Source organism: Bubalus bubalis, chromosome 4, assembly GCF_019923935.1.
Source record: "Bubalus bubalis isolate 160015118507 breed Murrah chromosome 4, NDDB_SH_1, whole genome shotgun sequence".
In the NCBI taxonomy this organism is placed as follows: domain Eukaryota; kingdom Metazoa; phylum Chordata; class Mammalia; order Artiodactyla; family Bovidae; genus Bubalus; species Bubalus bubalis.
In genome coordinates, this window is record NC_059160.1 from 5,353,912 (window position 1) to 5,839,329 (window position 485,418).

Below are 485,418 nucleotides of genomic sequence, written 5' to 3' on the forward strand. Positions count from 1 at the left end.
ATCAGGAAGATCCCCTGGAGAAGTGAATGGCTACCCACTCCAGTGTTCTTGCCTGGAGAATGCTATGGTCAGAGGAGCCTGGTGGGTTACATTCCACGGGGTTGCAAAGAGTCAGACACAACGGAGTGAATAACACTTTCATGCTGTTTTTCCCCACCAAGCTTCTGACATCATTATGTTGACAACTTTTCCAGCACCACTTCAACAACTCTCAGAAGCACCAGCTGGGTGTCCAGCATTGCGTTCAGGTCTGACGCTTGTTACCCAGAGTTAACACGGTCTCCATGGGTGGAGGGCTCACTCCACAAGACTGGCCCCACTACAGATGGCACTGGCACATCGGGCCCCTGGAGCCCCACCACTCCGTTATGCCTTGCTAGAACTGCTCACGGAGCAAGAATTTGACTGCGAGTCAAAGCATTTAGGAATGACCAGGTCAAAGCTCTGTCTGGTAGTCTGGGGCCAATTAAGGTACATGGCACGAAGTGGTGTTACCCAGAAACAGCAAGTGTCCACTCCCTGCCGAACTTCATGTCCTAAACATCATGGTATCCTGATCAAATGTGGGCTGTTTTGGCATTTGCTGTACCCAAAGACTCGGAGAAGGCAATGGCACCCCACTCCAGTACTCGTGCCTGGAAAATCCCATGGACGGAGGAGCCTGGTGGGCTGCAGTCCATGGGGTCGCTGAGGGTTGGACACGACTGAGCGACTTTTTCACTTTCACTTTCACTTTCATGCATTGGAGAAGAAATGGCAACCCACTCCTGTGTTCTTGCCTGGAGAATCCCAGGGACGGGGGAGCCTCGTTGGCTGCCATCTATGGGGTTGCACAGGGGTGGACACGACTGAAGCGACTTAGCAGCAGCAGCAGCAGCAGCGGTACCCAAAGACTGAGGAACACTTTGTGGTATTAAGAAACACCTGTTGCTATTAAGCTGGTTAGTTCACTGGCCTGACTCTAAGGCACGAAACCTGTTACTCTTTACTTTGGCAGCTAGGTGAGAGTGGGCCAGTGGAGTTGCAAATAGTTTTATCTTGATAAAAGCATTGACTAAGGTTTCAACTTTCAGCCATATTATATAGATTTAAAACCTTTAGATCTTTTTCACACACACATTTATGTATAAAAAGTCCAACTCAGCTCAGTTTGCCAGGGACTTCCCTGGTTTGAGCACTTGAAAATCCTACATCCTGGGAACACTTTTGGTCCCAGACACACTGGGATAGTGGGTCAAACCCATGCCACTTGCAAATGTCAGGGGTAGGTCTGCCTGGCCTATAAATCTTCAGGAGGAACAGTCCTAGGATTGTCCATCGTATTGGGCAGGAAACAGCCACACCACCGGCTGGGCGACAAGTGAGAAAGTCACAGAGAAGGAGAGACCAGCTCAGAAAGGAAAGAAACACTCAGCCATCCTCACTGTTTATGGTTCTGTATTCCCAAACTCGCCTAGAACTCACTGGAGCATATTTATAAATGCAGATTAATGCGAACAGCTCTGTTTTTGGCCATTCATGGGTATCTGCAGAGCAGCCACAACGTCCAAGTCGCCCCATACCTGCCGTTCCCGCCGTGGCTGACAGCTGTCCCTGCCTGTCTCAGTTCAGATCAGTTCAGTCGCTCAGTCGTGTCCGACTCTTTGTGACCCCATGAATCACAGCACGCCAGGCCTCCCTGTCCATCACCAACTACCAGAGTTCACCCAGACTCACGTCCATCAAGTCAGTGATGCCATCCAGCCATCTCATCCTCTGTCGTCCCCTTCTCGTCCTGTCCCCAATCCCTCCTAGCATCAGAGTCTTTTCCAATGAGTCAGCTCTTCAAATGAGGTGGCCAAAGTACTGGAGTTTCAGCTTCAGCATCATTCCTTCCAAAGAAATCCCAGGGCTGATCTCCTTCAGAACGGACTGGTTGGATCTCCTTGCAGTCCAAGGGACTCTCAAGAGTCTTCTCCAACACCACAGTTCAAAAGCATCAATTCTTCGATGCTCAGCCTTCTTCACAGTCCAACTCTCACATCCATACATGACCACAGGAAAAACCATAGCCTTGACTAGACGAACCTTTGTTGGCAAAGTAATGTCTCTGCTTTTAAATATGCTATATACGTTGGTCATAACTTTCCTTCCGAGGAGTAAGCACCTTTTAATTTCATGGCTACAGTCACCATCTGCAGTGATTTTGGAGCCCCAAAAAATACAGTCTGACACTGTTTCCACTGTTTCCCCATCTATTTCCCATGAAGTGATGGGACCGGATGCCATGATCTTCATTTTCTGAATGTTGAGCTTTAAGCCAACTTTTTCACTCTCCACTTTCACTTTCATCAAGAGTCTTTTTAGTTCCTCTTCACTTTCTGCCATATGGGTGGTGTCATCTGCATGTCTGAGGTTATTGATATTTCTCCCGGCAATCTTGATTCCAGCTTGTGCTTCTTCCAGTCCAGCGTTTCCCCTGATGTACTCTGCATATAAGTTAAATAAGCAGGGTGACTATATACAGCCTTGACATACTCTTTTTCCTATTTGAAACCAGTCTGGTGTTTCATGTCCAGTTCTAACTGTTGCTTCCTGACCTGCATACAGATTTCTCAGGAGGCAGGTCAGGTGGTCTGATATTCCCATCTCTTTCAGAATTTTCCACAGTTGATTGTAATCCACACAGTAAAAGGCTTTGACATATTCAATAAAGCCGAAATAGATGTTTTTCTGGAACTCTCTTGCTTTTTCCATGATCCAGTGGATATTGGCAATTTGATCTCTGGTTCCTCTGCCTTTTCTAAAACCAGCTTGAACAGCAGGAAGTTCATGGTTCACATATTGCTGACGCCTGGCTTGGAAAATTTTGAGCATTACTTTACTAGCGTGTGAGATGAGTACAATTGTGCAGTAGTTTGAGCATTCTTTGGCATTTCCTTTCTTTGGGATTGGAATGAAAACTGACCTTTTCCAATCCTGTGGCCACTGCTGAGTTTTCCAAATTTGCTGGCATATTGAGTGCAGCAGTTTCACAGCATCATCTTTCAGGATTTGAAATAGCTCAACTGGAATTCCATCACCTCCACTAACTTTGTTCATAGTGATGCTTTCTAAGGCCCACTTAACTTCACATTCCAGGATGTCTGACTCTAGGTGAGTAATCACACCATCGTGATTTATCTGGGTCATGAAGATCTTTTTTGTACAGTTCTTCTGTGTATTCTTGCCACCTCTTCTTAATATCTTCTGCTTCTGTTAGGTCCATACCATTTCTGTCCTTTATCAAGCCCATCTTTGCATGAAATGTTTCCTTGGTATCTCTAATTTTCTTGAAGAGATCTCTAGTCTTTCCCATTCTGTTGTTTTCCTCTATTTCTTTGCAATGATCACTGAGAAGGCTTTCTTATATCTTTTTGCTATTCTTTGGAACTCTGCATTCAGATGCTTATATCTTTCCTTTTCTCCTTTGCTTTTCACTTCTCTCCTTTTCACAGCTATTTGTAAGGCTTCCCCAGTCAGCCATTTTGCTTTTCTGCATTTCTTTTCCATGGGGATGGTCTTGATCCCTGTCTCCTGTACAATGTCACGAACCTCATTCCACAGTTCATCAGGCACTCTATCTATCAGATCTAGGCCCTTAGATCTATTTCTCACTTCCACTGTATAATCATAAGGGATTTGATTTAGGTCATACCTGAATGGTCTAGTGGTTTTCCCTACTTTCTTCAATTTAAGCCTGAATTTGGCAATAAGGAGTTCATGATCTGAGCCACAGTCAGCTCCTGGTCTTGTTTTTGCTGACTGTATAGAGCTTCTCCATCTTTAGCTGCAAAGAATATAATCAATGTGATTTTGGTGTTGACCATCTGGTGATGTCCATGTGTAGAGTCTTCTCTTGTGTTGTTGGAAGAGGGTGTTTGCTATGACCAGTGCATTTTCTTGGCAAAACTCTATTAGTCTTTGCCGTGTTTCATTCTGTATTCCAAGGCCAAATTTGCCTGTTACTCCAGGTGTTTCTTGACTTCCTACTTTTGCATTCCAGTCCCCTATAATGGAAAAGACATCTTTTTTGGGTGTTAGTTCTAAAAGGTCTTGTAGGTCTTCATAGAACCGTTCAACTTCAGCTTGTTCAGCATTACTGGTTAGGGCATAGACTTGGATTACTGTGATATTGAATGGTTTTCCTTGGAAACGAACAGAGATCATTCTGTCGTTTTTGAGATTGCATCCAAGTACAGCATTTCGGACTCTTTTGTTGACCATGATGTCTACTCCATTTCTTCTGAGGGATTCCTGCCCGCAGTAGTAGATATAATGGTCATCTGAGTTAAATTCACCCATTCCAGTCCATTTGAGTTTGCTGATTCCTAGAATGTTGACATTCACTCTTGCCATCTCTTGTTTGACCACTTCCAATTTTCCTTGATTCATGGACCCTACATTCCAGGTTCCTATGCAATATCGCTCTTTCACTGCTATAAACAAGGGTCCTTTCTGTCATCGGTTACTTCTTTGTTTCACATTTTGGTGCCCTTTGGTGGCGATTTTGCAACTTAAAATGGTCCCCAGGCGTAGAGCTGTGGGCCACCTGGTGCGGCCAAGCTCAAGAAGGCTGTGTTGGCCTCACTGTGGAGACGATGGCGTGTCAGTGAGCTTAGGAACGGCGCCAGTGGCGGTTCCACATCCATGAGTCATATGTGCGTCACATGAGGTGTCTTTAAACAGAAGCACCCATCACACAAGGCTGCGTTTTTTCTAAGTATTTGTTGATTCATCTTGCAGCCCCTGGTCTTCAATGCAGCATCAAAGGGATCTTTAGCTGCAGTGTGCAAACGCTTAGTTGAGGCATGGGAGGCACGTTGAGGCACTTGAACTCTCAGTTGTATTAACAGCCTGTGGGATTTAGTTCCCTGATGAGGGATCAAACCTCAGCGCCCTGCATGGGGAGGGCAGCGTCTTAGCCACTGGGTCATCAGGGAAGACCTTCTTTTTTATTCCAATCCTGGTAAAATGCGCAGGATGTAAAATTCCCTATTTTAACCGATTTTAAGATCCAATCAGTCCATCCTAAAGGAAATCAGTCCTGAATATTCATTGGACGGACTGATGTTGAAGCTGAAACTCCAATACTTTGGCCGCCTGAGGCAAAGAACTGATTCATTGGAAAAGACCCTGATGGTAGGAAAGACTGAAGGCAAGCAGAGAAGGGGATGAGAGAGGATGAGATGGTTGGATGACATCATCGACTCAGTGGACATGAGTTTGAGAAAACTCTGGGACTCGGTGATCGACAGGGAGGCCTGGCGTGCTGCAGTCCATGGGGTCGCAAAGAGTCGGGCCTGACTGAGTGGCTGAACTGAAGAGCACTGAAGTGTATTTGACTTTCTCTGGTTCTTAGTTGGAAGCAAGACAGAAATTGGGGAAGCTGTCCGTGATCAGGGCTGCCCTGGTGGCATTTCCTTGTCCAAGGCATGAAAGTGAAAAGTGAAAGTGAAGTAGCTCAGTCATGTCTGACTCAGCAACCCCATGGACTGAAGCCTACCAGGCTCCTCCATCCATGGGATTTTCCAGGCAAGAGTACCGGAGTGGGTTGCCATTGCTGAGTTTGAGTAAACTCCGGGAATTGGTGATGGACAGGGAGGCCTGGTGTTCATGGGGTCACAAAGAGTCAGACACCACTGAGTGACTGAACTAAACAGAAATTATAGCCTGCCAGGCTACTCTGTCCATAGGATTTCCCAGACAAGAATGCGGAAATGGGTTACCGTTTCCTTCTCCAACTATATAAACTGTATATTAACTATCATAAAATCGATAAACCACAAGGTTCTACTGTATAGCGTGGGAACTATAGTCAGTAACCTGTGACAAACCACAGTTGGAAAAGAATATGAAAGAGAATGTGTACATACGTATAACTGAATCCCTTGGCTGTACAGCAGAAATTAACACAACGTGGTGTATCAACTATACTTCAGTCAAATAAGTTAAACAGAAAAAAGAGCTGTCCCCACAATAGATAAGCTACACGGTGTCAGGGGAAGTCATTGTGGGGTGACCAGGCGAAACTTCTCGGAACATCAGTGCTTTAACAACATGTCTGATAAGATGGATCAGCCTTGAGAGAATGAAAGGGAAGGAGCCAGAGGGAGACCCAGTCCAGCTGCATTGGAAAATCTGGCAAATTCAAGTCCGCACAAATCTCCCCAGGCTGGAAGATAGAGCAGGGGGTTGGGGAGGGAGGTGCCTGCCAGGAGCTCAAGCAGAGAGGTGAGGTTGTTGCAGAAGCTGCCGGGGAGGAGGCTGGAGCCAGGGCTTACAGAAGAGGAGCCGGGAGGAGGTGGAGGGTCCCAAGGGAGCGACTGCCTTTGAAATGGGCCGTTGCCAGGAAGCACTCAACCTCGGTGATGGGGTCGGGCGCTGTGGGGACAGGCGTGAGTGCTGTCGACATGGGAAGGGACTGCGCTCTTTCTGGCAAGAGCCAGCTCACCAATGAGTGTGAGGAGGAGTGGGTGGGTTGTAGGGACTGAGAGTAGAGGTGAGATGGGGTGCAGGTTTTGTCTGGCCATGCTCAGCCAGGAGACCCGAGCCTCCTCGTTGAAAGGGAGCAGGCAGGTTCACTTAGATTAGATTTAGCTGCTGCTGCTAAATCACGTCAGTTGTGTCCGACTCTGTGCGACCCCATAGACAGCAGCCCACCAGGCTCCTCCGTCCCTGGGATTCTCCCGGCAAGAACATTGGAATGGGTTGCCATTTCCTTCTCCAATGCGTGAAAGTGAAGTCGCTCAGTCGTGTCTGACTCTTAGCGACCCCATGGCCTGCAGCCTACCAGTCTCCTCCATCCATGGGAGTTTCCAGGCAGCATCTAAACCCAGACCTAAGCCAGAAAGACCACTAGGTGAAGAGATGGCAGTCTGAGGGCAGCCAACCCCACAGCACCCCGGGGGCTTCCCACATAAGGCTCGCCCAGGACACAGCCCACCCAGGACTCTCCTGTTGGCGAGGCTTTGCCTCCCTGTCTCCTGTGGGTGATGTGCTCCTAACCACGCCCCATTTGGCACTGTCCAGGTCAAATTGATTTTGCTCAAAAAACTCAACATTTTTTATATACTTCAGTTTATCCTTTTAATGAGCACGTGCTTAGTCGTTCACTCGTGTCTGACTCTTTGTGACCTTGCGACCCTTTGGACTGCACACAGTTCAGTTCAGTTCAGTTCAGTCTCTCAGTCATGTCCGACTCTTTGCAACCCTATGGACTGCAGCACACCAGGCCTCCCTGTCCATCTACCAACTCCTGGAGCTTGCTCAAACTCATGCCCATCAAGTCGGTGATGCCATTCAACCATCTCATCCTCTGTCATCCCCTTCTCCTGCCTTCAATCTTTCCCAGCATCAGGGGCTTTTCCAATGAGTCAGTTCTTCATATCAGGTGGCCAAAGTATTGGAGTTTCAGCTTCAGCATCAGTCCTTCCAATGAATATTCAGGACTGATTTCCTTTAGGATAGACTGGTTGGATCTCCTTGCAGTCCAAGGGACTCTCAAGAGTCTTCTCCAGCACCACACTTCAAAACTATAAATTCTTCGGTGCTCAGCTTTCTTTATAGTCCAACTCTCACATTCACACATGACTACTGGAAAAACCATAGCTTTGACTAGATGGACCTTTGTCAGCAAAATACTGTCTCCGCTTTTTAATATTCTGTCTAGGCTGGTCATAGCTTTTCTTTCAAGGAACAAGCGTCTTTTAATTTCATGGCTGCAGTCACCATCTGCAGTGATTTTGGAGCCCAATAAAATAAAAACTCTCTCACTGTTTCCATTGTTTCCTCACCTATTTGCCACGAAATGAGGGGACCAGATGCCATGATCTGTTTTTTGAATGCTGAGTTTTAAGCCAGGTTTCCCACAGTCCTCTTTCACTTTCATCAAGAGGCTCTTCAGTTCCTCTTCGCTTCCTGCCGTAAGGGTGGTGTGTTCTGCACACATGTGGACCTTGTTCCTGGAGCCCAGATTAAGGGTGTGTGTCCATGCTGAGTCTTTGCGGCCCCATGGACTGTAGCCCGCCAGGGCCCTCTGTCCATGGGCTTTTCTGGACACAATACTGGAATGGGTTGCCATGTTCTCCTCCAGAAGATCTTCCCAACCCAGGGACTGAACTCACATCTTTTGTGTCTCCTGCATTGCAGGCGGATTCTCTACCACTGAGCCATCAGACAACCACAGAACATAAGCTGAGGAAGGTGGAAAGGGAGGACCTGAAAGGTGTTGTGGGTCGTGGCAAGGCTGTAGGGTCAGAGTCTGGGTGGGGGTCGTGGGGCTGGAGCCTCGCTGGAGTAGGAGAGCAGCTGGAGTGGGAAGGGGCTGAAACCCCTCCTGGGAGAGGGTTGAGGTGTGGCAGCAGTTTTCTAGACGTCAGAACACAAAGCACGGGGAGACCCTGACTCAGAGATCGGTTTTGGAGGGAGGAGCCCAGGTCACCAGCTCAGGGGCAGGGGCTGAGGCAGGTGGGTTAGAGTTGGTCAAAATCAGGTGTGAGTGCCAGAGACCTCATTCTCCTTCTTTGAACAGAGGCTGCAATTCAGAGGCTAGGAGCCCCGGGGCCTGTCACAGGGTGACTGATCTGACCCCAGTTCCCTCCACGCCTCGTCGGCCTCTGCGCAGTGCTGGCTCATGCTGCTGCTTAAATTTATTTTATTATTGGAGTATAATTGCTTTACAACATTGTTAGTTTCTGCTGTTTAACAAAGTGAATCAGTTATATGTATTCATATATCCCCTCTCTTTAGCCTCTCTCTCACCCCTCTAGGTCATCAGAGAGCCCCGAGCGGAGCTCCCTGTGCTGTGAGGCAGCTTCCTGCTAGTTATCTGTTTCAAATGGCACCCCACGCCAGTGCTCCTGCCTGGAAAATCCCATGGACGGAGGAGCCTGGTGGGCTGTGGTCCATGGGGTCGCTGAGGGTCGGACACGACTGAGCGACTTCACTTTCACTTTTCACTTTCATGCATTGGAGAAGGCAATGGCACCCCACTCCAGTGCTCTTGCCTGGAAAATCCCATGGATGGAAGAGCCTGGTGGGCTGCAGTCCATGGGGTCGCTAAGAGTTGGACACGACTGAGCGACTTCCCTTTCACTTTTCACTTTCATGCATTGGAGAAGGAAATGGCAACCCGCTCCAGTGTTCTTGCCTGGAGAATCCCAGGGACAGGGGAGCCTGGTGAGCTGCTGTCTATGGGGTCGCATAGAGTCGGACACGACTGACGCGACTTAGCAGCAGCAGCAGCCGCAGGGTATATATACTGCATTCTCCACAGCTGAATTGGGCTTCCCTCATAGCTCAGTTGGTAAAGAATCCACCTGCAGTGCAGGAGACCCCGATTCAATTCCTGGGTCAGGAAGATCCCCTGGAGAAGGGATAGGCTATCCACTCCAGTACTCTTGGGCTTCCCCTGTGGCTCAGCTAGCAAAGAATCTGCGAGGGAGGCCTGGGTTTGATCCCTGGGTTGGGAAGATCCCCTGGAGAAGGGAAAGACTCCCCACTCCAGCATTCTGGCCTGGAGAATTCCATGGACCATATAGTCCATGAGGTCGAAAAGAGTTGGACACAACTGAGCGACTTTCACTTTCACAGGGTATATGTGATGCTGAAGCTCTAGTACTTGGGCCACCTGATGCAAAGAACTGACTCACTGGAAAAGACTCTGATGTTGGGAAAGATTGAAGGCAGGAGGATAAGGGGACAGCAGAGGATGAGATGGTTGGAGGGCATCACAGACTCGATGGACATGAGTTTGAGCAAGCTTCAGGAGTCAGTGATGGACAGAAGAGCCTAGCACACTGCCCTCCATGGGGTCACAAAGGGTTGGACATGACTGAGCAATGGAACAGCAAGTGTATAGATGCCAATGCTGTGCTCCTGATCAAGCCAACCCTCACCCTCTTTCCCTGTGGCCACAAGTCCATTCTCTACATCTGCATCGCCATTCCTGCCCTGCAAGGAGTCTGCTTTTTAAAGTGCATCTGAGACCATGGGGCACCCCCAGCTCTTCTGGCGGGGTGGCATGAAACACACCCTGGAGAGGGCCAGGCCAGGCACTGCTGACTGTCCACCATGGGGCCACTCGACCTTGGAAGGTCCAGCCAGGCACAAGCTGGTACGATTCTGAGACAAGGGCTTCTCCCTAAAAATGTGTGTTATGTGTTCAACCAACAGCAACAGTGTGGCAGCTGTCCTTGGAGAGCGGCCCGCAGACTGGGGCCCAGTGAGAGTTAGCTGGCAGCGTCCCCGTCTGTCTCCCAAGGAGGAACCGCCTGCTGTCCTGCCTGCTGTTTTGTAAGTCAGGTGCTTTCGGGAGGACAGGACTTTTGCCATGGGAAGAGGTGTGGGTTTGGGAGCACTGAGGGCAGGGGCGTGTGAAGGGCCAGCCTCCCATCCTTCCCCCATCATCCACCATCCTCTCTGGTGTTTACAAGGCAATGTCTGAGCCACAGGTGCTTCCCTGGTGGCTAAAGAATCTGCCTTCAGTGCAGGAAGACATAGGTTCAGTTCCTGGGTGGGGAAGATCCCCTGGAGAAGGAAATGGCAACCCACTCCAGTATTCTTGCCTGGAGAAGTCCATGGACAGAGAGGCCTGGCAGGCTACAGTCCATGGGATCGCAAAGACTCAGACACAACTTACCATCTACACCTGAGCCATAGAATCATACCTTCCTTGGAGCCAATTGCAGACCTAGGGTTGCAGAAGCTCAGACTCTTTCCACACATCCAGACTGGCGTCACCGTGACCCTGGCTCTCCCTGGATTCTCGCTTGCCTGCAGGCCTTCCTCCGAGCAGCCTCTGAGGCCTTGTCCTGACAGAGAGCCTTCCAGAGTGAGTGAGGGGAGATGATGGAGCCCAAAGATCCAGCCCAGGTCGGCCTGGCCTCAGAATGCAGAAAGGCTGCCTAGGTCCAGCCTGTACACGGTGGAGAGCTTCAGACATGGCCCGGGGACTTCCCTGGGGGTCCAGTGGTTAAGAATCCGCCTTGCAAAGCAGGGGACACTGGTTTGATTCCTGGTCTGGGAAGGTGGCCTGTGGGCCGCCACTACTGAAGCCAGTGAGTCTAGAGCCCACACTCTGCAACAAGAGAAGCCACCACAATGAGAAGCCCCCACACCTCAGTCAGTGAAGAGTAGCGCTCATTGCCACAACTAGAGAAAAACTGGTGCGGCAACAAAGACCCACCACTGACAATAAAACAAAACAAAAACCCACTGCCTGGGACTGTGGGCCAGTCACGCTGCACCTTCACCCCCTACCCGTGCTTTCGGGCTGAGGTCACCCTTGGTCCTCTCTCCGGGGCCCTTTCCCTGCCCTCTTCCACTCCCCTCGCCAAGCCAGGGGGAGCCAGGCACATCCCAGCTGGACTTTGGATTCCACCACTTGCTCTGACCTTGGCAGGTCGCACAGCCTTGATGAGCCTCAGTTTCTGCATCTGTAAAATGGGTGTGTGCTCTGCACCTGGAGGCTCAGTGTTCAACTCAGCGCAAAGCTCAGAGACAGAAAATGCCCCGAATCTGGAATTTGGTGGGAAGATGATGGAGTCTGAACAGTCTGTGGCTCATTAGGTACCTCAGTTTTGTGTTGAATGAGAGACACCAGCTCGTTGGTGCCCCTCAATCCCCTGAGAAGTGAATCCCTGCTTGTTCGTCTCAGGAACTAGTTCAGCTGGGAAAGGGGAGCACCCTCAATTCAACCCTTCTGGACATTTCCCTCTTCAAAAGAGCGCTCTGTCCATGTACCTCATGCAGAGACACAACTCTGGAAACCAGGAGGTCTTTGCTGGTCTTTATATACATGCTGAGGAGGCACCGGTAATTTTGTTCCCACCCGTGGGAGTGCGTTTCTCAGGTGAGAGCCTGCTGACCGGCCACAGACAGGTTCTAAGCTGACTCTGGAGGTGGGCCTCGGGGTCCCTGATACTGTGGCCCCTGCGGGTGAGTCTGTGCACAGGGCTCGGGGCTTTCTTTACACTCTTATCAAGCATATGAGACCCCAAGAGGATGCAGACCCCACTGCCCTGTCTGTGCCTGGAGGCTGACATGAAGCAAAAGTCTGCCAAGGGCAGGAGCAGAGAGAGGCCGGCCCAGGTGGGCCCTGCCCCACCCCAGGGCCTTTTCCAAGGGCTTCTCGAAGCCCCTCTGAGGGCCCCTTCAGACAGGACCAGAGGCTATTCGGGTTTTTGCTGTGTGACTGTGGCCAACCCCTTGCCACTTCGGGCCACAGCCCCACCCCATCAAGATGTTCGAGGCTGGGCCTCGTGGAGCCTCACTGCCTCCCACGTGCAAGTGGCTGTTCCCAGGTTTGGGCATGGAGGGGGCCCCCACGGGCCCCAAATGTCATCCAGAAGGTGAAGCTCCAGAGCTGGGACCTGTGAAGAAGGAAGGGAGGGGGTTCAGCAGGACAGACCCCCTGCATCACCCTGTGCCCTCTGCGTCAGCAAGGGCCCTGACACCCGGATGGGGTGGCACCCAGAGGGGCAGGATCCCGTCATCTCTTGGGGCTGCACGGGGGCTGATCAGGACCCAGGCCTCCTCACAGGCCCCCTTACCCCAGACCTGCTGTGGTTTGTAGATGGCACAGGAGTCGTAAGTACCTGGGTCAGGGCTGAGAAACAGACCCTCCCTGGGGGGGGTCACCGAGATGAACGCAAGTCCCCCTGGAGCACGCGCAACAGCATCCAGGAGGGAGTAAGCGCTCAAGAAATGGTAACTGGTGTGACGGTCATCATTCCTGCTGCTGGGTTTTTTTTTCTTCTTTCAGCATTGTAGAGAATCATTTTATTTTTAAATTTATTTTCATCATCTTAAAAATTTTTTTCTATTAGTTTTTACTGGACTACAGATGCTTCCCCAGGTGGCTCAGTGGTAAAGACTCTGCCTGCCAATGCAGGAGATGCAGGAGACTTGGGTTCGATCCCTGAGTCAAGAAGATCTCCTGGAGGAGGAAATGGCAACCTACTCCAGGATCTTTGCTGGGAAAATCCCATGGACAGGGGAGCCCGGAGGGCTACCGTCTGTGTAGTCGCCAAGGGTCGGCTGAGTCAATGAGCACGCACAGTTGCTTTCCATTGTCACGTTGGTTTCTACTCTACAGCAAAGTGAATCAGCTATGCGCACACATATGTCCTATCTTTTTTTGGATTTCCTTCCCATTTAGGTCACCACCAAGCTCTGAGTAGAGCTCCCTGTGCTCTACAATAGGGTCTCATTGGTTATCTATTTTATCCTTAGTAGTGTATATCGGTCAATCTCATTGTTACTACTATTAACTTTATTGTTTGCCAGGAAGTTTTCTGGGAATGCAGAAATGAATGGTTCATGGTCCCTGCTCTCTGGAAGCTTAGACACCAAGACATACGCATGAATAATCAAAGATAGGAAGTCCTATAGCAGACAGAAATACAGGGCAATAGTGATTTTAATAACAGCAGCAATAATAGTAGGGAGTACTATCCGGAACATGCTGTATGATGGCCCCTATGCTAGGAGTTGTATCTGGATTTGGTTTCATGCTTGCAATAACTCTGTGGGGTAAGGAATATTGTCACCTTCTCTTACAGATGAGGAAATCGAGGCTCAGAGGTGGAGTAACTGGTCCAGAGCCCATGGCCAGCAGGAGGTGGAGTCAGGGCTTGAACCCAGGCAGTCAAATTTCTTCTTCACTGAGACAAAGGGCACCTCCACTGGAGAGGAGGAAAGGGAGTCAGAGAGGGCTTCTGAGAGGAGGTGACCTCGATTTATTTACCCAAGCACATCTCAGCAACCCCACTTCCCCCCAGAAGCAGGGACACAAGCAAGCTGACCCACATCTTGTCCCCAGTGCCCAGCGCAGGCCCTGGGGTAGTCAAGGGGACTTGGTGACTTTGATGAAGAAATGTGTTAGGGGTGTCCACTCTGACCCAGTTGTGGCCTCACGAAGGGCCTTGTTGCCAGAATTTCTTGCCCACTAGGACAGCCCGCTACCAGCCTTGCTCTGGAACATCAGGTGCCAGCCCCATGGCAGGGCCAGCTCCTCTGGGACAAGGCAGAGGGTGGAGCAGCAACGTGAGGACAGGTCTGTGCTTGAGGTGACTGCTTCCCTCAGGCTGATGTTCGCAACAGGAGGGTCTGGCTTGTGAAGCGAGGACCCCACATCCAGCTGCCACCTCAGCTGACTCCAGTCCCCGCAACCTTCAGACAAGCCCACCTCCCACAGACCCTCAGATCAGCCCTACCGCCCGCCCCCACCACCATCATCACTGGCCCTTTCCTTTCCCTGTGAATCTCCATGAATCTCCGTGAATCTCTGCAAATGCTGGCCCCTAAGCTTCTTCCTCTGTGTGACTACAGAGCTCACCTTGGTGCCAGCCATCAGCCCACAGGTGACAGAGGCAGGGCCTAGATTGAGGAGGGGACAGATATTTCAGAAACCGTGTGTTGAGGGGTGGGAGGAACACTGGGGCCACATGGCTTGGAGAAAGGACCCCAGGTGCTTCTGATGCACCCTCCTCAGCTGGAAATCCAACTTTAAAAACTGTGACAGTCTAGTGTTGTTATTGTTCAGTCGCTAAGTCATCTCCAATTCTTTGCAACCTCATGAACTACAGCATGCCAGGCTTCCCTGTTCTTCCCCATCTCCCAGAGCCTGCTCAAACTCATGTCCACTGAGTCAGTGATGCTATCCGACCATCTCATCCTCTGTCATGCCCTCTCCTCCCACCTTCAATCTTTCCCAGCATGAGGGTCTTTTCCGATGATTCAGCTCTCCGCATCAGGTGGCCAAAGTATTGGAGCTTCAGCTTCAGCATCAGTCCTTCCAATGAATATTCAGGATTGATTTCTTTTAGGATGGACTGCTTGGATTTCCTTGCAGTCCAAGGGACTCTCAAGAGTCTTCTCCAGCACCATGGAGATGCTCGGAGGATGCAAAACCGTGTGCACACCAGGGCCCAGGGCAAGGAGCAGCGACCTCTGCAAGAGACTGAGCCACACCTGCCTTTGCATGTTTGAGTGTCTCCTGTGGAGGCATGGAGAACTTCCACAGGACTGGGAGAAACAGACTCTTGGAGGGCACAAACAAAACCTGGTGTGCACTGGGACCCAGGAGATGGGAGCAGTGACCCCACACGAGACGGAGCCAGATTTGCCCGTGAGTGTCCTGGATCTCCGGCAGAGGCTTGAGTTGACAGTGGCCTGCTGTGGGGTCAGGGGCACTGGCTATAACAGTGCTGGGAGCCGCGGCATGCTGGTGTAAGTCCTTTTAAAGGAAGTCGCCATTACCCCATTACCCTCATGGCAGGAGAGGGAACACAGCCCTGCCCATCAGCAGAAAATTGGATTAAAGATTTACTGAGCCTGGCCCTGCCCATCAGAACAAGACCCAGTTTTCCCCACAGCAGGAAGCTTCATCAGGAAGCTTCCACATGCCTCTTATCCTCATCTATCAGGGGGCAGACAGAATGAAAACCACAGTCTGTGCATGAGTTCTAGGCAAACCATACCTTTGACTATACGGATCACTGTTGGCAAAGCGATGTCTCTGCTTGTCAGTACGCCATCCAGGTTTGCCATGGCGTTCCTTCCAAGGGAAGTCTATGGTGAACTGGAACGTGTGTTTCTAAATGGAGGTTGGCCCACAGATACACTTAATTTTACTTTTAAAAAGCCCTCATATCTATTTAAAGAGATCTGAGGGCATTTTTATCCTGGCAACAGGTTGCTTTTGAAGAAGCTTCAAGGAGAGCTGCAGAGGGAGGAGGGGGGCAAGGCCAGCCTTGAGAACACATGCCTGCTTCTAGAACATCCAGCAAGGAGGCATGCTGGCTGCAGATGTGGGGTGACTCTGAATGCTGGTCACGATGGCCGTGGACTTTGGAGGGAGGGAGGCCTTCCCAGACAGGCCTTTGGAACAGTTGGCCTGCTTCTGGAAAAAAGGCAGCTGAGTGGAACCAGAAGCACCTGGACTGTCCCAGTTGGCAGGGCACAGAGGTGGAGGACGCAGTGATCTGAAACACCAGGATGCAGATAGCTGCCCCCACGTGAAGAGCCTCGGGTAACAGAAGACTGCAGGGACGGAATTTCTGGCAGGACTCTGTCGCTAGAAACAGCCCTGAGACAGGGCGGGCCTGCCCGGTTACCCAGAGACGCCGGGGGTGGGGGCAGGAGCCACCGGCTAGCCTCCTCCTTTGTGCGTGAGATTTTAAACTTGCAGGAGGACAGGGCAGGGCTGGGGCTTTCTGGGTCTCTCAGGCAAGGTGGGACCAGCCTGGGATTGGTGGCCTCAGGGCCCATTGGTCATCACCAGATGAGTTTACCTCTTCGAAGTAGGAGTCAAAGCTTGGGGCCATAAGGAGCACACAGAGCCAATGCAAAGGACTCCCGACCTCTGCCAAGAACTTGAAAGAACACAGAAGCTAAAGGTCATTCCCCAAGTAATTCACCAGGGTGATGGGTGAGGACGGGGCAGACCCACTGCGGGGATCCGACAGCAGCCACAGACACCCAACCTGCCGTCCAGGCCTGCAGCTGCCCTGTCCGCTCTCCTGCTCACACGGGCTGCACTGGAGTGTCACTCTCCCTTCTCCTCCCTGCCCCAGGGCCTTTGCTCCTATTCTTCCTTCCGTAGCCACCCCCTTTCCCTGCTAGGGGAATCCTCACAGCCTCTAAGCCCTGGGACGGCTGGCCTGTGACCCCCACCATTCTGAACGCACACCGGCTGCCCTAGCTCCCCACCCACCCAGCCTACCTCGACTCTCCTCCAGCCCGTCACTCCTGCGTGTGTGTTTTCCTCTGTGGATGGTGGGCTCCCTGGGGGCAGCCACCTGCTCACGCCTCTCAGAGACACCAGGGGTCTGGGAGGCAGTGCATGCTGGGAGATGTCAATTTCTACTTTGGATTCTAGACCTGTGTTCCCTTATGTGTGTGTGTGTGTGTGTGGGGTTGTGGGTGGTCCTGGGCTTTGTTTGATGTGGTCGGATTCCTCCCCAGGGGCCAGAATCAGCTGGGGCCTCTGACTGACCTCCAGCTGCGGCCCATTCTAGAGACAGCCTTGGGTTATTTGCCACCAGGCCAGGTAAGTTAGTTCAGGACAGACAGTGTGAACACTCAGCTCACAGTCTCTAAATCGAGGATGCTGCTAATGCAGGCTTCCCAAAGCAGCTCAGTTCTCGAGCCGGACAGAAGGACAAAGAGACCAAGAAATTCAGAGTCCAACCCCAGACAGTAGGGCCTACAGAGGGTGTCACTGGGTTAAACAATAGGGTATTTGTTCATGCACAAGACACGTCTGGATGGAACTCTTCTTATGGACATTTTCAAAGACAGACCCAAGGGGAGTCTACGGCCATGCCAGCCTGAATGCGCTTGATCGTGTCTGATCTTGGAAGCTAAGCAGGGTCAGGCCTGGTTAGTACTTAGATGGGAGACTGAAGTGGAGAGGTTGGTACCACAGACCTCACAGACTGTTACCTGGATGCATCTGTCAACCAGCCATGGGCCCTGATGGAGCTGCGTCTGGGGGCAGTTTAGGGGAGCTGGGTTCCACTTATAGAAGCCAGGCTCTCTTCTGGTCATGAGACATTTTAAACAATAGTGAGGAAGTGAGGCACGACATCCCTGTCATGGCCAGCGCCTTGCTGTGTGGGGGCTGGGGCAGGTTACTCTCTGGGTCTCACCTGCCTCAGCTGGAATTGGGGGGCCTGACCTAGATGTTTTCCAGACCCCAGAGACATCCGGAGCTGAACTCACCACTTGTCCCCAAACCTGCTCTGTCCCCCAGATCCCTAGCTCAGTCCACCTACTGCTGTGCCCCCAGGCACCCAGAGCAGAAACCTGGGTGTTCCAGACTGCTCCCTCTCTTTCACCTCCCTCCAGCCACGGGCCCTGCCCCTTCTCCCTCCTGAGTGTCTTCTGCCGGGGCCATCTTAATCTCAGCTCCACCACCATCATCGTCCCTGCTGCCTAATGTACCAGCCCCAGCCATCGACAAAACAAAGAGACGACCTACCAAATGGGAGAAGACATTTGCAAATGATATAGCTGATAAGGGACTCATATCCAACATATATAAACAGCTCATCCAACTTGATATCAAAAAAATTCTCAAATGGGCAGGGGACCTGAATAGACATTTTTCCAAAGAAGGTATATAGAGGGCCAACAGGCACATGTAGAAATGCTCAACCGTGTTAATCATCAGAGAAAGGCTAATCAAAACCACACTGAGACAGCACTTTACACATGTCAGAATGATGATCATCAAAAAAACAACAGCAATAACAACACACAAATAATAATGGTGAGGAAGTGAAGAAAAGGGAGCCCTTGAGCACTGTTGGTGAGAAAGTATATTGGTGTAGCCACTATGGAAAACCGGATGGAGGTTTCACATGCACACACCAAAAATAGAATCACCATATGACCCAACAAGTCCATTCTTTGATATATATCCCCCTAACCCAAAAACTCTAATAGGAAAAGATACATACACCCCAATGTTCATAGCAGCATTATTTATAATTGCCTAGATTTGGAAGCAATTGAAGGGTCCATCAACAGATGAATGGATAAAGAAGATGTGGGATGTATATTTCTCAGCCATAAAAAGGAATGAAATTTTGCCGTTTGTAGTCACATGGATGGACTTGGAGGGCATTATGCTAAGTGAAATAAGTCAGACAGGGAAAGACACATACTGGATGATATCACTTATATGTGGAGTCTAAAAAGTACAATAAACTAAAGAATATAACAACGAAGAAGCAGACACAGATGTAGAAAGCAAACTGGTGGTTACCAACGGGGAGAAGGGAAGGGGGAGGGGCAGGATGGGGTTGGGGTTAAGAGGCACAAACTACTATGCATAAAATAAGTAAGCTAGGAGGATATATTGTATAGCACACGGAGTATTTCATAATAACTATAAGTGGAGTATCATGCTTGTGCTCACTTGCTAACCTTGAAAACTTGCGAATCACCCCACTGCATGCCTATCATTTATGTGGTATTGAAAAGTAACTGTATCTCAATGAAAGCACAGAAAAATTAAAAGCAGCTTTTGAGAGCTGGGAGGGCAAGTGGAAGGTGCATGCTAAGGACAGGAGAGGGGCTGGGAGCCTCCCGCCGCTCGGGACCAGCTCACAGGTCAGCGGTGGCCACGTCTTTTCCAAGCTTCCTCCAACATCTGTCTGGCCGGTGGCTCCCTCGGGGGTGCCTCTGCAGTGTCCCCACCGCCTTCACACCCCTGTGGGACCATGTCGGCTGACGAGAGTGTGAGCAGGCTCCCCCCCCGGCCCCCAGGGCCAAGCTGCCTTCTGCTAAGGATACATTCCTTTAAGGCATTAAGGGATGCATTCCTTTAATCCGCCCGCCCCATCCTTTCCAGAGCTGCCTGCTGCCACTCAGGCCTGGGTGCCAGGTCTGCTCAGAGGACTTGCAGCAGGGGATTTTTTTGGGCCCCCCTTTTCTTACCTTCCATGTGGCTTCTATTAGGGGGCCCCCATCTGTCTGTCTATATGGGCCAAACGTGCATGCCGGGCCCTCTGTCTGTCAGGGGTGGGAGGGCCGGGGTCGGGCAGGCAGGCAAGGGCTGTGTCTTGCTGCCAGCTTGCCCTCTTCCCACGCTCCCAAGGGGCTCCTCCAGAATTGGGGGTGAGCCAGCCGTGTTTCCGTGGGCCGACACCTGGCCTGGGACAGTGCCAGTGAGCCCCTGCCGTTGCCGGAACTACTCCCTGGGGCGGGCGGTCAGGCTCCCCGTCAGGCTGGGCTCAGCACCAGGAAGGAGAGGTTCGGCTCCAGATGTGGTGCCCTGCGTGGGATCAGCAAAACGGGGACCACCTAGCTCTGCCGAGGTGGGGAGGAGGGGTTGAGGCCTAGCTGGCTTCCAGACTGGTACCTGCTGTGCCCAGCACCCGCAGGGCAGCTTCACTGCCCCAGGAATCCTAACCTCCCTTCTCTTCCTGTGAACATGACCCATCCAGGCGGCGGATCAGGCATCCCGTCCACCTTCTCTGAGCCCCACTTCCTCCAGGCACCGGTGGCGGTGTGGCCCCTCCCTCGAGGGGCTCATGGTCCCTGAGAGCATGCGGCATGTGTCACGTGATTAAAATAATAACACAACGGCAAGGTGGATTACATGCTGACCACGTGTGAGGAGTGACGCCTCCCCTGCTCTGACTCATTCAGTCCCCACCTCGGTCCTACAGCATAGGCGGGGGTTTAGGCGACTCGTTGGAAAGGCCCCTGACGCTGGAAAAGATTCAGGGCATGAGGAGAAGGGGGCGACAGAGGAGGAGATGGTTGGATGGCATCACCGACTCGATGGACATGAGTCTGAGCAAACTCGGGGAGATGGTGAAGGACAGGGAAGCCCAGCATGCTGTAGTCCATCGGGTCACAGTCGGAGACAACTGATCAAGCGAACAACAGCAGTGAGTGAGGAGATATGGATCAGCTAAATTACCGAAGGTCACCGGCCAAGAAGCACTCGGGGCAGAACCAGAATCCAGGCCGCGTGAATCATTGTAAAGCCAGCCAGGGTGGACTGGCTGAACAGTTCATAAAGCACTTTGGGGTGTATTTATTGGTCTCTCCATTCTCTCCACAGATCTGTATGAATCTCAGGTAAGCCATATTTCTAGGGAAAGGGGGCCATTCTCCTATGTTCTAATTCTTTGAAGATGATTATGCATACACAGAATAGAAGGGGATAGCAGGAACGTGTGTCTCCCCTGATAAATCCCTCCATCTCTGCTCCCCAGGGGCATCAGCGTTATAGTTCCTGTGGATCTCCCCAGAGATAGTTTACCCGTATATTCTTACGTGTTTATATTCTGTATAAAGTGAAAGTGAAGTCGCTAAGTCGTGTCCGACTTGTTGCGATCCCATGGACTGTAGCCTACCAGGCTCCTCCATCCATGGGATTTTCCAGGCAAGAGTACTGCAGTGGGTTGCCATTTCCTTCTCTATATTCTGTATAATTCTCCTTAAAAAAAAAAAAAATCACTTGGATTTCCCTGGTGGTCCAGTAGTTAAGGGGAAATGGTTTTGATCCCTGGTCCGGGAAGATTCCAAATACCAGAGCAACTAAGCTTGTATGCCACGACTACTGAAGCCTGCGTGCTCCAGAGCCCGAGTGTCATGACTACTGAGCCCTCGATCCAAAGTGCTCGGCAACCAGAGAAGCCTCCGCTCACTGCAACTAGAGAAAGCCTGCGGGCAGCAACTGACCCAGCTTAAAAAAGGAAAAAAGAAAGAAGAACAAGATCCAGGAGGTGGAACCTGATGCACACTGAAGTACCCTGTTGCACTTCTTCCCCTCGGGTGCGCCGTTGTGGCTTCACGTACCCGCGCTCCTCTCAAGCCAGACACTCCCTGACGATGCTGCTGTTTGCCTCTGGACGAGTTCGGTTCTTTCTCGGGCCCCCTTTTTGGTTGTGGCGCATCTTTTGAAATCGTTCCCTCTATGGTGTGAGATGTTCTCTGCTGTGTGTATGTGCGTGTTCCTTCTGATCACTCGGAAGACCCATTGTCAGCCAGCAGTGAGGCAGATAGGCACCATCAACCCCGATCAGGCTCAGAGAGGGGCGCTGACCTGCCTGCGGTGGCCCAACCTGGGAGGTGTGAGCCAGGACCCAGCTCAGATGTGCGGCCCCAGGCTCCGGCCAGCGCCTTCTCCGTAAGGCTCTTTATGGAGACAGCAGCAAGACCTGCCTGCCAGGAGTGGGGTGGGGGTTCAGCCATCATGGCAGGATCCGGAGGCACATGGGGGTGTTCTGTCTTGGAAGGGTTGGGCTGACACCTGCGTGAATAGGTCGGCGAGGGGTCCAGGGGAGGTTTGTGAGCCACCTCGGAGACTGGGAGGCAGTGGGAGGCAGCTGCAGGTGATGGGGTGAGAGGCGATGAAACGTGGCCCTGCCAGGCACTGGGGAGGAGGGAAGAGGTGAGATGCTTAGGGAACCCAGGGAGCCGGCAGCGGGTGGGGTGGGAGGGGAGGCCCAGCGACCCTTGATGCTTGATTTCCAGCCCCGGGAGAGGATGAGAGGGAGTGGAGAGGTAGGGGGAGATTGTTCTAGGGGATGGAAAATTTGAGGCTGGGGGAGCATCTCCGAAAGAGATGGGGTGGGGATTTTCAAGGGGTTAAGACAATGTGTTTCCACTGCAGGGGCTGCAGATTCAAATCCTGACCGGGAACGAAGATCCCACAAGCCATGTGGCACAGCCGAAAATAAAGAGAGGGAGATGGGGGTGGGCTGAGCGAGGGCCGCCGCCTTCAGGGAGATAGGCGGGGAGAGAACCTGGATGATGACCTGGGGCCAGGAGAAGAGCACGCCTCTCGGGGGGTGGGAAACGCACATGTGTTCCCAGCCGCCCCCCGGCAGCCTGTTCATCGGGAGCTGACTGGGCACCTGGCTGCCCGGGAGCGGGCACCTGGCAGCCACAAGGACAGGGGTTTTCAGTCGCCCACTCTCGGGGAGGGGTGCCTTTCCCAGTGGTCTGTGCTGCCCCCCAATGGACTCTGCCCGCCCCGCACCCCGCCGCGTTGCCCCAGCCCACAAAGGTGGTCTGGCTACAGCCACCCTTCTCCTCACCAGCAGGCCGCCCTTGGCCTTGGTAGCTGGTGAGTCTGCAGAGCTCTGTCCTGGCCCTTCTTCCTCCCGCACCCTGAAGGCCTCCTAAGCCCAGCTCCCCGACCACAGGGAGGGGGCAGCGGTGGCAGAGACCCCAGCCCAGTCACCATCTTTCATACACGTGCATCTTTTGCAAAACGCTTGCCAATTGGAGGCAGCACGGCTCTTCCCTTTTCACAGGGGCAGAGATAAGCTCATAGAGGGCAGGGGATGCACTTCAGCCCTGCTGGGCCCAGTGTTCCCCACCCCCACGGTGTCCCCACCCTACAAGGGAGGCTGGAGCCATGGGGAGGCCGAGGATGCCAGTCCCAGCTGCCCAGACACCGCCCTGCTTCCCTTCCTGGAGGCTTGGGCCCTTGGGCCCTTGGACCCCAGAGGGGCATGCCTGTGGGGGGAGGGAGGCCCGACTCTCATCTGTTCCCACATAACCTGGGCCCAGCTGCTAACAGGGCACTTCCTGCACGGACCCCTGCCCAGCCTTGCCTGGCCACTAGAGCCCCATCTGCCTCACCAGCCTCATCTGCAATCTCTTCCTTCCCGTCCATTCTAAGAGCCCCTCATCGAGTCCCAGGCACATCCCACGCTCTCCTGCCCATGTGGTTTTGCTCTAGAATTCCCTGCTTGAATCTCTCTGCCTCCCTCCCTCCCTGCTCCTCCTCCCTTCCAGGCCCTACTCAAACCCCTCCTCCAAGCAGCCTTCGCTGATTGGTCCCCTTTCAGGGGTGAAGAGCACAGAGAGGGAAGAGCAGCTTATAGGGAAAAGGGCACTGGCTGTGGGCCAGCCTGGGCTTCACCAAGAGACCCCCAAGAGACTGGAGTGGCTCAGTGTTCACACCTCTGTTTCTGTTTTTGCCTCACTGTGTGGCTTTGCAGGATCTTAGTTCCCGGGCCGGGAATTGAACCTGGGCCCTCCGCAGTGAGAGTGCAGGGTCCTAAACACTGGACCTCCTGGGAAGTCCTCCTTAAGTCCTCTGTGGATGGAGGTGGACTAAAGAGATGAGAAGAGGAAGGAAGACCGGCTTGGTGTTTAGATCTGTAAGACGCATGGTTCCCGTCCCCTCAGAGCTCCAGCGGTCATCTTGGGGGGTGTCCCGAGCTGAGGGGCCCCTTTGTCCCATCTTGGGTGGGAGCAGGGCAGGTAGAGGCCACTGGCCTCTCCCCAGGGCTGGGGCTGGGGCATGGAAGTCAGGTCAGCGCCCTGCACCTGGCGCCCTAGGAGTGGGCTGGGAGCAAAGGCTGAAGCGCGGAGTCACCGCACTCAGAAGTCCTCCCCATCCCAGGGCCGTCCGGTGGAAATCCACTAACCTGGACAATCCCAGGCCACACGCGGGCACCTCACTACACTGAGGCCGTCTGGTTAGCAGGTCAGCCCCAGGGCTGCATGCTCCCCTTTCCGGGGCCGGGCCTTGGTGACATTGTGAAGAGTTGGCCCCTCTTCCCTGGCAGAATTGAGGCAGCATTTCGGGAGTAGGCAGGTCTAGAGGCCCAGCAACCTGGTCCTGGCAGGACCCTAACCCGCTGTGTGACTCAGGCAAGTCCCTTGGCATCTCTGGGCTCCAGTCCCTTCATCTGTGAAAAGGAGATAATTAACCCCACTTCATGACATCAGAGGGGGGCTGCCAAGGAAGGGCTCTGTGCCTGGCCCTGGAAAGGGGGGACCTCCATCCTTGGTCTCCTGTTGGACACTGCACCCTGAAGGAGGCCTGGGGCGCCATCCCAGCCCCTCCCCATCCTCTATGGACCTCTGCTGGGTCTCTGTCAGCCTCTCTGCCCTGAACACACTGAGAGAGGGACCTGGGACAGCCCTGCCAGCCTCTCAAGTCCCATCTGTCCAGAATAGCTCGAACTCCCAATATCTCACAGGCAAAGCCTCCGCGCTGATGGCCTGAAGTCTTTTGATAGATACTCCGTGGAAATCGGGAGAAGTGGTACCCCACTCCAGTACTCTTGCCTGGGAAATCCCATGGACAGAGGAGCATGGTAGGCTAAGTCCATGGGTTCGCACAGAGTCGGACACGACTGAAGCGACTCAGCAGCAGCAGCAGCAGCCGTGGAAATCATTCTCCTGGATTTCTTCAAGTGGGACTTGGATGGACTTTCTGATCCCAACACCCACCTCCCTTGGACCTGGACTCAGCCGTGTTGCCTCTGGACTTAGTCAGGACCTACTGTGTCCAGCCTCCGTGTTGGGCAGAAGGGAACTGGCGGAGGCCCCGGACCTGGGTCCACACCATGTGAGCCTGGTTTGGAGGTAAATAGATGACTGCACACACAGGGACAAGCGTTTTCCAGTCCTTGTCTGGAAAGTACTGTACAGAGTATCAGTACAACTGATACTCTGCTCACCTTTTCCCAAGTGTTGCTGAATTCAGGGCAGCTCTCGGTGGTTCGGGATTTTCTCCATCAGTGGGTGCTAAGAGGTCAATTGACTCAGGCGACTAAAAGGTCAGGTGACTCTTCAGGTGTGCATGTGTGTGAAGCGACACTCTCATTCTGGAAAAGGTTAGAGGCTATGATGTAATGATTCCCCCAATTCACAGGTGGGAAGAGAGAGGCAATTACTTGTCTCAAGCCCCAGGGACAGAGTCCACTCCAGAACCCACGTAGGTGGGTGGCCGCTTCTTACATCTGGGTCTTGGGTCCTGGGTGAAAGGCTCTTGGAAGATCCCGGCGCAACCCCAGGGACCAGATGCAACAGTCAGGATGGAGGCAGGCCTGAGGGTGGGTGGGGAACAGGTTCTGCCCGTGGCCCAGCAACCTTCCCTGCCTCCTTCTCCCCTTTTGCCAGTGGCCTGGACCACGTGACCGACGGGCGCTGTGCGTTCACAGCCTTTCACAGCCTTCACCGCTCTGCTCTCCCTGCCCCAACGCGGTCCTTCATGCCGCCAGTCAAGCAACCCATCTTCTCCTATTTTAAGAATATGGGCAGTGAAGGAGGCAGATTTGATGCCTCTGACTCCTGTGCCGGTTTATGTCAGAAAGCCTGGCCTTCGCACCCAGCACTGCCTAGCCGCTGACCACGGGCCATTTCAACATCCTCCTCCTCCCTTGGTTTGCCACCCACAAAACTGCATTCCCAGTTTTCAAAGCTTGTAGAAATGAAGTCTGCTTTGTGAAACAACAGCCATCCAATCACAGTGCTCGCCGGACATCTTCCCCATTGGGTGCAGACCTGGCAAGGACTCCTGGTGCCCACGGTGCCCTGCAGCCTGGCAGCCCCTTTTCACTTCCAACAGCTTGTGCCAGCCGCCTCCATCACCTAAGTCCATCTGGAGGCTTGTGGTCCAGCCAGAAGTCAGACCGTTCTGTAGCTCTGGTGGTGACCTTCACCCACTTTTAAAGGATGAGATCACTCATGGCTGGGAGAAGAATACAGTAACTTATTAAAGTTTACTTGTTCCCCTTTTAATGTTAAAAAGAGAATAGAGAGTGCAGATCTGAGCCTCAGGAAGGCCTGACCGATCAATATCAACCCTTATAAAAAGAGACAGCGAGGGACTTCCTGGTAGTCCAGTGGCCAAGACTCTGAGCTCCCAATACAGGGGTCCTAGGACCAATCCCTGGTCAAGGAACTAGATCCCACACACTGCAGCAAAAGATCGAAGATTCTGAGTACCGCAACCAAGATGCTACACAGACAAACAAATACATGTATTTTTTATTATTATTTAAAAAAGAGATCCAGGGCTTGGAGGAGCCAGGGGAAGTCCCAGCGGTGTGGGGGCCGGGAAGAGGAACGCTGATGAATCCCAGGGTCGGGGAGGCATGGGCAGTGATCTTTAGATCCCTGCCCTGGACAGCAGGTAACATTACCTGAGGCTCAGGGAGTAGCCACCTGTGCCCTTTCTAGACCAGAGTCCCATTCCTTCGAGTAGAGGGCAAGTTACTGAGTCCCTGCTCACTCTGCTAGCCACACAACAGGCCCGTGAATCGGGTGACAAGGTGTTAAGGCAAGGAATAACCAGCAGATCGAGAAGATGGAAGCCTAGCATCTTAAAATAACCATCTTACCAGGGTCTTATCGGTCCAGTGTCTTTTATAGAACATAGAGGAGGAAGAGGAGAGGAAGTGAAATAAAAAGGCCATTAATCTTGCAAATACCTCCTGTTATGGCCAGTCTCAGAGAGGGGATGAGCTAATTTCTTCTTTCTTTCAATCATTCATGGGTGGACAGGGTCAGGATGACTTCCTGAGCAAACACTCTTTGGTTCAACATTCAGGCAGAGGGGCAGGGCTCCCCAAGGCAGGCCGTTATGTATAGACACCATCCTTTTAGTGAACAAAAGCCACGGGAAGAAAAGGTTAAAGAAACACAGATCCAACAAAGAGTCAGATTTGGTCCTTCCCTGTAACAGACACGCTGCTTAAAGCCGTCTTCAAGGCTCATAAACCACTTCCCCACTTCTGTCTTCTCTTCTTTTCAGGGTGTCCCTGTCCTCGCCTCCCAGCTCACCCCTCCTCTCACACGCAACGTTGGCCTTCCCTCTGCTCCCTCCTTTTTTCCCTCCTTTTTTCCTCCTCCTTATCTTTTCCTTCTTGCTCAGTTAGGGAGCCACTGGAAAGGTTTCCTTATTTCCTCTTTTGGCCTCCTGCTTGGGACATTTACTGCTTCAGCAACCAGCTCTCTGCAGAATCTCTGAAAAAGGCACCACTGTCCCCTCAGTGAGCCCGTGATCTCTGGTGAGTCTAAAACCCCCATCCAAACACTGATGCTGAATAGAACTCACCACTTACGGCTGAAGATAGACCCCCCCCATCTCAAGTCCGCTGAGCCAGACCAGAAAGGGATAACTGTCTCCTGTCTTTTTCTTTTTGATATGATCTCATGTTTTCTTGCAGAGAAGTTGCAAGAATTGGGCCCCCCAAAATTCTCATGTCCCCGTAACTCAGGTTCTGGGATCAGTAACATTTGGCATGTTTGGCTTCTCTCTCTAGATAACAGACAGAGACAAATAGATGTGGTTTTGAGCTATAGAAAGATAGTGATTTTTTTTTAACCGCATGGAAATTAGGTTGCAGATACCATGCCTCTTCGATCCTGAATATCTCGATGTATTCCCCAAGAACAGAATTTCTTTTATGTATCCACAGTACAGTTTTCTAAATCGCCAGTGTAACATCAGTGCAGCTCTGTGGTTTCATTCATGGCTTACATGCACACTTTGCCAATCGTCCGCACAACGTCATTTAGGGCTGTTTTCCCTCCAGGCCAGGATCAAATCCAGAGCTGTGTGTTGCTCAGATGCCCCATCTCTGGTGTCCTTTAATCTGTCTGACTCTTTGAGTCCCCATGGAGTCCATGGAATTCTCCAGGCCAGGATACTAAAGTGGGGAGCCTTTCCCTTCTCCAAGGGATCTTCCCAAGCCAGGGATCAAACCCAGGTCTCCTGCATTGTGGGTGGATTCTTTACCAGCTGAGCCACAAGGGAAGCCCAACAATACAGGAGTGGGTAGCCTATCCCTTCTCCAGCAGATCTTCCCAACCCAGGGATCGAACACAGAAGGCTACAGGGGTGATGTGTGTTAGTATCTCATTGCTGCTATAACTTAGCAAGCTTAATGGCTTACAAAAGCACAATTTTATTATTGGGTTGGCAAAAAAGTCCATTCAGGTTTTTCCATAAGATGGTATGGAATATTTTAGTTTGGAAGCTTGGAAGTCCAAAAGGGGTTTCACTGGGTTAAAATCAAAGTGTTAGCAGAGTCTGTTCCTTCTAGAGGTCCTAGAGGACAATTGGTTTCTTTGCCTTTTAGAGCCACGCAGTCTGTGGCTCATGACCCCTTCCTCCATCTTTAAAGTCAGCATCTCATGATCTTTAAATCTCTCTCTGACTCTTCTGCCACCCTCTTCTGTCTTTTAAGGACCCTTGTGATTACAATGGATCCACCCAGATAACCCAGAATAATCTCCCTGTTTTAAGATCCTTCCTTTAATCACATCTGCAAAGACCCTTTTGACATGTAAGACAACATATTCGCAGGTTCTGAGTATTGGGATGTGGACAAGCCACCATTTCGTCATTTCTTGAACACTTGCTTGCTTTCTGGCATAAGAAGATGTCCTGGGTTCAGGCTTCCAGGATTCCCTGAGAATCGGGGTAGAATGCTCTACCCCGATTCCTATAGAGAAGCTTCTGCTCCCTAAATTCTGAAGCCCCATGCCCTCCAGCCAGCCCCTCTGGAGTCCTCCAACCTGAAAGATACACTTCCCCATCTGCTTCCTGCCCTACCCTGGCTCCTGGTTTACACCTCAGCTCCTTCATTTGTAATATGGGACTGATTATATCTCACTGGGCAGTTGTGAAAATAAAATAGATGACCTAGGAAAAAGGCCTGACCCAGTGCCAGGCAGAAGGTAAATACCAGCAAAGGCATCTTATCAGTCCTCTCCTAACTGTGCCCCATCCCTTCTTCTTAGGTCCTCAGATGCATGTTCTCTGTGTTATTTTAATATTTTATTTCTTGCCTCCTCTTCCCCATTTCTGTTTCTCTTGTCATCCACTCCCCATAGTCACACCTGCTGATATACGTAATATCTGACCTTCCAACCCATCTTGCAGGCAGTTAATACATTATGTTTTTTAACTTTTAACAAATGTATTTTAAATACAAAATGCTTTTCAGGAGTCCACAAGTTTTACATCTTTAAAAAAGCGACATAATTTTTAGGATTCAAAAATTGTGTTCTTCAAAAGAAATAACTAAGTGTTTTCTTCTGTGGTTTCAAACTTTCTACACTCAACTATTTGACTGTTCTATGCTACCCCAGACAGACCTGACATGACTGAACTGCTTTATGTGTTACTGACTTTCCCAAAAGAAAGTTAAAAAAGGAGTTTGCAGTAAATGCAAATCTCTAATACAATGTTTAATGCAATATCTAACACAAAAGATTTAAAAAGATTATTTCTTTCCTCATTTGATTTGCCAGGAGTTAATTTTCTGTAAAAGCAAAAAAAAAAAAAAAAAATCATTTACAAACTGTAACACCGAGGGTTCCTTTTTCACTCAAGATGTTTACTACTCAAAATGACAACAATTACATCTGTAAGAATATAATAAAAGGGGTGGAAAACAGCAATGCAATCGACAAGTGTAGATGTTAAATAAGATTTTTTAAGGGTTCTTTTTAAGGAGTAGGAAGGATTAGAAGCTTGGGAAAATCCAAAATTTGAAAGAGAAAAAGATGTCCTCAACTGCGACCCCTCTGTTTATCAATAGCGTCTTGGGCTGTAGGACGGAGCGCTTGACCATGATCTGTATCGACTACAGTAAGGAGAAGGGGTCTTCTGTATCGGTAATCACAGTCTTCATATCTGTTGTGCCCACGATCACACCCTCCATCAGAGTAAGAAACTCGGTTCTGCCACCTCATCCGCCTCCACCACCACGGCCACCACTACAAGGTGGGCTGCCAGTGTATATATACACCTGGTGTAGGTGTGTGGCCCCCCTGGGTGACAGAACAATCCACACAAACGCTCCTACCATCCAGTTCCGGTCCATCTGCCCTTTCCTTAGCCTCCCTTGAGTCATCTACTCTCTCGAAATAAACGAAAGCATATCCTCAGGATCGTCCAGTTCGCTGGTCATGAACCACACTGCCGCCACTCAGTGGTCACACCACTGAGTGTGCACGCTGAGGGGTTCGCCCTGCTGCCTGTATGTCTCCTCCTGCTAGACGCTGGAGAGTGACGTCGGCTCCTTCGCCGCCGGGATCCTGGTGCACCGGACCTACTTCGAGATCGCCTCTCTGGCTTCAAAGTTGTTCTCCCCTACATCATTCATGCCGGCCAGGTGCTCCCCGGAACTAAATAAGAAACAAGCTTTGGCCTGAGAACCGATGGCCTAATCAACCCACTAACTGGATGGTGGGGAAGAGGAAAGGGCCAGCAATAACGGCCCCTCCACTCATGCTCTGGCAAAAAGGCCCCACCGATGCATTATTTTAAAAATACAAGGCAGAAAAGTATTTTGTTGTTGTTGTTATTCAGTCACTAAGTTGGGTCTGATTCTTTGTGACCCCCATGGACTTCCCGCAGAACACCAGGCTCCTCTGTCCTCCACTATCTCCCAAATTTGCTCAAACTCATGTCCATCAAGTTGGTGATGCCATCCAACCATCTCATCTTTTATCGTCCCCTTCTCCTCCTGCCTTCAATCTTCCCCAGCATCAGGGTCTTTTCTAATGAGTCAGCTCTTTGCATCAAGTGACCAAAGTATTGGAACTTTGAGTTCAGCATCAGTCCATCCAGTGAATATTAAGGATTGATTTCTTTTAGGATTGACTAGTTTGATCTTCTTGCAGTCCAAGGAACACTCAAGAACCTTCTCCAGCACAATTCAAAAAAATCAAGTCTTCAACACTAAGCCTTCTTTATGGTCCAACTCTCACATTTGTACATGACTACTGGAAAAACCATAGCTTTGACTATATGGATGTTTGTTGGCAAAGTGATGTCTCTCCTACTCAGTACGTAGTCTAGGTTTGTCATAGCTTTCCTTCCAAAGAACAAGCATCTTTTAATTTCATGGCTGCAGTCACCTCCTACAGTGATTTTGGAGCCCCCCCCCCAAATAAAATCTGTCACTGTTTCCACTTTTTCCCCTTCTCTTTGCCATGAAGTGATGGGACTGGATGCCATGATCTTCGTTTTTTGAATGTTGAGTTTTAAGCCAGCTTTTCCACTCTCCTCTTTCACTTTCATCAAGAGGCTCTTTAGTCCTTCGATTTCTGCCATAAGGGTGGTGTCATCTGCACATCTGAGGTGGTTGATGTTTCTCTTCGCAATCTTGATTCCACCCTGTGATTCATCCAGTCTGGAATTTTGTATGACATACTCTGCATACAAGTTAAATAAGCAAGGTGTTGAGATACAGACTCGATGTACTCCTTTCCCAATTTTGAACCTAGTCTGTTGTTCCATGTCTGGTTCTAACTCTTGCTTCTTGACCTGCACACAGATTTCTCAGGAGGCAAGTAAGATGGTCGGATACTCCCATCTCTTTAAGAATTTTCCACAGTTTGTTGTGATCCACACAGTCAAAGGCTTTAGCATAGTCAATGAGGCAGAAGTAGATGTTTTTTTGGAATTCTCTTTCTCCCATGCACCCCAATGTTCATAGCAGCACTATTGACAACAGCCAAGAAACGGAGCAACCTAAACGTCCATTAACAGATCTGTATTTGGGGGAGCAGCAATCAGAGCAGAAAGATCTCTGTAGATGCTCATCCAAGCCCTCACATTATACTGCAAAACTGCAACCCAGAGTGAGGAACTTGAGCAAAGTCTCAGGCACAGGTGGGGGGTGGGGGGGCAGCGGAGTTTAGAACCCAGACTCCCCCTCCCAGGGCTCTCCCAGGTCCCTGATCCAGCACAGCTGCAGAATTAAGTCTGACTTGACCCCCAAGACCCATGGATATTGTGTATCCAACTCCCCCACTTCCGGCTACCAGGTTCCCTTGCGCTCTCAGTTTCCTCATCTGCGAAATGGGGGCAGGAACAGCCTTTCCGTCACGAGTGTCAGAGACCTGGCAGAAGAGCTGGTCCCGCTCACCGGGGGCCCCATCACCCAGAAATCTGGGACTGTGCTCCGGACCGAGGGCGTGCGTGTGGGGGGCGCGTTAAGGTGCCCACATCCTGCAGACGCTGCCAGGGCACACCTGGTGCACACCCGGGGATGGGGATGGGGCGGGGGGGGGGGGGGTGGGGGGGCGGGCCTCGGCTCGAGGGACCTCACTGGCTGGTGGGTGATGCAGCCCGGGGGCGGGGCTTGGGCTCCGGCAGGCCTGAGCTTCACCTCTTGGCCCCAAGTCCAACTCGGCACTCAACCTGTGAAACTTCCCGCTGGAGACTCCCCTCTCTGCCCCTTCGGCCAGCGATCATCCCTCCCGGCCCTGTTCCAGCCGCACCCCTGGGTCTGGTCCCATTGCCATGCGCTGCTTCGAGAAGGAGGGCAGCTGGAACCTGTCCTTCTCAGGGGCGGGTTTCCTGGGTCTCTACCACGTGGGGGTGATCCACTGCCTGAGGCAGCGCGCCCCGCGCCTCCTCCGCGGCGCCAGCCGCTTCTACGGCTCCTCGTCCGGGGCGCTCATCGCCGTCAGCGTCGTCAGCGGTCTGTCCGTTGGTGAGTCCGGGGACTGACTGCGTGGACCAGGAGCGCAGGGAGCATCGGCTTACCTGCCCGAGTTGAGGCTGATTCCAACCTGAGAGGGTGGGAGCGGAGAGGAGTGTCTCAGGGAGCCTGGCGCCGTGCCCTGCGCTCCCTACAGCCAGCCTGTTCTCACTTAATCCTTATGAGAACCCCTAGGACGTGGGACCATGGGCATCCCCATTTTCTAGAGGATAAATCTGAGGCTTAGAGCCTGGAAAACTGTTCCCAAGGTCAAGAGGCTGCACAGAGCGTTTATTCATTGATTTATTTATTTTAATATTTATTTATTTGGCTGCTCCTGGCCTTAGTTGTGGCATACAGAATCTTTTAGTTGCAGTGTGTGGGATCTAGGGATCCCTGACCGGGATGGAACCCAGGCCCCCAGCTTTGGGAACCCAGAGTCTTAGCCACTGGACAACCAGGGAAGCCCCCTGCACAGAGCGTTTGAAGGCAGTGCTGGACACAGAAATTCTGAGCTGGAGTTGGAGCGGGGAGAGCATTCATTCTCCTGGCACCTGGGAGGGAGGCCAGGGGCTGAAGGCCCCCTCCTTCCCCCACCCTGCAGATTTGTGCTGCTCTCGCTTCCTGGCCATGGTCAAGCAAGTGGAGCAGCTGAGCCTGGGCATCTTCCACCCCGCCTTCATGCCCATCAAGACCATCAGGCAGGACCTGCAAGACTCGCTGCCCACAGACATTCACATCCTGGCCTCCCAGCGGCTGGGCATCTCGCTGACCCACTGGCCTGACGGCAAGAACTTCATTGTCACTGACTTCGCCACCCGCGATGAGGTCATTGAGGTGAGCAGGGGGCTGGACGCAGGGCCTGGCAGCAGGTGGGTGAGTGCCATCTCCTACCCGAGTGACCTGCAGGCGCTTTCCAGAGCAGACACTTCTCTGGGGCCCTGGGGAGGGGGGAGCGGATCAAGCAGGAGATGGACCTCATTTTGTTTACTAACGAGGGAGTTGAGTTGCACAAAGGGGCAGCCACGTGAGTATGGCTCCCGAGCCTGCTGTTCGGAGGCCTCTTGGCTCTACATGGAGGGATATGGCTGGGGGTGGGGGGCAAAGTCAGGCTTCTTTAGTCAGAGCCCCCGCTGGGTCTGCTCTTCCTGGAAGAGGGGGTGCCTGTGCACCCGCAACCTGGTCCTCCAGGTGCCTTTTGATGCAGCAGAGAAGCATCGGTTCTCTGTTATGCGCCAGTCACTACCCCAAGTGGGGCAGCAGAATGACAGACAAAAATCCTTGTCTTCCGGGGGCTCCTATTCAAACCTGTGAGGGTGCAGATAGTGGCCACAAGCTCGTGTAAGGAAATAAGAAGCAATCCAGTATCAGAAGGGGATATGACAGGGAGCCCCATGGTCAGAGAGGGGCTGGGTCTACAGGGAGCTCAGAGAGGTGTCGGGCACATCTCTGCTCAGCCTTGCCACCCGGGTCCCTGCAGCAGTATCCTCTTCACCGTGGTGCCCCATCGCCCAGCACAGGGACCATCTCTGGGTGCTGACGGGTGTATGGGGTGCTGTGCTAAGTCACTCCAGTCATGTCCAATTCTTTGTGACCCTATGGACTGTAGCTCACCAGGCTCCTCTGTCCATGGGATTCTCCAGGCGGGAATACTGGAGTGGGTTGCCATGCCCTCCTCGATGGGATCTTCCTGACCCAGGGATCAAACCTGCGTCTCTATGTCTGCCACATTGGCAGGTGGGAAGCCCAGTGTGTGCAAGAGCAGGGCCAGTCCTTTGCTGTGCATTCATGTCCATGGGCTCCTGGGACTCCAGTGAGTGTCCCAGCATCCTGGCCTGGATGACACATAGTCCAGGGCCTGGCAGTCAGTAGGCACTCAGTAAACACTAGCTGCTGTTGCTCTGATGATGAATCCGTGGAAACAAAGCTCTCACCTGCACCTCTATCCTGTCAGAGGTGGGATGGGTTCTGCATCTCTCAGAAAGGGCTGGAGGGATGTTTCCAGGAGTTGAGTCCCAAGAGACAGTGTTCTATGCTCGATGAGTCTGGTAAGCTCTAGGTCAGCAGTTTTCAACGAAGGGTGATATTTCCCCCTGGAGACATTTAGCAACACTGGAGACCCTTTTGGCTGTGACAGCTCTATGTGAGTGTGTGTGTGTGTGTGTGTGTGTGTGCGTATGCACACACAGTACTGGTAGCTACAGGGTACAAGCTGGGGATGCTGTTAAATATTCTGCAATGCACAGGGGAGCGGCCCTGCCCCCAGCGGAGACGCCTCCAGCCCCCAAACATCACCCGTAGCAGGGTCTGTTAAGCTTCTTTTTCACTGCAGGACTTGTCAGAGCCTCTACTGGGAGGAGTAGACAGTGTTTTCCAAATGAGGAGAGAATCAGGGTTTCTTGTCAGAGATGCCCCTCGTAGGATGACCCCTGGTCTAGGGAACACACTTTAGGACATATACCTAGATTCTCGGTGGAGAATTCCTGGCAGTTGGATAAAGGAGAAATGGTGCTTGGTGTCTATCCTTGAGGGGAAAGTCCCAGAAGCAGTCCTGAGTCAGCAAGGGGCTTAGCAGGAAGAGGAGGGCAGGTGGACTCCTGTTTAAAACCCTCTTATGTTTCTGGTTTTTGGCTGCACTCCACAGCCTGCAGGATTTTAGTTCCCTGAACACAGATTGAACCCTTGCCTCTGCAGTGGAAGCACTGAGCCCTAAGCACCGAACCGCAGTTCTCAAATCCCTTCTTAACTTTGAGAGCTAGGCTGGGACGAGGTGATACCTCCCCTCCCTGGACACAGCTCTCCTGACACCAGTGTGGGCTGTTCTGGGTTAGACTCCACTCCCAGAGCAGGTTCTGAACGCCAGGAGCGTAAACAACTGTGTTGTCACTGGCTTATCTTCCCAGGCCTTGGTCTGCACCGCGTACTTCCCTTTCTACTGTGGGACGATTCCTCCCACGTTCAGAGGGAAGGTAAGTGCACTTCGGGGGCTCAGTGACCCAGTCCAGCCCATCCCTACCGAGAGGTGTGTGGGTGGAGGACCCAGGGCCCCTGGAGCACTTCCTGGGTGTGTCAGCCCCCGCACCCTGGTCCCAGGGGTGCTCAGAGCATCCTGGGTGAGGGGTCAACCTAGTGGCTCGGGGAAGCTGGAGGGGACCTGCCAGTGTCTGGGGGTGGCTTCGTGGCCGTGTGGGCAGAGAGCACCCCGAGGGCAGCAAGGCCCCCTGAATTGCAGCGCTACATTGACGGTGCTCTAAGCAACAGCATGCCCTTCGCGGACTCACCCTCCACCATCACCGTGTCGCCCTTCCACGGGACGGTGGACATCTGTCCCCAGAGCAGCTCGGCTAGCATACACGAGATGAACACCTTCAGTGCCAACTTCCAGATCTCCACCAAGAACCTCTTCCGGGGCATCAGCTGCTTCATCCCCTCCAGCCCCGAGGTAGGTCTGGCCTCCACCCCGTGACCAGCCTTGAAGGTGTTAGAGGCTTGGCCATGATCTAGTGCCTGGTGAGTCAGATTCTGTGCCCGGGAGCCCTCCCCACAAGCTCGGGGCAGTTAGGACGTGTGTCCTGAGTCTCATGGTCAAGCCCTTGAACTCAGCCTGGGCTCCCGATGTGTCTTGCCTCATGCTTCATATCGGGGCAGCACCCCAAGGCAACCTCTGCTGAACTGGGGTTTAAGCCAGGGCTCTGCAGGTGCTATTCAGGGTCAGGCTCATGACCAGGTAATGTGGTCATCTCTGCTCCTCAGGGAAGGACACCGAGGCTCAGAGACGGTAGGCAAACTTCTTCAAAGTCACCCAGCCTGGAAACAACAAAGCCAGACTTCAAATCCTCAGCTAGTCCAAACCCATGCTTAGTCTTAACGGCTGCCCTAGACTGTGGCCAGATTGACTGTCTGTATGGCAGCAAGGTACAAGCACAGAAAAAGGTGGACAATAGAGCCTCGTTTCCTGCTTTTTGCTCTTTGGGATTTCTGGGACGTGGGTGATTTGACAGTTTGTGATCCTAACAAGCTCCTTCACACCAGTCACCCGGGCCTCCCCTGGTCCTCCACTTCTCTTACGGTTGTGTGCATTTTGTAATTCAAGAAACAAAGTCCTGTTCATTTAAGCTGATCCTCCCTACACCCGTGGAGTGGACAGAAAATCTCAGCCCGATTTTACAACCGAGGAAGGTGAGGCTCTCAGAAAGGTGGTGCAGCCGTCGAGAGGTCACTCGCAGGCTTTCCTGGGCCTGCAGGGGACTCCCTGCTCCTGGCAGGGCTCTGACTGACAGCCTTGGCCATCTGAGGGTGGTCCTGGCCAAGAACATCCGAGGGCAAAGGGCACTGCCGTGTACTGATCTGTAGGGGCCCAGACATCCCTGGCCAGGCCTTGTGATCCCATTTTCCAGAGGAGGAAACTGAGGCCAGAGAAAGGAGAGTTTGGAGCAAAAGCCCCCAGCCAGGGCGTCTCAGAGTGGGAAGGTGAATGAAGCTGCAGGGAGGGAGTTGCTGCAGAAGACATGTCTCCCCGAGGTCCTGGGACTTTCCTTGTCCAGTGCTGGCCAGGGACCCTTGGGGTCCTCAAGCCCTGCTGAGAGGGGGTCTCGGGAAGCACAGGCTGCCCTGGGGTCCAGCTGAAGATGAGTCTCTGGCCTGTGGCTACTGGCTCGAGGGGTAGGCGCAGGCCTGCTGCCCCTCAGCCTGACCCGTGTGTTGGCAGGTAATGGCCGACAGCTGCAGACAAGGCTACCTGGATGCCCTGAGGTTCCTGGAGAGACGCGGTAGGTGGTGGCCCCCCACAGGAGCTGGGCATCGCCCCGCTATGTGAGTGCCAGGTGGCTCCGCCTCTCAGCCATTTGAGTTCTCAAGGACCTTGGCTCGTTCATTCTCTTCCTCAGCATCTGCTCTGTGCCGGATGCTGGGGACCCAGGGAGAAATCGCACACGTGTCCTGGTCTCCAGCTGCCTGCTGCCTGGTGCCAGGGGAACAGATCAAGAAAGAGACATCCCCCAGGGATGATGGAGGGATGCTCAGGGTCACGGGAGCCCAGCGGGGGCACCTGACCCCGTCTGGTGGGTTGGGTGGGTAACGAGGGCTTCCTGGAGGTGGTGACTGAGAAGCTGGGTTTTAACTAGTCATGAAGGCTGCAGAAATATTGACAAGAGGGCACTCTAGGTAGGGAGAAGAAGAGCAAGAGCAAAGGAACAGAACTTGGCACTTCGAGGGTGCATACCTCAGTGGGGCCATAGGATTGTCTGTGTGTGTGTGTGTGTGTGTGTGTGTGTGTGTGTGTGTGTGAGATGGAGCACTGGGAGGGTCAGAGAGGTCTTCTTAGCTGGAGAGCTTGGCTGTCATCCCACAGGGCCATGCTCTTCAACACGGTAGGGCTGAGACTTGAACTCAGGCCTTCTGGCTCCAGGGTCCATGACACTTGATCCCCACTCTATGGCCCCAAACCCTCAGCAGCAGGAAGCACTCACGGAGCACATAATATGTGCTCAGACATAGAAAGCTCAGACCCGGGCTCAAGCTTTGTGTGTTAATTGTGTCTGATTCATTGCATCCAAACAACCATACACAGCAGGCCTTAATTTTCCCCCCGTTTTCTAGGGAGGGAAACCATGTACGGAGCTGTTAGATCACAGAGCTGGCGGGTGGTGACCCCAGGATCTGAACCTTGGGTTGGGTCTTCTGGGCCTGGGCTCTGTCAACCACCAGAAAGTGCACAGGAATCAGACGGCAGACAGAGCAGGGCCGGGGAGCTCAGGACAAAGTCACTCAGGACCAGCCAAGGGTCCACTCATCCTGCGGTCAACGGGTCCCCAGAGCTGGGTTCGGGCGTCGAGGCGTGCGGGTGGTGAGGGCAGCATGGAGCGCTGCGGGGTGGGGGGGCGGTCACTGTCGCTGGGACGCTCCAGCTGTGCTGACCATTGCGTCCCTCCTCTCCCCCAACCCAGGACTCACCAAGGAGCCGGTGCTGTGGAGCTTGGTGTCTAAGGAGCCCCCAGCCCCAGCTGATGGGACCCCAGACGCTGCCCATGACAGAGGCCTGTCGCTCAACTGGGCAGTGCCCAAAGAGCTGGTCAAGAATGTGCCCGACTTTGAGCAGCTCTCCCCAGAGCTGGAGGCTGGTACTGCCCCTCCCATCCCATCCATGCTCACCTGCCAGGTGCCCTGCACGTGAGGGGCCTGGGGCTGGGGACCTCACCTTGAAGGTGCTCGTGATATGCGAGAGGACAGGACTCACTTCACTCCTCACCACAACCCGAGCGGGCCTGAGTGTTTTTCGCTGATGAGGAAACTGAAGCTCAGAGAAGGGAAGGGGCTCACCAAGGTCTCAGGACCTACAACTGGGGGATTCGAACCCAAGTCTGTGCCTGAGAAAGCCAGGTCTTTGCCCACTGCCCAAAGAAGGGCAGAAGGTGCCGAGGGACAAAGGAGAGGCACACACAGGCTCTCCAGGTGGAGACGGACTCATTTTACCCCCGCCCCACCGCCCGCCCCAGATACTCTGAGGATGGTGCTGAATGGTCCCCACTGGACAGTTGAGGAAACCATCGCACAGAGAGCTTAAGCAACTGCCCAAGGTCACCCAGCTGGCAAAGCAATTGGTCAGCCCTCCTGCTCAGTGATCTAAATGTCACAAAGGCAGCAACAGGAAAGGGCAGACACGTGTGGTCGTGGGAGCGGGAGTCTGAGCAGCACCTAAGTGAAGTGTGAATGGAGGAGTTGGCCAAGCAAAAGAGGGGCCAGATGAGCATCCAGGCAGTGGGTGTGGCCTGTGCAAATGTCCTGGGATTGGTGGGGAGGGGGGGGTGCCCTGCGGCTGAGGGCGAGGTGGGTTAGCAGAGATCAGCTTGGGGACGACTGGAGGTTGGGGCAGAAGGCCTCCAAAGCTGCAGGAAGAAAGAGACTGGGAGCCACTGGGGCGACCCCTCACTTTCAGAGTTCACGATTGCTCTGAACTCTGGGTCCCAGTGTTGGCTACACCCAGCTGGGAGGGGACAGGCTGAAGAGGTGGGAAGCTGGGAGGAGAGGTGATGGTGGTTGAGCCCAGAGCAGGGGCAAGGGGGTGGGTGAGGAAATGAGGCGGGCCCCTCTTTCTGCCTGGGAGACCACATATGGCACAAAGACGGAAGTCTGCATCTACGCTGAGCTCCTGAGGTCCCACCTTGGGGCTCTGGAACCCCCGGCGGTGTCCCTGCAGCCACAAGGGGGCACCAGAGAGCTTCTCTGAAGGCCTTTACAGCATCTCCTAATCCTAATCCTGGTCTCCTCTACTGATGGAGATACTACCTGTATCCCATTTTTCAGAGGCGGTGACCTGGTTCAGGGACAGGAAGGGACCCACCCTAGGCCACATGGCAGGTTACAGGGAGCTAGGTCTTGGGACTGTGTTTTCAGGAACCTGGAGTTGAGGCTGGTGGTGTGTGCATGGCCAAGCCATAGTTTGGAGGTCAGGATTCGGGTTCTGTCTGTGTCCCAGCCAGGATGCTGGGCCCTTGCATGCTGATCAGTTAAGGAGTTGGGAGCTTAGGAAGTGGTCATGTGGTCACAGCTTCTGTCATCAATAGCGCTGATGTTATGGGAAGGAGGTGTGGTGGGCACTTGTCCCCCCAGGGGCCAAAGCAGACTTTCCAGAGGGGCAGGAGAGGTGGAAGAAGTGCAGGGATCCCAACAGCCTCTATCTTGGCCCCATCACTTCCTGGCAATGGGCTTGAGCGAGTCACTGCTCCACTCTGAGCCTCAGTCTACTCATCTGTGAAAGGGGCACATTCTGCCGTTTCAGGACTAATGAGGGAGCCTGGGCGGGGCTCCATCAATGCAGCTGCTTCCCCTGCAGACTGGCTGGGAGTGGGGGCATCCTCTGTGGGCCGTGGGAGGTAGAGACGGGGCTCGGGCTCTCTTCCCTAAGGGTGACCTTGAGGGGGTGGCCGGAGGGGTGAGGGGCAACCGTGGCCTCTCTCGTAGCACTGAAGAAAGCCTGCATGCGGGACCCCAGTGCCTGGGCCTCTTTTCGCTGCTCAGGGCCTGGGTGGGCACTGACGTACCTGCTGCTGCCCTTTGAGTACGTCTACTTCCAGAGCAGAAGGTGAGGCATGGCCAGGGGTCCTGGGAAGGGTCTGACCCGTTGAGACTGGTGCCCATGGCAGGAAGGGCACTGGGGCACTGGGGCGAGGGGCAGAGCAGGGCTGGTGTCCCCAAACTGCCTGACGCTGGCTGCAGGCCCTGAGGAGTCTTGGTCTCCTTTGGAAGATGGGACTGATGGGGTGGTTGGGTAACAGCTGTGACTTTAGTCCACCGGAAACGGGGCCTCGTGGTCAGCCTGGACCTTCCTGTTTCTAGGATCTTTGGTCCACTGTTGCACCTGTCAGAGCCTCAGAGGAAACTAGTTCTTTCTGAGGGTAGCTCTAGGGGTTGGTCTGCCTCATATTAACTGTGTGGCCCAGGCCAGGTATCTTGACCTCTCTGGGCCCCAGATTCCTTTTCTGTAAAACGAGGCCTTTCCAGAGCAGACTGGCTGTAGATAGGCCCTCACTAACCGTCTAACTTTGCTGGTTCATGGATCACTCCCTATTGTTTGTCCATTCATTCCACCAACAGTTATTGAGGGTCCGTCAAGGGTCAGGCCTTGTCTGGGGGCCGGGAGGCAGGACTGACAGAGACCCAGCCCTGACCTTCTGGGGATCACAGCCCACCCATCGTCACTATTTATCTGTGCCATCTGGCTGTGCCTGCGGATACCTAGAGAGATCGACAGTGGCTATGGACTCCTAGGAGAGGTGTACAGTGGCTGTGAACTGGAGCAGCTCACAAGAGGGGCTATGTGATCAGGAAAGGCTGTTTAGAGGAGGTAACTTCTGAGCTATAATCTGATGAGTAAGGATGAGTAGGAGTCCACTAGGCCAAGAAGGATGGAGCAGCATGTGCAGAGGTCCTGGGGCAGAAGGCAGAGGGAGTAAAGCTCGTCTGAAGAGCAGAAAGGGAGGCTAGTGTGGCTGAAGCCAAAATCTGGAGTGTGTACAAGATGGAGCTGAGGAAGCTGGCAGGGGCTAGACACACAGGGGTCTGTGGCCAGGTGAGGGGTGTGGTCTTTATCCTGATGGTTACAGGAAGGCCGTGGAGGATTTTGGCAGGAAACTGTCATGCAGAGATCTGTATTTTTTAAAAATTCCCCATTCCCTGGAAGAAGGTCTGTGATAGCGAGCCACTTGTCTCTGGCCCACTCCATGAAGAGTCCATGACAGGGTCAGCCCTGCTGTCTGAACTGCTGGTAACCCAAAGCTGGGAGACAGCTTTCTGCTGATGTGGACTTTTTCTTACGCAGAGCTTTTAGACTGCAACCACAAGTTAAAATAGAAAAAGACAAATGCAAATTCTAGCCATTTCAGTTACAAAAAGAAGATCAATGTATGAGTGTTGATGGAGTTGCCAGCCTAGACCGCAGGGGTCTTTTCTGTAAACTACATGCTCAACCACAGCACTGGTGTTTCAGTGGTAGAATTCTCGCCTGCCATGTGGAAGGCCCGGGTTTGATTACTGGCCAAAGCAGGGTGATGTTTTGAGGCTTCTCTGGTAACTCAGTTGTAAAGATCCACCTGCCAATGCAGGGAGAAGGGAGTTTGATCCCGGGGTCAGGAAGATCTCCTGGATCAGGAAATGGCAACCTGCTCCAGTATTCTTGCCTGGAAAACCTCATGGACAGAGGAGCCTGGCGAGCTCCTGTCCATGGGGTCGCAAAGAGTTAGACAAAGCTGAGCGACTGAGCACGCATGTACTCGACATATTGGTTACAATAATAGGGGCAGAAGGTCCAGAAACAAGGGAGGGGACATTCAGTTCGTGTTTGGCTTGTCGCAGTACATGCGGTGGGCTGCCTGAGTCTCAGAAAGTGCCTGGCCAGGCGTGCTCTCAGCTGTAGCTGGGTGATGCTGCCCTCTGCTGATCCTGAGTGGTTTAGGTGGGGAGTCCCAGGAGGGCACTGGGCATGGGAAGGCCAGGCTCAGATGTGTTTAGGAAGCCGCTGGCAGCCTAAAGGAGCGTGGATGAAGGGGCATGAAGGGTGGAGGGCAGGGGCTGTTATGGGGAGGAGGAGGGGGGATAGAAACGTGGAGGCGGTAAGGGGATGGTCCTCACTTGGCTGGTGAGAAACTGAGGCCCAGGAAGTTTCCCTGGCCTGCCTAGACCACACAGCGGATGAATAGGGCAGCGGGGCTGCAGTGCAAGCCAGCCTGACCCCAGGGCCCGGGCCTCTCCACCCCAGGGCTTCCCACCTGTGCCCTTTGGAGTCGATGGCCCTGAGGGCCTGGTGGTCTCCGTCAAGTCCATGGTCCTTGGGGAGCGTTCCCCGCCCCCTGGTGCCTCTGCAGGTGCCGACCTGCTCCACAGTGCAGTCAAGGCGGCTGGAGCTCCGTACCCCGCTTCCTCCTTCCCTTAGCCCTGGTGCTTGGGTGCGGGGGCCCCCAGCTCTGCGCCAGCCCCATGGGGAGGGTGGGCTCTGCCAGGCTGGGCACAGACCGGGGCCACTGTCATTGCCTCTCCCTCCAGATTCGTGGAGTGGCTGCCGGATATGCCCGCCGACTTGTGGTGGATGCAAGGCTTGCTGAGGAGCTTGGCCCTTGAGGTCTGTTCCAGGACGAAGGACCAGCTCCTCAGGTTGGTTGGGTGAGACGGGCGGAGGGAGGTGCCGCTGGTTCCCCAGACCCTGGGCGTGCAGTCGCATCGTCCATGTCCCCATCCACCCGTTCGTACAGCCCCGGAACACATGCTGGGTCCCTGCTGTGGGCCAGACCTGTGATGGCCTTGAGGCAGGAGCTGGCCAGTCACATCCATCAGTCTTGGGGGGGGTCACCTGCCCCCTTCATCCACAGGGATGGCCTGAGTCATGGGGGATGAGTGGGTCTCTCTGCTCTGCCAGATCCCCTGCCATCCTTCCAGACATCCCCCGGGCCTGGTGTGGGGTCTCCCCAACCTTCCCTCTCTCCTGGCTGGAGACCCCAGCATTCCACCCCCTGCCCCTTATACCCACTCAGCACCATTTGCTAAACAAGGAAGTCGGCACCTTGTTCCCAGGGAGCGGCTACCCTGGAACCTTCCTGCTACCCCCGCTTGGCCAGGATAAGGGTTTATTGCAGAATTTAGGAGAAGAGCAACCCAGGGCTTCACCCAATCCCAGGCTCTGAAAATTCGCCTTTGCTGGCTTCTGCTTCCTCTGCAGCCTGCTTGTCACCAGCCCCCTCCAGCCTAAGGCTGCTCCTCCCAAGGACCTGGCCAAGGAGCCCAGACCCACCCATCAGGCCTAAGGGGACCGTGCCAGCCCAGCCCAGTGACTGGCCTCCCCTGACTCCCATCATGGCCCTTGTCCCATGCCCACATCTGCCCCTAGTCCTTGAGTCCTGACCATCTCCTGGAGCTCAGAGCCTGAGCCTAGCCCTAGGTGGGCACTGGAATTGTCAGCCACATGGAGGGTGGAGAGGACAGAGACTCTTGTCCCAGGCCATGTGGGCAGGTGGCCCCCAGGAGCGAGAAGAGCCCCCCCTGAGTCTCTCCATAGCCCCCGCTCCTGGGTCTTCAGGTTCTTTTTTTCTGGGTGAGGCACAGCCTCTTGGTACAACCAGGTCATCCTCCTGTCTCATCACAGGGAGGAAGGAAGCCAGGGGCTGAGACACATGTCTGGTTCTGGAATTTCCATTTGGGGGACTTGGGGCAGCGTCTCGGGGAATCAGGGCTTGGGTGTGTCATAGAGCAGCATGCAGAGAACTTCAGGGAAGGTGGAGAAAATGCTACGGGCATACCAGATCCCTGGCTTCCCTGGTGGCTCAAACAATAAAGAACCCGCCTGCAACGTGAGAGACCTGGGTCAGGAAGATCCCCTGGAGAAGGAAATGGCAAAGTTCACTCCAGGAACTTTGCCAGGAGAATTCCATGGACAGAGGAGCCTGGCAGGCTACATGGGGTAACGCAGAGTCAGACACGACAGAGCAACTGATACTTTCACTTGCACAGAACAGGGAACAAATGGAAATGTCAGGGTGAGGAACGCCACCTCTCTGACCCTTTCTGACTTTCTCTGTCCTGCGCTAGCCCTCGGGGGGTAATCTCTGTGCTCTGCATCACTCTAGAAACCTTGACCTCTGACTTCCTCTGGGTCTATTCCCCAGGGAACCCCCAGCAGGAGATGGGAGGGTGGGAGGAGAGAGAGGGATTAAAATCTCAGAATCTCAGCTATGTGTGCTTTTGTTGGGGTTCCCAAAGGCCCCTGGCTGCCACCACCACAGGTCTCCCTGATGTGTTCCTTTTTTTTTTAATATCTTTTTTATTTTATTTTTAAACTTTACAATATTGTATTGGTTTTGCCAAATATCGAAACGATGTGTTCCTTAAAAAGATTTTTGATGAGCAGTGCCTCCAGCCTGGCCCCTCCCTCTCTTGGGCACAGAAGGTGCTGGGACATCAGACCTCCTCCAGCCTCTCTCAGGAATTGCTCCTCTTCCCATCCTGAGAGCAGAGCCCACACCATGCCCCTGGCCAGGCCCTTAAGAGACACTCAGCCCGAGGAGGGCTGGGAAGGATGAAGACTTGGAGGCAGGCCTGAGAAAAAAAGAAGCCAAGGAATAAATGTGTGAACAAGAGACATATTCATTCATTCATCTGACTTAACGAGTTATAGGCTCTGGGGACACAGCTGTGAACAAAACTTGTATTCTGGTTGGGGCATGAGAACAGATGCTAAACAGGAAACAGGAAAAGGTGAAAATAAGATCATCTCCAGGAATGGCAGTTCTGTGAGGAGACAGGAGGGCGAGACTGATGGGGTGGGGAGCAACCTGGAACCAGGTGGTCCTGGAGGGCCTCTTTGAGGAGGTGGCACTGGAGGGGAAGTCTGAGATGAGACTTGAGAGCCGGTGAAGAGTTTTGCAAGCAAGGGGAACAGCGCATGCAAAGGGGGACCTGCGCTTGCAAAGGCCTTGAGTTGAGAATGAAGAGGGGGTGAAGGGGTACACTGTGGGCAGTGAGGCGGTTGGGGCATGGAGGGTACTGTTTGGATTGCACAGTCATTGCGGGATGGTGAGAGCAGAGAAGCAAAAGGTGACTGAAGGGTGAGTAGAATCCAGGAGGGTCTGGGCATGAGGGTGGGACAGAAAGGTGAGTGGCTCTCCAGCTCCCAGTCCTGGCTTTCCGAGTGCCAACCGTCTGCTGAGTGTGAACTGAGCCCGAGGCAGATCCCCACCTCAGGGAGCTCACATTCCTCTATTGCTATTTCTGTGAAGGTAATAGGGAGTCTGACCCTCACAAGTGCCCACCACTTACAGTTTTCAAAGCCAGTTACCTCACTTAATTCTCACAGCAACTCTGGGAGGTGAGCATTATTCTGCCCCATTTTATGGGTGAGGAAACCAAAGCGCAGAGTGGTTCTGTGCGTTGGGGTAAGTGGTAAAGCTGTAAATGTCCAAGTGTGTGCTCCAAGCAGCAGAAGGATCTCTGGAAAAATCACAGCTTCTTTGTGCACCTGCTGTGCAATGCTGAACAAGTTCTTTCCTCCATCAGTTCCTCATTTCCTTGCCTTTAAAATGACTAGTTTGTTTCTAAAGGGCCTCCAGCTCCCACTACAGAGACAATTAATACTACCGTGCTCAGGGGGAGGAGAGATGATTCCAGGAGGGGATTAGCCACAGAGGGCTAGGTGTTTGAACTGGGTCTTTATGGAAGCCTAGATTCTAGGTTGGCAGAAAGTCGCTCCAGGAGTGTGGCTGCTGGTGTAAAGACAGGTTTGGGGTGCCCCCTGGTAAGTTAAAGAGACAAGGAGTCTGGCTCAGATATGTGAAGCACCTGATCCCACAGCAAATCATTGATGGAGTTAGCATTCAAGACTAGGTCACGGGACTTCCCTGGTAGCCCAGTGGCTAAGACTCCAGGTTCCAGTGCAGAGGGCCTGTATTCAATCCCTGGCCAGGGAACTGGGTCCCACATGCTGCAGCTAAGACCCAGGGGAGCCAAATAAATAAATAAAAATATTAGCAGTAAATAATCTAAAATAAATAGGATCATTAAAAAAAGACTAGTTCAGGCTGTGGTTCCATCCTGTCTGCCCACTAGAATGCTGGGTATAAATATTGAAGCTCAGGACTTTCTTCAGAAATTCTGGTATTGAATTAGACCTGTCTAGGCAGGAATGTGATTGAAGCAGGTAGTTCCTGGGCACTAGTGTCCTCAGGGGCCACTCTGTGGGTGTGACCATCTGCCTGAGCCAGCACCCTGGGCTCAGACTTTCTTAAGGTCATCTGTGGCAACAGGCTGGTGTGTGCCCATCTGTGTCTGGGGTCATGAGATGCTATTGGGTGACCTCTGCCCCAGCACTAAATCTTGGCTTCATTAGATATCCTCAGATACCTCAACCCTTCTGAACTTAGCATCCCACCCACAAGTCTGAAACTGTACACTAACTGGATATTTGGTGATGTTAAGGAATAATCATTACTTTTTAGTTGTGTTAATGTATTGGGAATATGATTTCAAAGAGTTCTTATCTCTTAGAGATCTATATTAAAGTAATGGCATAACACATGAGTTGCTTCAAAATCATCTGAGTGGGGAGGAGTGGGTGAGAGTTGATGAAACTTGAGTAGGTAACAGTTGACAGTGGGTGATGGGTACGTAGAAATTCATTCTACTATTCTTTTTATTTTTGCATATGTTTGACCTATTTTGCGTATGCTTGCATATTTCCCTAATAAAAGACAGCATAATCTTAAAGATTTGATAGTTCGTACAAATAGGAAAATATGCATCAAGACAGAACATAAAACAGAGCAAAACCAGAGCCACTGGGTGTCGTGTCTACCCAGAGTCCTGCCTTGGGCGATCATGAGGATCTGGTGAGCTGTGCGCTTTCAGCACCGCGGACAGCGACCGGCGGCCGCTCCGCAGTCTCTATACAGCCTTGGGTATCTCACAGGCAGAGAACTTCGGATCCAGGTTACTTAGGAAGAGTTTCTTCAGGACAAAAGACTATCCAGCCTCTTACTAATCCTTAGAGAAGAGGGGCTCACTACCCATGGGGAAGACCAGGACTTGGTGGATACTTTCGGCTCATAAGAATCTTCTGTTTCTTGCTCTTTAGAGATACCTTTGTCAAAAATGAATCAATCAGATATTTGTGTCTGTTTCTAGACTCTCTGTCCTGTTCCATTTATCTATATGTCTATGCTTATGCCAATCCCACTCTTTTGATTTTTGGCTTTAAGGTAAATAGATTTATAGTAAGTCTTGAAATCAAGTACTGTGAGCATTCCAGCTCTGCTATTCTTTCTGAAAATAGTTTTGACTAGTCTAGTGACCTTGCTTTTTTATATAGGTTTTAGAACTGGCTTGTTAATTTCTACAAAAGGGCCCATTGACACTTCTCTTGGGATTGCATAGACTCTACAGATGAATTTTGAAATATTTGAAATATTTTGAAATATTAGAAATAATTGTATCTTAACAATATTGAGTCTTCTAACTGATGACCAGGATATATGTCACCATTTCTTGAAATTTTACAAATTTATCTCATCAATGTTTTGTAGCTTTGTTATATGAATCTTGCATATGTTTTCTTAGATTTATTCACAAGCATTTATTGTTTTTTGATGATATTGCAAACAGTATTTTTAAAATTTCAACTTTCAGTTGTTTATTGCTGGTATTTGATTTTTGTTTGCTGGTCCTGTGTCTTATGAGCTTGCTAAACTCATTCATTCAGTCTAGTAGCTTTTTTGGTAGGGTCCTCAGGTTTTTCTATATTAACAGAGATTTTTCTTTAGATTTCTATTCTAAAAATTAAGTCAAAAGAGAAGTTTCAAGAAGTAATACAACTGTGGTAGGCAAGAATAACACCTCCCCACCCCCTCAAAAGATGTCCATGTCTTCCCAGAAACTGTGACTATATGTCAAAGGTAATTAAGGTTGCAGATGGAATTAAGCTTGCTAATCAGCTGACCTTAAAATAGATTACCCTGGATTATTTATTGAGAAGACCTAATATAATTATAAGGGATCTTAAAATGGAAGAGGGAGATAGAAGAAGAGTCAATGTCAGAGTAAAATGACGTGAGAAACAGTAAACCCAGAGTTGTTGACTTTGAAGAGGGAGGAAGGGACCATGAGCCCAGGAGTGCGGGCGGCCTCTAGTGGCTGGAAAAGGCAGAAAACTGGCTTCATCCTTAACCTCCAGAAAGGAATGGCGTTTTGCCAACACCTTGATTTTAGCACAGTGACACCCACATTAGATGTACAACCTACGGAACCGTAAGATAATAAATATGTATTGTTTTAAGGCCCCTGAATTTGTGGTAATTCACTATAGCAGTGATAGAAAAAGAAGACAACAACTAATATGCACTATCACCTACATTCACCAGTTGTAACATTTGCCACATTTTCTTCTCTTTCAATGTATGTATACACATTCGTGTTATAATTGTGTTGTTTCATAAAACTATTTGAAAATAAGTTGCAGACAGAATTCTACACTCCCAAAGACTTCAGCATCTCCCCGCTAAGAAAAAGAACATTCTCTTACATATCCACAGTACAGTTTTAAAGTTCATGAAATTTAAAATTAATACAATGCTGCTTAGTCACCAGGTCATGTTTGACTCTTTTGTGACCCCATGGACTGTAACCTGCCAGGCTCCTCTGTCCATGGGATTTCCTAGACAAGAATACTGGAGTGGGTTGCCATTTCCTTCCCCAGCGCATCTTCCCAACCCAGGGATCAAATTCACGTCTCCTGCACTGCAGGTGAGGGCTTCCCTGGTGGCTCAGTGGTAAAGAATCCACCTTTGATGCAGGAGACATCAGTTTGATCCCTGGGTCAGGAAGATCCCCTGGAGGAGGGCATGGCAACCCACTCCAGTATTCTTGCCTGGAGAATCCCATGGACAGAGGAGCCTGGTGGGTTACAGTCCCTGGAGTGGCAAAGAGTCAGACACAACTAAAGTGACTGAGTATGCCCACATGCACTGCTGGTGGGTTCTTTACTGCTGAGCCACCAGGAGATTCTGTCAATATTATATTACAATAATACAATATTACCAGCTTATAAAGAGTCCACATTCATATGTTGCAAATTGCCCCAAGAATGTCCTTTTCAATTATCTTTAGTCCTTTTATCTAGAACAAGTTCTTTCAACTTTTTTTTTGTCTTTCATGATATTGACATTTTTGAAGAGTAGAGGTGAGTTGTTACACAGACTGTTCCTTTCCTTCGGTTTTGTATTCTGTCCTGATTTATTAGATCCAGGATATGAATTTTTGGTGGGAAAACCATGTAGGTGATTTGGGATCTTTAACGTGGTATGGAGTCCGCATCTAAATTTATATCCACATCTGTATTCATCTGTATTTATGCTTATATCATCATGTGACCATCACTAAAAGCAAGACATTAACACAGTGTTTCCAATACTTTGGAGGGTAGTTTTGTGTCTTTGCCCAGTCAACCCCCTCTGCTGCCTCAAATTGAACACTTTTCTGACCTCTGATCATAGATTAGTTTTGTTTGTCCTTGAATTGTATACGAATAGAGTAATCCAACATACCACCTTATATGTTTAGCTTCTTTTATTCATCATTTTGACTGTGAAATTCACCTATGTTGTTGCATACACCAATCGTTCTTTTTTAAATCGCTGTATAGTAAGAATTCCATTGTATGAATATATCACAATTTATCCAGTCTAATGTTGATGGACATTTGAGTTGTTTCTAATTCTTGTCTAATAGGTACAAAGTGTTAATTTGTTCCTAATTTCAAGCTAGCTCCTGTGTTCTTTTGACCTAGCCCCATCATTTTTAATGATTTCTTCTTCTGCCCCAAAGATATTTTAGGCTCATCTTGTACTTTCTTTGCCCAGCCGTGGAAGTGGCCTTCTCTCTGAGAAACTGGTTCCTTTTTGTGGGGAAGTATTTAGAAACCAAGATCTGGGCACTGGCTCTGCCTGGTTTTGCTGGAATACAGTGCTTAAAGGCCTTTTCAGCAAAGATAAGGAATAGATTTTTAAAATAAATTATAAATTCATGAAATAGCTTAGATTCTAATCTAAAAGGACGGGGTTCCTCCTTGCTCTTCCATAGTGAGACCCTCACCTGAAACACCAGCTCATTTCTTTGCTCAGTTCCTCCAGCCTTTGGCTGTCTGTCTTTGTGCCATTACCTAATTGTTCTTAATGATGTCTTGGTATTTGGAATCTTCTCTTGCATTTTTGTAAAGACATCCTCAAGCCCCCTGAATCAGAGTTAATGCTCTCTTTGCACTTTTCATCCACCGTGTACACATGGCCAATGTCCCCCTTGCCAGACTGTGAGTGTCTCAATCCCGGGGAAGAAGGAGAGAGAGAAGGTAGGTCCTATCCACCTGCATTGCTCTGGATTCTTTTTTAAATTAATTAATTTATTTATTTGCCTATGCTGGGTCTTAGTTGTAGCTTGCGGGATCTTTGATCTTTGTGTGGCATGTGGGATCTAGTTCCCTGGCCAAGGATCGAACCTGAGTCTCCTGCATTGAGTGCAGAGTCTCAACCACTGGACCACCAGGGAAGTCCCACAGCTCTGAATTCCTGCTGGTATAATTATCTCTGTCCTCTCAACTGCAGTACCTAGAAGTAGAGAGTATCATTCCCTTTTCACAGTCAGGGACACTGAACCTGTGCAATAGCATTGTTTCTTAAAAAAAGTCACGAATGTACAATAACTTAATTAAATGTTTTATTGCTAAAAATTGCTAACCATCATTTGACAATGCAAGATTGTCACAAATGTTCTATTTGTAAACAGCACAGCATCTGCAAAGCACAATAAAATGAGCTTTGCCTGTGTGTGTTTTTTGAGTGAATGGATGAGGGGTTGTTCTAAAACCTCTATAGAATTCAGTTGTTCTCTAATTGTAGTCTGCCTAAGAAGTACGTTTTAAATACAGACTTGTGGAGCACTACCCCAAGGGTCCTGGGTATCATGAGTTCTGGGGTGGGCCCTGGAAATCTTCAATTAACAGATTTAACCCTTTCCTGCTCTCAGGATATTGTAAGCGTGTGATTCACAGGTCTTATTCTGATCTGAAATTGTCTTGGTTATTCACAAATGTAAGCTCCAAGGGGGCTGGGCTGTTGCCAGTATCACTGGTCTGGACCCTCGACCCGTGGCGGGTACAGATCAGAGGCTCCCTAAATATTTGTTGAATGAACGATGAATGAATCTTTCGGGTCATTGCTAGTTGCAGTGTTTATTGAGTTTGTGTTGAAGCTTTGCTGAAGGACAGAATCGCTGGAATCCCTGGGTTGGTTAACACATGAGTGATGAAGGTGATGCGGACTACCGGCCAGGAGGAGGGCGGGGGGCGGGGTCCTGGACGGCCCTCAGGGAGGGTGGGCGAGGGGTGGCTGGGGCGGGGCTCGGGCCTTGACGTCGTGCCCGCATCCACGCCGGCGTCGTGACGTCACGACACGGAGCGCCCCCGCCCTCCCGCGCCGGCTGGGGCGGGGCGCGGGACGGGCGGCGCCGTGACGTCACGCCTGCGGAGGAGCGCCGTGACGTCACGCCTGCGGAGGAGCGCCGCGCGGCGGCTGCGGGGCGGCGGGCTAGGGTGCGGGGCGGCGGCGGCGGCGGGGCTGCGGGGCTGCGGGGCTGCGGGGCCGGGCGGCGGCATGGCGGAGAGCGAGGCGGAGACCCCCAGTACGCCGGGCGAGTTCGAAAGCAAGTACTTCGAGTTCCACGGCGTGCGGCTGCCGCCCTTTTGCCGCGGGAAGATGGAGGAGATCGCCAACTTCCCGGTGCGGCCCAGCGACGTGTGGATCGTCACCTACCCCAAGTCCGGTGAGTCCTGCGCGGACCCCGCCCCGGCTGGCTCTGCGGCACGCCGGCGTGGACCCTGCGGCCCGCGCCCGGGGAGGCGGGGGGCCGACTGGGGGTGGGGGGCTGAGGGCGGGGGCGCGATGCCTGGAGCCCGACAGGGCGGGGTGGGGGTGGTCGGCGAGGGTTTGGGGGAAAAGCAGGTGTTTGGAGGTTGAGCCCCCGGTGTCCGTGGCCAGGTGGCGTCCTGTGGGGATGGAGCCTTGTTTGGCGGCAGCAGCTGCCAGGCAGACAGGCCCAGGCCCGCCACCCTTCCCTGCCTCCCCTCCCGATGTCCAGCTGGCTGTGTGACCTTGGACAATCACTCAACCTCTCTGTTCTTGGGTTCGGTTCAGCCCTTTGATGAGCGCCAAGTCCTGGTGATGATCTTGGGGAGGGAGTGAAACGGGGCGTCAGGGCTGTATTGGTGATGATCTTGGGGAGGGGGTGAAACGGGCGTCAGGGCTGCGTGCTTCCCCCATTTCCTGCGTGGGCACTGGCTGGGGGATGGGACTGGCCCGTGCCCAGAGTGCCGTGTCCGATGCGTCCCCCCTGATTCAGGGCCGCCTCCTTCACCCTGGTATATCTTGGCCTCCGGGACCCAGGGCAGTCACATTTCCTAGCATTAAGATGTGACTTTCATGACCACTGTGTGAAGTCCAGGTGATCGTTCCCACTTCCACTCTGTGGTGGGCACTGAGGCTCAGAGAGGGGAGGTTGCTCGCCCAAGGTCACACAGCTGCTGAGCAGGAGGAGCTGAGATTTAAGGCCAGGGGGGTGTGCATGTGCCCAGGACCTGATGTAAGAGATTTTTGATGTAGTGCCTCTTCCGAGGTTTGTAGGGAAAAGGGGCAACTTTCCTGTTTGAACATTCCTGCGGGTTTCCGTTGTTGCCGCTGTCCTGAAGAGAGAGGGATTCGCTGCTCTGAACCCAGACTGTGCAGTGCGTCTTTGGCCTGGTGTCCAGGGTGGTGGCCTTGAGGTCGTGTGGTCGGAGGAGCAGGCCGGCAGGTTGCTGGGAGAGCCCGTAGGCTTGGCTGTCCTTACTGTACAGGGTCCCAGATGCCCAGGGGGTAGGCCTGGTCCTCCCAGGAAGGCTGAGAAAGGGGCTTGTGAGTGGAGGGGTGGAGAGGAGTCTGGAGGCACTGCTGGGCTGTCTTTGGGAAGAAGGAAAGGAAGTGTGGGGATTCACAATTGGTCAGATTTTAGAGCCAGGGATGTCATTCATATATAGAAGACCCCCAGCTGGGTGTGGGCGGGAGAGCACTTCGCTTCCCTCCTGTTATGTGGGATCACTGAAGGCTGAAAATGGCCTCCTGTCTGTTTAGGGCAGGGTCTGCCTACCTCTGAATTGTGAAAAATGTGGGCACCCTTGAGGATTTCGGAGTGGCAGATGGGCAGTTGTGGTTCTCTGTTATGCCCCTCCATTTCGTGAGCAGGAGATGGTGGCGGAGAAGCTCGGCCGCTGGCAGGCTGGGGAGGCCCCGGGCATAGAGCTTGCTTGAAAGGCACGGCCCTGAAGCTTGTGGGGAGGCTTTAGATGGGCCCAGTGTTGGGGGCCTGCTGGGATTCTGCAGGGACCTGGCTGGGCACCTTGATGGGAATGAGGTGTTAGTTTAAGGAAGTTTTCTGGATAACCAAACCTCACATCTTGTTTGTAACTTGCATCTTTCAAAGATAAAAACATGTCCTTCTGAGTTTCCTCTCAGAAGGAGAGCAAAGACTGGCTCTTCCCTTCGGAAACAGAGAACCCAGCTTGGCCAGAGATCCTGGTGTGGGGTCCCTTTGCACACAGCCCGAAAGAGCCTCCTTTTCAAAGCTTAAAATTATTTTTCCCCTTACGGTCTTTCCAGGCCCTTACTGTTTCTCCATCTGCCCCCTGCTGGGTCCTTTTGCCTTTTACCTGCGGACCGGGCAGCCTGAGATGGCGCTAGTGGTAAAAAAAAAAAACAAAACAAAACCTGCCCGCCAATGCAGGAGACGTAAGAAATGTGGATTTGACCCGTGGGTCAGGAATATCCCCTGGAGAAAGGCATGGCAACCCCCTCCAGTATTCTTGCCTGGAGAATCCCATGGACAGAGGAGGCCACCGGGCTACAGCCCATGGGGTTGCAAAGAGTCGGACACAACTGAAAACACAAACCCATTTTAAGGGCTTCCCTGGTGACTCAATGGCAAAGAATCCACCTGCCAATGCAGGAAACTCCGGTTTGATCTCTGGGTAGGGAAGACCCGCCCTGGAGAAGGAAATGGCAACCCACTCCAGTATTCTTCCCTGGAGAATCCCATGGATGGAGGACCCTGGCGGGCTACAGTCTATGGGGTCGCAGAGAGCTGGACACATCTGAAGCGACTGAGCGTGTGCACAGGCAGCCTGAAGATGCCCTTGTTCGAACTGTGTGTGAGCCAGAGGGAAAGGACATTAGTAGCGCTCAGCTGACGACCTGCCATACTCCGTGCTTTGTCACTTACAAAGGCCTGTGTTCATGGCAGTAAGCTGTCTGCGGACCTCTCTGACCAGAGGTGGTCTCCATTTCAGAAGTCCGGCACAGAAACTTTGGGAGGTGCAGTGCCTCGCCCAGGCTCAAGTGCCTGGGACGAGGCTTGTTTGAGTTGACGGCAGGCCCGGGATGAAGCAGCAGAGTGTCACGGGTTTGTGTAGACCAGTATCTGCTGTTCCTTTTTTGCTTTCCTCCTGGTTCTTAACCTTCACCCAGTCTACCCTGCTTGTCCATGTCGTGGGGTGGTGACAGGAAAAGTGAGACGTTTTCTCGGGAAGGATGACCTTGCTGAGACCAGTGCTTCTGGAGGTCCCATGTCCTCTCAGCCCCCACTGCCTATAAAGTTCATTACTCAAAATGATCCCAGAGGGGCCCGAAGAATCAGTCCCCCAAATCTAGTTTTCACTCAACCAAAGACGGCACACCCTGGAGGTCCTCTTCAGTGGCATCTGGTGTGGCAGGAGGAGCTGCCTGGGGGCAGGATCTGGGTTCCCTCGTGTCCCCCACCCCACCCCGGGCAGTTGCCCTCAGGCGATTCCCCTGCTGTGAAATCCACATGGTGAACCGCGCAGTCACAGAGGCGACTTCTGCTCCTGGGCCCTTGAAGGGGCTGTTACTTTGAACGCAGGCCAGGTGTAGTTGGCCTGGGCCCATGAAGTGGTGAAGTGGCCCCTTGGCGAATCCCGTGTGCCCGGCCCTCTGCCGTGTCAATCCAGAGGCTCAGAGAAGGCAGGAACTTGCTCAGAGTCACACAGCAGCTGAGGGAGTCAGGTCTAATCCGTCCTCTGGTCCACAGCCAGTTTCGCCCCTGCCCCTCTGGAGGAGGGAGCTGGACTCAGGCCCCAAGGAGGAGGGAGGATCCCACCTTCTCTCCCCTGCTCTGGGGTGGAAGTCTGAGGATGCTTCAGGGTTTTAGGGGTTTTGTCAGAGTTCTGAGTCCTGGACCACGGGGACTTCAATCGGCCCACTTCACGATTCCATTCCTTTCCCGTCCCCGCCTCCCTGTTTCCTCCTCCCCACCAGGAGTGGGTCTGCAGGAGGCTCTGGCTTGGACATTGAGAGCCTGGCTTTGGAGCCTGCGTTTGAATGCAGCTGTGCTACTCACCTGCTGGCTGGCCCTGGGCAGGTGAGACTACTGGTCTGAGCTGTGCTGCCCTTGAGGGTGGGAGAGGCCGCCTCGGCGCCTTGCTGGGCAGCTGTGAGGATGAGTGGGGTGATGAGCCAGGGCTCCTGCCTGGACCGGATGCGCCATAAGCAGAGGGCAGGGTGTCGTCAATGCCAGCTTTCACTCCCTGAGCACCCGTGGCGCCCAGACCTTTCCTTGGGGCTGGGCATGCAGAGAAAAGTCCCGTTGGGTGCCTGTCTTCAGGGAGTGCTCTGTCTGCCAGGGGACGGACGGCTCCAGTGTGGACCCACGGGACCCCTTGGGGGGGGGTCATAGTGAACTTGCAGGTGGCCCCAGGCCCCTGTCCACCTGCCTCCTCTGGTGGGGAACGTCTGATGGGAGAGGCCGTAACAATCGGACCCTGCTCTTCTCCACAGCACTCCAGTACTTCTAGAACTTTTCTGTGTTTCTGACATTGGAGCTCAGGTGACAGGTTAGGACTGTGCTGTCTTAATTCGGGAGCCTCTAGTTCCCAGGGGGGTATCGAAGTTTAAGGAATTGAAATAAAATTATAGAGATTGAGTTCCTCAGTAGCACTGGCCACACTCCACGAGCTCAGGAGCCGCACGTGGCTAGTGGTCATCACGCTGGACAGCAGGGCTGTAGCCGTTGCCATCGTCACGGAGGTCCTGCGGGATGGCGCCAGTTCGCGCTGCAACCCCACGGTGGGAGCCCGTGGTGCCTCCAGTGTCCGGGGACTCTCCTTGCTGTCCAGTGTTGACGGTCCTTCTTTCTTACAGCCTCTGGTCCCAGGCTCTCTCTTTCTCTTTAGTCGCTAAGTCATGTCTGACTCTTGGAACCCCATGGACTGTAGCCTGCCAGGCTCCTCCTCTGTCCATGGGATTCTCCAGGCAAGAATACTGGAGCGGATTGCCATTTCCTTCTCCAGGGGATCTCCCTGACCCAGGGATCGAACCGGGGTCTCCTGCATTGCAGGTGGCTTCTTTACTGACTGAGCCATGAGGGAAGCCCAGGGTGTCCAGTGTTAAATCCGATCTTGTCTGGGCGACGTCTGTCCCCGAAGCCGTGGAGATCACGTGGGCTCTGGAATGTGCTCCTTGGCTCGACCTGGGCATCCCCGCTCCTGGTTTTTTTTTCCTTTGGCTCCCACCCGTCTTGAAGTGCACCCCCGTTCTCTGGTCACTGGTAGGGGGCAGGGGGCAGTGAGTCACTCCCGGGGGGACGGGAGAGCCTGGCCCAACTCCAGCCCTATTGCTGTGTGACTTCAGTTTGCTCTTGAAAAATGAGAGGGTTAGACCTGATGGGTTCATGTAAGTCTTAAGCATTAAGACCCCCCTGGGGCGGGGAGGCCCACAGGCCCCAGGCTGGATGATCTTTGGCTGAGAGCATCCCCAGGCCCGGGAGATGGGCGCAGGGAGTGTCGTGAACGCAGCCCTCAAGGAGCTCACTTGGACACTGGAAAGCCAGGCTCCTAATGCTGACAGCGGCCCGACGGGCCAGGGTGCTCATTCTCGGGGTCAGGTCAGGGGCCCAGGAAGAGGGGCTCTGAGGAGGAGGGTTGCAGGGGGGCTGCATGGAGGAGGTGGCGGGACCTGGCTGTGAGAGTTGGTGAGGCCTCCCTGTCCATCGTGTTTGAGCCTCGGAGCAGCTTCATGTTCTTCGTTGTTGCCTCCCTTGGATAGAAACAGGCCCCCTGAGGGGCAAGGGTGGTGTCAGCGCCCGAGGATGCAGGTTTGACTTGCGGACGGTGGGGAGGAGCCAGCCCCAGAAGAGCTGGACAGAGGGAAAGCGGTGACCTGGCCTCGGTTCTGGGCTGGATGCTCCCAGGTTTCCAGGGATGGTTATCATGTTCCCCCAGCCTGGGGAGGAGACTGGCCTCAAATCCAGATCCGGAAGCAGGCTAGGAAGTTTTGGGGAGGAACTCGCCACCCACCCTGAGCTCACGTTTGTGCCAAGATCAGAGTCAGCATCCCTGCCTTCCAGCTCCAGGGTGATGAGTGCTCCCCAGCTAGCACCTGCTTACCCGCCTCCCTGAAGACGTCCCCAGAGGTTTGGTTCCAGATGACTTGTCGCCTTCCTCTGTCCTTCCCCTCCCTCTCCCTTGCCTCCTCCCTCTTCCTTCCCTTTGCTGACTCCAGCTGTTCACCCATACTCGAGAAGGCTTGGCTTTGAGGAAGGAGATGGCTGGTCCCAAGAGCCAGGGTTAGCTGGGGGAGCAGTCTTCTCATCACCCTATGAGACCTGGATTGAAAGCCTCCAGAGGAACCCACAAGGTTCTGGAGGAAGACAGGAGCAGGGCCACCGGGACGAACATCTGCTGACACTCGTGGAATTAGGAGGAGGCCCCGAGCCAGCTCTGAGCTCCAGGGTCTCATGGGGCTCCTTACCTCTCCTTCCTCCAAGGCAGTGAGGACTGCCGTCCCCTGCCCCCACATGCACCTCCTTACTGTGCTTCTGTGGCTCCTCCCCCCAGGAAGTACTCAAACCTGCCCACCCCTCTCAGCCCTGCTGCAGTCTCAGGAGCCTTCCTCTCTCACCTGGACTGTTGTGTGGCCTGCCTCCTGGGTTCACCTTTCACTCTGCAGCCAAAGTGACCTCTTAGGAACGCCAGAGCACGCCCTCGAGGGTTCGATCTCTCCCCTGACTCCGCCATGGCCGTCGGGCAGTGGTGAAGTCCACCCCGTAGCCGTCCTCTGGTGGTCAGCTGTCCTGCCCTTACTCACCAGCACGGTGAGCACGCCTGGCTGTCCCTTCCCTCCAGCCTGGCTGCCTCTGTCTGGGGTGCTCCTGCCTTCCCTTCCCTTCCTCTCCCTTTCCCTCCCCTCTGATTACCTGATGTGGACCTCTGTTTCCAGAACGCCTCTCATCTGTTCACTGTGGGACTGAGCATCCTCCTGTGCCTCCCCCCTCCCACCTTTCAGGACTTCAGAGGTGCCATGCTGTTGTCTGCTGGCTCACATCACTTCTGCTGAAAAGTCAGCTGTAATTCTTTGTTCCTTTTGGAATGGATCTTTTTTCCCCCTTGTGGTGGCCTTTGAAATGTTCGCTTTGTCTTTGGTTTTCAGCGCTTGGATATTAGGTGTCCAGATATATATATTTTTTAGGGGAGGAGGATGCTTATTCTGCTTGGGGTTCCTGAGCATCTCAGTGCTGTGCTTTGATGCCTTTCCTTATTTTGGAAGAATTCTCAATCACCACTGCAACTATTTCTAGTGTCCCGTTCTCTCTTCTTCTTTTCAGATGCCAATTACATATGTGTTAGATGGTTTGATACTGTCCTATAGCTCTTGGACATTGTATTTTTTCACCCTGTTTCTCTCTTTGTGTCTCAGTTTGGGTAACTACTGTTGGTCAGTCTTCAGGTTGACTGACCCTTCCACTGTATCAGGTATACTGATGGGCCCACTGAAAGCATTCTGTATTTCCATTATTGTGTTTTTATTTTTTTCTCTAGCATTTCCGTTGTGGTTTCCATCTCTCTGCTGAAATATTCATCTGTTTATGCTTGTTGTCCATCTTCTCCATGAAATCCTTCAACATTTGAGTCAGAATCCTTTAATATTCTCTGAGTCTGATTCTGTTGATTGTTCATCTCCTGACTGGGATTTTTTTTTTTTTTTTTTTTTGATGTGCACTACTCTTTACTACTCTTTGATTGAATGCTGGACGCTGTGCCAGCATTAGAGACTGGAATCGTTTTGAAAGGTTGTTGCTGAACCTTGAAAAGATGCCGGGATTCTTGGCCTCCGGAGGAGAAGAATTCAATCTGGGGCCAGAAACGAGGCTTGATCGCTCAGAGCTTTTGTGTAATAATGTTTTGTTAAAGTATAAAGAAGATAGAGAAAGCTTCTGACATAGACATCAGAAGGGGGCAGAAAGAGTACCCGCTTGCTAGTGTTAGCAGTGGAGTTATACACTCTCCAGTGAATCCAAAGAATGTCTGGAGGTTCTAAAGACCTCACCAGACCTACTCCTTAACTTACATTTTAAGATAACAGAATTAGCCAGAAGGTTTAATCCAGAGACTGTGCTCAGGCAGGATACATTCAGTTCAGTTCAGTTCAGTTCAGTCACTTAGTCCTGTCCAATTCTTTGCGACCCCATGAATCGCAGCACGCCGGGCCTCCCTGTCCATCACCAACTCCTGGAGTACACTCAGACTCACGTCCATCGAGTCAGTGATGCCATCCAGCCATCTCATCCTCTGTCGTCCCCTTCTCCTCCTGCCCCCAATCCCTCCCAGCATCAGAGTCTTTTCCAATGAGTCAACTCTTCGCATGAGGTGGCCAAAGTACTGGAGTTTCAGCTTTAGCATCATTCCTTCCAAAGAACACCCAGGACTGATCTCCTTTAGAATGGACTGGTTGGATCTCCTTGCAGTCCAAGGGACTCTCAAGAGTCTTCTCCAATACCACAGTTCAAAAGCATCAATTCCTCAGAGCTCAGCTTTCTTCACAGTCCAACTTTCACATCCATACGTGACTACTGGAAAAACCATAGCCTTGACTAGACGAACCTTTGTTGGCAAAGTAATGTCTTTGCTTTTTAATATGCTAAATAGGTTGGTCATAACTTTCCTTCCAAGGAGTAAGCGTCTTTTAATTTCATGGATGCAATCACTATCTGCAGTGATTTTGGAGCCCAGAAAAATTAGTCTGACACTGTCTCCACTGTTTTCCCATCTATTTCCCATGAAGTGATGGGACCAGATGCCATGATCTTAGTTTTCTGAATGTTGAGCTTTAAGCCAACGTTTTCACTCTCCTCTTTCACTTTCATTAAGAGGCTCTTTAATTCTTCTTTACTTTCTGCCATAAGGGTGGTATCATCTGCATATTTCAGGTTATTGATATTTCTCCCAGCAGTCTTGATTCCAGCTTGTGCTTCTTCCAGCCCAGCATTTCTCATGATATACTCTGCATATAACTTAAATAAGCAAGGTGACAATATACAGCCTTGACATACTCCTTTTCCTATTTGGAACCAGTCTGTTGTTCCATGTCCAGTTCTAACTGTTACTTCCTGACCTGCATACAGGTTTCTCAAGAGGCAGGTCAGGTGGTCTGGTATTCCCATCTCTTTCAGAATTTTCTACAGTTGATTGTGATCCACACAGTCAAAGGCTTTGGCATAGTCAATAAAGCCGAAATAGATGTTTTTCTGGAAATCTCTTGCTTTTTCAATGATCCAGCAGATGTTGGCAATTTGATCGATCTCTGGTTCCTCTGCCTTTTCTAAAACCAGCTTGAACATCTGGAAGTTCATGGTTTACTTATTGCTGAAGCCTGGCTTGGAGAATTTTGAGCATTACTTTACTAGCGTGTGAGATGAGTGCAATTGTGCGGTAGTTTGAGCATTCTTTGGCATTTCCTTTCTTTGGGATTGGAATGAAAACTGACCTTTTCCAGTCCTGTGGCCACTGCTGAGTTTTCCAAATTTGCTGGCATACTGAGTGCAGCACTTTCACAGCATCATCTTTCAGGATTTGAAATAGCTCCACTGGAATTCCATCACCTCCACTGGCTTTGTTCATAGTGATGCTTTCTAAGCCCCACTTGACTTCACATTCCAGGATGTCTGGCTCTAGGTGAGTGATCACACCATCGTGATTATCTGAGTTGTGAAGATCTTTTTTGTACAGTTCTTCTGTGTATTCTTGCCACCTCTTCTTAATATCTTCTGCTTCTGTTAGGTCCATACCATTTCTGTCCTTTATCGAGCCCATCTTTGCACGAAATGTTCCCTTGATATCTCTAATTTTCTTGAAGAGATCTCTAGTCTTTCCCATTCTGTTGTTTTCCTCTATTTCTTTGCATTGATCGCCAAGGAAGGCTTTCATATCTCTCCTTGCTATTCTTTGGAACTCTGCATTCAGATGCTTATATCTTTCCTTTTCTCCTTTGCTTTTCGCTTCTCTCCTTTCCACAGCTATTTGTAAGGCCTCCCCAGACAGCCATTTTGCTTTTTTTGCATTTCTTTTCCATGGGGATGGCCTTGCTCCTTGTCTCCTGTACAATGTCACGAACCTCCGTCCATAGTTCATCAGGCACTGTATAATCCTAAGGAATGTAGAGGAAAAAGTTTGTCCTTTCTTCCTCCTTGAGAATTCCAGAGCCCTCTTCCTTGGGGACCCCTAGACTTCCTATCAGCCTGCCTAGGAGATGACGCTCAGTTTGTATTGACGCTTTGAAACCAGCCTGTCTCTTCTTGGCCATTAGTGTGGGCACGGAGTCCGTCTGGTAGGAGCTGGGCTGTGTCTGAGTTCTGTTATCTCTCTGGTCGCTTGAGTGTTAACCCCGTAGCATCAGCTGTGCTTCGCGTGGTGGGGCTGGTGCTGAAGCTCTTTCCCCAGTGTTCCTGTCCTGTTGTTCAGGTGCTAGGTTGTGTTTGGACCTACTGGTTAGCACAAGGGGCTTCCTCCACTGTCTCCCGGAGTTTGCTCAGATTCATGTCCATTGAGTCAGTGATGCCATCTAACCATCTCATCTTCTGCTGCCCCCATCTCCTTTTGCCTGCAGTCTTTCCCAGCCCTACCTTCAGCATTTGGTCTGAATCTTAAGAGGGGTTTCTCCCCATACCCTGTCCTCTCCCTCAGGGTACTTGTTGCTCTGTTACTGGCTGAAAGAGGAGGGTTTTGAGGGCGTTGCCTGGTCCAGCTGCAGCCTTAGGTAGGCTCTGGGTTTCTTGGTCTTGATGGAACTTTCTCAGTGATGCCCTCCAGTGGCTGCCAACTCTGCCTTGATGGTGGGTCTTATGCGGGAAAGAGTCTCACATTGCTCTTTCTGCATTTGGGGTCTTCAGATCCCACGGATGGGCTTCTGCCCTGCCCATAGGGCCAGAGTTCTTTTCTTTCACCCAGTCTCCAGCCACGGTGGGTCTTCACCAGCACCTGGGGTTGGGGCGGAGCAGCAGGTTTTGCTGCCCCTCCTCCAGTGGCTTAATGCTTTCTTCCCATAGAGGAGGAGGGTTCCAGGAGGTTTTCTGTTTTCCTGGGGGAGCTAGACTGACCCCAGCTGTGGCACCTTTGTGTCCGGTGCCTGCAGAGCACCCATGGGGTGGACTGAGCACAGGTGCTTGTCCCTGTGTCCTCTTCAGACCTCATTATGTGATGACCAGAAGTAGGAAGGTCCGAGCCCCTGGGAGGAGGAGTGCGATGACTGTGGATTTCGGAAGCTCAGTGTTAGCTGACTTAGCAGCTAGAGAACCTAATGCCAGCAGAGGGGAGGGCAGCAGGTACATAGACCCTTTCACTGCAGGGCCCAGGAGTCGTACGCTGTGCCCCTTGGAGGAGTTTGAAGGCAGGAGGCTGTTGCAAAGACAGACACGTTTCTTTGGGGGAAGTGGGTCCAGAGAGGCCATGGAGTTGGGACTGTCACACACAGCAATAGGGTGGGATACAGTGCTGCGTCGGAAATGGACATCAGGTGAAGACCACAGCCTCGCCCTCCTGCTCGGCTCTTCTGGGATGCCTGTGGTCCCCCAGGGCAGAGAGCAGAGGCGTCTCCTCTGGAGAAATTGACCCCAAAGTGAAGACTTAGAAATGCTGCCACGCGGGCATCTGCTGTCATAGCCGTGAGGGTGCTGGGCTGGGCTGCACTCAAACATGTGAGGCCCTGCGGTCGGTAGGCGTGTTCACTGCAGAGAACTGTGTCCTGGGGCTTGTTCTCACCTGTCGGTGGACTCAAGGTCTCCAGATCTTAGCATCTCCAACAGGAAGGACAGAGACCTGCCAAAAGAAGACAAAAAGCAGCAAAAGGCACTCAGCAGAATCCAACACAATGTGCAGAGCAGAAGAAAACCTAAAAAAAGAACCACCCTGGCACTCTTGACTCTGTCCCACTGTAAGAGAGTGAAGTCAGGTACGCTTTTGGTGAAGAAGGCAGTCACACCAGGAATGAGCAAGTAAGGATCCTGAAAGAACTCTTGGAATTAAAAACATTGTAGCTGAAATTTTAAAAAGTCAGCTGTGAGGTTTGGATGGTGAAGCAGAGCAAATGTCCCGGAAAGTGGAACAGAAATTGTTACAAATTGATGACAAGTGGGAGCAAAGAGGTAGGAAAAGTAGAAGATCTCAGAGTTCCAGAAAGAGGGATAAGACAGCGGGAGAAAGATACTGGAAGTCAGGATTTCCAGACTGGAGCTTGAGTTAAAGGCCCCCTCGTGCCTGAATGTGCCTCCAGGCACCACGAATGAGAGACCTGGCTAAAGCACTTAACTGTGAAATTTCAGACAAGATCGCAAAGCTTCCAGAGATAAGAATGGGCCACATTCAAGGGACGAGGAACCAGGACCTCAGACTTCTCAGCACAGCGCTGGCAGCTGGAAGATGGGAACAGTGCATTCAGGGTCCCCCGCCTGGAATCCCATACCCAGCTCAGCCAGCCGTCCCGAGCGAGGTAGAATCAGACGCTTGTCATCAGGCTCCAGCTCATAGAGGGTGGGCTCTGCCGCCGTGCACGCGGACACCAAGGGGCACACGGCTAGAAGATTGGGTCCCTCCAGCCCCACGGAGACACGGGGAGACATTCGTGGGGCGCCGGGGGGCAGGGCACAACCCTCAGAGATTCATGGGGTGTGAGCGCAGCCCCTGCATTTGGCTGTGTGGGGAGTGTTTGCCAGGAATAATTATCTAGAGTCGGGCAAGGAATTGTTAATAGGCACATAAAACAGTGAGCGAGCAAGCAAAGGAAACACAGTCTCGTATGAGCGAGGAAGCGCTACCACTACACGCTGTACTTTGGATTAGACCGAGAATTGTGCCAGGACCGTGTGGGGGAGAGAAGCCTGCAGGAAGGAAGGCGGCTCAGTCAGAAGTCAGTAACCCATCAGAACGTACAGACGTGAAATAACAGTGTAAGCACGTCAGAAACTGGAGGGTAAGAGAAGAATCAGCAGGGCTTTGCTATGTTCACAGGAGTGGGTTGGGGAGGGGCGTGAGATTTCTGACCTCAGTCTTTTGACTCTTTTTTAAATTTATTTTTGACTGTGCTGATCGCCCTTGCTGCGTGCGGGCTTTCTCTAGTTGCGTTGAGCATGGGGGGCTCCTCTTCCTGGTGGCTCAGATTTAGTTGCCCCTTGGCTTGTGGAGTCTTCCCGGACCAGAAATCGAACCTGCGTCCCCTGCATCAGCAGGCGGGTTCTTAACCACTGGACCGCCAGGGAAATCCTCTCCTGACTTTTAAACCAGGTGTACACGTGTGATCTTTGGTAAAGAATAAAAATGAAAAGAACAGAATTCCAAAATTTCCCAGCCCCGGGATCCTGGCGCCTGGGGGTCCAGTTCCGACTGACTCCGACCGTGGCGTGCTGGTCCGTCCTGTCCCCAAGGGTTCTGGTGGGAATCTTGACGGGCTCTGCGCCAGCCATCCCCAGGGAGTTCCACCTGAACCCTCAGTGTTCTCCGCAGGTCAGAGTCACTGCCGCTGCCTCAGAGCCGCCTGGGAGCAGTTTCCCTGCCGTCAGCAGAAGCACGCCTGTGAGCCATTGACTCGCATCTGTTGACTTGAAAATGAGCTGCCGGAAAGCGTGTGGCTCATGTTACTCCCGCCTGGCCAGTCCCGTGTATCCCTGGGTTGAAAGCCTGGCTCTCCTCCACCTCACCTTGAATTTGCTGGGCGGCGGGTTGGCCTCCTGGGCACCTCTCCCCAGGGGGATCAGACGCAGAGGGGTGCGGGGAGGGGGCTGAGGCCCGGCTTCACCCCCACCTGCTTTTGCCCATCCCGTCCGGGTGGCTGGCTGTGGCCCCCCCCGTGCACCCCCAGGGGTGCTGGAGAGGCCGTCGGTGTAGGGCTGTGGTTCCCACCACTCCAGGGGTCGCTCTCCCCTCCCCAGCTCTGTGACCTTGGCCCGGAACCTGAACCCTGAGCTTCTTTATCCACCCAGGGGGTGCTTGTCAACCCTGCCTTGGCTGTGTCGGGCCTTGCCCCGGTGTCACCCATCAGCCCATCTTCGCGGGAAGGTGACCTGGCTTGGGGTGCAAGGAGGCTGAGGTATTTCCGATGTGAGCGGTCCAGGTGAGCGGTGCCCGCAGGTGTTAGGGGATGTGACCTGGGGCGGCAGGAGGCAGGGGTCTAGCTTCTCCCTGGAGCCCAGAACAGGGCGCACCCTTGCCAACCACCTTGGTGTTAGTGCTGTGAGACCTGTGCTGGCCTCCTGGCCCCCCAGAACGATACCTGGGTTGTTCTGGGCCGCTGAGTTGGTGGTAATTGGTTACAGCTGCTGTAGAAACCAGTAACACGACACGGCCTTGCTCCCTGCCCACGTGAGCTGCCCCTCCGTCAGCTCCCCAGCGGTGCCCAGAGTGCTGCGTGCAGCTGGACAGGAAGCCCAGGGTGCCCGGTGTCCACGGGGCTAGGGAGACTTGGAGGGTCCAGGGAGGCCTCTGAGTGGTGGTCCAAAGCGCAAGTCCAAGGTGACTAGGCAGAAGGGCAGCCCGTAGCAGGCCTGGGCCCTGGGTGCTGGGTGCAGTGGGTGGTGGAGAAGGCTGGCTGCAGCACAGAGGGCCAGAGCCGGGGAGAGGAGGCCACAGGCTGAGCAGGACGGCGTCCCTGGACGTGAGAACAGCAGGCAGGGCCCAGGCCCAGGCTTCCTGGCCACGGTAGCCAGGAGAGTGGGTGGATGGGCTGGGCAGGGGGGACACCTCAGTGGCGGGACTTGGAGGTGCCAGTGGGCAGGGGAGGCACCAGGTGGAGAGCTTGCAGAGCCGGGCTGCCTGCAGGGCCTGCATTTGGACTTCGGTTGAGGGGCTTTGTCTGGACCCTGGTGGTGACTGCCTGGTAGAGTCATCATCCCCGGTCGCTCTTTTCCGTGTGGTTTGTTCATATCCGGCTGGCCTGGGGACACCAGGGGCTGTTGCCCGAGCTGATCCCGGGTCCCCCACTCCCCGTCCTCCCTGGTGCCCGGCAGGGGCATGGTGTGCCCTCCTGAGCTGGAGGGCCAAGTGGTGCCCCACCAGGAAATGGACTTACAGGGCTGCCCTGGAGAGGGGGCTGTGAGGGACAGGCTGCAGAGAGCTTCCTGTGGGCTCTAACGAGGCTGGCCTTCCGGCGCAGCTCCTTAATGGAGGCACTCATGGAGCCTGTGAAATTGCTGTGTTGATGTTAGACATACTAATGTGCAGGAATGGCCGTCTGGGTCATGCCTGTGGGGGTTCCTGGGGTGGGGGGGGAGCACTAAATGTAGATCCTGAAGAACTCCTTGGTGGTGGTGGTTTGGCCGCTCAGTCGTGGCCTGTAGCCTGCCAGGCTCCTCTGTCCATGAGATTTCCCAGGCACGAATACTGGAGTGGGTTGCCATTTCCTCCTCCAGGGAATATTCCCAACCCAGCAATCAAACTCACATCTCCTGCACTGCAGGCAGATCCTTTACCATTGAACCACCAGGGAAGCCTGAAGACCTCCTTGGGAGGAAACTGCTCACGGTCTGATTTCTAAGGGTAACCCCCCAGTTCCCACCCCCACTCTCCCCGCCTGCCCCACCCAAGTGCAGCTGTCTTGAGCTGCTGGGTGGTTGGGCCTCGGCAGGAGGAATAGGCGGATGGGAGCCACACACTGGCGCTGTGACCTTGGGCCATTAGGCCTCAGGAACCTCACCTCTAAATGGGGTGGTGGTCCCCACGTCTCAGGCTGGAGGGCGGCCACAGCCACGGGGCAGACTCCTTTGGCGTCTCGCTCACTGTGCTCAGTGTCGTGTCTGGACCCGGCCCTGCCGGGTGCTGCCGCCCTTTGTGGCTCCCGTCGTCCGAGTCTCGGGGCTGATTCATTCATCCCGCTGCTCACTGACGCTTCCGCTGTTCCCAAGGCTTGCTCCTCTGAGGAGCGCTGCAGGGCTGTCCTGGTCTGTGTCTCTCAGCGTGGTCCTGGCTGCTGCTGTTCCTCAGTTGCCCAGTCGTGTCTGACTTTTTGCGATCCCATGGACTGCAGCACGCCAGGCCTCTCTGTCCGTCACCATCTCCCAGGGTTTGCCCAAGTCCATGTCCATTGCATCGGTGATGCCATCTCATCCCCTGATGCCCTCTTCTCCTTCTGCCCTCAATCTTTCCCAGCGTCAGGGACTTTTCCAGTGAACCAGCTGTTCAGCATCAGATGGCCAAAATACTGGAGTTTCAACTTCAGCATCAGTCCTTCCAATGAGTATTCAGGGTTGATGTCCCTTAAGATTAACTGGTTGGATCTCCTTGCTGTCCAAGGGACTCTCAAGAGTCTTCTCCAGCACCACAGTTTGAAGGCATCAGTTCTTCAGCGCTCTGCCTTCTCTGCAGTCCATCTCTCATAACCTAGGTGACCACCGGGAAGACCACAGCCTCAACCACAGGGCCTTTGTTGGAGAGCAACGTCTCTGCTTTTCCAGCACGCTGTCTAGGTTTGGCGTGGTTTCCCGACCAAGAAGCACATGTCTTCTGATTTCTTGGCTGCAGTCACCATCCGTGGTGATTTTGGAGCCCAAGAAGAGGAGATCTGTCACTGCTTCCGCCTTTTGCTCCTCTGAGTAACTGTGGGGCTGTTCCGGTCCATGTCTCTCGGTGTTGTCCTGGTACATGTCTCGTTACAGGTCAGACACGTGTTTTGCTTTAGTAGATACCAGCAGATGTGGTTTTCATTGTAAATAATTGACTGGCCAGTCATTCCCCTGGACCCTTATCACTCCTGGGTAAATGGAAATTCAGGTTCTGGAAGCCCAGGACTGATATCATGTGCTCATCACAGTCCTCGGGTCCCTGGGGGAGGCAGGCACCGCACGTCCTGTTCACCCCTCATGGCGGCCTCGAGAAATCTCCTGTCTGCATTCGGTGCTGGCAAGACAGGAGCTCAGAAAGGCCGGCTCAGCCACAGTCACCCCGAGAGGTGGCATCGAGGTGGCCAGTCTTCTTCCATTTGACTCAGGACACTGCCAAGACCTCCCCACAAAACCTGCAACCCTTCAGCCCTTTCCTGGGGTGGTCGGTGCTCCCCTGAGAGTAGGGCTGGCCCTTGGGCTTCCTTCCAGGCACCCCCTCACCAGCTTCTCTCCCTCCAGGCACCAGCTTGCTGCAGGAAGTGGTCTACTTGGTGAGCCAGGGGGCCGACCCTGATGAGATCGGCTTGATGAACATCGACGAGCAGCTCCCGGTCCTGGAGTACCCGCAACCAGGCCTGGACATCATCAAGGTGGGCTCGGGGCAGGCGTCACAGCCTACGTGAGCCCCTTGGGGGCCTTCCTGTGGTTGCTCCCGAGGGGTTCCTGGCCCCTTTGGTTAGAAGGAAAACAGCGAGCTCCTGGGGTCCCAGGTGGCCGGCAGGGAGAGACTGCCAGCCTGAGCTGGTGACGGTGACCCTGGAACCGAACCAGAGGGTGACAGGGGGTGACTTCGAGGAGGAAAGGCGGCAGCTGCCGGGAGTAGGGGGGAAGGTGGGGTGAGGGGCCTCCTCCTGTGGTTCATCCTGCCTGTTGTGGGGACTGTGTAGGATGTGTTTGCATCATAAATACTTGGTACCAAGAGTGAAACAAACATCCCCGAGTCCCGTCCGGCCCACCGCTCATGTTACCTGGGTTTTTTCTCTGCACTCTCCCCACTCTCCCCTCCGCCACCTCTCAGTTCAGGCCTCACTTCCCGCGTAGTCCCTCCCTGTCCATTCTCCTGTGAGATGGGCATTCTGAAGCTCTGAGAGGTCAGTGTTTGCATTGCCGCTGGCCAAGCCCCCCTGTGGAGCTGGGTGGGCGCCTGCTGCTGCTGCCCTGCTCCTGGCCTTGGGGTCCCACCCAGAACTGAGCTGACCCTGTGACGTCAGAGCCCTTGCAGCACTTAGAGCCCACAGGACAGGAAAACCAAGGGTCCTAGTGGTCGAACGGTGGCCCCTCCGGACAGGAGCAACATGGACAGGCTAGGGCCTGTCGGCAGGGACCCCTGAGTCAGGGCCTGGGGGCGGAGCGCTGGCCGATGGAGGGGCCAGGGGTGGCCAGGAGCAGCGGGGAACCCTGCGCTGAGACCACTGCAGAGCCCAGCAGCCCCCCTCCCTGTGCTTCTGTTTCCTCCGTGGCCCTTCATGGCCCGTCCTGCGGCCGCTCTTGGCCACTCCAGTCTGCAGCCCACCCTTGTGTCCTCTGAGCAGACCCCTGCTGGTACACCTAGACTCAGGCTGTTGGTACCTGTGTCTGGCTCATGTCTGCCCCCCAGGGTCCAGCCTGGGCAGGGCTGGGGGTTGTATCTCAGGGAGACGTTTCTGGGGCAGGGGTGCTGGTCCTGACTCGTCCGAGGCCCCATTGGGCCTGGGCTGGTCAGAAAGTCTGCCTGTCCTCCTCTGACCGCCTCCCCTCTCTGCCTGCCACAGGAGTTGACATCTCCCCGCCTCATCAAAAGCCACCTCCCCTACCGCTTCCTGCCCTCCGACCTCCACAACGGCGATTCCAAGGTAACCCTGGCTCCCCACTGCTCCCAGCCGCTCCCCACTCCTGGAACCAGGGACACATGTGCCAGTCCAAGCTGTGGTCTGTCAGAGGCACGAGTTCCCGGAGAACCTCGGTGGGGTGGGATCCCCGGAGAGATGTCCTTGAGCCTTGTCGCTAGTGTTTTATATCCATGTTGCTTATCTGGGTTCTTCCTCACAGTTGAACTTCACCAGCCAGGGCTCAGCCTCTTCCTGTTTAAGACTTAAGGACTCACGGCTGCTTTCATTGTCTCTGCTTTTTTCTGTTTTCTCAACTGCATGAGATGTTTGAGGTCTATAGTTCTCATCACCAGGAGGGTCAGGACCATAATTTTTCTGTCTTCTGCTGATTTTAAAGTAGTGCTGGAGACACCGCAGCGTTCATAGCAGCCCAGTGTCCTATCGCCAGGCTGCGGAAGCACCCTCAGCACCCGTCACCAGATGCATGGGTATGAGAGGTCTGGTAGATGTGTACAGTGGAAAACCATTCAGCCGTAAAAAGAGAAGGGCATTCTGGCACTTGCAGCAGGGGGGCTGGACTTGGGCGGCATTATGCCAAGTCAGGCAGAGAAGGGCAAACACTGCTTGGTATCACGTTATATGGTTCTTTCAGTGGAATCTGAAAAACTGCAACAAACTAGTGAATGTAATAAAAGCGACCAGACTCAAAGATAAAAAGAAAACCAGTGGTTACCAGTGGGGAGAGGGAAGCGGGCAGGGCAAGATAGGAATGGGGACTAAGGGATACAAACTGTTACGTAAAATGGACAAGAACTCGGGCAAACTCTGGGAGATGGTGGGGGACAGGGAGGCCTGGCCTGCCGCAGTCCATGGGGCCGCAAAGAGTCGGACACGACTGAGCGAGTGAACAACAGCAACAACGTGTATAAAACGAGCTACGGGGGTATATTGTACATCGCGAGGAATATAGCAGATATCTTATGTAAAAGGAGTGTACTCTTGACAAATTTTGAATCACTGTATTTTATACATGTGACATATAATACTGTATATCAACTATCAGTTCAGTCACTCAGTTGTGTCCGACTCTTTATGACCCCATAGACTGCAGCACACCAGGCCTCCCTGTTCATCACAAATTCCCGGAGCTTGCTCAAACTCATGTCCGTTGAGTCGGTGATGCCATCCAACCATCTCCGCCTCTGTCGGCCCCTTCTCCTCCCGCCTTCAGTCTTTCCCAGCATCAGGGTCTTTTCCAAGGAGTCAGCTCTTCGCATCAGGTGGCCAGAGTATTGGAGCTTCATCTTCAGCATCAGTCCTTCCAGTGAATATTCAGGACTGATTTTCTTAATGATTGACTGGTTTGATCTCCTTGCAGTTCAAGGGACTCTCAAGAGTCTTCTCTAAAGGATCAACTATAGTTTAAAAAAACAAGTAGTGCTAGAGGACAGAAGTGTGATCAAACACGCAAGTGATTGTCCTAGCTGACGCTGTTGTGTGGACAGGAGTGCAGCTCTGCTGAGACAGAGCAACGGTGAGAAGGCACTTGGTCCTGGCGTGTGAAGGGCTGACCTCACCATGGGTAATGGGCTAGGAGAGTAGCTTGTAGGTCAGCAGAGCCTGCTCAGGGCGGCCTTCCTGGGCCGGAGGATCGCAGACTAACCTCCCCCGTCTGCCCGCCTGTGCCTCCTCCTCCCCCTGCCCACCCCCCCACCGCAGGTCATCTACATGGCCCGGAACCCCAAGGACCTGGTGGTGTCTTATTACCAGTTCCACCGCTCGCTGCGGACCATGAGCTACCGAGGCACGTTCCAGGAGTTCTGCCGGAGGTTCATGAACGACAAGTGTGAGTGTCTCTGTGTGATGTTCCCGCAGGGGTGCTTCCCATCACCCCAGGACTGTGATAACCGCGGGGCTGGCCTGCTTCCCTGCTGGTGGGCAGCGGAGCTCGGGCTGAGGGAGGTCAGGAAGCTTGTGCCAGGCCGAGTGGGCATTCGATGCCGAAGCCCATCTCTCTCCCCATACCCTTGGGGTTCTGAGAAGTCTCCTGGTTAAAAGCATCTGTATCCCTGCCTGGATTCCAAGCTGTGGGAACAGTGACCTAGATCCCCCCGTTATTGGTGCCTGAGGCCAGTGTGGAGGCTGTGGCTTTGTGTGAGGGCCCCAGGCCTTCAGCTGGACTTGAGGGTCAGACATGGCCGCCAGCCCCAGGCCAGTGTGGCAGGTGGGGTTCACTCCGAGGGAGGGACGGGACAGTGCTCTAGGCAGGAATCACGTTCCCAGGGGAGAGGCTTCGGCAGGGGCCGAGCCTGCCAGGGCCCCTCCATCCATGTCTGCCCTCCCTGGGGAGGAGCAGACCAGGGAGGGAGCTGTCCCCTTGGCCGTGGTGTTGATTCTGTTCCCCTACCCGCCAACCCTGGCTTCTCTGCACACCCTGCTGCTTAAGACTTTGTGCTCAGGAGAGTTTTGAAATGAATTAAGTCTGTCCGGAGACTCTCCTGCAAATACACTTGCTGTTTTATTTCCCAGCTTGGGGAACCCTCAGCCTGGTTGTCCATTTGTTGTCCAGCCCAGGCAGGGCAGGGGTTCTGCAATGAGATTACGTGGCAAGAGCATGATAAAGCGCATAGAGGCAGTACAGGAGCGCAGCACCCCAAGTTTACATGGGACCTGGGACGGCTGGATTGGAGCCTGGCTGAAGACCAGACCTCCTGAGTGAGCTCCCCACTGTGCCTGAGGCCCTCTCATTCCTGCCCTTGCGTCTCTGCTTCAGCCCAGCCTGGGGAGGAGGGACCCCGAATGGGAAGGGACAAGTGTAGGTGGCCTCAGCAGTTGTGCCTTAAGGCCCTGGGAACCTGCTGAAGGCCTCTGTTCAACCTCCCTTCCGCCCAGCCCATCAGCTGGCTCGGGCCCCTCCTGGTCTGTCAGGTATTTGGTTCCCAAAGCTGTGTTTTAAGTCCTGATTTGCGTTCCTGCTTTTAAAGCAGCCACCAGCATGGGAACACCACCACTGCAAACAGTGGGTGTCCACTGCGTTCACACTGCCCCACGGTACAGACCTTAAAAGCCCCCTGCTCAGGCCGGAGGAGTTAAAAGTTATTCAGTACAGGCCCCTCCACCTTGTGAAGGTCACGGCACTGCCCAGCACTGACGTTCAAGGCTGCACACGCTTGCTGTGGTCCCCCACAGCCCCTGCACCCGAGCACCTGGTCCCGTTTATTTCCTGCTCTGAGGAGGCTTGCCTTCCCTGTCCAAGGTGCTGAAGAGCTTGAGTGCCGTGCAGAAGAGGCAGTGAAACTCGCTGTCCGTCCACTGACAGTCTGGGCGCGCTGCCCCGAGGCCTGTGTCAGGGGTTGTGACGCACACACTGCAGGGCAGGGGTGGGGGGGGTGGTGCCTGGGCCCGAGTGCCAGGGGACAGGAGCAGGGTGGAGGAGTGCCTGCGTTCCCTGTCTTCTCGGCCTCCCTGTCCCCGAGTCCCCCCCCCCAGGAGCAGGGTGGAGGAGTGCCTGCGTTCCCTGTCTTCTCGGCCTCCCTGTCCCCGAGTCCCCCCCCCCCGCCACCGCCCCATCCTCAGGCCCTGGTTGTCTGTCTTCGAGTGTTCTCTGGGAGGATGGGAGTGTTCTGGTCTCCATGTCCATGCCCAATGGACTGCTCAGGCCCAGGATGCCGGTCTGTGTGCCAGCTGTGGGCCCAGACTTGGGAGCGTCTGCTCGGGGCCCCCAGGGTTACCAGCCTGCCAGCGAGTTGGTCAGGTCCCTTCCTTCTCTGGACTCACCCCCATGCTGAAGATTGGGAAGGCTGGCCTGGCCCTCATGTCCTGCCCTGTGCGTGGGTCTCCTCCTGGTGTGGGAGGAGTGGGGATGTGCCAGGCCGACGGGAGGGTGCGAGACCTGGAGCCTGAAACCTTGGCCGTGGGGGGGCCAGGCCAGGAGGGCCAGGGCTCACCCAGTAGTGGGCCTAGTGAGGCCTTTGGCTGTAGCCTGCACTGTTGATTCATTTCTGCCCACTCACCCCCCATCCCCTTCCAGAGCGCCCCCTTCCTTCTCCATAAATGGCCTGAAGAGGGCCTTCTGCTCTGTTCCACCCCCACCACCAATGCTCCCTTGACCAATACCTCCACTCCCAGGACCCACGTCGGACTGTGGGCCTAGGCTGCTGCTGCGCTGCGCCCTGCTGGTGGGATGGCAGACTGCTGATGGATTGGGCTGGTGGGGTCGGGGTCCCCATTTCCCAGCCTTGGTCACGCGTGTACTCATGGCTTTGCCACTCGGTGGACTTCAGTAGTACACATGGGACCCCCAGTGCCTCCCACCAGAGAGGACACACAGCGATGCCCCCACTGGTCCCCAGGGGCAGAGACCTGTATCTGCTTCTCTTGGGGCGGCAACCCAGCGGTAGGCGGTGGCGGAGCACAGGTTCTGTAGTCATGCCGTTCACAGAGGAGGAGGTGCAAACAGGTTCAGGGCCTGCTCTGTCTCATGGCCAGTGAGGGTGTGAGAGGCTGGCTGCCTCTGATCCAAGTCCTTGTCCTCTGCCCCCCTGCCTGGCCTCCGTCTGATGGTGCCGTCTGCCTCTGACCCCCTCCGCCCGTGCCCCCCCGCTTCTCTGAGGCCCCTTTGCAGCACCCTGCCCTGCTTCCCGCCCAGCCCTCGTGGATCGCTTCAAGCTTGCCTGGTGTGGGAGGCGCCTGCCCCAGGCCTTGGGGCTCCCTCCCAGTGCTGGTCACTCCCATGTGGCCGTCACCAGTGTCCTTGGGCTTTGCTGTCAGGCCGGGAGCTCCTCTGGCCTTGGGCCATGTGTCGTGTCCTAGGGTTCGGGAGGTGGATGGGCGCTCAGCTAAGTGAGGGCCCTGGCAGTGTGGCCACTCCTCTTGACTGGCCTCTGTTGTCCAGCTGGACCTGCTTCTCGAGGCTCCACTGGCCCAGGGGCCCCCACGTTCTCTGGCCGAGACCTCCCTCTAGTCCACATGGAAGCCCCCTTGGAAGCTGCCTTCACAGTGGGGGGCATCAGTGTGAACCCGTGGTCACGAGAACCCATAGTTTTTATGAAGAATGCTGTGAAGAGGCCTGGCCACACTGGCTGGTACATGGGTCCCCCTGTGGCCGTGGGACCCCAGCCCTAGGCCACAGCCTGGAGGGTCGTGGGACATGCCGGCTGTGGTGCAGGCGTGAGCTCGTGTGTCGGGACAGCCCGTTGCCCCTCTTCACACTGTGCCTCCCGGTCCTGCCTGTGTCTGGCCCCATGTCAGCTCCGTCCTCCCCGGCTGCAGACCGACTGGCCCTGGGCCCAGCTCCTCTAGGTGGCCCTCTCTTGCATTCACCACGGGTTTGAGAAGCTCCTGGAGCTGGCACCTGCGCACCCAGGGGACAGAGGCCTCCCCGCTCAGGGTCGGGCCTTGGGCGTCTGGGAGGTGGGGCGAAGGCTGGCAGGTGGGAGCGGTGGGGCAGGCGGCCAGGGGACGTGCGGCTGCCTGAGGAGCTGGAGCTGCGTCGCAGGTGCTGGGCAGAGGAACGAGCCGCCATCCACGCGCCCGTCCCTCCTGTGACCTCTCCTGTCCTCTTGTGTCCACAGTGGGCTATGGCTCCTGGTTTGAGCACGTGCAGGAGTTCTGGGAACACCACATGGACTCGAACGTGCTATTCCTCAAGTACGAAGACATGCACCGGGTGAGTGCCTGGGGGTGGGCGCCTCAGGGTGAGTGCCTGGGGGGTGTGTCCTGAGGGGCGTGTCCTGAGGGGTGGGTGCCTCGGGGGTGTGTCCTGAGGGGGTGGGTGCCTCGGGGGTGTGTCCTGAGGGGGTGGGTGCCTCGGGGGTGTGTCCTGAGGGGGTGGGTGCCTCGGGGGTGTGTCCTGAGGGGGTGGGTGCCTCGGGGGTGTGTCCTGAGGGGGTGGGTGCCTCGGGGCGTGTCCTGAGGGGTGGGTGCCTCGGGGGTGTGTCCTGAGGGGGTGGGTGCCTCGGGGGTGTGTCCTGAGGGGGTGGGTGCCTAGGGGGTGTGTCCTGAGGGGCGTGTCCTGAGGGCTGTGTGCCCTGGTGGTTAGGTGCCAAGGGGCAGGGGTGATGCTCCAGGCTCCGTGCCGTCTGTCCCACAGTGGAGCCCTCAGGGAGGGTGGGGCCTGCAGTGCCTGGTCATCAGGGGTGCGTCTTGGACCTCAGGGTTCCAGGTGGGCCCAGAGCCCCTGACAGGGCTTCGCCTCCGGCCCATGCAGGCCCCCAGGCCCTTGCTCTGGCCTGGGCCGTGTGCAACTCCCGAGTTAGGGGTGGCCTGCAGTGCTTCTGAAAGGCCTGTTTAGTTTTCTGCTTCGACAGTGGTGGAGCACTGCTGGGGTCCAGTCCCGGTGGATCCAGGGAATTCGAAGCAGGGACGGCATTGGCAAACTGGATACAATCAGTTCAGTTCAGTCTCTCAGTTGTGTCTGACTCTTTGAGACCCCATGAATCACAGCACGCCAGACTTCCCTGTCCATCACCAACTCCCGGAGTTCACCCAGACTCACGTCCATCAAGCCATCCAGCTATCTCATCCTCTGTTGTCCCCTTCTCCTTCTGCCCCCAATCCCTCCCAGCATCAGAGTCTTTTCCAATGAGTCAACTCTTCACGTGAGCTGGCCCAAGTACTGGAGTTTCAGCTTCAGCATCATTCCTTCCAAAGGAATCCCAGGGCTGATCTCCTTCAGAATGGACTGGTTGGATCTCCTTGCAGTCCAAGGGACTCTCAAGAGTCTTCTCCAACACCACAGTTCAAAAGCATCCATTCTTCGGTGCTCAGCCTTCTTCACAGTCCAACTCTCACATCCATACATGACCACAGGGAAAACCATAGCCTTGACTAGACGAACCTTTGTTGGCAAAGTAATGTCTCTGCTTTTCAATATGCTATCTAGGTTGGTCATAATTTTCCTTCCAAGGAGTAAGTGTTTTTTAATTTCATGGCTGCAGTCACCATCTGCAGTGATTTTGGAGCCCAGAAAAATAAAGTCTAAACTGTTTCCACTGTTTCCCCATCTATTTCCCATGAAGTGATGGGACCAGATGCCATGATCTTCTTTTTCTGAATATTGAGCTTTAAGCCAACTTTTCCACTCTTCACTTTCACTTTCATTAAGAGGCTTTTTAGTTCCTCTTCACTTTCTGCCATAAAGGTGGTGTCATCTGCATGTCTGAGGTTATTGATATTTCTCCCGGCAATCTTGATTCCAGCTTGTGTTTCTTCCAGTCCAGCATTTCTCATGATGTACTCTGCATATAAGTTAAATAAGCAGGGTGACAATATACAGCCTTTTCCTATTTGGAACCAGTCTGTTGTTCTGTGTCCAGTTCTAACTGTTGCTTCCTGACGTGCATACAAATTTCTCAAGAGGCAGATCAGGTGGTCTGGTATTCCCATCTCTTGAAGAATTTTCCACAGTTTATTGTGATCCACACAGTCAAAGGCTTTGGCATAGTCAAGAAAGCCGAAATAGATGTTTTTCTGGAACTCTCTTGCTTTTTCCATGATCCAGCGGATGTTGGCAATTTGATCTCTGGTTCCTCTGCCTTTTCTAAAACCAGCTTGAACATCAGGAAGTTCACGGTTCACATAGAACCATTCAACTTCAGCTTCTTCAGCATTACTGGTTGGGGCATAGACTTGGATTACTGTGATATTGAATGGTTTGCCTTGGAAACGAAGAGAGATCATTCTGTCGTTTTTGAGATTGCATCCAAGTACTGCATTTCGGACTCTCTTGTTGACCATGATGGCTACTCCATTTCTTCTGAGGGATTCCTGCCTGCAGTAGTAGATATAAGGGTCATCTGAGTTAAATTCACCCATTCCAGTCCATTTTAGTTCGCTGATTCCTAGAATGTCGACATTCACTCTTGCCATCTCTTGTTTGACCACTTCCAATTTGCCTTGATTCATGGACCTGACATTCCAGGTTCCTATGCAATATTGCTCTTTACAGCATCGGACTGCCGGGGTCCAGCCCCAGCTGATCCAGGGTATTCGAAGGAGAGACGGCTAGGCGACCTATTCAAATGTTAATTAGAGATAATAAAGAGGAATAGAATGAGGATAGCTCAGTAGGAAAATTCAGTGGAGAAAAGAAGCTGAGTGGCTTGGTTTACGCGGAAAATCAATATAACCCGTGACACCAGGTTAGCTCTGACCACGGAGGCCGCAGGCGCCCTCTCGAATAGCGGAAGGTGCCCCACCTTAGACACCTTCTCGAGTGGGTCTTAGAAGCCCAGGCAAATAAATGGTCGCAGAGGACATCCACGCTCCAGATGGACACTCAGCTGGAAGTTAAAGGGAAGAATGACATGGGGAGACCAAGCATTGGTGAGCAAGGCCCATAGCTTTATTTTCAACAGGGGCTTTTATACCCTAAGTTACACATAGAGGATAATAGGGGATGCAAAATCAGCAGTCTTTGATGCTTATCAAAAACCAGGGTTTCTTTCCTGCAGATTTATCGTATACAAATGGTTTAGGTGATTTACATCATCTTCTGGCCAGAGGCCTATTAACATTTTATGACTCTTGACAAGCACTTATCAACAAAGACTTATTTTCTCTAAGAGTAATTATTTTAAGGTTTGGCGCCATCTTCCGAAGATAAGATTACGTTCCTATAGGGTGGATGTGTAATGGGTTTACAAAGGAAAGAATTTACTACCTTAAGGGTCTAAAGTTACTAACACCAGGCCACTACTTATTTTTTCTACATACCAACTATATTAATTAATGCACATTCAAGGATACAATTCAGGGGATGTGAAAACTTGGCAACAAACATTGGCTCATCAATGAAATCTTTTACTAGTTTTATTCTGACAGTTTCTAATTCTCTGAGAGGCTCTAAGCTATTTGAATATCTTAAGCTTCCCGTGCCTCTGGAGGCTGGGAGACTGTAAACAATCGTATGCATAGCTGTAGGTGTCCGGGTAAACTTGTCAGGCGAGTTAGAGAGCCATCTGAGGGGTTTGGATTTAAACACTCCTAATTGCCCAGGAACTTTATTAATTGGAGCTGTAAGTTAACTCTTTGACAGAGAGAGTGAGATGGTGGTGGGGGACAGCCCCCAGTAAAGTCAGAGGTGAGAGCACAAAGCAATAAAGTAGGCAGACTCTGGTTTTTTGGGGAGTAGATGCTCGAGAATATCCGGGGGCACTCCCGAGGCTCGATCCCGCCTTTGCGTATGCCGAGCCCCCTTCCTCATGACCTTTGTCACGAGTGGAATGTCTCTCGCCGGCTCCCGGCATCGGACCTTGCTTCTATCACCAGTCACATCCACAGCTGGGTATTCTTTTTGCTTTGGCTCCATTCCTTCATTCTTTCTGGAGTTATTTCTCCACTGATCTCCAGTAGCATATTGGGCACCTACTGACCCGGGGAGTTCCTCTTTCAGTATCCTATCATTTTGCCTTTTCGTACTGTTCATGGGGTTCTCAAGGCAAGAATACTGAAGTGGTTGCCATTCCCTTCTCCAGTGGACCACATTCTGTCAGATCTCTCCACCATGACCCGCCCGTCTTGGGTTTCCCCATGCGCATGGCTTAGTTTCATTGAGTTAGACAAGGCTGTGGTCCTATTGTGATTAGATTGACTAGTTTTCTGTGAATATGGTTTCAGTGTGTCTATCCTCTGATGCCCTCTTGCGACACCTACCGTCTTACTTGGGTTTCTCTTACCTTGGGCGTGGGGTATCTCTTCACGGCTGCTCCAGCAAAGCGCAGCCACTGCTCCTTACCTTGGACGAGGGGTATCTCCTCACCGCCTCCCTTCCTGACCTTCAACGTGGGATAGCTTCTCTAGGCCCTCCTGCTACTGGATACAATAGCTTTAATTAAATATTAATTAGAGACATAAAGAGTAATAGAATAAGGATAGCTCAGTGAGAAAATTTAGTGGAGAAAAGAGGCTGAATAATTCAGCCAGAAGGCGAGAGAAAGAACGACATGGGGAGACCAAGCTTCGGTGAACAAGGCCCGCACTTTATTTTCCAAAGTAGTTTTTATACCTTAAGTTATGCATAGAGGATAATGGGGGAAGGGGTAGAGTCATGCAGTAAGCCAGGCTTTCTTCCTGCAAACTTATCATATGCAAAAGTTTAGGTGATTTGCATCATCTTCTGGCCCAGAGGCCTGTTAACATTTTAAGACCCTTTCTTAAGAAAACTTATTTTTCTCTAAAGGTGATTAGTCAGGCACCACCCTCCAAAAGCATTAGATAAAGTTGCATTCCTATAGGGCAAAGATGTGGTGGGCTATAACAAGAAAAAGAATTAACTCAAGGGTCCAAGATTACAAACATTAAAGCTACTACTTACACCAATTATATTAATCAATACACTGCCAGGGACACAGCAGGTAAGGGATATGGAGACTTAGCAGCAAACATTGGCCCAACAAGTGAAAAACCCTTCACCAATATAGTTTCTAATCAATCTTTTAACTGCTCAAAGGAATCTGTATTTAGACAGTTTAGAACATCTCATGCCTCTCACGGTTGGGAGGCTGTGGATAATCACATGTGGCGGGAAGAACTTATTCAGGCAGGCTAGAGGACTTCCAAAGGATTTTGTAGGTTAAAACACTCTTATCATGCCCAGGAACTTTATTAACTGGAGCTGTAAGTTAACTCTTTTTCAGAGAGAGGTGGTGGGGGACAGCCCCCTGTAAAGTCAGAGGTGTAGGTGAGAGCACAAAGCAGTAAAGTAGGCAGACTCTGGTTTTGGGGGTAGATGCTCGAGAATCTCCAAGGGGCTCCTGAGGCTCGATCCCGCCTTTGCATATGCCGAGCCTCCTTCCTCATGACCTTTGCCACAGGCGGAGTTCCTCACTCTGGCTCCTGGCAGAGCACCACCCAGCACCCTGTCCGAGGTGAGGGGACCAGCTCGGGGCAAAGGCCGAGGTGGCTGAGTCTGCATTTCTCATCCAGGCTGTCTGTCTGTGGGGGGGCGGGGGGCTGGTTTGCAGGCTGCTGACCACCTGGCGGGTGTGTGCTGGTGTCTGGCCTCTGCTCCCCTTGGTGAGCTCCCCTGCTCCCTGGGGTGTGTTCTTGGCAGCGTGTCCACCGTCGCATGTTTGTCCATCCACTCAGGGCTTCGGGCATTCGGGCTGTTCCCATTCTGGGTAACTGAGCAGAGTGCTGTGGGTGTTCCTGTGTCTGGGTGGACACGAGTTGTCTTTTCATCTTTTTTTCCCTCCACCCCTGTTCTGGGATGGGGGGGCACGGGGCTCCATGGCAGGGTGGGATGAGGAGGAGCCCGCCCATCCAGCTGCAGACGTACCTGCAGGGCGCGGTGCCAGCTGGCAGGTTGCTCCCAGCGCCTCGGTTTTATGAGTCACTTAGTATTTCATCCCAAGGGAGCAGGGCGTGCAGTTTACAGAAAACGTCAGAGCTGAAACACAGCCCTGTGCCCCGCTTCTCCAGACTCGCCGCGAGGCTGTGTCTGCCTTGCAGGCCTGTGGGAGAGGAGACAGCCTCTAGCGTTCTCCTCACGTGACCCAGCCACTGCCTGCCGGTGTTTGGTCTGCTGACAGACAGCCCAGGCTATGGGCAGGACGCTGGGCACGGCGACGCTGGGGCGGAGACCGCTGCGGGCTTCAGTGTTTCCTGGGGCGGGGCATGGCTGCGGAGGGGCGGGGCTGTGTGGGAGCAGGTGGGCAGGGCCCCTCGGAGACGGTGAGGCAGCGGCAGCTGTGCCGTCAGCGGTGCCGGGGCGCCGGGGCCCAGAGACGGCTTCACGTCACCGAATCTTCGCAGCGAGCCAGGTGCCCTGCCCCCCTAGGTGGGCTGGCCCTGGGGCCTCCGGGGCCCCCGGGGCCTCCTCAAGGCTCTCCCGAGCGCCGTCTGGGTTCCAGCTGATGGTGGGGAAGGAAGGGGAGAGCGAGCTGGTCCTGCCCCTGGCACAGCGCCCAAGCGCCTTCCTTTACTGCTTGCTGCTGCTGGACATGGCCGCCGCTACGTCAAGGCCTCACATCTGCTTCCAGACTCCTAGAGGGCCGGGGCGGGAGCTGAGCCCCCTTGGGCAGTCTCTCAACCCGGATCCTTATTTCTTGATGATGATGGCGTCCGATTTGTCTCGAGGACTTGAGTCAGGCCGTGGATAAAAGGTCCCCAGAGTGGTGTTCCACAAAGGCGCCGCCTCTGATGGGCTCCCGCGTCTCTGCTCTTGTCTTCCAGGACCTGGTGACCTTGGTGGAGCAGCTGGCCAGGTTCCTGGGGGTGTCCTGCGACAAGGCACAGCTGGAGTCGCTGACCGAGCACTGCCACCAGCTGCTGGACCAGTGCTGCAACGCCGAGGCCCTACCCGTGGGCCGGGGTACGTGCCCGCCCGGCCCCGGGCCCCCGCCCCCCCCCGCCGGCATCCTCATGCTTTCCGGATGCCTATTCTCCCCCCGGCCCCGAGTCATGCTTCAGCTTCATATCTCCAGAGCCTTCTGCTCCCCAGGGTGGGGGGCAAGAAGGTAACCCAAAATGGGCCACTGAGGATCCTGGAAGCCCCCGCTGGAGTCGGCCTGTGGCCCTGCACAGGGTGTGGAGTTCACGGGGGGGTGGCTGCTGGGGGGGGGCATGTCTCAGGTTCTTTGGGGAAGAGGTTTTCAGGCAGACACCTCCTCAGATGGCCCCCACCCTGGCGATGGGTTTGGGGCTGTGGAGTTGAGGAGCACAGAGTGTGCACACGGCTTCCTCGAGCTCCAGCTGGCTCGAGGGGTCCGTGTGAGCAAGGGCCGTCTCCCTCTGTTCCCCAGGGGAGGCAGCCACACAGGTGAGGTGCAGCGCATCCCAGGGAAGGGGTGTGTGTGTGTCTGTGGTGTATGTGCTGTGTGTATATGTGACGGGTATGTGTGCACAGTGTGTGTGTGTGTACGCATGTGAGAGAGTGACAGCAAGCAGGAAGTGCAGGCCTCTCCAGGGCTGGCCGGGCAGCTGTCACAGAGGCCAGGGGGCCCTCCCAGCCCAAGAGCAGGGTGCTGGGGGTGGAGCCTTCTGAGGTGCGGGCAGGTGTTCCCGCAGGAGTCCTCCCCAGATCCACGGAGGCTGCTGTCTGTGCCCCGAGGGCTCGTGCTGTTTGCAGCTGCTTCCTGGCAGAGGGCTCAGGCATTCACATCCGCGGCACCTCAAATCCATGGCCGAGGCTGGTTCCCAGCTCCCGGGTTGGAGAGGAGGGCTCGGAATGACACCGGACTCCATGAGCAGCCGCCCAGAGGGGAGAGAGGAGCTCCTCCACGGCGTGGCCGGGCTGCTCTGGCCCTTCATCCTCCCTATACGGAGGGCCGTTCGGGTTGCCGACCTGTGTGGCTCCCAGGCTGTCCTGAAGGTCAGGCGGTTGGGCGCCTTCCTGTCAAGGCAGGCAGGCCACTCTCTGGGAAGACGTTAGTTAACGAGCCATGTCACCCTGCCGTTTATTTCCTGGCTGCATCTTCATGAATGTTTATAATTTAAAATTTATTTGCTCTTTTTTAGTTTTGCTTTCTCTGTGTTCTGTTACGCCTGGGTGTGACCTTCTCCAGAAGCCCCCCTTTCGGTTCACTCGTGTGGTTAAGAAGTGTCAAGAACATGCTGCATGCACATATGCTCCTTCCGCTGTGTTTGCATTTATCATCGTTTACCTTGGTTTTGCTTTATTTCAGTTCTTTGGTTTTGTTTTCTTTTAGCACATTGCCTCTTTGCTCGGAAGACCTCCTTGCGTTGGTGAGAATGCAGGGGCTTGAGTAGCCAGCTGCATTGCTTAGATTTGATTCATGTCACAGCATAAATTGCACTGTCTTGAGTCCAAATCCTAAACCAGGTGGGTGACTCCTCTGATGAGCTCTCGGCTGCCTCAGCTGAGAAAAATAATCGTGGAAAAAAATATACGGTGTGGTGGGTCCTGAGCTTGTAATTTTGACCCTGAGGTGTCCTTAGAGGGTAGCAAGAACAGTCTCTTGTTTTTTTTTCCTCTCCATCACCAACATATAATTTTTCATCACCGAAAAGAAAATCCATGTCACTTTGGATCTGTTAGCTCAGCGTTTGCAGGGTTGCAGTTTCACACATTAGGTCCTGCCAGGACAGGGGCGACCGTTAACAGCGCAGCTTAACGAGAGATGCTTGCTGGGACAGGCAGAGCTCTGCCGTCAGAGATGCCGACGGTGAACAGAATTCTAGGCGAGCGCTCAGTGCCCTGAGGCCGGTGTGTAAAAAGCTCGGCCGCGGTGCTCCGGGTGACGCACTTACTGCAGACGGAGGGCAGGGACCCGCTCCTGACTTCTTCACAGTCACCATTCATAGTGCCCAGAACCGAGGATCTTGTAGTTCAAGGAGAGCGGGTTCAGCAGTTTTCGTCATTTTGATCTCTCTCCCTTCATGAAGAAGGGGAAGGCCTGTGCCGGCCCATCAGTCTGTCGGCTCCAGGCTCCTCATGTCCTGCAAGGGGTGGGCAAAGGGGGTCGGACCAAGCCTCACTGGGATGTTGCTGTGATAGAGCAGCCACGAGGGCCTGGGTGGGACTGGTTTTGGTGTCGAGTTGGGAGCTTTGATGGTTTTATTCCCTGTCAGTTCTCCCGTGACGTCACATGGGCAGGCTTCTCGAAATCTCCACCCTTGACTTGGCCCCGGCAGCTGCCTGCCCACCATGAAACGTTCTGCCTTTGTGGGGATGATTTTCTGTTTCCCTTTTAAAATTCTCCAGAAGCAACAGCTGCCTTGGTGGAGCTGTTGAGCTGCATGAGTGGTGGTGTCACGGAGCACACAGATCCCACGTGGCCCCTGAACCGCAGACCCGGGCCACGGACACTGCCCGTCCTCGGGGGTGTTGGGACACACGCCCCCTCTCTGCCTGGTGCTGGGGCCCAGCAGTGGACAGGCAGGCCCTCCCCAGGGCCTCAGCTCTGCACATTTCTGGTCCTGGGTGAAAGCATGCTGGGATGGCCAGACTCAGGGAAGTGGCTTAGCTAGCCTGTGGTTCACATGGCCGTGGTGATCCCTGCGGGACAGGTTCAGAGGGGTCCGGGATTCATCTGGAGCCTTCCAGGTTGTTCTCCCCAGCTCCCGGTGGCTTGGCAGCTGGCCTGACCGCCAGTGAACTCAGCTCGCCCGCCCCTGTCTGTGTTGCAGGAAGGGTCGGGCTGTGGAAGGACATCTTCACCGTGTCCATGAACGAGAAGTTCGACCTGGTGTACAAGCAGAAGATGGGGAAGTGCGACCTCACATTCGACTTTTATTTATAATATCAGCAACCGCACACTTGCATGCTCACAGTACCCAGACACTATAGCTCAGAGTCCCGTTTGCACTCATTTGTTCCTTGCTGGACAGACTCTGGAAGTGAGACCCCGGGGGAGGGAGGGGACATGGCTGGAGAAGCTGGAGAAAGCGGGTTTGAGTTCTGATCCAGAGCAGCTGTCTCGCCTTTGAAGTCTAAACGTCTGCCCACAAAGATGGCGATTCTGGTGGACCACATGTGTCACGTCTGTTAACATATGCAACTAGAGTGTCTACCTTTATTACAACCCACACTACGTATTGTATTTTATAGAGCTTTTCACTGGAAACCTAAATAAATGTCAGTAAACCAAATAAAAGTTCATTTACGAGGGGCTCAGGAGAGCCACACCCAGGTGGTAGGAAGCGCTCAGGGTTGACTTTATTTTTTTTGTTGTTCACACGGCACAGCCATTTGGTCCTCCCCTGGTGAGGACCGGGGTGAGGCTGGGGTGGGGGGCCCGTTTCCCTGGTGGCGCTCAGTTCTCAGCAGTCGCCCTGAGTTGCAGCAGAAGCTGTTCGCAGGGCGGGGGGCGTTTTCAAAGGCTGCCCTCCGGCCAGCGGCCCTGAGGCCGATGCAGAGGACCTGGAGGGATGGGCATGTGACGCGGTGACCCAAGAACCGCCCCCCACCCCTACCCCCCACCTCAGCAGAGACAGACCTGCTCAGAACCTGACTTTTTGTTCCACGGTCTTTGATTCCCCAAAGCAGAAACCTGCTTATGTTGGCAAACAGATGGCTTGATAGTACTTTCTGGAACTCCTGGGTCTATACCTACCGTTCATTGTTGCGTCTGGGCCTGCGGCTCTCAGCCCCGCAGACCCACCCAGTGCGTGTGGTGCCCCGTCTTGGCCCGAATGGGCCGGTGGGGTCACCTCGGTGCTGCTCCAGGGCCCGGAGGCAGGGGTCCACGCCAGGCCGGAGGAGCGACAAGAGGCGGCGGGCGAGCCGTAGGGCCGGCTGCCGACATGCACGCGTGTCGCCGCCCCTGTGCACTGGGCTGTCCCGGCTGCGCATGGCTGGGAAGTGCCTGGGGTGGTGGGGCCAGAGGAGTCACTGCCTCCGCCGGAGGGTCTGTGCTGAGGGCGGACGCGAGCGCTTCAGTCGTTTTGTCCAGGAGAGCAGCTTGGACGGGGCAGGTGGTCCGTGGCATCGCACGGTGGGCTTGGCAGCACCTTTCTTCTGTGTATCTGCGAGGGCGGCTGCTTTCTGTGAAATTTGTTTTCTATTTTTCTATTTTTAGTACTGTATGGATGTTACTGAGCACCACGCGTGAGACTTCTCTGTGCTTGCTTGCATCTTTAATAAAGACATATCCCATGCCTCGTGTCCAGCCTGTGCTGACGGGGGTGGGGCAGTTGGGGGGCCCCTCCGCCCCGCCATGGTCCCCTCTGGGTTTCAGGGCGGTAAGAGTGAGCCCACTGACCCCTGCCCCTGGGGTGAGGGTCTCAGCCTGGGTCGGGTGGGCTGGGTCTCCCTCGCTGTGGGTCCCACCACCTTTTGGTATCTCTTTGAAGCTGAAGTGAGAAGGAGGGTGGGGGAGGAGAGAAGTGGGAAGAGGTTTTGCCGCGTGTGGAGTCCAGGCCTTTTGGGCTCAGTCTGGGAAGGTCCCCTTCAACAAGGCAGATGGTGGTGTACAGTCTGACCTGCTGACTTTCCTTTGCCTCCGTGACTTCCAGAGCCCATCTAACTGATGCCTTGTGGGAGGGAAGTCCAGGATGCTCTTTTATTGGATAAAAAGCCTGGACTCTGAAAAGTCATGCTGATTTTCAAATGAACTAGCTCCTTTGGGTCTCTGGTGAAGTCCCAGAATTTACTTTGGTGTCTGGGAAGACCTAGACCCACCTTGGGCCCACATCCAGTCTGCTATGTTCCAGGGTGGGAGGGCTCTGCTCCTAAATCACCTCCAGATCACCTAAAAGCAGGCAGATTATAATAAAGGCGGAGCCGCTGAGTAGAGAGGCAGGGTGGGGCCGCGTCACCGCAGCCCGGATCCACTCAGGACCCTTCGGACGGCCGCAGGCACTGCTGGTGGCACGAGGGTCCCCAGCCCGTGTGGCCTGCCTGCTCTGGCGGGGAAGCGATGTCATAAAACCCGGGGTGCGTTCAGGCCCAAATGTGCTGCTGGGGGCCTGTGCACTCCTGAAGGACCAGGGAGGCCAACAAGAAGAGGCCCCCTGAGTGGAGGCCGGGGGCAAGAGAGGGGCCCCGGGCTGGAGGCCGCCTGGGGGAGGGGGTGTGTGCTGGTCAGTGCTCAGAGGCTGGCAGCCGGCGCAGGCAGGAGCCCAGCTCCCAGAAGGCCTCAGGGGTCATGAGAGTTGGATTTTGTAAGAAGAAATGAAGGCCCAAGAAGGCTTAACCGAAGGAATGCTGCCTGGGGGTGCCCCCCACCCTCAACCCTGCTGCAGGTAGAGGGTGAGGGGCCGGTACCGGCCTCCCGGTTCACCGGATCCACAGAAGGAGGGGGTGGTCGGCCGTGTCAGAACATCCCTGAGGTACCGTCCGCCCCAGCCCCTGGCTCTGAATGCTCTAGGGCGTCGTGTGGTAGGAGCTGTTGCTGCCTCTTGCACTTGGGGCAAGGTTAAAGGCAAAATGAGTTGAGGCCAAAGGTGCTGTGGATCCTCCGAGTGAAGCCAGGTTAGAGAGCAGAGTGGCCCAGGGGGTAGTAGCCCCTGGGGGTGGGTGGGGTTTGAGGGACCAAGGTGAGGAACATCTGGACAGATGGACAGGACCAGAGAGGCCTGGGCAGTGGGCCGACCTTACGGATCTCACCATGGGGTTCTTGCATGTCCCCGTCTCCAGGGAAGTCCCGGGCTGCCTGGCCTTTGGACTTAGCAGACTGAAAAGATTCCAAAAGGCACTTGGGGGACCTGCATAGGCTTTAACGCCCAAGCAGCTGGATGCAGCCACAGCCCCCCACCAGCTGGACCTGTCCCCGTGGCCTCCAGGCTCTGACACAGCCATCCAGGACTCATCAACCACCTCCCCCCAACCCCCTACCACGCACCCAGTCCCTTCATCTGAAATACCTAAGAAGGCCCTCTCACCTGAGCCAGTAAGCCACTTAAATTCTCCAATCCATTGTGACAATTTATATACAATCTCCATCACGCTAACTTCATGGGATGGTCACAGGATTTAAAAGTGGCTTTGAAAACACGAATGTAATTCAAAGAATCGCAGATCTGTGCCTGGCCTTGCTGGTGAGCGCCCCCTAGTGGCCAAGTCACAGGCGACGGCCGACGTCAGTCCATGGGGAGGCCCCCCAGGCCTGTGGATGCAGGCGGTGTGCAGCCCCTGTCCTGGGAGGCCCCACGTGTGACACAGCTTTGTCGCCTTTCTGAGCGGGGTGGCTGCTGTTTGCAATGGTGGAGGGGGTCCTTGGGTGTCCGGAGGACTCCGCCCTGTGGATCGCGTCCTCCCGTAGAGCCTGGTCCCACAAGGCATCGCCTTCTACCCCTCCCTGTTGAGCAAGCACTTTCAGACTGGGGTGGCACATCGGCCAGGCGGTCCAGGCTCCCTCAGTGAGGAATGCCCTCTGAAATCCCTGGATGTCCAGTCCCCACAGGCTCACCACCTTCTGGGACGGTCATTTCATTGCTGATGGTCCTCTCCGGCCACTTAAGCAGACCCCCACGTCTCAGCCTCCCTCCTCTCTGGCCTCCCTGAGATGCCCAGCCCTGCCCGACCTGGTGAGTGTCACCCCTCCACTCCCAGGTGTTCCCTGCCTTCCTCTCACCCTGCCCCACCTACTGCTCTGCACTGGTCTCCCCATGCGGACAGCGACACCCTGCAAGCAGAGCGGGGCTGTATATTCCTAGGTCAGAATATGGCATATAATTAGCACCTAATATTTGCTGAGAGGCATCTTGCACTGTTGGAGTGGGTTTCATTTTTTCTGAACACCGTCTGCCCTGCCCCTTCTACGCACTGCTCCTGGTCCTGCCCTCGGGGGCCAGAACTTCCCAAGAAAGACCTAGGCTGGTGCCCTGCCTCCTCCCCAGTCAGGAACAGGAGTGGTGCAGAGAGCCAGCCCTCTGAAGATGCCGAGCAAGGAGAGGCGACTTCAGTGACAGCAGGGAGACGGCTGAGTGGAAGAGACAAGGCGAGAGATGGTCTGTAACAGGTGGGATGTGAGTAGGGCGGGCGCCAGAGAGGGGCATGCCAGGTGGAAAGAAACAGGACTCACTGCAGTGAGTCAGGCATTCGGCTCTAGCCCACTCTGCCACCACTGGTGGTGGGACCGAGGGGACGTCCCCTTTTCATCTCGTAACGAGGAGGTCTCATCTCAAGTGTTTTGAAATCCTACCCTGTCCAAGCATGCTGTGATTCTTAAGTGGTCAAACTGCCTATCCATCCAACCCCGGAGGAGCTGATCCAGGGGGGAGAGCGTGACGTTTTTAGCCAGGGATGGACTTTGCCGGCAAGGGCAGAGAGGATTGGTTGCGGGAGCACCCAGCACACGGCTTGGGCCCACCAGCGCCTTCTCCGAGGCGCGCTGAGCCTTTGCCAAGCTTACACATCAAATGACAGCCTGATTCTCACACTTGGATCCCTGTAAGCTAGTTGGCACTGGATATCTGAGCTGCAGTCTTTAAATCTGTCCCCCTCACCATTGACGAAAGGAATCTGTGCTCTATTAAAAGACTTCTTTAAAAACCAGAGAATGCTAAATGTGTTTAAAATATGAAAAAAAAAATCAACCAGAAAATGCATTTTCCCCTCTTGAGAGTTGTCATCTTTACATGTATCCGTGGTGTCGGGCACCAGCTGGGAACAGAAGTCTTAAAATATCGCGAGCAAGGCCATCTCTGCAGAAGGAAAAACTCCCAAAGCCAATAAGACTCTCTTCTCCAGTCTTTTGCATCCTCAAAAAAACCTTAAGTGATTTGGTTAAAAATCTACCCCCACCCTATTTTTCTCGTCTCTTATTTCTCCCCTTTAGAGTTCACAGTACATGTGATTTCCAGAAAAAATTGTTTTTTTTTTTTTTTTTACTCAAATGCAGCTGGTACCTTGGCTCCCATCTCAGTCTGCCCAAGAACCCCTGGCTGTTTGGTCCCCTGTGTCCAACTCAGTCTGTCCCCTCTGCCTGGACTCCTCCCAGATGACACTGACTTAAGCTTGAAGCTCAGCTCAGGTGCGGTCTACTCGGAGAAATCCCTGGTGTCTCCCGCTGCACCTCCTCCCAGGGGTGGGGACCACTGCCATGCCCCTTCTAACAGATCCCGAACCCAGGGACTATCTGCTTCTTAAGAATCAAACCATGTCTCACTCTCCTTGGTGCCGAGAAGTCAGCTCAGAAAAGACATGCTGATGTCCGGAGCGTCCCGACTGGCCACTGAATTCAGCCTACCCTGGTCGTCTCAACAGCCTCAGACTTTGCAAGCACGTCATCTGTGACTCGCTGCCTGGGCCCTCTCCGGTCTGGCCACACAGCTCACTCCTACGCCCCTTGCAAGCTCTTCCTCAACCCAGCTAGGCCATTTCGCCCTCTTGAAAAGCCCCCTTTGCTATTTTTGCTGCTGCTGCTGAGTTGCTTCAGTCGTGTCTGACTCTGTGTGACCCCATAGACGGCAGCCCACCAGGCTCCCCCGTCCCTGGGATTCTCCAGGCAAGAACACTGGAGTGGGTTGCCATTTCTTCTCCAATGCATGAAAGTGAAAAGTGAAAGTGAAGTCGCTCAGTTGTGTCCGACTCTTAGCGACCCCATGGACTGCAGCCCACCAGGCTCCTCCATCCATGGGATTTTCCAGGCAAGAGTACTGGAGGTGGGGTGCCATTGCCTTCTCTGCTGCTATTTCTAAGTGTTGCCAATTCATGTCCACCACCTGCCGCAAGCTGGCCTCAAAAAACAGTCTCCAGGAGGCCATCATGAATTAACTTAGTTCTGACGCTGCCATACTGTGGGTACCCAGGCTTCCATTTTTACCAAAGATGTCAGAGGGGTTGCAGATTGGGGCAGACGGATTGTCAGGGGCTGGTGGCTCTCTCCCTCCTGGGTCCCTACCACAGTTGGGACTCTGCAGCAGAAAAGGCCAGAACCTTCCTTAGTCCAGAGAAGGAGTGACTCAGGTGTCCCCACTCTCTCCATGAGACAAGCCGTGGCAGCAAGTACTTTTCTCCTTAGAATGGAGTGTGCCAGGAGTGTGCCTTGAATTCTCAAAGAGTAATAACTCTCTATAATGGGATATTGGTTTACATTTGTTAAGAAAACATTTTGTTCCTGGTTCCAAGTTTCCTTTCCCGAGGATGTGTTTTCAGCAGCATGTAGACCGTAAGTAGAGCCTGCGCCTCATTCATCACTCTGTCCCCATCCTGTGTTTAGCACAGTGCTCCCCTCCTATCAGGTAATCAATAAATGCTTGTTACCTAACTAAAGGCAAATTAAATGCTAAACAGCACTAATTACAAGCTGTCGCGAGATCCTGGCTCTCGGCAGAGAGAATTGCTTGTGGTTGTCAGGGGTTTGCTAGTTGCCCAGGTGTAAGAAACAAGAAATTGTTATTTTCTAACTGCTGCTTTGTTCCGGAGGGTGGGCCGTTCCTCTCAGATTGCTGCAATAAGACGTTCGGAGGGCAGAATTCATTAAAATTCTAAACACTGGTATTCTTCACCGTGGAATCTTGTTCAGGGGTAAGATAAGTGGATTTTGATTCCTGTCTTTGCAAACAGAGACAGGCAGTAACTGTTCAGGGAAATGAAAGGCGTCCCCATCTACTGGCGCACAAAAGGGGAAAGAAACCCAGGAGCGGCTACCCGTCTCTCCACAGATGATCCTAAAATGGTGCCCTGTTTACAGACGATAATCAATTATTTGTAGCGACAATGTTTAAAATGTGCAATTTGGTTTCTGGCTGATTGAACTAAAATGAGCAGCTGCGTCATCTGTCAAGGTACATATCCCGCCCGGAGAGGAAGCACCTATTTTAGTAAAGAAAAAAATAACCACGGTGGTTCTTCCCAAAGAGACGCCTGTACCTCATTTCTTTTCGTGTAATTTTATCTTCGCCTAAGGACAGCTCAGGAGAGTCCGGTCTCCATTCTGCAAGGCCACCGAAAGCACAACCGCCAGAGAAATCTCAAGTGGGCTTCCCAGGGGGGTCCTCCGCTTCTCTTTCGACAGACCATGCATTCGTGGCACGGGCCAGCTCGTCCACCCTTTATTAATAGACGAGGTGGGAAACAGCACTTAACTTCTGAGGGGTCAATCGGTTCCTGCTACTTATTACTCTACATGAAAGCATAACCTCCACTTAGAACATCGCTGTTGATTAACCATGAGATGATCACAGCCTTGATCTCACAGCCTGGTCTCCCAGAGGTACTGAGCTGTGCTGAAAACGTAGCCGCGAGTATTCAGCACCCGGAGGGCACACATAGCTCTCCGCCACCCCGAGTTTCTTCTGGATCACTGAGGGATGAGCTGGCTGCTGGATTATCACAGGCGTACATGTACTGCCCTCACCTTTCCATGGGTTTGCGTCCTCAGATTTCATCAAAGGTTTTCAAAGTCTCACAGTGGTTGTGTAGTAGAGGCTGTAGCAATTTCTCCAGCAGGGAATGTAACTGGTTTTAGTGGTGCTGAAATGGATCTTTTTTTCATTTCGGCTGTGCCACACGGTATCTGGGATCTTCCCTGACCAGGGATCAAACCTGCGTGCGTGTGGGCTGGATTGTTTCAGTCGTGTCCCAACTCTTTTGAGACTCCATCGACTGTAGCCCACCAGGCTCCTCTGTCCATGGGATTTCCCAGGCAAGAATACTGGAGTGGGTTTCCATGCCCTCCTCCAGGGGATCTTCCCGACTCAGGGACTGAACTGAAGTCTCTTGTCTCCTGCTTTGGCAGGCAGGTTCTTTACCACTAGCGCCACCTGGGGTTTTAAAATTTTATTTATTATTTATTTTTGGCTGTGCTGGGTCATCACTGCTGTGCAGGCTTTTCTATAGTTGCGGTGAGCGGGGCTACCCTCTAGCTGTGGTGCTTGGACTTCTCAAGGCGGTGGCTTCTCTTGTTTCAGAGCTCAGGCTCTAGGCTGTTTGAGCTTCAGTAGTTATGGCCCTCGGGCTCAGCAGTTCCAGTTCTCAGGCTCTAGAGCACAGGCTTAATAGTTGTGGGGCACGGGCTTAGTTTTTCCATGACAAGTGGGATTGTCTCAGACCAGGGATGGAGCCTGTGTCCCCTGCATTGGCAGGCGGATGCTTTACTCCTGAGCCCCCCAATAAGACCAGAGCATGGAGTCTTAACCACTGGATGGCCAGGAAGTCCTACACTCTTGAAAAGTACTGAGGATCCCCCAAAGCTTTTGTTTTTTGTGAGTTATATCTATCACTATTTATCATACTAGACAGTAAAAGTGATAAAAAGTTTAAACATTTGTTTACCAATTCATTTAAAATAACAATAAACCTGTCACATAGTAACATTTTATGAAGCAATTGTATTTTCCAAAACAAAAAGAACGAGTGAAGAAAGGCCGTTTATATTTTTACGAATTCTTTAATATCTGCCTTAACAGAAGACAGCTGGATTCTCCTATTTTTGTTCTCATTCAGTCTGTTGCAATGTCATACATCATGCAGTGTCTGGAAAACCCTACTGTACACTTACGAGAAAGTGAGAGTGAACACACAAACAATATCTTACTACGAAGATAGTTTTGACAATTATGGACTCTCTGAAGGGGGTCTCAGCACACTCAGGGGTCCCCAGACCACCCCTGGAGACCTGCTGACCTGAACAGTTCAGTCCAAGAGCTGGTGAATGGCCATGGGGTTTAGGACACAAGGGGAGAAGTGGCCTCTGTGGAAAGCTCCCTTTTGGTTCCAAAGTTCCAAAGCCTCTTTTGGAACAAAAGCAGAAGAGATGGGGGGGCCAAAGTGATTGTAAGGCAAACGTACGTTCCCTTCTTATGGCCTGGTTTTCTCAGTGGGACCTGAGGTGAGGTCACTCACTCAGGGTGATGAGTTAAAGGGTGTGGGAGGTCTGAGCAGAGAGAAGACATGAATTGACTCTCTCGGTGAGTAGAAAACTAGCTAGCCAGTGATGGACAATCAGATCGACAAGAGGGATCATAAAACATCCTTCTCTGGGGCTCTTGGCAGGTCACCCTGTAACTCACTAACTGACAGAACCACGTGGCTGGGATTCCTCAGTAAGGCTGTGCCTCTGGGGACATTGCTTCTCTCTCACCTGTGAGTTAACACAATGACGGACAGGGTGACGCATAGCAGGACCTGAGACTCAGCCTGCTGCTGCTTAGTTGCTTCAGTTGTGCCCGACTCTGTGCAACCCTATGGACTGTAGCCTGCCGGGCTCCTCCATCCATGGGATTTCTCCAGGCAAGAATACTAGAGTGGGTTGCCATGCCCTCTTCCAGGGGAACTTCCCGACTTCAAACCTGGGTCTCTTGCATTGCAGGCAGATTCTTTACCACAGAGCCACCAGGGAAGCCTGGGACTTAGCCTGCCTGGGTTCTAATCCTGCTTTTGCCACTGACTCACTGTGCCTCTCTGTGCCTTAGTGTCCTATCTGTAAAACGGGAATAATTACTCCTAGAACCTACATCCTAGGGCTGTTATGAAGATAAATGATGACTAGGTGCACATAGAGTATTTAGATGGGTGCCTGGTAAGGGCAGTGCTCCGAAGAGTCAGCCACGTTATTGCTACTATTACTGGGCTTTCCTGGTGGCTCAGGCAGTCAAAAATCTGCCTGCAATGCAGAAGACCTAGGTTTGATCTCTGGGTCCAGGAAGATCCCCTGGAGGAGGGAATGGCAACCCACTCCAGTATTTCCAATGGGAAATCCCATGGACAGAGGGGCTGGTGTCCATGGGGTCCTCAGAGTCGGACAGAAGCGACTAAACCACACCACATTATTATCCACATGACTTACTGAGTTTCTACTCAGCCTGTGAGCATGGTAAAAAACTGGCTCATCGGATAACTATTTATTTACTATCTACTGGGGTTGGAGGAAGACCGGGATGTGAGTGCTGAGGACACCAGGCTGGGGACAGCAACCTTGTCCTGCCTTTTCCCCAGATCACCAGGAGGAGGCCAGCAGTACACAACTAGATACAGGAGGCAACAATCAGAATCGCTAAGTGCTAACACGTAGGAAGGGCGCAGACGTGGTCGTGGCTTAGACACCTGCCTTCATCCTGAGGCTGTCCCTTGTGGCTCAGCTGGTAAAGAATCCGCCTACAATGCTGTAGATCTGCGTTCAGTCCCTCGGTTGGGAAGATCCCCTGGCAAAGGGAAAGGCTACCCGCTCCAGTATTCTGGCCTGGAGAATTCCATGGACTGTATAGTCCATGGGGTTGCAAAAAGTCGGACACGACTGAGAGACTTTCACTTGGACTTTGTTCATCCTGAGCCCAGGCTCTGGGTGGGTACGCTTGGTTTTTTAACAGGTGAGGAGTCTGCTTCGCAGGATGAGACTAACCTCCCCCGGCCACGCGGCTCGAAGCGGTACTCTGCGACCCGTCCGACAGCTCGCGCGACGGCCAGGTTAACAGAAAAGCGCTCCCACGATGCCCACCACCCTGACTCTCGCCGGGGTACCAGCCCCGCGGAGGACCTGACCTCCAGCGGAAGCTCCTCCCCCGGGGCGGGGGGCGGAGCCACCGGGCAGGCCTGGCCACGCCCCTCGGCGACAACTTCCTAGCCGACTTGGCCAATTGGAGCTCCGTTTCTTGCCGGGTGGGGAAACGTGTTCTCCAGTCAGCGAGCGCCGTCGTCGCTCGGGCAACAGCGTCCTAGCGACACCGCGTGGGCTGGGCCTCTGTGGCCAGGGGGCCCTGGAGTCCGCGCGCCGAGTTGGCTCCCATGAGTCGGAGGATTGAGAAAGGGGCTGGGGTAAGGCGGAGCGGCTTCGGCAAGAGCGCACGAGCCCGGAGCGGCGAGTGTGGGGGGCGCTGAGGAGGGCCCGGGAGGACAGCTCTGGGGTGCCACATCCCCGGGACACGTCGCATCCCCTCCTTGTCTGTGGCCAAGGAGCGGTAGTGACCCGTTTACTCGTTTCACGCACGTGTGTATGTGGCGCACCTGCCTGTGCCAGGAGCCGTTGTCGGGTCTGGGAGCTCCTGAAGTGAATTCGTTGTTGTTTTTCAGTCGCTGTCACATCTGACTCTGCGACCCCATGGACTGCGGCTCGCCAGTCTTCCCTGTCCTTCACTATCTCCCAGAGTGAATATTCTCTTGCAGTGAATAGCCCCATCCTTTTTATATTTCTATAAAGACCGACTATAAACAACGTAGAAGGTGGTGAATCTGCCTCCCAGTCTCTCTGAGGGTCACATCACTCCGACTTACAGAATATCTCATGTTTTCTTCTTCCATTTGTCCCCACAGCAGCTTTTCGAATATTTTAAGTTCCGCCTTGAGAATGAGGACTTGAACCCCGCAGGGTGAAGGGGGCTGTCCCTGAGAATCACACCACTAGACGTTGCAGAGCCAGAATTCAAACTGAGCACTTCTGTCTCATATCAGAATCTTCAGGCTTTCTGGAACATTCCTCTTCCTCAAACCGCAGGAGTGATCCCTGCCTCCCTCAGAACTCTGTTTGGAAGCACTCTCTGAAATGTTCAGCGGTTATTTAAGACCACTGGCTGAATTACCCCATACTTCCTTTTCCTTCTGTCCTGAAAATCTTTGCCTTTCAAGATGTCTTGCCCCTGTTAAGAAGACTCTTATTTCATTTTCAAGAGGAATAATTTAATAATGTTTCTTAAATTGTGTGTGCCGCTAAATGAGTGGACCTACAGAAATGCTGTAAAAAAAATTTTTTTTTTTTCGACTTTCACATGCTGCTGTTCCTTCTCTTTTATCCATTGTCTTCAACAGATGTATCTACTTGGCTAAATCTGGGGAATTGAAGGTGAATCAGGCAAGGGCCCTTTGATTATCTGTGAACATGTTTGTCTCTTCCTCAGCCTTACTGCAAGCTTTAGGAGGGCAAGGATTTATTTCAGTTAGCTGTGCTCATGGGAACGACACAATGAGTTTAGGGCCTGGCTCATGGCAGGTGCTTGTGCTTGTAGGTATTTGTCAAGAATTGCTTACCTGAGACGTTAAATCTGCTGTCCACTTTGTCTTCTGTGTCCGTACCCTTTTGCAGCTGTCCACCTCTCCCGTGCAGAGATCTCTGCATCGCCCTTGCTGTGATCCCTCCAGCTGACTGGCACATGGAGACAGAACCAGCTCTAGCAGAATGCTCAGGAGTCTGGGGCCCGCCCGGAGCAGGAATCCACTGGGAGCCCACTGGCTGTTAATAAGACAGTTGCTTTCGTAAAGCCTCTTGACTGGGATCAAGTGAATGTTTAAGGTTAGTAGATGAGGAGAGTCACTGAAGTTTTTCTTGGGCGACTCCTTCCCCTGCCAGGGTTGAAAAATCAGCTGTTTAATATAGATGAGAAAGTGTGATGAGGCAAGAAGCTAAAGTCACTTTCTTCCTTTAAATATCACAAGAGAGCTGACCTTTTTGTAAAATGTATTTATCTAAAATTACCCCCAGACCTGGCTTCCCCTGTAGCTCAGCTGGTAAAGAATCCGCCTGTAATGCAGCAGGCCTGGGTTTGATCCCTGGGTTGGGAAGGTCTCCTGGAGAAGGGAAAGGCTCCCCACTCCAGTATTCTGGCCTTGAAAATTCCATGGACCGTATAGTCTTTGGGGTTGCAAAGAGCTGGACGTGACTGAGCGACTTTCACTCCAGATCTAGGTTTGTACAGTGAGACAGATTGGATCCTTGTACTAGTTAAATATTGATTCACTTTCCACACAGTGCTGTCTAGGACATCGATGCCATTCAGAAGAGGAGATGTAAAGGGAAGGAGTGTTGGGGGAAACTCTGTGAATGGAGATAACATATGAACATGATACACTTCCAGTACAAAAGAGCTTCGTTTTCTACTTTTTTCTCTTGGTTTCAATCTTTTACTGCTATTTTGTTTAATTTGTTTCAGGCTCCACTGTTATCTTTTCACCTGTTTTTCTGCAGTTTAACTATTTCTATTACCATTGCTCCTCCTGGCTAATACTGAGCACTCACTGTGTTCCAGGCACAGTTTGAAACCTCTTATTACCTTTTTTAAATTGAGTGCTTCTTGCCTATGAAACAGTACACTTATTATCCCATTTTACAGATGAGGTAGCAAGGATGTAGAGAAGCTAAGGGGCTGCAAAACAGATAGGTGGTGGCATGTGACCTCTGCTCCAGGACTGCCTGGTGACAGAGCCTGCTTTCTCAGCCAGTCCTCTCACACTCTCAGAGATGTGTGTGCCCTGCACGTCCTACTGGGCTTTGAGGGGACTTGTAACAATACATACAATATGGTAAATAGGAAAGTAACTTCAAGAAGAGAATAGTCAGATAATTCGTAATGATTAATATAGTTGGGCTGCAAATTTGGCTGTGAGCTTCTTTTTTTGTTTGTTTTTAATCAAATAAAAGATTCTTTAAATTTTTTATAGTGGTTTATAATCTTTTAAAATTTCACACACATGATTTCACGTAATCCCATAACAACCCCCTTTTCCTCCTCACCTCCATCTTGCCCGTCTCCCCTTCCCTCTCCCCACTGGTAACCACTGGTTTCTTCTCTGTATTTGTGAGTCTTCCTCTCTTTTGTTTTATTAGCTATGAACTTCTTAAGCTCAGGAAAAAGAAAATTAAAAACAAAACAACCAAAAAAAGAAAGAAGTTGAATTCCTTTTGTCCAGGCAAATAAGGCATTTTAATTCCTCTGGAAAAAAGAAAGTGTTTCTAATGCCTCCATCGAAAGGACATTTCTCCTGGGGTTCATCGGCAAGTCCCAGATGATCCGTTTAACACAGAGTGCCCAGGGTGTAGGCTCAGTGTCCTAGCTATTAAGGGAAAGAAATGTAGACTGTTGCATTTGTATAGAATTATTGAGTAGTACAAGGCACAAATCAGAGTCAAAATTCACAAAATACATAACAAAATAAGATTAAACAATAGCCAGCAGCATAGAAATTTTCAGGAACACCGTCTGAATTTTGTTTTTCGGTGAAAGGTGTTATCTGGTCCCCGGGGTTGGTTCCAGCCATTTGTTTGCTTAGCAGTTACCTGTTGAACACCTGCCACGCGCCAGGCCCCGGTCTAGGCAGTGAGGACACCGCAGAGATGGCCTGCCACCCTCCTTTGCCTGGGGTCTCCACCCTCTCATCTTCTCCTGCTGGACCGTTTCTGGACTGACTTTGGTTTGCCATCCTTTTTTGCCCTTTCTGTAAAAGCCAAGACCATACTCAGCACCTTGCACCATAATGGTCTCCCTGCCTTCCACCTGGGCTCTGATTTTTCTTTCTCTGCCTTCCCAGGACCTAGAGTCTGTGACAGCCATCAAGGAGTGAGCACAGCCCACGTGCGTCAGTCTCTTTAGATACATTGTCTGGGTCCCGCGGCAGCCTTGTTTGTTTGTTTGGTTGTTTTGGGCCATGCCCCGTGTCATGTGGGATCTTAGTTCTCCAACAAGGGATCGAACCCACACGCCGGCCTTGGAAGGCCAAGTCTTAACCACTGGACCACCAGGGAATGCTAGCGTCAGCCTGTAGAGGGTTGCACTGGCCACCGTGGGCCACTTGCCCCTTGGGGCCAGGTGGAAGCCATGTGTCCTCCCTCTGGAAAAATCACCTCTCGCGCCCTTTGGAATTTAATCTCAGAGAGTTTGAAGGTCCGGAAGTGCACACACGTGAACCTTGTCCCTAGATCCCAGATTAAGAGTGTGCGTGCATGCTGTCGCTCAGTCCTGTCCGACTCTTTGCGGCCCCATGGGCTGCAGCCCGCCAGGCTCCTCTGTCCATGGGGAATCTCCAGGCAAGAACACTGGAGTGGGTTGCCATTTCCTTCTCCAGGGGATCTTCCCAACCCAGGGATTGAACTTGTGTCTTGATTAGCAGGTGGATTCTTTACCACTGAGCCACCTGGTAAGAACACTTGCTTTAAAGAGAGATATTATCTCTGTTTTGCAAATGAGAAAACTGGGTGACGAGAAGGTTAATTACCTCGCAAGTTTGCATGGTCGGTAATGGAGCCGATGTTGACTCCACGTCTTCTTAACTCTAAACCCTTGATGCTCAGTAAATGCGGGAGTGAGTGTGTAGAAGGTCCAAAAGGGAGCTTTAAAGTGAATATGCTCCTACTATGACAGAACATCATTTGATATCAGAATAGATGGGGAGAAGATTTTTCTCAAGTGTTTGGATTTAGCTGCCAAAATCTTTTGTGCTGCTTGCAACTTTTTCCCAGTTTTGTCAAGTGATAATTTCCCCCCCATGATTTCAGTTCCAACAGTTTTTGCTTCTGATGCCATTTCTGTTGGGCTGTGCACATTTCTTACTCTCATGTTGAATTATGTCTTCTCTGGATGCCAAGGCAGATGGATGGCACTTTTGTTATGATTTTGATATAAATAGCATCTGTTAAAAACTGGACACCCGTGCTCATCTGACAAATAAACAAATACATCAGTAGGATAGCCTTCTAATCGTGTTTTTTGCCGGTGGTTAATAAGTGTATCTGATGGTCTGTGACTTGGTGCTTGTTTGGGGGGCACTGGTTTTATTTTCCTTGCTAATTTCAACCTTACTCTACGTTTTGATAGACTCGTACTCATGAATGGCTTAGAATTCTCTTTATTTAGAAAACCTAAACTGAGGTTGACGTCAGGCCGGGGGTGACCTAAAGAACTCATCACAGGGCCTTGCTCATGCTAAGAACACTGTTTAGGTTTCAAGGTTGAGGGTGAAATGAGTCCAGGCTCCTTACCCTGGCAGTGTTCGCTGTTAATAGCCGTGGTCCATCCAGAACAGAGATGAACAGAGCGCCCCTGTGTGCTAGGCATGGTGGTAGGTGCTGCGTAAAGATGGTGAGCGCACTTGACTGCCTCCACGGGCGGGGCTCCCTGGCGAGGAGGGGCCACAGATAAACAGCCAAGAGAAAAGCCTGGAAGCGGAGAATGAAAGTGAAGGTAGATGTGGGGCTAGAGGAAATGGCACCCCACTCCAGTACTCTTGCCTGGAAAATCTCATGGACAGAGGAGCCTGGCAGGCTGCAGTCCATGGGGTTGCACAGAGTCAGACACAACTAAGCGACTGGGCGCTCTCTCACACACACACACACACACACACACACACACACACACACACACAGCTGGTTAACCATGTTGAATTGGGACTTCCCTGGTAGCTGAGTGGTTAAGACTCTGTGCTTCCACCACAGGAGGCATGGGTTTGATCCCTGGTTGGGGAACTAAGATCCTGCATGCCATTCATTGTGGCCAAAAATAAAATTAAAAACAGACAAAAATTAAAAACAGACAAAAACCAATGTTGTGTTAGTTTCAGGTGTACAGCAAAGTGATCCGATTATACACCTACCATCTTTCTTCAGATCCTTCTTCATTATAGGTTTTTTTTTTTTTTTTAAATTTTATTTGGCTGTACTGAGTCTTAGTTGCGGCATGTGGGATCTTCAGTTGTGGTGTATGAACTTAGCTGTCACGTGTGGGATCTGGTTGCCCTGCCTTGCATTGGGAGCATAGAGCCTCATACACTAGACCACCAGGGAAGTCCCTCATGTACCGGCCACACAGACCGTGAGTGTAGGCCATTCCCCCTGGGCCTTGCTGTTGACCTGCTTTTTATGTAGCAGAGTGTATCTGTTAACCCCTAAATCCTAATTTATCCCTCCCCCTTTCCCATCTAGTTACCATACGTTTATTTTCTGTGTCTGTGAGCTCTATTTCTGTTTTGTAAATAAGTTCATTTCTATACTTTTTTTAAAGGTTACATGTATAAAAGGTATCATACGATACTCATTTTTCTGACTTTCTTCACTTAGTATGACAGTCTTTACGTCCATCCATGTTGCTGCAAATGGCATTATTTCATTCCTTTTTATGGCTGAGTAAAATGGGATATTATATATTTATATATGTCTCACAACTTCTTTATCCATTCATCTGTGAATGGACACTTAGGTTGTGCTGCTAAGACATGTGTCTTTTTGAATTAGGGTTTTCTTCTTTTCTGGATTATATAAGGCATGATTAGTTTTAAGGAGGATAGGAAGGCCTCATGAAAGGGGGGACTCCACCCTCAGTCTTGAAAGATGAAGTGAGGACCTGCATGGTATATTCATTTGGATTTTGTGTGAAATCCGGCGGGCATGAAGCTGTGGTGTCTGGAAGTTTCTTGTGGCCAGGTTATTAACAATGTGAATGACCTTATACAAACCACAATTAGGAGTCTGACTTCAGTTTGTATACCTGGAGTAGTCATACAAATGCATGTTGTGGGTTTTTTTTTTTTTAATTTAAAAAATGTAGATTCACAGGAAAGTTGCAGAATTAGTACAGAGAGTTCCCATGTGCCCCCAGCTTCCCCCATGGTACCATCTTACAGAATAACCACAATACACTTAGCAAAACCAGGCTGCTGTCTCTGCTGCAGTCCTAGTAACAAATAGAGACTTTATTCAGATTTCACCTGTCTTGACAGGACTCAGTCTTTTTTCTCTTGGTGCATAGTTATGTGAAATTTTAGCACATGGGTAATTTTGCCTTGCATGTTTTTTAAGCCAGGGAGTAACGTAAGTGTGTGTGTGTGCTTTAGCAAGAGAGATCCTGGCCACAGAGGAGGATGGATTAGAAGGGAGCTGGAGACCTGATGCGATCTAAGGGGCTGTTTCTGGAATCTACATGAATGAGGATGAACTCAGGTAGTGAAGGGAGGGGTGGAGAGGGCGAGGGGACCAACGTCACAGGTGTCCTCCAGGTACCCCAGACAGTCCCTGCTGCCGCTTGCTGCTGCTGCTAAGTCACTTCAGTCGTGTCCGACTCTGTGCGACCCCATAGACGGCAGCCCACCAGGCTCCCCCGTCCCTGGGATTCTCCAGGCAAGAACACTGGAGTAGGTTGCCATTTCCTTCTCCAATGCATGAAAGTGAAAAGTGAAAGTGAAGTCGCTCAGTCGTGTCTGACTCTTCGCGACCCCATAGACTGCAGCCCACCAGGCTCCTCCATCCATGGGATTTTCCAGGCAAGAGTACTGGAGTGGGGTGCCATCGCCTTCTCCATGCTGCCATTTAGAAAGGGCCAGATCCCAGTCATGGAGAAAGCAGCAGACCTCAGCTGTCTTACGGACCATGGTCAGTTTTCTAAGGGCAGTAGGAAGCAGTTGGAGTTCTTAAAGCAAGGAAGTAACAAGAGATCAGCATTTTAAAATGTGGCGGTAGTCTGTGTGTGTGTGTGTGTGTGATTTGTGTATGTGATGTGTGTATATGGTTTTGGTGTATGTGTGCTTGTGTGTGTGGTGTGTGTATGTATAGTGTGTGTGAGTTTGAGTTATGGGAAGAGAAGTGGTGCTCATGGTGCTGGCATAAAATATCTCTATGTGAGAAACCCAAAATATAGTGTGAAATTCATGTACAGGACCTGCCTGTGGCGGTGGGCACAGTTCTCCAGTAACCTGCAAAACTGCTGGGTTGCTCTGCAGACCTGAAGGCTCTGTTCCCATGGTTTGGTGAGCTAAACAAGAAAATCCGCCTAACTCCGCCGCTTTCTTAATTTCCAGAATTCACCAATTCAGAAATAGTTTTTCTTGAAGGAAATGAAACAAAATAGCACCCAAACAAACACCTTCACCATCCCCAGTACCGCACGGAGCAGTCCCAAGGCCAGTGAGCCGCCGCTCTTCCTGAAGCTCTGTGTCAGCTGATGGCTCGGAGGAGCGCGGTGGGTTCCCTCAACGGTGCCAGGCTCAGAAAGTTGGTGGTGATAACCGGGATCACTTCTGTCTGCTTTGTTTCCATTGTTCACCCAGCAGGCGTGTGCCAAATGCTGCTTCTTGGAATTGTCTAAGAAACTTACATATCATATCAGCAAGCATCGGCCTGTACGTTTTAAAGTCGGGGTCCTTTGTTGGGTGCTCCACGTGACCCCAGCTGTCAGACAGCTACGGTGAACTCGGCAAATGCCTCCCCGCAGGCTGGCAGAGCCCTCTGGATGGCGCAGGTCCCCGTGTCCTACTGCAGGTGGCAGCAGCTGCCCGACTTCCCGGTGCCAAGCTCAAGCTGGGAATCCATCGCGTGTCCCCTTTGCCAGCATCCGAGGACTTGCTGGGCCGGCTGCGATAAAAACAGGATGCGTTCAACACTCCTGGTCGGCTCACAGGAGCGGGGAGGGCCCAGTGGTTTCCAGCAATTACATCTTAAAAGCCTGCCAGGGAGACCGTGTTTGAGCTGGGAACAACCGTTTGACAGCCGACGTGCGGTCAGTTCCTCCGACGCAACTTGTGTTTCTGTCGTCTGTTGCCGTATCTGTCAGCACGTTAGGTGTGGTGAGAGCCTGGAAGTGTTCGTTAGAAGAGTGAGTTTCTGAGGCACTTTCGGAGATTAGGTGTTTGTGTCCATGGTAGAGAAGGCGTATTACAAACAATTGCAATAAGCTTTTTCTTTTTCTTTAAGGCTCTGTGTTCTGGGCCAGCAAGGCATTCATGCTGATATAAATGATCCCGAGCCCACAACACTCAATTCAGTTAAACTCAGGAAGCATGATTTTTGGACCGCTGCCTTCAGGTGTGGTTCCTGCTCTCGTGGCGCTGCTGGTTCTTACAGGGAACAGACATCAAACAATCCTGAGGTCATGGGTGTGAATTAGGAAAACCTTTCACTCAGGCCACTGGTTCTCAGTACAGGGGATGGGAATGGGAAATCCCAGATGATGCCAAGACTTGTACCTTGGCTGACGGGAAAGAGTGAGGATCTGGAACAAAAGCCAGGAGTGGCAGGGTGAGAGAGAGAGAGAGAGTGTGTGTGTGTGTGTGTGTGTGTGTGTGCGTGCGTGCATGTGTGCATTTTGGGAGGAGAATGCTATTTGGATGACTGGGCTGTGAAAATCCTCCCTTCGTTAATTTGACAAACACTTTTGGAGCTGCAGAGGTGTGCTGGGTACACTGGGGCAGAGGGTACCGTAGCACCGAACCACTCTTTTATTTCATGCAGTCTATAATGAAGTGTATAATTTCCCAAATGCAAGCATAATTACCTACTGAGATGCGTGCAGCTCAGGGGAAGGACAGACTGTGATGAGAGACTCTACCAGGAGGAGGTGGACGAGGCGAGCCGGGAGACGTCTCCAAGGAGGGGGTGGGCACGCTGGGATCTGGAGGAGAGAGGAGTTAGCCGGGTGAGGAGTAGGACGGGGGATCTGGGCAGAGGGCCCCGTGGGGCCGAGGGAAGCAGGCGGGGAGGGTGACAAAGGCCGGAGTTGGGTCCTGTGCTGCCGGGTAGGCCCTGGCAGGCACGCTGTGTCGTGTATCTAATGTACGTTTATTGTCGTTCAGTTCACTATGCTGTGTCCGGCTCCCCGACACCCCATGGACTGAGGCACGCCTGTCTGTGGCTTCCCTGTCCTTCATTGTCTCCTGGAATTTGCTCAAACTCATGTCTGTTAATTTGATGCATGTTTATTAGAGAACGTTTAAAGACTGATGTTAGCAACATCCCAACATAGCTATTTTGTCTACAAAATAGACCCTGTCCACCCTTGGAAATAACATTTTTATACCATGTGTATATGTATACCTTTTCCTCTTAACCTTGTCCTAAACATGTTTTTCCATTTCCACGTGTTCTATATTATTTATAATAGTGGTAAATAATCACCTGCTCAGACTGGACGAGTCTTGTGTTATATATATTTTTGAAATATTTATTTGTGATTTATTTGGCTGTGTTGGGTCTCAGTTGTGGCCCACGGGACCATCATGTCATACGGTGGGGAGGGGCGTCTTCCGTGGCGGCTGAGGCTTCGCTGCCCCGAGGCATTGTGGGATCTTAGTTCCCCGACCAGGGATCGAACCCACGTCCCCTACATTGCAAGGCGGATTCTCAACCGCTGGACCGGCAGGAGAGTCCCTTGTGTTTTATTTTGAGTTAACTTCTGAGCTGATGCGGGTGGGTCTCGTGGCATATATGGGCAGACGTGAAATTTACACTGCAAAAGAATGTATTTGTGAAAATGAGGTTTGGGAGGAAGGTGAAAGCCCATGTTGGGGTCTGAGGAGACCTTGGTGTAGCGGAGGGTGGGGACCCTGGATGGAGGAAGGCTGAGATGCTCAGACTGTCTGGGTGCTGGCTGGGAAGGAGGTCAGTTTATAAACGGAATTTTCCACTAAATTGAATTCAGATGACTGGCTAAATTGTTTTTTACGATACCCTATCATTTGAAATATATTTGTAAATCAACTTGCATTCTTATAATTCCTATGTTTAGAGCAGTGAGGGGTTGCCAGCCAATTCTAAGATCTTAAGGGAGTATGGGACCAGATGAGGGAGGCAGACTGGGCTTCACATGTTAGTGCCATGAACCCAGGAATCCTCATATTTGACTAGTTGTTTATGTAGATGTTTATTCGCCAAGTTGTGTCTGATTCTTTTGCGATCCCATGGACCATAGCCCACCAGGCTCCTCTGTCCATGGGATTTTCCAGGCAAGAATACAGGAGTGGGTTGCCATTGCCTTCTCCATTATGTAGATGACTCACTTAATTTTCTGCATGTTCTTTTGAGTAGGTTGCAGAATTGTTAGACTGCTTTGCAAATGCAAGGTATCCTTTCTTGACAATTGATAGGTTTTCTTATCGCTCTATTAATATGTACAGACTTCATGGTTCTTATCTCCGTGTTTGTGTGAGCTTGCCCGCAGGCCACGCACAGGCACCTGGGCCAGTGCACACCCCTGGTACAGTTGGGCAAAAAGCTCGGTGACTCTGGGTCTTGGCCTCATGAGTAAATCTGGCTTTTCCTGCCTTTCATTTCTCTGCCTCTAAACATGTGGATGAAAAATGAAATGAAATGTTAGTTGCTCAGTTGTGTCCAACTCTTGTGACCCCATGGACTGTAGCCTGCCAGGCTCCTCTGTTCATGGAATTTTCCAGGCAAGAATACTGGAGTGGGTTGCCATTCCCTTCTCCCGAGGATCTTCCCGACCCAGGGATTGAATCTGGGTCTCTGCCTTGCAGGCAGATGCTTTATCATCTGAGCCACCAGGGAAGCTAAAAATGTGCATAGTGGTATCTAACTCACAAGGTTGATGATTAACCAGTGGCCAGAAAAATGGGTTCTTGTGAGGTGACGGTGGTTGAATCCCCTAAATACAGCATGTGCTGGTCTTTTAATTCCATTTTGATGTCAAACTGGGAACTTTCCTCATGAGCTTCCTTAAAAACTATAGACTTGTCCTTGTAAATCAGCTTCAGAGTCTTGTGAAGCAGTGGTCCCAGCTTGTTATTAAAATACAGACGGCTGGGCCCCCCAGCTCAGGAGATTCAGGTTGGTCGGTCTGGGTGGAGCCTGGGAATTTGCATTTCTGATAAGGCCCCAGGTGATGTTGGTATGGCTGGTTCAGGGACCACATTTGAAGAACCACTGAAAGCTGTATGTCTGCTTCAGTAACCTTTTAAAACTAATTTTTTTTTTTGATGGAAAAGAAATGCACAGAGAAAATAATAGTATTAGTAACAACAGAAAACCATGTTCTGTCTGCTTGAGGAATCTGGAAATGGAATAATAGCTCCAGTCCTGTTGAGATGGACCCCGAGGACGTCTCTTGGGCAAAGTCTTGAAGTCAGCCCCTGCGCCGGGAGATGCAGGTCAGGGAGACAGGCATCACCGTGACTCTAGGTGCGCCGTCCGGGTAGCCGGACATGCTGCGGGGGTACCTCGTTCCTGCTCTTTGAAAATACGTGCCATTTTCTTCAAATCCTGAGTTAGGTCTCGTGCTCCTGGGGGGCCGGGTGGGTCATACTCTTCTCGCTGGCCCTCCACTCTCACCTGCAGCACTGGCTGGAGGATGAATGGTCGAGAGCAGAGTTGGTTGGCAAGTGCTCCCACCAAGGATGTTTAGGTGGGACACCCAGTCAGGAGGCTCCGTGTTCAGAGCTGTCCGGATTTGGCTGTCTGAAATATTCATGTCATAATTGAAGTCTCACTAGCTTTCACAGTCCCGCAGTTGGTAGAAATGAGGATTGGAGAAGACCCAACAGGTCATCCAGACCATTCTCCCGCTGGAAGAGGCTTATTCCCTGCAGTGCACTCAGCAGCATTAGGAGGAATTACTTTTCATATGATTACTTTTTTTTTTTTTCTCATTCTGTCTTCAACTAAGTGTTTCTTGAATTGAATCACTTTGCATTCAAGTAATAAAATGCACAACAGGCAGTCCATTTCTGGGTGATTATCTCACTCCTCAGGTGGCGTAATAAGGCAGGAGGCCAGAGCCCTGGCATGCCTTATTGTTATTAGGAAGGGAATTTATGGACAAAATAAAGAAAGTGGCTGTTTGCATCAGCGATAACCACAATGAGGAGCGCGGTCACGGCCAATCCCCCCACCCCCGTGCTCGGAGCGCAGGGCAGGCGGGAGCTCGGTACCCTAACCGTGCAGGTGGCGGTCGGGGGCGGGCAGAGGCGCAGCACCACTGCCTTCAAGGGGCTTGTTGTTTATTTTGCAAAAAAGCAGCAGGAAAGCCTTGGCTGTTGACTTGTACCTGGGAGGGGCCTGTCTTGGGCACCAGCTTCGGGCTTCGCTTTGTGTGCCTGGGCCAGTCGCTTCCCGCTCTGCGCTCCCGAGTCCTCACCTATGAAATGGGAAGAGCCGTAGGTAGTTGGGCTGGGAAGGGTTAAATGATGAGTTGTTTTTTTTTTTTCATAAATCTTAAGCGCATTTCCCGGCTCAAAGGAATCCCTATTAAATGCTAATAGGATTAGAATAATTTTTTTTCCCCCTTAAAATTCTTCATAAGCTGGAGCTTCTGTGTCTCTTCTTCAGCCTGTGCTTGCACCAAGGATGTTTAGGTGGGACTCCCAGGCAGGCTCCGCGCTCACAGCGGTCCGGGTTTGGCTCTCACGTGCCTCATCGTTCCTGCACCCTCGGTGTTCCTTCCCGAGCACGCTGTGGCGTGTCCTCACTTCCCTCACACATGCCCTCCTCTTGCCGCTTCACACGTGCTGTCCAAAGAGGAAAGAAAGAAAGTGAAGTCGCTCAGTCGTGTTTGCCTCTTTGTGACCCCCATGGACTGTAGCCTACCACGCTCCTCTGTCCATGGGATTCTCCAGGCAAGAGTACTGGAATGGGTTGCCATTTCCTTCTCCAGGAGATCTTCCCGACTCAGGGATCGAACCCTGGTCTCCCACATCATGGGCTGATGCTTTACCATCTGAGCTACCAGGGAAGTCCGCTGTCCAAAACGCGGACCCAGATGAAACCCAGCTCGGTGGCCTCCCCGTCCAGCAGCTAATTGTGGCTAATTGTGCCGCCTCCGCCTGCCCTGGCCCTCAGGTTCCTGTCCACGGGCCTCGGGTGGGCTCTCTCAGCCCTTTGCCAGTCATGCGTGCTGCTTCTCCTGCCCTCCTACTCGCCTTCCCATCCAGCTGGCTGTCCCTTCCCCCTCAGTCCTGAGACACCTGTCCCCGTCCTCATGTGTTGCTGCTGACCCAACTTCCCTTTCCCCGAGAAGAGAGAGCCGGCAGGAGGGGACTGCTGCGTGCCTTCTGCTCTGTGTCTGCTCACACGCTCTGCTGTCTTGGTTGTCATGAGCCATCCCTGTGCCTAGAAGAGGCTCCGGCACCCAAGGAGATCCTGTCTCCACTGGCAAACCCACTGGAACCATCCATTCCCTCCCTTCTCTCCCGCTTCATCCCTCTTGGCCCCCAAGGCTGGTCACGACCACGAGTATTCAGACCTGCTGCCAGTTCTCCTGTGATAAAGACGGCTCTCTGTGGCTGCCCATCTCTCCTCTGCTGCCCCCCACCCCACTGCTGCTTTATAGCCGAGTTCTTGGAAACAGGTGCCCCTGTCTGCTGTTACCAATTCTTCTCTGAGTTCATCTGAACTCCAGCAAGCTTCCTGCCAACCACCCGGTTCCACCAGTGTGGCTACTGTTCAGGCCATCGGTGGCTCCTGCCTGGCTTCGTCCCGGGGCAGTTCTTGGTCCTCATCTTGCGTGATTAACCCTGTAACCTTTGACACACAGCATCACCCCCTCCTCCTTGACACACTTTCTTCACTCGGTTCCCTGGACGCTCCGGTCCCCCGGTTTTTCTCTTCTCCCGCTGGTTGCTCTTCCTCAGTCTCCTTTGCCGGTTCCTCATGTCCCTGAGCTCTGAAAGTCAGTGTACCCCAAGGCTTGGCCCCGGCAGCTCTTCTTTCTTACACCCCCTTTCCTGGTAGGCTGGTCCGATAGCATGCCTTTACGTGCATTGAGTGCTGATGATCCCCAAACTTCTATCTTTATCAAACCTCGTGCATCCAGCCGCCTATTCAGTATCTCCACCGGGCTATCTAGTAAGCATCTCAGATGTAACATGTCCAGAGGAATTCCTGATCTTCCCTTCCAGACACAGTCTACCTGCTATCTTTCCCATTTCAGTTCACAGCCACTCGATCCAGCCTTTCTTTTGCACAGCAGATCAGATCTGTAAGGGAGTACACTGGCTCTTTAGAATGTGCCTGGAGTCTGATCATTCCTCAGCACTTTCCCCAGAAGGACCCCACTCCCCACCACAGCTCCTCTTGCATGGACGATGGCAGGAGACTTGAAACCAGTCTTCCTGTTTCCTCTCTTGAGCCTCTGTCGATACATTCTTGACATGCAACCAGAGGGATCCTCCAAGTACAGAGGCCAGAGCGTAATCCTGTGCCTAACCCTCCAGCCGCTCAGCGTCTTCACAGCCTAGCGCTCACGGGGCCCAGTGCTTTCCGTCCGTCTGCCGCCTGCTGCCTCTTTGCCCTCCTGGCGGCTCTGCTCCCTTCTGCTCCCTTCAGACCTTTGCTCAGTGTCTCCTGTTCTCCTCCTCTACTCTGTTTATCCCCACAGCATTTACGCATGTGTACAGTGCTGGTGCTAAGTCGCTTCAATCGTGTCCCGACTCTTTCCAGTCCCGTGGACCACAGCCCCCCAGGCTCCTCAGTCCATGGAACTCTCCAGGCAAGGAGACTGGAGCGGATCCCCTTCTCCAGGGGATCTTCCTGACCCAGGGATCCAACCTGCCTTTCTTGAATCTCTGGCATTGGCAGGTGGGTTCTTTACCACGAGTGCCACCTGGGAAGCCCACTCGTGTTTAATTTACTTATTTTATTTGCTGTATGTCTTCCATTACTAGAATCTAAGGTCCCCGAGGGCCGTGATTTTGCCAGTTTTGTTCATTGACCAACCCCCCACCCCGCCGCAAGGCTTCAATCTGCTGCTGCTGCTGCTAAGTCGCTTCAGTCGTGTCTGACTCTGAAGGCTCCAGTCTAGAAGGAGCTTAACAAGCACCTTTTGACTGAGCATGTACAGAGCCACGTTCTTCTGGAAATTTACCAGTGCTGTGATTCTAGGTTTCAATGCAGTCAAGTGTGTCTGGCTGAAGAAGGAGATATGTGGGAGAGCGGCGGAAGCTCTCAGCCTCACCCAGCATTAGCCCTGGGGCGGTCCTGGCCTGCAAGGACCTGCCGACAGTCGGCGGCAAATAGGACAGGTGCAGACTGACGCCGTGCTGGGCAGTCAGGGCTGCCCGAAGAGAGGGAAGCTGAGCACCGGCCAATGTGGATTTCCTGTACATGAGGAAGTTCCAATCCATTTCTTCAACCCTGTAAACTTGAGGTTCTTCAGATTAAGTGCTTTAGAGGTGCTGCCTAGCCTGATTCTGTGTACTCAAATAGGGCCGTGCACACCCACCTTGGTTTGACTATTATTAATTATGCACATTTGTTGCAGTGTGAAGCCCAGTAGGGAAAACTGTTTTCTTTTTTGGCTGTGCTGGATCTTCATTGCTGCGCGAGATTTTCTCTAGTTGGGGTGCACAGGCTTCTCTTCGCGGTGGCTTCTCTTGTTGCTGAGTGAGCCCCGGCTCTAGGGCGAGAGGACTTCAAGAGTTGCAGCCCACGGGCTCAGGAGTTGCGGCTCCCAGGCTCTGGGCACAGGCTCAGTAGTTGTGGCACACAGGCTTAGTTGCTCTGCAGTATGTAGGATCTTCCTGGACCAGGGATCAAACTTGCTTCTCCTGCATTGGCAGGTGGATTCTTTACCACTGAGCCACCAGAGAAGCTCCAGCTCCCAGATCAGGGATCAAAGCCATGTCTCCTGCATTGGCAGGCAGATTCTTTACCACTGAGCCACCAGGGAAGCCTGAGAAAACTTTTTTTTTTTCCCAGCTGAAAAGGATGGCCAAGTTAGGAGCGTCAGACAGGCGATGGCTATAAAACTTCCTTGTAGCTTGAACTTAGGCCTCTTGGTTCACTTGAGGCAAGGGAGAGTGTTGTCTCCTACTCTTATACCTAAAGTGGTCAGAAAGGAGTGAATCAAAAATTTGCCCTGATTTCTGAAATGCCAATAAGCCAGAGACTGGCAGTCTCTGAGTTGCACATTCCTAAATGCATGTAATAGCATGGTGACCACTGAGGGCTAGTGCCTTCTGCTGGCGGGTGTAGGGAGCACAGCCAGTTTTGCCCTAACTGTGGGGCATGAGCCTGGGTGGGCGCTTCCCCACAGCGCCCCAGATAAACAGGACATCCCCGATGCCAAAGGTGCCCAGGCCAGCAGCTGCTCTCTTTGCCTCTGCCTCCTCCCCTCCCTCTCCTCCTTCCCCTCCTTTTTCTGTCCTATTCTGATATAATTCATATACCATAAAATGAATCCTTTTAAAGCGTACAGTTCTGTGGCTTTTAGTGTATTCACTGAGGGTGTGACCATCACCACTAACCTTTGTCACCTCCAAAGAAACGCCATACTCATTAGCTGTTCCATATCCCCCTTCCTTTAGACCCTAGCAACTGCCTAATCTGCTTCCCATTTCTATGGATGTATTTATTCTGTGTGTTTTGCATCAGTTGACTTACACAGTACATGGTTGGCCGTAGCGTAACGTTTTCAAGACTCGTTTGTGTTGTAGCGTGAATCAGCATTTCATTCCCTCTTATGGCTGAAATTTGGTACGTGCTGTTTTCGTCGCTCAGTCGTGTCCGACTCCTGCGGCCCCATGGTCTGTAGCCTGCCAGGCTCCTCCGTCCATGGGATTCTCCAGGCGAGAGAACTGCAGTGGGGTGCCATTTCCATCTCCAGAATTATGTATAGCCCGCTGAATGAGTAGACCACTTTTTGCTGATCTGTTTCCTCGTTGATGGGCCTTTGGGTGGTCTCCACTCTTTGGCTGCCATGGGTATACTGCTGTGAACATTGTGTACAGTTTCCACGTGGACGTGAGGTTTCCAGTCCTTCACCAGTACTTGTTACTGTCTCTTTGATTATACCATCCCGTGTGTGCTGTGTGCTTAGTCGCTCAGTTGTGTCCAATTCGTTGTGACCCCCGTGGACGGCAGCCCTCCAGGCTCCTCTGTCCATGGGGCTTCTCCAGGCAAGAATACTGGAGTGGGTTGCCGCGCCCTCCTCCAGGGGATCTTCCCAACCCAAGGATCAAACCCAGGTCTCCCGCGTTGCAGGTGGATTCTTTATGGACTGACCCACCAGGGAAGCCCCCAGGGGGGCTTAATTGATGCCTTCTTCTGGTGCTGACTTGTATTTCCTAATGACTCATGATATTGAGCATTTTTCATGTACCTGTGTATCTTCTTGGGAGGAGTGTCTGTTCAGATCCTTTGCCCATTGTTAAACTGGGTTATTTGCCTTTTTATTATTGAGTTGAAAGAGTTCTTGATATAGTCTACATATTAGATTCTTATCAGATATATGATTGACAAATAATTGACTCCATTCTGTGGGTTGTCTTTTCAGTTTCTTGATAGTATCCTTTGAAGCACAAAAGTTTTTAATTTTAGTGAAGTCCAGTTAACATTCCTTCTTTGGTTGCTTGCATTTTTCATGTCATATCTAAGATATCATCACATAATTCCAAGTCACAAAGATTTACATGTATGTTTTCTCCTAAGAATTTTGTATTTTCAGCTCTTAAATTTAGGTCTTTGGTTGATTTTTCATTAATTTTTGTACATGGTGTGAAATGGGGGTCCCATTTCATTCTTTTGGCTGTGGATATCCAGTTGTTCCAGCACCATTTGTTGGAAAGACTATTCTTTCTACATTGAATGATCTTGCAGCCTTATCAAAAATCAATTGATGCTGCACCTAAGGGTTCGTTTCCAGATTCTCCATTTTATTCTAGTGTGTTGTGCCTTCATTTTCACTTATCTAGAAGTATTTGCTGATTTCTATCATGATTTTCTTCCTTGACTCACTGGTTATTTAACAATGTGTTGTGTAATTTCCATATATTTGTGAATTACCAACTTTTTTGTTACTTCTAATTTCATTCCCATGTGATTGGAGAACATACTTGGATGCTTTCAGTCCTGTGTCCTGGAAAATGCCCCCTGTCAAGGCTTGTGTTAGGGCCTAGCATATGGTGTTTGCCCTGGAAAATGCCCCTGTCTCCCTGGGAGGAGCGTGTCTCCCTGGGAGGAGCGTGTCTCCCTGGGAGGAGCGTGTCTCCCTGGGAGGAGCGTGTGCCCCGTTGCTGTTGGGGGAGCCGTGCTGCAGTTGCCTGTTAGGTCCTGTTGGTTTAAAGCGTTGCTCGGCTGTTCTGTTTCCTTGGTAGTCTTCTGGCTAATTGTGTCCGTCCTGAGAGTGCGTATTAAAGTCTCCAGTTATCATTGTTGCAGTGTCTAGTTCTCCTTTGAGTTTACCAGCTTTTACTTCGTGTATATTGGGGCTCTGTTATCAGCCCTGCATATATGTTTGTTTTACCTTCCTTTATTCTTTCTTTAATGCTCTTTCCTTACATAGGTCTGAGTTCTGCTGCACATGCGTTTTTTCATCTTTCTGAAGAATTTATTTTAATAATTCTTACAAGCAGGTCTACTGGTGACATTTCCTCAATTTTTGTTGATATGATCAGGTGTTTGCCTTTAAATCTGAAGGATGTTTTGCTGGATACAGAATTCTACGTTGGTGGATTTTTTTTTCTTTTCCTTTTGACTCTTGAAATATTTCCTTGCACTCTTCCTTGTTGCGTGGTTTCTGAAGACAAGTATGAGTGGCCATACTTTCATTTCTGGCTGCAAGTGTCATGAAATCTGTGTTGAAAACTGGGCATTTTAAGAATGTGGCAGTTCTCAAATCATCTCGGCCCTCCTTTCCATTTTGTTTGTTTAGAGGCTCTTCTAAACTAACTTGGTAAGTTCTGTATCGTTTGTCATGCATGGCCACCGAAGTGTCCCTGACTGGTCAGCAGCTGGGACGGAACTCTCTTTACACGCCTGGACACAGCAGCCCGCTAGTCTTTGCTGAGGGCTCTTGGTGTGTGTGGAGCCTTCTGCCCACGCCCAGGCAGGCAGTTTACAGCCCTGGCTCGGCCTTCAGCTCCTGCTTGTGCAGAGCCGCCCACGTCCGCCAGTGCTCAGGCCTTCTCAGCCCTTCCTGAGCAAGCACGTAGCCCAGATGTGCGCGCCGCCTTGTAGATCCCCAGGAATATGTGGGAGCTTCTCAAAGCCCCTCCGGACATCTTGTTCCCCAGCTTTTCCATTTAAGCTATTTAGTTAGTCTGTTATTTGCTCCATCTGTTATCCACCCTCCTTGGGCAGCCAGAATTTTAAACAACAGTTGCCCCTAAATTTTTTTTTTTTTTCCAATCAAATGCCTTTTGACAATAGCTGGTCCTGCCTGGGAAAGCTCTGAATCAGTTCAAATAAAGACAGCCTTGCATGTGGGGGTCTTTCAGGGAGCCCTCTGGTAAGTCATAGAATGAAGAGTTTATGCTAATGGGGCTTTGAAGGTGCTTCCACCCTGTCTTCCCCTTCCAGGGTCTGGCGGGCTGCTGGGTTTTCCCTGTGATGGCAGGATGTTGGTTTCATGGCTACTGCAGATCTGGGGATGAGGGGAGATAGGGAACAGGGGAAGTCAAAATGCCACAAAATGGGGGTTCATTCCCGGATTCTGGCATCTCCCATGAGTGAGTACTCCCCAGATTGATGCAAACTTTGGTTAGTTTCCAGAGTTCTGAAACAGCTGATTCTGACAGTTCTTGCCAGTGTTCTCATTACTCTTTTGGAGAAGGTTTTCAGAGGCCTTCACGCTACCATTTCTGGTGCTGTTTTCCCCAGCTACGCCTCTGACTGTGTGTCGGATGAGCTCAGAGGACCGAAACTTTCCGCCCCTTCTGCCCCACCCGCCAAGGATGAGTCACTAGTAGGTTCAGGTGTCCTGTCCAAACGCCTCTTTGTTTTCCCATCTTTGAAGATTATTGGATCTGCTATAAAAGCGAGTCTAAAACCCACAATTTTGTATTCACTTTAAGAGGGGGTCTCTGAAACATTGGCAAGGTCCTGACCAGCTACATTTTTACAGTCCCCGGCTGCCTTTCAGAAAAGGAGTAGACGGGAGGCTGGCCTCACTGGGGGATGTGGTTGAGGGTCATGTGACCTGTTTTTGTTCATTTCACAGGGATTTAATGTGCAAAATGGCGGTTGTACCAGATTGGCATATTATATGTCCTTACACACGGAAATTCACACATTCAAGACCGCACTCTTCACCATGCAGAGTATATTCAAGGAGTGCTTTCCAAAATATGTTCAGACCGTCTTCATGTGAGTATTCCTGAGCGAATGATACTGATAGTGCGTGCTGGACTCTGCACAGAGGCCTCACACGATATGTTGTCAGCCCAATAAAGCTGTGAAGTAGATTCTGTTACTGTACCTATCTTCTGTATGGGGAATCTGAGACCCAGGTTTATCAAGCCACTTGCCCAAAAGTTATGTGGTTTTTAGGTGGCAGGGTTGGGATTTGAACCCAGACATTACAGGATCCATGGAATTAAACTACTATATTATCTAGTATACTGCCTCACTCAGGTTTTTTCTTAGTTAATAAACTATATTTTTTGAGTAGCTTTTTTTAAAAAAAATTGTTTATGCTATGCCGTGCAGCTCATGAGATCTTAGTTCCCTGCCCAGGGATTAAACCTGGGCCACGGCGGTGAAAGCACCAACTGAGCCTTAACCCCGGGACCACCAGGGACGCCCTGAATAATTTTAGGTTTACAGAGAAACTGAGCTACTGTGCAGAAAGTTCCTGTACACTTCTGCACTCCCCTCCCCAGGTTCCCTTATTACCAGCGTTCGCAGTGGTGTAGGACAGTCATTACAAGTGACACACCATTACTGATACATTACTGGAGTTCACACTCTTTGTTTTGTGCATTCTCTGGGTTTTGATCAATGTGTGACGACGTGTGTCCACTGTTACCACATCTCACAGAACAGTCTCACTGCCCGGAAACGCCTCTGTGCTCTGCCTGTTCATCCCTCCCTCCCTCTGATTGCAGGCAGCCACTGGTCTTCCTGCTGTCTCCGTAGTTTTGCCTCTTTGAGAACGTCATTTAGTTGGAATCATACAGTCTGAAGTGTTTTCATATTGGCTTCTTTCACTTAGCAATACTCACGTAAGGCTCCTTCATGTCTTTTCATGGTGTGACAGTTCATTCCTTTTTTTTCTCTGAATAATAGTCTCATGTATGGATGTACAACCGTTTATTCACTCCTCAAGGACATCTTGGTTGCTGTCATGCCTTGGCAATTATAAATAAAGTTGGTATAAACATTTGCATGCAGGTTTTTGAGTGGACCTAAAAGCCTAACTTATTTGGATCAGTCAATTTTAAAGCAATAAAATTTGACATTATAATTTCTCCAAAGTGTGCGTCTTCTCATTTGTTCCTTCCTCCCTCCCTCTCTTTCTTCGCACACATTTTCTTAGCCCTAAGATGTAACAAGAACTGTCCTAGGGACTGAGGATAAAGAGCAGGTCCTGTGGAGGGTCTGCCCTGGAGGAGCCCACGGTCTTGAAAGGGAGAGGAGGCATCCCAGCCAAGAGAGACCAGGGCTGGACTAGACACGCATACGCCGTGGACGCACAGCCCGAGGAGCCGGAAGGGCTCAGAGCAGCACAATGGAAGGACAGGCCTGAGGAGAGGCGAGCCGGTCAGAAGTCACGCTGGCCACCGTGCTCACCTGCCGTCCGTGGGAGACCATGGGCCCCCGCCGGAGAGCCGGAAGGGAGCCCAGACAATTTCTGATGGGCGTCTATCTGCCAGGGTCTCTGGAAGGAGGGGAGAATGGATGTCGGGGTGACCGGCAGTCTCCACCACAGACATTTATCGTCACTAACAAATCTGCTCCACGCCCGCAGTGTTCTGCGGATATATCCTCGTTAACTAGCTTTCTGACTGCACAAAGAAGAATGGAGTGAAGCAGGATTACCAGATTAAGGGGCGTTCACGCTCGTAAAGGCGCCACCAAATCGCCTTTAGGAAGCTTGTAGCTCCGCATCCCCCAGATAACAATTAGAAGTGCTTGTTTCTGAGCATCCTAACACAGAATGTTGTCTTCGACTTCTTGTCCATTTGATATGCACGAAACAGCATTCTGTTGTGCTGTTACCCTGCGTTTCCCTAATGGCGAGGTTCTCTTTGATCAAGTCCGTCAGGTTCCCGTCTTCCTCTGACGAGCTGCCTCTTTGCGTCCTTGGCCCATCCCCCGCTGTGGGGGTCTTTTTGGCTACTTGTGTGAGCGCTCTTTGTTAAAAGTGTGGACGCTTCATGTACCATCAGTGTCTTTTTTCATCTGTCATCTGCCTTTTGTTTTTACTGATGGTTTTTAAAATGTACTGAATTATTTTTCCTTTTCTAAATAAAAGTTATATATTTAAAATAAACACACTTAAATAAAAACTATTTACATACGTATGTAATGTCCCCTAGGACCCCTTTCCTCTCCAGAGTTGGTCACCATTGCGTGTTTGGCTGTCCAGCAACGGCACATCATTCATGCACACACACGTGTAGATATGTGCTTACAGAGCTCGTGTTAAATCAACACAATTCATGGGTAAATCTGTGAGCCACAGATACTAGACACCCTGTTTCCTTTTAAGATGTTTTTCACTTTATGTTTCAATTTGAATAGTTTCTGTGGACCTGACTTTATACTCATGAGTCCTTTCTTCTGCCGTGTGGACAGTCTGCTGTTAAGCAAATTAAATGAACTCTTCACTTTGATATTGTATTTTTCCTTTCTAGCTTTTTCATGTGCTTTAAAAAAAAGTTTCTGCTTCTCTGCTGGAATCCCCGACATGTTCAGCATGTTGTCAGTTTTCCCTTAATCTCTTTAACATATTTGTCATTCTTAGTTTAAATACCCGATCATTTCCGCATCTGTTCTCTGTGGGTCTTCTGATGACTGGTTTTGCTCCTCATCAGGTCATGTTTTCTTATTTCACTTGTCTTGCATTTTAAAAAAGATTTAGCAGCAGACATTTGTGTAAAAGAGAGTAGTGTGTACACGCTCAAGTCATGTCCGATTCTTTGTGACCTCACAGACCGTAGCTCGCCAGGCTCCTCTGTCCATGGGATTTCCCAGGCAAGAACACTGGAGTGGGTTGCCACTTCCTTCTCCAGGGGATCTTCCCGACCCAGGGATCAAATCCACATGTCCTGCATTAGCAGGTGGGTTCTTTACCACTGAGCCATCGGGGAAGCCCCCAGAAAGAGTAGGGAAGTGAAGTTGCTCAGTTGTGTCTGACTCTTTGCAACGCCATGGACTGTAGCCTACCAGGCTCCTCCGTCCATGGGATTCTCCAGGCAAGAGTGCTGGAGTAGGTTGCCATTTCCTTCTCCAGGGGATCTTCCTGAGGGACCGAACCCAGGTCTTCCACGTTGCAGGCAGATGCTTTACCATTTGAGCCACCAGGGAAGCCCCCAAAAAGAGTAGAGACAGAAGTAAATCATATTTACCACCAGAAAAAGGAATGCTCCTTCCACTCAGGCTTCTGATGAGGTGGACTGGCTCAGTTTATTTCTTGGTTTAGTCGTGTCTGGATTTGGTGTCAGTGGTGTTTAGATTCAGGTGACCGCTTGTTTCAAACACTTCCCTTCAGCAGACCCTGAGATCTGAGCAGCGTGGACACTTCAGTCATCTCTGCTTCCCGGTCCAGCTGCCAGCCTGGCGTCCTGGGGGGGACTCTCTGCTTCCAGCCCTCCTGCCACAATTGGAGGACGGTTTCTCCAGCTCAGACTCCAGCTTTGTGCACCTCAGAAGGTCCCCCTCCACCTTGCCCCCCCTGCCTCCAGTCTGCAGTGGGCCACCAACGGGCACTTGGTGAGGGTCCCATAGGCTTCAGAGGGGCTTGCCTCTGGTCTGTACTCAGCCATGGTGAGCAGCTGCCTGACACTTAGGGAAGACCCGCCATGTCTCAGGGCATAGCTCACAGCCCCCCTGCCTTGCTCCCAGCTTCAGGTGCTGCCACTGCCATGTGGGAAGGCCCATGTGGATGGGTGCAGACTCGCTGTGTGCCTGAGGCTCTCGTGATACAAGTCCATGGGATCGGTCCACATGGCTGCTACATGCTTCCCATTGGTGGTTTTCTCTACGCCCCTGTCTAGGATGAATCTGCTTCTCTTCCCAAGACTTTGCGAGGAGGAAAGGAGTCCTGGGTGCTTTCTCTCCAAGGAGTGGCTGGTCCTTTCTGTTTCTTTGCATCCTCAATTCTTGGATGGATTTCAAACCCTTCTCTCTCTCTCTCTCTCTCTTTTTTAAAGCTTATCCTCCTGGTTCTCTTCACTGGGGTCAGAATGACAGTCTTTGTGACTTCCTATATCCTAAATGGAAGTAAAAAATTTTGTCATTTCTCCTCCAGAAAGATCCTATCAATTTGTACTCCCACCAGCAGGTTATGCAAGTTTGGCTGTTGCTTTCATTTTAAACCAAAGAAGGCATATTAGACTTATGAAATAAAAAGTTTTCCTTCAGGTAAAATCAGATAGTTTCAAATCAATATTTTCTGATACTTTAAAATTAGAATCGTTGGTTGCTAAGAAGGGGGTTCTTGGGAAGCATTGAAAATACACGTGAACAGTCTGAAAAAAGATTTCAAGATGGAGACAGATATAAAGGGGTCCCTGCATGATGCTGGGTGCAGGAGGAGGAATTCCAGGGTGGGTGGGCAGAGGGAGAAATATTTGTCACCAGCTGACATGGGGCCCTGCAGCTCTGCCACGTGAATCAGCTGCTTCTGAGGTTCAAAGCAACAGGAACACAGAGGGAAGCAGAGAGCCGCCCCTGCACAACCGGCATCCTTGGGGACTTCAGTCCCTTCTTCTCCCCCAGGCTCTGAGCCCAGTCTTCTGCCTGTCTGACCTCTCGTATTTAAGCATTTGGCTCCATGTCCTGAAACACCACTGCAGCAAACAGCAGCTCCATTGTGACCCCTGTCCTAAGCTCCAGGTCGCATCTGCAGTTGTCCCCTGACCTTTCCGCTTGAGCATCACCTAGCGGGCATCTCAAACACAAACTGATGGGACGTCTCTTGACACCTGGCATTCTCCATCCCGGTAAAGAGCATCATCCTTTATCTAGTTCCTCAAGTGCAAGGACTTATCCTTGATTTCATTTTCTTTTCATCCCCCAGCCCCCTCCAGCTCACCAGGCCAATCTATCAGTGAGACTTTGTCAGCTGTGTTTCTAGGTTATGTCTCTAATCTGTCTCCCCCCCCCAAAAAAACCCTGCCTCCACCACAACCTTGACCTTGTTCAAATCACCATCACTTCTTCTTGGAACTTGGAACTGCTTCCTCACTGAACTTCTCGTTTCTTGCCCCTCTGTAATCTACTCTCCGCATAGCAGCCAGAGTAACTTTTTACAAGCCGCATATATTAATAAGATCACTCGCTGCTTGAACTCTCCTGAGTCTTCCCATTGCCCTTGGAGAAAACCCAGTCCTCGTGCAGGGATCTGAGGTGTCACCCACTCCGATCTCAGCCATCACTGCCTCCCTGTCTCGCTGGACACACGCCTCTGTCCACAGAGGTCTCTCGCCTCCCTGGACCTGTTAGCCTCACTCTTGCTCAGGGGCTCTTTACCGGAGGCTCTTCTGCCTGTTAAGGACACTCTCACCGCAGCTGCTTGACTGGCTCATTCTGTCCATCTGGTTTCAGCTCATCAGACTACCCAGAGAGGCTCCCCCAACTCCCCGACCTGAGACAGCTCCCCGGCCGCCCTCACCTCCGTGGTCTGTCCTGCTGCCTGTAAGCACTTGGCACCATCTACTGTTACATCATCATTTATTTTCTGTTTCTCATCCTGCTTCTCTCCTCTGGAGTCTATCTAAGCTTTCCAAGAGCAGAGCTTCCTATCTTACTCACGGCAGTCCCACCAGTGCCTAGAGCAGCGCTGGCCTATGACAGGTGCTCAGAAATACCTTTTGAATGAATGAATTCCACATCCTTTCAAACCAATGTTTCGAAAGGGTCTCTTCTCTTCCTGCTTGCCTTCTTTCCTGGGGCTCCCACATAGCCAGTCCCCACACCTGGATCTCCAGCACCACCCTCTATGACCTCTAGATTTGTGTATTCAGTTTTTGAATGGACATCCCCACTTGGATATCCCAAACCGAGCTCCTTAGCTTTCCTGCAGACTTTTCTGTTCCAAGTGTCCATTGTTATGAATAAACTCCCCCAAACACAGAGGCTCGAAACCTCGACCATCACGTGTTCTGCTCACAGATCTACAGTTAGGTCCCAGGGATGGCTTGTCTTTGCTCTTTGCACTTCAGTGGGGGAGGTGCCAAGGCGGGGGGCAACTCGACATCTGGGGCTGGAATCTTCTGGAGGCTGGCCCCCTCGAATGGCCAACAGGTGGTGCGGGCTCTTGGCTGGAAGCTCAGCTGGGGCTGTTGGCCAGACACCTCCGCGTGGCCTCTGCATGGCTCCCTGACCTCCTCGCGGCGCAGCAACTGGTGTGAGCGTCTTAGGAGGGCCAGGCAGAGGCTGTAGTGCTTGCTTTGTGGCCATGTCTCAGCAATCACATCGTGCCAATTCTGCCGTAGCCACGGACTCATGCACATTTTAAGGGGGAGGAATGTACACCCCACTTTCTGATGGGAGGAGAGTCAACACGATATCATAAGAGAAGCATGTGTGGTGGACATCTTGTGCGGCCATCTCAGACAAAACCACCAACCAACCCCATCATCCGTATTCCTTTTCTCCCGGCTCACCCAGCCATCCAACGAACTTCGTCCTCGTCTCCTGCTCACCCAGCGCATCACATCAGAGTGTTCTGTGGACCTCCTCTATCTTAACCGCTCTTTTATTCACCCCTACGTTGTACCTGCTGACCATCACATTAGTGTAGACCTCCCTTGAGACTCATCTGAGCTGGCCGTAATCACCCAGCACGTCTTACACCACCCCTCTCCTCCCCCTTCTGTTTCTCTCCCGTGTGATACCAGAGTGAAGTTTAAGAATGAAAGAGGGCTTCCCTGGTGGTCCAGTGGCTAAGACTCTGCACTCCCATTGCAGGGGCCCCAGGTTCGATCCCTGGTCAGGGATCTAGGTCCTAAATGCTGCAACTAAGAGTTCTCATGCTGCAAGTAAAGATCCCATGTCCCACAACAAAGATGGGAGATCCCTCGTGCTGCACCTAACACCTGGCTTAGCCAAATAAATCAATATTTGAGAATGAAGATTGGGCTGTGCTGCCCTCTCAGTGACAGTCCTGCCGTGGCATCTCACAGCCAGAGCGCGAGGCCAGAGGACAGGGCCGCCTGCCTTGGCTCCTTCTGACTTTCCCAGTCTCCTCTCCTAGCCGGGGTCTGCTCTGTGCAGCCCCTGCCCCGGCCATCCTCCACAGCAGCCCCACTTCCAGCCCCCTATCTCGCTCTTGGGGAACACAGCCTTGCAGTGGAAATGTCACTGTGTCCTCTAAGATTTTCCTGAGACCCTCATCCTGTCACCCCAAACCAGCTGTCTATGTTCTGGGTCTCCAGTGTTATCCCTATTAAGTGATCCCCTGCCTGGAGGTTGCTGTGGGTGTTGTGAGCGAGAGGAACCCCCAGCACTGGGCGCAGACCTCGTGTGTGCACAGAGCAAGCTTCAGGGAAGGCGGGCACTGGGGTGACGGCCCGTGCAGCCCCTGGAAGGACGGAGTGCTCCCTGGATCCTGCCGCATTGCTCCTCCTGAGCTGAGGGCACCTGGGAGCTCTTCACGGCAGGTGGGGGTGCTGGTAGGTCCTCTGTTACCGCCTCAAACAGAAGGCAGCTCAGTCACCCTGCAGCTGTGAGCAGGCCCCTCACTGCCTCTGGGAAGGTCCATGCTGGCACTCCGAATCTGTTGATATCATCTGGCCCAGGTCACCCCAAGGCTAAAGCCATCATGTCCACGTGCCAGAAAGGTTCCACTGCTTGATGGGGAATTCTCGTTTCAAGGGAAATACCTAGAGTCACCCTCTCCAAGCCCCTGCTTGTGAATGATTTGACGAAAAATGCAGCAATGTTCAAGACATTTCACATGACCGGAGTTTACTGCGTAAAACAGAGGTACTAAATGGACTCTGGTCACCAAGATGAAAAGTGAATACAATGGTCTAAAGATTTATGTGATGCTGGAGAGGATGTGGAGGAAAGGGAACCTTCCTACACCGTCGGTGGGGTGTAAATCGGCGCAGCCACTGTGGAAAACGGCATGGAGGTTCCTCAGAAAACTAAAAATGGGAGTTACCATGTGATTCAGCAGTCCTACTCTGCCGGGGTCCAGCCCCGGCTGATCCAGGGTATTCGAAGCGGGGACGGCGTCGGCGACCTATTTATATTTATTTATTCATCAAAGATTCAAAGAGTAATAGAATGAGGATAGCTCAGTGAGGAAATTCAGTGGAGAAAAGCGGCTGAAATAAGGATAGCTCAGTAGGAAAATTCAGTGGAGAAAAGAAGCTGAGTGGCTTGGTTTACGCGGAAAATCAATATAACCCGTGACACCAGGTTAGCTCTGACCACGGAGGCCGCAGGCGCCCTCTCGAATAGCGGAAGGTGCCCCACCTTAGACACCTTCTCGAGTGGGTCTTAGAAGCCCAGGCAAATAAATGGTCGCAGAGGACATCCGCGCTCCAGATGGACACTCAGCTGGAATTTGGGAGAGAGAGTGACATGGGGAGACCAAGTTTCAGTGAACAAGGCCCGCACTTTATTTTCCAAAGTAGTTTTTATACCTTAAGGTATGCATAGAGGATAATGGGGGAAGGGGTAGAGTCATGCAGCAAGCCAGGCTTTTTTCCTGTAAACTTATCATATGCAAAAGTTCAGGTGATAGACATCATCTTCTGGCCCGGAGGCCTGTTAACATTTTAAGAAACTTATCTTTCTCTAAAGGTGATTATTCCAAAGTCAGGCGCCAGCCTTCCAAAAAGCATTGAACAAAGCTGCATTTTACATTTCTATACACCCATTATATCAATCAATACACTGCCAAAGACACAGTAGGTAAGGAGTATGGAGACTTAGCAGCAAACATTGGCCCAACAAGTGAAAAACCCTTCACCAATACAATTTCTAATCAATCTTTTAACTACTCAAAGGAATCTGTGTTTAGGCAGTTTAGAACATCTCCTGCCTCTCACAGTTGGGAGGCTCTGAACAATCACATGTGGCCGGAAAAACCTATTCAGGCAGGCTAGAGGATTTCCAAAGGAGTTTGTAGGTTGAAACACTGTCACATCCAGGAATTATTAACTGGAGCTGTAAGCTAACTCTTTTTCCAGAGAGAGGTAGTGGGAGACAGCCCCCCGTAAAGTCAGTGGTGTAGGTGAAAGCACAAAGCAGAAAGTAGGCAGACTCTGGTTTTGGGGGTAGATGCTCGAGAATTTCCAGGGGGACTCCTGAGGCTCGATCCCGCCTTTGCGTATGCCGAGCCTCCTTCCTCATGACCTTTGTCATGGGTGGAGTGCCTCACGCTGGCTCTCAGCAGTGATAGAATTCCAGTTGAGCTATTCCAGATCCTCACTCAATATGCAATATGCCGGCTCCCAGCACTACTCCTGGGCACATATCCGGACAAAACTGTAATTCCAGAATTATACATGTACCCCAGTGTTCGTAGTAGTGCTATTTACAATAGCCAAGACACGGAAACAACGTAAGCAACCTACATTTTATAGATACAGTGAGTGAGTGAGTGAAGTCACTCAGCTGCGTCTCTGTGGCCCCATGGACTGTAGCCTGCCACGCTCCTCCAACCAGGGGATTCTCCAGGCAAGAGTACTGGAGTGGGTTGCCATTTCCTTCTCCAGGGGATCTTCCCAACCCAGGGGTTGAAACCGGGTCTCCCACATTGTAGGCGGACACTTTATCATCTGAGCCACCAGGGAAATCCTATATATATATATATATATATATAAAATATATATATAGTCCTATATATATATATATAATGTATATAGTCCTATATATATAATATATAGTCCTATATATATAAAAATATATAGTCCTATATATATATATATATATATATATATATGGAGTACTACTCAGCCTTAAAAAGGAATGAAATAATTCCATCTGCAGCAACATGGATACAGCTAGAGATTATCATACTAAGTGAAGTAAGTCAGAGAAAGACAAATATGTACCACTTATACGTGGAATCTAAAACGTAACACAGTGAACCCATCTATGAAACAAACAGAATTATGGACACACAGAGCAAACTGATGGTTGCCGAGGGGGTGGGGGTTGGGGGGGTGAAGAGGGAGGTTGGGGTTTGCAGATGCAAACAACATCAGGTCCTGCTGTGTGGCACCGGGAACTATATTCAGTATCCTATGACACTGTAACGGAGGGGAATAAAAAAAAGAATGTGTGTGCATATGAGTATATAACTGAATCCCTTTGCTGTACAGCAGTAATTAACCTAATATTTTAAATTAACTAATGCTTCGATCAAAAATAAATTTGAAAGAAAAAGCTTTATTTGCGATGGCATTAATTCTTAACTAGGTTTTAACTCCAATATCCAGTGACATAGGTCCTTTCTAGGGAAGAATCTTTGCCTTTTTCTTTCTTTCTAATGTTACTGCTATTGTCTATATTGATTGAAGTGTAAATTTCAGCGGTGAAAACAATGACTGCAGATTTGCCATTGCGGGTCATCTGCTTGTAAACCTGGATATGGTAGAAGAAACACTGTTTTAGAAGTCCGCTGGGTCCTAATACGCATTGAAATAGTTTTCATCATCGTAGCCTTAAGCGCGCCCAGTAAATAGCTCTCTCTCTCTCTCTCACAGCCACAACTGTTGCAAATCCAATACTGTCGTCCTTAGATGTTAAACGGATTTTATTTCAAAAAATTACTGAGAAAGGAGATGAGTTGAAGAGAGCCTTTCACCTGCTGGACACGGCTAACAACATGACGGTGACCAAGAGCGCACTGCGGAGGGTCCTCACAACCTTCCTGCTGCCTCTCACCAGGGAACAGTTTCAGGATGTTCTGGCTCAGGTATCGGGCGAAGGACACTCGGAACCACCCGGTACGCGGCGGGGAGATGCAGGAGAGGACAGGGCATGTGACCTAGCCTGGCTTTCCCCGCGCTGTCCCACATAGAGTTTCACTTGTCACCGTTCAGTGAAGTCCTGGCAGGTTTGGGGCCCCACCGTGTGCTTGGGTCATATTTTGCACGTAGCGCTATTATAGTCATTCTCTTTTATTTTTTTTTAAGGCTTCCATATACACAATATTTGGGGGGCTTCCCTGGTGGTCCAGTGGCTAAGACTCTATGCTCCCAATGCAGGGGGCCAGGTTCGATCCCTGGTCGGGGAACTAGACCTCCCCACTCCAGCCCGCCCTGCATGTCACAACTAAGTTCACAAGCGTAACTAAGAATGGCCCGTGTGCGGCAGTGGAGCTCCGTTCATTTTAAAAATATTTTTCCTGTCTGTTTTGCAGATTACATAATATCCATTGATCTGTCTTCAAATTCACTGACTCTTTCTTAGCATCTCCATTCTGTTATTAAGTCTATTCAGTGAATTTTTAACTTTAGACATTGTATTTTTCAGCTCTAGAATTTCCATTTGGTTCTTTTTTATAATTGCTATTTATCTGCTTAGATTTATTGATTTTCTTTCAATTATGAACATATTTCTTTTAACTCATTGAGCATATTTTAAATAGCTGCTTAAAAGTCCTTGTCTGGTAATTCTCATCTCAGGGTTGGCCTGTTTTGATTTTTTTTTTTTCTTGAGAGGGGTCACATTACTCTGGTCCTTCATTTAAAAAAATCTTTTTTTATTTTTTAAATTATCAAAGCACGATAGCACATTTAATGGAGATTTGGAACATACAGAACAAAGTTACATATAGTTCTACTATATATTACAATTATTTTTTCAGTAGATAAGTTAAAAATTTTAGTTGGAGTTTCAATATCAAGCTCTTAAAAATTAATATAATGAATAGACAGAAAAGTACAAGGGGATAGTGACCTGAAAAGCACTATGAACCAATTCAACATAATTGAGATGTATACAGTTTTCACGCAACAGCAAGATACAAATTCTATTCAAGTTCCCATAAACTATATACCAGGGACATAAAACAAGGTGCGAGAATTTCATGGTCTAAAGGTTTTGAAATCATACTGTCCTCTTATCACTGTGGAATTATGTTAGAAATCAGTATCAAAAGATATTTGAAAATAACCCACATATTTTCAAGGGCAATGTATCCTTTACCAAAAGATCTTTGACTTAGGCATTGAAAGGCTCAATAAAGTTAAAAGACTGAAAAAATACAGAGGGTGATTGCAGAGAAGAAAGCATTTAAATGAGAAATTCATACCAAAATGATAAATTAATATCAAAGATACTTTAAGAAACCCCATGTATTTGGAAATTAAATGTCCACTTTTAAATGATGGGAATATCTAAGAGGCCATAACACAGAAAATTAGAAAATAATTGTAACAATAAAAATGAAAAGAGAATTTATCAGAATTTGTTGCATGCAGCTGAAGCTGCTCAATGCAACTAAATGCAATGTGGAGTCTTGAATTAGGTATGAAAACAAATAATTGGTCCTTCACTGTTGAGTGTATTTGAATTATATCCCAGACTAATGGTTTTCAATAGAAACATAATGTGAAGCACATATGTAATTTAAAATGTTCTGGTAGCTACATTACAAAGAAAAAAAGAAATAAGTGGAATTAATTTTAATAATATTTTTGTTTGACCAAAATGTCTCATTTCCACATGTCATCACTATTCAAAATTGGTGGTAAAATATTTTACATTCTTTTCTGTGTACTAAGTCTACAAGGCCTGGTGTGTACTTAGAGCAGACCCCAGTTCAGACACCACATTTCCATTAGAAATACTTTATCTGTATCTTATTATTGTTGTTCAGTCGCTCAGTCGTGTCTGACTGTTTGTGACTTCCTGAACTACAGCATGCCACACTTCCCTGTCCTTTACTATCTACCAGGGTTTCCTCAAACTCTTGTCCATTGAGTTAGTGATGTCGTCCAACCATCTCATCTTCTGTTGCTTCCCTCTCTTCCTGCCCTCAATCTTCCCAGCATCAGGGTCTTTTCCAATGAGTCAGCTCTTTGCATCAGGTGGCCAAAGTATTGGAGCTTCAGCATCAGTCCTTCCAATGAATATTCAGGGTTGATATCCTTTAGGATTGACTAGTTTGATTTTCTTGCAGTCCAAAGGACTCTCAAGAGTCTTCTCTAGCACCACTGTTCGAAATTCTTTGATGCTCAGCCTTCTTTATGGTCCAACTCTCACATCCATACATGACTACAGGAAAGACCATAGCTTTGACTATACAGACCTTCGTCGGCAAAGTGATGTCTCTACCTTTTTTTTTTTTTTAACCTGTATTGAGATTTCATAAAATTTGCAGTTGAAATACTAATTTCACCTAGTCATTCCAAACATAAAAATTTTCCAAAAACGAGCTTAATTTTAGAATTTAAATTAATTAACATTAAAGGTAACAGCTCATTTCGTCAGTTGCCCTGGCCACGATCCATGTGCTTTGGAGTCACATGTGGCTCTGGCTGTTGATTACACAGCGTGGTGCCCTGGAGACACTGGATTCTGTTATACTGACTCCTTCAACTGTCAATGCTTTTACTTTGGCAGGCAGTCAGCTTCCAAATTCTTTCTTGCCTGCAGTGGGCAGTCATTAATATCTTGGTTCTTTTGTCTTTTTTAAAAAATTTTTATTTATTTTTAATTGGAGTATGGTTTCTTTATAATATTACGTTGGTTTTGCCATACATTAACATGAGTCAGTCATAGGTACACGTATGTCCCCTCCCTCTCGAACCTCCCTCCCACCCTGCACCCCGTCCCACCCTTCTAGGCTGTCACAGAGCACTGGCTTGGGCTCCCTCTGTTACACAGCAGCTCCCCGTTAGCTATCTGTTTCACGTACGGTGGTGTATGTTCCCACGCCACTCTCTCCATTCGTCGCACCCTCTCCTTTCCCCACTGTATCCGCAAGTCTGTTCTGTGTGTCCGCATCTCCACTCCAGCCCTGCACACAGGTTCATCAGTACGTCCTTCTAGATTCCATATATATGTGTTAATATACGATATTTGTTTTTCTCTTTCTGACTTACTTCACTCTGTGTAATAGGCTCTAGGTTTATCCACCTCATTAAAACTGATTCAAATGCATTCCCTTTTTATGGCTGAGTAATATTCCATTGTGTACATGTACTCCAGCTTCTTTCTGCGTTCGTCTGCTGGTGGACATCTAGGCCGCTTCCGTGTCCTAGCTATTGTAAATAGTGCCTCAGTAAACACGGGGGCACATGTGTCTTTTTCAGTATGGTTTCCTCAGGGTCTAAGCCCAGTAGTAGAGTTGTTGGGTCATGTGGTAGTTTCATCCCTAGTTTCTTAAGGACTCTCCATACTGTTCTCCATAGGGGCTGTATCAATTTTCACTCCCACCTCTTTTGTCTTTAGCTGGGACTCTTCACATGTGACCTGCACACGCATGGTTCAGGCGTCAGCTGGAATGTGGACAGGGTGTGTACACAGAAGGTGGGGCTCCTCCTCTGTTTCTCTCCTGTTTCAGACCCCCCTCACATTGCTAATGGCTGTGGTTGCTTTGGGTTCAGTGTGTTGGTTCTTCAGGCCAGAAAGACAGTGGGGTTTTGGTGGGGGTGGGTGGGGGCAGATATAGCTGCTTTGTGCTGGCCACTGACTGTGGCCACTCAGGTTCAAAGCTGTTAAGAACAGGAAACTCTGTACTTGTCCTTTCTTCTGAAGTTTTAAAGGTTTTTCCTCCAAAACCTGCCTGCTTTCTTTCACTCTCCTGAGCCTTTAGATAGTTCTTTTTTTGTATTTTGACAGTCTACGGGGGACTGTGGGAGGTTAGTCTGTTCAGAGCTTTCTCTGCCACAACTTCTGCTACTTTGTTTTTAAAAAAGCAGTCCCAGAGTTAGGGACAAGTTGGAAGTATACTGCAAAGAACAATTGTTTTTCCTAAGCCATTTAGAAGGAAGCTGCTTCATTACCTCAAGTATCTCAGTGTTCAGTTCAGTTCAGTTCAGTCGCTCAGTTGTGTCCGACTCTTTGGAACCCCATGGACTGCAGCATGCCAGGCCTCCCTGTCCATCACCAACTCCCGGAGTTTACCCAAACTCATGTCCATTGAGTCGGTGATGCCATCCAGCCATCTCATCCTCTGTTGTCCCCTTCTCCTCCTGCCTTCAATCTTTCCCAGCATCAGGGTGTTTTCCAATGAGTCAGCTCTTTGCATCAGGTGGCCAAAGTATTAGAGTTTCAGCTTCAACAGCAATCCTTCTAATGAACTTTCAGGACTGATGTCCTTTCGGATGGACTGGTTGGATCTCCTTGCATGTTTCCTTAAAACCAGCCCTGTTCTGTACTCCCACAATGCAACCATAATGGTAAAGACAGTAACGTCAAGTCACAGCGACCGCCTCAGCCCCGGGCCCATGTCAGAGTCATGCAGTGCATCTGGCAAGTCTCCTTCCATCTGGACGTTTTGCAGTCTGTCCTTAGTTTTGAGGACCATAACACTTTGAAGATTGCAGACTCGTTATTTTGTAAAGTGTCCCCAACTTGAGTTTATCAGATGGTAGGTGTTTCTCGATGGCTAGATTGAGGCCTGCATCTTCGGCAGGAATGTCGCAGAAGCCACGCTGTGCTCGTCTCGTGACCTTTTGCTGGGTTGCAGGTGACTTCCGCCTGTCCCATTACTGCTGCTGTTCACTGCGCTCACTCCATTAAGGCGGGAGCTGTCAGATCCCCCTTCTTTTTTCCCATCGGAATGTTCTTTATACACTTTGTAATTAATCAGCAGTTTGTAGGAGAAATCTTTGAAGCTGTGTAGTGTGTCATTCCTCACCAAGCTTCATATATTCTTTATTGTTTATATATTTTCAGGGACTTGAGATTTCCTGTTTTAATAAGTGGGTTTTGATCCATTGCTTTCATGATTTATTTTGATATTTAAATTGTCCCTAATTTAGCCACAAAGGCACCTTCATGCTGGTTTCTGTGTCCTTTTGACGTGTCCCCAGCATTTTTGGAGCACTTTCTGACTTCCTGATGCAAGATATTACAAGCTCACCTGTACTTTCATGCTCAGTCCTAGAATCATCTGTCTCTCCAAAGAGCTCTGGTTCTTTTTGATGGAAACAGGCATCCAGAATCTGGGATCTAGGCAGCAGGGCTGCTCATTGCTCCTGGACGCTACTGCTCCAGGCCCTCTAAGTGGGCAGAGCTCCAGGGGCCTGTTCCATATGCACATCCGTATACACACGTCGTGCGTGTGGGCAGAGCTCCAGGGGCCTGTTCCATATGCACATGCATATACACACATGTCGTGTGTGTGCGCTCACTCAGTCAGGCCCGACTCTGTGACCCCAGGGATTGCAGCCGCCGTCTCCCCCATCCGTGGGACAGATCAGGCGAGCGCACTGGAGTGGGTTACCATTTCCTCCTCCAGGGGATCTTCCCAACCCAGGAACTGAACCCGCTTGTTTCACTTATTTGAATGTGCTGGCATGTGACTCATCACCCATCTCCCATCTCCAGCGCCCACACACCCAGGTGGATGCCCTCTGCCCGCCGTGTGGGTGCGCTCCCTGGCTCTGGACCAGGCTCCCCAACATGGCAGACACCACATGTCTCTGCCGCGTCTAATGACTGCAGGACTGAATTGTGAGGGGCAGACAGGGAAGAAGGGAAGGGGGAGGAAGGTGAAGAGCTTTCCTCCTCTTCTTGTAAAAAATGTTTCCCCTTTATTCACTTCCAGAATCTCAGAAATAATATATATTGATTCTTTCACCTGTCACTATTTATTATATCCACATTTTAAATAAGAGCTTTACTAAGATACGATTCACATATCATAAAATTCAGCAGTTAACAGTGGACAGGTCTGTGGGGTTTTTCCGGTGATTTTATTTATTGATTAATCTGGCTGTGCTGGTCTTCACTGCTGCACAGGCTTTTCTCTGGTTGTGGGGAGCAGGGGCCACTCCCTAGTTGCGGTGCGTGGGCTTCTCACTGTGGCAGCTTCTCTTGTTTCAGAGCACGGGCTTTCGGGCACTCGGACTTCAGGAGCTGTGGCTGGTGGGCTCAGTGGCTGCAGCTCCCAGGCTCCAGAGCACAGGTTCAGTAGTTGTGCTGCACAGGCTTAGTTGCTGTGAGGCTTGTGGAATCTTCCTGGACCAGGGATTGAACCGGTGACTCCTGCGCTGGGAGGCAGATTCCTTCCCGCTGAGCCACCAGGGAAGCCCTTGAGGCTTTTAATACACTCACAGAGTGGTTCACAATCACCACTGTCTAATTCCAGAACATTTCATCATCCCTAAAAGAAACTTTTGTATTTCTTAGCAGTTACTCTGCACTCCCCCTTCCCCTAATCCCTGACAACCACTAATCTACTCTGTGTCTTAATAGATTGTGTAGTCTGGCTATTTCATAAAAAGGAATAATGTAGTGTATGATCTTTGGTGTCTGGCTTCTTTTACTCAGCATAATGTTTAGTTCTGCTAAACATCCATGCTGCAGCATGAATTGGTACTTCGCTCCTTGCTATGACTGAATAGTGCTCCGCTGCATGGAGATAACGCAGCTTCTTTATCGTCAGGTGATGGGCCTTTGGGTTGTCTCCGCGTTTTGGCTTCTGTGAACAGTGCTGCTGGGACTTTCACGTACAAGTTTTTATGTGGACATATGTTTTCACTTCTCTTGGGTACGTACCTAGGAGTGGAAGTGCTGTGTCGTGTGGTAATGTTCTCTTGCTTTTAAAGAACATTTGTCCTCACAAACATTGCATCCGTTTCATCACAAGCTTGATTGAACTGATCTTTTCTTTATACCAAATGGAAAGTGAAAATATTATTTCCTGCTAATGTCTCCCTATATTCATGATCTAATGTTAATTTAAAATTTTGACAGCCTCCCAAGCTAATCAGCTATGCAGGAAGAGGAACAGCACAGAAAATGTGAAATGTGGATCCGTTTTTTAAAAAGCGACATCTGTTTTAAAAAGAAGTCACTGAGAACTGTAGAACTTCAGAGCCTTTACATAACAGGTTCCCATGGTCTGTCTTACTATCAGCGTGTGTTTCTAGAACCTTGAACTCTCGTGACCCATGCATAAACCCAGGAGACCGGAGTGCGGTGCCTTCACAGGAGGCCAGGTTCACTGGGAAAGCAGGGCAGAGCTTCTCTCGCTAATCCCTGGACTTCACAGGGTGTGTGACCTTTTTAGGTCTTTTAATGACTAATCCACGTGGTGACACCCAACTTTCTTTTTCACTACTCAATATAAGCCTAACTGGCAATGTATAAAACTGGTAAAATAGTTCATGGACATCTCACCCTTAAAGTTAGAAAAGAGGGGGCTTCCCTGGTGGCTCAGTGGTGAAGAATCCACCTGCCAATGCAGGAGACATGGGTTCAGTCCCTGATCTGGGAAGATCCCGCGCGCCATGGAGCATCTAAGCCCGTGCACAACCGCTGAGCCTGTGCTCCAGAGCCTGGGAGCCACAACTACTGAAGCCCTCTCACCCTAGAGCCTGTGCTCCACAACAAGAGAAGCCACTTCCATGAGAAGCCTGCTCACCACAACTCGAGAGGAGCCCCCGCTTCCTACAGCTAGAGAAAAGCCCGCCCAGCAATGAAGACCCAGTACAGCCAGAAATAAAGTAAATAAAAATTTACAAAATGCATTAAAAATTAGAAGAGAATTTCCCAGTTTTAGTGAATTTATTTTAGCTGTAATTTTATGTCAAGAACCGTGTCAAGACTGTTTGAATGTCAGGGTGATGATAGACGATGTTTGTTAGCTACCATGTTCCTTAGTTTCATTAATAGTGATATGAATTTTTTTTAAATGTGTCTCAGTCTCTGAATATCAATATAAGTTGAGCATTTTAAAAGAAGTTGCATCGGTTACTAGATGCCGGAGAAGGAAAGCAAAGTTCTATTCAGGTCTTGGTGGTTGTCCCAAGGAAAGAGAAGCCTTGGAAGGTTCTCATCAACATGCTGGACGTGGATTCACAAACTGTGCTTCGCCAGCTGCAGTCTAAGAATTTGCTTCCAGTGATTCATCAGTGGACGGTTTTGAGTCTCAAGACACTTTAGCCAGAATCGCAAATCCTGGAGAAGTGAATCCTTAGCCGAGCCTTTCCTTTTAGACTGGATCCTTGAGCTTAGTTTGGAAACTAGGCATTGCAAAAATGTATCTGCCATCTTAGAATTTGCATCAGATCACAGGTAGTACCTGTGTTCTTGCCTGGAGAATTCCATGGACAGAGGAGCCTAGTAGGCTACAGCCCATGTGGTCGCAAAGAGTCGGGATACGACTGAGCGACTTTCACTTCACTTCACAAGTAGCACTAATTTTCCCAGGTGGTGCTAGTGGTAAAGATCCCGCCTGCCAATGAGACATAAGGGAGGGGGTTCAACCCTTGGGTCGGGAAGATCCCCTGGAAGAGGAGGGCACGGCAACCCACTGCAGTACTCTTGCCTGGAGAATCCCCATGGACAGGGGAGCCTGGCGGGCTACAGTCCCTGGGGTTGGAAAGAATTGGACATGACTGAAGCACCTTGGCACGCACGCACAAGTAGCAATATGAAATGTGACAAAAACCTCAACGGTTGATGGACTTTTTTTTTTTTTTGCCGACACGGTGGTTAACGTAGTGAAACGAGCTTGGGCTCTGGAGTCACAGATTTCTGTGAGTCCATGGCAGTGCTGTGCAGGGAGGTCATTCCTCTGCTCTGTGAAATGTGGAAGGTTTCAACTTTCTCAGAAGGTGGTTGGGGGCTGGATGAGTTAAAACCAAGAGCAGTGCCTGTGCCTGTTTACGAAGTATGAGCCCCTTCAACGTCAGCTTCCTCCCTTCCGCGTTAACTCTTATCACTGCTGAGACCAGGAGGGCATCCAGTCTGGGAAACTGCACGTTTATTCTGGCCTTGCGCTTCTTCTGTGGGACTTGGGAACCTCTGAGGTGCCTACCCAAGTTGTATCTACTGAAAACCACCCTGTCAGAAGTCAGAGTCCTGGTGTCCTTCCCAGGAAAAGGCTTTGCAGAGGCCCACCCTGTGAGCCACTCTCCCCCCGGTCCCATGTCCTAGTTATACATGTTTTAAACAGTAAAGGGAAATGTGTCCTTTGGGGAAGACCGAGATAACTGTGCTAGGCTTTGAGGCTGGAATTTTAAGGGCTAAGTAAATATCGAACTTGGTTGTATGGGCTCAGGAGCCGTTCAGCTGTGCAGGAGACTGTACTTGTGTATTTGCATGAAGCTTAAAATATATATTTATATTGATTGTGTGTTTATTTTAATTTTAGTTTCACATGCTTTCTGGGGAAATAATTTTTTCACTTTTTTAAAAAAATTGGCTTTTTATTTAAAAGTAATTTCAAGCCTCCAGCAAGTTTGTAAAGGAAAGTATGGTACAAATAATGGCCATTTACCGTTGCCCAGATTTTTCAACTGTGAACATTTAACTTCATTCGCTTCTCCTGTAATCATTCATTCCCTCTGTGCACATATGCAAACTATATATATTTGAAATACACAAATAATGTATGTCATTTTTTCTGAACCATTTAAGCGGAAATTGCCTATACTAACGGTGCTTTCTTTGTTTTTTGGCTGCTGGGTCCTCACTGCTACGCACGGGCTTTCTCTCGTGGCAGCAAGCAGGGGCCACTCTTCATTGCGTTGTGAGGGCTTCACTGCGGTGGCCTCTCTTGCTGCGGAGCCCGGGCTCTGGGCTCTGGGCTTCCGTAGCTGTGGCTCTCGGGCTCAAGAGCACAGGCTTCAGCAGTTGTGACACACGAACTTAGATGCCCCACAGAACGTGGAATCTTCCTGGCCCAGGGCCCGAACCTGTGTCCCCTGCATTGGCAAGCAGATTCTTAGCCTCTGGACCATGAGGGAAGTCCTATTACTGGTCCTTTACTTCTAAATACTTCAGTGTGTATTTCCTCAAGAATAAGAACTGTTCTCTTACCTAATCACAGCACAGTTATCAACTTTGGTAAACATTGAGGTAGTAATACTTTTATTTACTCTAGAGTCCATATTAACCCACCTGGCCCAATGATGTCCCTTGTAGAATTTTAGATTTAAAAATGACTTTTTTCTACCTTAAAAGCATATGACTATATAGAAAGGGTACATGCTACTCAGAGGATAAATTGTGTTGTGGCCTCAGACTCCTGGGAAATAATATATATATATATTTATACACACATATATATAAATACATATGTAAAATATATTAGAATATAATTCTACTACTGTTAGTTTATCTTTTTAAAAAACATTTATTTATTTGGCTGAGCTGGGTCTTAGTTGAGGCATGTGGGATCTAGTTCCCTGACCAGGGATGGAACCTAAGACCTCTGCATTGGGAGCGAGGAATCTTAGCCACTGGACCACCAGAGAGGCCCCTACTTTACCCTTTAGAAAGACCTGTTGTTGCTGTTGTTCAGTCGCTCAGCTGTGTCTGACTCTCTGTGACCCCGTGGACTGCAGCACTCCAGGCTTCCCCGTCCTTCACTGTCTCTCCGAGTTTGCTCAGACTTGTGTCCATCGAGTTAGTGAGGCCATCCAACCATCTCATCCTCTGTCATCCCCTTCTCCTCCTGCCCTCAGTCTTTCCCAGTTAGATGGACCTAGATTTTAGCTAATTCTGTAGAGGGCTTGGTGGCTTTGGTTGAGCACAGACTGGCATTCTCGTGTGTCTGCTGCTCGTGCTTGGTTTGCTGACGGTGCCTGTCGACTCAGGTGCCTGGGCTGAGTAGCTGTAAGCGTCCTGGAGCACCTGCCCTGCTCTGAGTGCCCTGCCCGTGTCACGAAGCCTGCTGTGCTGTCCACGGCTTGGCCCTGAACTCACTAACGAGCTGCCACTCTTCTTGTTCGGGTGTAGATTCCCCTCACCAGTTCTGGGGCTGTTCCGTACCTTGTATTCCTGTCCAGATTTGGAGGAATTGACCTGAATATCAATGTTATAAAGAGGTAAGTTTTTTTTTTTTTTTCCTCGTATGAAAATGTAAAACTTGAAGTGATGTGAGATAGGACACAAGTGCATTAGAGCTAAACATGTCAACAGATAGAATCCTCAGGCAAAAAATTTACTTAGAGAAGATTCTGATGTCTAAATGGGATATGTTTCAGGATAAGAGAAATAATATTGTATTCAAAGTGGAGACACAGCAAATTAAAACCAGACCAACATGTTTCACAAGTGGTGCTAGTGGTAAAGAATCTGCCTGCCAATGCAGGATGTGCGGGGAAGTCGGGTTTGATCTCTGGGTCTGGAAGATCCCTTGGAGAAGGAAATGGCAGCCCACTCCAGTATTCTTGCCTGGGAAATCTCAGGGACAGAGGAGCCTGGAGGGCTACAGTCCATGGGGTCACAAAGGGTCAGATACAACTGCACACACCCAGCACAACATACTTCATATGCGATGCCTTTTCATATTTGGAAATAAGGAATTTAATTTTTTTTTTTTTTTTTTTGCCACATTGCAAGGCTTGTGGGATCTTAGTTCCCCAACCAGGGATTGAACGTGGACCCTGGCATTGAAAGCAGCACATCTTAACCCTGGACCACCAGGGAATTACTTGGAAATAAGGAATGTAAATTTTGAAGTAAGAGTATTAAGATGCCACATTTTAAATTTGTTTTTTTTTCATGCATTTTTAGTGTCTTTCATTGGCTAGTGATCATATTTTTGTAGCTAGAAATGAAAAATTTTTTAGGCGATCTGTGTATGAGGTCCTCATAGCTGTAGCCTGAGCATGGGGCTCGTTTGCCTTATCTGCAAAACAAGAGTGCTGAAGCCTGAACTTTACTGTCTCTGTCAGCTGTAAAGTTCTTTGATTCTAGTGTGCAATGTAGGAAATATTGTTTTATAGTAGAAAAATTATTGACTCAGATTATTCTGACTCTAAATGAGTAAGCTTCATTTTCTCAGGAATTGTGTAAACAATTCTAAGAGAATTAAACTTGGTTCTGAAATATTAGCACATTCTGGTATTGTGACTTTCATGATCGCAGCCATCTTGGATGTAGCTGAGTTGTGAGAATTAGTGCAGCCATGCAGAGAGGGAAGGGGGATTGCTGATTACTGGGTACAGTTTCTGTTTTTCGAGGTGAGCAAGTCCCAGAGATCCCTTGCATAGCAGTTTGGATATATTCACATTACTGAAAGTGAAAGTGAAAGTCGCTCACTCGTGTCCTACTCTTTGTGACCCCATAGACTATACAGTCCATGGAATACTCCAGGCCAGAATACTGGAGTGGGTAGCCTTTCTCTTTTCTAGGGGATATTCCCAACCCAGGGACTGAAACCAGGTCTCTGGCATTACAGGCAGATTCTTTACCAGCTGAGCCATAAGGGAAGCCCAAGAATACTGGAGTGGGTAGCCTATCCCTTCTCCAGTGGATCTTCCTGACCCAGGAATCAAACTGGGGTCTCTTGCATTGCAGGTAGATTCTTTACCAACTGAGTGAGCTGTACAGTAAAAACGGCTAGGATGGTAACTTGCGTCCTTCCCTGGTGGCTCTGATGGTGAAAGAGTTCATCTGTGATGCAGGAGACCTGGGTTCAATCCCTGGGTCAGGAAGATCATCTGGAGAAGGAAATGGCAACCCACTCCAGTGTCCTTGCCTGGAGAATCCCATGGACAGAGGACCCTGGCAGGCCACAGTCTGGGGCCACACAGAGCCAGACATGACTGAGTGACTAACACTCAAAAAAAAAAAAAAAAAAAATCAGTGCAGCAGCTCCACCAAGAATGACAAAGTATTATCTGCTCTGGGATCAGGGACTTGTGATCTGCTGATGCTGTCTGTAAGTGATGAGCTAGGATAACTTCCAGACTTCAGAAGAATGACTGGTCATTTCATAGGCATATTCTTACTCTTGACCTAATGAAACCATCCCCATTTGGGGGATAAGTAACATAATTTGAATATTCTTTGCTGAAAAAGCTCAACAGTTGGAAAAAACTAAAAGCAGGAGAGTTCTTTTTTGTTTTTGTTCAATTGTGAAACCTCAGTCTAATAATTTGAGATGAAAAGTATCATACATTACTTTCTTAAACACAACAGACTGAATATTTAAAGTAAATTAGAAAGATTTCCAGCTTACTCATGAAGCTAAATTCTCTTTATTGTTTCAGTTCAGTTCAGTCGCTCAGTCGTATCTGAGACTCTTTGCGACCCCAGGAACCACAGCACGCCAGGCTTCCCTGTCCATCACCAACTCCCAGAGTCCACCCAAACCCACGTCCATTGAGTCGGTGATGCCATCCAACCATGTCATCCTCTGTCGTCCCCTTCTCCTCCTGCCCTCAATCTTTCCCAGCATCAGGGTCTTTTCAAATGAGTCAGCTCTTCGCATGAGGTGGCCAAAGTATTGGAGTTTCGGCTTCAACATCAGTCCTTCCAATGAACACCCAGGACTGATCTCCTTTAGGATGGACTGGTTGGATCTCGTTGCAGTCCAAGGGATTCTCAAGAGTCTTCTCCAACACCACAATTCAAAAGCATCAATTCTTCAGCATTCAGCTTTCTTTATAGTCCAACTCTCACATCCATACATGACCACTGGAAAAACCATAACCTTGACTAGATGGACCTTTGTTGGCAAAGTAATGTCTCTGTTTTTTAATATGCTGTCTAGGTTGGTTATAACTTTCCTACCAAGGAGTAAGTGTCTTTTAATTTCATGGCTGCAATCACCATCTGCAGTGATTTTGGAGCCCAGAAAAATAAAGTCAGCCACTGTTTCCCCATCTATTTGCCATGAAGTGATGGGGCCAGACGCCATGATCTTATTGTTTAAGGCCATGTATTAGACTGAATAGAAAATTCTGTTTCTGGTACCATGGTAGGCTACCTCCATGAACAACACTTCCACTGAAAACAACTAAAATGGTGTATTAAAGGTAAAATATTTTAATGCATTACTGAGCTGGCAAGAAAGGAAGTAGTTCTTAGAGGCTAAACATGCGGTAAGAACTGGAATCTAGAGAAGTTTTGTATAAAGACAGTTTTTGCCACGAAGTATTGGCCAAATCTTGGTGAATTGGTGTTTCAGTTTTGTTGGGTCTTTGGAGTGAAAAGGATAAGAGACAAAGCCTACAGGGTCTATCCAAGATGGAAAAACCAAAGAGAAGACCAGTACATGGACAGTGGGGACCCCTATACCCTCTTGTAAGGATAATTATCAAAATAGAGATCTGCATCACAGAAACCTACCTATTTCAACACTGGCATTGGGTGAATAGAGGAAACATTGTAATAACAAGTCAATTTTAATGAAGATCTATACCTAAAATAATGCTACCTGTGTGGTCTGAAAAGTCTCAGGCTAGAAATTTACTTAAAACTGGTCCTGGACTGGGTGTGCCCTTCAGGGGAGGAATACGTCTACAACATAGCCCTTAAAGAAAGCCACAGATAAAGTGTCACACAGAAAACCTTGACGACACATGAAGAAATGAAGAATGAGGAGGGCAAACAAATGGAACTCATGTCCAGTAGAATCAGATCTCCAGACACTTGCCATGTTGAAACTGTCAGATACAGAATATAAAACCAGTGTTGTAATAGCTTTAAAGAAATGAAAGAATGGATTCAATACATGAATGCAAAACAGGAGGCAACAAAAATAAAGATTTGAAGAAGTACACAGTGGAACTGCTAGTACTGAAAGATAACAACTGCCGTAGAATCAAGTTTTAGTGGATGGGTGAAAACGGTGGATTCAGCACAGCTGGAAAGAGCATTAGTGGAGTGGAAAGCAGATCTGAAGGTAGTATCCGGAATGCAGCTCAGAAACAGAGATGCAAACACGGAGGACAGGTGTAAGAACATGGGAGGCGGGAAGAGAAGGCCCAGTAATACCTCTTGTTGGGTTTCCAGATATGTGAGAGAAGGAGTAGCACAGGGACTGTATGTGAAAAGGTAACGGTTTAGAATCTCGAGCCAGATACATAAAAAGGGATGCCTATCTAGACATATCACAGTGAAACTGTAGAACATTCAAATCGAAGAGAAAACGTTGAAGGCAGGGAGAAGAAAGATGGGGTTGACTCCAGAGGAGTGACCATTAGACTGACGCAGATGTCTCAGCAGTGACAGCAACAGGCGCGAGCCTGTGGGAGGAGCTCTTCAGTGTGCTGAGCTGAAGTATTGGCCTTCCTAGATTTTTTTTAAAGCTATATTTGTAAGAATAAGAAGGAGAGCTCTTTCTGTGGGAACCCCTGGCCGCCTGGCCTCCTCTTGCCACAGTGTCTGCTCACCACTGGGATCAGACTGTTTGGAAAAGGGAGCCACATCTGGCGCCTTTGCCCATGATGTTCAAGGTTACCTTTCAGCTCCATCTCGTAAACTTTCTTCACACTGACTTGCAGAAAAACGAAGCAGCCTTTGCATTGGATTATCCTTCCCAAGTGGCTCAGTGGTAAAGAACCTGCCTGCCAATGCAGGAGACACAGGAGACGCGGGTTCCATCTCTGAGTCTGGAAGATCCCCTGGGGAGGGCATTGCAACCCACTCCAGTATTCTTGGCTGGAGAATGCCATGGACAGAAGAGCCTGGTGGGCTATAGTCCACGGGGTCACAAAGAGTCAGACACAACTGAGCAAGTAACACTCTCACTTTCAAAGGTTCGGACAGCATCTTTGAATTTCTAAAGATTAAAGAGAAGGCAATGGCACCCCACTCCAGTACTCTTGCCTAGAAAATCCCATGGACGGAGGAGCCTGGTAGGCTGCAGTCCATGGGGTCGATAAGAGTTGGACACAACTGAGCGACTTCACTTTCACTTTTCACTTTCATGCATTGGAGAAGGAAATGGCAACCCACTCCAGTATTCTTGCCTGGAGAATCCCAGGGACGGGGGAGCCTGGTGCGCTGCCGTCTATGGGGTCACACAGAGTCGGACATGACTGAAGTGACTTAGCAGCAGCAGCAGCAGCAAAGACAGCAAGAAACATAAAAAAAAAAAAGCCTGAGGATGAAATAATGACATTTCAGACAAAAACTGAGATGGTTCACCTCCTGCAGATCTTGACTAGGGAAATGCTAGAAGATGCTACCAGCGAAAGGCAGGTGATCCCACGGAAACTGCAAGGCCCTCTGTGATCTGGCTGGCCTCCCTGATGGGACTCTGCTGCTCCACTCTTGTTCATGGTGTTCCCAAACTGAGGACATTCTTGTTGCTCCCACCTTATCACTTTTGACTGGTGCTTCCCAGTGTCTGCAATGCTTCCACCAGATAAGCCTGTAGGTCACTCCACCCACACCCTTGAGGCTAACACACAAGTGAGACTTTCTCAACATAGAACGTGAGCTCCACAAGGGCAGGCAACTTTATCCGTTTGACTTATTGATGTATTCCAAGTTCCTAGGAGAGTGCTTGGCACAGATCAGGTGCTTAATGTGCTTCCCAGGTGGCTCAGTGGTAAAGAATCTGCCTGCCAATGCAGGAGACACAGGAGACACGGGTTGGATCCCTGGGTTGGGAAGATCCCCTGGAGTAGGAAATGGAACCCACTCTGGTATTCTTGCCTGGGAATTCCCATGAACAGAGGAGCCTGGCGCGCTGCAGTCCATCGGGTGGCAGAACAGTTGGAAATGACTTCGTGACTAAACAGCAGCAACAAAGGTGCTTAATAGATGTTTATTGAATCAGAGGTTGCAAAAACGCCAACTGAAGTGAAGTGAAGTGAAAAGTTGCTCAGTTGTGTCTGACTCTTTGTGAACCATTTATAGACCTAAGCCAGAATACTGGAGTGGGTAGCCTTTTCCTTCTCCAGGGGATCTTCCCAACCCAAGGATCAAACCCAGGTCTCCTCCACTGCAGGCAGATTCTTTACCAGCTGAGCCACAAGGGGAAGCCCAATGACAACCAACAAATGACACGTATAGTCAACAGCCTGAAAGAGTCTCACGGGTACAACACTGAGGGAAGGAGCAGGAAGTGGACAAACGCTTCTGTTCACATGTGAAGTTCAAAACCAGACAACTGAACTGTTCTGTTTAAGGATACATACCTAGGTGGTAAAATTATAAGAAGATAAAAGATAAATGTAAATGAAGATAAAAGTATGTCAAGGCTGTGTATTATCACCTTGCTTATTTAACTTATATGCAGAGTACATCATGTGAAATGCTGGGCTGGATGAAGCACAAGCTGGAATCAAGATTGCTGGGAGAAATATCAGTAACCTCAGATATGCAGATGACACCACCCATATGGCAGAAAGTGAAGAACTAAAGAGCCTCTTGATGAAAGTGAAAGAAGAGAGTGAAAAAGTTGGCTTAAAGCTCAACATTCAGAAAACTAAGATCACGGCATCTGGTCCCTTCACTTCATGGCAAATAGATGGGAAAACAATGGAAACAGTGGCAGACTTTGTTTTGGGGGGCTCCAAAATTGCTTCAGATGGTGACTAAAGCCATGAAAAAGACGCTTACTTTTTGGAAGAAAAGTTATGACCAACCTAGACAGCATATTAAAAAGCAGAGACATTACTTTGCCAACAAAGGTCCATTTAGTCAAAGCTATAGTTTTTCCAGTAGTCATGTATGGATGTGAGAGTTAGACATAGGAAAGCTGAAGAATTGATGCTTTTGAACTGTGGTGTTGGAGAAGACTCTTGAGAGTCCCTTGGACTGCAAGGAGATCCAACCAGTCCATCCTAAAGGAAATCAGTCCTAAATATTCACTGGAAGGAGTGATGCTGAGGCTGAAACTCCAATGCTTTGGCCACCTGATGTGAAGAACTGACTCCTTGGAAAAGATTCTGATGCTGGGAAAGATTGAAGGCAGGAGGAGAAGGGGACGACAGAGGATGAGATGATTGGATGGCATCACCGACTCAATGGACGTGAGTTTGAGCAAGCTCCAAGAGTTGGTGATGGACAAGTAAGCCTGGTGTGTGCAGTTCATGGGATTGCAAAGAGTTGAACACGACTGAGTAACTGAACTGAAAAGTAAATGATATCCTAAGTGCTAGAGAGTGGTTACTACGAGGAGGAGAGAAAATATTTAAACTGGAAAAGGGCAGATGGGGCCTCTTTGTGTTTGGCTCTAATTCTTTAAAAACTATTTTTTAAAATTGTATTTATGTATCTGTTTTTGGCTGTGCTGGGTCTTTGTTGCTTCATGAGCTTTTTTCTAGTTGCATCAAAGGGGGCTGCTCTCTCGTTGTGATGCGCGGGCTTCTCACTGCGGTGGCTCCTGCTGTTGTGGAGCACAGGTTTTGGGCACACGGGCTTCAGCAGTTGCAGCTCCCGGGCTCTAGGCCACAGACTCAGTAGTTGTGGCACACAGGCTTAGTTGCTCCGCAGCATGTAGGATATTCCTGGACCAGGGATCAAACTCGCTTCTTCTGCATTGGCAGGCAGATTCTTTACCTCTGAGCCACCAGGGAAGCCCCAGCTTCTTAATTTGAGAAATTGTTAAACAGGTGTTTGCCTTAATTGTAAGCAAACTATGCAAATGTGCTGTACATACTTTTCTGGGTCAAGGTTACATCTCATAATAACAATTTAAAGCAATGAATTTAATAAACAGATTAGATGCAGCCAAGGAAATAAGTGAACTGGAAGATCGGTCAGAAAACATTAGGCAGAATGTAGCACAGACACAGAACATGTAACTGGAGCTCTTACAAAGAGCGAAGCTAGAGAAAGGATGGGAATATCAGACAAAGAGACCACGGCCCGGCCCGGACCGCTGACGGAAGGTGCCGTCCTGTGGATCCCAGAAGCCAAGTCTCCAACAAGATTTAAAACAGAGAGGGGACAGAACCCCAAGGACCAAAAGATCCGAGAAGCAGTAAAACGGGGACCTCCCTGGTGGTCCCGTGGTTGAGACTCTGCTCTTCCACTGCAGGGGCCCAGAGTTTGATACCCTGATCGGGGAGCTAAGATGCGGCATGCTGTGATGCAGCCAAAAAAAAAAAAAAAAAAAAGAAGCCAAAGGGCAACACTTACACAAAAGTGACTTTTTAAAAATAATTTATCGTATTTACTTCTTTCTGGCTGAGGTGGGTCTTTGTTGCAGGGCGTGGGCTTCTGGCTGAGCTGGGTCTTGGTTGCAGGGCGCGGGCTTCTCACTGTGGTGGCGTCCCTGTCGCCGAGCACGGGCTCTAGGTCCACAGGCTTCAGCAGCTGTGCCTTTTGGACTCAGTAGTCGTGGCGCCACGGGCTTAGCTGCCCTGTAGTGTGTGGAGTCTTCCCGGACCAGGAATCAAACCTGTGTCCCTGGCATTGGCAGGCGGATTCCTATCCACTGCGCCACCAGGAAGTTCAAAAGTGACTTTTGAATGGATGAATAACTAAGATGTGTTGGAAGACCATCACTGCCTTCCTAGAACTGTAGATCTAAAGAAAGCCGTTCAGTTCAGTTGCTCCGTCGTGTCCGACTCTTTGCTACTCCATGGACTGTAGCCCGCCAGGCTCCTCTATCCCTGGGATGCTCCAGGCAAGAATACTAGAATGAGTTGCCATTCCCTTCTCCAGAGGATCTTTCTGACCCCGGGATCAAACCTGCATCTCCTGCATTGCAGATGGATTCTTTACCATCTGAAGAGAGGCCCTTTGACAAGTATACTGGTTGTCATTTCCAGAGCAATTGCTACAAGATTAAAAATGGACTGTGTAACTCCCAAACTCCAAAAAAAAAAAGGCACAAAAACTGAATGATAAAAATTAGATCAACCCAAAAGAAGGCAAGAAGAATCAGAAGAAGCAGGACAAATGGAAATCCTGAAAATATCAGTAATTATAATAAATATTCCATTTAAAAGTAAAGTCCACAAAAAGAAAAACCTAAACATAAGTTTATAGGAAGGTTAAAAGTGAAGAGATTTAAAAAGACATACCATTCCAAGAAATGCCAATCTAAAGAAAGCTGGAGTCACTGAGTTAGTATCAGGTAATAGAGATGGGGCTCCCTTGAAGGAGACAGAGATGGAGTTTGGAGTTTGGGGTGGCAGAGGAACTGCCTTGACCAAATGCAGAGGCAGGAGGAGGAGGGAGAAGGCTGAGGTTGAGGGGGCAGCCTCCCTGGGCCCTTGGGGCAGCTGATGGGGGGTACGCAGGTATGTCTACCTTTTACTCCTTAAATCTTAAACATATGCTACATGTACTGTTTTGTATCTCTTCAATACCTAATGAGAACAGTATTAAATATATGACATTTAACAGAGAATTGTAAGGCTGGATTCCTGGTCTCATCTTTAACTTGGGTCCAGCACTCAACTCCTCTGAGCCCTTCGTTCTATGTAAAATGAAGTTAATTTCCCTTTAAAGCACTCCAGTGTCTTCCCCTCGTCCCACTGTGAAGTCCAGGTTCCTCATCAGGGCCTCCCCGCACCGTCGGGCTGGTGCCCGCCTCCATCTCTGAGCTCACCCCGTGTTCCTCGGCCCTGCTCAGTGGGCTCTGGTCCCCCAGCCCCCGCAGTGCCAGCCCTGGGATGTGCCAGACTCCTGCCACCTCTGGGCTTCCTGCCACTGCGTGCTTCCTTTGCTTTGCTCAGAGAGCTGTTCCTCCAAGAGAGTGGCTCCTGGCTCCTCAGCGTGTGGGTCTCTATCCCAATGCCCTGTTGTCCACCCCGTCCAGGAGACGGGCCTTTCCTTCTTACCCTGTCTGTCCCCCCCGCCCCCACCGCCTGCCTTTATTGTCTTCACAGCACTTCTTATTACATCAACTTACCAACAAGGGTCCATTTAGTCAAGGCTGTGGTTTTTCCAGTAGTCATGTATGGATGTGAGAGTTGGACTATAAAGAAAGCTGAGTGCTGAAGAATTGATGCGTTTGAACTGTGGTGTTGGAGAAGGCTCTTGAGAGTCCCTTGGACTGCAAGGAGATCCAGCTAGTCCATCCTGAAGGAAATCAGTCCTGAATATTCATTGGAAGGACTGATGTTGAAGCTGAAGCTGCAATACTTTGACTGCCTGATGCGAAGAGCTCACTCATTGGAAAAGACTGATGCTGGGAGGGATTGGGGGCAGGAGGAGAAGGGGACGACAGAGGGTGAGCTGGTTGGATGGCATCACTGACTCAATGGACATGAGTTTGGGTAAACTCCGGGTGTTGGTGATGGACAGGGAGGCCTGGCGTACTGCAGTCCACGGGGTTGCAAAGAGTCAGACACGACTGAGCGACTGGACGTAACTGAACTGAGCGTTGCTTGTTTGATTGCTTATTTCCTGTCTGTCACCGTCACTGGTATTAAGCTTTTTCAAAACTGGAAATGGTGTTCTGCTCGACATGGTGCCCCAGACCTGGGTGCAGGAGGCGCTGGATAAATACTGTGAAGTGGCATCTGGTGTTCTTTGTCCCCATCCTAGCCCCACGGTTGATTCCAAAGAGGGAGTCTGAAGCGGTTTATGGGTGCACAGAGGATGCAAAATCAGAGTTAATACAAGCAGATGGAGCCAAGCGGCTGGTTACAGACGTCCAGCCAGGCTCAGCCCTTTTCAGCAGGGCTCAGCGTGCACTGTGTTGCGAATGGGAGCCCAGAGGGTCAGAACGCAGTGCTGCAGCCCAGGGCGGGGAGGGGGTGGCGAGGCCAGGCCACCCGCGTCTGAAGACTGGGCCTCCACTTCCCCATCATGACCTTCGGCCTGCCCAGCCTCTGTAAAGCGGGATGTCTGCTAACCCATGGAATGAGGCCTCATGGAGTGCAGGCCGTAATTACTCAGTCCCCGCACCGCCCTGGGAGGAGTGGATGTTGTATTTCATTTTACAGAAGAGGGGCCCCAGGCCTGGAGAAGCTAAGTAACTTGCCTGAGTTCACACTTCTGGCAAACGGTAGTACATAAGAAACACCTTGCATTTAAAAATATGCAGTGTAGAAATTCTTATCATTTTCATCTCTGTGTGTCCTATGTAAACGTTAATTCAGTGAAAACATGCTAACAAGAGGTTTTTAATTGTTGTCTTTAAGGGGAGGTGAGAATGAAATGAATGGCTGTCGGACGTTAAAAGAGCTCGAGGCCCAAATAGGAGAAAAGGTAATAGAGATCTTTCAAAGTTCTTCCGCGCCCCCCAACCCTACCCCCCCGCCCGCCGCCGCCCCACCCCCACCCCCTGCCCTGCCGCTTGTCCAAAATAACTGCTAGCCGAGGGAGCTGATGGAGCCGATGCAGGATGAGCTGGGTCTTGTCATCTGCGTTCTCATGTCAAAGTCGCTTGACTCAATAGATCACATGTGAGAGCCCGCGTTCACTCGCCTTTGCCCGCTCCGATGGCATCCTCTGTGATGAGCCGTACCAGCAGAAGTCCTGGAATATTAATTACCTTTGCTTTAACTTTAGATTATCATCCGTTAGGCGGCCCTTCGGTTTCTGTCTACAACCAAGGCAAGGTTTTCTTTAGACTGAGAGTGCCAATCAAGAGCGGCATGGTAAAAATAACCAGAGACACGCAGGGAGATAGACATTTATGTATGGAGTAATTTAGCCACAAAAGCTCCCGCATGTGTTTAGGAAGGAGCATGTAGCTTCGTTCCTGCTTGCGGATTACAGGTGGATAGTGGGGCACAGCTAGGGAGGGACGGGGCGTTCACAGCGTTCAGGGTTGGAATCAGACCACTATTTAAGATGCGTGTGAGCCTGCTCAGTTACATGAGCAGTTTGAGAATCATAGTTTAATTCACTTGACTCAATATGTTGGTTAGAAATGTGACAAATTTTCTTTCCTTTTTGAACTTTTCTGAGATTTTCGTACGTTTCAAAATCAAACAGAGCCAGAAACCCACAAAATGTTTGTCTAAACCCCACAAAATGTTCTCCCGGCTTGTGCCGTTAACACCAGAAATTCATCTTTTAGTGTGACAATTTTTTAGCATTATGTGCTCCTAGAAATCTACTTTCTCTGTTGTTTATATCAGTAGGAACCCTGGTACAATTATTTGCTGCTTCCATTGTCGTTCATTTGTTATTCTGTAGGAGAAGGCGATGGCACCCCACTCCAGTACTCTTGCCTGGAAAATCCCATGGATGGAGGAGCCTGGTAGGCTGCAGTCCATGGGGTCGCTCAGAGTCGGGACACGACTGAGCGACTTCACTTTCACTTTTCACCTTCATGCATTGGAGAAGGAAATGGCAACCCACTCCAGTATTCTTGCCTGGAGAATCCCAGGGACGGGGGAGCCTGGAGGGCTGCTGTGTATGGGGTCGCACAGAGTCGGACACAACTGAAGCGACTCAGCAGCAGCAGCAAGAGATACATAGCACACTGGATATTATTTATGGTATATGTCACAAACTGTGTTCATCATGAAATTATCCTGGGAAAGTTGGCTGTTTATGATGGCCATCATGTCAACTTAGATGCCTTTGTGGATCAGTAACGTGACATGATGGTTAGGGGAGGGTGTGGACACAGGTCCGGCTTGTAAGTTACTGAAAGTGAGGCTTCCAAGAGGAAAGCTGGAGGGGACTTCCCACTGGCTGGCTGGCCTTTCATCTCAGTTGTCTTTTCATCCCAGCCTCCTTCCAATAAAGCCCTCGCACTAAGAGTGAGTTTCAACCAGGGCAGATGTCATGCTGGTCTAGAGAGAACAGAAAGGTGACCGCCAGAGGCTGAGCAGGTGAGGGAGGGGACAGCTGCTCCCTGGTTCTCCCTGCCGAGCAGTCAGGCCCACGCAAGCTGGAACCCCAGCTCGACCGGCGACCCTGGCCCTGGGCAGGCAGGTGGCCTGGGGTGGGCTCTGCCATTTACCAGCTGGTGGTCCTGGGCAAGTCCTTGTCATCGGGTTTCTTCATCCGTGGTTGGGAATAGGAACACCCATCTCATGGTGCTGTTGTGTAGCTTAGAAACATCTGGTATAAAGGGCCTGGAACACTTAGGCGATGCCATCTGTCGTTATTATGGCGATTACTACAGTTTCCTCTGACGAATAGGTAGGAACTCATGGGTGTCCTCCCTTCCCACCGAGCCCAGAATAAACAGAACAAACCCAGTACCCTCCTTGGCTGTTGGCTGTGCAGTAGCGTGTTTCCAGCCACCGCGCGGGTCCTGCAATCGGACCACACTCAAGCCCTGGTGACAGAGAGGAACACCTGGCGATTAGTGAAGGAAGGCTCTCTTCATACATATGTTGTCATTGCTGGGCGAGCCACACAGTTGGGGAGTGAAAGATGCTAATGCTTTTGTTTTAAATATAAGTCCACGAGCCTCATTGGAGCCAAGAATGCATGCAAATGTCTCTTGTGAATTTTGGGAGCCAGACTTTGCTAAATGTGTGTGTGGTCTAGCCGTCCTAAACCAACAGGCAGTTAGCTGCTGGCACCCCAAACTGCCCGAGCCCCACTGCTTGCGTGTCTCAGTTGATTTCTTCTGCTGTGAGCTTGGTCTGATGGCTGGTTCCTCAGCCTTGCCCTAATTCAGGTTCACTTAGGCCCTCCAAGGGGCTTCCCCGGTGGCTCAGTAAGGTAAAGAATCCACCTGCCAATGCCGAAGATGCAGGTTCAATCCCTGGGTTGGGAAGATCCCCTGGAGGAGGGCTTGACAACCCACTCCAGTATTCTTGCTTCGAGAATCCCTGGACAGAGGAGCCTGGTGGGGATGTAGTCCATGGGGTTGCAGAGAGTCGGACATGACATAGCGAGTGAACAACCATGACAAGCAGACCTTCCAAACACGCTAGTCCGGGGCTTCCCCCTCCAACTGTGTTTCCTCCCTATGAGTCTCCTGGGATTTCCCTGTAGCTCAGATGGTAAAGAATCTGCCTGCAGTGCAGGAGACCCAGGTTCGACCCCTGGGTCAGCAAGATCCCCTGGAGAAGGGCATGGCAACCCACTCCACTATTCCTGCCTGAAGAATCCCATGGACAGAGGAGCCTGGTGGGCTACAGTCCTTAAGGTTGCAAAGAGTCGGACCGAACTGAGCGAGTAACACTTTCACTTCCCTTTCACTAGACCCTCCAGCGTGTCTTCATGTTCAGCTGAACCCCTGGTCTCCCTGAGCCTCGTTTCCTCCCTCCTGTCAAGGCGGAGATAGACAGGGTGGTCTCTGGGCCCAGACTGTCTGCCCTTCAGGGACTGTGATCCGGGGCTTCACACGAGGAGGCCGCTGTCTGCGTCCTGGGGCCCCGTATCGGGAAGGAGGAAGCTCTGCATGCCCAGGTGGTCCCCAGGGTGCTGTCCTCAGGCTCCGGGTCCGGGGTCCTGGATCGATCTGCGCCCAGGTTCTATGCTGTGGGCACTCTGAGTCTGGTGTGCCCCCGCTTGCCCTCCCCTCTCCATCCTGGCTTCTCCCGGGTCACGGAGAGGACTGCTTCCCTGGGCTTCGCTTCTGTGCCTTTGGTGGGTGTCTGCTTGGCTGCTGTCAAGCTCTCTGGTTTGCAGACCCCTCAGTCTGCTGGGAGGCAGCGGGGCTCAGTGGGCAGGAGGCGCCGCTGGCCTGAAGCCCCGCCCCTGCCGCTGCCCAGGGGCCCTCAGGCCTGTCACTGCTCTATGCCACCATCTCTGAAGGCGAGGCGACAGCGCCGACCTGCCGGAGTGGCCGCAAGAATGAGTGAGAGGAACGCAAGCGACGCCCGCGCATACGGTGGTGCTCGATAATATCCGTCCCGTTATCTGTCCTGCCAGGCCCTCCTGAAACCTTTCCTGTGGGAGCTTTCCCCACCTCCAGGAGGGAGCCCACCAGCCACCGCCACCGAGGTGTCTGGTTGTCCTGCCTTTTGAGAAATGTCTAACCGAGCTGAGATGATAAGGAGCTTCTCATCTTGTCCCAGGCTGAAGGGAGCACAGGTCAGGGTCTACTCACTCACATCTCCTCCAGTCACCAGGAGGTGGCCAGCATTCCAGGTCTGACACATGGATACTGCAGTATCAGGTTTTTGGTTCTCTTCCCAGCATACCATTTCTGCCAGTATGACTCTCCATAAACACGGTGGAACGTCTCCTCATGACTCAAAGCCCAGGGTCTCGTCCCCACACAAACCAGTCACTGGCCATGGCGTTGCTCCAACCCTGGTCATTCCCTGGTGCAGTGGCTGGACTCCCTCCCCCGAGGCACGTGACCATGGGTGGGGGGCGGGTGGAGGCTAAGATCTGAACAAAATGGAAAATGGAGGGTTTTGTTAGAAAGAGACGGGGTGGGCAGAGGTCAGTGGCTTTGGAGAAAGTGACCGACAGTGTTTGCTTCAGCCACCCAGCGAAAGGACCCCCAGGCTGGCCGGGCCTTAATCCTCTGGACACTGATGTAATTTTTTGGATTTTTCCAGCTGTGATACTAATAAGAGGTGGCAGAGACTGAGCATTTACTAGGAGCTGTTCCAAGTGCTTACTGTGTTTACATATGCAGTTTCCAGGAGAACCCCCTGGGGCAGGTGCTCTTGGTATCCCATCTTGATGTGGAGGAAGCTACAACAGAGGCTGAGCAGTTGAGCCCTGTGTGCACAGCTGGGGACAGAGGAGCTGCAGTTCCTGCCTTGGCAGCTGGCTCTGGGGTCCTGGCTACTAATTACCAGCCACCCTGCTTCTCAAGGAGGCCCTTTAGGAAAGGCAGTGGTATGTAGTTTGTGTGTGCATGCATGTATAGCCACTCAATCCTGTCCGACCCCGTGGACTGTGGCCCGTCAGGCTCCTCTGTCCCTGGGATTCTCCAGGCAAGAATACTGGAGTGGGTTGCCATCTCCTCCTCCAGGGAATCTTCCCGACTCAGGGATCAACCCCAAGTCTCCCAGGTCTCCTGCATTGGCATTGGCCGGCAGATTCTTTACCACTGCGCCAGCTGGGAAGCCCCAATACCTCGTTTGCCCGTAGCAAATGTGACTCTTGCTTATGCCCGGAGGTGGACCCGGCTGGTCCCAGAGAAGCCTCTCTGATCACCACTGTATGAACGAGTGGAGGTTGTTTGCTAACCCCAGAGTTGCGTTGTTGGTCGTGTGGCATCCGCTTCAAACAGGCATTTGGGAGTTTTCTTTCCCTTTCTGTCTCTGGCCTCCTGCCTATCTCACACACGTTCCCAACTCCTCAGTTGCTTACGCTCCTGTCGGCCTGCGGGGCCCCGGCCTGTCCTGCAGCAGCAGCAGCAGCACTCAAGGGCCAGGACTTAGTTCTCCACAGGCTTTGGGTGAGGACTCTGTCAGGGCAAGAGGGCCAGAGCAGGGCTGCAGGGCGTTGCCAGGGCAACCACGTTCGGGTCTTTTGAACTTGTTTCATCTTTTATCAACTCCTGACATGAGCGTGAGGTGGAGATCAAAGAAGGGGCTAGCAGGGGAAGAGAATCATCTTGTCCTGCCCTCGAGTTGGGTGGCGGGCAGATGCTCCCTGTAAGCCACGTCCTGGGAGTGGCCAGGACACAGGAAGCTGTTCTCAAATATGTAAGAACTTCAGTGTGTGTTTAGAAATGTCACGACTAGTCTCCTCCCCTCCACAGGCAAGAAAAAAATTGTTTTAAATTGAAGACTAGAATTCAAGAATGTGAAATTCAAAGACATGAAAAAGAAAAAAAAAAGGAAAACTAAACAAACCTCACCCAAAGCCCTAGGTCATTGGCTCTCATACCACATCACCACCCCATCAAGAATGCTCTTTCAAGTCTGGGTGCCGTGATGTCAGAACATCTGGTCGACCCAGTCAGCCGCGACGAGCCTGTCTGTGGGACACGGAGTGAGCTGACACGCGTTTTTATGGGATCACCCCGGCGCCTTGGAGTCGCACAGATGCAGCTCAGTCATTTCAGGAGCAATTAGTAAATAATTAGAGGCACTAAGCTGCTTGCTTGCTCGGTAATATCGTCACAAAAGTGAAGACACGCAAGTCATGGGTATATTCATTTTCTTAAATAGGTGGATTTTCTTAAAAAAGAGATTTAAAAAATTATCGCTTGAGGAATAAAGAAACAGTCGTTAGGATCACAGCCATTTCATAAACATACCTTAACACTGGAACACCACATTAGCACGCACGAATGTATCAGAATACAGCCTGTTTGCCGAATAAAAAGACTGTGTCAGGCTCAAAATGAGGCCATTTACTAAAACATACAAGCTTTTCGTTAATTCGTAATATTTTCCTAATCCCGCTTTTATCATGTCTCCTCCGGTGCACTTGGTATTAATTGCCTATTATAGCAGGTATTTGAACACATCTCCTCTTTCATCTGAAGAAAATATTAGCATATCGCGGGGCTGTTGGGACAGCTTGTATCTGAGGCACTTTCTCCTCCTGCAGAAAAGCCTATCAATCATAACCGAATATAGTGATTAATAATGTCACAGCTCTTGTTCCTGTGTCTCTGTGCAGCTAAATGAAGAGCTGTGCTTACATTTTGATCTCGAGCATTTCACATAACAAAATAATCAGCTGCCATTTTATTAAAAAAAAAGATATTGAAAATGCTCCTACCCCAGGACCTATTTTTGGTTGCTCTATTATTAATTTACTAAAGGCTTCATCAGGAAAGTAAAGCAAAGATGCTGTTATGTCAGAATTTATATTTTTTCAGACTAAGTTTATCTTTACAAAAAAAATCTTTCTTACATGTGGCAAGTCAACACAAGATTGCAGGAATAAATGTTTAAAACAGCACAGTGTGGGGGAGACGGGCCAGTGGGTGGGGGACAGGCCAATGGTGTGGGGGGGACAGGGCAGTGGTGTCAGGGGGACAGGCCGGTGGTGTTGTGGGGACAGGCCGGTGCGGGGGGGCAGGCCTGACCCCTGGCTGAGTGTGCATCTGAAACAAGACACTCAGCTCTCTAAGTGACCCCCAAGTAAGCTAGTTTCTCTGGAAACTGTTTTCTCAGCAGTGAAATGGGGAAGCAGTTTTGCAAGATTTTTCCAATATTGTTGAGACTATGAGAAACAATATAAAATGAATTTACCATAGTGCAAGGCCCATGGAAGTCTTTCAAAAAATTAGGAGTTTGCATTTGGAGTGGATAAAACCAAGGAGTTAATGTGGAAAATTGAAAGTGCTCGGTCATCTATGGTTTAAAGCTTCTAAGGGGCTGCGTGCTGTTGGCTCCCGTGTTTCTGTCTCCATCTGCATCTCCAGACTCACCTCTGTCCACAGACCAAACCAGGGGGTGGTCCTGGGCAAATGGTCCAGGGCAAACAGTCCCGCCGATGCCACCCAAGAAGCCTTCCTCTCTGGACCTCCCTCCATCTCAGTGAGTGGCTCCAGTCCATCAGCGAGTCCCATCCACCACAGCCTCTGCCGTATCGGAGCCCCGTGCGCTTTTGCATCCCCATGGCCCCCTTGGATGGCCCTGCCAGTCACCCTGGGGGTGGTTCTTCCTGCTCCCCGTCTTGCCCCTCACAGTCTCCATTTCATGCAACACCAGAGCCATCTGTTCTTAATGTGAAGAACACGTTAAGGGTCTCATCTGACCCCTTTGCTTAAGATGCCCCATGGTCACTGGTCACTTGCTGAATGAAGTTCGGACAAGCACCCAGGTTTTTTGGCGCTCAGCATGAAGTTTCCCCACTGGAGTGGCACGCCCACACCCCCCGAAAGTCTCTGGACTACACTATCTGCAGTCGCTCAGCACTCAGAACATCCCGAGGTTTTGTTTATTTGCCCATCACTAGGAAATACGTCCCCTGGGAGTGGGCGCCTTCCCTACCCTGCTCCCTGCTGTCACTTTAGTGCCGTGAACAGACCCCGGCACCTGATCTGAGCTCAGTAAATATTTACAGGATAAGTAAATAAGTTCTGCAGGAAGCGTGCACAAAAGAGACATCACGAGGAAGGTGAGAGTGCAGCTTGAGTTGGACCATGGATGGGCTTTCCATCCACGTTGAGGACAGGGCAGAGGGCGAATATGGGGCGGCGCTCAGGACTGCAGCCTGGCAGGAGGAGAGGAGACAGAGGTGCGGGCAGGGGACGCGTGGCCGGGTCAGGGAGGAGACCAGCTTTGTGACAGGGACAGAGCAACTTCTGAAATGTAGAGAAAAGGGTGGAGGTGTTTGAAGGTGAGCTACTGTTAACCCTAAAGCACGGGCCATGGGGTAGTGGTGGTGGAGCTTGTTGATGTTTCTGATGGGGGCGATGGCCTGAGAGCGGAGGATTTAGGCGATGACGTCAGCAGAGGAGGGCTGCACAGGAGGGGAGAGCAGCCGGGGTCAGGGGTGCCTGTTAGCAGGCCCCAGGACAGTCAGTCCCTCACTGTCGTCATCAGACTGTGCTTGCTGTGCACTTCTGCTGTGTGGGGTCCTGGAGGTCCTGGGGGGGCCCGGCCTGCCCCTCCTGGGGTGCAGCTGTATGAGTTCTGGAGTCAGGGTGACAGGGGCCCCAGTATGCGTGGCCCGTGGTGTCTGGGCAGGAGCTCCCATCCTAGGCATGTGGGTGGGGTTAGGAAGAAGGAGAGACATGAGATATTCCTTCTGGATTAGGCACCCTCTTGGGGCTTATTTTTGTAGCTGTGTCGGTTGTTCAGTGAGTAGATAGAATTCCAATTAGATGTCTTTAAGCCATTTGTGGCCGGTGAGCATCTTAAAAATGAAAGTCAAAGGTGGGAGGAGGTATACGTGGTGTATATACAGGAAGTTTCTCTTTTCACTGTGGCTGCAAGGCAACCCCAAACCAGAGCTGGATTTTTGCTCTGTGGTAGCAACTATGCCCTGGAGGAGGGCATGGCAACCCACTCCAGTTTTCTTGCCTGGAGAATCCCCATGGACAGAAGAGCCTGGTGGGCTACAGTCCGTGGGGTCACGAAGAGTCCGATATGACTGAGCTACTAAGCACAGCACAGCAACTATGGCTTTTAGGCTGCTTTAGCTCTTCTCCCTGCCCCCAGCCTGAAGAAGGGAAAGGCTACCCACTCCAGTATTCTGGCCTAGAGAATTCCATGGACTGTATATAGTCCATGGGGTCGCAAAGATTCGTACACAACTGAGCAAATTCCACTTTATGGGCTTCCCTTGTGGCTCAGCTGGTAAAGAATCCGCCGGCAATGCAGGAGACCTGGGTTCGATCCCTAGGTTGGGAAGATCCCCTGGGCGAAGGGAAAGGCTACCCACGCCAGTATTCTGGCCTGGAGAATTCCATCGGGCTCTTTTTTAGCCAGATCCGATCCCTTCTCTCCGTTGTCGCGGGTCTCCTTTAGATGTCTTTCTGTGTGAGCTTGTTCCGTCTTTGGTAAAGACAGGCTTTGCGTCCCTCCAGTGAGTCAACGCCGAGTCCTCTAGGAAGTCAGGGACAGGGGAGGGTGGGGACATCGCAGGAGCGGGAGGGGAAGTCGGCCCCTTTGTTGAAGGTGAGCAATGCTGGCCACTGCGCCTCCCACACGTCCCCAAATTGAAAGTTTGTGTTTATGAGGTTCTGAATGTAGTCTAATTTTTTCCTATCTGGTTTGGCTCATCTCTACCAGCTGGTAAATAGGAAATGTTCACGGTAGGAAGCCAATACTCTGCAGAGTGTAAACAGATGGAATCGATATAAAGTGACAAGTTAGACTGTGCTATTGAGAATACAGAGCCAAAACCAAGAACATAACAGTCAAGCTACTTATTCCGTTCCAGTTCATTTAGTCCTGAATAGCACTTCATATCTGCACAGCTGTGTTGTTCTTTTTTATTTTTCCCCTTTCTTTCTTCTGGGTTGATAATGACAATTTCAAAGAAAAACTTTAATTAAAGATTTTATACGAAATAGCCAAAAGTAGAATAATAAGGAAAATGAGCATTGATGTGTTTATTGTAAGAGAAATCTTTTTCCTTGGCTTCAATTTAAAAAAAAAAAGACAGAAGTGTACTCCTTAAATTTAAAATGAGTTTCGTCGTGGCGGCAGAAAGGTGCCAGACTGACAGGGTGGCAGCCGAACCCCGCGCTCTGCTGCAGAGCCAAGACACGGGCCGGCCAAGGGCCCCCTCCCCGGTGCCCCCGGCCCCAGGCAGGCGGGTGGGCTGCGGGCCCCAACCCCCTCCTGCTGGAAACCGGCAACGAAGGTGGCTCCAGGTGAGGAAACAGGAAACAGCTGAACAGGAGCCCGTTCGAATGGCTGCACGCTGGGAAAACCTCATAGGCTGTTGCCCTCTGGCCTGAGAAGGGTTTGCCGTCCTCCCCCCGGGGAAGGGGCCCTGCCAGAGCCAGGCCTGGACGCGGGGGTTGGGGGGCGGGTTCTGGGCTCCAGGGAGGGAACAGGAGGCCCTTCCTCACCTCCTTTCAAGTCTGGGTGGTCATATTTATTTGGGTTCACAGCTTTCTCTCCTGGAGCTCCCTTCCCAGTGCCATAAAGAGAATTTTAAACAAAGAACCGTGGAGTAAGAATCATCCACTGTTAGCAGTTTATCGAACCCGTCTGAACTCAGCGGGGGCACAGACGGGAAGCAGTTTGATTCTTTGCTTCCCAAGCAGGGGCTGGCGAATCTGCCACCTCCCAGAAGGAAGGTTGTCTCAGAGGGTCCGGGATAACAGGCCCAGCGCAGGTTACACCTGCCAGCTTCAGCAGCCCCTCCGCCCTCCTTCCAGCCCCAGGGGCCCCGCGGCGGGCATGGGACCTGCCCCCTCGCCCTCCTTCAGCCTCTTTCCTCCTGGGTTCATCAGGGGCATGATGAGGGCTGAGGAAGAAGAGGGGGACTTCCCGCCCCCGGCCTCCTCTGTGACTGCTCATGGGGCACTCGGGGACTCACAGGGATGGCGCCTCGGGGGCCCCTGAACTGTGTGGTTTCCCAGGGAGACAGAGCAGCTCGGGGCTCACCCTCCCCTCTCTCCTGGTGCCCCACCCCGGTGGTCCCCCTCATCTGCTCCTGCAGCTCCAGTCTCCCCAGCTGGTGAGCAGCCCCTGGGAGCAGACCACCTCAAGCCTTCTACCTTTCTTTTTCTTTAAAAACATTTTTTATACAATTTGTAAAGGTTGCTCTCCATTCACAGTTATTACAGAATATTGGCTATTCTCCTGTGTTGTAGAACACACCCTCGAGCCTATTTTACACCCACTAGTTTGCTTTAGTATCTCCCACCCCTGTATTGCCCCTCCCCTGCCTCCATTGGTAACCACTAGTTTGTTCTCTGGATCTGTGAGGCTGCTTCTTTTTTCGCTATATTCACTGGTCTGCTGTATTTTTTTAGATTTCACATGTGATATCATGCAGTATTTGTCTTTCTCTATCTGACTTCCTTTCCTTAGCATAATGCCCTCCAAGTCCATCCACGTTGCTTTGCAAATGGCAAAATTTCTTTCTTTTTTATACTACATCTTCTTTCTTTATTCGTCTGTCAATGGACACTTAGGTTGCTTCCATGTCTTGGCTATTATAAGTAATGCTGCTGTGAACACTGGGATGTATGGTGTATGTATCTTTTCAAAGTAGTGGTTTCGGTTTTTTGGGGATATATATGCAGAAAGCTAGGACCATGGCATCCGGTCCCATCACCTCATGGCAAATAGATGGAGAAACAGTGCAAACAGTGGCTGACTTTATTTTTCTGGGCTCCAAAATCACTGCAGATGGTGACTGCAGCCATGAAATTAAAAGACACTTACTCCTCGGAAGGAAAGTTATGACCAACCTAGACAGCATATTAAAAAGCTGAGACATTACTTTGCCAACAAAGGTCCCTCTAGTCAAGGCTATGGTTTTTCCAGTGGTCATGTATGGATGTGAGAGTTGGACTATAAAGAAAGCTGAGCGCCGAAGAAGTGATGCTTTTGAACTGTGGTGTTGGAGAAGACTCTTGAGAGTGCCTTGGGCTGCAAGGAGATCCAACCAGTCCATCCTAAAGGAGATCAGTCCTGGGTATTCATTGGAAGACTGATGTTGAAGCTGAAACTGCAATACTTTGGCCACCTGATGCAAAGAGTTGACTCCTTGGAAAAGACCCTGATGCTGGGAAAGATTGAGGGCAGGAGGAGAAGGGGACGACAGAGGATGAGATGGTTGGATGGCATCACCGACTCGATGGACATGGGTTTGGGTGGACTCCGGGAGTTGGTGATGGACAGGGAGGCCTGGTGTTCTGCGGTTCATGGGGTCTCAAAGAGTTGGACACGACTGAGCGACTGGACTGAACTGAACTGAACCAAAGAATGAAATTGCTGGGTCATATGGTGGTTGCATTGGTTTTTTTTTTTTTGAGAAACCTCCATACTGTTTTCCATAGTGGCTGTACCAATTAATATTCCCACCAATAGTGTCAGAGGATTCCCCTCTCTCCACATCCTCACCAACATTTATTACTTGTCTTCTTTTTGATGATGGCCATTTTGACAGGGGTGAGGTGATATCTCATTGTGGGTTTGATTTGCGTTTCCCTACTGATTAGTGATGTTGAGCGTCTTTTCATGAGTCCGTTGACCATCTGCATATCCTCTTTGGAAAAATGCCTACTCAGTTCTTCTGCCCATTTTTTTCATCGAGTTGTTTGTTTTTTATATTGAGTAGTATGAGCTGCTTGTATATGCTGGCCATTAATCCCTTGTCAGTCATTATCATTTGCCAATACTTTCTCCCATTCAGTAGGTTGTCTTTTTATTTTGTTGATGGTTTTTTTTTTTTTTTTTTTTTTTTTTGCTATGCCATGTGTGCGTGCCAAGTCTCTTCAGTGGTATCTGACTCTTTGCAACCCTGTGGACTATATATAACCCACAGGCACCTCTCCTCTGTGCATAGGATTCTCCAGGCAAGAATACTGAAGTGGGTTGCCATACCCTCCTCCAGGGGGTCTTCCTGACCCAGACATTGAACCCGAGTCTCTTGTCTCCTGCATTGGCAGGTGGGTTCTTTACCACTAGCACCACCTGGGAAGACCCTTCTTTTGCTATGCAAAAGCTTTTAAGTTTAATTAGGTCCCATTTACTTATTTTTGCTTTCATTTTCTTTGCTTTAGGAGATGGATCCAAAAATTATTGCTGTGATTTATGTCAATGAGTGTTCTGCCTATGTTTTCCTCAATAAATTTTATAATATCCAGTCTTACATTTAGGTCTACATCCAATCTACATGTAATCTATTTTGGGTTTGTTTTTGTATGTGGTGTTAAAGGATGTTCTAATTTCACTCCTTTAGATGTGGCTGTCCAGCGTTTCCAGGGCCACTTATTGAAGAGTCTGTCTGTTCTCCACTGGACATGCTTGCCTCTCTTACTGTAGACTGGCCGTAAGTGCGTGCGTTGATTTCAGGGCTCTCCCCGTTCCGCTGTGATTCTGTTTTTCTGTCAGTACCACACCGTTTTGATTACAGCAGCTTTGTAGTTTAGTCTGAAGTCAGGGAGCATGATTCCTCCAATTCTGTTCTTCTTTCTATAGATTGTTTTGGCTGTTTGGGGTCTTTTGTGTGTTTCCATACAAATTTTAAAATTATTTTGTTCTAGTTCTGCAAAAAAAAAAAAAAAAGATGCCATTGGTATTTTGATAGGGATTGCATTGACTCTGTTAATTGCCTTGGGGAGTATGGTCATTTTGATAATATTGATTCTTCCAATCCAACAACATGGTATGTCTTTCCGTCTCTTTGTGTCATCTTCAATTTCTTTCATCAGTGTCCGAAAACTATTTTGGAGTACAGGTCTTTTGCCCCTCGAGGTAGGTTTATTCCTAGGTATTTTTATTCTTTTTTGAGGTGATGATAAGTGGGATTGTTTGCTTAATTTTCTTTCTAGTACTTCATTGTTAGCCTTCTGCCTTTCTTCTTCCCCACTTAACTCATTGAAAATTCACATATCCTGTCCGTGCCCATAATAGTCACACAGACTGCTCTAATCTGCCCTTCCCACTCTGCTGTCCTTGTTCAATTCTCAGCTCCTCCCCCTGGGAGAGTGTAGAGCAGATCACTGTGTCCCCAGAAATGGCATGCCTATCTGCCCTTCTGCAGCCACCTGTCCTGTCTGTACAAGGATTTTGTTGGCTTACCAATGCTTCTTCCCCATGAATGATGCAATCACCCATCCATCCATTTTTCTCTTCACTAATCTATGCATGCATATAGCCATCTATCCTTCTAACTGTCCATCTATCCATATTCATCCATCCATCTTCTATCTGTTCATCCATCCATCCATCCATCATCCATTCATCCATCCATCATCCATCTATCCATCCATCATCCATACCTTCATCCACTTGACAATTATCCATTGATCCAGGCCCCATTCTTGGCCCTGGACTCCTGTCCACTCAAGACCTTCCGCTCTCTCAAGGCTTCTGTTAACCTAGGTTGGGTGGTGGGGAAGGGAAGGAAGTAGACGAGTTGACTGAGTAGGGCAGTAGCACTGATTCAGCCAGTTGCTGTTCCCCAGCATGTGTGTGTGTGGTAATCTGGTTATTTATATCTCTGTCCTCAGCCTTTGGTGTTGATCAGTGATTCCTATCAGACCACCATCTATTGAGTCTGTTCCCTGTGAGGTACCTGCATACATGAGCTCATTTCATCTGTGCACTCTGACGCAGTGTCCCATTCATTCCCATTTCACAGATGAGAATACTGGAGTTGCAAGAAGTCAGGTCTCTGTTCCAAGGTTACCAGAATGATGGCAGCCTGGGGCACTTTGGTTCTCCATGGTTGCTACCGTCTCTGAAGGAGGTTTCTTGTCCCCACTCCTCCTTGGCTTTACTCTTCATGGCAGACATTCTCTGCTCCTTATAGTAACATTTGTGAGTCTGCCCTCTATGAGTTCATCTAAGTCTTTTGGAGAATATTTTAATATAATTTTGCTCCTATCATTCCCCCCAACCCAAAATAATTGCCTCCTTCTTTTTTTACTTCACTCTTCCATGGGCTTCCCTGGCGGCACAGACAGTAAAATGTCTGCCTGAAATGCAGGAGACCTGGGCTGAGAAGGTTCCCTGGAGAGGGAAATGGCAACCCACTCCAGTATTCTTGCTTGGAGAATCCCATGGACAGAGGAGCCTGGAGGGCTACAGTCTGCTGCTGCTAAGTCACTTCAGTCGTGTCTGACTCTGTGCGACTGCATAGACGGCAGCCCACCAGGCTTCCCCGTCCCTGGGATTCTCCAGGCAAGAACACTGGAGTGGGTTGCCGTTTCCTTCTCCAGTGCATGAAAGCGAAAAGTGAAAGTGAAGCCGCTCAGTCGTGTCCGACTCTTCGAGACCCCATGGACTGCAGCCCACCAGGCTCCTCTGTCCATGGGATTTTCCAGGCAAAAGTACTGGAGTGGGTTGGGGTTGCAAAGAGTCGAACATAACTGAGTGACTCACACTTTTCTGTGGAATGGGGCTTTTTTTTTTTTTTTTCCCTCTTCTTGAAATGTGAGGTGAGTGAGTCCTGGTCTATGTAGCCACACTTCAGACCTTTAAGGCTTTCTCTCTGGCTTCTCCCCACCCTGCAGTCCAGAGGGCAGACTCCAGCCTTGTTAGTGCATCTTCTCCGTGGTTCCTGTCCCTGGATAGCTTGGTTCCTGATCACCCCCTGGACTCAGTCATCTCCCCAGATGGGGACTCTGAGGCCAGGAAGAGGGTTAGATGCTGCCTTCTCACAGGGGCCGTGGTGCTGCAGGGGCCATGGGGGCTGGGACACAGCTAGGCAGGGCCGTGCACTCCTAAGCCTGGCACAGGGCTCAGAGCTTGACGGGAAGGCTCCTGTCCGGGCCCTTGACCACCCAGGATGGAGCGGGGACTGAGTCTGGGGCAGGAGATGGGACAGGTGGTTGGGAAGAGAAGACTTAGGGGGCAGGTCTTCAGAGAGCTTCAGGCCATTTTCTGGCTCCCGAGTCTTTAACTCAAAGTCATAAATAGCTATTGTTTTGGTTTTCTTCTTATTTATTTATTCTTGAAATATTTATTTATTTGGCCGCATGGGGTCTTGGTTACTACTCAGGATCTCGCTGCGTCCTGTGGATCTTTTGCACCAACTCTCTAGTTGCGCTGTGTTGACTTAGTTGCCCTGAGGCCTGTGGGAACTCAGTTCCCCAGCCAGGGGTTGAACCTGGATCCCCTGCCTTGCAAGGGGGATTCTCAACCACTGGACCACCAGGGAAGCAGCCCCCATTTTTAACTCTGCTTCTGTCTGTGCACCTGATGCTGCCTGACACCTACCATGGAGGTGCAGGTGAGGGAGTGGAACAGGATCTCGAATGTCTGTGAAGATGCTCAATATTTTTATCCTGGTTAGCCAGACGGTTCAGCCTGGTGCTCAACTCTGCTTCTGTAGGGGAGGCCTCTGGAGGAAACTTATTTACATAAATGAACGGGCGTGGCTGGGTGCCATTAAAATCTACTTTTACATCTTGAAATTTGAAACTCATAAATAACTTCCACATGTCACAGAATACCCTTTTGATTTTTTTTCCCAACCACTTCAGTTCAGTTCAGTTCAGTCGCTCAGTCGTGTCCGACTCTTTACGACCCCATGAATTGCAGCATGCCAGGCCTCCCTGTCCATTGCTAACTCCCGGAGTTCACTCAAATTCACGTCCATTGAGTCGGTGATGCCATCCAGCCATCTCATCCTCTGTCATCCCCTTCTCCTCCTGCCCCCAATCCCTCCCAGCATCAGAGTCTTTTCCAATAAGTCAATTCTTTGCATGAGGTGTCCAAAGTACTGGAGTTTCAGCTTTAGCATCATTCCTTCCAAAGAACACCCAGGACTGATCTCCTTTAGAATGGACTGGTTGGATCTCCTTGCAGTTCAAGGGACTCTCAAGAGTCTTCTTCAACACCACAGTTCAAAAGCATCAATTCTTCATCGCTCAGCTTTCTTCACAGTCCAACTCTCACATCCATACATGACCACTGGAAAAACCATAACCTTGACTAGACGGACCTTTGTTGGCAAAGACAAAATTACTTTGTACAGTCAGGAGAGCTAGGGTGGACAGGGGCAGGGCCAGGAGTGCATTTGGGCAGTGGTGAAGGCAGTGAGCTCAGTGTTTCTGAGCACCCGCTCTGTCCAGGGACTGTTCTAAGCCTGAGGATACAGCAGGTATATGCTATCTAGGTTGGTCATGACTTTCCTTCCAAGGAGTAAGCGTCTTTTAATTTCATGGCTGCAATCACCAACCACTTACACATGTACAAATCACTCCTAGCTTTCCAGCATACAGAAAAAGGCTGCAGGCAAGAGTCTGCAGGACCTGGAGTGCAGGAGAGCTTCCCAGGTGGCATTAGTGGTAAAGAACCAGCCTGCCAACACAGGAGACGTAAGATAGGTGGGTTCGATCCCTGGGTTGGGAAGATCCCCTGGAGGAGGGCATGGCAACCCACGCCAGTATCCTTGCCTGGAGAATCCCATGGACAGAGGAGCCTGGCGGACTACAGTCCATGGGGTCACAAAGAGTCGGACACGGCTGAAGCGACTTAGCATGTACTTACCACACATGCATGGAGTGCAGGGAGCTCTTCTCCCTCAGGCCCCAGAGCCGTGCCAGGAGAGCAGCCTCTCCTTTCTGAGAAGCTGGGTTTGGAAGGAGGCCCTTCCCTTGTTGCAAGCTTCACAGCCTTTTTCTCCCTCCATGGACTTGGCCTTCTCTGAGCTCTCCTCCTGGGAAGCCGGGTGATGGATCTCCTGGAGAGCTGTGGTCAGGCAGAGAGTGGGGAGGTCCCCTCCTGGGGGGAGGAGCTGGGTACCCCTTTCAGACAGAGCTACACCAGGATGTCAAGATGGAAGTCAAGGGGACAGTGATGGGACAGGGTACAGTCAGGAGAGCCAGGGTGGACAGGGGCAGGGCCAGGAGTGCATTTGGGCAGTGGTGAAGGCAGCGAGCTCAGTGTTTCTGAGCACCCGCTCTGTCCAGGGACTGTTCTAAGCCTGAGGATACAGCAGCAAAGAAACTGAAATCCCCTTCATGGTGTTTTCGCATCAATGAATAAGGAAGACAATCGAAAGAAATCTGACACGTCCAGGTGTGGGCGAATGCGAAGGAGGAAAGGGAGGAGGGCGCGCTTTTGTGCAGGCCATGGAGAAGGCCTCTGGGGCCCAGTGACATGGGACTGAGACCTGAATGAGGGCCTCAAGGGAACCCGTCGTGCGGAGGAAGCTGGACGTGCAGAAGCCTCACTGGACGAGAAAGCGCAGGATGGCCTGTGTCGCTGGAGGGGGCCGGGTGAGGTCAGGAGGTCGTGGGGGTCAGGCCGTCCAGGGCTCTGGGCTGTGGTTGAAGAGACCCGGGAGGGCCTGTGACGTGAAGGCGCTCAGTGTGGGGGGTGGGTTGTGGGGAGCAGGGGGCTCAGAGGCAGGGACTCTTGATGCTGATGTGTCCATGCTGAGCCCAAGTGGCGGGCGTCTGGCCGGCCCAGAGAAGAGCCGGGTGCTCCCCGCGCGGTCCTCTTCGTCTCCCTGCCCCTCTCCCTCTCCTCGTCTCCCTCCTCAAGCGCGAGGGCAGTGGGCTGGGGCAGGGCAGGCCATTCCTTCCCTTCGGGCCGCTTCTCCTTCCGTCCCCTGTGGGAGCAGCCCTCACGCCGCGGCCCCAGCTCCGGTGCCTCTGATAAACCTCACCATCTGCAGCTCCACCGAGACACTGCCAAGCTTCAGTCTGACAAGCGATACGAGACTTGGAGACATACCTCCGGTTGGGTGTGCGCTCCGTGCCAGCTCTGCAGCTCCCCGCTTTCCCCGCGGGGCCCATATGGGTTGCTTCGGGTTTTTTAAAAAAGCACATCGCCTCCCATCCTCCCGTTTTACCAGAAGAGGTGAATCAGGACTTGGCATCAGACAAAGTGCTGAGGGTTTTTTTTTTTTTTTTTTTTTTTGGGCTCGGGCACAAGTGCTCTATTGGCTGGGGCTCCGCGCTTTCAGACAAAGGGTGGAGCCGAGGGTGACACGCTCGAGCCGTTCCACAGCAGCCCATGCTGTCCAGGCAGCTCCGGGCTTGGTCTTCTGGGTTTTGGATACTGAGCTCGGTTCAGCCAAGGCCCCCTCGTCGGTAGAAGTGGGAGACGTGTGTACAGGTTGGCACAGGGCTTGGCGCATGACAAAATCCAATGACTGTTCATTTAATGATGCTATTACTGTAGCCTTGATTGCACTGAATGGAATCCTTATTGCTCTCAGGGTCGGCTCCAGGGAGGTGTGTTTGCAGACATAGAACCTAGCTTCCTCCGAGAGTGGCTTTCTCCCAAGCAGGTGAAAAGAAAGAAGCTGGATTCATTCATTCGTTTGCTCTGCTGAGGCAGCTGCTCTAGACCCCGGTGGGCATGTGGTCGACAGAACCCTGCTCTCAGGGAGCCCACATCCCTGAGGGAGAGACGGGCAATAAAGACAGGCTTGAAATTAGTTGTGAGGAGTACCAGGAAGATGAGGGTTGGGCGTGGGGTCAGGGGAAGCCTTTTGGATAAGATGACACATGGATCAAGCCCCAAGAGAAGCGAGGGAAGAGCCAGTGGGTGTCTGGGGAGGAAAGTTCTGGGCAGAAGGAAAAGCGAATGTTCCTGAGGCCAGAGTTGCCTCGCCGGCACTCCTGAGGAGCGGCAGGGACTGGGATGAGGCAGGATCGCTACCAGGAGCCAATCTGCGGGGCCCTGGCCTTTGACCTGTAGGAGTCAGAGTGGCAGGTGGACTGTGGACAAAGGGGTGTGTGCCTGGCCCTGGATACACAGGCCTCCCGCTGCTGCTGGAGCCTCAGCCATGGGTTGGGCGTGGACACTGGGAGCCCAGATGGGAGGTGGTCCCACCAGCCCAGCCCAGCCCAGCCCAAGGGTGCGAGGCAGAGACACAGGCTGGATCCTGGAAAAGTCGTCACGGGAGGGCCGCTGGGCTCTTGGGACTGAAACATGGGTGTGAGAAGAGAATCTGGCGGGACAGCCCTGCCTCAGTGGGACAGGTGGAGCTGGTGTCTGCTGGACTCTCAAGGGGGATGTCCTGACTAAGGCTGAGAGGCAAGGCCAGAGCTGGAGACAGACGGCTGGAGCCATCCTGGTTATGAAGGCCAAGGCCAGGGCCACCCAGGCGGGAGTATGGTTAGACAAGCCAGGAGACCCAGGGCCTGAGTCTGTGGCTGCCCAGACTTCAGAGGGACCAGCAGGGAGCAGACCAAGCCCAAGGCAGGAAGCCAAGGAGAACCCGGGATGGGTGCGGAAGCCAGGGTGGAAATGTGCGCCCAGAGGAGGGGGTGCTGAGCCGGGTGGAGGGCTGACGCGTGGGCAGCAAGATGGGCCCCAGGAGCCCCTGGACTTGGCCAGGCCACCACCCCAACAAGGTCACAGTCTCTGTGCGGTGGTGGGGACACAGCCGATCGGCTATAGGGGAGACACTGGAGACAGAAAGCGCAGACTGCTCTTCCGGGGGGATTTCTGCACAAGGGAAGAAGCGGCTAGAGGCAGAGGCCAGGCGAGGAGGGAGGTCTCCCTTCTAAGATGGTTCAGGTACTAGACATCATCGCGTGCATGAGGGGAGCAGGGTCGGCATCCGGAGCAGGATGAGACCAATCCCTGGGTGTGGAGGAGGACGGGACCCGGTCCCTGGGTGCAGAGGACAGGAACTATCCCTGGGTGTGGAGGATGGGACCCGGTCCCTGGGTGAGAGCAGGACGGGACCCTGTCCCTGGTCCCTGAGTAAGAGGAGGACGGGACCTGGTCCCTGGGTGCAGAAGCACAGGGTGTTGGGTTCCAGTGGCTTCTGTTGTCCGTGTAAGTAAGAGGGAAGGTTATCTGTGATAGAGGAAGGAGGCGGATGGGAAGGGAAGTGAAGAGCAGAGACGGTGGGGAGCGGAGACAAGGATTCCCATCCACCCGCTGCTGGCAGGGTTGGTGTCCTGAGTGAGGGGAACCAGATAGGGCTCCATGGCCTGTCCTCTCCAGCCACATCGGGCACTTGGAAGAAAGAGGCCGTGAGTTGGATTTGGCCAGGGTTAGGGTCTCGCCCAGACAGGAGGAGGCAGGCAGAGGGGGCAGGTGGAGAACAGAGGTAGTGGATCATTATAAAGATGGAGTGTGGCAGGGAGTATAAAGATGGACCATGAAAGTTGCTCAGTTGTGTCTGACTCTGCGACCCCATGGACTATATAGTCCATGGAATTCTCCAGGCCAGAATACTGGAGTGGGTAGCCTTTCTCTTCTCCAGGGGATCTTCCCAACCCAGGCATCAAATCCAGGTCTCCTGCATTGCAGGCAGATTCTTTACCAGCTGAGCCACAAGGGAAGTCCAAAGATGGACCATGGTAAGGGTATAAAGATGGAATGTGGCGGGGTCATGGAGGGAAGAAGGTTGTAGGGGGTCAGCCCTCAGGAAAGGGAGCTGAAAGTTAGGGGGTCCTTGGACGTGAGGCTTGGTTTTGGAGAGCAGCACTTACTGGTGACAAGGGGTGAGTGTGAGCAGGGAGGTGACCTCCGGACGGGAGGAGGACACGGGGCTGAGTTCAGAGGTTGTCTGCATGGACAGCACGAACAGTGCTGAGGCAGGGCAGGTGTGCAGGGCTGACATCCTCCGATTGGGGCAGGGGAGGGGACAAGATGACCCAGCCAGGAGGAGCCAGGGACGGGGCCATCCCCCCTCCAGCCCAGTGCTTCCTCTGGTGAGATCCCCAAGATGTTCACCCTGGGGTGGGAGGGCTGCCAGGGGGCTCCTTCAGGTCAAAGGGAGCAGTAAAGGGAGCAGTTGTGAAGATGTTGGGGAAATTGGGAACAACCCTGTCCATCTCGCAGCCTTCCCCAAACCCCTTCTTTGCGGTGCACTGACCCCTCTGCATCCGGGCTGGACTTGGTCTGATCTGGAGCGGGATGTGGAGTCAGGCCTCCCAGGATCCAGTCGGACTGGACGTTTGTCACCCTTCCTGCACAAGCCTGCCTTCCCGCCCGCTGTACTCAGCATCCCCTCTCCCAGCTCAGATGCCGCCTCCTGCAGGAAGCCCCCGGGGCGCTCCGCTGGAGGCGTTTGTCCTCTTCTGTGAAGACCCACAGCTCCTCCTTTGTCTGTCTCTGGTGTTGGGCTCTTGTTCCCATGGTTCCTATCTTGGGCAACATTTGTTTACGTGTCTTCTTGTCTCTGTGGGAGGTGAGGTTTGGGGATGGACTTGATCCAGGGACCATGGATGCTGGGGGATGGACCCTCAACATCATCGTCGTCTAACCGGGCGATGATGGGTAACTCATGCAGCCTCCTCAACCTCAGTTTTAAATAAAAGTGGGGAAATGGTGCTTCCTTTGTGGGGCTCTGTAGGACTCACTCACGTGGTTCTGGCCTTGGCACGCTGAGCCCCAAGCCCCAAGCCCCACGTTGAGCTGTTTCTCTCCTCCACGCAGAAGTAGCTTAGGGCCAGCACACAGCTCTGTGTTTTCCTGGGGCCTTACCAAATGCCTTTCAGGTCCGCATGCTCAATAAATATGCATTTGCTGAATTTGGGAAAGATTTGGGAAAGATTGCTATAAAACTTTTCCTGTAATGTCTTTTAAAAATTCAGAGGGGTTGAAATATATACTCATATTTTTCTAGCTCCTAGTAAAAATAGTTTGCATATGGCTATGAAAAATAAAAATTGTCCACGTCCAGCTATGCCAGAACTATAGTTTTAAAGTATCAAGTAACAAAAAAGATTTTTGTGTGGCTCTTACAAGGGAATGAATTGTGTATGAGACCTACCACTTTACATCAGAAAGAGTTCTTTTCTCAACTTACTAAGACCATTTATAGAGAAAATTGCTTTGAAAACATTCAAGAAATGGAAAGTGTCCTTTTTTCCATAGATGTGTCATTTTGCAATGTCTACGAGTGTGTGTCTTTGGAAACATTTTATTTTACAAGAAGTGTTTAAACACGTCCATCCTCCCGATGTTTTATTACCATCCTGATTTTTAACACTGGATCTTTTGACTTCTCCTAAATCGCTTTTTATACGCAGATTTGCAAAAACATTAAAACCGTCATCAAAGCCCTTATGCTCATTGATGTTAACACGACTGGTCTGGTCCAGCCACACGAGCTGAGGAGGGTTCTGGAGACCTTCTGTTTGAAGATGAAAGATGAGGAATACAAAAAGTAAGTAAGCAAAGGTACGCTGGGACACTGCTCAGTAGAAGCGCCAACCAGTTTCAAAATGGGACTTGTCAGGTTTATTGGATCCAGGCAGCGTCTTCCCTCCTGCCTTCTCTGTCTTGACTGTTTTTTCTTTTTAAAATAGTTCTAACACTGGATTATTTTTTAATATTTATGTTACTTATTTATGTGACTGTGCCAGGTCTTGGTTTCAGCATATGAATTCTTAGTTACAGCACGTGGGATCTAGTTCCCTGACCAGGGATCGAACCCAGGCCCCTGCATTGGGAGGTGCAGCGTCTTAGCCACCGTACCACCAGGGAAGTCCCTGTCTTGACCATTTTTAAAAGAGATACTCAGTCGACGTTTCTCTCATGTTCCTGAAGCTCTCCACAAATTCTCAAAAGTGAGAGCTAACGGCTCCAATTCCTCCGGCCCGCCTCGGGTGAGAGTCCGCTGCCCTGCAGCTCCGAACTCATCTCAATTACTTGAGCCATGCATCACCAGGGTCTCCCTCTGCCTGCCTGGCACCACGCCCTCTGCCGCCCAGGAGTCCAGTTCACAGATGACTCCTGCTCCCGGCCTGGGGTTAGGAGAAGAGTGAAAATTTCACCGTTTATTCTTTGGTCGCTGCGCTCCTTCTTGGCCCTGTATCCTGATGTAGTAACAGAAACCAACTTTTCCTTTGAGAACTGTGGTTGCCGAGGTTGGGGCGGGCACGGCAGAGCTGGGGGAATACAGGAGCTGCTCCATGGCCTTTGAAAACCGCGGCCACCTGCTCCTGACTCGAGGGCAGTGTGTAGAAGCAGCACATTTTTTGAGCCTCCAATAAGCTCCAGATCATTTAGAAGAAGCCAAATGCTCAGATTCTGTGGCTCCCTGACTTTTGAATGGAAGCCTCTGGAAGGGGCACCCGTGTGTAACCTCAGTCAAGAGGTCCTTGTCGTCTTCCTGCCTTTTCCCGCTTTTCTCAGCACCCTCCAGGCCATTAACAAAAGTACCAAGCCTGATTATTTCCCCCCGAACCTAGGGTTTCACATCACACCGCAGTTATAAATCGCTAGTAGAATGGGCCATTGTGGTTGCTTTCGTCGTTTTATTAAATAAAGACGATGTTGCCTCTGTTAGGAAAGGAATTTGCTCTGAGAGCAAGGAAGTCTGGAGGGCATGCGACAACAGCCTCACGGAGCTCGGCAGGGCCTGGAAGCCTGGAGACTGAAAGTAGGGACATCTCCGAGTCTTTTGAATATTTTCTTCTTCTTTTTCTCTTTATAACCCACCTCAGAATATAAAAGACATAATAGATGTTTTAATTTTTACATCTTTCCGACTGGGAAAATGTCCAGAATAAGATCCAAACAAAACAAATTAAATAATTTTGTGCACGCAATTATAGAACAGAAGCAACACTCTTCTAAAACAGGCAATCAAAATACAAAACAGTGTTTTATTTGACAATAAACCTTGTGTTTGGCACTGCAGTCTCCCAACCTAGTAAATCTATAAAAAATGTTACTGTCTGTTTCCCTATCTCACAAGTGTTGAATAATAAAGAACTCCACAAATTTTTATTTGAGATTTTTTTTTTAAGCCTCAAAAACAGTGCTGTTTGTGTGATAAGGCTGGAGGAACGTAACATAATAGAATTGCTTTCCTTTAGAACTGCAATGGGGAAGATCAAAAGTAGACCATTTCTTCAATTGCTTTAATGCTTTTCTTATTGAAGCTGGAGAATATACTCTTTCCTTGAGAAGCTGCTTCAGTATTAGCTTTGCCTTTTCAGTGTTTGAGCAGGAAACACAATGCGTTTTTGAATGCTTTCTTTTATCTGACAGCTTTGTCTTTAATATCAGCCTTCAGCGTGGGGCGGGGTGGGGGGCACGGGGAAGTGGGCGTGGGCTGGGCTTTGAAGTCAGGCAGGCCTGGGGTCAGGTCTGTGTCTGCCCTCCCTAGACTCCTGGGCCTCCCAAGAGTCAGCTTTCTCTTAAAGAGATGGGGACTCAGGAGCCTGCCTCTCCAGGCTGGAGGGCTTGGAGGAATGTGCCAAGTGTGCCTGGCACTTAGCAGGTGCTAGTTTCACAGCGATAATCTCATAATCATAAAGACTCCATGGGTGCCCTCTGCTCTCTGAGAAATAGCTCTCTTGAGGCTGCAGAATACCATCCAGCCTGTGGAAACAAGAACTGGGGGAGACGATCACTGCCAGGTGCTACGCCTGGCCCGACCGTCCTAAGACCCGCGGGATTTTCTCTTCCTTTCCCGTCTCGCGCCCCTGTACTGTCCCATGCGTTCCCCTGCAGGACGAAATATTTGAATCCGGGTAAAATCATTTTTGTGACCTTGAAAAACAAAGAAACAAACAAACTCCGTTGGTCAGCCTGCTGCCTGGGCAGGTGAATGCAGCCCAAGGCGCAGGTGTAGGTGGTGGTGCTGAAGAGGTTTATGGGCCCGTTGGCATCATTTCCTTTGTCCCTGAAGGCAGCCTTCCCACGTGGCCCTCTTGCCCTGGGCATCTACACACGTGTGGGTTCTCCCGCCTGCAGATCAGGTCCCTGGGAAAATGGCCTTTATTGCTGAGTCTTGGGAATGTGTCCAACTTGGGGTTGGGAATGCCTTGATTCTTTTTTTTTTTAAAGGCTTTTGAGATACTGCATCCTTGGGAAGTACCGAGGCTTCATTTTTGCATCATATCTGTAGGAAATATTACCATGGGTTGTGTCTGCCTGTTCTCAGCGACCGTGTAGCGGGTATTACGAACGCCGGTGGGCTGAACTTTAGGAAAGGTCAGGATCTTCTTGAGCCAGTGCCAGTTGGGAGGAATGCTGAGTTTTCACAGGAAGCGGGAGAGCCGGTGAGGGGGTTTTTTTTTTTTATCAGGATGCTGACATTTTCCTGGAGCAGCAGAGCAGCGGAGACTTTCTGCAGGACAGCAACTCGGAAAGGAGCCCATCAGGAGCCACCTTCTGGGTTCTTGTGCTTACAGCTTATGTTTGCCAGGCAGAGTCTACGGATGAAAGATGGAGCTATTTAGGGAGTCTCAGTGTTAACATCTGGCAGCTATCTTATCGCAAGATAATTTTTCTTATTAGGACAATGGGCAGGATTCACCAAAGTGGGAAAAAAAAAAAGGTATGCATTGAAATGAATACACGACATTACTCTTGGTTAAATTTGGAAAACAAAAATAACAAATACTTTAAGTGATAATTACTAAATTTTTAGGAAGCAGCATGAAATTAGATAATTATAGAAACCAACACATATGGAGACAATATAACCAAACATTTAAAAACTGTCAATTTTTAAAATAAATGTAATAATGCAGAAATTATCTAGAAAACCATTTATCAAGTAGCAGATTTGAATAATAGAAATTTCATTTTAGAAACAAAAAAGAAAAGAATCCAAACATTCCATTTATCTTGACTTTAAAAAAAGAGTGTCTCTGTATATTTCAGGAAGAGACATTGCTGAAGTGTTTTAAAAATTTCTCTTTCTATACATGCAAGTCCTAGAAGGCTCCAAGAAAAGCTCCCCCTTCCCACCTTTAACTGCTTTAAAATGATTTGCCATCCTGGGCACAGCTTCTCTCTGAAATGATGCACTTGGTCAAGAAGCTGGGCTGTGTTCTGTTCTCCCCCAGCTCTGCATTTGTCTGGTTATAGAAATCGTGTGCTGACTCATGGCCCAGATCCATCTCCCACCAATTCTTAAAGGAAATGGGACCTGCTTTTGCTGTCTGAGTGCAGAGGTGCCCCTCACCCACTCCCACCAGAGAGGGGAGAGGACCCTAGGGGTGCAGGCAAGGGGGTTCCTTTCATGAGTCCTAAGACATTCCTGTCCAATCATACCAATACACAGCCCTCTGGAGGCAGAGTGATGAGATTTCCCCCCCGCCAAATATCTGCGTTTTATTTATTTAGTTTATTTTTTAATTGAGGCATAGTTGATTATGCTAGTTTCAGGGGTATTTGCATTTTAAAAATCTTACGGTAACATTTCCTAGGGTTTACTTCTATTTTCTAGCTCTAGCTGGAGAAATGCATTAAAATTAATGCTAGCCCCAGCGTAAAGGTACCTCAGTAAAAAACCTGCTTCATTTAGATGCTCTGTATCCTAATTTCTGAATACTAATGAATGTTTCTATTTTAGGTTTGCGCAACACTACAATATCGATAAAGATGCTGCAGTGGATTATAACGTTTTCTTGAAGAACCTCAGTTCAAATAATGACTTGAACCTTAAATATAATATAGGAAATCAAGGTCAGTATTTTAAAAGCACACAGCTAAAGATTTCAATGTCCTTTAGCATGGTAGTTCCTCGTCTGTGACTCTGTCCTGAGGAAGTGCTTTAAAATACGGAAAATGCGTTATCCACCAAGACAGTGACGGTATCCTTATGTGTAAGATGACATAAATGTCTGAAAACAGGGAAAGGGTTAAGTGAGTCACAGCTTATCCACGTGGTAAACTGTGCAGCCACAAGCAATGATCTTCACAAAGTTAATTATAACTTGGAAAAATGTATGTGGGATATCAGTAGATGATTAGAAAGGAACTCTTAACTATGGATTGTCTTTTAAGTGGTACATCTCTGGGTATTTGATTCTTTCTGCTACCTCTGTATTTTCAAAAATTACTGATCGTGAACATGTAACTGCTCTTTTAATGATGGGACAAATCTTGATACAAAAGGGGAAAAAGTTGAGTAGTCGGTGTGGTTATGCCGGACACTTAAAGCCAGGCTCATGTAGGCATACAGCCTTGAGAAGGAAAAGCTTTCCTCGTGCTGGTGGAAATCCCAGGCTCTGGAACGCAATGCCTGGGTTGCACAGTTCTGCAGAGAGCAGGGGTGCAGCTCCTCCAGGTAGACGTATGGAGCACACAGCAGGAGGTGCTCCCTTCCGACTCTAGGTTGTTTGAGGCAAGAGTTTTCTTGCCTCAGGGGTTTGCCACGTGGGACCGGCTCATTCAAGATGGGTTGTCACTGTCTGGGATCAACACAAGTGATTGTAGCAAATATGCATGGACTACCTTCTCTGATTCCCTGATCTGCCTGACTGGCAAGCTTAAAAAAAAAAACGATAAATTCTCAGATTTCAGCCCAGTTTCACTAACCGAGATAGTGTATAGCAGACCCCAGGACTCTTACTTTTCAAAGCCTTACTAGTTAGGGGAATTACTAGACCATATGAGCTGCCAAGGACCCTCTCATCCTTTACACTGTGTTAGCTCACCTGCAAGTCACTGTACCAATAGGCCCTTCACTGAGTACAAAGCCAAGTGAAATACTCTTGACTTTAAGAAGTATGTGTGCGTGCAGGTGTGTGTGTGTGTTTGTAGGTATATGAACGTACATATATGTTAATAGGACTAGTCCTGTTAATATTTTAATAAGATGGATAAGATAAAGCATGTCACATAAAATAATCTTAAAAAAACATCTTTTTATTGTGCTCTGTGGAGTTACTTCATGAAACTTAACTTTCAATTTTATTTTTTTCAACAGCTTTGTGAGGTGGATATTATTATCCCATATCTTAAGAGGAGAAAACTTGGACTCAAGGGTGTTAAATGAATTTCCTGAAGTGACATAGCTAGTTTGTGGCAGAGTCAAGATTTGAACTGTTAAGCTCCGATTCTTTGCAGTGTCTGACTCTTTGTGACCCCATGGACTATACGGTCCATGGATTCTCCAGCCCAGAATCCTGGAGTAGGTAGCCATTCCCTTCTCCAGCGGATCTTCCCAACCCAGGGATAGAACCCAGGTCTCCTGCACTGCAGGCGGATTCTTTACCAGCTGAACCACCAGGGAAGCCCAAGAATACTGGAGTGGGTAGCCTATCCCTTCTCCAGCAGATCTTCCTGACCCAAGAATCAAACTGGTGTCTCCTGCATTGCAGGCGGATTCTTTACCAGCTAGCTACCAGGGGATCACTCTGTTCCAAAACAAACTATTTAAATGCCTACAAGAGAAAGACGAAGTGTCATGGCGTTCATGGAACGAAGAAGGATGTCTGATTAAGGGGGCACTTGTGCAGGACTGGGGTTCACAGGATGTGTGTGATGAGCACCAGGGGAGTGAGCACTCTGGGCTCAGGGTCCTGGGGGTAGCATGTCTGGCAGAAGCCTGGGCTGTGCACACTTAGCTCCGGTGGGATAGGAGGCAGGCTCCAACCTGATGACAATGTCCGTCACCAGCAGGCTTATGTGCCTGACTTGGTCACAGTAACCGACCTCACCTCCAGAGTGTCCGTTCAGTGCCAGCCACCAGGCTGAACATGCTCCTGTACTGGGCCTTTTCGTATGTCCTGCAGCCCTGGGAGGCAGGCACTGAGGTGGATGAGTAACACATTGAAATAAACAACCAAACCGTTCCTACCGCCCAGGAATAACCACTGTCAGCATTATTCCTGGCATCTGTTCATACGGCGCTATGGAAAGGAGAGGCAGCTCTCTAATCCTCTGCTCTGCTAAGTCACTTCAGTCGTGTCCGACTCTGTGCGACCCCATAAACGGCAGCCCACCAGGCTCCCCCGTCCCTGGGATTCTCCAGGCAAGAACACTGGAGTGGGTCGCTATTTCCTTCTCCAATGCCTAAAAGTGAAAAGTCAAAGTGAAGTCGCTCAGTGGTGTCCAACCCTCAGTGACCCCATGGACTTGCAGCCTTCCAGGCTCCTCCGTCCATGGGATTTTCCAGGCAAGAGTACTGGAGTGGGGTGCCATTGCCTTCTCCTCTCTAATCCTAGTAATATTATACCTCTTTGAATAAAGCTTCTGTTCCACTTTTCAGATTCATTTCGATGATAGAAACTATCCTTATGTCAAATGGTTCTGCTCTTCCCTATTGAACACATTCTCCTGAAGTGCTTTATTCTCTTTGTCTTCTTCCTCTGTATACATAAGGATCATCTTAGGTCTTTAAGCTACCTCTGTAATTTGATTTTCACTGAGGACCGTGTTGCTATGTCTGCTTTATTTATTCGATAATGTTGTTTCCTCTGGCCTACCATATTGTTTTCCCCTCTCGCTGTTTTACTGTCTTGTTATTGAACTCTTGTTTTAATGGATTTGTGTTCTTATTAAAATGTTCTGTAAGTAATTCTGTGCTTGAATTATGTTTTCTTCCACGGGAGGATCCTTGATTTTTCGCATTATATTCCTCTCCTTCTTTCTCTATCCACCATCCCCTTCCCCTAACTTTTTTCTTGTAGAGTTTGTGTCAAAAGAAATTTGGATTGGTTGAGCATATTTTTTTCCATTATATTAATACATCTTCAGCTAATCCCAAATAATATCATACTAATTCACTTGAAGGGCTTCCCTGGCGGCTCAGGGGGCAATGCAGGAGACACAGGTTCGATCCTTGGGTTGGGAAGAACCCCTGGAGGAGGAAATGGCAACCCATTCTAGTATTCTTGTCTGCGAGAGCCCATGGACAGAGAAGCCTGGCCGGCTACAGTCCATCGGGCTGCAAAACTTTGGACATGACTTAGTGGCTAAATAACAGCAAAACACAACTCATGTGAGTTACAGGAACTTTAAGCAGCGTTTTCTGGATTCTTCTCTCCTCTCCTTTGTTATATCGCTGTCATATCATACTTTGCATACACCATGAACACAGGCAAGCTGTGCAGCTAGGCCAAAAAGGAAAAAAAAGCAAAACCAAAGACTCCCCGAAACGCAGGGTACAGTTCTCAGCTTCTGTTGTTCTGCTGAGATTTCCTGTCTGTTCATTCATTAGGAGTATATTGCCCTTCATATTCTCACACACTGTTACTTTAACATTTTTAAGTACTTTAAATTTTTTAACTGCTAATTTCAACATCTAGGTCATTTCACGATTTGGTCTTTACTGATTTCCTTTTCAAAAAACGTGGATCATAGTGTCCTGTGGTTTTTTGTTTGTTTTTGGTCTATGTCTAGTGATTTTGGAAATGATCCTAGATACAGTAAATTTTGCCTTGTAGAGACTATGAATTCTCTTATGTTCCTCTGAAGAACTTAAGTTTTGTTTTGGTAGCCAGTTTACCTTAGTAGGAGACTAAACTCTGTCTTCCCTGAGGGGGTTAACATGTGAAATCTTTGTTCTGCCATTTCGGGCTTCGCTGGGAATCTTGTTTTCTGCTTTGCACATCTGTAGTTTGTGGTGTTAGCCGGAGATTTTGGCAGGTTTTATTCATAGGCTTTGGAGATTCTCCTCTATGCCTTTTTCCTTTATGTTTGTGCTTTCCCTTTTTACTTTCCAGTCACGGTGATAGTCCTGAATTCTCTTTTTTTGATTCCTAAAACCAGAAAGATCCTGGATTTATATCCAAACTCTAGCCACTTAGCATAATGTTCCAGCCAAGGCCTGCCCTCAGGCAAAAGGCCAAAGAAACAAGAAACTCAATGAGTTATTTTTCCATTTCTCCAAGTGTTGACTCCAGTTTATGTCATTTGCTTTGCAATGCCTTCAGAGAGTTTTTTGTATATATTTCGGCCAAAGTTTGTCATTGTTGTCTGCTGGGAGGGTTGCTTCATTATGAGCCAGTCCACCATGTCCAGACACAAAACTTTCTGGCTGCCATATTAAGTTTCTTCTTGCTTCAGTTTATCATAGTGTAAATTTTGGGGGAAAAAATTGGAAGGGGGCAGTATAAATGCATAGTGAAAAATTTATGTTAAATTTATAGTTTATATTTTATACAAACTATATAAAAGTTATATTTATAGTTATAAAACTTTTAAATTTATTTATTTATTTGCTTTGCTGGTTTTTACCCTTTTTCCTTTTGCTTATTTTATTAAGTATTGTAAGAAAGGCGTCTCCAGTTCATACATTTACAGTGACCCACTTCTGTACATAGAACAATATTTATTTTCTACTAATTTTTCATATTTCTGGATTTGCTGCTTTTGTTCTTAATAAGCCATTGTCATCTTGCTTATCAAAAACGCCATCCATTTTAGCACACGAGGAAAGGACACTGGGGTAGGACTTCCTTTTTCCTGCACCTACGACATACATAGCCGCCCACTCAAGTTGTTTTGCGTTTCCTCTCTACTCCGTTTCAAATCAACCGGAATCCTTCACAGGAAATTTTGGGAAAATTGGGAGGGGGCAGGAATTATTAAGCTGCGGAGAAGCGGGAAAGCTGGTCTGACTGCGATGAAAGAGGAGCCAGTGAACATGGCACAGCTGAATTTGTCAGCCCCCTTTTGTGGCATCTAGAGCTGCTCAGCCCACTTCCCGCATACTGTCCTGCGTGTAGAAAAGTCACCCACAATGCGTTGCTGCAAATGGATGAACTTCTCGCTGTGTGAGGCCCCGTTAGAGTAGCAGCAGCCCCCCATTGGAAAGCAGGGGGAGACCCACCTCCCCGAGTGAGACCGGCCTGGCTCCCCACCCCTCAGTGAGTGAGGCCCTCGCAGCTTCCGTGTTCCGAGAGCCCACGTTTCAAGCACTCGGCGTGCTGGAACCACGGAACTCCAGGCTGCATTCTAAAGGACTGGCTTTGTATTTTATCGTGTAGCCACAGGGATCCACTAGAGACTTCCTTTTTTTCTTTTACTTTTCTTCTCTTTTTTCCGTTTCTTTCTTTCTTTTTCTGTGTGTGTGTGTGAGGTAGAAAATGGAATTCCAGATGACTAGCAGTTTGTTAACTGCAGCTGAGTAGTTATAAGTGTGCTTAATTTGAGTGGAGCTTATTTGCAGACATTTTAGGAAATAAATCTGGGAAACCATTTGTGATTCTCTGCAGTCGACTTTGAGAAAGAAAACGGCTATATCTTAGATTTATTTTATTCTCTTTTATTATAAAAGTAATACATACTTGTCGCAAAAAGGCCAGAAAGCCCCAAAACACAAACTCTCACTTCCCTATAATCCTGCCGCTGTGTTCTCTTGGTGTATTATCCTCCCAGGTCTTATTTCTGATGCATAGATGGATGGATGGATGACAGGAAAATACACAAAATAAGTGTTAAAGTGAAAATTAAATTATGATAAATTGTCTTTTCTTGCAGTCATGGAACAGTTTCAAGGAAGATTTTTTGCATTCATGGTTTAGACAGGCCCTTTGTTTTTAATGTCTGTGAGCCGTAATTTATGGAACCAGTCTTCCACGAGTGGGTATTTAAGTTGGTGCGTTTTCCCCCTGCTTATAGGCAGTGCAGAACGTGGCTTTGCACACATGCCTCTGTCCCGTTTTTCCTCTAGTATAAGGTTCTAGAAGGGAATTTGAGAACATTCAAGTACCAGGTTTTCTACATACAAGCCGAAACTGATTTCTTTCTTTGTCATTTGCCTTAATCCCTGCCTATTTGACAAGTAGGAAAAAATTAACTGGTGTTAATTAGACTTTTTAAATTACGAGTGAGTCTGAGCAGTTTTTCATACCTTGCTTGGCTTTTTAAAAGTCCTTTTTTAAAATGTCAGTTACCTGTTTAAACCTTAGTCTGTTGTGTGATTGGGGATTTATATTTATCTTACTGATTCATGAGAGCTACTCATATATTGTGGAAATTAAGTTGTATTTCTCACGTATATTAACAATAGTTTTTCCCAGTCATTTTTCTTTCATTGTCACCTATGTGTTTTTTAACCAAATCAAAAATAAATATTTATGTTGCCAGGACACTCCGTTATTTACATGATTTCTGGCTCTGATGCATGCTCTGGAAAGGACTTCTCACACAGTGATTATGTATTACATGATATTCATCTTAATTTTCTTCTACTACTTTTATGGTTTTATTAGTCTACTTAGTGTACATTTGCTCTGTCTAGATTTACCCTAGATAAGATAGCAAGTAGATTGATTTTATTTTTTTCTTAAATGTCTAATAATTCTAATAGCACTCATTATAAAGGTTTATGTTTTGATTTATTTGAGTCTTAATCTTTAACATGCAGGTGATGATGAAAAGGAAGTACTTAATACTTAAATGTATGTTTGACAGTCTTCATAAACTGAAGTTCTTTTGTTTTAATAGAGGTCCTGTGGGAGAATCAACGAGTCAAAAGTTTCAAAAGAGAGGAACCCCCCAGTTCCGCTGTGTCTGACAGTATCTGGAAGAACTACTCCTTGGATGAAATTGAGACGGCCTTTTGCCTAGAGGTAAGATCGTTTTCCCAGTGCCAGGGTTATCTAAACTGTGAACCGAGAAAGTGAACAGCTCTGGAAAACCACCAGCCTAGACAGCGTCTCTAAACTGTGTTTGGAACCTGCCTCCATCTCCCAGAACACTGAGACCTCCGCCAACAAAAATGCATGGGTAATAATGACCTCGATGAGAGATTGATTCTCAGGTACTGCCTTGGTGCCACTCACGCTCTAAATCTAACAAGAAATATTTAGATCTATATACAGACATGATACAACTTTGCTGAGTAAAATAAAGGAGAGCCTGACTAGATGAAGAGGTCTTTTCTAGTTCTTGGACTGGAAGATTTAGTATTAACACATGGTCTCCCTACATCTGGGTGTGTATATTTATATATGTACACACATTTACATATATATTTTTTGTTGTTCTGAAAAGTTACAATAGAGGGCTTATGCTGTCACATATATAACATTTTATAAGGGTATAATAATTAAGACAATATGGCAGTGGTACAGCAGTGAACATTCAAATTGAATTAAAGCAGTAGTCGGTTAATGGACTGATCTTGATATACGAATTTAGCATACGATGTGCGGCATTCCAGTAGAGTGTGATGGGGACAGGGAGGAGAATATTCAGTAATTATTATTTAGATAATTCCCTAGACAGCCATCTGGGGAAAAAAGCTTGGAACCTTCGACTCTCCACACCAACATAAATTCTATATGCACCAACTATTTAAGTTTAAAAATAAAAAATGTGAGTGAAAATTTTCAATCTTGAAATTTAGACTTTTAAGCATGAAATAAAGCCCCCAAATCATTAAAGACAAAGACTGATAAATTTGTCTTACAATGAAAAAGCATTTGTACAGCAAAAGTTCACATAAACAAATGATAAACTTGGCAAAGCATGTGCCACATAACTGACAGATAAATAGTAACTGTTCCTAACATATGTAGAACTTTTTGTAAATTATTAATTTAAAATTTTCAGCAGAAAATTGTCAATGAGAAAAAATTAACAAAAGCCAGTATAGATTAAGGGCATTGGAGGAAGGGGCACATGAATACTCATTGGTAGATTAGTAAAAACTTGTTTTCCTTGGTTGTCGTTAATGAATTTATTGTTTTCATGAAAACACGGCCATTCCGAAACACATGACTGTTACGAAAGGATGTAAGCAATTCTGAAAAGTATAAAGAAGAAAGTAATAAATTAAATCCACCACCCAGAAATAATCGAAGGCAACATTTGGTGAACATAATTCTAGGCCTGTCTTTATATATTAATAGAAGGATGGCTGCATCAGTGGGTGGGTGGGTGGATACACAGAGAGAAATAATTTTATAAGAAGAGAATCATGCTCCTCTTTACAAATAAGGCATATTTAATTTAAATTTCTTTGAGTTTACCAGAAGTGAAAAAAAAATCATCACCATCAACCTCATAATTAACCCTTTTATGGGGCTGCCTTTTCATACCGCTCATAGGGTTTTTGGAGAAGGCAATGGCAACCCACTCCAGTACTCTCGCCTGGAAAATTCCATGGACGGAGGAGCCTGGTAGGCTGCAGTCCATGGGGTTGTGAAGAGTCGGAAACAACTGAGTGACTTCCCTTTCACTTTTCCTTTCATGCATTGGAGAAGGAAATGGCAACCCACTCCAGTGTTCTAGCCTGGAGAATCCCAGGGATGGGGGAGCCTGGTGGGCTGCTGTCTGTGGGGTTGCACGGAGTTGGACACAACTGAAGCGATTTAGCAGCAGCAGCAGCATGGGGTTTTCTCGGCAAGAATACTGGAGTGGTTTGCCATTCCCTCCTCTAGTGGACCATGTTTTGTCAGAACTCTCCTCTGTGACCCATTCATCTTGGGTGGTCCTCTATGGCATGGCTCATAGCTTCATTGAGCTATGTAAGCCCCTTCGTAGCAACAAGGCTGTGATACCACTCTAATGGGAGAAAGTGAAGAGGAACTAAAGGCCCTCTTTTTTTTTTTTTTTTTTTACAGTTTGTTTTTAATTTAATTTAATTTAATTTTTTAAACTTTACAAAAAAAATAATAAAAAATAAAGACCCTCTTGATGAGGGTGAAAGAGGAGAGTGAAAAAGCTGGATTAAAACTCAGCATTCAAAATACTAGAGATTATGGCATCTAGTCCATCACTTCATGGCAAGAAGAAGGGAAAGAAGTGGAAACAGTGACAGATTTTCTTTTTGGAGGCTCCAAATCACTGCGGACAGTGACTGCAGCCATGGAATTAAAAGATGCTTGCTCCTTGAAAGGAAAGCTATGACAAAGCTAGACAGCATTTTAAAAAGTGGAGACATCACTTTGCCAACATAAGGTCCGTCTAGTCAAAGCTGTGATCTTTCCAATAGTCATGTACGGATGTGAGAGTTGGACCATAAAGAAGGCTGAGCTCTGAAGAATTTATGCTTTTGAATTGTGATGCTTGAGAAGACTCTTAGAGTCCCGTGGACAGCAAGGAGATCAAATCAGTTGATTTCTAAAGGAAATCAACCCTGACTGTTCATCGGAAGGGCTGATGTTGAAGCTGAAGCTCCAATAGTTTGGCTGTCTGATGAGAAGAGCTGACTCTTTGGAAAAGATCCTGATGCTGGGACAGCTTGAAGGCAGGAGGAGAAGGAGGTGACCAAGGATGAGATGGTTGGGTAGCATCACTAACTTAATGGACATGAGTTTGAGCAAACTCTGGGAGATAGTGATGGACAGGGAAATCTGGCACGCTGCGGTCCATGGGGTCACAAAGAGTCGGACATGACTGAGCGACTGAACAGCAACCACAAAAAATGGGGCCGCCTCTGTGCCGGGCAGTGTTATAAGCGTCCCTCGGGTTTTCAGGCCTCATGGCAACTCTAGAAGCTAGGTAGCGTTATCATCCCGGTTTCAAGCTGAGGAGACCGAAGCTTGAGGAGGTTTAACAACCTGCCCAGGTTGCTCTGCCAGAGACTCTCCGGCCCGCTCTGTACCCCAGGTCCTCTTCATGACGCAGTCCTCAAGTGAAGCCAAAGATATTTCTGGACTTTAGATATTTCTTTGCCACAAGAAATATTCAGTCCCAAGAGAGACTTTGAGACAAGAAAAAAGATTAAGAAAGCCGTGAAGAGTTGGAGAAATGACGGTGCTTTGAAGGATGTCTCAATTACAGACAGTGAGGGCTGGCTCTGCTGTGAAACTCCTCGAGACTGGCACTTCCTGTGTTTCTTCCACCCTCCCTCCCATCTCACAATTTTTTGCTGTTTGTATTTTGTTCTTAGTGTTTATGATATTTACATTCTGTCCTATTACCATAATTCCCCCAGTTGTTTTACCCTCATTTTATATTTACATGAATCCAGTACGTATCGCTCCACTCCAGTGCTCCCCTTGCTTATCCCTTTCAGAGTACTTTATTTTGATATATTCTTGGGTTGGCTGGATTTCATTGTCAAGTAATTCCCTCAAGAAAGGCTCATGGGTGCTTTATTCCCTTTTTTTTTTTTTTTCATACTATCTCCCTTTTTTTTTTTTTTTATTAGAACAACAACTTGGCTGGATATAATTCTTCCACCATTCTTTCTTTTACTCAAAATGTTGTTTTTCTACAATGTCTTCTGGCACTGGGTGTTCTTGAGAAGAACCCTGAGGTCAACGGATTTTTTTTTTCCCCTTCTTATAATTTTTTTTTCTACCATGACGCCTAAAGTATTTTTTCTTGATCCATGAAATGAAAAAGCAAAACTGAGCTGTCTTGGCATGGAGCATTTTGTCCGTTTCCTGGAACACAGTATATTCTTTTGATGAATGAAGATTCAGTTCCTCATTCCAGGGAAAGTTTCCCTGTGTCATGTCACGAATACCTCCTCCCTCCATCCCTCCTACCCACTCCTGTCTTCCTTGCATATTTCTTTCTTTCCTTCAGTGGTCTCCCCACTTACCCTTACACTGGGCCATCTTTGTCTGTCCTTGATGATAACCATCCTTTCTTAGTATGCCATCATCTTTATTTTTCCTCTGCTTTCACTGAGATTCTGTCAAGCCATTCCTACTTTATTTGGCTTGCAAGATCTTAGTTCCCCAACCAGAGGCTGAACTCAGGGCGCTGGCAGTGAAAGTGCTCAGCCCTAACCACTGGACCACCAGGGAATTCCCAAGCCATTCCTTTACCGTTAATTTTAATTTCAGCCTTGTCTTTTATTCTTGCTGTTCCTAATTTGTTATTAGTTCCTTAGTAACGCTTTTGTTTTCTATTTTTTTTCATTGTTTAAGCATCTTCAAGCTTTTCTTGTAATGAATTTGTATTCTTACTTAGCTCCTTTCTATTGTATGAAAGCTTTGCTGGTGATATATGTATATATTTTGCTGATGTGTTTTCCTACAGATTGGGTTGTCTTCTGCTTGATGTTTGTTTGTTTCTTTTCTGTAGAGTGTTTGCACAGTTGCAAAACCATCTATTTTCATCCCATTTGTGCTTAGCTTGAGATCCACTCGTATCATGGATGTAGTCATATTTTCGTTGCTGTACGGTTTTTCCATTAGCTGCTGCTGCTGCTGCTGCTGCTAAGTCGCTTCAGTCGTGTCTGACTCTGTGCGACCCCAGAGATCGCAGCCCACCGGGCTTCCCCGTCCCTGGGATTCTCCAGTATACACAAATTATAGACTGTCCTATGCTTGGACATTTGGGTTGCTTCTGGCTCTGTGCTGATCCAAAGATGCCCCTGTAAGTGGTTGCCTACATATCTTGTGGTGTGTATGTGCAAAAGTTTCTGGTGTGTATGTGCAGAGGGAATTATACCCAGGCATTCCTTGCTAGGTTGTAGGGAACACATTCTCATCCTTCATTGGCAGTATCCAATTCAGAATACCAGTTTACACTCACATTGGGAGCATATGAGAACTCCTGTTGTCCCATGTACTCACCAACACTTGAAGTCATTAGTTTTTTACATTTTTGTAAGTCTGATGATATTTAAATGGCATTTCAGCTATAATTTAATTTTATTTCTCTTTTTACTGATGTGTCAAATAGCTTTTTACACTTAAAAACCTTTCTTCAGAACATTTTTGGTAAAACTATATCCATTTTTAACAAATATTTATTGAGTGCCTGTGTGCATGTGTGCCTGCTAAGTCGCTTTAGTCGTGTCTGACTCTTTGCAACCCATTGGACTGCAGCCCCCCAGGCTCCTCTGTCCATGGGATTCTCCAGGTAAGAATGCTGGAGTGGGTTGCCATGCCTTCCTCCAGGGGATCTTCCCAACCCAGGGGCCAAACCGGCATCTCTTACATCTCCTGCATTGAGAGGCGGGTTCTTTGCCACCAGCGCCACCCGGGAACCTCCTGTGGAGTGCCTACCACTTGCCAAATTGTGATTCATTTTAGACCATTATTAGTGAATAAAACAGACACAACCGTGGCTTTCATGGAGATTGCATGACCATGTATCAGGGAGAGAGCTGTTAAGCAAATACACATTTACAAATATCATTTTCCTAGGGTGGAGTGACTAAAAAGGACGGGGTGTCATGAGAGAGTAATGAGGCATCTCATTTCAGTTGGGGATCAGGGAAACACTTAACAAAAAACACTTGTACAAAACCGAAAAAGCATACCTTTTGTTTGTCAATACTGTGATGGCTGCCTTGTGTTGTTTCAAAGTCTAGTACAGATAACACACTAGTTCTTATGGCAGACGTTTCACGACATGTTGTTAAATGAAAAAAAAAAAAATTGTTAAAACTGAGAGTGTGGTATGGTCCCATTGTTGCAAAACTGTAATATACTCTTACGTGATCATGTTTGAGTTTTTGGAATACTGTACGAAAACCTGTGGGTTGTGAGACTTCCGGGTATCTTTATGGCCTTGTTTATACTTTGCTGAATTGCTTGCATTTTTTCTTTTGTTTCATTATGAACAGTAACGATGAAAATTCCAGAAAAAGTTAGACGTGTTGCAAAGACGTGATTTCTGTTTCACTCCTAGGCTTTTTCCCCTAAGTTCTTGATTTTGTCAAAACACTTTCCTAGGAAAAAACCATATTGGAAACTGAATGTCATTAAGATAACAAAATCGGATTTCATTAATCCAACAAATATACCGAGACCAGACTCTACGTCTGGCTTTGGCTTCTCTCCACAAGTCTTCTCCCAGGCAGCCCCCTCTCCCTGAGAGAGAGACGGGTACATTTAGCCGCATTTTGGGTTAATTTTATGCAACTTTCTAAGGAGCTTAAGCGCTGGGAATCTCTAGATTCTTTTAAAGATTTCCCCCTTAGATTTCCGATATTCCTGTGCACCCTGAGGAAGTCGTAATGAATGTGCTTCTTCTTCGTGTAGTGGATAGAGACCCTTGTATGTATGTTTCCATGTTCCAGCAGCTTTAAAAAAATAAAAAAATTTTTTTTGGCCATGCCACATGGCATGTGGGGATCTTAATTCCCAGACCAGGGATCGAGAAATACAGCTTTTAAAAACATCACCTTCTACACCAAGTTGATGGTTCTTTTGTTTATCTTCTTATCACAGTTAGCAGGAAAAAGTGAATTCATACAAAGTGGAGAGGGTTGGAAATATTGAAGAATATTGTTATTACTCAATAATAAACAGCAGGAAAACCTTTGGAAATAAAACCAATCTTCACAGAATTTTTATGAGTCCTATAAAAATCAGTGGTTAACCTACTTTACTGCATTGTAGAAGTCCCATAAGCTAAGCTCATTCACCCTGATTCTTTGTAATTCCCCATGAAAAAAAAAAGGATAATTAAAGAAATGTCCAATGTGTACAAGGCTTATGAAATTCTTATATTAACGATTTCCCTTACAGTCAAAGCAACTTCTATTTTTAATAAGATGCTACCAGCTTTTTGTTTGATTGACCTGACTTAATCAGGAGCAGCCTAGCATGGGCTCACAGTAAGGATGGCTTGCAAGTATATTAAGAAAGATGTATCAAACTGGCAGATCCACCAAGTATTTTTAGCTCTGAAATTTGAGTTAGAGCTATTATATGTGCTGTTTTTCCCCAAGAAACTTGTCTGCCTTGTCAGTTGAGTAGCTGTGGCTGGGGATACTGTTTTGTAGTAAGCTCATCAATTAAACATTTGAAGTTCAGTACATGCCATAGTAACCTTTTTGATCAGTTTTGGGAAGGAAAATGTGAAGAGGTTTTGGTGAAAATAAAGTGGTTGGATGGCTCTGCGCCACTGATTTCTGTGAATGCCGCACTCTAATTTTAATTCACCGCAGCTTTCCAAGTGCTATGAAAAGGTTGAAAAGGCGCTGAGTGCAGGGGACCCCTGCACAAGTGGATATGTGTCTTTGAATTACCTAAAGATTGTCCTCGACACCTTTGTATACCGATTACCAAGAAGAATTTTCATCCAGTTAATGAAAAGGTAAGAGTCCCATTGTTTCCTTGACATTTTTCCCCCCAGACGTCAATCGTGAGAATAAGGAACAGCTTCATTTATATTTTATTAATGTTTTAGACTTTTTTTGCCACTGAAAATTTCAAACACATGCAAAAGTAAAGAGAATAATGCACTGAACCCACGAATGCGCCCACCACCCATCTCAAACATTCCCCTCCTGGCCAATCATTTCAGCTCTACCCTGGCCCACCTCTCCTCTACCGCAGATATTTTTGAAGCAAATACCAGACATCATATTTCATTGAAAAGATCTCACTATGTCTTTTGATAAGAACTCTTGTAAGAAACATGGTGCAGATACTGTTTCACACTTAATAGAATTATCAATAATATTAATAAACATCCAGTTGGGATTCAGATGTAACTGACTGTCTCCCATTTTCTTTTATAACTAATTTAATCTGTACATTGCGATATGCCACAATTCGTTTTTAATCTATAGGGACCCTCTCCATTTGCTTATTTTTTTCCTGCTTAAGATGCATTCATAGAATAGGTCTGGGTTGTTTGTTACATGGAGTTTCTTAGAACCTGAACCTGACTGACTGCAACCCCCAGTGGCGTGTGACCTGCTCTCCTGTCTCCCGCCCCAGCCCCGCCCCTGAATTGGTAGGTACACAGATCCAGGTTCAATTCTGGGGGCAAGAATGCCTCACCAGTGCTAGCGAGCATGCGTGCACTGCTTATCTTTCTCCTTGTGATGTCAGCAGCTGTGTTGATCATCCCTGTACCCGACTGTGAAGTGGTGACACTCTGAGTGTCTCCTTTCTCCTTTTCTCACCTGGAGTGCTTCTGTAATGAGAGCTTCCCCTCTCCCACTGTCTGGTAACCGTGAGACACAGAATAAGAGAGGCAGCAGCTCCTTGGTTCTTTCCCTTCGCTTACTGCTTTTCAAAATAATGAATTGTGTTCCCAGCATCCTCTAGAAGTGAGCAATGAGTGATTCTTCTTAAAAAAAAAGTATGATTATGAACTCATGAGTGTTGACATATCTGGTGTGTTTCAATTTACTAGAGTTATTATTCCCCTCGATCCTCAGCTTGCCCTGTCTTGGCCAGGGGAGCCTTTTCGTGTTGGCTCTGAGTCCTGCTGGCTGAGCCTCATAAGTCCTTGGGTAGCACATCTTGGTGTCATGGAACGCCCAGGCCCTTCTGGGACATCTCTTGCCCACACCTGGAGTCAGCCGTTTCTCCCAGGACCCCTGTTTCCTTTCAGTTGGAAGTGGTATATATAGACCAACCTCTGGGTGAGGAATACTGTCTTTGGTTCACCCGGCTTTCTGTCCAGATAACTAGAAATCCTTTTCTCCGGGGATGTAGGGTTGAGGCTGATGGAAGCTTGTCCTGCGAAACTGAATCATTGGAGGACACCACGGGGTCACCTGGAAAGGAGAGGCATGAGAGACAGAGAAGGAGAAAATAATACCGATCTAGACCACGGCACCTCCTTCCCTTCTCAGCGCCCTGCGCGTCACCGTCACTTAAGTCTTTAGGTTCCTTTTAGTTCTGCATGCATTTTTTGTTTAATCAGTCAGTCACCATGCAATTCCTGAGCACTTGCCTAGGAACTCGCTGGGGACTAAGAAAGCCAGGATCCCTGCCCTCGAAGAGCTTTACCTGCTGGCGGGGAGACTGATGTCAACAAACACACGGATGAAATAAAATGTGCAGGGTGATGAAGGCTCCAGGGCTTCCCTGATGGCTCAGTTGGTCAAGAATCTGCCAGCAATGCAGGAGACCCTGGTATGATTCCTGGGTTGGGAAGATCCCCTGGAGAAGGGATAGGCTACCCACTCCAGAGTTCTTGGGCTTCCCTGGTGGCTCAGCTGGTAAAGAATCTGCCCACAATGTGGGAGACCTGGGTTCGATCCCTGGGTTAGGAAGTTCCCCTGGAGAAGGGAAGGGCTACCCACTCCAGCATTCTGGCCTGGAGAATCCCATGGACTGTGCAGTCCATGGGGTTGCAGAGTCGGACATGACTGAGCGAGGTATATGAAGGAAGTGGAGAGGTTGGCAAGGACATAACGGAGAATAAGGGGAACTCAGACCATTCTAGGGTGGCTGGGCTGGAGGGGCCTCTCTGAACGAGTGAGGTCAGGGAGAGCAGCCCAGGGCAGAGTCTCCTGGGCGGGCCCAAGGCCCTGTTGGGGGGCTGCCCCAGGAGCCCTGTTCTGGGGACTCGCAGAAGCCAGTGCCTGGAGCCAAGCTGACAAGAGAGCAAGAGGGTGGAGACCTGTGGCGGAGGCAGGCAGGGCCGGCAGGGACTGGGGCTTGTGGTAAGCGAGGGGGCTGTGGACAGGCTTTGTGGGGGGATTCCACCTAGAGACCCCATCTTCAGGCACACGGCTTCCTCCTTGGCCGGCACCTTCTTTCCTCAGAGTGTATTTCTAAAAGTCTCATTCACCCGCAGTGTGAATGTTTTCCCGAGTTTTTATAAGAATTGCCAAGAATTGTTGTTTTCTCGGAAGATAGCGGTGACTTACATTGCTGTCAACGCGGTGTGAGGGTTCCGGTTTCAGATTCTTTTCAGTGCTAAATATTAACATTGTATTAAAATATTGATGACCTAAGAGGTGTAAAACGTAACCCCCTTATTGCTTTAATTTATGTCTCTTGGAGGGATTGTTGAGGTTGGACTTTCCATGAGCCCAGAATGCTCTTCAGGTCCTAATTGGTCAATGGCCCCACGGATGGTTTTTCAAGTCATTTTCATCACCTTTTTGTTTAATAAGTTTTTGTAATTATTTCACTATTCACAGAGAACCCTTTTCTGTCATGGGTGCTGCAGCTGTTTTTCCCAGCTTGCTTTTTCACTTTCACTGTGCTTCCTCACTGTCTAGAAGTTCACAGTTTAACGTCACCAGATGCACTACTCCTTGTGCTTTGCAACGTCTACCAGTTATCATTTTTGTCTAGGCTTGATAAAATCTCTTTTCTACCCTGCTTGTTTTTCCATTTCTTTAAACACAAAATGCTTCAGTCCCTCCTGAAATAAGGTGGGTGTCCCAACTAAAATATTTTTTTCCAAACAGATAATTTATTTACACCACCACTTTTTATGTAATCCTTTCCCTCCCGTTGTTTTTAATGTCCACGTTGTGCCATTAACTCTATCCGTAATGGTTTAACGTGTGTTTCTGTATTCTGTCCCGCCAGTCTATAGATTTCTCTTGAGCCGGGACATTTCTGTCCACGGTTCTGTCTGCGGTTGGCCATCTGACAGCCCTCATGTTTTCTGTGAAATCTTGGGAGAGGACACGGAGGTCCCCGCACTGTCACGGTTCTTTGTTTCTCATCTGTTTCTTGAGTTTACATAGTGACTGTTGAAGGACTTACCCCTGATTCGTCACCTTCGAAGCTCAGAAGGGAGAATCTGCTTCTGCCATGAAAGCAGTGGCCTCCGAAGGGTGAATGAGAAAAGGGACTCGTGTTCCCGGCAGGTGGCCCTGGGGGGGCCCCTGACGGGAGCTGACCTCTGCTTTCCCGTGCTCTCCTCTCAGGCCCCCCAGAAGGTGGTTGGGACACCTGGTGTTGCTAGAGGAAACTCTTTAATTCCTCTCAATGTTTGTAATCTGAGCATCACAAGAAGCCACGAGTCGTCTTCTAAAATTTAGGCTTAGTCTTTTTGTTAACATACCAGGATGTGCCCAAGATTGCACTGGACATATTCTGCATGACTTTTGTGTTTAAACAGTGATTTAAGGGTTCATTAAGAAACCTGTGCATGACTGTTGACGGCTCTATTTATAATCACCCCAAACTGGAACCAGCCCAAGGTACCTCAGCAGGTGATTGGATCAGCAAGCTGCTTCACATCTACACGATAGACTATTTCTCAGCAACAAGAAGGAAAGAACTCTTGATACCCGCACATGGATGACTCTCAGAGACGTGCTGCGTGAGAGAACTAGGCTCCTACCGTAGGAGCCTGGTTATCCCACGGTGGGCGGGAGGAGACCCTCATCACTCCAGCGTGAGGGGTGGGGGGCCTGACTCCAAAGGGCCAGCAGCAGGGAGGCTGTGTAGGATGAGGCGGTCCTGGGTTCTGTGTGGGCAGTGGTTCTGTGACTCTACACGTGTGATAAATTCGTGTAAATGTGTACACACAAACCCATTTTTACTGTACTTGAAATTGAGAGATAAAGTTTTAAAACTCATCCCTTTTTTAAGGCAAACAATACAGAAAAGAATAAAGGAGGAAGTAAAATAAAATCTAAACTCTCATGCCCTACAAAATGATTTCAGAAATTATTCTCCTATCACATTTAAGAATGGAAAGAAAAAAAATAGGCATTTTTTTAAAGTTTATTTTTAAAAAATACTCCAGATCTAGGACCTAAATTAAAAACTCTTAACAGCTTGGTAATGAGACATAAAATCTTGATCCAAATAATATGTTAGGGACGTTAAAAGCTATTTTCCATATATATATATATTCTAATGTAATGGTAGGCTGTAATTGAACTGATATCTTGACCTTTATTACTAACATGCTGTGCTTTTCATTGTCGCCTAGCCTTTTATATAAAGTAGATCTATTAAAAACAAAACCAGTGTTTAAATATGAAGAATGAGGTTTGCGGGAGAGTTGAGAGGATGGAATAAATGCTGTGACTTGCACGTTCACCAGAGCCTGGGCTTCATCCATCCATCACGTGAACAGGTCCCCACTCAGAAGCATCTCCCGGTGAGAAATTTCCCATCCACGCTGGGAACATTAGTAGCCTGGCAGAGCTATGCAAACAAAAAACAAGCCATTTAGCCCAAATTATATGAAGTGTAGAGGCAATACCCTGGGATATATTTTCAGTTATTGCCCAAACCTTTTTTAACCCACACGTCTAGGATTTCTTCTATTTGTGTGACATTCTAGAAAGGGCAAAACAGTGGGAATGGAGGAGAGATGGTAATTGCAGGACTGGGGTGGGGGACGCTGTGACTCACGGCGGGCAACACCAGGAGATTCTGGTGTGAGGGAGCTGTTCTCTCTTCAGTTGTGGGCTTTTTCGTCTGGCAGTGCACTGGGCAGGGTCCAGGCAGAAAACAGATGGCATGTAAGTTTACTGAAGGAACTTTTACCCTGGTGAGGGCAGGGCGAAATGTGCAATCAGTTGAAGGGAAAGCATTTTCTCTCCTAGGTCTGAAGGGGCAAGAGAGGAAGGAGTTAGTGAGAGGAGCAAGAAAGTCGCTGAAGGAGGGAGCCACCCAAGAGCAGATAAGGCCTTCAGCAGGAGTGTGGCCAGAGCCATGCTCAGTCCAGTGGGAAGGGGCTGGGGAGTAACCGGCCTGCTCTCTCCTTTTGCCGTCCAGCCGCCTCCCACTGGCCAGCTCATCTGAGAGCCAGAGGCACGAGGGGCCTGTTGAAGCAGGTCACCAGGATGCTGTGCAGAGGGGAGGAGGGCAGAAAGTGGGTCTGGACGGACGTGTCCGGCACTGGCCATTCTCAGCCTCGGCAACCTTGGAGGGATGAAAGCCCTGGTCCTTTGTAGAGATGAAAGCCTTTTGTCCCCAGGCAGGAGCTGCTCAAAGTCCCCACACGAAATCTAGGATGTCAGCTCTATGAAATATCCGTAGCTACGTTCGAGATGCCAGGGGCTATGTGGGTTTGCACACGTGAATGCCATCATCACCTGATTACATTTGCAATTATCCGGTCAGTTTCTAATACCCAAGTATTAGTAGCTTTTGCATGGGTGGCCAGGTGATTTCAATGAGAAGGTTGTAGAAATCAATCCTTTTCCCACCCCTCATCTCCACACGTTGCCAGTGGCACGCATGTCTACACTTACCCACAGAAGTGGTATTCCTTCTTGTCCACTCTCTTATGAAGGGTGGGGTCTCCTCCTTGGCCCTTCCTCCCGGCACAGCCCTTATTCCATGGAGAGCAAAGCCGATGTGAGGTCTCTGCAATGCCTAAGAATACTTCCTCCAGTTACATTTTCTGAGCCTGGAGGAGCAACCAGGGGATGAGTCGATGCTCTTACTGGACCCACTGAAAAGTGGACTTGAGCTCCATCTCGTCGTCGTTCATTTGCTCAGTTGTGTCCAACTCTTTGCGACTCCATGGACCGCAGTATACCAGGCTTCCCTGTCTACTATCTCCCAGAGTTTGCTCAAACTCATGTCCATTGAGTCAGCTCCATCTACCACCTCCATAAGCCTCTGACCTACACACCATGCTGGCACTTTGGTTCTTCAGAGATTATCATCAGTCTGGAGCCACTATCTATTCATCCTGAATGTGAAAACTTATGTTTCTTCTTGGTAACCCAGAGATGGAGTCACATGCTGCTATAAGACCCCCACCTGGCTTCATGGGATTGGAAAGATAGATTGGGAAAAATACTGGACTCCCAGCATCAGAATCCAGAGGGATAGGGGCCTGAGAAAATAAGAGGAGCCCCTGGGGCATTTTTAAAGTCTTGTTGAATTTGTTTCAATGTTGCTTCTGTTTTGTTTGGTTTTCTGGCCCTGAGGCATACAGGATCTTAGCTGCCTGACCAGGGAGCGAACCCATACCCCCTGCATTGGAAGGTGAAGTCTCAACCATTAAACTGCCAGGGAAGTCCCCAGAGGCATTTTTAAGAATTAAAAAAACCCAGCAATATCCACCTTTGTGACTTTGGTTAATAATGGTTACTCGTGTGATTAGCAAAATTATCTGCTGACTCTATTTTTTGAAAGTTATGTTTATTCATGTTGATTATAAAAACTGTACAGGCTCAAACTAGAAAATAGAAGAAATGATAAAAAAAAATTACCCATAATTGTAATAGCCAGAGATGGCCACTATTAATATTTTGGTCTATTTCCTTCCAGAATTTTTATGTGTGTGCATGTACACATGCTCCATACATGCTTAACATGAGAAATATGAGAAATAAATTATGTTCCATTTTCTTACAGAATATTACATCAGGAGGATTTTTTTATGTTGTTAAAAAAAAAACCTTGAAATTAATTTTTAACAGCTGCCTAATGTTTTGTCAGCCCTTAAGTCAAAGGTTTTGAATGCTTCCAAGGTTTACATTCCATTTTGCTAAGATGCCCTTCAGAAAAATGTTAATTTATTCTCAGGAGTGAGGTTCATGAGAGTGCTTTTCGCCAGCATTTAACATTGCTGTCTTTAAATACTTGGTAATTTGATAGCTGAAAGAGCAGTGCCTCGTTGTTATTTTGATTTATATGACCTTGATTGCTGTTGAGTTTGCACGTTTTTCATGTTTAACAGTTATATGTACTTCCTTCATGAACGACTGTTTGCTCAGGTCCTTTGACCATTTCCTGTGTTTTAAAAATATTTTTGTCCCAGTACAAGTCATATAAAGTTCTTTCTCAAGTTTAATGGGCTTCCCTGGTGAAAGGTTGTTGTTGAATCATGCGAAGACACTGGGATTCTTGGCCCCAGGACGAGAAGAATTCAATCCGGGGCCAGAGACGAGGCTTGATCGCTCAGAGCTTTTGTGTAATAAAGTTTTATTAGAGTATAACGGAGATAGAGAAAGCTTCTGACATAGGCATCAGAAGGGGCTAGAAAGAGTACCTGCTTGCTAGTGTTAACAATGAAGTTATATAATCCAAAGAATGTCTGGAGGTTGTAAAGACCTCATCAGACCTACTCCCATAATTTACATTTTAAGATAACAGAAGATTTAATCCAGAGACTGTCCTTAGGCAGGATACATTATTGTTATATAATCCTAAGGAATGTGGAGAAAGAAAATAAGTTTGTCCTTTCTTCTTCCTTGAGAATTCCAGACCCCTCTCTCCTTGGGGACCCCTAGACTCCTTATCAACCTGCCTAGGAAATGACTCTCTCATATGGTTAAGAACCTGCCTGCAATGTGGGGACCTGGGTTCAATCCCTGGGTTGGGGAGATCCCCTGGAGAAGGGAATGGCAACCCACTCCAGTATTTTTGCCTGGAGAATCCCATGAACAGAGAAGCCTGGCGGGCTGCAGTCCATGGGGACACAAAGAGTCAGACACGACTGAGTGACTAACACACAGTTTAATGAGTTTTGGCAACTGCGTGTGTTTAGTAACCACCCCCTTAGTGAATGTATGGAACGCTTCTGTCACCCTGTGCTGTGCTCCTGCACTTTGAAAGCAGTCCCTCCCCTGACCTCTCGGCCCCAGGACCACTGGTCTGCTCTCTGTCACTGTCTCTGAAGTTTGGCTATTTTTCGGTGTGCTCACAAATGGGATATGTGGTCTTTTGTATTTGACTACTTTTACTTTCACTTTCCAAGTTTTATGATTCATCCATGTTGCTGCACATCTAAATGTTCCACTAATTGTTATTGCTGAGTAGTATCCCATCAGATCAGATCACATCAGATCAGTCGTTCAGTCGTGTCCGACTCTTTGCGACCCCATGAATTGCAGCACACCAGGCCTCCCTGTCCATCACGAACTCCCAGAGTTCACTCAGACTCACGTCCATTGAGTCAGTGATGCCATCCAGCCGTCTCATCCTCTGTCGTCCCCTTCTCCTCTTGCCCCCAATCCCTCCCAGCATCAGAGTCTTTTCCAATGAGTCAACTCTTTGCATGAGGTGGCCAAAGTACTGGAGTTTCAGCTTTAGCATCATTCCTTCCAAAGAAATCCCAGGGCTGATCTCCTTCAGGATGGACTGGTTGGATCTCCTTGCAGTCCAAGGGACTCTCAAGAGTCTTCTCCAACACCACAGTTCAAAAGCATCAATTCTTCGGCATTCAGCCCTCTTCACAGTTCAACTCTCACATCCATACATGACTACTGGAAAAACCATAGCCTTGACTAGACAGACCTTTGTTGGCAAAGTAATGTCTCTGCTTTTGAATATGCTGTCTAGGTTGGTCATAACTTTCCTTCCAAGGAGTAAGTGTCTTTTAATTTCATGGCTGCAGTCACCATCTGCAGTGATTTTGGAGCCCAGAAAAATAAAGTCTGACACTGTTTCCACTGTTTCCCCATCTATTTCCCATGAAGTGATGGGACCGGATGCCATGATCTTCGTTTTCTGAATGTTGAGCTTTAAGCCCACTTTTTCACTCTCCACTTTCACTTTCATCAAGAGGCTTTTTAGTTCATCTTCACTTTCTGCCATAAGGGTGGTGTCATCTGCATATCTGAGGTGATTGATATTTCTCCCGGCAATCTTGATTCCAGCTTGTGTTTCTTCCAGTCCAGCGTTTCTCGTGATGTACTCTGCATATAAGTTAAATAAACAGGGTGACAATATACAGCCTTGACGTACTCCTTTTCCTATTTGAAACCAGTCTGTTGTTCCATGTTCAGTTCTAACTGTTGCTTCCTGACCTGCATACAAGTATCCCATAGTGTTTCCGAATTTGTTGGGAAATATCACATGGATATTCCCTAATTTGTTTATCTACTCAGCCGTTGATAGACATCTGGATTGTTTTCAGTTTGAGGACAGTGTAGAAAACGTTGCTATGAACATTCACATACAGGTCTTATTTTGTGGGGATATGTTTTTATTTCTCTTGGGTGAAATACTTAGTAGTAAAATTGCTGGGTTGTATGATGAGTGTGGGCTTTCTAGGTAGCTCAGTGGTAAAGAATCCGCCTACCAATACAGGAGACTCAGATTCGAACCCTGGGTGGAGAAGATCCCGGGAGAAGGAAATGGCAATCCACTCCAGTTTTTTTGCGTGGGAAATCCCATGGGCTGAAGAGCCTGGCGGGCTACAGTCTAGGGGTCAGAAAACAGTGGGATACAACTTAGTGACTAAACAAAAACAACAATGATGAGTGGATCTTTAAATTTATAAAACACTGTCAAACCACTTTCCAAAGTCACTGTATTGATTTGCAGTTCCACCAGCAATATGTAAGAAAGCCAGATGCTTCACTTCCCCACCGAAGCTCGGTACTGCCGGTCTTCCTAATTTTAGCCATTCTAGTTTGTGTAGAGCTATTTCTATTTTTAACTCCTATTTTTTTCTGATGACTAATGATTTTGAGACTCTCTTCGTGTGATTATTGGCCATTTGTATCTTTCCTTTCGTTAAGTGGATGTGCAAAGCATTTGTCTATTTTTACAGGATCGTTTCTTTTCCTGTTATTGATGTGAGCACGTTCAGTTGCCCCGTGTCTCCTGCATTGGCGGGTGTATTCTTACCGCTTGTGCTCTTCTTTATGTGTTCAGGATATTAGCTCTTTGTCACATACATGTTTTTCAAATATCTTCGTTCAGTATGGCTTGCTTTTTCATTTTCTTAACTTGGTCTTTTGAAGTACAGAAGTATTTTTGTTTTGATGAAGTACATTTTATCCATTAAAATTTTTATGGGTAATTTTTGGGGAGTTCATTTTCAGAAAGCTTTGCCTAACCCAATAGCACAAGGATTTTATCTTGCCTTATCTTTTCTTCTAGAAGTTTAATAATTTTAGCTCCTACATTTAGGTCCATCTCTAGTTAATTTTTGTATATGGTATGAGGTCAAGGTTCATTCTGTTCCTGCAAAGATATTCATTTGTTGAAAAGGCGATCATTTCCCTAATGAATTACTTTGCACCTTTTTCAAAAATTAATTGACCGCATATGTGTGAGTATGTTTCTGGACTCTGTCCTCTTCCAGAAGTTGTAAGAATACATCTTGAAACAGTGCCATACTGTTGTCTTGATTACTGTAGCTAAATAGTAAGTCTTGAAATTTACTTGTGTACACTTGTTCTTTTCTTTCAAAATTGTTTGAGTATTGAAGGTTCTTTGCCTTCCTGTATATTCATTCAGCTTGTCAATATGTTTTTTTAAAAAAGAAAGAAAGTTTGCTAAGATTTTGTAAGTACATTGGGGAGATCTGCCACTTTTCTGAGTACATTGGGAAGATTTTTTCACTTTAATAATATTCAGTTTTCCATTCCATGAGCACGGTACATCTTTCTGTTTATTTAGGTCTTTAATTTCCTTAGGCAAGATTTTGTTGTTTACAATGCTCAGATATTGCACATATTATATTGTATGTATTCCTAAATATTTTTATTTTTTGATGCTAATGTAAATGAATTAAAAAATTTTTCATTTTCTCACTATTCATGGCTAATGCTAACAAATACAATTGATTTTTTTGGTTTTTGACTTTACAATATGGTGACCTTGCTAAATTCACTGATTAATTTGTTCTAATACTTTTACTGTGGATTCCTTAGTGTTTTTTCCTAAATAGACAGACATTGTGCCTCTAAGTAAAGGCAAGCTTGCATCTGCCTTTGCAATCTGTATGCCTTTTTTTCTTGCCATATGTTACTAGGTAGGACATTAAGTGTGACAATAGGACATTAAGCACAACGCTGAGCACAAGTGGTGGGATTAGCCCCCTTGCCTTGCTCCTGATGTTAGGTGGAAACCATTCCATCTTAAACCACATTGATGTCAGCCATGGATTTCTTGTAGATGCCCTTATTAGGTTAAGGGATTTCCTTTCTATTCCTATTTTGCTGAATTTTAAAAACTGTGTATGTTGATTTTTGTCAAATGTTTTCCTGCATCTATTCTGACGATCATGTACTTCTCCATTATCCCATTAATGTTGTGAATTACATGGATTGATTTTCAGATGCTAAGCCAATTTTGCATCCTGGGATTAAACCCCACTTGGCCCTGATAGATTATCCCATTTATATACTGTTCGATTTTATTTGCTAAACTTTGTTAAGGTTTTTTTTGGTATCTTTTTTTCATGAGTGATGATTTGTCTGAAGCTGTCTTTTCTTATGAATGTGTCTCGAGAGGGTAACTCTGGCCTGGGAAGTGTGTTGGGATCTGTCTCCTGCCCCTCCGTGTTCTGACTGGCGTTGCCGCGGCTGCTGCCGTCATGATTACCACTGCTACTACCGTTTTCCTTCAGTGTTTGATAGAGCTCATCTGAGAAGCCGTTTAGGTTTGAAGTTTTCTTCAGGGGACTGTTTTGAATTACAAATTTCAATTTAAAAAATTAATATAGAACTATTCAAGTTTTCTGTTTCTTCTTGGGTCATTTTTGGTAATTTGTGTTTTTCAATAAATTTCATTTCATCTCGGGTTTCCCTGGTGGCTCAGAAGGTAAAGCATCTGTCTGCAATGTGGGAGACCTGGGTTCGATCCCTGGGTCAAAGAGATCCCCTGGAGAAGGAAATGGCAACCCACTCCAGTACTCTTGTCTGGAAAATTCCATGGACGGAGGAGTCTGGTAGGCTTCAGTCCACAGGGTCACAAAGAGGCAGTCATGACTGAGCAACTTCACTTTCATCTTAGTTATGTCCAATGCTCTTTTTATTCCTTTCTGAGGAGCCAAGGTCTCTGTCTGCTATCATTTTTGTTCAGCCTGAAGAGGAATATGTGTACTGACTCCAAATTGGGAAAGGAGTACATCAAGGCTGTATATTGTCACCCTGCTTATTTAACTTATATGCAGAGTACATCCTGTGAAATGCTGGGCTGGATGAAGCACAAGCTGGAATCAAGATTGCTGGGAAAAATATCAATAACGTGAGACATGAAGATGACACCATGCTAATGGCAGAAAGTGAAGAAGAATTAAAAAGCCTCTTGATGACAGTGAAAGAGGAGCATTAAAAAGTTGGCTTAAAACTCAACATTCAGAAAACTAAGATCATGGCATCTGGTCCCATCACTTCATGGCAAATAGATGGGGAAACAATGGACGCAGTCAGAGACTTTATTTTTTGGGGCTTCAAAATCACTGCAGATGGTGACTGCAGCCTTGAAATTAAAAGACGCTTGCTCCTTGGAAGAAAAGCTGTGACCAACCTAGACAGCATATTAAAAAGCAGAGACATTACTTTGCTTTCAAAGGTTCATCTAGTCAAAGCTATGGTTTTTCCAGTAGTCATGTATGGATATGAGAGTTGGACTATAAAGAAAGCTGAGCGGTGAAGAATTGATGCTTTTGAACTGTGGTGTTGAAGAAGACTCTTGAGAGTCCCTTGGACTGCAAGGAGATCCAACCAGTCCATCCTAAAGGAAATCAGTCCTGAATATTCGTTGGAAGGACTGATGCTGAAGCTGAAACTCCGATACTTTGGCCACCTGATGCGAAGAACTGACTCATTTGAAAAGACCCTGATGCTGGGAGGGACTGGGGGCAGGAGGAGAAGGGAATGACAGAGGATGAGACATTGGATGACATCACTGACTCAATGGACATGAGTTTGAGTAGGCTCTGGGAGTTGGTGATGGACAGGGAGGCCTGGCATGGTGCAGTCCATGGGGTTGCGAAGAGTCAGACACGACTGAGCGACTGAACTATGTGTACTAAAGATGGGTTCCCTTAGGTTTATTTTATTTAGAGAAGTCTTTATTTCTCCTGCAGTTTTGAGTGATCTTTTCTTAGACTGAACGCTCTGTAACCGATCTTTCTTTCAGCACTTTCTTGTTCTGCCCCCTCTTTTTGGTTTCCATTGTTTGGAATGAGGAGTCGCCTGTCAGACTGTCGTCCTCTCGTGTGTGATGGCTCTCTTGCCGCGCTGACTCTCAGCTTGGTGACCGTGCTGTGCCCTGGCCTGGCGTGTGTCACGCAGCTACTGCTCAGTGTTTGTGAGCATCTTAAATCTGTAAATGTATATCTTAATCAAATTGGGGGGAAATTTTGGCTCTTATATCCTCAAGATTCTTTTTCCTATCCTATTCTCTTTTTTCCTTCTGTGACTGCAATTACATGTATGTAAGACTGTCTTGTGTCTTTGAAGCTCTATTCATTTTATAAATATATGTGTATTCTGTGTGTGTTATATTTGGTGATTTTGGTTGATTTGTATTTATATTCACTCCTTCTCCCTTCTGTTTTCTCCATTATTTTGTTAATTCCATCAAGTGATTTTTAAAAAAATTTCAGGTAGTATTTTCATCATTCTAAAATTTCTGCCTAATTCTTTTTATTATATCCACTTCTCTGTGAGATTTCCTATCTTTTGACTCCTTTTAGGCATGTTTTCATTTATATCATTGATGATGCTTATAATCATTGCTTTAAAAATTCTTGTCTGGTAACACCACCATTTAGGTTATTTGGGATTCCTCTCGATTGACTTTGTTTCTTTCCTTACTAATGTTTCATTTTCCTGGTTTTTCATATTCCTGCAATTTTAGATTCTGTCTTAGAAAGTTTGAACGTTAAATCATGGAAACTCTAACTTCTGTTATAATTATTTTTCAATGAGTGTGGTTTCTTTTGTTTTGGTAGGCACTTATCTTAGTTGAACTCAAGCTGAATATTCTGTTTCTTGGGTGGCAGTTCCGATTTTAATTCAGACCTTTTGTGTTTAGCTATGCTTTTTAGTAGGTCCTGATCACGTGAGATTCAGAAACCACCCCGAAATGTGGTGAGACAGAATTTGGGGATCCCTCTCTGGCCCCTTCTTTCCCAGGATTTCTCTTTCTCTCTAGGTTTATAGTTTATCTGGGCTTATTAATCTTCTAGTTTTCTAAGCTACGAAGACCACTTTTTTTTTTTTCTATTGGTGCCTTTGCTATCCCTCATGTTACAGTACCCTAGCCTGGGTTAGATGCACTGAAAATATTCTTACAACTCCTCTCTTCTCAGCATAGATTTCCCACCAGAGTTCACTCTTTAGTCCCTTTCGTGTGACATGCTTAGTTGCTCAGTTTTGTCTGACTCTTTGCAACCTCGTGGACTCCGGGCTCCTCTGTCCATGGGATTCTCCACGAAAGAATACTACAGTGGTTAGTCATTCCTTTCCAGGAATGGAACCCTGGTCTCCTGCATTGCAGGCAGATGCTTTACCAGCTGAGCCACCAGAGAAACCCCTGCAGTGCTTTTAGGCAGCTGCTTTTGGTATTACATTCAGAGTTCATTGTGATCATCTCTAAGAGGATTGGTCCAGAAGGATCTTACTCTACCACTACTAGAAGAAGTCAAGTTAATATTGTCATATTAATTTGTAAAACACTTTATGTTTTAAAAATATTAACAATTTGTTATGCATCATCATGAAAGATAACTTTGTAAGTCTATTGTTTGGTTCAAACTTTTAATATTTCTGATATACAGGAATTTATTATTTTGATGTAATTAAATAAGTTTGTGATTTCTCCTCTTAAGTTTTGTTTAAAAATCCATTGTCATTCGAATACCAGATAAATATACACCTAGTTTTTTTCTTGTTTTCAGTGGTCCTAATTTTTATGTTTAACTTTTTAATCTCTTTGAGTTTATTTTTCTGTACTATATAGACTGATATTTTTCCCAAAGAGCAAGGCAATTTCCTAAACATAATATATGCAGCTGATCATATTTTTAATAGTAGTCACAATGTTTCCAATATTTAACTTTTTAATTTTCACCTTTAAATTTAAGGTGAAAATATATAGCACTAGCAAACTGTATCAAAATAGTGCTTGAAGTCTGGAGAAGAAAGTTTGAGTAGGAAAGAGGAAGCTTTGTTTTGTGTGTTAATAGCAAGGCATCAGCCGCTGTCACAATCTGCTTGTTGCCTGATGCAATCACTTAGTCAGTCCGTCGCTCTTTCTCATGACCACATACGAGGTGCTAAGAGCAGAAGTAATAACCAGTCAGCGTTAGCTGGTATAAAGTAATCATAACTGAAGTGGTATACAAGCGTTAGCCGCTGATGATACTAATTCTTAGGTGGTGATAAATCCAACAGAGGATAGAGACATGGTGCTGCAGGACAAACAGCCCTGCCTAGGGAAAAAAGGGGAGGCTTCCTTGAGAGAGTGATGATTCAGTTGAGGCTTGCAAGAGGAGCAGAATTAACTACCTAAAGTGTGGGAGATAGTGAGGGGGAAGGTGGCAGTTAGCAAAGGCAGCAGCGAGTTTAAGGAACCTGTGGCAAGAAGAGCACAAGCGTTCTGAGGAATCTGAGAGCGAGGGGCAGCATGGTATGGGATAAAGTCAGAGGTGTGAATAGGGTCCAACTGTGCAGGCTGTGCTTACTGAAGGACTGTAATTTTTGCCGTAAGAGTAATGGGGAGTTGTGGAAAGATTTTAAGCAAAAGAGTGATCACATTTGCGTTTCAAAAAGAGCAGGCTGATTAAAGTGTGAAAATACTTCAGTGGAAGGCAACAATAGGTACAGGAGACCAATGAGCTATCGCAAAGATTCGAGTGAGAAAAGATGGTAGCTTGGCACCACACGTGGGTGTATGAATGGATGGACCGTTGGATGGATGGGTGCAAGTGTAAACCTCAGTTGAGATGGCAGTACTACAGTCTTGATTGTGTGTGTGTGTGTGTGTGTGTGTGTGCTAAGTCACTCAGTCGTGTCCAACTCTGCAACGCTATGGACTGCAGCCTGCTGGGCTCTTCCCTCCAAGGGATTCTCCAGGCGAGAATACTGGAGTGGGTTGCCATGCCCTCCTCCAGGGGATCTTCCCAACTCAGGGACTGAAGCTTCATCAGGGACTGAACTTTCGTCTCTGACGTCTGTCTGCATTGGCAGGCAGGCTCTTTACCACGAGCGCCACCTGGGAAGCCCACTACAGTCTTAAGGCAACTTAAGTTTGTTTCCCACTGTCCCTTTAAATTTCCTCAGTTGGATTAGTTCTTTTCCCCATGGATGAAAAGTATGAGCAGACTTTGATTTTTCTGGTTTGTCTCGAATCACACAAACAGCCCCAGCTTACTAGTTGCAATAGTTAGTCACAGATCATGGTCAAAGCTGTAGACCTGATTTAAATGTGAATCGTGTTCCTGGCCCAGTCAGGGCCTGCTAGGGGCACAAATGGCCTCTTCCCCTCTCCCCACTTGGCACTTCTCTTCCTTCCCCATATTGCAAACTTGGGTTCTGACTCCTCCAGGGCGGAAGTGCCCAGAGGAAGGAGAGGAAAAAAGGGGAGCAGGAATGTTCGTACTGGACTGGCTCTCCTGTGAGCTGGAAACTGCATTCTCTGGGCCTAGCAAGTGTCTTTTGTCTGCAGGCGTTTCCTTTCAGGAGAGCTCTTGCTGGGTCTGTGGGTTTCACACTTGGCTCTCACGTCTGCAGTTCTTTGATGAAGGCCAATGCACCTCCATCTCAGCTGATCACTTACTTCTTCCCTCCTCGGCCCCTGGCAACCTGGAGATAGGGAAGGAAAGCCTCCCTTTACTAAGGTCCGTTCACTCTTCCAAGTGGCCTTCTTGGGTAGGACGCAGATGACCCCGTGTATTTGTGTGCGCTCTCCCGCGCGTGGCCCAGTGAGATTCTCAGGAGATCCTCCGCGTTCTTTCCCTGCCGACTCTGAGAGTAAGCCAGCAGTCTTGCCAACACCCGCTCTGCCTGCCGCCATTTTCAGTCAACGGCTGAGCAGCTCGTCTCCCGTCTACACGATTTCTGTTCTCTGATACACGGGACCCTCCATGGCAGGAGCGCCCAGGTAGAACTCTTCTTCCCACAAGGCTTGAGATGTGGGTACACACTGTCTATCCTGCTTAAGGCTTGGGGGTCTCTCAGACATACCTAAAGCTTTTCACCCCAGATTTTCTCTCTTATTCCTCTATTTTCTGGACCTAGAACAGGAACATCTTGGGGCTTTTATTCTGCCTACCACTCCAATCGAACTCTTCAAATAATGAGTTTGAAAGAATGATTTCAGGAGCCTTAGAATTTTAATCAAAGCCCTTTGTTTCTCCCTTCAATGTATGCTGCTGCGGACAGAACTGGAGACATGGAGATGTACAGGCAGTGTGCTTTTTACTTGCTTTTAAGAAGTCAATTTGCAGTGTTATTTTACTAAACTATTTTGTTTACCTTATATACAAAATTTCATATAAATTCACTGCTGCCATTTTAGTTCAATAGTAAGCACCTAATCCATGCAGTGTTACAGAAAAAATTGTTTGAAATACTATCTTTGTTTTTTCTAATCCAGATTTGGACTTAAAACCACCACTAAAGTCAATTGGAAGCAATTTTTAACATCATTTTATGAACCTCAATATGAAGCTAGCAATAAAGCTCCCTTGACAAAAAGAAATAGGTATGTAAAAGAAAAAACCAAGGTGTGGTTACGCATATCATAATATGCAAAAGCTTAGAGAATATTCGAATTACTTTTTCTTCATTTATTGAATGACAAATTAGTCTTCATTGAATAATTAGACTTTTACATAATGATGTATAGCTTACAAAGTATTTTCCATATATTTTTCTTATTTAAAATTACCTTAAACTGTAAGGTAGGTATAATTATTATTCCAACTTCTAGATGGCAAAATAAGACATTAGGGGAGTCTTCACTAGATCACAGGCTTCATGAGTCATGGAGGCGGAATCGGAGCCTAAACGTCTGCAGACACCCCCTGCCAAGCGCGGTCTCCGAGCACTAAGTATCTCCTTGTAGAACTGGGTATAAACATGCAACTCTAAAATGCTATATGCAAAAGAGCAATGTATGCTAACTTGTTCTCCAGCCGCACTCTGCATGGCGCACATACTGTGGATTATTTGCCTTGAGTGCCGTTATTTTCACTTCCATTCTAATGTCTATTATAACTTGAGATTTACATTATCACATAAATTGTGGTGGGGGCCCCGAAACATAAAAAAACACTTAATAATATGACATTTTGGCGTTTAGACTTTCGCTCTAAGAACTATTTTGTTTGTGTTGATGTGTACCCTGTATTGATCGCCCTATATGAATCTTAAAGAAAAAAAAAACAGCCTTTATAACCTCAGCACATTCATTGAAAGCACTATGCTCTATTGTAAAGTGAAATATACCACAGGGTTAATTCCCATTTCACTAGGTCCAATCCCTGTCTCAGGGTTTGTGAATATTTAATGAACTGCCCTGGTCACCAGCCTTCCAGGTATTCAGAGCCCCTCGCCCCTCACCACACCCCACCCCCCATACATGCAGTTCTATGAGTTCATTTCTTAAGTGAAGTTACTTCTATCTCTTTATAGTTTTCTTGTCCCACAGCACCTTGCTGAGGACTGTACAAATTAACCTGTGAACTTTGTTTACTTTAAAAGAGTAGTTCTCAACTGGGGACCGTCTTGGCCCCCAAGGAGATATTTCGCAATGTATTGTCCCAGCTGGGGCAGGGGTGCTACCACTCTCCACTGGATGCAGCCTGGAGATGCGGCTAAACATCCCTCAGTGCACAGCACGGGACCTCCACCCCCTCTCCCCTCCTACCCCCGCAACAAAGAACTGTCCGGCCCCAGCGTCAATGGTACTGTGGGAGATAAAACTGGTGCAGACGTACCCATTCATGCCAGTGTTTGTGGTCTTCAGAAAAGCCAGGTTCCAAGTCATACGAAGAACTCAGACCCAGCATTTCTGCTACTTCCTATGTTCCGTAAAAGTGGTGGCAGGGGTGTGTGGGTTTGATTGTTCTTGTACAACTGGAAAAAGCTAAGATGGCTGTATAGATGCAGCAGTGAACTCCCCTAAATGATCTGAGAGATGTTCAGAGCCAGTCTGACTCACCACCATTCTTTATTTCGTGGGACATGTCAAACCGTCTAATTGAACCCTGAAAAGGGAGGCTGGCAAGTATATATTGCCAGGAGGTTCTTCAGCCTCCGCTGTGATCAGAATCCCCAGTGAAGTTGGCTCTGATCTCCCCAGTGGATGATCATGGGCCTCCAAGCATACATGCAGGCTGCTGGCCCTGATCTCGGGGGATGAAAGCAAAAGGCAAGTGAAGGAGACGGGTCTGATAACAGAGGTGGTCCTGGCGGTCACGGCCACTGTCAGCGGTGAGGGACAGCTTGTGAAGGTCGACGTCCTCAGTGATGATGTGGGCAAGTGGGCTGCAACACGCTGCCTCTACAAGGAGTACTGGTTTCAGCACTGATCTCAACAGTGATCAGTTTGTTCTCAACCATGATCTCAGCGTCTTTCCTGGTCTTTTTTTTGAGACCAAAGGCTTGAACTGGCCAGACGGCTGGCCACGACTATTCAGCAAGGGAAGGGGAGAGTGAAGGGGCTGCAAGACTAATTGGCGCCTGTGGGAACTGCATGCAAGCTGGCTCCCTGATTAGGTACCACGTTGACTGAGTGACAGATGGGCCCACACGAGCATGTGACGCTTTTTGGAAGAGGAGCCATCCAGAAATAAAGCGTTAGTATAGATGTTGTTAGGGTGATTTTCTTTCTTTTTTTTTGCATTAAGAACAAAGGTCAAGAACATAACCTTATTCCTGTCTGTCTCTTAATTTTGTAGCATCAACTTTAGAAATCAGGTTCACAAGGAAAACATTATCACGAAGTTATTTAGACATGAAGATCACGATTCATCGTTGAAGAAAGCACTGCTGCTCATCAAGTCTGTAAGATTTTGAAACTGGTGAAAAACTCACTGTTGTGAGGAAGGCTAACACTCAACAGGACCAATAAAAAAACTGTATACTCATTAATTTATCACTCAACAAATAATTTTGAGCTCCCATTATATGCTATGGGCTTCTCAGGTGGCTCAGTGGTAAAGAATCCGCCTGCAATGCAGGAGATGCAGGTTTGATTCCTGGGTGGGGAAGATTCTCTGGAGAAGGAAATGACAACCCACTGTAGTATTCTTGCCTGGGAAATCCCATGGACAGAAGAGCCTGGTGGGCTCCAGTCCACGGGCTTGCAAGAGTTGGACAGAACTTAGCGACTAAACCACCACCACCATTATATGCTGGCACTTCTTATGAGTGCTCAGGGATGCAAAGCCTGACCTCAAGAGCGGGGTCTAGTTGGGAAGATGGGGGACATAAAGTGTACTGCAGTGTAGCCAGGTGAATGCCGGGGGCTGAGAGCGACAGGTGTCAGGATTGTTAAGGATGGAGTGACTCATCACCATTACCTGTACAATTAAGGACTAACCTTGACCCGTCAAGCTTTCCTCCCATCCCCACGGGTTCATAACCAACTTGTAGCCCCGAATGGGAACATTTTCTTAGTCCCAGAATAGTCTGTTTAATTGCTTCCCTGTCCTGCAAAGGGAGGCTTGTCCATGATGTTGCTTTAAACATTAGCTCCTGCCCCCTTTCACGTTCATTTTAGAAAGCAGCATTTGGATGTCTTTGGTTCAGAGCCACGTGTCACACGTTAGTTATTTACTGAGCACATCCGATTACTGAATCTCTAGTAAATAACCAGGAGTGCAGTGAACTACTTTGCCTCAGGCTCAAACACAGAAGAGGAGTCCCCTGGCCTCCGGGTCCCCCGGCCAAGCCCGCCACCCTGGACAGTCTCCGCCGTGGGCCGGGCTCGGGGGAGGCTCCCAGGGCCTGGAGGAGGGCTGGAGGGTTCCGGTTTGCGCTCCGCTCTGGAGGCCGGAGCTGCACGCTTCTGTCCATCTAGAATGCCTCTGCACAGTGTGGATTCCGAGCTCTGGGTTCTGCTTTGTCCGGGGGGAGATGCTCTAGCTGGTGCGCCAGGCACAGTTCATCTTCACACCTACTTACCAGTTCTCTGAGAACGGCCAGGAATAGGGAACCCATTCTACATGCCAAGCTCTGCCTTCAATGATTTTTGTGGTGTCCACTCACTTTAGCCTCTCGATACCTCTGTCAGGCAGACACTGTCATTACCTTCAGTTATCCTTTTTGTTTTGCCCTCACTTGCTGAGGAAAGGAGGCTGGGGGTGAGTGCCCGGCCCGAGGCTCCCCCTGCTAGTGAGCGGTGGGGCTGAGATTGGAACCAGCTGCCCCCCAAGCTGGCGCACTTCCGCCTTGCACTGAGCCGCCCGCCAGCGCGCTGACCAGGCCACTGCTTTAAGATAAACAAAGGCTCCTGTGTGTTCACCCGCCTCAGCTTTTATTAGTATATTGAAGAAGTAATTTAATTAAAAACGGTGAAATCTTCACCTCCGCTAATGGAGGGCTGTAATAATGCTTACCGAGCCAAATCTCAGTGACTTAACAGTCCCTGAGGTACCTCTGGACAAATAGACTGATGAACGCACACAGGAGAAGGTGGGGAATTGAGTGTCCGCTCCGTGCCAGACGGAACCCACAGTGAATAAGGCGAAGTCCCCACTGCCGACGAGTTCGCCCTCCGGAGGACTGCAGGCGAGCCACAGCCATCATACCGAGACCACAGAGGTGGGGTTTCCAATGGGACCCCCGCCCCACGCCTGCCAATCATTGCCTGGGTCTTGGCCACATTCTGGGACCTGGTAGGAGAAGGAGAGCAGAGGGAAAGAGCCAGCAGTGGGCATGGAATGGCATTTGGCCACAGAGGACAGCCCTGGGAAGCAGGACCCACTCCTGCCGTAGAGAAGGATGCAGAATTGTTAGAAGACAGGCTTTCAGTCTGCTCCAAGTCACACCCAGCTGTGTGTGCTGCCTGAGTATGCCTCTGCCCTCGTGCTAAGTGGACTCCCTCACCCCACTGACTTATGCTGAAGTCAGGTGTGGCTCATGTTCTAGCCCGGAAACAGCTTGTGCCCTGCCTATTCATGTACTTCATTCTCAGCGTTGTCATCTGCAGCTCGCATGATTTTATGAGTAGAATTCCCAAAGAACCTTCCAAAAATTATTAAAATTAAACAAAAACAAAAACAAAAACAAAAAAAACACAAAAATTATTAGAATTCATCATAGAATTGAGAAGGTCATTGGATACAGGGTCAATATACAAAGATCAGTAATATTTCTATAAACTGCAATACGCAATTGGAAAAAGAAATTTTAAAATATTATTGCTAATAATCCTTAAAAAAACCCCAAATACCTAGAAATATATCTAACCAAAAATGTGCAAATCCTCTGTGTTGAAGACTTGGAAGATTGCTTGTGCACATAGCCGCCTGCTACAAACTCAGAGTGTGTAGAAGGAAGACATGCTTCTCAGCTCATTCTCTGAGTCTGATGTTACCTTAATACCAAAGCCAGATGAAGAGATCACAAGAAAAACCACAGACCAATATCCTTCATGAATATAGTTGCAAGAATTCTCAAAAATATTAGCAAACTGAACCTTGCAATGTGTAAAAAGGATTAGACGCTATGGCCACATGAGGTTCATCCCAGGATGGCAAGGTTGCTTTAACTTCCAAAAGATCAATTGCCATCACACAATATTAATAGAAACAAAGGACAGATCTGCATGACCATAAATGCAGAAAAAAAATTTTGAAAAATTCAACACTCATTCACGATAACAACTTTCAACCAACTAGGAATAGAAAGGAAATTCCCTAACCTGATAAAGGGCCTTTATGATAAACCCAAAGCTAACAGCATAGTTCGGCTTCCCTGATGGCTAGTAAAGGATTCGCCTGCCAATGCAAGAGGCTCAGGTTTGAAGGTAGGAAGGAATTGGTGATAGGTGATAGGTGATAGGTAGGAAGGATAGGTGAGAAGGAAATGGCAACCCACTCCAGCATTCTTGTCTGGGAAATCCCATGGACAGAGGAACCTGGCAGGCTATAGTCCATGGGGTTGCAAAAGAGTCTGTCGCAATTTAGTGACTAAACATTAACAGAACAGTTAATGACAAAAGACTGAATACTCCCCCCAAAATCAGGCTGTTGCTGCTGCTGCTAAGTCGCTTTAATCGTGCCCAACTCTGTGTGACCCCATAGACGGCAGCGCACCAGGCTCCCCCGTCCCTGGGATTTTCCAGGCAAGAACACTGGAGTGGGTTGCCATTTCCTTCTCCAATGAATGGAAGTGAAATGTGAAAGGGAAGTTGCTCAGTCGTGTCCAACTCTTTGTGACCCCATGAACTGCAGCCCACCAGGCTCCTCCATCCATGGGATTTTCCAGGCAAGAGTACTGGAGTAGGGTGCCATTGCCTTCTCCACCCAAAATCAAGAAAAACACAATAATGTCAGCTCTAGCTACTTCTTTCCAACATTATACTGAAGTTCTAGACGATGTAATCAGGAAAGAAAAGAAATAAAAGGCATACACGTTGGGAAGAAAAAAGGAAGACTGTCGTTAATCCCAGACTTGATCTTGTAATAGAAAATTCTAGGGAATGCACTTACACATGGACTGCTAGAACTAACAAATGAATCCATCAAGGTCACAGGATACAAGCTCCAGGTCCAAAAATCCATTACATTTCCATGAATTAGCAACGAACAATCTGAAAATAAACTTCAGTAAGCAATCCCATTCACAGCAGCATAAAAAGAATAAGAAACCTAGAAGTAAATTTAACAGAAGAAGGCCAGGTTTGTGTACTGAAAATTATAAAACACGGTAAAAAGGAAAAGAAGATGTAAATAAGTGAAGAGACATTTAATATTCATGGATTAGAACACTCAGTATTATTAAGGTGGCAGTTCTTTCCAGATTGATCTGTAGATTCAATGAAAGCCCATCAAAATTCCAGCTGGCTTTTTTTTTTTTTTTTTCAGAAATTGTAAATCTGATCTTAAAATTCATTTGGAAATGCAAAGGTTGCAGAAGAGCTAAAACAATTTTGGAAACAAAGAGTGACGTTAGAGTACTTAAACTTCCAGATTTTGAATCATAGGAAAAAGTTACAGTAATAAAGACAGGGTGGTACAGGCATGGGATAGACATTGATCAATGGAACATAACTGAGGGTATGGAAATAAACCCTCACACTGATGGTCAATTAGTTTTCAACCAATTCAGCAGGTGAAAGAATAATCTTTTCAACAAATGGTGCTGAGACAAGTGGGTATGCCAACAAAAGTCATATAGTCAAAGCTATGGTTTTCCAGTAGTCATGAACAGATGTGAGAGTTGGATGATAAATAAAGCTGAGGGCCAAAGAACTGATGTTTTCAAATTGTGGTGTTGAAGAAGAGCTCTTGAGAGTCCCTTGGACTACAAGGAGATCAAACCCGTCAATCCTAAAGGAACTCAACCCTGAATACTCATTGGAACGACTGATGCTAAAGCTGAAGCTCCAGTACTTTGGCTACCTGATGCGAAGAGCCAACTCTTGGAAAACACCCTGATGATGGGAAAGATTGAGGGCAGGAGGATAAGGGGTTGACAGAAGATGAGACGGTTGGATGACATCACTGACTCAATGGGCGTGAGTTTGAGCAAATTCTGGTGGATAGTGAAGGACAGGGAAGCCTGGAGTGCTGCAGTCCATGGGGTCGCAAAGATTCTGTCACGACTTAGTGACTAAGCAATGCAAAAAGATGAAGTTAGACCTTTTCTTTACATTATATACAAAAATTAACTGAAAATGGACCATAAACCTAAATGTAAGAGCTAAAACAGTAAAAGTCTTTGAAGAAGACATATGTGTGATTCTTTGTGATCTTGTGTTAGGCAAAGATTTTTATAGATGTGATACTAAAAGCATGATCCATAAAACAACAAAATGTATAAATTGGACTAATTTAGAATTAAAAGCTTTTGTTCTTCAGAGGATACCATTAAGGAGGTGAAAAGACAAACCACAAACTGGGAGAAAACGTATGCAAATTCTATATCTGGTAAAGGACTTACATCTAGAATATATGAGAACTCTTAGAACTCAATAAGAAGACTACCCAATTTTTAAAATGGACAAGATTTTAACAGACATTTCACCAAAGAATATATGGGAATACCCAGCTAACACAGGAAGAGGAGCTCAACATTGTTAGTCCTCAGGGAAATGCAAATCAATAGGGCGGTGAGAGACCACCTCACACGCCCTGGAGTGGCTGCTGACAGCAAGACAGAGAACACTAAGTGCTGGTGGTGCCGTGGACATGGCACTTACACCCCCGGTGGGACCATACAATGGTACAACTGCTGCAGAAAGCAACATGTCATTTCTTAACAGTTTAAAACAAATGACCACATGACCCAGGGATTCCACTCCTAGATACTTCTGCCCAAGAGAAATAAAAACACATGTCCACACAAAGGCTTGTGTGCAAGAGTCCACAGTAACATTATTCCTCGTTTCCAAACTGGAAACAGTCCAAATGTTCATCAACTTACGATCATACAAAATGTGCCGTATCATACAACGGAATAGTAGTAACCAGAATAAAAAGGAACAAAATACCGATCCATGCAACATCACGGATGAGCCTCACAAACATTATACCTGTTGAAAGAAGGCAGATGAAAGGTGCATACAGACAAAATGTTGTATGAGTCTATTTACATGAAATGTCCAGAAAAAAAGCAAATATGTATAGAGATAGAAACTAGATTAGTCCCTTAGGATAGGGTGGAAATGCAGAGTGACAGCAAATGGGCACAAGGTTTCTTGGGTGTGATGAAAACACTCGAATTAGAGAGTGATAATGGTTGATTTTAGAGCCAACACCCAAAAAGATGTCCTTTTCATTATAGGGGTCTGGAATGCAAAAGCAGAAAGTCAAGAAGCACCTGGGGCAACAGGCAAATTTGGCCTAGGAATACAGAATGAAGCAGGACAAAAGCTAATAGAGTTTTGCCCAGAGAACACACTGGTCATAGCAAACACCCTCTTTCAACAACACAAGAGAAATGGAGATGACATCACGAGATGGTCAACACCGAAATCAGATTGATTATATTCTTTGCAGCCAAAGATGGAGAAGCTCTATACAGTCAGCAAAAACAAGACCGGGAGCTGACTGTGGCTCAGATTATGAACTCCTTATTGCCAAATTCAGGATTAAATTGAAGAAAGTAGGGGAAACCACTAGACCATTCAGGTATGACCTAAATCAAATCCCTTATGATTATACAGTGGAAGTGAGAAATAGATTTAATTGACTAGATCTGATAGATAGAGTGCCTAATGAACTATGAACTGAGGTTTGTGACATTGTACAGGAGATAGGGATCAAGACCATCCCCATGGAAAAGAAAAGCAAAAAAGCAAAATGGCTGTCTGGGGAGGCCTTACAAATAGCTGTGAAAAGAAGAGAAGTGAAAAGCAAAGGAGAAAAGGAAAGATATAAGCATCTGAATGCAGAGTTCCAAAGAATAGCAAGAAGAGATAAGAAAGGCTTCCTCAGTGATCAACGCAAAGAAATAGAGGAAAACAACAGAATGGGAAAGACTAGAGATCTCATCAAGAAAATTAGAGATACCAAGGGAACATTTCATGCAAAGATGGGCTCGATAAAGGACAGAAATGGTATGGACCTAACAGAAGCAGAAGATATTAAGAAGAGATGGCAAGAATACACAGAATAACTGTACAAAAAAGATCTTCACGACCAAGATAATCATGAGTGATGGTGTGATCACTCATCTAGAGCCAGACATCCTGGAATGTGAAGTCAAGTGGGCCTTAGAAAGCATCACTATGAACGAAGCTACTGGAGGTGATGGAATTCCAGTTGAGCTATTTCAAATCCTGAAAGATGATACGGTGAAAATGCTGCACTCAATATGCCAGCAAATTTGGAAAACTCACCAGTGGCCACAGGACTGGAAAAGGTCAGTTTTCATTCCAATCCCAAAGAAAGGCAATGCCAAAGAATACTCAAAACTACCACACAATTGCATTCATCTCACACTCTAGTAAAGTAATGCTCAAAATTCTCCAAGCCAGGCTTCAGCAATATGTGAACCATGAACTTCCAGATGTTCAAGCTGGTTATTGAAAAGGCAGAGGAAACAGAGATCAAATTGCCAACATCCACTGGATCATCAAAAAAGCAAGACAGTTCCAGAAAAGCATCTATTTCTGCTTTATGGACTATGTCAAAGCCTTTGACTGTGTGGATCACAATAAACTGTGGAAAATTCTGAAAGAGATGGGAATACCAGACCACCTGACCTGCCTCTTGAGAAACCTATATTCAGGTCAGGAAGCAACAGTTAGAACTGGACATGGAACAACAGACTGGTTCCAAATAGGAAAAGGAGTATGTCAAGGCTGTATATTGTCACCTGCTTATTTAACTTCTATGCAGAGTACATCATGAGAAATGCTGGGCTGGAAGAGGCACAAGCTGGAATCAAGATTGCTGGGAGAAATAGCAATAACCTCAGATATGCAGATGATACCACCATTATGGCAGAAAGTGAAGAGGAACTAAAAAGCCTCTTGATGAAAGTGAAAGAGGAGAGTGAAAACGTGGGCTTAAGCTCAACATTCAGAAAACTAAGATCATGGCTTCTGGTCCCATCACTTCATGGGAAATAGATGGGGAAACAGTGAAAACAATGTCAGACTTTATTTTGGGGGCTCCAAAATCACTGCAGATGGTGACTGCAGCCATGAAATTAAAAGAGGTTTACTCCTTGGAAGGAAAGTTATGACCAACCTAGGCAGCATATTGAAAAGCAGAGACATTACTTTGCCAACAAAGGTCCGTCTAGTCAAGGCTATGGTTTTTCCAGTGGTCATGTATGGATGTGAGAGTTGGACTGTGAAGAAAGCTGAGCGCCGAAGAATTGATGCTTTTGAACTGTGGTGTTGGAGAAGACTCTTGAGAGTCCCTTGGACTGCAAGGTGATCGAACCAGTGCATCCTAAAGGAGATCAGCCCTGGGTGTTCTTTGGAAGGACTGATGCTAAAGCTGAAACTCCAGTACTTTGGCCACCTCGTGTGAAGAGTTGACTCATTGGAAAAGACTCTGATGCTGGGAGGGATTGGGGGCAGGAGGAGAAGGGGACGACAGAGGATGAGATGGCTGGATGGCATCACCGACTCAATGAGAATGAGTTTGAGTGAACTCCGGGAGTTGGTGATGGACAGGGAGGCCTGGCATGCTGCGATTCATGGGGTCGCAAAGAGTCGGACATGACTGAGCGACTGAACTGAATGGTTGATTATTGAAAATCATAAATATTAGTTGTCGACGACTCCTACTTGAACATTAAACAATGGTCACTCCCCCACCAAAAAGTACCCTGAACATACCGTCTAAATTACTTAATTTTCTCCAAGAAAACCTGTCCTTTTCACGTTTTGGACCCTAAGTTTGCGGTTGTCTTTCATACACCGCTGCATCACTTAGTCTTTGAGCACATTAATATTCACAATATCTCTTTATGAAGAGATAGGGTCCTTTATTTCCCCTGCCTTTCCAGTAAATAGTTTCTCTCAATTTTGATATTCAATTTACTTATTGGTAATTTTTTATTCTGGGAGAAGAAGTTTGCCTCTCAGTATTATGCTCATAACATGTTTTCTTTATGGTGCGTGGCTGAAATTTTTCTCGCTAAGTAATTGTCCATTTATGTAATTGACGAGGTTGGTGGTAGTGCAAACAAGCATAATTAACATTCTTAGTAAATTGGCAAGTTGTAATTGAATTTCCAGGAAATGCTATGCCCGGTGTGGCTGAGCGGCAGGGTCCTCAGGTGGGTTAGGGCAGGAAAAGCTGTTTGGCTTCTGAGACCAGGAGCATTCAGCCTGTCCCGGGGAGAGGGTCAGCCTCTTTGTTGCCACATCCTGACGAAGAACATCGTAGCAACGGCACTGGCAAAGTTCTAGATTCCCTCCCCCGACTGCTCTTGGCACGTGGGTTATACACTGAGCATCAGCTGAGGTTTTCGTATTTCAGATCACAATTCTATTTGGCCCCAAATCTTGATTTATTAAGTGCTGCCCAATACATGTCATGCTTTTCCTTCCTTTTTTTCTTCTTTTAAAAAATTTCCTTATAATATTTTCATGCTCAGAAACCTGACGGACAGATAACAGGGCAAGAACTGCAACGCATTCTAAATTGCATGGTGGTAAAAATAAGTGATTCAGAATTCAGGGAACTAATGCGAATACTTGACCCTGGGTGCACCGGATGTGTCAACGCCAGCAGGTTGACTGAGCTAATTGAAGACAGCCCCAAGGTGAGTTTTGCCACAACTTCACGTTTGCTTTTCTGTTTACGGTAGGAAACTTAAGTGTTGTTCGTGAAATAAGAGATGCAGGTGAGATATGGTTTAAATAGCTGAATGCACATTTTCCACCAGAGTTAATTTTAATTTTAAGTAAGAGTTGTGTTTAAAAGCTGTTTGATTTTAACTTTTAGTTTCTAAACCTGGATTCAATCCCTGGGTTGGGAAGATCCCTTGAAGAAGGGAAAGGCTACCCACTCCAGTATTCTGGCCTGGAGAATTCCGTGGGCTACAGTCCATGGGGTCGCAGAGAGTCAGACACAACTGAGCAACTTTCACTTTTCTAAATCTCACTGAAGGATGAACTTTGACATTTCCAAAAACCTTTCCTTGAATGGCAGCACTTGATACACCAGATATAACTCCTTTTCACAGCATTTCGATAGCGCTGCTAGAACCTGCCTGCCCATGCGGGAGATGTAAGAGATGCAGTTTCAATCCCTGGGTCGGGAAGATCCCCCTGGAGGAGGGCAAGGCAACCTATTCCAGTATTCTTGCCTGGAGCATCCCATGGACAGAGGAGCCTGGCGAACTACAGTCTATGGGGTCACAGAGAGTCAGACTTGACTGAAGCGACTTAGCATGAATGCATTTGAAATAAAACAAAACAACTGCTTATTGCCTCTAGTGGCAAACACTTTTGGTATTTATTTCTTTTGGTTGAAAAGTTGATACTTTTGTTATTATTAATGCTTCTATTAAATCCTTCTATTAAAGCTAACTTTAATAGCTATTTAGCATTTTAAAATTTTAAGGACTTTGAAAAAATCGTATTAGTTTCAGATAATGCATGCCATGGACATTAGCAGAGTCTCATTGAAATGTTTGTTAAAGATTTCTTTTTACCAGGTACAGGTTAGCTTTTGGTTTAAATATTATGGTTTGTGTGCATTCATGGTAAGTTGCTTCAGTTGTGTCTGACTCTTTGGGAACCCATGGACTCCTGTGACCACCAGCCTCCTCTGCCCATGGGATTCTCCAGGCAGGAACACTGGAGTGGGTTGCCATGCCCTCCTCCAGAGGATCTTCCTGACCCAGAGATTGAACCCACATCTCTTACATCTCCTGCACTGGCAGGCGGGGTCTTTACTACTAGTGCCGCCTGGGAAGCCCACCTTGTGCACATCCTAACCCACGTCACTGGGTCCTTCTTGAGCTTTTCAGAAGTGAGTCCCAGAGTCCTTTCACCTGCAGAAACAGAGAACTGCAGCTTCTCCAGAGTTCCCCGGTGGGACGCAGACTGTGGCAGCTTTTGTGCATCATCGCCTCTGCCCATCACCACATCTCTGCACATTTTTGTTGTTCAGTTGCTCAGTCATGTATGAGTCTTTTTGACCCCATGGACTGTAGCACGCCAGGCTTCCCTGTCCCTTACCATCTCCTGAAGCTTGCTCAAACTCATGTCCATTCAGTTAGTGATGCCATGCAACCATCTCGTCCTCTGTTGCCCCCTTCTCCTCCTGTCCTCAATCTTTCCCAGCATTTGGGTCTTTTCCAGTGAGTTGGCTCTTCCCATCAGGTGGTCAAATTATTGGGACTTCAGCTGTAGCATCAGTCCTTCCAATGAATATTCAGGGATGATTTCTTTTAGGATTGACTGCATGTAGCCATCCTTTTTCTTCTTTCTTTTTTAATCAAATCCAATTTTTTTCTTTAAAAACAAAACTGTAGACATGTGAGAGTGTGCTTTCCACGTGGCCAGCATCGTGGTCAAGGCCTGCTCTAGATCAGACCCTGTCCGCCTCCGGGCTTGCAGTCCTCTAACGACTGTAGCCTCGTAGATAAAGCAGAATGTCCCAGCGTGGTTGACGGAGTGCCTTGTGGTCCAGCCTGGCCACCTCTCACGGGGTCTCCTCGCCATCTTCTGGTCCTCGGCCTCCCCCGGCTCCCTCCACCAACCTCAGCATCGCAACTCCTGCCAGGATCCCCTTCCCACTCCCTCATCCAGGGCCCTTCAGTAGGTCTCAGCCTTCCCAGCGATCCCCCGGAGCCCTCTGATGAAGCCAACCTGCAGTCGTCAGCCTCACACGCCTGTTCCAGCCACGGGGTCACATTTGTATCATGACGCTGTCGTGCCTCTCGGAAGGCGGGGACTCCTCGGTTTTCACCGCCAGTGGCACCCTCAAGCATAGTCCAGTGCTAGGCGCCCTCACAAAGCAGTGTGCTGAGTGAATGTTAACATAAACAAATGGATTAGAAACATTGGAACCCAGAGATGTGCAGATAGAGAAAATTAAGATCACCGCTAATTCTCACATGGAGGAATTGTGTTACGTTTTTACTCACTCTTGCGTGTTCTTCCAAACCTTTATACCTTTATACACACACACACTACTTTTTGCAGCTTCATTGACATATAATTGATATATAAAAGTACACAATTTAATATACAGTATACAATTTGATGAGCTGGACATATGTATATATATATTTTTTTCATATATGATATCTATTTTATTTTAAAATGAGATATGTAATTAGTGACTTTTAAATTTATCATCAGTTAACATATTGTTAACCCTTCAGTTCAGTTCAGTCACTCAGTCGTGTCCAACTCTCTGTGACCCCATGAATCGCAGCACGCCAGGCTTCCCTGTCCATCACCAACTCCCGGAGTTCACCCAAACCCACGTCCATCGAGTCGGTGATGCCATCCAGCCATCTTATCCTCTGTAGTCCCCTTTTCCTCTTGCCCCCAATTCCTCCCAGCATCACAGTCTTTTCCAATGAGTCAACTCTTCGCATGAGGTGGCCAAAGTACTGGAGTTTCAGCTTTAGCATCAGTCCTTCCAAAGAACACCCAGGGCTGATCTCCTTTAGGATGGACTGGTTGGATCTCCTTGCAGTCCAAGGGACTCTCAAGAGTCTTCTCCAACACCACAGTTCAAAAGCATCAATCCTTCGGCGCTCAGCTTTCTTCACAGTCCAACTCTCACATCCATACATGACCACTGGAAAAACCATAGCCTTGACTAGACGGACCTTTGTTGGCAAAGTAATGTCTCTGCTTTTTAATATGCTATCTAGGTTGGTCATAACTTTTCTTCCAAGGATTAGTGTCAGTAAAAATTCTGCTATGTAATATTAAAAGATACAGAGTATTCCCCATTGTTATAATCTAGGTGTTCATTATTTACTTTCTAGGTGATGGATTTTTTTCACGTTTGTTGTACTTTTTAAAATAAGCACAAGTTGAATGTTGTTGTCCTCATTTCCAGGCGGGGGCTGGTGGGCAGACACACCTGCTCAAGGCCTAAACTCTTGGTGAGTCAGGGACAGAACTGAGAGCCCAGAGTCCGTCTGCCTCCTAAGCTCCCACTGCCTTTATGAGAGACTTGTATTTATACACATTTTCTGTTTCCCAATCAGCTGCACAAAATACCTGCCTATAAAGACACCAAGATGCCTCTCTTCCTGGCTTGGGATTCAGTAAGTAGCGCTTCCCTGTGTGGCCCCAGGGTGCTACCTCCGACCCCAGGTTACAAACATGCAACTTGGTAAATATCATTTTGTTTCCTGGTAGGTGGAAGAAATTATTCATGACTCGATTGCTAAGAATCTGTCAGCTTTCTGTAATATGCTGCGGTCATATGACCTCGGAGACACAGGACTCATTGGGCGAAATAATTTCAAGAAAATCATGCGTGTATTCTGCCCATTTTTAACAACTGAACATTTAGTAAAGTAAGTTTTCAGGTAACAGAATTAGTTCATGTCACATTTTCCTTAAAGTCTGTTTGATAATTCTAAGCCTTTTTCTACGTGTTTTCTGCCATGTTAGTAGATAGGGCTGGCAATAGCTTCTAGTTATTGAGCCTGTGCTAACGAAGCCTTGAACGCTGGTTGAGAACCTGGCACATATACTATATGATGAGTCCTCGCCACAAGTGCGTAAGGTTGCGTTACACCTCCTTTTCCTGAGTAAGGAGATGGAGGCCTGAAGAAGTTCAGTGAGTCCTTGGAGACACACGGGAGTGAGCCCTGGCGCCTGGGTCCCATCCTGGTCGCCATGACTCCTGTGGTCTTACTCTTCATACTGTTTACCTCCTGGGGCGTCTGGCTGTGACCAACCAGCCCATAAATGGTAGCCTGATTTATAGTTTATATATATGATTTATAGTTCATTTTAGTTTAAAACTTACTTTGTGGTAGCTGAGCCGAAGCTGGAGGGGACAGGGATATTAGAGAAAGAAAAGAAGGGTGTCCTGAAGGCTCCATGGGTCCTTCCTGGCGTCTGTTCCACCTTGCAGGTGGAGGGGCTGCCCCCTGCAGTGTTCCCTCACTGCAGATGACCTTGACAACCTGCAGGCTGGAGCGGGACTCAGGCGGGATGGCGCCTTCCACAGGCCACCCTCAGAAACAGGCGGCCAGTGTTCCCCAGGGTGTGGGCAGCGATCTGGGAGATTCCTGTAGGAGGAAATCCCCAGGGTGTGGGCAGCGATCTGGGAGAGTCCTGTAGGAGGAAATCCCCAGGGTGTGGGCAGCGATCTGGGAGAGTCCTGTAGGAGGAAATCCCCAGGGTGTGGGCAGCGATCTGGGAGATCCCTGTTGGAGGAAATCCCCAGGGTGTGGGCAGCGATCTGGGAGAGTCCTGTAGGAGGAAATCCCCAGGGTGTGGGCAGCGATCTGGGAGATTCCTGTAGGAGGAAATCCCCAGGGTGTGGGCAGTGATCTGGGAGAGTCCTGTAGGAGGAAATCCCCAGGGTGTGGGCAGCGATCTGGGAGATCCCTGTTGGAGGAAATCCCCAGGGTGTGGGCAGTGATCTGGGAGATCCCTGTTGGAGGAAATCCCCAGGGTGTGGGCAGTGATCTGGGAGATCCCTATAGGAGGAAATCCCCAGGGTGTGGGCAGCGATCTGGGAGAGTCCTGTAGGAGGAAATCCCCAGGGTGTGGGCAGCGATCTAGGAGATCCTGTAGGAGGAGATTCAGTGCATCACAAGGATGCTCTGTCAGCCCTTCCAAATGGGATGTTAAAAGTCTTATTTTTTTACTTTGCTTCATATTACATTGGTTTAAAGTGAACCAATTGTTGGCCTCTCAAGTCTCCTTTCTGTGAACACTCATAGCCCCTTTTCCCCGTGGCTTATAAGAAGTGGGAGCAAGGCTTTCCCCATCAGGAGGGGCTTTTGAGAGCTTGGTGTGCTGGGCCAGCTGTTTGCATCCATCCAGTTTACAAAACTCTTGGAGGAAGATCTGTTTGCTTGGGGGGGGGGGCAGGAAGAAACAAAGCAAAGGGGAGAAGCAGGTGACAGCAAGTCCAGAGGCTGTTCTGGAGGAGCTCAGGGAGGGGCGAGGGCCTGGGCTGGGCAGCGGGCGGAGGCGGAGGCCACGTGGATGTCCGTGTCTGCAGGGCTGGCTTGTGACTGTGCTGTGTGCTCAGTCCCAGGGAAGAGGGGGAGAGAGAGAGAGAGAGAGAGAGAGAGAGAGAGAGAGGGAGAGTGAGGGAGAGGGAGAGAGGGAGAGGAGCCCAGGACTGGCCAGGTGGTTCAGTTGTTCTTCCACTTGGTCTGCCACTCAGTGAGTGTTGCATGAGTCTCCTGCATCTGGCCATCCTGTTATATCAATAAAAAAAAGTGAAGTTGCTCAGTCGTGTCCAACTATTTGCGACCCCACCAGGCTCCTCCATCCATGGAATTTTCCAAGCAAGAGTACTGGAGTGGGTTGCCATTTCCTTCTCCAGAGGATCTTCCCGACCCAGGGATTGAATCTGGGTCTCCTGCATTGCAGGCAGACGCTTTACCATCTGAGCCACCAGAGAAGCCCCTGTTATATCAATCAGTTCAGTTCAGTTCAGTCGCTCAGTCGTGTCCAACTCTGCGACCCCATGAACTGCAGCACGCCAGGCCTCCCTGTCCATCACCAACTCCCAGAGTCCACCCAAACCCATGTCCATTGTGTCAGTGATGCCATCCAACCATTTCATCCTCTGTCGTCCCCTTCTCCTCCTGTCCTCAATCCCTCCCAGCATCAGGGTCTTTTCCAATGAGTCAGCTCTTTGCATCAGGTGGCCAAAGTATTGGAGTTTCAGCTTCAACATCAGTCCTTCCAAAGAACACTCAGGACTGATCTCCTTTAGGATGGACTGGTTGGACCTCCTTGCAGTCCAGGGGGCTCTCAAGAGTCTTCTCCAACACCACAGTTCAAAAGCATCACTTCTTCGATGCTCAGCTTTCTTTAATAGGTTTACAGAAATCCCTTCATTTACTGGCGGTGGTCGGGGGGAGGGGCTGCGGGGATGTCTAACACGGGGAAAAGAGATGCAGAAGCGCCCAGCGTGGCGTGCGAGCACCAGAGTACCATGTACACACCGTTCTGGAAGCCCGGAGGGTGGGGCCAGGGCACGGAAGGCGAGCAGCTTCCCAGGGACGGGAGGCTGGAACCCGGAGAAGACAGGGAAGAGCCTTGCAGGACGTGGGGCAGCAGGGGACGCTCCCGCAGGACAGGTGGGCAGGATACATGGGGAGAGTGGCAGGGGCCCGCGGCACGGGGCAGGAAGGGCAGGCGAGAAGGACGGGCACCCTGCCTAGGGGACCGGAGTCATCAAGTAGGCAGGGTCCTCCACAAGGTCTGAGAGCTGCCAGGACAGAGGGCTCTGAAAATGCCCCTGCCCCGGTCCGCGGGCCTGCAGGGTACGGGTGCACCGAGTCCCTGTCGCCTCTGCCATGCGGCCCACAGCCGAGAAGCGGACCGGAGGGGCAACCGGAGGCCGCGAGAGGGTCTAGAGGGGGCGAGTTGCCACGCCAGGTCTGTGCTCTGTAAACACGGCTCTGGTTCCAGGGAGGGGAATGGGTGTAAGGGGGGCAAAGGGGAAGGAAGGGGCCGGAAGAAGGAGGGGCAAAGGACTGTGGGGCCGGCTGCTCTGGGCTGGTCTGGGCAGCAGAGGAACCCCCCGCTGACTCTGGACAGGAAGGCTGAAGGCCCAGGGCAGAGGGGTCTCCGGGGATGCCAGGGGCTGCTCGAGCCGCCAGGTGGGAGAGACAGGGCCACTGAGGGAGCAGATGGAGTTGGCCAGTCGGGGGTGAAAGCGCCAGAAAAAGGGCTGCAGAAAGAGGTGGGCCTCAGAGGGGCGTCCCGGCTGGGAGGAGATCCCAGCGTCCTCACACCTACCGCTTGCTCGTTTGTTTGTTCGACAAGCGTTTGTCTGGGGTCCACGGTGGACCAGCTGGCTGAGGTGAGCGGCCCTCGGGCAGGACCTGAGGCCACCACCAGGCAACCAGGGCCCCGGCTGGTCCCACAGCAGAGGAGGCCGAGAAGGTTGGGATGATGGGACCGGATGGGGGTGCCCGAGGCTAAGGGGGCAGGGGACCAGCGAGGTCAGAGGTCACAAAGGAAGCAAATGGGGTGAGCAGTTGAGTGGGGGGAGACCCAGCAGGTCCGCGGGATGCATGTGGAGTAGAGAGGGGAGGGTCAGGAAGGGAGTCAGCTGGCTTCACAGACAGGCTCTGTGTACCTGTGGGCTGGAAAAAGCCGGAGACTGCAGCCAGCATCTGCAGAGGAAAAGCAGATGGAGCCAGGGAGGGAAGAGGGGTTAAGGGGAATGCTGACCTAGGAGTCGCCTCTCCAGACTTCTCAGCATAGGGGGAGGCGAGATCAGTTGCTGAGGGGGGAGGTTGCAGGTGGAATAGGAGGCTTGGGAGTTGTTAAACGTTTGCAGCAGCTTCCAAGGGCCAACAGAGGGGAACCTCTTGAGGTCTCCATTTACTTGTCCCTAAAAGGAGGGTGTCGCCCAACGGCATTCATGTTCTACCTGAGTACACTTCATTTTCTTTATATCAACTCCTCTTTTTCTGAAGTATATTAATTTTTTAAAAAAAGGCTTTTCTTACATGTTAAAACAGCATCACTCGCTATAAAGAGGTTACACTAAGTCTGCCTTTCATGAAAACAGTATGATTAAATCCTAATGAGATGTCTCTGTCTGCCAAAGGCTCTGAGCAGAAGGCTTGCTATTGCCTTTGTTAAAATGTAGGTTAATAAATAGAAAAAAATATGAGTTATGTTTGATACCACTTGAAGTAAAAGAAATGCAAATTTGCAAACACGTGGAAAGACAGAGCAGAAAGGAGGAGAAGGTGGTTCTCGCATGTGTGCTGGTGGGTATGTAAATGACAAAGCCTCTTTGGAAAGAGATGGTGGCTCAGATGATAAAGAATCTGTCTGCAATGTGGGAGACCTGGGTTTGATCCCTGGGTGGGAAAGATCCCTGGAGAAGGGAACGGCTGCCCACTGCAGAATTCTTACTTGGAGAATCCCATGGACAGAGGAGTCTGGCAGGCCCCATTCTATGGGGTTGCAAAGAGTTAGACACGACTGAGTGACTGACACTTTCACTTTTTGACTTTGGTGTGATAAGAACCACCCCCTGCCCACTTTGTCGCTGTGGTTCTTCTAGAAATACGTACCATGAATACATGTGGAGGTTCAGGGTGTGTTTGGAAAACCACTGGCTGAACAGCCAGGGGTGTGGGTTGGGGTGGGGTGGGCAGGAAGTGAGGATGAACCCAAGCTTCTGGCTCAAGCACCTGGGGACTCAGGATTGTCATCTGAGCTGGGGGAGGCTGAGGGGAACAGTTTCTGGGGGTAGAAATCAGAAGTTTCATTTTAGACATGTTAACTTGGAAAGGAGATTGGTAGACATCTCACCACCCAGAGTGGCAGGTCACTCCATTCGCCCCCTTCTCCACCTTCCCCTGACCCCACCTCCCAGTTACTCCCCACCTGTCACCCAGCTCCACTTTTCATGGCTCCTGTCATTTGTTTATGTTTATTACCTGTGCCACCCACCAAGGACGTAAAACGTGGAGACTTGGTCTCTTCCGGCTGAAGCCCCAGTACCTAGGAGTGGAAGAGTGCCCGGCCCATGGACAGGGCGAGGAAATGAATGAATGAATGAATGAGTGAACTTTAGTGGGTTGATCATGCAGGCACCTGGATTTTTGAGATGGAAGCCTTTCTATCCCTTCTCCATTATGTAACCAGTCTTTGTCTAAACTACAAAGTGAAGTCGCTCAGTCATGTCCGACTCTTTGTGACACCATGGACTGTCACCTATGAGGCTCCTCTGTCCATGGGATTTTCCAGGCAAGAGTACTGGAGTGGGTTTCCATTTCCTTCTCCAGGGGATCTTCCCAACCCAGGGATCGAACCCGGTCTCCCGCATTGCAGGGGCAGATGCTTTACCATCTGAGCTACCAAGGAAGTCCTATAGAGATGATCACATTAAAACCTTGCTTGAAGCACTCGGGTGTCCTCTTGCCATTAGGAAAACACCAGCTGCTTTAACAGAATGTGGCTTCCCGGCCCCTCAGGATCCTCAAGTCCCTCTGGAACTCGGGCTCTGTAGCCAGAAGGCCTGGGTTCAAATCCCAGCTTGGCCCTGAACAAGCTGTGAACTTGGGCAAGTGCTGAGATGAGAGCTGTGGTGAGGACCAAATGAGGTGATAGACACAAAGCCTGCCACCCAGGGCCAAGCGCACGGGGAGCTCTCATTTGCTGAGGCCATTCCTTCAGGTCCCAGCTCAGCGAGGCTGATGCTGAGCTCTCTGTTGTGTCCGGGTTTTCAGATGATCTGTTCCCTCCTTTCAGAACGAGCACTTCCCCAGCCTCTTGCAGCTCCGTGAGGTGGGCTTGCTCTGCATTGGGAGCATGGAGTCTTAACCACTGGACCACCTGGGGAGTCTCAAACTAACCCATGTTTAAATAATAAATTGGAAGAAATCCATCAAGTGTATACATCTCTGTGAACCCATCACAAGCTGTCAATCCAGACACTAAACTTTTTCATCGTCCTTAAAGCTTCCTTGTGCCCTTTGCAATCCCTCTCTTCCACCCACCTGGCACCATGTCACTGCAGATGACTTGGCATTTTCTAGGATTCTCTGTAAATGCAAGCCTACAAGATGCCAGGTTTTATTCACCAAGCATAATGTCTGTGCAGCTCACTCGCGCTGTTCTGTGTATCCACAGTTGGTTCTTGTTCATTGCGGAGTAGACTTCTGTTTTATGGCCTCCCCAGCCTTGTGGATCCACTCATCTATGGATGGGCATTTGGTTTGTTCCTAGTTTTTGCTCTTACAATGAAAGCCACAGGTATTATACAAGTCTTTGTGCAGACATACGTTTTTATTTCTTCCGGCCACGTGCCTATGGGTGGGATAACTGGATCCTCTGATGAGTATACATTTGGTTGCCCCACTGTCTTCCAAAGTGGGAGCACCACCTCGCACTCCACCAGCCATGGAGGAGACCTGTAGCCACTCACCTCCTTGCCGACACTTGGTAGGCTCCGTCTTATTTCAGCTGTTCTAATGGGCGTGTTCTAATTATTTTTAAAATTCAGACTCTGCAGTAAGTTTCAGGATATTGCTTCAGGAAGAATCCTTTACAAGAAACTTTTGGCATGCCTAGGAATTAATCGCCCGCCCACTGTCTCTCCAGTTTCCGTGCCAAAGGGTCAACTGTTAAACGAACATCTTCAAAAAGAGGAGCAGATGCTGCCAGACCATTCTGAGAGGTAAAACAAAACAAAAGCATGTATTAAAACCATGGTGCCTACTGCGGGATATGTTAGTTGCTCAGTTGTGTCTGACTCTTTGCAACCCCGTGCACAGTAGTCCACTGGACCACGCCAGTCTCTTCTGTCCATGGAATTCTACTGCAAGGTAGACAGTAAATATTTGTTGACCAAAATGAGTATTTTAAGTATTTTGGGATTTAAATAAGAAAGATGGCAAACGATGAATGCAGTGATTAGAGTCAGGGCGTTTTAGAGCAAGCAGAGATCTTAGGACTGTGCTGCTCTGACTTATTAACCCTAGGATTGAAAGCACTGAGGCCTGAGAGGAGGTCTGGGGACTGGCCTCACATTATTTGGGCTTCCCAGGTGGCGCTAGTGGTGGAGAACCCCCCTGCCTGGGTCAGGACGATACCCTGGAGAAGGAAATGGCAGCCCACTCCAATGGAATCCCGTGCACAGAGGAGCTGGCGGGCTACAGTCCATAGGGTCTCAGAGAGTTGGACACAAATGAAAGCGACTTTGCGCGCTCAGGTTATTTACAAACTTAGTGGACACCCTGGGGGAAGGACCCAGGACATTTGGCTCCCAAAGAACCCATCTGCCACTCAACTATGACCTCCCTGCAGTCACACTTACTTTTTTCCAGAGTTGTAGCTTCCTTACTGCTGTATAATATTTATTGCAAAATATACTCATAACACTGGTTAACATTTTCTAACATGAATGATAGAATTACTTAACTGATTGCCAGATTGAATCGTAACAGTAAAACATACTTAGTAAATCCATTAAAAGTCAGACTGATGAATATTCTCGCCCTTCATTTTGAAAAATATAGGTTTAGTCTAATGAAAAGATATTATTGTAACTTGCTTGTTCTATAGCTTGTAATAAATCCATAAGGAAAGGTAAAATGTAGAACTAATCGGCCGACTTCACTTTGTCATATCCCCTTTAAAAAATTCTCAACTGTAGAGCAATGGGAATATTTTAATGCTAAGGTGATGAAATTTGAATATCTGGGCACTTTAATAGTAGCTGCTTTATAGATAAGTAGAAAGATGGTATTTTAAGAGAAAGGTAAAAGATTCTATGAAGAGCTACGTCTGCCTCCCAAAAAAAGCAGTGAAAGAAGTACTGGCAACTTAACATTTCATCAAACGTGGGCATTCCTGGAGAGCTCTTAGAGCCGACAGAAGCAGCAGGTGAGGGGGTCGAAGTCCATTCTCAGGACCATCTCATGGCTATCAAAACGAGGTCTAGGAGACTGCAGGAGGGCTGGAGAATAATTATCCTTCAAAGACACGTAGATTGTCACACTCAGACACAGAGCACACTGCATAAGATCTGTATTATATAAATTAAATTGATTTTGCGAATCCACTTGGATTAATTGTGGACATCCCTTCCTTCCCATGGCTGTCTGATGATCTTTGATCTGGGGACCACGAAACAGCCTGTTTAATTTAAGGCTGTGTAGCAGGCTCTGACTTTGCATTTTCCCAGTTCACTAAAGTATCCTTTCTCAGCCATGTCTTCCCACTCACACGCCAGATTCAGCCAGCTCAAAGTACAGCTGAAAACCTCAGGGGTGACGCCAGCCCCTGCCCCAAAGCTCCCCACCCGGGCCTGATGCCTTGTGCTGGGACCTCGGCTGCAGAGGGGGAGCTTTACCTGACACAGTGAGACAGAGTGCTGGCCTGGCTCTGAAGCTACAAGCCACGGGTGTGTAGAAGTCCCCAAGTCCCTTCCTTGACCTCAGCGTCTGTCTGCTCGTTTGTGAGAAGGGGATGGAAAACCCCCATGTCCTGGGTTGAACCATAGGCAGGTGAGGTCTGTAGCAGGGGTCCCCAACCTCCGGGACCTCATGCCTGGTGATCTGAGGTGGAGCTGATGTAATAACAATAGAAGTGAAGCGCACAATAAGTGCAGTGAGCTTAAATCACCCCCAAAGCATCCCTCCCCCATTCCATGGAAAACTGTCCTCCACAAAACCCGTCCATGGTGCCAAGAAAGGTTGGGGGCTGCTGGCTTACAGAAAGCGCGCTGCTGCACCTGTGCCTGCTTGCGATTTTAGAGCCACGCCCGCTGAGAGCCAAGGTGCCATGACCAGGAACATGACCAAGGATGAAGTCATTGAAAAGCTCAAAAGCTGTATACGGCAGCAGGACCCAGCATTCAGAAAACGATTTCTTGACTTCACCAAGGAGCCTAATGGCAAAATTCACACACATGACTTCAAGAAGGTAGGAGAGCAAGGTTTCTCTGCGCTTCTTCCTTTCCTGAAGGAAGTTCAGTTGTCTTGCTGTGCTTGCTACCAGGCTCTAAAGGCACAAGCATTAAGTTTTTTTCAGTCAGGGTTTATTCCAGGGCAAAACGGATTCATTTCTAGGCATCTTCCGACAATGTAAAAGGATTCTTCTGGCCAAAAATGTCCTTGGCAACTTTCTTCAGAATATGCTTCTGATGTGAATGCGGCTGGGTTTTGATAGATAACCTTTCAAAACAAAGGGTTCATCGGTGCTTTCCTTGGCCATCCACCAAGGACCCGGCTCCGTGTGTGAGGTGGGGTGGTGGGGGGGCGGGGCGGGGCTGCTCAGCCCCCCGCCCCAGCCCTGCCAGCGAGGGGTTCCCGGGATGCTGTGATAACAGAGCTGCGGTTTGTGCCTCAAGAAAGTGGGGGGAAAAAACTGGCAGAGAAAATGGGAAGCTCAGAGTGCTGATTTGCATGTGCTTATGGGAACTGGTAAGGTTCATGCCAAAAAGAACTCACTTTGAAGGGTTCTGCACAGACTTCTCAGGAATGAATTTGAACGATTGCTTAAAATTCCTATTATGATCCCCCTAGTTCATCATCTGCAGCTATTTTTAAGGGAAACCTTGCCTCTAATATGTAGTAGTGTCCGTGTGGACACCTTCAGAAGAAGTCAGTGAAATATATTTCCAATAAGAGAAATAATCATATTAGCAGCTGCAGTTTATCTAGTGCCTGCCCCCATGCCAAGTGCTGAAATGGGCTCTGTCCGAATCTCATTTCCAATCTTCTCATCGGCAGCAGTGTGGAGGGTGGGTGGAGGAGGGGGCCAGCTAGTGGGGGGAGGGGGGAAGAGATTAGATGGCTGTGGAAACAGTCCAGACCTCCCCTTCCCCAAGCAAGAGACACAGAAGTGGAGGATCTATGTTTGTGAGCCTAAGGGGCCTAGTGAGGAGACATGGGGCTAAAGGGTAAGGGAGAGGAAAGAGTCAAGGATGGTTCCTCGAGTTCTGGCTGGGGGGGCCAGGAACTGGTAACCAGCCATTGCCGACTGACAAGAGCAGCTTCGGTGGGTAAATGGGCAGGAATCATGGAACAATCCCAGGGCCTGGTCCCGGGTTCCACCCCGAATCACCTGGCAAATGGGACCTCTTTGTGTTTGACTCTGATTCTTTTTTTTTTTTTTTTTTTAACTTTACATAATTGTATTAGTTTTGCCAAATATCAAAATGAATCCTCCACAGGTATACATGTGTTCCCCATCCTGAACCCTCCTCCCTCCTCCCTCCCCATTCCATCCCTCTGGGTCATCCCAGTGCACCAGCCCCAAGCATCCAGTATCGTGCATCGAACCTGGACTGGCAACTCGTTTCATACATGATATTTTACATGTTTCAATGCCATTCTCCCAAATCTTCCCACCGTCTCCCTCTCTCACAGAGTCCATAAGACTGTTCTATACATCAGTGTCTCTTTTGCTGTCTCGTACACAGGGTTATTGTTACCATCTTTCTAAATTCCATATATATGCATTAGTATACTGTATTGGTGTTTTTCTTTCTGGCTTACTTCACTCTGTATAATAGGCTCCAGTTTCATCCACCTCATTAGAACTGATTCAAATGTATTCTTTTTAATGGCTGAGTAATACTCCATTGTGTATATGTACCACAGCTTTCTTATCTATTCATCTGCTGATGGACATATTTTTGTTTGTGCTGGGTCTTCGTTGCTGTGCAGGCTTTTCTCTAATTATAGCAAGTAGCTGCTCTCCAGTTTCGGAGCATGGGCTTCTCACTGCGTTGGCTTCTCTTGTTGTGGAGCACAGCCTTTAGGCTGCATGGACTCCAACAGTTGCAGCTTGCAGGCTGCAGAGCACAGGATCACTTGTTGTGGCGCTCAGGCTTAGTTGCTGCATGGCCATGGCGTGTAGGATCTTCGTGGACCAGGGATCCAACCTAGGTCCCCTGTGTTGGCAGGTGGGTTCTCAACCACCAGGCCTACAGGAAAGCCCCTGCTTCATTTATTCTGCCTGTTTATCTTCCTCCAGTAAAAACACATGCTCCAAAGGTAGACATTTTTATCTCTTTTGGACAGGGATGTATCCCAGTACTTGGCATGCAGTAGGGCCCAGAGGACATTTGCTGGATGAACAGGTGAACCTGAAGAGTTAACTAGAATCCCCAGGGGAGCCTGAAGGGCCACCACCTGTGGAGTGAGGCAAGCAGGCGCTTCAGAAGCCAGTTGGGATTCCTAAACATGAGGCTGTTTCCCCTCTCCACCTGGCGAACCCACCCTGGCCCCCTTCTCTGCCCCCTGCCCGTCTCTGCTTTCCGGCCAAGCAGAGGGGCAGCTGCAGCTCTGCTCTTGCTTCCCGGTGGCACCGGCATGTTTCTCCCCTCCCTGGTTGCTGGCTTCCTGGGGACACGCCAGTGGGCGGCAGGGGGTGCGGAAGAAAACGGAAAACACCAGAGGATGGAGATGCAGGGAGAGAAGCCTGTTGTTTCAGGAGACTTAACAACCGGTTCACGGCGAACACAATTAGGGAAGTATTCTACTGGCTTCCCTCCTAGTGACTTGTTGGGTTTAACCTTTGAAAACCTCCTGTCGTGACCAGCCGTTTAACTTGAAGATCAATAATCATGGGGTGACTTTCAACCATCTGCTGGGGACCCAGATTTCAACTCTGGAGGCTGGTAACCTCAAAGCATTATGTAAATGTAAATTTTCATTGTTAAATTATTTACCGATGAGACTGATTCTACCACTGGTGAAGTCAGAGCTGGGAAAGTCATGGGCTTATACTGTAGAAAGAAACCAGAATTTAGATTGGACATAACGCAAGGCATCCAGATGTTAAAGGTTTGGGAATACCCAACTTCAGTGGCAAGGAAACCTTTGAAACCAACTCTGCAGAGAGCTTTAAGTGTTAATGATGACTAATTCTGTAATGGGAATAATAGCAATGATAATAACCATGATGATAATGCTAACCATTGCTAGAATAGTGATGGTATCGCTACACTGACTGAGCACTTACTGACTCTGCCAGTGTGCAGGCACTGGGGGTGTTGCTTTACAAGCATTATTTGTAACTGTCACATGAGCCCCATGAGATATAGATCACATTATACCCACTTCACAGATGAGGAGACCAAAGCTTAGGACTTAAGATCATGGCTCGGCGTGGTTCAGCTGGTAAGCCATTCAGACACTCGAATTTGAATCCATGCCAGTCTGTATCAACCTCAGACCCTTGCTGGGAGTGATACTGGCTTGGTGGGTGTCATACAGGCTGTGTGTGTGTGTGTGCTTATTAACTCAGTCATGTCCGAGTCTTTGCGGCCCCATGGACTGGGGCCCTCCAGGGTCCTCTGTCCATGGGATTTTCCAGGCAAGAACACAGGAGTGGGTAGCTATTCCCTTCTCCAGGGGATCTTCTTGATTCGGCATTGAACCTGGGTTTCCCACATTGCAGACAGATTCTTTACCTTCTGAGCCACCAGGGAAGCCCATACAGGCTAGCTGGGTACAACCGATGGCAGCTTTGAGCTTGGACCTGGCCTCAGAGTTTTGTGGTAAGGACAGTACTTTTAATAAGAACGCCCTTCACTGCTTCCTACCAGTCTGGTTGTGGGGAGGCAGTGTTCTTGCCCTCTCTTCCCCGGATCTCTGTCTTACCCGTTAGTAGGGCAGTGGCTGCAGAGTTTCAAGCCCGGGGCGTTGGGAGTGAAGCTCTAAGTCCTATATACCCACTTGCCCAGTTCTGTGTCCATGTACTTGTTCATCCTTTGAACACAGGCAGCGCTTCACCATTGGCTTCAATACCTTGCAAGCCATCACTTGTAAAAATCACTACAGATGGTGACTGCAGCCATGAAATTAAAAGACGCTTGCTCCTTGGAAGAAAAGCTGTCACCAACCTAGACAGCATATTCAAAAGCAGAGACATTACTTTGCCGACAAAGGTTCCATCTAGTCAAAGGTATGGTTTTTCCAGTAGTCACGTACGGATGTGAGAGTTTAGAACATAAAGAAAGCTGAGTGCCAAAGAATTGATGCTTTTGAACTGTGGTGTTGGAGAAGACTCTTGAGAGTCCCTTGGACAGCAAGGAGATCCAACCAGTCCATCCTAAAGGAGATCAGTCCTGAATATTCATTGGAAGGACTGATGCTGAAGCTGAAACTCCAATACTTTGGCCACCTGATGCAAAGAACTGACTCACTGGAAAAGACCCTGATGCTGGGAAAGATGGAAGGCAGGAGGAGAAGGGGACGACAGAGGATGAGATGGTTGGATGGCATCACTGATACAATGGGCGTGAGTCTGAACAACCTCCAGGAGTTGGTGATGGACAGGGAAGCCTGGCATGCTGCAGTCCATGGGGTCACAAAGCGTCGGACACGACCGAGTGACTGAACTGAACTGAATACCTTACACTCTAAATTAGAAGTCCTATTTATTCTTAGCAGCCATCACCTTCCCTATGGTTAGAGGCAGGAGATGATGGGTTCTACAGGTCCTCTGAGAAGAGACCCATGAGAACAGAATCGAGAGCCAGGTGGAGGCTGGCAGGTCACTGGGTCCCTGCACGGTCGTCACTGAGACTGTTACTGTCTTCACGTCCCGGGTCAGGCGGCTTTTGTCTGTTATGCAAACTCTTATCTGTTAACTGGTAATTGAACTTTCCCCCTTTTCTGTCTTGAGTGTTGGAGATATCAGAGTTTCTGGTTAGTGTAAGATAACCAGGGACCCCACACTGAGTTGAGAGCCCTGATAGAGGCAGAGCTACTGGGGTTTTCATGAACGCAGTGTGTTTTTCATGGTCAAGTATGCACTTTCCACTGTGGGAGGGAAAAGGACTGTTCTTTCTGGAATTGTACTAGCCTGGTCTGTGTATTTTGCATCATCCATTAAATCATTGTTCACAACAACCCTATGACACATATTCTTTCTCTCAGGAAAACCCCCTCTTCTGCTTCGTTGCTCTGGCCTCTGCACCACAAATCCTGTGACTTCCATGTGTTTTTAAATGTGCCAATTTATTTAAATAATGAGTCAAGAACTTGTAATGTTGCAGAAAACCATTTTTGAATTTTAGGATGATCTAGAATCTTTATATTCCTTCTCTGGATACATTTTCCCCCTTTCCCTATCCTTCATTTGCTGAATTAGCAGCAAACCCCCAAAACAGTAGCTTAAATTTTTAAAGTGGCTATTTTTCTCCTGTAACAGAGGAGTCCAAGGTTGTTGCCATAGGGTCAGTGCAGCCGCTCTACATTGTCTTCAGAAAGCCAGGTTGCTTCTAGCTTCTTACTCTTCTGGTCTTATCCTCATGTATACAAGATAGCTGCTGGAGCACCAGCTATCACACATGTGTTTCAGGCATAAAGAAAGGAAAAAGCAAAGGGCAAAGGCTTGAGCCAGAGAAGTCTTTCTTTCTTAAAGGGATTTTTTGGAAGCTCTTCAAACTTAACATTTTGTTATAATGTATCATAAGCTTCCACTTACATGCACACTCTTTGGCTGGGTACATTACTACCTCCAGAAAAAGCAAGGTCCTGCTCCTATGGGAGAAGGAGAGAATACACATTAGGCAGGCAAATACAACAGTCTCTGCCATCCTTTCTCTCGGTAAACGTTGTGAGGGTGCCTGTTCCACCCTTGGAATAGGACTAAGCCACATGGGAAGCATGGATAAAGCAGAATCTTCATTGCTTGGGACTAGTAACCCACGGGGAACATAAAGTGACTAAACACCCAAGGACACATAAGTCAAGATTAGTCTAATTGAGTAATTAGACTAATTGAGCTATTCCATCCATCAGGAATTTGAGGGCAGCTTTACAATTCTGGTTCCCTGTAATTGGCTGTTCCTAATGGGAAATTGTTATTCTTCATCCTCAGTAAATACACTGAACATTGTTCAGCACGCTGTTATTCTTAGTCCCATTTCTGGAGTCCCAGCAGAGGACCCGGCAACAGACACAGGCTGCAGAGCTCATCAGCCAACACACACAGAGCCCCCAAGACGTGGATTAGGGAAGCCAGAGTCTGTAACAGCCCAGCCCAGTGTCCCAGATTCTTAGCAGCCTTGGCCCTTTACTTCTGCACCTTCCTGAAGGCAAGGATATCTCACCTTGCTTAGCAGGAGGTGAGCTTCCTCACTTCCTCCTAGCAGAGTACTTTAAGCCCTTTGGGTGCTGGTCACACTCACATATCTGGGGAACGGGCACCCACCCCACTCACTGCTACCAATTCCTAATCCCACACAGTTTTCTCCATCTAGGGACAGGGACCCTGGTTAAACCAAGCCCCACAAACACCCTTGAGCATCTCTTGGCTGTTCCTTACCACTTCCTAATCTTACACATGTTTCAAGGAGGTGAACCAGTTGTGTGTTCGAGGTCCCTCACATCTTCAGTTTTGTTGCTCCAAGCTCCACACACCCATCAAAAGTCTATATTTATTTCTCTATCTTCCAGCAATAATTCTCTTGACAGATGCCAAACCTAGAGCCTCTCGGCATCTGGCCATGCCCAAATTGGCCAGTTCCTCCAGGGCCGGGCAGCTGCAGAAAATATCTGCAGTGTCAATGGACCGCACCTCTAGGGCTTTGTTTTTTCCTCTGTGTTCTCAGGGTCTTCCTCCCTGTTGGGCCTTTGTCTCCTAAGTGTGGAGACTTGGATCGTCCTTTTTTAAGTTTTCAATTCAGGTCATTAGAGCCCAGCCCTGGCCCGTTCCAGAGATCAGCACGTGTCCGGAAGGGGGAGCCAGACATGCTCTGAGCCTGCCCCCTCCAACTTCACCACTCCAGCACCGCGTCACTAGTCAACGCTCTGCTGGAGTGGCTCTCCGTCTGGCCCAAACCTATTTCTCAGTCCAAAGTCCACTCCCAGAGGTGTCAGCTGTTCCCAGGGGAAATGCAATTGCCTACCCTCAGTTTGACACTGAAAGGGTGAAGGTGAAAGTCGCTAAGTCCTGTCCGCCTCTGAATACTGGTGTGGGTAGCCTTTGCCTTCTCCAGGGGATCTTCCCAACCCAGAGATCAAACCCAGGTCTCCTGCATGCGGGCAGATTCTTTACCAGCTGAGCCACAAGGGAAGCCCAAGAATACTGCAGTGGGTAGCCTTTCCCTTCTCCAGGGGATCTTCCCAACTCAGAGATCAAACCCAGGTCTCCCGCATTGCGGGCAGATTCTTTACCAGCTGAGCTATCAGGGAAGCCCTTGACACTGAAAGGTGAGTCCTTTCCACCTTGGGATTTTGGTCCCTTGAAACCTCATGGCTTTTGCAGCTTTCTGATGCCTTTTTGTTATTTTTACTCGATTTTTTCTAATTGTTTTCATTGGGAATATTTGCTTGCTGTGAATTGCTTCATCCTACCCAAATGCAGAAGTTGAGATCTGTCAGTTTTCTCCTTTCGAAGTAACAACTTTATTTGACTTGTTTTTTTTTCTCTTGTATAATTTGTTTTATATTTCTTTATTTCTGCTGTTATCTCCATTATTTTCTTCCTTCCACCTGCTAGGGTTTTAATTTGCTTTTCTTTTTCTAATGTCTTGAGATAGAACATTAGATCATTGCTTTCCAGGCTTTATCTCTCCAATGTATGAACTGATGGCTATCCATTGTCCTCTAGGTGCGGTCTTAGCCACGTGGTACAGGTTTCGGAATACTGTGTTTTCATTGTCATTTGGTTCAACATGTTTTGTAATATCTGTTGTGATTTCTTCTTTTCTCCAATTGTTTACTGTTTAATTTCCACACAGTTGATATTTTCTAGTTTATCTCTTATTATTGATTTTAAAATTGATTCCATTGTGATCAGAGAATAGATTTTAAAGTCTACATGCATTGAACAGATAGTCCTCTGCTCTAACAGCTGAGCTATCAAAGGGTGTGATTTTAAAGTCTAAATCACGTCAACTGATCCTTCTAAATATTCTGAGGCTTGGATTATGACCCAGTATAGAGACAATTTTGGTAAATGTCCCAGAAACACTTGAAAACGATGTGTACTCCATCACGGACCTTTAGTTTTCTAAGTAGGTCAACTACGTTGATTTTATTAATTGTGTTTTTCAGACCTTTTGTCTCCTTATCAATTTTTTGCCTGCTTATCCCATTAGCTGTTGAGAGAAATGTGTTGAGGTCTCCCAACTGATTGTGGATTTCTCTAGTGAGATCCTTTTTAGTTCTGTTGATTGTTGCCTTGTTCACTTTGAAGCTAAATTTTTGGGTACACATAGACTCAGAATTACTGAAGCTTCCTGTGAATTGTCTTCTTTATCATTATGACATGACTCTCTTGATACAGAGTGATGCTACTTGCCTTCAAGTCTATTTTAGACGGATAATAATACAGTTACTTCAGCTTTCTTTTGATTCATGTTAGCATAGCATATTTTTTCCTATCCTTTTACTTCAAATTTCCTGGGTGCTTATATTTAAATTGTCTCACATGGACAGCATATAGCTGATATTTTAAAAAACAGACTGTGACAGCCTTAGTCTTGTTCTTGCAGTAGGCACTTCATTTTACATTTAATTACTGACAGAGTTGATTTTACTGGAGAAGGAACTAGCAACCCACTCCAGTATTCTTGCCTGGGAAACCCCATGGACAGAGAAGCCTGGTGGGTACAGTTCATGGGGTCACAGAGAGTTGGACATGACTGAGCACATAAGCACACAGAGTTGATTTTATATCTATGAATATCATCTTACTATTTTTTTTTCTGTTTGACCCAACTGTTCCATGTATTCTTTGCTTTCCTATCTTACCTTCTTTTAGATTATTTAACTATTTCTACCATTCCGTTTTCCCCTCTATCAGCCTACTGGTGTGTATGTTCTTCTGTCAGGCTTTAAAGGCTGCCTGAGAGATTTGATATGAATCCTTGTCTTATTGTATGTACTTAAATATGCTGTTATTTTTACCACTTCTCTAGCAATGCTAGATATAAACATAATTTCATTCACCCCTTCCTATCTTTTATGTTACTATTGTCATGCATTTAAATTTTACCTCAATGCTGAATCCCATGGGATGCTATTTTTATGGTAAATAAGATATCATATGTATCTGCATGTTTACCCTTGCTGTTTCTTTCCATCTTCTATTTTTGTATGCTTGTGCCTGGACTAATTTTTTCAATTAATTTATTGGTATTATGTTTAGCTAGAATGGCTCTTCCCTGCTGTGCATGGGCTTTCTCTAGTTGCGGTGCTTGGGCTTCTCACTGTGGGGGCTTCTCTCGTGTGGAGCATGGGCTCCGGGGCACACGGGCCTTAGTGCTTGTGGTACACAGGCTTAGTTGCCCTGCGGCGTGTGAACACTCCAACAACAAAGCCAACCACCCAGCCAAAAAAACTCCCTTCTAGCGTGTAGTCTTCAAAGATTTTTTAAAAAAGGCAGAGGAACCAGAGATCAAATTGCCAACATCCGTTGGATCATTGAAAAAGCAAGAGAGTTCCAGAAAAACATCTACTTCTGCTTTATTGATTATGCCAAAGCCTTTGATTGTGTGGATCACAATAAACTGTGGAAAATTCTTCAAGAGGTGGTAATACCAGACCACCTGACCTGCCTCCTGAGAAATCTGTGTGCAGGTCAAGAAGCAACAGTCAGAACTGTACATGGAACAACAGACTGGTTCCAAATTGGGAAAGGAGTACATCAAGACTGTATATTGTCACCCTGCTTATTTAACTTATATGCAGCGTACATTATGCGCAATGCCGGGCTGGATGAAGCACAAGCTGGAATCAAGATTATATCAATAACCTCAGATATGCAGATGATATCACCCTTATGGCAGAAAGTAAAGAAGAACTAAAGAGCCCCTTGATGAAAGTGAAAGAGGAGAGTGAAAAAATTGGCTTAAAACTCAACATTAAGAAAATCAAGATCATGGCATCTGGTCCCATCACTTCATGGCAAGTAGGTGGGAAAACAATAGAAACAGTGACAGACTTAATTTTGGGGGGGCTCCAAAATCACTGCAGATGGTGATTGCAGCCATGAAATGAAAAGACACTTGCTCCTTGGAAGAAAAGCTATGACCAACCTTGACAGCATAGTAAAAAGCAGAGACATCTTTACTTTGCCAACAAAGTTCTATCTAGTTAAAGCTATGGTTTTTCCAGTAGTCATGTATGGATATGAGAGCTGGACTATAAGGAAAGCTGAGCACAGAAGAATTGATGCTTTTGAACTGTGGTGCTGGAGAAGACTCTTGAGAGTCCCTTGGACTGCAAGGAGATCCAACCAGTCCATCCTAAAGGAAATCAGTCCTGAATATTCATTGGAAAGATTGATGCTGACACTCCAATACTTTGACCACCTGATGCAAAAAAACTGACTACTTGGAAAAGACCCTGATGCTGGGAAAGATCGAGGGCAGAAGGAGAAGGGGACAACAGAGGATGAGATGGTTGGATGACTTCATCGTCTTGATGGACATGAGTCTGAGCAAGCTCCAGGAGTTGGTGATGGACAGGGAGGCCTGGCGCGCTGCAGCCCATGGGGTCGCGGGGAGTCAGACTCGACCGAGCGACTGAACCGAACTGATGCCTGCGTGCTGTCACTCCAGCCGTGTCCGACCCCTGCGACCCCAGGGACTGCAACCCGCCAGGCTCCTCTGTCCATGGAAGTCTCCAGGCAAGAGTACTGGAGCGGGTTGCCATTTCCTATCCAGGGGATCCTCCTGACCCAGGGATTTAACCTGCCTCTCCTGTGTCTCCTGCTTTAGTAGGTGGATTCTTTATTACTGAGCCACTGGGGAGCTCTTCTAACTCAGAGAATGGGCTACTCTTTGAGTCCTCATCCCTGAGAAGTCCTGAACTCTGTCTAACCTTGGTTTCCTCAGGACTCAAAAAGGTGACCCCCCCAAAAAAAAATCCCTTCAGCTTTTCTGAGGCTTTCTGCTTTGATTCCTTAGCCTTCTGTCAATCCCCACCCATGGCTTCTGAATTCAGCAAGTGCCTCGAGGGGAACACTGACAGTATCAGGGTCCGTTTTCTGTTTCCCCTTCTCACCAGGAAGCTGAGAAGTGAAGCCTCTGATTCTGGTCTTTGCAGTCTCTCTCTCTGCTGGTAGTGACCACCTGCCTGGGCCTTCGGCCCCGATCCTGAACCCTGGCCCTGCTCCCAGAATGGGTCCGTAATCTCCTTCTCTTCCGAGTTCTGAGGCTCCCCCTTCACTCCGACTTGTGTCCCTTTGAGCCCTTGTTGTCTCAGCAGCTGTCTGTATGTCAGACAGATGTTTTGCTGTCTTTTGTCTGGCTTTCTGTTTGTTCTCAGTGGAAGCAAAGAACTGCAAGTTGAACAGCAACCCTTCCCTTTTTGATGGGCATTCATTTCTTTTTCTCTCTTTCCCCTCTTTAAACGATCATTCTTTATGTATCTCTATGTACTGATGCTTTCATCTCCATGGAACGGATTCCCTGGGGTAGGATTGCTTAATCTGACCCCAGCCTATAGCCTGACCCACCCCCGCCTCTGCCCTCACCCTGCCCCCCACCCCACCCCAGCCCCTGGCTGCCACAGCTCTTCCCTAACATTCTGGTTTGCATCAGCTCCAGCCTGGTTCTCTCCCCCAGCCCCCTGCAGCCCTGCCCTCCTCCCTGAGGTGGACCTGCTACTCGGGCAGTTACCTGTGTCCTTTTTATTCTCTGCCCTGTCCCAAGCATCTGAAACAGGGCGCAGCATAAAGTAAGTATTCAGTATTCTTGGAATGAACCCAGTCAATTTTGGAGCATTGGAGAATTGTGTTTTAAAACTCTGCCTACGGCCATACCACCCTGTATACCCCTGATCTCGTCTCAAAGGCTGACTCTGAGCCACACTCAAAGTCTCAAAGTGAAAAGCTTTGAGTCAAAGCTCAGTCATGTCTGACTCTTTGAGTCCATGGAATTCTCCAGACCAGAATCCCGGAGTGGGTGCCGGGAGTCAAATCCCAGCTCTGTTGCCTAACAGCTGCGTGACCCTGGGCAGACGTCTCCGTGCCTGTTTCCTTATCCCTCAGCGGAGATCGTTTTAGTAGCTACCTCGTAGGATAGTCTGTGTCAGTCGCTCAGTCATGCTGGACTCTGCGACCCCATGGACCACAGCCCACCAGGCTCCTCGGTCCGTGGGATGTTCCAGGCAAGGATGCTGGAGTGGTTTGCCATTTCCTTCTCCAGGGACTGTAGGATAGTGATAAGGATTAAATGAGCCAATACGCATGTAGTCGTTTCCTAGGAATTTGTAACAAATCACCACAAACTGGGTGGCTTGAACCACAGAAATCTCTTCTCTCACAGTGCTGGGGCCAGAAGCCTGAAATCCGGGCGTCGCAGAGTCCTGCCGCCTGCCATGGTTTATCTATGTGAGGGCCCTTCCCTGCCGACTCTGGCTCCCAGCCTTGCTGTCTTGGCGGTCCCTGGCTGCCCTCGGCTTGCTAAGCTGCCCTCACGCTGACCTCTGGCCTCTTGCTTGTGTCTGAGACTTCAGCTGTGTTGTCCTCGCTCTCCAGAGTCCCTTCTTTTCATAAGGACTCCAGTCCTTGGACTTGGGCTCACCCCTAATCCAGTGTGTGCATGCGTGCCTGCTCAGTCACTCAGTCATGTCTGACCCTTTGTGACCCCATGGGCTGTAGCCCGCCAGGCTCCTCTGTCCATGGAATTTTCTAAGCAAGAATCCTGGGGTGGGTTTCCATTTCCTCCTCCAGGAGATCTTCCCGACCCAAGGATCAAACCTGCGTCTCCTGTATCGGCAGAGGGATTCTTTACTGGAGAGCCGTCGGGGAAGCCCAGTCCAGTATGACCGCATGAGAACTCGATTACATCTGCAAAGACCTTGTTTTCATTAAGGTCACATGTGCAGGAAACTGGGTTAAGATTTAAGCGTATCTTTCTGGGGATACAAGCAACTCAATACCGTAGGTTAACCCTTTCAATGGAGCCTGGCACCCGAGGGCAGGGTTTCAATCTTTGTTCACCTTTGAGTTCCTGATGGCTTGAATAGTGTCTCCAATGTAGGTGTCCCCCAATAGCTCTTGAATTAATTAATAATGTATTAGCTCTTTGTCTTCCACACTACAAATATATTTATAAAACCTATCATTTGTCTGTTTTATTATATCTTTTGCCATTAAAGTGTTTTAAGATCTTTGTACAACCCAATATATCTATCTACCATTCTTTTTTCTTCTTTTCTTTCATTAAAGATAAATTCTAGTCTTGCTTAATAAGTTTCCATTCTTCCCTGGTCCCTCCAGGTCTCCCTCTCATACTTTACAGATAACTAGACTTTCTTGCGAGAATTTTTTACTGCTTTATTTTTTAAATATGAATTCCTAATCCATATGGAGTTAATTTTTTTTTGTACTGTGTAAAATGAGGCTCTTCTATATTTTCCCTTTGTCGTTTGTGAAATTCTCATTATACTAGGGCATACATCTGAAAATTCTCCTTTTGTTGCACAGTTCTATACATCTTTTTCTATATCAATGTAATTTTTTTATTTTAGTAAAACAGATCTTTCCTTATTTTTCCCTTTTTGTATTTTCTTGGCTACTCTCAGGCCAGATTTAAATCTTTCCATATAAACTCTATCCATACAGAGTTACCTCCCAAATGCATTATTAAGATCATAATTGGACTTGCATTAAGTTTATATGTTAAAAACGTATCTGCTTTTGAAATTGAGAAGGGAGAAATAAAGTCAGGCCCAGAGGCGGGTGTGGCCGCCCGGTGGCAGCTCCTCCCGCCACCTTGACCTTGTGCTCGGCTGTGGGCCCCGTGGTTTGTCTTCACCTGCCCTTTGAACAACAGACGTGATTCCGGGACTGAAGAACAGTCTCCTCTGAAAGAGAAATGGCTTGTCCGCTTTCAGCTGCAGTCTTCACAGCTTGTTACTTAAGTGCTGGATTCATTTGCCCGTGGAATGTGCGAAGATTTTACACGTGTGCAAAACAGCACTCTACATTCTGGGGGCTTGCCTCCAAGGTTAGACATGTCTGGTCCATTTGCGAGTCACCCCGGGAATCTCCTTGTTATTGGAAGCTGTCAGGTCACCTTGTCTTTTATTCTCCTTTCACAATTTCTGAAGGTCGCGTTTAGGCTCAGCATTTTTTTCACTCTGAGCCTTTTAAACACAATTTTAGTCTTGTTGTTCTAGGGGGATAATATAGTTTAAAAAACTCCACTAAACCAAATCATATTATCACTGTTTTCATTGTCATCATCACGCCTGCATCAGGAAAGGAAAGAAAAAGCCCCACTGTTTTATAGCTTGGTGACTGTGGTTATCAGACCCTCAGTGTGTCTTGAAGGTCCAGCAGATGGGGGGATAGATTGTTTTTGGAAGCATTTTCAGCACCATCACCCATGGATCGGGTGGAATAGGATCTGGACCAGGGATCTCACCTAAGATTTGGGAGAGTGTCTAGATTTGGGAGAGTGGTTGGATTGTGATAGTCGTGTCTTTCTAGAGGTCATAGCATTGCCAGCAAATATACAGGATCCCATGGACTCACGGAGCTGGAAAGGACCTCAGAGTTCACGCACTTGCTGTCCTTCTCCCCCTCTTCATGGCCCTCCCTCTCTGCTCTCCAGTACCTCAGGGGATACTTACCCAGTGGTGCTGGACACAGAGTGTGGCCGAGATAGCCTGAGCAGCAGCTGTGGGTCCAGCGTGGCCTTGGGCTCCAGCGATCGGCTATTAGAAGAACTTCCCCGGGGCAGCTGCTGTCCCATCCGCGAGGTCCCCAGAGTGAATGCACGTGAAACGGGCCTACAGCCACCCTGCAGGCTGAGCCGGGAACCTCCCCCCAAGGCCATCTTAAATGAGCCAAACTGCGCTTGAGCCGCAGACCCGCTGGTTCAAGGACAAATGTTTGTTTTGTCATTGGCCACTGCATTTTGGATGATTGTTACGCGGTAGCTGGCTCACAGAGCCTCTGTCCCTGCTGTCAACCTGCCCCAAACATCTGGGCCACAAAGCCTTGGGGAGCACCCAGACCCGGTCTCAGCCATGTCCTCCCAGACTGCCGGGCAGCTCGCTGCAGTGGGGAGTGGTGAGTCCAGACTCAGCCACAGCGCTGGGCTGTTTGTCACGGTTACTGAGCATCCCTGGGCAGTACCCCCGCTGCAGTTATTCTGGTGTCTCTGTGCTCAAGCCCAGCCCCAGGGACAGGTGCTGGTGTCTCTGAACTCCAGCTCCTCATCTGTAAGTGAACCTGTAAATGCCGCAGCTGACACGCTCCAGGCTCTCCCCCCGCGGAGTCAGGAGACTGATATCTCATGGTGTCAGGCCGACATGTGTTCAAGCCTTTGCTCCACCACTCACAGCCAGCTCTTTCTGGCAAACGGTTGTTTTTAATTAGCCATCCTAAACTTTGATCTCCTCCTTTGTAAGATGGACTTGGTCATATTTCTGTTGAGGAGGTGTTGCTCTGCTTAAAAAAGGCTAGTGTGTGGAAGTCACTTAGTAACATGACCGCACCTGGTATGTCTTCAGTCAGTTCTCTTTCTCGGTGACACTCGTGAAGCGTCCATTACCCCCTGGAGTCGTGTTTGCGGCTCTGAAGTCGGCCCTGGGTCTTGTCATTGGGCCGTTGATGCTGGGACTGTGCTCGAGACGCTCCCCAGCTTCAGATCCCACTTCTGAGTCCCTGTCTCCAGAACAGTCCCTGCCTTCAGTGTCCTCACACAAGGACACTGAGATGCTCGGTGTCTTTTATCTGAGATGCTCCACACCCTGGGAGCATCCTTCATTCTTCACAATATTCCTGTCAGGTAAGAAACTAAAAGGAAATCCCGTCACTCGGACCGCACTCATAATAGGCAACGGCCTCTCAAACTGAATGCACCGTGGCCTCTGCAGGCGACAGCACCGAGGTTGCCTCTCAGCTGGGTTTGCATCAGCTGTGAACACCCTGCTTGCTGGGGCCACGTGGACAGTCAGATTGTGTGCCTGAATATTCACGGAAACATTTGCCAAAAGAGTTTCAGCTTTCTATCTGAGTACACATCTGATTTGAAAGTTCCGTACTCTTTTCCAGCCTTGGTGCTCTAATCCCTCATAGCAGATTTGCGTGTGATCAGGTCGTCTTGATGACTGAATTCTCTGATTGTTTCTACCCTCTGATGACTGAGGCAGCTAAGGGTTGGGAGGGGCTGGAAGAGCAGGAATTTTTGGGATAGGGAATGGAGGGTGGGGAGATAGAGTAAGTCTGAAATTCTAGAGAAGCCTTTTTTTTTTTTTTTTGCCTGTTTCATTTTAACTATGAATGTGTATTTCAAGAAGTTGAAGTGATATATTCATTAAAAATAAAACCCAGAACCCTCATTGGTTCCTTCACAAGTAACAGCTGGGAGAATCTCCGGGTGGGGAGGAATGGCTGAACAAGCAGTCTCCAGGTCTGTGCGCCCGACTTCTGCCTTCGCTTTGCATCTTGGTCTTTAAGTCTCTGGCTTCTGTGTAAGCCGGAGTGTAAACACGAGTCTTTCCCTTGGTCCCCCAGACTGACAGTTTGCAAAGAGAACATGACTAAATGCAGGGTTAAGGGAGGAACAATAAAGATCATGGCTGACCCGGCACCAGAGCCGTGCACCTTCGCAAGTCTGAAGCTTCTGTAGTTCAGGTCTCAAGGACAAGTCAACCTTGCAGTTCCAAGCCTGCCTCCCTTTCCTCCTGCTTCCTTATGTCTGCCTCCCAGGACAATGTCTTCTTGTCCTGCCTAGCAGTATTCTGGGTAGTCTAGCTACTACCTAGCCAAGGCTAGATGACCACTTGCCACTCATATCTGCCTCACGTGGACTCTCTCACATCAGGCTCAAGATTCACCCAGACCTGCAGTAGGAGTTGGGCTTCCCAAGTGGTACTAGTGGTAAAAGAACCCGCCTGCCAATGCAGGAGATGTAAGAAACATGGGTTTGGTCGCTGGGTCAGGAAGATCCCCTGGAAAAGGGGCATGACAACCCTCTCCAGTATTCTTGCCTGGAAAATTCCATAGACAGAGGAGTCTGGTGGGCTATAATCCACTGGGGTCACAAAGAACTGGATACAAATGAAGCGACTTAGCATGTAGTAGGAGTTGGGAGAGCATTCAGGGTTCCCTTACACTGACGTCCCTGCCTCTTCTTGTCATTCAGCATTTACTGAGCACCTACTGTATGCCCTTGGGGTACATAGGTGGAAAAGAAGTGCTGGTAATTTCTCCATCCAACAGGCATTTATTTGTCGAGTACCTGAGAGACTGTTTACAACAGAAGCAAGCAGAGGGACTGTGGACGCTCAAAAAAGAGCATTATCACTGCAGGTGGGTGGGTGGGAGGGCGGCTGGGAAGACGTTTGCTGTGCTGGTCCTAGCTGTGATCTAAGGATGCGCATCAGGGAGTTCTGCTTCTCATGTGAGTGAATCAGCTGCTAACGAGACCAACTTTCCTAGAGACATAACTATGAACACTGGACAATGTTAAACAAGTCAGTAAATTAATGAATAAATAGCTAAATAAAGTACCCGAAGGTCCTGGAGAATGAAACTAAGCAACCAGATTCTGGAGAGGAGTCAACTCTTGGAAATGGAAATAGCATGGGGAAATGTTCCCATGTTTTCAGCTTCTCATCTGAGTGAAGGCTGAAGTTGGTGCCACATAAGGTAGATAAAACACTGAGAGAAAACCAGCAGCCTTTCCAGCCTGAGGAACCAGAGGGCAGAGGGAGGTCTGAGTGACTGATGCCACTGGGGAATAAAGGGAGATTTCTGTAGAGGACAGAGCCAGAATGTAGATGCCTTAAGCTCTGTTTATAAATTCTTCCCAAATCTCTGGCTGACCCCGATGATACAAAAGCAGGGCAGACTGCTAGGAGCCTGGCTCAGGATAAAAGAGCCAAACTGAGATTTAAACTGCTGCCCAGCAGACAGAGTGCAACCAAGTCTACTGCGTACTCAAACAGGTAAACAAAATGTAACAGGATCCAGAACCTCCACATACCACAACATTCATAATGTCCAGGAAGCCCACCCAACCTTACTCAACATATGGAGAAATAGGGAAGTGTGACCTTTCTCAAGAGCAAAGACTCTGAGATGATCCAGACGTTAGACTTAGCACTTGAAATTTTTAACCATTAAAACTATGCTCAGTCATGCAAAGGAAAGTATACTCATAATGAATGAAAACACAGGAAATCTCAGCAGAGAAGTAGAATTTATGAAAAAAGCCAAATGGACATTCTAGAACTAAAGAATAAAATATCTGAAATAAAAATTCACCACAAAAAATTTACCAGATGGGCTTAACCACAGAATGGAGATAACAAGAGGAAGAATCAGGGAACTTGAAGACACATCAACAGAAGTTACACAAACTGAAGAAGAGAAAGGAAAAGATTCGAAAAGAAAAAGAACAGCAGTTGAGGGATGTGTGAAATCACATCAGGTCTCACATGGATATAATCGGAGTCACAGAAGGAAGAAGACATATGTGGATAATGGCTGAAATTTCCCAATTTTTTGTTGAAAAGTTTACATGTGTAAATTCAAGAAACACAGAAAACCCCCAGTAGGATAAATACAAAGAAAAAAATCGTAGATAAACTGAAAACCAAAATCAAAGAGATAGACCTCAAAGCAGCACGTCAAAGATGGCATGGTAAAAGAGGAATGATGATTTGAAAGACCATCACCTCTTATCAGAAATGATGGTGGCCAGAGAACAGTGGGACAGAAACTCCACCCTGCTGAAAGGACAGTGGAAACTAAAACCAACAGAAATCCGTCACCCAAGAATTTACATCCGGTGCAAGTCTCCTTTAAGAATGAAGGTGAGATAAAGATGTTTTCAGATGAAAAAGCAAACGAAGATCATTCATTGCAAACAGGTCTTCACTCTAAGAAGTGCTGAAGGAAGTTCTCCAGACTGAAGGAATTTGATACCGTAGATGGAGACTCAGATGATCACGAAGGAAGAAAAAACATGGGAAATGGTCCGATTTTACTCTTCAGTTAAATATAAAAGGCTATTGTTTCTCAATTAAAAATGCATTTGAGTGCTTAAAGCAGATGTTTTAACCTTGTCTTGTGGGGCATAGATGTAAAAAAATGAGAGCTCCGGCTTGAAGGACGGGGCAGCGTAGGAATCTCCATGGTTGCAAGATTCCCACATTTCGGGTGGCATGCTTCAGTATTACTGAATAGACTGTGAGAAATTAAGGTTGTCTCTTCTACCCCCTAGATTCAGCCACCACAAAAGCGATGCCCCAGTCACGGCCAACAAGTATTCCTCACACAGAGACTAGTGTAGGTTTCCCCAAAGCAAAGGCTGCTGTGCAAGAGCAGGACTTGGAAAGGCTGAATCACTCAGTCACCGTCCAGTTACTGGGCACCTACCTGGGCACCCCTGTCTTCACCGGGAGAGCCCGGCAAGGATTCTTCAGAATGGTGGTGTGCGCTCATAAAGAAACAGTCCCCGATCAAAGTGGTGTCCCAGGAACGGCGGAAGTGACGATTCGGAGAGTCAGGACGTGCCGGTCACAATTCGTTCTTCTTTGAGGAACTTTCCTAAGGAAAACGCCTCCTAGGAAAGACCAAAGGACAAGACTTCAATGGTTAAACACTGGACAGTCAGTTTTATACATGTTGCAGTTTAGCCCTACGTTGTGTTCTAAATCGCCTCCACGGGTTGCGATAAGTTGATTGGTGGCCCTATTCATCCCAGGAATGAGTGGCGCAAGGGGAGGCTTGAGAGATGCTCATGTCGGGGAAGACCTCGGCGCCTCTCTGGGGACTGCGCTCCTGCGCACTGCATGTTCGGTGACGCTCTGTGCCCATCGCGGATGGCATGCCTACAACCTCAGGACAGGCTGCCTAAGGCACGCCCAGCCTCCCCAGGCTTCTCACCCCTCCAGGCTGTGGAAACATTTGCCTACAGACATTTTCTTACCATCCATTACATATGTTTTTATGAAAGGACTGAGCAGGAGGAATTTGCAATGAATAATTCATGTGTAATTGTTTTGAAAATATAAAGTTATTTTTTTTTTCAAAGAAAGCCACCGACCTCTCCATTTCAGAGCCCCCGCTGCTGCCGCCTGGGTGCCCGTGCGAGAGCCACGGGCGGGCTGTCTGAACACTTGCCCCGTCCCGAGCTGGGACAGACTCCCGTGCAGAGCGGGGCGGGCGGGTGTATGTGCAGATGGCACAGAGCTGCCAGAGTCCCCAGCCACGCACTCTGCCCAGGTCCCCAGGCGGGCCCTCGGGGTAGTCTGGGCATCCAGCGCTGCTCCCTGCCTCCGCCGAGCCCCCAGGCAATACCGTAACACCTGCATCCCCCCTTCCTTTCTCTCTGCTCCCAGTCCTGCACCAAGCCCGACCCGCAGCCTGTTTACTTCAACACACACACAAGCCCAGCCACGGCCAGGGCCTGACCAACTGGGCAGGTGCAAACACAGCAAGCCACAATCACACTCAGCCCATTACTTACATAGATGGCCAGAGAGGCCCGCTCCCGGGTCCTGGCCCACACGCCAGAAAGGGGAGCACAAAGCAGGAGCCGGTGGCTGCCCTGCTGCTGTGAGTGCCTTGGTGCTGCTAAGTGGGTCTATATTTTACGGCTCTAGCCTGCGGGGGCCAGGGCGGAAGGCACCACCTGTCAGACCCTGGGAACCGAGGAGAATCTGTCTCCTGACGGCCTCCTAGGACATGGGGAATGGCAGGTGGCCTCTTACCCACTCATTGGCGGCTCCCCCTCTCCGGTGTCCCGAGGGCATCGCAAGGTGTTCTGCGGAGACCAGGTTAGCCTTCGCCTATTGGTCTGTTTGGATCCATGTGAGGGGGCCAGTACCCCACAGAGGAGCTCTTCCCCCACTTGCTACTGTCATTTCCTGTCTGTTTCCACGTGTTCTCTTTGTCTGGAGGCCAGTGACCTTTTCCCAGCAGTGGCTTTTATCACAGCAGTTAAGAAGAAGAACTGAGTTTGGATCCCAGGTCTGTCCCTACCTAATCATGTGTCTGGGGCAACTCTCACAGCCTCAGTTTCTGCGTCTTTAAAATGGAGTTAGTAAGAGTGCTTTTCTCACAGCTTAAATGAGATGTTAATACCTGTAGAGACCTCAGGACAATGCCTGGCATGTAATAGGCATCGTTGTTCAGTCGCTTAGTCATGTCTGACTCTTTGCGACCCCGTAGACTGCAGCACACCAGGCTTCCTTGTCCTTCACCATCTCCCAGAGCTTGCTTATACTCATGTCCATTGACTTGGTGATGCCATCCAACTGTCTCATCCTCTGTTGTCCTCTTCTCCTCCTACCTTCATCTTTCGCTGAATCAGTATCTTATCCAATGAGTTGGCTCTTCGCATCAGGTGACCAAAGTATTGGAGCTTCAGCTTCACTATCAGTCCTTCCAATGAATATTCAGGACTGATTTCCTTTAGGATGGACTGGTTGGATCTCCTTGCAGTCCAAGAGACTCTCAAGAGTCCTCTCCAACACTACAGTTCAAAAGCATCAATTCTTTGGTGCTCAGCTTTCTTTATGGTCCAACTCCCACATTCATACATGACCACTGGAAAAACCATAGCTTTGACTATATGGACCTTTGTTGGCAAAGTAATGTCTCTGCTTTTTACTATGCTGTCTAGGTTGGTCATAGCTTTTCTTCCAAGGAGCAAGTGTCTTAATTTCATGGCTGCAGTCACTATCTGCAGTGATTTTGGAGTCCGAGAAAATAAAGTCTGTTACTGTTTCCATTGTTTCCCCATCTATTTGCCATGAAGTGATGGGACCGGATGCCATGATCTTAGTTTTCTGAATGTTGAGTTTTAAGTCAGCTATTTCACTCTCCTCTTTTACCTTTATCAGGAGGCTCTTTAGTTCCTCTTCTACTTCTGCCAAAAGGGTGGTGTCATCTGCATATCTGAGGTTACTGATAAGCACTGCTAAATCATGATGATGTTGACGGTGATGGTGGTGATGGTGATGGTGGTGATGTTGGTGGTGATGGTGATGGTGGGATGGTGATGATGGTGATGCTGATGGTGTGATGGTGGTGATGATGATGGTGGGATGGTGGTGATGGTGGTGATGTTGATGGTGATGCTGATGGTGTGATGGTGGTGATGATGATGGTGGGATGGTGGTGGTGATGGTGATGATGATGGTGATGGTGATGGTGGTGATGGTGGTGATGTTGATGGTGATGGTGATGGTGATGGTGATGATGATGGTGATGGTGATGGTGATGATGGTGGTGATGATGGTGATGCTGATGGTGTGATGGTGATGGTGATGATGGTGGTGGTGGTGATGGTGGTGATGGTGATGGTGGTGATGTTGATGGTGATGGTGATGATGGGTTCTATTTCATCCCATCCTCCTGCTCCCTCCCCCCCATTCAGCTTCCTCCACAGAACGCAGTCTGTGTAGCACTGCCCCCACTATTCCTCTGCTCTCTACCTTCTGGCTTCCTGTGCCACCACAGCCCCTGATCAGCACCATGTCTTATCTTGTCTGTGTGTTCCCCACCCCGCAACACTCAGGCAGAGCCCTTATTCTAACCCATCTCCATACAGCCTTCCTGCGTCCGTCCTGGGAGAGTCCAGTCATCCTGAGTATCTTTGGTCCTTAGATGCACAGACACATTTTGAATTATGATTCAGTGTCCTTTTCTGGAAGGAAAGCCATGTTTTCTCATTTAAATTGTGAACACTTCGTAAGAGGCAGGGGTGCTGTCTTCTGTCCCGCTTCTGGCGTCCCTTCGGGGGCATTCACCTCCGGGCAGGTAGCTGTGTCCAGGTTGCTGACTAACTGGCTCTCAGCAAAGGGCTGCCAACATCACCTGCCCCTGGAACAGCCCAGACCATCAGTTCCTCCTGGGCAGAGTCATCTAGGGGATTCTGCTTCCGTCTGCAATGCAGGGAAGTATGTTTTCTTAGTCGCCACCCCCCCAGGCCCCACCTGCCACACACACAAAACAGAGACCGTAGGTCAACAGTAGGTTATGTGTGGTGGAGTGAAGGGATCCTGGGTAAATTTCAGCGAGTGGATCACACAAGGAGAGGAAATCAGGTGTCCGGGGATCCCCCACAAAAAGCGTAGTAACTTATAGTTTAAACTGATGAAACTCCGATCAAAATTCTAGTTTTCTGTCCTCAAATCCCCTTGCTTTACTCTACTCTGTTCGTGTTTCCTAGCATGTATGTGAATATATATGAACCTAACTTTTGAAACTCGAAAGCTGCTGCCGTCACAGCAAATGTGAATTTGGACACCTGGACGGTACAGCCAGTGACAAGGTTTGCAGCGATGCCTGCAGCCTGCGTGCCAGGTTGACCAAAGCCAGGTTGGGCCACATTGGGAGCCCGCCTGCACCTCTGTTCTCTCACTCAACCAACCAGCCTTGCCCAGGGCCCCAGCCCCAGGACACCTGGCCCCGCCCATGGGAACCTGGGGGTGGGAGCAGACAAGTAACAACCAGGCTGGCCCACAGAGGCCATGGTGATAAGCTCGTCGCGGGGCTGGAGGGCTCAGCCAGCAAAGACCCGAAACCACCTAACAGCCTTTCCCCCTCACTTGTCTTCCTCGTCAGGTCCTAGAAGATAATGGAATGCCCATGGATGACGATCAGTACGCTCTGTTGACCACAAAATTAGGATATAAGAAAGAAGGGATGAGTTATCTTGATTTTGCAGCAGGATTCGAAGGTAGCTAACAGCCAAGTACAAGCCTGGCTCCCACGCGGGGCCCCACAGGTCTTTCCGCATGGGGCCCCAAGGCCACTGGGGTTGAAGTAGTGTGAGCTGAGATGTGGAAATCACATGCGTCTTAAGACTGAAACAGACATTCTTGTTTAATTTTATCCGTGTTTTGGCCTTTTTTTTTTTTACCCCCACTCAGCTGCACTGTGAGTGCCGAATTTTGTCTGGCAGAGCCTTCTACAAATAGTAAGCACACAAATGGTTTCTAAAATTGACTCCCAAGCCTGTGCTCCTCCAGTCATACCTCGTGTCCTCTAAGGTCTTCCTCCTAAAAGTAGATGCTGGTTATCAGTCATCAGAGCCACCTGTGCACCAGCGGGCACCGTGTCCTTCCTGGACCCAGAGGTGCTGAAAGATTCAGCAACTTGGCCCAGATCAGCCAGCCCTGTCCCTCCCCTCCCCCTGCCCCGCAGGGTTGTCAGGGGACTCATGGTCCACAGTGCAGTCTGCTCAGCGCCTGGGTCCTCCCATTTGCCCCTTGCCCCTGTTCTGCTCTCCCAGCCACACACCCGGCAGATGGACGACCAGCACGCTTCTCAGCTTCTCAGCTCTTGTTGTCTCTCCCCTCCCTTGTCTCCACTCTTACTGAAGTTTAGATGGACAAATAAGCCCTCCGGAAAAGCTGCAGAAATCCCGTGTATATATCCACGAGTCCACGGATTATATGAAAGCACTGCAGGCTGGACAGGGCAGAACCCAGACCCCTACTTGCTTTGTGCTGTCCTCCCCCGGGGTTGGTCTGAGCAATGACTGGATAGTGCAGTGGGTCTCGCTCAAGGAGCTGGCAGCCATGACTCCTCGCCAGGAAAGAGGAAGGTCCCATCCAGTGCCCCCACCAGATATCATTTGCTGATCCTAAAGGAGAGAGGTCCTGCAACCCCCTACCCCAAAGACAGCATAAGAAGCTGTGGAATTTTAGGATTTTGACACTTTCTTTGGCTATATGCTTTGACTTTTTGAGGCAATAAAAAGAAGAGAAAGGAACCCGCATTTATCTTAGTGAGTGCTTCCGGTGCCCTGGTGCATCCATCACTGAGGCAAGGAAATCGGGGGCCTAGGGTGAGCAGTGACTTCCTGAGGTTCCAGAGCAGGCAGCCTGCACCTTGCCCTGCAGCTTCCTCTCTTCCCCCTCTCCCCAACTCCTCTGTCCCCCATCAGTTCCCCCAACACATGGCCAGATGCTGGAGGTGGGGAGATGGAGGCTCCAGGCCATGGGGGGTGGGGGTGGGCAAGGCAGAGGGGATCAGGCACCAGGGGGAGATGTTATCCACTAGGCATAGCAAACCCGGGGTGGAGAGGCCACTCCAGACCCAGATGCAGGCGAGGCGGAGGCCAGGTCTAAGGCTGGACTAAAGGCTGCCCATGAGTTCCGGAGGCCCTGCCTGCCATTCACCCCTCAGACCACATCAGGGAGGGGGGTTACAGCATGTGTAGAGAGTCGCGTCCTAAACCAAGTCCGAGGTTGCAGCCTGGCTTTAGAGAAGGCCACATTCAAGTCATTGTAACCTCAGGGAAATGGGCTGGTTTTTAAGTTGAGGTTACACTTCCTTCCTCTGTTTCAAGGAAGAAAGAGATGGCCTCATTCAGTCATCAACCGGCTGGAAGCCGGCGGGCCTGGGTTAGCAGCCTGTGAGCTCTGTGACCTCGGGGAACTTGGACCCCTATGTCCTTGTCTGTAGAATGGGCATACTAATAGGTCTCCTTGTGCATAAACCAGGCTCAAGGAGAGACTCTGCCTCTTAGAGCCGTGGAAAGGGCCAAGGTTTGTCCAGAAGGTGTCTGGAGGCCTCCAGTCTAACATCCAGCACAGACGTGGGCAGAACCTGCCCAGTGACTGAATTACACGTTCCTGCGTTGAGGACCTGATTCTAGGAAACAGAACGGGCAGGAATCCTCCTTCTCTGCCTCTGGTAATGAAGGGATAGACAAGCAGGATGTGATCCCTGCCCTAGAGCAAGGACGGAGGACCCAGAGGTGGAAACGCATCAAGCGAGAGGGTGGCCCCGATGGTCTGAGGACAAACTTTTCTCGTGGTGACAGGGACATTTCTAAGATCAGAACAGAGTTCACGCCATGTTCCGTCACAGAGTCGTAGTACCGTCAAGAGCTCTAACAGGACTTGGGACCAAAGAAGTTAAGCATTGAGATAGAAATACAGAGGCGCGCCCACCACTAACAGAAGCCTCCTGATTCACTGTTTCAGATCCTAAGATGAACGGGCCAGAAGTGACCCCACCCCAGACTCCAATTCTTCCCAAAGGTGAGGTGGACAGCTCCTTTGTCACCGCTGAAGAGTGCCTGAGACAGTTCCCCCGGAGACTGAAGGAATTCTTCCGGGTAAATCACAACCTCCCTGCTGCCTGCCTTATCTGGACCCACCCCCCCGCCCCGTCCTCCTCACTGTTCAGCCACAGCAGGTGTGAGCCCTGCAGCCCCAGAGCTCTCCTTCCTAGACCCAGGCTTGCCCCTTCTCCCCTTCTGGGGAAGGGACTTAACTCTGCGATCCCCTCCCCTCCCTTGTTGACACTCTGCTAGGCCTGCCTTCTGCCCCTCAAAGATGTTGGAGAAGTAAGGAGACCCTCCTCACAAGACAAGGAGGGGCGGGAAGGGTCATGACAACCTGAGTTACAGCGAATTTAGGGTCCTTTCAGCCATCCTATCCACTCCTCTCCTGCGCTCACCAAACAGGCTTTGTGCCCTTTCATGTCATAAGCCGGACTCTCTGCTGAAAGCTGGAGCTGAAAACTGGGAGCCCTGCTCGGGGAGCTCAGTCCAGCCCAAGACAGATGGTCAACAGACATTTCAGACACATTGCAACTGGCTGTCATAGAGGGACTGGTACGTCTGTGGGGGCACAAGGAAAACAACCATTAAGGAGGGCTTCCTGGAGGAGGTGACCCCCAAATGGAATCTTAAACCCTTAGCATGTGCTGGCCAGGAAAAGAAAGGAGCAAAAAATAGAAGAGTGGGCTTGAGCAAAAAATAGAAGAGTGGGCTTACTCAAGGTGGGTGGCAGACAGGCCATGGGCTTTCGGGAAAGCTCCCAGCTCTGCATGACTGAGGCATGGGTTGCATGCAGAAGTTGTAATGAAAAAGATGGGGAAAATAGCAGCCATTCAAACACAGAGGCAGGGGCAGAATGACCTCAACTATTTTTGTGTTGAGAAGAACAGTGAAAGTGAAAGTAGTCAGTAGTGTCTGACTCTTTGCGACCCCATGGACTATACAGTTCATGGAATTCTCCAGGCCAGAACACTGGAGTGCATAGCCATTCCCTTCTCCAGGGGATCTTCCCAACCCAGGAATCGAACCCAGGTCTCCTGCATTGAAGGCGGATTCTTTACGAGCTGAGCCACAAGGGAAGTAAAAGAGGATCATTAGTGGGAAAGAAGATCAGTTTGATAAACTGACCATTTAGCTTCAAAATGGGGCAGAGGACCAGTGTGTGGAGACCCCAGGGTGAGGAGACCCCAGGGCGTGGAGACCCCAGGGTGAGGAGACCCCAGGGCGTGGAGACCCCTGGGTGAGGAGACCCCAGGGCGTGGAGACCCCAGGGCGTGGAGACCCCTGGGTGTGGAGACCCCAGGGCGAGGAGACCCCAGGGCGTGGAGACCCCAGGGTGAGGAGACCCCAGGGTGTGGAGACCCCAGGGCGAGGAGACCCCAGGGCGTGGAGACCCCTGGGTGTGGAGACCCCAGGGCGAGGAGACCCCAGGGCGTGGAGACCCCTGGGTGAGGAGACCCCAGGGTGAGGAGACCCCAGGGTGTGGAGACCCCAGGGCGAGGAGACCCCAGGGCGTGGAGACCCCGGGGAGTGGAGACCCCAGGGTGAGGAGACCCAGGGTCCACTGGAGACCCCAGGGTGAGGAGACCCTGGGGCATGGAGACACTGAGGCGTGGAGACCCCAGGGTGAGGAAACCCCAGGGTGTGGAGACGCCAGGGTGAAGAGACCCCAGGGTGAGGAGACTCCGGGGCATGGAGATACCAGGGTGAGGAGACCTTGGGGCCTGGAGACCCCAGGGTGAGGAGACCCTGGGGCGTGGAGATGCCAGGGTGAGGAGAGCCCAGGGTGAGGAGACCCCAGGGTGTGGAGACACCAGGGTGTGGAGACCCCAGGGCGAGGAGACGCCAGGGTGTGGAGACCCTGGGGCGTGTATACCCCAGGGTGAGGAGACCCCAGGGCGTGGAGATGCCAGGGTGAGGAGACCCCAGGGCGAGGAGACCCCAGGGTGAGGAGACCCCAGGGTGAGGAGACCCTGGGGCATGTATACCCCAGGGTGAGGAGACCCCAGGGTGTGGAGACGCCAGGGTGAGGAGACCCCAGGGTGAGGAGACTCCAGGGTGAGGAGACCCCAGGGCGTGGAGACCCGTGGGTGAGGAGACCCCAGGGTGAGGAGACCCTAGGGTGAGGAGACCCCAGGGTGTGGAGATGCCAGGGTGAGGAGACCCCAGGGCGTGGAGACCCCTGGGTGAGGAGACCCCAGGGTGTGGAGACGCCAGGGAGAGGCAACCTCAGGGTGAGGAGACCCCAGGGCGTGGAGACCCTGGGGCGTGGAGACCCCGGGACATGGAGACCCTGGGGCATGGAGACATGGAGGCGTGTTGACCCCAGGGTGAAGAGACCCCAGGGTGAGGAGTCCCTGGGGTGTGGAGACGACAGGGTGAGGAGACCCTAAGGTGAGGAGACCCCAGGGTGTGGAGATGCCAGGGTGAGATAATCTCAGGGTGAGGAGATGCCAGGGTGTGGAGACCCCAGGGCGAGGAGACCCCAGGGTGAGGAGACCCTAGGGTGAGGAGACCCCAGGGCGTGGAGATGCCAGGGTGAGGAGACCCTGGGGCATGGAGATGCCAGGATGTGGAGAACCCAGGCTGAGGAGACCCCAGGGTGAGGGGACCCCAGGTCATGGAGACACCAGGGTGAGGAGACCCCAGGGTGAGGAGACCCCAGGGCATGGAGACGCCAGGGTGTGGAGACCCCAGGGTGAGGAGACCCCAGGGTGAGGAGACCCCAGGGCATGGAGACGCCAGGGTGTGGAGACCCCAGGGCGAGGAGACACCAGGGTGTGGAGACCCCAGGGTGTGGAGACCCCAGGGCGAGGAGACCCTGGGGCATGTATACCCCAGGGTGAGGAGACTCCAGGGTGAGGAAACCCCAGGGTGAGGAGACCCCAGGGCGTGGAGACCCATGGGTGAGGAGACTCCAGGGTGAGGAGACCCTAGGGTGAGGAGACCCCAGGGCGTGGAGATGCCAGGATGAGGAGACCCCAGGGTGTGGAGACGCCAGGGTGAGGCAACCTCAGGGTGAGGAGACCCCAGGGCGTGGAGACCCCTGGGTGAGGAGACCCCAGGGTGAGGAAACCCTGGGGAATGGAGACCCTGCGGCGTGGAGACCACAGCTCATGGAGACCCCAGGATGAGGAGACCCCAGGGTGAGGAGACGCCAGGGTGAGAAGACCCCACGGTGAGGAGACCCCGAAGCGTGGAGACCCCAGGGTGAGGAGACCCTGGGACGTGGAGACACCATGGCGTGAAGACCCCAGAGTGTGTAGGTACAAACACCTCAGTAGACGAAACAATGTTGAGTCTAGGGGAGGGGAGGTGCGGAGTACCCTGTGGTTAGAGCCAGCCCCCAGGAGCAGGGCAGCCAGTTTACTGTGCTTGAAACATCTTCCCAGCACAGATTGCCAATTGGAGGTTCATTTTGGTTATTACCGAGCTCCCATTTTACAATAGACACACTTATGATTGTCTAGCTCGGATTTGCAGGATGGTTCTGACTTTGACTAATGGCCCAGCCATCAGACCATGCATCCTGATTCTTGGTTTGAAAACACACGACCATCATAAGCAGACAGGGAGAAGGGTTCGTCCTCATCAGATAATCCCATGTGGTGCCCAACCGAGAAGAGCACGGAGCAGGCAGGGGTCCTTGTGGGGTGGAGACCCTCTTCTCTGAAGAACGAGAGCCTGGCAGGAGGCAGAGAGGGCAGAGGGGGATGTCGAGGCACCAGGTTAAGCAGTCCCTCATGCTGGTCAGCTGGACCCTGAGAGGCCATCACCTGCTACCCCACCAGTGAAAACCCAGAGCCCTGTTCTGGCCCCTCGATCCTGTCTCCTGTTGCTCATCTTGCCCAGTGGGGCCACAGAGAAGCCAAGCTCCCTGCGGGCACCATTGTCTTCCTGGCTTTATTATCAGTGAAGCTTGGTTACAGCACATGTATGTCCTATGTTTCCTAAGATGGTCTCTATTTTAAATAATTAACTAATGGTTTGATTTAATAAATGTTCACCAACGCCCACTCCATCCTGCAAGGAACTTATAACCTAGTGGGTGAGACAAGCGAACCCCTAATTGCCAGGGTATGTGTGATACAGACTCAGATGTCGATTACATCCAGGACCCTGGCGGGTGCTCGTTGTCCTCACGGGTGTATGTAAATGGAACAGGGCATGTCTTGGTGGTTGACTGGGAAGGTCCAGTCACTTTATTTCCTTTCTAGAGTTCCTATTTGTGAGAAATTCTTGAATCTCTCTATCAATAATGAAAAATCTATCTTGTTTTAGTTGAAAATGCTGTCAATCCTGCTGCTGCTATTTGCTCAGTGATTTGTAGCCAGATGAGTGGATCTCAGCACAGGCGGGTCCACGGACCGCAGCAAAGCTGAGCAAGGTGGCCTCACCCTCCCAGGCCAGGCCAAAGACCACGAACAGTGGAAGGAAATAATTCATTTTAGCAAACAAGGGGCATCTCCCCTCCCTGACTGTGGTGAGGAAAGCAGACACCAAGATCGCCTTGGTGACCTGGGGTCATGACCTGGGCACAGGTTCCCATGGCCCTTGTGGCCCTTCAACCTCACCCTCTAGACAGGGTCTGTGCAGGTTCAGGCACGTGTCTGTGGATTCAGGTATGTTTTAAAAAAAGCAAACAGGACCAAGCCCCCCTCTCCCCCCGACCACACAGAAATAGAATCTTCTATACAAAGGCGATGGCACCCCACTTCAGTACTCTTGCCTGGAAAATCCCATGGATGGAGGAGCCTGGTAGGCTGCAGTCCATGGGGTTGCGAAGAGTCGGATACGACTGAGCAACTTCACTTTCATTTTTCACTTTCATGCATTGGAGGAGGAAATGGCAACCCACTCCAGTGTTCTTACCTGGAGAATCCCAGGGACGGGGGAGCCTGGTGGGCTGCCTTCTATGGGTCGCACAGAGTTGGGCACAACTGAAGTGACTTAGCAGCAGCAGCATATGTATGCTTTAGCCACTGTTTTTCGCTTCACTATTTGTCTTGAATGCCTGACCCTGCAGAGTGGTCTCCACACGTTGCTCTGCTCAGGGCGGCCCCTGTCTCTCAGAATGAGCCGGGGTCCTGCCTGGCTGGCTGTAGCCCCTTTCTGACGCATCTTGACGCCCCCCGCCCCGACCCTGGGTCATGCTCCGGCCAGTGCCCTTCCTCCCCTTGCGTCCTTGCACATTCTGCTGCTTTCCCCGGATTGTGGTCTGAGCCACTGAAGGAAGGCGCTGCCACTTCTTGAGCTGGAAGGCCCCGGAGGATAAGCTGGGGGCCAGGAGTTTGATTTGGGCCTTGCTCATGCTGACGTCCAAGGGGAGATGCCGCAAAGCCTTTGGAGACATGCATCTGGCTGCTGTGGGAGGGCTGGGAGCTGCGACGTGGAGGGAGTCGTGGCAGAGGCAGGCCCATGGTCCCAGTGGGTGGTGCCCCCAGAGACGAGGCTGCTGGATGGTGGCACCTCTGAGGGGCAGGGGCAGCCCTTGATGTCGGCTCCCGCCATAGTTAACGTAACGATTGCACACGTTGGTGAAGTGATTGCACACTTTGGTGAGTGAATAAGTGAGTACAAGTAGGTCTTCCACAAAACCCCAGCTGGTTTTAATTTCACACCTGAGTCGAAGCAAGTCTTGCTTTATGTGACCTCTGTGGAGGGTCCTAGGATACGGAGGTGCAGGCAGGGCCCCCAGAGTGGCCGGAGAGACCCCGGGCGGGGCCGTGTGAGGTGCTGGTGGGACCGGGGGTGGGGACGACAGCCGCAGCGGCTGCGCTCCAAGGCCGAGACGCAGGGAGCCGGAGTCGGTGGAGCGGGGGTGTTGGCCCAGATGGACCCGATTCAGATCCCACTGCTGGGCGCTCACTGTCCGACCTCTGGCAACAGTAATAGTAACAAACAGCGTTTTAGACCCTAATGGGACCTACCCGTCTGCTCCTAAGCACTTCGCCTGCTTGGCATAGTCCTCACGATGACCCCGTAGGCAGGGAGTCTGTCCTCCTCTGTGATGGGTGAGAAGCCTAGCAAGGTTCAGTCTCTTTCCTCAGTCACTGTGCTAGTACCAGGCAGAGCCGGGCTTGGAAACTGGGCAGCTTGCCCCCCGGATGTGCCCTGAGCTCCACAGCCCAGCTGCAGCCTCAGGTTCCCTGCCAGCCTCTGTTCCCTGACCTGCAAAGTGGGAGTCACCTCAGCGCGACCTGCAGATGGAGAGGCAGGGCTCAGGCGGGCGGGCTGGGCCTTCATTTCAGCCCAGGCATCAAACCAGGGCCCATCCTCTGGGCAGCTCATTGGCGGAGTTCAGCTCAGCGCCGGTTCTCCTGTAGACAGCAGCCGCCTTTCTGAAAGGCGCTGCCATTTCCAAAAGCCGTATAAAAACATCGAGGACCAGATTTTTATATGTGCTGGAAAGCTCCAGCATACTTGGTCTTCCGATATTGGAAGTACCACTCGCAGAAGCCAAAGGAACAGGAGGGAAAGAAAAGCTGCTCCAGTCCCTTTCCTGAGCTCTGAGCGTTGAAAGACCGCGCCTGAGGACAGAGTTCACCATTGCCCTGGGAAAGCAAACCATGGCAAGGGTACTCCTGGAGCAGGGAAATCTCCAAAAACGCCACAGCAGAACCGTGGCCCTTCCCTCTTGTTGGGGATGAGTCCACAGCGCAGGGCGGGAGTTGGGGGGGGGGGCGGCCCCAGGTTTCGGGGGACCGGGCTGTGACGTTGTGTCCTGGCTCCAGGACCCGTACGCCGCCTTCTTTAAGATGGACACTGACAGGGACGGCATCCTCACCATGCACGACCTCCACCGCCTGCTGCAGCACCTGCTCTTCAACCTGAAGGACGAGGAGTTCGAGCGCCTCCTGGGCCTTCTCGGCCTGAGGCTCAGCATCACGTTAAACTTCCGGGAGTTCCGGAACCTGTGCGAGAAGAGGTCGTTCAGTGCAGGTGACGACGCGCCCCAGAGACTGCCCAGGTAAGAGGCCAGCGCGGGGCGGCGTCCATGCGGGTCCCACACGGTGCCAAGGGCCGGGGCTGGGGGCGGGGTGGCTGCCGTCCCCGATCTGTTCACTGTCTTTTCCTTAGTTCAAGAAAAGCCACTCTCAGGGTCACACGCTCAGTGTAGAAAGACTAGAAAATGCAGAGACAGGTGAGAAGATACACTTGATCTGGGCGCCCGTGAGCATCGTTGTTTTGGTTGTTGTTGTTGTTGTTTGTACTTCACTGTGCGTCATCCCAGTCTGGTTAATTTACACCTAAATACACACGCGTACTTGTACGTTCTCGTTGTTATGAACCCAGGGCCAGGTAGATACGGGTGTCACTTAGCCTTCCAAGACCTCTGGGAGCACTGCATGCAGAGGGCGGAGCTGGGTGCTTGTCAGGAGAACACGTGGACTTCCCCCAGGCCTGAGTCCTTACCCTGGGCAGTAAGCCTGGCACCACAGCACCTTGTGGTGATTGGTGGAAACCGAGTGTCCTTTCTCTTTCTTCCATGTGCATAAATCCACCCACGTACTTGTATATTTGTCTCTTTAAACCCTGGGGTCAGCGGTGCCAGCCGCTCTGGGAGATGCAAGGACCCCTTCCAGCCCTTTGTCAGGCAGGACTCCCCACCCCCCACCCCTGTTCACCCCACGCCAGCCTCGCTCACAGTAGGAGAATCTGTGTGTCCAGCTGGGGCCGTGACTTGCTCATCTCCTCGGCTTTGCTCAGTAAAGGCACCTGCTCCCTGAAGTAGTGACGGGCCTCCCATCTTACCTGGGCCTGTCACAGTCTCCTCCCCCACTGAGATCTGTTGACAGGCACGGATGAAGGAGACATTCAGCCGCTCCCTTACCAATTATTACAAGTACAATATCAATATTTTTTGAAATGTTACCCTCCACTTTGCTAGCTCAGGGCTGCCCTTGATACTCAGAGATTCAGCCCAGTAGTGACATCATCCCTGGGCCCTTCTGCCCTTAAGGCACCTCCAGCCCCCAGGGGCTGCAGACAAGTGCCCACCCCCAGACAAGGGCATTCCCCAGGAGGGGGACCCCCTAGAAGCCCCTGTCACTGGGCCAGACTCTGCCACTTGTGCAGGCTGCAGAGGCCACTGACCTTGCCCTTTAATTTTCCCTTCGGAACTTGCTGGGTTTATTTTGTCTCTACTTAAAAAGCTAGCAAGGAAGAAAACGACTGTAGTGTCAGAAATTTCTAAGTGAAGCAATCATGGAACACGTGAGTTGAACACCTGCTTCCAATTGCTCCAGTTGTGAGGAGCTTTAATATGAGACTTGATTGCTTAACATTCAAACAAAGCAAGAAAATATCCTTCAGAAAGAACTTTCTGGAGAATTTATGCAGAACGGATATGGAAAATTTCAACCACAAAGTGCAGTCTTCCCATCCACGTGAGTCGGCCGTCTTAGTTGTGTTATTTGTTCATCCATCCCACGTTTATCAAGGGTCTGCTGTGAGCTGGGCAGCACCCCAGGACTCGGTGGTGCAAAGGTGGATGAGATGAACACTCTCCTTGAGGGACTTGGGGCTGAACTGGGACAAGTACAAAAACAGGATGGGGTCCCTGGCGTCTTTTATACCTTTCGGAAAGATATACAAGAATACAAGGATATCTGAAGTGCCCCAGGGAGGGGAGAGACCAAGCCTGCTTGAGGTGAAGAGGAAAAGTATGACATTTCAGTTAGATCTTGAGATGTGAGGAGGGGTTTGTCCAGTGCGAGTTACCAGACTGTGGTTCAGAGCCAGGGGGCAGCACTTGCAGACCCGCAGAGGAGGGAGTGCAGAGCCTACTCGGGGACCGGGTGGAGCATGCGGGCACAGAGTGGCATGCACAGTGGGCGAGGAGGCCTGAAGTTGCAGGAGGGCCGGGTGAGAAGGGGCTTGAGTGTCAGGCTTGGTCAGCAGGCCGGAGAGGATCCTCTGCCATGGTATGTCAGAGGGCGTGTTGTGCCATGCAGACATCCTTCAGCAGCTGCAGAGTAGAGGGTGGATGCAGAGGCTGGATGCAGGAAGACCAGCTTGGGCCCCAAGGCTCTGGTGTAGTCCGAGCTCTGAGACCCAACCAAGGCACTGCTTTAGAAAGCCAAGCCTTCCCATGGCTGGAGCCCGAACCTGTGCTTCGTGAAGATGTATCTTTTCATACCCTACAACTCTTCAAGGAGGCATCGCTACCTGGGTTTGCAGATGAAGGAATTCGGGTCTTGAGGTGAGTTTCTGACTGGTCCAGAAGGACCCAGGTGATGGGCAGTGGACAGAGATTGGAACTCAGGGTGCCTGTGGGTTGGGGCCACCTCCTCTGTGTGGAGAGTTGGTCTCTTTCACCCCCGCAGTCTCTGTTCTCCACTAGCCAAACCTGGACGCCTCCCCTTTTTAGAAGCCATCCCGGCCGCTCACTTGGACCCCTCTGCGTTCTGGGCCTTCACCTTCCACCTGCATCATCAAATGCAATACTTTTGAAAACTTTGAAGGTTCATAACTTTGTTGAAGACAGGAAGACCATCTTGTTTGCTTCACAACTGCATAGCATTTTCATCTTTAGATGTGTAAATACCAGTTAGAGTGGTTAGTCCAATGACCTGATTCGTTTACATCATCTGTTCCCTTGTTTACAGCACACGGGCCTTGTCCGTTTATCTGCTGACAACCCACATCAAGTTCCTTTTGGTGTGTGTACATCATCAGAGACGAAAGAATGCTGTCAAGCGTCCTCTTAGCAAAATTAGACAGCCAGCTTCTTGTCACAAAATATTGTATGATCCAGTCCTTCCTGATGAATGACTGACTGAATGCAAACAGATTTGCTTGCTGTTCTTGGATGTGAATCACTCACTCATCAGGAGATTTGGCTTCTATGATCCAGTTCACCATCATCTTCTGGTTCATCTAATCATTGTGGAACATCTTACGATCTCAGTTTTCTCCCCTTCGCCATCTGGGCATGAAGTAAGAATTCTCAGTTCTCAACTGTGTTCAGTGAAAGCTAACATAACCCCAGGATGGGGTCCCTGGCGTCTTTTATACCTTTCGGAAAGATGCTGTTACACCTAGGGCAGTGCAATGGGAAAAGTGAGGGGTAATGTAACAGTGGTGATGCGCTTCAGTATGATATCATCCTGCTAGGAGACTCTGTGTTTGTTTGTTTTCCTGTTATTATTTAGTCTCCTTTTTCTTTTTAGCATAACTGGAAACAATGAATGAAAAACAATTGAATGTTTCCTAGAATAATGAAATAGAGCTAGTATCAGTAAATCAAGCTCACTAAGACCCCATGATCTGTCCTATTCTAAGAGGGTTCAGTGGACCCATGTGGTAATTGCAAGATAAAAGGAGCTTTATTTCATAAAGAAAATAAATGCCCTTTTTGTGTTTCTTTGGAAGATCTCTAAGAAAGAATAAAAGTCATGAATGCCACTTTCTATTTTCTGGATCATACAGATTTGCTATTTCTTCTTTAAATATTTGATGGAATTCACCTATGAAATAATTCAGTCCTGGAGTTTCCTTTTCAGAAGAATTTTAGCTGTAAATCTGATTACTTTAATAGTTACAGGATCCTTTAGGGTTTCTGTTCCTTCTTGACTGAGTTTTAATAATTTGTGTCTTAAAATATTGGTCCGTTTTGTTCAACCTGTTAAATTCATGAGAATAAAGTTGAGCACAGTATTTCCTTGCTGTTCTTTCAATAGCTGTGGGGTCTTTAGTGATATCCCTGTTTTCATTTTTTGATATTGGTAGTTGATGTCTTCTCTCCTTTTTCATTGATCCATTTAGCTGAAGGTTTTATTAATTTTATTGATATTTTCAAAGAACAAGCTTTATGTTTCATTCATTTTTCTCTGTTGTTTTTCTGTTCAATTTCATTGATTTCTCTTCTTTAATACTTTCTCTTCCTTCTTGCTTTAAGTATGCAGTTGATCCTTGAACAACACAGGGGTCACAGGAGCTGATCCACCCCCACAGTCAAAAGTCTGTGCAGAGCTTTTGACTCCCACAAACTTAACTACTAATAGATGACTGCTGACTAGACAAGTCACAAATAACATAAAGTTAATTAACACACAGATTTTATATGTATTATATACTGTATTCTTACAGTATATAAAGCAAGCTAGAGAAAAGATAATATTGTTAAGAAAATCATGAGTGAGTGAGTGAGTGAAAGTCGCTCAGTGGTGTCCCACTCTTTATGACCCCATGGACTATACAGTCCATGGATTTCTCCAGGCCAGAATACTGGAGTGGGTATCCTTTCCCTTCTCCAGGGGATCTTCCCAACCCAGGGATCAAACCCATGAGGGAGAGAAAATGCATTTACAGTTCAGTGTTGATCAACACTGTAAGTTCCCATTGTCCGTTACAAGATGAGTCGTCTGTCTGTCAGTACCCATGTCTGTGTTGTCTCCCATGATACAGAGCGCTGTGAGCGGCATACATGCTGGTGTACAACTCGACACCTCAAAGGTGGAAAGATAATGTGAAAAAGAAGTCCATATTTACGTAGAGGTAGGACAATTCATGCACGGATAACAAAGAAGCAGCAATATGATTGCTTTAAGGCAGCTTAGTGTAAGTCATACAATTGCTACCTGAGAGCCTAGCAATGGCACCCCACTCCAGTCCTCTTGCCTGGAAAGTCTCACGGACGGAGGAGCCTGGTAGGCTGCAGTCCATGGAGTTGCTAAGAGTTGGACATGACTGAGCGGCTTCACTTTTACTTTTCACTTTCATGTATTGGAGAAGGAAATGGCAACCCACTCCAGTGTTCTTCCCTGGAGAATCCCAGGGACGGGGAAGCCTGGTGGGCTGCATAGTCCAGTCTATGGGGTCGCACAGAGTCGGACACGACTGAAGCGACTTAGCAGCAGCAGCAGCAGCAGCCTAGCCTACACAGTAGTGAATTAATCATTATAAAATCTATATGGCATACAGTGCCTGTGTGCATACATGCTCAGTCATGTCCAACTCTTTTGCCACCCCAGAGTCTTCAGCCCACCCAGCTCCTCTGCCCATGGAATTTTCCAGGCAAGAATACTGGAGTGGGTTGCCATTTCCTCCTCCAGGGGATCTTCCCAACCTGGGAATCAAATTCATGTCTCCTGTATCTCCTGCATTGGCAGGCGTATTCTTAACCACTGAGCCACCTGCAAAGCCATGGTATACAATATTACACTCATATTCAAAATGCAGTATTGGAATCATTGTTACTCTAAAAAAAAAAAAAAAACAACCCTTACCTGTGATGATAGACAATTTCTCCAATATGAGAGAGAGAGGGGGCAAGAGAGGGAGAGACATACTACATGGTAATGTAATTCTTTGAAAGTAAAGTTATAAATCAGGAAGAAAATTAAGGCATTAATTTTATATTAAATATCATCTTATGTCTATGTAAGGATAGACTAGTGTCTACAAATATTTTATGCATTTATGACATACCTTTTTCTTAAATTTTTTCAATATTTCTAGGCTGTGTGGCTCATCTGTGAGTTTTTTCAAGTTGTCACAAATCCCCCCAAATTTTTCCAATGTATTAATTGAAAAGATTGGCATATAAGTTGACTTGTGCAGTCCAAACCTGTGTGGGGCAAAGGTCAACTGTAGTTTGTCCTGCATTTTTATTTTCTTAAGCTAATAACTCAGATTTTTATTTGAATTATTTCTTAATGCTGTCAGTTTTCTCATAGGTATTGATTGAGCTGCATTTCACAAATTTGGACAAGTTGTAGTTTTTCTTTTCACTCAGTTCAAAATATTTTCTAATTTCCCTTTAGAGTGTTTATTGAAACCATGGATTATTTAGAAGGATGTTTTTTCTTCAAAATATTTCCATGGTTTCCAGCTGTTTATTATTGATTTCTAATCTAATTCTGTTAAGTTTAGATAGCATACTTTGTATGATTTTAATTATTTTAAATTTGTTAAGGTTCATTGTATAACCCTAGAAATGGTCTATCTTGGTGAATGTGCTGTGCTTAGTCACTCAGTCATGTCAGATTCTTTGCGACCCCTTAAGACTGTAGCCCTCCAGGCTCCTCTTCCATGGGGATTCTCCAGGCAAGAATACTGGAGTGGGTTGCCATGCCCTCCTCCAGGGTATCTTCCCAACCCAGGGATGGAACCCAGGTCCCCTGCATTGCAGGAAGACTCTTTATCCCATGTGTACTTGAAAATAATGTGTATTTGGCGGTTGCTGGGTGGAGTGTTCTGTAAATGTCAATTAGATCAAGTTAGTTATAAGTGTTCAGATTCTTGCTTAGTTTCTATTAGTTCTACCGGTTACCAAGAGGGGAGTGCTCATGTCTCCAATGATAATTTTGCATTTGTCTATTTCTCCTTCTGTTTTTAATCCATTTATGCTTTATGTATTTCAAAACTCTGAGAAAAATGTATGTTTATATTCACCATTTCTGCACCTCTTCTTTTATTTCTGAAGTTCCAATCTCCTCTCTGCTGCCATTTTCCTTCCCCTGAAGAATTTCCATTAGTCACTCAGTCGTGTCTGACTCTTTGTGAGCCCATGGACAGCAGCCCACCAGGCTCCTCCATCCATGAGATTCTCCAGGCAAGAATACTGGAGTGGGTTGCCATTTCCTTCTCCAATTAGCAAGTCTACTGGAGACAAATCTTAATTTTCCTTCATTGATAATATCTTTATTGTTCTTTCATTCCTAACAGTTTTTTTTCCTGAATATAAAATTATAAGTTGACAATTCTTCTGTTAAAGCACTTGAAAAATGTTGTTCCATTGTCTTTTGGCCCCTACAGTTTGTGAGGAAAAATCTACAGTCACTCAAATGGTCTTCCCTCCATGGTGGTTTAGTCACTAAGTCATGTCCAACTCTTTTGTGACCCCACGGATTGTAGCCCACCAGACTCCTCTGTCCATGGGATTTCCTAAGCAAGAGTACTGGAGTGGGTTGCCATTTCCTTCTCCAGGGGATCTTCCCGACCCAGGGATCAAACTCGAGTCTCCTGCATCGCAGGCAGATTCTTTATGGACTGAGCCACCAGGGAAGCCCTCTATAAATGTGTCGTTTTTCTTAAGTTGCTTTCAGGATTTTTTCTTTATCTTTAGTTATCAGTAGTTTTAGTATGTGGAGTGTTCTTGCCTGGAGAATCCCAGGGATGGAGAAGCCTGGAAGACTGCCGTCTATGGGGTCGCACAGAGGCGGAGACGACTGAAGCGACTTAGCAGCAGCAGCAGTGCGAGGGCTTCCCGGGCGGCACTAGCGGCGAAGAAGCCGCCTGCCAACGCAGGGGACGTGAGAGACGCGGACGATCCCTGGGTTGGGAAGATCCCCTGGAGGAGGACGTGGTGTGTTTGAGCATGATTTTCTTTGAGTTTATCTTTTTTGAGGTTTGCTCAACTTCCTGAATCTGTAAATTTTTGTTTTTCCATCAAATTTGAGCAGGTTTCAGCTATTATTTCCCGAAATTTTAAACTTTTTTTGGCACCAGCCTTCGTCTGTTCTCCTTTCAGTACTCCGGTGACCTGGATGTTAGATCTTCTGCTTTTGTATCACAGGTCTCTGTATCTTAGTCCCTGGAGAGATTCTTTTCTTCCCCTCTGTTGATCAGACAGATTATTTCTAGTCATCTGTCTTCAAGTTCACTGACTCCATCAGTGCTGGCTCTGTCACCTTCACTGAGCCAGTCCAGTGACAATTTTATTTCAGTTGTATTTTTCAGTTCTAAGCTTTCCACTTGGTTCTTTTGCTTTTTTTTTTTTTTAACTGCTATTTCTTTGCTCTGTACTTATGTCTTTCCATTTATTTTAAGAATGTATACTCTTACCTCATGATTATAATAGCTGCTTTAAAATATGGTATTTTCAACATCTAGGTTATCTTGGAGTTGGTGCTTGTTTGTCTTTTATCTTGAAAATTGTTGGCATTTTCCTGGTCCTTCGCATACCGAGTAATTTGGGACTGTATTGTGGATATCTTTAATGTTCTATTGTGACACTCTGTTCCTGTTAAAATCCTGGGTGGTGTGTTGGTTGATTGATTTTCAAAGCAGGCGATCAGTCCAGCTAGTTTCAGAGTGCATGTGCTGACCTGCCCTCTGTGGTTTCAACGTCAGTTTATTTTTCAGGGCCGTTGCAGCTCTATCAGGGCAGCCCATGAAGGCAGTTCCCAGGAGCCAGTCCTCACTACACTGAGTTTCTCAACGCTTTCACTGGGCTGCTTTGGGTCAGTCTCACATGTGCACACACTGGAGCGTGTGCACACGTCGGAGCGTGTGCACCTGGAACTCCACGCATCTGAGCTTCCCTTTCTCTAGCTCTCTCCTCTCTGTGATTTCTTCCCACCCTCCCCAGCAGTCAGCAACCTGCTTTTTTGGTCTTGTGGTTGGAAAATCTTAGGTTTTAGTCTCTCTGTGCTATTGAGTGCTTCTCATGACTGGGTCCACCTCCAGGACAAGATAGTGAAAGAGAAAAGGAGAAGGATAATAATGTGGATTTCTCCAATCCTCCTTGAACACAGGGACCCCTTTCACCTTCCCCTCTGGTTTGAGAGAAGAATTTCAATTTGGGGTACCTCCTTGGCCAGTACCATTGCTTGGCATAGAAGTGCGGTTTTGTAACTGGGCTTGCTTCCCTTGTGTCTCAGCCGGTAAAGAATCCGCCGGCAATGAGGGAGACCTGGGTTCAATCCCTGGGTCGGGAACATCCCCTGGAGAAGGAAAAGGCTCCCCACTCCAGTATTCTGGCCTGGAGAATTCCATGGACTGGATAGTCCATGGGATTGCAAAGAGTCAGACACAACTGAACGACTTCCACTTTCTCTTGCCTCAGATCAGGAATGGAACAGTAAGAAGTGACAAGAAGGGGGAGGATTCCCTCATGTCCTTTGTGCTTCAGGGGCTTGCCTTCCTAATTCTTTGGTCAGAAAAACAGGCTCTCTTTTGAGGCTTTTTCTGTCCACATCCAATGCACAACTCCACAATTAGAACTGTCTTTAAGCAGCCCTTAAACTGGAAATAGGAGGGAAAAAGCTGTGAAACTCACCACTGCATAAGTCGGTCTTCAAGTTTTGATCCCGCCAGCCACCAGTATCCTATTACTTACTTTTGGGTGTCCTCAGAGAGCTACTTTTTGTATTCTGTCCAGAGCTGTAATCAGTGGGAGAGAGTGGGTGAAGTAGACGTGCCTGCTCTATTCTCCCTGGGACGTCTCAGGACTCTGGCCCTGCCTGGAATGTTGTTCCCCAGGATTGCACAGCACCTTCTCATCACTCAGGCCTTGGGGAGCTGCTGTCTGGCCTTCTTGGCTAAAGTGCCCCCGACCCCACGCTAGTCCCTCATTCTCAGTCACATTCAGTATCTGAAGTTACCTGATTGACTTATTTTTCCAAGTGTTTGCTATACGTTCCCGCCATCAGAGCATGAGCTCCTTGTGGACGTGGGTTCTGTGTGCCGTGCTCGTCACTGTGTTTGTAGGACCCAGGGCAGCAGATGGGAAGAGTTCGTGACTGGTGGACTGGTTGATAGGAAGGCTAGATCTGCCTGTCTAAAGATCTAAAGGGTCTAAAAGGGTCTAAAAGGGCAGGCCATAGGAGAGGAAAAGGCCATGGAAAAACCTTCCAGTCTCTCCAGAGGAGACAAGGATATAAAACGGAACAGAGAAGAAATGAATGGGAAATCAGTCGGAGTCCCTGGTTTGAGCATGAGTCACTAAGAAAAATAACCAAACCTCATAGCCCAATAAAGAAATCAGGGTGTTTTGGATGTGTGTTTAGACAGTGGGATCATTTTGGTAGTGAGTTGACTTTGCAGAGATAGAACAGGCCTCTCAGGACCTCCATCCTTTTTCGGGTAACTCCAGGTGAGCCCACTGGGGTCGGGTGAAGTCTAACGGTGAGGGCAGGGGACTGTGTGTCATTAGGACCTACAATCCTTTAAGCAATAGTTTTGAAAACGCAACATAATCCACCTAACCTTCCAAAACCTTAGTGGTAAAGTAGCATTGCAAGATCAAATGACTTAATCCTAAAGGAAATCAACCCTGAATATTCATTGGAAGAACTGATGCTGAAGCTGAAGCTCCAATACTTTGGCCACCTGATGTGAAGAGCGGACTCATTGGAAAAAACCCTGAACGCTGGGAAGGTTTGAAGGCAGGAGGAGAAGGGGGCGGAAGAGAATGAGATGTTTGGATAGTATCACCGACTCAATGGACCTGAGTTTGAACGAACTCTGGGAGATACTGGAGAACAGAGGAGCCTGGTGTGCTGCAGTCAACGGGGTCGCAAAGGGCCAGTGACTGAACAACAACAAAAACAAATTAGCAGTAGAGGACTAGACTGGCTGATCTCTGGATCCCTTTACAGCCTTGAAATTCCATGATTCTGTGAAGTCCGGTAGGCAGTTGGAGAGAGATGGAACAGGGAAGCAGGTGAGGTTGCCGTGCCAGTGACACAGAGGCGTGGACGAACAGCAGCAGGCGGTGGCTGGGGGCAGGAACAGGGATGGCTTCTCAGACGGTAGATGAGCTTTGAGGGGAAGGAGGGAGGAGGCACGGGGGGCAGGTGGAGAGGGAGACGCACTTGCTGGGGGCACGTGTTTGCCAGGTGGTGGGTGTTCCAGTGCACGCTGTGATTTAAAGAGCAGTGCCATGAAGGGGATGAGAGTGGGAGAGACGGTCAACAGTGCCATGTGTTAGTACCAGGACTCCCGGGCTTGGTGATGTAGAAGCCACAGTTCACCTGTGTACCCCACAAGCTGGCAGCTGCCAGAAGAGGAATGAAAGTGGGCCCAGCCTCACGTGGTGGTCCTCAGCAGGAGGAGGGAGAAGACTCCGCCCAGCTGCTGCTGGTCCTCTGCACCTGCCCCCTGAGCGGGGGCAAGAACTCTTGTCTGCCAATCCACAGGGGGTCAAAGTCTATGTAATTCACCAAAGAAGCGCCGCTCTGAATAAGACCCTTTCCAAGTGACACAGAGATCAACAGCCCAGTGTGGGCTTCTGGGGTGACGAGGGCCACCGTGGTCTCAGTGACCAGTAGGTACAGAGTGCTGTCATCAGGGAACCTGGGAGCGGTCCTGGACAGCTGAGACTAGCAGCAGAGTTTCTCAGGATTTAGAGGAGAAGCCTCGTAAAGAGCAAATGGTCACTGCTTAATTTGTTGGCTCCAGTGCTGTACCCTGCTGTCTGTGTTTTGTTTTTTTTTTAATTGTGATTAGTTATATTTTTATATTTTGGTCACAAGGGAGGGCTTCCCTTGTAGCTCAGTCAGTAAAGAATCTGCCTGCACAATGCAGGAGACCTGGGTTCGATTCCTGGGTCAGGAAAATCCCCTGGAGAAAGAAATGGCAACCCACTCCACTGTTATTGCCTGGAGAATCCCATGGACAGAGGAGCCTGGAGGGTTCCCAGTCCATGGGGTCGCAAGAATCAGACACGACTTAGCGACTAAACCATTACTTACCATTCTTTGGCTGCACTGGGTCTCCACTGCTGCGTGCGGGCTTTCTCTGGTTGCGGCGAGCGGGCGGCCCCTCTCTAGCTGTGGTGTGCAGGCTTCTCACCGGGGTGGCTCCTCTCGTTGCGGAGCACGGGCCCCAGGCACACGGGCTTCGGTAGCTGCAGCACACGGGCTCAGTGGTTGTGGCTTGTGCACTTAGTTGCCAGGAAGATGTGGACTCTTCTTGGACCAGGGGTTGAACCCATGACTCCCTTTATTGGCGGGCAGATTCTCAGCCACTGGGCCACCAGGGAAGTCTTCTGCTGTCTGCTCTAAATGTAGGATGGGACCGGGATGTCTCAGGAGAACTTTCTCTGGAGATGGCAGCCACAGGCCTCACTCACCCCAACCTTGCACTGGGCTGGACACTCCAGCGGTGCTGGCAGAACTGAGCTCGTTGAAGTGAGATACAAATTGCCGAGGTCCAGCCCCGGCTGATCCAGGATATTTGAAGGGGAGATGGCATCGGCGAGTTCACTGGATACAATAGCTTTATTTAAATATTCATCAAAGATATAAAGAGTAATAGAATGAGGATAGCTCAGTAGGAAAATTCAGCGGAGAAAAGAGGCTGAGTAGCTTGGTTTATGCGGAAAATCAATATAACCTGTGACATCAGGTTAGCTCTGACCACTGGAGGCCGCAGGCGCCCTCTCGAATAGCGGAAGGTGCCCTACCTTAGGCACCTTCTCGAGTCGGTCTTAGAAGCCCAGGCAAATAAATGGTCGCAGAGGACCTCCATGCTCCAGATGGAGACTCAGCCGGAATGTGAAAAGAAAGAATGACATGGGGAGACCAAGCTTTGGTGAGCAAGGCCCGTAGCTTTATTTTCAAAAGGGGCTTTTATACCCTAAATTGCACATAGAGGATAATAGGGGATGTGAAATCATACAAAGTCAGCAGTCTTTGATCCTTATTGAAACCAGGGTTTCTTTTCTGCAAACTTATCTTATATAAATGGTTTAGGTGATTTCCATCATCTTCTGGCCAGAAGGCCTATTAACATTTTATGACTCTTGACAAAGGTTTGTCAACCATAAGACTTATTTTCTCTAAGAGTAATTATTTTAAGGTTTGGCGCCATCCTCCGAAGGTGTTAGATGAAGTTGCATTCCTATAGGGCAGAGGTGCAGTGGGTTTACAACAAAGGAAAGAATTTATTACCTTAAGGGTCTAAAGTTGCTAACACCAAGGCCACTACTTATATTTTCTACATACCAAGTATATTAATTAATACACATTCAAGGATACAATACAGGGGATGTGGAAACTTTGCAGCAAGCATTAGCTCATCAATGAAATCCTTTACTAGTTTTATTCTGACAGTTTCTAACTCTCTGAGAGGCTCTAAGCTATTTGAATATCTTAAGCTTCCCGTGCCTCTAGAGGCTGGGAGACTGTAAACAATTGTATGCATAGCTGTAGGAGTCCGGGTAAACTTGTCAGGTGAGTTAGAGAGCTATCTGAGGGGTTTGGATTTAAACACTCCTAATGCCCAGGAACTTTATTAACTGGAGCTGTAAGTTAACTCTTTATCAGAGAGAGCGATATGGTGGTGGGGGACAGCCCCCAGTAAAGTCAGAGGTGAGAGCACAAAGCAGTAAAGTAGGCAGACTCTGGTTTTTGGGGGTAGATGCTCAAGAATATCCAGGGGGACTCCTGAGGCTCGATCCCGCCTTTGCGTATCTCGAGCCTCCTTCCTCATGACCTTTGCCACGGGTGGAGGTCCTCACTCCGGCTCCCGGCAGCAAATGTTAAGCGAAAAGAAGATCCTCCATGCATAAAACCATGGTGGCCCTCTCACCTCTGTGAACTGAGCCGCCTAATGGGTCCTTTCCTCTGAGGACTGACGTCAGAGGAGCTGCCAAAGCTGTGGCTTCAGCTGGAATGAAAATGATGAGAAAGGCTCGCCTCCAGCCTGGGAGGACCCTGAGCTGAGGGGCCAGGATTTCCGGAACTGGCTGTGTGATTTCGGCAGGCTGTTTCACCTCTCCAAAGCCCAGCGTCCCCCTTTGCAAAGTGGAGTGACGATGCCAACATTTCTGGGAAATCCGTGTGCCAAGTGACCGGCAGCTGCAGCCCGACTGGAGCTCGTGGGGGTCATGGTTACCCTAGAAACCACGTCCGCCCCACCCGGCGTCATATACAGAGCCGCAGAGCGGCACGGATCACATAAACCTTTGCTGCATTTTTTTCTTTAGATTTCTTTCCTCACAAGCATCTCACCTGCTGGAACATGAATTATACTTCTCTCAAAGGGTGACCTGGGGGACTTCCCTGGTTAAGACTCCATGCTTCCAGTGCAGGGGGCATGGTTTCCATTCCTGGATCAGGAAGATTCCCTAGAGAAGTAAATGGCAACCCACTCCAGTATTCTTGCCTGGGAAATCCCATGGACAGAGGAGCCTGGCGGGCTACAATCCATGGGGTCACAAAGAGTCAGACAGGATTTAGCAACTCAACGACAACAGGGGGCTAAGATCCTGCGTATTGCACGAGACGACCAAAAAATGAAAAAGTAAAGGGCAACGTGGGGCTTTTTTGCTGTCCTCTTCCTGGTTTTCTGGGCTCCTTTGGGGAGAAATTCCTGTGAAGGTCCCTGTAGGGGCTTGCTCACTCACCCTCAGGCAAGAAACCCCGATCACCCACATGCCCATGAGTGAACAAGGATCCAAGCAGGGCAACCCCAGAGATAGAAGTGGCAAAAGGTTTTATAGGATCTGCTCCCCAGATTTGTTGTAGTGAGTGGAAGAGTCCAGGGCACCCCAAATTCCTTCAGCCACAGTCTTCACTGCACTTCTTATGCCTAACCACAGTCTTTTTTGAAAGTGTCTTCGGCGCCCGCCTTTCTGTGAGTAAATAGAATTTTGATCATTATGTATTCCACAGACTCAACCTTTGAGCATGAGCTGAGACCGAATCTGTAGGTCATGTTCCCCTAGGGTTCTCAGACTGTTTGCTTTGGTCCGAGTTATCACACCCACTTGTACATTCAGAAATAAAAGTTTTTGGTTTTTCATCCAAAGACAGTGTTGTGCTGTGTTTTCTTATCCCTCTGGGAATAAACGAACCCTTTTTGTTTTGTGAACCGCTGGAAAATTTGAACAGCATTTATCTGGAAATAAGCAAGGACTCCTAACTAAATTTAAAATTTCCCTAACTAGGGAAGTAAGACTGTATTTTAAGAATTAAGTTAGACCAGATGTGGAATAGCGGACTTTTATAGTACCTTTGTCACGAATGGGAGTAGGGGAACCCCTTGGGAGATTAATGAGTCTTTTAAATTGAAACAGAATTATTTATTTTTTTTTTCTTTTAAGACCAAAACAGAAGGTTGCAGATTCAGAACTAGCTTGTGAACAGGCGCATCAGTACCTTGTCACCAAAGCAAAAACCAGATGGTCAGACTTGTCTAAGGTGAGAAAGCAATTGTTTCCTTAAAAGGGAAGGGCAGCTATTTCAGTGTTCCAAGGTCATTGGGATGATGGAGCTGTTTTGATCCAGTCACTGAGATGGGAAAGCAACTTTTTATACCAATGTAGTGCCTCCTTTGATTCTTAAAATACTTTTTCAAAATAAATTCTCACATTCAAGGTCAATTTTGTCTTTAGGAAAAAAAAAGTGATTTTAGGAGTTACATGGACTGAAATTCCTGGCTTTATCTCAGGTTTGATATGAATTAAAAATTTTTATGAAGCAATGTAAGATGCTATCATATTTCTTTTTACACAGTTATAAAGTGTTAGTCATTCAGTTTTGTCTGACTCTTTGTGACCCCATGGAGTGTAGCCCGCCAGGCTCCTCTGTCCATGGAATTCTCCAGGCAAGAATACTGGAGTGGGTAACCATCCTCTTCTCTAGGAGATCTTCCCAACCCAGGGATTAAACCCAGGTCTCCTGCATTGCAGGTGGATTCTTTACTGTCTGAGCCACCAGGGAAGCCCCCACAGTTATAAACATGCATTTTAAAGAGATATTTCTTCCTTTCCTGCCAAAATTATGAAAAGCACGTTTTCAAGGTGTGCAGTGATGTAAATTGTGATTAGAGTGTCAAGATGGACACACAGTCTAACAATGGCAGCTATACCTGCAAGACAGTAGGTCTGAAATGCAAGCCCAGGTCGTCCTGAAGCCTAGACTCTGATGTCACTATTTCTCAGTGCAACAAGGACCCAGTAATTTCACTTTTAAAAGTATTTGTAAACTGCATTATAGGAATACTTTCACACTATTCTGAAGAACATCTCCACTTTATTTCACTTGGTCATTTTCTCTCTGTGTTCTCTCTTGGCCTGTGTCCAGTGTGAAGGCCTGCTTTTAGGCACCCAGACCGCCTCTTCCTTGGTCCCCATCCTCATAGTATGGACTCTGCCAGCCCGGGCTAGCAAATCACATGGACTGAGGCTGGACCAGCCTTAGAGGACTCCCCTGGGCCGAGGAGCACAGGGCGTGATCTGGGCTGCACATGGTGGGCACACAGGGCCCATACCCCACAGGGAGAGGGCAGAGCTAACACCATCAGCCACGTGCCCGCCCCATTCCTGCTTCTCTCCCACCTTCAAACTCCCTCAGGCTGGACCAACTCAGGAAAGCAGCCCCTTCTCCCTAGCCTGCCTCTCCTCTTGGCTGCTCTGCCCTCCTTCCCTTATGGAAGCAGCCACCTCTCTGGTCCACTCTCTGCGCTGCTGCCTGTGGGGCCAGGGACTCCCGAGGGCCACCTCCAGGGCCCTTCACCACTTCTTCCAACCCCGCCTTGACATCATACAGACTGAGTGCCCGGGGGGTGTGCCTGCTCCCTCCTGGCGGAACTCACGGACCAGGGGAAGGGACAGTCAAGGAGCACAGGCAGGTTATTAACAAGGCAGGCGGACGCTGAAAGGAGCAGGCTGCTGGGAGCAGCTGGAGGCTGGGGAGGTCTTTGCTTCCGCCTTGTTCAGTCCACCCTCCCTGAAACGCCTCCACCTCGGTTCCCTGACACCCTGCAGGTCCCCCTGACTCCTGGCCCAGCCTCCCAGCTGGTGGACCTCCTCCCTGTCCTGGCCCTCTCGCTCCACCTTGGTTCCATGGCCTCTCTTAGCTGCCTTCATCGTCGATGCTGGGCAGAGCCCCAAACTACGTGCAGAAGAGCCGTGGGGACCCCAGAGCTCTGGGCTGCTGAACCAGCAGCCCCAGTGTCCCCCCATGGAAACCTCTTCCATCTCTCCTAGAACTGAGCCTGGTGGGAGTGGGGCAGGGAGGGGACACGGAGGATTACGGAAGAAGAGGGATTTCAGGGGCCTGGAAGGGGGTGGGGTGGGGGGAGGAGGCACTTTCTCCAGAACCAAGCTCTGGGGCCCTCACTGGCCCCGCAGGACTCAATGGCCCGGCACGTGCGGACCGCCCTGTCCCTCTCTCGGTTTATATTGAGTGCCACACTGAAGGGATTAGTTCTGAAATCTAAACCAGCAGAAAGTAAAGCCCAGAAACAAGATCTGCCGTATTTCCGCCTGACCGCCTGGTAATGGCATGGCGGGTTCTCACGGGCGCTCACATCCGCACTCTTCACCAGGCCCCGCACTCTGCCGCCGGGCCCCAGCATTTAGAGATGGTGAAGGTGTCTCCCTTCTGCTGCGTTTCTGTTGGGAATTCACAAAACAGCACCTGCTAATATCCCAAGGGGTGTATTCTCCAGTAAAACTGCCCTTGAACAAGGGTTCAGGGTTTAGTCATCGTGTGACCTTCATATATAGGGTCATGTGCCCGCCAGGCTCCTCTGTCCATGGGATTCTCCAGGTGGAATACTGGAGTGGACTGCTATGCCCTCCTCCAGGGGACCTCCCCAACCCAGGGATCATACCCGAGTCTCTTACGTCTCTCCTGCATTGGCAGGCGGGTTCTTTACCACCAGCGCCACCTGGGGAGCCACATAAAGTCATGGGGCTCCCCATTCCTGCCATGCACCAGTGGGGGCACGTCCCGCTGGATCCTCAGAAACACAGAGGCATTGTCTCCTCTGGGGACAGCTTAGTATGCTCATGTCTATTGAAGTATTTTTGGAAAATAAGGTCATTGGTTTCTTCAGCAAATATTATTATGAGCTGACTATGTTCTGTTAGTGAAGTCGCTCAGTCGTGTCCAACTCTTTGCAACCCCAATGGTCTGTATCCCCCCCAGGGTCCTCTGTCCATGGGATTTTCCAGGCAAGAGTACTGGAGTGGGGTGCCATTTCCTTCTCCAGGGGATCTTCCCAACCCAGATATCGAACCCAGGTCTCCCACATTGTAGACAGACACTTTACCATCTGAGCCACCAGGAAAGTCCTTGTTGCAAGGTACTAAAGATACAATGACCAAAAATAAGATAAAATAAAGACATGTCTGTGCCCCCAGAGACTTGTGGCATAAACACCAACAAAAACTCTAAAGAATGGTACGGATCACAATGGCAATGGTGCACATACAACGGGGTGCCCAAGAAGAGGTCAGTAGTAGAAAGATGAGCAGGTGTTGGACAGGCGTGCGGGGGAGGTGAGAATGCCAAGCCTGAAGCTGACCCAAGGCAGGGGTTCTGCGGGGCTGACCGGCGCGGTGGGGACTGCACAGATGGGGCAGACCTCGGGGCAGACCGGGTGGTTTTCAGTGTGAGGCAGTGGATGGATCACAACCGGCTGCACATATTGTTGCTTTTTAAAAAAATCATGGCAGAGGCTTCCCTGGTGGCTCAGTGGTAAAGAATCCAGGAAGGTCCCACCTGCCATGAGGCAGCTAAGCCCGTGAACCGCAGCTGCCAAGCCTGTGCTCCAGAGTCCGGGAACCGCAGCTGGGAGTGCACGTTCACAACTGCGCCAGGCCCTCGTGCCCTGGAGCCCTCACACGGCAACTAGACTGCAGCCCCTGCGCTCAGCAGCTGGAGAAGAGCCTGCGCAGCGGCAAGGACCCATCACAAAATAAATGCGCATATGAATAACATTTATATATTTTGGGATTTCAGTGGTGTGTGCCAGGAGTAAATAAATGAATAAAGTTATTCTCTTTTAATTGTGGTAAAATAGACATAACATAGTTCTGACTGCAGGGCCCCAGGAAGGGCTGGCCCGCTGGAGTGGGCTTCTCGGGGGGGTGGTTGTGGGCCTGGAGCCAGTGTCAGCCCGCTAGTAGGCAGGTCTACTTCCCCACAGCTGGGAACTTAGGTTCCCTGACCAGGGATCGAACCCCGGGCCCCCGCAGTGGAACCGCTGAATCCTAACCACTGGACTACCAGGGAAGTCCAGTAATGCATCTCAATTAGCCAGTAGGCAGCTCCCTCCTCCCTGTTCTCTTATTTGAGTTTTTAAATCAGTTTGTCAAATTCTACAAAGGAAAAAAAAAAAAAAACGATTGGGATGTTTGGCAAGAAATGACATCTTTACTACATGGGGCCTTCCAATTAATGAACACAGTGTAGTTCCATTTATTTTGATCTTTTAAAATGTTTTTCAAAACAGTTTTAGACTTTCCTGTGTAAAAACCGTACAATCATTTATAAGATTTGTTCCTCAGACTTTCTATTTTTGGTGCTGTTGTAAATGAAATGTTTTTAAAGTTCATTTTCCACGTCTGATATATTAAAATGTGAATGATTTTGCCTATTGATATAGAATCCCGGGGCTTCCCTGGTGGCTCAGATGGTAAAGAATCCACCTGCAATGTGGGAGACCTGGGTTCGATCCCTGGGTTGGGAAGATCCCCTGGAGAAGGGAACAGCTACCCATTCCAGTGTTCTGGCCTGGAGAACTCCATGGACAGAGGAGCCTGGCGGGCTGCAGTCAGTTGGGTTGCAGAGAGTCAGACACGACTGAGCAACTTTCACTTTCACTTTTCATAGAATCCAGATTTATTGCCACTTTATCTTATTATAACACTTTATGCATGAATTCTTCGTATACCCTATATACAGCCATGTCATTTGTGAATAATGACAATTACATTTCTTCCTGCCCTGTTGTTATGCCTTTTACCAGTTTTAACTTGCTTAACTACACTGACTCGCACCTCCAGTACAAGGCTAAATACAGAGCAACAGAGATATTCTTGTCTGATTCTTAGTCGTCCAGAAAACGTTTCATGGTTTCGCCATGAAGTATGATGCTTGCAGAGGACTTGGGAAGTGAACCCATTGTGTCTTCCACGCAGTGTGTTGGAAGGAGGAGGAATGAACTATTGTTTAGAAACAGTTTAAGACAGTGTTCAACACCCTGTGTTACCTGCTCTCCTAGTCTGTGGCCCTTTAAATGCCTGACACATCCCCAGAGACCTTTTGCACCCCTTGGGGTGTTAAAATGGTACCATGTCGCCTCATCGTAACAACTATGGAGTCTCATGTCCCTTGTTTCCCCTCTGACGCTGGGGGCCAAGTTCTGTGAAAAGTGGAGACGATAACCTCGAGCAGTGGGGCCACACCTCACCTCCCGGGCTCTGGTTGGCCCTTAATGCTAACAGTGTTTGAACCCAAATTGTTGCTCAGGAAAAAAAACCCCAGCCACACGCTCAAGACCACTCATTACCAGGAAACAAGCCCGTTCTAGGATGTAACACTGGACGTTTTGCTCCATTGTCTTATTGAACAGAGTGAGGACTTTATTTGGAACGTATGCAAAGGAGTAATTAGGGACTTCCCTGGTTGTCCAGGGGTTAAGATTCACCTTCCAACGCAGGGGGCATGGGTTCCATTCGTGGTCAGGAGGCTAAGATTCCACCTGCCTTGTGGCCAAAAAACCAAAACATAAAACAGAAACAATATTGTAACAAATTCAATAAAAGACTTTAAAAATGGTCCCCATCCAAAAAAAAAAAATCTTAAAAAAAAAAAGTCAACAGGAGGCGACGTGCGTAAGGGGAAGTCTTAGACTGTCCCAGATACTCTCTGAGCGCATTTTACATGTTACTAAATGCTGTCTTTTAATATTGTAGAATTTTATAGAAACCAACAGCGAGGGCAACGGTATCCTTCGACGACGGGACATGAAGAACGCGCTGTACGGCTTTGACATCCCCCTCACGCCGAGAGAGTTTGAAAAGCTCTGGATGAGGTGAGTGGCATCTGAAGACTGTCTCTTCCTTCCTGACTGCCAAATTCAGCACCGGGCTTTCATCACAACTCGGGGGTCAGGCAGGGCCAGGAATATTTTCCTGTGGTTGTATCTGCCCTGTTCAACCCTGAAAGCAGCCTTGGCCAACAGGCCGGCCTTTCGGAGCACAGGAACCAGGTCAACACTTGTCACCAACATTGGACATGAGGGTTTTGAGTTTCTCAGGAACTGCGCATTCGAGTGCATCCTTTCACTGTTTCTGAGAATGAAGTCACTCCCCAAAGACTTCTCTCTAACACAGCTAGCTCTGCGGACAGATCTGCAGTGGGTTAAGGGGAACGCAGTCTCTCCATTGCCCGGAGATGGAAATCGATGCTACACAAGTGTTTTTTAGGTTAGTAATTTGTTGGAAGAAAATAACCAAACTTTTGGCAACTTGGAATAGTTTCCTGAGGGTGTCTTAAACTGAAACCAGGAGCTAGTATTGGCTACATTTTTCAAAATGTACTTTAAGCTATTTCTGAACCACGCCCCCCATCACAACGTTCCCTGGGTAGGTGTCTAAGTTTCGAGGTGCACTCACCACGCGGTCCATTTCTGAGTTCCAGATCCATTTCTGAATTGCTTCCTCCTTCATTGTGTGTTAGTCGCCGCTGGCATCCCCCAGAGTCGTACCCCAATATTGCAGGTCCTCTCGGGGGCCAGCTCAATGGAGCAGTTCATGCAGTTTTTTTTTTTTTCAGCATTTCATCTGTTTAAAGTGGAAAGCTATAATGTTGGCCGAGTTTAGAATTAGGTGGGCTGTTTTGTGTCTAATTTAGAAAAGCATCGTGAAGTTCTTACAAAACCCTTATTCTTCTTCTAGATCAGTTCCAACCCAGGGTAAGTTTGGTCTCCCTGCCCGTTTTCCCTTTTAACAGACTGAGTGAGTGGGTCCACCTGAGGACTCAAAGGACGGGGTCGCAGCGGGCAGGCACGTGGAGCTCTCACCACATAGACATTTCGGATGATGCGGCATGACTGTGTCATTCTGACATTTAGGGAGCTGTTGGCGAGCACGAACATCCCCCCTACAACACCGGGGTGAGCGTCGCCTGTTATAAGTGCCAGAGGACGGACAGGTCCAGCAGACAGGGAGCTGAAGCGGGGTGCTGTGGGCGTGGAGGAGTGATGCTGAAATGGTTCCTAGGGTCTAGATGGGGCAGGTGGATGGGCGAGGGGCTCTCCAAGCGGTCCCTGGGCTCCAGGCTGAGGAGGGAAAGGCAAGGCTGATCACCCGGCGCTGTCCTCGCTTCCGGGCAATGCTAACGGGACGTCTGGGACAACATAGGCTGAGTGGCTGCGATGTGGGTCAAGTCTCACTTCAGGAAGATGAGTCAGGAGCCCGTTCAGAGGAGAGATTGATGGGGGGTGTGGGGCATAAGGGGACGGCTGTCTCCATCAGGGAGGAGTGGGATGAGCCCCCAGGCTGGGTGCCAGCCTTAGGGATGAGGGGTAAGAGAGTCAGGTGTCCCTGGGGGTTCCCTGTGGAAGGAGGGCACGCCTAGCCCTCTTCCTGATGGGAGACAGAGCAGGCTTCCCTGTTCGTGGGAGGGAGACTCTCACCATTACTTTTTGCTAAAGTTTATTTATCCGTGTATCACCACTATTCTATAAATACACAATGTCTACCCTGTGCTGCAAACTGAGATGAGGACTTCGTCTACCTTTGTGTAGCCGACTGTTCGCTGTGGATGGTGAGTGGCTGAGACCTCTGCAGCCACATGGTCATGACCCCTGCCTCCACCCCTTCACAGAGGTGTGGCCCCTGTCAAGTTACTTAACCTCTGTGCCTTGCTGTGCTCTGCTAAGTTAACTCCACTGCTCAGGGTCAGGGTCAGGGTCAGCTGCAATAACAAACAAGGCCGACATCCCAGGGGCTTGCCCTGGTAAGGATGTCACAATTTAATGTGGGTGGTGGGGAGCTCTGCCCACAATCATTCGGGGACCAGGAGCCCGCCCCCCATCCCCTGATCTTACGTGTCTGCCAGCAGAGAAGGGGAACGAGCACAGAGGACCGTCTGGTCAGTTTTGTAAGGTCCAAGCCTGGAAACGTGACTGTCACTTTGCCCAGACTCTGGACCAGAATCCCTGCATGTGGCTGCACCCCGGCCAGGGAGGCTGGGAGAAACAGTCTGGATGTGTGCCTAGGGAAAGAGGAGCAAAGTTGGGGAGTCCACGATGGTGTCTCCACATGCAGAGTCACCTCCAGGGTAGGTGGGAAGAGGGGCGATGGAGACAGAGGGGGCCCCAGGAGCGTGTCCACAGTGTCCCGGCAGGACCTCAGAAGCTGCCCTCATATTTACAGCCGAGCGGGGCCTAAGGGAGAGACTGATTACAGAGATGTCAGATGGACCAGAAGTCTGAAAGGGACTGTGGAATTACATAGAGGCCAGGAGGCTGCTGTCCGCCTCCCAGGGCTGGAAGAGCAAGGAGGGGGTTACCCAGAGACAAGGGATTGCTCCCCACCAGGGACTGGAGGGCAAAGGGAGACAGGGTATTTCTTGGAGACCAGGAAGTGGCCTCCACCCCCGATGCCTCTCGGAACCTGCTGGAATCTCATTCGCTGGGCTGAGCAGGAGCCCCTGGGAACAGCCCGGCCCTGCCCTCTCCTCACCTCCAATGGACACAGCTCCCCTGGAGCCACGGGGGTAGCTGGGAAGACAGGCAGAAGGACAAACGTGGGGTTGAGAGCCACCAGGTGAATGTCCAGCCAAGTGGCAAAGGGGGTGTCACATCCCAGGACTGCGGGGTCATCTGGGGGGGCCCACACATCAGCTGAACCACATCGTGAAGGGAAGGACAAGGTGGGGACTCTGTCCTGAAGGCCAAGTGTTTAGTAGGGACAGATTGAGGCAGGTTTCCATAGTCTAGAAAGATCACTCTGGCCACAGGGAGGAGGATGAGTTGCCAGAGAGGCGAGGGAGGCATGGAGGTGAACTGGGGGCTGTCTTGGGGTTCTAAGTGAGAGGATGGGTAAACGTCCCTGGGGGTGGGCCTGGAGGACCGGGGAGGAAGTGATAGGTGTGACAGAGTTAGGAGGTGACAGTCAGCCTTTAGCAGCCTAAAAAGGGGCTTCCCTGGTGGCTCAGCAGTAGAGAATCCAAGGCAGGAGAGTACAGTTTGATCCCTGGGTTGGGAAGATCCCCTGGAGAAAGAAATGGCAACCCATTCCAGTATTCTTGCCTGGAGGGCTGTAGTCCATGGGATCACAAAGAGTCGGACACGGCTTAGTGACCAAACAGCAGCAGCAGCTGGAGAGAGAGGCTGAGCGATGAGATAAGACGCTCCTTGGGCTGTCTGATGAGCTTGGGCAGAAATCAGGAGGCCCCCCTGAGGCGGCCGAGTAGCCCACAGCTGAGGGCTGTGCTCTGAGCGGGGCTGTGCCTTGTCCCCTGGAGCCCAGGGTGAGCTGTGTGACCTTGGGCCAGTGGCTCACCTTCTCTGAGCTTCAGTCAGCTATCCCATGGCATGGCTGTGTGACCAAACAGTATAATGAGGCAAAGATAAGCATAGAAATAGCAAAAAGATCATACAGATTTGAAATTACTTTCTGATAGCAATATTAACGCACACTCATTTTAGAAGACTCGGAAAATCCAGAAAAGCATCAGTCAGTCAGTTCAGTTGCTCCGTAGTGTCAGACTCTTTGCGACCCCTTGGACTGCAGCACGCCAGGCTTCCCTGTCCATCACCAACTCCCAGAGCTTACTCAAACTCATGTCCATCGAGTTGGTGATGCCATCCAACCATCTCATCCTCTGTCATCCCCTTCTCCTGCCTTCAATCTTTCCCAACATCAGGGTCTTTTTCAGTGGGTTGGTTCTTGGCATCAGGTGGCCAAAGTATTGGAGTTTCAGCTTCAGCATCAGTCCTTCCAATGAATTTGAATATTCAGGACTGATTTCCTTTAGGGTGGACCGTTTGGATCTCCTTGCAGTCCAGGGGACTCTCACGAGTCTTCTCCAGCACCACAGTTCAAAAGATCAATTCTTCGGCACTCAGCTTTCTTTATGGCCCAACTCTCATGACTCTCATGACTACTGGAAAAACCATAGCCTTGACTAGATAGACCTTTGTTGAGAAAGTAATGTCTCTGCTTTTTAATATGCTGTCTATGTTGGTCATAGCTTTTCTTCCAAGGAGCAAGCGTCTTTGAATTTCAAAAAAGCCTAAGGAAGAGGAAAAGACAGCAACAAGAAAGCAGCTATGCCCCACTCAGCAGACATGACAAACTCGGTGGTGTGGTTTCTCATCCATTTTCTAGGCATTTCTGTGACCTCGGTTAACCATGCTCACCCTCCCCCCTCCCCCTTCCACTGGCCTGCTCCTCTCCACCGTTCAGTGTTTGCCGACACGACTCACCCTGGTTTCCTCCCTCCACGTCCCCACCTGCCTGCTGCACAAAGCAGGAGGTGTGGCCTGGCAAGGGGGCGGCCAGCGCTGGGCTGCCCAGGGTCCCCCCACCACTGAGCCTCCTGCAGCTGCTCATACAAGGGAGGGGCATTCTTCCACCATGAGTGACAAGGCGGGAGCAGCTGGGGCCAATGTGACACACTCTGCCAGCTCCTGGAGTCTACTGGTGAGAATAAGAAAGCCCACCGCCAAAACTGGGTAGCTGGAAGTGATCAGGACAATAACATTCAGCTCTTTCGAAAACACAGAATTAGAAAACATGGAGAATATAGACAAAATAATTGTCATCACCTGTCGCTCACTCAGCACTTAAACAAAGCACCTGCACTCTCTTAGAGCTTTGAGGCGTCTGGAGGTCTCATTTACACTGTGGAAGTAAATTAATGCATTAACCCCAGATCTCAGTGACTTGGCACATGGATGTTTTGGTTCTTATTCACCCGAAGTCTAGCATGTCTAGCAGCTCTTCTGGACACTTCTCTTCCAACTGGTGATTCGGGATCTGGCTTCCAGAGGTGGCTTCATTCCTCAGCAGGGTCCTCGGGGGTCTGCAGAGTGCAGCAGGTCAGCACAGAGTGACTCACCTCTGCCCCCAGCCCATGGCCCAGGGACGGGTGGGCTGTGGCCCCCGCTGACCTCTTGGGGCGGACAGAGTGGGGCAGGTGCGTGTTAAGTGAGCCTGGCTCACCCAGGGTTAAAGATACACAGCCCTCAAACCTGGAGGAGGCCCTTGTGAAAGGAAACCTCCTAAGTGAAGCCGGTAGAATCTTTCAGCCCAAGATTTCGGGAGCAACACGTTTGGTTTCAGAGAGACGGCTGAGAATAAATTACAGGATGAATGTGCATTCACTCATTCCTTCATCTGAGCTGATCGTTAAGCAGGAATTTCCTGAAACTTTCAAAATTGCAGGCCCAGTGCCAGATTCGGGGGCTTCAGAGATGAAGGCAGCCCCTTGCCCACAACTCAGCCAGGAAGACAGCATCTGCATGCCAGGAGGGAGAAGCCGGGCAGCCTGGGCTGTGGGTGTTCCAGGAGGGACCCTCGGCGGTGCGATGCCTGACCCTAACACCCAAATAAGCAGTCATTAGCCAGAGCGGGGAGAGGGCATCCCAGCTAGCGGAGAGGCCCAGAGTTGGGGGGCAGGAGTGGGAGGCCCCCAGAAGGGGGAGGCTGCTGCCTGTGTCAGCAGAGCCCGAGGGGACAGGGAGCCCCAGGAACAGGGCTCTGAGGAACATGCACTTCTGGGGTGCTCAGTGTTCCAAGCCCCTCCTGTAGCCTAGCTTCCTTGGGTAGATTTCTGCTATTTTGGACCTAAAACCAACTTTGCCAAGAAACTACAAAGCCGTTGTGTTATAAAAACACACAGACGACTCAAGCAGGACAGCCAGCAGCCTGGGAAATTTGAGTATAGATGCCTGTCGTGTACAACCAGCTGGTCACGCAGACCTGGTAGAATGTTCTGGAGATGATGCCCAGTTTATGTACATTTCTTGTTTGGGTAGATGCACTGTACGTTAGCATTCCAATATGAAAAGCGAGGACTATCACAGAAACCCTGTGTCCTGTGCGTCGGCTCACATGAGCACGTGTGACTACCTGAAGCTTTGGGTTGTCTCCCTAGGCTTGGCCAAGAGAACCCACCAGGCGCTGTGCTGGACCGGAGAGCCCCGGGGTGGGAAAGGATTTGGAAAGGCTGAAGGAACAGTTCAGGAAAGGAAGGACTGGGACTTCCCTGGTGGTCCAGGGGTTAAGACCCTGCCTTCCAATACAGGGAGTGCAGTTCCATCCCTGATGGGGGAATTAAGATCCCACATGCCACAGAGTGTGGCCAAAAAATTAAAATAAATAAATAAAACTTGTTTAAAAAGAAAGGAAAAAAAAGAGAAGGTTGAGTGGGATGTGCTGATGGTAGGAGTCGAGTTAGAAGAGCTGGACACGAAGGGGGGCTCAACTTGGCGAGGACTAACCCGGCAGGCCCCTCGCCCCTGACGAAGGGTGTTCTAGTAGCTGACATCCTCTGGAACCAGGAACACTGGGCAGTCCTGGAAGGAGTGGGTCTCCCTTCTCTGGTGTGGCTGCATCCAAGGCCAGACAGTCACTTACTGAGGTGCATAAGGGCCAGACTGTGGCCCTGGGTGGGGCTGAGGCAGATGGTATCCGGTCTGTGGCTCCCCCCGGCCTGGGTGAATGTGCCCACTGGGCACCAACCCTCAGGGAGCTGGACACTTTGTGCTCTGCAGGGCAGCTCTCTGAGCAGGCACGCTGCCCTCCCCACGGATGTTCCCCAAAAGGACCCACACGTCCAAGCTGCCCAAGGACCACATCTCCCTCTGCTGCCAGCCTGGGTCGTCAGTGGGGCTCGCACCAGACGCTCTGAATCTGGGGTCAGTGGTGTTGGAAGGTTCTTCTGTCATTTACGTAAGAATCAAGCAGTAAACTGAGCACAAAAGAGTAAGACTTTCTCAGCCCAGCGATCGATGCGAATGTATTCACACCGTGTGTACAACCGAACGGCTGTGTGTGCAATAGACAGGCAGTAATCTGATTATGTCATAAATTAGTGGCCATTGCCACATGCAAATGTGGGTTTTTATGGGCCCTCTGTTTTATATGCATGTTTTTCCTGGTGCATCTGTTGCCGAACCATTTTAAAATTCAACCTTTATAATCAAGTTGATTTTTTTTTTAATGTGACACAAAGGATTATATAATGAAGGGTGAGGTTATGTAAGCTGAATTAACTCTCTTATTATTCACATGCATAACAATATTTTAGTTGCAGTTGTGCAATCTGGTCTTCTGTTCCTTGGAGATGCGGAGAGAATGTGTATGATCTTTATCAATGAAGTAATTAAGAAGTGTCTTTTCATTCAGTCCAAGTGTCATGATTTAGAGTCTGTGGCTGGGAATCCCGCGAGTGTCCCCCACGGGGATGGCAGGCCTTCCTTAGGGACACGCACGCTTCACGTTCGCTCGCTCAGTGACCAGGTATTGATAAGGAAGCCTTTGCAGGGTGGGTTGCTGGGAGCTGTGAGTTTGCCCATCAAGATAAAACAAGGCACGTTCCTCCTCAGGAAGCTTTCCATCGAGCCGGGAGGGGAGACACGACTGGAGCTGGGGAGGCAGAGCCAGAGCGTGCTTGAGCCTTTGGGTGGCCCTGGTCCCGGTTCTCCATGCACATCGGCCCCCGGTCCTCATCACGGCCTGGAGGGACCCAAGAGAGGTGGAGATGCAGTCCTTTGACCTTAGGATCAGAGAAAGAGAGGTTCCAGATGGGGCCCTGCTGGCTGGGGCTTTCTTGTCGGGCAGGTCGTCTGTGCACCTTCTCTCAGGAGCCCTCCCCTGGGGTGGGAGCCCTCGGGGAGCTTTCTTCCAGGGGTGTCTTTCTAGAGAGTCAGAGCTGCATCTGGTGGCACGAGGCTGGCAGAGATGTGGTGCAGCTCAGGGCAGGGCCACGGCCCAGGGGTCGCCCTCGGAGCTTGAGAAATGGCAGCCCCTCCCCCTCCCAGGCGCCCTGATGGAGACCTAGACGCCCCCTTCGCAGCTGCCTCATCACCAGCAGTAGGGGGAGCCGTTTGCTAGCGGCACCAGCCCTTCCCACCACCTGGAGTAGAAAGCCAGGTACAGTGGTGTGGCTTCCCGGGGGCGCTAGTGGTAAAGATCCGCCTGTCAATGCAAGAGATGCGTGTTCAATCCCTGGGTCAGGAAGATCTTCTGGAGTAAGAAATGGCAACCCACTCCAGTGTTCCTGCCTGGGAAATCCCATGGACAGAGGAGCCTCCTGGGCTGCAGTCCGTGGAGTCTCAAGGAGTCTGACACGACTGAGTGACTAAAGATGCACATACAAGCCCCAGGACTCAGAGCCCCCACGGGCCTCCTCTGGTGGGTGGGTCACTTCATTCTATTTTAGAAAACTCATTGAATAAATGTAGAATGGTATTTTGGGAGGGTTACAAGCCCTAAGGCTGTACTAATAACAGATGCCACTATGCCAAAGCCTTTGATTGTGTGGATTACAACACACTGTGGAAAATTCTTAAAGAAATGGGAAAACCAGACCACCTGACCTGCCTCCTGAGAAATCTGTATGCAGGTCAAGAAGCAACAGTTAGAACGGGACATGGAACAACAGACTGGTTCCAAATCGGGAAAGGAGTACGTCAAGGCTGTGTATTGTCACCCTGCTTATTTGACTTATATGCAGAGTACATCATGAGAAACGCTGGGCTGGATGAAGCACAAGCTGGAATCAAGATTGTTGGGAGAAATATCAATAACCTCAGATATGCAGATGACACCACCCTTATGGCAGAAAGTGAAGAGGAACTAAAAAGCCTCTTGATGAAAGTGAAAGAGGAGAGTGAAAAAGTTGGCTTAAAGCTCAACATTCAGAAAACTAAGATCATGGCATCTGGTCCCATCACTTCATGGCAAATAGATGGGGAAACAGTGGAAACAGTGATAGACTTTATTTTCTTAGGCTCCAAAATCACTGCAGATGGTGACTGCACTGTGAAATTTAAAGACGCTCGCTCCTGGGAAGAAAAGCTATGACCAACCTAGACAGCATATTCAAAAGCAGAGACGTTACTTTGCTAACAAAGGTCCGTCTAGTCAAAGCTATGGTTTTCCCAGTAGCCATGTACGGATGTGAGAGTTGGACCATAAAGAGAGCTGAGCACTGAGGAACTGATGCTTTTGAACTGTGGTGTTGGAGAAGACTCTTGAGAGTCCCTTGGACTGCAAGGAGATCCAACCAGTCCATCCTAAAGGAAATGAGTCCTGAATAGTCATTGGAAGGACTGATGCTGAGGCTGAAGCTCCAATACTTTGGCCACCTGATGGGAAGAACTGACTTCTTGGAAAAGACCCTGATGCTGGGAAAGATTGAAGGGAGGAGGAGAGAATGAGATGGTTGGATGGCATCACTGATTCGATGGGCATGAGTTTGAGCAAGTTCCGGGAATTGGTGATGGACAGGGAGGCCTGGCATGTTGCAGTCCATGGGGTCGCAAAGAGTCAGACACGACTGAGCGACTGAACTGAGAAAGGTCTGGAAGTTTCTCCCAAATCATCAGTAGCAGTGCCAGCAGTCAGGCACTGATCTCTGCCTGCAGGTGTGAGAACCCCCCACCCCCATGCTCATAGGAGCAGGCAAGGAACCCAAGAGCAGACGGTGGGGAGGTGGTGATGGGAGGACCTCACTGGGTTCAGACCTCACCTCCCTCCCTGCCTCTTAGTCACAGGAGGGAACACTCCTCATCTTCTGGGACAGAGTACCTGATGAAAACAGGCCTGGGTGCTGGGAAGGAGGTGGAAGTGGGATCTGTAGGCCTGCGGGTGCAGAGAAGGGAGTGGACGGGGGCCTTGGGCTAGCAGCCACCTTGGGGGCTTCTCACCCCGCATTGTCCACCCACCGCCGCTCCCCTGGAGAGACGAGAAAGTCAGGTAAATAAATCCATTTTCCTTGTCATCACTCAGTTGAAAGGGTCACAGAGGACCCAGGGAGCACGCGATTCTGCAATCCTACTGTGTCGGGTGGGCTGCGCGCAGAGAGGCGCCCTGCCTCCCGCAGGAGAGCAGGCCACATTGACAAAGCCCTGAACAGCAGCCGGCTGGAGCGTTGCGCCCCAGACATCATGTAAATATTTGGTCCTCAAAACACTGAGTTCATCTGGGGAAAAAAATCACCTTGACAAAATGCTGTTTTTACCAGTTAGAGAAGAGGACCAAGATCTGTAAGAATAAATGCTTTTCTTTTCTTTAAAGAAAATTGAAAACTTGCCTTAAAACTTTTTATTGAAATAATTCTTTCTATTCTATTTGACTAATGTTGGGGAGATAAAAACCCTCCATTATGCTTTTTTCTTAAAAAAATGAATTATAATTCAGAAAAATCCCAATAATAGAAAATGGCATAAAAGGTACGCAGCGTAATTCTTATCTTGTTTTCCTTCCTCGCCTCTCGCGTTGATTGTGTGTAATTGGCATCTCTTCAAAGAGGAAATGAGGAACTGGAATCAAGGGGTGTTCATTTATTTGAGTATTAAGACTGAATATGGGTTTTTTTGTTGTTGGATTTTTCTTCTGAACCTTAGCATAGTTCTTCTTTGGTGGAGGTGCTCAATAAAAGACCTTTGAATGAGCAGAAGGGTTCCTTTTAATTTTCCGTGGTCACAGTCATGTCTCTACCAAAAGCTGGTGGGTGAATCCGGCTGCTCTCAGGGGGTGAACCAAGACCACCTCATATGAGGTGATCCTCCTGTTGACTGGAGCAGTGGGTTTCGATGGAATATTGATGAGCATATGGATGGCCTGGGGATCTTGTTAAAAACAGATTCAGATCAGGCCTGGGTGAGCCCTGGGCTCCAGCACATCTGATTCCCTCAGGGAGGCCAGTAATGCAGGAACCTAGGGTGTGAGGAACCAGGCAGATGGAGTGTAGACGGGGTTAAAGCCCTGAGCATGCCCCCTCGGCGGCCACAGCTGAGAGTTTTGTGTTTGTCTTTAAAGGTACGACAGTGAGGGAAGAGGGCACATCACTTACCAAGAATTTTTGCAGAAACTGGGGATTAACTACTCAGCAGATATTCACCGGCCCTACGCGGAGGAGTACTTTAACTTCATGGGTCATTTCACGAAGCCTCAGCAGGTGCGAGAAGAGCTGAAGGAGCTGCAGCAGAGCACAGAGAAGGCCATGCCAGCCAGGTGAGTCGGTGAGCACCTCGCCGGGGCCGGTGTCTGTTCTACACTGAGCCTGGCTGTTCTGAGGCTGTGCCCCCTGGCGCTGGCAGCGCTGCCGTGAAATTATCACACTCGTTCACTGTAGATTCTAGTGTGTGTGCGTGCTCAGCCGTGTCCTGCTCTTTTGTGGCCCCATGGACGGTAGGCCACCAGGCTCCTCCGTCCATGGAATTTCCCAGGCAAGAATACTGCAGTGGGTTGCCATTTCCTTCTCAGGGGATCTTCCAGACCCAAGGATGGAACCAGCGTCTCCTGTACTGGCAGACAAATTCTTTACCACTGAGCCACCTACAAAGCCCCTGTAGATTCTAGAAACTGGTGTTAAGTCACAGAGCCGTGGAAACAGTGACAGACTTTATTTTCTTGGGCTCTAAAATCACTTTGGACAGTGACTGCAGCCAGGAAATCAAAAGATGCTTGCTCCTTGAAAGAAAAGCTATGACAAACCTAGACAGTGTATTAAAAAGCAGATATCACTTTGCCAACAAATGTCTGTATAGTCAAAGCTATGGTGTTTCCAGTAATCGTGTATGGATGTAAGAATTGGACCCTAAAGAAGACTGAGCACTGAAGAATTGATGCTTTTGAACTGTGGTGCTGGACAAGACTATTGGACCAGTCCCTTGGACTACAAGGAGATCAAACTAGTCAATTCTAAAAGCAATCAATCCTGAACATTCATTGGATGAATGATGCTGAAGTTGAAGCTCAAATACTTTGGCCACTTGATTCAAAGAGCCAACTCATTGGAAAAGACCCTGAATGCTGGGAAAGACTGAAGGCAGAAGAAAAAGGGATGACTGAGAATAAGATGGTTGGATGGCATCACTGACTCAATGGACACAAGCCTGAGCAAACTCCAGGAGATGGTGAAGGACAGGGAAGCCTGGTGTGCTTCAGTCCATGGGATCACAAAGAGTCGAACACGACTTGGCAACTGAACAAGAACAACAAAACAGAGCCACGATGGAGTTAAAGAGCTAAAATCCTACCCAGCCCTACCCAGTCACACTCTCAAGTCATTCATATTTTATAGGTCACCCTTGGGCTCCAAAATCACTGCAGATGGTGACTGCAGCCATGAAATTAAAAGACGCTTACTCCTTGGAAGGAAAGTTATGACCAACCTAGACAGCATATTAAAGAGCAGAGACATTACTTTGCCAACAAAGGTCTGTCTAGTCAAGGCTATGGTTTTTCCAGTGGTCATGTATGGATGTGAGAATTGGGCTATAAAGAAAGCTGAGCGCCAAAGAATTGATGCTTTCGAACTGTGGTGTTGGAGAAGACTCTTGAGAGTCCCTTGGATTGCAAGAAGATCCAACCAGTCCATCCTCAAGGAGATCAGTCCTGGGTGTTCATTGGAAGGACTGATGTTGAGGCTGAAACTCCAACACTTTGGCCACCTGAGGCAAAGAGCTGACTCATTGGAAAAGACCCTGATGCTGGGAAAGATTGAGGGCAGGAGGAGAAGGGGACAACAGAGGATGAGATGGTTGGATGGCATCATCGACTCGATGGACATGGGTTTGGGTGGACTCCGGGAGTTGGTGATGGACAGGGAGGCCTGGCGTGCTGCGGTTCATGAGGTTGCAAAGAGTTAAGCGACTGAACTGAACTTGAGAACTGAAGCTTTTAGGTCTGTACTAACATACACACCTGGCCCCTCCCCTGGGCAACTAGAATGCAGGTTCCAGGAGGATACGCCTGTCTCTCCTTGGTTTAGAACAGTGCTCGACACCTAGCAGGCACTCTGTGAGGATTTGTCCAGTGAGTGCATGAAAGGACACATTCTTAAACTCAGCAGTTCAACCTTGGAGGATTTGTCACACAGAAATAATTCAGAGGAGTTCAGCAGGTACAAGGTATGACTTGCCGTGTGTCTTCAACAGTAGCAACAAAGTAGACACCTGTCCATCGCAGATGAATACCCTGGCTTGTAGAGAACACGGCTCCAAGGAATATGAGGTGGTGTGTGCCAGTTATAGTCACCACCATGGAGCCTGTGGGAATGTTTGTGATGGAAGACTGGTGGGCAATGAAATTTTAAACAGTCTGTGTGCCTTGATGGTAACCACACCAAACATACGTGCCTGCCCACGAGGACCAGAAGATGCTGTGCAGAAGGCATCATGTTGTATTTGGATGGGGGGACTGTGCATGGCTCTTTTCAAAGTTTAAAACTAGTCACTAAGGCCATATTTTAAAATTTTTAAAGAATGGATAAAGAAAATGTGTGTGTGTGTGTGTATAAATATGTATCTACATATTTATATGTAGATATAAATAATAAATAATACAATGGAATATTATTACAATGGAATATTATTCAGCCATAAAAAAGAAAGAAATCTCGCCAGTTGTGATATCATGGATGGATCTTGAGGGCACTATGCCAGATGAAATAGATCAGTCAAAGGAAGACAAAAACGGGTGGTCTCACTCGTACGTGGAATCTGAAAACGACAGCAACAAAAGCGAGCTCGTAGATCCAGAAAATAGATTGGCTGTTGCCAGAGGTGGGGGAGTGTCAGGGCGGGTGAAGGGGCCCAAAAGCACAGCTTGCAGTTATGGCAGGTAAGCCCTGGGCACGTGCGCACAGTAAGGCGACCGTAGTTAGAAGTACCATGTTGTGTGTTTGAAAGTCACCAAAAGTAAATCTTCGAAAGTTCTCATCCTATGGCTGGTGACGAACAGCATCCACACTTGTCCTGGCGACCACGTCACGGTGGGTACAGACGCCAAGTCATTACCGTGTACACCTGAGACCAACTCGATGTTATATGTCGATTATGCAGCAACAAAAAGTTAAACACAGGAGAGAGTGTTGCCGCATTCCACGTGACATGAGACGAAACAGACTCTGCATCCGTCCCTGTCCTGGGCCGCTCCACGGTGCTCTCATCTGTGTGTCTGTCCGTCTCCCATCTGTCCCATCAGCTCTCTGTCCACACCATCTCTGAATGAATGAATGAGCTAAAGAATCCCCCGGAGGAGAGAAGCACTCCAAGGACACAGAGACGGGATGTGATGGCTGAATGGGGTTTAAGAGAAAGGCCTGTTGAACACACCCCTGAATTATGTCCAAGTTGCTAAGTTATAAAGCCCAGAAGCAGAGAATTGAGTTGGTGAAATTTCAAGTAAAAATATGCACAGGATTGTCATAAATCACATATCCCATAAAATGAATGAAAAAGTGGGATTTATCTTTCCCAGGCAGGACTGGCCTCATTACCCATGTGTGTGCCCCCTTCCTTCCCCTCCTGCCGCTTGTGAGTAATGAGGCTTGGAGAGGAACCTTGTGTCCTTGGCGATGCCCACACACGTTCTCTTCCCGCTCCCATTTACGGGGTGCGTGTGGATCCGTGGCTGGGAGCGCTGCGAGCCAGTGGACGATGCCCCTCACGTCTTCACAGCACCAAGCTCGGCAAACCGACGCACGCTCGGCCAGTGCCCTGCCACCGTCATGCTCTCCTACCCAAGAACACAAGCCCGGGCCACAAAAACTCAGGTCCGGCCCCTGTTCTCAAGGATGTCACACTGTGAGGTTTCACATCGCTTTACCCTTCAGGTTAGCCCGCTTTTCAGTCTCGGTGTCAGTGGGTCTTCCAGAGAACCCTTCGGGAGGCAACGTTTCCTGGACTGTCAACCTCCTCCTTTATACCGAACCCTGATAAGATTCACAAACAGGAGTCGTGCTCATCAAAGTGAAGTCGTTCAGTCGTGTCTGACTCTTTGCGACCCCATGGACTGTAGCCTACCAGGCTTCTCCATCCATGGAATTCTCCAGTCAAGAATACTGGAGTGGGTTGCCATTTCCTTCTCCAGGAGATCTTCCCAACCCAGGGATTGAACCCAGGTCTCCCGCATTGTAGGCAGATGCTTTACCGTCTAAGCCACGGAATTTCACATTTGCTTCTTAAATTTAAGTGAATCGATTTTGTTTAAAGTGGCCTGAATACATTTTTAAGATTCAGAAGAGTCCTTTCTCAAGCCCGTATTTATTTTCCAGGCCCTTGCTCTTTTGGGGCCCAAGTCTGAGTTGAAGATTCAGGGTCAGGGCAGCATCAGTAAACCAGCCACAGAGCACGGCTGGCTGTTCTGAGATGTGAACTGAGAGGCTCAGGAGCAAAACCTGCTGGGTCATCCAGGGTTCTTCCCACCATGCCAGCCTGGCCGCAGGGCGGGGGGCTCTGCGGCCCCACCCTTCTGGGGCTCCCGTCTCGCGTCCAGACTGGGGCCCAGACGCTGCTTCGGCTGCCACGGGTTCTGCTGGGCAGCTGGCTGAATCCCAGGCCCGAATCCTCACTCACTCTTACTCTGCAAGGGAGGTGATTATTGCCTGGAAACCAGTCCAAGAAAGGCTCAACGCCTCAATTCTCTAAAAATATGTATCTCAAAAAAAGTTCTGATTTTTTTTTATACCTTCATTTGCTTCCCTTTTTGAAGGATTAAGTGTAATGTAATAGTTGTGATGAGGAGTAACCAGTCTGCAACATGGGACTGAATTCAGAGTACACCTGTGTGGGAATCTAGGCAGTTGCCTCTCTCGAGACACATCCCCAGATAGATAGCGCAGCTCATTCGTGTCAGCTTCTTGGAGGCACACATCGGCCAACTCAGAACCGGGAGCCAGTGGGGGAAGGGAGACGGTGACCCACACGGCCTCAGCGTCCTTGCCTCCCCCACTCCAATATACTCTCAGACTTTCCTCTCCTGATTTCTGACTTTTTTGTTGCTATGGATAATTTTTTTCCCAGGCACACTCAAGGAACCTATTTGTGGGTATGTATCCACAAAGAAGAAGGCAAAAGGAGAAAAGAGTGGCAGAGGATGAGCTGGTTAGATAGCATCACCGATTCAATGGACAGTTTTCTCAATGGAGAAAACTCCAAGAAATAGCAGAGGACAGAGAAGCCTGGTATGCTGGGGTCATAAAGAGTCAGACACAACCTAGTGTCTGACAACAGGAATAATCCGCAATACGTATCTCAGGTGGTAGACAATTACCAGCAAAGATTTCGAGTTTGGAGTTTCTGGCTTCTTCTTTTCCCCAACTAAGAATCTCACAGCCGAGCTGGAGTCAGATAGGCACAGTGCTCAGTGTGGTAGGAAGAGCTTTCTGGAGACCTAGGTAAGCCGAAGTTATAGAATAGACTCCATGCCCCATAGGTCCAGAGCGAGACTGCTCATTCTCAAAGAGGTCCACATGTTTTTATTCCCTTACCAATAATTTCTGTTAAGTCTGGGAAGAAATTTCCTAAAAGACTGAATCAGAAACTTGAACACATTCCCAAGGAAATCAGTGCTCTAACTAACGCAGGAGCTACAGCTAGACGTCGTCCCTGTGTCCCTTCGAGGGACCGCTGGCCAGCCTGGAGCCTGCATGGGCGGACGCTGTCCCTTCCTATAACATGGGATGACAGTTACCCGCCTCCCTTGGCAAGAGGAGAGAATGGGAGATGGAACATGAAGGCGGCACAGGTCCTGGCTTGCCGACTGACACACACAAACGATGGCTGCGTTTCTTCACAGCAAGGGACCTGGCAGCAGACAGGGGTCCCGGACCCCTGCCCCCTCAATGCTCACCAACGGGACCCAGGCTCTTCAGCGTCCTTGGTCCCACTCCTGCTTCAGGGCCTTGGCACTGGCTATCCCTGGGCCCAGAGAGGTCTGCAGGGGGCTAAATCCCAGCTGAGTCCTTCAGCTGCCATCTCTGCTCAAGTGTTGCCTCCCCAGTGAGGCCCACCGGCACCCATAGCTGGGGGTTGCAGCCCGGCCCGCTGTGGACGTTCCTCGCCCTGCTCACCAGCGCTCAGCCGTCCCACCGACCCATCGTGCAGGCCACTGGTGTCTTCTGTTTATCGTCGGCCTTGCCCCACCTGGAACGGAAGTTCTCTGACACCCAGAGCAGTACCTGGCACGTGACAGGCACCCACCGAGGCTTCGTCGGGGAGAACGGATGTGTATTTCCCATGTCTGTGATATCACTGTATTTTTAAATGCTTCGCTCCGTTTTTAAAGTACTCATTCTAGTAAAAAGCCAAGGTTGTAATTTCTCTAACATAGTGTTGCTGATAATAATAATAATAAAATGATAATGATGATTTTTTTTTCCCGAGTACCTTTCAATGTATGTATTACACCAAGGCTGCAAAGCATCTTCAAGAATAGCTGGTAGATGAATCATCAGATTATCGCATTAGAATGATCGTGGAGCTCTTGCTCCAACGAAATTATTGGTTTTCCCTGCTGGAGTGTGTGTGTCTCAAATGCATTCTCTTTCAGGGATAAACTTAAGGACCACAATCAAGATATCAGCAAAGCACTCGCCAAACTAGATAAATCCAGAACTGGCTACATATCCTTGGGCAGGCTGCAGAGGCTGCTGCAGGAGTGTGGCTGTTCTCTGAAGGAAGAGGAGCTGATCGATCTTCTAAACAGGTTTCCTTTGAGCAAGTTAACTATGGTTCTCACAGCATTGAAAATCAGGCTGGTCATGTCGCTTTCATGAATTTTTCCTTCCCTCTTCACTCAAACAGCCTTTCGGCATTGAAGTAACCCCCATGCCACCAAAAATTGAGTTTCAACCTGTTTTCAGAAGTAAAACTATAATGTTGTACTCCCAGAACATTTATAAGCCAATGTGACTCAGTTAAAAAACAAAAAGAATGAGCCTTCTAATAATCCTCTGGTCGGGCTATGTTCTAATGGGTTTGAGTCAACCCAAAGCAAAAAGAAAACAACTTGACAAATACATAATTTTCCTGCAGGTGTGTCCAGCAGGACAATCATCATTTTTTCACATTGTTTTTCTTTCACCCACGTTATTCATACACTTGGGTAGGAGTCAAGTCATCCTCTGCCCTGATGTCCCCCACCTCCACCTTCTCCTCCCTAGAGTCAATAACTTCCAATGCTTTAAATGTCTATTTTTGGTACTTAAGTTAATAGTCGTAAGTGACAAACTTAAATAGCTACTTATTGATTTTTCACTTTTAAGGCCGTGTCTATTGGCTTCCTATCAGGAAAATGTGGGTTTGACTCTTTTTCACCCATCGCATAACCACCAACCCCCTCACCGCGCAGCCTCCCCGACCCCATGGAAACCCACGCACATTTACCTGCCTGGGCTCCCCGTTTGCCATGTCACCTCCATGGGCTCCCCGTTTGCCATGTCACCGTTTGCTGTAGTTGAGTGTTCAGGGTTTATATTACTGTGACGGAATGATCACTTTTCTTTTCCTATGTAGCATTTTGTTTTCCCTGGAGTTAATCATTATTTTTTCTGTTTGCTTCGTTTCTATGTACTTCTTATCATTAATTAAACCCCAGTTCACTCCCATTTGTGAAATCTCTTTCTAGTGTGTTCAGACAACCTCAGCTAATCTGTCAGCTTTAAATTCTCGGATGTCCCTTTTCACCTTCCTCAACTCTCAGAAACTTTCTTGATTTGTTTCATTAACGAGCTCCTCTCCTGTTTGTTTCTTTCTGAGCCTCCTACTGTTATTGACTAGTGAGCCACTTAAAGTGTTTCCCAGTATTTTAAACCTTTCCTGTCCTCCATCCCTTTTTCTTCTTGCTCCACCTTCTGGGAGATTTTCTCAGTTTTAGTTTGCAACCCTTCTTTTGAGATTTTTATCCCTGCTAAAAATACTTTTCATATTTTTAATTACCAGTGCATGTTTTTAATTCTCAGAATATTCCTTTTCTATAGTATCCTGTTCTTGTTTCATGGATATACTAGTTCATTCCTCTGAAACTATTAACAATAGATTTTTTTTTTTAAAGTTTTCTTCATTTGAGAAATGTTGCTTCTCTCCTCAGTGTTGCTTTTTCCTCCCATCTTCCATGTTAGACATTTTCCTCAAAAATATGCCCCAAATAAGAGTGAGATACTAAGAAGCACATCTAAAGTTCTTCACAGATAGGTAGAGCTAGTCAACTTTGGTTGAACTACTTTGGCAGGGTAATCTGGCAGGTAGTATCCTTGAAAGACAATGTCAGACTGTCAGAATCTTTAAAACTTTTCTTTTGAGCTTTTCAGATTTCCCAGGGACTAAGATTGCCAGGTAAGACATAAAATGCTATGTTAAATGTAAATTGCAGATAAACAGTGTGTGTGTGTTCCATGCAATAGTTGGTATCAGTTCAGTTCAGTCGCTCAGTCGTGTCCGACTCTTTGCGACCCCATGAATCACAGCACGCCAGGCCTCCCTGCCCATCACCAACTCCCGGAGTTCACTCAGACTCACGTCCATCGAGTCAGTGATGCCATCCAGCCATCTCATCCTCTGTCGTCCCCTTCTCCTCCTGCCCCCAATCCCTCCCAGCATCAGAGTCTTTTCCAAAGAGTCAACTCTTTGCATGAGGTGGCCAAAGTACTGGAGTTTCAGCTTTAGCATCAGTCCTTCCAAAGAAATCCCAGGGCTGATCTCCTTCAGGATGGACTGGTTGGATCTCCTTGCAGTCCAAGGGACTCTCAAGAGTCTTCTCCAACACCACAGTTCAAAAGCATCAATTCTTTGGCATTCAGCCTTCTTCACAGTCCAACTCTCACATCCATACATGACCACTGGAAAAACCATAGCCTTGACTAGACAGACCTTTGTTGGCAAAGTAATATCTCTGCTTTTCAATATGCTATCTAGGTTGGTCATAACTTTCCTTCCAAGGAGTAAGCGTCTTTTAATTTCTAAAGTTATTTTCGTTCATCTGAAACCCAACTTGCTGGGCCCCTCCCTCAGGCTCTCTGACTTAGCCTGGGCCCTGGGAATCTGCATTCCTAACAAGGTCCTGAGTGATGCTGACGCTGCTGGATCAGAGCATCCTGAGAACCATTGTTTGACACCTTTTAAAAACTCCTTCTTCTGTCACTTTAGGAGGAAGTGAACTAGTTATGTGCTTTGGGGCCCCTTGAACTGCAAGCCTTATCCCCTTGTAATTTTGAATCAAAACAATTCATTTGATTGCCCCTCCTCAAACTGCTTCCACATGCAGTTTCTAACTTTCCATGGCTCATAGCTGTGCAGGCTGGCAGTTCTATGACTGAGCACCTGGATCACACCTTCCTCTCTTTGTGAGGTGAGGATATTAGCATTCCCTCTCTTCCCACTAAAAAATGTGAGCAGTTGCTCTAGAATTTGCAGCCCAAGTGGACAACTAGCCTAAGTCTCATGTCAAGTAACACGTTACTACTTCACGGGAGGTGCAGGTACCTTATTACAGAGTAAGTGTTCCCAAGTCCTGTCTCCTGTTCCTTAGGGGTCCTCAACCCCTGGGCCACAGACTGGTACTGGTCCACAGCCTGTGAGGAATCAGATCGCACAGCAGGAGTTGAGCGGTGGGCGAGCTAGCAAAGCTTCACCTGCCGCTCCTCATCACTCACATTACCTCCTGAACCATCCCCGCCCCCCATCATCAGTGGAAAAACTGTCCTCCACAAAACTGGCCCCTGGTGCCGAAGAGGTTAGGGACGTCCGCCTTATAGCTTTGCTGTTATCCACCTCACCTGTCCATTTGCTATAATCACCCAATACATTGTAACATTGAGCAAACAGTGGTTTATTAGACCAACTAAGAATAAGAAAGATAAAAGATATTATTATTTTTAGAATATTTATTTATTTATCTGGCTGTGCCGGGTCCTCGTTGTGGTACTTGGCATCTTCTATCTTCATTTTGACATGCTGGAGCTTTAGTTGCCGCATGTGGGATCCAGTTTCCTGACCAGGGGTTGAACCTGGGCCCCTGGCATTGGGAGCATAAAGTCTTAGCCACTGGACAGCCTGGAAGTCCCTCAAAGATATCATTTTACCTTCATTTATTCATTCTCCCACGCTCTTTCTTCCTTCAGGTAGATCCATGCTTCTGGCTCTTTGATTTTCTTTCTGTCAGAAGAATGCGTTTTAGCATTTTTGAAGGCCAGGGTGGCTGTGATGAATTCCCTCAGTGATTGTTTGTCAGAGAAGGTATTTATTTCTCCTTCACTTTTGAAAGATAAGTTTCACTGAATATAGTATTCTAGGTTGGTGATTTTTTTTTTCCTGTCAACACTTTAAATATTTCAGTCCACTATCTTCTTACTTGCATGATTTCTGATGAGAAACTCCATGTAATTCTTATCTTTGTTCCTCTATAAACAAAATTTCCGCCCTTTCTGGCTTCTGTAAAGATCTTCTCTTTGTCTTTGATTTTCTACTATTGCCCAAGTTACCACTTATGTATTCCTACTGGCTTACAGCTCCAAGGGTCTTTGTTCCAGGAAAGCAGATCTTGGCTGTAATTCTCTGTGTTCACCCATCTCTCCAGATTTGGAGGTAATGTTTTGCCCTGTGACCTCAGTTTTCTGATGGGACCAAGAAAGGCCATTGCTTTTCAGTCTGTTGGGCTTCCTTCTTGTCATAAGAATGCGAGTGACCCTTCCAAGCTCTTAGGCACAGAGCCCTGCTACCCCCTTCCTGTCACCTTTTCTCTCCATGTCCCACCTTTTGTCGGCTATGATATTTTTTTTTGTGAAAGCTAGTTAACTTTTACATGGCCTGCAGCCCCAACCAGATCCTCTCTGCTTGATTCACAGGTTGATTATAAAACTCAAATGCCATTAAACAGCATTTCATAATTATGACTATGTACATATTCATAATTCATAGTATTCAGTGTCCAAGTAATGAATGAAAATTAACTTTCTTCTCAGCGGTTCTACCCCTGGGCCTCCGTGTCTACCTCATCGTTGGCAAACCTAGGGACACCGTGCATGTTTCTTAAGCCATTTGCGGAAAGGCTATAAGTGAATATGTGCAGAGTCGTAACTATGAAATGCTGTAAACTCTGCTGTAAACTACTTCCTAGAACAAAGAGAGTAGGGTGATTTCTTTAACTATTGCTGTTTTCTAAAGTGGGGCTCAGTGTTTTCTGGAGTTCAACATCGTCAGCCTTCAGCTCCCCCAGCGTCTGCCCTAACTTTCTCTTCCCTCCAATTTCCCCTGGGCTCCCTCCGCCCGAGAGCCTGGCTCCTCACATCCTGTTCCAGGTCCCCACCAAGGCCTCCCAGACTGTCCAGGGTTGGAGCCCCTGTTGCTTAAGCCCACATCTTTTTATCTCTGAATTTGCTTTCTTATTTTGCTGGAGTATTTCCTGGAGTAATTTCCTAAAAAAGGGGGGGACAGGAAAACAATTTTCTCAGTTCTTTGTCTGAAAGTGTTTTTTGTTTTCCTTTGCACAGATTGTTAGCTTGCTAGAACATAGACTCCTAGAGAGCAAGTCATTTTCCCTTAAAATTTTAAAGGACAGTGTTCTAATGTCTATATGTATATACATGTATATGTATACATGTATGTATATGTCTGTGCACGTAAGTGTATGAGTGTGGATATGTGTGTGTGTTTGCATAGAGAAAATAAGGACCATTTCATCCTCAAATGCCTGTATCCTCTTCTTCCTTAAATAGGGTCTCCTCTCACTAAATCTATTTCCAGCTGAACATGAATTCAAATGCATTCAGTGAATAAATCATGAAAAATAGCACCAGATAAATAATCAACTAAATGATTACAAGAGACTCTTGTTAAAACGTAGTTAGGCCTGATACTTTCGTAAACACCACAAGGGCTGTGGAATTTCTGTAGTCCACCTGTCAATGGGGTGATCAACTTTTTTACGAGTTGAAACCTTAATAAGGATCCATCGCTCAGTTGCTTGTTTCTTCTCAAAGACCTCTTGATGATAAACATCTCTGTTATTTATAATTATATGTAGATTATTCTTTTCTAGATCCAAAATAGACTTTTCTAAATAATACTGAGATTAGCATATGCATTTGATTTTATTACTAAATTTTAATACCAAGTTGGCAATTTACCCTGCCGATGAAACAGAGCTGATTATCCTCTTCCTTGGCATCTCAGCCGCGCGAGCCAGAGACGCGGGGCCCGTGGAAAGCAGCTCTGCAGCTGTGGTTGGAGAAACACAGCTCTTGGCTCCTTCTCTTTAGAAGCTGCTATTCCAGTCGCTGGAAACCTTCCTCTCCACTTGCTGGCGTTCCGAGCTATTCTTTGACACACACTCCATCTTGCGAAGGAGCGCATAAGGGTTAAGATGCCAGTGATCCCCAGGGAATCTGTTACAGAAACGTGAACTTTGAGTGCCATCAAGCTGTGTTTTGCATTATTTTACATCTTTAATAAATAAGCTCTATAGTCTCAGGAAACTTGGATTTGCTCTTGCAGAGTCTTCTTTTAGAATTAAAGGTATTTTTCTGTGTGTTGGAGTGAAGTGCAGGAGCCTCTTTTTCCGTGTGGATGTCCTCGTTGAGATGCACACCCAGATGGAATGTCTTCTTAAAATATTTTTACTTATTTATCTGCCGCGTCGCGTCTTAGTTGGGCCACGTGAGCTCCTTCGGTGCGGTACCCAGACTCTCCAGTTGTGGCGTGTGGGCTTAGTTGCCCCGCAGCACATGGGGTCTTCGTTCCCCAACCAGGGATCGAACCTGCATCTCCTGCTGTGTAAGGTGGATTCTTAACCACTGGACCACCAGGGAATTGCTATTTGAGAAAATACTAAGCTGTGTAGGTTTTGTGGAAAAAAAAAAAAAAAAGGTGTTTTGGGTGCTCTCAGCTTGCCAACATAGTTTCAACCACTCTTTGAAAAAGAATTTAACATCTATTTTACTCAGCCCCTCTTTTCCTTGCCTCTGGCTTTGACGTATTTCCCTGATTTCAGAGTCCTTACCATTTCTCAGTGAGAGGGCCCTGGTCAGCTAAGGTCTCGAGGAACACAGCCCCTGCGCCCACCACCAGAGTCCTGCCTCCATCCCAGCTGTTGCATCACCATCAGATGCATCTCCCCAGATCACATCTCCACACACGTCACGTCTGTGCTGAGGCTCCTGCATCTGCCCCCATCACAGGGCTGGATTCCTCCAGCCAGTTCTCCTCCCCCACCCTCTGCTCTTCAAACCCTGTGAGCCCAACTGTCCAGCCTTCAAGACTCAGAGCGCCAGCGCTGTGCGGTCTGTGGCCCCACCAGCAGCAGAGACGGGGCCGTGCCCTCTCCTGTCGTAGCCCTTCCCTAAGCCCTCGTATAACAGCATACCTGGCCCATGTGCGGCACCTATAGGCCAGGAAAGGGCGCCTCCCCTTTATTCATGTCCTCCGCACTGTTTTGTACTCAGCAGGTGTTTGTTGACTGAGTAAGTGATGGCGTTTTTAACTCATATATTGTGTTCTTTCTTTGGGGACAAGTTGGGGAATCGCCTGGCACAATAACTCCATCAATTACCTTGACTTCTTGCGAGCGGTGGAGAACAGCAAGCCAACAAGACCTCAGTCCCAGGAGAAAGAGGAGAGCGTGCTGATCAATTTTGCAGCCCTAAATCCAGAGGAGGTTCTGAAGAACATCCAGGAAGTCGTCGCCACCTCCAGTCTGGCTTTGTCAACGGTACGGCAGGCCACACACGCCTTTACTGTGGGGACCGAAGCCCTGGCACCATGCCAGCTCCTGAAACCCACCTCACAAACTGGCCCCTCCTCCTGGGCCCCTCCCTCTCCCTCCACTTTCCTGGGGCATCAGAACCCAATGGTGGGTCGGCAGCAGACTGTTGGTGTTAACACGTGTGTGTGTCCATTTTTGCTCTGTGCAAAGCTGCCATGATCACAGCCAGCATGTGTTGCGTGAGGCCGAAGCACACGCCTCCAGCAGAGGCTGGATCTGCGGTGAGGGCAGGGGTTTCTGGGCAAAGAGGGCAGAGGATGGAGGTCTCAGGTGAGAGTGGGCTCCCGGGCCCATGGGGGTAGACGATGCCATCTCAAGGTGGCCTTGAAGAGGCTGCCCATGGCAGGGCTGTGGCCAAAGTCTCACTGTGACCAGGAGCCCCAGGAGTGTGAGAAGGGAGTCCCCCTGGTACACTGACATTGAGGCTGACATTTCTTGACCCCGTGGGGTATGTCAAGACCCAGCCTATGTGGGGATAGTGCCATGGGGCGCATCCTCGGAAGACAGTGCCCGGGCCATGATCCTGGCGAGGGGCTGGTCCCCCTTGAGGGTCCCCACGTGAGCTGCCCCCTGCAGCAGACATGGGAAGGGGAGATGCCATGGGCAGAGGGCAGGCCTTGCCGCCTGATGAGACGGCAAATCCAGAGCCGCCCGTGCAATGCCGGGCGCGTGGTCCAGACGGCACAGTGAGAACAGCACTGTCTCTGTGACTGTGATACGCAGACCCACGGACCCGCCCAAACTCCCAGGCCCGGGCTTTTTAACCCCCTCAGTGCCGGGAGGCAAGCTGGGCTCCTGGGTCCAAGCCTCAGGGGTCAGGGGGAGAGACGAGAGGCCAGGGGCAGCCCAGCCAGCCCGTGACTGTTCTGGAATGCCAGCAAGCGTGGCCTTCCTCCCAGACAGCAGAGATGGTCTGCGTGTAGGAATTCACAATGAGGATCTGACACTTTTGTGTCTTTTTATTTTTTAATGACTATCTAAAAATCACAGATTAGTATAAGCTCGCTGCAGGTCAGCTGGAATCCCGTCTATATACCCTGTCAACACCAGGTTGCCCAGGCCCAGGGGTCGCCTTGTGAGGGTTGCAAACTCAGTTTGCACGGGGGGCCAGGAGTAAGGAAGTGACATGGGGGTTGGGGGGCGGCCGCAGCAGGCCAGGGGGCATAGCCCTGTCCAGAGGGCAGCTTCTGCTCAGCACTTCCACTGACCGACCGCTGCTGAGCTGAGAAATGGTCCCAGCTCAGCTAGATCTTTGCATTTTTTATGAGCAGCTATGAAACCTCCTGATTTCTCAATGTCAACACATGTTTCAGATCTGTCGGAGGCACCGTGCAGGCCAAATAAGTCCACTGCAGGGTGGCCCTGCCCTCTCCCAGCTCAGGGTGGCTCTCAAACTGAGGTCCGTGGAAACTGCGGGAGGAGCTACGGTTCTCACTCCCAAGAAACACTCCTTAGGAGGCGAGGTTTTAAGCAGGAGAGTGAGATTCTCTGGCCACGAGACTGCAGGTGGCCTGTAGGGAGGGTGGCCTTTGTGGCAGGGAGGGAAGGAAGGAATGACAGTGTCTGGGGAGAGGGGTCAGCAAGGGGACCAGAGACAAATAAGGTGTCTCCTCAGGTCACGGGGGACCCGTCTCGATGCAGCCTCTTATTTCTGAAATGATGCAGCGACACCTTGTATATCTGCAGAGTCTATAGCTCCCTGCTGCTGCTAAGTCGCTTCAGTCATGTCCGACTCTGTACGACCCCATAGATGGCAGCCAACGAGGCTCCTCTGTCCCTGGGATTCTCCAGGCAAGAATACTGGAGTGGGTTGCCAGTTCCTTCTCCAATGCATGAACGTGAAAAGTGAAAGTGAAGTCGCTTAGTTGTGTCTGACTCTTCGTGACCCCATGGACTGTAGCCTGCCAGGCTTCTCCATCCATGCCTTTGCATATCTGAGCCTCCCCAACCCCAGCCTGTGTGTGGCTTGTCAGGCTGGACTGATGCACGAGGAAGCCACCCAGCCCCAGGGAAGTGTGGGCCCCGTGGCCACAGTGAGCCAGACCCCAGCTCACCCCTTAGGTCCACAGAGCCTTGTTTGGCTCCACGGGGCCTTCTAACGCCCTCAGGACAGGATGCTCAGTCAGGGCCCTTCATCTGGAGGGTTGTTCCCCTTAACAACCTTCTGAGATCCACTGTGCGCAGGTACCTGGGATGGATGTGTCTTCAGGTTTGCTGTAGTAAAATTTAGACAAGCGCGGGTTCTGAAGTCCTGGTTTTTATACTGAAGACGTTCAGCGCAGAGAGGTTGAGGGCTTACGGTGGGTAACACAACCAAGGTTCAAAGTCTACCTCCCGGCCGTGGCGCCAGAGGCGTCCCACCGTCCCTGGCTGTGTCGTATCGCCACAGACAAACGCAAGCTCGCAGCCAGGCAGCAATTTGAGGTTAATTTAGTGACACGCATAACACCACCCACTGGACCGAGGAGGGTGCCTAATTAGTCCTGAGTGACAATTAACCGCAAGGGAATTTGGGTTTCCGTCTACAAGCACGTTCAATTTTCACTTAAGAAACTAAGATCTTAACCTGCACCTTGATATAGGTTTTCTAATGCAAGAGAAACAAATAGTTTTGTTTCAACAGATGGGGGGAAACGTGCTTCCTTTTTATAGCAAATGTTTGCACTTTGGTTTGACTGCTGTTCTGCTGGGTTGACACTGTCTTCCGCAGCTTCTCCAGCACAGATGTCGGTGGTGGGGTGTCCCTGGGAAGGAAGGCCGTGTGGGCTCTGGCCAAGGGTGGGCAAAGGACAGCAGCCTCAGGGTTCAAGCCCTGGGGTGGGGATGGGAGGGGTGGTCCCCTGACTCCTCCTCCTGGCCACACTTCTGACATTAGACTCCTATCACGAGACCCCTGCCCTACATCCCAGTGCAGTGGAATTTCACCTGAGCCTCTAGTTATGAATGATTCATTCAGGAGCTCGAGTTTAATGATGAAGAGACCTCAGGCAGGTTCCTTCACCCCTCAGCTGGAGACCAGTGAGGCTAGAGTTCCTCTCTCACTCTTCTTCCTCTTCATATCCGGGTTGGAGGGAGGGAAGTGAGTTTCCTCAACAGCACATCGGCTCCTATACCAGGTGCACCTTCTACCTGCCTCTCAGTCCTGGGGCATTTATTTAGTAATTTAGAATCTACCGGGAACTCCCATTCACTTGATTTCATTTGCATTCCGAAAAGCAATACTTAAGAAAAATATTTTTGAAATATTTGACTGTAATATCTGCTTTTTTTTTTAATTGTAGGCATTTTCTGCATTGGATAAAGAGGACACTGGGTTTGTAAAGGCTTCAGATTTTGGACAGGTTCTTAAGGACTTCTGTTACAAACTAACAGATAACCAGTATCATTATTTTTTGAGAAAACTCAGACTTCATCTCACCCCCTACATAAATTGGAAATATTTTCTCCAGAACTTCAGCAGTTACGTTGAGGAGGTAAGAGTGTCCGCAGCACATAAGCATTTCTCTTTGGAAAAGGGCTAAAATTAGTCTTGGCAAAATAGATAATTGATTAAAACCGTGTCACATAAATCGGCAATCACCTGAGTTAATTAGCTTATTATAAATGAAAAGTTGATATTGATTCTACATTGAGTGTCAGAAGGTACATATGTATCCTTTACTTCACTGAAATGTTATTTTATTTTACTGATTTTCAAAGTTTAGGAGAGGCTTCAAAGTTCTAGGAGTCATAGATCCCTGAAGATGATCTGGTGTCCAGAGAAGTCAGGCCCTGAGGGAGTTGGGACCCACTTAGGAGACCCTTGTTGGGACCCACTATGTTCCAGGCTCTGGGCCATGCAGCAGCCAAGCCTGGGGTAGGGGTCAACGTGGTTGTAGTGGGGTCCTGGGGGAAGTCTAAGGGGACTTCCTGGAGGAGAGTGGGTGGCTGACCACAGGGCTCTTGTTCATTCCCAGGACCACTTCTCTGGCTCCATGAACTGTTCCTTCTTAGGCTGTTTCCTCCATCTCTAATTGTAAATGGACTAACATCAGTAGTGACAATCACAGGCTACTTTCAGTGAACTTGGATTTCTTTGGTCGCTATTCTGTGCTGAGTCAGACGGGGCTATGGTCCCTGCCTTCATGGAAGAGGAGATAAAAACAAATATGAAAAATACAAAAATAATGTGGCAGCTAAATCTCAACAGGCTGTGCTGGGATGTATTTAACTGCAACCCCCCCCCCACCGCCCACGCCCCGCTGACACACACACACACACACACACACACACCAGCCACACACACACACACACACTGTCATAGCTGGATTCTCCTTGTCTGGAGAATTCCACAGACAGAGGAACCTGGCGGGCTACAGGCCATAGGGTTGCAGAGAGTCGGACACGACTGTAGCAACTTAGCACACAGGCACACGTAGCTGGACGCTTGGGTCATTTCCGACTGCACAATCAACATCTGAGTCCATAAATCCTCAGTCACTCACGTGGGATAAACTCTTGAAAGTGAGGTTGCTAGAGCAGATAATATGAATATTTTTAAGGTCTGAGGCTCCATGCAGTAATAATGACAACAGCAAAGTCTATGTGGGTGAGGCACTGTTCTTAACCCTTTATACACACGTAATTCTTCTGCGGTCACTAGCGGCACATGCTAGTAATATCCCATTTCGTAGACGAGCCCTGGGGCACGGACGTCAAGTCATTGGCCTCCAGGCTTGTAAACGCTGTGCCAGCTCCTCTGGGGACTGTGAAGATTTTCGTCTTTGCCATTTAGATGGTCATTCCTATGTACTATTGTATTTGCTGTTTTAAAACTATATATATATATATATATATATATATGACATTATATCAAAGTCTTCAGAGCTTTAGGTTTTCTTGCTGTACTGTCAGGAATTTAAGATTTATTCATGTCGTTACACTGGCCTCAGTTCACTCACTGAAGCTACTGTAGACCTAGCCAGTGAAGGGAGACGTGGATACATTCTGCTGAACAAGCAAACCCCATTCAGTTGTCCTGCTGCTCACGGCGGGCAGGTGGTTTGCCGTTTTCTCCGCAGCAAGCAGAGCACAGTCGGCCTTCTGTGACTGTGTCCTTCGCACACTCAGGGTCACTCCACGTAGACCGACTGGGTCGGGGAGGGGGCGGGACGGCACAGGTTCAGCTCCACAGACACCCCCACGGTGGCTGCAGCGATCGGCGTGTGCTCCGGCCGGCCCTGCGGGAGAGCTCCCCACGGGCCATATCCTGGAGCCCTTGGTATTATCGAGATTTAATTTCTGCCGACACTTTCGAATGTTATCAGCCACCCAGGCTCCCTCCTCTGGGAACTGCCTAAAAGGGCCCCACTTCTTTGTTGGGTGGTCATTGTAAATATCTCCTCCTGATCCGTGACTTGTCTTTTCTCTTTGTTTATGGTGACTCTCCCTGTTTTTATGTGACTTACATCTTTTCGCTGATTTTAAAAGAAATACCTGCTGAGAAAATTTTTGAAAATACAAGTGTGAAAAAAAAAAAAAAAGAAAACAGTCATTTAACCCCATGATGATGGTGCAACAGTAACAAGCTCCATCCTGCTGAGCGAGACCTTCTGTGCATCACCTCACCTGGGACGAGGGAGGGGATGCGTGGAGCAGGTGGGCTCCGGAAGTCAGGGACCACCCGCCTGCTTCCTCAGCTGGGTGGACGCCAGGCAATTCAGCTTCCGAGCTGGTGCTCTTCCCAGGGCCCCGGGGCTGCTTTGGAGAGCTTATTCGTCTATTTCTAGTGCCTCCCCGCCTCCAATTCTTTTATTGTGGTGAAATACATCTACTGGAAATGTCACCATCTCATCCTTTTCTAAGTGCACAGCCCGGTGGCATTAACTCCACTCATGTTGCTGTGTAACCATCTCCAGAACTCTTGATGTTGCAAAAGCGAGCCTCTGTCCCACTTAACTCCCTACCCCTCTCCCCCAGTCTCTGGCAAGCACCGTCCTGCTTTCTCTATGAACCTGACTACTTTAGGTGCCTCGGGTGAGTGAAATCGTACAGTACTTGTCCTTCCGTGTCTGGCCTGGTTCACTGAGCGTAACGCTCTCGGAGCTCATCCTTCTGTAGCACGTGTGAGAACGCCCTTCCTTGATAAGTCTCAGAATATCCGTCGTGTGGATAGACTGTATTTTGCTTACCCATTCACCTGTCAGCGCACACTTGGGCTGCTTCCAAGTTTTAGCTCCTGTGAATAATGCCGCCGTGAACCTGTGCATACAAACCGAATGTGTGTTTTTACCCAGTGGAGGTAACGCTGTAGATGTAATCACGTATCTTGGTTTTTTTCTCTTTAACGTTACATGTCACTTCAAGTTCTTCCAAACATAAGTTAAATGTCTGTATAACATTCCACTGACTCTTTATTTTTAAGCATTTAGAGTTTTTCTCCCAGTTTTTGAGATTGTCATTTACTTTGCAGTGAACACTTTCTATGTCTACGTCCACATTTTGGATTTTTTCTCCTAAAGAAAGAAACCGAGAAATAAAATAACTGGGTTCAAAGGATAGGAATACATTTATTGGTCTTGAAAGCAGCCCCATTTAAAGAAAATAATTTCTTTTTCTGTGAGGTTGCAGCCTATGAAATTGCCATCTTTAGAGCCCTAAATGATTGACTATTGACAATTTCATATGGTTTAAGCTAACAGTAATAGTTGCCATTTGTATCCATTTACATGATTTGGAGCATAGCAAGCATTGTGATGGAGAATTAAAGTCACCCTTCGGGATAAAGTGTTAACATTTTGGAATGAAAGTGTTAATCACTCAGTCATGTCTGACTCTTTGCAACTCCATGGACTGTAGCCTGCCAGGCTCCTCTGTCCATGGGATTCTCCAGGCAAAAATACTGGAGTGAGTTGCCATGTCCTCCTCCAGGGGATCTTCCCGACCCAGGGATCGAACCTGGGCCTCCTGCATTGCAGGCGGATTCTTTACCACCAGGAAAGCCCAGTATCTTGGTATATTTACCTCTAGTCTCCTTTCCTATACAGATATCCTTTGGCGGTGGGGTCAAGGACAGGGAGCGTGTGCTGCTGAATTGGGGGGGGTTGTTGGGGATTTTCCTCAACTCTTAAAAGACTCTTTTTTTAAACAAACATTTATTATTTGTATCAAAGTAGTATATGCCCATATAGAAAAAAAAAGGAATTGTTGCCAAAGATTTCAGGACAGAGACCACTTTATCAGCTGTTCACCCCAGTCCCATCCCACAAAGCAGCCCCTGTAACCCCTGCTGTTTCTCTAGCTATACCTCCCTGTCCCTCAGCTTCTTGTCCCCCCATTTCTTAGCCATCCCCCGCCCCAGAACTTTCACCATTTCCCACCCCTGCCACCTAGCCTCTCCTCCAGGCCCCTGCACATCCCTCCCGGAGCTGCCTCTTCCCCTCCCGCGACATCACTGGCGTTTCCGCGTCAACAGTGTGTCTCTAAAGCGTGGATCTGGTGGGATGTGCCCCCTCCCACCCACTTTGTCCATCAGCCAGGGCTTCTGGTGGGCCGCTGCGCACCCAGCACTGGGCAGGCTCCTGAGGTCAGCCATTGAGCCGGGCCTGTATCCTAGCAAGAGAGACAGATGAGCAATGAGAACACGTATCAGATGTCAGCATCTGATCTGTGCTGTGGGGTCAGATAAAGCTGGGCAGAGGAGGGCCCAGTGAGAAGGGGACATCTGAGCTGAGACCCGGCGGAGAGGAGGGAGGGAGTCACGTGACCTCTGGTTGGAGGGGGGCGCCCTGAAGAGCCCAGCTGGCTTGAGGTTGGGCTGCCTGGGCTGGGGCGAGGGGCAGGGCAGAGAAGGTTAGTAGCAGGCACCCAGGGAGTGATGGGGTGGGCGGCCTCGTAGCACTTTGAACCACGTGGAGACCCAGGGAAGGTTTGGGGAGAAGAGTGTTGTGACCATGCGGGGCCTCGGGGGAGAAGACTCGGGGGGCGGGGGCCAGCAGGGAGGCCGGCGTGCCCAGGGGAGGGACGTGCTGGCGGGGATCCTTTGGCAAATGGAAGGTGAGAGAATGAGTCAGGAGCAGCCCTTTGACTGAGGAGGGGAGCAGGGGGACAAGTGTCCTGGGCCATTGGTTTCACCGATGCCCCATCACCGGACTCACAGTGGCTTCCAGGTCTCCAATTGCTACAGCGTGTCCTTGCCAAACACCCATGAGCACGTGCCCAAACCCTTCCCGCGGGCCCCACTGGCCACGCAGAGTCCTCACAGGCCCCGTCCAGAGGCTGCACCGTTGGCAGCGGAGGAGGCCCATCCCTGCTCACGGGTCCCTCTGAGCATCGCTGCCGGCTCTGGAGTCCCTGAGCCCAGAGCATGGCGAGGGGGGCTGTTCCCAGAGCCTCCAGCGTTGCCCCCTGCTTCCCACCATGCTCATTCCACCTGACCTCATCTCGGGGTCCCCTGCGCCTCTGGAAGCACCTTGCCGAACATTCCTAAGAGGAGGCTTTAGGACTAACTGTAACGCGGGTGACGGCAGGAAGTGTGCTTCAAGACAGATGGGGGCCGGGGGGCTGGAGGGGCTGCAGCAGGGATGCTGGCACCCCCCAGCCCACTGCTCAGCCCTCCTGCTCTGCCCATCCGCGTGCACTAGGCGCTTGGGGTGAAATGGTATCAGCCCCTGAACTGGCTCGGGGAGGGGGTGTGAAGATGGAGGTGCCTTTACCAGAAGAGCAAGTTGAGGCTGGGACTGCTGACCTGAAGGATGAGGCACAGGGTGACCATGGATGTTCAGGGCACGTCCATCTGCTGATAGGGGAGGGGGCAGGGGCAGACCACCTGGGCCCCACACGCCTCGCTCCAGAATTCGGGTCCCAGACCCTGGAGACGTCTCAGCAGGGACGTAGTCGGCTCCCACGAGGGTGGACTGGGATGGCGAGGCAGCTGTGGATGAGCCAGGACCCTGCCCCTACCTGGTGGCGATTTTGGAAGTCTAGTTGCAGGCTGACGACCATTCTTAACAGAAGGAAAAGAAGTTAACTAACAACAGGAACAGTTAATGCATCCTCCTCGAGCTCATTAAATACGACACCAGCCATCCCTTCCTCTAGGGGATGCACGGGCAGCAAGTAATTAAAAGGAGATTACCGAAATGTAATTAAGGCGGTCGGGACCTCTCCTTGCAGAGGAAGTTCGCCGTGAATAATCCCCAGCTGCACTGAATCCGCTCTTGGAGAAGGGATAGCTGCAAAGGTAGGGGAGGTGTAGCGAAAGGCCTTGAGGGAGCTGGGAGCACCCGGAGCGTAAAGATGGAGGCTTCACCCATCTCTTAGATGGGGGCCAAATGCCCCCCCAAACCTGTATAGATCCGTCTCCTGTGTCCATCACACACTGCAGGGAAAAGTGCCTCAGCTCCCATCACACCAAATGCTGCGGAACTTTCCAGATCCCAGGGTGCAGCTGAGCCCTGGCGTTTCGGCCCCCACTACACCATGGCACACCCCTGATCAGATCAGATCAGTCGCTCAGTTGTGTCCAACTCTTTGCGACCCCGTGAATTGCAGCACACCAGGCCTCCCTGTCCATCACCAACTCCCAGAGTTCACTCAAACTCACGTCCATTGAGTCAGTGATGCCATCCAGCCATCTCATCCTCTGTCGTCCCCTTCTCCTCTTGCCCCCAATCCCTCCCAGCATCAGAGTCTTTTCCAAGGAGTCAACTCTTTGCATGAGATGGCCAAAGTACTGGAGTTTCAGCTTTAGCATCAGTCCTTCCAAAGAAATCCCAGGGCTGATCTCCTTCAGAATGGACTGGTTGGATCTCCTTGCAGTCCAAGGGACTCTCAAGAGTCTTCTCCAACACCACAGTTCAAAAGCATCAATTCTTCGTCGCTCAGCCTTCTCCACAGTCCAACTCTCACATCCATACATGACCACAGGAAAAACCATAGCCTTGACTAGACGAACCTTTGTTGGCAAAGTAATGTCTCTGCTTTTGAATAAGCGCTCCTCAAAGTCGGGGGAGGAGGGGGTGCGCAGCCAGTACAGATCGACCATCCTAGCATCGGCTCCACGCGTGGGCCCCGTGTCCCCCACAGGGACCCCGCACCACCACCCAGCCCCGAGCTCACAAGCTGCTAACCACCGAGGCAGGCACCGGTCAGCTTTGCCGGCCAGAGTCAGGATGAGACGCACTCGCCTAGGTAGCACCAAAGAGGAGCAAGGAGGTATTATGAAAACCGAAGCACTCCCAGGGCCTCGGTCGCAAAGTAAAGAAAGATTAACCAGGACAAGCCGTGGATGTCAGCACCAATACCTTTCTCGTAAGATTCTCGCAAGCCAGGTGAAGGTGTCACCTGAGTGTCTGCCCTCAGCAAATACCTCTTTTTCACTTCTGGGAAAAACATTTTATCTTCAAAAAGCTATGTGCGAGCTATATAGAGTATCACCTTGTTTTTAGAAAATCATTTCTGTTTAACATTTAAGTCTTAAAGTGAAATTTCAGTATCCTTTGTGAATATAAAATAATGCTCAGAGCAGACATAGAATTTTTAAAAGACACAGTAGGAACCCGTATAAAATCTTTCTACTTTATTACCATGGAAATAATGGAATTTTTAACAAAGTGCATCCTTATTCAATGCAGAGTAATTATTTTGCCACATTTTAGCTAACCGAGACCCAGTGAGATCAGTCCTTACCTGGTGTTTATAATATATCACCTCTAAACTTATCCAGTGAGAGGTTAAGCAACTTGGAGATGATTTTTTTCCTAAGGGAGAATTTAAGATTATAGTTTTCAACCAAAGAAGAGACCGTAACCCACATCAAAATGGTTGTAATCTTTCATAAGCATCACGCTTATATTAGTTGCCAACAGTGTTACTTTGATTTATTTTTCTTTTTATTGTAAGTATAATGGTGTCCATGTATTTTTAATGAATATTGTAAAGAATGGGGACATTTCCTTTTCAGGAAAAGGCCCAAAGATTATTGGAAATAAGTTAAAGAAATTATTAACATATGCCATTCCAGTTATTTACTCTTTCCCCTAATGCCAAAAAAAAATCCAAGTGCTCTAGATATAATTTTGGGGATTTTTGAATGTTTCCCCTAAATTTCACTCACTTTCCACCTCCAATGGAATACTTGCTACCTGTTGTTATTGTTGTCCTGGAGACGATCGAGGACACAGCAGCTTGGGAGGGATAACTCAGGTCACTTGGACACTTGGGGTGACCTTGGTGAGAGTGCAGGGTGAGGGGCTCTGGGCCACCGTGCCTGAGCTAAAGGAAAAGAAACAAAGTCAACCGCGTGGAATGAAAATGACACCGTCGCACCAGAGGAGCAGTCAGGGGCCAACCTGCTCAGGTTGCCTGACCACCAGTCAGCGTGACTCACTGTCCTCGTGAGGTTAAAATGCATGTGTGCATGCTAAGTTGCTTCAGTCGTGTCTGACTCTTTGTGACCCTATGGACTGGGCTCCTCTGTCCATGGGCTTCTGTTAGGCAAGAACACTGGAGTGGGTTGCCATGCCCTCCTCGGGATCTTCCAAACCAGGGATCGAACCCGAGTCTCTTTTGTCTCCTGCATTGGTAGGCGGTTTCTTTACCCCGAGCACCACCTGCAAAAAAACCAGTTCTCCCAAACCCGAGTGGTTGAAGCACCCCACAGTCCAGGGCCCCACCTGGACCTGGAGCTTCCGGTCGGAAGGAAGAGCAGTGCACCCCCGCCACCCGCGCCTTCATCAGCTTTCAGGAGGGGTGGGCAGTCGGGAGGACTGGGCACCTGCTGCTCTTGCAGCTGCCAGATGGGCCCCAGCTGGAAGCAGGACGGGCTCGCCCGCCAAAGCAAACTCAGCCTGGTCTCCACGCGTCTTGCAGAAAAGCAAAGAGGCCGTGCCAGGCTTGCAGCCACCTGAGCCCGCCCACCGCAACCAGGGCCAGCCTCAGCCCATCTCCAGGAGGCCTTGGGCAGCTCCTCCAGTGCCTCACAAGCATTCCCCTGGTATCTGGGCTGGCACTCCCTCCCTACTCCTACATGGGCGGGACACTCTCTGCCTATTCAAGTAAGCAGACTGTGGTGTAGCCTGCCCTGGAGACCCTCACTCATTTCGTCCCTCCAGGGATTTGTGATCCAATTCAATTGCCGTGTTTGGATCAATTAAACACCAGCACTGAGCTGTACTACTGATTCTACAAGGTCATGACCGTATCAGGAAGCTAGAAGTCAATCCAAGAAGTCGTTGTCCCAAGCAGGCCTTGCAGAGTAAATCCAGGATGGCACTTGCGTCTTAATTGTTACCATATACACGTGTGTCTGGCTTGGAGGGGAGCTGCTTGGGTTCTGGCTTTAACTGCCCCATTCAACTGGGAGCTTCTTACCTCCCCACGTTCAGCAAACATGAGCAACGATGTGCCAGGCCCTGGGCCAGCCCTGGTGTCCAGGCCGGTGGGAGGACAGGTGACCACGCACAAACCTCCCCAGGGGCGAGGACTACTCCGGCAGAGATGGCCCCGACCATTCGTTAAAGAACCAGAAAGCTCCACCTCTCAGCCTTCACTGAAGCCTGAATGTGAATGGTCCCTGATAAGAGACTGGGAGGAGGAAGCGCGTCACCTCCCTGGTGATTCTGCCCAGCCAGTTCCTGCATCTTCTTGCCACCCACAGTCAGATACCAACGTCCAAACAGAGGCTGATACCCACTGGGCATGTGCTGTGAGCCCAGCCCTGTTCCAGGCACTTTACCTGAATTAACTCAGCTCATCCTCCTAAGAACCTTTTCAGCTCAGTTCAGTTCAGTCGCTCAGTCATGTCCGACTCTTTGCGACCCCATGGACTGCAGCACGCCAGGCCTCCTGTCCATCACCAACTCCCGGAGTTGACTCAAACTCATGTCCATTGAGTCAGTGATGCCATCCAACCATCTCATCCTCTGTTGTCCCCTTCTCCTCCTGCCCTCAATCTTTCCCAGCATCAGAGTCTTTTCCAATGAGTCAGCTCTTCGCATCAGGTGACCAAAGTATTGGAGTTTCAGCTTCAACATGTCCTTCCAATGAACACCCAGGACTGATCTCCTTTAGGATGGACTGGTTGGATCTCCTTGCAGCCCAAGGGACTCTCAAGAGTCTTCTCCAGCACCGCAGAGCGGGCAACAGGAACAGAGAGCTTCAGCATGTATTCCCAGCCGCACAGCTAGAAGCACCAGGGCCGGGATTAGAAATCCAACCAGCACCAGGGCCCTGCTCTCAGCTTGCTGCTGTCAGTCTGAGAGTCTGAGTGTCCACTGTACAGGATTGCTATTCTGATTAAGCAAGTTAATGTGGAAGGAGCTTTGCATGGTTCTGAACATAGCCAACACCAAATGTCTGCATTATTATTATTTTTCATTCTATCCTCCTTCACTGAGTGCCTGCTTAGTGTACAATGTTCAGTAATGATGTGATTATACAGTGTGTAATTTATTTGGGTGGAAGAATTCATTTTCATAGTTTCATAAATGACTTCAGCCAGGAGTTTATTGAATCATTAAAGGGTCACAAGGGTAGCTCAGGTGTTTCCTCTGTTTCTTTGCATTTTATGGCAATTTCGTGCTACCAAAGGGTCTATGGATTGGGTGTTTGCAGACGTGTCAAGTGGATCCTCTGCGAATGTTGAGCTGTGGAGAGGAAGTGAGCCCAGGGAGCCGGAGCGGGAGGCCCTCGGTCTATGTGGTCAGGGCAGAAGAGGCAGAAAGGGCTCTCTAATGAGCTCGCAGTGCGTCTGGACGTCGGGAGATGGGCTTCTCAAGTGTCAAGATCAGTGCGTGCAGAGACCCAAGATGGGAAACCCGTACTTTGGGAACAGCTGGAGTGTGGGTTTGGGGCCAGGGTGAGGAGAAGGAGAGGGAGGGGGATGTGAGGCGGGGACAGAGGGTCCAGGAGGGAGGCCATGGGGCAGGGCTCTGGGGTGGGTCTCCCCCATGCTTGCCTCCACGGGCATCCCAAAGCATCAGCTTCTCCAGGCAGGGGCTGGCCTCAGCCGTTCAAGTCCCCGAGCCTGGGACAGAGGCCCGCAGTAGCCCTCAGTCTGTGTTGATGCCTTTCTCGGGTAGGCTCTGTACTCGTGCGTGTGGTGGGGGCTGGGGTCACGGGAGGATGGGAGAGCACAGCTCTGAAGTCAGGCCATCTTGAGCTCCGTCATCAGCTCACAGGGGAGCAGCCCAGGTCCCAATCTCTTCAGGGAGAAGCCCCACTTACTTGTCTAGAAACAGGGATGACACAGCTGCCCCCAAGGGCAGAGGAGCTTCCGCAAGGCTGCAGCTCAGAGCCTGGGTGAAAGAGCACAGCAAAAGGTGGCTCCCAGGACCGGGTCTCAGTAAGCCTCGGTTCAGTTGGCTTGAAGCTTGGCTTGAGTGTAGCCTTTCCAAAGGAAAAGGAAGCTAAAATCTCCAGATCTGCATCTGTTTATCACCCAGAAAGAATTCCTGCTCGGTCAGAGACCCCAGGGTTGGCAGCGTCATGCCCCAGGAAACCCGAGTGGTACCCGCAGTTCTGGCGTATCTCCCTCACTTCTGCACGCAGCGCGCTGAACTGCCAAGGCCGATCCGTCCATCACTAAGGCCTCCGGGCCTCCCGATACCCGAGTGTCCACCCTTGGCCCCGTGCGCGGGGGTCCCTGGGAGTTGCCGAAGTTGGTTCCTTGATCCAGCAGGAGGCCTCTGTATAGGCACGTTTGCACACAGAGCTTTCACTGTATTTTCATCTAGATTTTTTTAATGTTTTATCTTTTTTTTTGACAGGCAGTTTTGCTGCTGTTGTTATTTTTAGCATTCATTAATTCGATGTAAATACAAATGAAGATACAGTACAATTAATTTCTTTGCTAATCAAAATATTTGATCAAATGAAGCAATTTTGCAATTCTTAGAAGTAATTACACTGTTCTTTAAAAGGAAGTGGAAGAATTCTTTACCGAGTATTTCTAATTAGGAGTTTTTGCTACCTGCTGTGTTCTTATTCTGTATGAAATTTCAGGATTTTTTTTTTACCCCTCCTCTAAGGAATCATGGGAAAAAAACTGTTTAATTGTCTCCCTAAGTATTTAGAACAAAACTTAGTATAAGAATCATGCAGTCTGATTAGCTTAATTGTATCCTTCCTAAGAGTTAAATCAATATACCGACGTGTTTCTAACCTAAGAGCTGAAGCAGGCCTTGCTAAACCATGTGGACCCAGCCAGGTAAAGGCCACCTTGACACCCACAGGACGAGTGACATCCGGTGACCATCGTCATGGAGCAGTGACAGCCAAAAGGCCACCTTGTCTTCTCTGTAGTCTGAGCTCAGTACCTTTTATTTCTCACTAACCAGAAATTCAGAACTGAATCAGTCAGCTGTCGCTGCGTAACAAAGAGCCCCAGGACTTCCAGGACTATAAACACTTGTTCAGCTTTTGCATGTGGGCTGGCTGGCCGGGGCTCAGCTCTGGTGGCCTCCCTGGGATGTCTCTGCTCCCTTGGACCAGAGCGAAGCAGCTCAGCTCCTCTCAAGACAGCACCACAGACACAGGGGGGCTTGCCGATCACGCAAAGGCTTCTTAATGCTTCGACCCCATGGCACTTGCTGACATTCCCTTGGCCAAAGCAGTCGTATGACTGAGTGCAAAGCTGTGGGATAGGGAAATATTCTCAGCTCTTCGGTGGGAGGAAACCCAGAGCCGCATGGCAAAGGCTGTGGAGACAGGAGTTGAGGAAGCAGGCCTTGAGTGCCCTGTGCCTCCGGGAAGCATACACCCGCGTGTCTCCGTCTCCAGCTGCACTGGATCACGTGACAGTTCGCCCACCCTCCCTGCCGTGTTCTCGCTTCCCTGTTGTCTAGAGAAGTTGCTTAGATACTGTGTCATGGAAAACTGATAAGTCAGCCAAGACGTGGCTGGACACAATTAATTGACAGGGTACTAGAAGGCTCTTTTCTAAAATCACTCCCTTAATAGAGCTATTGAATGAGAGTACAATGAAGCCGAACACGAGGTAACAGAGTTCCCGGGTCAGTGAGCCGTCCAGAGCACACCCTGCCCTGTGTCACTGATTCTCGTCCTTGGCTAACTTTCCCCAGCTTTTTTGAATTGGGGGGGCACAGGCTTCTCCTTTGGGGTTTCCCCCTGCATGCATGCTCAGTTGCTAAGTCATGTCCACCTCTTTTGCAGCCCCATGGGTTGCAGCCAGCCAGGTTCCTCTGTCCGTGGGATTTCCCAGGCAAGAATACTGGAGTGGGTGGCCGTGCCCTCCTCCAGGGGATCTTCCCGACCCAGGGATCAAACCCACAACCCTCTTCAAATATGAGTTCCCTACCGCAGAGCCAGAGCCAATTCCCGAATCAGTGGGGTGCTCCCTGTTTTTCCCCTGTCTTCTGGAGTGATTCTCGTGGGGAGTTCCCTCCGACTGGTGTGGCTGTCCTGACGCTACAGACGGAGAGCCTTGGCCCAGAGAAGTGAGGTGCCTGCATAAGGTCCCGCTGGAAGATGGGAGAGCAGGGCTGTACCCTGGCCATCCCGAATCTCAGCCCACGGCGGGCCCGAGGCCGCTGGTTAGAAGCCCAGGTTTTCCCCGCCTCAGGGTGTGTGACCACATCTAGACCAGGCTTCCATCCCAGGCAGGTTGGCTTAACCTGCAGGCAAGAGCAGGCGCCACGTGCCTCTCCCCTCTGATGACTTGTGACAGAGACCGTGGCAGCCAGGAGCCAGGACTCAAACCCATGTCTGCCCCACCTCTTGACTCAGGCCAAAATGTCTCTTACAAAAACTGGCAGGAGCAGCAAGAAGGCCGCCCGTGTCGGCCAGCCGTCGGGGGCAGCGCTGTGTGTGTCATCCTGTCGAGATCTGAGGCTGCCCTTGGAGATGGTTTGGGTTTTATCCCCGTGGGTAAAGGGATGGCGGAGGGTGTGTGTCTCGCCCAAACCACCAGAAAGAGCCGTGCGGAGCTCTGTTCAGCCCTGGCTGGCGCCGAAGCCCTCGGTTGACTGCGAGCTGCCCTCACCATCCACCCCGGGCCCCTCCGCTGGACCAGCCCAGCCTCTGACCCCCTTCGGCTCGATCCAAGTCGGCCGAAACTTGGGTTCCTGGTGTGGCTTCCCTGGCAGTGCTCCAGAGGCGTGTGCGACCATCCCTTCTTCTTGTTCCCTGTCAGGCGCTGAGTGATGATGGCAAGTGCGGTCTGAGCCCCAGGGGGACAGGACAGGGTCTAGGGGGGGCCTGCACTGAGCCTGTAAGCTCCCCCCAATGAGCACCCAGCACTGTGTGCGCTTGGAGACACCCCAGTCTGAGCAGAAGGCGGCATCAGAGATTTCGGGGCTGTGGGGGGAGGGGAGGGGCTCTGAGCTGGGGCAGAAGAGGTGGCTCTGGGAATTCAGCACAGGCCTCCCTCTGACCCCCCAGTCCAGGCCGCCTCCCTCTGACCCCCCAATCCAGGCCGCCTCCCTCTGACCCCCCAATCCAGGCCGCCTCCCTCTGACCCCCCAGTCCAGGCCGCCTCCCTCTGACCCCCCAGTCCAGGCCGCCTCCCTCTGACCCCCCAATCCAGGCCGCCTCCCTCTGACCCCCCAGTCCAGGCCGCCTTCCCCTGATCCCCCAATCCAGGCTGCCTCCTTCTGACCCCGCACTGGTTGGAGCCGCCTCTTGGGTGAGTCCAAGCAGTAGCAGGATTTAGAACCACTGGATTTCACTGTAAAGCTTGGTTTTTACTAAATGAGATACGTGGCTACATTTGAGTCCAAGAAAAGCCCCACAGAAGCGCGATATGATTAGCTGGTTCTTTGCTGACCGTGTGCTTCATATCTTGGCGCATTCTTCCTTTTCTGTATTGTGCTACTCCTGCTGGGTAGTCACAAAGGGGACCGGGAGTTTTTTCGCACAGGTGGTCTCTATTTCTCTGTGATATCAAGAGGGACAAGCTAAGCTAAGCTAAGTCGCTTCAGTCGTGTCCGACTCTGTGCGACCCCATAGACGGCAGCCCACCAGGCTCCGCTGTCCCTCGGATTCTCCAGGCAAGAACACTGGAGTGGGTTGCCATTTCCTTCTCCAATGCATGAAAGAGAAAAGTGAAAGTGAAGTCGCTCAGTCGTGTCCGACTCTTAGCGACCCCATGGACTGCAGCCTACCAGGCTCCTCCATCCCTGGGATTTTTCAAGCAAGAGTACTGGAGTGGGGTGCCATTGCCTTCTCCATCAAGAGGGACAAGCATTTAGTAAAACAAAGTTCTATACAAATACCCTTGAAAAAATGAGAGAGGATTCCTTCCAAACATGGAAACCATCCTGTAATTGGGTCAGACCCGTAGTGCATAAGATTCCACTATTGTTTTTTTTTTTCATTTGTAAAGTCGCCTGGAGAGCCTTGCGAGCATCCAGTTGTCAGATGTCGGCTGCAGGAGGAGCGGGCCCACCGCTCCCACTCCAGATAGTCGTGGGGACGGAAGCAGGCGCCCGACGCCCCATCCCTTCCCCAAGCTCTGTCTTGCAGCTGCGATCCCTATCCTGAGGAGGCCTTTTATGTAAAGCGTAGTTGGTTTTGGAAAGTGACATTTGCATCTGAAGATAGTGGTGAGGAGGAGAAACATTGCTTCCAGTTATAGAAAAAGCCCTATTTTCCCCCATTCAGATAGAACAGTCACGTGACAAGTGCCAGGGACACAAAAGCGCCAGACCAAGAGCCATCTGTTCCTCCCTGGCGTCTCCAATCACTCGGAGCATGGCTTTGCAAAAAAGGGACCAGAACATGGGCTCCTGACCGCCTCAAGCCCAGTGCCCCTGATGGGCGAGCCGGGAGGCCCTGCCCTCTCAAGGCCAGTGGGTGCCCTGGGTGACACGGGGTGGGGAGGGCTGGGACTGCATGCCCGGGGCCCGGGGACCTTCCGGTCCCAGGCTGGCCCCACGTGCACCAGGGCGATGGCCATGGTGCCGCTGGGGGTGGGGCCCCCATGACCTTTGTTTCGGTTTGTGCCCTGTTTGTAGTTTCTAAGTTTTCTGATGTGAACACACAGTTATCATCTCTGCTGGCAGCCCAAGAATATTCCCCAGCTGGCCGTGAAACCAGCTTTGGGACAAACCAGAGTCTCCCTCCCTCTCTGCGTCCTCAGCCTGGCCCCTGGTATGGCTCTGGGGAAGTTAGGGAAGAGAACTGGGGGTGCAGGAGGCCAGCGCTGCTCCCCCGACCTTCACGCCAGCTTGCCGCGTGAGGTTTGCGAGGATCTGTGCTTCCTTCACCTCCGGGCTCTGAGGTTTCCTCCTCAGGGAGCCATTCCCATCAGCTGTGTCGAGAGTACACGACCCGTCTCGTAATCTCTGCTCACCTGAAACTGGCTCTCCTCTCTCTCCCCGGCCCCAAGACCCTCCCCTGGCAGAGGCTATTTAAGGATCATCTTTTACTTCCATCTCCCGAGTATCAGCAGAAGAGCCTGGCACGCAGCAGACGCTCCAGGGGTGTCTGTGGATGGCTCGATGCAGCCATCGTGGGCGTGCGTTGAGTGTTCATCCTCTCTGGGTGCATCACCCGCGTGTGGGTCACATGCCTGGCTCGGGTGCTTGGGCGCCCCCCCCTCTGGACCCTCTGGGATTCACTGTGACCCATGTGTCACTGTGATTTCCTGCCCAGGCAGAGATGGGCAGTCACACCGAGCAGGGCTCCCGGATCCCCGCCCCTCCTCTGCATTGCTTGCCACCAAGCCGTCCCTGCCTCCTGACCTCCAGACCCCAACCCGCGAGAGAGGCAAGACTCGCAGCTCAGTAGCCCCGGTCGTCTGCCTGCCTCTGGCCTGGCTTACTCCTCCTCCAGAGAGCAAGCATTAGTGCTGGTGTGTGTGTGCACATGTGTGCATGTGTGTGGTCATGTGGACCAATTTGCACACTGCAAATATTTTACCATACTGTTAAACTATTTCTTGAAGCCTTCTAAATAGCTGCATTGTAGAAATACTATTGGAGAAGGAAATGGCAAGCCACTCCAGTGTTCTTGCCTGGAGAATCCCATGAACGGAGAAGCCTGGTAGGCTGCAGTCCATGGGGTCGCACAGAGTCGGACACGACTGAAGCGACTTGGCAGCAGCAGCAGCAGAAATACTATGGTTTATTTAGCCATTCTCCTGATTTAGACAATTTTGACCTCTAAAGTGTTGCTAATTTTTTTGTGAACTGTGTAAATAATACTGTGTGTGTGTTAGTCACTCAGTCGTGTCCAGCTCTTTGCGACCCCATGGACTGTAGCCCACCAGGCTCCTCTGTGCACGGGATTCTCCAGGCAAGAATCCTGGAGTGGGTTGCCAATTCCTTCTCCAAATAATACCGTAGTGATCATGATTTCATGAATTCATCTTGTTTACTTCCTTGAGGAGAGTCTTCAAAGGGCAGGTGCCAGGTGGAAGGACAGGCACTTTCGTGGCTCCACCTACCTTATTCTACCTTTCCCAACCCTGATATTGTCACTTCAGAAATTTGTGTTTCTAAGAAGAAAAACAAACGGAATCTTGGTTTCATTTCCATTTTTTTTAAAGAGTGATGAAATTTTCTAAATCATTATTTCACTTTTGGCCGCACTGTGTCTTCACTGCGGCACGTGGGCTTTTCCTTGGTTGTAATCAGCGGGGCTGCTCTCAGCTGTGGTTTCGGGCTTCCTGTAGCTCCTTGGTTGTGATCGGCGGGGCTGCTCTCAGCTGTGGTTTCGGGCTTCCTGTAGCTCCTTGGTTGTGATCGCGGGGCTGCTGTCAGTTGTGGTTGCCGGCTTCCTGTAGCTCCTTGGTTGTGATCCGCGGGGCTGCTCTCAGCTGTGGTTGCCGGCTTCCTGCAGCAGTGGCTGCTTGTGGCCGAGCGCAGGCTCTGGAGCGCCAGCTCGGCAGTTGTGGCACATGGGCTTAGCTGCTCCACAGCCTGTGGGATGTTCCCAGACCGCGGAGTGAACCTGTGTCCCCTGCCTCGGAAGGCAAGATTCTCAACCACTGGACCACCAGGGAAGCCTCTAGATCAGAGCTTTTTAACAGAAGACCCAGGGTGGCCTGCAGAGCAGTCGTTTGATTGGCTGTGTTAGTGACACTGCTTATCCATTCTTTCTTGGGACAAAGATCAAGGCCCCACTGTGTGCCGGGCTCTTTAAAGCACTCTGGGGCTCAGCAGTGAGCAAAAGACCGGAGCCCTGGCCTTGAAGTTTATTTTCTGTTAGGATGGAGAAAATTAGGTTAAATATAAGGTGGATCAGAGAGCGGAACGTGGGACGGAGAAGGAGAAGGAAAAGGGAGTGGGAATGAACGTGTTGTTCGGCTCAGGAATGTGTGGAAACCCTGAGGGGAGGGCAGGAACAGCAAGTGCCAAGGCCCTGAGGCAGGAACGAGCTTGTGTGTATGAAGCACAGCGGGAGGCTGGCACGGAGTGAGGTCAGAGGTCCCAGTGGGTGGGCTGGCGGCCATTGTGATGCCCTGCCGGTTGCTCCGAGCAACGTGGGGAGCCATTGGAGAGCTGTGCATGATCTGACTTGCACTGTACAGAGATTGTCCTCCGGGGAAAATGATGCTGGCTTTTTAATTATGGCTCGGCCCTCCCCCACCCCTCTGCCCAGAGAACAAGTGCTAACACGTATGTGCATGTGATGCTCATGCGTGTGTACTTTTAACAGATTGAGGGTGGAAGGAAGCAGGCTGTGATTTGTGGCAAGATGATGGGGGCCTGGACCAGGAGGTGAGGGTGGAGCAGTCAGCTTCCAGGTACGCACTGGGCGTGGGGCCACTGGGATGTTGGGGAGGTTTGGATGACAGATGATAGGCAGATTGCATGATGGACACATCACAGAGGACTCCAGGCTGGGCCGCTGGGCCAGTGTCCATTTGCTGAGATGCAGACCTCGGGGGGATGGTATTCTGAAGCTGTTAACTCAAGAGGGAAGAGAGAATTCCCTTTATGAAACTGGGATGTTCAGTCTTGCTTAGGAGGGCTGCCCTCACCCAAAGGTCTCTTAGAGTCAACCAGAGCCCCACTGTACCCTGCTCCTTTTTCTTTTGATTCCACATATGAGTGATATCATATGGTAATTGTCTTTCTCTGTCTGACTTACTTCACTCAGTGTGACAATATCCAGGTCCATCCGTGTTGCTACAAATGGCACTGTAAATGCCAGAACAATGTAAATGTTCCTTTTTATGGCTGAGTAATACTCCATCATATTACTCCATCGTGTGTGTACCACACCTCCTCCTTCCTGCTGCCTTTGTAAGTTTGTAACAATGGGCTTTGTGATGTAAGGGCTCAGTCACAGAAGAGACTTCCTTCTCACTCATGAACAGCCTGAGTAGGTGTCCACTGTTCTGCTTGTATATCCTGGGCCTTACTGTTCTCATTCTATTGTTCTGTTTATATCAAGTTTGTGGTGTTTTGATATCTGGTGACTCAGAAACATCATTGCTAGCCTCTTCCAAAAATTTCCTGGCAAATCTCACATATTTATGTCTCTATATTAAGTTTAATATCTATGTCTAATGGGTCCCCCCACAAATAGCCATTGTGATTTTTGCTAGAGTTTTATTTATTTATAATTTGAAAAAGGTTTTCTCTTTTGAAATGGAGTCTTCACATACAGAAACATGGTATGTGTCTGTTTTTAGTCCAGTCTTGCTTTGATAACCTTCAGTAGAATGTGTCTGGCTTTCTTCATATAGGTCTCATCATGCCTTTCAGATGAAATCTATCCCAAAGTATTCAATAGCTTTGTCATGTGGATTTTTTTATGAGATAATTTCTAACTAGTTGTATGTATTGTATAAGAAAAAAGGTATTACGTTTTCTGCATTTTTTACTTTAATTCAGCCACTTTCATAATTGTATTGAGATTTTCTAGTTGTACAATCATACCCAAGAGTAATGATAAATGTTGTTTTTCAACATTTGTTTTCAACTATTTATTTCATCTTCTTGTCTTATTTCAAAGGCTAGAGCCTCTAAAAATGTGACTAGCAGAACTGGCAGTGAGCCTGCCCGTCTTGTTTCTAACTTTAATGGAAATGCTTCATATTTAACCTGTGTAACACATTGACAGATAGTGTCTGATTAATACTCTTGTGTTTAAGATGTTCATTTTATTCCTGGATAGTATGTGTGTACTTTTCTATTCTATACCATTTTATCGGGAATGACTGCCAAATTTTGATAGATGAACTTTGCCATGTGTTGATATGTGACTTTTGCTAATTATAAGGAAAACTTTCTAATTCTTGGAATAAACCCTAATTGATTTTGGTGTGCCCTTTTAAAATACAGCACTAAATATTCCTAAAAAACTGGTTTTTAAAAAAGTTTTGTTATATTTGCCATTATGTCCATAAACTATTTTGGCTCATATTTTTCAAGTGTTTTCTTGATTATATATTTGTGTTAGGGTAATATACAATGAACTGGAATACTATATATCCCTTTTTGTGTTCTGGAATAATTTGACTAATGTAAAAATTATCTGGCTTCCCTGGTAACTCAGCTGGTAAAGAATCCGCTTGCAATGCAGGAGACCCTGATTCAGTTCCTGGGCCAGGAGGGTCCCTTTGAGAAGGGATAGGTTACCCACCTCAGTATTCTTGGGCTTCCCTGGTGGCTCAGATGGTAAAGAGTCTGCCTGCAAGGCAGAGACTGGGTTGGGAAGATCCCCTGGAGGAGAGCATGGCAACCCACCCACTCCAGGGCTTGACACCTTTTTAATGATAGATGGTAGCTCTTTTAACAGCTTTTTAAACTTCTTTTTTGATTACCTGTCTATTCGTAATGTTACTTACATTAAATTTAGTAATCTGTATCTTGCTAGAAAATGATTCAATTTCCTCTGGAGTTTAAAGCATATTAACCTAAGATTGCTCATTTTACTTTGTTAGAGTTCTTCCATATCTATTGTTAAAACAGAAGAATTTCTAATTTGTTTTTTGTGTTAACATTTTCAAAGAGCATTCACACACCCCGTCTCGTGGGAGCCTAGATTCCTCCCGGAAAAAATGAGGAAACCCAGGAAAACTTGATTCGGTGGCATGTGGATGTCACATGGCCAGTTAGAGCCAGAGTCAGAGGGGTCTCCACCTTGCCCTGCGCAACACAACACCTATGCTGTGATGAGCATAGGGATGGAAACCACCCAGCAAAGATCCCTCTGCTCTCTGATCAATGACACCCCTCGCGGTGTTTAGGGAAAGGCCTTCATACTTAGACACAGAAGGCGTGTTTCCAACTGTTCGAAAAAGTGTAAGATGTATCTGTAGGATCACTTTTTTTTTTCTAGAATGAAAAATGAAAGGCGTTCATTCACTTTGCAGATGGCTCCCAATGGACATATCTGAAAGCGTCTGTTAACCTTTGGGTGGTCGAGGATGTAGTGGGCTGTGGTATGAGTGTAAGGGTGTATAGCCACGCTTTTGAGGGTGTTGTCAGCAGCATCCCGTGTTTGATACAGTTTTGTAGGGGAACCTTCTGCTCTGTCCTGCAGGAAAGTAGCATATACTCCACATACTCCTGCTGAACTGCTGAACTTGAGTCATGACCAAGTTTTCACGTAGGTTCTGGGGAATGGATGCAATCATCTGGCCAGGTGCTGGTGCTTTGAAAGAACCAGCCTTGTAGCCACCAGTCACTAATGGTTTTGACTGGAGAAACCCAGTGTATCTGAGAATCCACCCTAGTGTGGGGACAGCCTTCATGCCTTATTACCCCTGGGTTCTCATGGAGCCCAGCCCCGCCCCCCCACCCCAGGGCCCCACCCCCTCCTCATACTCCAGGAGCCCACCTGCTGATGTGGTGACCACAGGTCTGGCTTCTGGGGCCTTTTCCTAGTGGCAGCAAATAGATGCTGCAGGCCTCGCCCTTCTAACTACCCTTGCAGGAGGCTCAGGACTCAGTTGCTGCCCACCCCGCCCCCCCAGCCCTGGCTTCTCCCTTCCAACTTCAGTCTCCTCGGTGCCCAGGGTAGACACAGAAACCCTTGTCATTTCCAGGGCTATTGAGAATCAATCAGTAACTCGACTCACTGCTCTTCCTGTGGTCTCTCTGTCCACCACACTGATCATCAGCAGTTACTGAATGTGGGCTGCAGGCCTCCACAGGCCCCTCTGGCTCACCTGGCCACATGCTCACTGCCAGCCCATCAGCCTGCCATCCAGTAAGAAGATCCTCTCTTTCCTCCTGGCTCACTCCTCCCCGCAGAAAGCTGTCCTGTTACCAGACTGGTCCTATCCCTCCTCCAGGCTCCCCAGCACCATGGACAGCGTCCCCAGGCCCTGTAAGCACCTCCCAGGGGTGCAGAATGAGATCTAGGCAAGCAGGCCAGCTCCGTGGTCCCTGCAGCCTCCAACTGCAGGACTCGACACTCGCCAGGATTAAATCCCTGAGGGTCTCAAAGTCTCAGACTTAAAGGACACTTAACCGACAGTGGAGCTGCAGCATGATATGGTAGCAGTCAACAAAAAGAAACACCACTTACAGGACTTCCCTAGTGGTCCAGTGGCTAAGACTCCACTCTCCCAATGCAGGGGGCCCGGGTTCGATCCCTGGCCAGGGAACTAGATCCCACATGCCGCAACTAAGAGTTTGCATGCCACAGCTAAGACCTGGCAGAGCAAAGCAAATAAATCAACAATGCCATTCACATCACAGCTGTCATGAGCATAAATCAGCCGGGACGGAGGGCTGGAAATGAAAGCAGTCTGGATCCTCATCCCTATTGATTCCCTCACCACTCAGAGCAGACATTCACTGTGTGTGCGTTCAGCAAACCAGGGGACAGGCCGAGTGAGCGAATGGCTGAGGGTATAAGGTGTGCCCTCCTTGGGCCCGGCCCTTGCCCTGCCCTGAGGGCTCAGTCGCTTTGCTCCCCGCTCTGCGGCTGGTCAGCCCAGGCTCCCACTTTTCAGGCAAGTCTGCACCTGCAGTCCCGCCTCTGGGTCTCTCTGACTTCTGGCTCAAGTTCCTCAGGAAGCTGGGCCTCCCAGGCCCCACCCTTGCCTGAGGCGCCCAGAGCTAAGGCAATTCATTATTCACTAAAGGGATCAATTTTCTGTTCTGTTTTGCCCAGACCGCTGTGGAGTGGGCTGAGAAGATGCCCAGAGGTCCACGGCCCTTATCGCCCAAGGAAATGGCAAACCAGGAGCTGCTGGCTCGCCTGCACAAGGCCGTGACCTCCCACTACCACGCCATCGCCCAGGAGTTCGAGAACTTTGACACCATGAAGACGAACACCGCCTCCAGGGACGAGTTCCGGTCCATCTGTACTCGCCACGTCCAGGTTCTGACGGACGAGCAAGTAAGGACTGCGTTCTGTTCAGCCTCCTAAGCAGTGTCGTTATGAGCGTCAGGCCGGCTGTTTCCCAGAGTATAGACAGTTTAAGGTGGTTCTCTATTTTTTAAATATGGGGAGGGTTTTTGTTTTTTTTGGCAGTTTGCGGGAGAGGGGGGTTGCTGCTGTTGTTTTAAATCTTACTAAAGAGACACAGGAGCCTTCTGTTCCTATAACAGGTATGGAATGCACCATCTCAATTAGAGTGCAAGTCATGTCACCTTTATTTTTAAAATCGAATTAAACTCAGCTCCAGCTCCCACTACCCCTCTTACTCCTTCCCTGGATCATTCCGGGGCCCAACTGATCCGGAGAGACGGCAAGTTTCTCTCCACACTTGAGCTGGGGTGGGGGTTGGAGATGGAGGTGAGGCTGGACAGAGCAGGTGCTCAGCATGTCCCGTGGATGGACCATGTCCACGTCCCCCACCCAGACCCCAACAGCCCAGGCGCTGAGCAGCTAATAACACAGAGCACCAACAATCTGAACACACACATGGCTGTCCCTTCTCCCCCAGAAAATGCACTGCCACCAGCCCGCTCCTGCTTTCAGACGAACTGAGGGCCCATCCATTCCCAGAGAATAATTCAGATGAAAAAGGAAATCCAGAACACTCACAAAAGCAACCCAGCCTCCCCTCTTCCTCCTGGTTCCACACAGACCTAGCCCAGGCGCTTCCTACAGCTCCCTATGTGGGAATGTCACTCTGTCCCACCCCGCCCCAGAGCTGGGAGAGATTCCACTCCAACCTCAAGACTCCTAGTCTCAGAGTTTTAGGGTAAGGACTGAAAACAATCTTGAGTGATCATCACACCCACCCTCCAGCCCTACTCAGGCCACTGAACTCACTACCCTAAAGAATGAATTTGTTAAAGATATTACTAATACGAACATCAGATTTCACTTTCCTAAAATATCACTTTTTTAGGCATTATGATCATTTTTTGCTAAGAAAAATTAAGCGCTCTTTCCAAAGAATTCTGTCCCGAAGAACAACCACACCAAGTGAAGCTGTTTGAAATACCTCTCTCCATTGCTACAAATGGATGGAAGCCTTTCAAATTAATACAGTTGCATTTATTATTCTATGGAGCCAACTAATAAAGGTTTTGCTAATAAAGGTTTTACTAATAATGATTTTTCATTCCATCTAAATAAGTAAAATTTTACTCTAATTATAGATGTAAATTAATGACATGCTGGCGTATCTGGCATTCTCAACAGAGAATTTGATTTTAATGGTCCACGAAGAAAAAACTTCCCCATCCGCAGCACAGACACCCCCACCCCCACCCCATATCCCCTGCCACACGATCAAGCACTTACTTTTAAACGCTGCCTTCTAAAAATACATGGACATATCTCAGAGACAGACTGCATCATCAAAAGCGTCAAAGTCTGGCATAAGTACTGCGGTTTAAGTTGGGTGATGATTAGCAGAAATTGTGCTATATTGGGGAAGCCTGCTTCTAGATACAGGCTGGTAAACAGAAAGCAAAAGCCCCAGAGATCCATATGTTTTCTCCTCGCATGAGCTGCTTAGCCAACAACCTTCTCAGGTGGATGGTCCTGAGTCTGGCAGAGTAAGATACAGAAGTAATGTGCACGCTGGACTGGACACGTCTAGACCCTTCATCCCAGCAAGGGGACGACTCCACCAGAGACGCTGGGACAGGTCCGGCCAGGTTCAATAGCTTGCCGGTACAGATTCTAGGACTTAGTTTATCTACGTTATAGACTTGTCTCTAAAAGATCCAGTCATCGTGAGTCCGAGGGGCCAGCTTTCTTGACTTAACAGAGCTCCCTAAGTCAAAAAGTGCCACATCTTTGGAAAACTTTTGGCACAACTAACCTTTCAGAAAAGGAGAGTGGCTTTCAGAGCAGGTGAAGTTGGACACTGAAGGTCTTCATGGCTCTGTGTAAAGCGTGTTATAAAAGGCCATAGAACTGTGTCCTCTTGGATCTGGCTTAAGGAGACAGGGGCCCCACAGGGAGAGCCTGTCCCAGTGAGGCGATTAGATCAGCCCACGGCGACTGCCTAAAGACTGTGACTACGCAGCTGCATTAGGGAGAGGAACCCAAACTTTCTGAACATTCCAGATGTGATGCTTCTAAAGCAGACACCTCTAGGAGTGAAAGAAATGCAGGCAGGCTTGGATTTCAGCCCTGCTTCTGCACTCATCCAGCCGTGTGACCTTGGCATACTCAGCCTCTCTGAGCTTCGGTGTCCCTCCCTAGGAGATGGGACAGCGCTCCCCAGGCTGGTCCAGGTGCCCTCCACCCAGGGTGCAGTTCTGCCTTCTCCATCTTTGACCCCTGCTGTCTCTGCCTGCCCCCGGCCCCGCCCCCTTGTATCTATCTGGTCAAGTGAATTCTTTTCTGACCACGCCTTTCCCTGCTGGAGCTGACCACGCCCCGCTTTGCCCTACGCGCCCCCCACGCCAGCTCTCCATCATCTGCTGACCCCTTGGCACCCTCTTGCGTGTCCTTGCGCACAGCGCTATCTGTCTTGGCTGCACAGTGAGTGCCCAAAGGCAGCAGGCACCCGCTCCTTCACTGAGGAGTGGACTTCTGGTCCTCTGAGCAGAGTGCTGACATCAGGTCCTAGGGAACCAAGGAGGGCCTGCTCCCTGCCTCCCTTGAGTCTGCATCCCGGGAGGGTAGAGAGAGATTAAATGCCTGTGGGAACATCATTTCTGTGATTCCACACCACTCTCTGCTGTAAAGGGAGGTGCAGCATGCTAGGAGAGCAGAGCTAGGGGCTGGTCTGGACCCAGGGGGTCAGGGTGCTTTCCTTGAGGACACCGTGCTGGGATGTGGACCCAGGAGACACACCCTGCTCATGGGGTCTTTGTTCCTTGAGGGGCAGATGGACAGTAAACAAAATATGTTAAGATATGTATATCTTGGATGGCCATAGAGGCAAAAAATAAAAACCAGGAAAGAGTGCAGTGCTGGGGAATTGTTGTAGGGAGGGGTGGGGGCAATACATTGTGAGGAGGGCAGTCAGGGGAGGCCCCTGAGAAGGAGACATCTGATTAAAGACCAGGCCAGGTGGATGGCTGGGAGCAGACGAGGTCGAATCACGGATGTGTTTCGGAGCTGGAAGCAACAGGATTTCCTCAGTGAGTCTGGGTATAATAGAGAGAAGAAGGGCAGAGGATAAGGAGGCCGAAGGAGCCAGGGATGGGGTGCTGCGGGGGTGGTGACAGGGAAGAGGGGTGGTGGGTGCCTCACTGATCTGATGTCCACCGTCACACACCTTTGGTCCCACTCCCACTTCCTGTTCACTTCCTCTTTTGCTCAACCACATCTTTACTTGCCCTTTCAGGGACAAGTAAGCCAGAGAGCTTCTCTATTTCATGCTCATCCTCAAAAGGTAGTTTGGCTGGGGATAGAGTTCTAAATCCAAGTTTTCTCCCCCTGACACTTTAAAGCGATCTCTTAGCTGCCTTCCAGCATCTCTCCGTGCAGGTGAGACGTCTGCTAATTATCACTTGCTTGCTCCAGGGCCCAGGTCCCAGCGAGGAAGAAAGGCAGGGGCTGCCAGTGCCAGTTCCCTTTTACCAGAGGCCCTGCGCCGAGAATGGGGGTGAGGTGTGAGGAGACGGGAGCCAGGCGGGCGCTTGCGATAAGCCCCAAATGCTCCACACGCAGCTCACCCCTCGGATCAACCCTGGGCATGGTCCCCACTTGGAGGTGGTCCCGAAGCTGCCTTGGCTGGTCCTAGAGACTGGGCTCCTCTGTGTTGGCCTCCAGGCCTCTATCCTCAGTGACCGTGGAAATCCTGTGCCCACTGTCGGCACAGGCTAGCCGCGGCTCTTCCCGGCTGCCTCTGTTTCCATGTCAGGCAGTGGGCGATGGCTTCATTCTAACTGCCCGTCTCACACGGGGGCCTCTCGTCTGTTCCCGAGAGAGTCCCACCCACCACCTGCGTCACACCAGGCCTCCAATGCCATGCTGCTCATCTCTGTTTCTGTTTAATCCCATTTCTCTGTTGTGTTTGAACATAACAGTGCATTTTCAAAAATAGCTTCCACCTCTTGGCTGAAATTCTCCATCTGTTCATGCATGTTGTGCACCTTTTCTATTACATCCATGGACGCCTTAGTTCATGGATCTAATGTGTTGTTTTAATGTCCTTAGTTTAATGTCCATAGTTGTTTTAATGTCCTTGTCTGATAATCCCCACACTGGGGGTCATCTCTGAGTCTTACCTGTTGACGGCTGTATCTCTTGGCAATGGGTCAGTTTTCCTTTTGTTTGTATGTAGAACTTTAAAAAAAAAATGCTGAATGACAGTCAGCATGTAAAGGAGAATCGTAGACCGTGGTGGAAATAATATTTATGGCTGGAAACAGGCTCACCTCTTCTCTGTCAGGCTGTGAGTGTGGGGGTTTGTTGAGTCAGTCTGGTGGGTGATCGAGCCACATTTGAACTTTATTACTGCTATGCTCACCCCTGGTGTGCTCGGAGGCAGATCCCTCCAGCAGAAGGAGCCCCCCGGGCTTGAGTGGACTCGCTTTGCCTCCCTCAGTGGCTTCGCCTCCCAGGAGAGGGTGTCTGGAGAAACGGGTGGTGTCTCACATCTGTCCTCCACCAGTAGCCTCCCCTTCAGGAGCAGCAGCAAAGGCTGAAGAAGGAGGGCTTGTGAGCTTGATCATTCCCTGTGCCCAAGACTCCCAGCCTAAGCGCCAGCCCCCATTTGGCCTTCAGGAATTTGCTAACATCTCAGCCGATTTCTTCCCACACTCCCACTTCCTTCTGAGCCCCACCGGGCATGAGAGCTGGGGTGTCAGGATCTCCTTGGAGCCTTGGGGCTCGATGGAATTCAGTCCTCTTGGCTCCTGCAGCCTCGGCTCGCAGACAGGCTAGAGAAGAGTTCTGAATCTGTAGGTATTCGGCTTTTTCTTGCTGGTAAGATGGGGTGGCGTTCCCTTGCAGCTTGCCGCCTCACGAGCAGAAGCAGGACTGAGGTCCTGAGTCCTTATGTTTAGCAGGCCACTGACTGCTCTTCTGCATTCCCAGGGAATCTTTCAGCAGGCCACGATCTGCCACATGACGTGGAAACTCACTTGCGTTTCAGCTTATTCACAGACCACAAGAATTCTTCGGGTTTCACGTCCAGCTCACAGGGCTGTAATTCTCCAGAATCTACTTTTGGGGTGCCCATTCCCAGTCCTCTCGATGCCTCGCCTGTCCCCGCAGCACCCCCACCCCCAGCCGCCATCCTGCACTGCATCCCTGGCTCCATCAGTGTCCTGGGCCGTAACCTGTCAGGACTGGAGAACCACGTGTGGCCTCCCTTTCTTTACCGGCCCACCCAGGCTCCTGTCATCCTGTTGTTGTGTGGTCACTAAGTCATGTCCTACTCTTTTGCAACCTCATGGACCGCAGTAGCCCACCAGGCTCTTCTGTCCATGGGATTTCCCGGGCAAGGATATTGGAGTGGGTTGCCATTCCCTTCTCCAGGGGAATCTTCTTGACCCAGGGATCGAACCTGTGTCTCCTGCATTGGCAGGTGGATCCTTTGCCACTGAGCCCCTGAGTCATCCTAGGGATGTGTATTCTTCCCATCGAGGCCCCTTCAGTTACAAGAAGATGAGAATAGGGTTTGCGTGGTCCTGCGTTGACCTCACTGCCTCACAGGATTTCATCAGGAAGGTGGTGGGCCCTGCCTCACGTGCCTGAGAACAAGCCCCTTTTGTTGTCCTGGGCTATTTTGTAAATGTCTTCACATCTGTGCTTCAACTTATCACCGCATCCCATCCTTTGTCTCTGTCCTTCATAGCATGACCTTCTTCCTGCCTGCCTCCCAAGTCTTGCTAAGACAGGAGGGCATGAGAGCCCACCAGCAGCCCGCCCTCCTCTTCAGCTTCATCTTTCTTCCGTAAAGCCCTTCCTGATGATGCACTCAGAACGTGGTTGAGCGCCCTGTCCCCTGTCCCTCTTCATTTCTAAAGGGTCTTCCCGTCTGGTCAGTTTTATCATGTGAGTCTTTGGGGGATCTTCAGCCACTAACAAACATGTATTGAGACCCCACTGAGTGTCAGCCCCTTTGCAAGACAGTTGGCATTTAAAGATGACTTTCAGAGTCATCTTGGGAGTCTCTCCAGGGAGTCTCTCAGCCCAGTGAGGTGTCACCTACAGGGGTGGCTCCATCAGGATACAGGTAGGAAGAGGAGAGCATCTGGTTTCCTTGGTGGTCCTGGAGAACTTTCCTGGAGGAGACCTTGGTGCCGGTGAGGTCTGTCTGAGCCTCTGTGGCCACTTTCTCAAGGACCCCTCACTTCCACTCCATGAAGTAGGTTTCCCTCATTGATCAAAACGAAAGCAACATGCAACTCTAGATGTGATAAATGACACTGAACTACACACACACGCACCCACCCCCCCCACACACACACACACACACGAAGTTGTTACGTAAGATGTAACCTTGGAGGGAAGTTGGGCAGAGGATCCAGGGACCTCTCTGTATCATCGTTGGAACATCCTTCAAACCTGTAATTATTTAAAAATTAAAAGCTTAGCACAAAAAGCTAAGACAAGTCAAGAAGACTGTCCCAGACTAAACCGTTTCTCCTTCTCAGGGCCTGGAATGTTCTCCCACTCTTCCTCAGCCCTCACTGCATCTTGTCCAGACTTTCAAGCAGCGTCGGACATGGCCCCTTTTCATTTGCCCCTGGAAAACCCCAGTGGAGCAGGCAAGCCGAGTGGCTTTCTGACCAAGTCGAGGCACAGGGCAGGAATGTCCCTCCTTGGCCTCCGGGTTGGAGATGCGGGCTGGAAGCTGGGCCTTAGGGGCTGTAAAAAAAAAAAACACAACGGAAGTTAAATTACCGTTCTCAGCTCCCTGAAAGCCCTCGAGCCACCTAGAGCGGCTCCCGTGGCACTGAGTCGTTCGGTGACATCCCGGCGACACGGGGCCCTCTCAGCCCGGTGACAACAGACACGCTGATGCCAAGGCCATAAGCTGCTCCCCGTCCTCCAGACGCCTCTCTCCTCATCTCCTGAGAGCACGCTGTTCGCCCTGAGAGTGACTTACACTGCGCAGCGGCCCGGGCTGTTCGCAGGGCTCTGGGGCTCTTCAGCAGGAGGGAGCCTCGCCGGGCTCCCCGGGGACCCAGAGAGACTGGGGTTTGAGTTGCGTTTTCCCCTAGAACATTCTTCCGTCCTGCAGCTCAGTCTCTGTGACTAATGCAAGATTTAATGGCCTTAAAGTGCTCGCTAAGGGCCCAATTCAATTAAAAAATGTCCCGCAGAAGCCATGGATAATCTGTGCCCCTCCCCAACCCCGCTTTCCCAGGAAGCTGGGGCTGGCCGGCCGGATGTTTTTCATTTTTCAATTTTTGTTTAACTTGACGTGAGCCCGGGACCCAGCGAAGGAGCGCGCCGCCTTCACCGGCTTCTGGCCCCCTTGCCTAGGGTGTGTGCTGACCCAAGGGTGACCTCTGCTTCTTTGCCAGTTTGACAGGCTCTGGGAGGAGATGCCCGTCAACTCCAAGGGGAGGCTGAGGTACCTGGACTTCCTGAGCAGCTTCAACGTGGACAAGCCGGCCACGCCACTTGCCACGGGTGACTCAGCCAAGGCGCAGAGAGGGAGCAGCGTCCCCGAGGTCTCTGGTCCAGACCGGGGCTGGTCTGCAGGGTCGTCGCCCACTCACGACCCAAAAGCGGGGTCCAAGCCACGGAGTCACCCCTGCGTGAGTTTCTTCCCGTCTCTCGGCATCTCACTGGGTCCACGTTCTCCCCAGGCCAGGGACTTCGTGTCCCCAAGGGTTCGGGTGACAGAGGTGTCCTGGAATGAGCCCCTGGGCCCAGGGGGTTCTGGAGAGGAGCCACTGGTGGGTCCTCTCAGTCACCTGCCTTGGAGGGGAGGGTGGTGGGCATCGGGGGCAGAAGAGACGGAGGGGAATTGGGGGTGGGGGGCAAGACCTGGGGGAGGGGGCAGGTCAGCCATTGTCAAGGGCGTTGTCACCCAGGAACACAGATGCCCCCAGGGTGGACAGATCTGCTGAGGGCCACGTACCGAGAGGTAAGGCGTGTTAATGCCCATTTTACAGTTGAAGATCCAACACTCTTAAGAGGGACCCGTGTGGGCTCAGGGTCCCTTGTTAGCACAGAGAGGCCTGACGGCAAACCCAGGCTGTCTGATCGCACAGCCCTGGTCCTGGGCCGAGCCCCCCAGCCTGGGATGAAAGGAGGGGCTCAGTCTTGCAGAGGGGCTCCCTTCCTCTGTAAGAAGCATGACAGGGCCTCTGGGGGGGCGTGGTGTTTGAGGGGATGGCAACTAGGCACGTGGGCACCCACCTCCATGCTTCATGCGTGGTGAGCCATCCAAGACGGAGCTGGTTCCTCATTCAGTCAACACGTGTCTACTGCACACCTACTACGTGCCGAGAATGAACACCGGCCCCTGCACTTGTGGAGTTTATGCTCTCGTAGGGGACGATGGGCAAGCCAGTGAACCTGTAAGCGGAGTGTTTAGTGCATTAAAGATGGTCAGTGGATCAGACTCAAGGGGGTCAAAGCACCCCAAGGACATCAACGGCCCAGTCCCCAAAACCTGTGATGTGCACCTTACCTGCTGAGGGGGGAATCAAGGCTGCAGATGGAGTTAGAGCTGCTCATCAGCTAACAAGATTGTCCCCGAGTGTCCAGGGGGCCCAACTGACCTTGTCCAGTCAGTGGGGACACAGAGGCACATGGGACATACAGGAGAGACTCAATTTGAGAAAGACCCACCCACCATTGCCTGGTGGCTCAGATGACAAAGAATCTGGTCTGCAACACAGGAGACTTGGGTTCAGTCAGGGGTTGGGAAGATCCCCTGGAGAAGGAAATGGCAACCCACTCCAGTATTCTTGCCTGGAAAATCCCATGGACAGAGGAGCCTGGCAGGCTACAGTCCATAGGATCGCAAAGAGTCGGACACGACTGAGCGACTAACACACACACACACCTATCGTTGCAGCTTTGAAGCTGGAGGACAAACGGGGCCTTGAGCCAAGAAATGTGGGGGCCTCTAGAAGCCAGGAAGGGAAAGGCTATATATTTGCACCCAAAACTGTTCTAGTTAAAATGGTTTTTCATTCTACTTCTGAAATAACACCTCCTATGAATTGCGCACCTCAAAACCCGGGTCACATCTATAGGTTTCTCCTATGACGTCCCTCTAGAATCTCCAGGTACGAGACTGTTTTCTTTCTCGCTAGACCCCCTCAAGCGTGAGCGGGACCCCACCCCTGCAGAACTGCGAGCCCATCGAGACCAAGCTTCGCAAGAAGGTCCAGGGCTGCTGGCGCGAGCTGCTACGCGAGTGCAAGGAGAGGGACCCCAACAAGCAGGGCGAGATCCCTGGCCCCGAGTTCCTGGGTGCGTCCCATTCCTTCCCCCGAGGGTGCACGGGGCCACCTCCCAGCCCAGGTCCCCTCCTCCTGGTGGAGCCCAGGCAACCTGCGGCAGCATCTGGGGGACATAGGCTCCTGACGCCTCCGCCCTCACCGGGCAGGTCCACACCCACTGGATCAAGTCAGCACGCGTGACTCTAGGGGCTAGAACCTGCAGGCTGGTCGTGGTCTCTGGGCAGAATATAAACAGGGACGGGCTTTGAGAGCCCAGGGAGATGGACCGGGGGCCTGGGGCAGCCGGGGACACAGCTCGGTGCTGTTGGTTCGATGTTTGCCATGTATCACTTTGGTAAACTTCAAATGGGCTTCCCTGGTGGCTCAGAGGGTAAAGAATCCACTTGCCATGCAGGAGACCCAGGTTCAGTCCCTGGGTCAGGAAGACCCCCTGGAGAAGGGAATGGCTACCCACTCCTATATTCTTGCCTGGAGAATCCCATGGACCAGAGGAGCCTGGCACAGGCTACAGTCCATGGGGTCGCAAAGAATCAGACATGACTGAGCAACTCATAATTACTTGCTTACTTATCACTTTGGTAAACTTCAAATATTTATGAAAATCGGTTGCATTTACGTTCCCTCTAATTGCTGCATACTGAAAATCCCATGGACCAAGGAGCCTGGAAGGCTGCAGTCCATGGGGTCGCTGAGGGTCGGATACGACTGAGCGACTTCCCTTTCACTTTTCACTTTCATGCATTGGAAAAGGAAATGGCAGCCCACTCCAGTGTTCTTGCCTGGAGAATCCCAGGGACGGGGGAGCCTGGTGGGCTGCCGTCTGTGGTGTCGCACAGAGTCGGACACGACTGAAGTGACTTAGCAGTAGCAGCAGTTGATGCAACGAAAACCCAGTGCAACCAAAAATTATTAATTAAAAAGGAGGAAAGCTAGACACAGATCCTCAAAGTGCACAGTGGTTGTCTCTTCAGGGAGGTCCTTGTGTTCCAGAATGGAACATTAAGATCATCATTAGAATGAAAACCCCAAATGCACAATTTGGTGTAGCCTAGAAGACCCCTGAGAGCGTATCTCTGAAGCCCAGTTGAAAACGCTTGCGCAGAGGGCCAAGTCTGAATTCCTGACCCCAGGGGCCCCTGCCAGGCCCACAGCCTAGCACATGGAACCTTCCCTTCTCCCCACCTGCCTGGCCCTGCCCAACTCCCATGTGGCAGGAACCTCGCTCCATGCTCTCGCTGCCTGAGATCGTGGCCCCCCCACAGTGCTATGTTCCTACTGCTGTGACCGCAGCAACAGAGACCAGGCAAAGCTGGGCCAGCAGGCTAGGCCAGGACAGAGGGAGCCCAGCAGGACGCGGGGTCCCCCCCGTCCGGGCCACGCTTACCCTGTCGCTGCCTGTGCGTTTCCACATCCGTCCAGCCAGCGGCCGCGAGCCTGTGAAGCGAGGACCGGGCCGGGCCGTCTCAGCAAAGGAGGAGTGATGAGTGAGTGAGTGAGTGAAAGCTATGATGGAACCAAGAGGGAACCGCCCACCAGCAAGTGAACCGATGTGCTTGCCTTCAGCTCTCGTGGAGAAATTCAACCTGGACATCAGCAGAGACGAGTGCCAGCAGCTCCTCGTCAAGTACGACTTGAGGAACAACGGGAAGTTCGCTTATTGCAGCTTCATCCAGAGCTGCGTCCTCCTGTTAAAAGCAAAGGAGACCTCGCTGATGCAGAGAATGAAAATCCAGAACGCGAATAAAATGGTACGTGAATCACGCGGAGGACGGGGTGGGGCCGGGCTGCACGGGCTTCTCAGCTCCTCCTAAACCCTGTCCTCTCACGTCATGCAGGCACTGTGCGTATGAGCCTTCACCAGGCTGGGAGCCAGCAGCCTGGATCCAAGGCTTGCGAGCTGGCGGAGTGGCACCTGCCCGAGGGGGCCTCTGTGGGTTGGAGGGAACAGAGTCGGTGGCTCACAGGGCCGCCGGGAACAGGTTTCGGTCACTTAAGTGGAGACGCAGGTCAGGGGCGGCCACAGTGAAGGGAGACGCCTGTACCTCACACATAACTGCTTGCTCGCTCATCAGGCGTCTGAGACGGGCCCACCTTGCTCAGAGACGCAGGATCTTTCTTGCATAAGCTGCACCCACGATGCATTGTCTGCAGTCCTCTTGTTGCTTCTTTGAAGAGGAATGAGACCCTAAAGATGCTTAAATCTTGCAACTGGAGGCCCCTGGGTTTTTACCTTTTTTCTGTCATTTGTAACTGTATGGTTCTCACCCACACCCAGTTCAACCGCACTGTTAAGGACACGCCTTTCTCAAGTCTTTCCAAAGCATGAAGACTTCCACGCTCACGTTCTATCATCTGTAACACTGAATTGAGTTACACTGAATTAAATAAGTACGAACAGGCCTTGTTGACTTGGAGACAAACACGGCCAATGCCAGTCACCCTCAGACCCAGCTGTGGGGACCAGAGGTGTGGGGCAAGCCCGGCAGCCCCCCACCCAGGCGCCCGCATCCCAGCGGCAGCCGAGTGATGGTGTGCCAGCCAGCAAACAGTGGATTCCATGCAGCGAAATCTGTCATTTTGTGCAAAATCAGGCCGCATCTCACCATAGTTTCTAGTTTAGACAAGCAAGAGCTAGCACCAAAGGCTTACAACAAACAATGGAAGAAAAACTTAGCTTTATGACAATTCTTTCTCTAGCTCAGTTATTCTATAAGTAGAGAAAATACTTTCCTCGTTCAATTGTCAGAGGGTCCGCCTGCGAGCATAATTGGAGAGCCATGGAGACCCCTGCCCGCTCTGGCCCTACTCTGCTTCTTTGGGCCTAGTTCTGTAAGTGAGGGGTGGTCTGCTGGCTTTGAAGAGCCTGTGAGGGGTGGCCTGCTGGGAAGAGGCTTCACGCCCCCTTCCAAGCCCCCCGTGTGCAGAGGCCAGCCTGCTCCCAGGTGCATTGCCTATCCTCGCAGAGGCATCCAAACGCTGCTCATGGACTGCTTGTGTGTATGTGGCGGGGCTGACTGAGATTGTGTATGGGAAGTGAGAGGCCCCACCCCCCAACCAGGAGCCTGGGCCCCCTGGCAGATGTTCCAGCTCACCTCCGTGTGCCCCTGCCTCGCCCCCAGCTCTGGTCGTGCACCCAAACCCAACCACAGCCTCCACTCCGCAGCTCAGGACAGTCCTGCCTTCCATCCAGGAGCCCACCCGGGGCCTGATTGACAGGTGGTGAGACTCCCGGGAGCCTCTCCCAGGAAGGAGTGGGACCAGGGCCCGCCCCGCCCCTGCCTGGTCCCCTCTGCAGGCGGACCCTGGCCCCACCACGCCAGCCATCTCAAGGGCCATTTCCTTTTCTAGCATTTTGAGGCTTTCTTCTGTAGCCTTAACAGCAGACACACTCCTCTGAGGAAGTGAGCTGGGGCTTTGCTTTTTTTTTTTTTAATAATTCTAGTTATTTACTTATTTTGGCTGTGCTGGGTCTTTTTTTGCTGCACAGGCTTTTGTCTATTTGCAGCAAGCAGGGGCTACTCTCGAGCTGTGCTGCGCGGGCTTCTCACGGTGGTGGCTTCTCGTGTTGCGGAGCACAGGCTCTAGGCACGTGGGTTTCAGTAGTTGCAGCTCCGAGGCTGTAGAGCACAGGCTTTCCCTGGTGGCTCAGACGGTAAAGTGTCTGCCTGCAGTGCCAGAGACCCGGGTTCGATCCCTGGGTCGGGAAGATCCCCTGGAGAAAGCAATGGCAACCCACTCCAGTACTCTTGCCTGAAGAATCCCATGGAGGGAGGAGCCTGGTAGGTTACAGTCCATGGGGTCGCAGAGTCAGACACGACTGAGTGACTTCACTTTCCCCTTCAGTAGTCGTGGAGCACGGGCTGAGTTGCTCTGAGGCACATGGAATCTCCCAGGACCAGGGATCTAACCCATGTCTCTCCTGCATTTGTAGGCAGATTCTTAACAACTGAGCCACCAGGGGAGCCCTGGGACTTTGCTTCTGGGGGGCACTGCTAGCGGCCAAGGACCCCTGGGTGGGTTGGTGTCCCGGGCTGGGATGGGAAAACCCTTTCTCAAGCCGGACTTAGGTGTGGGAAGAGCAAGTGCTCACAGAATCCCTTCTCTTCCATGGGTGGGGACCAGCTGATTGGTAAATCAGCTGCTGGTGAAGCTACAGGGCATCTGGTGAGTTTCTATCATAGGTGCTAAAGGATGTAAAAATTGAAGGCAATTTAACATTGTGCTAATGTGTTTGATGTGGTGCCATGTTAAAAATTAAACTTTCCCAAAATGTATTACACTTTATTGCCTACAGTTCACCTCTGTGATATTCAGACATGTGTTGGGGCTAAATCATGCTAAAATATCTTGTTTTCAAATCTGATAGCACCTAAATGAAATAATCACAGTGTAGTGTGCTGTCTAATTACTAGATATAATTACAACCTTGCGATTTTTAAAAAACTCTGTTCATTATAAGAACCTACTAGAAGATCCAAATCGAATCTCTTTTTTTCCCCCCTCCAACTATTTCGGTTATCTGCCTGGCCATCCCCTCAAATACACAGGGAGGGGTTTCCTGGGATGGTGGTCTGGTGGTGTTGGCATCAAACGGAGCCCGGAGGGGTCCTGATCCTGCCCCTTTGCCTCCATTAGCCTACATTTCCCAATCCAGGAAATGGGGATGAAGAGACCTACCTTCCTCCCAGGAGATGCTGTTTGTGATGAGCTTTATTTAGTCACTAAATCATGTCCGAGTCTTTGCGTCCCCGTGGACTGTAGCCCGCCAGGCTCCTCTGTCCACAGGATTCTCCAGGCAAGAACACTGGAGTGGGTTGCCATTTCCTCCTCCAGAGGATCTTCCTGACTCAGGGATCGAACCTGCATCTCCTACGTTGGCAGGCAGATTCTTTACCACCGAGCCACCTGGGACGAGCTTGCAGACTCCCTTCCAGCGGGGAGCCCTGGGTGGGGAGTGAGCCCTGGGGGCCAAGACGGAAGCAAGGCCCAGGAGAGGAGCTCACAGCCCCTTCCCTTTGCCTTGGGCCACAGCCTGTCCACACCATCCTTCCCACCCCAGAGCTCCTTTCTCACCTCCTCGTGGGTTTTGGCTCTTCTCCCAGAAAGAAGCCGGCGCTGAGACCTGCTCCTTTTACTCTGCCTTGCTTCGGATTCAGCCCAAGATCGTGCACTGCTGGAGGCCGATGCGGCGCACATTCAAAGCCTACGACGAGGGCGGGACGGGGCTTCTCAGCGTGGCTGACTTCAGGAAGGTGAGCATGGCTCTTGCGGGGCTTCTCCCTCCAAATAGGACGCGGTCGCCAAATGCCAGCAGCCAGAAAAACCTCAACAAAGGAGCCCCCAGGCCCGGAGGAAGGCCCAGGCATGGGCAAGCTGTCCAGACCTCACTTCCTGGGCTCCCCCAGGTTACTGGGGGCCACGTCCACTTGTCGTCCGCAGCCGACCCCAGGCTGTCCCCACCCCAAAGGCTTCTAGAATCCCGCTGGGCCTTCCCAGGGCACCAACATCTGAGTGCAGCCATCCGCTGCTGCTCCTCAGAGCCCTGCCTGCACCCCACACGAGGCCGCAGAGCAGAATGACGACCTCGGGGACTGAAGCACGTCCTGGGCCTGGCTACTCAGGGTCTGCAGACCCCAGCCCTGCCCTGCAAAAGCCCCCCACTCGGCCCTCCCCTCTCCCTCTGCTGTCCTGTCATGGAGGGGCTGCCCACCCCAGACCATGCAGTCTGGCCAACCAGCTCCCCCAGCAGAGACTGGACTCCGGGGCCTCTCCTGCCGGTCTGGGGGAGCACCTCGCCCGCCCCAGTCCACCAGCTGTAATCGCGACCCCCCCACAGCCCCACCTCTGGAACAGAATCTATGCTAGACTTTACCCCGCAGAACCTTTGGAGGGTTTCCTCCCGAAGGAAAGAAACGGGCCACCCTCGAGGGTGACTTAAAACTCCCACATTTGGAATAACGCAGAACTCCTCAAATTGTCAGCGGGCCTGGTCCCATTCTTTGCTTCTCTATCCCATCCCCGTCCTAGCTAAACACTAAGGTTGAGAAAATAATTGAAGTCTAGAATGTTAGATTAAAAATCAAATATTACAGCCAGGAAAAAAAAACTCAGTCAACACATCAAAGCAAGAAAGGGTTATGACCTCTCAGTGCACTTAGGAAAAATGTATTCCTTAGATTTCTCTGCGCTTCAACAACTAAGACAATAAAATTTTTATGTAAAAAAGCTTTTCTTAAATAGCGATGCAGGCAGATGAACGGCAGTTAGTGGGTCTGAATTTTCAAGGACCCCACGCAGGGCACTAGAGAGTGAGGGGCCCCTGGAGCAACACACACACAGTGGGTGGGGCCAGGCCTGTCACTGGCGGCGGTGAATACCCTGTCACCTCCCCCACGTGGCCTCCAGCTCACAGCGCTGGTTAGTCACTCACTCATGTCCAACCCTTTGCAAGACCATGGACTATAACCTGCCAGGCTCCTCTGCCCATGGAATTCTCCAGGCAAGAATACTGGAGTGGGTTGCCATGCCCTTCTCCAGGGGATCTTCCTGACCCATGGATCAAACCTGGGTCGCCCGCATTGCAGGCAGATTCTTTACTGTCTGAGCCACCAGAGAAGCCCCGATCTTTACTTTGGGGTCAAATACAATTCTCAGCCAGAGAATAGAAGGAAGATAACACCCTAAGAACTCGGGGTGGGTGACAAGCAGGGAGGGGGCAAGAGAAACGGAGACATTGCCCTTGGCAATGAGACCCGATGGGTGCTGGGCCCTCTGGACACCCAGGTTCACTCCCCTTTCCTGCTCTCAGCCCATCAGCCCCAGAGGCAGGCCAGCTGACCACAGCCCCACGGGCCTGGGCCAGTCCTGCCGGCCCTGGAGGAAACTTGGGTTCTTCCAACCCCACTCTCTAGCCTCCTCTGAGAAATGAATTATAACACAAAATATACATAGGAAATGTATAACCTAATCTTCATATTTATTTAATAGGGTATATATCACAGTGTCTCAGTTGCATATAACAGAGGTGAAATAAATCACAGCAGCTTAGACATGGTAGTTTTCTTCTCTCTCATGTAAAAGAATCCCAGAGGTAGGAAGTCCGGAGCTGGCATGGTGTCTGGACTGTCATCAGGGACATCTGTATTTTTTTTTCCTACCATCCTCAATACCTGGATTCCTTCCCCCAAGGTGGCCTCATAGCCCAAGATGGCTGCTGGAGCCCCAGCATCACTTCAGCATTCCAGGCAGCAGAGAAGAGAGAAGGAGGGCATGCCTGTTTTCTTTAGGGGAGGCTTCCTAAAAGTCCAGCATAGCATTCTCATTTTGTTTTAGTGGCCAGAACTGTGAGAGAGGCTGAGAATTGTCACCTTTCATTTTGGCTGGGCACACAGCAGTCTGGAAGAAAATCAGGGTCTGATAATAGAAGGGGAAGGGCCAATGGGCATTGGTTGGGAAATCAGCAGGCTCTGGCATGGGATGTATTACTGTTGAGTCATAACTACTCGCTGAAGCCTGCACCTGCGGGCCTGCCCTCCTCCCCTCCCCTGAAGCTGCACCCCAAGGCCTCCCACCTAGTTAAGGCTCCGTGGCCAGTCTCCCCTCCAATCCCCTCCGCTCTGTCCATCTTCCTCGTCCTCCACGTTGACCAGCCTCACAACACCTGTGTTGCTAGACAGGGCTGCCTTGTTGGAAGGGTTGGGGGGGCGGGGGGAGGGCGTGACTCTGGAGGTGGGCTGTCCAGGCTCGGGGTGGGAGGAGAGGTGGGCAAGGGCCCAGCCTCTTCCTGGCCTAGCCAGCCTCCATGGTCTTGGTCTTGAACGGCTCCAGTACCAGGGGCGGCTCCTCTCCCCCGCAGGTCCTGAGGCAGTACAGCATCAACCTCTCCGAGGAGGAGTTCTTCCACATCCTGGAGTATTACGACAAGACTCTGTCTTCAAAAATCTCCTACAACGACTTCCTCAGGGCCTTCCTCCAGTAGGGGCCCCGCACCGTGAGCCCAGTGAGGACAGACAGGGACCGCAGGGCCCGTCCCCACGCCCCAGGAAATCTATCAGCAGAGGGTCTCATGAACGTCCGGGGCATCCCCCCAAGCTCAGCCCACACCCGCACCCAACCTGCATCTTTGTGAAGTCAGCCCAGGCCTGGGCTCCAGGGTTGGCAGCGGCCGCTCTGGAAGGCCCTGGGCTGCCCCACTGAGCTCAGGACCCCTCTTAGTCTGAGCAGATTAAAATGTTAGCCTTTGCAAGAATGATTCTTGAGACTTTAAAAGAACCACCAACAATAAACTTGGAAACTCAGAATTTCTGCCAATTTTATTCGTTAAGAGCCTGCTGGGTGACTCGGGGACACCCCCTCCTCCACGCAGGCCCCGGGGCTTCCCCGACGTGGGGCAGACCTGCACCCCTGCCAGGCTTGTCCACAGGGCGACCTCTCTGTCCTGGGGGCGCAGGCACCAGCCGGACACCACGAGGAGCGGCCATCTGAGTCAGGCCCCGTTGGTGCAGCGGGGGCTCCGCCCTTCCGGGCCCAGCAGTACCCATTTCGAAACACAGCAGGGTCTGACAGACCAAGTGCCGGGCTGTGTGCTTAGTCACTCAGTCGTGTCCGACTCTTTGCCACCCTTGGACTGCAGCCCGCCAGGCTTCTCTGTCCAAGGGGTTCTCCAGGCAAGAACACTGGAGTCAGTTGTCATTTCCTCCTCCAGGGGATCTTCCCAACCCAGGGATCAAACCCATCTCTCCCTCTTTACCGTCTGAGCCACCTGGGAAGTCACACCAGGGAAGACAAGCCAAGAGAAGTTTTAAATCACCATAATTCTATCTACCCATCATGAAGCAGATGGAAGGGAAACAGAGCCTGTTGCCTTCTGGGAGGTTCTGGAAGGAACTGGAGAGGCAGGCAAGAGGGCTGCCCCTGAGCTGTGTGACCCCAGCTGTCAGGGAGGGGTGAGGACCAGGACCCTCCACAGTCACCCTGAGTAAACTCAGGAGCACGACACAGCCCAAGGCCCTCCCTGGGGGGGGCACTACCCAGCACCCACCGTGGCCCCAGCCACCAGGAGGGCAGGTTCCCCGGGGACCTGGGCAGTGGCCTAGCTTCTCCTCCCCTTACCTGGGGCCATCACCACCATGACCACGCCTCCTCCTCCTCTCCATGCTCCCACTGGACGCAGCCATGGCTGCTGATAAGGGAAGGAGGCAAATATTCAAACAGAAGCCACAGGGGCTCTTAGAAAGCCAGACCAACGCCAACCTCCTTTGAGCCCCGCTGGCCACACTGCACTCCAGCCAGCCGGTGAGGTCTCCACTCCCACTGCGGAGAGGGAGACACCAAGGCCCCGGCGGAGGGGAAGGACACCCTGTGGGATGCATGGGAGTGAGGAGGCGGCTCCTGGCATCCTGCTCAGCCTGGCGAGGGAGGCATCAGCAACCAGGCTGAGGAAGTCTGGCTGGGCCAGGACTGGGGAAACCCCAAGATTCCAGAGAATCTGGGGGCCCTGGGGGAGCTCAGAGGAGGAAGATGCCCACCACAGGGCAAGGGGTGCCCAGGCAGCCTGAGTTCAGGGAGGGGGATGTAGGATGGGGCTGTGGTTCCAAGTCAATGCCATGGAGCAGAAATGCCCTCTACCCCGGCAGCTCTGCTAAGAGGGAAGGTGGGTGGATGCCTCTGCCCCAGCATTTGGGGCCCCTCCTGTGTGTCCAGCCCCTGCCCCGTGTGCCCGGCTTCAGCCTTCCCCAGATACCTCTCACACACCCTCGCACTCTGCACCTGCTCCTCAGGGAATGCCAACTTGTCCTTCAGCACTCAGTGCAGAGCCGCCTCTTACAGGAAGCCTTCCTGACTTCCCCAGGCTGAGCTGGGCATTTCCTCCAGCGCGTTCAACAAGTGGCAAGTGGCTCATCCTGACACAGAAGCAGGACTCAATGGGGTCATAACTGGCCACACCCAGACCACCAGCCCTCCTGAAATATTCTCAGAGTACCTGTGGTGTCAGTGACACTGGGTTCAAGTTCCAGCTCTACCGTGACACCCAGCCAGGTCATTTTGCCCTCTCTGAGCCTCCATCACCACATCTACAAAATGAAGAGAACCCCTGCTTGCCTCGGGCTCATCCATCCATGGGTCTTTTCCCAGCCCCACGGGTCAAACACACACCTGCCTCCTAGAGCCCCCAACAAGGTAAATCAAAGATGATCAAAAGAGAAGGGATCAGGCCTGGTGGGGGAGCCCTGGGTCTACGGAAACCCAAAGAGCCCTGGCCCCACGCCTAGAGCTGGACCTCAGATGGAACCACAGCAAGAGGTCAGAGGAGGGTTTCAGCCCAGGGCCCTCAGAGCCAAAGCGGGGAGCCTGGGGGCTGGGCTGCTTCCGGAAGGCAGCCCCGTGTTCCCAGGTGGGCTCTGGGGGCCCTCTCCTCTCTTTCCTGGGCCCTTATATCCTGGTCAGGTATCTTCAGCCCTGGGTGTCCTTCCTAGGGCCTGGCCCAGCTGCGAGCAGCAGCCCCTCTGGATCCCAAGGTGTAGAAAGAACGGAGTGCCTGCTTTCCCCACCACAATAGAACTCATATGAGAGCAAATGGCCCCACCTGTCTCCCCTTCGTGTATCCACGTCCCTTGCTTTTGACCTTGAAGTCCCTGTCTCTGAATAACGTCCATTTCCCCACTCCTTGAAGCCACACTCAGCCACGTGACTTGTTTTGGCCAATGAGCCACAAGTTAGCATGACACAACCGAGGTCTGAGAAGCACCTGTGGTCTGGGGCCTCGAGATCCTGGAGAGGGCATCACTCCCTCCTGTACAAGACAAAAGGAGATTAACAACTTTCCATAAACCCACCCGAGAATGGAGTTCAACACAGTTCACTACGGTCTGGAGATAGGTACCTACAAGGAGATGCCAGACTCAAGCGCTGGCTTTTATGGGCTAGACACAAATGTAAACCAGCAAGAGGATTCAGCTGTAACATTTCAACAAATTGCCCAAAACCAAATGCAGGCTAGCCTGAGGACGTGGAGACTTGGGGGACTCTGACACCAAGGAACTGGGATCCTCCAGGAACCACCGCAGGAGCTCATGGACATCAGGGGGTTCCAGAGAAAGCTGCCGCCTTCCTGCACCTGCCATGGAGGGGCTAGAGGAGGAGCCAACTGACACACCTGTCCCTGGAAGGGAGCAGAAAAGCGCGCCATGCAGAGAAGAGGACACCAAGACCGTGCCCAAGGGCACTGGTGGGAACCCAGAGCAGGAGAGGGGGCAGAGCGGGCACCCCTCCTGGGGGCGGGTGGGGGAGAAACCCACGCAGGAGCACAGGGGCACGGAGGAAGGCTCCCAGTGCTCCCAGGGTGTGAATCAGAACCACCCCCTCCCCTATCACCACACCGACCATCACCGAATAAAAGGGGAACCAGCTAAGAGAGCCGCAGGAACCCGTCTCTCCAGGGGGCCGCACAGAGGAAGCCCAAAGGCAAGGAGGGAGCAGACGACATGCAGCCCAAGTTCTGACGAGATTGACCCAAGCCCCACACTCAACTCCCAACAGAAAGAAAGACAAATTCTTCCCCAAGCATAAACATGCTTATTCAGTCTCTACTGGGCATCCTGGGTGGTGCTAGTGGTAAAGAACCCACCTGCCAATGCAGGAGACATAAGAGACATGGGTTCAATCCCTGAGTCGGGAAGATTCCCTGAAGAAGGACACAGCAACCCACTCCAGTATTCTTGCCTGAAGAATCCCATGGACAGAGGAGCCTGGCGGGCTACAGTCCATGGGGTCACAAAGAGTGGGACTTGGGGGCACAGCACCAGCCGGACCCCATGAGGAGCGGCCGACATCTGAGTCAGTGACTCAGTGACTTAGCACACGTGCTCAGTATCTACTGTCCTTTTGTATCAGAAGTTAGCAAACCACAGCCAGGGGACCAAATAGGGCCTGGGTTCTATCCCTGGCTTGGGAACTGGTCTGGCATGCTGCAGCTAAGACCCAGTGCAGCCAAATAAATTTTTAAAAAATTTTTAACAGATTATAAATTAAAACAAAATTTTGTAAATATTCATATATATGTGTATGTTTGTATGCTTGGTTGTTCAATCGTGTTCAACTCTTTGCAACTGTATGGACTGTAGCCTGCTAGTTTCCTCTGTCCATGAGACTTTCCAGGCAAGAATACTGTAGGTTGCAATTTCCTTCTCCATATATATATATATATATATATATATATACACACACACACACACATATGTATATATGAAAAGTAAAGGAATCCATTTTTTATTTTTTTAAATAAAAAAGAAACTAGAGTAGCCAAAACAAACAGAGCTCTTTGTGCTCTCTGTGAAAAAGAGCAAAAGCATTCATACCACCCAACTTCAAGATTTAGCCATAAAATTATAGTAATCAATAAAATATGATTTTGGCAAGGTCACAACACTTTGATCAATGGAACAAAATAGAGTGTCCAGAAATAAATGCACACAAATGTAATCAACTGATTTTTGACGTGTGCAAAGGAAATTAAATGGGAAAATAGTGTTCATTTGAAAAAAATATGAAATTGTCACGTATCCCACACCTTATACAGAAATCAACTCAAAATGTATTGTAGACCCAAGTATAAAATGTCAAACTATAAAATTTCTATAAGAAAACATCAGAGAATCTGCATGACCTGGGGTTTATCAATGGGCTACACCAAAAGCACAATCTATAATAGAAAAAATTGATAAATTAGACTTAATGAAAATGAAAAACTTGTGCTCTGAGAAACTGTTAAAAGAGTAAAAAGACAACCTACAGACCAGAAGATTTGCAAATCGTGTATTCATTTAAGGACCTGTGTCCAGTGCCTAAAGAACTTCAAAATTCAAACACAAGAGGACAGACAATCTTGTTTTTAGGAAGGGCACCAAAGATCTGAGCACACGTTTCACAAAAGAAATATGGCAAGGAAACATATAAAAAGATGTTCAGCACCATTAGTCATTTAAAAATGGAAATTCAAACCACAATGAGATATAACACACCTACTCAAATAGTTAAAATTTTTAAATACCAAATTCTGTTGAGGATGTGGACTAACAGGAATATTCATTATTGTTGGTGGGATTACAAAAGCATTCCCTTCACCAGGGGATCTTCCTAACCCAGGAATCGAACCCAGGTCTCCCTCATTGCAGGTGGATTCTTTACTAGCTGAGCCACCAGGGAAGCCCTTTTGGAAAACAGTGTGATTTAAAAAGGGCCAAATAAAAGAGTCTTTTACATGATGGGACTGCTTCCTATAGTACCGGGGTCATGGATATATAACTCTACTGCTGCTGCTAAGTCACTTCAGTCATGTCCGACTCTGTGTGACCCCATAGACGGCAGCCCACCAGGCTCCCCCGTCCCTGGGATTCTCCAGGCAAGAACACTGGAGTGGGTTGCCATTTCTTTCTCCAATGCATGAAAGTGAAAAGTGAAAGGGAAGTCGCTCAGTCATGTCTGACTCTTTGCGACCCCATGGACTGCAGCCCACCAGGCTCCTCCGTCCATGGGATTTTCCAGGCAAGAGTACTGGAGTAGGGTGCCAACGCTAAGCATTTGTTAAAACCCCCAGAACTGTACATTACAAAGAGTGAACTTTACTGTTGGTGGTGGTGGTGGTGGTTAGTTGTTAAGTTGTGTCTGACTCTTTTGTAAACCTATGGACTGTAGCTGGCCAGGCTCCTCCATCCAAGGGATTCTCTAGGCAAGAGTACTGGAGTGGGTTGTCATTTCCTCCTCCAGGGGTTGAATCCACATCTCCTGCATTACAGGAGAGCTCTTTACCGTCTGAGCCACCAGGGAAGCCCCTTACATGGATTAGTATTCTAAAAAATATTTCCTAGCTCTGTCCACTAAGAGGGTCTAGAAATAGTGATACCCCAATAGCAACTTGCCCATCTACAATCCGGATATGAATTTCTAAATAAAAAGAGCCAGAACTTGAAACAGCGAATGCACTGGGACAAGGGAAATGCAAGATGAGCCTGCTCCAAAGTGAGGAAGTGAAACAAACAAACAAAAGGAATATGTCAGAAGAGCACAGGCACCAACGTGAAAGAACTCCCAAATGGTCAGAGTTAGAGCAGTCTGAGCAACAAAGTAAATAACGGCAATAGGTTCTAACCTAACGATTATCCACGCTGATGCAAATAAGCAAATGGCAGAGAAGGGGCAAATCTCCCTTACACAACAATTTCAAATAATGCATGTAGGGGGGAAGAAGTTGGAATAGAAAATCACCATGAGAATACCGCAGTAACCACTGCTCCAGGCAAGACCCATGGATGGATGCTAAAATCAGTGGGAAAAGTGTTAGGCGGTTTGAATAGCCTGGAGATGGCTCCTCCAAATAGGTGTAAGTCAGTGTGGTGATTTTATCCTATGTCCACGTTCTTGGATGCCTCATTCCCCTCTCCTTGAGTGTGAGCTGGCCTAGTGACTGTTTCTAACAGACCGAGTATGGAAAAGGAAAACTAGCATCTTTCCAGTGGAGAAACCCAGCAGATATCCTGTAACCATGTGATCAAGATTAACAACCATATGAATGTCCCTGGTGGCGAAGCAGGTAAGAATCCGCCAGCCAATGCAGGGGACACGGGTTCGATCCCTGATCCGGGAAGATTCCACATGCCCTGGAGCAACTAAATCTGTGGGCCACAGCTGCTGAGCCTGAGAGTCTAGAGCCCCTGCTCCATAACAAAAGAAGTCACCGCAACGAGACGCCTGCTTGCCGCAGCTAGAGAAAGTCCACACACAGAAAGACTCAGGGCAGTGAAAAAAATCAATAAACAAATACTTAAAAAAAAAAGTTTAATAACCATGTGGTAAGTCACAGTGGTCTCACGTAACCCCAGTATAATGCCTTGAGAAGAACGCATTACCTCCACACTCTTCTCCTCCTAACACACAACCCCAGGCAAATCCTGAGAAATTATTGGAGAAACCCAACTGGAGGAACAATCTACCAAATAGCCAGTCCTCAAAATTTTCAAGGTCATGAAAATTGAGGAAAGGCTGAGAAACTACCACCAACCCACAGAGGGCTACGGAGACATAAAGACCAAATACCACGTGGACTCGTGGATGGGACATTATTCAGAAAGATCCAAAGGAAGGGCTGATAGCCTTACACCGTGCTAATCTCTTAGTTTTGATACATGGACCATGGTTATGTAAGATGTTAACATCAGGGCAAGCTGTGGGGACTCTCTGTACCATTTTTACAATTCTTCTGTAAATCTAAAATTATTTCAAAATGAAAAAGCTCTTTAAAGTGGGGAAATTGTTTCCTGTTCAGGGCCCAGCCAGGCTCCCTCTTCCAGGAAGCTTTCCCTGATCGCCCCTGGGATATTCCTCGGGGCCCCCAAGCCTGACCCTGTCTGCCATTCACTGAGCCCCAAGCATGTGACAGCTGAAGGGTTCAGCTTCTTCCCTGGATCAGAGGAGCCTTCCAAAGTACCCCTCAAGCTTCCAGACAGCAGGGCCTGTTTCCCATATCCTGGAGGACTTTGCCATCTAGTCCTTCAAAGGAGGATGGGACTGAGGACCCTGTGGACTGTCCAGGATCTTCTGCCACAAGACCCACAGCTGGGAGTTGTGGGTGACGTTAGGGGAGAGTCTTGGGTGAAGCCCAGGTCCACAGAGCTTGTCATCTCTAATAGTTTATCCAGGGGGCTGGAGCAAGGGTCTCCTGGAAGAAAAAGCCTGAGGATTTGGTCCCGGTGGAGGTTGAAGAGGGGGTTCCCTTGTGGCTCAGACAGGATGTTCAAGACTTAGCTCCATGAAAGCCAAACTGCAAGAAAAAGTGGCTGGGGGCTGGGCTTCCTGAGTGTGAGCTCCCGTAAGGAAAGAGGCAGAGGGAAGGGTTGCAGCTCATTGGGCTTGCCCCCTGGACTCCCAGGGACAATAGGAGCGTGAGTGGGGACCCCATCCTGTATCAGAGACGGCTGGCAGTGTGAGTGAGCCCAGCATGCTAAACTCTCTTTGCTGTGGACCCCGCTCCGCCACTGAGTAAAGCTGCACAAGTCAGAGCCAGGGTGGGGGTGGGGGTTGGGGGTGCGCAGTTCACGATGGCGTCAACCCATCTCCCCACCCCCACCCGCACCTCGTCTACACTGAAGGCAGCAGGAACACAGGGCTCAGAACTCAGCAGCTGCCGCGTCTCAGCAGAGCGGGTGCTTGTGCTCAGTGGTATCCAACTCTTTGTGACCACATGGACTGTAGCCCGCCAGGCTCCTCCATCCATGGGATTTTCCAGGCAAGAATACTGGAGAGGGTTGCCCGTTCCTCCTCCAGGGAATCGTCCCAACCCAGGGATCGAATCAGCATCTCTTTCATCTCCGCATTTGCAGACGGATTTTTTTTACCATTGCGCCACCTGGAAGTTTCCCGGGCAGAGTGGGTACCAGGCGCTAAAGCAGCACCTGCAGTGAGACAGCACCTCCGGGGTGATGGCAGCCTCGGCGGGTCCCTGCCCCTGCCCGGGAGCCCTGCTCGTGGACACAGCGACTGAGCACAGTCACGGGAGGGCCTTGAATAGAGCAGCTCCTCCCCCAGCCTACGGCGGACCCGAGGCCCAGGACCCGTCATTGCAGCCACGTCTGAGGCTCTGGCGAGGGAGCTGTCTGGAAGGGCAGGTTACAGGTGGGCCAGTCTGAGGACAGGAGAGGGTCATGGCGGGTTGATGCCATCTGAGCCATCTGAGCTACCCCCGGCCTGCTCCGCAACCATGGCTCTGGTTCTGACCCACAAATGAAGGTCTCCAGAGAGGGTCCTCCCCTCTGGGTCCATTTATCACACCCCACTCCCAGCCACAGGACACCTCCCCCTACATCTCCCAAAGGCACCTGCGGCCCCCGAGTCCCAAACAGGATTCAGCATCCCCTCCTCAAACCTGTTCTTCCTGCCCTGTGTTCCCCCTCCATGACCAGCAGCCAACGGCCATTATATCATCTCTGGCTCCCCACACCCATCCTTCCTCAACCCCACCTCCTAAATCCATCGCTGTCATCACTGCCATGTCCCTATTGCAAATCAGGTCCAAGAGAGGTGCTGAGTGAATGTTTGCAGGGTGGATGGATTGATGGGTGGATGAGTAGATGGATGGACAGTAGTTGGACTAGATGGATAGATGGATAGATGGATGGTTGTTGGATGAATGGATTGATAGATAGATGGTGATTGGATGGTGGTGAGATGGATGGATGGATAGATGGATCGTGGTTAGATCGATGGATGGATAAATGGATGGTGGTTAGATGGATGGATGGGTGAATAAATGGATGGTGGTGAGATGGGTGGATGGATGGATAGATGGATGGTTGTTGGATGAATGGATGGATAGATAGATGGTGACTGGATGGTGGTGAGATGGATGGATGGATAGGTGGATGGATGGATAGATGGATGGTGGTTAGATCGATGGATGGGTGGATAAATGGATGGTGGTGAGATGGATGGATGGATGGATAGATGGATGGATGGATAGATGGATGGTGTTAGATGGATAGATAGATGAATGGATAGATGAATGGACGGATGGACAAATGAAAATGGCAGAACTTCTACAGCTAGGGAGCTTTAGAACTGCAGTCATTATATCTGCCAGAGCTTTTCCTGGGCAACACCTGGATCCTGAGTTTGACAAGGGGTGGATTGAAACTTGCTGCTTCTGGGAAGAGGCCAGAGCTAAGGCCACCTTGAAATACTGTTTGGGGGAGGACCAGGTGCTCGAGCTATGTGAACGTGACAGGGCACAGAAGTGCACGTGCCAACCACCTCAGAGGGAAGCTGGAGCTAGCAGAAGGATGCTAGTCGCTGGCACGCAGAAGGTCTTCGGCCTCTGAACTCAGCCCAGGACTTGGCCGGGAGGACACCTCTCCTCCCCCACAGGCCCCACACAACACCCAGAGACAGAGGAAGAGACACCGAGTGGACTTCTCTTTCTTTTTACAAAGACTTTATTGTCTGACATGCTTGACAAAAAAAAATTACAGCCACAATCAAGTTATGCCAAAATGATTGAGGAGCACGCCGTCATCTTTCATACCTCAAGGACTTTTAATGAATTTTTCTTTTAAAGTAACAGCTGCCTTCATAACTTTTATTTTCCACATAAAAATACACCATATTCTGAAGATACCTTAGGAAAAAGATTTTTTTTTTAAGTTTATAGTTCTTGGTCCACATAGAAATTCAGTAGAGGCGATCGAAAGAGTCTGGAGTCATCGCCACCCATTTAAGCACACACATGCCGTGCGTCTGAGGTGCCCCCAGAGACCCTGTAAACATCCCCGGCTACCAGGAACCACGTGGGTTGAACAGGACTCCTGAAGCCCCGCAGGACGCAGAGTAAAGCTGGCCCCAGCCAGCCGGCTGCTGCTCCTGGGCTCCCTGGATGGGTCCCTCACCCTATGGGAGCCCCATTCTCATAGGGAAGGAATCACGGTCTCCTGGGACCCTGGGCTCAGAGATCCAAGTCCTCCAGGGCTTCGGGGGCTTTCCGTGAGAAATGAACCTGACAGGTGCTGAACAGGATCCTTAAAGAAAAAGAGCCTTGAGTCCTGCATCTCCTTGTAGGGGCAGAGCTTCGGGTGCTGGCAGAGTAGGGGGCTGTGAAACCAGAGACCAAGGTTCAAATCCTGCCTCTGCCTCTTTTGAGCTGTGCACCCTCAGGCTAGTTGCCTAACCTCTCTGACCTCAATCACTTCATCTCTAAAACAGGGCCAGCAGTACCCACCTTGCAGGAGTGCCGGAAATGGGATCACATCTGCAAAGGGCTCATTAAATGCTGGTTCCCAGGCCTGGGATGAAGAGGAGGCAGGCAGGGCCCTCCTGTCGGACACACAATTGAAGGGGGCACCAAAAAAACCGGTGATCCAGATCAATGAGACTATTTTAATGCAGTGTTTTTAAAAACCAAAATTAATGCAGGGGAAAAAATCTATGATAAACAAAATACCTAAATTTTAAATAAAGAATCTAATGCTGCCCGTGCCAGTTCGGCCTCACCGGCTTCACCCCAAGCAGGCCTGGCTGGTTCTCTGTCCATCAGAGAGACTCAGCCCAACGCTGCAGTCCTTGAAGTCCCCCTGGTGGAACTGCAGGAGTCCAGTCCTGGCTCTGACTCTGGGCCTTGTTCCCATTAGGGGGCAGCTGGTACCTGGTACCACAACTGTGAACCATTCAGCCATCTCAGCCAACGGCAGGGGAGACAGAACCCAAGGGGCAAGGGAAATCCCACCGGGGGCCAGAACACATCCGAGGACAGCAGTGGGAGCCCCGAGGTTCACCTCACTAGGTTAAGAGGGGCGCAAGTATGAGTGTGTCCACATCCCCACGAGCGCACAGAGCGCAGCGCTGCCTTGGCCCATGGACCCCCCTGGCTGATGGGTTCTGCAGCGCTCGGCACACCCCAGGGGACCAGGGGCGTCCAGCACATGGGGATCCTCCAGCCCAGTCCTGGGTCTTCAACAAGCTCATTCTACAGAACCAACCCCTCTCCACCCCACCAAGTCCAGGCTGCGAGTTGGTGTCCAGGATGCTCAGGCCATCATTCACATCAGCAAAAATGCCCACAGGAAGAAAACACGGGACGGCAAGAAGCCGACGTCTGGGTGGCCTGGCCAGATGCAGCCCAATTCCTGAGACGTCCCTGATTGCTCCCTCGGAGGCCTGGGAGAAGCGGAAGGGCTGCCCGCACTCAGACTGCGACGCCCCACCCATCCACCTCCCCAACCCTGAGGCGTGCAGCCACTCAGACCCTCAGTGAGAGGGAGATTTTGTGCCAGAACTTCAGAATCCGTCCAAGAGCAGCAGTTTCCCAAACCCACGAGGGCGTCCAACTGAGCAGATGAAGACTCCGTCACGTCCCAAGCAGGACGCGGCTGCGAGCATAGTAGGTCCTTTAACAAGGAACACATGGAAGGGACACGCAGAAATCAGCGATGAGTGCAGATCCCCCAACAGCCCCGCGGGATCCCGACTCCAGGGATAGAGTCAGGGGTGATTTTCTTCATTCCAAGGCCTCAGCCCATTGGCTGGGCTGTTCCCGGAGCTGGACAGGCTGTGTACAGGGAAGGAAGGGCGGCTGGGGGTCCGTGCTCTCGGCCAGGCATATGGAGCTGATGCGGTGGGAAGGGCTGGGGCCGCGGGGGCAGTCAAGAGTTCCGGGGGGTGGGGAGGTCGATGACTATGGGTGGGTTCACGGGCTGGTAGTTCACGGTGCACACAGAGGCGTTCACATAGGTGGTCGTCCCATCCGCCATGACTCCATACCCTAGAAAGTAAGCACACAGTGGTCAGGGCTGAGAGGCGACACCAGGACCCGGAGCAGTCGAGGGTGGTCTGGCAGGTGTGGTAGTCAGAGGGCACTTAGCCACAGGAGGCTAAAGATGTCTGGGCGAGTGTTAGCAAGAAACTCCTCCCGACCTGCTGTGAGCAGCAAATGACATAATAATCCACGTGTTCAGCCCGGTGCCTGGAAAGTGCGTGTAGAGACATCATCACTGACATCATCAACAGCACCACCACCACCACCATCATCATCATCTCCACTTCTGCTATCGACACTACCATCATCACTACCAATACCACCACCACCACCCCCATCATCATCTCCATCACCACCACCATCATCACCATCACTGCCATTATCAGAGCCATCATCACCAACACCACTATCAGCATCACCAACACCGCCACCGCCACCACCCCCATCATCATCTCCATCACCACCACCATCATCACCATCACTGCCATTATCAGAGCCATCATCACCACCACCACCATCATCATCATCTCCATCACCAACACCACCATCACCATCACTGTCATTATCACAGCCATCATCACCAACACCATTATCAGCATCACCACCACCATCATCATCATCTCCACTTCTATTATCAACACTACCATCATCGCTATCAATACCACAACCACCACCGCCATCATCATCTCCATCACCACCACCATCATCACCATCACTGCCATTATCAGAGCCATCCTCACCACCACCACTATCAGCATCACCAACGCTGCCGCCACCACCCCCATCATCATCATCTCCACTTCTGCTATTGACACTACCATCATCACTACCAATACCACAACCACCACCACCATCATTATCTCCATCACCACCACCATCACCATCACAGCCATCATCACCAACACCATTATCAGCATCACCACCACCGCCACCACCACCACCCCCATCATCATCTCCATCACCAACACCATCACCATCACTGTCATTATCAGAGCCATCATCACCAACACCATTATCAGCATCACCACCACCACCACCATCATCTCCACTTCTATCATCACTACTCTTGCTGTCACCTCAATACCACAAGCACCACCACCACCACCATCACCACCATCAACATCACCATCCTCACCACTTCCACCCTGGTCACCATCACCACCATTGTCATGCACTTTCTTCTCCACACCTCTGTCCTCATCATACCCTCTTTCCACCACATCTACTTGTCAGAATCCTCTTCAACCTTCAGCTCAGATCACCTCCACACCAAAAGGGACACTTCCCCTCCTCTGCACAGGCTATGAGTTCTTTGGAGCCTGCATTTCACTTGTACAGTCATGCAGGGCATGCTCTTAAATGCCCACAGTGGGGCTACAGAAAGCAACAGGCGTTATTGTTATCCTGCAGCACATGCGCCATCCACCTCTCCCATGACCTTTCAGATCCCGCCTTTGATGGCTCATCTGCTGCCCAGAAGTCTGTGAGCTCCTCAGGGTCTCAGAGGTATGATCACTCCCACCCCTGACAGCATGATGCAGAGGGAAGGGTCTGAGCCTTGCTGGTTTCTGAGCTGGAAAGTGATCTGATGTGAACCAGACATGAGGCCCAGGAGCCCCAGCCCAACACAGACAGAGGTTCAAGAGGCCAGGGGACAACGCTGGGGGGAAACACAGTGGTCCCCCTGCACCACGGGGGCCCATGTGCTTCACCGTAGGGTACGGTGGGACCAAGAGGCCTTAGACGGGTGGGATAAAGGTTCAAAAGAGCCAAAGGAGGGAGCCGTCCAACTGGTGCGATTAGGCTCTAGTGAGGAAGGCTGAGGTCGAATGAGGTGAACTCTGGGCAGTGACAGGCCAGGACAGGGACAGGGCGGCTGTCAGGACTGCAGCCCCCAACATCGCCAGTCACCTTCACAGCCACCCTGCCCACTGCCTGAGATGATATGGACACCCCCCAACTCCAGCCATGTGGACACAGCAAGCGGTCCTGCCCCAGGACAGAAGGCAGAACCTCATGTCTGTCTTGGGTGGGGACACTGGGAGGAGAAGTGCCGCCAGAGCCCCTCAGGGAGGCAGGCAGCCCTCCACACTCATTAAGCACCTACTGTATGCCAGGCCATAGGGACGTGAACAGGAAGACAGGCTTCCAGCTCTGTAGACAGCTCACAGTGTACCCCCAAATGCAATCCTTCTCTAGGTCACATCCAAATGTCCCTTCCTCCAGAAAGCCCCCCGCTATCTCTGAAGACTTCTCAGGCTAGAGGCACGGCAGAGTTGCAGGGCTCTAGGAAGTAAAACTTACCCCTGAGTCTTGCCAGACTTTGCCCTCATCTTCCTGTGATGAAACACTTCAGCAATAGGCAACTGACAGCCAGCGTGTAGACAGGCATATGTAGATACAAAGTGTATGTAGGAGTTGGGCTCTTTCCGCTGGCCAGGGAGGAGGTGACTGGGTTCAAGGGAGCCAAGAGGGCCCCCCTGAGAAGCCAGTGAGGTGCACCTCCCCCACCAGCGTGTGATCTAACCAGTCCATCCTAAAGGAAATCAACCCGGACTACTCATTGAAAGGACTGATGCTGAAGGTGAAGCTCCACTACTTTGGGCACCTGATGGGAAGAGCCGATTCACTGGAAAAGACCCTGATGCTGGGAAAGATTGAAGGCGGGAGGAGAAGGTGATGACAGGATGAGATGGCTGGATGGCATCACCAACTTGATGGACATGACTTTGAGCAAACTCCAGGAGCTAAGTGAAGGACAGGGAGGCCTGGCGTGCTGCAGGCCATGGGGTCACAAACAGTCAGACATGACGGAGCGACTGAACAATAACAACAACCACGTGTGCGGCCCCTGCCCTCGCTGACCTTCGTGGATGTGGCCAAAGACGTGCAGCCGCGGCTGGACGCGCCTCTGCACCGTGTTGAGCAGCTCCACGCAGCCCACCCGCTGCATCTTCTTGGGGACCCAGTCCAGGAAGCCTGGTAGGGGAGAGAGAGGGAGGGCGGTGACGGGGCCCAGGCAGGCCCGGCCCTGGCCCTGCAAAGCCCAGGTCGCAGCTCTGCAGTCTCAGGGACGCGGCAGTCCTGGACCCACCCTGCCCTGCCCCAACCTCAAGGAGGGAAGCCTGGCTCCAGTGTGCACCTCCTGGGGCCTGTGGCCTCCCCCACCTCCCTCTTCCCCTGCTCCTCCCTCAGGGCCTCACAGAGAACACACTTATAAGAGCCCAAGTGCGCCAGGCAGCACAGGGTGGAGGTGGGGTAGGGAAGATGGCTCCATAGCTGAGAGCCTCCAGACCATTCGTGCTCAAAGTGGCCTCAAGGCTGGAATCCACCCATTGCAGAGAGAAGCCAACTGAGGCCTGAGAGGGACAGGTGAGGCCCAAGGTGAGCCAGCAGCAGGGAGGAGTCCGGGAGCAGAATTTGCAGGTCGGAAACTTTCTAAACAAACATCACAAAATCAGGAAAACAGCCTCTTTATCCACTGCAGCCTCACGCACATGCCTGCGTCTGCGTCTGCTCGCACGGCCAGCCTCCCGGAGCTGCCCATATGGTGGTGGCTTATTAGCCTCACATGGCTACACAAACGAAGAGTAATTGATTACTCCAAGCGGACAACGAGGGCTCAGCTCAGCCCCTTCTCTGCTTGGGTGGGAGAAACAGGTTTCTAAAACTGCTGGGGAGGGGAAGACGGATCCTGCAAAGAATCACACAGGCTGCAGTGGACCTGACTTAGAGACGAGAGAGAGAGAGAGGAGGAAGAGAAGGGGAGAGGCAGGAAGTGGGAGGAAAGTAGGTTTGGAGCAGACCCTTGGGTTTAAGTCCCAGGCTCTGCTACCTGCTGGCTGTGTGACCTTGGACAAGTCACTTAACCTCTCTGTGCCACATTCAACAATTCGTATAACAACTGGGCTGGGCTGAGCACACAGGCAACCCCCAGAGCAGGGGTTGTGTGTTGTGTGTGAAGCAGACGTGGTGAGGCAGGAACCCAAAAGATGCCGGTGGGGGAATGGATAGGGAGGTGGAAAGAAGGGAAGAAGGAGACAGAGAGAGGAGGGAGAAAGTAAGAAACCTGCTCCAGAGCCCCACTACAAGCCACGTTGCCATGCCTAAACCATGTCAGGGCCCTGGGCCTCCAGGTTCCCTCCATTTGGAAATGGGGAACATTTTGTGAGGGTGGAGGGAGGCACCCAAGGGTGCTGGCTGGTCGTCTGGCACACACAGGTGCTCGGGACAGCTTCTCCCAGAACAGGTATCGGAGCGAGGGACTCTGGGGCTGCGCTGGGCCTCACCTGACAACCCTTCCCATCTGGGATGACAAGCGGTGCCATCAGCTTGGACCGAAGTGGGGGCCATGGGGGCTGGGAGGAAAGCTGGAGACTGCTGGGGTGGGTGGTCTCCCAGGGTGAGGGGTGCAGAGGATGGGGCCTGGTGGGAGTGACCTTGTGGTATTCAGCCCCCAGGACTCAGGTCTTTGACACCCCTGAGCTCCACGGTGCCCACCTGTGTGAAAGGGGCAGCTGAGTCTGACCTCACCACCTGGCTGTGAGCAGTCCAGGAGTTAACACGTGGAGCCCCCAGCACACAGTAGGTGCTCAGGAAATGAGAGCGACAAGGGGGTGACTGGTGCCCCAGCACCCTTTGGCAGCTCCCTGGACAGGCCCTGCAGCCCCTGGCCCCGGCACCCAGAGCCCTGTGTCCTCCCAGCACGAGCAGGCATCCGGGGCCAAGAGCCCGAGGTGGAGGCAAATGAGTCTTACCCAGCGGCGGTCCGTGGGTTATCAGGACATCCACGCCTTCAGGAATGAGGTTCCATTTCTCGAGCAGCGCTTGGCCGCGTGGGAGGTTAAAACCCCAGCCGTAAAACCAGGGCTGCCTGTAGGAGAAGAGCAGGGGGTTCAGAGCTGGCCACCGAGAGTGGGGGCAATGAGAGTCAGGAAAGGTGGCCATCCAAACCAGTCGGATACCCAGGACCTCACACCCAGGAGGCGTCCACCTGGATGGGGATTCAAGGTGCGAATTCATCTAAACTCTTGCCCAGGTAGTGACCAGTCTTGTTTGGCTTTTTTTTTTTTTTTTGGCTTCGTCTCACTTAGGATCTTAGTTCGCAAACTAGGGATCGAACACATGTCCCCTGCAGAGGAAGCTCGGATTCTTAACCACTGAAATACCAGGGAAGGCCCCTGATGCACCTTTTCCTTCTTGCTTCACTACTAAAAAAGCAAAATCATCTTTTTTCTATGATGAAGAATATTATTGGGTTGGCCATAATATGTTATAGAAAAAAACAAACTTTTGGGTCAACCAAATAGTCATGTAATTTTTTTAAGTGAAAGTTAAAAAAAAAAAAAATCTTCTGCCAAAGACCTCTCTTGCTCTAAGCCCTTCTAAGCAAATCCAGAGAAGAATACTCTCACCTGTCCCCACGGTGGGAAAATGCTCATCCATCATCCTTCCCACACTTGGGGCCAGTGGAGCCCCCAGCAAGAGACAGAGGGTCCCAGGTGGGAATGCTCATTCCTGTCTCCACCCCGAAGCTCCCAGCGGGGGCTCCACAGTGCTGAGTCCACCCTCAACATCAAGGTCAGGGCCAGGTGGACAGAGACCAATGAACAGAATTCCAACCTGTTGCCCATCCCAGCCCTAGACAGATCAATGCAAGTCATTCCCCATCCCACAGGGTGAGCATGTGACCCTGACCCTTCCAGTTGGAGGCAACTCCAGATGTTTCCTTCAGTGATGAGAGAAAGGAACGCTGTCACACCTGCATATCAACCAGTGAGCTTCTTACCCTGGGAGTTGTCAGCACCTATTAAACTGTCCTAAAGGGAGATGGCTGGAACACATGCTCCAGGGCAGCAGCTGGATCAAACTGCACCTGACACCCACCCCACCTCTGCACTTCCCAGTTACATGGGCCAATAGAAGGCCATCTGAACTGGGTTTTCATTGACAACAAAAGTATCCCAACTAAGAGTCAGCTCTTAGGCCTAAGTCATTATGAGATCCCCAAATTAACACAGCCCTTTAGCATCTACAAAGTCACCATCATCGCCGTCACCGTCACCACCACACCACCACCAACACCTTCACCCCATCATCATCATCACCCCACCACCACCACCACCACCACCATCATCATCATTACTATCATCACCATTGGGTGTCCAATTGTGTCTCCCCCAAAATATTAATATATGTGGAAGCATGAACCCAATATCTGTGAATGTGACCTTATTTAGAAGTAGGGTCTTTGCAGACATAATCAAGTGAGGTCATACCTGATTAGAGCGGTCCTAATCCAGTGACTGGTGTCCTCAGAAAACACAGACACTCAGCGGTAAGGGCCACGTGACAGTGTGGCTGCACAGACCAGAGTGACTGTCTACCAGCCAAGGAAGCCAGGCTTCCAGCAACCACCAGAAGCTGGGAGAGTCACAGGGAACAGATCTTCCCTCAGTGCCCTCTGTAAGAACTAACCTCGGTGACACCTGGATTTCAGACCACCAGTCTCCAGAGCTGGGCAGAACCGACGCCTGTTGTTTAAAGCTCCGTGGTTTGTGATGGTTAGTTCTGCAGTCCTAGGAAACTAATATAACCACCATCACCGCATCACCTCCTCATCGGCCACCCTAGAGACCTTCACACCTGCAGCAAGGTGGGCAGACAGGTCTCTTTCTTCCTGTTTTATGGATGAGGAGACTGAGGGCCACAGAGTAGAAAGCAAAAATTGTCACCAGCATTCCCTGCACACCTACTTTTTGCCAGGTGCCAGTTATTCCTAAAGGAAATCAACCTTGAATATTCATTGGAAGGACTGATGCTGAAGCTGAAGCTCCAATACTTTGGCCACCTGATGCAAACAGCTAACTCATTGGAAAAGACCCTGATGCTGAGAAAGATTGAGGGCAGGAGGAGAATGGGGTGACAAAGGATGAGATGGTTGGATGGCACCAACGACTCAATGACCATGAATTTGAGCAGACTCCAGGAGATAGTGAAGGACAGGGAAGCCTGGCATGCTGCAGGTCATGGGGTTACAAAGAGTCAGAAATGACTCAGTGACTGAACAACAACAATCTGATTACATCACAGGAAAGGGCTCACCTAACTCTTACAAGAACCCAGTGAATTAAGGGCTAGGATTATTCCCATTTTTCAGATGAGGAACCAGAGGCTCAGAGAAGTGAGCTGGCTCAGGGATCTGGGCCCAGGTGCAAAGACTTCCAGGCTGGGCACCTCCCCACCATTGGCCGACATACTCTGCACAAGTTGGTCATGGGGCTGGGCTTTTACATTCAAAGCCTCTCGTGTGCCCAGAGCTGCCACTAAAATCCCCCTCATGGCCCGTGAGCACCCGGGGGAGGCTGACATCCCTGGCTATTGGCCCACGGCCTCTGCCTCGTTGGCAGCCGCCCAGTGCACCTCTATGGAGCCCTGGGGGTTCCAGGGAACAGCATTTGAGAACTGATTTAGTCCCACTGTGGTAGGTTCTGGACAAGACTGAAGTTCAGCGAGAGAGGAAGGGAGGTCTCCAGGGTCACACCATGGTCAGTGTAGGAATTATTCTGGAACCCAGATCTGACTCCCTCTCCCCACAGCCTTTGAGCCTGCAGTGTCAAATCCTGGAATGTAGGTTTGTGAAGGAGGAAGATGAGTGGCCACACTGGCCTTTTGGGGACAAGGGTCCTTTCCCATTTCAGACACTTGTGGGGTTCCCTTCTGCTGCCAGCCTTTGCTCACCTGTGACCCCTGCCTGGGACACTGGGTCCCGCCCCTCCTCTTGCCTGCCCCCTCCTACAGCACGTTTCTCCTTCAAACCTGTCTCCTCCATCTTCCCTCTCGCCCCAAATGCCCAGCACCTGCCCGGGGGAGGGGCAGATGTTTGTTCAACGACCAGTGTTGAGAGAGACAGCCTGGATGAATGAGTGAGCTTGTGAACAGGATGTCAAACAGAACTCTTTCTGTTGTCTTGGGATTGCAGCCAAAACCTCAAGGCTGGATATGATCCTCCATTTGGAATGAAAGCCCCCAGGTACTACCCAGACAAACTTACTACTAAAAGCAAGCAGCACACGCCAGGCTACCATCTCCCCAAGCCGCCACCAGGCTAAGTGTTGATCTTGAGGGTGACCTGTGGCTCCTGCCTTGTTCTTGGGGCAGAGGGATGGGGTTCCTGGACACCCAGCCATGAGTGGGTACCAGAGGAACCACCCGTATAGGTAGGGACCTGGGGACCTGCCCACGGGGCCCCTGAGAGAGAAATAGACAGTAAGGGCGGGCACAGAGAGCTGTCTGCACCCCCAGGTCTGGGCTGTCCCAAGGGATCCCCAACCTCAGGACGCGCCCTCCATGTGATGTGACCAGCTGCCTGGGGCTGGGGAAGGCAGTGAGGTGGGCAGCGCTGGGGACAGTCCCCTCGGAAGGTGCCTCCTCCCTGAGGCACACCTGACCCAGGCCTGCCTTAGCATGTCTGCAGAAAGCTGAGGGTTCTCTCTGCAGAAAAACACGCCCTCCCGACACATACGTGATTTGACACCCAACTTGGAGGGAATCAGAAAAAAATCAGAGTTTCAGAAAAACATCTATTTCTGCTTTATTGACTATGCCAAAGCCTTTGACTGTGTAGATCACAATACACTGTGGAAAATTCTGAAGGAGATGGGAATACCAGACCACCTGACCTGCCTCTTGAGAAACCTGTATGCAGGTCAGGAAGCAACAGTTAGAACTGGACATGGAACAACAGACTGGTTCCAAAGAGGAAAAGGAGTACGTCAAGGCTGCATATTGTCACCCTACTTATTTAACTTCCATGCAGAGCACATCATGAGAAATGCTGGGCTGGAGGAAGCACAAGCTGGAATCAAGATTGCCGGGAGAAATATTAATAACCTCAGACATGCAGATGACACCTCCCTTATGGCAGAAAGTGAAGAAGAACTAAAGAGCCTCTTGATGAAAGTGAAAGAGGAGAGTGAAAAAGTTGGCTTAAAGCTCAACATTCAGAAAACTAAGATCATGGCATCTGGTCCCATCACTTCATGACAAATAGATGGGGAAACAGTGGAAACAGTGGCTGACTTTATTTTTGGAGCTCCAAAATCACTGCAGATGGTGATTAAATCCATGAAATTAAAAGACGCTTACTCCTTGGAAGGAAAGTTATGATCAACCTAGATAGCATATAGCATATTAAAAAGCAGAGACATTACTTTGTCAACAAAGGTCCACTAGTCAAGGCTATGGTTTTTCCAGTAGTCACGTATGGATGTGAGAGTTGGATAAAGAAAGCTGAGCACCGAAGAATTGATGCTTTTGAACTGTGGTGTTGGAGAAGACTCTTGAGAGTCCCTTGGACTGCAAGGAGATCCAACCAGCCCATCCTAAAGGAGATCAGTCCTGGATGTTCATTGGAAGGACTGATGTTGAAGCTGAAACTTCAATACTTTGGCCACCTGATGCGAAGAGTTGATTCATTTGAAAAGACCCTGATGCTGGGAAAGATTGAAGGCAGGAGGAGAAGGGGACCATAGAGGATGAGACGGCTGGATGGCGTCACCGACTCGATGGACGTGGGTTTGGGTGGACTCAGGCCGTTGTTGATGGATAGTTAGGACTTCCCTGGTGGCTCAGATGGTAAAGCGTCTGCCTACAATGCTGGAGACCTGGGTTCAATCCCTGGGTTGGGAAGATCTCTGGAGAAGGAAATGGCAACCCACTCCAGTATTCTTGCCTGGAAAATCCCATGGATGGAGGAGCCTGTTAGGCTACAGTCCATGGGGTCGCAAAGAATCGGACATGATTGAGTGACTTCACTTTCACTTTCAGGGAGGTCTGGCGTGCTGCAGTTCACGGGATCACAAAGAGTCAGACACAACTGAGCAACTGAACTGAACTGGAGGGAATCTTGGGATCATACAGACCTGGGTTAGAATGGGTCCACCTCTAATTACCTATGTGACCTTGGGCAAGTGGCTGAATGTCTCTACGCGTCAATTATCCCCCCTGTAAAATGGGCATAATAACACCATTTGCCTCAATACGGCTTTGAAAACAATTAATCCAGGTAAAGTGCTTACAACAGGGCCTGGTCCAAGGCTTTTCAACTGCCATCCTCTCCGTCACCACCACCATCACCACCACCATCATCACCATCATCGGCATCACCACCATCATCGCCACCACCATCACCAACATCGGCATCACCACCACCATCACCACCACCATCACCACCACCACCGGCATCACCACCATCATCACCACCACCATCACCACCATCATCACCACCATCATCACCACCATCACCACCACCATCACCACCACCATCATCACCACCACCATCACCACCATCACCACCATCACCGGCATCACCACCATCACCACCATCATCGGCATCACCACCATCACCACCATCATCACCATCATCGGCATCACCACCATCACCACCATCACCACCATCATCGGCATCACCACCATCACCACCATCATCACCACCATCACCACCATCACCACCATCATCGGCATCACCACCACCACCATCACCACCATCACCGGCATCACCACCATCACCACCATCATCGGCATCACCACCATCACCACCATCATCACCACCATCACCACCATCATCGGCATCACCACCATCACCACCATCATCACCACCATCACCACCATCATCGGCATCACCACCATCACCACCATCATCACCACCATCATCACCATCATCGGCATCACCACCATCACCACCATCACCGGCATCACCACGTCAAGAGCACAACCACCAGCACTACCGCCACCGTCAGCAGCACCAACAACCACTCTCATGACCACCATCACCAGCACCATCACAATCTCTATCATGAAAAACCCTTTCTGAAAGCCACTCATAGAACCTGGATGAAAAACCTTTAGCCTAGGGCAGGGCTTTTCAAACTGCATTTTGAAGGGTCAAACCACATTTAAAAAAAGAAAGAAAGAAAGAAAGAAAAAGAAAAGGAAAAAAAGAATAGAAAACATCAGAGTACAGCATCGCAGGGAAGGGACACTCAGTTAAATATATTTGTATTTAAATAGACACCCACATAAGGGTGTACTGAGTCACAAAGTAAAAAAGACAAATGCTTTTCCTACCACAGTTCCTGGTCAAAAACGGTTGACAGCCCTAACATAGAGCTCACAGCTCTGCCATTCTGAAGTCCGCAGACTCTGGGCACCCTCAAAGCCCCGCTTTGGCTGTCCCTGTAGGGGAGGCTGCAGCAGCCTGGAAACTGCTGCTAAAGCCAAGCCCGGTGGTCCCCTGGAAGCCCACAGCCCATCAGCTTACAGGAAAAGGAGCAACGCCCTTCTGGTGCTGCCTTGCAAACACAGCATCCATTTTTCAAAAACCCTAATCAAATATTTACAAGAGGGGAACGAGACCTCATCAGTATGGAGAGAAGACGTCTGCTCGTTCCCATGAGTCGCGGCAGGAGCAGCTTGTTGGAAAAGACACTCAGCAACATATCAGAGGCCCCACAGGCCTCCCGGGAGCCCACCCACACAAGCCCCTGCCTACTCCACCTTCCCTTCCAGCACCCAAGAGCCTGTGTCTGAGGGTGGCATTTCCCCAGAGATGGTTCTTGGAAACACGTGCCCTCATAATCCCGGGAAGCTGGAATCTACCGCACCCCCAGGGATGCCCAAGACATTTGCCCAAGGGCACCCAAGTTGGCATCAGACACCCCGCCTCTGCCCCGGGGCGGGATGCTCCTAGACTCTGTATGTGTGTAAACTGGGATAAGGACGCCTGTGCCCCAGATCTTACCCATTAGAGGGGCTCCTTCCTGCTTGATGCTGTGCCCCACTGGCTGACACAGAGGGCAAGGAGACAGGGTGGGCGGGAGGATGTTTAAGAGAACGAAAGTACCACCACCATGAAAACAAACCTCCAGATATCCAGGGGCCCTGTCACTGGGAAATGGGCAAGTTCTGGCCTTGACTGAAATCTGAGGGCAGCAGAGAGTCAAGTCATGCAAAGGACCATCCAGAGGGGATGTTCCTCAGGGGGTCTGCAGGCTGTTAGCGGGCCTTTCCCAAGGGAGGCCAGAAGTGGGGGCCAGAGCAGCAGGAGAGAACGACTCTTCAGGGTGACCACACTCCCCAGGGTCTAGAAAAGCCACGCATACATGACATCCATCCAGGTTTGTGCCATGGGAAGAGAAGCCAAAGGGCGGGGGGTGGCCCTTGCCCTTCCTGACACTGAAATTGGCCCAGATTCCCCCAGCATCCTTGTCTGGTCATTTGACCCCCTCTCCTGGTCCAGCGGGGCCTTTTGCGGTCAGAGGTGAAGTTCAAGGCTGCCCGGGGTTCCAGACAGAGGACAAGGCAGGCAGGGGCTCTCGGGGACTGTCATCCAAGCAGCCAAGCTCCAGAATCCCCCACCCACCCTGGGGGCAGCCGTGGTCTGAGACCCACAAGTGTTCCTGAGACCCTGGTGCTGCCAGGGCCATGGTTTCTGGCCCCAACACAGCTGGCGTCTTGCCTGGACACACAGCCTGACTGCCCCCAGGGCCAGGAACCCCAATGTCCACCCACCGTCCAAGACACATCACAGACCCCAAGGAGCTCGGGCGGATCAGAATTCCAACTGAGCAATGGCAGGCGGCTTTATGTCCTGAATTTCTGTCTTTCTGTTCTAAAGTAACCATTGGAATAATTTTCTTACAGAATGATAGTTGCCATGACAACCAGAGCAAATTTTCCTTTTCTGAAACAGATGTCTCATTTAGTTGAAAATTAGAATGTGAACAAACCCATGGGAAAAATTAATTCAAACTTTAACAGAGCGCTGAATACAATGTAATCTCTCAGAGGTTAACCCCTTAACAGCTTTTTTGTGCGCTTATGGTAACCTTCGAATCCCATCTAATTAGGCCCGCTTAGCCAATATAAATGACCTCCTCGTGGCCAATCATTAAACGGTTTCCCCCTGAAGTGTGAATTCTGGGTTCCCTAACAGCAGGCGGGAGGGAGGCAATACTTGTCTGTAGAAAACACAGCCTTCCCTGCTCTGATTTTTCCATCTCCCCAGGTAAGGCGCACGCCCCTGGGAAGGGGATGTACCGGGGGCCATTTAATCAGCCACCCCATCTCCCGGGGATGCTGGGGTGTGGGGCGGAGGAGGTCCAGCGTGCCCCAAGTACAGCTGGGCCCGGCGGTACACCCAGACCAGGGCACAATGCCTGAGAGCAGAGGGCAGGGGAGGGGCCCCCTTACTGGAGGATGCCAAGAGGTCACTGAAGGACACCCGCACAGGCCGAGCTCCAAAGACTGTCCACGAGCCCCCAGTCCTCACACCCATCCTGGGACACAACCACCATCACGACCTCACTACAGATGCAAAATCTGAGGTTCAGAGAGGTTCTGAGATTTGCGCAAAGTTACCTGGGAACCAAGTGGCACGGCTAGGACTCCAATCCAGACTGCGGACTCCAGAGCTGGGCACTCCGCCTCCATCCCAGAGCAACGCCCGCAGCACCAGGAGTCCTGCCGTCTGGGACCCCACTTTCCCAGCCACACTCACACCTTAGCTCAGTCAGTCCCCAGGACCGAGCTCTCGGGAGGCCCCCACTTGAGAGGTGGGGAGACAATGCCACAGAGAGGCCAAGCGGTGTGTCTGAGCACACACAGGAGGCCAGAGGGCCTGGACCAGGGCTGCTGGCTCCTGCATCCGGTGCCCAGTGGGCCACTGACCCAGACAGGATCCCCCTGGGCGCCTTCTTGCATGACGACTGTCTGCCTGTCCCTCTGAACAACTCTTGAGTGTCCCCTGTCTGCTCCCCTTCTCTGAGCCTGGCTGCAGAGAGAAGACACGCCTCTCATACACCCTGTGACTTCTACTCCTGAACCTTTCATGGCTCCCCATCACCTCCAGGGCAAGCCTGGACTGAGTGGCCTGGCACACAGGGCCCCTGGGCTCTGCCCCAGCCTACCTTCTGGACCGTCTGGCTCAGACTCCTCAGTGAGCTCACCACCCACCAGCCACAAAGATCCTCTGCTTCCTGAACCCAGCCCAGCCTCTCCCCACCTCTGGGTTTTGGCTCGTACTGGTCCAGCCATCTGAAACGCCCTTCCCAGCCTCTCCTTGGAACCCATGACCCGTGATTTATTAAGACCTGAGTCAAAGGCCACCTCCTCCAGGAAGCTTCCCCTGATCACCTCCATCTCCGAGCACAGGAGCCCTTCCTGCTCTGAGCGCCCTTGCACTGGTTCCTTCTGAGCAGGCCCAGGCCAACCACCCCTGAGTCCTTCCTGCCCCAAAAGATGGCTGGGTCTAGGCGGATGTCAGGGAGGGCGTGCACCAGGTATGCATGAATGAATGATGGAACGAACTGACAGGGGCTCTACCTGGCAGACAGGCAGGTGGGAAGAACTTAGCATGAACCCTCTCCTCCCCGCATCCTCCTGACAGGATCCTCCCCAGAGCCCCTGGAAGTCCTGAAGCCCTGAGACCCCCTACCAGGACCAGAAACAGAACTCTCACCATCTGCTGAGCTTCCCATTCTCCTTCCCACTGCCACAACCTGCCTGGGGGAACTGCGTGCCCATTTCACAGAGGGGGCCTCAGAGGCGATGCTCACATCTTTGGCTTCTCCCGACTCCCCTCCCTCGGGGGACCGTCCCTGCCTCCCCAGGCAGCCTGTTCCCCAGGTGAGGGCCTGGGCGGCTGCCCTGCAGATGGAAGGGTAGAGCCTCTCACAGTGCCCACTCCCGCAGGAAGGTGGGCTTCCACTTCCGCCTCTCCTTCTATGGGAGGAAGGCTGCAGGGACCGGCAGGGACCTTTCACCGCAGAGGCCGCCCCTGAGCTCAGACAAGCCTGACAAGACAAGACAAGCTCAAGCAAGACGGGTGGAACAGGTCCACTCCAGGCCCACCATGCATCCTGATCCCTGTCTACCCTTCCTGCCCCAGCACCCTGTCCCCCAAAGGCCCGGTTTTCTGGGGCCACTTCCGGGGAGCCGGCCACGGCCCCTGCCTCTCAGGTGAGGATGACACCTGTCACTGGTCCACGTGTATCCCGGGACCCTCTCGGCACCCCAGCGAGCCTGTGCTCCATCTGCAGCAAGGGGAAACTGAGGCTCAGAGGGGGTGACGTGCCCGGGTCTCCTGAGCCAGTTCCAGCTGACTCCTCAATCCACAGGTTTCCCGGTCTCCTGGGGAGGTCCCGGCTCTGAGGGAGACAGGCATGCCTGGCTCCTTCTCTGCATCTCCCAGGCTGGCGAGTTGAGGGGGCCTGGGGGAGACACTGCCACCCACCCTGCGGCGGGGCCAGCGGGAGTGGGCCTGTCAGTCACACTCCGCGCCTGACGCCCATTTACAGCAAGTCAGCAGCGAGGTGAGTGAACCCAAAATGGGGTCCTTTGTCATTGCTAATTAATTTTCCCCACCCTTCCACACTCAGAGTCATTCATCTCCTGTCTGGCTGGGACTCTGCGGCGGGAAGAAGGCAGACGACGCGTTCAAACATTAATCTCATGTAGAAGAGTGTGCGTGTGTGTGTGTGTTGAGGGGCCCTTCTATAAAGAAAACAGTGTGAAATCAGGAAAGATAAGGACAGTCAAGGCAGAGCAGAAGGGAGTCCCGTGTGTGAGAGAAGAGAGTATCTGTGTGCAGGACTGCATGTGTGAGAAGACGGAATGCACGTGTGCGAGAGAAAGCGTATGGGAGAGGGAGAGAGTGTGTGCATGTGAGTGTCTTTACTGCACGTGTGGTGTGGGGGCCTCTGTGTGTTTGTGTATGGGTACATACATGTGTGCACATGAGTGAGAGAAAGCATATGGGAGACAGACAATGGGTACACGTGTGTGTCTGTACTGCATGTGTGGTGTGAGGGCCCTGTGTGTGTACAGAGGTGTGTGTGCATGTGTGGTGTGGGGGCCCTGTGTGTGTGTGTACGGCTGTGTATGTGTGTACATGTGTGTGTGCGTGTGTATTGCACGTGTGGTGTGAGGGCTCTGTGTGTGTACAGCTGTGTGTGTGCGCATATGTGCATGGTGGTGTGGGGACTCTGTGTGTGCGCATGTACGTGTGTATGTGTGTGTGGTGTGCATGTGTGTGCATGTGCAGTGTGGGGGCTCTGTGTGTGTGTGTTAGTGTGTGCATGTGTGTGCATGCACCCAGAGGCAGCACAGCATGGGGCCAGAAGGTGAGGAATTTCTTCCTCCAGCCAAACTTGTCGATCAGGACCTCCCTGGTGGCTCAGTGGCAAAGACTCTGCCTGTCAATGCAGGAGACACAGGTTTAATCCCTGAGTCAGGAAGACCCCACATGCCCCGGAGCAAGCAAGCCCCTGCATCACAGCTACTGAGCCTGTGCTCTAGAGCTCACAAGCCACATGCCACAACCACTGATCCGTGCACCCCAGAGCCCGTGCACCCTGCTCTCTGCAACCAGAGGAAAGCCCACGCAGCAACAAAGACCCAGCACAGCCAAATAAATAAAAATTATTCTAAAAAAACTCATCAACCGCCAGTGGTATATATGACAAGTGTAAGATCTGGCGGAGGAAGGAGAGGGAACTGATCACTGGTGGAGGACACTGCTCGTCCCTGGGGGACCCTCCCAAGTCCATCACGTTGCCATCACAGGACTGACCAAGGGGGCACTCGGGGCACCACAGCTCAGGTGGGGCTTGTGGTCAGCCTGAGAGGCAGGCTTCCCAGCTTCCCTTGAACAGACATGGGCTGTCCCAAACTTGATTTGGGCTCCAGGCAGGGGAGAGAGGGGTGAACCAAGATTCTGCGATGCTCCAACCAGCAGCTCCGGGGGCCTCACTCGGGGCACCAGGCAGGGCCCTGGGACAGGGCTCTGAAGCACCACTGACGGGACCAGGACCCTGGGACCCCGAAGGCCAGCCCCGGCTGGTTCAGCAGCCCAACAGGGGCTGCGGGAAGGATGTGCCAGGGGACAGGCTGGGAAACCACAGCTGATGAAGCAGGTCAAGGCTGGTGACCCCCGGAGCCACCCAAGTCCAGTTCCTGCCTATGGCTGAGATCCTGGACCTGTCACTTGACTCCCCCATGCCTCGCCTCACCCTCCCCCCCAAAACAGGGATAAGAACAGTCCTGCCTTGTCCTGTGGGCAGTGCCTGGCAGAGTGAGGGGGCTGTGGAGCAGCTCTTGGGAAGTCTGCGGAATGAGGGTTGCAGGTACCGAAGGGGACTAAGAGCCTTGGCCTCTCTTGTCTCAACAGACCAAGCCCACGGCCCATGCTGAAACCATCTAGAAATGCAGGGTGGAGTGTAACAAGCATGGCTTAAATGCCCCAGGATCTCCAGCCTCTGAAGCCAGGAATGTGGGTCTTCATGGCCGTGCTGTGACCGCAAAGCTGGCCCTGAGAAGGCTTCTGGGAAAAGCAGATGCCCCCACCAGGGAGAGGATGCTTTCCCTGGACCCCTGACCCAGGATTCCGCAGGTGGTGAACCTGCAGGCCGCCAAAACTCTAGGCCAGGAAAGGACTGGAAAGCAGTCCCTGGCTGTGTGCACCCACAGGCTGTGGCAGACATCCTCTCTGTGGGGTACCCCCAAGTCAGGCTTCCCAGGACCCCCTGATAGAGCCTTGCAGAACATAAGCGTGCTCGTTCGCTCAGTTGCCCAGTCATGTCCGACTCTTTGTGACCCCATGGACTGTAGCCCAACCAGGCTCCTCTGTCCATGGGATTCTCCCGGCAAGAATACTGGAGTGGGTTGCCATGCCCTCCTCCAGGGTATCTTCCCAACCCAAGGATTGAACCCACATCTTCTGCATTGCAGGTGGATTCTTAACAGCTGAGCCACCTGGGAAGCCAGAACAAGAACAGGCAACCTCAAATTACAACACCCCAAACAGCTTGGAGAATTACTGCAAAGCCTGAAAAATCAGTATTTTTTTTAAGATTTAAAAGATTTTCTTAATAGCAAAAGAGCAAAGGGTTGTAGGTGGTTGGTATTTTTTTAAGATTTAAAAGATTTTCTTAATAGCAAAAGAGCAAAGGGTTGTAGGTGGTTGGAGTCGAGTCCCAGACCCAGCCACTCCTCACTCCGAGCCAGGAGGACCAAGGGTCAGGAGCCCAGCAAGGGGTGCAGCAGCCCACACTGGCCTCACTGCGGTCGCCCACTGGCCTCTGGCCCACAGGGGCAGTTCGGGCTGCCTCAGGTCCCCGCCCCACCCAGGATCCTGCCCCACTGACCCAGCCTTCCCAGGACTTTGGCCACATGCTGGTAAGAGGTGCTGAGAAGCAAGGGAAAAGTTAGGAGCTCATAATTTCATCCTCTATTCTTTTTTCTCTAAAAGATGTATTTCATCAAGTCTTTTAGAAAGCATTTTATTTTAGCGACTTCTCTGTCCTCAGTTCTGGGCAGGCCCAGCGGGACTCTCAGTTACTGTGGGACCTTCAGCCAGTCACTTCACCTCGTGGGCCTCAGTCTTCTCAGCTATATAATGGGGACAAGGGTCAGACCTCCTCCTGGTGGTGAAGGTTTGAGCTTCTGGAGCAGCTACAAGTATAGAGCCTCTGGTCAACTCAGTGGTATGAACAGTAACTATGTTATTGTCTCATCAGCACCTTCGGGGCACAGGTTTTACATTCCCTGGCAGCTGAGTTCCTGTCTGCCCACCCCACCCTGTACCGGGCCTGCTCCGTGCACACAGAGAAGCAGGAGCTCAGTCTGGAGTCCACCACCACCTCGCCCAGGGCCACACAGGCTGTAGGTAGACAAGCTCCCCCAGCCCCCGTTCTGGGCAGTCGAGGCCGTAACTGGAAAGATTTGGGGGAGGGGGGTGGGACTCCCGTGTGTGCCAAGCATCTTACGCCAAAGACCTGACTCCTAAGAACACCCCTGCACAAGGGGACTGCCCGCTGTCATTTCCCAGAAGCCAAGACCTAACCCGAGGTCACCGCTCATGCTGGCGGTTTGCAGAGCGCTGGACCCTCAGCCTCCAGCTGCCCCCAGGCCCTGCCCTGCCTGCAGGCGGCCAGGCCTCCAAGTCACCGAGCAGGATCCCAGCCCAGATGCCCAGCAGTGGCCCGGCCGCCACTTCTCAAAGTTTCCTGTCTCAGCTGGTTTAGATGCCTTCTTTCAAAATACCAGACGTAATTAGACCAGATGGACTAGCTGCGTGCCAACTTCACTCCCTCTCTCACTCCTTAAAAAAAAAAAAATCAAGGCCGTTTTCAGTTAAATGAGAACAAAAAATGCATCCAAAACCCATAAATGAATACGGTATGTATACGGAATTTTTTTTTTTCTAACACTTAGGATTTTGTAACAGCTGAGCTCTTCCTCTTCTTCTGCGCTTGGTTCCCGCTCCCTTCCTCTCAGCTGCTCTGGGCCAAGGCTCAGCGCCCAGTGCCCAGTCTGCATCTGAGGAGACCAGAGATGACTTCTAGAAAGTCACGGTGCCCTGGGAGGGTGGCCGCACAAGCCTGTGGCTCCCAGGGAGACCTTCATCCCTCCCATACTGGGCTGGACAGAGGATGTGGTGATATGACACCACCCCGCCCCCAGGAGACAGGTCCCTGCTTTCCTGAAGCTTCGACTATTCTGGTCAGGAAAAGAGACTTGAAAGAAATCGGTTGCCAGGGTAATTAAGACAGTGTGGTCCTGGAGCTAAGTGGACTGAAGGGGCAGGAGACAGCCCGGACACAGCTCCCCATGTGTCGGGTGAGAAGGGCAACATGGAGCAGCCGGGAAGAACAAATTCCATATGCGTGCCAGGCCACGCGGAAAATCCCCAAATGGGATCCCTACCTCACGTCATCAGTGCGATCACGGCCCGTGGAGCTAACACCTAAACAGAAAAGGCTAAACCGTGAAGATCTCAGATGATGTGGAAACACACTCATTACTTCAAGGGAGGGCTTTCTTAAATAGGACACAGAACGCACTAACCACAAAGAAAAACACAGACCTATGACTGCTTAGGCTGCTTCCCAGGTGGCTCAGATGGTAAAGCGTCTGCCTGCAATGCAGGAGGCCCAGGTTTGATCCCTGGGTCGGGAAGATGCCCTGGGGAAGGAAATGGCCACCCACTCCAGTACTCTTGCCTGGAAAATTCTATGGACGGAGGAGCCTGGTAGGTTACAGTGCATGGGGTCGCAAAGAGCAGACATGACTGAGCGACTTCACTTTGCACCAAAATGAAGACCTTCTGGTCATGGCAACCCACTCCTGCATTCTTGCCTGGAGAATCCCATGGGCAGAGGAGCCTGGCAGGCCATGGTCCATGGGGTCGCAGAGAGTCGGACACGACTGAAGCAACTAAACACACACGGTCATCGGAAGGTGCCACTAGGAGAGGGAAGAGGCAGGTCGTAGGGGAGGAAACGCCACGAGATGTTACGCGTGATGACGGGCTTGCCTGCCGAATAAAGATTCTCTGTGAATAAATACAAAAAGGGCAGACAACCCAATTACTTTTTTAAACGGGCAGAAGACCTGAGCCCATCACAAAAGAAGAAAGCTAAGTGGCCAAGATTCTCAGCCTCACAGGTCATCAAGGGAACGCAAATGAAGACCACATAGTGATACCAACCCAGCCGCCAGATGGGCACAACTTACAAGTCGCACAAAGTGCTTGCAGAGGGGCGAGACAAGTGACTGCTGCCTCTTGGCCTCCACTGAAGAGCTGTGCAGAGGCTCTCCTGACCACCCCATTCCTAGGTGTGTGTTGGGGGGCATCCTCATTCAAGAGTATATCTCTCTGTGCACCAAGATACATGTAGGATGTTCACAGTAATATTATTTATAATGGGCCTATTTGTAGAATGGATAAATAAGTCATGAAATATTCATATGGTGAAATCCTACACAGCAAGGAAAAAAGACCCAAGCACAGCTGCACATGATGGTCTGGAGGAATCTTAAAAATATAACATTGAGTCAAAAAAGCAGGCATGGTACAGCACATGAGCCCATTTTTACAACATTCAAAAAGCAAGCAGAACCCAGCTATCTCAGGATTAGGGTGGCCAGACGATCTCCCCATTAAATTTGAATTTCAGGCAAACAATATATAGTTTTTTTTTTTAGTGTAAGCACATTTTGGTGGTTCAGATGGTAAAGAATCTGCCTGCAATGCAGGAGACCTGGGTTCGTTTCCTGGGTCAGGAAGATCCCCTGGAGAAGGGCATGGCTACCCACTCCAGTATCCTTGCCTGGGAAATCCCACAGACAGAGGAGCCAGGTGGGCTACAGTCCACGGAGTCTCAAAGAGTCAGACATGACTGAGCAAAAACACTTCCATTTTTGACATTTAAAATATTGCAGAGGGCATACTCAGATTAAAAAATTATTGTCTCTCTGCCTCTGACCATCCTGGAAAGCGGGGTTGCTAATGGTGCCCTGTCGTGGGGGGAAGAGCCAGGCTGGATCCATTCTTGGGCCCCCTCCCCCGCAGGGGGCCAGGCACCCGATGGCCACTGTGGGCCTCCAAGTGTGTGTCGGACAAGAAGTGGAACCGCTCAAGTCTGACTCATTGGTCTCCCAAGCAGAGCATCTCCGGGTGGTCGTCCTTAAAGGAAAGGCCAGTCATGATAACTGTGGGTTTTCTGTCTGCTTCCTCCTCCCGGCTGACTTCGGTGAGTTCTCAATATCAAGGCCAGCCTGGTCCCACTCCTGACCTCCCAAGTCCAGCACCAAAAGGACCTCCCCGAGAGCTGGCTGGTGCATCCCTCCACCTACAGGGAATCATCAGCCTCAGGCAGAGAAATGGTGGCCCTCTAGGAAGGGGAGAGGTTGGGAGGACACCAGGCCCAACCACAGTGTATCTCTGCTTGCATGCCCCTTGTAGCAGGCAGCTCACCACTCAGCAAAGCCACACTGCCTCTCCTCTGGGCTCCCACCTGTGGGATAGATTTCCCACACTGATGAGAACCTGCCTCTTGTCCCTGATCTGCCTCCTCGGACAACACAGATTAGGTCTGCCCCTCAGCCCCGGGCAGCTTTGCCCACACACCCCAGATACCATCGGTATTAGGCTACTCAGGGCTACCAGTTTATTTGATCCCTGATCCCTGCCTGCTGGCATTATGATGCTGCTAAAGTCGCCTGTCTTCCACATGGTAGTCAATATGTTAAGGGCACAGGAAAAAGAAAAGGAAAACCCGAAACATCTGAATTTAATAATAATCACCGTCAGCTTTGCTGTCTGCCCCCTCCAAGCGGCCCTGTGCCCAGGTGGCTGGCACCGGGGGCGAGCTTACCCTGCCTCTCCCTCGACAGATAGTTGGGGGAGGGGGCGGCGCACAGACCCCCTGCCCTCGAATCAGGCAGAGTCAGCAGCCAGGCCACGAGGCTCTCTGGCCAGGAACCCCCTCTGAGGACTGCTCACTGCCCCCCACTATGCGCTTCACCCGGGGCAGCACAGAGAAGATGCTATGGCCCCCTCGCTCAGAAGGGAGACAGAGACTCAGAGAGACGCGACATGCTGAGGTCAGACGAGGAGAGTCGGGACAGTGGGGATGGCCCTGTGTGTCTGGGCCCACGGTACAAGCATGACTGAGCACCAGCCCGGCACACACGAGCACACAAGTGTCCCTTCCAGGCCTTGGATGTAACGTGCCAGGTCCCCAGGGGCTCAGGACACTGGCTACAGGCAGAAAGAGTACCGGGAGCCCAGGGGGAGGCCACCACCCGCCACGGCAGCCGCCAGCCCACCCAACAGCCCAGCCTCTGGCGTCTGCTCTCTCCCTGAGACCCTGGAAGCCACACTCCACCCCAGTGTGCCCACAGCCCTCTGTCTGGCCCTCGTCAGGGCTGTTCCCTCTGCCTGCCACACCCTTCCCGGGCCCCCAGAGCTGCCTGTATCTATAGCTCTCCCGTGGGGAGCCTTCCCCAACCCCAGCTCCTAGAGCTCCTCGCGACTTTTGTTGAATCAAGGAGTTGGTGGTTGACATGCCTCCCACGAGCATGAAAAGCCCGTGACTGCAGGAGCTGTGTGTGTCTGGCTCATGGCACACCCCCAGGGCAAACACCTGATCAATGAATGAACTGATCATGAGAACGTCACTCTGATCCCCAGATCTCAGTGTTCGCACGGGCCAACAAGGCAGGTGTGAGGTGCGTCCTGAGGCTGTTCAGAGAACCCAGGAACACACGAAGAGCACGTTGTTCCATGCCTGGTGCACAGTAGGTCTTCATAAAGGGGCCTCCAACATGGAGCAGACCGAGAGTCAGGAGAACCACCCACAGGGGGCCTGGGCAAGCTGCATCCTCACCTGGGCCTCTACCTGCCCTTGCATTAAATGAAGTGATTGCAAGCCTGGCCCTCCCCTGGGGGCTGCTGAAGTACTAGCAGGAACACAGCTCCCTCTGTCCTGGTCTCCACTGCAGCAGTAATAAACACAACCAACCTTCAAGGCCTCACTCTGGGCATAGCCTCCATCTGGACGGGTCCGCACAGACCTCACAGGCTCCCTATAAGCGAGTTAGGATTATTTTCCTAGACAGATGGACCAGAGAGGCTAAGGTACTTGCCCAGAGTCACACAGAGGAGAAGTGGTGATAAGCCGCAGTTTGAACAGCCCTTCCCTCACCACTCCACTGCCCAACCAAGACTGTAGCTGAGATGCCAGTGGGCATGGTGGCAGGGGCCCGCCTTCCCAGGCACGCAAGTCCCAGGTGGGTAAGGCGGCAGCGGGAAGTCAGGATTAACTCCACGATGCCGGAAAGCAGATGCAAGCAACTGGTTCACGCAAAGAAACTCAGGGAGACTTCCCCAGCACAGGAGCCCACATCTCGCCTGCTCCCAGCCCCATACAGGGCCCAAGGGAACCTGGGGTTGCTGCATGGAATGCCAGCTCTTGGCCTGCATCTTGGAATGCAGATGAGATGCCCTTTAGCCCTCTGTCTGCATCAAGGGCTATGAACCAACAGCAGCCCAAGAAGAGTCTGACAGGGCCCAGCACGTAACAGTGACTCCTTCCCACCTCCTCCGCCCACAGAAACACCAATTCAGTTCCGTTCAGTTGCTCAGTTGTGTCTGACTCTCTGTGACCCTGTGGACTGCAGCACGCCAGGCCTCCCTGTCCATCACCAACTCCCAGAGTTACTCAAACTCATGTCCATTGAGTTGGTGATGCCATTACAGAAACACCATGCCTCCTTCAAATACCCCCTCCCACAGGGAGCCCTCCTGGATCTCCCCAAGCCCCACGCGAGGTCCCTTCTCTGTCCTGCAGCCCCTCCCACTCCTGCAGCCTGGGGCTGGGCCCGCCAAGGCATGGGGTGGAGGTGTGCACCCAGCTAGGAAGAAAGGTAAGGGTCAAGGAAAAGATGCTCACCCCTTTCAGGCTCCGGGGGACCTGCAACTTAAGGTCCACAACTGCTGGTTCTGGGGTCACAAAAGGCAAAGCAGAGACCAGAGGAAGCTGGAGCATGCTGCAGCTGGACCCCAGCAAGGCCGACAGCAGCCTCATCCAGGCCTCAGCAGCTCTAGCACGTGGCCTCGAGCTGGCAGAGGGGCCACAGGGCTGGCCTGGCAGCCTGGCCAGGAGCCTGGGGAGCTGGCTGTCAAAGGGGTTCTTTGGAGCCCAGCTGTGGGGCTGCATTGAGCTGCTCTGGGTGGGACAGGAAGGACGCTGAGTGACGCCTGCTGCCCCCTGGCCCTGCCGTGCTCCATCCCACACTCAGGGCTCTAGGGAGGGGGCAGGAGGGGAAGGGGGTGCGGCTCCACACAGCAAAGAACAAGAATGGTGTCTCTGTTCATGGAAAGCTTGGTGCAGCCACTCGGCTCAGCTGAACCCTCCTGACAGCTTTACAACCACTCTCCGTGGAAGGTGCCCGTTATTCCCATTTTGCAGAGGCAAGAAGAGGTTAAGCGACTCGCCCAGGGTCACACAGCCCGTAGGAAGTGAGGCCAAGAGTTGAGCCCAGGCAGTTTGGTCCCAAAGCCATGCTGTTAACTTCTACGGAATACAAGTTTAAAAAAAAAAAAATGTTGTATGTTTGTGTATGGGTATGTGAGTGTGCAGGGGAGACAGGCTGTGGGAGACCACTGGGCAAAGAGATCCAGCCCAGAGTCCCCGGTCTGACACCTGACCCTCCGGACCCTTGACCCTCATCTCCCCGCCTCCCCACCTGCACCTCACACTCCGGTCCTCCCATCACCTCCAGGCCTCCATTCACCCCAGTTCCTCCTCCGACAACCACCTCCTTCTGCTTTTTAACCTAAACACACCTCCCCTTCTGGGCTGAGCTCTCATGGCCTGACTCGGCCACCTCCTCTCCCAGCCTTGGCCCCGAGCTCATCACACCTGAGTGCCATACCAGACCTTGTCTGGGATCCCACAGGCTCCCAGGAGGGTTTGTGGAGACCCTGTACATCATGAGGACTGGGGAGGTGACCGCAGGCACCTCTAGGGGCTCAAGGACAGCCCGGCATCTCACCCCTGCCCCTTGAGGGAGCCTTGGCAGGGTGGGACCATGTTCTAAACCCACCCGCAGCATCCAGGCAGCAGGGGTCACCTGCCGCATCAGTGGGGGCAGCCCAGGCTTCCTGGCTACTCTCAGTTGGCAGCTGCTCTCCCTGAAGTCTCTGCACCCGGACAGACCCCGTGTCCCCTGGATCGCCCATCAGCTCCCTAAGTGTGCTGCTCTGGCTGATGGCACAGCCTCAGGCCTTGTCACCCTCCATGCCTGGGAATGCCCCTCTCCTCCCATGTGGCTCTGGTCACACCATCCCCTCCAGGGACCCTTCCATGATCAAGCCACTCTTTCAAGCCCCTGAGGTCTCTCCTTCCTGTGTATCCTCCTCCCCCTGCCAGTACTTGGCGTCTTGTGGCCACTGCCAGCTGGGCCTCTAAGCGCCAGTCAGTCTGTCCACCTGTAGAATAGGGACAATAAAGGAGTCCTCACAGGGGTCAAGTATTAGAGACAGTTCTTATGAAGACTTAAGCCCAGGGCCCAGCTGACTGTAATCGCCCAGGGATGATTTGTTGTCATCATCATCATTATTGTAATCTTAACACCATCATCATCACCACCATCACCTTCACCATAAACATCACCTTCACCATCACCCCCACTGCCATTATCACCACCATCATCACCATCACCACCAGCACCAGCACCAGCACCATCGCCATCACCATCATCACCATAACCATCACCATCACCACCATCACCTTCACCATCACCACCACCACCACCATCACCTTCACCACCATCATCACCACCACCATCACCACCACCTCCATCATCACCACCACCATCACCACCACCTCCATCATCACCACCACCACACCATCACCATCACCTTCACCAGCACCACCACCATCACCTTCACCAGGACCATCACCATTACCTTCACCAGAACCAGCACCATCACCACCACCATCACCTTCACCATCACCATCACTGGGACCATCACCATCACCTTCACCATCACCACCACCATCATCACCACCATCACCATCACCTTCACCGGGACCATCACCACCACCTTCACCAGCACCATCACCATCACCACCACCACCATCACCTTCACCAGCACCATCACCATCACCACCACCATCACCTTCACCATCACCGTCACTGGGACCATCACCATCACCTTCACCATCACCACCACCATCATCACCACCATCACCATCACCTTCACCGGGACCATCACCACCACCTTCACCAGCACCATCATCATCACCACCACCACTACCACCACCACCACCTTCACCAGCACCAGCACCATCACCACCACCATCACCTTCACCATCACTGGGACCATCACCATCACCTTCACCATCACCACCACCATCATCACCACCATCACCATCACCTTCACCGGGACCATCACCACCACCTTCACCTTCACCATCACCATCACTGGGACCATCACCATCACCTTCACCATCACCATCACCACCACCACCATCACCACCACCATCATCACCACCATCATGTTCACCATCACCACCACCTCCAACATCACCACCACCACCACCACCATCACCTTCACCAGCACCATCACCATCATTACCACCATCACCATCACCACCACCACCACCACCACCTCCATCATCACCACCACCATCATCACCACCATCATGTTCACCATCACCACCACCTCCAACATCACCACCACCACCACCATCACCTTCACCAGCACCATCACCATCATTACCACCATCACCATCACCACCACCACCACCACCTCCATCATCACCACCACCATCACCACCACATCCATTATCACCACCACCACCATCACCTTCACCATCATCAGCACCAGCACCATCATCAACACCATCGCCACCACCATCATCACCTTCACCAGCACCATCATCACCATCACCACCACCATCATCACCACCATCACGTTCACCATCACCACCACCTCCAACATCACCATGACCTTCACTAGCACCAGCACCATCACCACCACCTTCATTATCACCACCACCACCACCATCATCACCATCACCACCACCTTCACTATCACTACCACCACCATCATCTTCGCCACCACCACCGCCATCACCACCATCACCATCACCTTCACCAGCACCATCACCATCACCACCATCACCACCACCACCATCACCATCACCACCATCACCACCACCACCATCACCATCACCTTCACTAGCACCAGCACCATCACCACCACCTCCATTATCACCACCACCACCATCATCACCATCACCACCACCTTCACCAGCACCATCACCAGCACCAGCAGCATCATCACCACCATCGCCATCACCATCATCACCTTCACCACCACCTTCACTATCACTACCACCACCATCATCTTCAGCACCACCATCGCCATCACCACCATCACCACCACCTTCACCAGCACCATCACCACCACCATCATCATTACCTTCACCACCACCACCATCACCATCATCACCATCATCATTACCTTCACCATCACCATCACCACCACCATCACCATCACTCAAGTTACTATGGACACACTGACCATCACAGAGACCAGTCATGACCTGTTCTCACCCTGATGCCCACTCAGCCAGGTGAGCCTAAGGATAAGGCCTGATTGCTCTGTGTCTCCAACAGGGAACAAAGTCTTGATGCATGCTGGTGATTTAAACAACTGCTATCCCCAGGACAGTAAACCAGGCCTTTGGTCCTCCATGGAAATTCTGACTGCCTCATCTCAGTCTGGCTAATCAGTCATCACCTCCACCCAAGCATCTTCCATGTGTCAGAGGGACAGACAATAGGGAGATTCCTGGTGTATAGGATGATGGTTAAAAGCAGGGATTCTGGAACCACCTGCCCGGGTTTAATCTCAGCTCTGCCCATTCCTAGCTGTGTGACCTTCAGCAAGACCCTCACCCTCTCTGTGCCCCAGTTTCCTCACCTGGAAAATGAGGATAATAATAGTTCCTGTCTAAATGTGAGCCAGTATAGCATATCTAATTATCTGTCAGATATGGGGAAACCAAGGCTTAGAGAGTGGCAGTGACCTGCCCAGGGTCACGCGGCATGAGGGGACAGCTGGCCCCAAGTCTCTCCATGGTTTCTCCCAGCCCCACCTCCCTCTGAGCCCTCAGCCTCAGCTCCACCATCCCCCCTACCCTCGCATAGCTTCACCATTGCCAGCGGTCAGGATGGCATCCTCACACTCACCACGGGGAGCCGTAGATCCGGAAGCCCCGCACGGTGACCTCCGAGTCCTGCAGGTAGATGCAGTTGGTCAGCAGCGACTGCACATTCTCGTAGTTCTCGGGCTTCAGCTTCGACACGGACGGGAAGTAGTAGAAGTCCTGCTTGATGAGGTCGGCCATGAACTCCTGGTCGAAGGTCAGCTCGTGGTTGCCAGCGATCACGATCTTGTACTCATAGGGCAGGCTGCCTGCAGAGCCGACACAGACACACACACAGACACACACACACACACACACACACACACACACACACAGGGGGCACTGCTGTTGGCTTCCAGAGGCCACAGGGCAGTTGGGGGAAGGGGGGCAGGCAAGAGCCCCTGGGAGCCCTGTCAGAGGTGACCCTCCCTCCAGACAGGTGCCCTCTGATCACCAACCCTGAGGTCTCCCTGCCCCCATTTCTGCTGGGCGGCCGACTGAAGCTCCCCCAGACCAGCGGGAGGGGGCTGGGCAGCTTCCTGCTGGGCCTCTGAGCTGCAGGGGCCCCGCCTCATTCTCAGGACTTTTCTGTCTCCGGTTCTTCTGTCCGGGCCAATTCCGCCCGGGAAGGAGACCCTGCTCCCAGGTCCCCACCTCCCCGTCTCAGGCCCCTTCACCGGGGGGCTACACAGTGAGTGGTTCTCCTGACACTTGGTCTGTTCATCACTGCCTCACAGTCACCCCTCTCCCCCTCAAAAAAAAGACATCTCATTTTTTGGGCCAAACTGCACAGCATGTGGAATCTTAGTTCTCAGACCAGGGATTGAACCAGAAGGCAGAGTCTTAACCACTGGACTGCTAGGAAGTCCCCAGACTTCTTTACAGGTTGGAGAAAAATAGCATTCTCTCTTCTCTGGTATTTGTCAACTCAGGGAGGTTGTCCAGTGACAGGCATGGGGGCTCTAAAGGCTGACAGCTGGGGCTCAGACACTAACGAGCCATGTGACTTAACCTCCTCTGTTCAACGGACCTCTGTTTCCCCACCCGTGACATGGGAAGAAAAATGTCTACCTCGCAAGACTGTTCTGGGATCAGGCAAGCCAATGAATGGAAACACAAAAAGGCTTTTGAGGTTCAAAACGGAGTTGTCTTCCCTGGGCCAAAGTTTGCAACTAGAAGCCCGCAGGCCAGCCCTGCCCACTGACATATTGTTTGGCGAAAAGAAAACTTTCTCGTCTTTTTAAAATTTCAATTTGTCACCAATGTTAAAAATTAGAGAAACTCTCAGTAAAATGTCATTCTTTCTGTTTTCTAGAAATCGATCCATTTTAAATCTCACAGTCTTGGCCCAGGCAAGTGCTAGGTGCCTATGCCTCCTTCAGGCAAGAAGCAGAGGTCAGTTTGGCGCGGTCCCAACCTGTCTCTACCACTGACACCCAGGCCCGCTGCACTCATTTTAAGGCACTGGGGTTTATGGCCCGGCCACAGTCCCTGGAGACAAGAAGGGGACAGACCTGGCCCCTGCCCCTTGGCTGCCAACAAGACCACGCGCTGATCTCCGCAAGGCCCCTCTGCCTCCTGCCTCACCCACCTTCCTATGTGTCATCCCGGCATGGCCCAGGGGTGCTGAGCAGTCTGCTTGTTCCCCTCGCAGGAGAGCTTCGGGGGCAGACAGGAGATATGTGGGCTTCACCCACTTCCAGCCCAAGCAGGTCCCAGCAGAAATCGGGAAATCAAAGGCCCCACCAGGACCCCAGGTGACACGGTGCAGAGACCCCTCCCCCCAACCTCCAGTGATGCTCGGGCTGCGGTGGGGAGGGGAGAGGGCCTGAGGGCATCACAGAGAGAAACCCGCCACTTCCTGGACCTTGCTGTCAGGCCAGCCACCCTTGGAAACAGGCTGGGTGCTCCCGAGGCAGGTTCAGTGACCTCTGGTCTCGTAACTGGGGAGCCGGGTTCCCACAGGGGCCTGAAGTCCCACAGCAGATGAGTGGAGCAAGTGATGCTAGGCGCTGGTCCAGCTGACCCCACACCTCCGGGTCAGCAGCTCGGAGTCTTTCCAGGCCGCCAGGCCAGCTCCTCGCTGCGCGGGAGTCACAGCTGGAGCAGCGGCCAGCACAACTGCCTTCCAGCGCTGCTTCTCCGCATCTCTACTTCACATCACCCATCCATCCCACCCCAAGTGCCTCCCCGACTAATGTATTTATGTCATGTCTCAGACTGGGGGTGTTGCTTAAGCAAATTAGCAAATAACTCCAACCGTACAGTTTCATTTATTTCCGCAGCTCCCGACTGCCAGGGACTGGGAAGTGGGCAGGAGATGGTCGGCTCTCTCCGGCTCCTCCCACCTCGGATCAGAGGAGGTGACTGAGGCTTCTTCCCTCCCAGGGGAGAACGAGCTCCTGTACACAAAGCCAGGCAGGGGCAGGAGCCCCAACAAGCCATCATGACACCCTCAAATACTGTCTGGTCTCTCCAAAACATGGGTGCCGTGCAGCCTGGAGGCAGGGGGCTCGTCCGTGTGTGAACACAGAGACCTCCCAGCCCCACATCCTCCTGAGCTGGAGGTCCAGCCCCAAGCACATCTGTCTGAATGTAGCAACTCACCAGCTATTTAACCTTCAAAGACACTTAAGCTACTATCCCCATTTTACAACTGGGAAAACAGAGGCTCAGAAAGGTTACACAAATCCATAATAAAGTGATGCACAAGCACAGAGGGTACTGGACATTTAGTCTTTGTAGCTCGGCCTCATCGAACTCACCCTGAATCAGCACCATCATGCTACACTGCTTCTCAGGGGGAGACCGATCACTGGGTGGATGAGGGATGATGGGTGGGTGAGTGAGCCAATGGGTGGACAAAGATGAAAGGATTATGGACAGATGGAGGCATTTATAAATCAATCCACCCATCTTGAGATAGCTCTGCCTCCTTTATACCAACTGATCTCTCTCTAGCTGGATCCCTCCCTTTCCTCCAAATTTTTCCTCCAACTGTCCTGGTGTGGCTTATTTTCCAGGCACACAGAACAGCAGTCACACCAGCCAGCCTCTAGGAGGACACACAGGGTGAGGTGGGGACTCGATAGACAGGACATTCGGGGAGAGTGGCATGGGGACCTGTGGGTCTGCTCAGCTCCTGGGCCAGGTGAGCCTCACTGGGTGGGCCAGGGGGTGCAGCCTCAGGTCTGGGAGAAGCAGCAAGTTCTCACGGAAACCTCCCGGCTTTTCAGAACTGGTGAGCATTGTTATGCATTTGTATTCTGCGTGGTAACATTCAGCCCATCTTTCCAAAATGCTTCCTTTCTTCTCAGCCAGCTCACTTGAGATCTTGGCATTTGCAGGCCATGGCTTTGTGGGTGGTGAAAAAGACCCATCAGGTATTCATCAGCAGAGCACTGGAAGATGACCATATCGTTTTAACTTTTCACTGGCCATCTATGTCCAAATAGACACGCACCCACACGTGGCGTGCACACAGCAGCGAGTGTGCATGGGGTTCAAGGCAGAGAGGGATGCAAACAAAATCCACTACTTGCGCTTCCAAGATTAATCTTCCTCCAAAAGGTTACAATTCTTTCTCGCTAACACTTCCCCATCTCATTTAACAGAAAATGCTGCCTTCCAACTGCATAATCTGTTAAATTCAACAAGATACATGCAAGCTTCTCCATAATCTACGTTGTTCCCGGAGCAGCGTATGGAGCCCGGTGGAGTTTTAGTGTGTCTGAATGCAGCGGCAATCAGACAAATACCCCCTTACGGCTCCCCCGCCCATGCATACCCGGCTCACAGAAAACAGCAGAGGGGACTGGAATAAAGAGACAGCGTTAACGATCTCTGATTGCATTTTTAGTGCGTCTTTGACAGTTCTGTGTTTAAACACTTGCCGATGTCTGGGAGAGTCACGTGAGCAGACTTTTGGGGATGGCACGCAGTCTAGAGTAACTCTGGAATGCAGAGCCAGCCTCGAGCCATCATGGGGGCTGCACGTGGCTTGGGTACCCGCATGCCACTGCCGTGCACGCGTGGAGGACAGGGGCTGGCGATGCAGGAAGGGAATTCTGAGTGCAGCACGAGCAGGCAGGGGAGGCTGAAGATGGGAGCCTGGGACAAGGGCAGGGCTGAGCGATGCAGCACATTGCAGAGGCTGTGCTCCCCACATACGCTGGTTTGTGCTGCCCTGTGCCAGGCACTGTGATCAGCAATTCATACTCGATGCTTCTAGGTACCCTTAGAAAGCAAAGCTGGACCCCACCTCCGCCTCCTGGCTATCTGGCCTGGAGGGAAAACCATCACTTCTCTGAGCCCCAGCATCCTCACCCATAAAGGTGGAATGTTCAGGGCTCCTCACAGAGTTCTTAGAAAAATCAAATCGGGGAAGACAGGTAAAGCCCCTGTATTGCACTTAAACAGGGGGTTGTTTTAATCAGGGGTGGTAAGACTCGCAGACTTGGAAATGACTGTCCTGAGGAGGAAGTTTATACTCACAAATCCCTAAAAACAGGACAAGGGGGTGGAAGATGAGCTAGTGAATAAGGCGGATGGGCTCTGGGGGAGATGGTTGATCCTCGATGTCTGCTCCCAGCCCTGGGGTGACCAGGACAGCGTACAAGAACCTTGGAGAGGGCGTGGCTGGGGGCTGGGGGTGGAGAACTCTGGATTGGCTGGTTTGCTTCTGAAAGGTGTGCTCAGAACTGAGTCCTTACTCTTCTCGTCAATGAGTAAACTCTGGAGGGCTAGTCCCGCCAGAGACTTGGGGCCAGCCAGCCTCCAAGATACCAAGTCAGAATTCAGAATACTCAAAGGCAGGATTTATACAACCCAGATGGCAGCTCTCATCATTGTCTTTAGGGCTGGAAGGAGGATGAAATGCCATGCTTTACCAGGAAACCCGGTATTCTCAGGGCTTCCCTGGGTGGCTCAGAGAGTAAAAAATTTGCTTGCAACACGGGAGACCCAGGTTCAATCCCTAGGTTAGGAAGATTCCCTGGAGAAGGGAATGGCTACCCACTCTGTATTCATGCCTGGAGATTTCCACGGACAGAGGAGCCTGGCAGGCTACAGTCCATGGGGTCACAAAGAGCTGGACACGACTGAATGACTCACGCTTTCATGTCACTCTTTCACCAGGAAATCCAGAGATGGGAGCTGGGAGGATGGAGATGAGAAAACAGACCTAAGGAAGTTAGGTCACGTGCCTGGGGTCACAGAGTAGCACCGGAATCCAGACTGCCTGGCCAGACCTGGGTGTTCAGACCCCCACTGTGGGACAGACAGTCCTGGGAGGGTGGCCCCTCTGCCAAGCTGCAGGCCGGCCGGCTCGGGGCCTGTGTGGGAAGCTCTGGATTTATAACCCAACACGAGTGCCCATATTTAAAAGGCAAATGCAATTTTTCTTCTGTTTCCTCCTAATAGCCAAAATGTTTAACTTTCAAACATTTGTTTTTCCTGGGAAATGTTTTAAAACCAGGAACATTCAGTCCTCATCTTCTATTTAAATGCTCGTTTCAATTGCTACGGCAGACCAGATATGACTTGAGGCTGCAAAGGACAGTTGAAAGGTTTCTGTGTTCTTTTTCCCAAAAATTAGGCCTCCTATAGCCAGAAAGATTTTGCGGAAACTTCCCCAGAAGTCACGGCTTGCCAGAACACACACCCGCCCACCAAACACTTCACAAAAGGCCCCTTGAGACCTTCACCAAGGGCCAAGCTGGTGACCCTGTATGTAGCATGCATGCAGAACTCAAGGCTATGGCGCCCCCTCCAGGCCAGGCCCCGTCGGTGCCACGACCTCACCTTTCCGCAGCACAGCACACCATGCACCTCTGAGCTGCCGAAGGCTTCCTGACATTTGCTCACGCTGTTCCACCCACCTAGGACTCCCTTCCTGCCTTCTTCCTGAGCCAACTCCAACTTCACTCACCCGTCACCAGTGGGCCCAAGTGCCACTTCCTGCAGGCTGCCTTCCATGATCACCCGCTTTCACCCAGCCCTGCCCAGCCTGTGCTCTCGCCGTCAGCTGCTTTGTCCGCTTCCCCCATCAGCCGGACACCCTGACCCTGGAACCCACCTGCTTCCTCCCTGCACCTAGCACAGGGCTGGCTACACGGGGAGGTGCTCATACACGTTCCCTGAATCCCATGCAGGACTGAGGATGAGGGGTGGCTGGTGAGGTCACTGAGTCACCAAAGGTCCCCCAGGCAACCCACCACAGAATGTTCTAGAAGGACCATCACTAAGATGACCAGCACATCGCACGGCAGATCCCAAGCTGTCGTGTCTTTCACTCCCTCAACAGACATCGGTGGGGCACGAGGCCTGGGCACAGGGCTGGTACCCAGAGGCTCCGGGAAGAGCCTGGGCTGGAGGCTGGGAGGCCTGGGCTGAGCCTCACCTCTGTTACCACCTCCCTGGACCCAGGTGAGGCCTCCCCTGCTCAGGCCTCAGTTTCCCCATCGGTCCCACAGGAGGTGACACGGAGGTCCTGACCTCTTTTCAGCTTCCTAAGACCTTCCAGGTGATGCTGGGATGGGGTCCCCAAGGCAGGTGCTGACTGTGTCAAACAGAAGGGCTCACACGGGGCGGGTGTTCCGAACACCCACGCTGCCTGCTTGCTGCTGACATCCTGTGACGTCAATGGTAAAGGAATGAAAGGGTGTGACTCTCCCACAAGAAGCAGGACAAGCTACGGCCAGAGCCCCAGGGGGCTTGGGGACCTGGGCTCAGGTGCACAGTCTGACCTAGAACATCCAGAAGCAGGCAGGCCCAGAACCCCCCATCAGACCATCACCATGCCCTTCACCCCCTAATCTCTGCAGAAAAGAGGGCATTTACTCTCAAGGGAAAACAATGGCTCCACAGCCCCACTTAGAGACCACTATCCTGAGGGGAGATGGGCAGTGAGGCAAGAGCCTGAACAGCAGGAAGATGAAGGGCAAGAATGAATACGGTGACTGTGGAGGCCCCAGGCCCCTTCCCCGAAACGCTCTCAAACTCTGGAAGCCAGCCTTGCAAACCAGGGAACTCATCTCTGGGGAGAAAGACTTGTCCAGGAGGAAAACCTACAGACAGCAACATCAGATGCTCCCCAAAGAGACGGCCAGGGCTGTCGTGGTACATTCCCCCTCCACATATACACACACGTATACACACAGCTTATCAACAGCTCTAGGACTTCCCTGGTGGTCCTGTGGGTAAGACTCCACACTCCCAATGCAGGGGGCCTGGGTGTGATCCCTGGTCAAGGAACTAAGATCCCACATGTTGCAACTAAAGATCCCACATGCAATTGAGACCCTGTGCAACCAAATAAATAAATATTTTTTAAAAAACAGCTTTCAAGTGTCTGGTTCTTAAACACAACACATAGGGTCATCAGACCTCAGAGAAAAGCGTCCAAGCTGAAAACGGGCAGAGGCGCAAATAATAAGAAAGGAAATTGGAGAAAACGGGGTTGATGCAGGGAAAAAAAAGCATATATATATATATAGTTATCACCATTGGTGAGATGATAGAAGACGTTGCATCCATGAAATTCTAGCAGGGCGCTGTTAACAAAAGAAATTAAAATGTGGCAGAATATTTTAGTTTTGGTTAAAGAGCAGAAGAGGTAGTTGAGGAAATTTCCCTGAGATTGAAACAAAATAACAATGAAGCGAGATGAAAATCAGAGAATCAAAACCAGGGACTCACATGTGAATACTACAAAAAAAGAAGTCAGGAAGAAAAAAAAAAAAAGAGGGGTGGGAAATTTTGAAAAAAAAATTCACAGGATGAAAGACAATATTTGCTCCATTTAAAGGGTTACCTCAATAATGAATAAAAACCACTCACATCTGAGACACACTGTCCAGAAACAAAACAGGCCACATACAAAGGATGAGATACTCAACAGAGACCAAGGAGACTGGAAGAAAACGGAGCAACGCCGTCCACGTTCTGTGGGAAGATGATCTGCTACCCACAACTCTACACCCAAACTACCAGTTATGCTGGGGGACAAAATACTTTTCCTGACGTACCATTTGGCCAGACAGTTATCTCCAGCACATTCTTTCTCAGAAAGCTACTGAAGCGTGTGCTCCACCAGAATGAGGGAGTAAACCAAGAAAAAGGAAGAACCTCAGGACCAGGGGCTCCAAGACAGAGGAAGGCAAACGGAAATGGTGAAGGGCGATCCCAGGATGGTGAGGGTGCAGAGGCCTGGCAGGCAGCTAATCCAGATTGGGGCAGGGGTCAGAGGCTCAGGAAGTACAAGAAAAATGAGCCAACAGAGGGTCCAGCCCAGCTCACCACACTGCTGAGAGGCATTTAAAACCCTGCAGGAGACAGGGATGAACCACGATGGGTACACGGGGGAAAAAGCAAACAAACAAACCAATTAATTACTTTACAAAAAACAATAGGTTACACAGTGAACATTTAACCAAAACCTGTGATGGGACTGTAGAAAAAGGATCAGAGATGTGTATATATGGATAGAGAGACTAAGTCTCTAACTTTTCACTGTAAGACATTAAAAAGGAATCTCTAAAATTGAAAAATAAAACGCAGCAATATGAGGTTGTTACTTAGAGACGCCATGGTAATAAAGGAGCAGCTACCCAATATGCACAGGGAATAGAAGTCACTAGAGAGAGGACCGTTGGCTTCACCATAAGCCTTGTAGCCGTCATGACTCACTGCACACATGCATTACCTTAACAGGTGGCACAGTGGCAAAGAACCTGCCTGCCAAGGCAGGAGATGCAGGACACGCGGGTGTGACCTTGGGTTGGCAAGATCCCCTGGAGAAGGAAATGGCAACCCACTCCAGAATTCTTGCTTGGAGAATCCCATGAACAGAGGAGTCTGGAGGGCTACAGTCCAGGGCATTGCAAAGAGTCTAACGCAACTGAGCAACAATAGGGTAATAAATAGAACTGCAATGAAATTAAACGAAGGCGTCGGAGGCCAGGCACTCCTCACCTGCCTCCTGCCTCTGCCCAGGGCAGCCTGATCTCTCACTCGCTCTACCTGCTGCTCAAAATCTAGAACCAAATCAAACGAGGCCACAGTTGAGACTGGTGGGAAGACAGAACAGGCAGAAAACCTGAACTGGTTGACTCCTCTGCGATTCTGAGGCTCTAAGTGCTGGGAGGTCTGGCAACCAGGTTCAAAGGCAGGTGATCCGGCCAAGCAGCTCCTCACCTGGCAGGTCCGACAGCCACGAATGGCATCGCAGGTGCACCTGCTGAGAATCTGAGACAGGCTCCCCCGTGCCCGACGTCTAACCCTCACAACAGCCCCACAAAACTGGCAGTAGATCAGCGGATGAAGGAACTGGGGCTCAGTTACGTTAAAGAAGTGCAAATTGGTTAAGCAGAGAAGTCGGAACCTGAACCCTGATCCATCTGTAGCTGAAGCCATGATTTCTCCATATCTGTCACAATCACCCAGACGTATTATATACACCAAAGTTTTTGCATTAAACATTTCTCTAGAAAAAGAAAAAATGGTGCTATACACTTGAGTCCTTACAAAACCTCCTGCTGAGGAGCTCTCAATGACTTTATTTTAAACAACATAATATTTTCAAGATATCTTGTGGCTTCGTAAACAAACCTTTAAAGACCATTTTGAAAAGCAGTACAGATTTTAGAACAAAATAAATGAATTCAGCAAAGGTGCAGGATACAAAAACAATGGGGAAGACAGTTGCATTTTTAAACACTAACAATAAACAATCTGAAAAGGATATTAAGAAAACAACCCTATTTGCAATAGCATCATAAATAATAAAATATATAAAAATAAATTTAACCAAGCAGGTAGAAGATCTGTATGTAAAAACTCCAAAATGTCTGCTAAGAGACTAAAGAAGACACCAATAAGTGGAAAGATACCATGTGCCCATGAATTGGAAGACTTCATATTATTAATATGTCAATACTACCCAAAATGATCTACAGATTCAATGGCATTACTACCAAAATTTCAATGATGTTTCTTTCGGAAACAGCAAATCCATCCTAAAATTCACATGGAATCTCAAGGGTCCCTAAATAGCCAAAGGAATCTCGAAAAAGAAAAACCAAGTTGAAAGTCTCTTACTTCCTGACTTCAGAACTGACTACAAAGCTACAGTAATTAAAACAGTATGGTACTGGCATAAACACAAACACACATATCAGTGCAATGGAATAAAGTCCAGAGATAAATATATATAGTCAAGTTATTTTTTACAAAGAACTTAAGACCACTCAATGGGGAAAAGACAGTCTTCCACAAATGGGGCTGGGAAAATTGGACATCCACATGTTGAAGAATGAAGCTAGCCACTTAATCCATGCTTCCTAAGTCACTTTATTCACATCTCACTTTTTGTGACCCCCTGGACTGTAGCTCACCAGGCTCCTCTGTCCATGGGATTCTCCAAGCAAGAATATGGGAAAGGGTTGCCAGGCCCTCCTCCAGGGGATCTTCCCAACCCAGGGATCGAACCCGCATCTCTTATGTCTCTTGCATGCAAAAAGTAACTCAAAATGGAACAAAGATCTAAAAGTAAGAGCTAAAGCTATAACACTTTTAAAGAAACCATAGAAGGAAAGCTTCACGACACTGGATTTGGCAATGATTTCTTGGATATGACACCAAAGGCACAAGCAACAAATGAAAAAATATATTCAAGTTTAAAACGTCTGCACACCAAAGATACCACCGGCAGAGTGAAAGGCAACCCAAAGAATGGGGAAAATATATTTACAAATCACATTATTAGGGAAATGCAAATAGAACTCTGAGATAATAACCTCACATACATCAGAAAGGTTACTATCAGAAAAACAAAACAACAAGAGCTGGTGAGGATATGGAGAAATGACAGCCCTCGGGCACTGTTGGAGAAAGAATAAAATTAAACAGCCACTATGGTACAGAAATTTCTCAAAAAATTTAAAACAGATCCAGCAATTCCATTTCTGAGTATATAACCTAAGGAATTGGAAACAGAGGCACAAACAGGCATTTGTACACTCATATTCACAAAGGCAAAAAGGTGGGACCAACTCAAGTGTCCATCAGCAGATAAATGGATAAATGCATTGTGCCCTATCCATACAATGGAATACAATTCAACCTTTAAAGGGGAGGAAGTTTTGACTCCATGCTTCAGCATGGGTGAACCTTGAGGATATTATGCTCAGTGAAATAAGCCAGTCACAAAAGAACAAAGCCTGTATGATTCTGCCTGTTGCAGATGTTTATAGCTAAATTCACAGAGACAAAAGAATGGTGGGTACCAGGGGCTGGAGGAGTTAGTGTTTCGTGGATACGGGGTTTCAGTTTGAGAAGATGAAGAGTTCATGAGACAGATGAAAGAGAGGGCCCCATGACAGTGTGAGGAGACAGACGGCAGTGGGGGCTCCATCCACAGTGTGATTGAACTATGTGCCACTGAACTGTACTCTTCAGCAAGGTTACAGTGGTAAATGTTTGTATATTTAATCACAAAAAAAGTTTTAAATAATTTTAGGAGAGAATTGAGCACCCTGAATCCTACGTAGAACCTTGGTTTGTTGGAACTCTGAGAGTCTTGAATCTTAGAACCCTGGTGGCCAATCATTCAGACCTTGGACGTGAACAATCCTAGAACTTTGGAAGTCATCAGCATTTCAAGGTGGACAGGGACTGAGTGGCCATCTAACGACTGGGACCCCTCACCCTCCCCACTTCATCAAAAAGCCCTAATTGAGGAGTTCCAGGCTAGGAGGTCTATACTTGCTTCCACCCTTCCTAAAAATTCCCAGCATGGATTTCACCTGGGATCTGACCACCCTGCATGAAAGGCAAGGATGCAGGGCAGAGACCTGACCCTCATGTTACTGAACAAACATTTTCCATAAGGTTCTTCTGGTGCCTTCTGACACCTACAGACCAACCATTTAAAGGGGGAAAATTGATCCAAACAATCTTCTTTGCAGTAAACTGAAGTAAGTATTTGAAAATGGTAAAGACAAAAGATTCCTATTTTTAAAATACTTCTTAGTGAAACCAAGTGTTTTAAAGCTAAACAAGCATTTTGAAGATTAAAATACAGGAGAGTAGAATCCTCTCACCACTTTTGTGTATGCTCCCCTTCATTCCACAGTCACTCTCCTTGGTCCTAATAAGTTCTGGACCCTCTGTGCTGGGAGCTGGGGACAGAGAGGCTCCCCCCTCCCCAGCCCCTTCTCCTGTAATCTAGTGTGGGAAAGACACACGCAAGCGATTTGGGATCTGTAATGGGGGTGGGGTCTTCCTAGGTGGCGCTCGTGGTAAAGAACCCACCTGCCAGTGTAGGAGATGTAAAAGACCTGGGTTCAATCCCTGGGTCAGGAAGAACCCCTGGAGAAGGAAATGGCAACCCACTCCAGTATTCTTGCCTGGAGAATCCCATAGACAGAGGAGCCTGGTGGGCTAAACCCATAGGGTCTTGATGAATCAGACACGACTGATCATACATGCATGCATACAATGGGGGTGGTACCAAGTCCTAAGGAACCATACACAGCAGTGAGTTTTCCTTTCCCCCATCAGAAGAGGGGAGAGCTTCGTAAAGGCGGATGAGAATGGGCATCAGAGAAATAGCAGCTCTCCAGGCAGACAAAGCTGGGAGGGGTCTCCGGGAAGACTACACCCCACAAGCAAAGGCATGGAGGTGGGAAAACCCACTGGCCAGGTATTTGGCAACTGCTTAAAAACCTAGGGTAGATGACGATGCGAGAGGGGGCAGGCCTGGGAAGGGACAGATGGAGTCACAGCAGGAGGGGACGCCACTACCCAGGAAGGTCTGGACTTCACCTGGGACACAGCAGGGAACCAACAAAGAGTGTTAAGGGGAGAGGGTTCTGGTTGGATCGATAAACAAAAAACTTCTTTCAAACACCAGTATGACAAATGCTAGTCTGGAAAGGGACTATTTGGAGCGGCTGGGACGCCACCAGAGAAAGCCCCGCTTTGTCAGCTCCACGCTTCCCCTTCAGTGTCACGGCTGTCAAACCAGCCCCGAATTAGCTCCAAACGGCCTTCCCAGAGCACTCAGATCTTCATTTGCATCGTGCACACTTGGAAAGGTGTGAAATCCCTTCTTAAGAGAAATCAAGAAAACAAACTTATACACTTTTTAAAAACTGATTTTCTGAAAAGCAAATTTTATAGAACTAAATCCTAGGTTTTAAATATCTGATATTTTTTTAAAAGGAAGGCAGGGAACTTCCCTGGTGGTCCAGTGACTGAGACTCCATGCTCCCAGTGCAGGGGTGTGGGTTCAGTTCCTGGTCAGGAAACTAGATCTCATATTTCACAACTAAGACCTGAAACAGCCAGATGAATAAATAAAAAAAATATTTTTAAAAGGAAGGCATCCTTGCCTGATAGTAACAATAGTAATTAAAACTCCCATAGGGGAGTTTGGGGGAGAATCGATACGGATATATGCATGGCTGAGTCCCTTCACTGTCCACCTGAAACTATCACAGCATTGTCTGTTAATGGGGAAAAAAAATGAATGAACACCATATGGGCAAGAGATTAAATCTGGTCCATCATTTAAAACAAAATGAAACAAAAGCAAAGCTCCCATCAACTGGGCATCTGCTTTTTGCCAGGCATTTTAGATGCGTTCACAAAACAGCCACAACAAAAACAGTAGCGGCATTTATTGTTACGTGAGTAGCTCTTGGGTCAGGCCCTGTGCCGAGCCCAGATCAGTCCCTGCCTCACAGAACTCTCCCAATATCAGTCCCATTTTACAGATGAGAAAACTGAGGCTCAGGGAGAAGACATAATATGCTGAAAGCCAGGTGGCTTGGAAGAATGGAGCCACAATCCAAACTCAAGGGGGTCTCTCCAGATCCACATGTTTAAACAGGATCCCACCTGCAGTGGCTTATTCAATGCTCACAACAGCCTACAAAGAAATGTGTATCAGCCTCACACTGGTTCTTGCCTGGAGAATCCCAGGGACGGGGGAGCCTGGTGGGCTGCCGCCTCTGGGGTCGCTCAGAGTCGGACGTGACTGAAGCGACTCAGCAGTTAGCAGCAGCAGCAGATGAATACATTGAGGCCCAAGAGAGGAATCACTTCCTTAGTGCTCCCCAGCAGGCATGTGGCAGGCAGGATAGGGGAGGCAGTCCTGCCCACTCCAAAGCCGCATGCTCTCCACTGGCTCTTCTCTCACTTCTGGATTTATGAATCATTTAATTTATAAATAATAAGTAACAATATTGAGTGCCGACTGGGAGGCTGTTGCTGTCCATGGTGCTGAAGATGCCACATGACTGAGACAAACAGCACAATCCTCGCCTTTGAGGAGTGAACCTTCCTAGGAATCAGCAATAAACGAACAAAGAATTAAGTACTAGGTCAGGTGGGGATAACAGATATGGAAAAAAATAAAGCCAGGTGAGAGGGACAGGGCACACTGGGATGGGGGTGTGGATCATGTAGGGCCATCAAGAAGGGCTCTCTGGGAAGGTGACCCCTGACAGCCAGGACCTGGGTGACCCCCAGGAAACTACATTCCTACACCAGGTCTCACTCTCCTCATCTGTAAGGTGGGGATGACATTACTCAGGACCCAGGCTGTTTGTTTCAGAGCAAACAGCATGAATGCACCTTTTAAACTGTAAAGTGCTGTCCAGAAAAAAAAATCATTGTTCAGCTCTCATACAACCTGTATACGAGGCCTTGTAGCAAAATGTGGCTCTCACATATGAAACATAGAGTGTTGAATCCTCTTCTGTCCCGTCAGCAACTTAAATATGACTTTGTGAATTGGTTCTGATGCTATAAAGTGTTACTTCTGACCACAAATACTAAAACAGACTTGGAAATGAGGAATCTGCTGATAGAAAGGGCATCGATTCTCTGAATATACGAGGTCACCTTGAAAGTGAAAGTGGTAGTCACTCAGTCCGACTCTTTGTGACCCCATGGACTGTAGCCTCCCAGGCTCTTCTGTCCATGGAATTTTCCAGGCAAGAATACTGGAGTGGGTAGCCATTCCCTTCTCTAGGGGATCTTCCTGACTCAGGGATCAAACCTGGGTCTCTTGCACTGCAGGCGGATTCTTTACTGCTTGAGCCACTAGGTATTAAAAAAAGAATTTAAAATTTTTTAAAGAGCCTAGGCCTTGGGTTAGAATCTCGATTCCACTTTTATTCACTATACAATCTCAGGCTAGCTCTCCACCTATCCGAGCTCATTTCTTTCATCCACAGAGACAGTAACAGCAGACTCTTCAAGGGGTTGTCTTGTCCCTACAGTAGCCATTAACCCCCTGTGGTTATTTAATTTAAATTAATTGCAATGAAATGAAACACAAGAGTCAGTTTCTCAGTCACACTAGCCACCATTCAAGTGCTCAATATCCCCAAGAGACAGGTGGCTGCAGTACTGGACAGCTCAGGGTCTGGCTACTCATCAGCTGGGAGCTGGCTAGAAATGCAGAATCTCTAATTGATACCTACAAGGCATTTCATCCAAAACCAGCAGAGGTGACTTTTTTTTCAGGTGCACATGGAACTTCTCCCAGGATAGATCACATCTTGGGTCACAAATCAAGTCTTAGTAAATTTTTAAAAATTGAAATCATTTCAAGCATCTTTTCTGACCACAATGCTAAAGACTAGATATCAGCTATAGGCAAAAAAAAAAAAAAAAGAAGAAAACAAAAACAAAAACCAACAACAAACTACAAACTACAAACTACAAAAAAAACCCAAATACATGGAGGCTAGAAATGCAGGATCTCCAGCCCATCTCAGAACCACCAGACTGAGACCTGCATCTCAACCAGATTTCCCGCCACCTCTCCAGGGAATTCTCATGCACCTGTCATCTGAGCAGGGCCGCCTGGGAGAGACTTGGGTAGGGGTTGGGGGACACTCCACGAGAAGGGGCAAGCTCTGTAAGCCATGGCAAGGATAACAGGACAGGGCACGACTTCTTTAAGTGATGGTCCTAACCTCCAAACCAAACTAGTCACCGAACCTCTGACAAAGGTTGGGCTGAGTCCAGGTGCAGGGGGCAGGCAGAGGAAGGTGGTGTAGACAGAAAAATGGAGTCTCTCAGACATTTCATAAGTGTGTGCACAGGGGGACAGAATATTTCAATTCTGTGCTGGGCAGGATTTTCTGGCTTGTTGACTATTCCTGTTTTGGAATGAAGTCCAACATGAAAATGACATTTTAAAAAACCCACAGACTGATTTCATATCCAAACACATCTCTCCATGTTTGTAGGAAAAAAAAAAAAAAAAAAAGCATACTAGCAAGAGAATCTTGCTTCCCCCCAACTCTCGAATGGCCAACCAGCTATTTCTCTTCCAACCAACGATTTCTCCCAATGGTTCCACAGCCCACAACCAGCGCTGATGAGCAAAAATGCAGTTCAGGGCAAAGAAGAAGGTTCACAATGGAAAACCCAGCAAAGCCTCAGAGAACAAGTTGTTTTTAACCCTTCGTCTCTCATCGGCACAATCACCAGTCTGGGAGGAAGGCCTCACCATCCTCCTCTAGATGGATGAGGACCCTCAGATGCAGGGCAGGTGAGTCACCAGCTCTCCATCTCACACACCTGGGAGGCGGTTGAGTGTCTCCCCTGGTCACAGGCTACCACTTCACCCAGTTCTGCCTCCTTGACATCATGGCATTTTCTTGTTTATGTTCCTGTTGCATGGGAGTCTTGGCTGTTTTGCTCCCCACCATATCCTGGGCATCTAACAGATGCCTTAGACTAGAGGAGGCCCTCAGTAAATGTACGCTGAATGAATGAAGGAGTGCAACCTAATGGCAATAAGAGCTCCAGCCTTGGACTCTTGGACAGCCTGCCCCTTTGAGTTGGAAGGCCTGCACCCCGCCCTCCATTTGTCCAAACACTGCCCAGATGCCAAGGTCTCCCTCCTACATGAAGCAACCCCACCTGCCCTACTTGGTCCCCATCCAGCCTCTACGGTCCCCACTGGCCCTGAGGCCCTCCAAGCGCACCCCAGGCCCCATGTCTCCTTGCCAGTCCTCAAAGCTTCCACCAACTCTCCGACTCAGAGCTGCTGCCCCCGCTAAGAATGTCCTCCCTGACGTGGACATGGCTGGCTCCCTCCATTCTGGTCTCTGCTCCGGTGCCACTTCATCAGAAGGTGATGTCACACCCTGTCCCCTGATCCCTGATCCTCCCAGCATGTTATAGCTCTGTTTGCCCATGGCCTGTCTTCTGTGTGTTCACTGCTGCATCTTCAGTGCCCAGAATCATACCCTGCACATAAAAAAGGGCTCAGCAAATGTCCACTGAGTAAAGAATCAGGTGCAAATGGGAAAACACTCACAGTAATGACGGTGACTGCTGTGAGGTGGTGTTAAAGTAAGACGGCAAACTCCAGACAACAAATATACATAAGACAGTGGTAGGAGGGGGTGTGGTGGGCACATTCCAGCGACCTTCAGGGAAGAGGGGGAGTGTTGATTAATTTTAGACTAAGTTGGATATGCATATTAAAATATTACCAGTAACCATTAAACAAATCGAAAAAGAATGGAGAATTTCCAAACCAGTAGAGGGGAAAAAAAGAAGCTTCAATCAATCCAAACAATAAGCAGAGGAGGGAGACAGAAAGCACAAAATGAATGACAGAAATGTTTTATGTCCTAGAAAAGACTAAAGAGTCATTATTTTTTCTATTCACGGAGAAGGCAGTGGCACCCCACTCCAGTACTCTTGCCTGGAAAATCCCATGGATGGAGGAGCCTGGTGGGCTACAGTCCATGGGGTCGCTGAGAGTCGGACACGACTAAGCGACTTCACTTTCACTTTTCACTCTTATGCATTGGAGAAGGAAATGGCAACCAATTCCAGTGTTCTTGCCTTGAGAATCCCAGGGACAGGGGAGCCTGGTGGGCTGCCGTCTATGGGGTCACACAGAGTTGGACACGATTGAAGCAACTTAGCAGCAGCAGCAGCAGCATTTTTTCTATTCACATTATTCAAATCAAAAATCTTTACCAAGGTCCCCCTACACAGAAATGACCAGAAGATAGGTCTGATCCTCAAGAGAGGCACAGCTGAAACGGACATCAGACATTGCTACAGGGGATGGACCAACCAGAGGGACTGACACATCTCCTCCACCCAACAATCGCAGCCATTTGCAGATGCGTCCACCATTTTTCACCTTGGCCCCCAGGAAGCTCAGGCCCAGCACAGACAGCCCACGTGAGCCCCAGGTGTTGATAGTCTAAGCCCGCCCTCTGAACTGCTCTGATTTCTTTTTCTTAATTCTGGCTTTTAATTTATCACCAACACTCTACCATTTTACCATTCTTACTGCTTTTTATAAACCATCTCAAATCTTTTCACACAAGATGAGATATAAATAAGCAAGCAAAAACCCAAACGAACGGAACACAAAAAATAAAACTAAGGAAAAACTTTCAGAGAGCCCACACCTTTCAGAGAAATACATCTGTACCTTATTTAAACATTAAAAAAGAAATTTTAATATAAGGCAAAGATTTTTAGGATGACAGTCTTTAAAAAAAACACCACAAAACATGTTTGAAATACACACACATACACACCACAGTGGGTCTCATTTCATTTCCAAAGCCATTCTGTTGTAAATAGATAATTAGCACTTAAGCACACCTTTCAAGGGGTTTATACATTAACATGAAAATACTATAATTATGGCTGGCCAAAATCGCTTGACTACCACTTAGAATTCTAGATTTTTCATCTTTATTAGAAGTTAATTTTCTCTCTTTTAGCCCCTGAAACACAACTTGGCTTTGTGAGAAATTTTTTTTTTTGGTGAAGAATAGAGAAAGTTAATTTTTTGAATGAATACCAAACCTCTGCTCTCCTCGCCCTCCGATTTTTGATCTGAGCATCCATCTCCCTCTTTCTGGGTGACCACTTGTTTATCAGTCAAGCTGGCCGCTGTGCCTACACACGACCAAAATCCCTTGACACCAACCCACTCCCAAGCAGAGACAGCCAGAGATGATGTGAGGCCCAGAGTCAAAAAAAATTTTTTTTATTTTAAATATTCAATCTCTGGTCTATGTAGGAATAGCAACCTCCAGTGTCTGGAGGACGTCTGGATCAGGCCTTTTTATCCAAACTAACAAGCAAATGAGCCAGGATCTGCTTTAAGTCTGCTGGGCACATCCACTGATGAGCATTATGAGCTCTCTAAAAACTGGAGTCGTGTGTATGCATGCACCCGGTCGCTCAGTCGTGTGTGACTCATGTAACCCCGAGGGCTGTAGCCCACCAGGCTCCTCAGTCCATGAGATTTTCCAGGCAAGGATACTGGAGTGGGTTGCCATTTCCTCCGCCAGGGAGATCTTCCCTACCCAGGGATCGGACCCCAATCTCCCGCACCGCAGGTGGATTCGTTAACCATCTGAGCCACCAGGGAAGCCCACTTGGTGACAAAGACTTGCCCACCTCGTGCCAGGCCTGCCGGGTTCCATGGACACCTGTTAACCATCCCCCCAGCCCGCCAGCCTGTCTCTCCCAGCAGCCTCTCCTGTTGATCTCATCTCCACGCTGTAGCTGAACCCCCGCCCCGCTCTCTGTCCCTTGGGCCCCCGCCAGGCCCACTCCCAGGTCCCCCTGCCTCTCCTGGGGCCCCAGCATCCTCCTCTGCCTGCTGTGACCAAGCACCACCCAGCAGCCAAAGGAGTCTTTCAAAACACCGAGTCACACCATTCAGTTCAGTTCAGTTGCTCAGCTGTGTCAACTCTTTGCCACCCCATGGACCGCAGCACGCTAGGCCTTCCTGTCCATCACCAACTCCTGGAGTTTACTCAAAGTCATGTCCATTGAGTCAGTGATGCCATTCAACCATATCATCCTCTGTCGTCCCCTTCTCCTCCCACCTTCAATCTTTCCCAGCATCAGGGTCTTTTCAAATGAGTCAGTTTTTCACATCAGGTGGCCAAAGTATTGGAGTTTCAGCTTCAGCGTCAGTCCTTCCAATGAATATTCATGACTGATTTCCTTTAGGATGGACTGGTTGGATCTCCTTGCTGTCCAAGGGACTCTAAGCCCCCGTGGCGTCTTTAACACTTAGGATAAAATTCACACCTTCCCCCCACACATCAGCAGACCTGGGCCTTCCTCCCTGGCCTCTACCATCTCTGGGCTCAGCCCTGCAGACCTTGCCTGCAAACCAGGCAATTCAGGGCTGGGTCCTTCTCTACTCATGGGTCCTCTTTTAGACCATCCTAAACCATCTACTCCAGGAGTTGGTGATGGACAGGGAGGCCTGACATGCTGCAGTCCATGGGGTCGCAAAGAGTCGGACATGACTGAGTGACTGAACTGAACTGAACTGAACTGAAACCATCTATATTAAAAAAAAAAGAAAACCTCCCACCTTGATCACTCTCACCTCCCCCTGATCGTCTGATTCATTGATCCAATCACCGAAGTGACCTTGCCTGTTTACTGCATTGTCAGACCATACATGGGTCCCTGGGCCCTCTGGAAGTAGCTACATCGGTTATTACTAAATCTTCAAGACAAGACAGTGAACACAGCGCCAGCCCACCCCACCCAAGACCTGGGATGACTGGGACAGGTGTGGACCCCTCCCCTGTTCTCCCGTGGGAGAGACGGACACTCAGGCCAGAAGAAGTTTGGTCCAAGAGGAGACCCAAGCTGGGGCCCAGGGAGGGGCCTCAGTCGACACATGGTCCAAACGTCACATTTTTCGGACATGGACGTGAGCATTCAGCAGGAAAAGTGAGGTCAAGGTCAGAGTCAGAAGGAGGGGCCCAGAACCAGACTCCCAGCTCCACTGAAGGGGCTGCGAACCCTGACCTCAGTCCACACGAGGCCTGTCCACCCGGACCTGCCAGCCCGCTGAGCCGCTTACACCCTGGGACCGTGGCCGTCCTGGGAAACCCACTGCACCCCACCACCCTGGCCACGTTGGGCAGGACAGTGGGATGGCTCCGCCCACGAAACCCAGAAGGTTTTCAGCCCCACTCGTGGGGTGTGCACTCACCAGGCCGGGGCCACCCCAGGCCTGTCTCTCAGGCCTGATGCTCTGATGCCCACTGTGGGGACAGTCCACCACCCGGGGCAGGTACTGGGCACAAAAAGACAGATGTGAACACGAAGGTCCGAGGCTCTGGGAAGAAGGGAGCCTTTGCATGAGGTGAAAAACAAAAAAAAACAATTTTCTCAGGAATAAGATAAAAGCAGCGACTTGCATAAGCTGCTGTGGCCAGAGCTGCGGGGAGTGGGGAGCGTTAACTTGGCCTTGGCCTCACCCCGGGCCGGGGTGGGGTGGGGGGAAAGAAGAGAAGGGCTGAGGGTGGGCAGTGGGTGGGGAGGTCGTCAACTTCCAGCCGCATCTGAAACGGTTGTTCCCGCAAAGACCAGTTCTGCACCCAGGAGGCATCTCCCGCTCCTGCACGGGAACCCTGAGGCCCCCCTGCTCCTTGCCAAAGCCCCTCGGGTCCACCCGCAGCTCCTATCAGGGGCTCTTGTATCTGATGGCACAGAGGCAAAAAGACGGCGTGGAGCCCTTTCTTCCCCAACCACCCCCGGCCCCTGCCTGCGGCCCCGCGGCCTCCCTGCAGCAGCAGATGAGGCAAACACTTAAGAAACCCACCTCGGAAGGGTTTCTCCGCTTTCCCTTTCTCTCCCTTCCTCCCTCACAGATTTTAATTAAGGGTTTACTTGCAAAAGACCTAGCTCTATTTAACTAGATCCTTGGACCCCTTTTATATTGTCTTATACATCGTTTCATGGTAGGGCGCCAGTAAAAAGTTAATTATAACTTCTAAGCACTCTATTTCCAGGCCCTCTTCTTCCTCCCCGCCCGATGCTGCTAAGGGTAGAGTCACTTAATTAAGCGACTCCTGGGTGCTCTACAGACCTTTCAGCAGATGCCCGCTAGCACCCCTCGGGGCCAGGGGGCACTCCGAGGACCTGCACTTGATCCAGCTCAGCCTAGACCCTCAAAGGGCTCACAGGTCCTGCAGGAGGATGGGGAGGCTGGCAGGATGGCCCACTTGGGAGCTCAAAGCAGCTCAGTGGTGGCAGAAGTGAGTGACAAGGACGTGGGCAGGACAGACAACAGCAGGGCCCAAATAACAATAGGAGGCCCTGACAGCTTCAGAGGGAGGGGAGCTGGGGTTGAGAGGGTCTCAGTGGAGGCCCGTGCCTTACCACATACCCTCTGGGAGTGGATCTACAGTTTGGGAGTTCAGCTTGACACAGAACAAGTCTAAAATCCTGGTGGACAGCCAGGAGGAGGTGTCTTCTGAGTTGACTGAATAATACACCCTCTGGATCTCAAAGAGAGATCTGGTCCGGGGCAGAGTGGGAGGCGTCTGTGAGTCTGGGTGGGAGCAAGATTGGGGCGGGGGGGGTGCCTCATTATCATCTGGACAGAAGGCAGTTGAGAAGCTCAGGGTTGGTCCTGAGCGGAGCCACCATCAGTGAGAAGGAGAACCAGGAACGAAAGGAGAGATGGAGAAGGGGGTGCTAGAGAGAGAAGCTGGAGAAGGAGGCCCCAGGGCGGACAGGGAGGTGGAGAGGAGGGGTGAGCAGTCACTCCAAGGCCAGTGCCAGGGTCTGAAGCTGGGAGTTCCAGGGGAGGGGAGGGGCTATGGAGGCTGCAGGCTTCTCCTGGCAGGGGATGGGGTGCGGAGGAAAACCTGGCACCTGCCAGTCACAGAGAGCGAGCCTTCCAGCATCTCGCGAATTCCCGGTCAGGAACTGACAGTTCTCAAGGGCATGGCTGTCACTCCAATACAGAAGCAGAAACGGGCCGGTGTTCTTGCCTTGGGGCAGAGATGGTGTCCTGAGCTGGGGCGGGCGGTGTCCAGGCCTCAGGGTCGTCCTGGGCATGGGTGCTCCCAGGCACTCAGCCTCTGCTCAGCACCCCTGGCTTCCAGAGGGGAGCCCACACACACCCCCGGAATACCTGGCCCTCCCTAGGCCGGGTCCCCAACACCCACTGGCCTCAGTTCCCAGCCTCAATCTGGAGACGCCCCGCTCAGCCTCTGCCCCTGCGAAGACTCTCCCCAAGTCCCATGTTGTGAGAGCCACAGCTCACACTCTCTGGTGTAACGGCCCTGCCCTCCTGGAAGCCCCTCTTATGGCTGCTCCCTGCTGCCCCCCATGGCAACCAGCCCCGCCAGGATGCAGGGACCAGCTCACAGCACACCAACCCCGAGTCCATGCCTCTGTCCAGGGCTTCCCCGGGCTGAGGCCCGGTTGGCGCTGGGGGTGAGGCTCGTCCCTCCCTCCAGGGGTGGACGGTCTAGGTGGGGCAGACAGGAGGCATGAAGACACAGGGGCCTCCCTCCAAGGGCCACCACCAAGGCCTGAACAGGGAGCCCTGGTGTACAAGGGGGCAGGAACCGATGCAGCCCAGCAGGGCAGGAGAGGTCCATGGGGCATGTAGTTTCACGAGAGCTACATTCGAGCCGGGGTGGGTCGGACTCTGCTGGGTGGACGAGAAACAGCCAGAGGACAAGAATGAGCCAAGGTCCAGGGTGGGGAACTGGAGTCAACCGGTGTGGCCAGAACAAAACGGCTCGGCCAGCGCTGAGGCTGGTTGGTTGGCAGGTGTGTTTGTGGGGTCTTGGATCAGGGAGAGGCAAGCTTTTTATGACAACAGCCGCCACTCCTCAAGGGCTTCTCCCTGAGTCCGCGATGTACTAAGCATATGACTGTCACTCCTCCCCAACCCTCTGGGGCAGGTAAATAAATCTTCCCATTTTACAAATGAGGCACAGAGAGGTTGAGTGACTAAGTGAAGGTCACACAGCAAATAAGAGGCTGAAGTAGGGGTGAAGACAGGCCTGCTTGACTGCCAGACGGGAGCGCTTAACCTCCCTGCCGTCACACCTCCCTGCACAGACACGAGTTACCGGGCCAATCAGCCTGCGGGCTCCAGGCTGTCCGTCCATCATCACGCGATTCCTGCAGATGAGCAAGGGGCTTCCAGCACATTCTTCTCCATCTTCAGTCAACTGTGCTCTTCTTTTCATTCTTTACAGCTGGAAAGCCCGTCCTTAGCAATTTTTTAGCTGCTTACTGGGACATTTACAAATCCATCTGGCTGTTCTACTTCATGAATGTATTGGGGATATTAATGGCCCACGGGAAAAGGGATCTGTCAGGGGGCCCTATCACCCCCAACCTAGTGCCCTCTAAAGAACACAGACCCAGACAGAAGCCTGCAAGTGGGCAAAACGCGGACACCCTCACAGCCAGGCCGAGGGCAACCCACCCGACAGCAAATTAGAGACGCGTGAGGGGAGCCACACGTCTCCCCGGTTAGGCACCTAATCTTCTCTTACAAAAGGGTCTTTATTAATTTTTTAAATCTCCTCCTGTCTGTCTGGAGGTGGCTCCTACAATATGATTGTAGGTATTCTCCATGAGATCAATGAGCAGGGAAGAAGCTGGTTATGAATTTCAGATCAGCAGCTTTCTCACTCAGGAGGAGGAAGGGCTGGGCCCGTGGGTCTGAGAGGCGGGCAGGGCCCTGCTGGCTGAGGAAGGGACTCCAGGTGACCTCCTGAGTAGCTGGATGATGCCAGGACTGACCTGGGCCCAGCACCGTCCCCACCCCCATCCTGGGATACGCCACGCATCAGACTCCAGAGAGGCCAACGTTTCTTTAAAAGCAATGGATTTTAGTGTTGTCTTCAGTTAAAGCTACGAAAATAATACATGCTCCCTACAGAAAAATCAGAGGGATAAAAGAAACAGAGAACCACAAAAAAGAAAGTAAAAATCCCCCACAGTCCCAGACATCACTTCTGGAACATTCCAGGGTCTCGGCCCTCACTGGCCTTGCTGCCTCCATTCTGCCTCTGCAGTCCAGGCCTTTTTAAAGGTCACTCCCTTCTGCAAACCCTCCGAAGAGCCCAGCTCACTTAGAATCAACCCCAAACTCCTGCCGCTGGCCCACGGGGCGTAGCTGCAGTGGTGGAAACCCTCCCCCTGCCTGCCCGCGGGGCCTCTGCAGCCGCTTGCCCCTGCCTGGAATGTTCCTCCTGCAGGGCTCACTGTCACCTTCATGCATCACCCAAGGCCACCTCTTCAGGGAGGCCTTCCGTGGCTGCTTCAAGGAGCTCTCCGTCACCATCACCCAGGGCCAGCGCTCCACAGACCTCATCATGAGAATGGTCCTCTTGCTGCTTCCGGTGGGTCCACCCGTCCGCGGCATCCCCATCATCAGACGCAGTGGCCTCTCCTCACTCCTACCATCAGCCACTGCACACTTACCCCACGTTCTCAGAGAGATACATTGACGGAGGAATGAAGAGCCCCTGCAGTCTTTCCTACGCGTCTGTGTGTGTGTGTGTGTGTGTGTGTAAGAACCGCCTGCATAGATGAGGTTCTAGGTCAACATTTCTCGGAAACTCCACATACTTTGACACACAAATCATCTACCGCTTCTCCTTGCAATTCAACATGCAGGCTTGGGTCAAATCCCCCAGCCGCCCATGGGACCAACCCATGACCCCTACCTCTACCCCAAGGGGAGCCCCGATCTGGCCAACGCCACCTCCTGGGCATTGGCCATCTGCACAGCCTTTTACAGATTATAACACTTGAGCATTTCCTCCAGCCCAATAGAGCCTTAAAACAACTCACCTCCGAAGAGGCAGACAGGGTAAGGGAAGCCTGACCTCCTCCCCATTTAAAATGAGGTCAGAGAGGCTCAGAGAGGTCACCTGACTGCTGCGGTCACCTGGGAGGAAGCTGACCCTGGACATCTGGCCCCAAAGGGCACATCTTTATTTCAAAACAGAGAAATTTCACCATAAAAACAAGAGAGGTGATACAGAGGAGATGATGAGAGCTTGGCTCCAGAGTCCAACTGCCTAGGTTTGAATCCCAGCTCTGCTACTTGCTGGCTGAGTGACCTCAGGCAAGTTACTTCACTCCTCTGAGCCTCAGTTTCTCCTCTGTTAAATGGGGATGATAATAGCTCCTGCCTCATCCCCTGACCAAGCGAATCAAATGATTTAAAAATATACATAAAGGGCACCCAGCACACGTGAAGAGTTGATAAACACGAGCTCTTTATAAAACCACACCTCCTGAGTCCATCTCTCCACCATGATCACCAACCACATCCCTGGGCACGTGAACCACAAGCCCTCAGAGGTGAGTCCCTTTGCTCAGCGGGCACGCTCCCAAGAAGCCGGCTGCAGTTGGATGCTCTAAACCATTCCTACTGATGCTCACATGCAAATCGCCCCCTCCCTCCCCTCCCCCCCCCAACCCCCCCGCCCCTTCCCCCCCCACCCATTCAGTCACTCCTCAGCCTCAAGCTCCACCCAGTCCACTTGAGTGACAAGCACTGACATCTGCAAACTCTTCAAGGCTGCCAAGGGGAGAAGCCCCTTTTGTAAAAGGAAGACCCCTCTGCAAGTTCACCCTTCCCACCTGCCACGATCGGGCAAATAAATCAATCCAACACCAAGTGCAAATTACCAAGAAAGCTCCCCCCGGCAAATTCCCACGGCACCTAGTTCTGACTTCTACTAAGAGGCAGATAGAGAGATTTTCCTAAAATGGCCATCTCACCAGGCGGGCCTCCCAAGCCCCTGGCTTCCACTCGGCTTCAGAGTCTCTGGGAGGCCTCATGCCTCTTTTCAGGCTCACTGCCCTCACGTTCCCCCAGACCCCCTCCCTCCAGCCTGGACACATAATGCCACCTCTCACGTGTCCCACGAAGGCTCTGGCCTCAGTTACCCCTTTCCCCGCACAAAATCCCCGATTTTCAGGCCAAACCCAACCCAGCGACAGCTTGTCCCCGAAACCTCCCATCCAGGGGGAGGCCACCCTCAGCACCTGCACTGAGAACTCACAGCCCCCGGCCACCAGCCCTGGCCACCAGCCCCCCGCCCCGGCCACCCACCCCCCATGGTACATGCAGCTGTTGGCTTCATTACTCACTCAGCGTGGAGAGGCACACGTCTGGGCCGGGGGTACATCAGAAACAGTCCCCACCTTTGGGAACCTCAGGGCGGGGGGCGGGCCAACATCGCCTTTGGTCAGATAAGGATCCAGACAGCGCCCATGCCAAACAGCTGCTCCTCACATCCAACTGGGCAGCAGCGATAAGGAGCCTACCAAGCGGGCCTGGCAGAGCACGTACCCAGCCACCAGCGACTCCTGCTCTCTGCCGGGGACATGGACTCTCGGTTCAGCCTTACGTCTCTTTGAGACCCTAGAGCAGGGGGCTAAGAAAGCAGCCTCGGGACTGCCCCGGTGGGCCAGTGGTTAAGAATCTGCCTTGCCATGCAGGGGACACAGGTTAGATTTCTGGTTGGGGAAACCAGGATCCCACATGCCATGGGACAACTAAGCCCAAACACCACAACTAACTGAAGAGGGATGAGGCCTCCCAGGAACTAAGACCTGATGCAGCCAAAATCCAATAAATAAATATTCAAGAGAAAGCCATCTCCGTGAGGGCCCCCTTCCTAGGACCTGGCAAAGGGAGACGCACTGGGGCAGACTCACCTCCTGGAGGAGCGCCCCCCCACCCCATCCCAGCCTTCACAGGTTTCAGCCCAAACAGGGGCCTCAATTAGAATTTCCCATTCAAAAGATCAATATTGAAAGCTCCAAGCCTGCCAAGAGGAGGGAAAGGCCTTGCTTGTAAATATTTGTCTCGACTGGCAAAGCCGGGCCTCTCTCGCTGCAGCTACCCGCCTCGCTCCTGGCCCTCTGCTCGCGGAGCTCCCAGCCAACTGCACAGCGGGATGCCCCTGGGGAGACGCGGGGGACCGTCTGGCGGCCATGAGGGGCTGCGAGGGGAGGTGGGCCGGCCCCGGCTCCACGCCTCCGAGATAGCAGGCCTGCCCACCGGGGCCGTCCAGCAGTCCCCACTGGGGCTGTGGCAGGGAGAGTTGCCATGAGGTTTCTCTGGATTCCAAGCAAGCAGCTTTTCCCAGGAGGGCACCCCATATTTATGTCTTTCTTATTTTGCAAGAAAGCAAAACCAGAGACAAAACCCTGGGGGTTGTGCTTGCAATCCCGGCCCACCATCTCCCACGGTGTGGGACGGCGCCGGCTCAGCTGCTGTACCAACAGCTGCCCACAGAGGAGCCCACACTGGGGCCCCTGGGCTCCTGCTGGGGCCACGGGGCCAGGAGGGGCCTCTCACTTGGGCAGCGGTCAAGGGTGGTGGGTGTCCGAGCCGGTCCAACCAGCTGAGCGCCTGCCTTGGCATCACTGTTCCCAGACAGTCATTCATTTGTTCACCCACTCAGCCACTGACTCGCCCATTCATTCATTCATTCAGTTATTTATTGGGTACTTACCTGGACCAGGTACTGGGGGCTGGACACGTAACCGGACAAAAACAAACCTGGATTTGCCTTTGGAAGGGAGTCTCCCGGGCCGAAAAATATCCCACAAACAAATAGAAAGTCACAGCAGAGACACGTGCTGGGGCAGGAGACCTCCCAGGTGTGATGAGATAGTCAGAGGGGTGAGGCCTGGTCCTGGAGGTCACGGGCTTCCCAGGGGAGGTGGACAGGTGACAGAGGCTGGGGAGGGGCCAGGCAGAGCAGGGAGGAGGGGCGGCGGCAGGGGTCTGCCCCGAGTCTGGCCGCTCCCAGGCGCCACCCCTTCTGGCACCTACCCAGCCACTCGTTGAATTTCTTCACCTCGCTCGGGAGCCCCAGCTCCGTGAAGTCCCCCGCGTGGATCAGCACGTCGCCGTAGGGCATCTGGATGGGGTCCGTCCTCGAGTGGGTGTCAGACACGCAGACAAAGCGGGTGTAGCCGGGCGGCTTGGGGGCGTCATGAGGCACCGGGTCCACCCTGGGGAGAGAGGGGACCGTGGGGTCCAGGGGTCAAAGCGTCAGGAGCCTACAGCGCACGTCCCATCCAGATCAGATCATATGTGGTCCAGATCACATCCACCCACATCGAACCCTGACCCTCCACTCACCAATCAGGCAGAAGATTTCCCCCTGAGCCTCAGTTTCCCCTCTGTAACACAGAAACCCCTGGGTGTTGTGCGAGGGTTAAAGGAGGTGATGAATGGGAAGAGCTGACAGGTACAGTCCAGCACGTGGCCTACGTGCACCTGTGTGATGACCACAATTGACCTGCTGTTTGACAAGCAGTGCCTCTCAACCATTTTTTTTTTCATCATCAGCCTCTAAGGGACCTGATGCTTTTTCTACTCACTCCTCTCTTGTGAAATTTTAACACCACAGATACTCTGTATACTGTTCATTTACGATGTGTGTATCTGCGCTTTATAATAAGAGTAAGATTTTTTTCACCCCCGAAAGTCCAGGTTTCACCCCCTTGGGGGGTTGCTGCCCGCCCCCTGGAGGATGCATGGACTGAGGTCCTCATCCAGTTGGAAGAACTGACTCTGCAGGGCCGTGCAGAGAGAGCATCCAGGGAGAGCCACGTGTGCAGGGCAGGATTTCATGGGATAAACGAAAGGCAGACAGCAATTTTCCAAACCTATGAGCTGGTCTGATCATGTTGAGAATGAGGGCTTTCCAGGGTCCTGCAGGAAAACAGCTCTGGATTTAGAAGACCCAGATCTGCTGATCATCACTAACATATAACTTCAAGAAAATGCCTGGCCTTGGTTTGCTCACCTGTATAATGGAGCTCCGTCCCTCACTAGGCAACGACACTCAGAAAATGTAAAAGCTGTAGCTGTGTAACTGTAAGCTCTCGGTCCCCGGGAGGCCCTGGAAGCCCTCTTGTCTTGCACAGGATACTGAGCAGGTGGCCCGGGCGTCCCAGGGAATAAATGAGGACCGTGGGAAACAACCCCAGCTCCCTGCTCCCAGTTTGCGCACTCCCCAAGAACCCCGGCTCTTGCCTCCTCAGCTGATTGTTTCTGCCAGGCTCAAAATGCTGAAAAACAGCGCAATGACATTTCAACGAGCTGCTCTCTCCAAACGAGTATGCCGCTCGAGGAGCTGTGTTTAAATCTAATTATGCGGCAAACCAAAAGCGGTACCATATCAGTTACATAAATACTTGTAAAGACATCTTTCTAATTATCCTTTTTTTTTTTTCAGACAATATACTTCGAAGAAATTTAATTAACACCTTACGAGAGACGTGGGTTCAGCATGCTAATGTGCAGAGAGCACGAGGAAGCTCCATCCGCCCGGCAGCAGCCGCAGCCCTGTGCCAGCATCTCCCCGTCACCCGGCCTCCGGGGGAGAGACTCCCAGGGCCCTTTGCTGGGGGTGGTTAAGTCAAGTGAGGACCCCCAGCGGGTCAGAGTTAGGTCCGATCGGGGAAAAGGAAGAATTTCTGAGTCTGATGATGTGCAACAGGAGGGTTCTCAGAGTCCTTTCTCTTCCATTCTTTCATTCCTTCCGTCCCTCATTCATTCAACAAAACACACCCTGAACGCCTACTGGGTACCAGTTATGAGCTCAGAGCTGGAGAACTGAATGAACTGGGCCAGGTCCCAGACTGATGGTGGAGAGGAGACTTGGCCAGGTAGTAACAATAAAGCCACAAGGTCGCATGGGGCAGCAGAGGGCCTGGGGGCCAGAGAAGGCCCTAGTCTGGCCTGGGGCCCCCTGAACTTGCCAGGAGGAGGTGATGCCTCAACCAGTCGAGAAGCGCAAATCTCCCTCCCAGGAATTCCTGCCACTCCTCTGTCCTCTGGGTCGCTCCCCGCCTCCACCCACCATATGACAGACAAGTCTTACAGGTAAGAGGCCTGGGAATCCACCCGTCTGCCCCTAACACAGCTGATATTGGAGCAAGGCAGCCAGTCACTACTGGGCTATTGGCCTGGCCCAGTAATTAACATGAGTGAGTCAATCAAACTCATCCATTCATTCACTGGCCTCACATACACCGAGGTTGTAAAGATGCCACAAGGCGGCTGAGACCAAGTCCAAGAGACAAAGAAGGGGGACGCAGGGAGTGAGACGCCATCCCCAGAGCCGCCCCGGACCCCAGCGACCCCTTGTCCTGTGCGTCCCTCCGTGCAGGAGTCCTGAGCCAGCTGACGCTCCTGCCGCCCGCCAGCCAGGAGCACACAAATTCCACGGGCACTAGTCAGGCTGGGCCTGCTCCTGGAGCCCAGGCTCTTTAATTAACTCCGCGCTTGTTTCTCTTCGCCCTGAGGCCTCTGAGCTCCGTGAGGAGGCAAACCTAATAATCCCCAGAGGAAAAAACAAAAACAGACTTTTATTTCCCTGCACTGTCCTCCAGCTATTCGGATTGTAACAAATGCTCAACCTTGAAATAATAACAACAGTAATGATATTGATGATTCCCACAGGTGGAGAGCTCATTGTGTGCAAAGCACTGTACACGTATCCGCTCTCTTCACCCTCACAGGGACCGTCTGAGCAGGGCACTCTGCATACGCCCATTTCATAGATGAGGAAACGGAGGATCAAAAAAGGCTGGCTAGGGACTTCCCTGGCGGTCCAGTGGTTAAGACCACACCTTCCAATGCAGGGGGTGTGGGTTTGATCCCTGGTTGGGGAGTTAAGATCCCATAGGCCTTGTGGCCAAGAAAGGAAAACATAAAACAAGCAATATTCTAACAAATTCAATAAAGCCTTTAAAAATGGCCCACATTAAAAAAAGAATTTTTTTTAAAAAAAGAAAAGGTGGACTTGCCCAGGATCTCAGCTACGGAAGCTGGTGGAGCTGGGATTTGAAGCCAGTTTTTGGTTCCAGAACTCACACCAAGCTGGACTGTTTCCAGGCCTTACTTCATTGCATCCAGTCAATCTATAGACAAATGCTTCTTGAGTCCAGCATACTAAATACCAAACACCTGCTGGACACCCATGGAGACCTTGTGCAGCTCCTAGAAACCCCACCTGTGTTTCGAAGGGAGGAAAAGAATGAGGGTACTGAGGAGCGCACGCAAAGGGTGGGAGGGCTTGGCAACACCAGCTGAGCCCGAGATCCCACTGTGCCTGAAGCTGGGCCCAAACCTGGACGTGAGCCAGGACACTCTCCTTTACCCATACGACAGTTTGCAATCTGGCTAACCCTTGAGTTGTAGCAGCTCGGTGTAGCAAGTAACTGAGGGCTGGAAAGGTTAGTCCCACACCCAGGACCGGGGCTCCTAAGTTATAGAGTAGACTTTGAACCTGGGTCTTCAGAACAGGAATTGGAGCATTTAACCTCATAAAACAGAGGAAAATGGTTATTTCCCAGCCACGTTCTTTGGGGGACCAGAGAGAAAGGATGGAAATAAATGTTCCAGGTCTGGGAGGGGGTAAACTCGACTCCCGCAAAGCGTCTACCTGCCGAGATGGCCCCGAGCAAGTCTGTGGCTCTTTCCCTCTTTCTCTGAGACCTGAAACCTGTCACCGAGTCCCCCCAGCCTCCCCCGGGACCTTCCCACAGGAACCCTGGCGGCAGGGAAGATGCAGAATAGAGAACCCAGCCTCCAGCGCCCAGATCCAGGGTAGCGTCTGGGCTCAGCGGCCTCCTCACTGTGCCCAGGACCCTCCCAGCCTCCCATCCGGCTCTGTGCAGTGGGGACCACCCACTCTCTTGGAGATGCTGTGAGAACTGGAAACCTGATGCATGCCCCTTGCAGCCTGTGTCCTATGTCCTGGCCCCCCTCTCGGTCTCTCCCCTGAGCCACTGACACCCTGGAAGTGCAACTGCTGATGCCAAAAACTCACATAGGCATGGGAGGAAGAGGCCATCCGCCACCCCATTATCTCGATTTCTGGGGAAACAGGGTACCCTGAAGGTCAGGGGACTGGATGGCACAGGACTTGTCTTCAGTGAAGTTCCAAAACCGTGTCCAGTCATGTGACTGGGCACCAGCCACGGCTTTTAGAATGAGAGATACCTCTAGTCTCCTCCTCTCCTACCAGTGGGGAAACGGAGGCCCAGGGGAAGGCAAGGACTGGTTGGTGCTGAGCTGCTCAACTGCCTAAGGCTCCTTCCCACCAAGCACTGGCTCTAAGCCAAGCCTGCACCCGGAGTCCCCATGCCTCCCTTCCTCCCCACATCCTGGCTTTGATTTTGCTGGTCCTCCAAGCCCAGGGGTTATGCCGTCGCCACCAGGAAGCCCTCCTTGATCCCCCACTCTTCCTGGAGCGTGTGCCTTGCCTGATCCTCGCTCCCTTTTCTTTCCCTCCTCCTGTCCGCTGTGCTAGGCTTGGGAGATAGCCCGTGTTGGTGGAGGGAAGGAACGCTTAGAAAGCTCTCCCACGAGTGCATGTATCAGCACAGGCTGAAGCAGTGCCATGAATGGGAGGCTCTGCGTGCCTAGATCTTGGGGGGGGGGGGGGGGGAGGGCAGCCAGAGAGATATTTGGTGAGGGATCAGGGAAGGCACTCCGAGGAGATGAGATCCGAAGGATGAGTCCATGTTAGCAGGATATAGACTAGGGGAGGCAGCCTGTGCAAAGCCTGGAGGCAGGAGGGAGAAAGCAAGGTCCCAGAAAACAGAACTGCATCCGGAGCCCTTGGGGAGAGGTTCAGGGTGGCACTTGAGAACAGACAGAGCCCAGGTGAGGGCCGCCTGCCTGCCGTCCCACCCCAAACCCCACCTCTCCTGGGCTCAAGGCTGACCCTCACTGTCTCCTAGAGACCTCGCAGCACCTGGACAGGCTAGGGGCCACTGGGCCCCTTCTGAAGCCTCCATCTCACCTAGTGAGGGCATCAGCTCTCCAGCCTTACCCAGTGAGGAGGCCAGGAACCAGGGGACACTCCTGGCCTGGCACAGAGTGATGCCCCCCACCCTGCCACATTCATCAAGGACCCCCGCACAGCCTGACGTGCTTGGAGGGTCTTTAAATGATTCCACTAGGATGAGATGGCTGGATGGCACCACTGACTCGATGGGCACGAGTCTGGGTGAACCCCGGGAGTTGGGGATGGACAGGGAGGCCTGGCATGCTGCAGGCCATGGGGTTGCAAAGAGTCGGACACGACTGGATAACTGAACTGAACTGAACTGAGTCTCCACCAATAGGACTCCTTTTAAAGACAAAGAGGGACTTCCCTGGTGGTCCAGTGGCCAAGACTCAATGCTCCCACCCAGGGAGCCTGGGTTCAGTCAGGGAACTAGACCCCACGTGCCCCAGTGAAGACCCAGCACAGTCAAACAAATAAATAAATATTATAAATAAACAAAGGCCAAAGAGGAGTTGCCACGCCTGGCTCCAGTCTCCTCTAAGGTGGACCCCCATGGTAATCTGTCCCTCCTGCACGGTTCTTGCCTTCTCACTCACTGAGCACCAGGCCAGTGGTCCACCTGCCCCGCTCAGGACACAGGGGCTGGTACCTAGAGGGGATCTCCCCAGGGGCAGCACTGCTCAGTCCCCAGGGTGAGGGGGGTCTTTGGTCTCAGGGCTCCAAACCCAGAGCCCCAGATCCAGACATTCATTCTTCAGGCAAAGGCAGCCTGGTTACCACCAGGGTCTCTGGGGGCAACCGCATAAATCACAGGGCTCCATCGGAGGCCACGTTTGGGCTATCATTGTTGTTATTAAATATAAATTGTGGATTTATTAAATAAGGCCCCTCGCTCCCTCACCCCGAGACAAAGCCCAGGGCGGCGATAAATCACATGTTGGGAAGTGGCATCTCCCTCGGTGGAGACTCGCCATGGAAACCCACACGCTTCCTCTGCGCGCAGGGTGTGAGTCGGAAGAAGGGGGGTGGGAGACAGTGGCCACCCACCTAGTCCTGCAGGGGCCCGGCTTCACCTGGCTATGTGCAAAGCTGCATTTCCAAGCCAGGGTGACCCAAGCAGACAATCAGAGAGCACTGGACCAGGAGTCCAGAGCCGGGGCTCGCTGTATGCTCTCCTCGGGGGCCCGGCCAAAATCCCTAACCACCCCCCAAGCCCTATTGCCTGAGCCTCAGGAGGGGACCGCACAGAGCAAGCCAGGAGGGATGGAGCGGGGCAGGCCAGTGTGAACCTGCTCTGCCCACAACAGCTAAGTGACTGCAAAAAACCATTAAGCTTTTTCTCCAGGGCACTTAGTGCTACAGAACCCTACGCTACTGCACTTTATGACTTTCATGGCACAGCCCGCGGGATCATCAGCTCAGTGCAGGCGAGGCCCCATCTGTGGTCACTGCTGAGTCCCGAGCACCTAGCCCAGCAGGCATGGATGCCTGCCGCCAGGCCCCTCCCTACGTGGATCCACATACTTGATCCTCAGCAATACAAGGAGCAGCATTATGTAGGCGGGGAAACAGAGGCACCAAGAGACACATCACAATCAAGCGGCAAAGCCAGGACTCAAATCCAGGTGGTCTACCCTGGAGCCCATGGCGGTGGTTTAGTCACTAAGTCATGTCCTACCCTTGCAACCCCGTGGACTGTAGCCCACCAGGCTCCTCTGTCCACAGGATGCTCCAGGCCAGAATACTGCATGCATGGCCATTTCCTTCTCCAGGGGATCTTTCCAACACAGGGATGGAACCTGGGTCTCCTGTATTGCAGGCAGACTCTTCACCAAATGAGCCACCAAGGATGCCCCTGGAGCCCACATTCCTAACTAACCAGCGTGTTTGGCAACTTGCTCACAGACACCCCGGGTGGGTAAGTGAATGAAGAAATGAACCAATAAGCCAGAGTTGTTAGATGGGGGGACTGACCCCTCTCACCTGGCCACTCACCGCCCTTCCTCTGACACAGCCTGACCCACAGGGGCCCGCGAGCCTCCTGCCTGGGTTGGAAGTTCCTGGACATTCCCACCACCTTTGGCTCAGACCCTGCGGCAACTTCCCAACTTGCTGCCCCTGCTCCTGCTTCTCTGGGTCTCAACCTACAAGGCACTTTCTCCAGAGGGTCCTCCCTCAGCTCCTGGGCTCCCCCAACTCTCCTGACTTCTGTAGCCCTAGCTCTGTTCTGCAACTGGGGCTACCCAGGGGTCCCCTACATGACAGCTCTGCCTGTCTCTACTTGGCTTTATCTGCGCCCAGGCACCCCCTGAATGGGCGTGCACACAGGCACACGCACACACACACACCCCCACCTGCTCCGCCTGAGGCCTGGGGCTCTCAACCATTCCCAGCAGCATCTGGGGACCTCAGGCGCTGTACTTGCAGCCCAGGAGGACCAATTCCATCAACAGAAGAGAACACCCGGCCCTGGGAAGGCCTCCCCTTGCAGCAGCCATGCCAGGCCTCAAGGTCCCAGAGAGACCAAGGAACAGCGTGCTTGAGACTCAAGGCCTCCCGTCCTGCCCAAATCTGCCAGTCTGGTTCCAAACTAGACATTGCAGGGAGTTTCCCAAAGAGAAATCTTGTTCTTATCCTTCAATTTCTCAGTCGTGTTCAACTCTTTGCGACCCCACGGACTGCAGCACACCAGGCTTCCCTGTCCTTCATCTCCCAGAGTTTGCTCAAACTCATCATGTCTGCTGAGCCGATGATGCCATCCAACCATCTCATCTTATTGACAATGCCAGCCCTGCAGCCCCCACGGAAATGAGCATTTACCAGAGCAGACACTGCGGGGAAGAGGGAGGTCCTAGTGCTGGGGCCCACCCCCAGGCTGGGTGCCCCCTGCCCTCCAGAGCCCTTGCTCCCACGAATAATCCCTGCACCCACCCTTTACAACAGAAGACTCATCCTGAGGGAACCACACAGGAACACGAGGCAGCGACCCAGTCACACCACCTCTGGGCCTGGGAGTGGAACTCCCCCGGGCTCCTTCTCGACTCGGTTAACATCCCAGATCCTCCTGTCTCCCTAAACGGGCAGCGGCCAGCACTTCACGTGACCACTGCCGCCCAGAGCTAGTGCCCATGGCCCAAGAGGAAGCCGAGCCCTGTGTCCTCGGCGGAGGGGGGGGAATCTGACCAGCCTGCTGGTCTGGGGACCTGCCCTGGGCCCCACAGCCCAGCAACCTCCCATCACAGCTCTCATCTCCTATATTGTCACTGGGGACTCGCGGGGCTCTCCACTCACCAGGGGCTTGTCAGAGACCCAGACAGACCCAGCACAGGGGCACCCCAAAGAGGCTGAGAGGAGTTTCAACAGTGGAGCAGACAAAGCCTAAACTCTCAGAGGAAAGCACGTAAGTACTCCTGTCCACAGACATCACCAGGAAAGGATGCTAAGCATGCAGAACACCCTGGATTGGAGGCAGATGTCAGCTCTGGCGCCTGCCAGCTGTGTTGGGCTTGCGGGGGGTCACCTGTCTGGCCGGACTGATGGACGGACCAGCGGAGACAAGGAGGGGGAGATGAAGTGGCACAGGGAGCTGCCCAGGGCCGGGCCTGGAATTTATCCCCCTCTACCCCGTGCCATGGGCTCCTCTCCCGACCGCTGGAAAAGACCCAGGGAGCAGAAAGGTTCTCCTCATGCACGGGTCCTGAGTCTGTGCTCTCACTGCGGCCCTACTGCTGGGGCGCCTCTGATATTTTCCATCAGCCCCAAAGGGCAGGTGGCAGAATTCCCCAGTCCTCTGGGGGAAGCCAAAGGGGTCTGGGCAGAAGGAAAGGAGAACAGTCAGGCCACGACCAGGGTCTCGCCCTGTCCTGGTCCTGCAGCAAGTCTCGTCTTGCCCCCTCTCTGCTCCTCAGTCTCCCCATCTGTGCAACGAGGAACAGGAATTAGACCAGGGGGTCAGTAACCCAAACAGCAAGGGGGCGGCAGCTGGAACTCAATGCCCCCCGCCCCCCAGACGCTGCCACGAGGCCAAACGGGCCTGGGGTTGCCACGACTTTGGGTTTCGTAGAGCAAAGCCAGAACTCTGGATTTTTACGTGCCATCACGTCGTTTTTCAATGTTTGTAAAACGTCCTCCTGGCCAAAGGAAACAAGACTCCGGGCCAGAGTCGGCCCACAAGGCCAGCACACTGCAGCTTCTCCCCCGTCCCTCCCATCCCGAGCCTCACCATCCACCGCCGTCAACGCGCAGGAGACGGTGGGGTACCCCGAGTCCAGGAGCCCACCCCCCGGGCGGCCCTCCTGCTCTCGCCCCCTCCCCCACCAGGGGGGGTGGGATGTGGATTCCATCAGGGGTGCCCACTTACATCTGCACGTGTGGCGGCTGGAAGCGGCCCTGGTTGATATTGTAGAAGGTGAAGGCCTGGGTGGGGTTGGAGCTGTACTCGTCCACCTCGATGATGAGCCGGCTGTGCTGGTGCCTCCGGGCGGCCATCACGTGGGACTGCGAGAAGGCCATGCCCAGGCCGCAGGGCAGGAGGGCCAGGGCCTCTGCCTTCAGGACGCCGGGGTCCCACCTAGCGCGCCACATGGACCTCCGCGGGCCCCGCGGGCATCTCCCGCCGCCCGGCCCCGAGCCAGACCTGGGAACAGACTGAGGAAACGGAGCAGAACCAGGCGACAGTTAATCTGTTTGGGATTTGCTTTATTTAATGTCAGATGAAGATTTAGAAAGAGGGAGAGGGCGGGGAAGAGGGAAAAAAAAACCCACAGTCGTACAGCTCAAAAACTCATTACAAATCTTTCCAACTCAGCAGTTTGATGAATATACTTTGGTAAAAAGAAAAGGGAAGGGAGGGAGGGGACCAAAAAAAAAAAAAAAAAACCACAACACCATGGACAGATGCATGCATGGTCCAACATGTTTAAATACTTAAGACTTTTTTTCTGCCTTCAACAAACCACCACCGCCCCCCTCCCGCCCCCGGAGCCCATAGGGTGACCGTGAGATGAGGAAGACAATGGCTGGTATTCTGGAAACAGGTAAGGTAAGTTTCACTTTTCAGGATCGGGGAATAAGAAGGAATCACCTCCAACCCCACGCCCTCCCCACAGACCTCCCCCCACCCAAGCATACACACTCTCCAACACAGACCCACATGCGCACCATACAAGCCCAAGCAGGTGAAGACAGCGCGGGCGCAAATTCCTTCATCAACAACCATTTCGCCTAAAGATCTTTTAGCAGCGCCTGGAGAAGGGATTTTCCCAGAAAGCTTGCTGTATACCAACTCAACTCAGGGGGTGGCCGTTGCGGTGTGGGGTAGGGAAGGGGAAGACCTACTTTAAAAGAAAAAAAAAAAAACCTTCTCAAAAGCTTTGTAAGGATCTCAGGAATTTCGCTGTGCCCAGTCAAACCTTGAAACCACTCAAAAATGCTATATATATTTTTTTCATTTCGTTCATTGGAAAGTGCAGTTTGTATTTGTAGTTACTGGATGAAACTGTTCCTTTTCGATTCCAGCTCAGCTATGTGGAATCCTGGATAAGATTCCATCCTACTCTGATACACAGACTTGCCACGACAGCCGCAGCTTCTTAACTAAGATCATCTTTTTTTTTTTTTTCTTGCTCTTTTCCATAATTTTTTTTTTAACTATGTAAATAGGAAACGCTTCAAAGATTTGTTTTGTTTCAGGTTTTGGTCATTAAGACCCTCCGACGATTGCATCTGTGCCACATTTAACCAAGGAGAAAATAACATCATTTAAACTATTCTTGGACAGTCCGATCCCAGTCACGTTAAACGAAGAAAAATCATCTTTGCAAGTGGAAGAATAGACACAGTCAGAAAATAAACTAGATTAGGAAAACGACAAAAAGTAAAGACTGGAGAACATTTTAATTAGGTGCAAAGGAGAAGTGGATTATTCATTTTTTTAACTCTCAACAAGCATGCCCATAGACAGTGCAATTAATAGCAATATCCTTCTCTTCTGCCCTCACTCCCTTCCCCCCCTCCCAAATACATCCTGATTCAGAATACACATCCCTCTTATCCACTTGGGAAGATCAGGGGAAAAAAATCAGCCTCTTTTCTCCAGGAGACGACTCACCCTGTTCCCTGTCCTGTTCATTGTTTCTAAGCAAATCAGCTCTCCTAACCGCATGCTGTGTGGCCAGCCTCCTGGCTGGGTGAGTCCAGGCATCCAGGCCTCTGGCCTGTTACCATCCTGTTATCCCTGGGAGAGGCCTTGGGGCGGCAAACGCCGAGGTGCAAGCTCCATCAGCCCAGGTCTGAATGTCCCCTCCTTGTGCTGAGCTGCTGTGTTGACCTTGAAGCGTTAAGTTGGTCAGTCAAGTCCGACTCTTTGCGACCCCATGGAATGTAGCCTGCCAGGCTCTTCTGTCCATAAAATTCTCCAGGCAAGAATACTGGAGTGGGTAGCCATTCCCTTCTCCAAGGGATCGAACCCTGGTCTCCTGCATTGCAGGCAGATTCGTTATCCTCTGAGCCACCAGGGTGTGATCTCAAGCCAACTTCCTAATCTAAGTCTCAGCTTCCTCTTCTGGAAAGTAAATTTGATAACAGTAACATCACCTCCCAGAGCAGCTATATGAGTTAAATGAACAGGAATTCTGAGCACAGGTACCAAGTTCCTAGCTAATATTCTCAGGTACTATTACAATCACAGGGGCTTCCCTGGTGGCTCAGTTGGTAAAAAAAAAATCTGCCTGCAATGCAGGAGATTGCCTGCAATGCAGGAGACCCGAGTTTGATCCCTGGGTCGGGAGGATCCCCTGGAGGAGGAAATGGCAACCCACTCCAGTATTCTTGCCTGGGAAATCCCATGGACAGAGGAGCCCAGTGGGCTACAGCCCACGGGGTTGCAAGAGTCGGACAGGATTCAGTGACTAAACCACCACATCACACTATTCGGCTCAACTGGAGACCTGTGTGCAGAAGGCCCGCTGTGGGCAGGTGCTGCCCAGGCACTGGGGTACCTGTGGTCCAAGGGCATTCAATGCAAGCAAAGCAGACAGCACAGCAGCCTTGAAGAACCTCAGTTTTCTCAAATGCAAGCTGACCACATCAAGGCCCTGCTTGAAATCCTCTCCCTGGGTTTCCATGGCTCCAATGATGAGGACCCAAGACCCGTGGGCCCTAACTACACTCCAGCTACACAGGTCTGCACCCAGCGGGCTCTAGTGCTCAGATGCCTCCAGCTAAGGAGTGCTGTGTTCAAAGCACACAATTCAAATCCTCTCAGGGGGCCTTCTCTAAGATCACCACCTACCTATGACATAGATACTCTGATTTCTCCCATTTTGCAGATAAGAATGGTGAGTCACAGAAAAGTGAAGTCTCCTGCCAAGCCCAGCACGGAGAGAGAGAAGGTGATGCTGACGTCTGGACACGCGCAGCTTGGACCACCTTTGTCCTCCTCCCCAGCTGGCTAACCTCACCCTTCACCCCTCCACAAGGCCAGCATTTCCCCAGAGAAGCCTTGATCAGGGGTCTTTGTCCCAGGGTCCCATGAAGGGCCTGCATGTGCCCGGGGGGCTGAGCCTGGGTCTCACTCGATTGCTCATCCCCCGGTACCTCCCACACAGCCCCACAGCTATGCGACCCTGAGCAAGGGGCTTCACCTGCCAGAGGCTCTGTTTCCTTGTCCACGAAATGGAAGAGAGAAAGAGTAGCCAGCATCAGACAGTCGTGAGGATTAAACGAGGTGACATGTGTAAACAGCTTATCACAGAGCCCAGTGCCTAGTAAACGCTCAAAAACATCGTGAGTGTTGGTTTTATCATCACCATCCTCATCACCCCAGGGCTCATCACAGATGCTTCATAAATATTGAATTGGTGAATGTGCGGATGGAGGGATGGAGGGAAGGATGGAGAAATGGAGGGAAGGATGAAGAGATGCAAGGATGAAGGCAGAGATGAAGGGAGGGGTGCAGGGACCAGGCCCTCACCCATCCCCCCGCCCCAAGGGAGCGGGTGGGTGCCTGCATGCCCTGCGGCCAGCCGCAGTGGGGGAGGACACTCAGCACCAGGGGATTCAGCCAGGAAAGGCAGGCGGCACAGCGTCCCGGGAGGCACTCCGCAGTGAAACGCTGCATTTCACATAAAGGGGGTTTGCAATGGGCCCTGCTCAGAGAAATCAGGGAAACTGGGAACGCAGAGCTTTCTTTTAATACCCATTTAATATTTATGGAGCCGCAGCAGCATCAGCCACCGTGCGGAGAACACAGCCGATCCGCGGGGCGGGAGCGCGATTCCCCGGCAAATGGCTGTGAGCTTGGGAAGCATTCACACCTGGTCCAAAAAACAGCAGCTCGTGCAGGCAACACACACGGAGGATGCTGGGACAGAGACCACCCGGGCTTCCGTCCTGGATCTCTGGCCAGTGGAGTGACCTTGAGCAAGTCGCACACCCAGCCCGGGCCACAGGGGCCTCCTCTGTGCCAGGGAGCAGGAAGGAAGTGGGACCACAAAGAAGAGGGTGGAATAGACTGGTTAATGCCTTTGCACGCGTGCATGCTCAGTCGCTTCAACTGTGTCTGACTCTTTGCGACCCCGTGGACGGGATTCTCCAGGCAAGAATACTGGGGTGGGTTGCCATGCCCTCCTCCAGGGGATCTTCCGAACTCAGGGATGGAACCCACATCTCCTGTGTCTCCTGCATCCCAGCAGAGTTCTTTACTGCTGAGCCATCAGTGAGGTTGCTCAGTCATGTCCAACACTTTTCAACCCCATGGACTGTAGCCCACCAGGCTCCTCCGTCCATGGGATTGTCCAGGCAAGGGTACTGGAGTGGGTTGCCATTTCCTTCTCCAGGAGATCTTCCCAACCCAGGGATTGAACCCAGATCTCCCACATTGTAGGCAGACACTTTAACGTCTGAGCTACCAGGAAAGTCGTTGAGCCATTGGGGAAGCCCAATTAATGCCTTTCCTTACTCAACAAATGTTTGCCTTGGCCCTACACACCGTCACCAGTCCAGATGCCACAAAGAGCAGTAAAAGAATCAACAGGTCACTGCCCTCAAGGGGGTGGGGGCAATAAAGCAAACACATAAGTCAACAGAAGAGATACCTACAGACAATAACAGGTACCGGGCAGGAAACAGGACAGGGTGATGGAGTAAGGGGTACGGGGGTAGAAGAGGGCTGTGACTTTAAACTGATGATCAAGCAAGGCCTGACTGAAGAGGTGACATCGTTTCTAAAGTGAGTGCTGAGAGGGAGTCAGCCACGCCCAGAAACCTGGGAAAGAGAATTCAGGCAGCGGGAACGCAGGTGCAAAGGCCCTGAGGCAGAGGCAGCATTAATGAACTGTTTCATTGCATTATCATTTGGCCCTGGCATGCTTCTGCAACAGAGAAGGGCCCAGACTCTGACGTCAGTACTGCTGAGCCGTGGGACCCTGGGCAATCCCTTACCCTCTCTGTGCTTCCGCTTCCTCACTGGCCCCGTCCGGAGGTAACAGAGGGGATGGTGGGGAAACTGTGCTGGCTGCCCCACAAAGGCCTGGTCAGTCCAGACTGGGAAAGCGGAAAAGCTCTTGAAATGTCTGGGTGGAAAAATTCTTGCGGAAAAATCCCTCCATTTTTTTTAGGGATTGCTTTTCAAAAGTCTTATTCTCTTACAAGGCAGTTTCCCTTTCTGTTTTCCCTCAGAGGCATTTATTTTTTGGCGTCCTAAGTCAAGTCAGGCCAGGAGAAGTCCGGGCGCCGGCCAAGGTACCAGGTGGTGAGGAGGCATTAGGGACCGACGGCACCGGAAGCTCACGGCCAGGAAAGAGGCCGAGCCAGGCGCCCCCTCCCGCGGCTGCCCCACAACCTGCCTGCCCTCCGTGGTGCATCAGCAAGCCCACACACCACACCAGCCTCCAGAAACAAGGGCCCAGGAGGCACCCTGACCACGCCATTCCCTCCCACACACTAGATCTCATCAGGAGCATCCTGCTGCCTTGAGGGGAAATCCGGCCCTCAGATCACCCAGGGCCCCACTCAGGCCCTCAGATCAGCCAGGACCCCACACCAGCCCCTCAGACCAGCCCACTCTCCCACGCCGGCCCCTCAGACCAGCCCCTCAGACCAGCCCAGGAGCCCAGGTCAGCCCCTCAGACCAGCCCAGGACCCCACGCTGGCCCCTCAGACCAGCCCAGGAGCCCACTCAGCCCCTCAGGCCAGCCCAGGACCCCACGCTGGCCCCTCAGACCAGCCCAGGAGCCCACTCAGCCCCTCAGACCAGCCCAGGACCCCACGCCGGCCCCTCACACCAGCCCAGGAGCCCATTCAGGCCCTCAGACCAGCCCAGGAGCCCACGCCGGCCCCTCAGACCAGCCTAGGAGCCCATTCAGCCCCTCAGACCAGCCCAGGACCCCACGCTGGCCCTTCAGACCAGCCCAGGAGCCCACTCAACCCCTCAGACCAGCCCAGAACCCCACGCTGGCCCCTCGGACCAGCCCAGGAGCCCACTCAGCCCCTCAGACCAGCTCAGGACCCCATGCCGGCCCCTCAGACCAGCCCAGAAGCACACTCAGCCCCTCAGACCAGCCCAGGAGCCCACTCAGCCCTCAGACCAGCCCAGGAGCCCACACTGGCCCTCAGATAAGCCAGGACCCCACGCCGACCCCAGCCTCACCACTCGGGCCACAGTCTCCGCTCCGGGTTTGCACACGGGGAGTCCCCACCTCGGAGCCTTTGCTCCTGCTCTTCCCTCTGCCTGGAAGGCTCCAAGCACGCCCCGCCCACCACCCCAGGTGCCACACCTATCTCCTTGCTCGGGGCCTCGGGGAGATGTCACCTGCCCCGGGCCCCAGCCTTCCCAGGCTTTCTCTCACCAAAGCTCCCAGATGAACGTTCTGAGTCTGAGGTCAGAAGCCAAAGCATAAAACAATACATGAGCAAATGAACCAGTGAGAAAAACCGCAGCCCTCGGGCCTCAGGTCCAGACTCCAGAGCACCTCTCACCTCCTCAGATCCCAGGTTTTTCACCTGCAAACACGTGGATGCCAGAACCTCCCTCCCAGAGCCACTGGCAGGAGCAGGGCACGGCGCCTGCAGAACCACCTGGCAGAGAGCTGGCACACAGCAGGTGCCCCCCAAGCACCTCTTCCCCTCGGGTCAGAAAGTTCCAGCAAAGCCCAGGAGCTCTGCGCGGAGTTTCCCAGCATCAAGCAGAGATCTTTCAGATACTCAGGGGTCTCCCAGCCCCCGCCTGCCCACCCTGTGACCGGGCAGGCCAGAGGTCAGTCCTTCCCAGGGTGATGCAACTGGACACACCCAGTACCACCTGCCCCGTGACGAGTTTTCTAGGCCGACTTCACCACTCCCGTGCCCTGGGCACCACAGGACTCCAGCCAACTCTAAAACACATGCTGCCCCAACTCAGAGGGAAGATCCTGTTCTGGAACCCAAATGATTCAGATGGGAAACTGACCCTTGAAGGGCTTGGGACCCAGCAGGAGAAGCTGGACAGATCAACGGGGCAACTCAGACCCTAGAGGGGAGGGGGCTCGGGGGCCCCGAGAAGGCCCCTACCTACACCTACCAGCATGTGCCAAAGGCCCAAAAAAAGAGCATCTTAACAGCAGGTGGATTTTCTGCAAAGGAGAGACCTGAGTGATCCCAGCAGCCCAAATCTGCCCAACCGGCCCGAGAGGGAATCTACAAGCCACTGTGCTGCCAGGGCCACCGATTGATAGCCCCAAGATAGCTTCCTTTTTCCACTAGGCTTGAGCAGCACTTCCACAGGCTCCTCAGAGCCAGGACGGGCCCGGGACAGTCTCAGCTCACATCTGCTGTCCCGTCAGTCATTATGACCAGCATTCTCTCCGGCTCTCAAAAGTGTCCCCATTTCAACAGCTGAAAATGTCACGAAGGGTAAAGGTCACCATAATCAAAGCCAAGCTGAGGCTGTTAAGGTGACCAACGTCTGTCTCTCTCCAGCATTAGCATGTTTGGAGTGGCTCAGAGGTAAAGAACCGGCCCGCCAATGCAGGAGACGCGGGTTCGATCCTTGGTCCAGGAGGATCCTCTGGAGGAGGAAATAAATGACAACTCACTCCAGTATCCTTGCCTGGGAAATCCCATGAACAGAGGAGCCTGGAGGGCTACAGTCCATGGGGTCTCAAGGAGTTGGACACGACTCGGCAATTGAAGAACAAGAAAGCCGTAACTGTGAGGCAATGTTATATTGTCCTGAATCCCAAATTCGGAGGACAATCAATGACCACACAGGAGAGACTATCCATTAAACAGGAGACGCCCCTGAGAAACACCTGCCGGGAGAGACTGCACCACAGCGGCGTTCCGACAAAGCCCAACACCTGGAAAACCTCTGCAGGATCCCAACCCCGTCTTCGCTCCCACGCCTCTCCTCCCTGGACCTTGAGTTGGGGGTAGCCGGCAGCCCGCCAAGGGGGCAGCCCAGCAAGCAGACGACTGGATCCAGCCGCTCACCCAGAGCAATGCTGAGAGAAAGTCAGCTCAGCCAAAGGCGCTGATGCTTTAGTTGAGAGCTTAGTAGCAAGGTGGCAAAGTGTCACAGAAAATCCACGCTACCACCTCCTAAGTCGTGGCTCCCACCCCAGGCAAAACGCCGGGGAAATGGAATCTAACAGAAGAGTATTAATACCAAAGTGGGGGGTTGGGGATGATTCTCTTATAGGCCGTGCTTCCACACGAGCTCAAAAAAATCACTTTTAAACTGTTTTTTTCCCCCCTTGTTTTGTTCGTGCCAGCAAATATGCAGTTGATTAGCCAGTAGTTGAAAATATCAGAAAAGGTAAAAACAAAAAACACCGCAAGAACCCAAAGGAAAAGAAAAGGAACAGACAGCCTAGTAGGAAAAAAAAATTCAGACCTAATCCCCTGATATCCCGAAAATAAAGCTCTTATATTTGACCTCCTCCTTCTTCATGAACTGTGGATTCCAAGGGGGTTGGGGAATGTTGGCCTGCAGCTGATATTAGCAGCCACGTTGAATAAGTTGACGAGCTAAGTCGATGAAGGAATCCACAAATACTATGAAAATTAGACCATATTCCTTGAAAAAGGACCAACCACAAGTGACTTTAAAGCATTTACCACTTTCAAACCTTTTAGCCCGGCCTGTTTTGAATTATGACTACATGATTTTAAATTACACTTTCTAATTCCTCGCCGCCCCCCACCCCAGCAGCCGCTGCTGCTTCATTTTCCAATTATGTACTTTTATTTCAGAATGATGAAGAAAGCTACTTACTGGATCATGTCCTGTCTGCCACGAATAGCTGCTCACTTATTCCTTGAACCTTAGATAGGAAGACAGTCAGTTCACCCAGCTGGTCTTCAAATTCTGAATATCCTCCATTCCCATAGCACCCAACGAAGCCCGAGAAGCAAAGAAACCCTCAAAGCTCGGGTTGACAAATAATGTTTGTAAACCACTGCTCCGCTCCATAAATTATTATAATTCTTGGTGCTTTCTATATCCATCTAGCCGATCAGCAATCACATAAATAACGGTGAATGGACTGATTTTTCTTCTGCAAAGTGCTATGTCCTAGTTTTCAAAATAAAGCATTTGGAGATTCGCGAGTCTGTGGGGTTGAGGTGGGAAGCTGCTCAGATTCGTTTCAAACGTGCATGCAGACATACCCACACACAAAAGGAAATAAGAGGTACACGTGAAAAAACCAGGATTCTGCGTCCCCTTCCCACGTATCCATCCAGTCACACTCCACATTCCTGGGGGTGTGGGGCACACGCGGTGGCGGGGAGGGGGAGCAGCAGGGCGGTCCTGGGTGCTCAGCGTTCACATACGATTTGCAAAGAAAGTAAACGTGGATTTACAGTTCTCGTGGAAATCTATTAAACAGATGTCACTGAAGCATAATCAAATCGGCACTATGGTAATTCTACACTTAAGTCGGAGATTGGGGTTTTGCCATTTTTATGATCAGTTTAAGTGCTTTTTTTTTTTTTTTTTGTGATCATGCGGGAATCTGCAATTAAGGATGAAACCTCCAAAAGTATGATCTATTAACGAATGTGTCTGAATGACAAACTTAACAAAAGCAAAACTCCGTTCTCTGTGTGCCCCCTACCCCCACCACACGCACCCCTTTGTGCAGGGAGCCCAGGGTGGGGGAGGGACCGGCTGCCTTTTCCATGAGCACCGCAATGCCAAAGCGCTTCGCTGGGAAGGGGGAGAGGCAGGGTGCGGGGAAGAGCTCACGCTTCTCAGGTAGCCAGTGCCATATATTTTGCAGCCTTGCAGGCTGCGGTACTGTCGGAAAATGCAGGAGAATGAAATGAAGGGGAAACGTGAATCAGGCCTCATGTTCTCCCGAAAGTGATGAAATTAGCACGGGTGATGCCAAAAGTCTTTCCATGTGTCTCAGTGCTGAGCCTCAGATCCTGGAAGGAGGGGAGGGACATGTGAAGCCGTGCAATCGAAGCAAACTTTCAGGGTTTGGGGTTGGGGTGGTGGAGAGAGGGCTCTGGTCAATTCTTGGTTCTGAACTCAACGCATATCGCAATCAGCCAGAGGGGTGACTTCTTGTTTCGGTTGCTGCATCTGCCTCTGATGTACAACCAAGGTCTGACATCAAGCTGGCCAAGTTCACATCCAAGAAGAAAGCCAGAACAGTAATTCACAGAATGGTATAGAAAGACCAAAGGACATCTCGAGCCACTACCTGAATTCAAAACTAAAACACATAATCCCAACTTGCTAAAACTGTCTATCATGAGATTGGCTTGCCCTTATCAGTCACAGATACTTTAAATGGAAATAAAACATAATGGAGTCTTATCTCGTTTGGGGGGGGGGGCGGGGTCAAAATAAAGTATCTGTTTTGGAAGCAGAATGACCACATCACCAGGGAGAACCACAGCAAATTAATCAAGAAATTATATATACCTTCTCTCTAACACCACCTCCCAAAAAGGGGGGGTCTCTCTTTTATTCTCTCCCTTAGGGTTGCTTTTGTTTTTTTACAATTTTGTCACTTCTTCAGCTCCAGGTCACACAACGTCAGTGGTAGTCTGGAGAGGATGCTTGCTAGCTGGTGGTCTCATTCCACCTGGGGGACGTCGACAGCCCAGGAAACACGGTTGCAGGGAAGAACTGCCTTCAGGGTGAACTAGCACAGGCTCGCTATGGGACACATTCCCTTCACCCCCGTCGCTTCCCTGCCCAGCAAGTGTTTGGCACACTGATCCTAGAGGGTAAGACGTCTGGCCAGAAGGAAGACCCCAGGACAGCCTGTCTCTCATCCAAGATTCCACTGTGATCAGCGGGCACAGCTCAAGCCTGAGATTCCATTCCCGGACTCCTACACCTGGGGTGTCCCTCTCCCCAGGACCCCTCACTCCAGAGGTGCAGACAGACAAAGGTAAACACCAACTGCCGAACGGAGAGATCTCAGAGAGAAGAATGAAAAAGGGGGGATGCTAGAAAAGGTCCCTTTTCTGTTCCTGGAGAGGGAGGGGCGATGGAAGAGACATGTCGCCTTGTCACACTGAAGATTTTTGACAGACAATTCAGCGATAACGCAGAAATTCCACCCTAACGGCAGCTCGCCACCGAAACTTGAAAGGCATTAACTAACCTCCACTAATTACGTGTTTTTCTGTGCATAATCTTTACTTGTTAAAAGTCGTCGCCTGGCCGATTAATTTCCTCTGCCCTGCTATTTGTGATTGGTTCACAGGCCTGAAATTGGAAAAATGAAATCATTTTGATAGATTAAAAGATGACTGCACTTCGGGGAGGGTTTTCTTTTCTCCACTAGTCCGGAACCTGCACCCAGAATGCTGGTTTTTCTCCTTGAGCGCTACTCTTCGGTGAAATCCTGCTACCTTAATTCTTCAAACAAGTGCAGAGATGTGTCCTGAGAGAGATGTGTCCTTGCAGGTGAGAGCCTGCAAGGGATTGTAGCAAGTTCAAGGGAAAACAAATGAATTTAAATTGCTTTCATCGGATGAAGATTTAATAGCCTCACCGGTGGACCGGGAAATTTTTAAAAAGCAGGCTTTTCTTGCATTTGTATGTCACTGCAATCCTGACAGATAGGGTCTTCACAGAAAGACCCTAAAGCCCTAGTCTCTTACCTCTACTTAGACCTATTTGTCCATAAACACAGCCTACAGGGTTAGGGTGTATGTGAATGATTTTAAGTGTTCATACGGCAACTGTGCCCGAGATATGACATCCCTCGGGTAGGTGACAAAATCTGAGCCTGTCCACGTCAGCATCATAGGGGTCTACTTCAATCCAGGTCTTCGGAAATTCCTAGGGCTGAGAAATAAATAGGAAGGCAGCCCCACGTTGAACCACTTCCAAAGACACGATTAAACCACTGTGACTGGATTATCGCCTTTTGACTAGCCATCAGCCAATTAATGGACCTCCACGGAGTGAGCACTCAAATAGATGTAACCATTTCGCAGAAACCCATCTTAAGGAAAAAGGTTTTACAAGTGTTGTGGGGCTGCCACTCGGAAAGCCAATTTGCAAGGAGCCGGGCATCATGAAGCACAGTTTATTATGCACGACTCTCACACCGCGGTCCCTACGGACACTGTGCCGGGCTCCAGAATGCCTCCCGATCACCACCAGCTGGCTCGACAGCCCCGGTGTGCTACCCACCACCAGAGGCCTGCCTCGGCCCAGCCAAATCCACCAGCCCCTCCCCAAACAGCCTCCCAGTTCATTGGTTCCCATGGGTGGAAGCCTGGCTTCCAACTTGAACGTGGCAGTCAGCCGGTGGCCTCTCCGACATCCCCCAAGCATTTTAGGCAATGTGACAAATTATTCGTGAAGTTGGTGCATTTTTCTGTTGTTGCAAATACCAGCCAGGATATGGACGATGGTAGTGTCAAACCCCCAGCCCCCAGCCTGGCTGAGCCCTGCTAACAAGTCTCCCACCACCATTCAAGTCCTGCGGAGCCAGCTCACCATTCACCAACCAACCCACTTTTGTTCCCGGGTTTAATTTCATAATTGTTTGCCACTTAACAAGCTCTCCTCTGGGCCATTCAATAGGGGCCTTAGAATCGGGGAGGGAGAGGCAACCAAGCCCCCAAGGGATGGGAGAAGCTCAGCCCCCAGCACCCGGGCAAAGACTTCGCAGAGAGGACAGCTAAGTGGCCTTGGGGGCCAATTTCAGAGTGGGGCTTCCTGATCCCAGCCTAGGCGCCCAGCCCCAGTTGGGAGGCAATGTAGGAAGGGGGGGTGGGGGGTCTAGGACACGAAGCCTGGACACAACAGACTCCTGGACACATCAGCTCTCAGACCGACCCTCTTCTGTTTCCACCGGGTCAAGGGAGACTGGCGTGAGAATTCACCTTCCTGTAACAAGTACCGGAAGAAACACACAAGAAGCAGAACTGCTGCTTAGCCTGAGCAGCCCCTGAAATATTGCCTGCGAGGGCTGGAACCTGCCTGGGTAGCCACTGAATCCCTTGCGACCGGCACAGAGCAGACAGTAATAAATATGTGCGGAATGAGTGAGCGGATGAGTGGATGGATGGGTGGATGGCTGGGTGGGTGGATGGATGGATGAAGTTTCCAGCAATGCGGAGCCAAAGTGGCCAGTGGATCAGCATCAGTCCCCGCCTCCTGCGCCCCCCAAGCACCAGCAGGGGCTTCGCTGCGCACAGTAGGCTCTCAGCGTCGAGGGGCTGCTATTGTTACCACCATTCTCATCACTTGCACCCCACCAATGCGCTTCTCCCACCAGCAACTCCGCCAGCAGCCAGCAGCGACCGGCGAGCCGGGGAAAAGTTTCGCTGACCCCTCGGCCCCAGTCGAAGTCCAGCGCTCCGGCCGAGCCCCTCCCCGCGGCACCCGCTCGGCCCACGGAGCAGCTAGGCTGCGGGGCCAGGGCGCCGGCACCCGGCGAAGGCAGCCAAAGTAACTTTGCGGGCGCCCCTGCGCCGCGCCGCGGGCGTCACCCCGCGCCCGGAGAGGGTCCGGGCCGCGCCCCCCGCCCGGCCCGGCGTCCGCGCCCCGCGCCCCTCGCGCGCCCCAGGCCCGCGCCCCGCCCGCCCCCAGCCCTACCTGGCCCCGGGCTCCTCTTCGGCGGCCACGGCGGCCGCGAGCAGCAGCGCGCACGGAGGGAGGCAGGGGCCCGGCTCCGGAGAGGGAGGCGCGCAGGGGCGGGGGCTCCTCCGGCGGCGGCCGCCTAGCCGCGCGTCCGAGGCAGCAAGTGGGAGCCAGACTCCTCCTTCGGGGGGCGGGGGGCTCCCCGCCGCCCGCTCCCTCGCCCGCCCGCCCGCCTGCCCGCCGCGCGCCTCCGAGCCTGCCCGGCTCCCCCGCCCGCCGCCGCCCGCCGCCCTCCCCCTCTTCCTCCCCGCCTCCCCCCGCCCCGGCGCCGGGAGGGGCGCGATCGCGCCCTCGGGCCCCGGCCCCGCGCGCCCGCCCGCCGGGGCCCCCGCCGAGCCGGCCAGGCCTCGGCCCGCGGCCCCCGCCCGGGCCCGGCGCCGCATCCCGCCGCCCCAGGGGGAAGAGCCGGCCCGGGCGCGGCGAGGAGGAGGGGGCCCGCGCTGCGGAAAAGGGCCGGCGCGGCTCCGCCTAGCCCTGCGCCCCTCTCCGGCCCGCCCCCGGCCCGCGGGCCCGCAGCGCGCGGGGTGGGCAGGGAGCGGGGCGGGGGCGCGCTCACCTCCGGATCCGAGGCCGCCGCGGCGGGTACCGCGTGCTGGGGCGTGCGCGGCTCCTTCCGGGGCGCCGCGGCCCCCCGCCCCCGGCCCGGACCCTCTCCCAGGACCGCGAGGGCACCCCGCCCGGAACCCCTCCTGCCGGGCGTCTGCGAGTCCTCCTTCGCCCCCTTTTCCGAGAGATGTGGACCCCCAGCCCCTAGGCTGCGTAGGCCTGGTCCCCCTCCGGCGTCCCCATATCTTCCCTCTGGGGGTCCCAGGTCCCCGACCCGGAGTACAATGGGTGGCCAGCGGAAAGCTAACCCAGAGCGGGCAAGTCATCAGGCCGGATCCGAGGACCTGGCCCCTGGTTTGAAGAAGGCTCTGACTCACTGGGGAGACAGGGGAGCAGCACCTGGTGGGCCCACCCTGGGGAGATGGACTGGTCCCTTATGACCTCTCACCCCTGCCATGGGTGGAGACTGGTGGCCACAGGGCACAGGTCAGGCTGGGGCCTCCCAGACAGAGAGGTGAGGAGGCCCATCTAAGGCACCCCAACAGAGGTTTGTGGGTCCCCCTCCCCTGGCACACTCACATGGCATTCTGCCTTCATCAGAGCTTCAGACACAATCCCCAAGGACAGGACACCCTGTTGGGGAGGGAGGCAGACAGGGGCAGGGTGGGTGAGGGAGGGGAAGTGGGAGCCGCTACCCAGTGGGGCTTCCTGGAGGCGGACACCCCCCAGTGAAGTGGGTGTCATGGAAAGAAGGTATGGAAGAGGCATTCCAGGCAGGGCCTTGGCATATCTGAGATGGCAGCTTCCTCGGAGCTGGAGAAAGAGGAAATGTGGGCAGGAGCGGGAGGAGAAGGAACCAGAGCTGAAGGGCTTGGATGCCTGCCTAAGGGGGTAGGCTTTGTCACTGGGAGCCATCGAAGGTCTTTGAGTGGGAGCACCTGACCGGCTTTACCTTCTTAGAGTTTGCTCAGGCAGCCCTGGGCTTCCCAGGCTGTGCTAGAGGTAAAGAACCCGCCTGCCAAAGCAGGAGATGTAAGAGACTTGGGTTCGATCCCTGGGTCAGGAAGATCCCCTGGAGGAGGAAATGGCAACCCACTTCAGTATTCTTGCCTGGAGAATCCCATGGACAGAGGAGCCTGGCGGGCTACGGTCCATAGGGTCACATGTTGGATATGGCACAAACGACTCAACGTGCACAGGCAGCCCTGAAGAGGAGGGGAGAGGCTGGGACTGCAGAGGGAGATGATGGAGGCCTGGACTGGGGCCGGCTGAGGGGGGCCTGGGCTGGTCACCCCTCTCCTGTTTCCTTGTTTGTGGACCTCACTGCACAGTATCTCTGGGGCAGAGTCTGGGCTAGAAACACAAGATGAGCTGGGCAAGCAGGAGGGACAGGTGAAATGTGGTGGGTGGGCACGGAGACGGCAGGTCACCCGCTCTCCTTTGGGGTCAGTCCTGGAAGGCAGGTTCCCCCCAGTGTCCCCCCATGATATTTCTCAGGCCCCCGAAGCCACGCTGACCTTTGCAGACGCCCAGCTTGAGTAGGCCTGGCCCTCTGAGGGTCGGAGCCCCAAGGCAGGCCCTCCAGGCCAGGCGGAGAGGAGTGGCAGCGTCCCCTGGAAATTTAGGAAAGAGACCCCAGGTTAAAGCACAGGCCTGCTGTCAAGGAGAACGTTTGATCATTCCACTGTCAGCTCCACAGCTCAGGCAGCTAGAGCATCCACCAGGGGCCTGTGTTGTCCTGGGAACTGTGTGTCTCCCAGACCTGTGTTGGGTGACCAAGGATGCAGGGGGTATCCATGAAAGGCCAAAGGGGAGACACACCCAGAGACCACTCCGGACCAAATGTCGGGTGGTAAGGAGAGAGGCCCGACCTGGGGGATGGTGCCAGGCTTCCTGGAAGAGGGCCTGGAACTGGGCCTGGGAGAAAGGGCAGAGTGTGGACAGGGGGCAGGAGCCTGATGGGCATTCCTGACAGCACAAACAGCAGAGGGCAGGACAAGAAGGGCGGGGAGGGCAAGGAGGCATGGGACCCCTGGAGCATTCCATAGGCTGGCCTTGAATGCCATGCCCAGCGGGTCGTGGGTGCCCCTGAAGGCTTCTGAACAAGAGGTTCTGTGGTGTCTGGTGTCCCAGCATCTGGAACAAGGCCAGTGTGGAGTGAGTGAGTGAATGAATAAGCAGGTGAAGGATGAGGTCTACTGACCTCAACTCCGCTTAGCACTCAGCCTCCTGGCTCCTGCAGCTCTGCTGCCCAACTCTGGAGCATGAAGGAGCATCCCAAACTCCACCGGGCGCATCTTCCTCCCTGCAGGATGGAGGCTTCCCGAGCACAGTGTCTCCAGGAGTCCAGAGTACCTGCCTGGGAGACAGGACTTGGGCTCAGAGGCCCAACAGACTCCACCGGTTACCAGTCAAGGACAAAGGCACAATTTGTTCATGACCTCGCAGACCATGGGGGACATGTGGTTGAGAACTGGTGGAGAATTTTTGGTTTTGGGGCGATAGTAGAGACATTCTGGTGACACTCATCCTCCAAATTCAGCTTCTTCCCTTCCTCTGATCCCACCCGCCCTCTACTCAGCTCCCAGACAGCATCCCTTACCTTAGCCGCAATACACGTTTATGGAGCACCGACTGTGTGCCCAACACTTACCACTTCCTTCCGGTCAAAGCATAAGGTCCCCACCCTTTAAGGGGCCTGGCATCACCTGCCCCACCCTGTCCCAGGCACTGAGCTCTGAACTTGACCCATACCTACCCTGGTCCCGGCTATGCCTGCTGGGGGTCAGGCTGCCTCAGCCCCCAGCACTGCGTCCCACAGGCCTGGAGCTCAGTAGGTGCCCAGCGAAAGGGCTCTGAAAGACGGAGAATGAGGAGTGAGGGATGGGCAGGGTAGACCCACTCCTAAAAGAGCAACCAATCTGGCAAACACAGCAGACATTCTGCTTTGGGAAAATTTAATAACACAGTGGCACTTGTTCATGGAGACTAATAGAAACACCACACAATCCCACACTGCCAACCAGCCAGGGGATGGCTCGTTCAGCGGGGAAGTCTTTCCCAGGCCCCCTACTATGTGCTGGAAGCCGGAGGGGAAAACAGGAGATGGTAGGCTGTCTGCCCCGCTGGAGAAGCAGGTCAGCAGATGCTCACGACACCAGAGAGAAGAGGGCAGCTGAGAACAGGGCAGCAGCGACGCTTCAGCAGGAGGTGATGTGCGAGACATCCCTGGTGGTCCAGTAGCGGAGGCTCAGCGTTTCCAACGCGGGGGGCCCGGGTTCCGTTCCTGGTCAAGGAACTAGATCCCGCATGCCACAACTAAGACCCAGCCCAGCCCAATAAATAAATATTTAATATATATGTTCTAAAAAAAAAAGAGGTGACAGGCATGTTTCCAAGGAAGACAGCTTTGCTATGAGGATAAATGGGACAAGGACAACCCAGCAGAAGGACCAGCCGTGCCAAGCCATAGAGTCTCCAAAGAGCGTGGGGGTGATATTCGCTGGCCAAGAAATCCACCTTTCCAGGAAGGTGTCCTGGGGCAATAACTATTTATAGTAGCCCCCAATCCAAAACAAGCCAGGTGCCCAGCCAGAGGGGATCGGTTTTAAGGTGTGTCCAGGGGATATTAAGTAGCGAGATCCTGTTGCTGGCATGTAGCGTGGCAGGAACGTGTCCATGGTCATCACACATCCCGCGGACAAGGGAAGCAGGCCCCTGACTCTGGGTTTTGAAAAATGAAAGGAGGGGAAGAAAAAGAGCTCGGTAGTATTGTAGAGCCACATGTCAACCCTGGGGATAACATGAAGGGTGATTCGTAACTCCATTTCTGGGACCTTTATGTTGTCTCAAACTCTTCTAAAATCATCAGAGTATCATGAGGAGTGGAGAGAGGGGCGTCCAGGCAGGGGAGTGAGCAGAGTGAGGGGGGCAGTGTAGGGCAGGGGCTGGGGTGAGCTGGAGGCGTGGCAAGTAACAGGCCCTGGAGGACTTGCCTTGTTGGCAGAGGAGATCATCCATGGTGCCTGGCTCAGAGCCAGCCTGTAGGAAACAGTCATTATTCAGCAGATGTTCAGTGGGCCCCTGTGGCATGCCAGGAGCTGGGTCAGGCCCTGGGAATCACCCTGACAGAGGAAGCCCCAGGATTTAGGGGAAGTGGGAGTTAGCATGGGCTAGAGGGATTGAGAGAGGCTCCCTGGAGGAGGTGACCCAAGCTGGGGCTGGAAGGGTGAAGCCTGACCCTGCATCCCCACATCTTCCCCCGTTCCGCCCCTCCAAGGTCTCCGCCTGCTGGTTCAGGTCTATCTGGACCCTGAAGGCTGGTCAGTTTCAAATGCAGCCATCTGGCGTGGGCCTTCCCTGGGTCTTCCCCTCAGCCCAGAGCCGTGGGTGGGAAAGCCACCCTGTCGGGAGCCCCCAGACCCTTCCCACCTCTGGTTAGGGTCAGGTATAGCCTATGAGGACTGCCCCAACTACGGAACCACTGGTTCAAGTCCAGCCTCTGCCACTTACAACCTGTGACTCTGAACCTCAGTCTCTTCCTTTTTTTCGTAAAGCCGGTACAGTACTTTCTAACTCAAGGGCAGCGCAGCTAGAGGGCCCAGTGCCCCGGTGGCACTCAGCAAGTGGAGGCTGTTAGCACCGTCGCAGTTCCTGATACCAATTCTAGGGATCTGGATTTTAACCTAGTTCTGCCACCAACTAGCTTGGGCCCTTGGCACATCCTCGTGGTTTTCTCAGCCTGAGGACAAAAGTGATGTCCCAGCTCACTCCTGGACTTGCTCAAAGGTGAACATCAAGATGTGGGAAGACCCCACAGCTCTCTCCTGCCCCAAGGTGAGGACCTCAGGCAGGCTGTGGGCCAGATGAGTCCTCCACCCCGTTCTGGGGTGCTCTCCCACATGACCCTCGGATCATCGTCCAGAAAGCCAGGAGCAGAGAGGCTGTTGTTTTTGTTGTCCAGTCGCTGAGTCACGTCCGACTGTTTGCAACCCCATGGACTGCAGCAGGCCAGGCTCCTCTGTCCTCTACTATCTCTCGGAGTTTGCTCAAAGTCATGTCCATTGAGTCGGTGATGCTATTCAACCATCTCATCCTCCGAGAAGAGCTGACTCATTGGAAAAGACCCTGATGCTGGAGAAGACTGAAAGCAAGAGAAGGGGGCTTCAAAGAAGGGTGCCTTGTATAAAGCGAGCTCCAGACACCTGACTGATCATTCCACCAGGGTCTGCCCCTGGCAGATGGGCCTGGGGGGTGAGGCATTTGTCACTGGACAGAGGGCCCAAGACATGCTTCAGGAATCATGTTCCCTGCCCCAAGCGATGCTGCTCCAGGACTGGAGTCACCAGGAGCTGGACAGAGGCCAAGCCCGGGGAGGCCATCCACCTCCCTGCAGGCTGTGGGAGCAGGAGGGTGCCCAGCCCACAGGCCTCCTGAGGGTGGGGTCAGCTCCTGGAACCACTCCCGGTCACCACTAAGGTGGGTGGCCTAGGTTCCCAGCACCCTTGGCCCCGCCCCTCACTGGCTGCCTGTAAGTCCTTTAGTGTTTCTAGACAATTTTTTCCAGATTCCTTGCTGCTGCTGCTGCTAAGTTACTTCAGTCATGTCCGACTCTGTGCAACCCCATAGACGGCCTCCTACCAGGCTCCTCTGTCCCTGGGATTCTCCAGGCAAGAACACTGGAGTGGGTTGCCATTTCCTTCTCCAATGCATGAAAGTGAAAAGTCAAAGTGAAGTCAGTCAGTTGTGTCCGACTCTTAGCGACCCCATGGACTGCAGCCTACCAGGCTCCTCCATCCATGGGATTTTCCAGGCAAGAGTACTGGAGTGGGGTGCCAGATTCCTTAGAGCTACCTTATTTCTCTTATTTCTCATAGCCTGGCTGGGACCTCAGGTAGGGGCAACCATCCCTGCAAAGGGAGACCAGAAGGCCCATTTTACAGATGAAGAAACTGAGGTTCCAAAAGATTATTTGAGGCCTATCCAGCTAGTATGTGGTAAAGAGGGAACTGCAAGGCCGATCTTCAAACTCCAGGACACCTGTTCTCCCCCTCACCTATCCTGCTCCCCGCCAGGTGCCAGGCCAGCTCCTTCCAACCCCACCAAAGGCCTGCAACACATCAAGGGACTGTCCCAGCCCTGCCAGCTGTTGCTGAGCTCTGCTGAGCTGTCCAGGGTCCTGGCCATGCCCAGTCTGGCCCTGCAGACTTCTCTGGTCCTTCCCGGAAGGCAACGTCTTCTGACCTCCTAGACAGTGAAGAAGTGGGAGCAGGTGGAGCTGGCCCCACCCAGGACTCCTGCCCTTGCTTTGCCTGCACTGCCTGGGGGCCCTTGAATACCACACTTCAACACTAAAGCCTTGGTTTCCTTTTCTGAAAAAATGGGTGCAACAGAGGTCAGGCCAGTGGGTAGTTCACATTCAATAACCTTCCATAGATATCCTAGCCACCTCCTCAGGGCCAGGCAAAGCCAGAGACTTAGAGGGACTCAGAGGTGACCCTGCCCCTGAGCAAGGGATCCAAAGGGTGTGGGGCCTGGAAACTAGCAATGGCCGTGCACGGCTGGGCACAGGGGGCCTCACAGGGGACCTCTCATCCCACAAGGGGACAGATGAAGGGGAGATGCTCAGACGGTGCCTGGTGACAAGGGCAGAGGAAGGGAGGCATCTCGGGGGAGGGGCCAAGTATGCAAAGATCTAGAGGCAGGAACCAAAGGGGACCCTGGGGTGACAAAGGGAGGGGGTCAGAGAGAGGAGTGGACAGAGGTTCACCCCGCCCAGCACCCCTGTAGCTGCAGAGTAGAGTCCAGGGGAGCGCTGGCAGAGCCTGGTCTGATCGCTCAGCAGTGGATGAGGGAAGAAGGGACACAGGGATGGTGAAGAGGGGCCCGGGAGATGAAATGCCCAGGGCTCCCTGATGTATATAGGCCATAGGAGATAAATCCCAGGCACTTGAGGTGGGTCTCCTCCCTCCATCCTGGCAACCCGTGCACCAGCTCGGGACGGAGTCAGGGGCGGCAGTGGGAGGAACCGTGATGCAGCAGGCTCCACCGACATCCACCTCCAGCTGAGCTTCTGATCTCCTCAGCGTCCCCGGGTCCTACATCCTCACCCAGAAAAGAGGTGGACGTACCAGATGCCTCCTGGGCTCCTGGAGAAGCCAGGTGAAGCCCAGACGGCCCTCCACCCTTGGCAGCGCTTGGCTCCAAGGCCGGCACTCACACACCTCTCCAGGCAGCGCTGGCATCGGCCAGCTGCCCTGCGGCTTCCCTTCTCTGGGTCGGCCATCTAGGAGCTGCTCCGCCCCCTACCAAAAGCAGCTTGGGTTTGTGGATACCGGGACAGGGGGGACCCTATCCTCACAAGAACCCCAGGGCCCAGGTGCCACACCCAGTAGTGGGAGCCCCGGTTTCAAGTCGATAAGCCTAGTCAATGGCAGTGCCAGAGCCAAACCTGAAAAAAGAAGGGAGGAAGCAGGGTTTTGCTCCCGGGACCCAGGAAAGGATCAGGGGAGAGAGGTCCTGCCCAGACCCAGCCCTCTGCCTCCCCAACCCCCACCGGGAGACCAGGATGCTCAGGACAGACCCAGGCCTGGTCCTAGCACAGGAGTCCTGGCCGGGACCAAGCAGGGCCCCCAGGCGGGTCCAGACCCTAGAATGAATGCCCCAGGGGAACAGAGAGCTGGGAGGTGAAGGCACCCGTCACCAGCTCAGAGCGGGCACCCCCATCAAAGGCAGCAGGATCCAAAATCTGGGCACCCCCATGCCCACCTTCTGTCCCTCTCTCCTGCCTCTGCTGGCTCCCCCAGTCGTCCGGCTGCCTCCCGAGTCAAAGCCCCCAACTTAAGGGCCTTCCCTGAGCCCTCTGCCCCACAGTGCTGTCAGGGCCCCTCTCCCCTGATTGGACACCTCCGGAGCTCCCCACTGCTCCTAAGTCTGCATCCTGAGGAGGAGGGGGTCGGGGGAGCTCAGGCCCTGCCACACAGGATGGACTTCCCCAGGCAACCTGCCCCTCCCGGGCCCACATGGGACTGTACCTGCTCTGCCTTCCCCCTCAGCCCATGGCCAGCAACAGGATCCAGGCTCCCTCGGAGAGGGGATCAAGAGTTAAGCAGGCCTGGGGCGCAGCAGCACTTGGGACTGGGGCTTCAGGCCAACATCCCCCAGCCCCGCCCCGCTTCCCTCCAGGCACCTCTTACCTGCCAGACGCAGTGCTGGTGGACGAGCAGGGTCCGAGGGGTCGCACGGATGTGGACCTGCTGCTGGGGTCCTGGGGCAGGGTGCCTCACCTGTGAAACCAGGGTAAACACACCTGCCGCGTTAGGTGGCGCCAATCACGTGGGGTGAGGACAGTGAATGCCCTAGTGCTGGCCGTGACTCAGCAAGTGCCCATCAGTGACAGTGCCCGAGAGACCTCTGCCCGGCCTCTCCTTGACCACTGGTGTCTCCGTGCTGTTCGCTGCCTGATCCCAGCTCCACTCCCCGCAGCTGGCAGGTCTATTAGACAGAGGAGCCCCAGGGAGCCCCCTCACCTTTGTTGATGCCCTCCCACTGTGGGGGACTGCTCTCCTTGGTGAAAGGCAAAGAGAGTCCCAGGGAGGCATCGCAGTGGGGGCGGGAGTGCCAGCCTCCTATGCTGATGCAACCCCCCACAGTCCCCTGCTTTGGGGATAAGACCCCTCCCCCGCATCCTGCAAGGACCCTCACACCTCTGCTTGTCTGTCCCCAAAGCCCATCCCACCCCACTTCCCCAGGGATCTGTTCCACTTCTGGGGTCTTCTTACCTGTCAGAAGGTTTTATCTTCTGTGGAGCTTGTCGCTTTCCCCCCCTGATTCCCACCCACCTGCAGGATTGCACCCTCAGCTTCCCTCTTCCAGGGTGGCCTTGAGGAGCCCTGGGGCCATCAGCAGAAATCTCCCTGAGTCTCACGGCTCCCAGACTCACACCCGCGTCCTGCAACGATCCCTCCCTCGGCTAACCTGGCCACACCCCACCCCTGCCCATCTTCACCCTCTTTGGATGAGTCTCTCTCTTCCCACAAGACTGGCACTGAGACCAAATGCAGCTCCTAGGTTGGTGTTGGCAGGGAGGGAAGAGGCCAGCAAAGTACTTCTGTGCTGCTGCCGTGGCAGTCACTCACACTCTAGTCTGAATGTGTCCAGCCCCTCCCTAAGAGCAGTTTTGAACAGAGCCACTGAAGCTGGGAGAGATATTTGTGCCCTTCTATCACAACCTCACCCTACTGCCGTACCGTACAAAGAAGAGACTAGGACCAGACTGAGAAAGAATCATAAAAGCAGGGATAGCCTGTCCTCAGCTGAGGGTGAAGGATAAATACTCGCTGAAAGGAGAGTGGAGGAGTGGAGGGGAGGGAGCTGAAAACAGACTTTCATGAGTTCCCTATCCATTGATTTCTCTGTCAATGGACATGAGTTGGTGATGGACAGCGAGGCCTGGCATGCTGCAGTCCATGGGGTTGCAAAGAGTTCGATACCACTGGGCGATTGAACTGAACTATCCAGGATGGTTGATGCCAGAGGCCACGGGCCTGCTGATACATCTCACTGCTCCAGTTCATCAGGACGATCACCTTGTCTTACCTTATTTTACAGTGAAATTGGGTCACCTGTTGGGTGACCTGGCCAATATGTATCCAGGACCTGTCTAGATCTTCACGGCCCCACCCTCCACGTGCTTCCATCCGTGACAATGCTCTGCAGACAGCCGAGGGGAAGGGAAAGACGTGTGCCCCAGGCCCCCACCCCAGTGGAGCCTCGCTCCTTCAGCGTCCCTCCTGACTCCCATCCCCAGGCTCCCTGACTCCACCCTGCTCCTTCTGCCCATCACAGAGGCGACACAAGCTGCCGTGTCTGAGCACACACATCATGACTTTAATCCTCATGATCGCCCGTACAGGTGGCCCTATCATTTCCAGTTTACGGACGACAGGCACTGGGGCTGAGCCATACCCTGAGTCCTTGCGTGGGGTGGAGCGACACCAGTCCCAGCAGCGTTCCATGCCTGGCCACCAGCTCTCTGCTGCTGCCTGGGCAAGGGGGGCAGCACAGAAATGGCTCAAGCCCTCCCCTTCCATCGTGTGCTCTGAGCAGACATCACTAATCAGTGGCCGTGCTCTTTCTGATGAGCCAGAATGCTAGCCAGGGCCCCAGGCAGCCCCCGGGAAGGGCTGGCCCTACAGACATCGTCTATCTGCCTCTCCCCAAGAACCTGCTGGGCTGTGACCTGCCCATGGCCTCAGTCGGCAGGTCCGTCCCACCCCATACAACAGAGGCGGTCAGCTCCCTGCAGGCTGGGGTCTGGAGCTGCACCCAGACTCACCATGGTCCAGCAGAGCTCCCCCACACTCCACCACGCCCTCTCCCCAGAGACCTGGCCCCTCCCCACAGCTCTCTGGAGCCTCTACCCACCCACCCCACGCCCCGAAAGATGGCCGGGCTTCGTACTCCACTCAGCCACAGAACCCCCTGCCCAACACCACCACGGGCCTAAACCCAAAGCTGAAGCCCTTCCTGAATGCCCCCTCCACGGCTGCCGCTCCAGCTCTGCCTCATTCAGGGACCTCTGTAGTCAGTGCCGCCTTTTCTGTGGCTTCAGTCACCCCAGTGGACCAGTGCCTTACCACCTGCATTTGTATCTTTTCAACTCTCCTGACCTAAGAAACAAGACCTCTGTCCCTCCATCATCACCCCCCAGCTACTACCTCTCTTTCCTCTTCTCAGCCAAGTTTTCTGGAAAAGGGCCTCCACCCATGCCGTCTCTGCTTCCCTGCCTCCTGGACCTCTCCTCAGGCCAGGCAGGGTCTCCCTCCTGATGTCCACCACCATTCTGCTCATCGCCAGTCATCTGGGCCTTTTCCCCTGCTCTCAAGCTATAACCAACCTAGACAGCATATTAAAAAGCAGAGCCATTACTTTGCCAACAAAGATCCATCTAGTCAAAGCTATGGTTTTTCCAGTAGTCATGCATGGATGTGAGAGTTGGACTATAAAGAAAGCTGAGCGCCAAAGAATTGATGCTTTTGAACTATGGTGTTGGAAAAGACCCTTGAGAGTCCCTTGGACTGCATGGAGATCCAACCAGTCCATCCTAGAGATTAGTCCTGCATATTCATTGGAAGGACTGATGCTGAAGCTGAAACTCCAATACTTTGGCCACCTGATGTGAAGAACTGACTCATTGGAAAAGACCCTGATGCTGGGAAAGATTGAAGGCAGGAGGAGAAGGGGACAACAGAGGATGAGATGGCTGGATGGCATCACCAACTCGATAGACATGAGTTTGTGTAAACTCCAGGAGTTGGTGATGGACAGGGAGGCCTGTCCAGGGAGGACCCCATGCAGTCCATGGGGTCGAAAAGAGTCGGACACGACTGAGCGACTGAACTGAACAGGACAGAGTGCAGCCTCCTGGCTGTGGCCTTCGAGTCTGCCTGTCCTGATCCTAGGAAAATTTCCAGTCTTGTTCCATGCCCTACTCCACCCTATTCTCCAAATGCATCTACCAACTTCCTTCTCATTGGTTCTGAGATTCCGTGCTAGTTCAGTCCTCTCCCCCTGGTTAAGAAAAAGAAAAAAACACCAACAGAACATTGTAAAGTGATTATCCTCCAATTAAAAATAAATTTTTTAAAAAACATGCCACAAAGCTATTGCTTATCTAGAACTGCTATATGCCAGGCATTGTGCTAAGAATGGAATATTCAGTCCTATCCTCCAATGCATCTGATTCATTAGTTCCAAAAATATTTATTGAGCACCTACTTTGTGCCACACTCTTTTGAAAACAGAAGGATTCAGCAGTGAACAGTGATGTGGATACTGTTGTTTTGGCTGAACAGGTGCGCAAGCTGAGGCTCAGAGTGGTTAAGTGACCTGCCTAGGCTCACATAGCCATGAGACCCGATGTGTGGCCTCAGGCCTGGGTGCCAGGCCAGCAGGGCAGGAAGCCAGCCCCAGCCCATGGCTACAGGAGGCAGGGAGGGGTCCTCGCTCAGGGGCAGGGGTTGTCCAGCCCTCCCCATCACAAATCAGGACACTGAGGCTGGGAATCCACCTGGTCTTTTCTGGAACTGTCTAAATTAGTCGTCAGCCCATCAGAGTGACCATCCGAAATCTGGACGAGGTTCTGTCCTCTGCAGGGATGCTCTCCGTTCAGCCCCTGACCGACCCTCGGGGTTCAGCCAGGGTGGCCTTTGCTCAGAGGAGAGTCCTGACCATCACTCGGGTCCAAGCCCCGCCTCAGACTCACAACACTCACCCCAAATGCCAGCCGACGGTCAGCTGGATGGGCCTTGATGGATGGCCCTGATGGCTAAGGAAGCCTAGGGCCAGGAGACAGGGCCTCGTGGGCTCCCCCACTTCTCCTCGTGGTGGACACGTGGTGGGCCCTTCAGGACAGCTGTGTGGGACTCCTGGAGGCAGGACCACCATCCTTATCCTGACTGTGCCCAGGGGAGGCAGCTGCAGGCTGGGCAGGCGGACCCCTGATTTCACAGAGACGTCTCAGGAAACTGTCTCCTGCCCTTGGCTTCAAATGAGGATAAGAGACCCCAGCCCTGGCTCCAGGATCGCCTCCGGGGAGACCCTCCACATTCTCTGAGCCTTCGCATCCCCTTCTGCCAATCCAAATCCGCTTCTTCTGGGCAGCCTGCTGACAGGTGGAAGGAGGTGAGGGGGCTAGCTGCCACCCTTCCCCATCCCCCTGCTGCCCTCTTTCCAGAGCGAAAAGTGAAAAGGAGGGCCCCTGCAGGAAGGCAGAGGCAGCCCTGTCTGCTTGACCACAGTGACTTCTCTAGGCCTCCCTGGTGAGCCCGGGAAGAGCCCCATCCCGCCACCGCCCCTGCCCTCATCAGGAGGCCTCAGAGGTGAGGGCGGCCCCCGTGAGGCCTGGGAGGGCCTGGTGGATGCCCGCCCGGTTGGTCACCTGTGTCTTGGCTTCAGGGAGTAGCTGCTGCACCCTGGCACGTCAGGAAGGAGGCCTGAGGACGGGTGGGCTCCCAGATCGGGGCCCATTCCAGAGGTGCCGTGGCTTCCCGATGCCCGCATAGGCTCTGGAGCTTGGTGGGGCTCGGCTCAAATCCTGGCCCCACCACTTGACCTTGGGTAGGTCTGGACCCCACGTCAGAGCCTTTGTTTCCTCATCTGTAAAATGGGCTTTATGTGCCATCTCCCGGAGCTAATGTAAGACTTGGTTTGTCTTCAGACAGACACCTGGCATAGAGAGAGAGGAGCCCTGCTTAGGTTGGATGTTGGACCAAAAAGAACCAGACAAAGAGAGGGGCTTCCCTGGTGGTCCAGGGATTAAGAATCTGCCTTGGGAGTACAAGGAACACAGGTTCGATCCCTGGTCTAGGAAGATCCCACATGCCGTGGGCAGCTAAGCCCGTGGGCCACCACTGTGGAGCCCATGTGTCTCAACTACTGAAGTCCATGAGGCTGGAGACTGTGCTATACAGCAAGAGAAGCCACCGGCATGAGAAGCCCGTGGATCGCGACAAGGAGCAGCCTCCATTGCCTGTAACTAGAGAAAGCCCGAGTGCAGCTACGAAGACCCAGGGCAGCCAAACAAATAAATCAGTATTTAAAAAAAAAAAAAAGAACCAACCAAAGAAATAAAGACAGAACCAGTGCAGACCCTGCCCTTGGGTAGCTGGCAGCAGAGAGCAGCCTGCAAGTCGAATGCTCCAATACAACAGTCAACCAGGGGTGCTGTGGGACCTCCAGGGCCCCAGTGCGCCCTTAAATATGATCCAGTCCTTTCCACCTGCCTGCCTTTGCCTGTGCCCTTGCTTGGTGTGGCCTGGGTCGTACCTGCACCCTCTGGCCTGACTTATTTCAATCAGCTGGAGCTTGTCACGCTGACCCAGCTGACCTCCTTGGGGCTTCTCCGATGGCCCAGTGGTAAAGAATCTGCCGGCAATGCAGGAGCCTCAGGAGACGCGGGTTCGATCCCTGGGTGGGGAAGATCCCCTGGAGGAGGGCATGGCAACCCACTCCCGTATTCTTGCCTGGAGAATCTCATGGACAGAGGAGCCTGGCGGGTACAGTCCACAGGGTCGCAAAGAGTTGGACACGACTGAAGCAATGTAGCAGGCATGCGTGCACAGGTACAACTCTGATGGCCCTCCATTTTTATATTTTTTTTTCTTTATTTTTGGCCACCTGGGTCTTCGGGGCCGCACTCAAGCTTTCTCTAGTGGCAGGGAGTGGAAGCTACTCTCTGCTGCGGTCCACGGGCTTCTCCTGGCGGTGGCGTCTCTTGTTGCAGAGCACAGACTCTAGGCACGTGGGCTTCCGTAGCTTCGGCTCCCGGGCTCTAGAGCGCAGGCGCAGTTGTTGGGGCTTACGGGCTTAGTTGCTGGCAGCGCGTGGGATCTTCCCGGATTAGGCATCAAACCCTTGTCTCCTGCACTGGCAGGTGGATTCTTGACCACTGAGCCAGCAGGGAAGCCCGTATTTGACCCTTGGAAGCTTGTGTTCTGAATACTCGGCGGCTCACGGATCCAGGAGGCCCGCGGGAGCCGAGTGGACTTGCCCACCTCTCTCGCCTGGCACCGAGGGAGGGCGGGCAAGACCAGGCAGCCTCCAGCAGGAAGCTGGGTGTTTACATGGCAAACAGAGGCTGAGGGGAGATTGTGGGGCGTCGGAGGGGCAGACGCCCTGGTGCCAGCTGCGTGTCTGGCTCTGATGCCCCCAGCAGCCCGGCGCTGGTGCATCCGTGCTCGTCTTCCCCCTGCGCGCTGCGTGCACCGCGTGTGGGTGGAGGGCTGCACCCTGTCTCCTCGATGTTGGGGAAGCAGTCCACGTGAGCTCCAACACCTGGTGAGCAGGTTGGCGGGGAAGCGCGGCCAGCCCCCGGCGCCCAGCCCTGCCCCAGCCTCATCCCACTGCCCCTGTCTGGCATGGCCTCTTGCTGGCAGCATCGGCCCGCTAACCCACTGTCAACACTCTCCCCCAGCAAACTTCGCCCCATCCCTCATCCCTTTAACAAGCAGCCCTTGTGCCAAGCCGTGTGCAGGGGAAAACAGAAGCTGCGAGAAGGGGCCGGCAGCCCCTTGGCTCAGACCACCCCACCCCCCAGCCCTGCCGCTCACCAGCTGGGGGACCTCGCCCAAGTTGCTGCGCTGCTCAGGTCTCTTTCTCTTTGGTTGTACCGCGCGGTGAGGTTACTCTTAACTTCCACCTCGTGGCGCCATCCTAGGTATTCAATAAGCCAGGGCAGGTACAGTGTTTAGAAAGCCCCTGGCTCAGCCTGAGCTCACTGCCAACTGTGGGTCTTCTGGGGGGAAAAACTCTGTCGTGTAGCATTGGCTGATTTCCACTGTGTAAATGGGGACCTCCTGGTAAAGAACCCGCCTGCCAAAGCAGGAGATGTAAGAGACGCAGGTTCGATCCATCCCTGGGTCGGGAAGATGCCCTGGAGGAGGAAATGGCAACCCCCTCCAGTATTCTGGCCTGGAGAATCCCGTGGACAGAGGAGCCTGGCAGGCTACGGCCCTTGGGGATCGCAAAGAATCGGACGCGACTGAAGCGACTTAGCGCGCACAAGTGGTGTAACTCCTCGCGCAGCGGTTCATCTCAAGCTACCGACCCACAGCCCAGGTGGGAGCAGCTGTGTGTAGACGCCCGCTGGGAGCTGATGAGAACCACCCCCACCACACCACAGCCCCCCTTGTCTGCTCCATCACCCGCGTCCCTCGTCCCACATCAGCCGTTTGCTGACCTCTGTACGTACCAGGCGTGTTCCTGCCCCAGAGCCTTTGGACTTTTTGTTGTATCCTCTGCCTGGGACACGCCTCCCTCCAGCTGTGGCGTAGCTGCCAGGTCTCTCTTTCCAAGTCTCAGCTCGAACGTCACCTCCTCCAGGAAGCCTGCCCTGTCTGCCTGGGCACTCTTGCCGCCTTTGTCTCACCTGCACACTCCTACTGTCTACGATTTCCTGCTGTTTTAGTTCCCTCATGGCACTTGACTCTGTTGGGAAGTGTGGCACACGAGCATGTATCCGCACACTTATCTACTGTCTGCCTCCCTTACCGTGGTTTGCTGTCAGAGCCAGACCTTGCTGGCTGGGCCTCTGGGGGTTTAGCACGTAGTAGGTGCTCAGACAACATGAACATGAATGAATGACCGAGTGTGGAACGGAGGAACAATAACCTACCTGGCCTGGTGCTCCTGGGCCCTGCCTGGCCCCCTGCGCCCGACCCCTCCCCTGCCCGCTGCCTGCGCAGCGGCTCTAATTGACGGAGGCCCCTTGACGGCGCCCCATTGTGGGACCTGTAATTGCCGGCTCCTGCCTCTTTCCCGCAGCCCAGTCTCCCTCTTCAGCAGAAAGACAGACCCCGGCCCCATTGTGCGGCTCCTGTTGACACAGGGATGACCTCACCGGGGGCCTCCTGAGACGGGGCCGGGGGTAAGGGAGGGGGTGGGAATGGGGGGTGCGGGAGGGAGTTGAGGGGGTTGGGAGGTGGCCGAGCCCAGGTTGGGAAAGCCTGGAGGCTGTGGCCTGGGACAAAGGGCGGGAGGGGAGTGAAGCCCTTCCTGAGAGAGAGCACGTCCTGGGAAAGACAAGGGCGCTTTCATTAGGGGGAATAATTGTGAGGGGTGGGGGGCATTTAATCTGTAAGAAAGGATCCCAGGGAAAGACTGAGCTGGGAGGCCATGGGCCCGAGGGGGGCTCTGGAGACACAGAGAGACAGACGGACAGACCCGGGCCTGCACTCTGCTCATGGAGCGGCCTGGGACCGGGGCCCCTCTCCCCGGGCCTGCGTCTTCAAGTGCAAGGTGGACAGACGGTGATCTCCTGCATGGGGTTTTATGGGCCTGTATTGGACGCCTGCGGTCAGGTGCTGGGCGTATACAGTAAGTGCTCAATAAGCAGTCATCTCTCGCCACCCGCTTTCCTGTACTCTCCTCATTTCTCAGCCTCCCATCAACCGGACTCAGCTGACCGCTCCCCCCCAACCCCTGCCCAGGATGCCTGCCCCAGGGCTGAGCGAGCCGAGCCAGGTCCCCAGCACAGCTCCGGCTCTGGCTCCAGCTCCTGAGCTCAGAACCCCGTGGGACCCAGGGAACCTCTATCCTCACAGGGGAGCCCAGGGCAGGCCCGCCGAGTCCTCTCACCCAGACCTCTGCCCCAGGCCCTTGTCATCACTCCGGCCCTGAGCACCCTGCATCATAACCCTTCCTGATGGCCCCTGACAAAGGAGCATCTGCCCCACGGGGCATGGGAGCCCCAGCTGTGCACCCTTCATCCCAGGGAAGGGGGACAGTGATGGGGGTGTTGGGACCCCCGTGGAGGGGCCCCCACCTGCTGGGGGAACAGAGTGGCACTCCCTGGGGGCAGAGTGCGATGCCTGGCCCAGCCTTCTGACCTCTTGTTATCAGTAACAAACATTCTCATCAGGATTCTATCAGCACTGTATCATTTTCAAGATTGAAGCTTCTTCTGTTGGTTTAGTTTCTTGGCCAGTCTTCTGCCAAGTGAGGTTAACCTGTTTCTAATTTGTTTATTTTTTAAAGTCTTTCTTGAATTTGTTACAATATTGCCTCTGTTGCTGACGTTCTGGCTTTTTGGCCTTGAGGCCGGTGGCATCTTACTTCCCCAACCAGGGATTGAACTCTCACTTCCTGTGTTGGAAGGTGAGGTCTTAACCACTTGACCGCCAGAGAAATCCTCTGGTTTATTACTTTTTTTTCATTTTACTGAACTCATATTCACGGGGATCCATAGTTTCCCATACGACATTTGCCCTGATGATTTCATTCTCCCAACAGCTTTTCAGCCGTGTCACATTTTGCCCATCATAGCTCTTGCCACACTGTGGGTTTCCTCTGGTAACGGTTTTTTTCCCACCAAGCTCAGTGTTTCAAAGACCTAGGTTGCAAGTTCTAAATTTGGTTGAAAAGATTTGATTCTTCCATCAACCCCTAAATCAATAAGCTTTCTGGGGTGGGGTTTGATTTGGGCTTGGTTATTCTCCCAGTGGCTTAGATGGTAAAGAATCTGCCTGCCATACAGGAGACACGGGTTCAATCCCTGGGTCGGGCTGGAAGATCCCCTGGAAAAAGGGCATGGCAACCCACTCCAGTATTTTTACCTGGAGAATCCCATGGACAGAGGAAGGAGCCTGGCCAGCTACAGTCCATGGGGTCACAAAGAGCTGGACACAACTGAGCGACTAACACACACATATTCTCCCAGTGAGATTTCTCCTGCACTGCGTAAAGGGCTCAGGGTTTGTGTTGACTCCCGGCAGCAAAAAGCTTTAGAGGTTTGGGGTACATGCAGGGTTAAAATGCCTGGCGGTAGGGGGGAAAGTGCCCTATTCCTGAAGGCGGCCTGGTCTTTGACAGCAGAATCAGGATGGGGAAACATCCATGGGAAATGACAGCCCAATCCAGGCAGGACTGCTAATCCAGACTTAGGAATGAAGGTTGGGTCACTCCACCAATAGGGAACCACAATCAGCTGTGATGCTGGTCCTCTCATATTCAAAAGCAGAGACATTACTTTGCCAACAAAGGTCCGTCTAGTCAAGGCTATGGTTTTTCCTGTGGTCATGTATGGATGTGAGAGTTGGACTGTGAAGAAGGCTGAGCACTGAAGAATTGATGCTTTTGAACTGTGGTGTTGGAGAAGACTCTTGAGAGTCCCTTGGACTGCAAGGAGATCCAACCAGTCCATTCTGAAGGAGATCAGCCCTGGGATTTCTTTGGAAGGAATGATGCTAAAGCTGAAACTCCAGTACTTTGGCGACCTCATGCGAAGAGTTGACTCATTGGGAAAGACTCTGATGCTGGGAGGGATTGGGGGCAGGAGGAGAAGGGGACGACAGAGGATGAGATGGCTAGATGGCATCACTGACTCGATGGATGTGAGTTTGAGTGAACTCCGGGAGTTGGTGATGGACAGGGAGGCCTGGCGTGCGGCGATTCATGGGGTCGCAAAGAGTCGGACACGACTGAGCGACTGATCTGATCTTATCTGATCTGGCAGCTTCTACCAAGACCCCCACGACCCCCCAGAGTGCAGGCGGAACCTGGGACTTCTTAACATTTTTTTATTTTAATTTTTTTTTTTTTGGCCTGTATTTTTATTTACTTTCTGACCACACTCCATGGCAGGAGGATCTTAGTTTCCCAGCCAGGGATTGAACCAGTGCCCCTGCAATGGAAGCACAGAGACTTAACCACTGGACTGCCAGAGAAGTCCCAGGACCTGGGACTTGGTTTTAACCATGGACTACTCATTGGAAAAGACTCTGATGCTGGGAGGGATTGGGGGCAGGAGGAGAAGGGGACAACAGAGGATGAGATGGCTGGATGGCATCACTGACTCAATGAACATGAATTTGGGTAGACTCCGGGAGTTGGTGATGGACAGGGAGGCCTGGTGTGCTGTGATTCATGGGGTCACAAAGAGTTGGACACAACTGAGCAACTGAACTGAACTGAATGGTGGTAAAGAATCTGCCTGCCAGTGCAGGAGATGCAAGAGACACAGGTTTGATCCCTGGATCAGGAGGATTCCCTGGAGAAGGAAATGGCAACCTACTCCAGTATTTTTAACCTGGAAAATTCCATGGACAGAGGAGCCTGGTGGGCTACAGTCCATGGGGTCACAAAGAGCCGGACATGACTGAGCACGCACACAATGCACGTGGCAAAGCTGATGGATGTCACTCCTGTGATGAGGGGATGCAAGATTATGACTCCTGCCTTGCTGGCAGACTCCCTGCCCTGCTGGGTTTGATGACCTGTGCTGCTGTGTCGTGAGCTGCTATCCCGGAGAAGCCCACGGGGCATAGAGCCCACAGTGGTCTCCAGCAAGGAGTGGAATCCCAAAACAACCACGTGCTTGGGCGTGAATCCTTCCCCAGCTGAGCCTTCGGGTGAGACTGCAGGCCCTGGACCGACACCGTGATTGGAGCTCTGGAAGGGTTCTGAAGCTGAGAGGACCCAGCTAAGCTCTGTCAGACTCCTGACCCACAGAAGCCATGAAATGTGAATGACAGATGCGTGGTGCTTTAAGCCACTCTGCACTGTGATGCTTTATTATAGACATTTAATACACAGGCGAACATAGTAATGCTAAGAAGTAGCACTGACAGGCAGACGCATTTATTCTACTGAGCACCTACTCTGTGCTCTGGGAGATGGTGAAGGGCAGGGGAGCCCGGCATGCTGCAGTCTACAGGGTCGGAGAGAGTCACGGATGAGCGACTGAGCGTCTATGTGCCGGGCACCATTTAAATGCCTCCCATGCACTCTTATTTATTCCTCACGCTCACCAGAACTATCTTATGGTTACCATTCACAGGTGAAAAAAAAACAGGTTAACAGAAGACAGAAAAAATGAAAGTGTTAGTCCCTCAGTCATGTCTGACTCTTCACAACCCCATGGACTGAAGCCCACCGGGCTCCTCTGTCCATGGAATTCTCCAGGCAAGAATACTGGTGTCGGGAGCCCTTTTCTTCATCCAGGAGATCTTCCTGACCGAGGGATCAAACCCGGGTCTCCTGCTTTGCAGGCAGATTCTTTATCACCCAGGAAGCCCTTAACACAACAGAGTAAGCCCCAAGCCTCACGGTCTGGCTGTGTGCTCATACAGCTAGCTCGGGGGCAGCCATCCGGTTCCCCTTTTTCCTCCCAGATCCACCCCTCATCCACACTCTTTTCCGCCTTGGGTATAGACGCCCTTTATCTTGTCACAAGGGGGACCACGTGGACGCACATGCCCCTCAGCTATCATGCTACACATATTTCCCAGAAACATAATATCAATTTTACCCGCACTTTTAGTAAGCATTTAGCTCCTTCAATTGTCTGGTGGTCCATTTGCAGGGGAAACTGAGCTACCTGATCATTTCTCACTTCACCTGCCGTACGGGAAATAGATTCAATTAGAAAAATCTATTGCTAATTTGAAAGCTCTGATTCTATCATTTCCTACAGGGAAGACATGTAAATTGCGCGTTATTTAACACCCTTTCATGGCAGGTGAGTTCCGCGGGGGGCAATTACAATCCGCTCTCCACTCTTCTTGCAGATTGCTGACAAGTGGGAAAGAGGGAGGAGGGAAGTGGAGGGGGAGGAAGAACAGAAAATATTGTGATGGCTGGTCTCCAACCAGCTTTAGGAGCCACCAAGCTGGAAGGGCCTGGGCCAGGTCGGTTGGTTTGGTGCCCACCTGTCTGCCCATCAGTGGGTCAGGTCCCCAGTGTCTGGTCTTTCCCTTGCCATCCAGACCTGGAAGATCACTGAGGTTAGGGGGAGTTGGGGGGAGGCAACCAGGATACTCAGCTCTGTACTCCAGTTTGGTCACCAACTATGTGGCACGGAGCTGTCCCTGTACCCTTGGCCCTGGTCCCCTATGTAAAGGGGAAGCTGAAATACCCTCCAACCTGAGCTGTCAGAGCCCCCAACCCGATACTGAGTGTGACTTAAAAGGGGGTTTTGCAAACCATAGAGCACTATCATCCATGAGAGATGCTAATATTGGGAGTCAGATCCTGAAGCCCCCCAACTCAGAGTCTGATTTCCACCCTCTTCCCAACCCCCACAAACTGGCAAGACAGTTTCTCTCTAGTTGGACCCAAACCTTTCTGGCTAAGGGGTTTTTCAAGACAAGACTGTTTCTTTCCCTATGGTGTGGCTCTGACATCCCCCCTCCACACAAACACACATGTGTGCATGCGTGCATACACACACGTCTGGGTAGAGGTTTCTGGAAGAATGTTCAGGAAGCCAAGAGAAGTGGGGCTGACTGTGGGGGCAGAAAGACCTAATTTTCACTTTATGCCATTTTGGGGTTTTTTTGTTTGAATATTTATTTATTTGGCTGCACCAGATCTTAGCTATGGTACCAGGATCTTTAGTTGTGCTGTGTGGGATCTAGCTCCCTGGCCAGGGACTGAACCTGGGACCCCCTCATCGGGCGAGCAGAGTCTTAGCCACCGGACCCCCAGGGAAGTCCCACTTTATGCCCTTTGGTTCTGCTTGGGTTCCTTCTCTCCTTTCATTTCCCTCCCTCCCTCCTCCCCCCTCCCCTCCTTCCTTCAATTCTTTTTACATCCACCCATGACCCACTCAGACACAGGCTTTTGTACATGTAAACATTTGTTCATTTCAAATGAATAAGACATGAGTCTGAGGGCACTTGTTCATTTCAAACGAATGAGGGGCTCCTCCTGCCCACGCCCACCCCACCAGCCCTCCACTGGGACCTCTTATTCCACGTGGTTCGGGTAACAACATTCGAGCACCTTCCCCACACAGACCCCCAGCTGGACCCCCAGGAAGGGTCCCTTCTGCCTGGAGCGGCTGCTGAGCTGGGCCTTGAAGACTGCACCAAAGCCCTCTGCTCCCTGCTGGGAACTGTGAGCAGACACACCCCCAAAATGAATACACTGTGAGGGGACACCCCAGCAACTCACAGCACGCAGCCAGACGGCACTGGCCTGTGGGCAGGGGCGGGCTCCACCTGCTGGGCACAGCTGAGAAGCGCATCCGTGTCCGCTTTTCACCGTTGTCCTTGAGCGTGGGCAGGTGTGTCCTGTTGGGGGGGTAGGGGGCGTAGCCGCCCCCTCCCTACAGGTTCCTCCAAACAGCTGCTCCACGTGGTTTTCCTAGATGTGACTTCTTTATACGTCAGAGATGTGTCAGACACTAAAAACCTTCACTAACTCCCAAACGTGTAAGAAAGGGCCAGCTCTTGTGCTTGGCACTGGTGACATGGTGACCACCAAGACAACCATGGTCTCTGTGGGCTCTGAGGGCAGGAGGCTGGGATTAAACAACTTATTCCTCAGGAACCATTTAATTGTAGGCATTGTTGTGTTAGTTGCTCAGTCGTGTCCGACTCTTTTGCAATCCCCGTGGACTGTAGCCTGCCAGGATCCTCTGTCCATGAAATTCTCTAGGCAAGAATACTGCAGTGGGTTGCCATTTCCTTCTCCGGGGGATCTTCCTGACCCAGGGATCAAACCCAGGTCTTCCGTGTTGCAGGCAGGTTCTTTACCGTCTGAGCTACCAGGGAAGCCCAGATGTTAGCATTATCGTGCTAATGGGCAAGGAGAGCATGCAACATTGCTTCAGCTGCCCTCCCCACCAGTTCAGCAAGGTAGGAAGGATGTGACTGATATTTTACAAGTGAGGCTCAGAGAGGTGGAGGGGCTTCCCCAAGGTCACACAGCAGCAGGAGGTGGAGCTCAGATAGGGAGGCAGGTTTGCTAGGACCCAGGAGGTGGGAATTGCAAGGGTCCCTGGCACATCTACCACCAGGTACAGAAACAGCCCTTACAAGGAGCAGCTGTTTCTCCAGAGGTTGGGTTCGTGGTTTTCCACCATTTATACGAGTTAGACCCACATTCAGTAGGATGCTACTCCTCTCCCATCTAAAGGGATGAGTAAGCAGAATGCCAAGTAGTCAAACGCCATCTGCCAGAGACCATCTTCCCCACCCCTACCCAACCCCTTCTCCCTGAATGAGCCCATCATCCTTTAGGAGAGAAGAGGGCCCTGCATAAGACAAGCCGGTCCCTGGGGCACCTGGCAGTTACTATCTCCTCCCTGGCTTCAGTTTCCCTCCCACCTAAGTTGATCTGAAGCTTTATAATCCTCTTCACCCGCCTCCCCTCATCGGCAAGCGCAGAGATGCACAGGCCCCTCAGTGGGGCCGCACGTCCTCAGTTTCCCCAAGGTGACCTGTCTTTGGGCGACCAAAGCCTCCGTGGACCAGACCACACCGGAGTCCCCTCCATCTCCAAGTTTTGGCCCCTCACTGTATCTGCAGCCACTCCTGGAGCTCGTATCCTAAGGCCCCTTGTGGGTAAGTCATGCACTTCTCTATAAACATGGTGGAACTCAGCTTCCACTCCAGCCCTGCTGTTTGAGGAGCCCTTGGGCTGGTTACCTACCCCACCCATGTAGTCCCATCTGATCGCTGGTCAGTGAGGATGCTGGAGGCAGCTGCCTCCTGGATGACGGAAGGATCAGGGAAGATGACCTCTACACAGAGGGAAGAGCACAGGGGCGTTGTTGGTGCTCATGAATAGCTGACCTGATGGTGAGGGTTGCCCAGGAAGTGATGCCAACCTCCGAAAGTGATACGAACGCTGGCTGTGTGCACACCCGTCACCTTGCCAATGCTTGGCCCTTTTACCCCTGTTATCTCACTTAACCCTAATGAAACCCCTGCTTCCATCCCCATTTTTCTTTAAAAAAATTTATTTAGCTGCTCCAGGACTTATTGCAGCATGCAGGGTCTGGTTCCCTGACCAAGGACTAGAACCCAGGCCCCGTGCATTGAGAGTGCAGAGTCTTCTCCACTGAACCACCAGGGAAGACCCATCCCCATTTTGCAGTTGAGGAAATGGAGGCCCAAAGAGGGTTATTCCGACTGTCACCCTCACTGTAGACCGGGCAGCTCTGAGTCAAACCCCAGTCTCCCGAGAATGTCAGCAGGAGCCTGGACCCTGGTGCCCGCGGACAATCACAGACCCCTTTATCCACATCACAGCCGGCACCTCCCCGCTGCGGCCACAGGGAGGCAGCAGCGCCCCGGCCATCGCGGGGCTGCCCTCCCACAGTCCGCGCGGGAATCGGGGCCAGGCCAAGCACTGCGGAGGACGTATACGATTCTGTTCAGTCTACAAAGGTTTTCAAAAAATCATATTTAGTTGTTAGCATTTAAAAATCATATTTCATACCCCAGTCCAGAGTTTTTGGCTTTCTTAGAAACCAGAAACTCTGGCCACACTGGGCGTCCATCAGTCGCTGCTGGGCTGGATGACTCTGTCCCCCTTCAACACCGCTCAATCCTCCCCCAAGACATTTGCGCAGCCCTTGGACTTCAGAAGGCATCCGCATTTGAGACCAAGGGGGCTCCTTGGTAGCCAGGCTGTGTAAGGCGGCGTTTCTGAGTTCAGCTCAGTTCAGTCGCTCAGTCGTGTCCAACTCTTTGTGACCCCATGAACCGCAGCACGCCAGGCCTCCCTGTCCATCACCAACTCCCGGAGTTCACTCAGACTCACGTCCATTGAGTCGGTGATGCCATCCAACCATCTCATCCTCTGTCGTCCCCTTCTCCTCCTGCCCTCAAACCCCAGCACCACTGATTTTTTTTGCATCATTTAATTTTCCTCTGTCTGGGGTTGGTCTTGCACCCCCAGGTCATGACAATCAAAAATATCTCTGGACACCGCCAAACATCCCATAAGCTACTGCTATGAGCATTCGTGAGTTGCTTATATACACACAGCCAATGACCACTCCCAGACAAGGTCTGTGCAGATCCTTGAATTCCAGGGCCATCCCAGGGACCAAGCTAGACAGCAGTTTTCCATCCTCCCAAAGCTGGGACCTTGCAGGGTAGGGGGGTGGGGGGTGAGGGGAGAGACATACACACAGAGGTTGCGACAGGGACATGAAGGGACACTTGGCATGTGGGTGGGGGCGGCTGAGCAGACCTGAGACGTGAGCAGGGGGCCGGGCACTGCTCTCCCATCATCCAGGCACAGGGACCAGGTTAGAGCATGGGAGAGCCGTGGCGGGGGGTGTGCCCATAGTTCAATGAAGCTAGGGATGCCCGAGGGCTAGACTCACCCTGGTAGCTCTGGAGTGCATCCTCTCTGGTCCAGAACTTTCTCGAGAGTAATATTCATATATACTCATAGATATATCTCACATCTTTATCCATTCATCTGTCAATGGACACTTAGGCTGTGTTCCTCTCTTGGCAATTATAAATAATGCTGCCATAAACATCTGGTCCCATCAGTTCAGTTCAATCGCTGTCGTGTCCGACTCTTTGCGACCCCATGAATCGCCGCACGCCAGGCCTCCCTGTCCGTCACCAACTCCTGGAGTTCACTCAGACTCACGTCCATCGAGTCAGTGATGCCATCCAGCCATCTCATCCTCTATCGTCCCCTTCTCTTCCTGCCCCCAATCCCTCCCAGCATCAGAGTCTTTTCCAATGAGTCAACTCTTCGCATGAGGTGGCCAAAGAATTGGAGTTTCAGCTTTAGCATCAGCCCTTCCGAAGAAATCCCAGGGCTGATCTCCTTCAGAATGGACTGGTTGGATCTCCTTGCAGTCCAAGGGACTCTCAAGAGTCTTCTCCAACACCACAGTTCAAAAGCATCAATTCTTTGGCGCTCAGCTTTCTTCACAGTCCAACTCTCACATCCATACATGACCACTGCAAAAACCATAGCCTTGACTCTTGAGAGTCCCCTGGACAGCAAGGAGATCAAACCAGTCAATCCTAAAGGAAATCAGTCCTGAATATTCATTGGAAGGACTGATGCTGAAGCTGAAGCTCCAAAACTTTGGCCACCTGATGCGAAGAACAGACTCATTGGAAAAGACCCTGATGCTGGGAAAGATTGAAGGTGGGAGGAGAAGGGGACGACAGAGGGTGAGATGGTTGGATGGCATCACCAGCTCAATGGACATGAGTTTGAGCAAACTCAGGGAGCTGGTGAAGGATGGGGAAGCCTGGCGTGCTGCAGTCCATGGGGTCACAAAATCAGACACGACTGAGTGACTCAACAACATACTATTTTTATATGATCCATGTGGTCTGCGCTTCATCTGTCATCATGCCCTTTCATTCTTCATACTGACTACTTGTGCCTTCTCTTTTATCTTAATTCATCTTGTAAGAGATTTGTCTAATATTTTTATTGTTTTCAAAGAATCCTCTTTTGTCTTCGCTCATCCTCCTCTCTGCTCTCTGTCTCATTCATTTCTGTGCTTGTAATCATTTGATGTCTTTGGGTTGATTCTGCTGTCCTTGTTCTAACTCTTCAAGTTAGATACTTAGCTTATTAGGTTTGATCATTTCTTACTTGCCAATACAAACATTTACAGTTATAAACTCTTCTCCAAATACTGCTTTGGTGGCATCTCACAAGTCTTGATGCAAATATTTTTGTTATTGTTCAGTACTAAGTATTTTCTAATTTTGGTTATGATTTCTTTGGTGGTTCATGAGTCATTTGGGTGCCTGCTTCCAAGTTTCCAACCGTGTGAGCTTTTTTTAGTTACCTTTTTGGTTATCAACATCTGACTTCTTTGGACTGTGATCAGAGAATAGAGTCTGTGTACACATGACGCTGGATGCTATGATCACTGCTCAGGACGCCTGCTGGGATGAAGGACTTACTCCCCCAGGTGCTAAAGGTGCGGTCCAGAAGGTGGTCCTCAGTGTCAGCCTTGGGAGGGAGAGGGTGGCATGGGCTAAAGAAATTGCCTTGCCCCACCAAGCTCGTGCCTCCTTCAGGCTGACTCCAGTCAATGTGGGAGGATAAAAGGCCCTCCCCCAAGCCAAGAACCTAGAGGACAATACCCATTCCAGAGCTCTCCATGGAGGCAGCCAAGCCTGCCATTAATAGAGCACTGCAGCTCAATTTCCTGCTATATCAGCCTGCTTTTTCCTCTCCTTCTCCTTGGTGCCAGTCCAAAGAGTGTTCCCTAATAATAAACTTCCTGAACCCTAAGCTCCATCTCAGAGTCAAGTTCCCAGGAGATCCAGACTGCAGCCCTAATCTTCAAATTTTGCTGAGGTTACCTTTATAGACTAGCATCTTTTCTAAATGTTCTAAGCGTGCTTGAAAAGAATGTGACTGGGATCCCAGTCTACATATGCGTTTATATTAAATTTACAGTCATGTTCAACAGATGTCACATGAGATGGCCTAAGAAATATCTCATTACGAGGTGGCTACGTCTCTACTCCTGTTCTCCCTGTGTTTGTTTATATGTTTTGCAGCCCTGATATTGTTGTTCAGTCGCTAAGTCGTGTCCAACTCTTTGCGACCGCATGGGCTGCAGCATGCCAGGCTTCCCTGTCCTTCACCATTTCACGGAGTTTGCTCAAATTCATGTCCATTGAGTCGGTGATGCTATCATACCATCTCACCCTCTGTCACACCCTTCTCCTCTTGCCTTCAATCTTTCCCAACATCAGGGGATCTTTTCCAATGAGTCAGCTCTTCTCATCAGGTGGCCAAAGTACTGGAGCCTCAGCTTCAGCATCAGTCCTTCCAATGAGTATTCAGGGTTGATTTCCTTTAAGATGGACTAGTTTGATCTCCTTGCTGTCCAAGGGACTCTCAAGAGTCTTATACAGCACCACAATTTGAAAGCATGGATTTGTTCAGCTCTCAGCCTTCTTTAATGTCCAACTCTCACATCCCTACATGACTACTAGAAAAACCATCAGCAAAGTGATGTCTCTGCTTTTAAATATACTGTCTAGGTTTGTCATAGCTTTCCTTCCAAAAAGTAAGCATCTTTTAATTTCATGGCTACCGTCACCGTCTGCAGTGATTTTAAAGACCAATAAATAAAATCTGTCACTGCTTGCACTTTTCCCCCTTCTATTTGCCATCAAGTGATGGGGCTGAAGGAAGCACAAGCTGGAATCAAGATTGCTGGGAGAAATATCAATAACCTCAGATATGCAGATGACAACACCCGCATGGCAGAAAGTGAAGAAGAACTAAAGAGCCTCTTGATGAAAGTGAAAGAGGAGAGTGAAAAAGTTGGCTTAAAGCTCAACATTCAGAAAACTAAGATCATGGCATCTGGTCCCATCACTTCATGGCAAATAGATGGGGAAACAGTGGAAACAGTGGCTGACTTTATTTTTCTGGGCTCCAAAACCACTGCAGATGGTGATTGCAGCCATGAAATTAAAAGATGCTTACTCCTTGGAAGGAAAGTTGTGACCAACCTAGACAGCATATTAAAAAGCAGAGACATTACTTTGTCAACAAGGTCCATCTAGTCAAGGCTATGGTTTTTCCAGTGGTCATGTATGGATGTGAGAGTTGGACTATAAAGAAAGCTGAGTGGTGAAGAATTGATTGAATTGAATTTGAACTGTGGTGTTGGAGAAGACTTGAGAGTCCCTTGGACTTCAAGGAGATCCAACCAGTCCATCCTAAAGGAGATCAGTCCTGGGTGTTCATTGGAAGGACTGATGCTGAAGCTGAAACGTCAATACTTTGGCCACCTGATGTGAAGAACTGACTCATTGGAAAAGACCCTGATGCTGGGAAAGACTGAGGGCAGGAGGAGAAGGGGACAACAGAGGATGAGATGGTTGGATGGCATCATCGACACAATGGACATGGGTTTGGGTGAACTCCGGGGGTTGGTGATGGACAGGGAGGCCTGGCATGCTGCAATTCATGGGGTTGCAAAGAGTCGGACACAACTGAGCAACTGAACTGAACTGAACTGTTGGGGCAGGACGCTATGATATTAGTTATATATAAATTAAGGACTGTTGAACTTCCTGGAAAATTGAAGCATCCATCTAACCCTGTCTATCTAACATCTATCTAACCCTATCTCTAATAATGCTTTTCTCCCTGAATCTCTATTTCTATTTCATGAATACAGCCATAGCAGCTTTCTTTGAGTCAGTACTTGCCTAGTAAATTTTTTCTACACTTGGACCTTTAAACATTCTGGTCCTTATGTCTGAAGTTTATCTCCCGTCACAGAGCATAATCCAGATGTTTCTAAAATCCAGTCTAAATAAATCTCTTTTAAACTAAATCTAAAATAATTAATTAATAATCTAATTAAAAATAAATCTAAAATAATCTCCTTTAAACCAAAGACTTTGGTCCTTTTACATATATTACTGATAGCTTATCTTACTATGTATTTTCTATTCATTCCATCTTTTCCTGTCCCCAGCTCTCCTTTTACCTTCTTTTCAATCATTTGTGATTTTTTAAAAATCACAGATTTCTTCATTTGACTGGATCTTAGCTGTGGCATGTGGGATCTAGTTCCCTGACCAGGGATCAAACCCTGAATTGGGAGCCTGGAGTCAGCCACTGGACCACCTCATTTGAGATTTTTAATCTTCTTTTCCTTATCCTAATTTTTCTAACTGTTTGGAACTTGTACATGCTATGACTGGTTTTTTCCTGCTTACCCTAGCCATTTTAATATTGAGCACTTAACTAACAACATCTAAACTTAATATATTTGCCTTCTTCTCAAGTCCTTGAAAGAATTTGAAAACTTAAATTTTGGCCATTCCCTCCAAAGTTATATGTTGGTGTTCAGTACTTCAGCACTAGCCTGTTTTTCTTCTACCATAAAGTAGATAATTTCTGTGCGTGTGGTTACTCACTCAGTCGTGTCCGATTCTTTGCAACCCCATGGACTGCAGCCCTCTCTCCATGGGATTCTCCAGGCCAGAATACTGGAGTAAGTTGCCATTTCCTTCTCCAGGGGATCTTTCCAACCCAGTGATCGAACCCGGGTCTCTTGTACCACAGGCAGATTCTTTACCATCTGAGCCACCAGGGAAGCCTTGTAGAATGATACAATTCTTCTTTCTCAGCTTCTCTCCAAATATTTGCCCATATCTTTGCCCATTTTTCCTTACGTATCTTGCCTTTTCCCTGGAATAATTTTTATTCTGCCTGAAGTACATTACATTTAGAATTTTCTTTTGTGAAGCCTTTTGGTGGTAGTATCTCATGGTTTTTTATTCTTCTGCATATGTCTTAATTTCTCCCTTACTTTAAGAATTTTTTTTTTAATGTGGACCATTTTAAAGTCTTTACTGAATTTGTCACAATATTGCTTCACTTTTATGTTTTCGGTTTTTTGGCTGCGAGGCACGTGGGATGTTGGCTCCCCAACCAGGGAGCCGACCTGCACCCCCTGCATTGGCAGGTGAAGTCCGAACCACCGGACCACCAGGGAAGTCCTTTTCCTTTGCTCCTGAAGGATGGTATAGAGCTCTAAGCTGACAGTAATTTTTTCTCAGCACTCTGAAGATACAGGGCCACTGTCTCCTGGCTTCCGTAGAGGATGGTGAGATGCTCGGTGTAACCAGCAGTGGATTTACACTGGAGCGGATTTATTTGGAGATTATTTTTTTCTCCGATGCTCTTAGCATCGTCCCTTCTTCTTTGATATTCCACAATTTTGCAATCATATGTCTAGATGTGAATTTCTTCTCGTTTACCTTCCTTGAGATTCACCAGACTTCCTGGATCTGAGGTTTGGTATCTGTCAACACAACAATTCTACAAAATTACCAGCCATTATGTTCTCATTGCCCGTCCCTGCATCCTATTGTCTCCTTCTAGAGGTCTGAATAGATGTACCATAAGCCCTCTCACTCTGTTCTTCCAGATAATTCCTGTGGCTCGATTGGTTTACTAATCCTCTCTTTGGCTGTATCTAATTCACTGTTCAATCTGTCCACTGAGTTTCAAATTACAAGTCTTAACATTTCTCATCAGTTTTCTTGGGTTCGATTTCAAACCTGACCATGACAGTCTCATTCTCTGCTCTTGCTTTCAAACCTCTCTTCTATTTCTTTAGAGACACAACAATAGTTGTTTGAATTGTTTCAGTCTGCATAGGATCATCTCAAATCTAAAGACTTAAGAGGTGTGTTTCTATCGTCTCTCATTCCTGCCAGTTCTCTTTTCCTCCTTGTGGAGTTTATTATTATTTTTCACTGCGAGCTCCTCCTTTTCTTTGGAACTGTGTTTGTGGACATTCTATACGGTTGACATGTGATTCAGTTCTTCGAGGGAGGCATAGGGTTTGCTTCTGCCAGTTGACTAGGGGTACGACCAAGCAGTGACCACTTTAAATTTTCCAGTTGAGTTTGTTTGAGCCACACAAGTAGCATAAATCCAAACTGAAAAGCATGTGAGGTCCAGCTTGTGATTACAAACTCTCAAGGGAGATTCTTTTTCTTTCCCTTCTCTCAACCCAGTGTCAAGTTCAAAACAGGCAGCCTTGCTTTCTCTTCTGCAGGGTGAGATGTACTTTTCACTCCTTCCTTATTCTCTGGACATAGTCCTTGGACTCTAACTTTGAAGGGGTCTCCCACCAAATCCTGCCTTCGAGTGGTATCCAGTGTTTACCTCCTGTTCCTGGCATTTCAGCAGCTACAGAAACAGGTCAAAGGGCGTCACCCCCACTTCATTTTCGAGATCCGTCATTTCCCGACTTTCACGCCAACTCAGCAATGTGTCAAGAGAGAAGTTTAAAAAAATATTTTATCCAGCATGTTAATTATAACCAGGGGAGCTGTGAAAGGCCTCTAATCTGGCAGAGTGCCAGGAAGAGAAGTTGTCTCTGAGAACTTTCCAGAACTTACTTTGGCCTTTTCAGCCTGTTTGCCTCTATTAACACACACGACCGCAGCCTGTAATGACCTGTGGGCTTCTTGTGGTGGTTGTGGGGATTGCTGTTGTGTTATTTTCCCCTCAAGACCATGGGTTCCTCCAGGGTCAGAAGGAAGGGCAGTCTGGTGTTCTCGGTCCTGATGTGAGCCTGACATATTGTGGGCACCTGAGAAATGCATAGAGAAAGTTGAATAAATGAATGAAGAAGCCAATCCTCGTTACAATACCCAGTCTGCTTCATCTGTACAGTCTGTGAATTTTGAGTCCAACCCACGCCCTGCCTGACGGCTTCTCTCAGGTGTCGGGAGAAAGGATAACATTTGTGCAAGATATTTGTGTGCCGCTCGCTGCTAATCCCAGCTGCATCTGGGTGCTCAGAGCTGTGTTTCAACCAGGATATGGTCACAGAAAGTTTCAAAACTGACCAGTTTAAAAAAAAAAAAAAGAGGTTTCATGCCGCAAAGTGAAAATATTTCTTGCCAGCTGGAATCAAACCAACCACATTTGGGGCCTGTGGGTTTCAGCGACCCTCCCAAGAAGGCGTGACCCATGGGTGTCAGAGCCTGGCAGAAAACAAGCTGCCCTGTCTGACGGAGCACCGACGCTTCAGCCCTCGTCTCTCTTAAAATGGAACGGATCCTGGTACCTAAATATACACGGGTCTTTCAAAACCTTGCTGCTTCCCCCACCTACCTTCACACTTCTGACTCAAGGGGGGAAAATAACCCACCAGCAATTCATCTTCCTCAAGGACTGCTGCCAAGCTTATATATATTTTTTCACAGCCGAGTTATTTCTGATCTCGGTCCTGGCAAAAAGCAATACAGAGCAACCGTGGCTGGGAGGCATTTGGAAGCCGTGCCAAGCCAAACAGTGTCTCAGAGTCTACGTCGGATCCGCCAACCTCGTGAAAGTGTATTTTAACTTGACGGAAAAACACCTTAAAACACTCGCGATGTAAAACCAGTGAAAATGAGGGTCAGGAAGGAAAGTCTCACAAGCTGTAATGTGAAGCAGTCTCTCGGCCCCTGAACACATGGTCTCAAGGTTTAGAAGGAATCACAAAAGCACAGTGCTAAGGAGGCCCCGGTGACAGCTGGGTTCAGAGGTAAAAGGCAAGCTTGTGAGTCAGATAAAACCGGGCTTACGGGCTTCCCTACCTCTTCTCAGTCTCATGACACCGAGCAAGTCACTTCCCAGGAGTCTCCATTTTCTGAACCTAAGAGAGAGGTGATGCTAATAAACCTACCTCATAATGTTGTCATAACAGTCAAATAAAAGTATATATGTAATTATATATAATCGTGGTGTTTATCGAGTTTGAGAGCAGACGGACCAAGTGTTGGTGGTATGGCAGATGCTGCACTTTCGCTGTGTATCCACACTTGTGAGATGGTGATGATGGTGGTGGAGGAGAAGAAACTGAACTGAGAAAGCAAACGCATGATCAAAGTTACTTAAAAACAGGGGCTGGGACTTCCCGGCACTCCAGTGGTTAAGATTCCGCACTTCCACTGCGGGGGCACAAGTTTGATCCGTGGTCAGGTAACTAAGATCCTGCGTGCTGTGTGGCCAAAAAATTAATACATTTTTAAAAAAAAAAGAAAGAAAAAAGCAGGGGCAGAAGCAGGATGGCAGCCCAGGAGAGCTAAGAAACCATCATCCCTCCTGTCTCTGACTTTGCTTTTTTGCTACTCTTTGTAGGATATTTCTTCAAGTTCAAAAGATTGGAAGATTTCAACCTTAAAAAAGTTACAGATTTCCAATCCCATGCTTTTTCACCATCGCCCACTTCTAATACTGTGATCATACTTTCCATATTACTATTAACTAAGTATCTAACATGGTCTCATGTTCATTCAGTGCCCTTGTATATACCTTCTGGCCTTTGCTTTAGATTGACTTTGTGAGGTAATCTAGGTATACCCATTTTGCAGACGAAAAAACTGAGGCACGGAGAAACAAAAAGACTTGTCCAATTCCAGGAAGTCCCATCTCCTGACTTGAGATCTGCCTCCCTTGTGGGAAGGTCAACTGGCTTTTCTCATCTAAACCATCAAGTTTGTAACTGCAGAGGCCAGGTCCTGTGCTCATTCAGGGGGATCAGTGAGGAACTGGCCCACTCCTTATCTCGATGAAGCTCGCAGGCTAATATGCCAGAGACGTTAAAGAAATAAACAGGGGCTTCCAACAGATGACAGATTCAACACCTGCATTGGCGTTTTGCTTCCTCAAACCCCATTAAAAAGATAGCAAAGGGACTCTTTGAAAGCCAGAACCAAAGAAAAGTAGAAAGGATGGGGAGAGAAACAGCAACAACCAAATTTAAGAAGCTGAAGAGTATATGGAAGACTTTGCAGGTGAGGAAGCTGAATGCTAAGCTGGTTAAAACCAACTGGATTTCATCAGTGAACAGATGATGAACACAGATCAGAACACAACCTTACATCCTACACAAAAATAAACTCAAAATGGTTTAAAGACTTAACTATAAGACATGACACCATAAAACCCCTGGAGTAGAATATAGGCAAAAAGTTCTCTGACATAAAATGTGCCAATGGTTTCTTAGATCAGTCTCCCAAGGCAATAGAAATAAAAGCAAAAATAAACATATGGGACCTAATCAAACTTACAAGCTGCTGCACAGCAAAGGAAACATACACAAAACAAAAAGACAGTCTGTGGACTAGAATAAAATATTTGCAAATGATGCAATTGACAAGGGTTTAATTTCCAAAATATACAAATAGCTTGTACAACTCAAAGACAAACAACCCAATCAATAAATGGGCAGAGATCTAAATAGACATTTCTCCAAAGAAGACAAAGAGATGGCCAAACACACATGAAGAGATGCTCAATATCACCAATTATTAGAGAAATTTGCAAATGAAAACTGCAGTGAGGTACCGCCTCACATGGGTGAGAATGGCCATCATTGAAAAAAAGCCTATAAATAACAAATACTGGAGAGGGTATGGAGAAAAGGGAACCCTCCTACACTGTTGATGGGAATGTAAATTGGTACAGCCACTATGGAAAACAATGTGGAGTTTCCTTTTAAAACTTAAATGTGGGTTGCCATATGATCCAGCAATACCACTCCTGTGCATGTATCTGGAGAAAACTAATTTGAAAAGATACATCCACCCCAGTGTTCACAGCAGCACTGTTTACAATAGCCAAGACATGGAAGCTATTCCATTTGAAGGTCCATTGACAAATGAATGGATAAAGAAGATGTGGTACACGTAGGCCGTGGAATATTACTCAGCCGTGAAAAAATGATACAATGTCATTTGCAGTAACATGGATGGGCCTAGAGATTATCACACGAAGTCAGAATGAGAAAGACAAATGCCAGATGACGTCACCTACACGTGGAATCTAGAATATGACGCAAGTGAAGCAGAAACAGATTCAGACATAGAAAACAAATTTATAATTACCAGAAAGAGGGGTAAATTAGGGGTTTGGGATTAGAAGATATAAAGTATCATATATAAAACAGATAGACAAGGTCCTACTGTACACCACGGGGAACTAGGCTCAATATTCTATAATAAACCCTAGTGGAAAAGAATATGGAAAAGAAAATGTGTATATATATATATGTATAACTGAATCACTTTGCTGTACAGCAAAAACTAATACAACACTGAATCAACTACACTTCAATTTTTAAAAAGAACTCTTCGAAACCAAAATCTATCAGAGGTTTAAACAGAGTAGAAGAGCTTGACTACAAATCTGAAGAAATATTCTAGAAAGTAGAGCAAAAGAACCAAGGCGGAAGTAGGAAATGTACTGGTTCACTTTATGTGTCGACTTGACTAGATCCCAGGGTGCCCAGTATTTGGCTAAACTTTATTTCCGTGTCTGTGAGGGTGTTTCCAAGGTGAGATTAGCATTTGAATCTGTAGACAGAGGAAAGCAGATTACTCTCCCCAATGTGGGTGAGTCTCATATAACTCTCTGGGGGCCTGAATAGAACAAAAAGGTGGAAGAAGGAAGAATTTTCTCTCTCCTCTTGACTGCTGGAACCGAGAGATCCATCTTCTCCCATCCTTGGACTGGAACTTACAGAACCGGCCTCTGAAGATACATCACCAGCTTCCCTGGATGTCCGGCT

At 50.6% G+C, this 485,418-nt stretch overlaps 4 protein-coding genes, 3 non-coding genes and 1 pseudogene across 13 annotated transcripts; 5 read left to right on the forward strand and 3 right to left on the reverse strand.

Annotated features, from left to right (window-relative positions):
• Window positions 1-27,299: 27,299 nt before the first annotated feature.
• On the reverse strand, window positions 27,300-27,429 carry LOC112584815. The gene has a single exon (XR_003109213.1). It is a non-coding gene; the product is annotated as a small nucleolar RNA SNORA56 (small nucleolar RNA).
• Window positions 27,430-29,599: 2,170 nt separating this feature from the next.
• Window positions 29,600-32,515, reverse strand: LOC123333363 (annotated as a pseudogene).
• Window positions 32,470-46,701, forward strand: PNPLA5 (patatin like phospholipase domain containing 5). The gene is made up of 9 exons (XM_006058721.4): window positions 32,470-32,756; window positions 33,349-33,581; window positions 35,648-35,713; window positions 35,977-36,186; window positions 37,453-37,513; window positions 38,690-38,863; window positions 40,704-40,824; window positions 43,281-43,388; window positions 43,951-46,701. The coding sequence occupies exons 1-9, from the start codon at window positions 32,564-32,566 to the stop codon at window positions 44,033-44,035; spliced, it is 1,251 nt and encodes a 416-aa protein (XP_006058783.3). The 5' UTR covers window positions 32,470-32,563; the 3' UTR covers window positions 44,036-46,701.
• Window positions 46,702-52,343: 5,642 nt separating this feature from the next.
• Window positions 52,344-87,151, forward strand: SULT4A1 (sulfotransferase family 4A member 1). Of its 2 annotated transcripts, XR_003108578.2 has the most exons (8): window positions 52,344-52,586; window positions 69,243-69,373; window positions 70,535-70,615; window positions 72,311-72,437; window positions 76,165-76,259; window positions 82,766-82,904; window positions 84,241-84,374; window positions 85,682-87,151. XR_003108578.2 is itself a non-coding variant. In XM_025282723.2 (7 exons), the coding sequence occupies exons 1-7, from the start codon at window positions 52,418-52,420 to the stop codon at window positions 85,792-85,794; spliced, it is 855 nt and encodes a 284-aa protein (XP_025138508.1). In that variant the 5' UTR covers window positions 52,348-52,417; the 3' UTR covers window positions 85,795-87,151. The 2 variants fall into 2 exon arrangements, 1 of the variants encoding a protein (XP_025138508.1); XM_025282723.2 differs by lacking the exon at window positions 84,241-84,374 and having other exon boundaries at window positions 52,348-52,586.
• A 9,250-nt stretch (window positions 87,152-96,401) lies between these two features.
• Window positions 96,402-356,215, forward strand: EFCAB6 (EF-hand calcium binding domain 6). 3 transcript variants are annotated; one of them, XM_025282724.3, is made up of 32 exons: window positions 96,402-96,692; window positions 97,954-98,160; window positions 117,290-117,435; window positions 127,962-128,173; window positions 139,126-139,214; window positions 150,177-150,243; window positions 172,913-173,049; window positions 177,199-177,311; window positions 184,026-184,150; window positions 191,389-191,537; window positions 209,411-209,518; window positions 211,719-211,824; window positions 221,050-221,217; window positions 224,635-224,694; window positions 224,789-224,949; window positions 231,606-231,779; window positions 233,860-234,028; window positions 257,618-257,732; window positions 259,990-260,123; window positions 266,804-267,039; window positions 281,851-281,947; window positions 287,458-287,576; window positions 298,546-298,740; window positions 305,065-305,220; window positions 312,021-312,216; window positions 315,552-315,743; window positions 338,290-338,517; window positions 346,020-346,256; window positions 347,769-347,928; window positions 349,482-349,666; window positions 353,021-353,170; window positions 355,774-356,215. In XM_025282724.3, exons 3-32 carry the CDS (start codon window positions 117,297-117,299, stop codon window positions 355,894-355,896), a joined length of 4,500 nt encoding a protein of 1,499 aa, XP_025138509.3. In that variant the 5' UTR covers window positions 96,402-96,692; window positions 97,954-98,160; window positions 117,290-117,296; the 3' UTR covers window positions 355,897-356,215. The 3 variants fall into 3 exon arrangements, with proteins under 3 accessions (XP_025138509.3, XP_025138510.3, XP_025138511.3); XM_025282725.3 differs by lacking the exon at window positions 97,954-98,160; XM_025282726.3 differs by lacking the exons at window positions 346,020-346,256; window positions 347,769-347,928; window positions 349,482-349,666; window positions 353,021-353,170; window positions 355,774-356,215 and adding an exon at window positions 339,479-339,644.
• TRNAG-CCC lies at window positions 124,164-124,236 on the forward strand. The gene has a single exon. It is a non-coding gene; the product is annotated as a tRNA-Gly (tRNA).
• Window positions 356,216-365,881: 9,666 nt separating the features above from the next.
• On the reverse strand, window positions 365,882-449,179 carry MPPED1 (metallophosphoesterase domain containing 1). 4 transcript variants are annotated; one of them, XM_044940799.2, is made up of 7 exons: window positions 449,086-449,179; window positions 434,787-435,073; window positions 425,446-425,627; window positions 396,823-397,048; window positions 372,969-373,084; window positions 371,077-371,190; window positions 365,882-368,217 (listed from the first exon to the last, which is right to left on the reverse strand). In XM_044940799.2, the coding sequence occupies exons 2-7, from the start codon at window positions 435,008-435,010 to the stop codon at window positions 368,099-368,101; spliced, it is 981 nt and encodes a 326-aa protein (XP_044796734.1). In that variant the 5' UTR covers window positions 435,011-435,073; window positions 449,086-449,179; the 3' UTR covers window positions 365,882-368,098. The 4 variants fall into 4 exon arrangements, with proteins under 4 accessions (XP_044796734.1, XP_025138512.1, XP_025138513.1 ...); XM_025282727.3 differs by lacking the exon at window positions 449,086-449,179 and adding an exon at window positions 448,485-448,740; XM_025282728.3 differs by lacking the exon at window positions 449,086-449,179 and adding an exon at window positions 443,679-444,145.
• On the forward strand, window positions 388,156-388,227 carry TRNAC-GCA. The gene has a single exon. It is a non-coding gene; the product is annotated as a tRNA-Cys (tRNA).
• Window positions 449,180-485,418: the final 36,239 nt, after the last annotated feature.

Coding starts and splice junctions, on each gene's coding strand:
- PNPLA5 (XM_006058721.4), top strand. CDS start 32,564: ATGCGCTGCTTCGAGAAGGAGGGCAGCTGGAACCTGTCCTTCTCAGGG. Junction 33,582..35,647: donor CCCGCGATGAGGTCATTGAG/GTGAGCAGGGGG, acceptor TTATCTTCCCAG/GCCTTGGTCTGCACCGCGTA. Junction 35,714..35,976: donor CTCCCACGTTCAGAGGGAAG/GTAAGTGCACTT, acceptor CCTGAATTGCAG/CGCTACATTGACGGTGCTCT.
- SULT4A1 (XM_025282723.2), top strand. CDS start 52,418: ATGGCGGAGAGCGAGGCGGAGACCCCCAGTACGCCGGGCGAGTTCGAA. Junction 69,374..70,534: donor CAGGCCTGGACATCATCAAG/GTGGGCTCGGGG, acceptor TGCCTGCCACAG/GAGTTGACATCTCCCCGCCT. Junction 70,616..72,310: donor TCCACAACGGCGATTCCAAG/GTAACCCTGGCT, acceptor CCCCCACCGCAG/GTCATCTACATGGCCCGGAA.
- EFCAB6 (XM_025282724.3), top strand. CDS start 117,297: ATGTGCAAAATGGCGGTTGTACCAGATTGGCATATTATATGTCCTTAC. Junction 191,538..209,410: donor TTCATCCAGTTAATGAAAAG/GTAAGAGTCCCA, acceptor TTTCTAATCCAG/ATTTGGACTTAAAACCACCA. Junction 281,948..287,457: donor GATGGTCAGACTTGTCTAAG/GTGAGAAAGCAA, acceptor TTAATATTGTAG/AATTTTATAGAAACCAACAG.
- MPPED1 (XM_044940798.2), bottom strand. CDS start 435,634: ATGAAGGAATTTGCGCCCGCGCTGTCTTCACCTGCTTGGGCTTGTATG. Junction 435,074..435,586: donor CACCTGCTTGGGCTTGTATG/GTGCGCATGTGG, acceptor CCGTTTCCTCAG/TCTGTTCCCAGGTCTGGCTC. Junction 371,191..372,968: donor AACCCACGGACCGCCGCTGG/GTAAGACTCATT, acceptor CTCCCCTACCAG/GCTTCCTGGACTGGGTCCCC.